The 576716-nt window shown below is 46.6% G+C and overlaps 2 protein-coding genes across 2 annotated transcripts in view; one reads left to right on the top strand and one right to left on the bottom strand.

Moving 5' to 3' along the window:
• The window catches only part of LSM1 (LSM1 homolog, mRNA degradation associated), a 246565-nt gene extending 165662 nt beyond the window's left edge, over window positions 1-80903 (bottom strand). The window contains exon 1 of the mRNA XM_069617942.1: window positions 80739-80903. Within this exon, the coding sequence (XP_069474043.1) occupies window positions 80739-80784 (46 nt within the window). The 5' untranslated portion in view covers window positions 80785-80903. The remainder of the gene's footprint in view (window positions 1-80738) is intronic.
• Window positions 80904-205978: 125075 nt separating this feature from the next.
• Window positions 205979-466209, top strand: BAG4 (BAG cochaperone 4). The gene is made up of 6 exons (XM_069617941.1): window positions 205979-206402; window positions 275106-275210; window positions 381808-382092; window positions 426825-427079; window positions 450378-450485; window positions 464622-466209. Exons 1-6 carry the CDS (start codon window positions 206193-206195, stop codon window positions 465108-465110), a joined length of 1452 nt encoding a protein of 483 aa, XP_069474042.1. The 5' UTR covers window positions 205979-206192; the 3' UTR covers window positions 465111-466209.
• The last annotated feature ends 110507 nt before the right edge of the window (window positions 466210-576716 follow it).

Below are 576716 nucleotides of genomic sequence, written 5' to 3'. Positions count from 1 at the left end.
CCACACCTGCACATTTCTGGACAGTGTAAGGAAATCATGGTGGCAACAGTAAAGATAGACATACATGATCACAGTTCAAGGGTGTTTATTGAATAATGAATACAGGTTGGAAAAACCCCTAATCTAAACCTAAATTGAAGATGGAGCAAGCGTCCACCATCAAATGAAAACGAAGGCAGTCGTAGTGGCGTTTTGTCAAATAAAAGGGTCTATGCCATTGTCAAAATCCTTACAACTAATCACAGAAAGAGTGTGGGATAGGATTTCAATAAAGAAAGAAGTGTTCTCAAATAATAAGTCCGGATGTGATTGCCAGGGGGCCTCCCTTCCCCACGTTTTCAGCACGGGGCAAGGTACAACCTTGGAGCACAGCACACGCTCGTTCTTTCCCAGCATCAGCCGACAGTTCTGCATCAGCTGTTGGGTTCTACAAAGGCCTGATGTATCCAACAAACACACACAAAAGTTCTGCTTCAAGTATACCTTGGGTGATGGTTTCACTCCTGTGTCCCCCTCTTCCATGTGTAGACCCTTCACAAAATCGTATTCAGCAAATCGATTAAACAGTTCCTTTTCAATGCACTTTGGGTGAAAACTTTGCACCCGTGGATCTCCCACTGCCGGGCTCGGACCCAAATGACAAGGGGGACAATTCACTTCCCCTGGGCTTCCAATACTTCTTGTAATCAGGAATCTTAATGTCTTTTTAAACCATTCTTCAGGCTTTGCACCTGGGGTCTCCCTCTTCCGGGCGTATACCTTTCACAAAGCGCATTCAACAACTTTACTGAACAGTTTCCTTTTTAATGAACTTTTGGGTGGTAACTTTCCACCCCTGATCTCCCTCCTCCGGGATCGGCCCCCATTCAGATGTCAGCCTCCCTCTTCCGGGTTCACTATGGCTTTTATTACTTATACAAAACAGTTCGCTATGGACAACCTTGTGCAGGGTTCACTCCCGTCGACACACTGTTCATAGGGACTTCATGCTTCGTCCCTTTCCTTCAGCATCCCTGTGCCCAGTTCACGCTTGCCAATCTTTGTAACACTGTTCATAGATTCATTTCACCATGCAGGATTCATTTTCCTTAGCTTCCCAATCATCGGTCGGTCAACTTGTGAAGGTACATAGGATTTTACAAGACCCGTGTATGACCACATTGACCTCTTCTCGCCTTTTCACAAGGGCGTCAGGATATGGTAGTCTTTCTACCATCGGGTAATCGCCCAGAGTATTCCTGCCGGAGCACCCATGTGGTGCCGGCCTCCTCTGTTGCTGGTTTCCCCCTCTTTAGCTTTACAAAGTACAATTTAGCCGTTTCATTGTTCAACACAGTTCGATTTCTTATCGGCTTTTCCCTCGACTCACCAGCTGTGATGAACTGCTTGGTTTTCTTCTGCTTCGAGTCAAGGTTGGTACCACAGAGACACGCGTCTCTCCCCAGCTTGGTTATCAGCAGAGGAGGGTCTCATGTAATGTAATCTGCTTCAACACACACTGGCTATTGTTCGCTGCCTTATGTTTCCATCTGCTGAGGTTCCACAGACCTTGATCGGAGGGGGCAAGGTCGCTTCTCGCCCTCTTTCGTCTCCTCAACTGCCATGCTGAGTTAACTCTTGCGTCTTGCGGTCTCCCTTGCTCATCGTGTGCTTTCATGCTCCACCTTTTTTTCCCCAATAACACTTTTTATTGGCATTTATAGAAAACATTACCTTCAATATTCTTAATGGCATGTTACCAAGGTATTGTGTAAACAAACAAAAGACAACTTAGGCTCCACTGAGGCAAACAGGGACCGACCGGGGGGTGGGGTGGGTTCGCGGGGGTATACCAGAAGGGGGGATTGCTGCAGTCTCGGATCATTGGTACAGGGGGTGCGTTCGGTGACGGCGAGTTAGGCAGCAAATGTTACTAGCTGAGTGGGTCTAGTCCATTTTCAACAGCCAGCAGAGAGACAGTGGTTGTCTGGCCACTCTGTGAAATTTCTCTACGTAGCCTAGAAATGGGGACCAAACACTGTAGAACTTACTTCTGTTGCCGAAACGGAGGGCAGTGATTTTCTCAGCTGCTGCAGTGTCCCAGCACTTTACCCACCACACAGGGATCGCCGGGCCCTCTGGGAGTTTCCACAGCCTGGCGATTGAGATTTTGGCTGCAGTGAGTAAGTGCGTGCAGAGGCCCACCAGATTGCCTGACATCGGGAATTGGCCCTCCCCTGTCACCCAGTAGGACGATTCCCGGATCCCATAGGATCGTTAGGCCCGTGATGAGACGGATCTGTTCCAGGACTTCCTCCCAAAACCTTTCCATTTTCGAGCATGACCAGGGCAGGTGGAACAGCGTTCCTGTGTGCTTGCAGCCTCTCCAGCAGTGCGGCGGAATGGAGGGGTTGCATTTATGTAGGATTTCCGGTGTGATGTTCCACCTGTAACAAACCTTGATAGCCCCCGCTTTGTTTGTGACACACTTGAGGTTTTGTGGGTTCTCGCCCAGATACGACTCCAGCTGGCCATATCTAGTTCTCTGCCAATGTCTTGCTCCCACCGTTCCATGAAGGGTTCCTTTGAGTCTGGGGCTACCCTGTCTAGTAACCCGTATGAGATCTTCCCCCTGGGCGGGATTGCGGTCAGTGTCCGTTCCAGTGTTGTGAGTTCTCTGTATCCTCATGTTCTCATCAGGTCATGTGACAGCCAATGTCGAAGTTGGGCATATTTGAACCTCTCGCTTTCCGGGACCTGGAATTTTCTTTTGCAGTCCTCGAAGGTAAGTAGGGTGTCCCCTTCGAAGAAGTGCGCCACCAACTTCAAGCCGCCTGCCTTCCATCTGGGGAAGACCCCTTGCCCTATCCCAGGAGTGAAGTCCGGGTTCTCCCAGATCAGGCAGAGGGGGCCCACCGTGCTCTTGCAGTTCCACTTCCTGGCCGCCTGCTTCCAACTGTTCACTGTATTCCTGGTTGATATGAGAGGCCCAGTATTTGGAGGGTTCTTAGGCCATGTGATTTGTGGCAGGGATTCCAGGGGGTAGCGGCTCCAGTCCTCCTCCGTCAGCCATCAGGGTTTGTTGGTGTCCCATTGCCAAGTGAACGCTGCGAGAGCTGCGCAGCCAGGCAGTATCTCTCAACCTCAGGGGCCACCAGATCCGGGGCTTCTTAGCAGGATCTTCCTGGCTACTCGTGGCTTCTTGCCCTCCCCCCCCATATGAATTTCAGCATGCTTCCTTGAAGTTTCTGCATGGCCTTCTTGGGGACAGACACTGGGAGAGCTTGGCAGTGGTAGAGCAGTCTGGGGATCAGGTTCATTTTTAGTGCCGTGATCCTCCCCATCCAGGATATCTCCTGGTTTTGCCAGCGGGACATGTCCAATTGCAGGTCCTTGAATAGGGACAGAATATTCAGTTTGTACGTGTGTCGCACTAGCTTGGGTAATCGGATGCTGAGGTAGCTCAGGTGTGATTTGGCCCACGGGATCGGGAGGCTGGCCGACAGCGAGTCTAGCTTTGCTTTGGGAATGTTGATGCCGAGTGCTACCGACTTCTTGGGGTTGATCGTGAACCGGGATGCAGCTTTAAATATATCCAACTCCTCCCCTGGCGCCGCAAGGGATGTGCCTGGGTGGGTCAGTGTCAGCAGCACGTCATCCACGTACAGGGCCGTTTTATATATGTTTCATTCTTAAACTTAAGTCCCCAGACCTCTGGTGGATCCTGGAAGCAAACGGCTCCATTGAAAGCGCAAAGATGAGGTGACAAGGTGCATCTGTGGCGGGTGCCTCTTGTGATCGCTATTTTGGGGGATGTAGCCCCATTAATTCTGAGGGTTGTGGTGGGGTGCTGGTAATTTGCCAATGTCCATTTCCGGAACGTGGGTCCCACCCTGTAATGCCTAAGCCTTTCTCCCATAAAGCCCCAGTCCAGCATGTCGAAAGCCTTGTGAGTGTCTAGCGACACCACCGCCAGTTCCACTCCAGTTCTGTTGACCGTTTCAATGACATTTAGGGTCCGTCTGATGTTGTCCTGGGTGTTATGGCCCGGGATGAAGCCCGTCTGGTCTGGGTGTATGAGATCTGGGAGGAGTCCGGCGAGCCTGCGTGCCAGGAGTTTATAAAAGATCTTACAGTCTACGTTCAGCAGGGCGATGGGGTGATACGATGAGCAGAGTTCCGGGTTTGCACCTGGCTTCGGGATCAGGACCGTGACAGATTCTTCCATGGAAGGGGTGACCAAGCCCGTTTCCAAGAAGGTGTTGAACAGAGAGGCCTGGTGGGGGGCAGGGGACAGGATGTGGAAATACCTCTTATAGAATGGTGCAGGAAATCCGTCCGGGCCAGAGGCTGTGTTTTCATGGATCGAATCACTTCGGTCACCTCCTCCGGGGATATGGGATCTTCCAGGGAGTCCATCTGTGGATGGCGAGGTAGCTTTGGGACGCTTGCAGATACTCGGCATGTAATTCCACACCCGTGGGCTTCCCCGACAACACCTCCCTATGATGCTCAGTCATGATGGCTAGCTTTTCGGAGTCCAGGCAGCAGGGTTTCCCCTCTCAGTCCCTTAGTACTATGATGTAATTCCTGGTGCGCAGTTTCTTCAGCTTGTGCACAAGCAGATGGTTGGCCTTGTTGCTGTTCAGGTAGTAATACTGCTTCGTGTATGTTAAGGCTTGGGCCGTCCGATCAGCCAGGTGCATTTTGAGGACTACTTTTGCTTTACAAAGTTTGTTCCATGTCTTGGCCGACTGGCGCTTCTTGTGGGTTGCTTCTTTCTCTGCCACCTCCATTTCTAGTTCCTAGTCTAAGCTGATGTCTGCGTCTGTGTGCTGCCGAGCAGTTTATGGCAACACCACGGATAACAGACTTCATGGTGTCACATACCGTCGCCTCTGTGGAACCTTTACCCACGTTTTCTGTGAAATTGTTGACCAAGGCCTCTGAAAGTTCCTGGCGGTCTGCTGTATCCAAGAGAAGGTAGTCCTATAACTTCCAGGCCCTTTGCGGCGAACCTCGCAAGCCTTCCGTCTGGAGTTTCGCTACTACTGGGGCATGGTCTGAGATGACCCTCAGCCCTATGTGGATGTCCGCGATGTAGGGGAACAAGATACTCGAGAATAGTAGGTCGTCTATCCTGGAATGACCTCTGAACGTCTGAGAAAAAGGTGTAATCACGTACTTTATCGTTAGCCAGCCTCCATGCGTCGATTGGCCCAGTGTCTCTCTGAAATTCTGCAAGTCCCAGTGCCTTTGAGAAGTCTGAACCAGTGTGCGGCAGGGTCTTGTTGATGGTTGGGTCCGGGGTGAGGTTAAAGTCCCCCCCCCCCAATCAGCAGTTTGCCTTCGACGAAGGAGGTTATAACTGGGAGCACCCTACGTAGGAAGCGCTCCTGGGCTTCATTCGGGCAGTAGATGGCCGCAATGGTGATTGGAAGTTCGACCAGGAGGCCCTTGATCAGCAGGAATCTACGGTCGGGGGTCTCGTTTAACTGTGACCTGCTCATCTGCGACCAAGAGATGGGTTTCTTGTAGACATACAATGTCTGCCTCTAGTTGGGCTAGGCAATGTTCCACGGACTTCCTTTTTCTAGGGGAATTCAGGCCCTGGACATTCCATGTGATCATGATTAAGTTTTTAGTGGGTGACCCCATCCCAGAGAGCTAAGATTGCTGATACTTATTGCTGCCTTCCTCCCTTCTCCACCACTTCATTTGGGTGGCTGTCAATATGACTGTTCCCTGTATTGATGATTTGAGTCCCCATTCGGTTCTCCCCCTTCTTTCTCCCTTCTTCCCCCCTTGAAACAACAAAACTTGGTTCTCTGGGCCAGCCTTCGACCAACAGGGGCTCCGGCTAGGCCAACACTGCCTTCTAAGGTTAAGGCACTCTGGCCTTTGCTGCTAGATGGTGAGAGCCGAGTGTGTGTCAAGTTCATTGGTTTACTGCATGGATTTCGTTACATGTTGGAGCCTGCAGTCGGAATCTGGACCTTTGGATGACGCTTTTCCAGATCCGCAATACCGTGGGTCGCCTTACCCATCTTTGCTGGGCCGTTTAATTTTGTGCAGGGGGCCTCTGATCCTCCAACGTCACCTCTCGACTCGAGCCCAGGATTGGTGGGAGTCTTTCAGTTCCTCCTGTTCAGAGGGTGCGTCTTTCTTGTGGTTCCCCGCCCCCCAATCTGGGGGGGGGGGTAGCTTCTCTGCCTCGTGTACATTACGTATGTGACGGGTGCTCCCGTTCCAGGGGAATATCAGAGAAGTGGGGAACCCCAAGTGGTATGAGACCCCTTTCTACCTCAGCCATTCTATGACTGGCTTCAACGCCTTTCTCTTCAACAGCATCACGGCTGCAAGATCCTGATACAGTGAAATAGAGGCATCTCTGAACAGGATTCGAGGGGAACTTCTTGCTTCCAACATGATTACCTCCTTCACTTTGAAGTAGTGCAGTCTCGCAAGGACATCCGGTGGGATCAAGGAGTTGGATCTGGCCCTGGTGCTGTGTACCCTGTCGATCACCAGGGGGGAATCATCCGGCAGGGTCAGGATAAAGTGGAAGAGGTCACGCACGTAGTACTCCAGGTTGGCAACCGGAACCAAGGTGGGTATGCCCCTCAGTCGTATATTGCACCAGGAGCGGTTCTCTGCGTCCTCTTGCTTCAGCTCGAGGGTCTCGCACCTGGCCTCCGGGCAAGCCAGCCTGCCTGAACCCTTCTCGATTTCGTAGTCATGTTTGCACAGGTTAGTCTCCACTTCTGCTGTCCTTGTTTCCAGTTTCCCCACTCCTGTCCAGTGCTGTGATTGTGCCTTTAATCCTCAGTACCCCTCCGGAACTCTTTGGTTAATGCCGATAGCAGATCCTGGAGGTCCGACTTCGTGACAGCTTGAGACTGGTCCCCCTGGGGTTGCACCCCATGTATGTTCTCGGCGCATGCCTCCCCTAGCTCCAGGTGTTCCACTCTCCTGGATCTGTCCGTGGCTGGGGTGGATAGTAGAGTTGCAATGTTAGTTTGTTTGCTAGATTTTGCATAATGGTTTCGGGTTGTGTCCCAGACTGGGGCACGGCACTCTGCTGACTTGGGGTTGCAGGACAAAGGAAGAGCAAGATCCTGCGAGTCCCCAGCCCCTGGTGGAAGGCTAGGTGATTCAGCTGCTAAAAGGTAGAGCACAGTTCAGGCAATTCAGGAGGGTGCTCAGGGGCCAGCCTCTGAAGTCTGTTGCTGTCCAGCGGGGGCTGTTATCACCACTGAGGGGTGGTGCACCCCTGCCTGGCGGTGGGTGAGGTGGGGCCGCCTCTAGGTAATGCGCTGGTTGGGCGCCACTGTTCGACTCCCTGGGCCCCAATGTGCACTGCGATGTGGGACCGGAGTGCGCTGGTGAATGGCCTTCCCTGGGGACTGTCGCACACTTTGTGTGTTGGGCAGGTCCTCAGCCCGGGATTAACTCTGGCCGCTCCGCAGTGAAGTCCCCCTCGCTGGGCTAAGGCGTGTACTGCGGCACAGGCTTGCCGGCTTCTGACTGGGACCCTCTGAACACCTCCGCCTTCCTCGTGGCCCTCAGACCAGGATCAATGCACCCACGTGAGGAGGGGGTTCCCCCCCCCCCCGTGTAGGTCCAGGTGAGGGGGGAAAAGGAAGGCGTCTGTCGGCCCGCCTCCCCGGATGGTGATGCGTAATACAGCCTGGTTACAGAGGCTGCTGCTCCCACTTCAGGGCTGAGCTCTGCACCCACCCCCACCCCCATGGGTCTCCTTGTCGCTTCTGGCTTCCACCCGGGGTCTGCCTCCACCCACGAGGTGGGGGTGCCGTGAGGAGTGATCGGTTTCGTGTGGAGATGGGTCTTGCTGCTGCCCCGCTCCACAACAGACACGCAGCTCACCCAGACCCGGGCTCTGGATGTGTGTGCCCCCAGTGAGGCAGTGACGGACATCTCGTTCGCCTGGTCGCCGACTCGGGACGTGTGTGTGCTCCTCAGCCCGGCCTGGTGCCCGCCAGCTATGCTGTCCTCTCGCGGCTCAGGACCCTCCGGGGGTTGGGCCACATAAGACTCGGTGGCCTCTCAGTAGCGCTGCTGTAGGGCACAGGGGAGACCTGCTTTCCGACTGGTAAATGTGCCCAGGGCGGGCGCCAGTAATCCATCACAGCCCTTTGGGCTCCAACCTCTGAGTTATTGCAGCGTCCACTTTCTCCCGACTTCGGAGGTGTCCACCATTTTGCCTTCCGCGACCTCTCCAACTGCCTCACGGCTCACACCCCGGAAAGTGCCTAATCTGGCTGTCTCAAGGGCAAAGAGTCAACCGGAATCAGCCGTAAAGAGTTAGCCACCCGATCCGCAGCAAACCGATGCTTCAAACGGAGTCTCAACGGAGCATTGTTAAATAGCGCGTGGCACCAGCCGGGAGCTCTTAGTGTGGGAACGGTAGTGTTTAGTCCAAGTAGAGTGGGTGTTCGGGACAGAATAACAAGAGGGACGTGGAGAAGAATGATTGGGAGTATTCGAATAGGGAACAGGAAAGCAGGAATTCTGAGAGAGATGGTTTCTGAATGCAACGGGGTGTTCGCTCATAGGGGTTTAATATGCAAGGAGGGGTCAGTAGATTTGGGTAGGAGAGATTTAATGGGAGGAAGGGGGGATAGATGTGTTACAGCCCACAAAGGCCTCTGGGATCTCACCCTCCTCTCCTCCTTCCCCGGTATAATACCACCTCACACCTCGGCATACCGCCTCTCACCTGAGCTATCTCCCCCCCCCCCCAAGAATAACACGGAGTTCACTTACCCAGGTGATCCTCCCACTCTCGTCCACCCCCAGAGTTGGCATCTGAAAGCACCAGCCCGTCCCTGGCCACCTGAATAAGGGATTCTCAAGGTCTTCCTGGGAGAATACCCTCAGGTTTCTCACAACAGACACATCCACTGCTCTAGGGAAATCCAGACAACGTAATTGTTTGTGTTTCTCCGAAGTCATTGCATTTGAAAAAACAGAAGACTGACAGAAAAATATTCTCATTCCGGTGGGAGTAAACCCTTGGCCTGTTTGCAAAAGAAAAGCATCTGGAAAACTTTTGAAGTTGTAAATAATAAAGCTGCCAATTGATCCAATCTGTGGCCTGATGGGATTGTAACCACAAAACTAACATTTGCTGAAACAAAGAGAAAGGATTCTCCTCCAAAGGCTCAAACAGCAGGGTCTTCTGAGCTTTTGGGAGCCAAGTCAGGTTCCATGATGGCAATGATGTCCATAATGAAGTGAGAAACTTTAGTACGACTGTTGTTTCTTCCATTTGGAACACACTAGCTCAAGCCCACCATCTCTCAAGGGTTGGAGAGATGCACGTTGGACATGCAAGATTGATAAAGAAAGCTACAAATGGAATTCAGGATTTTAAAAAAGCATCACAGGATTAGAAAAACACCAGTTTGAGAACCTTTTCCAACTGCAAGCACATGAGCACAATATAGAGGACGTCTGAGACTACTATGGATTTCTAGCACAAGATCCCTTGATACAAATTTGTTTTTTTTAGGCCGAGCACTCATACTCCATGGCATCAAACACCAAACTACAAGGTCAGCTGCTGTAATAAAGAGAATACAGTGGAGGGGAATCAACTTGCTGGAAGTCTCCAAGGCTTGAAGGTCAGCAGACTCAAAAGGCGGAGAACACCACATCCCTTGGCTAATCTGGGCCAACAAAATCATGAATGATTTGTCTTTTTGGACCACCCTCAGCACTCAAATTGAAGGAACTGGTGGAAAAAGCAAAGATATAACCCTGCCATCTGAACAAGAAGGCCTCTGTCATCTAGGCTCCTTGCAAAGTATCTTTGACTAAGAAATCTGGCAGAAGTACAATTTCCTTCATGGCGAAGAGGTCTAGTCATGGATGCAAATTCAGCTGACAAGGTTTAGAAATATTGCCTGGTGAAGACAGAATTCCAGATAAATGTGGAATACATAACTTCGATAGTCCACCTCAGAGCATTCTGTTCCAGGGAGGAAGATGACTGGAGATATTTTTCTGCCCTGAGGCCTATTTTTTGAGTCACCAAATTTAGTAATGTGGATCATGTACCTTCTTGCCAGCTGACCTGGTACTGGGCTGTTGGTGCAAACGATCACAAGGGATCTTCTGACGAGAAAGGTGAACTCTTAAGACTTCCCATATGTTGGAATCAGCTCACTCCACTTATAAAAGGTCCTTGCTTACCGCTGTATCCCTATATTGTCTGGTGCACTGTTGAAAGATGTGATGTATTCAACCACAAGCCAAATTGTTGAGTAGCAGTGGTCACTGACATAGTAGTCTTTTAGTCTTTGGAAGCCAGATAGGTCGCCCTGTACATATAAGGATGCCCTATGCTGGAGCCACTTCGTTCTGAAGCAACGACCATAACCTGGACTGCGGTTTCTTTCCTTGCTCACAATTGAGGGAGAAACACCATCCCCCAGGTTTATAAGGAACAGGCCACCAAATGATTCCAGCTGTCATATTGGCTTAACCAAGCTAAAACTGCACCGGTCTAGATCTGTGTGGCAGGTTGTCGGTTAACGAGAAGGCATGTGCATCTGCCAGTCATGTAGGTAGAGTGTACTTGAAAGCATCAGGCATGTATCCACTCCACTAGAGGAGCAGGATCTTCATAAAGCAGTGAGGGCCAGAAATCAATCCAGACAATAGAACTATGAATGTTAATAATGCTCTTGTACATTGAATCAAAACCATTTCTGGCCTATATTTTCTGAATGGACTAAAACCTGTGGACAATTTCTTGCTCTGGTACTTAAATCACAGATGTAAGTGTTTGAACCCCACAGAACAATGCCTGTTGGCTTGCAATATGGTTTGCTATAGATATTACAAACCAGAACTAGGGGAACAGAGAGTAACTACATACTATTACATCAAGGACCCAGTCATCTGCAATACAAGCTTCAAATGCTTGAAGAAAATAGCAAATGCCCAAATGCCACCGCTGACTGAGCACCTAGTATCCTGAATCTCTGGGATGGGACAGTCAGGATGTTGTCGTAGAGACCACAAACTGTGGATTTCAGCATTTCTCTAAAGCCCACTTCTCCAGGATGCCCTTCCAGGTTTGAAAGTGGCTGTCATCTTGCCAGAGAACATCTCTGTCTGCCACAATAGGACAACATACCTCTAATTCCGAAATGCCCAGCTGAGGACTGTACAATTCTGCTCCAGTAAAATGAACTCAAGGCCCGGCATTCAGCAAGAGCATCTCCAGTGACTTCGGCAGAGGCTGGTAGGTCATCAAAAGAGATGTGGATCAATAAGCATGTGTGAAGTGCCAGTGCTACCAGGCAATATGAACCTTCTGTACCAGACTCAATCGCTGCATGCAAAGCTTGGAAGTCAAATAATAAGGATTGAGCAACATAAGTAGCATAAGCAGCATAAACTTCATATGCCGTTGCAGTGTCACAGATGGCCACAAGGACACACTAACTCAACATATAGTTTGTGTTTTTATTTAGTCAGAAAAGAGGCCTACTGGCAATCATTCCCACTCTTTAACCTAGGAATGGGCAGTCCCACCCTAACCAAGCCAATCCTTGACCATAGGTAGATACTAGTGATCGGTAACCCTTACTATCTAAAGGCTACCCCTGTTCTGGTGATGGCCTAAAAGAAAATGCCTCATCTATCCAGATTTCATCCAGGAACAGTCCAAGTGACACCCATTGGTGAACCCAATTGAATAGTGCCTTTTAAATCGCTTCAGGCACTCGCCTGGATAATGTGATGAATCAGTAATTATTCTTCTTCCCAGAAAACTGGTCTGTGACCCTTCTCATGTGGCCAGGGAAAGGCAGACGCTTCCTGGTCCCGACCCCGGAGGTGGTGTACTCTGGAAGTAATAAGGGGTGCGGGTGGGGGTAAAGAACAGGCCAGGAAGACTGGGAAACCTCCTGTTTAACTTTCCTCGTAATTTTACACTTTTGATGGCGGTTTGCCAAACAGCACAAGTTAAAAAATGTAACTTTGTTGCTGGGGGCCACAAGTCCCATAATCCCATAATGCCATGAGTACTGGGACGAGAATCCCATAATGCCATGGGTACTGGATCGAGGAAGAGGGCCGGATAGACATCCTGTGGTAGTAGTCATGCAATTAAGCCCAACAGCTCACACCTGAAGGAACCTGAGCGGCATAAAAGATCCCCTCAGGTGCAGGCAATAGAGAGAAGGAGCTGGCCCCTGATGTTCATTGGACTGATCCGGTTGTGGATAAGACTCCTGGTCCAAGTCTAGGTAGCGTGCATCCTGTGTCCAGGCCTGTTCAACTGGGGTAACCTCTTAATGAGCGTGAACTTCCATCTTAAGGACAGGCACTGGCAGCCCCACAACAGTTAAGCCAGCACAAATGGTTCCTGGCTACATGTAGGGCTGGGATGTCACGGCTATTGGAGAAACCAGTGCAAATGGAGAGGGAAGCCAAAGGAGCAAAAACCTTAAGCTAAAAGAAAGAGGAATGTGCCCAGATGCACATACTCCATTCCTGGTCCAGTGCAACTCCAGACTGCTGATCATGCACCACAGTTGGACAACTCCAGCAGCAGCAGTGAAAGCGGGCCAGGTATAGCGACATCCTCAGACTCTTAAGAAGCATACCTATCAAGATACATACATTTTATTTGATTTATTTTTGCATTTGTAAAAGTGCACCAACTACAGTAGTATGGGGGGGGGGGTGGAGGTCGATGAAGAGAGGGCAGTCTATTTGGATGAAGAGCCAGGTTTTTAGATGATCCCTGCATGTCCAGTAGGAAGGTTCTGAACGCTAGGTGAGTGGCAGGGAGTTCCAGAGGCTAAGGGCAATGAGTGGGAACCTGGAGCTGCCTGCTATAGTGCGCTTTTATCTGGTGAGGATGAGGCGGTGAGAGTAGGCTGATCGTGTGGGCCGGATAGAGTTGGCTTTTTTTAGTCTTTCTGATAGGTATAGTGGGGCTGTGTTGGTGTGGCATTGGTGAGGGATGCAGTTTTGAATTTAATGTGTTCGCTAATCTGGAGTCAGTGCACCTCTCTTCTGGCAGCGGAGACGTGTGGAGAGACCAAGGACAGCATGGAGGTAATTGTTTTGGATGATTTGCAGTTCATGGATGTTCCGCTCAGAGGTACCTATGAGAAGAGCATTGCTATAGTCTAATGTTGATCCATTGATAGCTTGCGCGATAATAAGGTGGTTATTGACAGACAAAATGATCTGCTGGCATTTAGAAGTCTCGTAGAGTGGGTGGCAGAGGATGCAATAGCGCTTATTTTCACTGTCATGTCCAAGGTGGCATCAAGGTAGATTCCCAGTGTTTTCACTGCTGGTGAGACCGGGACAGTGATGCCGCCTATCACAAATGAGGTCTAATTTGTTAGGTAGGGCTTGTGGGCCTACAAGTAGGATTTCCTTTTTTTTCGTCATTGAGGCAGAATAGATGTGAGGCCATCCAGGACTGGGTGATCACATATATGGTGTTGAGAGAGATGGTGTCTTGTAGGTAATATCCAGTGAGGGGGAGAGGAAGGGGGGGGGATTTCAGTGTTTGCGTAGTTGGTGTATGAGATTCTGAAGGTATTAAGGTGATCGAAGAGAGGTTTTGTGTAGATATTGTAGAGAGTGGGGGAGATGCAAGAGCATTGCAGCACGCCGCAGGTGACTGTAGAAGGGGTGGGTGGCAGATTTGCCGGTGAAGACTGGGGTGGTTCTATCGGTGCGGAAGGAGGCAATCCATTAGTTGCCTCTGGGGAGAAGTTGGCAGAGGAAGTCAAATGGGGGCAGAGTGTTTCGTGGTCGACGCGATCAAATGCAGCAAATAGGTCTAGTAGAAGAGGGCAAGTTTGCCTGCATCTCTGGTGTCAAGTTGATATTTTAGATTCAGTAGGGCTGATTCAGTTCAGTGCTCCGAACAGAAGCCTGGCAGGCGGTTGCCGAGAAAGTGATTCAGCTCTAGGTAGTTTTGGATCTGGAGATTGGCTGCTCGGTCCCCAATTTTCAGGATGATGAAGACAGTGGTGATGGGGCAGTAGTTGGCAGGGATGGTGGGGTTGAGTAAGGACTTATTAAGTAGGGGTAAGATCCAGGCTTCCTTAAGGTTGGTGGTAATGGAACATGAAGTGAAGGAGGTGCTGATGAAGGTAATAAGTGGGGGTGAGGACCTCTGTGCAGTCTTTGATTAGTGGGGCAGGGCAAATGGTTGGAGGCCTTGATGAGCTGGGCTGCTTCCAGTTCAGATAGTGGGTGGAATTTGAAGGGAGAGAAGGAGGGAGGTGTGGCAGGTTGTTGCTGGTAGGGCTTACGCTAGGTCTTTTTGAAGATGGTGTCGTGTTTCAGGCACATTTTCTCTTGTAGAGAGGCGATTTTGCCCATAAGGGCATCTTGTATCTTGCTGTACTAGGCATCGTCTTTGATGACATTTGGGGGAGGCGTTGCTGGGGTCTCAAGTTCGCGCAGGCATAGGAAGAGTTCACGTGTGTCTGATTTTGCATTAGTGATTCTGGTGTTGTAGGTGGAGGCTTCAGCAACGTACATGGACTGTTTGTGCTCCTTGGCCAGGGTAGTGAAGTGTAGTTTGTTCATCTCGGTTCACGCTTTCTGGCACCTTGCTCCAGCGGCTCGTTTCCTTGAGCAAATGTCTTGGAGGTTATGAGTAAACCATATGTTTTTGTGTGCAGAATGTTTAGCTTTGTGCGGCACCATTGGGGCAAATCGATTTACTGCTTGGTAGTTCGTATCGCTGGAGTGGTCGGCAAGCCTGGTGGGGTTGGTTGAGATGACTGGGACAGGCATTTGGTTTGCGAGTAGTAGGAGAAGACAGTCTTTGGTGAGTTTGCCAGAGCAACGATATAGTGCAGAGGGCATTGCGATGGTGGTCCTAGTAGGGTTTTTTTTTTTTTTTTAATAGGAGGGAATAGAGAATGTAAAGGCATCGTGAATGACACACAGACAACTCACTGAACGTTTAGGCTACAAACCTTTATTAAGGGTTGGAAAAAAGAGCTGTAAGGTGGGAGTTACCTACCTGAATAAAACTAAGGATAGTATGTGTCAGGAAGTCCAAAGCAAATATCTGTGTCCAAAACCTCTCACATCTATTTGTGTACAATGTGTAGGGATGTCAGCATCAAAATGAAGTGTTCAAATACAAATTCTGAGCTTCGTCCAGCTCTTTGTCAAAAGGTTTCCCTTCCCCAAGGTTCAAATAGTTCACATTACAAAAGGGGGGGGGGTTCCCCTCCCCAAGATTTCAAGTCTTTCAACAGTTTCAATACAACACAATACCTGGGGATCCTTCCCAGTTCTTCTCTCTTGGTTATCTTTCACCAATCTCATAGAATTCAACCCCTTAATTTCAAATCACACAAGATTTACTTTTAGAACAAACCACAATGGTCCACCCATTATAGGTCATGCAACCGACACACCTTACTTGCTCCTTCTTCATAGGCACGTCTCATCTTTACAGTGGTTTATTGACTTTTTCTCATTCCACATCCGTATAATGCTTTACCATTGCTTGTTGTGCCACCATTCTCTCATTGCTCTTGCCAATGCTTGCACAGTTCCTTTATGGCTCTTGCAAACGCTTGTTCTCATCTGCACAGTTCCTTTTAACATGCGATTCCACAAAACAACTTTCATTCAAAACGGTTTTCAATCGTGCTTGCTTTCATTCAAATTGATATTCAAAGTTCAAAGTATTTGGAGGTTGGTGGGGGGCATTGCTGAGCAGCCTGCAAGATGGCTGCACTTTGGCAAGCCTCTGTGTTCGACGCCACATATCTGTCCCGTTCCCTGTCTTTCAGCTGTGCCTGGTGGTTGGAAAGTTCACAATCTGATGGCAGAAATCCTAAGGCACTAGCAGACAGCTTTGGAAGAGCTTTCCAACACTATTAACTGAGGAAACCCATCCGCATCTGGCCACAGCTGCTGCGGCAGCCGGCGTTACAGGAAACAAGCTGGCCCACATTGAATCCTGCTCCCGCCTCCGCCCCTTGCTGAAAGGGCGGGCCGCTGAGCACTGTCCACGCTATTCCTGGACGTGGGTGGGAGCCCTGGTGGGAAGAAGAGGTAAGCCATTGGCCCTGCTACGTAGCACATCCGTGCTTCTGATTCATCCTTGTAGCGTCTGAGCGCCCTGTGGTTGCTGGAAGGCAGGAGCCTGGTGGTGGCCGGAGCCTGCGCCAGGAAGATTTTCGTTGCCAAAGCTGCTGGGAGGAAGCGGAGAGCCCGAATGACGCTGAGCTCCCCCGGTTGAGCAGAAGGGGCGATCAGCACCTGCAGAGGGTTGGGTACCGCTCAAACACATAGACCCCAGCTGGAGAGCTCACAGCTCAACGACAAATCCCATACTGCTGCCTCTGCTCGGAACGGCCTGTGCGTGGCGCACTGCAGTGGGGGCCAGAAAAGAGACCGGCTATCCTTGTTTGGCATTAGAGGCTTATATGCAGGTGCCCCTGACCTTGAGGGGGGCACGTGTGCACATCCACCTGTAGGTATGATAGGATATGGCATTTATAATGCGCCTATACACAAGTGTTTCAAGGCGTGACGAGGCAAGGGAGGGGGAACAGAGGGAAGACAGAGACAACAATCTTACTAGGCCAGGTGACATTGAGATCGTGCAAGTGCAGGGGAGGGGGGAATGGAAAAGTGGAAGTTGATGCGGCAGTGCAGCACTTGGTATCAACAGTAATATAAATAAAAAACAATAAATAAAGTACGGCCAGCTGGTGGCAAGTGCAAGGGTAAGGGCAGACATCAATTGTCAAGTGCTGGTAGGGGACTGTAGGGATACAGAAAAACAGCCCCAGAGTGCAAGGGGGCCAGTGCCGGAGTGCAACTGGCGGGGAGGGGACCTGGGCCCGGGATCAGAGGGTAGCCAGGTGACCAGTGCAGTTTTGTTTCAGCCAGGGGTTCAGTAGGGGAGAGGAAGAGAGGTGCTTCCGGAACTGGAGATGGTGCTCCTCAAATATCAGAGAGGCAGGGAGGCTGTTCCACAGGAAGGCTCCAGCTGAAGAAAGATCTCCCATCAACTTGCTGCTTTGAGAAGCGACTGACCCTGAAAGAGTTGGAGGTGGATGAGCAAAGAGCTCGAGAAGGAAGATTTTTACAAAGACAGTTGAAGGTATAGATGCCCCAGAAGGCCTTGTGGACAATGCAGAGGGTTTTGAACTTAATCCTCACAGCCACTGGGAGCCAGTGCAGGGATTTCAGTCCTGGCGAGATACGATCCTTGGTTTGAGGCAAAGGACAAGTCTTGCAGTCCTGTTTTGGATGAGTTGCAGAGGGCAGAGCGTAGAGGAAAGCAGATTTTGAAGGCGGCTCTTGCAGTAGTCCAGCCTACAGAGAACCAGAGCTCTGGAGACAGTGAGCTTCTGGGGGAAGGAGAGGAAAGGACAAATACCTCTGAGGAAGCGCAGCTGGTAGTGTGACTTCTTAGAGACGTCAGATGTGAGGAGAGAAGGAGAATGTGGAGTCGAAGAGGACCCCAAGGTTTTTAGCCTCACAGGTGGGAGCAGGAAGAGGGCCAAGAGAGGCCGGCCAGAGAGTGACAACAGGAAAGGGGGGAGCAGGTGTGCCGATGGGGGAGGACCTCAGTCCGGAGTGGCAGTCTGGCTGGGGGTATCATTGAAGGCGTTGCCCGCTTCGGCCCACTGGCAAAGCTGGGCTGCATCACAGTTGGCACTCCCCTGAAGTTGGCACTCCTGAGAGGCAATAGGAGGGCCACCCACTCTGCAGCCTGGGTGGTGTATGAGACGCTGCGTGGCTTGGGGATATGCTCTTCTATTTTGAACTATGGAGTCACAGGACAGTGCCTCTGGTCTCGGGTGGCACGAGAGTCTCCGCCTGAGAGCACAGACTGGCAGCCTAGCTGGTGGCATACCTGTCGGCAGTGTATGCTTGGCCCTGCTGGTGGAGCAGGACTACACAAAAGCTAGCCCTCTTCTGTGGCGATAGAAGGCCTCCCTGGTCGCCCTGTGGTTGGGCGGTGTGCAAAGCCTTGTGTGGGTTAGCGGCCTGTATCCTGGTTGCATTGGGAACTTATGAGAAGTTGATTCAGGGCTTGTGAGAATATTCAACTGCAGGCCTAGACTGGCATCCTGGCTGACGACAATTGCAGATGGAGCCTGATTGGCCCCGTCAGTGAAGTTGGACTGCACAATGTAGCCCTCCTTTGTGGCAATAGGTCACTCTGGACTCCCCCCCCTCCCCGACAACCTGGGCAGAGTACAAAATACTGGGCGGCTTGCTGTTCGACAAACCCCTGCCAACGCCCAATATAAGGACACCGTTCTTGATTTGGGTCCCGTTGCCGCCATGACGAAAGGTGGGGGCGGCCAGAAGAGGCAGAGCAGTTTGGAGGCGTATGCGTGCCAGCCAAGCAGGCCGAGAGACGTTAACGAAGAGTCGGAAGTGGCAACCTCCTCTACCTGTGGATAGCCCTTTGGGCTGCAAATGGGGCTGCTGGGCTGACTGAAGCTCCAGCGAATGGGAGCTGCCTGGTACTGTCTTACCTCTCTACACAACTCCTGCCGGATGTGCAGGCATGGTTCAGTTAACTGGGTGGTGAGGAGAGTGTGCAAACATGTCTTTTGATCATATATCCTTGATATGGTTGACAGGATAGAAATCAGAGGCTGGTGGAAGCTGGCGTAATGGTTGGGGTTAGTGGGAGGGGGGTGGGGTTGCATCTGCCCGAGTTGGGAGGGAAATGAGAGGGGGGGAGGCGGGGAGGTTGTTGGCATGAAACCGTTTAAACTAGGTTTGGGCAAGCACACAATACGGTTCATTGCCGTTATACCTTTTTTCCTGGTTGAGATGCGATTTTAATGGCAAGGCAATACCATACGAATCATTATAAGGCTCCATGGGTACCATTAATATTTTGAGCTGGAATGCGAGGGGACTAGGGAACTATTCCAAGGCTAGTAAGCCAGCGTCCTACATCAAATCGACATAAGATCCATATTTTGTTTCTGCAGGAAATGCGCGTCCTGTGGGAGTGGGAATGTCTTCTTTGCCAAGGGTTGGGGGCAATAGATTTTATACTGATTACTTGATGCGGGCCAGGGGGTCTTGACTCAATTCATAAGAGCGTCAAGTTCGAGTGCTTGCACTTGCATATAGACCAGGCCATTTGTCACCAGCTAGTCCTGCTCCCCACAATCCCAGTTCTCATACAGCTTGCTCACACCGTCTCAGGCATTCCAGGCACTCGGACACAAATAATACACAAGGCCAGAAGTGGGGTGAAAAAGCACTGTAATGTTCACACACACCAGTGCTTGGGAGGGCTCCATTCGGCTCTGCACCTCCCAGGCCTGGCTCATCCTTATTTACAATGCAGAAGCTACATATTATTCTCCACCCATTAACACCACGTATGATAACAAACCAAATCATTTTGCAGAACAGAGGGAAAGAAAACACATTTTGTAACAGCAGACTGCCTCTGCATGGCAGCCTCTAGCAGCCGTGGGACTTCAGCCAACAGGATCACAACTGTGTACTTCTCAAGGGAGGGCTGTTTATGCCCATCTCTGTGGCCGGACGGCATTTCACAGATCAGCTGTGCTGTGCGACATCACTTGGCACGGATGTTCAGATGTTAGCCTAGTTCTTCGGCAAGTCTTTAGGCCAGTCCATTTGTATCCGATTAATCTCAAAGAAACCAAGAGAGAGTGCAGAATCAGAAATGTAACATGTGCCCACTTTTTTTTTTCCTCTCTTCTCATTTTATCTATGAATTGCTGACCAAAGCCTTGCACTACTTCTACACAAAGCACACTGCAATAAAATTATTCTGATACCTACAAACTCAACAAGGAAGCAAAAAATTAAATACTTTATCAAACTAAGACAACTTATTTATGTCTTAACTCATGTAAAGCCATTCATTCACTGTACTATATTGCATAAGCACCCCCACCTATTAGCATCAGCCATAATCTAGGGTGTTTCATCTAAAACACCAAAAACAGTCATAACTACATGTCCTGCCCTTTCTAGCTCCGAGTATCCCTGTCACTCTCACATTCAGCAACACCCTCTTCAAGTGTCGGTCATGTTTGTTTGCACTATCCAATTCAAAGTCAATGTTTCTCTTAATTTAGAGTTTATAGTAAGCCTCTAGTACCTCCCAGTCTCTAGGTGCACCCGCAGTCAGTGTCATCGGCACCTTGTCAGTGCTTGTCATATTTACCCCCACCCCACTTCCCCTCCCAAGTAGCATCTTGCATGGTGAATAGCTGGTCACTGACCGTTCTGTCCGTAGTCCATGGAGAACAAATGACAGCCAGTCTTCCCACTGTGTGTCTTTCACATCCATCTGCTTGAATTTCTTCCTTTGATCCTCTGTTTTTTCTTCCAATGAACCACACAAATGTCCATGCTCTCCTGCCAGCCTTCTTTTGCAGTGGGTCACCATGCCATCTTTGTCGGGCACTGAAATGCATTGTCTTGCTCTTTCTCTGCATTGATATGCTGCATCATTTGTTCATCCTCCCCTTTCGGATCTGCCAGGAGGGGCTCACATTTCCTTTGATCCTCCTTCTTGCTCTACTGTAGGATAATCTTCACCACTTCAAGCTGTGGGCCCTCCATCACATGCCACTCCTTTTCTTCTATGGATGCCATTAGCTTGGGTCATCGTAAGGTGCTCTGGGTCATTGTAAGGTGTCATGGGCCACTCTTGCTCCGATGCAGTTATCTTCTTTCTTCCCAGAGCCAACACCACTGATTGTAATTCGTTATACTGTGCTCTCATCCCCGCCAAACACCATTAAGCCACGCTGACACGGACCACCTTCTTTATATGTGGGCCCGTCAATGTCCTTCTCTGGTGCACATGCCCTGAAAGCATTCTGTTGTGATTTGACAATCTCTGACATGTATTCGCCCTACACTACACCTTCCACTGGCTTTTTGTTCACTGCCCAGTCAGTCACCCGTGCTTCTGAAATCCAGTTTATTTCTTGCCCCTTTGTCCGGGCAAGTCTCCCTCCCCCCGCCCAATGCTGCCAGGACCCAGTTTGCCAAATCCGTCATTGCATCTCTTTTTTCCAAAATGTCCTCCATCCCCTCTGTTGCACACAGTTGCCTCCTCCGGTACCCAGCCAGCCCGCGTCTCCCCCCCCTTCTTCCTCCTCCCCTTTCTCAGAAATACATTGAGCCTCCCACACAGCATTCTGCGTCATGCACCGGTGCTGGCACCTCACATTCCTGCCCCTCTGTGCGTTCTCCCTCCTCCCACTCCTTCACTGGCACTGCTTTTCTCATTCTCAGCCACGCGCCATCAGCTGCATTCAGAATGTATGCTCATCCCTGGGTGGATCTTAACTTTTCCTCCACATCCACATTCCCTTCCCCCACCCTCATTATCTCGTCTGGCAACAGTCGCCATATTGTGGCCCTCATTAAAATTTGTGTAAGCATTACTGCAAAATCTGAGGGTCTCCAATCACACTCTACCTTCATTCCCTTTGTGATATCTTTGTGCTTTGTTTGTAATTCAGAACCATCTCCCCTGACCCTTCCCTGCGGTACCCTTCGTAACTTATGTTCCTGGGCAACCCCCACCTCCTTCTTCCTTTGTACCGACTGGAGGACCACATCCCAATTGTCCACCATGCTCCTCAACCTTTCCAGCACAGCCCTCGACCCCGACTTATGGGACAGATCTCTGCCATATTGTAACTGAAACTGTAATCGGTCTTATTACACTTTAACTCAAGCTTACGACATCACACTCCTACCCTGTACCCTTTAAAGCATCGACCCTACACCGTCTCTCCTTGACAGGTGCTCTGACTGTATCACAGGTGCCTAAGAATGCTCGGACCTTATTGCAGTCCTGTAGTTGCCCATGCGACCCTGTACTGTATCACTACAGCATTCTGAGGCACTATCTCTGTATTATTCCTAGAGTCCCTGAAGACTCAAATTACACAAATTCCACAAGTCAAATGCGCAACATGTGCAGTTTTTTCACTTACCCTTTGTATTGCTGTAATCTCCAGTCATGCACTTCATGAAGGGGAGCTCCCAAGGATGGTCGCTACGTCATCATGCACTGCATGCTGTTGGGCAAGCAAGTGCTGCTGGAGTATTCTTGCGGGCCCAACCTGGACGATCCTGCATTCTATGCATGACTAGTGGGGGTCCTGATGACCTACCTGTTGACACCAATCATATGGGGTGGGGATATGAATACTATTTTGGATTTAGACCTGGATTGGATCAGCAGGTAGTGCGCTTAGGCCAGTATCCAAGGTGGCCTGGGGTATCTTACGTCACATGCAGGACCTTAATATATGCAACATATGTCGAACCTTACATGCGACTGCCTGGGGTTTCTCTCATTATTCATCCATGCACAATATGTCCTCTAGAATAGACTTGTTTTTAATCTTGGAGTGCCAAGTAGGGCAGACAGCCTTCGTGGATAATCACCCCCACACATAGGCGGGTCACTCACCTGTTGTGCTCTCACTGAAGTGGGGCGTGACCTGCTGGGTTCGTACTACGTGCCGATTTAAGTCCTTGGCTCTTCAGGACCTAGTGTTCCGTACGAGTGTAGAGGATATCTGTGACTTTTTTTGTATTAATGACAACGATGAAGTAACGCAGAGCACACTGTCGCAGACGTTCAAGCTATTCATTAGGGGGATGGCCAGGTCTAGGGAATTCAGCATGCTCAAAGCAATCCATAATGACATAATGCTTAGTGAAGATAAACTTCAAACCTTGGAAAGACAATATACGAAACTGTGCGGGTCAACGTGATACAGTCTTAAGTCATTTACACTGGGTAGGCGTACACGCCAGGGATGCCCACTATCGCTTCTACTTTGTGCCATGGCAATCTGCTGTATGCAGATTACGTGTTATTATATATTAGAGATCCCTATGTTAACTTAGACCCTATCATGGAAGAGATAACCCACATTGGCCAGTACTCCGGCTTTACCGTTAACTATGGGAAGTCTGAGGCGTTCCCCCTAACCAGCAACACACTGCAGCCCAAAGGAGCACTCCCTTTGCAATTGGTGCCGGACAAACTGAAGGACCTCGCCGTCATAGTGTCCAGGGACAGAGACACACTGATGGCAGATGACTTCACAGCTCACGCTACACATGCACGCACAAAATTGGAACTCTGGTCAAAATTGCTGATGTCTCTAGCTGGGCGATTGGCATGAATTATATGTTTGCTAATGTACCATTGTGGCCAGGGAAACAATACTTTAAGGACTTGCACAGTAACAGGTCTAGATTCCTGCAGCACCTTGGGGCAGTTAGGAAGAAATGGAGGGCATGGTGAGTCCTTATAGCAAAGGGGGGGTTCACCAACCCGCACATGGAGGTGTATTGGCTGGATGCCCAGGCACAGTATGCCACTTACTGGTATGGACTAGAAGGACTTGCGCCTCATGTTAAGCTAGAGAGGGCAGCAGCAGGGAACAGGGACATGAAATCCTTTATATTAGACACCAGCTATAAGGACGACTGCCCTTATGATGCTGTGCAGGCAACGCTACACGCCTAGAGAGCATTATTTGAGTGAACCAGGGCAAGCAGACCATTTTACCGCTGTGGAATTTCCTGGACCCATCCCAAACGTGGAACGTCTCACTGAGATCACACTGGTCCAACATGGGTTATCAAGCGATAGGAGATTTGTTTCTGGAGGGTCAGTTTGTGATGACCCATACTTGGCAGCCTGAACATAGAGGTACACCCACGGAACTGCTCCAGTTCTATAAACTGAGGGCCGCAGTGCAGAAACGAATGACTTGTTATCGGATTGAACCTCCCGAGAATGCATTGGTCGTCCTGATAGCCAACTCCTACTGTTGGCGGACAATACTGGCTGCCCTATACAGGGGGGTTATAGAGGAGGTCACGGCAATGGAGGATACAGCCTGAGGGAGGTGGGTGGCAGAACTGGAAGTAGAAGTAACTGATGGGTGTTTGAGATCCATGTGTATGTTTACCAAGACTGTGTCAATGAACACGAGATTGAAACTAATCCAGTATAAAACCCTGCACATGTTGCATTACACACCACGCAAGTTGGGGAAACTGTATACCATGATGATTGCTGTACGAGATGTGGGGCTGCGGACACTGGGGATGTACACATGCTATGGTCTTGCCCGGAGCTAGAACGGTTTCGGGAAAATATTTATGGCACACTGCCTACTATAATTGATAAGCAGCTTGAGAAGTCATCTAGGAGTATGCTATTCGGCGTATGGAGAAAGCTCCCTGAGCGGCAGTTGCACTCGGAACATTGGATGTATGGTTGCCAAGCTGTGTATCTTACGGAAATGTAAAGACTTGCGCCCTCCTAATGTGAATGACTGGCTGAGAGAAGTAACGTGGGTTAGTGATTGTGAAGATCCCTACATAACCGTACAACCAATTTCATCTCGACCGAAGGATACATGGGGGGTAGTTCTGGTCATTCCTGGCTAACGCCCAAGATAGCGATGCGTAAATACTGAACCCGATTCCCGGGGTTAACATTGCAATGATTGTACAAATGATTACTGTAGTAGTGATGTGCACTTGAATATGCTTGCCGAACCTACACAAAGAAAATAAAAAAGTTCTAAGTATTTGCTTTCATGTAAATCGGTATTCAATGTACTTCTTTTCCTCAAAATGCTTGCTTTCATTTAAATTACATGCGTCTCTCTCTCCCCCTCTCTCTCTCTCTCTCTCTCTCTCTTTCTCTCTCTCTCCTCCCCCCCCTCTATCCCCCTCCTCTCTCTCTCTCTCTCCCCCACCCAGTGGTTCTCTGAGGCTTTGCTCCACCAACGATGCATATTTCGCAGCACGGGCCGCCTCACTCGGCAGCTTCTGCTCACACCAGTTCCTCTTCCGGACTGTGCCACAAAGCATCCAGCTTCCTTTAGCCGCGCTTCCCGCTGCATACACTCTGCATCTTCTCTGGTTCCTGAAGCACTCGGTCTGCCACGCCGTCTTTCCGGAGAGGTCTGCTCTCGCACAGCAGTCCCACGACCTGCTTCCACAGCTGACTTGTCTGCCACCATGTTCTTCCTGCTTTTAAACCTCCCACCAGGCTGACTGGTAAGAAAAAGACTAGACCTCTCATTGTTTGAGAGTTCTGTGTTACTCTCGGTTGCCTCCTCTTCGTCCCAGTAGCTAACTGGTTTTTATATGTGAGCGTATCAATAAAGAGAAGCTGTGTGTCTCTAGTTGCACTCTTACTTGTCACAGTATATAACTGGTGTATTTGTATATTTTTTATTTGTAAAGCGCTCCTGGCCCCAAAGTGTGTTTTAGGGAATGATTTACAAGAAAAGTAGGGCAGGGATTGACAAAAGCCTTTAAAGGGTTGGGGGACATTGTACTCATGGTTAAAGGGAAATGGGGGATACCATGTCTTACCTAAGGGTACCTCATGCCCACTTCCCAAGTCTCCTCCACCCAGATCATCCTCCCTTGCATATCCACCCCCAGGGTCATGATACGATAGCGACGGCCTTTACCTGGCCACCTGGGATGAGGATATATTGGGGAAAGAATACGCCCTCAGGTTCCGAACAAGAAGGAGAAGATGTGGTGGTCCGGCCATGGGCAGCAGGTATTGGAGGGGACCATGGTGTCACAGTTGGGATCTGCAAGCCAGTCCAGTGTACGTCCTAGGATGTGAGGGGGTACAGTTGTACACAGAGAAACCAAGAGCGCTTGAGGCATTGGCCAGGGAGATGGCGTCCTTATCCGCTTTGTCATTGAAGCCTAGGTTGAGATCACCAAGGAGTTGGAGTCTCGAGTTGGGTTAAATGTTGGTGGTAAGGAGTTGTAGGAGGTCCTCTTCGAGGGATGCGGTGGGGCTTGAGGGACGATAGATCAGCTGTATTGTGATGGTAGCATTGGGGGATAGTGAGAGTTTGGCGGATAAGAGGTTGAAGTTTGGTGCAGGCCTGGAGTTGAGGAGTGGTTCTCTATGGATCAGAGCTAGTCCAAAACCCGGCTTGTCAGGGCTGTCATTTCAGAGGATGGTATAGCCTGGGGGGATAGCAATAGTTATTGCACGTCTGACGGCAGAATGAAGCCAGTTTTCAGAAATGGCGAGAATGTCTAGATCATTAGTGGTGATAAAATAGTGTAAATCTGGGGCGTGCGCTACGATGGATCCGACGTTGACTAGGGTACATTTTTGTGATGAAGGTTTGGCAGATGATATACAGATGGTGTGGTCTGGGTGGGCTGCAGGGTCTCTTAGATTGAGCTTGGCTGGTGATGTGATGAGAGGGCCGGCAGAGGAGTGGTTCAGTGTCATAGTTGTTAGTCGCAGAGGTGCGTGAACGTAGGTGTTTCTGCTATTTGTGGGAGAGGGAGGATGGAAGAAGGGATGGGAGTCCATGAGCAAGTTGCTAGATTGTCAAGTCTTGAGGCTCTAAGCAGGCTGACTTAGTGACTCATAGTTGGCTGGAACAAGCGGTAGGGTTGCTACGATAGGAGTATGGTGTACAGGGGTGCTGGAGAGTTGCGAGTAGCTGTGTGTTTGTCACTCAGTGGGGTGCGGAGAGTGGAAGGAATCTGGCGGGGTGTATGGGAGTGTGGGCCAGCAGGAGTCTGGGTAGGAAGCGTGTGGGTGGTGGTGAGATGGTGGGGGATGTGCATCTTAGGCTCTGGCGAAGCACAGGGCCGACCAGGTACGGATAGTTGTAAGGAACTCATGGTGGCAACAGTAAAGACAGACAAGTGATCACAGTTCAAGGGTTTTTATTGAACTTTATAATGGGTGAGATAAACGCCTAGTCTAAAGCCAATTCTAAGATGGGAGCAAGTTACGACCATTAAATAATAAGGCAGTCCTAGTGGCGTCTTGTCAAATAAAAAGGGCCTATACTAAAAAACCTATTGCCAATACTTACCACTAAGCTACAAAAAGAGTGTGGGGTAATATTTACCAGAAAAGAAAGAAGTGTTCACAAAATGATAAGTCGGGATGGTTTGGCTGGGTCTCCTTTCCCCACGTTTTTAGCACGGATCAAGGCGAGACGTCTGAGCACAGCACACTCCTGGACCTCTTCAGCACGAGGTTCACAATTCAAGTACCACGATATGAGAACCTTCAGGGGTCAAGACTGTTCTCTGCAAAGTCTTTTGCCTTGGAAGGCCTGATGGGTCAAAACCACAAACAAACGGGGAGCTGTGGGACACCAACGAGCATGGCCACCTAACTGTGTAGCTGTGCCGCACATCTAAATCCTTCTGATCCCATCCTGCTGAACGAGACCTACTAGAAACCAAATCTACCCGGAATCGGATAGCTGACAGTTCGGTGCACCTGGGACTGTCTCTGCGTTCCCTACCAAGCCTCAACTACGGAGAAACACGACATTAGCTGATTACCCCAGCGCGCCTGGTGGCACGAATACAGGCCTTGGATCCCATCCCCCACCCGTAGGATTGCAATACCCAGGCGCAGACCCAGCTAGTCAACCTCGCCTGTCCACACACTCGCAAATGCAGAGGCGGTCCACTGTAGAGGTGCACGAGAGACGGCAGGTTGCTGAGACCCGGCATACTCCTTTGGCGGCGGTGAACGCATGGGCCCCGATCCCCGGCATCTGCCGCGTGCGAGCAGTACAGAAGTCCAGGTAGAGGGGCACCCCACAAGCGCTGCCAGTTCTACACAATAAAAAGATGTGTGGTGTGCCCCCCCCCCTCAACCCCAGGCGAGGGGCAGGAGACGAACCGCAATCCGGCACCCCAGTTCGCATACTAGGCGCGGACAGCTGGCTGTCGGGCCGACAGTAGCGTGTGCGAGCTGCTGAGGTAGAGGGGTGAGCATACGTTCCTGGGCGGTCGTTGACCCACCACACTGTGAACATTGCCTCCGGTCCTCTGACACCACAACATACTACGCTAGACCTAGCTGCCGCCTGCACCCATCACAGACAATCAGCAGCAGCAGCGCTAAACCACCTACGCACCGCAAGCTCCTGCTCACTCCATACGGACCTCAGCACAATGTCTGGAACCTGCCCCTCTGCACCAACTAAAGGTTTGCAATAACAGGGCTGCAACCTATACCCCAAACAGGGCTCCTGTGGGAAATCATTACCCGAACATTGCAATTGAACACTGCTGCCACCGTCCGAAGCATAATTCCAGTGCACAATATGACAGGGCCACTACACTGTCTCTCCCTGGACAAATCGGCCGCACCACTCTGTGAACCCTGTGAGGGAGGCAGCGCATGTGTGTGAGGGGCAGACCTAACCCCCGGGTCTCCGGAGCTGACCACATATATCCTGGCCTCAACAGCCACCATCCTCAATGGCACACCACCACTTTAAGTCCCCCGCTGTGCACGTAACTGACCCGATTCACACGGCAGACCCGTGGAATACAGCACAATACGACGCTAACTGCACCCACACCTGAATTCACGGCAGGGGGGGTGCATACCAGCTACTCCAACTATTCCACACAGAAATGCCCATGGGCAACAAGAGTGGCAAAAAGGGCCCCATGGATGCCTTCACCAACGCAAATACGGAGGCACGGGTAGAGGAAACATCACAACTGACAGCTGCCAATGGCCAGTACCCCACTGGCAACACCTCGGATCCCTACATGACGGCACTCCAGGCCGGATTTGCGGCGGGTAATAGTAAACTAGAGGAAATAGGTAGCACTATATCCTCGATTAAATCAGACCTATAGCAAGTAAACACCAGGGTCTCTGAAGCGGAAAGCAGGATAGGGGAACTAGAAGACACCTCTGTTAAGCATGGGAAAGATATTGAAGACTACAGGAAGAACCTAAAGGCGGTCCAGACGAAATGCGAGGACTTCGAGTCAAGATCGTGCCGAAACAACATCAGGGTGGTCGGTGTGGCAGAGAAGCCCCTTAATGTCACGATGGACTTTTTCCTGGAAGAAGTGATCCGTACCGTGCTCCCTGATGCACAATTCTCCCAGCAATTCCTAATTGAAAGAGCCCACAGCTCCCTCGCCCCCCGCACCCCACACAAACCGGGTGCGCCGCCTCGGACTGTAATTGCCCGCTTGCTCAATTATCGGGACAGGGATCTGATCCTGAGGCTGTCCAGAGAGAAAAAGGGACCCTGTCCTATGACTCGGCCAGGATACACATATACCCTGATTTTTCCAGCAGAGTGCAGCTAGCCCAACGATCATTTGATCAGGTAAAAAGAGCGCTCAGGGCCCGTGCCATACCATATGCCATGTTATTCCTGGCCAAACTCCGCCTGCAGTTCTCCTGCAAATCTCAGTTTTTCAACACTCCCGAAGAGGCTATGGGCTACATAGAACGTAATATCCTGTTGCCCCCAGACAAAAACACCCAATCTACCAGCTCCAACACTTGAAGTCTAAGAACCCGAAGAGATACCCAAGTTAACGTAGTCTCTGTTCTACCACAAAATGCCGCGGCGGCCCTTGGGGCGGTCTGTCTGTCAAAGGAAAGTGGCGCTCTCATAAAGCCACCCACCGTTACAAATGTTGACATTGCTTCAAAGGGTTACACTATCCAGTTGGGGGGATGGTGATGGAGGGGGGAAGGGCCAGTTGTATATGTTTCTTCGGTTCCCAACTAGGCAACGGACTATGTAAAAACGTCCACGCTATCAGCCTAACTACGGGTAAAGTTGGAGTAAGGGGAAGTTGTTAAAAACGAAGAAAAAAAACGGACGGATGCAAGGGATACACGATACCAATTCTGGGGGTCGACACCAAAATCGCAAAAAAGACAGAAAGACACAGGGGGTTAAACATGGAACATCAGAGGCCTGGCTCATCCGATCAAAGTGAAAAATCTCATAAGCTACGCTGATATGCACAAAATCAACGTCGTCCTCCTACAAGAAACTCACGCCACCAAGAAAATTACAGATACGTTCGCCCAGGCCTGGTGCCCCATGAAAATTGCCACTAACTATTCAACCCAATCAAGGGGCGTGCTTACAGTGATCCACAAGCGCATCAACTTCCAGCTATCCAGAACCGAAATTGACAAAGAGGGCCGCTACGTGATTATCTGGAGAACATTACACAATGTAGAAAAGATTGTAATAAACACCTATGGTCCTAATATTGACTCCCCGAACTTCTACCTGAAAATCCTGGTGCTGATATCGCCAGTTGGCCAAGTCAACGTGATATGGGGTGGTGATCTAAACATGATCCTTAATCCCAACCTGGATCGAACATCGGATGGTAGGAGAAACCAATCCAAAGCTGCTGTAACCATACTTCAAGCCATGTCCACGCTCCCCTTAGCGGATGTATGGAGGGAATTGCACCCACAGGAGAGAGAATATACCATCTACTCAAGCGTACATGGCTCCTGCTCACACATAGACTATTGGCTGTGTTCACTGAATATTATTGCAGATGCTAGCGATTGCAAGATTTTCCCTCGAAAAATGTCCGACCACTCCCCGGTCCTCCTCGAACTGACCCCGCACAGCATAGAATCCACTTCTCGTAACTGGAGAATGCCTCCAGCCTTGCTTAAAGACGACACTATGTGGAAACACTCAGGTCAGAAATAGACTTCTATGAACGCAATTCCGGCTCAGTTGGATCGAATACTACGATCTGGGAAAACTTTAAGGTATGGCTACGGGGACTGTTGATGTCACAGACATACGGAACATTGAAAGAAATAAGTGGAACATTGACAGAAATAAGAAGGACCTGGATGACACCGAACACACGGTGAAGGAGCTAGAAGCAGCACATGCACTGAGCAAAAGCAAAATACATCTTTGAGAGATATCTGAGCAACTTACAAAATTCAAATCACTGGCCGAACGCAAACTCTTTTACGTGTCTCTGCCTGCGAGAGCTAGGAAATACAGCAAAGGGAACAAAGATAGCCAAACTATGGCCAACCTCATTAAAGCGGAACAAGGGATGAGGCACATAACTAGTATGACCGACACCGATGGGAAAGTACAAACTAAGCCGGAAGATATTAACGATATATTCTGGGAATTTTACTGTAAACTCTACGCCAATACAGAAATGGCTTCCCCTGAGGAACTACGGGAATACATGAACTCATTCCCTCTACCCGAGCTGGATGAAACAGATAAAGCTGACCTCGATCTCCCCTTAACCAGCGAAGAGAAAGAGCAACCCATCACAGAATTACGAGCGGGCAAGACACCAGGCTTCCGACAGCATTCCCAGTTGATCTGTACAAGACCTTCAAGGCAGAGCTTGTCCCAAAGTTACTGGAGGTAAGGGGCACTGCCAAATACTATGAGAGAAGCAATAATCACTGTTCTCCTTAAACCACAAAAGCCACCCCAAGATCTCACATCCTATCAGCCCCTATCATTAATTTGGGCGCTAAAATATATGCTAAAGCAATCGCTAACCACCTAATAGAATATATGAACAAGTTAGTCCAATCGGGATTCATTCCCACCCGCTCTACCGCACTGATCCTCAGGAGATTCTTTTCTATTGCCTCACAAATGGCCCCGAAAGCCCAGACTATAGCGGTCACCCTGGATGCTGAAAAAGCATTTGACTCTGTATCCTGGAGGTACATGTATGCCGTTCTGAGAAAAATGGGGATTTGGCCGAGTATTCATCAGCTACATTTGAGTCCTATACACCGACCCAAGAGCAACTATCAGAACTAACAATTCCTTATCAGCAAGCTTTACGCTTGGAAGAGGTACTAGAGAGGGATGCCCGCTATCCCATCTCATCTTTGCACTTACTACAGAGGACATGGCGGCTAAGCTAAGACATGAACATGCATGGAGGGGTATTCGTATTAGGGGACCCCCCCCAATTAGTTTCATTGTATGCAGACGACACTATGCTATACCTTAGAAACCCTGAAATTCATCTACCGCCAGTGATGCGGGAGATTCAGACCTTCGCCAAGTACTCCGGGTACCGGATCAACCAAGCAAAATCCGAGATAATCCCACGTACACCCCCTACGGTGCAATCCCCGGCCACTGCACAATTCAAATGGTCACCCACCTCTGCCTGATACTTAGGAATCATACTATCCACAGACAAACTGACCTTAATTGCCAACAACTACAACCCCCATCTGGAACTCCTAGAACATAAATTCAGGGTATGGGACAAACTCCCGATATCACTATATGGGCGCATAGCACTACTGAAAATGGTAATCGTGCCAAAATTATTATACTTATTCAGTAATATCCCAATATGGCCTGGCAAACCGTTACATTGCAAATTACAGAGAATGGCAACACATTTTGTATGGGGATGGGGAATAGTACGGCTCCAATGGCCTAAGATGTGTGAAAGGTATGAAATGGGAGGTCTAGCTGCCCCAGACCTCCTACTATACTTTCAGACATCCCAAGCACACTTTGCAAAGTACTGGTCGGCAACTGATGATTCACACAGTTTTCGGCTGCCCCACTGAACCTAAGGGCAATGCCATTCACCAAGGCAACTGCCCTGCAGAGAAGATAGGACCCGGGGAAAGAAATGCGGGTGGGAGACCTATTGTCAGGTTTCCTTCCCCTATTCAGGCTATTTTCCCTTATTCAAATTTCTTTCCCATTATTTCTCTTTTATTATCCTTTTTAGATTTGCCTTGTGTGGGTGGGAAGTTTTCTATTGTAGTTGGTTTGGCCTTAACTTGCTGATTCAGAATCCTGGTTCTGACCCAAGGCAAAATGGAGTTTCACAGTGACAGCTCTGATTGGTTAGAAAACACTGCTGAACAACAATGAACATTCTAAACTGTCACTCTTTGCCTTTCATCTAAACCCCAGCTGAGAGGACGTGTTTAGTGGCTGCTCCTGCTTTAGACTTGGGCCTGGTGGATTCTATCCTTCAGGCGTTATCAGTTGAGCGGCTACTTTCTTGGGGGTTTCTGGAGAAGCTATCAGTTGTCAGGAATTCGTTTTGAAGACCGGAAACTCTGAAGATCCTAAAGAAATCGTTCTGGAGATAAGTGACTTTGTTTGTACTGCAGCTCTTTTTATCTTAATGACATTTACTTGAGAAATCGTAAAATGTTACCTTTGAATTTATATTATTGAACTCTCCGAGTGCACTTGAACGCTATTTGTAAAAACGCGAACTACGTGTAATCTGAAACTATCGTTGAACCTTTGCGCGTGCGTGAGTATTCAACTGCGCGTGTGTTTTCCAGCGCGTGTGATTCCTAGCGCGAGAATCGGCTCGCCGCGCAAGAACTCTATAGCGCGTGTGTTTTTCAGCGCGGGTGCTTCCTGGCGCGATAATCTGTTTGCCGTGTGAGAACTCTATAGCGCATGTGTCTTCAAGCGCGTGTGCTTCAGCGCGAGAACTCAATTGGGCGTGTGGTTTCTTGCGCGTGTCATTTTTAACGCGTGTACTCGATTGCGTGTGAACTCTTTGCGCATGGGTTATAAGGCGCGTGTGAATAGGCGCAGAAATTCATCAGCGCAGGAATTTATTAGCGCGTGTGTTTTCTGCGTGTGTTCTCGTTTGCGCGTGAATTCTACTTGGCGTGTTTTGGCAAGCGCGTGTGTTTTCTGCGCGTGGACTTTGCTTACCGTACGCGTGTTCTTCAACGCAGGAAGTTTTCAAAGTGCAATTCATCGGTATTGAAATAATCCGCGTGTGTGTTTAGCACGTGTTTCTTCAAGAATTCACAAACTTTATTGAATTGTAAATAGTTTGAAAACAAAAGAAAAGTTTGAAAGAAAAAGAAAGAATAAATAAAGACAATTTAACTGGACAACTAGTGAATTTTGGAAAAAAGGCAAAGAACAAAACTTTCCAGATTTGCCCAAATTAAGAAGTTGCTGTGAATTTCAAGAGTCTCAAGTAAGAGAGATTTTCAGCTTCTTTACAAGCTTCTCTAAGAAATTTCAAGAGAAGAACCAGGTATGACTCTTAATTATTAGTTAAGGATTTAAAGTCTTTCCCATTCGTAAGGTTAAGTAAGTAATAAAAGGAATTGTATCTGCTTTTCTTATATCCTCTGCAGGTTCAGCTTTGGTTAGCCTTGACGCAGTCAGCCTGGTGTTTACTTATCCACTTCCCCCTTTCCCTTTGGGGTGTAGTTTGCAGAGCTGAATTGAAATCTAGTTCTGGGAATTACATTTCAGGGGGATTGTCGGGGGTTCAGCAGCTTCCGCGGACACAGGACCTCTCAGCCTGACACCTATACCCGGAAGGGAAATATGCATCCCTGGGAGACGTCCAAGCGAAAGTAGGAACTGGGCTAGTAACATCACTACAATACCATAGGCTGAAGGCAGCATGCAAAAAGAAGTGGCCCTCCTTCCCAGAAGTCCCTCCCCCCCCCCACACACCCATTCCTAACCGAAATCATGACACCAGAGGGCTTTACAGGAGGCATCTCCATACTCTAAAAGGCTGCCCAACGACAAACCCCTTCTAAAAATATGATGAAAGTGTTAGGCAGAAACCTGTGCAGTTCCCTTAAGGACCACTGCAAAAAGTTTAAGACTACAGGAGTAAGCAGTAAACCCAATTGGTAGCAGTCTGCACCACCCAGATTTACCTGGTAGCTGTGGCTGAGCAGTCAGACTTCTCTCAAGAAGAGGTAGGCAGTATATAGAGTATACACAATAGGGCTAAAAACACAGTAGCACAAGCAAACACTGACCAGAGCTTTGGTATAAAAGTATATAATTGATATTTAAAAACACACTTGTAAAAATACAATGGCACTAATATGTCAAGCAAGTTCAAACAGTCACTATAAGTATATACACCTCCCAAGTTAATTATTCGACAAGTCTAGGTTAAGACACCACTTATTTAGCAAAACAGAGGTGAGCGCGCAACCGTAGATGGCACTCCAATAATTTGTTTAAAAAGGGAAAGAAAAGGCAGAATAGGAAAATAACACAGTACCAACACTTTTAAGAAACCACAGCAAGTCAAGAAAGGCAGAGTCTACTGTATAGCAAAAAGTTCATAGGCCAGGCCCACTCTTGGAGAGAGCAAGGCGGAATGTGCCCAAGATCACACAGTGGAAATGCACTCCAAGTCTTTGCAGAAAAGTCAAGAGGTTGGGTCAGTTCAGAAAGGTAAAGTTAGCAGGTCCGAGGTCACCCCAGGATACAGAGTCAAGGATTCATGGGACACCTTGGACAATCTGTTGCAAGGGAGACCAGGTGGGACACAGTACCTGAAATGGTGAGAAAGCTCCAGCGGGGGCAGCTGTTCCAGGCAGCGGGTGCAAGTCGGGGCTTCGTCCAGGGGAAGAGAAGATCTCGATGTGGAGTAAAGCTGGAGGTCGTTGCACTGCCAGGGAAGAAACCAGCCGCAGAGTTTCCCTGTTAAAAAGGTACAACCCTTTTATTCGCGGTAGAGGTGAAGCGTGGCTATCCGGCCGCCGGGGTGCTTGGCACGGGTGATTCGACCACGAGACGATCCCGGAAGGCGAAAAAGGCGAACTGGTTGGTCCCACCAGCTCAAAGGGAAGAAGACTCTCCTGGAAGAAGATCTCCTCTGTCGTCGGGGAAGTGGTGAGTTCGTACAGCAGGGCTCCACCGGTGGCGTCGTCGTTGTAGATGGCTCAGCTTCTCCCCTCTTTGGATTCTTTAGGTCCTCTGGCGACTTCTGAAGTTCCAGTCCCCAAAGCCCTGCTTTTATGCAGAAAAACCCCCATTCAACAGTCTAGCTGTCACTCAAACATGCCAAGTGGTGAGCCGGGCGGCTCACCACTGGGCCAATCACACAAGAGTGCAACTTGAGTTGCCAAGGCAACTCAGTCCAGGGTGCCTAATCCCCCTCCCACACATCCTGTAGACCCCAGACAGAGTGGCACCATTTGGAGGGCTTATGTGGAGAAGCCCGCCAAAACTGGAACAAAGGGCTCGACTTGGGTTAGAGTTTCAGAGGCGAACACAAATGCCATTTTAAAACCGAGTCCTGGCAAAAAGACCCAACCGGGGGAATAAATATTAAATAAATAACCCGGCGGTATCTTTAACATTGCACCAAAAAGTGGTGCGTTTAAAATGAATGGGAAAATCCCATAGGAAATATTCCGGTGGAATATTTCGCATGGTATCCACTGCCACCAGCCAGAAACTCGACAAGGGGGGGGGGGGGGGGGGGACTGGTCAGTGCCCCCTTGGAAAACAGACCCAGGGGCAATCGAATTACCTCTACCAGTACTTCCATAATATGATGATGGCTTGTACTGGTTCTGTTCATAATTTGAGACTAGTAAAGCCAATGGTGACTTTACATGCCCTGGGAGACAGTAGTCAGTCCCAGGGTATGGAGTCTATGTTTAGAGGTCACTATGACACCCCTGTGTTACTGCACCGAGGCTGCTGTGTAACACACATACCAAAAACACATGAAGCCCTATGGAGTAAAAGACCCCATAGCCCATAAAACCCATTGACAGTTAAAGGACATCCTCAAATCATGCCTAAGAGTGGGAGAAAAATAGTCTCGCTCTTAGCAGGAGAAAAAAAATAAACCCCAAAATTCCAGCAAAGCTGCTGGGGGACTCACTAGGTTTGGGAAATTAGCCTTAACAGAGAATTCTCCTTAACAGAAAGCCAACTGGGAAAAAGACATGCGTGTCCCCATAGAGGAAGCCCAATGGGAAAGATACTGCAAATACACTAAATCCATCTCGATAGGCGCAAACTTTAGACTGATTCAATTTAAGATACTGAATCATTTACACATTACACCTGGCAAACTAGCTAAATTTGACCCCTCATTGAAGCCAGAATGCCCCAAATGTCAGACCCTAACTGCAAATTCTTTTCATATGTATTGGGACTGCCCCCTGATTAAACAGTTCTGGAAAGAAGTGGCCAAAACAGTGAGTGATATCATCGGCCTCCAGATCCCAGCCACCCATCTGAAGTACCTGCTGGGAGAAATAGGGAAGGTCCCAATTAAAATATGACGGCTCTTTGCAGTGGCGGGAATGGTTGCCAAAAGGAATATCCTCCAAGCCTGGAAGGCTAGAAGACCCCCAATCGCCAAGCATGGCTGAAGGATCTCTTATACGTACAGGAGACTGAGGAGACATATGTCATACCGGTTCGGTGTAGCTGTTTCCTTGTGCGTTCGGCCTTGCTCATAGCGTGCTCTCGTGCTCTGCCTTTTAGCCCTGTGGGGAAGGTAAAGGGCCGTCAGGAGTGCGTGATCATGTCAATTGCCTGACTCAGCCTAACCCTTGTGTTGGGACATGTTCGGCTCTGGTGTTAGTCCATTGTCTGTTACAGTGTATGAAAGTGTGTGTGTCAGAAAATGGGAGGGGTTAGAGCTTCTAAATATCCTACAAGGTAGGATGAGGAAAGGTGTTACAAGGAAAGGGATACCGCGTCTCAACCTTCGCCGTCCCACTTCCTCTCCTCTAAGACCCTTCATCCAGGTGATCCTCCCCCACTGGTCCAACCCCAGGAACTGGATCCAATAGCGATGGCCGTGTCCTGGCCACCTGGATGGCAGATCCCCAGGATTAGACAGTGCGACGCATTCAGGTTTCTCACATAGCCCAGGACAGGCAAGGAAGGACTTGTGTGTGTGGCCCGGTTTATCTCATTGATTGTGCATTTGTAAGGCGCTTATACATCAAGTAAATTGTGTTTCAAAGCACCCACACAGGGAGGGAAAATAGGACGAAGGACAAATATAATAGCAATGAGGGGAAAGAAAGATGCGGTCCTGCTAGGCCTTGTGAACATTCAGAACGTGCAAGTGCAGGGAGAGAGAAGGGACGAGAGGGAGGGGGGTAAGTGCTAGGAAATCCACAGAGGGAAGTGCTAGGGAGTAAGTTGCAGGCAACTGTTAAGTGCCTGCCAGAGATCACTTTGTAAATGTGGTCAACTGCCAGCACAATAAGTGCAGGTCTGTAAGACAGCACAGGTCAGTGGGCACAAAGGCAAGGCAAGTGCTGGGAGTGGGCAGGGGCTGCAGGCGATTGGGGGTGGAAAGCCAGGACCCAGAAGGACACATAAGGGCCCTTGTTACCAATCTGAGCGACTGTGGGATTTAGCAAGGGAGTTAGAGGGGGGAGGAGGAGGTGAAACAAAGTCTTGAGGAGCTTCTGGAATTTGATGAGATCCGGCTCAAGACAGAGGAAGGGGGAGGCTGTTCCAGAGGATAGAGCCAGCCGAGGAAAGAGATCGACCACCAGCTCGAGAAGCACTGGACAGGCAGAGAGTTGGCGCCAGAGGAACGTAAATATCTGGAGAGAGAGAGAGAATTTGGTGAGAGCAAGTTGTAGATAGAATGGTCCCCAGCTCCAGACAGCCTTATGGATGATGCAGAGGGATTTGGATTTGATCCTTGCAGCAACCGGAGCCACTGGAGAGATTTTTAGGGCGGAAGAGATGCGGTCCCTGGGCTTGAGGCCAAGAATAAGTCTTGCATCCCTATTTTGAATAAGTTGGAGGGGACATAGAGAGGAGTGGGTTAGATTAAGGAAGAGGCTGTAGCAGTAGTCCACCCTAGAGAGTACCCGAGCTCTAGAGACATTGAGCTTCTGGGGGAAAGTGAGGAAAGGAAGGATCCCTTGGAGGAGGTGGAGTTGAAAGTGGGCCCTCTTGGCAAGGTCCTAGCTGTCAGGGAGGAAAGTGAGGAGGCTAAGAGACTCCAAGGTATCTGGCTTCAGATGAAGGAGAAGGGGGAGATCCCATAGAGGGTGGCCAGAGTGAAGGGAAGAAAGAGGGAGCAGCAGATGCAATGGGAAGGATTGCAGTCTTACTTACATTGAGACAGAGATCATTGGAGGCACACCAGGACGGGACGGCAGATAGGCAGTCAGGAATGATGTAGGGAGTACGGAGAGGATCAGAAGGAAGTTTGAAGAAGAGTTGTGTGTCATCTGCATAACACTGCAAGTAAGGGGATGAAGTTGAAATTAGGTGTGCAAGCGGAGCAAGATAGATGTTAAAGAGCCAGGGGGAAAGGTTCGAGCCCTGGGGAACGCCACAGGTGGAAATCGAGGTGGCAGAGGAGCAAGAGCCCAGGATAACCTGAGAGAGATGGTCAGTGAGGAAGGAGGTCCAGTCCAGTGCCCGCTCCGAGATACCAAGGGTATTATGGAGCCGTTTTGTGAGGATATGAGGATGGAGTGGATGACCGTATCAAATGCAGAGGAGAGATCAAGTAGAATGAGAACGGCTGGAGAGGATTCAAGAGATGCAAGCAGGTTTTCAGGAGAGCATTTTCCATGCCTCTGGATGCTCGGAATATAGATGGATGGTTGTGTAAGCAACCGACAAGCTCAGTGTGCTGGGTCAGTTGGGAAAGACCAGCTTCTCTAAGAGTTTCCCCAAGGAAGGAGGTGATAGAGATGGGGCGGTAGTTAGCCGGACACGTGGGGTCGGCAGAAGGTTTTTTCAGGAGGGGGCGCACAAGAGAAGGCCTGAGGTAAGAGGGGACAGACCCAGTAGCAAGTGAGGGATTGCCGAAATCAGCAATTGCAAGGGCAAGAGAGCTGATTGTCCTCAATAGTTCTGGAAGAACAGGGGGTGACCTCTTTGGCGGAGACCTTCATAGAGCGGACAACTCTAGTGACCTCATCAGATGTGATAGGGGAGGAGGAGAGAGAGAGAGAGGCAGCAGGGGGAGGATGGTAGGCCATAGGAGGAAAAGGAAGAGAGTACTCAGGATGTCCCAAGTTTTTCCAATGTAGTGTGTGGCCAGTGCATTGCAGAGGGCATGAGAGGGAAGAGGCAAGGTGGAGACTGCGGAAGGGTTGGTTAGTTCCTTGCAGATTTAAAAAAAAGTTCAGCCGTGTTGTTGGATGCACCAGAGTCGCAAGCCTGGATGTTGGGCCCTTTTCTTGGAGTGAATGGAGAGTCGGTATTGCCTTTGGAGAAGGCGACATGCCAGTTTGTCAAAGGGTGAGGCCGAGGTCTGCAAGTTCAGAATCGTACCAGGTATTACGCTTGGTGGCATGTTTCAGGCGGATACTCATGACTGGGAAAAGAATGTCGAGGGTGTTAGTGATGGCAAAATGGAGGTTGCTGAGAGCAGAGTCAAAAGGTAGCAGTAGGTGCGGGAGGAGGGCGAAGGTAGATGCGAAGGCAGCACCCGACACTCGCTTCATCACGTGGATGTTCATGAAAGAGGATGGCAGAGCTGGGGGAGGCGTGGTCAGAGAGGACTCAGGTGAGAGGATGGATTGATCTGACCAGGAGAGTGGGGTGAGTGCTGAGGAGAGCAAAAGATCAGTTTGGATGAAGGCATCAATAGTGTTTCCAGCCGAGTGTGTAGGACCGGAGGGGAGAATGGAGAGGGAGAGTGAGGTGCAGTGGTCACAGAAGAGACTGGACCCCTTTATTGAGGAGTCAAGGTGGATGTTGAAGTCACCCAGGAGGAGTTTAGAGGTAGATGAGATGAGGAGAAAATCAGCCCATTCTGACTGGAACCGGGTGATACTGAGCGGGAAAGGTGGCAATGTGCTTACCTTCTGTGTTGGGCTGGCCACAGTGCTGTGTAGAATTGGTGGATGTCTGTGCGGCAGGTGAGGATGAGGCAAAAGGGAGCATCATTTAAAAAGAGGAGTTGGGTTCGCAGGTGGCATATGCAATATGTGGAGGCTTTCCTGGCTGCCACCTGCCAAACCCATCTACCACCCTGCTTTCCCCACTAGGTAGTTCAGGGAGTAAGGCCCGGCTTTAGGAGTGGGAGTGTGCAGTTTGTGAAACTCGGGCTACTGTGGTGCATGTCTCCCGGGCAGGTTGCCCGATTCCACTTTTTATTTGTGGTGCCATCTGCAATAAGGTCACTTCATAGCATTCCATGAAGGCATTGTGGAGCAAGACACAGCCAACAGATTCCGAATTAACAATCAAACTTTATTAACTTAAAAGTCTGGATGGAAAAACGCCCATCTTGCCCTATACTATGGTGGTATTTCCCTACCAAACTAAAACTAAGGAAAGTCAAAGTCCAAGAGTTCAAGTTAGGAATCCGTCTGTGTCCAAAACCTATACTTGCCCTCACAACTAATCTATCCAATGTGGAGGGATATCAGTAACCAACAAAACAGTGTTCAACAATAAGTTCGGAGCTCTGCCCAGCTCGCAGCTTTCTTTCAGCTCCCTTCCCCAAGTATAAAGCAGTTACAATAAAAGTCTCAAGATTGCCTTAAGTTCAGAATGATATAAAGTTAACCAATACTTGGGTTCCCCTTCCCCAATTTTCTAATCATATTTCCAAACACAAAATATCTTGAGGCTCTGTCCTCAAGTCAATAAGAAGGTTAAACCTCAGGATTCCCTTCCCCAAGATGCACTTTCCAGAGCTTGCTAAATTCACTCGGCCACTCGCATAGTCGAACTATTTTTAGGAGGGTCGAGTAGCATTTACAACTTGCTCGGCCTTGCTGGCAAGAGTTCCTGGAGCATGACCGTTTCACTTTTTCACATGCCCACTAGATGGCAGCAGACAGACTAGATAGACATGAAGAAGACAATTCAGAACGATGACAATTAAAAAATCTGATAAGGTAGACCCCAAATCTTTATTTGCGAAGTGACTTGTGGGTGGGCTTTAAAAATAAAATCCTCTGGTAAACCGAATGCTTTCAAACCTGAACGGAGGAAAATGCCTGTGAAGCAGTGGCTCAGAGCCAGCTGAGCACTAGTGACCTTTTTGCCTTGTATTAAGGGGGCCACTGAATGTCTAGCCACTGCCCGTGTATGTTGGCTTGTTCTAACTCTAAAAAACTGTTTTGGGGTGAAATGGCCTAGAAGCTCAGATGTAGTTAAGAAACACGTTACCTTTTAGGAGCTTCTTTCACAGAAAACTACTAGCAGGCCTCACAAAGCAACTTTATCTTGCACTGTGCTACAGTGCAGGCATCTGCATTTTTAGGCCCCCTTTCATGCTTCCTTCCCAAAGTATAAAGCAGTTCCAATAAAAGTCTTATGCAGTGGCGGACAGCATGCCAACATCAGCACTGGTTGGCTGAGGCTGAAGGGCATTTCAAAGCAGATAGCAGAAATATTGCCGCTCTGAAAAGATGGAAAGATGGGTGCATATATATGTTCAAAACCAGTTTTTTGCAGTTGCTTGTCATGCCATTCCCCTATTTAGTGTGGCTCTCTCGGTTGACCATCTCTAGTTAGACACTTTTTATCCCTTCCCCTAGCCCCTTCTTGTTTACAGTCTGACTCCTGCTCTACTGTCTATTCCCAATATACAACTGTCCCCTTGGACGCTAGATTCCCATGCTCGCTGGATCATCTGACTGGTCCCTTGTTTCGTACTATTCTTTTTTTTTCCTCCGTCAACCCACGGTCCTTATTCTCTATACCCATCTCTCCTCTGCTTCACTTTTATGTTTCTCTGCACAAAGATATCGCTATGCACTTATCGATATGGACTGGCAGCATTGCTCATTACCAGCCCTTGCAAGCAGGTGGCCTTGAACATTACATGCCTTGATAAATTCATAGTGCCGCAAACTACCAGACCCTACTGTTAAGCAGAATCCGTGCAGTGCCCTTAGGGACCACTACACACAATTAAGACTACAGGTGGCAATACAAGTTTTACCTTTACCAAGGTTTCAGGTAGAAAAATAAGTACATTTATTTTTAAACCATTCGTTATAAACACAAACACTTCTATTAAACTTCAATAAAAACCACACGTTAAATATACTACAACTAACCAATTCACTTTGTACAGTAAGTCTCAAGGTAAGTACCCTGTGTTTGAATGAACCGGTGTTATGAACAAAACACGTTGGCGCGAATATGATTGCGTCCACTTTTTGACAGTTCGGTCTACTAAACAAACGCGTATCTGTGACATGAAATTCTACCAGGGCAAAAACACACTTAGCACCTGGGATACCCAGAGGGAGTTGGCGGCAAAAATCACAGGCAATATTTTGGTTAGGCAGGCAGAATTAACAAACACTCAGAGATAGGAAGTCAAAGGGCTGGAGCCAGGGTCGAAAGACACCGGGCCAGTTGCCGAAGATCACACGGTCAGACAGTTCACAATTCAACGTAGCCAAAAGTACTTTGATATTGTCAATGTTCGGAAGCAAAAGTTATAAGAAAGAGGGCAAGCCTTGGAAATGAAGAAAAAAGGGATTCACCCAGTTTCCTCAACAGAACGCAGTACCTTGTTCCAGTTGTGCAGCTAGTGCCCTGGCAGTTGTTCCTGTTGGTTTCCCGCAGACCCACGATTCCTTGAGCTTTGTTGTGGAGGACGCCTGAAGGGGGTCTGCACCACACAGGGATGAAGCCGGCATCAGCGACAAGGAATAAAAGGTGCGCTCCTTAAAAACAGGAGAGGCTCTTCAGGTGGCTATCCGGACCACTACAACAGTGTGCAGCGATTTCGACCACGGAAGAGGATCCTCTGGCTGTAGAAGATGAGCTGGTTATCCCCACCAAGCTCAAGGGAAGAAGACTCCGGACTGGATCTTCTCTGAGTCGTTGAAGGGCAGATAGCTCAGGACTGGAGCAGGGCTTCACCGGGACGGGGTAGTTGCAGCACCCGTCGTTCTCTCCGCTTCTCTTCGGTTCCTTGTAGTTCCAGTGGCGACTCGGACTTCTAGCCCAAGAGACCTGCCTTTTATGCGAAAAACCCCCATTCACACAGCCTGGCTGTCAATCACCCAGCAGGGGGGTTGTCCAGCCCGGACAACTACCCTGGCCAATCATGACAAAGTGTGACTTGGGTTTCCTAGGATACCCTGTGCAGGGGGCGACTACACTGCTCCCTCACATTCAGCCCACATAGACACCCAGGCGCCTTGAGGAGGGCTTCTGGGCAGAAGCCCGCCAAAAGACAGTGAACAAAGAAGGCGAACCTAGTTTTCAGCGCAAAGTAAAACACAAGAAGGACTTTAACAAAAAGAAATGGTGAATAAACCCAACCGGAGCCAAGAGAAAGACGATTTGGTCAAGCGGGTTTATGTTCGAGGCTAATAAAATAACCAAGAACAGTACCACATTTAACTAATATAATCGCGGTAGAAAAGTTAGGGTAGATACCACTGCCACCAGCCAAGTCTAAATGTTAAAAGAGCAAAACAATACTCTAGGGGGTACAGATACAAAGGGATATGAGTTAACCCTTTCCAGTACTCCATGGAAGATGGGGTGTCCTGGATCTGTGGTAGATTGACTAAGTAAAGTTAATGGTAACTTTATCCTTTTCTGGGGGACAGTAGTCGCCTCAGAAATGGAGTCGAGGGAAGTCTCAAAGACAACCCTGTGTCATGGCACTGAAGGTGCTGTGTGACACATAAAAAGAAGGGGGCTACTGAAGTGGTGTACTTCAGAGTCCACAATCACAAAAACAAGTAGAAACAAATAGCAAAACACAGGTACAAGTGGGGGGAAAAGCTTTCACTCTTACCAAGTGGAAAGAAATAAACTCCAGAAGTCCAGCAAAGCTGCTGGGGGACTCACTAGGTGAGGAAAATTAGCCATAAATGAGAATTCTCCCCAACACCTACAGGCATTGCTGCACTTTGAGAGTCCCTGCAAACTTGGAGCTTAGAGGTTAGCTGCTGCTGCAGACCGACAGTCTTATGTTATTGCCCCTTTCTTAACTAGTAACCCGGACAATAGTCCCCCCCCCCCCGCCACCACAAGCAGGTAGCTAAGGATATTAACGTTGGTAAACTGTCTGAAATAGGGTGCCAGCCCATTAGAATACCATGCAGACTGGCAACTAGAATACCATGCAGACTGGCAACTATCTACCTTTGTACCTGTAAAATGGCAGCTCTACAAATTGACTGTCCAAAAATTAAGAGCTAACCTTGCACATTGGGACTCCACAAGGACATGCATATGTTCCCATTAGCAGACCATGCAAGCTAGTATTTGTGTACATTAGTAGTTCTGCAAATTCAAAGCCCCTGCAAACAGTCAATCATACACATTAGCAACCCCTGCATGCTGACATTTCTGTTCCCAAGAACTGATTCTGGGCCATAATCATCAAGATGCAAGAAAACCAAGTTGTGTCAGAAGATCGCAATTAAATAATACTACTAGAGTTCGATTTTTAGTTTGTATGGCTTAGTAAATTCTTATCTTAAATGGCACATTCACATCGCTGCATAGGTTCCTTATTGGTCGAGTACATTACTCCTCGGTCGAGTAGATAAATTAAGTTACTAGACCTGCAGGTCCAATAGATTTCTAATTATTTTTCGAGGCCTGCTTTCAATGTATAAAGATATTTTCCAGCTTTCTTAAAGTCTGCGCCCTCTGGATATGGTTGGTCTTTGTACATGAATGTCTTGACTGAAAGTTACAGTTCATTCATTTGTTAAAGTTCATCTCCAAAGTTCCATTCACTCTGGAGTTCAATATATATTCGGTTCACCTATATTGCTGAAATTCTGTTAGTTGGTTTACCTGTAGATACATTTTAATTGTATTTAAAGTTGCATTCTTTTAAGCCTGGTATATAATGGATTCATTTGAATTGTAAAGCTTCCTTCATTGTAGATCTTCATAGGTAACAGCCTTCTTTCAGTCCGATCTTTAATAAGTATGAAGGTAATTTGGTATGCTTTTCATTTGGTTCAGAATTCAATAAGTATTAAAGACTTTTATTCAATTCACCTCATTACATATCGTTGTAGAATGGCTTTAATAACGTGCTCAGCACTCAGAGACTTTTGTAACAATTGAAAAAGGTTTAATTAATTTGATTTCCTTGCTATAACTCTTTGTAAATTGCCTTTGTAACGTACCCATCACGCAGAGATTTTCAAAAACGTGTCTTCCAGATGCAGTTCTCCTGCTTCACAATGCTATGGTGGAAGGTGACCATGCTGCTCCCCTGTAACACATTGTACAAGAAGTATGTTGGTACCTAGCCTTATGTTCTCTGTCCCCATGTCCGTTGATGGTCCGGGTGAGCCTGTCCACCAGCTTCCGCATGCGATGTTGCATTCATGGTTGAGGGTGTTTTTTTAATGGGGTATCATCTCCCCATTTTCTGTGGGTAATGCAGGTGGGGGGATGGCAGCGGAGTTGGGGTTGTAATACAAAATAAAAAGCACTTGGTACACATCATACACACGAGCAGGTGTGGTATGGGCACAAAATGTAACTTTGGAACACTGATAGTTGGATCAAAATGCTAGAGGCAATACTACTGTACGATCTATATGAAGATGGGGTATGTAACCCTCCTTAGATGGAACTTACGGGGCCTAGGCAATCCAATAAAACCTAAGATACACCTTTATGTGGACAGACACAAGGTTAAAATCCTATACTTGCAGCAAACCCACACCCTAACTGCAACCTGTGAAGGGTTCGCTAAAAACTGGGGTGGAAATCGCTTCTATGAGACTTACTCCTCGCAATCTAGAGGTGTCATGACCTTGGTGCACAAATCCCTTCCATTCCAGTGCAAACATGCGAAAAAAAGATCCTCTGGGTAGATATGTCCTGGTGTACTGATCTCTTGCAGGAAGGGAGTTGGTACTTGGGAATTTGTTTATGGCCCCAGCGAGGATAACCCCCCCAGTTTTATAAAGCCGTAATTGAGGAACTCGACCGGTACCCACTGATCCTCATACTATTGGGGGGGGTGGTGATTTTAACACTATTCTAGAACTAAGCTTAGACAGATCCACCCATGCCCAAAGAGCTCTTACACTGGCAGCATGCAACCACTGGGACTGTGTTCACGATTCCTCCTCCCGCATTGACCTGTGGCTTATCTCCAGAACACTCCTTGGGGGGTGGGTGGCTATAGATACACACAGGCTCCCTCACGCCTATTCCGACCACTCTCCAATCATTATCTCCCCGACATTGCCATTGCTCTCTAAACCACTGTTAAGGAGAATTCTCATAACTGGCTAGTTTCCCTTACCTACTGAGTCCCTCAGCAGCTTTGCTGGATTTCTAGGGTTTCTTTTTTTCACCTGGTAAGAGTGTGAGCCTTTTTCCCACTCTTGCATGTGTTTTGCTGTGTGTATTTCTACTTTTTGTCTGATCTTGGGCACTGGAGCCTCACCTACTCCAGGGCACCATATTTTTCATGTGTGTTACACAGCACCTTCAGTGCAGTGACACAGGGTTGTCTTTTGGACTTCCCACTGATTCCATTTTCTGGGGGATGACTACTGTCCCCCAGAAAAGATAAAGTTGCCATTAACTTTATAATAGTCACTTTAACCACAGACCCTGTACACCCCATCTTACATGGAGTATTGGAAAGGGTTAATTCTTATCCCATTTTGTCTGTGTCTCTTGTAGCATTGCTTCGCTCCTTTTACACTAAGACTTGGTGCCCATATGGGAAACAGTAGAAGGACTATAGTTACCTAGCAACCACAGCATACAATAGACTAGATTCGGGTGGACACAGTTGTACAAGGACAGAATGAAACCACGCGCTTAACGAAGGTGAGTTTTTTTTTTTTTATTACAATGGGACTAGCCCACTTAGCAACCCAGAACAGACATGTGGACCCTCGTGGTCTCTGCCATTGTACAACAAGACCCATAGTTCACCGACTTAAATTTTACAATGTAAACACGCAGAGCACAGCGGAGCCCGACGGCGATTGTGAGCTCTTAGCATGAAATTAAATTCCGTGCAGGCATTTACTATTACCTATGCGAAGAAATAAAGCCCCCCGCCCCTTTTTTAGATTACAAATAATTTAACCATTAGGGAACAAGCGCAAAGTTTGCCTGTGCCAAGTCATTAAATACAAAGGAACAATTCCCCCTTTTTACTGTGTATTTAAGATCAAGCGCATCACGCGGATCAGTCATATGGGAAGGAAATGCGAGACCTTGTCTCGGCGTAAGACATATGCAAAACAGTGTTAAGGGAAAGTTGTTTTGACAAAGACCGAGGCAATAGTACTCACCAAACGATACAGAAGGCATACTTAGACATGGTGCAATGAGTAAATAACTCATAATATGTGGGCGCATTTTTTGTACCTGACAGGGATTATCCCATGACTGAATGCAGAGAATGAGAGGATATCTTATGCAACTAAAAACACTGGGTAAGGAGGAGCATTTTTGGTAATGTGTTATTCAGCATGAAAAAGACAATATATATATATATATATATATATATATATATATATATATATATATATATATATATATATATATATATATATTTTTCAACTTTAAGAAACATACCACATATACAAAAATTTACAACAATTTACAAAAAATGGTATATACATAAAATGATTAAATCTCTACATATAAAAGAATAAAAACATCACTCATTTAGAGAGTTCAGCAGTAGACATTACAGATTACAGTATACAAAATAATCAACATCTTGGCACTGCATACATCGGGACTTTTAGCTCATGCAAATAATTAACCACTGCATATCTTACGGCCTTTCTATTAGAATGGAATAATAAGTCCCATATGTTTTTTGGGGTTAGGACCTGTTGGTCCAAAAATAAAGGCTTAAAGTGAACACAGCGGATTGATAATAATTCATGACATTCTGTGCACAAGTGCTGAAGGGTTTCTGCTTGTTGTTCACAGAATCGGAAGGGTAAATGGGTGTAACATTGTCCCGTCGATTCAATACATCATTGGTCAACCACAGATTTAATCTAAATCTCATAAAGCCATTCCAGTGGCTAGAGCTGGGGGACCTCACCATATAGTCAGCCACTGTATTATAACGCTTCAGTGCAAATGGGAAAGCCTCAAAATGTTTATAGTTGACACAAGCAAGGCGTGTATAGATCCAGTCAGCTTCCCAGACTTTTGATCTTGCTTTATCTGGATTTTCTAATAGCAGAGTTGGATCTATCTGGGCTTTTTCTAAAATCGATTGGATTTTTTGACGCCAAGCTTTCAGGAAAGTATCCATAGAGCTTAATAGATATATGGATATGATGTTGATGATCCCTGTTGTGGCTTGATTTAGGAGGCATTTGCGATATAAGGCGCATAGGTTCCATTTATAGATTGCATATAGGGAAATTAGACCCAACTCATATCTTACTGGTGGTAGGGGTTATGAGGTTGGTAGATGTAAAACTTGCCTCCAGAATCGACCTTCCTTGATGGCCCAATAAGTGTATGACATAACATATCGGGTCTCAGCGCCATACAGAATAACAGGCACCACTTTTTGTTTAAAGTAAGGATCGGTAGGAGAGAGAATTTGCAGTATCTCGCTTTGATGATCTTGGCTTGCGAGATACAAATTTGAAGTTTATGGAGCCCTTGTTTGTTGTACTGATCAAAGGCACACAAGTTGGAAATGACCATACCTAAGTATACATAGACATTAGTAACAGTAATCTTACTACTTTGAAGAGGCCAATAAAGCTGTGCTGAACTTTGTTTCCTAGTGCCAAATTGGACGACGTTTGTCTTGGCAATGTTAATTGTTATGTCATTTGCTTTGGTATAAGTGTCCAGAGCACCTAGCAACTGACACAAGCCTTTAGGGGTATGCGACATTAAGACCATGTCGTCAGCGTACAGAAGCCATTGGATCTGAACTTCCAGAATTCTCAGCGAGTCAGATATCAATTTGCTGAAACTTCGATGGATGTCGGAAACAGATGTGCTGCATAATGCAATGCTAAGAATGCATATCGATGAATGGGCAGGCATTCTTTATTGTATTTTCAATCATGTGTTGATATCTGGCTTTATCCCCGAGACCTGGAAAAAAATCCATTATTCTCCCGATATTTAAGAAAGGCAATCGCGAGAATCCCAGATCATATAGGCCAATAGCACTGTTGGACTGTCCAGGTAAATTATTTGCCAGACTACTTTTAAAAAAATGTAACACCTGGTTACAGGACAGTAACCTGCGAGATCCTTTCCAAACAGGTTTTCTGCAAGGCATAGGTACTGGTGTAAACATCATTACTCTATCAAGCCTTATACAGAGAGCTTATCAAAGAAAACAGCCCCTGTATCTCGCCTTCATTGATTTTCAAATGGCGTTTGATGCAGTGCCAAGAGAACTTCTATATAAGAAACTGGCTGATAACTGTCCATGGCATATTTTGAAATGGATAATCCAATTACACACCAATACCTTAATCCAGGTTAGATTTACCAACGGTGGTTTATTATTATTTATAGAAGACAATATAGCTATTTAAAAGGTTTACATTATACTCGCCGATGCTAGTTGATTCACCGTTTCTTTTTCCTTTTTGTTTTCTTTTCTGTTTTCTGACTTCCCACAAACAACCTACCCCTTCCCCTCCCCCCCGAAACATGGCCATGGTTTACCTTTATTTTATGAATGAACAAATAACCATTTATATATATTTATGGTTTCAACAATGTGTTTTTGATCTTTTGGTTTGCACTGCTCACAAAACAATGTGGAAATGATTCGAACAATCATAATTAACTACGTTAAGTGTGTATATTATGTGAAATACAACTGTGAATGTTCATTCAATGTTATTTTTCCAAAGCCCTGATTTGAAAAAGACGTTTTATACGTCGAAACACGTGTCATCACCAAAGGGCATTCAATTTCTTCAAAAACCAAAACTGTGTAAAGGGAATATATATTGCGAGCGACTTTTTACATTTCTGCTAATTAAAATTAAACAAATGGGTGCATGAGTAACCCACCCCCCATGGTAACCTTCATTGAATTTGGGTTTTAAGGAGAGCACCTTCTATTCGTTGCTTTGCTCTGCTGCTGGTTTCTTCCCTGGGTAGTGCAGGACCTTCCAGTCTTCCTACTTCTGATCAGTCCGACAGTCGCTTCAGGAACCGTGAGCCTGCAGGAACTACCAGGAACGTCTGCCTCAGCTACAGCTCCCTCTCCGTTTTAAGGTACTGTGCAAATCTGTTTTTTTGTTTCGTCCAGTCGCGGTGAAAGTGTTTGAAATCTTTCTCCAATCCGAGGGCTTGTCCTTCTCTTTGAACTAACTTTACTACCAACCAACTTCGTCCAGAATCCATGGCACGAACTTTACCGCAAACTACACTGAACTGTATTATCTTGAGCAAAAGACTTTTGAACCGTTGACTTTGGCCCTAAGCCTTTTCTATCTGATTTTATCATTATAGTCTCTCTTGTTCAATTGCCCTGAGTATTTACCTGTTGGTGCGAATCAATTTCTGTTAACTTATGTCTAACCCTCCCTTTTAAATTGCTGGAGTGCCATTTTGCTCCCACTTCATTTTGTGAGCTTAACTTGTCTGGAATTTAAGGGAAGTGGTGTGGTGTATTAAGAGTGTGATTTTTGGCTGCTTATAATAGTGTAATGTTATTCAACTGAAGAGTGTAATAAATGTATATTCTTTTACTTGAAAACCTTGAGCCAATGTGTTTGCCTGAATCATAGTAAATGCTGTCCTTTGTGTAACTATTTGATACTGCTCACTTACTCTTGAGATAAGTCTGGCTGCTCAGCCACTGCTACCACTTTAACTGTGTAGTACAGGCCTGTACCAAAGGTGAAATTGTACTGTCACTTATAGTCTTAATTGTGTATGGTGTTCCCAAACGATACTGCATATAATTCTGCCTAACAACCACGTAATTGCTGGAGATTTAAATCATTGGCACTACAAGATGCCGCGTTTGCATCCACTATTGATTAACATGTACAATTGAAGTATATGCAGGTTCCGTGTCCTCACTCGATCCTTTGGGAAACATTCAAAGTTTACATTTGGAGAGTCGTGCTGTCTGCGGAATTCAGTGTTCTCAAAGCAATCCGACATAGCATAATGCAATGCAAGAACAAACTATGGGAACCAGAGCAGTGCCTAACTGCTGATCCCCCTTCGTCCACGTTGGCACAAATCAAGGAGGCCATTGACACCTTCAAGATGCATGCCGAGCGCGAGGTAACATTTTTGACGCCCCACTATCGGCTAAAACGTATGGGGAGGGCCAAGTAAACTACTTGCTGGCATGGCGAGTTGGAAAAACAGCAGCGGATGCACCCCGGCTATGACCGACACCTCCAGTAACCTGGCACACACCCACTGCCATCAATGAGGTGTTCACAAATTTCTACACAATCCTCTACACCAATAAAGACACACACACACACACGATAGAGGAAATCAACATTTCTCAATGCTCAGCCAACTCTCCCAATTTCTCTCTCCAAAATTGGGTACGCTATTGACCATCTACCCTCGGGAAAGCCCAAGGTACTGGCGGCCTCACGGCTGAATTATATAAATGCTACAAGGAGACCCTCGCGCCCTCCCACCCCCCCCAACCTTCTAGGTCCCGGTTAGGTCCCGGTCGCTCCTGAACAGTTTGCGGGAGGCAGTCATCACGGTTCTATTGAAGCCAGGGAAACCCGCAGACCAGTGTGGATCCTATCGCCCCCCCTCTCCCTAATCAATACTGACGTGAAGGTGTTTTCGCAAAAATACTTTCTACTCGACTGATGCCAGCTATGCCACACATCATACATCCGGATCAATCAGGGTTTATCCCGGGTAGATCCACGGCATTAAATCTATGATGCCTCTTTAATATTCTGGCACAAACAGGCCCCGGGGGTCCAGGCTGTGGCTGCTACATTAGGGTATACAGTGTTTATATCAAGCCCTTTACATTGAGTGCCCATATATCGAACATTGTATATTGAAAACCTTTATAGTGCATTTATTTAGGGTGGGGTAAAGGGTTAAATATTTTTGGGAAATGGTCGGGATGTGTTTTTAGTGGTAGGAAACAGAGGTTGAAGTGGAGGGGAGAGGTCTAAAAATGCATTGACCATAATTTTTTTCACGATAAAAGATTCGATATATGGGTATTCATTGTAAATTACTTCGATATAAAGAGATGTAGCCCTACATTAGATATCCAAAAGGCATTTGATTCTGTATCTTGGCAGTTCATGTATGCTGTATTGTAGGGATGCCGTTTCGGCAGAGGGTTCCTTGAAGCTCTATCCTTCCTCTATCCATCGCCAGTGGCCTTGGTCAGTACAAACAGGTTGCTCTCTCCGCAGTTCACAATAGGCAGAGGCACTCCACAGGGATGTCCCTTATCCCCACTGCTGTTTGCTATTGTCATCGAACCTCTAGCAGATATGATACGTTTCAAACACATACACAGAGGGATTAGAATGGCGGGAGAACCACAGATCATTTCACTCTATGGAGATCACGCATTGTACATTCGTAACCCCTGTGACCACTTGACGGCCATTGTACAAGATATTTCTGACTTTGGCGAGCTCTCCGACCTCCGAATAAATTGTAGTAAGTTAGAGCTTTTCCCCCTCACGGACACTACCAGCCCACCTCAGGACCTTCAGGGTTTCAAGTGGGCCCCAGAGACCATACAATACTTAGGGGTGATAATTGCACGACACAGTCTCTCGCTATATGACCATAACTGCGCGGTATATATATGACAGTTTGTGAGCTACGCTTGCAAGATGGACCCATCTACCCATCACAATTGCTGGAAAAATTGCACTTCTGAAAATGATCATACTTCCTAAACTTCTGTACTTGTTTCTTAATTTGCCACTGTGGCCTCGGAAGGCACTTTTCCAGGAATTAGAAAGCGAAACCTGCAGATTTGTCTGGCACTCGGCACAGTGTGGCTTAAATGGGAAACTCTAACACAGCCATTCGATAGGGGTGGGTTTGCTGCACCTAATTTCCAGCTGTACTGTTTGGCTGCACTGGTTCGGGAACAGCATCTCCCCACCCCCTCAAGTACAGCTTGAGACACTCTCGGCGGGCGACAGATCTGCGTTCACCGATTCTCCCAATAGGGTTTGCAGACTATTGCGCTTCGACCCGGCTTGTGTCACAGCACTGGCCTGGCTTAAAATTGAGGGAGATGGGCGTCACAGCTCCATACCATGAGAACTTCCCCCTCTGGAATTGCGTTCCCTCCCTACCGGAGGTAGACCCCCCCCGGCTCCCGCAGTGTTTGGATGAGACATGGATTCTGCACATTGGGATCATTGTTCTTATGGAGCAAACTTTATCCAGACCTCTGATATTCCTGAATTGGTGCGAGGCAAGACCTCGCAATGGCTGCAATATGCGGGCCTACGCAAGGCGTGCAAAAAAGCTGTGGGATTGCATCCCAGTCGAACGTGAAAAAAATACTTGAGGGTTGTGGCAACTCCAGGTGACAATCGGCATGTGCCATCATTATACTGTCTGATCCAAACCCATTCCAATACATCGTACTACAATGTATGGACTAGATGGGCTCAAGACCTCCAGTTAGAGGTGAGCAACAATCTCTGGTCCGATGTGTATGCAAACAAACAGGGTGTCATACAATTCCCAATTTAAGCGCGTGCCTGGCACCAGTCTGCAAGAGCTTGGAAAGGTTAGGGACAGCATACACCATTCAGCAGGCAGAGTTCTTTGCCCCATCCTCATTTTCTGTAAAAGATTAAACATGTTATCCTTGCAAGACAATACTCTTGGCCTTAATTGCCTAGAGGGGTGAATTTAAATCTGGTGTGAGCGCGATTACGGGTACCCGTATAATTAAGGAGCACCCCTGTAAGTTGGGATACCTTTCACAGTTATCACTACATCCCTGGTCGACTTAATCTGTTCTCCAAGGATGGCACTGGGGCATTCCAATTCCCTTAGGATAGAGAAGATTGCTCTAGTACTCGAGCTGTTTTTTTTTTATTCTTTCATTAAATGTATCTTTTTTGGTTTGACTGATTTCCTTTTTGTGCATCTGGTTAGATTGTACAAACCTTAAGCACTAAAATATTACTAAACATTTAGAAGAAAAGGTTGAAGTAAGGAAAAAAGAAACTTTAAATAGTAAAATTCATCATATTACATAGGCAGCAATTAAAACGTATAGTTAAAAAAGAATGCAATGGGGTCAATCATTCAATTGCCTCTGTTCAATTAATTTCAATGCCACCTTACAAACATGGAATGCTGCAGCAGTTATAACAGAGTTTGCTCCAAATAAGGTTGCCCAGAATTGTTCCAATTCAATGCTTTCAGGCCCGTTTACCAGTGAGCCATAGCCTCTTGTATATTGTGATTGGCGGGCCGGACACACGGTCAACACATGCTATTATGAGTGCTACTAATTCCGCTGCCTGCGCTGAAAAACGCGAAGGCAATCTCGCATTTACTATCGTTTCTGCTGTACCGTCTGCTTTTAATGTCACCACTACTGCCCTTGTATGTCTCTCCCCTGTTGCCTGATCTATTGTCGATGACCTCTCAATATAAAGCACGTCTCTCCCTTGAAGAGGCTTCTTCCCCATCTTGGGAATGTCATCGTACTGTTCCATGTATGTAGTACAGTTGTGTACATAGTCTCCTTCCTCTACTGTTTCTGCTATAAATGTCGCTAGGTTTACAGTCCTGCATTTTACCATTTTGATTGCCAAATTCGAGATAATCACCTTGTATCCAGAGGCTCTTTGTGTAGTCAACGTACTATTGGGCCTTTCGAGTATAGCGAAGAGGGTGTGCTCCATGTAAAGTATGGTACTACACACCACAGTAAATCTCGCCGACTTCTCTACCACAAATGTGGCAGCAGCCAGAGCATGCTAACAAAGGTAATGTCCACTCATCACTGGGTCTAAATGTCCCCTATAATAAGCCAAGGGATTGTATTCTAGGGTAGTCTTCAATGCGAGTACCGCCGTCAAACCCTACTCTGCTGGAGTGTGCGACAGTAAGAATTTGTCATAATAATCTGAAATCCCTAGCACTGGAGCTGTGCATATTGCTTTCTTCAGCTCTTCGGATAAGTCAGCCATTTTGCGATCGCTGAACAAATTGTCATTCCCGTTCTGGGCTTCCTTGAGTCCACTTAACAAAGGTCTTGTGTATGTGCTACAATCAAAAACCCATGCTCTTTAGTAATTACAAAGGCATAGAAACTGCTGCATCTTCCTCATAGTTGGCATCGGCATTCTGCGGATCTCCTCTGCCCTTTCTGTCATAACCCTTCGCCCGTCCTGAGATATCAATTGTCCTAGGTGTAGAACTTTTGGCAATATTGTAATTTTGCCTTGTCCATCTTGTATTGCTTTTCTGCCAGTACTGTCAATAAATACACAGTCATTTTGACAATAGTCTTCTATCTTGCTGCAAATCAGGATTTCATCAACGTCTTGTATGATGGTGCTCTCTGTATGTTGCCTAGATCCATTAAGAGGACCCTATTAAAGACAGACGGTGACTCAATACCCTTGTGGTAACCTTGTATTTTTGTACTTCCGGTTTCTAAATAGGAAGGATGCCAGATCTTGTGATTTTTCGTGAAGTGGTATAGAAAAGGCAGCATTCATCAAGTCTATCGCTGCACAGAATTGGCACTGGATTGGGAATTATGGAAATTCTGCCTCTACTATCTGGTTCAAAATGTGCAAGTCCCGGATAAAATGCCACGACCACAACCCCGTGTCCCCTGTCACCTTCTTCACAGAGTACACAGCTGTGTTACACTGCGACTGAAGGAACTAATATTCCCTGCTTCACCAATGCAGCAATTTTCTCATAAATGCCCTTGTCTGCTTCCCTTGATAAGGATACTGTCTTGCCCTTGGTAGGATAGCCCCTGGTTGGAGCATTATCTTTACTGCTCCAATCCCTTTTAATAACCTCACGTCATAGGGACTAGTGGTCCATAAGATACTGGGTGCCCCAAGTCTTCTTCGAGAAATGGTGGAGGTTGCTTTTGCAACACTGTCATTCTCTGTGGTACTTGCCTATAATGAATTCCCACCCAATGTGGAACGTTCATGTCAAATATCACTTTGTTGTCTGATCGAACGTCTTGAAATAATAGTTCCTCATCTGTCATGTCACTCAGTCTGTACCCTTCCCCTACCGTAATCACTGTCCTCCACAATCATCCTGTGTCGTCTGACCCATACAATATTATTGTCTCGCCTCTCACTATAGCTGCCTCGATTTATATTGGATTACTTTTTCTTCCTTCTCGTCTAAGGGAATCTCTGAGCTAAATACAAATGTAAATAATTGTTTGCATGTTGCAAGGCTATCACCGCGCTTGAAACTAATATTCCTCAAGGATGAGGAACATTAGTTCCAAGCCCGGTGATAGCCTTGCAACATGCAAACAATTATTGTCATTATAGGATGAATCTTTTGTGGAGGATTCTCAGTTTGTGAGACTCCCGCAGCTGGATGTTTTACACCTGTCAATTATAATAATTGAATAGGCCGGGTGAATAGCGCACAGGACCAAGTATCTATCCACTACAAGTCAATTAGTCTAAATACAAATGTATTTGGTATTCATAACAGCCTCCACTGTATCCCTGGAATCCATGCGATTAATAGTTCAACGTATACTGGCACCCCCCTTTGTAACTATAATTCATCAGTAAAAGAAACCAAATCCTATGCCCCAGAACATCCCTGCGCATTCATGATAATGCCTGACACTTGACCTATCACCCCTGTATCCACGAGAAAGGAAAACGTTTTGTCACCTATGGTCACCCCTATAGGTGGCTCCTCAGCCGGATTGGGTGGAACTGATAGGATCGAACACATCAGGTCTGTCTGTGGGCTGTCCTATTGTGGATATAGTGACATCCCCGTAAATGAATTGCCACCTACGACAGTCCTCCTCGCAGTTTTCGTATAGGAGTCTGCATCTGCACCCTGGAGTGCGCATGTGTTGTTGCTATGGTGCTCTGTTGGATTGGTGCTTGTTGCGACTGCTGCATGTGCCCTTATGTCTGTAATGCATGTGTCATAGGCCGATATTGTTGCGTTTGCATGTCCCGGGTATGCATCTGTTGTGGTGCATATGCCTGTGCTTGCATGTCTTGCGTGTGCATCTGTTGTGGTGTATATATCTACGCGGGCATGTGGTCCGTTTTGCTCAGTCTGGTACATGGGTTGTTGTTGCATTCCCCGGTTTTGATAGATCGGTCCTCTATCCCTGAACACTCAGGCTACGTAAATACAAGAGGGTACCTCACATAGAGAACCTCGAGAAACCCTTATTCAGGTGGCCAACAAAAAGCTGATCTGCTCATATCCCAACTCTAGAGGTGAAAGAGCGAAAAAGGCTCACTGGGATGGGGGAGCCCGAGATTGTACTAGGGGGAATAACCCAAGGGAACACTGTATTGTATCGAAGGAGAGGACGAGACCCAGAAACCTTCGTAGGCTGTATTACATCTGCCTCCCTTGCTTCCAGTAGATCTCTCCTGGCCTAACCAGACGTCTCCTACATATCTGGTAAACACCCTAGGAGCACGAACCTCAGATTCAAAAAACCACATCTCAGAGAAATCCTGGTTTCCCGCTTTCTACCTGAATACTCCCAACCAGTCTTCTTCCCATCCCTCTGATTTTCTACACTGCCAGCCTGCTCAAATAAAACACTACCATTCCCACAATCCCCTCTATTTCACGATCCTAGTTACTCCCGTTTGATTCACAAACAATCCTACTCATTTCAAAACCCCTCCAAAACCCACCCTTCCAAATTCACCAAAAACCCCTCTAATACAAGGGTTATAATTCCATATAGCACTGTTTGCCCATCCTACCCCGTAGAACAATCCTCTAACCCCACTTTTCCGACCCAAACACCTTTTTGCCCCATGAAAGACAACAGACTCAGAGCGGTTTACCTGACATGTCACACAAGGGTCAGGCAATTAACCAGAATCAAGTGAGAACTAATCAAGTTGCACTCCTAATTTTTACACAAGAGTATTCTTAAAGGCATATCCAATTGTGTTACATCAGATGTAATCCTTTGCTCTTAGGCATTGGCTGTAGGGTAAGTTCTGTTTTAGATGTAACGGATGAAAACTAGCGAAGTGTAAAGTACTATTAGCTTCTGTTGGTTTTCTATAGATCTCGGTTGCAAATGAGTTGTCCATTCTTTTAATGTTCACACCTAGAAAATGGATCTGTGGATTACCAATTTCCAGTGTAAATTTGATCTTCTCATGGGAGCCATTCAAATAGCTGAAAAATGGTTGTAAATCTTCCTGTGATCCATGCCAGATACCGAAAATATCGTCTATGAATCGCTTCCAGAAGAGCAAGTTCTTTTTGTACGGTTCTTTGTTCAGAATATATGTTTTTTCAAAATGATACATGAAAATGTTTGCATATGCTGGAGCTACTGAAGCTCATTGATGTGCCTGGGATCTGGAGATAAAACTTGTATTTAAAGCGGAAGTAATTATTGTAAAGGATGATGTTGATTACTTCAATCGCAACGTCCTTATGTATAGTGATGTCACCATGTTGTAACAAAAACCATTCCAGAGCTGCAATGCCTTCTGCGTGGGGAATTGACATATAAAGGCTGTACAGGAGACTGACAACTCTCTCTTTGTGATGAACAGCCAACATTTTGGAACAATGGAATCTTGTCCATAGGTAATTTACTTATAACATAAAAATGTCAATATATTGATCATTGATGAACGTGAGGATATTTCTAAATGGTTACTACTGGTTACCACTGTATGATTTGCTTAAAGTTTAAATTTATCTCAACTTAACGAGATACTCGACAATAGGATATATATGGTTCCTCCATGAAGTTTTTGCTATTGAAAATTATACAATTTTCTTTTTGAACTATTGGGACTAATTTGCATCTACTTTAATATTATGTCTTCCAGATTACTTTAAGAAAAATTATGCAAATTGCCCCTGAAGAAAGTGAATTATTTCACGAAACGCATTGGGCTTCTAATAAATCAATGGATTTTTTCTAAAAATACTTAACTGTGTCAATGTGTATTGATATATGTCGCAAAGCAAATTACCTACATTTATGTACAAATCAATTTATTGAATCATTTACCTAACAAATCAAGCATATAATGACTCCTCACAGAGCCACCCATAGAGTGCAGAGGACGGGAGTTCCCACATTTGGGAACTTGATCTATTAATTAACCAGAATCACACACACCTGACGGCCCTTTACTGTCCCCAGAGGGATAAAAGGTGGAGCAAGAGAGCACAGTAGAGCAAGGCAGACCGCACGATGAAGACAGCTATCCAGTTCAAGAGGAGAAGAAAGGCGGCTAACATCGAGAGGTTGACGAGGAGAGACCCAACGTTGCCCTTTTCGACAAAAACCCCACGAAACCTCTGCAGAAGGAATCGTAAGACCAAGAACAATAGCCCAAGTGTGTTGCAATAGATGTCAGCGGTACACGCAACAGATCAAGGCTGATAAGTTGGAGTGAAGGAGACTCCTGCTACAGTGGTACCAGCCTTGACTCCAGTTATGAGGAAAGCCAAGCGGTTCATCAAAGCCAGTGAGTCAAAGGGAGAGCCTATAAGAACCAGGCTGTGGTGAATGAAAGTCGTAAAGTGGCATATTGAGAGACTCTCAAAGGAACTGTAAAAGTTTTATGGGAGACCAGCTGCGGAGGGAACCAGCACCACATGGGTGCTAACTCGATAGACTATGCTCAATCCTACGTTGAACGAAACTACAGATACCAAAAAGCCATAGGAAAACCGCCAAGACAGGTCAAAGTGTTCATACAGGAGGTCTGACAAAATCCCTGTACAGTCGAAAGCCTTTGACTCAAGAACAGTAGAGAAAGCAAGGAAAGTGAATCCCGTATCATGAGAAAGCAAGGGAAGTGAATCCAGCAAGCATTGAAAGTAAAGGCAAAGAAGCAGTGTCAAGAGTGAACCCGGCGAGAGGGATGCCAGAAAAGGGGGGCAAAGACCAAAGTTCCCAGAAACCATGTGCAGACAAGAGTGAACCTGGCAGAGGGCTGTCCACTATGAACTGTTTGAAAAGACATTGTGAATTAAGGGGAGTGAATCCCGCTAAAGAGAGAGAGAGTGATAGTGAACCTGGTGGAGGGAGGCTGAAAGATTTGAGAAGGGTCAGCACCCAGAAGAGGGGGACCCAGAGAGGGGCAAAAGTCTAAAGTCCCAAGAAACATTGTGTTGACAAACGTGAACCCGGCAGAAGGATGTCCACGAAGAACTGTGTTAAAAGACATTAAGATTTGTGAATGGAGGAAAAGCCATAGTAAATCCGGTGGAGGGAGGCTCAAAGTAAAGAGGGCTCAGCGCCTGGAAGAGGGCGACCCAGAGGTGAAGAATCCTCACCCTGAGTGAAACCAACTTTCATATTGAAGAAGGAACTTTTGTTTTTGTTATTTCAATACGTCAGGTTCTCGAAGGCAAGAGACTTTCAAGTGAAACAAGACTTTGCCATCAACGGCTACGATAGCTGCAAACAGAAATGTCTTGTGCTGGGAGAAGCTCGAGACTGGGCTGTGCTCCAGGATCCCAATTTACCCCGTGCTTAAAATGTGGGGAAGGGAGACTACAGCTACCGCATCCTGACATATTTGTGAACAGTTCTTGGTTTTCTTAAAAATCATCCCACACACTTTTTGTATTAGTTGTAAGGTATGGCAATAGGTTTTTTTAGTATAGGCCCTTTTTAATTGACAATGCCACTAGGTTTGCCTTATTTTCATTTGATGGTCGATGCTTACTCCCATCTTAGATTTAGGTTTAGATTAGGCATTTTCCCAATCTTCATACAGTTTAATGAACACCCTTGAACTGTGATCACTTGTATCCGTCTTTACTGTTGCCACCATGAGTTCCTTACAGCTATCAGTCCTTGTCGTCCGCAAAACCAATATACTATGGGACCCCAATGGCATTTGCTGTCCCCCTTGAAACTCTTCTGTGTTCTGCTGCATTGGGTGTCCAAACCGTCTTCCCCGAACCATCCCTTCTTATCTTTTTGACCACTGGTTCATATCCCCTCGTCCTGTGAAATCTCCCCCTGCCATCTGTGGCCTGTTCTGCACAGGCTCTGCAACTACTCCTTCCCCGCTTGTTAGCACCAGCCCATCCATAGTATATTTGGCGAATTATTTTCTGCACTAATTTTGCTTCCTCCCATTTCCTCTCCTCCTGCTTTTTTCTCACATTCACTTGCATTAATCTGCAATAGTGCATTATGGTTAGCGGGATCTCTACCCACGGTTTAGCCTCCATTCCCAATAGCTTCTTAAGTTGCTTTTGCACTTGGTCTGGTAGCCCCATACATAATATATGATAAAATAACCCTACTGTTTTGTCCCACAGTGCCCCCATCTCAAGACGCCATCTCTCTTGAATTTGTTGAATGTATTTAAGTGGGTCTTCGGCCTCACACATTTTGCGTGCCATAATCACTTATATTCAAAGTGTCTGGGTATTGCACCATTCGCCATATGGCCACTCGACAGTTATTGAACGGCACACCATTGAGTGCCGTGTTTTGTGCCATCAATCCAGGAAACCCTGCACTTTTCCATACATCGTCAGCTAGCTCCACAAGAATGGCCGAGGATAGGCTTTTCATGGCTCCCATCGCTCATGTCGTCCCTGCTGTCAGTCTTTCTATCTCATAGATCCACTTTCCAGCCCGAGCCGTCAACAACGGTAGCTTGCATTTTAAATTGTCTTTGTCCATTTGCTGCCATGGAATATATTGAAGCCACCCACCTACCTTCTCCAATAATGGGAACTGCATTAGTCTCCCTCCTCCGTCCTGTCCCCCTATGTCTTAAGTGGCTAGGCACAACCTTGCCATCCTTGTGCTTTTCCGTCCCGGCTGGGCCCTAAGCCACTGCGCCTATGGAGTGATATCATCTGTGTCTCGGGCCCCCCATGGGACACGACAGTCATCCTTCGATGTCTTCCTCTTCTCCGGTCCGGCCTTCCTCATTTCCCCATACCATGTCTCTGTCTAGGCTCACTTCTGCAGAGCGGTTGAAGTGTTCATCTTCATCGTCCTCACTCCCCTGTCAGTCTTCGTCTGACCCATGGCTCCCATGCTACTGGCCCTGTCCCCCTGTCTGTCATCACTGAAAGCAGAATCCTTTTAATTATGCTGTCCAGCTGTTTTCCCTTTGCTCGATCTGTAACTTCACATTCCCCTCTCGCCGAGGGTTCAGCGCTCCCATTTTCTTGTGGGGCAGCCGAGCTGCTTCTCCTGCTCCTATAGAGTTCCCCTATCCTGCTCCGTATACCTTCCCCATCCTCATCATTTACATGTTACAAGTCCTTCTTCATTCCTACTCCCTTGGTAGAGTGCCTGCTCTCGTCCCAGTCTCTTTCATTTCTGCGTTCTTCCTCTTGCTTGCTTCAGCGTTCTTTAAACGATCCGCTCGACTTCTAACCTCCTTTTTTCCTTCTTTAGCTGAACTGGTCTCTCCTGCTCTTCTTCTGCCCTACTCTTTGTCATGACTTCTACCTCTGTTTTCTTCTCTCTTGCACTTCTGTTCGCTCTTTCCTTTTGTAATCTTTCAGTTTCCTCTTCTTCCCTCTCCCTCCTATGCACTTCCTCCATTATCTCGGCCCATTTTGTAGCTTCCTCCTCCTGCTCTACTTTACTGGGCACTGCTTTTTTCACATTCCCCGTTTTGCAACTGGTTTGAGCAATATCTGTCCACCTATCCATTCACTGTGGTCACGTGTGTGTCTTACTGTTGATACTGTATTCGTTTGACGCTACTAACTCTTGGTCCGTAGCAAGTCCTGTCTTCCCTGCATCATTCTCCTGTAATTTCACTTGCATCTCGCTGTGCTCTTTGCGTTCGCTGCTACTGTCTTGCTTTCAAGTGCATCTCTGCTACTATACGCTGGTGGCGCAAAAGTAGGATTTGTGTATCCTGCAGCTGCTTCTTTATTCTTTCATGGGTTAAAACCCCTCACTCTCTCTTGCTGTGTCTGCGTCTACTGTTTGAGGAGGAGGGAGGGGTGCAAGGGCTGTTCACTCTCCACATCCCGATGGATCAGCATCCAATGTCGCCGAGTCAAATCCCAACATATTCCAAAATTTTAGTATGGGGAATCGGTTGCTTAATTTACTCCCCTTATATGCTGCCTGTAGATAAGTGACCATTTGCTGCTGCACACATTTGGAAAAAATTCCATCTTTGGGTCATGGCTTTGCCAACTTGCCACTGTGTCGCGAGTCCATTCTGCGCTATACTTGCGTATTTTGTCTTGATTCCGCGGAAGGGACTTGCATAAGTGTTGGAGAGGCGTATACCCATTGTGTTACTTTAAACAATACTTTGTCAAATACTTAATTGACCTCAAATTGAGGTTTTCAACATAGCCAATTTTAGTCAATACAATAGAACGTATCTTATCTCAGCCTCTGCAGCTCAACACCATAAACACAGGTGTGCTCCGGCAACCGCCCCTTCACGGCTCTCAGTCCTGAAAGGTTAACTTACAATGTCACTTGCACGCTCCGCCCCAATGGCACAACACTGGTTCTCATCCACAATCGACAAATTGGCTACCGAACTTCACCACATTTAGTAATCTTCAAATCCTATTAACTCACCTCATCGGTGACGTCACCACTACCATAGAGAAACAACACAAGATATACACGGCCGCCTTCCTTCTTCGTCTAACAGGGTACACCAACCAATCTTGTGGTTCCTCTTCTGTAGCATCATCTTACAGGATTACTTCTCAGAGAGAAACTTAAGAAACCACCTCCTGCAATATAAGGTAACCTTTTCCTCTAACCAATATATGCAGGTAAACCACCATATACCTTTATTTTCAATGTTTTTCTTCTTCCGCAAGCTAAGCGGACTGTCTAAGCATACCGCCCAACAAACAGGTGTCCTTACACCACCCCACATTTGCTGTATTGTCATGAACTTCAGATCACGCCCCTTTTGGACCTCCTGGTCCTTGTCTCAACGGGGCTTACATTCCGTACTACTTCCAACATGGCCGTCCAGAGCTGAAGCCCTTGCTCGCTCCATGCGCTGAACGCGGCGTGATCTATTTATAGACCGCGGCTCCGCGCGTCTCAATGCTATTGCAGAGTAGCCTCAGACGTGTGTTCGTAGCTCGCGGTATTGTTTCCTTTGTCCCAGTGCTATTACCCCGCTCCTGACCCTTTCTCCCTTCCTGATTCCGAGCATTACTAGCTTTTCCCAGACTCCCGGATTCCTGGACTCTGCGTTTCCGGAACTAAACGCAACCTGGAACCAGATGAGACTCGAGCAGCACTGTTCAAGACCAGGAGCATTCGCAAGAAGGCAGCAATCGAAGACACCAGCAAACACCGGACCGAGGTGAGAAGGTGGGGTGGAGGGGACCCCTTGACAGTTTGAGACGCCACCTGATCGAACCTAAAAACGAGATGGAAGCCGCCGTGCAGGACTTAATGCGACGCATGCAAGAATTATCAACCGAGGTCCAAAATCTTAAGGCGGAAAACGCCGCGCTCAAACAATTGGTCTTATCCCGGGATTCTGCTACAAAGGAGGGTGCCCTGTTGGGCGGTATTGTTGACAAGTATGATGGTTCGGCAAAAACACTTTGTGGATTCCTGGATTCATGCCTGGTCCACTTTACCTTTAAGCCTCATTATTTCTCGATTCCTAGGGCTAAGGTGGGTTTCATCATATCCCACCTTTCCGGCAACGCCCCTTGTTAACTCTGGCGATGCTCTCCTAGATGACTATGATGGGTTCATACAGGCCCTTAAAGGCATGTTTGACCGTCCAGAGCAGGTCTATACTGCCCAAGAACGCTTGCTGGACTTTCAACAGGGCTCTCAAGACATGCTCACTTATGTGACCAGATTTAAACAATTGGCTAAGGAAGCAGACTGGTCCTCTGAAGATAGTTTTACCCTGTTCAGGAGAGGCCTGAACGATGAGATCAAGGATGAACTGGCCAGGGTGGCTCGACCAAATTCATTCCAAGCACTGATGGACCAGGCCTTGCAAATAGACTTCAGCCTTCCTTTCCTGGATGCGAAAAAGAAGAAATCCAGGGGAAACCCACCCAAGATGTCCTTTGAGAGCACAGCCAGAACGGACACAAACCCAAGCCCAGCCCCAGACACAGAACCCACGCAAATTGGAGCCTTTTGTGGACCCATATAACCTCAAGAAAGGTTGAGAAGGATTCATACGGGTTTGTGTATGTATTGTGCTTCAGGCAAACATTTGGTCAGGGAATGTCCTCTGGCACCTCCTCGGCGTTCGGGAAACGCCAGCTCCCGATCTTAAATGGAGCAGCGATTCGGGAGAGAGGTTTGCTCCACATCAATTCCATCCTTGAACTCTCCTGGCCAAAACAAACTGGTCGTTCTCCAGGCATTTCTTTCACCCTCAAAGAGTAAGATCTGCCCCATTCTGGCCTTGGTTGACTGTGGAGCTATGGGAATCTTCATAGATCAGGAATGGGTTGTCAGTCATCAAATCCCATATGAGGCACGAAGCACCATGCAGCCTGTGGAAGCCATCGATGGAAGACCCCTCAGTTCAGGGCCCATAAGCCTACAGACCAAGGAAATCCAGCTCTCAATAAACCACCATCAAGAGCTAAATCAGATTCAATATCATTAAGTCCGCCCACTACCCCATGGTATTGGGTATGCCCTGGTTACAAAAACACAATCCGTATATAAACTCAACAGCAGAATCACTATTCCTAGGCTTGGAGTTTTGTATGTCTCATTGTCTATCCCTGGAACTTCCTTTAACACCCCCTGAGGAACCATCTAAGGAGCAAGAAACTCCACTCATGGTTTCCAATATAATACAGGTTTCGGAGGCCTACCAAGGATTCGTCGATGTCTTTTCCAATGCCATAGTCCAGGCCTTACCTCCACACAGACCCGAAGACTGCGCAATTGAAACGGAACCCTCGGCAGTGATCCCTTTCGGTAGGATGTTTATCCTTTCCGAACCTGAGAAAAAGGCCCTCAAAGAATATCTGGATACAAACCTTGAAAACAGTACCATAAGACCTTCAAAGTCACCAGCAGGCGCATCATTGTTCTTTGTTCCTAAGAAAGACACCCAGGAACTTAGACCTCGTCTCGATTATCGTGGCCTAAATCAATGCACTCTTAAGGACCGATACCCACTACCCTTGATATCGGATATCCTGGAAGCCGTGAGAGATGCAGTAATATTCACTAAATTGGATCTCCGGGGTGCCTACCATTTGATCTGTATCCGGGAAGGAGACGAGTGGAAGACCGCCCTTAGAACACCGTTTGGCCACTACGAGTACCTGGTCATGCCCTTTGGACTAGCCAATGCCCCAGCAGTATTCCAACGTTTTATGGATAGGGTGTTCTCTGAAATGTTGTTTCTCTTTGTCATTGTATACCTGGAAGACATATTGATTTTTTCCAAGGACCCTCTGAAGCATGAAGGACATGTAAAAGGCAGTTCTACAACGACTCCGGGAACATCACCTCTTAGCCAAGCCTGAAAAATGTTTGTTTCACGTTACCTCTGTGCAATATCTGGGATTTATCCTTAGTCCAGAGGGGATTGGCATGGATCCTTCAAAAGTAAAAGGCCATTTTCGCATGGCCTACTCCCACGTCCGTGAAACAAATCCAATCCTTCCTAGGACTAGCCAATTTCTATCGAAAGTTCATAGCCACCTTTTCCGAGATTGTACAACCTATAGTGGCTCTGCTAAAGAAGGATACCCCTTTGTCTGGTCAACATTACAAGAAACTGCATTCCAGCGTTTGAAGACCGAGTTTACACAAGCCCCTATTTCGGCTCAACCCGATACAAGTCGACCCTTTTTAGTGGAAACGGATGCCTCTAATTACGCTATAGGAGCAGCATTGAAGCAGAAAATGGAGGAGGACTTGGAACACCCCGTTGGTTATCTTTCAAGAACCTTAACGCCGAGTGAAACACACTACTCCGTCCTGGAAAAGGAACTGTTAGCCATTCGCCAAGCCTTCACTGAATGGCGACACCTACTTCTGGGAGCCAGACATCCTGTCCAAGTCCGTACTGATCATCGAAACCTTCAGATTCTACAGTCACTGGAGTGCAGGAACAGTTGTCAGGCACGTTGGGCCTACTTTTTTGCCCAGTATCAGTTCCACATTACTCATGTTCCTGGATCACAGATCCTGATCGCTGACGCCTTGTCTCGCCGTCCTGACTACATGACCACTGAAGATAAGGCATATCCTAAAATGTTTTCTCCCACGATCTTCGTAGCCCAAGCAGTTAATCTCCTGGAAAAAGTCCGATCGCAAGCCCAATCCTCGGAAATATGGAAGGACATTTCAAGAAGAAACCAGTGGAAATTAAGAGCCAAGGAAGGCTACTTATTCAAGGACAATGCACTGCTCATTCCTACACAGAAGTTACAGCAAAAAATAATAAACCTTTGTCATGACACACTCCATTCCGTGCACCGAGGTATCACCAACACCCTCCGTTTTATACAGAGACAGTTCTGGTGGCCTAAAATGAAGTCTGACGTACAGCAATACATCCAGGCTTGTATGACCTGTGCCCAAAATAAACATGATAACAAAAGACCGGCGGGTCTTCTTCTGCAGCCCACTCTACCCTCTAAACCATGGGAAATCATCGCTACAGACTTCATAGTGGAGTTACCACCTTCCCGAGGATATACTATCATCATGGTCACCATAGATTGTTTACCCATATGGCCCATTTTACGCCACTGATGAAACTACCCTCCTCTTCAGAGATAGCTGGAATATTTCTGGAACACATATTCTGACTACATGGGCTTCCTTCCAAGAACGTATCTGACCGGGATCCCCAATACATTTCACAATTCTGGAAACATCTGTCGGGTTCTAGGAATCCAACGTGCCCTCTCATCGGGATATCACCCCCAAACCAACAGAGCCACAGAACGTGCAAATCAGAACCTGGTACAATATCTCCGATGTTTCGCCACCAAGGTCCAGGATGACTGGTCTCTCCTGATACCCATTGCGGAATTCACTTACAACAACTCCGAACACTCAGCGCTACAGACCAGCCCCTTTTATTGTAGTCAGGGGTTCCATCCATCGGTTTTACCCTCGGTTCTTCCTTACCCTACATCAGTACCTACTGTTGACTCCTGGATCGAAACTCTTATCAACATTCACCTGGAGGCTAACGAACACTTGGAGAAAGCCAGATTACAGACCAAGAGGTATGCGGATTCCAAGAGAAGACCAGGTCCTTCCTATACGGTCAGTGACCAAGTGTGGTTGTCATCAAAACTACTCCCCGACACCTATGACCAAACAAGCTGGCTCCCCGCTACTATGGTCCAGGTAGAAGTGGGGCCATCTTCACTACCTAGTGGAGTGGAAAGGATATCCTCCCAGCGAAAGGACCTGGGAACCTGTTTCAAATATCAAGGCTCCTCGGTTGCTCAGAAGATTTCACCTAATACACCCGGGCAAACCTGGAGGAAAAGGCATTCGGAGGAGGCATGCTGTCATGAACTTCAGATCACGCCCCTTTTGGACCTCCTGGTCCTTGTCTCAACGAGGCTTACATTCTGTACTACTTCCAACATGGCCTTCCAGAGCTGAAGCCCTTGCTCGCTCCATGCGCTGAACGCGGCGTGATCTATTTATAGACCACGCCTTCCGCGGCTCCGCGCGTCTCAATGCTATTGCAGAGTAGCCTCAGACGTGTGTTCGTAGCTCGCGGTATTGTTTCCTTTGTCCCAGTGCTATTACCCCGCTCCTGACCCTTTCTCCCTTCCTGATTCCGAGCATTACTAGCTTTTCCCAGACTCCCGGATTCCTGGACTCTGCGTTTCCGGAACTAAACGCAACCTGGAACCAGATGAGACTCGAGCAGCACAAGAACTCCCAGCCACAAGAACAGAGGACTCAGCCATGGGGCAACGTTAGCAAATAAAGGTAACAGGGGAATCACACCAGAAAAACAAAGTTCATCTAGAGATTTCAGCTTCTAAGCATGTGTCACCCAGCTTTATTCTGGTTTGACGTCACAAATCCAGGTTCCCTCCCAGAAACCTAACAGACATTCATTTTGGTCAGTTTGGGTAGGTTATATATACAGAATGTACAGGTTACTTTCAGGATTGGTTAGCCATGTCCAGTGGCTCCTCCTACTAGCACCTGTATACAATGTTGCAGGGGTGCCAAAAGATCATTAGCCTTTGCAACAAATTATATCCCCACGAGAAAGGTGAATTTGGATAGGGCAGAATGTGTCCTCCCAGCCCAGGTACCCTAGACAGTTCTGAGACTGAACGTACCTCTACAAGAAAGAAGACGGAGGTGTGAAGCATTCCCTAATGTTGCTATTCTCCGATCACCCAAGCATGTGAGAGTGCAGTCAGTTAAACATACGTGGGCAACACTAGTTTTTTCTTTCTGGTTCTCTGGGAACTGTCTTCTCTGTCAGGGTCACGTGTGTTGGGGCCACAAAATTAAGCCCCTTCATCTGTAATTTTGAGGATTTTAGCCTCAATTTCTGCAAATAACTCACTATCTTAGTAGCTGGAATTTTCCTGCTTCCACTTCCTTGTCCTTGGCTGGGTGTCCTGTTTCTGGCCGCCTCAAGTGGCAGCGATCATGTTAGCTTGCCTGTGTTTCCCGAACCCGTCTCCATTCTTGTTCATTTCCGAGGCCTATAACTTCTATAGTGTTCATTATGGCTTCCCCATGTTAGTAGCAGTTAAGCGTAAGCAAGCTAAATATATGAATTATGTGCATCTTGCCGATTCAGCTTTGGCAAACGAGATGAATAGAGGGATATGTATGGGAGTTCGTCCTCTGCCTAAGTGGGTCATAAGCATGTGCATCGTGCCTATATGTAATAAACTAGTGCAGGTCTGTGTAGCTTCATAAACGGATGAATATGTGCTTCATGCATAAACTTGGCTACGTCGTGATGTCAGTGATGACGTAATTTGTTTCTGACTTCCCAGTCAGTCGACCATCGACTGATGTCAATTCCATGTCGTCCAAATCATCAATTGGGTATGGTCTGAACGGTTGTCTAAGGAAAAATCGCTTTTCACACCTGCGACACATTGATGATTGCGGTGATGGGATCAAGAGTGAGGCACCTCCATCGTTTCTCTGTCTTCGTGTCAAGAGTCGTGCGGGGGGCATGAGGGTCAGATTTGGCCCCTCATCTTTAACACCTCTGTTTTTCCAGAATTACTCCAAAAAATATAATTTCATTGCATAGAAAACATCCACAAGTGAAAACAGAAGCACTGTATTGACATAATGTTCATCAGACAGCATTAAAGGTTTGAGCAAGACCTTATCACATGACTTGGTAGCCTATCTTGGCTTATTTTGCTTATCAAGTTTCCTTCCAATAGCAACAAAATAACCTCCATTAATTTTTATGGATTTATTAGTTTGTATAAGAGATGGTTGAGCAGCATTTCTAGAAGGTCTATTCATTAAAATGGTGTAATGCTAATCACACAGCATACTTATGTCTAACCACTAGATATAATGTTGCAATTTTACAATTAAATCAGACGTAATATTCAATTTTTTTTTAATTGATTTAAAATGCTCACGCATTTTTTTTTACAATTTGTCTGAATTCCACGTCTCTCTTATTTTAGCTGCTCCCACTTTAGTTTATAATTTTGCAAAATCGATATGTTGCAAAAATTGCGTCACCGCAATTGTTTTGCTTGTCCTTTCACCCTCCATTAAAACGATTCCACCAGTCCTGTTCTTCATAGGAGTGCAAGTCCTTAAATAGATGAAACATATGGATACTGCTTTCCTTGGTGAGGCCCATGCAATTCAAAAGGAGATGTCTTAATGTTTCCTTAAAGTCAGTCCTCTCACAGAATCTGCATACATTTGTAGTTGAGATTCATCTAATTGCCCTTATTTCATTCGTCGTCAGAATATTGCGGCGTGCTCTCATAAAAGTTTGTTGTTATTGTTTGTTCGGGGAAATCCTCAGATATAGCCTTGTATCGTTTAACTTTCTGCTTAGCGGTGTTATATGGGCTGACAATTTATATGACCCCACTTTATCTATGTACAATCTAAGGTTTCCAATTTATTAGCCACTTTTGTTGGATTATTCATTAGTTCAGCTTCAGAGGATCCCATTTCCTCCAATGTTTAAATAATTTTCCGACGCCAAACCTTTAGTGTTTTAGAATTTGGATCGAAAATTTCTTTGTGGATGATGCCAAACATGTTAGAACGCTCTGGGACAATCACTTTCCTAAAGAGCATCAGTCTATTCCTCTCCACAATAGCTTGTAAGGATCCAATACATAATTCCCTTCTTATTAAAGCCATTGGCGTTGAGGGTGGTAGGTTCAATAGAAGTCTCCAAAAGTAACTTTCCAGTTTCAGCCACAGGCCCTACGATAAATTCAGAAAAGTCTCAGCCCCATATGTAAACGATGGAATCACCTTTGTCCGATAGTATTGGAGAATTGGTTTCAGTGAGAACCGACAGAATTTCCTCTCAATAGCCTTAGCTTGAGATGTTAACTTCTCTACTTTATCCCATTGATGTTGTTGCATGTTTGTTTCTATTGGGTCGTTGCTCATGATGACTCCCAAGTATTTAAACTCGGAGACCGTCTGGATTTTTACACCCTCCAAATGCCATGTAAATGTGATATTTGGTCTGGTGTTTTTTGCAGGGACATTATCTTAGTTTTAGTTGTGTTAATTTTCAAGTTGCTCTTTCCAATATACCAGCTCAGATTGTCCAGCTGTCTTTGCAGACCTATCAGTGTTTGATCTAATAATATTAGATTGTCTGCATACAACAGATGCAATATCACCTCTCCTTCCTTTTTTCGTGGATATGATCTCACTGCGTTTTCGGAGTCCTTGAAGTCCCATAAGTAAGCATTAAATAGCGTAGGAACCAGAGGACACCCCTGCTTGACCACTCTCGATGTTTGTATAGAGACTGACAACGTACCCTGTTGATTCAAGCGTACTGACAGGGACGTCTCTGTGTGTAAAGCTTGAATTTGTTCCAGTATATTTCTAGGACATTCTTTAACTTCCAGTTTCTCCCATAAAAGCTCCCGATTGACCTGATCCCCCTCCCAAACCCCTGTTTTTTTTTAAAAAACACTTATTTTAGTATACAAAACTAAACCCTTTAACATTAAAAAAAATGCATTCGAAATTTTTTTTGTCTAAACTTTGTATTCAGAGGTTTTGTCATTCGAAACTATTTTTTCAAAACTATGATGGGATACCCTAAATCGCACTGCCTTTCCTACTTTCTTCAACCGAGATTTTATCATAAATGTGATTGTGTCCATTGGAGTTTTTCACTGGGATCTTGACTTTATGTCTGCAGATGTTTAAGCATTGGTTGTAATCAACCACCATATCCTTTTGATATCTGATTCTTTTGGTGTATGTTTCAGTTAGCATTCTAACCTCTTTGCTTTCACTTTAAGTCTTATTCCTCCACGTGCTTCTTCGATCTCCATTCCCATCGTTTTTCATATTTCGTGTTGGGATTTCCAGTCAAATTCAAGCAGATTATGATCACTGTTCTTAGTGCAAATAACCTGAGTTTTGGTGATGTACATAAGGAATTTGCGAGTTACAAAGATGCGATCTAGCGTGGCTGAGAGCAAATTCTTTTCACAGGTTGGTATAAAGTTGTCGTCATCATCTTTCCGAAGGTGAAGATTATGTAAGTCTATTGCTTTCATTCATTTTGCCCATTTTATACCTCTTTTTATCGCGTGGGTCTTTGGGGTAGAGCTCATGTTACTCTGTTGTCCTTTTGGGTACTCTAAATTTATATCTCACATATAATCAAGTGGCAAAGTTGATCTGACTGAATGTTATTCATAAAACTATTTGCTTGTTTTAAGAACTGATCATCGCTTATCGCCAGTGGATTCCAATAGGAATTAATTATTATTATCATATCTTCAGCCTTAAATTTTGCTGGTTTTTGCGGTCTCCCTTCCCACTTAAGTTGTATAACTTGGAAGTATAGGGATGATTCTATCACCTTTGTTACTCGTAGTTCTTTGTTTGATCGAATCATAGTCAATAGACCCGATGAAGGTCGACCAGAAGAACCTTTTGCTGCCGGAGAAAGCTATGTCTCGTAGCCATCCATTGCTGGTTGGTCTCATAACCACGTTTCTTGGACACACAATACATTGAAATCTCCTAGGCAAACATCACTCTGTGTTAATAAATGTACGAAACCTCTAGTGTTCCATGAACCAAATTTCAGAGAGGTAAGGTTTCCCAGGAGCTCCTTAGGCGGACGATCTTCAAAACCCTCTCTCTGGATTTGCTCACTTCGATTACTCTGGTTCAATGCCTTTGAGATCTACTTTCATTTGTGTCCTTCTTTTGCTAGATTCAGTTCTTTTTCGTTATTTAAAAGGCGTCAGTCTTCGCTTTTAATATTCAATGTAAATGTTTCAGTCAACTTTTGAGAGTATAAAACCCTGATGAGCTTCAGAAAAAAGTCATACAGCTAAGGACGTGATCATCTGAGCTTTAATTTCTTTAACATTAATAAATGCTGGATGTCAAAATTATGGTGCACACATGTGCCTTTGCTAAGACAGCCTACTGCGGTTCTCAGCCGCAGGGCAGAGCATTGCACAGGGCAGGTTTAAAGGTCACATGTGCATCCCTGACAGCTGCTGGAACACAAACCTCCTGCAGGCAACGGTGGCTTATTAATCTTCTGCACTCTGATCTAAAGTATAATAATTGTATGCATTAGTCAGGCTTGTGGCACAAAAATCTTGAAATACGAGCCATGCCTAGTTCTGGCATGGCGACTGCTTAGAGCACACACTTATACAACCACAGCAATTTGCTATCACACTACTGTCAGCTCTGTGAGCATGACCGGCTATGACAGGACTGGTGTGAATTGGTGTCTGCTCTGGCAGTCCTCACTACAGACATGTGGAACAATAGCCACAATGCTGCCCCTTTGCTTGTCCTGTAGGAAGCCCAACACACTCCTCCAGGGCATAGGCACTTGTCCCAGGAGGTTGCCTTGAAACCGGTGCTTCAGAGGCAGCACAGACACAAAGCTCCTCTAACATCAGGGTGCTGACTAATGAGTCCCTTTGAGGTTAACAGGCATGAGACGTAGCCAGAAAGAAGAGGCAGGCAGGCAGAAGAGTCCCACCATCTTGATTTATGTTATGGCTTGCTTCCTTTTCCTGTCATGGGGCCTCCAACCTGAGGCTCCACACCAGCTTCAAGGGGAATAGTATGTGAGTGGCTGCTAGTGCGGCTTACAATTCTCCCCTGCTGTTCCTGTGGGAATCCACAATCTACCCTGTTGTCTCCCCTACTTTCTTCTTGTGTTTGTTGAGGGCGTTTTGTTTGGGTGAGACGTCATGACCTTTTGGGTCACTGTTTTTTTTTTCCTCCTGATCGCTCCAATTTTCTCTCATCTGCTGCCCTGTTCTGTTGACCAGTTCAAGTGATATAAGCAAACGCTGCTCATCAGAAAGTCTCTTTAGACAGGTTATCGCCTATGAACGCAGAAAATTGTATCTGTGGTGTAACTTGCAATCGATTGTTACAGATATCCACATAAGCCAAACCCTCCATTCAAGGGGATTGGAGGCCCTGTTTTTTCTTGAAGACTCACTGTGGTTTTGTTGAAGTAAAATACTTCATGGTAATTGACTGCCTAAATTACCTCGAGGCAGTAAAATAGGTAATTATATGTTGTGGATTAGGGGTATAGGGTGGTGGGTAAGGGTAGTGGAAAGGTTATGGTGGCCCCCATCCCCCATTAAAGAAGAACATTTTGAGAGATAATTTTGGCAAAGGAAATTGTTGAAACTATGGGGAATCATTTTGAAACATCACCCCCCCTTCTTGAGATGCTGTGCTGCTTTTAAGCTTTTTCTTCTCGGAAACAAGATGCCCCTTTATAACTAGGTCTTTTTTTTTGGTTGAACCTTTTTTCCAGTTATGTGCATGAAGGGCCATTGGCTGAATGTGGTTAAATAAAATAAAAAACTCAAGGAAGACTCTGAAGTTGTACGGCCAGACACATTAGCTTTGCTACTGCTTGTTGACTGCTGAAAGCTGGTACTCATTTCTGAGGGTCAAGAAATGATTGTATGGATTTAGATATGATTATTATTAAGGTTACATGAAACTTAACATAGGAAAATGACAAAATATATGTTTGACCTCATCCATGAAAGTAAATCTCGCAAAGCAATTGATACAAACACTCATGCCAAATTTAGCAAAGATTTATCAATGTTTTCATGATCAAATTGAATAATGAAAACAGTGCTTTTTGCATTGGGCCTTTTTATAACTAACCACAAAAGCTATACAAAACAAATACGGCATACAAGACCACACTACGACCAACAACAATAATATGTTCAGGACAAGCGAAACATGACAATGGAAAAAAGAAGAAAAAAACCCTCAAAGGAAACGTTATAATGATTATTGTTACTACCTTTAAAAAGTTGAAGTTGACAACATTTAGGAATTCCTAGCACGAAGACCATCACACTGAAAAATAAAAGTTATAGTGCAGCACTACTTCACAACAAATGCTTTAAATATGAGCTAACTCATATCCATGCTATAACTAAAGTGAGTCTTATAAAGTACCGGTTTAATATGTTGTGTGATGGACTGTTTGTATTGGGAAAAAAAAAACTTTAAACTTTAATTGGACTGAGTGCTAGTACCGTACCATTGGCATTCCTGACGTTTATCAACTATCTTTCCATGGTAATAATTACCCTAACTCTTTGAAAACTTTTCCTGCCCCCTACTGGATGAATATGGAACAGATGCAGAGGCATTGGTAAGTTTGCACATGATTTGGACATCATCCACATAATTGTAGAAAATGAGGTGTGCATGACTTATATACCTCCTCTCCTCACTTTGTGAGCATCATAAGTCCTGTGGGTGTTGACAAGTAATGGTGAAGGGCTGCATCCTTGCAGAACCCTACAGCTTTTCAGGGATGTATGGGGTGTGGGGTTTTCTATCCTGTGCAAGCAGCAGTATGTCATCCAATATAGCAAAGTGCCTTCTAGTCCAGTGCCTTCTAATCCAATGTCCACCAGTCTCTATGGCAACATCCTTCTTGCCTCCGTACTCAAGACCCTTCCTACTGAAGCACTCCTTTGCCTGACAATTATCAACAGTTCCCCAACTCAAGGTGCCTTCCCCTCGACAATCAAGACTGGACAAATCCTCCTGCTTCTCAAGAAACGAACACTGAACCCCAAGACCTCAGCAACTACCGCTTCATCACCCATCTTCCCATCCTAGGTAAGATCCTTGAGAAAGCAGTAGCCATGCAACACCTCCAGCACATCAAAGTCAACAACCTACTTCAGTCCTACCAATCTAGCATCAGCCGCAGCACAGAAACAACTACCATCAAGGTGATCGACTATGCCCTTAAAATCCTGGATTATGGCCATCCAGGCCTCCAGATTCTCCTTGACCTCTCAGAAGCATGTCACAGTAGACCACCACTCACGCATAATCAACATTGCTGCATGGGGAAGGGGGGGGGGGGATCAGCTAATTCGCCCTTAGATGGTTCAAATGGTACTTTGCTAATCGCCACCAATTTGTGCAAATGGTTTCATCCAGATCGCCAACGCTACCGATCACCATGGAATCCTGCAATGATACAGGAAACGACTTGGAACGCTCCTCGCTCCACATAACATCCACATCCAACAATAAGGAGATCTACCTCAAGATTCAAAGACATCCACAGTCTCAAGGCGTGCCTCTCATTGATCCAATCATGGATATCCAGTGCTTAACTGAAGGTCAACCCTTCCTAAACTGAATTAGTACTGTTTGTTTGTTTGTTTGTTTATTCATTTGTTAGGCGCACCAGACTCGTGAGTAAATGGGCAGAACAGTATGGAAATGCAAAGCTTACGAATATACACAGGATACAGTATTTACATAGTAACGAGAAATACAATATTTACATGATACAAGATATACATAATGTACAGAATAGAGGTGAAGACAGGGAATAGCCAATGTAGTTACAGAGATAAGCAATAGACACTGTGCAACGTATATCTATGCCAAAAATGGGTCCCTTCATGTAACACTTAGTCTCCCGGGTTGGTTACATTAAACAAGGTATTCAGAGTTAACGCAGTAGTACACTATTAATGCAGAAATGAAAGGTCTCTTGGATGTGGGCAGGTCACCAGTGGGTAATGGGAGACTAGGGGTCAGTAGTGATGATGTGTTTTATTACCTTTTTCCTGAAATGTAGCTAGGATTGGTCTGCTCTAAGATCCTGAGGCAGTGAATTCCAGAGTTTAGCTGCCTTGACAGTAAAACTATTGCCCCCGATAGTGGTGAGCTTATATTTGGGTATGGTCAGACAGTTAACATTCCCAGTTCTGGTAGGTCTGAGATAGATAAACTCCAGAGAAGAACCTATGAGGTAGCTGGGGATACTTTATTAAGGGCTTTGTAGGTCAAGGAGTGTGTTTTTAGTTGCATTTTGTTAGATGTGGATAACCATTTATGTTGGCGTCTCAAGGAGGAGATGTTAGTTTTCTTGTTTATGGCTAGGGCTGTTCTTAGGGTGTTGTTCTGAAGTGTTTGGAGCTTTTGGATGGTAGATTTATTGGCACCGCTGTATAAGGTATTACAGTAGTCAATTCTGGAGAGTATTAGAGCCCTCGCCAGGATCAGGCAGCTATTGTCAGAGAGGAATGGCTTGCAAGCTCTGAGTAGCTTACAGGTTACTACTGACCAATAAAACCGAACCTCCAGACATCCAGATCTGGCCCTCTTTGCACCTTGAGGGCTTCACACATCAGCTGGCCACATGCACCATTTAGGTCTTGTGGGTTCCACATCGACAGACAACTCTCCTTCAAACAGCACATAGCAAGGAAGACACAAGCAGATTGTTACCAACTTACTCTCCTGTGCAAAATCAAGCCCTTCCTCTCAGAAAACAACCTCAGGTCTGTTGTCCAAGCCTTGGTCCTCTCCCACTTGGGTGGTGGCAATGCCCTTTTGGAAGGCCTTACGGTGACTACCAAGATGGGTCCTGCACGGTGCAGCAAGACTCATCAAAAGACTCTGTAAATTCAACCACATCACCCCAACTCTCATCAAAATGCAGGCCCGTATCATCTTCAAATCCTGCTGCATCATCTAGAAGGCTGACACTCTGAAGTCCCCAAGCTACCTCAATGAGAAACTCAGCATCTCTGGAGGTGTACGATCGATGAGCAGTAATGACATGTGCAGAGTTTAACTTCATCAGTGCAGGAAGGAAAGAACCAGAAGACAGACCTTCTCTGTCTAAACCGCAAGACCCCGGAATCTCCTCCCTGGCAATATCAGACTTACCCCCTCGTTTGTACAGTTCAAGGAGGAGCTCAACGCCCTCCTCTTCAAAGAATGGCTCCTCCCCGACAACTAGGTCCACACTCCCTCCATTCCCCACCTTACATGAGAATGGGTGATCTGATTCCCACTGTTTCCTCCCCTAGTTGCTTGCAGATCCCTTGCTGATAGATGGTCCACCTTTTCCCCTCCCCTGTTAGCTCCCCACTCCTTGTTTCTCTGCTTCCTTCACCATGTTCTTTCCCCTCTGATTATACAGCGTTCATTTGATTCTCGAAGCTAGGTCTGCACTAAAATACCCTAACAATAATAATTTGGTGGCCTAAGTGAAAATCCAGGTGTCATCAATCTAGGGGGGGGCATATAATATCTATGTAGAAGATCGATTAAAAACGTCATGCAAACATTCTCCCACAGGTCGCGAGTACTGGACTAGCAAGAAGACATTTGGATAACAGGACTACCTTGACCTCGTTAATCCTCCACCTTCTACCTCACTGTGCATATGGTTCAGTTTTAGCGCACTTCAAGCATTCTTGAGGTGCATTAAATCTCGAGATCTGTCCTAATTGCAATGAAATGGAGGAAACAATACAGCACTTTTCTGTGCCCTGATTATGCAGCATTCCGTCTATTATATTTGTATCCTGTGTTGAGAAATAATCATATGCAATGATCTTTTGTAAACCAACTAAAGATAAAAATGTAGATTTAAGCTGTATCTAAATATATTCATAGGGCATGGCTAAGGCGATGACAAGGCTGGCAAGTTTGGACAACTAAGGAGGCAGAAGCTGACAGTTGCTGCGATACTAGTTTTTAATTCCTTGTATTGTATAGGTCATTGTCGATCATGCACTTCACATGATGTTATAATTATGTCTTTTATATTGCGTTGATGAATCGTACGTTTGATTAGCTACTAGTTGAAATGTCGAATAAAAGGTGATGTTGAGTGACTGTGGTAGATTTGTATCGTGCAGAATCCTGGGATGGGGGCATGAAATGATGCATCATACAAACACATTTATTATAATGGGAGATATGAAGGTACATACATCACAAAAACATGTAGCTTTTGTTCCATTCAAAATTAAGTGATAAGGTGCCAATTCCGACTCATCATCGCGCCACCTCTTTTGGACAGGTACACACCATTGCTTATTGAGATAAACTCAAAACCCTCACCACCACCACCCCCACTTTCCTTATGCCACCGGTCACTCGCTGTCCTCAAATTCATTATGAATACGCTCGCCACCCCACCATTACCCAAATTAATAGTAATCCCCACTATCCAGCGCCATATTTCCTTCTAGGTGCCCAAAGGCTTCAGTCCCAAATTTCCTGCTACCTGGGTCTGCAGTACCCCCAACCACCGACATGTGTCGTTCTATATCCCTATTTGGAACACCCAAGCCTAACATACTTTGGGAAACAAGTTTGCTGGAGAGTGAGAAAAATTTTAATATATTTGAATATTGGCATACTTCGTCGACTGGCGTATTTCAGGACGCTAAAGTAAAACAAAGGCGAAAAAGCAAAACATGTTCACAAAAGTGTCTCCCCCACAAACAAGCAGCAGACACGCAAACTACACTCACTGTCTATGTCTTCTATGAGACTGGCTGTCCCCGGCATGTAGTTCATGGTGGAGTATTGTGCCGGTATTCGTCTCTCTGGTGATGCTCAGTGACACGGCGGGCAGAAAGCAATCTCCCCTACTCACTGTAGCAACTAGTTACCATTAGACTTAGAACAACGGACCTAGCAACGCGTCCTCATCACGTGTATTACACGTTACGTTCCAACAAACCGACGTAATGCAGTAGCTCTGTCCACTCAATGTTACGTTCAATTAAAAACCCTATGTTTAAAGAGCGGAAAAGAAGATTTTGTTAATCGCCTAATGGCAGGCGAGAGCTGAGGAGGCAATAGCACCCCCAACAAACCCGCTCTGACAGTGAGACACGTGCAGCCAGTTCCTTGCGAATTTTCCAGGTGGATTTCTGCTCATTTATTTCCATGGACCATACATCCCTATTTATTTATTTTAAATTAATAATTAAACAAACTGCACACATGTGTTCTCTTGACTTATTAGATAATCGTCTATTCAGGGCACAGTGAAATAAAATGACGTGCCCAGGATTGCTCACAAATGGCCAAGCAGGGATTTCAGACCATTTTACAACATAAGCACTTTACCACATATTTTCTCAGGTTAGTTGGTTGTTAGGTTTATGTTTTGTGAAGATGACTTGAACATTACAGCAATGATAACAAAGCAGCTTAAGAAATATATACATCCTTGTTATAGTAAAATTATATTTTAGCTTCCCTGTCCCCTTAAATGGGGAATACAAGTTCTAGAATAGAAAGTAATACGTACCTAACACATTGCCCTTAGGTTTTGCAAATATACTTTCAAAACGTAAAGCCACATAACAAAGGCTACTGTGGTAAGCTCTACTGCTTACTGGTTCACATATGCATCCTGGTAGTTATGTATAGTGTGAAGAAAATATCAAATTCCTCATGAATGCAAACCCTTTGTGCGTCTAAAATATGAGCACATAAGGACAATGAGAGACAGTTTAACTTTTTGGTCTTCATACTGGGTACGTAATTGGATATTTAACTTGAGCTTTATTTGGTTTTATTTTTGCAAAATAGCAAATTCCCGCTCCACAACCATTAGCAAAGAGGTGTTGTGTTTAAACACTCCAGTGGGACCCTTGTCGCTCACAGGCATCCTCTGATCTCTGCTGAGGGAAGACCTACACTGCTGTCCAGTACAATATATTTTTAATTTTCTGTAATTTTCTTTTATTCAAAGCGATGTCTATGTCTGTGACTGTGGTCATTTGTATTGCGCCTACGGCCCCAACTGCATTTAAGTGTGGATGCGTATTTTTCAGGTTTTCTAACCTATGACGATGCAACACTCTTCCCTAGAAGCCCGGGGCCTGGCGGGTCTCTGTTTTCTCCAGGAAGCCTTGAATGGACGCCAATGCACAGCACCACCTCAGTTGTGTTATGTTATGTTAGGTAATTTATACAGCGCCAAAGCCCTGTCAACTGATGCGTTGGATTGCCAGCACGCTGCAAGCCGTTTCCGCACATAAAGCTGTTCTGCAGCATAAGAGGCCACGAAACGTGGATTGCAGCGCTCTTCACTTAGTGTTGATCCCAGCGCTCCCATGTTACCTTGACTGTGTCATCTGTTTTCGCTGCTTCTGTACCTCCTACCCCATCTGTTCCTCTGTGTACCATTCCCCACTCCTTGTTTTCTTCTACCATGTTCCCCTCAGGTCTGTCAGAAGTTTGCCCCACCTTCTGCTACGTGAGCTCCTGCTTTGACCTCGGCCTGGTTTCCATACTTCTTTGGGATTGTGTTTACTACAGTTTTCAACATGTTTTGAACCCAGTCTGCCCCTTCAATTTGCTGTTGGATTGTGAGGTGAGCCGTCGCCGGTATTAGGCGAGTGGAACAGGTGAGCCTGGTGTGCTCCGATCCACACACAATGAGAAACCGCAGAGGTCTAGCAGACGCCATGCAGTCTGTGCTCGCGCCACGAAATCGTCTGCTCATGAACCGATGGACGAAGAAAGCCCCGATTTGCATAGGCAGAGTAAGGAATAAAGAAGGTGACTTCTGCTGCGTGCAACAGGAGTACCTTTTTCCAATAGTTCTGAGCGGTCCTGACACAGTGGCAAAGATTTGCAAGTGGTCTGTCACCATCAGGGAATTAAAACTGAACAGTTTGGGCAAATAGCAGAAGTTTAAGTTATTCAGCCACAGGTCAGAAGGAACAGGTCCACTGCAGCACAGCCACACTGTGGAGAGCATTGCAGGGCTTTAGATAAAGTATGGGGTTAGGAGCCCTCTTTTTTGTTTTCGGGGGGCCTATCTCATGAGGGATCAAAGTTAGCACATATACAGGTGAGATATAGGCCACCCCTCCCTTTCACACTTTGAGGTATGTGTAATGCACCACAATGTGACAGGCCACAAATTGGCCTCTCTTTTAATAGCAGATCATTGACTCATATCGGTAAAAAGTAACAATTTATTCATCATGTAATACAAAATTTAAAAATGCCTTTAAAACAAGACAATTTCACAACAATTGCACAAAAATGGAGCACCTACAGTTTCAATATTATGACTCATATAGAACTCACGTAGGTTAATCCAAACAATCAGTATGGTGAGGTTACTATGCAGTGACTTAATGTGTTGTTTTTGTTTCAATACACTTTGGTCGATACTATTGATGTTTCGAGCATGAGCGATATCTGCTCAGAGATTACAGAACTTTCATGACAGTTGTTTCTCTCATGCTTTCCTCAGGACTGGTAGACAAGGGTTTTTACTGTCTGGTTCCGTCATAGCATAGATATCCGGACCACGCTGGGTGGGCATAAACATACCCTGGGCCCAAAGATGCTTTATGAGCTGTGATTCCCTGATGGCGTGTGCCGGCGGCCTATACTGCCTGCACACAAGCAAAATACACCCAAGGTACCGGGTAGAAGCTGGTGTGGTGGGGGGCTCCGGGCTGTCCAGCGTTGCAGATGGGCCTGCTCTGACAATCCCCGCTGGGCAAGGGACATGCACTGGACTCCACTGCTGAGCCGCTCTTGACACCGCATCTGGGTGGGGATCACCCAGACCCCGCGATGGAACCTGCATCAGGATCCACCGCAGGGCCATACTATTCCCTGTGAGGGGTGTTGGCCCCCAAGCTGGTGGTGGAACTCCACTGGCCCCCCGGCGGATCCGCACACTGACATTGAGGCCCATTGAATGAAGACCGGAGATACCGGCTGCTTGATGGTTCCTGCAGCTGCGAAGCACACAGCATGGACCCCACTGGCAGTCAGTGGAACGGCACTGCTGTGCCCTGATCCAGGGCATTGATCATGGCCCTGTCTTGCTAGCGGGGTGTGCCTGATGCCGATCCGGGTCCCTGATAAATCGGGGCCTGCACACAGAAAGGAAGAGCAGCCACAAGGCACATATCCAGCAGGAGATACACTGCTGGCTGTATGCAGCGTTGGTGCATAGATAGCACCTGCAGACTGTTTGCCCCACTATTGGCACAGCTGCCATTCTGTATAATCTGGAGCCCTGCAGGAGAAGCAGAAGTGAGTTGGGGAAGGCACGTTCTCCACTGCAGATGGTGAGGAACAAGCACAACTGACTAGGCTGTGATACTGGCCCGTATGCCCCTTCCAGTAACCTCATGCTAAAGGCTTCTGGCCTGCGACATCAAATGGATAGTGCATAAAGGGCACCAGGGACTCTGCCCTATCCTCTACATCGTCAATGACTACTCCGGCCCGCAACACATACGTGAGGCCATCAATACACTGCCTGGGCTGCCTCCCGTGCTGGTCAACATTAGCACTGTCCCTGCATCGTGGGGGCCTGGCTGGCTTGTGAGCGCTACTTGCGCAAGTGGCCCTTCCTCATTCTATACCACCACTGCTGGGAAGGCACATGGTGACAGCCTCCCTTTGGGCATTGGAGCCGTCAAGTGCAAAAGGCTGCCATTGATTCCACCTCAGACAACATCGAGGACGCAACCTCTGCCAGTGCTCCAGTGAGGCGCTCATCCCACAAGCGATGCAGGATGGATATCCAAGCCCAACTGCAAGTCATTTTGGCCGAGATGAAAGTAATAGGACAGCGGTCGCAGGAAACCAATGGCGCCGTCCAGGACATCAAACGGGACCTGCATACTAGGCTGAATGCACAGGCAGCTCTTGAAATGAAGCAGCGCATCAGCACACAGGAGGATAATTTGTATACAGCAGCCACCGATCTGGATGGGCTGATTAACAAGGTGCAGCGTCTGGGGGCTAAAATGGAAGATCAGGAAAAGAGGTCCTGGCGCAGCAACCTCTGCCTGGCGGGCCTTCCGTAGCAGACCCAAGGCAGTGATCTGGATGTGTACTCTCAAGTTTCCCCTTATTACTTGGGCTCTCACTGTTTATAGAATGAGAGACAGAAGAAGAATCTCCAGAAGACTTCTTCTCCAACTTCTTCTTTTTGGAGTTCAGGCTTTCCTTGGTGAAGAAAAGACAGTGCCCTCCAGTAGCCACAATGTCCCCCTGACAATACAGGAAAGACATGGGGACCACCGAAGGGAAGGTCTGAAAATGTGGGGGGGAAAAGCTGAAGCAGAAAAAACCCAGGTTCCTCTTTTCTGGCAGAATTCTTGTTATTGACTGATACTCTTATCAACAGAGCTCTTACACTCTGTAAGGGACTCATGGTGGCAACAGTAAAGCCAGACACAAGTGATCACAGTTCAAGGGTATTTATCAAACCGTAAATGCAGGGTGGAAAAACGTCTAACCTAAATCTAAGATGGGATCAAGCTTCGACCATCAAATGACAAAATAAGACAGTCCTTGTGGCATCTTGTCAAAGTAAAAGGCCTATACTAAACAAAATAAATTGCCAAATCCTTACAACTAATTATGGAAAGCGTGTGGGATAGGGTTTTCAATAAAGAAAGAAGTGTTCACAAATAATAAGTCGGGATGTGATTGCCAGGGGTCTCCCTTCCACACGTTTTGAGCATGGGACAAAGTGGATCTCCTGAGCACAACACACACTCGAGCTTTCCCAGCACATGTCAACAGTTCCGTACCAGCTATCAGGTTCTTCGATGGTTCAGTCTCTCTTCAATAAAAGGTCTCTTGCCTTTGACGGCCTGATGTATTCTACAAAACGAACAAACAAATAGTTCCTTTCCAAATGGACTTTGGGTGATGACTTTTCACACCTGGATCTTCCTCGGTCGGGCTCGGATCCAAATGCGAAGTGGGATAATCCACTTCCCCTGGTCTTACAATACTCCTTGCATTCAAGAATCTTAATGTATTTTCAAACAATTCACTGTGTACACCCCTCGGTCGGGTACACTCCTGTCAGCACACTGTTCATGGGACTTCAGGCTTTGCCTTTTCTTGTTAGCATCCCTCTGCTGGGTTCACTCTTGCCAACCTTTACAACAAACTGTTAATGCACTAATTTCACCAAGCAGGATTCATTTCCCTTAGCTTCACAACCATCTGTCGGTCAAGGACTTTCAACTGTACAGAGGATTTTACAAGACACCTGTTTGACCACTTTGACCTCTTCTCACCTTTTCCCAAGGCCTTCTGGTTATGGTAGTTTCTACCATCGGTTAACCGCCCAGTGTTTCCTGCGTGAGAACCCACGTGGTGACGGACTCCTCCTGTTGCTGGTTACCCCCTTTTACATCAATAGCTCTTTAAGCCTTTCACAGTTCAAATTAGCTGTTTGCTACTTTTCGTTCAACACAGTTCGGTTTATTATCGACTCCCCCGTCAACTCACCAGCTGTGATGAACCACTTGGCTTTCTCTCTCTTTGGAGTCTAGGTTGGTACCACAGAGACAAGCGTCTCTCCCCAGCTTGGTAATCAGTGGAGAAGGCGCTCTTGTACCGTTGACATCTGCTGCAACACACGCTGGCTATTGTTTGCAGCTTATGATTCCTTCTGTGGAGGTTTTCACAGGCCTTGGTCGGAAAGGGCAAGGTCACTTCTACCCTTGTCACCCTCTCGGTATGCACTGTCTTTCTCCTCCTCTTGAACTGCCGTGCTGAGTTAGCTCTCATGTTGTGCGGTCTGCCTTGCTCGTCCTGTGCTCGCGTGTTCCACCTTTTATCCCTGTGTAGACGGGAAAGTGCCGTCGGGTGTGTGTGATTCTGGTCAATTGCCTGACTTTGCCTGACCCATGTATTGGGACATGTGAGGTAAATGGCTCTGGCGTTGGTCTGTTCTCTTTCGTGTTGTGCAAAAGATGGATGTCAGATCCAAGGGAATAGCTAGGGAGACACCTTCAGGTTTCTGACATACCCTTCCTCCATGCAATGTAGCCACATTTGTATCACAGGGGAATCGGGAAAGAAAATTTACATTTCCCTGGTCTTTTTCTTTCCGGTGAACCACAGTGAAACAATTGGGTTGTAGGTCTAGAAACCATTGCATGACCCGAGGGTTGGAGTCTTTGCGTTGGCTAATCCAAACTAGGGGTGAGTGGTCTGTAACAAGTGTGAACATTTGCCCCATGGCCAGGACCTCTAGTTCCAACACAGAGTAATTTTTTAAAAGTGGAAACAGCTTGCGGCTGCTGAATAATATGGGATGTTCCAATCCATTGCAAACCTGGGACAGGACGGCTTGTTACCCTGTAAGGGAGGCATCTGTCTGTAAAACAAACTCCTTAGAGAAGTTGACTACCTTTAGGATTGAAAAATTGTTTTTTTTAGACTATCACCTTGCGACTTTGGCACTCTCAGTTCATAAAAGGTGCCCGTCACACTTGGGAATACACAGGATTATTGCCCCTTCCTCCATGCGTTATAACGAAACCCAAAGTATTCTTCAGTTGCGCAGGCTCTTAGATCCACACTTTGTTTTCCAAATTACATTTATTTGTAATATGCATATGAATTGCACATATCTCAATGTTGTTCAGTAGTCAATAGGATGTCCTTATTGTTAGGGAGAATTCTCAAGTATGACTAATTTCCCTTACCTAGTGAGTCCCTCAGCAGTATTGCTGGATTTCTGGGATTGATTTTTTTCACCTGGTCAGAGTGTGAGCCTTTTTCCCACTCTTACATGTGTTTTTCCTGTGTGTATTCAACCTTTATTGTGTTCGTGGACTGTGGAGCCTCACCTACTCCACAGGCATCATCTTTTTCCTATGTGTTACATAGCACCCTCAGTGCTGTGACACAGTGTTGTCTTTTAGACTTCCCAACTCAGACTCCATTTTCTGGGGCTGACTACTATCCCCCAGAACATGTAAAGTTGCCATTAACTTTACTAGCCTCTTTTAAATCCACAGACCCAGTACAAACCATCTCACATGGAGTACTGGAAAGGGTTACTACCTACCTGTTTTTGTCTGTCTCTCTTGGAGCATTGTTTTGCTCCCTTTCTATTAAGACTTGGCTGGTGGCAGTGGTAACTACCCTATTTATTCTACCACGGTTATCTTCAATAACCCTGGTATTGTTTTAGGCTATCTTGGTAGCCTCGAACTTAAACCCACTTGACCATATTGTTTTTAATATTCCGGCTGGGTTTAGTCGCCATTTCTTTTTGGAAAAGTCTTTCTCGTGTTCGTCTCTACACGCCAAACCATGTTTGGTTCCTTTGTTCACTGTCTTTTTGCGGGCTTCTGCACAGGAGCCCTCCTTTAGCCGCCTGAAAGTCTGGGTAGGCAGGATGTGAGGGAGGGGTTTTAGGACCCCTGCCATGGGTTCCCTTGGTAACCCAAGTCGCACTCCTGTTTGATTGGCTGGGTGACTGTCCCCGCAATGATCTCTTCCCTACAGGTACTGCTGCCGTCTGCTATTAAGGAAGCTATTAAGGAAGCATTTAATTCTAAGCGGCACGCACGGCCGTATTGTCTCACCTTTTGTCTCCCCATTGGATCTCTTTGTAGCACTTCTCCTCTCCTTTGCATTCTGCATTTTTGCGAGTACTTCAGGAACCATATTGTATGATTGTGTGCATGAGTGGCAGAGAGCAAAGCACTCTCGTTGTTGATTGTTGTGAGGGACTGAACCGAAAGTAGTTTCTGTGAACTACATTTCCCTAGGGTATATTTCCTTTGTCCAGGCGCTTCAGCGCCGGCGCTTCTGGGTCGCGCCGGTCTTCACCGGTCACACCGCGCACCCTATATATCTTGTGGACACCTTGTGCAGCTCATCTCTTCCCTACAGGTACTGGTGCCGTCTGCTATTAAGGAAGCATTTAATTCTAAACGGCACGCATGACCGTATTGTCTCATCTTTTGCCTCCCCATTGGATCTCTTTGTAGCACTTCTCCTCTCCTTTGCATTCTGTATTTTTGCGAGTACTTCAGGAACCATATTGTATGATTGTGTGCACGAGTGGCAGAGAGCAAAGCACTCTCGTTGTTGATTGTTGTGAGGGACTGAACCGAAAGTAGTTTCTGTGAACTACATTTCCCAGGATCCCTAGGGTATATTTCCTTTGTCCAGGCGCTTCAGTGCCGGCGCTTCTGGGTCTCGCCGGTCTTCACCGGTCATCGCTGCAGCTCGCCGGCTCGCGGGAAACCTCAGCTTTTTAGCAGGGGCTTCAATTACGTTGGCAAGCAAACGCCTCTCCCTTTTAAGTTAGTTGCTCACGTATCCTGCATTAGGTTCATTATGTGCCTGAAGAAAATATCACGCCAATCCAACATGAAGTTCAAGATCGCACCCTTGCTGGTGCTATCTTTCTCCCTTCTCAACACACGCTCGCTATATAAGCATGGTGTGGAAATTTCCGACCTAACTAATGAACTCAAGCCTGACTTTTTCGGTATAACTGAAACCTGGCTCAACCCTGACCTTCCCACCCAAGCCACACTCTCCACGCCCGACGACTACACTCTTTTTAGAGCAGATAGTCTGCAGGGTAAAGGTGGCGGAGTGGCCTTGTTATGTAAATCAAATCTTGAATGTTATGAAATTCCTCATACCTCTCCAGAAGGCTGTGAGAGTTTATGGGTAAAAATAAAAACCTCTCCACATACCACTTTAAACACACTCACGATCTGTCGCCCACCCAAAGTCATGCCCCTATTTGAAGAGCAGCTCAGTGACCTACTGGCTCAGATCTGTACCACTAAAGGCCCAGTTATCATCATGGGTGATTTTAACTATTGAGCCAATGACCAACAGGATAAAACAGGCACCAACCTGATGGATACCATCACCTCCCTTAGCCTTACCCAGTGGATGAAATCCCCCACGCAAAGCAAGGAACATACCTTAGACTGGCTCCTGTCTCAAAATGCCAATATCTCTGACATCTCGGCCACACCATGTATTTGGTCTGACCACCTTCTTATTCAAGCCAAGATTTCACTACCCTCCCCTCCTCCTAAACTTAATGCCACCCCACGCATACAGAAAATGTCTCGCAACCTTAAAAATCTTACAGCTCCAAATTTTGCCACACTGCTATCTTCCAAACTTCATCCCCTTGACAACTTTGTTGACTCCTCGAAACTTATCAATCACCTGTCTACCAACATCAAAGAAACAGTTCACGACCTTGCCCCATTGAAAATGAAGACAATAAACACCAAAACCACAAAGAACACCTGGTTCACTAATGAAATTCTTGTGGCCAGACAAGAAAAACAAGCCCTCGAAAGAGTCTGGAGGAAAGACCCCAACGATAACACTCTAACCAACTACAAAAAATCTATCCTCAATTATAAAAAACTCATCACAGAAGCTAAGGCCACACATCATAACGCAAGGATAGTGAATGCTCAATCCAACACTGGGGAGCTTTTCAAAATATTAGCGGAGTTTCAAAGTCAGCCCCCAACCATTAATAATATCATTAAGGACAATAAATGGTGTCAGGGCATACATGATGCCTTTCTACTCAAGATTGATTCTCACAAAGAAAAAATAAATAAAGCTCTAGGCAATGTAACATCCCAGCAAATCCCCATAGACACCGTTCTGCCCAATACCTGCGAAAACAACATCCCTCAATTCTCCTTCACACACTACTCCGAGGATGAAGTACTCAAAATCATAAAGGACCTTAAAGACACGTCTTGTCCTGCTGACGACTGCCCCACAAGCACTCTTAAGGAGTCTTTAGAAACTCTGGTTCCATGGATTACCAAACTGGTCAATCTCTCTTTTGATGAGGGCCTGGTACCGGAACTGCTAAAATCAGCGTGGATCACACCTTTATTGAAAAAGGAAAATCTTGATCCAGCGAACAATGACAATGACAGGCCCATTACCAATGTGCCATATGTTCTCAAGATAATTGACAAACTTGCATATTTACAATTACAAGCCCATGTTGAAAAATATAACATCTTGGGTACCTGTCAGTCGGTCTATAGGGCTCGTCACGGGACTGAAACAGCAATGCTAGATCTTAAATCTGCCTTAGCTAGCGTAGCTGATAACAATCAAGCTGCTTTGCTCAAGCTATTACACCTCTCTGCAGCCTTCCACCTAGTTGATCACAGCTTACTGGTGTCAAGGCTCGGAGAGGTCGCCAACTGCTCTGTAATTGCATCCAGATGGATTGATTCCTTTCTGGGTCCCAGAATGGTGAGGGTCTGTGTTGGCGATAATCAATCTTCTCCAATATCTCATACATGCGGAGTTCCTCAGGGCTCCTGCCTATCGCCTCTGCTTTTCAATCTTTCTATTCGTCCCCTTCTTGACCTCTTAAACAAATTAGGAGTGCAATACACGAACTACGCTGATGACACTCAGGTGGTCATACAGCTAAGTGGCGCCTATAGCAGCGATACAGTAACCATCAATAAAATATACAAAGCCATACAAGACTGGATGGCCTGCAGTTCTCTTGCCCTGAACGACAAAAAAACTGAACTCCTCATCGTGGCATCTAAAAACACCCGTGCGAAACTCGACTCCAACTATGCTAGTTTCCATGTTGCCGACAATACCATTCTCGTCCAAAAGAAAGTCAAGACCCTAGGCGTCGTTCTTGACGAAGAACCTTCTATGAAGTCCCATGTCTCCAGCATTAAATCTAGCTGCGGTCTTATAAATAAAAGAATAGGCTATATTCGACCATTCATCTCAGAAGAAAACTGTGCCCTTCTGTCCACTGCACTGATCAATTCTAGATTGGATTATTGCAACAGCCTCCTAGCGGGCACCACAGCCTCCAATATCCAATCATTACAAGTGGCTCAGAATAATGCTGTTCGTAATATCTTCAATCAGTCCCGTCGTACACACATTTCCATCTTTAGGAAAAAACTTCATTGGCTTCCCGTTAAACATCGGATAACACACAAGATATTGACCGCGACCCACAAATGCCTCAGCCTCTGTAGCCCCACATATTTGTCAGCCCGCATTAGCATTCAATCTAACGCGAGGAACCTTCGTTCATCCTCTGCCACTATTCTCAAGCATCCAAAATACAGGACAGCCAAATTTGGAGGTACCACTCTTGACGCTCAAGGTCCCCTTCTATGGAACAAACTCCCAGCCCAGATGCGGCATATCCAGGACTACACTGCATTCAAACGTGCTGTAAAAGCCCACTACTTCAATTTGGAATAACTCTTTGACACCTCTTTCTTCTTTGTCATGTGTGTTTGTTTGTTTGTTCAGTTTTATGTGCGCCCTGAGGCCCACGGGCATGTTGGCGCATTACAAGAATTTAAATAAATAAATAAATAAATAAATATGTGCTTGTCAGCCAGGCTGTGTGAATGGGAGAAAGCTGCATAAAAAGCAGGTCTCTGGGTCTGGAAGAGCAGAGTCGCCTGCTGGGACGAAAGAACCGAAGAGGAGCTGACAGAAGAGGACAGAAGAGGACCCCTACAACGACTGAACCGCCCGGTGAAGCCCTGCTGCAGGTCCTAATCTTCAGACTCAAACGACAGAGATGATCTTCCAAGAATCTTCTTCCCTTGAGCTGGTGGGACCAACCAGGACCCCCTCTGCTGGTTGAATTCGCTGTACAGAGCTACAGTGGGTAAGACTCCTCATATTATTTACGAAACAGGAGGGTTAAAATAGCAGTTAAGGTGACACAGCTTTATTGGCAAAGGGATACGGACCACGAAAAAAAAAAAAATAAAAGTGGCAGAGAACTCAGTACTTTAGGACTGCACGTGAGACCCACAGGATTGAAAGAGTACAGCTGGAGAGTCATCTTGTAATCACCTCTGGTTAATGTGCAGTCTCGAGAGGGCAGAGGAGGGCACTGATGCTAGGAGGAGATACGGCAATGAATGCTACAGGAATGAGTGGAGCATATAATCCAGACGACTCAGTGAATCAACGGCAAGCACCCGGCGAGACTTGCTCCCCAGCTGCACGGTCACCTCCTGAAGTGATTAAAGAGTATGGAGATCCAATGGCAATTACCAAGGAAGAATTAATGCAGTGTCTAGCCGAGAACCAACAGCGTTTAAAGAAAACGCTCCAGGATTCTTGTCAAGAACAGATTATTGCAGTAAGATCGAACATAAAAAGTGCTGTCTTAGAAATTAAAGGGGAAAGCTCAAAACTAGGAGAGCAAGTTGATAATACAGAACAAACTTTACAAGAATTGGCAGAAGAATCGCAAAAAAATGATGAAACTCTGAAGCAGCTAACACGAATGACGCACAAATTAGAAATTCAGTGCAACGACCTTGAGAACCAGTCAAGACGATCCAATATACGAGGAGACCGTAGACAAAGACCTCAAGCACTCACTACAAACTCTTTGCACAGATCTGCTGTTGCAGATCGCTCCAGACAATATCCTTTTGGATAGAATACACAGTGTGGGCCCTCCTAGGAAAGAACCAGGGACCAGACCCCGGGACGTGCTGGTTGCATTTACATCATATGGGCAGAAGGAAGGAGTCCTTAGGGCAACACGGACAGGTACATCCGTATCCATCAATGGATTGGAAGTTCAGCTTTATCAAGACCTGCTTTTTCCACCCTAATCAAAAGGAGGCAGATGAACCTGGTTACTAGTATTCTTAATCAGGAGAAAGTATGTTATAGATGGACTTTTCCTTTTGGTTTGCTTTTTTCCTGGAAGGGGAGATAGATCCGGGTGACGAAATGTTAAGAGGGTCTGGATGTAGTAGTGCTGGAAGGCAGAAGAGAGCAGTCTGGGACATCGGATGCGGAAGGAGGAACCTGTAAGCAGAGACTACAATCGGAGTGGTCGATGACAAAAGTGGAAAATTGAAAGGCCAGAGCTCTGAAAGGCTGGGACAAGTCAAAGGACACGCCACAATGTGGTGATGGCGGCGCGATCAGACGAACCAGGTACACCAAGGGAACTGGGGAGTTTGATGTGAACAAGAAGTTGAGGGAGAATGGGAATGGAGATGGAGGGCCGGGATCAGAATGGGAAATGAAGTAGGGGACCGGATTGCGATCTCATGGAATGGGCTAGTATACCTTTCCTCAGTTTGTTGTTCCCAGAGAGTTTACCGGCGCATGGACGGGTTATCCAGAGGTTGTCAATAGGACCCATGTGCCGGCCTGGCCCAAAGTTTAGGGAAGAGGGGTTCAGCGGATGGTGGGGGTGGATTGAAGGGGGGGTTTGGGGTTGGGTGGGAGAATGGGGAGGTCGACCAACAGGATAACTGAAAAAGCACGACTTGGGGTAGGGGAGCAAATAAAATCGAGCACTGAGGGTTCTAACAAGTATAACATACGCATGTTATTTCAAAATAACCACAGCTCGAGTAGACCTAAGAGGACTCTCAAAGGGACAAGGGGTTAAGGTCCAAGGAAAAGGAACATGAAGGTTGGGATTAGGCATTTATCATGAGTTTTAAAATACTTAGATACAATATTCAGGTGTTAAATTCACCTGCAAAGCGTTGTAAACTAGGATCTTTCTTGAGGCGCGAGAAACCAGTCATTCTCGCAATCCAAGAAACCCATATATGTAGAAAAGATAAATCACAAATTAGACTACAAGGGTACCCGGAGATTCTACAGGCAAATACAATTGAAAAAAAAGCGGGGCTTCTGATCGCATTTAGGAATAATCCAGATTTGGTGATTTTGAATTTACAGTTGGGACAGTTTATGCACCTAACTCAGCACAGGAAAGCTTTTTGACGGCAACAATGGAGATATTAGAAAATATGGCAGAGGGTCACGTGATACTGATGGGATTTTAATTTAATATGGGATGCAGGAATTGAGTTGAGTTGTGTGGCGAGTTAACAGAGGAAGTAAACCAGGATTCACGTTTTAGTCGCACATATACAAAACCCAGTCGTGAATAGATTATATTTGTACATCCGCTAAACTGGTGGGTCAAATTCAAGAGGTTTTGATGGGATCGATAGCACTATCGGACCATGTACCCCTAGGGGGCGATATTGACCATGGCAACTCGAAATAGAGGGGTGTGGAATTGGGCTCTGCCAGAATGGATCCTTGCGGATACAGGGCCTCATTACACGGTAGGCGGAGAACCATGGCGCTATTAGCGCCATGGTTCATGTCGGTAAAATACCGGCACCGCCTTGGTGGAAAGGGGAATTACCGCCCCATTCCAAGGTTGGCAGGGCGGTAATTCCCCCTTCCACCATTGCCCTTCCCCATTCTTGCCCCATAGGGCATAATGGGAATGAGGAAGGCGCTAATTACGGCACCGCAAATTGCGGTACCGTAATTAGCTCCCTGGGCCCCTTTGCGGGTTGGTTTTTAACACCTGCAAAAAGCAGGCGTTAAATTCCCCAACCCGCAAAGGGACCTCGTAGTAAGGCGGTAAGGATTTACTGGTACCGGTAAAATACCGGTACCGGTAAACCCTTACCGCCTACCGTGTAATGAGGCCCACAGTCTTTTTGGGGGAAGAACGCATTGAAGCCTACTTTAGGGAATATGCGATGCAGATACCTTCCCAAGTATATGGTGGGATGCTCTCAAGCCAGTAGTCAGAGGAGAACTGATAGCCCACAAAGCATTGAAGGAAAAGATGTCTAGGCTGCTTGAAGATGACTTAGAGACTCAACTTCAGAATATATTAACAAAAAATAGCAATTACCCTACGAGGAAAACAATGAAAACATATAGAATAGTTATAGGCCAGTTAGACCTATTAAGGACAAAAAAGGCAGAGAGGACCCTACTAAAAACTAAACAACATTGTTATGTCCATGGGAATAGGGCAGGCAAGTTATTAGCATGTCAACTAAGACAAAGGGCGGCCACCCAAATGAAATTGAAGATTAAGAAAGAAGAAGGGGAGGAAGTTATTGGCACGGAAGGGATAATAAGATGCTTTGAAAAACATTCTATGGAGCATTATGTTCATCTGAAAGGCTACAGGAATGTCCATTAAATACATATTTAGCCATAGTACTCTTCCGAAGCTATCTGGAAAAGATAGGGGGGAGCTCAAGAAGGATATTATAGAGGAAGATGTGAGTGCGGCCATAAGGAAACTCCCATCGAAAAAGGCCCTGGGATCAGATGGTTTTACAGCCATATTCTAAAAGAAATACGGGCACATTCTAGCCCCCCCATTTGACGAGCTTATATAATTCCTTTTGAAAAAAGCGGGCATGTCACAGTATCAATAGATGAGGCTAAACTGGTGGTATTTCCGGAATCGGGCAAAGGCCCAGCAGGGTGTGGGTCGTATAGACCAATAGTGCTCATTAACATTGACGCAAAAATGGACACCAAGATACTAGCCACACAAATGGAGGACAGACTTCATACGTTAGGGCCTGATCAAGCAGGGTTCATAAAAAATCAACAGACCTTTGATAATTTAAGAAGGGTTTGCCGCCTAATGGAGAAAGTGGAGCAGCGGGGTATCCCTGTGGTACTCCTCCCATTGGAAGCTGAAAAAGCTTTCGATTGGGTGGAGTGGCCCTTTCTCTTCCAAACAATGCAGAAAATGGGGTTTGGCAAGCATTTTATGCAGAAGATACAGGCAAACTATCAAACCCCTACCTTACGGTTATCCATTAATGGACAATTTCCAAGCCTGATACGCCTAGAGAGGGGTACCAGACTTGTCCCCACTGCTTTATGCACTATATCTAGAATCTTTCTTACAACATATATGGGAGGCGCTGGGTGTGAAGGGGGCCCAATTTGGAGGAACTGAACACAAAATAATGGCATTTTCCGACGACATGTTGCTAGACATATCAGACCCCTGCGAATCTCTGAAAGCAATAGTATCGAAACTGACCAAATTTGGGGCAGTTTCAGGATTAAAAGTGAACCCGCATAAATCCGAAATACTTAACCTCACCCTAACAAAAAATAACATAGCAGAAATCCGTGGATTCACCCTATTTTCATGGGCAGAAGAAAAAATCAAATACCTAGGGGTTTTTATAATGAAATCTATGACAACGCTGTATGAGGCAAACTACCCTCAGCTGTTGGATAACTTAATAAAGGACTTACAAAGACGGAACCCCTTATACATATCATGGTTGGGGCACATGGCCTCCATAAAAATGGTGACCTTGCCACAGTTCCTTTACTACTTTCCGGCTTTACCGATAGCTATTCTCATGAGTTTTTTTAAATCATTCAATCGCATCTTATCCGCCTTTGTTTAGTAGAACAAAAGACCAACGGTGGCCTTGCGGACGTTAATTGCACCAAAGAATAGAGGAGGGATGGCCATCTTGGAATTTAGAATGTATTAATGGGAAGCACAGTTGAGGATATTGAAACATTGGTTGGCAGGAGATGATAGTAAACATTGGGTTGCTATGGACAGGGCGGTGGTGGGCGCCCCATTAGCCAAGGTTTTCTGGTTACCTAAGGCCGATCGCCCTTTAAGTATGAAGGCATCATGAATAACGGTACTGGTGAGCGATGTATGGAATGAAGTGGTGAAACAGAAACACATATCAATGATTCCAGGGCCTTTTACACCAATATTTGGGAACCTTCAGTTTACCCCGGGGATGGAGACTAAAGCCTTCGCTAAATGGAAGCAGAGGGGGTTGTACAAGGCTTGAAGATCTCACATTAGTACAAGAAATTAAAACTTTTGATCAATGCAAACAATTATTTACACTCACGGAAAAAAGACCTACTTAGTTACTTACATTAAACAAAAGGAAAGCTCTACAATAAATTAGTATCAAAGGCACTGTAATAAGTTAGTAACTTAGCTCAAAGAATTATTCATTTCATCTATTCATTGTCATGAATTCAATTTTATTATATGCCCTATAGCCTTAAAAAACACGATAATCCTTTAGCCCCCAATGAATGTCCAGCATTTCGAGGCATAAAGGACAGAAACCTGGACAAGTCGAGCTTTAGAACAAATGAGATTTTGCACATGATATTTACTTGCTTTACAAAGTTGTGAATAAGCGAGTCAACCGTGTATCTTTCTTGTTTCTTAAATGTGTGTGTAATTACATAATTAATTGTATGTTGTTCAACTGTATTTTTTATATACATGTTTTGTAAGGCTATAGTGCATATATGTTTAATAAAGTTGAATTTATGACAATTAATAGATGGAGTGAATAATTCTGAGTTAACATACTAACTTAATAGAGTTCCTTTGATACAAATGTATTGTAGAGCTTTCCTTTTATTTAATATTAGACTACTACCCCATTAGGTAGGAAGGCTTAATGCCCTTAGGTGGGGAAGCCAATTGGAACTATTCCGACTTAGTTATTACAGGCTCTGGCATTGGGCCCTGTATCCCCCAAATAAAGCTCAAGCGGGTACACAGCTTACTGCATTCGAGAAATATATTGCATAACACATGGGGGACATCCACTTGATCTCAACATTTTATACTTTGTTTTTTGAAGGGAGCCCGGGAGAGAAGTGGCTGTACATGGTCAAATGGGAAGGTACATTGGATCGTCCATTAGCAGAGGAGGAATGGGAGTCACTCTGGGTTAATATCTCAAAATTAACACGGTCTATCAAACTAAGGGAACTGTGGTTTAAAATTCTCACTCAATGGCACTATACCCCGGAGAGACTTAATATTATTTTTAAAGGGACTCTACTGGTCTGTTGGTGTAATTGTAAGAAGAGGGGGGATTGGCTCCATACATGGTGGTCGTGTCCAGCTCTACCATCATTCCGGTGCCAAGTTAACAGGACCATGCAAGACTTCTTGGGGGCTAATATAACAATAGGGGCAGGCGAATGCCTACCAGACCTTTGGTCAAAAATATGATCTCACGAGAAAGGTAACATAAAAAGGCATTTGTGGTTTTGACGTTGACAGCCCAACATGTGATCGCACAGAATTGGAAGGCGCCAACTTACCATGTGTGGCTATAAAACTTTGGCAAGTATTAACCATGGAATGGGTGACGTACAACTTACAAAGGGAAGATCGCTAGTTTAGGTCGTACTGGTGCACAGTGATGGACTATTTGAAGGATGACTATCAAATCCATCTGTGCTCACAGAACATTATGATTTTGGACATTGCCTGAGGCCCCAATACTATATGAAACATATGATGAACACATTACTAGAGTTTTGTTTTGTTATTAAAGGCACTACTGGTCGCGGGGAAAGGGAGAGAGAGGGGGAAGACAGAAGGGTTGGGGAGGGGGGTGATTGTTTTGTAACCTTAGGAAATGCCAAGAAAAAAAGAAAAAAAAAGAAAGGACAGTGAAATGGCTGCGGCTCCTGAGAATAGGATTCTACAAATGTGCTACATGTACGATGTGTACATTTGCACATGGGAACACTGACACATTCATAGGCCAGAGTGCAACGAAAGTACAAATCAAGGAATACATAAACTGTAAAACGACATTTGTGGTATATGCACTGACATGTGTCTGTAACAAAATCCATATAGGAAGTACAATTAGGCCTTTGAGAACCAAAATAAGGCAACATATCTCTTCTATCGGTAGCCAAGACCCCAAGCTTCCTTTGGCACAACATTGGCAAAAATATCACCAAATGCAGAATAAACACAACATAAGATTTATAGGCCTTAAAAAGATTTCATTAAATAAGAGAGGAGATAATAAAGAGCGTTTTTAAAGACAGAATGAAGGGAGATTGATATGTAGATTTCGGGCGACAGAGCTCGGTCTCAATGTGGATCACGAGATGGGTTTGTTTTTGTAAAAAATGCTTAGAAATCCCAAATTAATTTTTCCTGTTTAGTAGATGGTTACTATTGCTCATGTAGACTTAAGGGAATTGAGAAGGCATACATTTGGCAAGCAGAAATCTCAGATAAGTAAGGATTTTCCTAAGAATATGCTGGTTGAAATCCGGTATATACTTAATGTAATTATAAGTAAGTGGCACTTAGTTATGGGAGTGATATCGAGCAGGTAATGTAGAAAGACAAGCCAAGATAAACTATTTTGTTTAAATACACATGCACAAGCATAAATGCAAATACAGGGATTAGTCTGAAAACGCAGAATTAAATTTGGGTATTAAGAATATAACTGCTGAGGGAGGTTTAGATAACATGTTGTGTAAAATGTTTGAATGCAGGCTGTCATAAGCAACAACTGCAGGAGATGTTGCTGCTCAATGTTGAAGGAGGCGGGACAAACAACGCGCATGTCATTGGTGACACAGTGGGTAACACCCACTAGTATAAAAAGCAATCTCAGAATGGCGACCGCATCAGAGTTAAAACACATGGTTGCATTGGAATTGAATCCGAGACTAAGGCAAGTAAAAACTTTCCAATAATGGTATAAACCATAGCACTTTTAAGCAGGTCTTTGTTGAATAAATATGTTAGAATGCTTGATGAGTTTAAATTGAGACAATCAAGGTATCATGAAGATTTGAATGTGAGGAGGCGGGGCATGGACCTTAAACGTTTAAACTAACTTTAATCTGATCAACAAAAGTTGAGTGATAGCATATTGCTAATAATTGAACACGTGAGGCCGGGGCATGGAACTTAGGATCACGTTTTTTGTAATTATTGTAATTGATCAATCCATATAGAAAAGAGGAATAGAATGTAATCTACCATGACATGGCAAAGACTTCAATGTTTAGGGGTAGAGCATGTACCCTAAAAGCTCTTTTATTTTATGGCAAATGTACCGCAAACAAACATGTTTAACTGTTTGAGATGCTTCAAACCAAGGGGAAATGGCACATTACAAAGAAGTTCATGTTTGGGTGGGGGGCATGGAACCTAAGAACTCTGTCATGTGATTACGCAAATGGATAAATTGCACACAGAAAAAAGAAATCTAATTTCACCTAATTCTATTATAGAAAGAGGGAACTAACCTGGGAATGGTCTAAAACGTAATAAACAATCAACTACTGTTCATGCTTAGCAAGATTGGTGAATATGATGCACGAATAATAAAATATGGAGATTACTGATAATTATAAATTATTGTTCAAGGATAAAGTCCTGTTTTGCTAAAGGCCCATAGGCAGAAATAAGTGTCATCAATAAGGACATCCTATCGACTACTGAATAACATTGAGATATGTGCAATTCATATGCATATTATAAATCCATTTAATTTGGAAAACAAAGTGTAGATCTAAGAGCCTGGGTCAAATGAAGAATACTTTGGGTTTCATTACCTTTAGGATTGGGTTCTGACACAGCATCTGCTTCAAGGTGTTATAACATATCTCGTCCTTGTCATTCCAATGAAGTTTCTGGGGTTTGGCATTCTTGAGTTTATCTGCTAGCCAGGCTTTTTTGTCCAAAAAGTTGGAGATAAACCTTCGGTAGTATCCTACTAACCAGAGAAAACCTCTCAGATCTCTTTTGGTCTTGGGAATTGTGTATCTAAGACGGTTTCTACCTTCTCGTGTTGTGTTTGTACATTCCCGTTCCCTACGAAAAAGCCAAGATATTTTATAGCCAATTGGGCCAATCTGCACTTAGCTGGATTAGCAGTTAGGCCAGCTGAGAACTTTCATGATGGTATAAAGATGTAAGAGATGGTCCCCCCGAATCTTAATATAAATGACGATATCGTCAATATAAGCTCCACAGAAATCATAATGGGGTTGTGGGATTTGATCCATGAGGCATTGGAAAGTGGCTGGCGCACTCTGTAGACGGAAAGTGATGACTTTAAATTGGAATAATCCTAGCAGCGTTGAAAACGCAGTCTATTCCTTATCTGGGCCATATAGCGGAACTTTCCAGTGCTCCTTGGTTAAATCTACGGTAGATAGAGAGGTGCCTACTCCGAGTTTATCAATTAGGTCATTGATGCGTGGCATGGGATAGGCATTGAAGTCCGATATGGCAATAACTTGACAGAAGTCTATACAAAATCTCCAGGAACAGTCAGGTTTAGTCACCAACACGATAGGAGAGGACTATGAACTTGAAGAGGGCTCAATAATGTTGGCTTTCAACATTTTGTTGACTTCCTCGATCACTATCTGTTTACGGGCTTCTGGGAGTCGATTTGGTTTTAAGTGTACCACTTTACCTCTACGTGTTCTAATATAGTGGTATGCACCTTTTGGTTTTTCTGAGAATACATTGGGAAATGAAATAACTACATATTTTAGATCTTTTTGGTGTTGAGTAGATAGCCAAAGTTAAATAAAAGTTATCTATGTCTTTGGGACCCAGACATGCTAGTACTTTGGCATGGGTGGCTGACGGGTTCTCTTTCCACTCTTTCAAGAGATTTATGTCATATCATTGGATTTTCTATTTTCTATCTGGTTGGGCTACTCTATATAAGTACATGTTTCAGTTCTACATCTCATAAGGTTTCATGCCATTTGGAGACCAGCTTGTTCTCTGAGGTTGGTAAGAGGACCAGTACTTTCTGTCCTATGGAGAATGATCTTAAATGTACTTTCTTGTCATAAGTGGCCTTTTATTGGCTCTGAGCTTTTTCCATATGAGTACAAACTAAGTCTCGGACCAACTTCATATGTTCTCGCATTCGGGTGGCGGTTTGCGAGATGGGAATAGGGGCCTCCTCTCGTTCTTCCCAGGTTTCCCGGAGCATGTCCAGAACATCTCGCGGCTCTCTTCCATAAAGCAATTCAAAGGGAGAGTAACCTGTGGAACCTTGGGGGGTTTTCTCACTGCAAATAGTGCCAATGGGATAATTCGGTCCCAGTCTTTCCCGTCCTTGTCTACCAGGTTTTGTAGAATTCATTTTAGGGTTTTATTTAATCTTTATACCAAGCCATCGGTTTGGGGATGGTACACAGAAGTTCACAAAGTGGTAACGTGGAGTAGCTCTTTGACTACGCCCATAAGCTTACTTGTAGAATTCGAGCCCTGGTCCGTTAGTATTCCCTTTGGAAAACTGTCCCCAGAGAAATGCGGTAGAAGATGTTTAAAGATCTGCTGGGTGGTATTATTTCGCATTGGGAATGCCGTGGGATATCGGGTTGCATAATCCACAATTACTAGGACATAATTAATGCCTACTCTGGATATATTTAATGCCTACTCTGGATATTTCAAGTGGTCCAATTATGTCCATACCAATTTTTGAAAAGGGGATTCCAATGATCGGCAATGGGTTCATGGGATGGGATGTGCGTGCTGGTCTTTTGACATATTTTGCACGTCTGGATGAAAGTTTTTACATCGGCGTGGATACCTGGCCAGTAAAACTTTCTACTAATATGCGCCTGGGTTTTAGATTGTCCTAAATGCCCCCCAGTAAAATGGGATTGCGCGATTTCCAGTACAACCTTTCGGTGGCTTTTGGGTATTACCAATAGTGTTTTTACCATACCTTTTGAGGAGGTTTCTCTTCTGTAAAACAATCCTTGGTTTAGAAAGAAAGAGGGTCACCCCTTCTCTAAGCCTTCTTCAGTAATTCCTTGTAAAACCTTTTCAGGGAGAGCTGGATCATTTTGCTGGGTGAAGGATAGGTCGGGATAGATGGTGGGTTCTTCTCATTTCTTTTCTTCAATGTTAATCGATTTATCAGCTCCACCAAAGCCTTATCTGGTCCACTTTCTTTAAACTGAGAAAATGGAGCTCTTTCCAAAATTCCCTGGGCAATTTGATCTCCCCGAAGTAGCTCAAAAGGGATCTCGCCATGGTTTTATAAGAGAACTTTCACATCTCCCCAAATATTGGGATAAATAATGCCTGCTAAGATATCTATCCCGAACGTCCACGCTAGGCAGGATTTTGGGGCCAATCTAATGTAACACCCCGAAGGGGGCATCAAACCCAAGTCTTTAGGAATAATTCCTCTTTTCCCAGGGAGGATAATCGCTTTCCTACTGCTAAGGGCTAGAGACTATCTGACTAAGTTTTTGAAATTGTACGGTTCCCCAATTAGTTTCAATTGAGTCACATTCCAAACCTGACACCTATATGTAAAAGGAGTTCATGGTGGCAACAGTAAAGACAGACACAAGTGATTACAGTTCAAGGGTGTTTATTAAAGTGTAAATGCAGGGTGGAAAAACACCTAACCATAATCTAAGATGGGAGCAAGCTTTGACCATCAAATGAAAAATAAGGCAGTCCTTGTGGCGTCTTGTCAAAGTAAAAAAGGCCTATACAAAAAAAACTATTTCCAAATCCTTACAACGAATTACAGAAAGAGTGTGGTATAGGGTTTTCAATAAAGAAAGAAGTTTTCACAATAATAAGTCAGGATGTGATTGCCAGGGGTCTCCCTTCCCCACGTTGTAAGCACAGAACGAAGTTGATCCCCTGAGCACAGCACACACTCGAGCTTTCTCAGCACATGCCAAAAGTTACGTACCAGCTATCAGGTTCTTTGATGTTTAAGTCTCTTTTTCAATAAAAAGTCTCTTGCCTTCGAGGGCCTGATCTATTCAACAAAACAAACAAACAAAAGGTTCCTTTCCAAGTGGACTTAGGGTGATGATTTTTCACCCCTGGATCTCCCTGAGTCGGGCTCAGATCCAAATGCCAAGGGAGACAATCCACTTCCCCTGGTCTCACAATACTCCTTGCATTCACTCCTTCCATTCCCAAATCTTAATTTCTTTTCAAACAATTCCCTGTGGCCATCCTTCGGTCGGGTTCACTCTTGTCAACACACTGTTCATGGGACTTCAGGCTTCACCCCTTCTTGTTAGCACCTCTCCGCTGGGTTCACTCTTGCCAACCTTTGCAACACACTGTTCATGCACTAATTTCACAAAGCAGGATTCATTTCCCTTAGCTTCACAATCATCTGTTGGTCAAAGATTTTCGACTGTACAGAGGATTTTACATGACCCCTGTATAAGCACTTTAACCTCTTTTAGCCTTTTCCCAAGGCCTTCGGTTACAGTAGTTTCTACCATCAGGTAATCGCCCAGAGTTTGCTGCGTGAGCACCCACATGGTGCCGGACTCCTCTGTTGCTGGTGTTCCCCCTTTTTCATCAATAGCTCTTTAAGCCTTTCACAGTTCAAATTAGCCATTTGCTACTTTCCGTTCAACACAGTTCGGTTTCTTATCGACTCTCCCACGTATCAGCAGCTCTGATAAACCACTTGGCTTTCTCTCTTTGAAGTCACGGTTAGTACCACGGAACCAAGGGACTCTCCCGGCTTGGTAATCAGCAGAAGAGGGTCTTGTGTACCATTGAAAACTGCTGCAACACACGCTGGTTATTGTTTGCGGCCTTATGTTTCCTTCTGCAGAGGTTTCACAGGCCTTGGTCGCAAAGGGCAAGGTTGCTGCTCTCCTTGTCAACCTCTCGGTATGCACCATCTTTCTCCTCTTCTTGAACTGCTGTGCTGAGTTAGCTCTCATGTCGTGTGGTCTGCCTTGTTCATCCTGTGCTCACGTGCTCCACTTTTTATCCCTGTGGGGAAGGGGAAGGGGAAGGGCCGTCGGGTGTGTGTGATTCTGGTCAATTGGCTGACTTTGCCTGACCCTTGTATTGGGACATGTCAGGTAAACGGCTCTGGTATTAGTCTGTTGTCTTTCATGTTGTGTGAAAGTGTTTGTGTCGGAAAAGGGGGGGGCAGTGTTTTGGAATATCGTACGTGGTAGGATGGGGAAAAGGTGTTGAAAGAAAGGGGATACTGCGTCTCTCCCGTCCGTGTCCCACTCCTACTCCCCAAGGAACCCCAATCCAGGTGATCCTCCCTGTTAGATCCACCCATAGGAACTGGATCCAATAGCAATGGCCGTGCCCTGGCCACCTGGATGACAGATCCTCGGGGACTAGCTAGGGAGACACCTTCAGGTTTCTCACAACTCCTATAACTACCATTTCCAGTTTAAAAATTAGCAACAGCCAGGTGTTTTCAGGATTAACGGAATGGCTAGGTCTTTGTAAGCACAATGGAATACCAATGAAGGCAGGGGTAAGGTCAGCCGTAGATTGATCCTAAGAAGCAAGAGAAAGCAGCAGTTGGAAGTCAGTAACAAAGGGAGGAGATGGGGTAGACGATAGGAGCCAAAAGAGAGCATGGAATGAAATGTGCGAAAAGGCAGAACGGCAAGAAAGGCAAAACGAAGGCACACGCGGAGAACAGCGGTGTGCTAACACAGGAATCCAGAAGGTAAGCGGAGTAGAAGGACAGAATGCAGCAGCGTGAAGGTGTGGGATGTATTGACCCACTCCGCTATGCTATTCGGCACCACTCTGATAGTTATGGCGCAAGAAACTGCAACAATGGCGGCAAAACCCTTGTGCGCGCCAAAAACCTACAAAAACCGTGGTTAAACGCACAAAAAGATTGATGCACAACTTGCCACCCATGGTGCATGGGTGGTGGAATAGAGCACACACTGAAGAAAAGGTGCCAGTGTGCTCCATGACCAGCAAACCGAGTGCAGAGAGAGAAGCATCACTTTGCAAATGAAACTCCAAAATGTGCCTACAAATGACATTTGCTTTGTTGCTAAAAATTCCAAAATGCCTATAACACAACACTGCTCAACATTCAAAATCCTGCTTGGCACTAAAATTCATGTAATCTAATGAAGCATGGTGAATATATAAAGTCCTTAAGTGTAAAGAGTAAAACGTTTCCTCAGACAAACTGGATTGTCTGAAAACTGACAGCCTCTGTCAAAATCTGTGTGCAGTACCATGGGCTACCTGTGAATGACAGCTGTCAGATGAGCTCCTGATGAAACTTCAAAGTATCTAAACTAAAAGTCTGCGGATTAGCAAACATAAAAGGATTGTTGCTAAAAGGAATACAGATTTTTGATCCCACAGATTTAAAGCTAAGAAAGTAATGTATTTATGTGATTTGATGCAACAAGTTTGGTTTCTGCTGGATTTTTAATTAAGAATAAATGTAGCCTGGCTGAGCTGCAACCCTTTGGGAGTGGAAAAACAGGTTTCTCCCAAGGGAAGGGGAATTCCTCTCAGCAGAAACTCACTGGTAGATGATAATTGTGGGTTAGGACAGACTCTTGTCTACAGAAAGAGAATGAACAATAGCAAAGCCTTCAGCCCAGGAAATGGAGATGTGAAAGGGGTCGTAAACTGCTCTCCAAGGAACTCCCTAAGGGAGGGGGCTGCTCCTGGACTGCAGGGAGAGACTAAGGGACAGACCATTTGCTGTTAAGCATGAACAATGAACAATTTTAAGAGACTCATCACTTGTTATTCAAAGTGTTGAAAAATATAAAAAGAACAGATCTGCTAGTCTAATTTTTGGCCGCACGTTTTAAGAGGTGCTAGAACTGGACAGGAATGGCAATATATGTGGTTTTATTTGAACTGTGTAAATGCTAAAATTGTGAAAATGTACACACACATCCCTATGGTAAACACACACATTTGTGGACATTTCCAGAAAGATTGGAAAATGTGTTCATGGTAAAAAGGACAAAATTCTGTAGAAAGATGAAACAAGATCCCACAGTTGCAGGATTTTGAGGAACAGCTACTACATAAAATATGGAATCTTTGTGTGGGATTTTTGTAGACGTGACCAATGTAGAAATATGAATTTAGGATAAAATCCGATTTTGAGACTAGTGGCTAAAGGGACGTCTCTAAGGACTGTAAAGCAGAACCATAAATGTGACATCATCCGTCCTTAATCCAATCACTCAGATGCAAGGCGAAGATGAGGTCTTGATCCAATCCCAGCTCACAGGGGCAAGCTTAGTTAAGTCGGCTCATACACCAACTTTGTGATGTCATTTGAAAGGATAAATAGAGACAGTTGACAACACATAGGGACTCACTGATCCACTCACTTTCCTGATTTCGGCGAAGCACTCTGATCCAGCATTCTACATCCAGCTTTAACATGGTTCCAGATCCAGATGCCAAGACTCTTGCAAGCAGTAGAGAACTAATGACTTTCTGCAAGGCCTACATCCTCAAACTTATTCTCGCAACCCAGTGAAGCGCTGTGGTGTGAGAAGGCCTTTCGAACTAGTATCCTGAAATTCTCTGGCTTGCTACCACAAGGCTTGCCTGAGGAACTCGCTATCCAGCTGGCTGATTGAAATACCCACAAACAAGAAGGGCAGATCCGGTGCAAATTCGGTGACCGGCATAGCTGATCCAGTCTCGCGCCTGATGTGCTGTCCTTCTTTGACAGACCCAATCCATGACCAGATCTGACGGTCCAATTTAATAACTTATTCTGTGAGTATTACTAGGAAAAACAGTGACCCATATTATATATGCACTGTAGGATCCCAATCTCAAACCTATCCCTTTTTTTTTATTCAGAACCATAGTATTGCTAGAACTATCTTTGTGCTGACTCTTCTCTCATCTGTGTTATTAAACCCTAACTTCTTATTGATTTGATTAAGAAAAGTAAATCCCTGGAAGAAGAAGAGCATCCAAAACAGGCGGGTTACGCTGATCATGTGACTGTAAGATTCATCTGTGGCATTCGCTTTTTCATAGTCATAATCTAGTGCAATCAAACCCATCCGTCATTTTCAAAAGTCCATTTCTGCTTTACATTCGCGTGCCTATTTTGCAAAAACGTCTCTCACAAAAACCTCTATAACTCCCTCAGTTTTTATGATAGAAGTGAAATGTCAACTCCTACTTATACTTAACATCCTTAGCGATCCATAGAAGCCATAACCGCTTTGCAAAACAGTGTGATTCACCCGTTATAGCAAAGATCACGCAAGGAAACGTTTGCCGCGAATTTAAATTCTGAAAGGTTTTACACCTGTGAATTAGCTTTCAATGATTTCCCACTTGGACTTTGAGATTTCAAATGTTTTCTTTTGACTAAATCATTGTTTGTGATTGTGTGCAACTGTTAAAAGTGGCTCCCAATGGAATTTATAATAATTTAAGTATTTTTGACCACATTTGGTGATTTTGCTCAGCCCATTCCAAAGACAATTTCAAAGCCATACTGACAGCTGAAAAGTCAATTCCGTATTTCTCTTGTGTTTGAAGGGGGAAGGTGGGAATGATATTCTGTTTGAATTGTCCTAGTCCTGAATACCTACTCTCTCCTCCATCTATTTAATTGCCTATTGGGGGGGTCAGGGGTGTTGCAGGGGGAACCTCTAACCAAAGTGCTATCTATTCCAAACCAAACCAAAAGTATTCTCTTCCGTGCTGCATTTGTTTTTGTGCTCATTACTTGATTCCTAGTGTATTAAAGATATTATTCAGTGTTCTGTCACCCCATTGGTGATTGTGGTTACCTATTAAAAGATATTATGATTAAATCTTAAATACATAAATAAATAAATAAATATTTACCTTTGCAAACTAGCCTGATTCCTGGTTCAGTGTGACCAGGTGGGTCTCAGGAGAAGGGTGTGATATGAGTGGTATATCATTGGGAATATTGAACTTATAGATAAAAAATAAATAAGGGTTTCATTTGCGCACTGCATGCTGGGCGTGACTTGGGTGTGTGCCAGATTGAAATAACTTACAAAGGGGAGAAAGCGAGAATAACTAGTGTCTTACCCAAAAGTGGTGACAGGGGTGCAACGCTCCGATGTGAATAAGCGAGGAGTGTAAATGCAGAGCAGAGCCATTTTGGAAAGCAAAGCTAGACTGGCAATTCCACTTAGTAGATTAACATGATGACAACACGACGTGCTGCCACCTCCATTGTTTCCAAAGGGAATAACATGGCTGTATGACATGTTCATGTATGAATTTCTGCAGGATCAACTCCAAATGGTCAATCCTAGGAACTATGTCATTGAAAGGGTGCACAGGGCCCCGGTCCCAAGACCCACCACTGGCGAACTGCCCCGCATGATAACCATGCACCTCCTGAACTTCCAGAACAAACTTGCAATCCTGAGGGCATTCCATACTGCAGGGACGTTGCGGGTGGGCAGCTCCGATATCCAATTGTTAAATGACTAATCCGTAGAGATCTCCGGTCGCAGGAAAATAATCAACCACCTATTCGACGCTTTAAAGGGCATGTCCTAGAGGTTTTATTTGAAGTTCCCATCAGTCTGGTGTATCCAACTAGATCGCAATTGCACACTTTTGAGAACCCGGAGGAGGCCTGGCGCCTCCTGAAACAGTGTGACCTAGTGACCATGACTTCCCGAATATGGACAATGGAGCGGCGCAGGTGGGCCATATCTCCCCGCTACCGCAGCACCAGTCGTGGCTGAAGGAAAGATGGAAGAGAGGGGGCAGAGGGCCCACTGGCCGAGATCGCCACTCAGAGAAGTCAGTGACCTGAAATATGGAGGCACCACTCAAGTAACTTGACTGGGTGCAGCCATGTGGCCACTGCTCCTGGGCTCTCCCCTTAATTGCTTCTTTGGCTGGAAGATGGTGAGTGTCCCCGGGGTGTCATATGTCAAGGCATGGGAGAGGTTGTTCCATCCACAACCTTTTGATAACTGTGCAACAAATCCATTGTTTACTGCTGCAATGCTAGCGCGCAGGGAAGACACATGTTGTACTGCTCGCCACCCTGGGCTCATCATGACCTCCCCAAGCTCCAGTGTGAAGCAGTGATGCACTGGTTTGGTATAACTACCCAGATGGGAGTGCTGCGATGAGTGGGGACAGAAGACAGTCTGTTGGCCTATCCTGTTAGGCCCCAGGCATGGGCTATTCAAGCTCTGTATTGGGATCCAGTTTATCAATCCCAATGTTTTCTTGTTGGTAATGTTGCAAGTGTTTTTCTTGCTGGGGTTCACAGTATGTATGATCCTAGGCTGCTCTGGATGTATGGGGGAGGTATGGGGCCCCAAACCCCAACACATACGCAACAGGCCCCTGCTTTAGGTTGCGATGGCCACAATCACCTTTATAACACTTAATATTCAGGGGCTAGGTCATCCCATTAAAAGGAGGTGAATGCTTAACTTCATTTGGGATGCCCAATGGGATATAATATTCCTACAAGAGACACACCTCAACGGAGCTGAATCAGAAACATTGGGCCGTAGCTGGGTTGGCGTGGCTTATCACTCCCCTGATCAGGGGAAAAGAGGGGTTTCAATACAGGTCAGCAATCGCGTACCCTTTCAGGCTCTTCAGGTACAGGCGGATAGAGAGGGTCGATACATCCTGCTACAGAGCCACATTGAGCAACAGCCCATTACGCTACTCAGCATATATGCACCTACGGCGGGCACCCCGTCCTTTTTCACACATAGCTTTACAGAATGCGCGTGCCATATGGGGGCTCTTGACAGTGGTTGTGGGGATCCGAATGTCGTTTTGGACCCGTTGCTTGATCGCCAGAGTTCACGCACAGATCCCAGCAGTATGCCTCATAAACACACTAGCCTTAGTGCTTTGATGGAGGATTTTAGGCTTAAGGATGCTTGGTGGTTCACACACGGGGGCGGCGGGATTACACCTTTTAGTCCAAGAAGCACGGCAGCAACTCTCAAATAGACTACTGGTTGATCCCGTCCAAAGTCACCCTGCAGATTTAGAAATGTGACATTCTACCTACAATCTTGTCGGATCATGCGCTGGTGCTACTGTACCTAACGCTACTGGATGTTTTGTGAAAAGCACCGCCTTGGTGTTTAATACTCCGAGCTCTCGGGTTCCCAGACTTCCACGAATGATTTGGGGAGGTCGTAGATCTCTTCTGGCAGTCCAGCATATACCCGGAGTATTCCACATTTGCTTGTTGGGATGCGTTCAAAGCATATATGCGCGGACAGTACATCCCAAGATGGTCACACACGTTTAAAGCATGGGGGGGGCAGGGAGGCGCAGCTGCCTGATAGTATACTGGACCTCGAAAAGCACCATAAGCACAAATAAGAGCCACAACTACACACTTGTTTGCTCAGACTCCGAGCAGAGCTCAAACAGGTGTCTTCTACCCGGGCTCAAAAATAGTTTACAAGCTGGTCTGAGACTTCTTTCGGGAGGGGGATAGGCCCCTTAACCGAACGGCACTGGCATTGCGTAGCAGGCAAACAACACAGAATATAGACTCCATCTGGGGTCAAGATGGGACTTTCCTGACGGGAGATAGCAATATCAAATCCCAGTTCACATAGTACTACAGCCCTCTGTACATGGACCACGACCATTACGAGGGGCAGCGCGCTGACAAATTCATTGCCGCGATTGCTCTTTACAAGATCAACGCGTCCCATATTGAGAGCTTGCAAGCTCCCATCGCAGCAGCTGAGATAATAAGCGCCATCCAATCCCTCGCTGTCGGTAAGGCGTCTGGCCCAGACGTGTTGCAGATAGATACACAAGGCATTGGCAGAAAGGCTGCTGCCAGTCCTGGAGTCAGTTTTCTCCAAAGCACGAGAATGTGGCAGGCTCACGTCGTCCATGCTGGCTGCTAACATTGTGGTCTTCCATAAAAAGGGCTGAGACCCTGAGACATGTGGGTCCTACTGGCCTGTATCACTGATTAACGCAGATGCCAAGATCTTAGCGAAGTGTTTGCTGCACCGAATAGTTGAGATCCTCCTGCTTCTGGTCCGCAGGCTTCATCCGCCAAAGACATTCTGCTGACAATGTGCAATGGTTGTTGCATGTTATTGCTGCAGGTGCAGAGGTGGGAGACGCAATCTTAACCCTTGACGCTGAAAAGGCATTCGATAAAATCCAGTGTGACTTTATGTTTTGAGTGCTAGGCAAATATGGGTACCCGCTTCCATTTACCAACCTAGTCAGGCTCTTTTACACCAATCTGGTGGCCTCAGTGGTCACAAATGGGATAACATCAGCCTCCTTTTCCCTCCACACTGGCATGCGTCAGGGGTGCTCCCTCTGCCCTCTCCTGTATGCCCTTACCATAGAGCTCTTAGCGATCATGCTGCACATGGATGCGGAGTGGACGGGGCTGCAGAGGGAGAATGAGGACCATCATGTATACTTATACACTGACGACCTGCTTGTCTATGTTGGGATTGCGCAACTTCGCTCCCGCATCTGCGGTACCTGTTACAAGAATTTGGTCCAATGGCCAGACACAAAATTAACTGGGATAAATCCAAACTCCTCCCATTATGGCCAGACATCCTATGGGACCCAGGCGGGGTCGCCCCTTCAGGCTGCAAACACATGGCATCAAATATCTAGGGGTCAACATCAGTGCTGCCATGGGCGAGTTGCTTGAATTAAGTTACCCCCTGGTTCTACAGAGAATTGAAAACGGACATGATTAAATGGGACTCCTTGCAGCTGTCCGTGATGGGTAGGATCAATGCGTTCAAGATTAACTCCTTACCCAAGTTCGTCTATCCAGCCACCATGCTCCCCGTGACTCCCATTCCACTAATGTTCAAAGAATTGGACACACAGATCGGCAAATTAATTTGGCGTGTCAAGAGTGCCCGGCTCAAATTAGAGGTGCTGCAAGCCACCAAAGTCGATGGGGGGGCTTGCCCTCCACTCCTGTAAATTGTATTACCAAGCTGCTCAAGTGTGCTGGACTAAGCAGTGGCTAAATCCAGACGATGGGGCCAGCTGGAGGATGACAAGTTGTCTATACTGACCACCTACTCCCCTTTGGAGATCCTCGCCATTCCCCAGCAAAAACTGCCTAACCAGGTTAAATCACACCCGATAGTTGGGCTGAAGTTAGCTCAGTGGCACAAGATGAGGATGATGCTAGGGACACCTGTCCACACTGCGCTGGCATGGATTAGTATTGGGCTCCCCTGTCATTCAGGCTTCTTCATAGGCTGCATCCTGAACAGGACACGGTGTGGGCCCATGTCAGGGTCCTGGACCTGTACGAGGGGGATGACCCACTGCCCTTCTCCGAAGCTAAGTGTATTCTGGAAATGGAGGAGTCTGATTGGCTCAGATATACGACCTTGATGTCGGTGATCCACAGATACACCACCAATCATTACCAACTCGGTCCGAACGCAGACGTATTAGAACTTGAGCAGGATGTGGCTACCTTTCTCCATCTCTGGTCATTTTATGTCATCTGTACACCTAACAACATGGGTAGAATCAACACACTGGCAAATATATGGGCAAATGATCTCGAGATCACGTTAGACGCTGGGGACCTGTAATTTTTTTGCCGTATAACCCTGAGGTCTTCTTCAACATTTAGAACAGGGAGATCTAATTTAAGCTGGTCCACAGAATATACTACACGCCTAGCAAGTTGTACAAGATGGGTCTAACACGTACACTAGCATGCTGCCGGCAGTGCAGGGGTCTGGGTTCCATGGGGCACATCCTGTGGACATGTCAGCGGCTGAAATTGTATAAGCGCATGGTGTTCTGGCATGTGACGCGCATTCCCAAAGTGACGCTGGAGTGGGCATCGGGCCCTACGTTGTGCGGCGCTCGAAGGGGCGAGAAGCATGAGGACGCTATGGTATGCAAATTGATACATGGATGCTCTTCACGGCCCGTAAATTGTTAACCATTCATTGGCAGGAGGAATCCCCACCTACCGAGGCCGTTTGGAAAGCCTTACTTCCTAAATTGTGCTTAATGGAACGCACTGCTTTCAGGAGGATTTTGGGGTCTAGACAGGCAGACCGGTTCTGGGAGATCGTAGAGCCCTATGTCTAACTCTCCTGTCGGTAGAAGTCAAGGAAGCGGTTCAGGGTTCTGTTTTTGGTGGTCGGGGGGGTCTGGGGTGTCAAACTATCACTTTGGGGACATATGGGCCAGCCTCATGGGGATGATCCTGTCATGTTTTTTGGTGTGCATCCTAATGGGCACCAGGCTGGTCGAAGCAACGCCAAGAGCAAGAACACTGATGCTAGTAGTGACTTATCGCCTGTCTCCAAGTATGGGCCTGATGATGGTCTCTAGATGGGCCTGGCTGTCAATAGACTGTTGGCTCAACCTTACTGTTTCCTCTTTCGTTTTCTTATGGTGGTAGGAATGGACTTTACGTACTTCAGGGAGTATGGGTTGGGGCTGGAAAAGAGGGGGGAATTTCAGCAGCTTTGTTGTTGTAAAGGTGTAATGCCTAGCATGTACTATGGAACTGTTCGTATGACTGCCACAGGTTGCCTGTTCAATCCGAGTATGCTAAAATGGCTGGTCGCTGTTGTCGCATGGTTTTTGTATACTGCTGCTTGACTTGTAAATAATAAAGATATTAAATGAAAACAGCTGATGCATTCTGGTAGATGTATGTAGTGTAGTGCTTTCCTGCGGCACTACTGCATGGGCAGTCCCTCCCCATCTGACAGCGTAGCATTTGAGGACAAAATGGAGTGCGTGAGGGGAGACAGTTGAAGGCATGGGAGAAGGAGGAGGTCTGGCGGGGCACTGTATCCTATCTACTTAATAAACCACATATGTATTATCCCAATTAAGGCCTCCGTGTTCCCTCTTCACTACAAACATGGTGACGAGGATGGGATACAGATGTTATCTCCAAAACTGCTTCTTGGTCTGTTTCTTCATCGCTCACGTCTACTGTGGATGTCAACCTTGACAAAGTTCTCAAAGAAACCATCAGATGGACTTGGGCCAATGGCAAGGATTGGAAGGAGACAGTGAGAGAGGTTGTTGTTGTTCACAGATTCACCCCGCATTGTACTACAGGTGTTTCTCCCTTTGAACTTAGCAGAGGGAAGAAGGCCAATACAAAATTGGTACCAGCTTGGATGGGCAAAGCCACCATGTAGGGAACAAATTTAAGTATTCTCCAGCTAGAATTGGAGGAAGACAATCCTCACTGGAATAAAATCTCTGTTACGCTCACCTGGCTCCCACTGGGTTGTCGATCGGACCCGGACAGCTGCGGTCTCCTTCAACGTGAAGCGTAGTGCAGAGATGACAGACTGGACTGGCCCACCTAATCTCGTCTGCTTGACCCGTAGAAGTATACTCCTGCAAGTGGAGAAAGGGATTTAGCCACCCGTGGATTCTAGTAATGGCACCCACCGTTCTCCCCACTAAACACCTCCGATATTCCCTTTCAGTAATCTCATCTTATGTTTTTGAATGATGAGCTCTCCATCCTGCGTGGAATGCAGGGGCGCGTAGATACCAGTTACTTTACTGGTTCGAAGGCATTGGAAGAGTTCCGGATGAATATTGACTCTGAGGTTCCTGGCGAGAACCCATAAGTATAAAGTTGAAAGAGTTCAATATGTCCTATGTTCACTCTTGTCCCATTCCCTTCTTGTGTTGCAGTTGGGTCCAAGGGAAGATTGTCTTGTGGCAGCTTATGGCGTTCAGGTAAGAGTCTGTATTACCCAACACTGTCCGGTAAAAGATGCGTGTATTTAACTTGTTGTTTTCTCTCTCCTTATAGGTGCGGCGTAAGAAGTTGCGGGATGTTAAAGAATAATGCCTCCGGTGGTAAATCAGGTAAGTCTATGGTGGTAAAAAGAGATTGTATTTGTTGGCTCTCTCGACTCACCTTATATTTCTTTTGGCCCCTAGATGCTGGAGTTCGTGGAGGAAAATGATGGAGGCAGCGCCGAATCGAAAAATGCTGTGAGGATTGGTGAGTATGGCGCGGCGCTGCAGCTGGCGATGCGACGCGTAGAGAAATAATGTTCTTTCCAAGTTCAAAGACGTTATGGATCCGGAATCAGATAAGGAATTAAAATAATGTCTGTGTTCTAACCTTTCCTTCTTCTTTCCTCTTTTTCTAGGAGCTCTGGATTCGAGGCGGGCGTGGCAGAAGACTGGAAGCTGACTGCAGGCACGGTGAGCGTTACGCTGCTGGATGCAGAATAACGCGAAGCATGTGCTGCTGTTCGGGCGTGGTTTAAATAGCCTTCAAAGTAGTCCCAGGTAAGAAGTTCCTCCAGAACCACACCCGAGTAAAAAATAGTCCCTGAAGTAAAGTAGTCCCATTCAGGCCTCACGTTGGCTTGACTTCATTGCAGCATGGTCTGCATGAGGTAAGTAATGTGCATGAGCCTGGCGCCTATGGCGCCAGGACTGATTTCCTCTATGAGCGTGGTGCCAATGGTGCCAGGACTGTACCCAGACAGCCTCTGGCTGGGGCTGCTGGGCTTTTAGTAAGCACATGGATGCCTGCTCCTGGGGCTGATGGGCTTGGTCCGGATGCCCGGGGGTAGGCATCATGACAGCACTCCCCCCCCAAAGCCCCTCCTAAAGGTGTTCTTCCCCTTGGTCCTGGTTTATCTGGGAAGTTCCGGAAGAATTGTTTCACTAAACGAGGTGCATGAACGTGGTCACTAGGCTCCCATGACCTTTCTTGTGGTCCGTAACCCATCCAGTCGATTAAATAAAAGTCTTGATTTAACCATTTTAGAGTCCAGGATATTTTTAACTTCGAATTCTGGTTCCCCATCTATTAGGATGGGGTCGGGTGGTTTAGCTAGTCTTGTCCCGGGTTGAACTGGTTTCAGGAGTGAAACATGAAAGACAGGATGAATCCGCATATTAGAGGGTAATTCCAATTTGACGGCCACCGGGTTGATAATGGCCTTAATAGTGTAAGGTCCCAAATATCTAGGATTAAAAGTCTGAGTCCCTTTTAGCGATATGTGTTTTGTAGCCAGCCAAACTTGATCCCCAATCTGGTATTGTGGAGCATCACTTCTATGTTGAGCAGCATTTTTCTTGTATTTCTCTTTCGCTTGTTTCAAATGTTCTGTTGCTTCCTTAAAGGCTTGTGTAATAGTAGAGTGCAGATAATTCACTGCAGACATTTCTAAGTGTTGAGGCGAATCGAGTTCTGAGGTTCGAGGATGATGTCCATATATGGTATAAAAGGGACTTTGTCCGGTTCCTGAATGTACAGAGTTATTGTATGCGTCAGGGGCGTTGCTGGGGGGGGCTAAGGGGGCTATAGCCCCTGATCTTTTGGTTGTAGCCCCGGATAGAATCTCAGGAGCTACAGCCAAAAGACTAGCTAGCCCCCAGTCCCAACAGTTCTGACATCAGCTTAGCCCCGGGTCTTTTCCAGAGCTAGCAACTCCCCTGGTATGCGTATTCAGAAATCCATAAAATATCCTTCCAATTGCTTTCGGTTTGGTGTAGCATGCAACGTAGGTACTGTTCAAGAGTCTGGTTGGTCCTCTCCGTCTGACCATCGGTCTGGGGATGGTGACTGGTTGATAACCTCACGGCGATTTGGGCTAATTGACAACATCTCTTCCAAAATTGCGAAATGAATTGACTACCTCGGTCAGAGACCAATACAGAAAGAAATCCATGTATTCGAACAATGTTTTCGAGAAATTCCTTGGCCAAAATTGAAGCGGAAGGTAATCCCTTTAAAGGAATAAAGTGGGCCATCTTGGAAAAAAGATCCACAATAACTAGAATGGTGTTAAATCCATTACATGGAGGTAGATCAGTAATAAAGTCTAAAGACAAAGTATGCCATGGTGTAGGTGGAATATCCAAAGGTTGTAAAAGACCAGCTGGTTTTTTCTTCTGACTTTTGTTTTGGGCGCAGATACCACAAGATAGCACAAATGACTTTACGTCTTTTCGCCAGGTGGACCACCAGAATTGTCTTTTCATTTTAGCTTCAGTTTTTGTGATGCCTGAGTGTCCTTCCATCAGAGCATCATGATAATTGAAGATAACTAGTTCTTATAGTTCCTTGTGTGGTAGAAATAGACGCCCATGATAATAAGGTAGGTCATTGCTGACTGAATAATCTTTGCCTTTCTTTACCCAGTCTTGCAGGGATGCAGGATCGAAAAGGTGTTGGATTTTGAAATTAATATCTTCTAAAGTCTGTAGAGTAGATATGCCAAGAATTCTTTGTTCTGAAATTATAGGCACCGGTTCTGGGTTCGAATATGCTTCTCCCATCCGTATTCGGGATAAGGCATATGCCTTGCCGTTTTTACAACCTGGTCGATAAGTGATCACGAAATCAAATTCGGCAAAGAATAATGCCCATCGAAGTTGACGCGATGATTGGGCCTTGGCTGTTTTCAAATACTGCTAATTCCTGTGATCGGTGATTACAGTGATGGTATGCCTGGCACTGAGAAGATAATGCCGCCTAGCCTTGAAGGCAGATTTGATGGCTAATAACTCTTTATCAGTAACCGCATAGTTTAACTAGAGTGCCGAGAACTTTCTTGACCAGAATGCTACTGGATGAAGTTGACCGGTTTCAGGATCCTTCTGAGACAGGTAAGCTCCCATGGCTAAACTGGATGCATCGTTTTTCAACTATGTATGGACGCTCAGGGCGTGGATGCTTTAAGACAGGTGCAGACGTGAATTTCAATTTTAGCTCTTGGAAGGCTCTTTCAGCCTCTTCATTCCACAAGAAGCGTTTGTTTTTTCGCAAAAGTGCTGTGATGGGGTGTACAATATGTGAGAATTCAGGAATAAATCTGCGATAGAAGTTAGCAAATCCAAGCATGCTTTGTACCCCTTTAACTGAACTGGGTGATGGCCACTTGAGGGTTGCGTCCACCTTTCGAGAGTCCATTCAAACTCCTTTTGGAGTCTGGATAAATCCAAGGAATTCAACTTCGGTAGAATGAAAAACACATTTCTCTAATTTTGCGTATAACTTGTGCTGGCGTAGTTTCTCAAGGACTGCACGAACGTGTTTAACATTGTCTGATTCTGAGGAGCAGTACACTAGAATATGGTCTATGTATACGACAACACAGACGTCAATGAGTTGACGAAGGACATCGTTCATAAAATACTGGAAGACTGCTGGCGCACTGCACAACCCGAAGGGCATCACCTGGTATTCGAAATAACCCGTACTTGGTGCGAAAGGCAGTCTTCCATTCATCGTCTTTCTTTACACGTACCAGATGATATGCCCCTCGGAGATATAACTGAGTGTAGATACAAGCATCCTTTACTTGGTCTAGTAATTCGGGGATCAGAGGCAATGGCTATCGTTCTTTTACAGTAATATGATTTAATGCGCGGTTGTCTATGCACGTTCTAAGGTCACCTTCCTTTTTAGGCACAAAGAATAAAGCTGAGGATGCAGCATACTTGGATGGACGAATGAAGCCATTAGCAAGGTATTGCTCCAAGTATTGTCGCAGGTGAAGATTTTCGGGTTCCGTAAGGGCGTAGATCCTACTGCATGGAGGTTGTGCACCGGGTACGAGGTTGATTTGACAATCGCATGATCTGTGAGGTGGTAAGGTGTTTGCCTGTTCTTTTTGAAAAACATCCTGAAATTCTTGATATTCCTGAGGTAATTGCACAACTGGATTAGTGACTGTGGCAAGGCCTTTGTTCAAGGTTTTTTCTGGTAACAGGTGTGTGCACAATCCGGGAAGGTCACTCTCTTCTCTCGCCATTCAATACAAGCATTATGTGTTTCCAACCATGGCATTCCCAGAATTATTTGGAATTTGGGGCCTTGATTAAATCAAACACAATAGGTTCTCGATGCCCATCTTGACCCAACAGTGTCATCTCAGTAGTGGAATGAGTTACGGGTCCAGAGGCAATTTCAGTTCCATCGACTGTGGTGATGACATCCGAAGCGGTCTTTTTGCAAAGGGTTAGATTCATCCTTGAGGCCAATTCGTGGTCCATGTAGTTTCTTACGGCCCCACTATCAATGTATGCCCTTACTGCGTGCATACGTGATGGCTGCCTAGGATCAATAAGGACCATTGTTATGATTAGATGCAAGGTCTGAGTGTCTTTGTTTAAGCTCGGCAAGCGGACCTCTACGCTTGTCAGGCATGCTCGTTTCCCGAATCAGGCTCTATTCGGCTTTTGTCAGCAACTCCTACTACTTTCTTGGGTGGTTTTATAGGGCAATCCCGTAGAAAATGTCCTGCGGTTCCACAGTACAGACACAATTGCATCTGCCGTCTCTTTTCTCTTTCCTTTTGAGTTAAGGGTCCTTTAACCCCCCCCGATCTGCATAGGTCCTGATGCATCTGTTCCTTTGGGGGTAACGTTGGGTTTAACCCATACCCGATTCTCAAACTTATCTCGATCAGCCTTTCTATTCTGAAGTCGGTGGTCTAACTGGACCACTAAGTCTATATATTCTGCGCAATCCTGAGGTGGGTTCACAACTTCCCAAGATGGTCACACATGTTTAAAGCATGGGGGGGCCAGGGAGGCGCAGCTGCCTGATAGTATACTGGACCTCGAAAAGCACCATAAGCGCAAATAAGAGCTACAACTACACACTTGTTTGCTCAGACTCCGAGCAGAGCTCAAACAGGTGTCTTCTACCCGGGCTCAAAAATAGTTTACAAGCTGGTCTGAGACTTCTTTCGGGAGGGGGATAGGCCCCTTAACCGAACGGCACTGGCATTGCGTAGCAGGCAAACAGCACAGAATATAGACTCCATCTGGGGTCAAGATGGGACTTTCCTGACGGGAGATAGCAATATCAAATCCCAGTTCACATAATACTACAGCCCTCTGTACATGGACCACGACCATTACGAGGGGCAGCGCAATGACAAATTCATTGCCGCGATTGCTCTTTACAAGATCAACGCGTCCCATATTGAGAGCTTGCAAGCTCCCATCGCAGCAGCTGAGATAATAAGCGCCATCCAATCCCTCGCTGTCGGTAAGGCATCTGGCCCAGACGTGTTGCAGATAGATACACAAGGCATTGGCAGAAAGGCTGCTGCCAGTCCTGGAGTCAGTTTTCTCCAAAGAACGAGAATGTGGCAGGCTCACGTCGTCCATGCTGGCTGCTAACATTGTGGTCTTCCATAAAAAGGGCTGAGACCCTGAGACATGTGGGTCCTACTGGCCTGTATCACTGATTAACGCAGATGCCAAGATCTTAGCGAAGTGTTTGCTGCACCGAATAGTTGAGATCCTCCTGCTTCTGGTCCGCAGGCTTCATCCGCCAAAGACATTCTGCTGACAATGTGCAATGGTTGTTGCATGTTATTGCTGCAGGTGCAGAGGTGGGAGACGCAATCTTAACCCTTGACGCTGAAAAGGCATTCGATAAAATCCAGTGTGACTTTATGTTTTGAGTGTTAGGCAAATATGGGTACCCGCTTCCATTTACCAACCTAGTCAGGCTCTTTTACACCAATCTGGTGGCCTCAGTGGTCACAAATGGGATAACATCAGCCTCCTTTTCCCTCCACACTGGCATGCGTCAGGGGTGCTCCCTCTGCCCTCTCCTGTATGCCCTTACCATAGAGCTCTTAGCGATCATGCTGCACATGGATGCGGAGTGGACGGGGCTGCAGAGGGAGAATGAGGACCATCATGTATACTTATACACTGACGACCTGCTTGTCTATGTTGGGATTGCGCAACTTCGCTCCCGCATCTGCGGTACCTGTTACAAGAATTTGGTCCAATGGCCAGACACAAAATTAACTGGGATAAATCCAAACTCCTCCCATTATGGCCAGACATCCTATGGGACCCAGACGGGGTAGCCCCCTTCAGGCTGCAAACACATGGCATCAAATATCTAGGGGTCAACATCAGTGCTGCCATGGGCGAGTTGCTTGAATTAAGTTACCCCCTGGTTCTACAGAGAATTGAAAACGGACATGATTAAATGGGACTCCTTGCAGCTGTCTGTGATGGGTAGGATCAATGCGTTCAAGATTAACTCCTTACCCAAGTTCGTCTATCCAGCCACCATGCTCCCCGTGACTCCCATTCCACTAATGTTCAAAGAATTGGACACACAGATCTGCAAATTAATTTGGCGTGTCAAGAGTGCCCGGCTCAAACTAGAGGTGCTGCAAGCCGCCAAAGTTGATGGGGGGGCTTGCCCTCCACTCCTGTAAATTGTATTACCAAGCTGCTCAAGTGTGCTGGACTAAGCAGTGGCTAAATCCAGACGATGGGGCCAGCTGGAGGATGACAAGTTGTCTATACTGACCACCTACTCCCCTTTGGAGATCCTCGCCATTCCCCAGCAAAAACTGCCTAACCAGATTAAATCACACCCGATAGTTGGGCCGAAGTTAGCTCAGTTGCACAAGATGAGGATGATGCTAGGGACACCTGTCCACACTGCGCTGGCATGGATTAGTATTGGGCTCCCCTGTCATTCAGGCTTGTTCATAGGCTGCATCCTGAACAGGACACGGTCTGGGCCCATGTCAGGGTCCTGGACCTGTACGAGGGGGTGACCCACTGCCCTTCTCCGAAGCTAAGTGTATTCTGGAAATGGAGGAGTCTGATTGGCTCAGATATACGACCTTGATGTCGGTGATCCACAGATACACCACCAATCATTACCAACTCGGTCCGAACGCAGACGTATTAGAACTTGAGCAGGATGTGGCTACCTTTCTCCATCTCTGGTCATTTTATGTCATCTGTACACCTAACAACATGGGTAGAATCAACACACTGGCAAATATATGGGCAAATGATCTCAAGATCACGTTAGACGCTGGGGACCTGTAATTTTTTTGCCGTATATCCCTGAGGTCTTCTTCAACATTAAGAACAGGGAGATCTAATTTAAGCTGGTCCACAGAATATACTACACGCCTAGCAAGTTGTACAAGATGGGGCTAACACGTACACTAGCATGCTGCCGGCAGTGCAGGGGTCTGGGTTCCATGGGGCACATCCTGTGGACATGTCAGCGGCTGGAATTGTATAAGCGCATGGTGTTCTGGCATGTGACGCGCATTCCCAAAGTGACGCTGGAGTGGGCATCGGGCCCTATGTTGTGCGGCGCTCAAAGGGGCGAGAGGCATGAGGACGCTATGGTATGCAAATTGATACATGGATGCTCTTCACGGCCCGTAAATTGTTAACCATTCATTGGCAGGAGGAATCCCCACCTACTGAGGCCGTTTGGAAAGCCTTACTTCCTAAATTGTGCTTAATGGAACGCACTGCTTTCAGGAGGATTTTGGGGTCTAGACAGGCAGACCGGTTCTGGGAGATCGGAGAGCCCTATGTCTAACTCTCCTGTCGGTAGAAGTCAAGGAAGCGGTTCAGGGTTCTGTCTTTGGTGGTCGGGGGGATATGGGGTGTCAAACTATCACTTTGGGGACATATGGGCCAGCCTCATGGGGATGATCCTGTCATGTTTTTTGGTGTGCATCCTAATGGGCACCAGGCTGGTCGAAGCAACGCCAAGAGCAAGAACACTGATGCTAGTAGTGACTTATCGCCTGTCTCCAAGTATGGGCCTGATGATGGTCTCTAGATGGGCCTGGCTGTCAATAGACTGTTGGCTCAACCTTACTGTTTCCTCTTTCGTTTTCTTATGGTGGTAGGAATGGACTTTACGTACTTCAGGGAGTATGGGTTGGGGCCGGAAAAGAGGGGGGAATTTCAGCAGCTTTGTTGTTGTAAAGGTGTAATGCCTAGCATGTACTATGGAACTGTTTGTATGACTGCCACAGGTTGCCTGTTCAATCCGAGTATGCTAAAATGGCTGGTCGCTGTTGTCGCATGGTTTTTGTATACTGCTGCTTGACTTGTAAATAATAAAGATATTAAATTAAAACAGCTGATGCATTCTGGTAGATGTATGTAGTGTAGTGCTTTCCTGCGGCACTACTGCATGGGCAGTCCCTCCCCATCTGACAGCGTAGCATTTGAGGACAAAATGGAGTGCGTGAGGGGAGACAGTTGAAGGCACGGGAGAAGGAGGAGGTCTGGCGGGGCACTGTATCCTATCTACTTAATAAACCACATATGTATTATCCCAATTAAGGCCTCCGTGTTCCCTCTTCACTACAAACATGGTGACGAGGATGGGATACAGATGTTATCTCCAAAACTGCTTCTTGGTCTGTTTCTTCATCGCTCACTTCTACTGTGGATGTCAACCTTGACAAAGTTCTCAAAGAAGCCATCAGATGGGCTTGGGCCAATGGCAAGGATTGGAAGGAGACAGTGAGAGAGGTTGTTGTTGCTCACAGATTCACCCCGCATTGTACTACAGGTGTTTCTCCCTTTGAACTTAGCAGAGGGAAGAAGGCCAATACAAAATTGGTACCAGCTTGGATGGGCAAAGCCACCATGTAGGGAACAAATTTAAGTATTCTCCAGCTAGAATTGGAGGAAGACAATCCTCACTGGAATAAAATCTCTGTTACGCTCACCTGGCTCCCACAGGGGCGTCGATCGGACCTGGACAGCTGCGGTCTCCTTCAACGTGAAGCGTAGTGCAGAGATGACAGGCTGGACTGGCCCACCTAATCTTGTCTGCTTGACCAGTAGAAGTATTCTCCTGCAAGTGGAGAAAGGGATTTAGCCACCCGTGGATTCTAGTAATGGCACCCACTGTTCTCCCCACTAAACACCTCTGATATTCCCTTTCAGTAATCTCACCTTATGTTTTTGAATGATGAGCACTCCATCCTGCGTGAAATGCAGGGGCGCGTAGATACCAGTTACTTCACTGGTTCAAAGGCTTTGGAAGAGTTCCGGATGAATATTGACTCTGAGGTTCCTGGCGAGAACCCGTAAGTATAAAGTCCAAAGAGTTCAATATGTCCTATGTTCACTCTTGTCCCATTCCCTTCTTGTGTTGCAGCTGGGTCCAAGGGAAGATTGTCTTGTGGCAGCTGATGGCGTTCAGGTAAGAGTCTGTATTACCCAACACTGTCCGGTAAAAGATGCGTGTATTTAACTTGTTGTTTTCTCTCTCCTTATAGGTGCGGCGTAAGAAGTTGCGGGATGTTAAAGAATAATGCCTCCGGTGGTAAGTCAGGTAAGTCTATGGTGGTAAAAAGAGATTGTATTTGTTGGCTCTCTCGGCTCACCTTATATTTCTTTTGTCCCCTAGATGCTGGAGTTCGGCGAGGAAAATGATGGAGGTAGCGCCGAATCGAAAAATGCTGTGAGGATTGGTGAGTATGGTGCGGCGCTGCAGCTGGCGATGCGACGCGTGCAGAAATAATGTCCTTTCAAAGTTCGAAGACGTGATGGATCCGGAATCAGGTAAGGAATTAAAAAAAATGTCTGTGTTCTAACATTTCCTTCTTCTTTCCTCTTTTTCTAGAAGCTCTGGATTCGAGGCGGGCGTGGCAGAAGACTGGAAGCTGACTGCAGGCACGGTGAGCGTTACGCTGCTGGATGCAGAATAACGCAAAGCATGTGCTGCTGTTCGGATGTGGTTTAAATAGCCTTCAAAGTAGTCCCAAGTAAGAAGTTCCTCCAGAACCACACCCGAGTAAGAAATAGTCCCTGAAGTAAAGTAGTCCCATTCAGGCCTCACGTTGGCTTGACTTCATTGCAGCATGGTCTGCAGGAGGTAAGTAATGTACATGAGCCTGGCGCCTATGGCGCCAGGACTGATTTCCTCTATGAGCCTGGTGCCAATGGCGCCAGGACTGTACCCAGACAGCCCCTAGCCGGGCTGCTGGCCTTTTAATAAGCACCTGGATGCCTGCTCCCGGGGCTGATGGGCTTGGTCCGGATGCCCGGGGGTAGGCATCATGACAATCTTTGAGAAGATGTCTCTGTCTGCCTTCTGGAACCTAATAAATGACTTGTATGTCCAAGAAGGATTGGTGATGCGTGGTGACAAAATCATTCCGCCTGAGAAGGCCCGAGAGTGACTGATAAGTCTGACCCATGAAGGTCACCAGGGAATTGTCATGATTAACCGGAGAATAGGAAGTGACTGCTGGTGGCTAGCGTGCGATCTGCAGATCGAGAGGACAGTCAGGGATTTTATCCTTTGTAGTAAGAGTGACAAAGTGTGTGTGAGTTCAAAACATGCCATGGTTGTTGTTGATATTCTGGAAGGACCGTGGGAAAAGCTGGGAATGGGTGTGTTAGGTACTGTGTGGCGTAATGGTATACAATCCTTCTATTTGGTTGTCATTTATCTACTCACCAGGTGGCTGGAAGTTGTGATCAAACCAAATGTGACTGCGAAGACCGTTACTGAATTCTTGGAGGAAATATGTGAGCTTGAGGGTTATGCCAAGGTTGTAGTTACTGACAATGGATCCCAATTTAGGTCCAAAGAAGTGGAAGAGTACTGTCACAAGAACTATATTGAGCACAGAAAGAGTGCTATTTATCATCCCCAATCCAACAGAGTGGTAGAACGCTTTAATAAAGTTCTCAAAGATGCCATCAGAGGGGTTTGGGCCAATGGCAAGGATTGGAAGGAGGCGGTGAGAGATGTAGTTGTTGCTCACAGATTCACCCTGCATTGTACAACATGTGTTTCTCCCTTTGAACTTAGAAGAGGTAGGAAGGCCAATACAAAATTGGTACCAGCTTGGATGGGCCAGGCCACCGATTTAGGGACCAAATCGGAGGGTGTGGTGATGAACATCAGAACGTACCTAATGAGAAACAAGAGAGCGAGCAATGGTGTTGGTGAGAGAATGAGTAATGTTCTCCCTGGGGTATGAGACATGGTGAGAATCAAATCATCACGCGCTCTCAATAATGGGTGTGCAGGTGGTCCAAGCCTGATAGAGTGAGAGAGGTTTTTAAACATGCATTCAGATTGGATGATGGGAGAGTATGGAACATGGAGAGAGTGTCCCTTGTGAGGAAATTGGGAAGGAGAGAGGGGGGGGGAATGTTGCTAAAAAGAATTCGAGAGTTAGTAAAGTTGTTGAATTTTCCTTGCCTAGCCATACAGATGTGGGCTCCTTCTGCTCTCGGTCGGGGAGGTGCTGTCAGAGGCCCATGCATCTGGAGAAGTACGTGTAGAAGGAAGACCCTGAAGGACTCAGCTGTGCTGCAGTTATTGTATGGACTTAGAAACTTTGAGAAGAGAAAAGGATGTGTAATGTAGTGCTTTCCCCCAGCACTAACGCGTGAGCAGTCTCTACCTACCTGACAGCGTAGCATTCGAGGAGAGATTGGAGGGGGCTAGGGGAGACGGTTGAAGGCATAGGAGAAGGAGAAAGGCTGGTGGGTCTCTGTATCCTATTTACTTAATGAACCACATATGTATTACCCTAATTAAGGCTGCTGTGTTCGCTCTTCACTACAATGTATGCTGTCCAAAAGACAAAGGGCTGGGGGAGGCGTACTAAATACATTTACTTGCTACAAATTGGGGACACCTAGGATTGCATTCACCTGTTACATGCTCCTGCAAGCTAGGCTGCCAAAAGAGGGTGAGGCTTTAATTGCAAAACACAGCTGAAAGCTACTGAAGCCTTTACTGGGCTTAATTGGACACAGCTGCCCAGACTGCAGTCAGCTCCACTCTATTGGTGTGTGGGCTGGGAGGGCTTCATAAGTTCACTCTAAGGTTTATCCTGTGTTCTATCGCTGCCTTTACCTTGCGTTTCTGCTTCTTGTGGTTTTTTTAACCTTTCCATGCTATCTTGCTTTTGGTTACTAAATCCTATCAGCCAGTTACATGAGTCTGTTACCACTAAGGGTAATGCAGAATTACAAATAATCCCCCTTCTTAAAGAGAATGGGTATCTCTGCAGCAAATACTTTTCCCAGTGTTATGCCAATCCCATTACGGTGGGACGGAATTCTGTGTTTTCTGCTGACCCTGACTTGATGTCAGTATAACAGTTACAGCAGGAAAATAAGTATTTAACTCAGACATTGGAATGCCCCGGCAAGACCAGGGATGGTTGGGGTGCACCAATGTATAATCCTGTGAACATACTATTTACAAGCCTAGTAAAACTATAAATATAGAACCTGTTACTTTCACTGTGTATTGGTGCACACCATGAATCAAGCTCCTAAAATGCCTTATGTTGCCACTGTACATTTTCAAGATAGACAAGCCCCTTGCTGCAATGTTTTTTCCAATGCCACTAGACATTGTTCTGTACCACAGCCATACTCTGACACTCCAAAAGTGTATGCAAAACCAACTGCCACTCCTGGGCTACATGCAAAGTGTGATTCTGACAAATAAGTGGCAGCTACATCCCCAGAAGATGACAAAAGAGGCAAGCCATGGATTTATATAGAGAGTATGTCGTCCTGCATTTGCTAAATGAAAGTGTGGGATATATTTCCTCTTTATATAAACCATGTTAACCTCCACCAGACATTATCTCCATAACTATGGAGAACATTTGGATTCCAACGAAACTGCACAATGTCATAGAAAGACCATTAGAGCAGTTAACAGTGTTGAAGGCAGAATATGCTTACCTTTTACAAGTTGGCCTAAAACCCTCTTCTATTCCTGCTCATGAGGTCAGCCAGGATTTCTCTAACTCCAATCTATTCTTTACAGACCTCTTTTGTCCCTCACCCGTCAGACCCCTTGAAATGCATGTTGTGTCTCCTGCTACATCTGCTGTCACTGCCGCCACTTCTGCAGGCTCCGGTTTGAATCTAATCCAGGAGCCTGGCCCTACTTTAGCTCCAATCCAGCCCACTGACATATCTCCTCCCGTAGTTCCAATGCCACTCTCCTGTCCTGCCTTGCACATGGCCAGCAATACAGCTAACCTTTCAAGCGATTACAACAAAACACTTACCCCAGTCTACAAAACACTTACCCCATTCTAAAAAACAATAGTCAGTCAATATTGTGGCATGTGCCTGGACTGTGCATCCATGCCAAGCCCAGAGTTCCCTTTAAGATCTGAAGTAATCCCTATGCCCAGGATTGAAGTAAAAGCCCAAGTACTGAATGAAGATCGACCTGAATCCAAAATCATACCCTTCACCTTGAAAGAAGACTTTGTGGCAGATTCTGTGTTTGAAGACCTTTTGATCAGCACTGTGTGAGACAGGCATGGTATCAAGAGATGACACAGACAAGTGAAACACAGTTTGAAAATCTTTATTCTCAATGTTCAGGTTAGTTTAACACCTAACTTGCCCTAACTCTAAGATGGGAATGTTCCCTAATGGAAAGAAAACTAAGGGAAGTCTAAGCCTGTCAGTCCAAAATAAAATACTGTCTGTGTCAAAACCTATGCTTGTCCTCACTTCTACAGAATAATAGGGTGAATGGGATTTGACCAACACAATAGTATTCAAAATAAAGTTAATGTGACAATTGAGCCTTTCTGCAGCTCCCCTCCCCAGGTTTAAAGCACCCAGGATTATAAACTTCCACAAGTCTCTCAGGTTTCACTTGTCAAAGAAAAGTTCACTTGGCAGAATGTTCACTTGGCAGAATGTTCACTTGGCAAAAGAAGTTTGCTGTACCTTTTCCTGGTAAGTTCTTTAGCTTCTCCAGGTCTCCTTTCCATGAACCCAAAAGCCCTTTAGATCATGCAGTTTCTTGCTTGCAATTGGGCTCCCCTGGTCGTGGCGCAGTTGTCAGACCGCACGGTCCACCCATTACAGGACACGCAACTAAGTGCCTTATCCTTAATAGAGTTCTCTTTTCCTTATACTGGGGTCTCTGCGGCCAACCTGGATCAATCTCCCGTTGGTGGCCACCCCCATGCTTATGCTGGGGTCTCTGCGGCCAGCCTGGATCAATCTCCCGCCTGATGGGTCCCCCAATGCTTTACTCAGCTCTCCTCCCAACTCGGTCACTTTGCCGATTGCTAGTGTTCCTTTTATACTCCCCTGAAGACTTGATAGGATGCAGTGGGCATGGTTGATTTCAATTGCCCGACCCTGCCTGGCCTTTTTAGTGGGACATGGCTTATAAAGATGTTGATGTGCATCTATCTGCATCTTTTTCGTCCCAGTAGCATAGTGGTGTTTCTCATAGGAAATCTGTACTCCTTTTGATTTCCTCTTCTTTGTCAAAGTACTTGAGTGATACCTGGGAACAAGAATATTGTGTGCCTTAATACATGCTATGAAGGTGAAGGGGGTTTGGGTATGTCTCTGGTCTAGGGGTGATCTTAGGATAGGAAATTGGTATTGGTTATTTTACTCTGGTACCCTCAGTAAATTAGGTTTTACAGGGAAAGAAAAGATTGGTTCTCACAGTAGTTCATTATATTAGAGGGACGGGAGCATAAGTCTGGGTTATAGTTAGAAAAAGGGGTTTTACATTCTCTTTCTTTCCTCCGAGTGTGAGTGTTCCGACGGAAGATCTTGGGGTAGGGTAGGACATGCGTAATGATATCCTATGACAGTAGAGGGGAGGTAGGATAGATCGGGATTAGGAAAAGGGGAATGCCAGATCTCATCTTCAAAGACCCTCCATCCCAGTACTGCTCCTTCGCAGACTCAGCCCCGGGTTCGGGATCTAGCAACTTTGCCTTTGCCTTGGTTACCTGAGAGGGTTTTCAAGGGGGCTAAATGTGGGAATGCCCTCAGATGTCTCACAACTGTCATTAGTGTTATTTTGTTGGACATTTGAATAGGTGGATAAAGATACCTGGACTCCTTGCCTGTGAAAACACTTTGGCTGATCTTCCACTATCCTTCCATTCGGCTGTACCTCCTGCCTCAGTACATGAAGACTCTGAGCCTGCTGGCAAAGACTGCATGAGTGTGGAATCCAAAGTACAATACCACATTCTGCCTACTGAAATCCCTTTACCAGCTGGATGCCATCCAAACAGCAGATTTTCGTGGCAACAAAAGTACGTGTACTTACTGAAGTCCATAAAGACAGCACTGGTTTGCTACAGCCATCTGAATTTAAATATGTTTCTCTGCATTTGGAGTTGCCTTCACAACACCAGTATCCTAAGAACAACTTGAATCCAATGTTTGCTTTATCGGTTCCATCATCTATGAAAGTATTCACTGAGAAACCACAGTCACAGTTCTGTTTTCCAGGGCACCTGTCATGCTGTTTGATGTATCTTGTGAGTTCATTGAGTTTCCCAGTACACTCGAGCATACCCCAGAATTTCTTGATCAAATTACTACATTGAAAGATTACAAAACATTTCCATGAGCATTGTTTATGTCTTTAGTACTTCGACCCTGACTACATCCACTGAAGAAAGAAAAAAATAATAGATTTCAATATCTTTTTGGACACCCAGAGAGAGGGGGATACTGTTAGGAATTGTGAGAAGCCTGAAAGTGTCTTACCCGCTAGTCCCCAGAGACCTGTCGTCCAGGTAGCCAGGACACAGCCATCGCTATTGGATCCAAATCCTGGGGCTGTACCAGCAGGGGAGGATCACCTGGATGAGGGGTCTTCGTGGAGTGGAAGTGGGACACTGAAGGTTGAGACACAGTACCCCCTTCCTTGTAACACCTTTTCCCCATCCTACCATGTAGGATATTTAGAAGCTCTATCCCCAGCCCCTTTTCCGACGCAAGCACTTTCTTACACTGTAACATACAACGGACTGACACCAGAGCCGTTTACCTGACATGTCCCAACACAACGATCAGGCAGAGTCAGGCAATTGACAATAATCACACACACCTGACGGCCCTTTACCTTCCAGGAATAAAAGGCGGAGCACGAGAGCTCACTACGAGCACAGCCGAACGCACAAGGAAACAGCTACACCGAACTGGAGAAAGGCAGCAAGACCTGGAGGGACGATGAAGGGGAAACTGCCCTTGCCGTTCTCAATTCAGACCCGCAAAGCCTCCGAAAGGGGAATCACAAGAACCGGAAGTACAGCTGACATGTGGAGTAATAGATGTCAATGATGCACAGGGACCTCCTGCATTGATAACACAGGCGGGTAGGTATGCTGTGTACCATGGCACCGTCCTTGACTCCAGAAGCACGCCAAGCCAGTGGATCCGACACAATCAGTGAGTCGGAGGAAGCTGATAGCTTCAGAGCAAACAACATGTGTGTGTTTGAACTTTTGGGGAAGCCCAGAGAGGGGCCAGCTGCAGAGTGCTCAGGCGCTGCAGGAGTGCCCATTCGAAGGACTCTCGCTGGCCCCTTTTGCATTGAAACTGTAAGTACCAGAAGGCCCTAGGAAAGGGCGGCATGAGGTGTCGGAGTGGGCCTACAAGGGTCACATCAAATCCCTTGTACACTTGTAAGTCTCTGACCCATAGCCAAGAGAAAGCTAAGGGAAGTAAATCCCTCATCGTGAGAAAGTAAAGTGAACTGTATATTTGGCAAATGTGAACCCGGTTGAGGGATGCCTGCAAGTTGGTATGAAGAGTAATACACCCGTGAACATTCTGTAGACAAGTGTGAACCTGGCCGAGGGTTGTCCGCAGTGGGAAGTTACAAGCTGCATTTTAAAGGCTGTAGTGAACCCGACGGAGGGAGGCCCAAGTTGCAAGAAGGATCTGAGTCCGGCAGAGGGTAATCCAAGGGGCTAGGAGCAACCGCCCAATGTACTAGATTACTGAAGGAACTTTTGTTTGTTTTGATTCATCAGGCCTTCTAAGGCAAGAAACTTTGCAGAGAAGACACTTGGCCCCTGAAGGTTCTAGTATCATTGAACTGGAATTGTGAGCTTCGTGCTGGAGAGGCACAGGAGTGTGCCATGCTCTGAAGTACCGCCTTGTCCAGTGCTAAAAACGTGGGGAAGGGACACCCAGCCATACCATCCTGACTTATCATTTTGTGAACACTTCTTTCTTTTCTGGTGAACATTATCCCACACTCTTTTTGTAACTTAGTGGTAAGGATTGGCAATAGTTTTTTTTAATATAGGCCCTTTTTGTTTGACAGGACGCCACTAGAACTGCCTTATTATTATCTGATAGCCGTAGCTTGCTCGCATCTTAGATTTAGGTTTAGATTAGGCGTTTATCTCACCCAGTATAAAGTTCAATAAACACCCTTGAACTGTGATCACTTGTGTCTGTCTTTACTGTTGCCACCATGAGTTCCTTACAGAATCTACCCACCTGCTACGCAGTACCATTGTATGCACCCATTCATAGACTTTGCTCATAGCAAAACTACCATGTTAAAACCTATAAACGGCCATGGCATTCATTTACCTATTTTACTTCTGCAATTTTGGACCAAACTACTTTCATGTTCTATTCCCGGTTTCATGGTAAACCAGCTGATGCATTCTGGTAGATGTATGCTGTCCAAACGGCAAAGGGCTGGGGGAGTGTGAAGTATGGAATTATAGTCGGAGACAGGCAAATGCTAAAACAATATTTATTCACTGGTTAAGGGCAGAAAATGCTGAAAATAATAACTATCAAGTCCTCCCGGTTAGCTTCACCGGTGTCTTGGCCGCCTGTAGTGCAGCGGCGTTAGTCCTGACTTGGTCCTATCTCGCGCCGGTGTCCGGATAGGCCCACCACTCTGGTTCTCTCTCCTCTCTCTTCTCCGTGTCCTGTGGAATGGGAGCAACCCATTAGTCTTGTTTGGCGCGCTTTTAACACACCTGGAGGTTTCAAGCCCCCTCCAATCACTGAGGGTCTTGGTTAACCCCCTTCTCATTGGTTCCTGGGACGTGGTCCCGCCCCTCTTAAGGGTTGCCGTCCCGGGGTGTCGCTGTTCCTGTTCCCCTTGTGGTGGTGGGCGGTTGCGTTGGCCATGCGGTTGTGGCCGCGCCGTGTAGGGACGCATCTGGATGCTGGGCGTCCCTCCCCAGCAATGCGCAGCTCTGGCACCGTCAGGAGGAGCACGGGGGCGGCGAGCCAGGCGCCGTTCTCCCGCATCTCGGTGCCGTTGTGGGCATTGCTCCCCCTTCCCTGGACCGGGGTGATCAGGTGAGTACCAGGCGGCCCAGCCGCGGCTATTCGCAGCGGGTTTCCCTTCCCTTGCCGCAAGTGAAAGGGCGGACATGGCAGCGCCTGCCGACTCGTGTGGGTCGGCTACCCGCCGCGGCACCAGCCGAGGCGCAGCTTCACAGGGAGGCATACTAAATACATTCACTTGCAACAAACTGCTACAAGTTGGAGAAACCCCTTGTCTTGTCTATTACTAGTGCACTGAGTTTCATGAACCACGTATTCGCTGAGTTGGCAGCAGCACTTTCTCATGTTCTCTTGTCTATGACTAGTGCACTGAGTTTCTTGAACCATGTATTCATTGAGTTGGCAGTGACCATCTACCTTTACTATGAATAAAGCTTTGTTTCATGATCTTCCTAGAATGGTAGATTTCCAAGTGTATGCGTGGCAACTTTCCTTGCCCAAGTTCCTGATACCTGTTCTGATTCTTGGTCCAAGATTTCCTCTATTCCAGCATTCATGAGTGCCTTCTAGGTAGTGCTTGCATAGTTTCTGCCTACAGCCTCTGTCTAAAGTTTCTGCTTGTTGCTTCTTTTCTCTGCCTAGCCTGTACTTGTTTTTTTCTATCCACTCTGCTTTTCCACCTTGATTACAAATTGGTTCACTGTTGTGTCTCAGCTCTGTATCCGTATACAGCGTGGCCCATGGGTTGGTCTCTGTTAAGATCACATAAGGGAAAGACTTTGGTTGCCTTAGTATAGTTCATTTGAGTATTACCTGTCTCAGTATATGGTCTCCTGCTTTACTCTTGCAATGAGTAAAACCATCTTATCAGCATGCCATTACATTGCTGCATGATTGATGTTAAGAGTAATCTGCTGGTACCGATGTCAAGGGCTTGCCCTAATATCATGGAGGCCCCATATCATATTCCAGTACACCCTTTATTCTGATCAATCCGTGTTACCCAGCATATTTGCCTGCCTTCTGTTTCTCTGTGTGTCACTTTACTTTTAGCCCGCTCCTGCCCCTACAGTACCTGTGAATACCTGTCTCCACAAAGATCAGCCTGGTTTGTACCCTGTTTCTGTTATATGCTAAGTATTACGTTACTTCCCGAGTCGCCCCAAAACTACAGTGTGTACTTTGACATATATCTATTGCCCTGTGCACTCTTGACAGCGAGACAAGAAAGTAAGGCAGCGGTTGCGAGCAGAGTGCCTTAGACCGCTCTTGACAGGGAAAGTAGACCCGAAACGACTGTCTTTTGTGGCCAAGAGCCACAAAGATCCCAAGAAAAGGATCGATGGGGCATGGCGAGTATGCCAGGACCAATTGCTGGACATGGCGGTACCCCTGGCCAAAATGATGGACCTCGCAGTGAGGGCAAGAGTTACAGGGGAGCCTGTGGATCCCACAGTTCTAGCGAACTGGGTGCAAAAAGATGTGTGCCTACTAGACAACGCAAAATGTGAGCTAGCAGCAGAAAAGAGGACGGCCCACCTCATTAAGATCAACCCAAAATTGGGAGACCTGGCTTCTTTTGAAGCAGGTGAGGCCTCGCAGGGACTGCTATTTGGGGACTCCTTCGCAAAGGAGCTTAGTCGCTTTGTCAACACCTTCTCTGTACTCGACAAGACTTCGATCAGGAAGATCTTTCCCATCAGATTTTCGGGGAGGCCGGTCGTGGTAGAAGTCAATCGACCGGCCGCTTGTATGGAAGGAGACCTCGGGGGGGAATCCACCAAAGCAGATACTTTTTTCCCGACCAAGGGAAGAGGAGGCAGAGGCAGAAGGAGCAGATCGAACAGCCATCCACCAGCAATCACACAGGGCCTCAAGAGCATATCCTCCTGCGGGGGGCAGGATAGCTTTATTTCTAGAGAACTGGCAGAGACTATCAGGAGATGCATGGGTGCTGCAAACAGTGCAGGGTTACCACCTACAGTGCTGGGCAGAGCCCGAGCAAAAAACAAGACCGAATCCCAAAGTCCTATCGGAAGCAGATAGGCGACTATTGGCAGAGAAAGTCAAAGAACTTCACAGCAAGGGTGTCAGGTGGCAAGCGTGAGCAGGAGGGCCCATTATAAAGATAATTATTTGTATGGCCAGGAAAAAAGAGCTAAAAGTCAAGAACATTCATATTTCAGGAGACTTCTTTGTATTACATGCAGGGCAGAAGATTAGCAGGTTCTTCAAAGGTACCAGAAACCAAAGAAGGCTAGGAACTACGTTACCCAGAAGCCTTGTGTTGCCACTAGCCCTATGGGCCCTTCAGAGCAACGCCCAACGTTCTGCGCATGCGCGCAGTGCGCACGGACAACGCTGCTTGTGCACACGGATACAAGAGGATCAAGACGTGTATGCAGAGGGCTCCGGCAGGCCGCCATCGGCGGGGCCATACACCCGCCTGTGACTACTACAGGCCCCGCACCCTGCTACAGATAAGTGTTTATGCTTTTGGGATAATTCAGAAAAACGCTTGCGCACTTGGCGTTTGGGCAGATCATAAGGGCTAAAGTACTGGGAGTAACTCCGACGAGTAAAAGTGAACGCAAGCAGCGTTCGGGCACGCATTTCTTCCACAGCCCGTGGGAAGACGTTGGAAGTGTGTTGTGTGTGTCAGAGTGCTTACGACCGACAGGAGTCACTGAACGGTATTGCTGGAACTCTGGCACCGCAGACCAGTTATAATCACGTTCTTGTTTTGCCGGAGGGCGAAGGTAATTGAGAGTCATAAAACACTTGTGTGCATAAAGACGCATTATTCAATGATCTCACATATCACTTTGGTTTGTTTATAGCGGCGCACGAATGAGCCAAGTAAGAAGCAAACAGTGAAAGATGGACTACCTTTTTACGACACTGCATTATATCTCCATACTCAAGCAATCCGTAAACAGGCCATAAAGTGGTGCCATGACTCACCATTTGTGGGTCACCCTGCGATAGCCAAAACCTGCAAAATGGTGATGCGTCATTTTTGGTGGCCCCGAATGAAAAGTGACATTATTCAGTACATCCATTCGTGCGAGTGTTGTTTGAGAAACAAATCAGAACATCAGAAACATGCCGGATTGCTACTACCCCTGCCCTCACCACCACAGCCTTGGTACACCATATCCTTGGACCTGATAGACCTGCTGGCAAGTAGGGGCTTTACTACCATTCTTGTGGTGGTCGGTTCATTAACCAAATTAGCACATTTCATCCCTTGTGAGGAAGTACCAACAGCTAAAGCACTGGTAGATCTCTTTCTCCGGAACATAGTACGCCCTCACAGTATACCCCAACATATCATATCAGACCGGGGTTCGCAATTCACATCACACTTCTGGTGAGCTTTCTGTGAGTCTGTGGGAGTCCAAATGAAACTATCCACCAGTTATCACCCCGAAACTGATGGACAAACGGAACGAGTAAACCAGACACTAGAGCAGTACTTACGCTGTATGACCTACTATGATGATTCCACATGGGCAGATGTAATTTGGTTAGCTGAGTTAGCATACAACAATGCGGTACATACATCCACTAAGGTATCCCTCTTTTATGGCACTTATGGCTATCACCCACGATTTCAACCTGTTCCACACGCAATTAAAGACACCGTATCAGCTGTGCTTGAACATAGAGAGCATTTGAAAAAGGTGTGGCGCAGTATACTAACTAATCTGGAGGAAGCTAAACAAAACTATAAATCACAGCCAGATAAAAAGATACGGCCAGGCCCCGAATACAAGGTTGGTGACAGAGTATGGTTAGCTACACGTAACCTCCACCTGATAGACCCCCGCAAATTTCAGCCTAGGTTTGTAGGCCCCTTCTCAGTGGATAAAATCATAAATCCAGTTGCGGTCCACCTATCACTCCCACCCCAAATGCGTGTGCACCCAGTTTTTCATGTGCCATTGCTAAAACCTGCCCCGGCCCCTATACGACAAAAGAAACCACTTCCCATTCTTGTAGATGGGGGTTCCTGAGTTCGAGGTGAAGGCTATATTAGACTGTTGCTTCCGTTTGGGACAATTGTACTACCTGGTAGATTGGTTGGGTTATGGACCAGAAGAACGCTCTTGGGAACCAGCTTCCAATATTCATGTCCCACGCCTTCTCTGCATGTTTCACCAAAACCACCCCACCAAACCCAGACCTGTTGGGAGGGGGAGTACTGTCAGGAACTCACAGGTGGCAAGCGTGAGCAGGAGGGCTCATTATAAAGATAAGTATTTGTATGGCCAGGAAAAAAGAGCTTAAAGTCAAGAACATTCATATTTCAGGAGACTTCTTTGTATTACATGCAGGGCAGAGGCTTGACAGGCTCTTAAAAGATCCCACAAACCAAAGAAGGCTGGGAATTACATTACTCAGAAGCCTCGTGTGGCCACGAGCCCTCTGAGCCCTTCAGAGCACGGCCCAACGTTCTGTGCATGTGTGCAGCGGCACGGACACCGCTGCTTGTGCACACGGATACGAGAGGATCAAGACGTGTATGCAGAGGGCTCCTGCAGGCCGCCATCCGCAGGGCCATACCCCTGCCTGTGACTTCTGCAGGCCCCGCACCCTGCTACAGGTAAGGGTTTATGCTTTTGGGATAATTCAGAAAAACGCTCGCGCACTTGGTGTTTGGGCAGATCATAAGGGCTAAGGTACTGGGAGTAACTCAGACGAGTGAAAGTGAACACAAGCAGCGTTCAGGCACGCAATTCTTCCACAGCCCTTGGGAAGACGTGGGAAGTGCTTATGACTGACAGGAGTCACTGAACAGTATTGCCGGAGCTCCGGCACCGCAGACCAGTTATAATCAAGTTCTTGTTTCGCTGCTTGTTTCGCCGGAGGGCCTATACACAAGTGTTTGAAGGCACGATGCAAAGATGAAATATGCCCAGCCACAATCATAAAAGAGGGGGCCAAGGAATTCGCTCCCTCATCACTTCCCTTATTTACGCCTCATTCGATTCATGCATTGTCCCAAAAAATCTAAACGATGCATGGGTCATGTCCTCCTGAAAAAAAAAACAATCTCGATCCCAGCATCCAGACTAATTTCTGACCTATAACTACTGTGCCATTTCTTCTGAAAATATTAGACAAGTTGGCTTACATTCAGATTCAAAACCATCTCGAAGTAAATAACGTTCTAGGTCTCTGTCAATCCGGATTCAGACCAAGACATGGTACGTAGACAGCTTTGCTGGATTTAAAAATCCAGATGGGATTCCAAGATGGCTGCCTGCTGAAGTGGACGCACGTCCCCTGTGCACCGCACTGGCAAGTAGCAAAAGGCGTTCACAGCTGAAGAAAGCGACTTTACTCCTGATAGCTGCGGCCCGAAAAGTCTGCAGAAGCGATAGGAGAAGAGAATGCTCCCCGTGATCGTACACGGAACCCCCGGTTGCCAACAGGGACTGAGCTCAGGGCGCGAGCCGGCCAACGGCGTGAGCAGCGAACCGACTGCAGAGACCATCCCCCACGGTACTCCGCTACATAGCGGAGGTGGGAGACAGCCGTTGATACGAACCATGCAGCAGCTGGGAGATCTCGCGGACTCCAGCAGGGCCAATACACAGCTCCCCGTCCCGCAGTAAAATCAGGCTGGTAGCTGGGGGCAACGGACATAAGCGGAGCAAGTCAGTCGATTGACCCAGCAACCGTCTCAGCGGGGAGAAAGCGCCGAACACCCGGAGCATGGCCTGAGAAGCTAGGCCATCCGCACAAAGCCGAGAGCAACTCCAGATCCGACCAAGAGGCGGACCAGGCAGACACCCGCCAGGCGCAGCACCCCAAACACATCGGTGGGAGCGTAACGCACAAATATAACATCCTCTTGGAGCCCACAGCCCTACTATCCACGAAGAGACAGAACAGTCAGTGAACCCAGCCTCCCCCCGACCGTTCACTCAACGGGGGGTGCGGAGCCCCTGAGGAGGGCAGAAGGTGGCCGTGGGGGCTGAGTCCATCTCCCCACCGACACGAGCAACCCACCCGACGCCCAACCCGGATCCCAGCAGAAAGCAGATTCGAAACGACTACTGCCAGGTGGGGGAAGAGAAGACGAGAAGAGTCGGGGGCGCCTAACAAGACTGCAGCAGAGAGTGCAACTCCGGACGGAACAGAGGTTAGTGGTGAGGCGAGGTGGGTTCCCCCCATCCCGCCGACAGGCCGAGACGGAGATCTCCCCCTTCCCATACCAAGATTCGGGCAGCAACAGGGGGGATAAGTGTAAAACAGTTCCACAGCCACCAACCTGCCAGAATCAGTAAAGAAAAGACATTGCCCAAACGGACGCAAACGCCAGTGGGCCAACTGGAGGTAGTATCCGAAGCCCCATAGACTTGCGCAGCCATACACTAGTAGATTAATTAAGAACGTTGCCCCATCAGAAACAACCTGCAAATCACGAAATCTTCCCGCCACCCATCCAGCGCTTGGCCCAACATAGACCCCATACCTAATCCCTCACCTGGAGGTTCAAGCAAACAGAACTGCTGTGGGTCCTTCAACAGAAACCTCACCAGGAGGTGCCAGCATACAGATCTGCGGTGGGTCCCCCAACAGAAACTGAAAATAGCACTCCTCGCCATAACTAACCACACAAGCAATCTATAGCCGAAATCAAACATCAAGTCGCCAATAAATGGCCGCACCCCCCTCCACTCCAGCTCTCTGAAAGCACGAATTACAGCGGATGGTCTACCATGAATATCTAGGGTTGGACTGACGGGACCGGGGAAACAAACGACCAGTATGGATGCCGGGCGCCAGAACAAAAAGCGCCCTGCCAAGAGCTAATAACACACCCAGAAACCAGGAGAACCACCTGGCCATGTGCTGGGGACAACCTCAGGCACAGGAACCGACCCCCCACACTCACCGCAGGAGCTGACATAAACAACCCAAACCATACCCCGAGGTGCAATGGCCCCTGAAAAAGAGGAGCTTTTGACCTGCCTAAAGGGCATAGAAACTAGAATGACAAACACATTTCAAGCCCAAATTGGCCAGCTGAGGGAGGACCTAAAGGACTCTTTGCAAGAGGTCCATAAAGAGGTAAACGAGCTGGGAGATAGGGTGGACACAGTGGAGAGTGGTCTCTCCAACCTTGCAGAGGAAACCAAGCAGACCAGCCTCTTACTGGACCAAATAGCTACAGCCACAAACAACCTCGAACAACAGGCGGAGGACCTAGAAAACAGGTCGAGACGGTCCAACATAAGGGTTAAAGGCCTGCCGGATTCGATCCCAGACAGGGATCTAAGGGAAACACACCAACAAACCTTTAGCAACATCCTACAAGACGTGATGCCCGAAACAATTGGATTCGACAGGATACACCGCGTGGGTCCTAGAAGTGAGCCAGGTGCTCGCCCCAGAGACGTGTTGGTGGCTCTTACCTCCTATGGCACGAAAGCAAGCATCCTAAGAGCGGCCAGATCCATTACCGATATGACTATCAACAGTAATCCGATTCAACTATTCCAAGACTTAGCTCTTTCAACCCTCCACAAGAGACGACTCATGCGTCCAGTGACAAAGGCCCTACAAGAAAAACACATTACCTACAGCTGGTCGCACCCCTTTGGCCTAACGTTCAGTTGGGAGGGCAAGCAGAAGAAAATCACCACATGTGAGGAGGGCCGAACCTTGATGGGTTTGGAAGAAGACCAGAACTGCAGCAGAACCGGCTCGGCTCAGAACACCCAAAGCACCGGGTCTAACCCCTTGGAATGGTCTACTGCACGAAGAAGCAGATCAAGAAGAGAACCAAAACTAACAGGCCCACAAAATACCCAACCACAGCAAGAAACCTAGCGACGATAGCTAATGCCACCTTTAGTACTCCTCAAGTGGGAAGAGTAAAGTCATAATTCCAAATGAATAAACAAATCTAAAAGGCTTGCCGGCGAGGAGACAGGTGAAGCCAACCCTTGGAATCCACTCTGAGTCAGGGAATTTTCCGCGCACTCAGAACTTGTGAACTGTCTGATAACCCAACACCCCAGGATACTAGCGGGGGGATTTTGGGAATCCCGGTCAGGATACTCACAAAGGGGGAGAGAAGGGGGGTACGGCGGGGTAGGGGGAGGAAATAAGATTAGGGAAATGTGGTAGGGATCAAGAGCTCAACGTATAGACCAGGCTTGTCCAACCTTTTTGAATGTGGGGCCGAAGCATTAACTTTTTGTCACCCGGTAACCCGACGAGCCAAAAATCAACAACCTCACCCAAATATGTATATTCAAAAGTGATGATGTGTGAACTTTGACACAATAGCATCAAATGCAGTGATAGTTATGCAGTCCCAAAGATAGCTTTTGGTGTCCGGGGCAGTGATCAAAGGTTAGTTTCTTGTGATTTCTTCCAGTGTCTATGTGTTGATATTTTTTCTGAAATATTGGGGGCGACAGAGCGTAGCGAGGGAGCTATAAGGATCTAGGAAGGGTTTGGGGGGTTCCACCCCTCCCCAAGATTGTTTTGCCAAACATGGGGCTGAAATGTTGCATTTTACAGCAGGAACAGTGACCAAAAAGCCATAAGTTTACAATCAGTTATAAAGGGGAACATGTACATTCCATGTCACCAACAGCAGACAAGAACACTTTAGAACACAACACATTTTAATGATCACTGTGTCCGCAGTGTAAGACAGCACTGTCACTGATGTAACACATTGGCAGGCTGGTTGTGCCCAAAATATGCCTCTGTTACAACATGTCTATGCTGGCTGATCCCAATTTAGTCCAGCATTGTCCTGTACAAAGCATGATTGATGCTGCCTGAGTGAGCATGTGCCCAATACACATGCTAGCTTATCTCTGTAATACACATTCATTACTTCTGTGTTAATGGCGACGTCTGCAGCAAAATGTGTTCGCAGTGTCCCCGGTTGGGATCTTTACCTGTGGTCAGGCTTCCAGTCGGCCAAACCACAACAGGCCATCTCCTTCCTCTACCCATGTAACGCGATGTGGCAAACCGGGCATAGTGTGTGGTTCATGATGGCTCCTTGCAGCCGACACGTGGGAGTCGGGCATAAGACATGGGCCCGACAAACATTGCCAATAAATAAATAAAACGGGTCGTGGCTGAGGCCTGTAACTGCGGGGGTCACCAGAGGCAGTAACAGTCCTCCCCATGTCCCGCTCCTCTTCTACGACCCGGTTAATTTTTTTATTTCTGCAATGTTGGTCAGGTACCTGTATCCGACCAACATTGCAGAAATACATTAATTAATCAGGCCCACGGACCCGACAAATATTGCCCAAATAAATAAATAAACCAAGCCGTGGCTGAGGCCTGGAACTGCCTCTGGTGCCCCCTTGCTGGGTTCACCAGAGGCAGTAATAGTCTTCCTAACGTTCCGCTCTTTTGCCACAACCCGGTTTATTTATTTATTTCTGCAATGTTGGTAGGGTACCATACCCACAAACATTGCAGAAATAAATAAATTAATCGGGTCCACAGACCCGACAAACATTGTGCAAATAAATAAACCGGACATGGCTTAGGCCTGTAACTGCCTCCCCACGTCCCGCTCCTCTGCCACAGCCCAGTTTATTTATTGTTTTCTGCAATGTTGGTCCGGTACCGTACTCGACCAACATTGCAGAAATAAATAAATTAATCGGGTCCACGGACTCTCTTGAGCCCCGGGGGCAACATCAAATGGCTTTGAGGGCTGCATTGTGGCCCGCAGGCAGTATGTTGCACAACCTTAGAGACAATCGAAGTGAACTTGGGAAGGTAAAAATGGAGCATGCAATGGGGGTCCCAGGACTCCCCAAAACACGGACAGAATAGCAGGCAGCCATCCTCCATTTCGAAATGGTTGAGTCAAAGGTAGTTTCCCTGAACACGAAGGTACTAAATTCACCAATAAAACGTCGGGACATTCTGGAAAGGCTGAGATCCATGCAGGCATCTATAGTGATCTTACAGGAGACAGACCTTCTCCCTAAAGATGAGCCCAGAATGGCCCACCTAGCCTATCCACAGCAATACTTTGCATCTAGTGGGGGGAAAAAGAGGGGGGTAGCCATCTTGATAGGGCAGGCTCTTGACTTTAAAAAACTACAACTCTGCAAATACAGTGCGGGGAGATACCTAGGGCTTATGGGGCTGATAAAGGGCAGAATACACACAATCCTAGCCATATATGCACCCAACGATCGGCAGGATGTGTTCCTAACAAGCTTACTGAGTAAACTGGGTAGCTGGTGTGAGGACCAACTAATTATAGGGGGGGACTTTAATTGTGTTATGGACCCGTTGTTGGATAAAACTCTCCCTCCCACAATAGCAGACCAGAAAAACAGGCAAGCCCTGGGTCGCCTCTTTAGGGAATTGGGGGTCATTGAAACTTGGTGATTCTTCCAAGGAGATAACAGAGAGTACACCCATTACTCGGCCGCCCACCTCGGCTACTCCAGAATAGACATGATCCTGGTGTTCGCCACCTTAACCCCCCCCCAGATAACGGAGGTGGAAATAGGAGTGGAATACCTTTCGGATCACGACCCGGTGCTGGTGGGAGTGGACTGGGGAGGGTAGAGCGCAAGCAAAAACTGCCATGGAGGTTAAATGAAATACTCCTGAAGGACATAGCTTTAAGAGCCCACATGGAGACCTCCATCAACAACTTCTTGTTACGCGGGGAAAGCAGTGATCAGGGGAGAATTTATGTCACAGGCGGTGGCATACTACAGGGAAAGGGCACTGGTAACACAGCAGCTGGAAAAGGAGGTGAAGGAAGCAGAAGCACAACACAAATCTCACCGCTCAAGAAAGTCCCTTAGACAGCTCTGGTAAATCAGAACCCAACTTGAGAACCACACAGCGGACCGAATCGCCCAGACCCTACTAAACACAAAACAGTCCTACTACACCCATGGGGGCAAGGCAAATACATTTCCTGCTGCAAAACTGAGAAAACGAAAGGCCCGAAATTACATAGCACAATTGAACGACGAAAAAGGCAAGCCACATACAGCGGAACTCGAAAAAATTATGGAGCGATTCCCCAAGGAAATCCTAGGTAGTGAGAACCTTGACCCAGCGCAGCAACTCAAGTATATTAGCTCTCTCCCTCTACCCAGATCCCAGAACAAGACAGAATAAATCTAGGGAGTCCGATCTCATCACAGGAGATCAACGAGGCCATCTCAGCACTTCCAGCAAATAAGGCACCAGGACCAGACAGCCTAAGCAACGGCTACTACAAGACGTTCCGCAGGCAGCTATTGGGCCCGCTGGCGAAGCTGTTCAACACAATTAGAGAAGAGGGGCAGGTAACACTCAACATGGGAAGGTCCACACCCATATTGCCCTTGAAACTAGGAAAGAACACCCACGAATGCTCCAGCGTCCGCCCCATAGCACTGCTGAACACAGATGCGAAGATCTACGCAAAACTCCTCGCGACCCGTCTAATGACTGTCCTCCCGAGCATAATACACGATGACCAGGCAGGATTAATCTCGGGCCGGCACACACAGGACAACGTAAGGAGAGCAATAGACGTGATAGACGTAGGACAACAAACACAGCAAAAGTTTGCAGTGGCGGCCATAGATGCTGCGTGGGCATTTGACAGCATGGACTGGCATAACCTGAAACTGATTCCGGAAAGCTTTGGTTGTGGCCCAGATTTCACTAAGATGGTCCTAGCCAACATCCAAATCCTGTCGACATGCCTCACAATCAACGGTCAAAGCACAGAACTTATTAAGATAAGACGAGGCACGCGACAAGGGTGCCCACTCTCTCTAGTCTTAATGAGGCCGATGGAACCTTGTGCAATAGGGTTTAGACAAGATGCCAGCATCCAGGGAGTGAAGTACGGCCAAGAGACCCATAAAATCGCGCTATACGTGGATGACATCATGCTCTTCATGGGAGACCCGGAAACCACGATGCCCAGAGCCATGACACTGCTCCAGGACTTCAGAAAGGTCTCGGGATTCTCCATTAACTTCTCAAAATCAAAAGCTATGAATATCACAGAGAGGAGGGAAGTGATTGAGACGTTGGAGAAGACATACCTGGTGATATGGGAGGAGGAATCACTGGGGTACCTGGGAATCCACCTGACAAGAGACCAAAGCAAGCTATACTGAACAAATATAATACCCCTATGGAAACAGCTACAGGAAGACATGGCCAGATGGGACTCCCAGAAGCTCTCATGGTTTGCCCGTATAGCAGCTGTAAAAATGACTGTGCTCCACCCCCTCTCCTGTACAAGGTAGGATCAATTCCGGTGCCCATTCCCTCCGCCAAGACCAAAGAACTGCAAAACGCAATATCCAAATTCAGATGGCAAGGTAAAAAACCTAGGATCCAAAAGCGCATCCTGATGCGCCCCCCACTTCTTGGCAGCCTGAGAGTCCCGGAAATGGACAGATATATATTAGCAGCACAGTTGGCACCGATGCTGAGATGGGCGAGACCTGAAAACCACAAAGGATGGTGTCGGATAGAACAAACAGCCTCGACAATCCCCCTTGTAGCCTTGCTGAGTCTGAAAGCTGAGAGCTGGGAGAAGGGGTGAATGCTACTGGAATCAACTAAATGGCCACTACAAAGCTGGGACATAGCCCGAAAAAGGAAAAGCATCCCGCGAGGTCTGGGCCCCGGCACATCGCTGATGCATAACCCGGACTTCACCCCGGGTCTTCAGATAAAGTACAGGGAAGGCTGGACAGGAGCGGAGATGCTGACCCTACGAGACATGTACAGTGATTGCTCCCCGTTATCCTTTATAGAATGGCAGCAAAAATTTGGAATAGGGGAAGGAGAGCGCTATAGATATGCTCAGGTAAGACACTGGATAACCAATCCAACAGTGAAGAGAGCGGGCACAAGGACACCCTCGGGTCTCAAACTGAACATGCAGGAAGGCCAGACAACGAAAGGAGTTACCAGACTCTAGAGACATCTATCCAAAGCAACACCGACAGATAGCCTCCCATATAAAGTGAACTGGGAAAGAGATTTGCAGGAAACGCTAACGGAGGAGGAATGGAACAATATATGGGCCCGGGCTGTGAGAAGGAACCTGTCGCTGCAGCACTGAAACCCGTGGAAAATACTGTGCTTATGATCCAGACAAGGCAGGAGGGGGTTAATCCAGCGGACCAGCAGGAGAATCACCTGGCAGCACTTGGGAAGAGAGGGACGGTCAGACGGACTGACTTCAATAAACCATCCAGGGCCGGTATGTCCGTGCCACAGTGCTAAGCCAACACATGGGCATACTGCATGTCCCAGACAACCTCACGAGAGACAGAATCAGGGAGGGGGAAAGGATATCAGGAATGGGAGAAAACAATGTAGGCGGAAAGCAGCCCTACCGTATCCTTGCGAGCCCTCACTTAGAAATATCAAGTCAGGATTAGAAACGGGGCAGTTTGGACGAAAGGGAGGAGGGAAACCACTTTCAGGTGCGGGGAAATGGTTGCTGGGACGGGCGGATGTTAATTGGAGGGGAGGAGCTGAGAAGGGGTTAAAGCCCGAGCAACGGTATTCAGAGGCTGTCTCTCATTGCAGGAGCAGAGCGTGCCCGAAACCACAGAGGAGGAATGGAGTCAAACCCGAGGAGAGTTTCATTAGGCATACTAGAAGACAGCGGAGCAGGCACAGAGAGGCACCATACCTCTTTCGTACCCCGAGACCCAGCCTGCCTGAAAGGGAAGCCTGGCTGCAGGGAGGCATCAAGAAGCGTGAGGACCGGATACTGAAGAGTCTGAATTTTTCTTTTTCCAACTGATGGCCGTATGGCTAAAGGAGTGAAAGTCAGCAGCCGCGATCACCTTTGTTTTGTTTGGTTGGCCTTTTCTGCTCAAGGCAAGCTGCGGAAGTACCGGCAGGGCAGACCCCAGTCCTGATCTGAACTGATTGTCCTGGGAAGCCAAGTTCCCTCAGGAGAGAAGAATAATCTGTCTTTAAGTTGGTTTTATTGAGATGTGCCAAGTGATAAAAACGCTGTAATAAAAGATAATTATTCACCCGTTACCTGTCTCCAGCCGACTACTTTACACGGGCACAAGGAACTTCCAGGTGCACCACGATTAAGGAATCAGCCTACAAATTATTCCTGCGATGGTACCTAACCCCATACCACATACATACAATCCAAAAATCATACTCACCATATTGTTGGCGGAACTGCAGGACGAGGGGAGACTTAAACCACATGTGGTGGACCTGCCCCAAAGCAGTGGCATATTGGAAGGAAATTATATACCACATAAAAGACATCCCGAAACTGAGCTCCCGATGTCCCCGAAAACGATCCTCTTAGGTGTCCCCATAGAAAGCACATATGCAATGTCGGGTGCGAAAGCCAACCTCATCACCCACCTGCTATCGGTGGTGCAAATGACCCTCGCGCAGGACTGGAAAAAAGAATCAGGTCCAAAGCCAGCCTGGTGGTGGGTCAAGATCCGGGGCGTGATGGCCATGGAGAAGATATGTACACTCAGCTCTGGGAAGTACCACATTTTTTTAAAAGTGTGGCACCCCTTCCACGAGCTGGTACGGGACAGTGAAGCCCAATACTTTAAACCTTGCCTACTTAGAAACATTCATGTCATTTGAGCTCCAAGAGCAATCAGGCTCTACCTTCCACGAAATACATCATCTCACTTGAACTCAAGATCCCAAAGTTCAAGTTAAAAGTTGTAGAGGGTTCAGGGGGTGGGGCAATGGGGGGTGGGGTGAGGGTGGCGAAAACGAAAACAGTCGAAGGCAAATGAAAACTCTGGGAACGGTACGGACTGAACATAAGAAATGTACAGAACATTATTATTATTAACAATATTGTTAACTCATTGAAAGTGTCTTGACCATATAAGCCTGTATGCCTTCGAATCATAAATAAAATTGTTTAAAAAAAATAAATCCAGATGGATGAATCTAAGGACAATGGAAACCCTGCTCCCCTCCTTCTGCTTGACTTATCAGCTGCGTTTGATTTAGTTGATCACAATATTTTAACTAAACACTTGACTGCTGCAGCCTTATTCTCCCATAAAGCGGCCGCTTGGATCCATTCCTTCCTCACAGAGAGAACTATGAGGGTTTTTGCCCCCTGAGCATCTACGGATCCTGCCCCAATTACATGTGGTGTCCCGCAGGGGTCTTGTGTATCCCCCACCCTATACAACATCTTTACGAAGTTGTTTTTTGATCACCTAGATGGCTTTGGCATCTCCTACACAAACTATGCGGATGATATACAATTACTCATCACTCTCTCAGGCTCCTACGAAAAAAGACTCTAAGCTTCTGAATGAAACATACCTGAGAATCCAGGCATGGATGGCCAATCATGGCCTATGCCTTAATGATGTGAAGACCAAGCTACTACCCATCGGCTCTAGGTCACGCCTCAATAAATTAGAGCCTAAATACAACTTGTTCAACATTGATGGAAACAACATCACTGTATCCAACAATGTCAAAACCTTAGGAGTGTACTTGGATTCCACTCTCTCCCTCTCCAGACAAGTCAACGCCACAGCCTCCGCTATGACTTACACCTCTAAACTTATAAATGCGTGTAGGCCCTTCCTATCTACACTCATTTGCATTACTAGAGCATTGATACTATCAAAGTTGGATTACTGCAACACCTTATATTTAGCCACCAGTCAGTGTAACTTAAACAAGCTACAAGTGTTACAAAATAATGCTCTCAGAACTGCCCTAAACCTTCCGCGTTCCAACCACATCTCGCAAATTAGGCGCAACTCGAATTGGCTCCCTATACAAGATAGGATCACATTTAGAACCTTAATGGTCACTCACAAATGTATTTCAAATTCAGCCCCTAGATACCTGGTCGATAAATTCTCCAGGAAACAATCCCACAGACCTACTAGATCCAACTACTCTGACTGCCTGAATATCCCCATATACAAACTCCAAAGAACTGGTGGATCTAGCTTCCCAGTGCTAGCAGCCAAGACTTGGAACACTATAGCCTTAGCATTAAGAGCTGAGACGTCATTCTGGTCGTTCAGAAATAAAGTAAATACGTGGCTCTTCTGACAGCTTAACTAAAGAATATTAAACACACCTGCTCACCCCGTCCTTCCTTTGCTTGTCTCTGTCTCGATATGTAACACTAGGCGCTTGCCACACCACTTTCCTGTTCTTGCCTATTTATGTAATACCTTGTGTACACTACCCCATTTGATTCCTGTGCTTGCCTAGATTTGTAAAACTAGGCCTTTGCCATATTGATTTACTGCTAGTGCATTCATTTCAATGTCAATGTTACTCTCTTGTCTGGCTAGGCATGCCATTTTATAGTGTTTTGTAAACACAAGCTATCTGCCTATCTCTCACAATATCTCTATGTTTTACCTCTGGCATTGTAAAACGAGGTCTTTACTACATGTATGTAACGATTGTTGTATTTATAGGTTGAAGCGCCCAGATGCCCTGGGGTTAGGTGCACTATATTAGAAAATAAACTAAACTAAACTAAACTGAGCCGAGGAAGATGAGGAATGAGGCCAGGAAGATTACATCTAGTGACTTGCAATGGCTCTCTCCCTTTAATGAGACCAGCTCCTAATCCTAATTACACACACCTGCCACTTGTTAACACTCCCTGTAAGGATAAAAGGTGGCATGCACAGGCACACTCTGATCGAGGCTGGGTACGAGAAGGAGCAGCTCTTCCAGGGCTGATGCAAACCAGGCTATCGAAGTTGGAAGGCCAAGGGACTGATCAGCAATTGCGGAGAACGAAAGAGAGCCAGATGAGAATTCCATACTTTCGGAAAGCCGTAAGCGTTCCAAGACTGAAACCATTAGAAGAAAGGATACACCTTCAAAGTTCTTCAAGGTGCCCGCTCCCCTCCGGGGTGAACGACGAAGTTGGGCAGTAGAAGAAGTGGTATTGGTAATGGCCTTGACTGCTACATGAAAGGCGTTGAAGAAAGAAACCCACTAAACACAACCAGTGAATTATCGAAGGCAACAAAAGCCTTGTTTGTGTTAAAAGCAAATGATACTGTAACAAGAGTTGAAGGTTGCGCGTGTGCCGATAAAACACGAAGCGGAAAAGACAATTGCTGAATTGTGATGAGAGTATACAAAGTAACAGAGTGGACCTGCAATGCGGAATCCCACATTCGAATATGTCTCTGTGAAATGTTTGAAGTTGTAATAAAACGGAAAACAAAGGCAAGAACGTAACCGTGATCCTGAATGAAAGTTCATTGAGTGAAAACCAAAGTATATGAACTTTAAATACGCCAAGAGAGCAAAGTATGAACTTTAAGCACGCCAACAGGGTAAAGTAAGGAAATGATAATTCCAAGAAATTACAAGTACCAAGAAGCATTAGTGTTATGAGTTGAAGAAGATTGGCAAATTGTTTAAAGAGAGGTTGAAGTGGTCATGCAGAGATCTATGTAAAATACTTGCAGTTTCGAAAGTCTTTGGGCCTCATTACACAGATGGCGGTAAGGGTTTACTGGTACCGGTATTTTACCAGTACCGGTAAATCCTTACCGCCTTACTACAAGGTCCCTTTGCAGGTTGGGGAATTTAACACCTGCTTTTTGCAGGCGTTAAAAACCAACCCGCAAAGGGACCAGGGAGCTAATTACGGTACCGCAATTTGGGGTACTGTAATTAGCGCCTTCCCCATTCCCATAAAGCCCTATGGGGCAAAAATGGGAATGGGGAAGGGCAATGGTGGAAGGGGGAATTACCGCCCCGCCAACCTTGGAATAGGGCGGTAATTCCCCTTTCCACCAAGGCGGTGCCGGTATTTTACCGGCATGAACCATGGCGCTAATAGCGCCATGGTTCACCGCCATCCGTGTAATCAGGCCCTTTCACAGTTAAAAGTTGTATGAAACGAAACTTGTGGAAGGGACCGCCACAAAGTGAGAAAAGAGGGTTTGAGCCCGGCGGAGGGAGACCCATGTGAGATTACAAGAGGGTGAAAAGAAAGACCGGCTCAAGCCCGGCGGAGGGAAGCCTGTGTTGAATTGTGGTAAAGTAAAAGTTAAGAGTTGCACTGTGCATTTGTGGCGAGGCATACAATGTCTAAAGAACTTGTTGAACTGTCAAAAACTTGGAGCCCAAGCCTGAACTGTTGAATTCTACCAGTAAGCCAAAGTGTGCCAGATTGATAGAAATCTGCCATCCACCTATCCTTTTAAGAAACTCTCGAGACCCCGTGCTCCTGAATGCTGGGAAGGGAGTTGTTACCTAGGCCATTCTGACATTTCTTTAAGACACTATTTTCCTTTTTATATCCCCTTTACACATTTGTCATTTGAGAAGGAGGGCAATATTAGGTTGTTTTTAGTATAGGCCTTTTTATTTTGACTAGACTGTTTGTTATTTGTTTAATGGTAGAGACTACTCCTATTCTAGAGTTAGGGCGAGTTAGGAATTCTCCCAACCTTAATGCCAGTAAGACGGAAATCCTGCTCATTGGGGCCAATGCTTTCCTTCTCTCACTCTGGCCACCTGCCTTGGGCCCTCGTCCTTCTTCTTCCTGCGAGGCAAAAAACCTTGGTGTCATCTTCGAATCCACTCTCTTTCTCTCTTCACATCTCGGACGTCGCCAAGAAGTCCCACTACCAGCTGCACCTCCTCAAAGGGACTCTTCCCTTTCTCACTTCCCCTAGAAGCTCACTGTCTCCAGAGCCCTGGTTCTCTCTAGGCAGGACTTCTACAACAGCCTCTTTCTCAACCTGCCTTCCTCTACTCTACGCCCTCTGCAACTAATCCATAACAGGACTGTGAGACTTATCCTTAGCCTCAAGCCCAGGGACCGTATCTCTCCGGCCCTGAAATCTCTCCACTGGCTCCCGGTGGCTGCAAGTTCAAGACCCTTCTGGGGCTGAGGCCCGCACTCCATCCAATACCTTCCTTCTCGAGCCCTTCGCTCAGCTACCTCCAACTCTCTAAGGGTTAGATGCTTCTCCAGGCAGAGAGTGGGGGTAGATCTCTTTCCTCTGTAGGTGCCTCCCTCTGGAATGTCCTCCCTGCTTCTCTCAAACTTCAGCCAAACCACCTGAAGTTCCAGAAGCAGGTCAAAATGTTCCTCTTCTCCTCTGCTTTCTCTCTCTCCCTCCCCTGATGACCTACCCGACCTACCTGTCTGCTGTACCGACTGGTTGCTTGGCTACCCTCAGAATCTCACTGGGTACTTTGAGAAACCTGAAGGTGTCTCACGCGCTAGTCCCCGGAGATCTGTTATCCAGGTGGCCAGGACATGGCCATCGCTATTGGATCCAGTTCCTGGGGGTCGACCCGTGGGGGAGGATCACCGGGATGGGAGGGTCTTCGGGAGTGGAAGTGGGACACTGAAGGGTGAGTTGCAGTATCCCCTTCCTTATGACACCTTTTCCCCATCCTACCCAGCAGGGTATTTAGAAACTGTTTTAAACGGAGGAGAAAGGCGGTGGGAGCTGAGAGGACGACCAGGAAGGAATTGCCCTTGCCCTTTTCAACCCAGACATGCGAGGCCTAGCAAAAGGAAACGTAAAACCAGGGATTGCATCTGGTGAGTGGTGTGACAGATGTCAACGGTACACGTGGCCCTCCTGCATTGATAGCCAGGGTGGGGAGAAGCGCTTGCCGCTGTGGTACCGTCCTTGACTCCCAAGGCAGAAGAAGAAACATCAAGTTCAGCACAGCCAGTGAGTCAAAGGAAACTGATACTGAACCGGACTGGGTTAGGCTCAAGGTTGCAGTGGCAACATCATAAGAAGGAAGATAATAGACAGAGGTATTTTTGTGCCACAAACCTGGTACTAAAGATAGAGTGGTATTGGCCATAGTTCCTGAATTATGAAAAAAATACAGAATCAACAGTGAGATAAATAGAAATGTGCTGGTTTATATACATTAACGTAACGTACTGAGGTTTCACATGAAAATTCAATGTTTACGAACAACAAGCGAAAAAACAGCCATGCTAGAAAAACTAATTGTGCAAAGACAAGATTAATCGGGAAAACATTTAATAATTTGCAAGGACACATTTAAAGTGCATGCCATGTTAAAGTATAATTCAAATTTGGTTTGGTAAAGATATTTGTACATGATATAAGGTGACTAAATGAAAAGCGACAAATGAGTTCATTATTTTATGGCAGCATAAGTACCTGCTGTAAATGTGTGGAGTACTTGGCAGATAGCTGAACAGAGCTCAAACAAATCAGGAAGACTCGAAAAGAAATGCACGAACACAAAAGAAACTTCAACGCTGTATGATCAGAAAGGCTTTGTTTACATTAGTGAGGAAAGAGGCATCAATAGACACAGAGGACATTCACATGAGATGTGCATTGGCGTTGTGTGAGAAACCTGAAGGTGTCTCCCTAGCTAGTCCCCAGGGATCTGCTATCCATGTGGCCATCACACAGCCATCGCTATTGGATCCAGTTCCTGGGGGTGGACCAGCGAGGGAGGATCACCTGTATGGGAGGTCCTCGGGGAGTGGAAGTGGGACACAAATGGGTGAAACTCAGAATCCCCCTTCTTTCAAGACCTTTTCCCCATCCTACCACGTAGGACATTCAAAACTGCTGCCCCCCCTTTTCCGACACAAACACTTTTGCACGACACACCAGAGAATGGGCTAACACCAGAGCCGTTTACCTGACATGTCCCAATACAAGGCGTCATGCAAAGTCAGGCAATTGATCAGAATCACACACACCTGATGGCCCTTTCCCTTTTCCACAGGGATAAAAAGTGGAGCAAGAGAGCACAGTATGAGCAAGGCAGACCGCATGACGAGACAGCTATCCAGGTCCGGCAATTCGAGAGGAGGAGAAAGGCGGCAAATATCGAGAGGCTGACAAGGAGAGACACAACCTTGCCCTTTCTGACGCAGACCCACGAAACCTCTGCAGAGGGAATCGTAAGACCGAGGACAATAGCCTAAGTGTGCTGCAACAGGTTTCAATGGTACACGGAGCGTGTCGCCGCTGATAAGCGGGAGCAAGGGAAACTCACCAGTTATGAGGAAAGCCAAGCGGTTCATCACAGCCGTTGAGTCGAGGGAAGAGTTGATAACAGCCGGGCTGTTGTGAATGAAATAAAATGGTAAGTTGAACTAAGTTCAAAAAACTGTAAAAGTGTTAAGGGGAGACCAGCTGCAGAGGGAACCAGCACCATGTGGGTGCTAACTCGAGAGCCTCTGGTTGTACCCCGTCTGATCGAAACTACAGAAACCAGAAGGCCATAGGGGAGCCGCTAAGTTAGGTCAAAGTGGTTATAGAGGAGGTCAAGCAAAATCCCTGTACAGTCAAAATCCTTTGACCTAAGAACTGTGAGAAAGCAAGGGAATTGAATCCCACAAACATTGGCAAGAGTGAACCTGACCAAAGGATGGTGACGAGAAGGGAGCAAGTCAAAGGTCCCTAGAAACAGTGTGTTGACAAGAGTGAACCTGGCCGAGGGATGTCCACTGGAACTGTTTAAAAGAAATTCAGGTTTGTGAAAAAAGGAAAAGCCACAGTTAACCCAGTGGAGGGAGGCTGAAAACAAAGAGGGGTCTATGCCCGGAAGAGGGGTACCCAGGGGTGAATCCATCACCCAAGAAAAGCCATAGTGAACCCGTGGGAGAGAGGCTGAAAGTATACAAGAAGAACCTTGTGACCACATCCTGGCATATTGTTTGAGAACACTTCTTCTTTTCTTGAAAACCATTGTTTGAGAACACTTCTTCTTTTCTTGAAAACCATCCCGCACCCTTTTTAATATTAGTTGTAAGATTTGGCAATAGGATTCTTAGTATAGGCCCTTTTTATTTGATACAATGCCACTAGGACTGCCTTATTTTCATTTGATGGTCGATGCTTGCTCCCATCTTAGATTTAGGTTCAGATTAGGCTTTTTCCAACCTGCATACAGTTTAATAAACACCCTTGAACTGTGATCACTTGTGTCTGTCTTTACTGTTGACACCATGAGTTCCTTAAAGTTGTGAACAGGGGCGTAAGCATATAGAGAAGTCAGCTTGAGGGGCAGGTGATTTAGTGCTGCAAGGGAACTTGAATTTAGGGTGATGGATCATAGAATAAGATTTCCACAAGATGGCGATATCAGGCAGGCGTTTTCGCCGGTATAAAAGTGAGGAAAACTAAGGTAAGGTGCATAGGAAATGTTTTTAAGATGAATAGATATACGATTGAAAACACATGCCCGATCAATTGGGAGAATACCATTTTTGAGCGAACTACCCCTTTAAAACTCTATGATAACATAAAAGATATGGTTTACGGTGAATGCAGGTAAAACCTTGGCGCTAGATAAAAACATACAGACTCTTCTTATGGCTCAAAAAATGGAGGTTTATCCGCTCATGGGGGTGTGCTTAAGTACTCTAACACAAGGTTGAGATAAATCATTATTGTGGACGATAGGTGGTTCTCTCAGAGTGAACCTCAACTTCACGAGTAGTTTACTGTGGGATCGGCAATGGATTCTCCGACTCCTCTGGTAGAATGTATCACACAACTGAATCTTACCCCTCTTTTGTTTGAATCTCCTCATACTCCTACAAGAATTGAGGAGGTTAGCATGAATGCGGAAGAGTTGAATTTTCTTGTCTCCAACAGTATTTTCATCAACAAAAAAAAAGAAAAAGAAGAACTGTACTAAGAGGAAGAAAACAAAAAATCAGGTTTCTCAAAAATTGACCTCTCGCAACTCCTCTCTAAAACATATAAGGCAGCTTCCATTAGCTGATGTTATCATTGATTTGAATAGACAATCTAGGACAATGAACGCTCCTGTGGCACTCAAACCTCAACCTACAGCTAAACAAGTGACAGGAGCGGGAAAACATGGGCACAGTAGTATTCTTTCTTCACTAGAGTCTCATACATTGGTGAACGTTGAGAATTGTGGTTCAAAGCCCATGACTGTTGACGTGGGTACTGATCCATGCATAACTGGGAATCACCAACAGGATCAGTGATATCCTAATGCCTCTAATCTCACCTCTATTCATGCTGTGTCAATGTTTACCAGGCCTATTTCTAGTCTACTAAGGGGTAATCAATCTAAGATAACTTCCTTTCTCCTCCCTGCTCTGAAAAAGGGCAGTGTTCTCTCATTAGATAGGCCATCTTTAAATGGCCGGGCGTGGATACAGAGACTGTGACATGCATGGAGGGGACAGAGGAGTTACCTCACAAACCTATTATCCGTTCTTCTATCCAGGGTAATTCGGCTATATGCTTTAGCACGATGCAGACAAGGGAACACTCACAGTTAGGAACAGTTAAACAAGCTGACCTATGCCCTTCAAAGTACATAGGATGGAAAACAAATATTCAAACCTGTGGGGTAACGAGATGAAATAGGAAAAGGCTTATGGATATATTCAAGCAGATTCCTGCTTTAAGAGCTCTGCAATCAGAAGATATCGACTCACTCCCACTGGACAATACCAATCGGATGGTCTCTCATTCCCATTCTGCGATTCTTGCGAATATGGTATGGGGACAAAGAGTCAATTTGCACTCCCTGGGTCAGTATCAAAAAGGCAAAGGAGGACAAATCTTTTATGTCGGTCATAGTCCCAAGTAAAAAATCTATACTGATGCCGGACCAGATGGATAGGGGATTATCTTCTGATTCTTTGCATAAAATACAAGTACTATCCTCTCCCAACGATGTACAGTATTGGTCATGGATTGAGTCGGCCCTCAAAACCGTTCTGGCATTGAGGCAGGGATCGAACACTCCCGGACCAAAGATTACTTAGGTTCCTATCATGGAATGCGTGTGGTTCTTCCTATTTGAAGTGTGTGTGGGAAAGCTCTAGGTGTCTGAAGAGCTTCAATGTCATTTTTCTACAGGAAACCATTTCTACTATAAAGTTTGATTCGGGGAATACCATACATACTCCTTGCCGGCCACCCGGGCTGATGCGGGCCACCCAAGTGGAGGCCTTGTGATAGCTATTGATCATGCTCTCAATCTACATCTGAACTTTGGTGTGCTGGAGAAGGAATTTTGCCAGCGAAAATGATTTGTCCTAGTTTTAAACTAGAGTTGTTCCTTGTTAACATATATTGGAACCCTGCAAAGTATTCTATACACGAGTATCAGTCTAATTTGAATAGTGTCTTTGAAGCTTGGTTGGTGGAGGGTCACGACCATGCGATAATTGTGGCCGGCGATTTTAATATTTGTTTGTTTTATTATTTATAATGCGCGCCAGACCCAAGGGTGTCAGGGCGCAGAAAAAGACAAGAATATTTTCAGCTTAGGTTACAGTGCTGTACAGGTATATACAGTAAGGATGAATCAACTAAATATATATAACAAATATAAGGTTGACAAATTCAGAACAGTTAAGTTGATAATATGTTACAGTAATATACAACCAGAGATAAGGCTGACACATGTGGCAGGGTGATGTGATAAACCTAAGAGGATATATGCAGGTAGGGATGGGGTGGAGCTAGCAGACAGTGTGTTGCGGAGAGGCAACACACATTATATACAGAGTGGGATCTTGAAGTGGAGCAACGAAGGCGCCTTGTGTTTTATCAGTAATTTTTTTTAATCCAGTTGATGATGTTTCGCCTGAAGTGTGGGTATGTTTGGTCTGCCCTTAGGGTGGGGGGGGGGGAGTTCCACAACTGAGCGGCTTTAACTGGGAAGCTGCACCCTCCAGTTTTGGAGTATTTAAACCTTGGTACCATCAGGAGGTTAGCGTTGGCCATTCTTGTTGGTCGGTTGGATGATTGTCTCTTGGATCTTTCTTTAAAATAGCTTGGGGCAGCGTTGTTTAGGCACATTTGTGTAAATGAGGCCACTTTTAGCAGGATTTTATCGTTGGTTGGTGTGCCAGTTGTTCATTCTCCTTATCTCTGAGATATGGGGCCTCATTACAGGTCGGGCGGTCCGGAATTAACAGTGGCGGTAAACCCGCCGCCACTGTTAATTCCGGACCGCCCGATCCCGAGTCCTGCAGGCGGGAGGTGATCTTCCCGCCATGTCTGACCTGGCGGGTTGAACACCTCCCGCCTGCAGGCGGACGTGGAAACACCGGCACCATCACAAGATGGTGCCGGTGTTTCCACTTCCCCAATCCCATTGAGTCCTATGGGACTCAATGGGAATGGGGATTTACACCATTCCGCCTCCGGGATTCCCATGACACCAGGGTTGTAATGCCCTGGTATTTCCGGGAGTCACGGAGGCGGAATGGTAATACGAGTCCGGCGGTAACCAGGCAGTTTTACCGCCGCGTTTACCGCCAGACTCGTAATGAGGCCCATGGTCTTTTTTTGCTATACCAAGCGCTGCACTAAGGGCATTATTTTGTAGAATCTGGATTTTATTTATGGTATGTTTGTTAGCCCCCAGATATAGTGCGTTACAATAGTCCAGTTTTGAAAGAATTAGGGCTTTGGCCAAGATGGTACAGCTGTACGTGGAAAGGAATGGCTTGGCAGCTCTAATAAGCTTACAAGTATAAGCAGTGGCGGAGGCCATGGAGTTGACTTGTTTGGTGAAGGAGAGGGTGGCGTCTAAGTAGAAACCTAATGTTTTAACTTCTTTGGCAACTTTGATATTGTTGCCATTGATATTAAAGCTAGTGTATTTGTGGCCGAGTTTTTTAAGATTGGGGTAGTGCCGAGGATGATGAGCTCAGTTTTGTCATCATTCAGGCATAGACCGTGAGTGGCCATCCATGCCTGGGTGATGAGGTAAACTCTATTCACCAAGGCCAAATCCTTGTCGTAATCTCCCGTCAGCGGTATGAGGATCTGGGTATCATCTGCATAGTTGGTGTAGGTGATACCAAGACCATCAAGATCATCGAAAAGGGGCTTAGTGAATTTGTTGTACAAGGTGGGTGAGACACATGAGCCCTGTGGCACCCCATAGGTGATGGGAATGGGTCGGCGGATGCTGATGGTGCAAAGACACGCATGGTCCTATTATTCAGGAAGTATTGTATCCAGCTTCTTGAGAGAAGTGCGCGGCTGAGTCCAAGTGGTTGCAGAGGACTTTGTGGTCCACCAAATTGAACGCAGCCGATAGGCCGAGTAACAGTAACTGGGTAGTTTTACCAGTGTCCTTTAGTGTGTTGATTTGGGCCTTACGGTCTAACAGCGCTGTTTCAGTCCCCTGTTGGGGCCTGAAGCCTGACGGACTCCTAAGAGTTGGTTTTGTTCTAGATGCCTCTGTTTTTGAAGGTATGCTACTCTGTCTAGAATTTTAAGCAGGAAGGGAACTGTGGTAATAGGTTTGTAGTTGGTGGGTATGGTTGGGTCTAATTATTGTTCTTTGAGGAGTGGGAGTATCCAGGACTCCTTGAGGTTGCTACGGATGGTGTCGGTGGAGAAAGATGCATTAATTAGCTTCGAGATGAAGGGTGACAGGTCTCTGACAGCATCTTTAATGATTTGGGATGGGCATGGGTCTCCTTGGCAGTTGGATGGTTTGAGGGTGAGGATGAGTTTTTCAACCTCTGGGATAGACACTTTGGAGAAGCTGAAACGGTGTAGGAGTGTGTGTGTAGGCATGGGCGTGATGGGTTGTGGGATTGAGTTGTAAAGGTTGTCTTTTTTTTATTAGCGATCTTATCCTGAATGGATGCTACTTTGTTGGATAAAGCTTTTTGAATGCTGGTGCACCAATTTTTGTCCTTCACACAATTGTCTGGCACAGGGATAGGAGTTTCGAGTTCTTTAAGGATTATGAACAGTTCTTTTATACTTGAGTTGGCTTGAAAAATTCTCTTGTTGTAGGTGTCTTGTTTGGCTAGGAGTATTTCTTTAATGCCAGCTGTGCTGAAGGGGCCAGACACAATAGTAAATCTCTTACTCCACATTTCACGTAAAGCTCCATCATGAGAGGTGCTATCTGGGACTCTTTTATGTCTGAGTGGGAATTGATCCAATTGGACTCTCCCACGTTTGGTAGTTCTCCTCAAGTTTTTACTTGGCATATGGGCAATTTTACATCCTGGATTGATTATTTGTTTGTTTCTGCCCCCCTAAAATACAGGAGTGGAAGGCTTTGTTGCTTTGACTCTTGCATGGCTGACCAATTGATACTTTGCTTCAACCTACAAATTAATCTCCCTATCCATGATGTGTCTCCTTTTCTTCTTCCAGTAGTTCTTGACTCTAGAGGCCTATCCTGGCGCTGGGACAAAAACATGCATAAAAGAAAACATGTTGCAATTCTTTTGCAGAAGTTTGGGCCTTTCTCTGAGGCTTCTGACAGAGGTGAGCCATGGAACACGGTCATTCATCAGCACTGGGCTGAGTTGGACTTGCTTGACATGACCTTATGCCACTGTATCAGTAGTCAAGCTTTTGAGCATGAAATGCCCACTAAAAGAGTTACCCTCATTACTTCGATGAAAGGATCGCCCTTTCAAAGTGTGATAAACGACAGACGATCAGGAATTTAAGGGTGAAGGGTTTCTCTATGGATGAGTAGGTGATAGCAAAAAAATGCATCTGTCAACACCACAAAAACTTGGTGAAATCAATTAAATATGATACTTACTCAAGGGAAAATCAATCTATGCTGGGCTCGCTGATTAAGGCTGATTCTAGACAGGTTTGGTATGATATGAAATGATAGGTTACTTATAACGCGCTTAATACTCTGAGGATTCTAAGCGCGGACCCGGAAATCGAACCTGTGGTGCTCTGTGTCTTCTTGCTTCCAAGGCGAGCATGTTGCCCCTGAGCTATCCTTCCAAGCCACGCATAAATTACATAGCGGGTACTGTGAGACAGTGCAGTGCTAATACCATACCAGAATCTATGTGGGTCTCCTAGTTCACAAAAAAATGCAATCTACCTTCAGCATTTTTGGGATTACATGGTCCCACCAAAGGCTCTGTTATGTCTGAAACTTGTCCATGGACTATGGAAGATCTTATATGGGCAATCACTAAATTTAAACAATTAAGGGCACCATGCCCTGATGGCCTTCCTCCCTTTATATTGAAAAAGGAACTTGGCTTGTGGGCTTGCTTTCTAAAACCATATTTTCAGGAAATCTATAAAACTCCCATTGTTCCCATTCCTGGACCAGTCGTTTATTATACGATCTATAAAAATAGCGAGGTTGGGTATCCATCTAACTACAGACCGATCGCTTTGATTTACTCTGTAAGTAAGGTGTTTGCTCTTCTTCCCCTAAGAGATCTCAATACAGCCTTAAATCAAAATCAGTCTTTTTCCATCTCAGGTTGGTTTTAGGAAGTATATCGATACTCCTCTTAATGCCAAGTTCTTGGCCCACCTGCTACACAGTATCAAATACAAGCAAGCTGGTAATATCTACATGACTTTGCTAGATATGTCATCTGCATTTGACTGTGTGGTACGTGCTATATTGTGGACTAAATGAATAAAATGCAATGTACCATTGAAATTGGTTCAACTCATAGCCCTCTAACATCAGAACATGACTCAGAAGATTCATTTGAACCAAGAGGGGGTAGTTTCAAGCTCCACCCCTGTAAACCTCAGAGTTAGACAAGGATGTACTTTGGCTCCTACCTTGTTTAATGCCTACTTAAGCGACATAGAGGGACTGTGGCAGGTAAATGATATTTCTCCTGTGAGATTGGGGCATGCGAATATACACTAGCTTGCCTTTGCGGATGATCTTATCTTGTTTGATAAGACTCTGCGAGGATTACAATGCAAGCTGGACATATTTCATCTCTATGCTGTGAGGAACAATCTGAAGGTGAATGGATCTAAATCGAGAATTGTGATGTTTTCGAATTCCAGCAAGCCGAAAACTATTTGGTGGACAATGGGTATGGATAGAGTTGAGTTGATCTTGACCTTGCACTATTTGGGCCATAACCTTTCAAATCTGTACTCTCTTGCTTTGTGGAAAAGCAAATTGAAATCAAGGTTATCACCCTTATTGTCTCATATGAAGCGCATGCATGTTAAATTGTGTACATTCTCAATAGAGCCCATTTGGAAATATTATCTTGCCAAAATTGAGCCTACTCTTCTTTATGGTTTCGATATAACCTGCACAGACCTTGGGCCTTAGCTCAATTCTGTGCAGGCTCTTACTTGTAAAACTGTACTGGGACTTGCAAAATGTATCCCAATCCAGTTATATGTCATGAGCCTGACTTCATTTCCCTCCAGGCTTGCTATAATTGGCGTTAACCTTTGAACTATGGTAAATATTTGTCCTCACCAACTAACTCATTGTATACTGATCTGAACAGGATAATGGTGGACGTGTCTGTTAGTTCTATTGATGTTTACAACAAACAGATGCAGAGGATGCTTGACTGCTGTGGATCTTCCGATGAGGAGGTAATCAACCAACCTGATCTAATCAAAGCTAATCTATTTGGGGACGATTGGAGATCTACCATACGTATGCTATCCACCTATTCTACATTTCCCAAATATGCCAGGTACACATGCAAAAAAGATCAACTCTCTCTTTACCTGAAACGGGTTCCCTGTAATAAATTGCATGGTGTATATCTATGTTTCAGGCTCAATCAATTCCACACCAGAAAGAGGACCGATAGCTGGCTAACGTCCAGCGCTGACATGCGCTCCTCGCTCTGTCGGTTTTGTCACCTACCTGATGTCCAGGAAACCATAAAACACTGGGTGATTGATTGTCAGGCACTTGACAACATCGGAAATTTGACTTTTCGGAAGAAAGTGGACAGTTTCCTTATTTGCTACTCCAAGGAACTGATATGGTCTAGATTAATGTGGGGGCGGGGGGCAGTTCTTTAATTCTTGCTTTGGGAAGCTATTTAAATGCGGTTGTGAAATTAGCACAATGGCTTAAAAGTTTAAATATTGACGTTGTCTTCTTTTTTTCTCTATTTTCTTATTATTATGCATGTCTAGAATGTGAAGGCTAACTTGTTGAAATCCTTTTTATCCTAAATATGTGTTTTTTCTTTTTTTTTACATTTTGTATTTTGTGTAAGGTTTCATGTAAATCATTTCATAATAAATGGAAGAAAAATAAATAATAAGGCCACGCAAGGTCAGGCAATTGAAACTAAGTGTGCCCACCTGCAACCCATTAACCAGTCACAGGTGTATAAAAGGGAGGGAGAAAGCAGCAATAGCAGTAGCATTCCTGGGAGTGTTGGAGGTGTTGGCTCTGTTCAATGAGATCTGGAAGAGTGGAGTTTTGCCGAGGCTGTGGAAGAGGGCGATTGTGGTGGCGATTTTGAAGGGTGGCAAGGTCCCTACGGAGTGTAAGTCGTATAGGTCGATTGCGCTGACTGTTGTGCTGTGTAAGGTTATGGAACGGATGGTGGTTGAGCGATTGGGGTTTTACTTGGAGTCGAATGGGTGTTTGAGTGATTTTCAGAGTGGGTTCTGGAGGAATCGGTCGGTGGCAGATCCGTTAGTGAGGTTGGTGACTGGTGTGGAGGAGGCGTTGTGTGATGGGGAGCTGGTGGGGGCGTTCTTTTTGGATTTGGAGAAGGCGTTTGATATGGTGTGGAGGAGTGGGTTGTTGGTGAGACTGTTGGAGATGGGTGTGAAGGGGAGGATATTTAGGTGGATTAGGGCGTTTTTGGCTGATAGGACCTTTCAGGTGAGAGTGAGGGGGGTGATGTCTGAGGTTTGGAAGATGGAGAATGGGACGCCGCAGGGGAGTGTGATTAGTGCGATGTTGTTTATTTTTTTTTTGTTTTTTTTATATATTTATTTTTCAAACATTTCACATAATAGAAAGATTTGTACAGTATTTAACATATTGCCATAATCGCAGCAAAACCAACAAAACTATATACATCAGAAACACCTCCCTCCCCCAGGAGTCACAATACAATCAATAAATAGGTCTAATACAATAAAAGAAATTTGCCCCAAATCTTATTAAACAATGTATTTTTCTTTGCTCTCTGATACAACACCCTCTCCATATCCGCTAGAGAATGCATCTCTGCAATCCATTCCTCAATGGTAACTGGGGTAGTTGCTTTCCAATGTCTCAAAATTAGTTTCTTCCCCACCATTGCCCCACGAAAAATCCACTTCCTCTGAGAAGTAGTCAGGTCATCCAACAGATCCCCACAACCCAGTACAATGGTCTTAAAATTAATCGGGACCTTCTCTCCAATAATCCTTTCACAGATCTGGTCAAATTCAAACCACAAACCTCACACCCTTAAGCACTCCCATAGCATATGTTCAAAGGTGCCCACCTCGTGTAAACATGCCCAACATTCAGAGCTATCAGTCATTCCCCTTTTCATCAGTCTCTCCGCTGTCCAGTACGTTCTATTCAATATCTTAATTTGACGCGACCTGTCAGCCAGACTCAGAGAGCACAATTTCACATTCTCACAAATACGCATCCAATCATCCTCCTCAAAATCTTCACCAATTCGCTGATTCCAATCCAATCTCAAAGCATCATTAGCCTTATAGTTGGACACAATCAGTCTATAAACATAGCTCACTAGGCCACATCCACTCACCCCAGACTCCCAACCAAGCATGTCTATATTGATCCTCCTTTCCATATCCACATCTCCCACCGCTCTCCTGATCTTTCTATAATCCGCCAAACAAAAATTAGGAATTTCAAACCTCAGCCGAAGCTCTCTAGCTGACATCCAATTCAAACCATTGAATAGATCTCCAATCCAAGGCACCCCAGCCAGGTACCATTCATGCCGAAACAAAATCTTTCCATCATGCAAAATACTTGGATTCAGCCAGATTGAAGCACTCGGATCTTTCAACGCAGTAAAACCCAAGCACTCACTCAAGGCAACCCATGAACTCCGCAAACTCCTAGTCAGTGGGTCTTCCACCTTTGATCAATGTGGCTTACTAGTCAACAGAGCCCTAGGCGATAATGGGCCTACATGGCTAGATTCTGCACAAATCCAATCATCATGTTCTGATTCGAGAAAGTTAAACACAGTTCGTGACATAAAAGCCAGATGGTATGCTCTGAAATTAGGGACTCCCAGCCCACCCTTAGACAAAGGCAATTGCAATTTGCCAATTTTAAAACGAGGTGGCTTATGGTCCCACAAGAAGTCCTGTATAAGTCTATCCAACTCTCGCCAAAAATGTTTCTCAATATCTAATGGGATCATACTCAATACGTAGTTCACTCTAGGAGTTGACACCATTTTTAAAGCATTCACCTTCCCCCAAAGGGGGAATCCAAGTCAGATTTAATAGCAGTGCACACCATATTCATATTTTCTCTCATAAAATCAGTAACATTTGGCAAAATCCATACCCCCAAGTACAACAGTTTTTCAGCACACCATTTAAAGCCCAACTGTGTAATAAATTGTCTATCACACAACGGGACCAACGGTAAAACCTCTGATTTTGCCCAATTTATCTTGTACCCAGACCACTGGTGAAAGGCTTCTAGAATGTCCATGAGAACAGGCACCGACTCACCAAGGTTCTTGAGAACTAATAACAAGTCATCAGCGTACAACCACATTTTTTGTACCATCCCCCAGCATCTAATGCCTTGTAAACCTTCCTCATTTCTCATTGTTATAGCCAAAGGTTCAATACTTAGTACTAACAGCAAAAGAGACAGTGGGAAACCTTGTCTTGTACCACGTTCTAATCCAAATGCTCTAGACTTCTGACCATTCGTTTTAACATCAGCCGTTGGCCTGGTATATAGCAGTTTAATCCAGGACCAAAACTGTATCTTGAAGCCCATCCTTTCCAGCACCTTAAACATAAAATGCCAATTAATTCTATCAAAAGCCTTTTCGGTGTCCAGTGACAGTACAGCCGAATCTTCTGACAATTCTGATGCCTTGGTGATAGTGCATAGCAATTTCCGCTTGTTACTGGACGTCATCCTACCTTTAACAAAACCAGATTGATTCTGATCTATCAGCTTTGGCAGAAGATTTTCCATCCTTAGGGCAAGAATCTTGGCCAGAATCTTATTGTCCACATTAATCAAGCTAATCGGTCTATAGTTGGATGCCAGTGATTCATCCCGGTTTTTCTTTAGGAAGACTGAAATTGTAGCATGTCTAGTCGTGGCCGAAGTATCCCTTTAGCCTTGGAGGTCTTGTACATATCCGTCAATAATGTCAATGCTGAGTAAGGCAACCACTTATAGAATTCTACTGGCAATCCATCTGGCCCCGGAGACTTACCAACGTTCAATTTTGATATTGCCAATTTGACCTCATCCACCGTGAGAGTTTCCTCCAGTAAGGTAGCCTCTTCCTCCGAAATTTCTGGGACCTGAATCTTCTCCAGAAAGTCTCCATTTGCCGCATCAATATGGGGTTCATTTTTATACAGTTCCTCAAAAAACGTTCTGAAAACTTCATTTATACCCTCTGGAGTGTATGTGATTTGACCAGTAGAGTCTGCAATAGATGTGATCGAGCGCTCCGACTCTCTCAGCCTCAATCTGTACGCTAACCAGCGATCACACTTCTCCCCATGTTCAAAATAAGAGCATTTTTCATGGAAATTCTTCTTATCCACCCGATTGGATATTAAAGTTTTCAACTCTCTTTTCAGCCTATTTAATTCGGGAAGCAATTCTACTCTCACAGGATCCACCATCAAAACCCCCGACACATTTTTAATCTTCAATTCAAGTTCTTTTTGTGAATGGTCCCATTTTTTATTCAACCCACTCGCCAGACTTATAAACATACCTCGAACAGTGCACTTAAATGCTTCCCAAACCATGTCTGATCCAACTTCTCCATTACAATTCTCCTTTACAAAAAAGTCTATTTCAGTTGCAATTTTGTCCATCTCTGCTATATTATCCAACAAGATGGTATTTATCCTCCAAGACTTTTGTCGACACACATTGTAACTCCACTTCAAATCCACTGAAACATGAGCATGGTCAGTCAGTACAATATTGCCAATACTACTTGTTTTGTGGTTCTGTAACATGTCCCTTGCCAGCAATACCATATCAATTCTGGAATATGTTGTTTAATGTGATGGTGGATGGGTTGATTCGGGCTATGGTGGGTATCGGGTGTCAGGTGGATTTCTTCGCAGATGATGGTATGGTATGGGTAAGAGGGAGGAGTTTGTTGTTGGTGCAGAGTCGGCTGCAAGCTGCGATAGTGCGAATGGAGGAGTGGTGTGGGAAATGGGGTTTTTCGGTGTCTGTGGATAAAAGTGTGAGTATGGTTTTCTCGAGGAGAAGAGTGCAGCAGGAGTTGGACTTGGTTTTGAAAGGTGTGAGGGTGAAGAGCGTGGAAGAGTTCCGGTACTTGGGGGTGATGTTGGATAGGAAGTTGAACTGGAATTTGCAGGTGGATGGTGTGGTGGATAAGTGTAAACGTAGGTTGAATTTGTTGCGGCCGGTGTCTTGCGAAGAGTGGGGTGCGCAGCAGAAGTGTTTACAAATGTTGTATAAGGGGTTGATTTTGAGTGTGATGCATTTTGGATGTCAGGTGGCAGTGGGTTTCACGGCGAGTCAGAAGCTGTGGTTGGATAGGGTGCAGGCGAGGGCATTAAGGGTGTGTTCGGGTGTGATGAGGTCCTCTCCAGTGAATGCGGTTCAGCTGCTTGTGGGGGAGATGCCGTTGGGGTTGAGGAGTGATGCGTTGAATATGAGGTGGTGGGTGAAGTGCAGTGCGAAGAGTGTGGCTCATCCGGTGCGTGAATGTTTGCTGTATAATTGGAGATTTGACTATTATAGGGACCGGTGGAGGAGGAAGGGGGGCACTTTGGGGTGTCACATGTGGGAGAAGGGGGTGCAGTGGGGTGTGGGCGAGTTGTTGGCTGTGACGGGTACGGATTTGGTGAGATGGCCGATGTGGATGATGGGGTCTCCAAAGGTGTGTTTGGAGTTGGCGAGTGTGGTGTCGAAGAAGCGGGGTTTGCGGGGTGAGATCAAGGCTTTGGGTCAGGCATATGTGGCAGGGAAGGAAGGGTGTAAGGTGTTCACGGATGGTTCGAAGGATCCTGTGTCTGGGAGAGTGGGTATGGCGTATTATCTGGAAAGCACTGGGGAGTATAAAGTGGGGTGACTGACGAATGACGTGTCAATTTGTATGGCTGAGTTGGTGGCGATTGCATTGGCCATTGATAGGGTGTGCGAGTTGGGGTTTGAGAAGGTGGTGGTGTTTTCGGATTCATTGAGTGGGTTGCAGGCGATTGTGGCAGGGGATGGTGATAGGAAGGATGTGATTTTGGACATCAGGAGGAAGATTGATCGGTGTGTGCGTGGGGGGATCGATCTGGAGTTGGCGTGGGTCCCCAGTCACAGTGGCATTTTGGGTAATGAGTTGGTGGATTTGGTGGCGGGTGCGGGTATGAGGAGAGGAGAGGTTGATGTGAGGATACCTTGAGTGTGGATGAGGTGAAGGCTGTGGTGGTGAAGCGGGTTGTGGATGAGTGGCAGGAGAGGTAGGAGAGTGGGGTGAAGGGCAGGTGGATGTTTGGTGTTCGTGAGAAAGTGTCTGTGAAGGTGGATGCAGGGAAACTGGAATGGAGGAGGAGGGAGATGGTGATGCTGAACCGGTTGAGGATGGGGGATGTGGGGCTGAATGACAGTCTGTTTCAAGTGGGGAAGCGTGAGTCAAGGGACTGTGCGGTGTGTGGGGTGCCTGAGACTGTGGGACATTTTTTGCTTGCGTGTGAGAGGCATGTTGAGGAGAGAGAGTTGATGAGGGTTCGGTTGTCTGTGCTGGGAGTGGCTGAACTGAGCGGGAAGGCTTTGCTGGGAGGAGTCGGGGTGAGAGGCAGGGAGAGGAGCAGTTTGCTGCTAGATTTTGTGGAGCAGACGGGGCGGTGGGAGGAGTTATGAGAATGTGAGGGCTGTGTGTAAGATTGGTGGGGTAGGTGCACATCATCCTTTTGGATGGGGAAGCGCCTGCGTGGGTCCGCCCACGCATTCGCTAATTTGAAAGAAAGAAAGAAATTCCTGGGAGTGACAGAAGCAGATGTGAAGCCAGAAGAGAAGCTGAACAGAGGCGAGACTCTGAGGGGAGCAGTTGTGTGCAGTGCTGTAGCCTGGAAAGCGCCAGCACCCTGGGGACTAGGAAGGCTGTTGGTCCTGGAAGGTGTTTTACTTTTGACATAAGGGAAACCCTTTTGTTGGGTATAATGGGTTAGAACAACTATTTTTAACAAAGTATGCTCAACACTATTATTTTTTTTTATTACATTTTCTGACCAATTCCAATTAATGAAACAACCAAAGTTCATAGAACTCAGTAATCGGATCAATTTTCAAAGTTTATTGGTTCATAAACTTTTTTTTGTTTTATCAATTCTTTCAATTGTCTGGTATTGAGTTTTCCCATAACAATTTCTCTTGTTCACAAATTAGCGCTTTTGGGCAAGTCGCTTTGGAAAGTCGCTGTTTTCTGGCATAGAATGGTGGGGAGAAAAACGGCGAGGAAACTGAAGGTGACGACGGAAATACAGAAAGAAAATGGAGGAGGCACCCCGATAACCAGGGCAGGGGCCTTCCTCCTTCCGCTCTCTCGTCCCCCCTCCCCCCTCGGGGGCAGGGGAGAGGGCGGCAAGAGTCCAAAAGAGCGCCAAGCACAACAGTAAGCCCGCGAAGGGCAACAATGGAAAGGGGAGGAGCAAGGGCTTCATATGCAGCGGGCGCCCGGCACAGGAGCACTTGCAGCTCTTCCAGCAGCTGGGCGCCCGTCAACCAGGAGAGGATTTTGTTTTATCACGATGGGTTTGTTACTGATTTCGGGCCTCCTTTTCACGTTACTGATGTGGGGCCTCCGTGTCACCTTAATGATTGAGGGCTCCGTTTAACTTTTCGGGTCGCTGCACTAGCGGTGAATTGTTTGGAGGTACGGATGTACTTTTGTAATATTATGGTGCTACACATGCCCTGTTTATTTGATTGTTCAGGGGGCACGCAATGCGTTTCCTCAAGGGGAAAGTCTCCTGTGTTCAGCGTTGGTTTTCTGCATTATATGACGTTATGGGGTCGCCCTGAGTCCTCATTCCGGCCCTCGAGCATTGCTGATTGTGGTATCTATGCGCAGTATATCATTACAGTATCTAAAAATGTGGCCGTTGTGTGGTGTTTGTTCGGTACGGCCGCCACACCGATTTGGGGCATTTCTTGTCTGCCACAGTTCATCCTAATGAAAAGGAATCGTTGGGTGGTGATATGTATATATCTGGCGTGACCCAGGAACCACATGGTACTCCGTTGTCCGTATAACCAAGGGTCGGCCCATGCATCCACTCGGAAGAGCACATTGTTGTTCGCCAAAGCGCACCTCGGATGCAGATTTAATTTTCATAAAGTGTTTTCATTGCATGGTGGGATGCGAGCTTCATAGAGGTATACTTCAGCAATGAAGCGATCGGGCGATTCATAACCCCCACGCCGCATGTTACCAGTATGTCAGTATTTTCTTGCCCAACCGCATTGGAAATGTAATGGTACAAGAGGACCGCAGCGAGGCATCTTGTTCACTTGACCATGTTCGCAATCTTATGAACTGCATTGGTGTTCTATTTTGGCAGCAAAGCTGTTTCACTTGACCAGCCTGTGTTTTGGTGCACAATGGCCCCGTGCTGCACTGTTGTTTTCGAGGTTGGAGCACGTTTAGTGCAGTGTTGTAATGGATGCTCGGTGTGAAGCATGGGCTTTTTTTTATTTTTATTTTTATTTTATTTATTTTTTGTTTACGGGTTGCTGGGACAAAACGGCATGAGTGCTGAGCGTGTCTTTACCCTAAGAGCTGGGAGGTCATACAACGTGCATAATGGGCTGTAGTTTCAGACTGATTGCCGGAATTTATATGGGCACTCTTAAATGTCTGCACGGAATGTAATTCATGCGATTTATTCACACAGTTGTTCGTGGCCCCGCCTCTGTGTACTAACGCGAGCACTCCAGGTGAATGTGATCAATGCCTTACATGCTGTATCTGTGCATTCATCAGGTTTTGAAATTGGTAATGTCGAAAGTGGGTAGCACGTATGGTCTTGGAATTCAAAATTTTAACCATTATAGGATGCAATAGGCGAAGAGATGAAGAGAGTACAGGTGGTTTCATGTACTTCTTTCTCGATGCTGGAGATGGGATCCGCAGGTTGGTGCATGGTCTCTGCCCGCATGACACAGCCTGTTTAAGGCGACGGTTTGTGTTGATTTCAGCTACTATGTGACATGATTGTGTGGGGGTTGCTGGTAGAATGAGTTTGCCGGCATTTTATTACACATGGCAACATCAAGGAGGGAGAAAGGGTGGCATGTTTTTGTTTGGTCGTTCAGAACACAGTACCGCGTGTCGCTTAATAATTTAAGAAATGTACAAATTACTTTGAATTGGTGCAGTGTTTTCCGGCATACCAGATGCTCCCAATGGTATGCCGAGTGTTTAAATGGAGCGTTAATTTGCGCTCATACTTGCTTTACAAATAGCGAGAATTCAATGTGAACCTCGATTCGGCGCGAAAAAGTAACAGATCGGCCGTTTTGAACCTGCAATTTTCCAATGGGGCTGTTGATGGCCGACGTCCCCTTTTGTTGTTGAAGCGTAATTTAAACAAGTGGACGTTCGGAATTATGAGTAAATTGGTTCATGGCCTCGGCGCCGCACGTTCCCTTTATGGTTCATGGGAGCGAAGGTAAACGCATATGGGCATTCAGAGGAACAAGCAGGTTTGTTCACGGCGCCACACCTGTCAGTGCATAATTTGAGGCGTTGTTCCAGAACAGGTGTATTTAATTTGAATTCCACGCCCAACTGTTCATGGCCCTGTGGCGCAGTAATTGAGGTAATACTGTGGGATTAAGTGTTTTAAGGAATGATGAATCAAGGGGCGCATGTATGCTTGCGCCATGAATTGAACTCCATAATGGCCGCAGTTTTTAACCAGCGGATATGTGCAAGGAGAAGCCCATGTCCCTTAGGGCAACAGGGCAGCATATGGTGCTTGTGAAATAAACATGGAGGCCGTGATTGCATAAGAAACGGACAACCCCTAAGGTTGGTGTGGCAATGTTGTGCCTTTACAAGTGAGGTCTAGGTACGGCCGCAGCTTTAAAGAACTGCTGCAATACTGGCAGGCGGAAATGAAAGGGGGTCAGTGGCCGTGTTTAGGAGTTTGCGTTTAATGTTTCAAGCCCATTTTGGTGCATTATGGGAATTGTAGTTGGGCACAGGATTGATATCAGATTGGCTTTTTATTCTGTAGATTCAATTTATGCCAGACGCAGTCATGCCCCTGGCCGGGGTTTAGTTCCCCGTATACCTGCAAGACTATAAGTCCCAGAATGCGTTTAGGCATTTGCCACGTACATTTCTAAATAATGCGGCTTTCATGTAGCTGCTACGCATTGGTTAAGGTGCTCTCTATTGTTAAAAAAGGGTTTGGAAATGGAAAAATGGCGGCTTTACAGTGAAGACATTTTCTTTCATTACACATGCATGGGATTGGTTTTTCCAAAAAACGAAAGTAATCAGAGTTGGTTTCCAGCAACGTCCACACGAATAATAGGGAATACTTTCTACGAATAGGGATTTTCTGACCATTGATGTTAGTAGGTGCAAGCATGGTGTAAGTGCATGGCCATGGGATATGGTTTCCTGTGGTATTACTTTACATTGATGGTAACAGGTGTAAGTGCATGGCCATGGAATATTGTTTTCTGGGGTATTCACTAGCCATCGATGGTAGCAGGTGCAAGAAGGGTGCATGGCCATGGAATTGTGCCAGGCGTATCCCTTCGTTTTATACACAGCCCAAAACTGTTGGGTTTGAGAGATGGGTGCGTGCATATCTCCTGGGTTGATCGCCTTGCCTTGGGGCAGGGGGGCATGTGCCCAAGGCATTTGGGGGGACAGCCCCGGGTAGTGTTGCGTGGGGGGGGGGCACTGCTGTGCGTAGTGAGTCACTGGTCCCTCCTGCGGGAGGTGAATAGTTAAGTACATTTGCCATAGCACAGCAACGTGCGGAACTCGCGTGTCTGGACTTTTATGCAACATCCAAGAAAAATGTTAGGATGCATCTGGACTGAGTAATGGTTTCTTAAAGTGGGTTTCTACGTCTTTAGGACAGGATAGCGTGCCACAGGACTTAACATTCTTTTAAGAGGCACAATTACTGAAAGATTAGCGGAAACATTGCTGGTGGATAATATAATTATGGCTAATAGTATAGGTTGTATGGATACAAATAAGCCCCACTTTTGGATAACTAGACTACAAATACAAGAATGCAATTCGGCAGAAGGCGGTAGCAGGGCCTGAAATTGTTTAGATATTGAGGAATGTTGATGGATAATATGCTGGTTGGTTTTCAGGAGCCATTAGAAAGGGTTTTCCAGGAGGCATTACTTGGGGGAGATGATCCATACGGACAGGTAGCGATTGCACCGACCAAGATTTCCCGGAAATGGCAGGGTGGTTAATTATTCACTCAGCTGACGAATGAATTTATGTATGGGGGAAGGTAGCTATCCACAAGGCAATGCTTTTGGGACACAACCTGCAAGTCCAAAAAGGTGTCCACAGTATGCCTCATGTCTGCATTGGGTGGATAACAAATTGTTTTCTGTTCAAATACAGGCAGGGGTGTCTGGTGTGGCAACGTGGGCTCTGCTTCCTCGAAAAATTGCGTTCTCCCAGCCCAAAAACACCTGCAAGGGCAGGGGGTAGCAGGCACGGAGGGTTGAGAGAGTCGTGTCTACGAAGGAGATGGTTGGACAAGGCAAGGAACCGAGTCGGACCAGCGCCGCTTGGGAGCCTGAAACAGCAGGGGCGTCTGGTGGTGGCAACGAGGGCTCCACTTCCTCAAACAAATGGCGCTCTCTCAGCCCAAAAACACCTGCAGGGGCAGGGTGGTATCAGGCACGGAGGGTTCAGAGAGTTGTGTCTACGAAGGAGACGGTTGGGCAAGGAACGGAGTCGGACCGGCGCCTCTTGGGTGCCTAAAACGGCAGGGGCGTCTGGTGGGGGCAGCGAGGGCTCCGCTTCCTCGAGCAAATTGCGCTCTCTCAGTCCAAAACACTTGCAGGGGCAGGTGGGTATCAGTCAGGCATGGAGGGTTGAGAGAGTGGTGTCTATGAAGGAGATGGTTGGACTATGCAAGAAACGGAGTCCGGCCAGCGCCCCTTGGGAGCCTAAAATGGCAGGGGCGTCTGGTGGGGGCAACGAGGGCTCCGCTTCTTCGAACAAATGGCGCTCTCTCAGCCCAGAAACACCTGCAGGGGCAGGGGGATAGCAGGCACGGAGGGTTCAGAGAGTTGGGGCTACCAAGGGATGGTTGGAAGAAAGAGGAGGCAGTTGGCCCCAAAGCGGTGGTCGAACCGGGAGCCGGTTGTGCGAGAGCAGGTCAAGGTATGACGGAAAGATGGAGGGGACTGAAGTATCCCTAGATCAGGCACAACCGGCAAAGGTGAAATCCCTGGTCAAAGGAGGATAGACGGAGTTGCACTGGGCAGCAAGGTGTACTCAGAACTGCTACAACTACAAAATAGGAAAAGGGGGAGCCACGGTGGGCGGTAACCCACCTTTGGCGTGGCGGTGTTGTGGCGACCAATGAGAAGAGAAAGACTCCGAATGAGCCATTGCTAAACCGGAAGGGGCTTCGCCCAGTCTGGACAGCGCCTCCTGGGAGCCTAAACGGCGGGGGTGTCTGGCGGTAGCAATTGGGGCTCAGCTTCCCTACCACAAACGGCGCTCCCCCAGTCCGCAAATACCTGGAGGGGCAGGTGGTTCTCAGACTCGAAGGTCTTGGGGGAGTTGGGCCTGCAATGGACATGGATAAAAAGGGGGAAGCAGGACAAGGAGCAGTCGCTACATCTTTGGAACTATTTTCAAGATCTGTTTGCTGTGGTTGTATATATTTGAAAATAAATCTGCGGCCTTGTTACGCCAAACCAAAAGAAAATGTCTCATTCAGCACCTTACTAGAGGGGAAAGGAAAGGGGCTGGCAAGAATGAGAAATGGGTGATACACTGGCCTAACTAATGGACAAATGCCCAGGTTATGAAGGTGACGACGGAAATACAGAAAGAAAATGGAGGAGGCACCCCGATAACCGGGGCAGGGGCCTTCCTCCTTCCGCTCTCTCGACCCCCCTCCTCCCTTCGGGGGCAGGGGAGAGGGCGGCAAGAGTCCAAAAGAGCGCCAAGCGCAACAGTAAGCCCGCGAAGGGCAACAATGGAAAGGGGAGGAGCAAGGGCTTCATATGCAGCGGGCGCCCGGCACAGGAGCACTTGCAGCTCTTCCAGCAGCCGGGCGCCCGTCAACCAGGAGAGGATTTCGTTTTCCCACCCACCCACCCTACAGCTACGGCAGAGCCTGGACGTCGTTGTCGCAGGACGACAGTGCAGTGTTGTGGCGACCAATGAGAAGAGAAAGACTCCGAATGAGCCATTGCTAAACCGGAAGGAGCTTCGCCCAGTCTGGACAGCGCCTCCTGGGAGCCTAAACGGCGGGGGTGTCTGGCGGTAGCAATTGGGGCTCATCTTCCCTCCAACAAACGGCGCTCCCCCAGTCCGCAAATACCTGCAGGGGCAGGCGGTTCTCAGACTCGAAAGTCTTGGGGGAGTTGGGCCTGCAATGGACATGGATAAAAAGGGGGAAGCAGGACAAGGAGCAGTCACTACATCTTTGGAACTATTTTCAAGATCTGTTTGCTGTGGTTGTATATATGTGAAAATAAATCTGCGGCCTTGTTACGCCAAACCAAAAGAAAATGTCTCATTCAGCACCTTACTAGAGGGGAAAGGAAAGGTGCTGGCAAGAATCAGAAATGGGTGATACACTGGCCTAACTAATGGACAAATGCCCAGGTTATTAGAAGTTACCCTTTCACTTAAACGTGGTACTAACCTGCTGAAAGGCTCAGCATTATTTTGACATGTGGACTTTAAAGTGGACTTTATAATATTTCCTCACAATATTCCTTTATTTTCTTAAACGTTTAGAGTCTTCGGGAGGCCACGCCCCTCTTTCCCAGAAGCTCTACAAATTTGGCAAGCGCACGCGCATTTGGGCAAGTCGCTTTGGAAAGTCGCTGTTTGACTGTTCGGCGGCTCGGGGGTAGGATAGTCGGGCAAATCTCTAGATTTGTGGTGTAGATAGATTTGTTAAGATTCTATAAAGTGCTGAAGTGCAGAAGGAAGCTATTTTGAGTATTTTGAGTTAGTCTGCATCTGCGTTTGTGGAACGTTCAGCAAATTCTTCAGTCTCCTTGTTTTCGCCCTGATACTTGTTACAGCAAGTAAGAGCATTTGTCTTAGGCGAGTGCCCACGCATGGTAAGCTATACGAACTGCATTCACTGCCCTATTGTTTACCAGCATATCAACCTTCTGGCATACTCGTGTCTGTCATACTGCTCTGGATGAATAAGATGTATGAGTTGTTGGAATGTGCGGCGCAGGTTGTTAGTTAACTTGGTGATAGTAATTTAGCTTCTGTACGGGGGACGTGTACGTGACTGCGTTCTTTCCTTGACTTGCTCTTGCGTTGACTGCTGTTTTGTCCACGGTGCTCTTTAGCGCTGACGTAGTGCTATTGACAACCTATACTAAGGAGCTCTAAGGAGCATTCCCATTGAGCTGGTCAGTAAAATTGGGTGACAGGAAAACACACACAATAGATTGCCAGCAGAGCTGAAGCATGGGTGATTCACAAATCGATTTAAGTCCACATAAGGTATTACATGGCAGACCCATATGCCTCCCCAATATTATTACACACACTCAAAGACATCTGGTATACCGTGTAAACATCTCACTGAGTTTTTTCCAAAAATGTACTCCCAATTGAGCTCTCAAAGAATATGGTTATAAGGGAATTGGTTGGTGACCTGACAAACAAGCTAGGCTGTCTAAGTTCTAAATTAATAGATGATGTTATGTTTGGTGCAACAACGCCCCGGCAGAGTGTACAGAATAAGATTATAGATGAAATGTCAGGTACAATCGCCAATGACACTATGAATAGTGTCATTGGCAGTAGCTCAGGTGTAGTACTGAGCATGCATCCGTCCTTCGAAAATGGTTGCCTAATTACTACAATAGATGGTGCTGATAGTGATAAGTCGTTACCCCTAGCAGAAAGAAGTAAACATAGTATATAGGCGATGATACACAATGATGTTGAGAGTGCGACCCAGCCTGCAATGGCTAATCTTGATCTGCCTATCTGTGATTTAGATGAACCTGACATAGAATATTTAAGTAACATTATGGAATTGTCATCTACAGGTGGTCTCGTCTACTCCGGGAATTTCAATGAAAATGTCCCCTCAAATGGGTGGGCTCTCTATAGATGACGTCCCTAATGATGTGCCTGTATGCAAAGATAAACACATCTTTCGACAGTGTGACATGTGGCCTGAGAATGCTTTGTTTGGTCCTGTGATTAACTGTGTTACTAAGGATGGAGCCATGGCCAAGGCTATTTCTGACCCTAGTGAAAGTGTGAATGTTAATGACATCAGTATGACTTCCAATGACATGTTCAATGCTTTTGAGAACCTACTGACAACATTAATAGTTGAATGTGAGCGTTTGGAACATAAGATGGATATTCAAACTTTACTGTTACATAAAAATGTCAATCATGATCGTAAGCTAGTCTGTAATCGTGGTACATCTACCTCTCCTATTAGGTCTGTAGATTCAATTATAATGGCTACAGACAAGGAGATAGACACAGTTCCCATGAAAGCTTGTGCTACACACAATAAGTCTGACACACAAAAAGTAAAAAACAGGACAATTCATCATTAGCGAAACGTAAGCCCACACCTGTTAAGCAAGCATTGGTGTATAGCAATAAAATCAAACGATGTAAATATGCGAGGAATACGATGATGGTGGCAACCATGCTGAAGATCATTGAAGATGCCCCTCAATCAGATGTGGTGTGGTCTTCCTTGGAGTTTGAGCCAGGTACTGCCAGGTTCAATGGCTCCAACATCGTAGTCCTGGTGGTACACCAGGCCATTAAATCTCTGCCAATTGCAGATGGTGCCCTTGTCCTGTATAGCAGTCCGAGTCCGAGTACTAGACCTCTGGGTGGGCGCGAGGCCCCCCTCAAGACACAAAGCTCTTTGACTGATTTATGGCACACAAATACAACCTCTTCTGCAAATATAGCTACAGAAAACAATACTGTCGCCTCAGTTAACGGCTTACAAGTTAAAGCCTAACAAATGTATCAAGTATGTCATGAGGCCAATCAGCCGTCGCTCAAAAGAGCTGCTGTATTGTGCATTTTGCATTGAATAGTTCCACTTAGAACTATCACTTCATGAGATATAAAGATTGTCGACCAAGTCAAATTAATGCTGAGTACATTACAAATGTTTGGTTTTTCTCTGACGCTACACTAAATTATGTAATGAAGTATGAAGTTGATCTTTTAAAATTAGGATATGCATGCAAAGTTGTGTCGATACCGACTACAAAACTGAGTTCCCAGCAGTTACCTCATATATGTCCACAGATTCCTAATACTAGGACTACACAAGAGGCACCTACCGCGGCTGTGCGCGATGATGTTCCCTCTAGTGTGCTGAGTGGTGCTGCTATGGTGAATTAGCTGATTAGGAATGTGAGTCCACCAGTAAATGTGAGTAGTGATCAGGGAGATGATAGCCTATAACGGGTATTGGCAGTGGCTCCCATTGTGCCACACGCGGGTCTGTGCCTGCTCCACAATGTCGGAATACACCAAGGGGTTGGCAGCAGCCCCCTGGCTTTTTTTCGGTGCGTCAGCATTTCCATCTGGAAAAAGTGGAGGTTGCCTAGGATAAAAAGGATTTCAACAAGTTAGCCTTCATATTCTAGACATACATAATAATAAGAAAATAGAGAAAAAAAGAAGACAACGTCAGTATTTAAACTTTTAAATTCATAGTGCTAATTTCACAACCTCATTTAAATAGCTTCCCAAAGCAAGAATTAAAGAAATGCCCCCCCCCCCCTCCCACATTAATCTAGACCATATCAGTTCCTTGGAGTTGGAGTAGCAACTAAGGAAACTGTCCACTTTCTTCCTAAAAGATCTCGGGTCATGTGGGAAGTCGACATACGCTACGGAAGCACGCTCCTGCGCAGACTCTGCTATCGCAGGAAGGTTAAAACCTGTCCTGTTCCTGTGCTTCTGTTTAGAGTTATGGTGTTTGTTCTGCCTACTCTTCAGATGAACTCCCTTTCGTAAGTTCCCAGCTCTTCTGGTTTGGATTGCCTGGCTCCTGACTACGCTCCGTATGTTGACCCTGATTTGCTTTTTGATTCTGTCACAGTGTGTCTTTTCTGGCTCACGGAACTCGGATTACGTCGACCTTGATCTGCACGCTGATTTCACTACGACGCCTGCTTTCTGTAGAATTCTCATCCTGCTTCAGTCCACTCACCTCTGGACATATGGTTCCTTCGCGAATGAACCTCTTTTACCGTAAAGCCTCCTGTGCCATCCCCGGCGTTTCGGGGAAATCCAGCCATGCCTTCTGTGTCATCATCGGCATTGCGGTGGGTTTCCTACAATTCCTGAACTCCATTTCACAGTAAGACTACCAACTCCTTTTTTGTGGAACTTTCTCTATTCTCCTTTGTTTCTTGCTGCCAATCACTCAAGCCTCTATACCTACCAGTGCAGCTGAACCATCAGTCCTCCCATAAGTGCTACAATACCCACAAACCTTGGTCCTGTTACGTGCACATTGAATGCTCTGCTGCCAGTGCACCACCTCGTAACCAGTGCGTCCATCATGCCACCCGGGGTAGTTTCCCACACTAACCTACCTGTTTATTGTTTTATCCTGTCGTGGTTTCTATAGTGGGTGTTTTCAGTGGATTTCTTCCTGCTCTGTTGGTAAGACCCGCAATCTGATCAGGGGTGGGCGGGGGGTGTGTTACTGTTTCCATTCCCTACCTAGTAGTAACTATTGGTCATTATTGTAGGTTCAAACATCCTGTCCATAGTAAGATACTACCAAGGTATTTCTTTATCTCTTTTGTGGGATGCTACTTGTTCGATTCCTTTGAGGCCATTAATGCTTGATCTTCTTTTGCAGCATTGGTTCAGGCGGTGCGCGTGTTCCCCGCTCTTTTGTGGGATCAACTCCTCTGTATGTCTTCTGTAAACAGCAGAGGGGTGTATCGTAAAAAATGAGTTCCCTCGAGTTGAGGAGGCCTGTATTCTGGGAGGTCGTTTTGAATCAGGCTCGCTGTTGAAACCTGCTCCGTGATCCTTCACCTACTCTGGGACGATGTCGCCCGTGGCAATATAGGTGCGGTGAGTAAAACATGGGGGGTCATTACGAGAATCGCGGTAATGGGAAAACAATGCCGGTAAGGGAATACCGGCACCACATACTGCTCCGGGCTATTACGAGTCAACAACCCGGTATCAGCGCCACCGCTGATAACGTGCACCACTGTACCGGCATGCGCGCGGGCACGCGGCCCTTCGTTTCGGCAATACTGGGATGGCGCTAACAGGAGGACATCACAAGTCATGCGGACATGCAAATACTGGCATCATAAAGGCAGTAATAAGGGATACCAGGATGCTGGCATCACCGGCATCGCGAACCACCCGCAAACAGAAATGTGCAGTGTTCCCAACTGCCACAGGTGCACACAATCAGCACAGGTGGATGCAATGGAGTCTGGCCCATCACAAAAGGAGCACACCCACACACCACAACCCTTTCCACACCAAAATGATTCCACTTGCAGTAGCAATATTGGGGCTGGAGGACAGGCTTGCATTGCTACACCAGAAACAACAACAGGCACCACAGAATATACGCAGGAGGAGAAGGAGGGTGAGACAGGCCCAGCAAGCTCCACCAGTGCAGCCAGTGGTACCAAGCAGGCAGCCCCCAATCCCTCGCATCAGAGTCAGTCCATTCAACCTAACCCCTGAGCAGATCCACATCCTGTACCGTCTGGACCGGGACAGCATCACCACCATTGTGGACATGATACACAACGACATTGTCAGCCTGATTGAAATACGCACCTCCATCCCCCCCTCTACTGATGGTAGTGTCTGCTCCACTTCCTGGCCACAGGCACCTACCAGCACACAGTGGGGCACATCCATGGCATATGACAACCCTTATTTTCTCGCATGCTGAACCAAGTGCTGGATGCCCTCCTGAAGCACTCGGGCAACTACATATCCCTACCACGCACTGCCCAGGAGATCTTTGACACGAAAGTTGGCTTCCATGCACTGGCAGGCATGCCAAATTGTATTGGTGCACTTGACTGCACCCATGTTGAATTGGTGGTCCCGCATTCCACGGAGGTGGTGTACCGCAATCGTAAGCTATATCACTCCATCAATTTACAGATGGTATGTGACTCCAACAAGATCATCACACATTGCTGTGCCCGATTTCCCCGGATCAACTCATGACTCAATGGTCCTGTGGAACACCACGCTACCACGCTACATGGAGCAATATGCAGGACGACGTGCCTGGCAGCTTGGTAAGTTGCATGACAGGCACATGGCAGTGTAATGGGGGGAGAGATGCACACACCACCCTGGCGTCATTGTTGTGATGACAGCACAATGTCCACATAGCAAAACACTGTGCCCCAAAGCATCCAAAACTGAACATGACAACCAAACCCCATAGTAATGACGGAAGCTGCACACCAATTACAACATGCCTAACTTTCAACCAGCCCACATCCCACAACACGTCCACCACACATCATCAGACCTCACCCTCCGTAACACAATCCAGCAACATGCTGTGAGTATGCATAATGTAAATGTCCGCAGTAAATCGCAACACAGGACAAGCATCCATGAGAGTGCACAAATCAATCCCACCAAGGGAATACACTGCTAGTCACAGGGCCACCACCACAGTAGCGCTGCATGTCACCATGGGAATAATAAGCGCTGAATGATAAATCATGGTGAGACTTGTGCCAACACTGCCAGTAATAAAATCATACTAATCACTACACCTCACATTATGATACCAATGTCATGCGACGCATTCCTACCTGGCGTCTGTGGCCCCGATTACGATTACGCACTTCCTAATTCCTGTCACGTGATTCACGTCACGTCCACTGGACGGTCTAGTCTTTCTCCGTTTAGCGAACGTGGCGTTATTTAAGCCACACCCTATCTTCCTTCTGTGCGTTGCAACCCTTCCGATCAGCTTTGCTTTATTTTGCTGTAGCGGTTTGCTGTACGCTGTGTTCTGCTCCGCTGAGCTTTCCTCTCTCTACTACTCCTCGTCCTTTCAGGTTCCGATTCTCGGGACTGTTCTCTCTCTATTTTTCTTCTTATTTCTTTGGTTCATAAACCATCCTGTTTTGCTTGCTATTTTTTCCGTTTTACTTGTTGTGGGAGTTTATTGGATTTCCTACACTTCCTGTTTCCTGTTATTCCTTCCTCGCTTTCTATTACTGAGTATTGCTGATTTCCGTTGATTTCAACTGCTACAACCTCCATGAGGATTCCCACCTGCCGTTGTGATTTCTTGGGGTTTTTGCCTTCACTTGGCTTTTTTCCCCTTTTCCGGTCTCTCCCGGGAGGGGGTCACAGTCAGGACGTTCCTATCGTTCTCACTTTGGCTTCTTCTTGTGGGAGATATCCGCAACAAAGAAAAAAAAGAAAAGGACTAGAGAGCGCATCGAACTCTCAGATCTATTGAAGAGGACTATGATTCAACAGGTGAGGAGGTTGAAGAGGGAAGCGGGGATATTGACATCGAGATTGTTGACAGTTTGCAACGCCACCAAACATCAAGAATGGCTGCTCCTGAGCAAGTGCAAGAGTTAATAGCTGCGGTGCAAAATCTTTCTCTCGAAATGCAAAACATGAAAGCTGAAAATAACCTTTTGAAACAAATGGTGTCGGCACGCGAACCACCCACAACAGATCCACCTCCTATGTCTTTGTCTTCTGGGAAGTACGATGGGTCTCCTAAGACCCTAAAAGAATTCCTTGATGCTTGCAGGGTGTATTTTTCATTTAGAACCCATACTTATGCTTCTGATCATGCCAAAGTCGGGTTTCTAATATCTAACATGACAGGGAATGCTCTTGCTTGGGCTACACCTCTATTCACAGGAACCGACCCAATTCTTCAAAATTTCGATACCTTTGTGGATTTAGTAAAACGCACATTCGAGAGACCAGAAATATCTATGGCAGCAGGGGAAGACCTGCTAGACGTTCGACAGGGCCAAACTGATTGTGTTGTCTTACATTTCCTCTTTCAAAAAACTGGCATTGGAGACTGGTTGGTTGGAGCAATCTCAATTTATATTATTTTGCTGAGGCCTCAGAGAGGAACTTAAAGACGAATTGGCTCATTTTCCTCGTCCTGCCTCGTTACCGGATCTGATGACTGCCGCGCTTCAGATGGAATTCAGGATGCAAGAAAGGCGGCAAGAGAGACGTAAGACACGCCCCTCTTTTACAAGAACCTCCTCACCTGCTTCAGCTTCACTCAAACTTAGTGACGAACCCATACAAATCGGTGCTACTCGTCGGTCCCTGGCCTCTGAAGAAAGGAAAAGGAGAAGGGAACTTGGCTTATGTGCTTATTGTGCTTCGGATCGTCATTCAGTACATAATTGTACAGAATTGCCTCAGGAACCGGCGGAAAACGCAAACCCTCGTACCTAAAAGGGACGGGTTATCGAGGGCAATCTTCCAGTCCCTATGTGACTATCTCAATTGATTCTTCAGATCCCTCAGAAGATTCACGGCTTATGGTATTGACAGTAAAAGTTACCATTCATGGCAATCAACTGGAGACTCTGGCACTTTTAGATTTTGGTGCGTCAGGAAATTTTGCTGATACACTCTGGGTGGACAAAGTTGGAGCAAAGCGAGTTGATCGCAGACACGGCCAAAAGGTTGAGGGGGTAGACGGTACACCATTGAGTTCTGGACTCATTGTGCAAACAACTGAACCTCTGCCTCTCACCATTTTTCAGCATTCAGAGGTCATCACATTTGACATTATCAGGGCAGCTCATTTTCCTCTGATCTTGGGGATTTCCTTGTTACGTCAACATAATCCCAACATCGACTGGAAATCCAACAGTTTGCATTTCAACTCTAATTTTTGTCAAGCACATTGTTTCAAGGACACACCTTATCAGAAGGTAAAGATCCATCCCACCACTCTTCAGACGACCATTGGAGTGCACTCTCTTGACAAAGTTTTGGAGGATTACCAATCAGTATTTGCAGAAGCTGCTCCCATGTCTTTACCTCCTCACAGACCTGAGGACTGCGCCATTGACCTGGCTCCCAACGCTCTTGTACCCTTTGACAGGATGTTTGCGTTATCAAAAACTGAAAAGGAAGTACTATGGAAATATTTGGACGATAACCTGTGTAATGGTCTCATTAGACCTTCAAAGTCCCCGGTAGGTGCTCCTTTGTTCTTTATCCCCAAATGGGATTCCAAAGACCTCAGACCATACATTGATTATAGGGGACTTAACAAAGTAACTCTCAAGGACAGATACCCCATGCCGCTGATCCCAGACATCTTAGAATCCGTACAAGGAGCAACGGTTTTCTCAAAGTTGGATCTGCGTAACGCTTATCATTTACTCTGAGTACTTTCCGGAGATGAATGGAAAACTGTGTTCAGAACACCATTTGGCCTATATGAATACTACGTGATGCCCTTCGGACTAGTAAATGCTCCTGCGATTTTTCAAAGGATTATCGACCGTATCTTCTCAGATTTGTTATTTGTGTCTGTTGTCGTTTACCTTGACGACATACTGGTTTTCTCTCAGGCCATGCCAGAACATCTAATACATCTCAAAGAATTACTGGAACGACTCAAAAGGCATAAACTATAGCCAAAAGGGAAAAGTGTGTATTTGGTGTTTCTTCTGTACCCTACTTGGGATTCATTCTTTCAGCTCAAGGAATTGAAATGGACCAAAAGAAGGTCGATGCCATTCTACAATGGCCAGCTCCTTCATCTGTTAAGGATATACAGCGATTCCTGGGCTTGGCAAATTTTTACAGGCGATTTATACCTGGGTTCTCGAACATCGTTCTACCGATTACCAGTCTACTTAAGAAGTCAGCCACGCCTTTTTTTATGGGACACTCAGGCTGAAGGCAGCTTTCAACTCTTGAAGAAAAGTTTCTGTAGTACTCCCATCCTACGTCAGCCAGATCAAAGGAAACCTTTTATCCTTGAGACCGATGCTTCAGCTGCAGCCATAGGAGCGGTTTTGTTACAGGAACACGACAATACAGAACATCCAATAGCCTATTTGTCTAAGACTCTTACAACAAGCCAATGGAATTATTCTGTTATTGAAAGAGAACTCTTAGCTATGAAAAAGGCTTGCAAAGTTTGGAGACATCTTCTACAAGGGAATTGCCACCTCTTCACAATTCGAACTGATCACAAAAATGTGCAGGTGTTACAGTAAATGGATTGCATAAACTCCAGACAAGCAAGATGGGCGCATTTTTTTTCACAATACGATTTCCGGATTACTCACATCCCCGGAAGTCAGAATACCTTGGCTGATGCTCTATCCAGAAAGACACTTGCCTCCCAGACAGTCTCTTCCTACCCTGAAAGACTGTTCCCAAGGAATCGAATAGTGGCTACCATCACCTCATTTTTTCAACAGATTAGAGAAGCTGCTTCCTCTCAAACGGAGCCCCATGGCATGACTGAACGTGATGGCCTGTTCTTCAAAGACAAAAAGATATGGGTACCATCCAAGACCCTCCAGAAAGACACCTTGTCTTGGTGCCATGATCACAAAACACCAGGCCATAGAGGGCAAGCCAGTACTTTAGACTTGATAAGAAGAACTTTCTATTGGCAGGGTTTGCCTGAGGATGTCAAACGATATGTCGGGACCTGCAAAATCTGTTGTCAGAGCAAAAACAGTACTACGAGGCCCCTTGGATTGTTGCAACAAGACACCATTCCTGATCGCCCGTGGAGTCATATATCCACAGATTTCATTGTGGATTTACCACCCTCACTGGGACACACATGTATAATGGTGACTATTGATTCTCTCACCAAGATGGCCCATTTTTCTCCGCTACCAGGTCTTCCAACGGCTGATAGCATGGCATTGGTTTTCATAAAAGACATTTTTAGACTCCATGGTCTCCCAGACAAAATAATATCAGACCGGGGGAGTCAATATGTCTCTAAATTCTGGAAATAGCTTTGTGCTGCTCTTAACATTCAGCGTGCTTTATCGTCTGGATTTCATCCCCACACGAATGGCCAGACGGAACGCTTGAATGCCACCTTGGAACAATACTTACGCAGTTACACGAACTTGGAACAAGACAACTGGGTGGAACTTTTGCCAACGGCGTAATTCGCCTATAACAATGCCTGACATTCAGCAAGTGGGATGTCTCCTTTCTACTGTTCATATGATTTTCATCCCCGAGCCATTATTCCTCTCTTGACCTTTCAACCTACCCTTCCGGCGGTTGCTGAAACACTGTCCAGGTTAAAAGATACCCAAGAGAAAGCAAAGGTAAACCTGAATGACAGTTTACAAGTCTATAAGAAACAAGCAGATCGACACCGGCAGGTGGTTCCTGATTGGAAAGTGGGATCTAAAGTGTGGTTATCCACTAAATACCTCCCAAGATGGTCTCGTCCGTCTAAACTCTCCCCTCGGTTCATTGGACCTTATCTTATCAGGGAGAAAATCAATCCAGTGGCATTCCGTCTAAAATTACCACATGCATTGAGACAGATCCACCCGGTGTTTCATGCTTCACTTCTTAAGAGTGCCGATCAGTCTCACAAGGCTGGATCTTTACCTATTTCTTCTCACTCCCCTGATTCATCTGAATACGAGGTTTCCCAGTTGTTGGATTCTAGGTATCGCAAAGGGTGCCTGGAATACCTGGTCCATTGGAAAGGTTTTTCTCATACGGAGGACTCTTGGGAACCTCGTTCACATATTCATGCCCCAATACTTCTAAGAAAGTTTAATCGATTGCATCCTGGTAAACCGGGAGGTCTGTGTCTTGGAAGGGGGCATACTGTCATGCGACGCATTCCTACCTGGCGTCTGTGGCCCCGATTCCGATTACGCACTTCCTAATTCCTGTCACGTGATTCACGTCACGTCCACTGGACGGTCTAGTCTTTCTCCGTTTAGCGAACGTGGCGTTATTTAAGCCACGCCCTATCTTCCTTCTGTGCGTTGCAACCCTTCCGGTCAGCTTTGCTTTCTTTTGCTGCCGCGGTTTGCTGTACGCTGTGTTCTGCTCCGCTGAGCTTTCCTCTCTCTACTACTCCTCGTCCTTTCAGGTTCCGATTCTCGGGACTGTTCTCTCTCTATTTTTCTTCTTATTTCTTTGGTTCATAAACCATCCTGTTTTGCTTGCTATTTTTTCTGTTTTACTTGTTGTGGGAGTTTATTGCATTTCCTACACTTCCTGTTTCCTGTTATTCCTTCCTCGCTTTCTATTACTGAGTATTGCTGATTTCCGTTGATTTCAACTGCTACAACCTCCATCAGGATTCCCACCTGCCGTTGTGATTTCTTGGGGTTTTTGCCTTCACTTGGCTTTTTTCCCTTTTCCGGTCCCTCCCGGGAGGGGGTCACGGTCAGGGCGTTCCTATCATTCTCACTGTGGCTTCTTCTCGTGGGAGATATCCGCAACAAAGAAAAAAAGAAAAGGACTATAGAGCGCATCGAACTCTCAGATCTATTGAAGAGGACTCTGATTCAACAGGTGAGGAGGTTGAAGAGGGAAGCGGGGATATTGACATCGAGATTGTTGACAACCAAACACAGCGGTATGCATCCACAGTGCATGAACACCAGCAAGGGAGTGGATACCCTGTATCATCTGGACGATGCAACCCACACCATTAGACCATGGCACACCACACATTGTGGTTAAGTAAAATGTGTGCATACATCCAGGGACATGTGCATGTGAACAACAAATATCTGCAGGCATGTGTGATAAGTACAGGTGACTATCAGGAATTGACTTACACATACCGTATTATGCACCCATGCAGGTGATAGTGGCTATCCCTTGAAGACGTGGCTCCTCACCCCTGTCCGGAACCCGCAGAACAGGCACGAAGAGGACTACAATCGTGCCCATATCCGTATCCGTGTGGTGATCGAGCAGACTTTTGGCCTGTTGAAGGCACGTTTTCGTTGTTTTAGCTGGTCGGGTGGGGCACTCCTGTACAGGCATGAGAAGGTGGCCAAGATCCTCATGGCATGTGTCATGCTGCACAACATGGGCATCCGACGGAACGTGCCTCTGCCCCGTGACATTGAACAGCAACCACCAGGTGAGGATGAAGAAGATGAGGTTGTACATCATCCCGGTGGTGATGCACAGGAGGGACGTGCTGTGCGTCAGTCTGTGATAGGCCAATATTTCCAAGACACATGGATGCAGAGGGTGCCATGAATGTGGGACTCAGGGCACTGGGTGTGGGGGTACATGGACACTATGCACTGTAAACCAATAAATCACACATACACAATAAGAAATGTCCAGTAAAGTGATTTTTTGGTACACAACGGGTGTATTTAACAGGAAAAAGTAACAACTCCCCCACACACCCCCTGCCCCCACACTCCCCCTCGCCCCTATCCTTCCCCCCACAACACCCCCGCACATGGCGTGCAATGTTATGCCACTCGAGTCTGCATAGGTATGCACATGCAAGCTGAGCCTGCTACTAATGTCCTGTGTCTGACTCCGGGGGTGGCATGTTGGGGTGCTGCATGGTGCGCACAGACCTGCGCAGGGGGCTTGTCTGTGTGGAGCTTGACAATGACCACGTGGGTGTATGCTCTACTGTCGGGGCAGGACGCAGCATCTCCATGGCATCCGCAATCCTGCCAAGGACCTGCCTCACTGCCGACAGCTCCTCGCAGATCTTTAAGGTGCTCGACTCTATGGCCCCTTTCATGGCCGCAGTGTTGTCTCGGTCCTCCCTCCTCATCACATCACCATCAGAGACATATTGTTTCACTAGGCCGGTCAGCTCCTGCTGGCACCCTCCATCTGTGACATCCTGAACTCCCCATCACGGACCCCTGTGGAGGTCGATGGCACGTGTGGCAAGGGGCCCAATTCTGGTGGGTCCTCTGTGGGGCTCCAGGCCTCTGCTTCTGCCTCTCCTCCAGACTGGACATGCGAGGTGCCATCGGGTGAGCTAATGGGTGTGTACTGGTGTGCTTGGGTGGGGCTGGGTGTGTCACCAAATTCCATGGAGTGGTTGTCCACCTCAGGGATACAGACCTCACCTTGGGAAAGTACCTCATCGCCACTCTGTGGCTCAGTGGCAGCTGCCTCCCCAACCGAGCTGGTGGCTGCAGACAGGGTCCCATCTGCCACCGTCTCTACAGCTGTGGATTCCACAGGTGAGGGCCAGGTCCAGGGAAGACACTAACAGGCCTTATATGTCGGGCATACCAGTAGACCAACACATAAAAGAATTGGGGAACATTGGTTTTGCATTCGATGTAAAATGTGCACAGCACCGTTGTTGGAACATTACATCACACACCATCACTCTGCGGATGACTTGCTATGGTGGATCCTGGATACGGCAAGGAATTCTTCCAATACTGCTGTGGCCTTTCTACACAAGGAAGCATGGTGGATCCACAAGCTAGGAACACACACCAACTGACTGAATGGAATGCCGACAATCTGGCTTCAAGATCAAGGCCTACCATGAAGAAAACAGGTACGTCCCATCCTTGTGACATCATCCTTGACAATGAGTAATATCTCCACCTTGGCTGATGAAAACATCTTGTCAAGTTCAATCATTTCCTCTGATGAGATGTTCGAAATGAAATCAGAAAAGGTAGAAGGTTTCCCAACATGTGGAAGTGAGAGTGAGTCAGATGCCTCATATTTTGAACACTGTCTACATCCCCTAAGGTTTAACATCTTTAACCAGGTTGGTGCCCCTACTATTCACTTAGTTACATCATTCAGTGAGAAATGTGTGAGTGACCAGGAACTTGAGGTAAAAGGCCAGGAGAAAGGAGAAATCTCAACCCTGTTAAGTTGCAAATCCCAGATCCTAGAGAGCTCCAGGGAACTAGCTAGCGAATATGGGGAAACAGGGACTCCCATAAGGGAACAGGAGGGTGGGGATGACTCGGACACCTTCGGGGAGGAAGGTGAATCCCCTGTAGGAGATCCAACCCCAGAACAAGAAGGGTTTTCATGTGAAGGACTGGGACACACTTTAAAGAGCTGTTCAATCAATAAATGGGAGAACTCCACTCTAAAATCTGAACAGCAATTAGGGCAGGGAGACCAACCAGAACAGGAAGTGGGGTATGCAAACATTCTCTTTACCCGTGTTAATAAAATAGTACCTCAGAGAAAAATTCAAAGGGAACAGGTATCTGCTACCTCAAACCAACCATGCTATTCCTGTAGAAAGGTAGAAAGGTTGATCAGGCCACACAAAATTGCCCTTTCAACAAAATTGATCTTACCATCGATCAAGTAAAAGCATACCCCACTTGGGACAGGCTGAATAAGGAAGAACAAGTAAAATTGTCATCCAAAAACATCTTATACCCAGTCACATGTTACACTGACTGAAGGGGAAGAGAACTTGAAGAAAGCTACCCAAATGTGGAAGAAAACTACGAACAGGAGACAACCCCATACATTTCTATATACAGGGATCAAAACCACTTAAAGAATATCTGCTATCGAGGCCGCTCACTGCACATAATAAGTGGGGATGGGCTTGGAGGCCCCGAAATGGTTGGTACAGCCCCATATGAAAAAGGCCTATGGGTAGCCCAGATGCTCTAAAGTTTCTTTCTCTAAATGTGAACGGCCTCAATTCTTAGGTGAAGAGGGGGAAGGTGGAGAGGTTTCTTATGCGAGAACAGCCCCTGATAGTGACAATGCAAGAGACCCATGTCCACACTAAGGATGCCCACAAGATTAGATTCTGGAGATACTCCCGAGTGGTATAAGCTACCCAAGCAAGCAAAAAGGAGGGTGTTTTAATCGCTCTGCGCGGTAGCTTGGGGCTGGCCATTAGGGATATGCAGACGGATAACCAGGGACGGTACCTAGCGGTGTTACTTGAGGGCAGGGGGGAGGTCTTCACGGTAGCCACCATTTACGCTCCCAACCATGCGCAAGACCCCTTCATACAAAATTCTCTCACCCGCTTAGGGAAGTTTGCACGGGCGAAAATCCTCTTGATGGGGGACTTTAACATTGCATGGGACCCTTCCATGGACAGGAGTTCCTCAACATGGGAGACTCAGGGGGGACCGTCAGGTGATCTTGTAAAGAAAATGCGGGATTTGGCTCTGGTTGATGCTTGGAGAGAACTCTATTGGCAGGCTGACGGTTACACCTTTTACTCCCATGCTCATAGGTCTCACTCGCGGATAGATCATATTTCACAATAAGTGGGAGGACACGACCCCTCAGATTTGGTGGGACGCCCTTAAGGCCCACAATCAGGGGCAGGATCATAGCATTAAGGTCAGAAGGGAACGTGAACTAAGGCTGGAGGAACAACAGTTGGAGGCCAGTCTAAAGGAGGACAGGATGGGGTCTAGGATGTCAGCAGCCGTCAAAAAGGAATACAGGGCAGTGAGAGGCCAGCTGAACATCATACAGACTAGAGCGGCCGAGCGCAATCTCCTCAGGTTGCGACAAAGGTTCTATGTCAAGGGCAACAAAGCTGACCGATTGCTGGCCAGAAATTTGCATAAGGAGGCAGGTGACAAAACAATACTAAAAATAAAGGGTGAGGGAGGGGTCCTGCTCACATCGACCTCCGATATCGAGGGGTAGTCACTAACTTCTGTGCTGCCCTTTATAGCTCAAGTTACCCCGATAGCACGGACCAAGATGCATATTTGCGAGATTTTGGCATTCGACGTGTTTCGCAGGACGATAGGGATGCGCTGGAAGTTGAGATCTCTATGGATGAAGTGAAGATAGTTATTAATAACCTTCCGCCTAATAAAGCCTCAGGCCCTGATGGCTTTGTCTCTGAGTTTTATAAAACCCATAAGAAGTGCTAATTCCCATTTTACCAAATTATTTAACTGTATGGGGTCCTCAGGGCGCCTCCCTGATTCCATGAATGAAGCCAAAGTCATCTTAATACACAAACAGGGCAAGGATCCGACTGATTGCGCATCCTACCGCCCAATCGCGTTAATGAATGTGGACGCCAAGATCTATGCTAAAGTCTTGGCGTTGACCAACCGTCTCAAGACCATCCTCCCTAAACTTATACATAGGGATCAATCGGGATTTATAAAAGGTCGACAAAGATCAGACAACGTCAGAAGACTGGCTCACCTAATCGAAAAGGCTCAGAAGCGGAATATCCCAGCCCTTCTTTTGGCGATTGATGCAGAGAAGGCTTTTGATCGGGTTGAGTGGGGGTTCCTTTTTGCGGTTCTAGGGGGAATGGGATTTGGCCCGAGCTTTATCTCACGGGTAAGGGCATACTACCAAAATCCAGTTATACGACTGGCAATAAATGGCCAAGTTTCCGCCCCGATACGGGTGGGAAGGAGCACCAAGCAGGGCTGTCCGATGTCACCGCCCCTTTACGCCCTCCACCTGGAACCGTTCTTGGAGACGGTGCGTGCAGCCGAGGCTATTGAGGGAATCCCGTTTGGGGGCGAGGTCCACAAGATCGCAGCTTTTGCTGATGATATGATCCTGTCATTGACTCACCCGATCACCTCATTGCAGGCAGTGGCAAGAAAACTGACTAGATTTGGCCAAGTTGCTGGCCTTAAGATCAATCCCCATAAGTCTGAGGCCCTTCCTCTCACGTTGTCACCCGCTGCAAATCGGGACCTCAAGAAGGCTTACAATTACAGATGGGTTGATTCCTCGCTGAGGTATCTGGGAATCTATCTGACCAAGTCTGTGGAGCAATTATATGCAGCAAATTACCCTCCGCTCCTTCAGAAGGTCAAATCGAAGCTGGTGGACTGGGGTCCCCTGGAGATCTCGTGGTTGGGTAGGATCAACACTTTAAAGATGGCAATCCTTCCTCTACTCCTCTATCACTTCTCAGTCTTACCGGTTAGTGTCCCAACATCTTTTTTCAGGGCCCTGCAAAGAATAGTTACCCGTTTCATATGGAACCGAAAGCGGCCGAGGGTGGCGGCATCCATTATGAAAGCAGTGCCAGATCGAGGGGGCGTGGGGCAGCCAGACTTCCAAGTGTATTACTTAGCAGCACAGATCAGGGTGATTAGGGATTGGCAAAGGAATGACAGGGGCAAGGTGTGGAGGCCAATGGACAGGGGGGTAGTTGGAAAGGACCTGGAAGGGGTTTTGTGGATGCCGAAGCGGGACAGGCCAACCAGAATGTATTGTAGCGCAATAACAGCAATGATAGGAGATGCCTGGGACCAAGCCATCGAGAGAACTCAAATCACCTCCTTCCCCTCTCCGTTCTCGCCCCTGCATGGGAATCCGCAATTCACTCCAGCGGTCATAAACAAGCCTAATTTTGATCCATGGTTCCTTGGGGGCTGCAGGATACTACGGGATATGCCAATGGGGGGAGAAGTGAAGAACTTTGAGCAGTGTAAGGATTTCGGTGTTGGGGAGAACCAGAGGTTTTCATATTTCCAGATCAGACATTGGATCTCCCATCCATCTGTAAGGATGGTGGGCTCTCGTCCACTTACCCAGTTCCAGAAGTATCTCGACACGGAGGCGGGAGACAGGGGGGTGGTCTCGTCCATTTATAAATTTATAAAACGAGAGGAAGCTATATATTCTAGGACCTACATGAGCAAATGGGCGCAGGATCTAGGAATGGGTCAAGCTGTGGTCCCAAATCCCGAAACTTGCTAGATCTATTCAACTCCGCGAGATCTGGTTGAAGCTGCTACTGAGGTGGCATCTAACTCCTCTCAGGTTAAATAAAATATATCCAACGGTGCCAGTTTATTGCTGGAGGGAGTGCGGTGCAGTGGGCTCCTGGGCTCACATTTGGTGGGAGTGCCCAAAATGTGATCCCTTCTGGTCTCTAGTTCAGCGGGCGATCGCCCAGGTGTTGGGTGTCCAGCAGGGCCACGGTGGGGGCGGGATTTACTGGGCCTTAATGCATTGTTGACAACTTTGCCCACCAGGGCGGTCCGTAAACTGTATATGATAATGATGTTGTCGGCTGCCTTGGTCCTGGCCAGGAAGTGGAAGTCAAAGGACCCTCCACAGGAACATGAGTGGGTCGCGAAATTGTGGGCATTGGTGGCAATGGAATGGCTTACCTACTCGATCCAGGGGTCTCACATGAGGTTCATTTCGGACTGGTCCAACCTGTTGTCATTTCTGAAGGCGGGAGCCCGCCGCGCCTGGTGCCCCAAGGCTATGGAACTACTGGGTATTGTTCACCCTCAAGACGAATCGGACCTGTGAGGCCTTATATACTGTTGCTTTTCTAGGTTATTTTTTTTTTTTGGGCCTCGTTTGGTCTCTCTGGCTTAAAACTTTACCTGGGCTACTGGACTGTATTGATGAGAATTATGTATTTAATTTATCTTTTGAATTTGAGCTGTCAGCGAACCTGGAGGATCTGGGGGGGGGTGAGGGGGGAGGCGTGTGTCAAAGGGGAGTTTACCAATTGCTTCGTGTTACTTTGAAAACTGTTAATAAAAACTTATTGGACAAAAAAAAAAGAATATCTGCTATCTTAGAGGGAAGGACTATCTGGGCCCAATTGGATAATGGTAGCAAAGAATGTGCTATAAGAGCAGATGTACTTTCCCAAAGGTGGAAGAACATTGTGAAAGAAGAAGTAAGTTGTATTCATGGCTACAGTAGGCAATATCCACACACAGAAATCCCTGTTACCGTCCTGGGTAGAAGTTATCATCTTGTGGGGGCTGTGATTCCCAATTTACCGGCCCAATTATTCAAATGGATCTCACACTCCCCAATTTGTACAATGGGTCTCTTGAGTGGCCCAAATAAATGTGCAAACTTATAAGGTTGAAAGATGTAAATCAAAGAAACCATCTGTGCCCGTATATTCCATTCAGAATAGGTTTTCTAGCCATGTTGGTTACCGGCAGCAACCCCTCGAGAACTCACTAATGGGTGTTCCTTGGCCAGATACCCATTTTTTTGGGGAAGGGTATGGGAGAATTTTGAGAGCATTCTCCCATTTACCTCCCATAGGACACCCCCTCTCATATGACCGGGAAAAGATCACATCCCGTTGTTTTCCCTGAGGTCCCCCAAAGTACTGTGAAGAAGAAGAGGGTGCCACGAGTAATGCATACTGCCTTTGGAAAGCACCACTATAGTACTGTGATGAAGAAGAGGGAGACAGAAGGAATACAGACTTCCTATCTGAAACACCACTATGGTACTGGGACGAAGAAGATGCAAACAGATGCACACCAGCATACTCATTGGAGATGTCCCAATAACAAGGCCAGACAAGGTCAGGCAATTGAAAATAAGCGTACACACCTGCAACCCATTAACCAGTCACAGGTGTATAAAAGGGGTGGGGGTGAAAGCAGCAACAGCTGTAGCAGTACTGGGAGTGACAGAAGCGGACGTGAAGCCAGAAGAGAAGCTGAAAGGAGGCGAGTCTCTGAAGGGAAGCAGTGGTGTGCAGTGCTGTGGCCTGAAAAGTGCCCACACCCTGGGGAATAGGAAGGATGTTGATCCTGGCATCTGTTGCTTAGGAGCTGGAGCTCCTTGCGACAGAGGCGAGGCAGAGGAAGGAGGCCAGCTGAGAGGCCATTCTTCCACCCACCAAGAGGAGTGCTTGCCCCCCTCGAGCACTGTGATAGAGTTGGAGTGCCTGAGGGTTAGAGGAAGAACCCCTAGTGGCATTTCGCAAAGTTTGTGGCAAGCACAATAGAAAGGAATGTCTTCAAAGGGGAGCCGGTGAGTGTGAGAGGCTGAAAAACTTTGATTGTGTGTGCTAGAGGAAGAACTTCTATTCTATCCACTTTTAAAGTATACATTGTATTGGAGTGCTCTCGTCCCTTCAAAGAGGGGAGGGATGTTTTTCGAAAGTCTCCATGTGAAATGTACTTTAAAGTAAACAGCCTCTGTGTCAAAACGGAAGACCTGTAGAAAAGGGGAGCTCCGTGAAGCCATGAAGTGTGAGCAAAAAATGCATTGAGAGAAAAGGGCAGCTGTGCGAAGAAATACAGTGTGAGAAAAATCCCCAAGAAAACCTATAAAGAATAATTAAGCATTGTGGAGGACACCACGTGGGAGACTGATCCAGGAGGGCCGCAGAGACCCTACCATAAGGAAGTATAACAGTATGGTTTCCAGATAGGGGAGTGACCCAGGAAACCCACAGAGATCCAGCAAAAAATTAACTAAGCATTGCGGTGGCCCCCAGGCGGGAGTGTGATCTAGGAGGGCTGTAGAGACCCCACCATAAAGAAATATATACTGGGAAGGTTTCCAGGCAGTGGAGGGACCCAGGAGAACCACAGAAACCCAGTAAAGAAAATATGAAGAAACAGTAATTTATCCAAATAAAAGTGAAAGTTGAAAACAAATCTTATTTTGGCTAATGAACTTTAACAAGAGGGCACAGCTAAAGCCCAGGGTAACCTGGTTGCACGACCTGTAATAGGTGGACCTTGCAGTAGATAGGTTTTGTTTATCATTTAATAAAGGTCTATAGCAACCACTATGGCACCACTTGGTCAGTCTCTTTATTCCTTGTGGCCACACCAGGCAAGCTGAATCTGCACCCTGGGCTAGATGCCAACGCTGCTATCTACCATGGCCTGCACCCTGCAGGTGCATATTATTGCTCTGGGCACTCGGCCATGCAGGTGCCTCTGACGAGTGTTGTGTCATGTGACTGCACACTATGATGGTGCACGTCATGACGTGCAAGCCAATAAATAAGGCCCAGCTCGGTACGTTTACAGGCAGACCGAAGTGGGCACCTGCACAACCCTCATTAGTGTGTGTGTCTTCATTATCGTGCTGCGCTGTGCAGAACAGGCCCTCACCAGTGATATAACAATGGCGACGAGGCGGTCTGGGACGTGCCCGTGCTGGTAATGCAGGCTCGCTGTTTCGGGACTTCATTGGGACTCCCACTGCCTGCACCACTCCTGCCCGGCTTTTGTATGTTACATGCTCCGATCATGCCGGTAAGAGGGTTTGAGCCTTCCTTTCAGTTGCCACTTGCCACTCTTCTCATGAACATGCAGAGGCACTCGCCTCCATTTTTTTGACTCTCCGGCCTGGCCTCGGATCACACCACGTACAGGTCACCCACCTGTGCCCCACCTCTATACAGGACCACCCCACCAGGGGCATAGTGTGGCGTGGTTCACACCAGAGAGTGCTCGTGAGCCGGCCCTGGAGTGCCACTCCATCCAGGAACAGGGTTGCGGCTCCCCTCGGAGTGCCTGTGTGTCTATCATCTGCCTGCACTACCATATAGAGGCCAACGCTCCCAGGCAAAATATCACGGAAGAGGCTGGTGCACCTGCGCCGCAGCCACAAGGGGGCACGTCCCACCAGCGAGTTTGCTGTGGATGGAGCACCAGCCACCCTAGGCCCACAGTGGGAGCTATGGAGTGAACACCTTGATATGTGCTTCAATGCTACAGGGGAGAAGGATGACATGACCAAGAAATGTACATTGATCTACTCAGCGGGGCCAGCAATCCACAAACTGTTCAAAGCTGTACACCACACTGCCGGCTCTTACAATGCGGCAGTGAAAGCCCTGTCAGACTATTTTGCACCCAAGGTCAACACTGACTATGAAAAAATGTATTATGCGCACTGCCATTCAGAAAAGCGAGGAAAGCCTAGACAAGTATCACAGCTGCCTGAGACCTGCACCTGGCTTAATGAAGAAGAGGAGGTGAGGCTCCAGATCATCATCGCGTGCCATTCAGTCAAATTGCGGTGGCAATCCTTTGCGAGCCAGGAATAACACTCCCCAGGATTCTCAAGCTCGGGCGATCTCATGAGCTAGCTGACATCAGGGCCTCAAAAATGGAGTTGGCACTGAAGCCGGTGCAGCTGAAGGAAGTTTGCACGATGGAGAAGCATCCACCAAAAGGCCAAGGTGGAAGGGACGCCTGGTGACAAAGAAGGCAACGAAACACATCCACCCCTGCCCCGTGTCCGCAATGTGGATATGACCTTCACCATGAGAAGGAATTTCCAGCAAAGGAGGTGCACGTGTACCAGATGTGGCAACCAGAACCATTTTGCAAGAGTTTGCAGGGCATCACCCCCGCCAGCGTATCACGTGGCAAAGAACGTCAGAAAGGCACACCCCCGGATCGAACAATGCAAAATGCGAACACCACGTCGGTTGACACCAGGCAAGAACTGCAAGGAGAGGGCAATGGTGATGAAGATGAGGCTGTATAATTCATCTCAGCCATGCTCACAGTAGGAGGCAAAGGAAAGTGTCAACCCAGGTGCTCAGTGACCATCCTAGACACCTCTGTCCCAATACTTCTTGACACTGTTGCATCTGTCAGTGTCATGGCTGACAAGCAATACCAAAAACTGCCAGGCCCTCTGCCACTCCAAGTAAAAAAAGTGTACATATTTACTTTCGGGAGCAGAACCCTGCTACCCATGAAAGGTGCATTTGTGGCCCCTGTCAAACATGGTGATGTTTCCATATGCATCCGGTTCTATGTGTCAAAAGTAGGCAACCTGACCCTGCTAGGCTGTGCCGCTGCAGAAGTCCTCAGACTCATCCAGTTTGCATACAGGGTGTTCCTGGAAGATGTGCAAACACTTCGGAGAAATTTCCAGAATGTGTTCACAGGCATTGGTCGAATGCCAGGAGAACCAATCCACCTCCACATCAATGGCACTATTGAGCCCGTGGCGTTAAAACATCAATGAGTACCTTTCCATCTCTGTGACAAAGTAGAAAAGGAGATACAAAACCTTGTCAATCTAGCGATTGTCCCCAATAATCATTGCCAAAAAACCAAAGCAGCCAGATAGTGTCTGCATCTGTGTCGACATGAGACTGCCAAAAAAAGCGATAAAGCGAGAACGACACTAACGCTGGATGACATCACAGCTGAACTGGAAGGCACAACCTTTTTCTCCAAACTCGACCTCTGATCAGGATATCACCAGCTACTGTTTCACGGTATCACTACATAATATCACCAACAAAAATATTGCCGTAGATATGGCCATTTGGTTCGCCATAGGCGATATTTTTGGGGGGATATTATGTGGGAGCGGGGGGTGTGGGGGTGTCCCCCGCACATTAAACAATGATGCAGGAGTTGCTGCGGTGTCCCCCGCAGAGTCCATGTGTGAATTTCGCCGCAAAAATATGGCGATATTTTTTCCTCGCGATATTTTTGCGGCGGAATTACCACATGGAACCCTGTTTCATCAAGACAGTCGGTACATTAGCACATTTACACCACACGTTTGCCTTTACAGGTACAAGAGGCTCAACTTCGGCATCTCGTTAGCGGCCGAAGTTTTCCAGAACGCCATACGAGGAGCCCTGGCAGGATTGCCTGTAACCCTAAATGTGAGTGATGATATCCTGATCCATGCCAAGTCGGAAGGCGAACACCTGGAATGACTACAAAAAGTACTAACCAGGATACAATCACTTGGGTTGACTCTTCACCACGAGAAGTGTGAGCTCCTCAAGAGAAGAATAGAATTCTTCGGCTTCGTATTTTGAGAGGGAGGACTGTCAGGTGATCCAGCCGAGGTAAGAGATATACAGGAGGCAAAAGCACCAAAATCTGTTTCGGAATTAAGGAGCTTCTTAGGAATGGTCACTTATTGTGGCCGCTTCATTGAGAACCTGGCGACGCTCTCCAAGCCCTTGTGCAACGTTACGAAACAGTTCACAACGTGGAGATGGACAGCATTAGAATAAAAATCATGCAGGCTCTGTCAGAAGAGTGCAACCTGGCCTTCTTCGACCCAAGAAAAGACAATGAAATCATTGTCGATGACAGCCCGTTCGGCCTAGGGGCCATGCTCATGCAAGCCAACCAGGATGGCACCTCATGCACCTAAACATAAAGAAAGACGGATGCCGGGTAAATCTATACTCCGGTCATATCTGGAAAAGACTGTTATATATAGGAGTACAATGAGGCCGGAGTAGTGTATGCTTCTTTTTAGATGAAAGACAAAGTAATGTGACTGTATTCTACATGTACCCCAATATATTCAAATAGTCCATATACTACAGTAAAACAGGAGGTGAAAAAATTCAATTCACATCCAAAAGGCAATTATTACAATACATTTATTGTTTCCTAAAAATTCATAAACATCCAATCCTGGATTATAAAATTCGATATAGCAATTAATGTATGTTTGAATGCAAAAAGAATGAAAACCTAACACATTAACAGAAAAATACAAAATCAGTTAATCCAAATCGTAAATAAAATTGTGCATCAAACCAAGAAAAGAACTGCCATCAACTCACAAAAACTCCATCCATACTTCACTCATACAACTTCACCATACTCACTCAATTAGTATGAACTAATTCAAACAAAAACTATGACTGTGAAAAAACAAAATATATCACCACTACAATTCAAATAGTTGTGTTACAACAAATTAACAAAAACTACACATACTAAACCACAAGAGTATGAACACAGTTAAATACTGATTTGTGTGACTAAACCAATTAGTCACTACCTAATACCAATAATTAATCGGTACTAATCGATAAAATAAGAAGACCCAACCAGTTTCTTTCCAAATCCGTTGGTAATTGAATAGGCAGAAATTCATCAGGGGTTGGAAGGCGTGGAGTCTTTACAAGGAAAGCAATCCATAATCATCTCTGATACACTAATTTTCAGTGCTTTGAACTTTCACACTGCATTATCTGTTTCCCGTTGGTTCGTAAGGATTAATTTCATCGTCAACACGTCTGGGCGTGGCTCACGATTCAAACGTCAGGTACAAAAATTACTAGATGTCACGTCCAAATGTGATACGGAATACGGCGTCTCATAGAATAATGATGGTCCCCATTGCTGCGGTAACCCAAAAGAATTCACTGGCATCTTCCTAGTGTGAAAAATGTCCACAAATGCCGGCATCTCGTGATTCTTCTTCCGTCAATAAATGATGCACCGTGCCATCCTTATGCCAGCAGAGCCCTCTGCCCGACAGAGCATAGGTACTCTCAGATCGAGCATGAGGCACTGGCGGTACTGTGGGGGTGTTGTCATGTCCATGTGTATATTTACGGAAAGCTGGTTCGCGTGGTCATGGACCACAAGCCCCTACTGAGCATCATGACAGGTGGCTCAGCCAATCCACCACCGCACATTAAGAAATGGCTACTTGCCACTTCAAGAGTATGGCGTCAACCTAGTGTACAGGCCTGGACAAAACAATGCTGCAGACTACCTGTCCAGACACCTGCAAGCCAAAAGCAAGGTTGCACAAAAGGATGTGACAGAGGCAGAAGAATATGTGAGGATGGTCAAGGAGGGGACAATCCCCAAGTCCATGGAAGTTGAGGAACTTAGAACCACATCGAAACAAGAAGCCATGGAATCAGGCCAGTGGAAATCAGTAATGGAAAACCTAGGGAACCGAACCCAAGAAGCCAGGACAACACTGGAACACTTATGGAGGGTGAGGAATTAACTGACACTTACGGACGACAGCCTCCTCCTGAGAGGCGTTCACATGGTGGTACCCACGGAACTAACTGAAAGAGCAATTATCCTGGCACACCATAGGCACCAAAGTGCCGCAAAAATGAAAAGCCATTTCCGACTCAGTCTGGTTCCCCATAATAGAACAAAGGGTTGATGAATTAATTCAAGTTTGCAAATGGTGCCAGGCAGCCTCTCTGAAAGTGAAGGAACCTGTCATTCAGTGCATGCCCAGGAGCGAGGAACCTTGAGAGTGCGTCCACATGGACTTTGGGTCCACGCAACGAGACTCCCACTTCCATGTGAGAGTGGACCAATGGTCTTGCTATCCCGAAGTTGAATTCATACCCTCCGTAGCCATGCATGATGTAGAGCCGGCGATGGAAAAAATGTTCGCCACCCACGGACTCCCCAGAACTGTGTGTTTGGACAATGGGTGAGCATTTCAGAGTTTGGGCCTAGAAGAATTCTTAACAGAAAGAGGGATCACGCACCGGAAGGTCCCTTCAGTATGGCCTCGCGCCAACAGGGAGTCAGAGCGTTTTATGCGCACCTTAAATAAGACATTCCGAATAGCGCACGGCCAGGGGCTGTGTGAGTGGTGGGTGCTTTTCCAGTTCTTGCTCAAATATAGAACCACCCCACACTTCTCCACAGGAGTTTCTCCAGCAGAAGCCCTCTTCCAAAGATGTTCCTGCACTTTTATCCCTGACTTGGAGGGGAGAATCCAGGAATCATAGACAAAGAAGTCGTCTACACTCGGAATGACACTGATCAGCAAGGAAAATCCACGCTGGGGGGTGTTTTAACATGGCCTGGCCGTAGGCAACACGGTCTTAGTGAGAACCCGACACCCAACTGGTAAGACTTCTCTCACACATGAACCAGCGCCACCTAAAGTTGTTGGAGTGCAGAGCTTGCAAGTGACTGCAGCAGACGAACAGGGGTGTGAGACCAGAAACTCAAGTTTCTTCTGCCAGTTCTCTGGGCCACCCCGACTACAGACTGGGTGGTATGGACATGAAGAAGGTGGTACGGCTCGTCACTCAGAAGTAAGCGACGCCGTAAATGATGATCCGGGAGAGCCCTGCCAGGATGAAGCAGCACAGCAGACAACCTGTGGTCACGAAACAGGTAGGAGGTCTCCCGGGTGCCGAGAGTGAGTGGCGCTACACAACCCGCGAGTTGACGGGGCCACCTGCATATGTGGGCGACTATGACCTGGGCACCTGAACTATGGCAAGTGGCAGAGCTAGAACAATCTACATGTTCTGGCACTGACTCTCCTAAGGGTATGCCACTGGTCCCAATGCTGTGGTGGGTTATTGTTTTGTATAGTAGTGTTCATTCATATGTTTCATCTAACATGTTGTCGGCGAAGGGTTGTTATAAAAATTGGGAGGCCTGTTGTGCCATGTGACCACACGCTGTGATGTTGCACGTCACGATGGGCAAGCTAATACATAAGGCCCAGCTTGGCGTGCTTACGGGCAGGCCAGAGAGGGGGCCTGTACAACCCACATCAGTGTGTGTGTCTTCGTTATCGTGCAGCGCCGTGCAGTACAAGCCCCCCACCGGGGATATAACAACGGGTGTCTGCCTTATATAATCCTGTCAAGCTGGTTACACAGACTTCTCCATCCCACACAACTGGAGCTACTGGCATGGCAGGTGCCCAGGGGAGCCGCTCAGGCTCACATCCAGCCTGCGGGCCAGCTACTGACCTCCTTTGGGGGAACCTGGAATTTGCCCTTCTAAGCCCAGCAGATAGAGGATTGAACAGTAAGATTGGATTACAACTGGGGCAACACTCCTACTCCACAAGATCAATCCTAACCATGATAAAGACCCCCTGAGGTCGAAACATGTGTCTGCTGACCACCACGATGACTATGAGTCTACACTGAAATAAAAACACACTGCACCATCCGCACTCAGAGTGGAAATCTATATATATATTTTTCAAATCACACTATTGCGAGTTAGCCAGGCCTGTCTCTACAATCATACCAATAGGTGTGGACTTCACCTCCACCAACCTGTGACCTCGCACATAAGATTAGGACCACTCCAAAAAAGGAAGAGTTCAGCGCAGGAGTGTTCACAACTACGGCCTGCTTTGTCTCCTTATTGAACAGTAAGTAGCACAGCCACTCACCAGAGTCCTGCGTTTTGACAAGAATTTTGGAAAACGCATGCATGCTGGAGTAAGGGGAGTGTTATACTCCCAGAAAAAGGGGAGGGAAATGGAAAAGAAGAAATAGATCAAGGTTTCCTGTCATGGAGGTCGGTGCCTCACAAGTATGATGAATAGGAACGTGGAGGTAATATTAGATGGCTGCAGACTTAACAGCGAGTGCATACATGGGAGCGGCTACTGCCCTGTAAGAGGTGCAAATGTTGGGTGATACAAAAATGAAGGGCACATAAAGCTGCATGCATTGTGAAGCAATGATGAACAGCAGTTGATCATATCATGCATATGTGAATAATTGTAGGTTCACATTACACACCGCATTCTGGTGATTGAAGGCTTTTATTCATAGTGGGGATAATACAGCTGCCCTTTTTCTATTAATCAGATAACTGTAATGATTTACATATTACGGGATTCGTTTATTATATGATTTATGCATGTTTCAAATCCTTTCTATGAAATTGAGTGTTCTTTCCGTCCTGTGTTTTTTAACACCTTACACTATCATCACTTGCTTTCCATGACTTCAGCCATAACTCGATACTATCACAATGGCACTCCCCTCTGCCCAAAATCAGAGGTGGGTTTCCAGAGTACCTATTTTCTATTTCCGGGATAACTGCAAAAGACAAAACTATTGACTTGGACAAGGGATTTTCGAACTTGGTCTGTATGACTGACTCTAACATGGCTGCCGATCAAGGAGGAACTACAGAGTTTTAATGAATGTAATTAGACAAAGAGTCAGGATTGCACAATGCTTCCAGGTCATTCTGGTTTTCTAAAGTAGTAGATGAAGCTTAAATTTACTTCGAGGCTTGGAACGCACGCAGGTTCCCAGTATGCCTTGTAGTTGGCTGAGCATTGCGTGCTGTCACGCAGGAGTGTGCGTGCGCAGGAAGGCTTTGCCAAGCGCTGTGTCCTCTCGAGCTAGGGTGCAGCCTGCAGAGAGGGAGTACGTAGGGGAGCAACCTGAGGCTTGAAGTCGGGTTGTTGACCCAGTGTTTAGGGCCGGTCACCGCGCCGTCCTTAATGTCTGCTCTGCGGCGGCCGGGAGTCGGCGGCGGGGAGGCCGGGCCCGGCTACGGGTACTACGGCGTGGAGCAGCTGGGGACCCGCGCTCAGTCTGGCGTACAGGAGTCTGCACTACACTGGGGACAGACACTGCCGGCGTATTATCAGCAACATCTTCAGGACATGGGCAACGGCTGGGGAGAACCGGCCCGATCACGGGGACAGCAGGTGAGGATAATGCTCAGGGGAATGACAGGAAGGGCAGAGGGCGGCGTACGAGTTGAATTAACCAGGATGTGGATCCCCAGTGTAATAGCATAATTTAATCAACGGAAAAGTAGGTGACGCTTGTCGGGTAAAAGCGGGAGTGGTAAGAAAACACCAGTACACTAAAGGTAGTCGCAGCAGGGATGCAAGGTCTGGGTTGTGCCAGTGGGGTATCTAGGTTGCATTAAGGCGATGGTGGTCACAGTTTGGGGTTACTTGGGTTTTAGGGAACATTTGGATTAGAAAGGGGGTCATGAATGTTGCCTGAGGAATGAAGGGGGGGGGGTACGTGGCGCGTGCCCCGTGCCTTTGTTGTATTGGAGTCAAGGAGATTTAGAAGGGTATACTGGTAACCTTGGTAAAATGGCCCCAACGTGATCTTACATGGTGTGAGTGAGGTTTTCTACGTGGTCAGAGTAGCAATATGCTTTAAATACTTTGTGCGAGTTGGACAAAAGGTACATCAGTGTAGTACTAGGCCAAAAGACACTCACAGACTTTGAGGAATTGCCGTCTGCAAAGGGTGTAGATGCCTACTTTGTAAAATATTATTTGGAAAATATTGCGGGTAATAACATCTCGGACTTGGTGACATTCACAGGTGCCCTGCTGCATCAGTCTCCTGATCTTCATCTCTTGTTCAGCAGTGCACAGCACGTTTTTAGTGGTCACATGTGCCCAGTCTGACAGCTGCTGTTGCAGCCAATTCGCTGCAGTGCATAGGTTGCATTTGTGTTTACACATATGTCTGAATTCCATATGATTATGATCAATTTACCCACCTGTGGCAGTCATCTGAAAAAAAAAGCCATTCCCTGTTTGCTATTGTGTTGGAGGATTTATATCATTATTAAATGCCACTTTTGAATCAATATGGCAGCATTGTTATCCCAAATCAGCTGTGGTAGGGCGTGTGTACATTGTAGTGTGCTCGCCTGTCTTTGCCAGCAGGACAAGAAACTGAAAGACTGTGCCTCTTCTTTGATCCTTTTGTGAGGTCGGGTAACCCCTCGGCAGCCAAAGAAGCCTTCAGCAGGAGCTGTCCTGGGAGTGGAAGTGCACACATGATACAAAAGGAGTAGCTGCACACCAGGACGCTGCATACTAAAGAGCCTTTGGTGCTATTGGTTTGGGAAGGGGGTTTTGTTAGTGTAGCCAGAGGGAGCTCGGCACATTTGGGAGAAAGGTTTAACTACCTTGTTTCTCTCTCTGCCTCTTTCCTTCCTGTCTCTCCACCTCCTTTTAAAGCACTTCAGGTATGATATTGTATGTTCCTGAACGGATTGATGGAGGCATGCGTTTTAATTTTTTTGTTTATTGGTTAAAAACCAAACATTTACCCACATACACAAGACAGCAATACGCATACTTTCAACCTGATGTTTTGGTAGTATTACATTGCAGTTGGACGGACATAAGATTGGGCTGCATATTCCCACTTAGATGGAAACGGAGGATAGGCAACATATTGCACTTAAGTTGATACTGAGAGTGGGCAGCTTTCCACTCACATGGAGTTTGTGGTAGCCTTGGTTTAGCACTTTGATAGTTGAATGTATGCAGAATGCATCCACCATATGTCAGCATTATGCTGAATTTTGAAAGTCTAGGCTTTCACTTGATCAGACCACATGTTTTTTTCCACTCTCAATCCGGACTGATGGAATTGGCGAAAGGCATAGCCTCACTCCGCATTCGTCTGCTTTTACATGGTACTCGATTGACATTCTGCACAACACAGCTGCCATAAGAACGTAGCTACCTCTCGGGACCAAAAATTAGAACTATAGCTGACATAATCGACTATCTTCTTGCGCACACCTGCTTATTTCCCTAATGTACCTCTCTCCATCGATACACATATTTAGACATGAGTGGCTAGCACAGACTCCAGGCCTGAGTATCCTTTAATGGCAATTATGCATACTAGCACCTCTTAGCTTTCCGGAATTTGCTCCCTCTGAGGGCGTTCAACATACAGTGTGTTGGGGCCATACCCATTGTGAAAGGCAGCATACAAATGATGCAAGAAGGCAAAAAACACTTGTCACAAGAACAGTGGTTCGACCCCTTAAAGCACTGTTGCTTTTGCCCAATCACCTGTGATTTAATTTTTTAATTAGAATTTTTTTTCTATAAAACACGGAGTCTGCCACTCAATTGATTCACTCTTGGACCATGCATGCCGTAAAGAAGCATTCATTTGAACCTCTTTTGGGAGGGCTGAGATTTCCAAAGCCCTCAGCCATTGAGGTGAAGGAGGAATCAAAGGCAGCTCTGCTCACTATCCTCGGGGCACATTGGGATGACTCTTGCTGGGGAACAGGGCCTGCAACTCTGTACCAACCCTTCCTAGGTTGTGAGAGCAGAACCTGAAAGGACTCGCCCCTGCAGTGGCTTTCACAGCATCTGGAGGACCTGATCAAAACCAGACAAACTGTGTACACTGCACTTGACCCACAGGGCAAAGGCGGTATTTCGTAACTGTGCCCCTTTCACCCTTTGACTGGGAGCACTCTTGTTTTGCGATATGAGGGCGCATTAAGCAGTTTATCCACTGCACATCATTGGCTTCCTGCAGGCAGAAGTCATTTAGTCATACTGATATTTTTCATCACCCTGTGGGGATCAGTGTGACTGTCCTCAGCTGGTATAAGTTCTACCTTGCTACATGTCACCAATTTGTAAATGGGTTCCTCCAGATTGCCAGCTTTGCTCATCACCCGTAGAGTCCCACAAGATTCAACCTCTTCCCCCTTTAACTTCAACCTGTACATGGAGCTGCTCGGAAGCCTCACACATCACCATCTACCAATATGTAGTTGTGATGCAAAAGTACCTCAATATATCCTCCATAGAATGACATTCACAGGTTTAAGGCCTGCCTCACAGTGATGAAGTCCTGGATATCCAGTGCTTACCTGAAAATCAACCCCTCCAAGATAGTTCCTATTGCTGACTAACATCACCACCAAACACCCCGACGTTCAGACCTCCCTCTGTTATGAATCTCGAAGGCTTTGCATCCAGTTTACCACCTGCGTCTAGTCCCTTGGGCCCGGATCTATGATGTTTCCCTGCATGCTGATTTCACAGAAGCCTGGTTTCGGCGCTGCAAGGAAACATTCCCTCACGCACCCCCTCCCTGGTCTCTCCCCATGTGGGGGATACACCCCAACCTCATTCTCTCCCCATCTCCCTCCACACCTTGTCATGTGACCCCCCTTCTTACTTGACCGTCTGAGCCGCCTTCCCTGCTTTCTGGATGCCCAATAAGGGCATGCATTGTTCCCGGACAGACTATCGAGTAATTATTTTCAATTTAAAAACTTGGCAATACCTTGGGTTCTACTTTTACAGACACCCTCCTTCAAGAAGCGCATAGCAAGGAAGTCGCAGACTGCTCAATATCAACTTTCCCTCCTGTGGAAAATGAGCCCTTAATCCCAGGAAACAACTTCTGATCTGCATCAAAGCCTTGGTCCTCTCCCACCTGGATGGTGGCAATGGCCTGCTGGAAGGCATTCTGGCAAACATGCTGGCACCCCGGAACGAGATGTATCCTACATGCTGCAGCAGGATTCATCAGGACTCCTTAAATTGGGGCACATCACTACGACCCTCAGCAAACTGCACTTGCTTCCTCTGCAAGTACGTATTGCCTTCAAATCCTGCTGCTTAATTTTCAAAGCTATCACCCTCAAGTGCCCACGCTGCATTGCTGAGAAGCTCAGTACCTCTGGAGGAGTACGATCCACCAGGACTAAAGACATGCACAGACTTTAACTCCACTGGTGCAGGAAGGAAAGAACCAGAAGACAGGCCTTCTGTCTCTAGCCCAGATTCTGGAACCTCCTCCTCAATGCAATACTTGCCCCTTGACTTCTACTCTTCAGGACAGAGCTCAAAGAATGGCTCCTCCCTAACATCTAGATAAATGCACATTCCACCCCCCACCTAACCTGAGACTGGGTGATCTGCCCTTAGCTGCTTGCTTGTAGATTGCTTGCTGCCAAATTGCCTGCCTTCCCCCCCCGTTGTTAGCTCTCCATTTGCTTCTATCTCGTCTTTCCTCACTGTTACCCCCAACCCCTATAAATGTAAAGCGATCCATTGCTAGGTCTGCGCTCAATAAATATCATTATAATTAGGGCTGGGTGAAATGGACCAAAAGCCATACCTCGATATTTTTTGGCAGAATGGTGATGTACAATATTTATTTTGATATTGTTTGTCTGGGTTAAATGCTTAGTTGTAAGCCACCAACTACATGTGAGATGTCACAAACACCTTTTATTTATAAGACATTGATCCAAATCCAGGGTTACTCATCCTGTTGGAGTTACACGCAGCTGTGTAAATATCAAATAAACTAGTAGTAGTATGTGTATTTTATATATACTAGTGGAAAAGCCTGTGTACACGGGCTAATGTGGGTAAAGGATTTTCAGAGTGTAAATATATTATGTGGTGTATTTTAGCGTGATTTATATTAATAGAAAATACACATTTATTAGGTGGACAAGTAGTAACCTTAAATAAAATCTCTCAGAATCCGTTGAAGGTTCAACATCGTACATACAGTCAGTTGTTGTATCTACTCTTCATTGTCTTGGATTCCAGTTACAGGTTTTGGACTCCAATATAGAATGGTGAAGGATGTCCGAGTAATACAATTCACGTGCAGCATGATTCGAAGTGGACGTGAGATCATACAAATAAAGTTCATTGAAGTCAAATAATGTTTGAAGCGTACATGAAGAAAATTATTGATATACTAATACATACCAAGAAATATTACAATGAATAAGTACATTTCCCCCAAAAAGTTATTTCTTTTGTTAGAGAAATAGTGCTTAATCAAATTATTTTCAATTTGTTTTTCTTTAAAAGAAAATAATTGTATATATTTTGTTAGTGTATGCAACTTGAAGTACAAAGTTGAAGTGGTATCCCTGTTTTGGGCTTTTTCTACAGCTAATTGTGTATTATTGTTGAAATACACATTATGTTCACCTGGAACATGAACTTGAAGTCTTATTGTTGTGTATGTAAGGCAACGGCGCCCTCTAATGGTAACAGGCAAATCGGGCAGGACGGCTTTCAGACAAACCTACAGCTGGCCTTTTATTATATAGTATGATGACGTATGTATACTTGATGTTAGCGATATTCTCATCCTATAGCAATGTTAAAAATATATTGCCAAACTCGCTATATCGCTCAGCCCTAATAATAATAATACTGCTAAAGATTCCACTAATGATGCATGAACTTGTTTTCCCTTGTGACCATAAATTGCAGGGCTCTACTTTTTACCTTCCGTTTACTTGTGCCTGTGCTGAGACGCGTTGGCGGAAGAAAGCATGGTGGGAGCTGCAGGACACCAAAAATAATTCACTGATTGAACCAATCCATGGCAACTCCTAATGCCACTGGCATGCTTTGGCTGTATCCTAGAGAATATATTCAGCTTCACAAAACCTGTTTCCTTTTCTGTCCCCAAATATTCTGTGATGCAGCCAATCCATCATTACTTCAATCACAGAATATGTTCCTCAAAATATTCTTTTTCTCAGAAGCCTTTCCCTTCTCTTTTCTGTAGCATTGATTTGGCCCCATGCTGGTGTGCAGCATAACGATGTGTGCCAAAGCCAAAAACTTGATATTTGTATTGATATATAAATGTAGAAGTGTTTTTACCAGGTTTACCAGCTATGCAGTGGTTTCATCTACACAAAGCTTAAAGGGGTACATTTGTTTATGGCAAATTGCTTGCTATGGTTAAACGTATATAGTGGAAAGTTATACAGTTAAGGGGCAACTCTCCTAAAATGAAAACGCAATGATCAGTTTGCCACAACCAAATGTACCACTTTTAAATTGGTGAGAAATTACATAGAACCTGGTTGCTTTTTATGAGCAATTACATAGAACCTGCTTGTCTTTTATGAGCTGCAGGTGGCTTGAATCTTTCATGGTAACTTTTGACCTGGACCAAGGGCAATTTTGACAAAAAACCATTTGAAGTGAAATGCACTGTTCGAAATTGACGTGACCTGGGAGCTATTTTGCTTCAGCACGTAACTTATAATAATAGCCTGATTACCTTGAAACCAACAGCTAGCAGTAGATATGTTTTGGACTTCCAGGCCAACTGGTGTCATAGAAACATACCTATATACTCCCCATATTTGTGACCGTCTAAAGGAGCATTAATACACATCCAGAAAACCATTTAAACCAAATGAGCAGTATAATGGACACGCATTTAAAGTTTGCCTCTTGTGAAAGTTTTATTTGCATTTCGCTACGTACTAGCCTCATTTCGCCAGGATTCCCAAGAGATGCATTTCGCTCCTACTCTAAAATTGTTATTTCGACCCCTGCAAATGGGTGCGTTTATTTAATCCAAATGGTGTGATTGTGTTTACTTAATCTCTTGTGATTGGAGACTGTAGGGAAACAGCACCAGCATGCATGTGTTAAGATTATTTTTTTTTTCTCTTTATTGAAGTTTTCAACAAGTATAACGAACTCCCCTCTCCCCCCTGGTGCTGTCCCGAAGAGTGCGCCGTCGCAAAGTTCTGTGTTGCATTAATTATTGATTGCGTATGAAGCCCATTCCAACGCCACCATCCCCCAAATTTAACGCAACCAGTCTTGGAACAGCGGAACATCTGGACTTTTCCATCTCTGAGCAATAATTGTCATTGCCGCTAAGGTGAGCATCACCCTCGCTCTCTCCCCACCCCTTGGACCACTCATCGCAACTATTGGCTTCAGCCCCAATTGAGATCATTCCGGGGTGTGCTTCCCTCCGAACCAAACACTTGTTCCATCGCTTGTTTAACGTCCTCCCAGAACGGGGCTATTTTCGAGCAGCCCCACCAGATGTTACGCAGTGCCCTCTTGGCCACATCCCCTCCAGCATTTTCCTGATGACCCCGGGTAGATCCTACACAGACGAGCTGGGGTATAATGCCACCTGTACAATATCTTATACCAAGTTTCCTGGGTCTGCGAGGCTCTCGCCAGTTTAGGGATTTTCCTCCATAACCGTTCCCAATCCGATTGCTCCAATTCCCTGCCCACGATGCCTTCCCACCTCTCCATAAACGCCCAATGCGGCCTTGGAACCGCCCCATCTAGGATCTTATAAAGTTGTGAAATGAGGCCCTTCGAACCATCATTGGTCGTCAAAAATTTCTCAAAAGAGGTCGGCGGTCTAGTGGCTGCCTCCTTATTCATGGGGTGTTGGAGCCAATGCCGCAACTGAGTATCTTAGCCTTTCCCCCTCCCTCAGCGTGAAGTCCCTTTTACAATCCACAAAAGTACTGATCTCGCCACCTATGACCATGTCTCGTATCCACCGGCAGCCACCCTCCCGCCAGTTCTTAAATGCCCCTTCCTCCAGGCCGGGAGTAAAATCTTTATCATTCAAAATAGGGGTGAAGGGGGAAGGGAATGTTGTGATTTCCTTGCGTCGGACGGACCAGACTATCCCAATTATCTGCAACCAATTTGGTGATGGAACGCAGATACATATGGCCCGGCTGATGTTGTCTAGGTAGCCATAGGACCTCCCTTAACTCGTGTCTCGTAACCACCCTGTCCATCTGCACCCAATGTATTCCCTCCTCCAACCATTCCCTGATCACCCTCAACTGGGTCTCCTCATAATACTGACGGAAATTGGGAAGCGCTAGACCACCCCCACTCCTCGGGGCCGTAAGCAGCTGCCTACTCACCCTTACCCTCTTCCCCTCCCATATGAACTCATTCGTTAGCACTCGGAGTTCCCTAAAGAAGCTGGCCGGGACTGCTGGGGGATAGCCTGAAAGAGGTAGAGCAGCCTTGGGAGGATGACCATTTTTATAGTCTCCAGCCTCCCTAACCAGGAAATCCGGAGATTTCGCCACTAAAGGAGATCCTTTTTAATTCTTTTCAAGAGAGGGGGGTAATTCGCACTCCCAAATACGTGATTTCCCCCCGGGCGCCAGGCAAAAGGCGTGGATTCCTTAAATTCCTCCCTCGCCAATGTCAGGACCATCAATTCGGATTTATGCATGTTCATGCGCAACTCGGATGCTGCCCCAAAGTCCTCCAGCGATAGCCTACATTGCCTACTCGACTCTAAGGGGTTGGTCAGGGCAAGGAGCATGTCATCCGCGAAGGCAGCCACTTTATGTTGTCTACCCCCGAAATCCCTTCCGATTCCCGAATTGCCTGCAGGAGGGGCTCCAAGTAGATCGCATAAAGTAGGGGCGATAAGGGACACCCTTGTTTTGTACCTCTTTGAAGATGGAACGGCCTAGATAGGGTTCCGTTAACCACCACCCTCGCTCGAGGCCCCTCATAGTTTGCCTTGACCATCTGAAGATAAGAGCCTCCTAGCCCCATTTTTTCCATGGTCTTGAAAAGGAAGGACCATTCCACCCGGTCGAACGCTTTCTCAGCGTCTAAAGATAAAAACGCAGCCGGGGTACTAGTCTTTTCTGCCTTTTCCACCAGATGGGCCACCCTTCTAATATTGTCCGCCGTCTGCCTCCCCTTCACAAATCCCGCCTGATCCTGATGGATCAGATCTGGGAGGAGCCCCTCGAGTCTGTTCGCCAGAATTTTAGTGTATATTTTAGCGTCTACATTAATAAGCGCTATTGGCCTATAGGAGGATCTTTCGAGAGGGTCCTTGCCCGCCTTCAGGATTAAAGAGATCTGAGCTTCTTTCATGGACTAGGTAATCTGCCCACTACCTTTAAAGGAGTTTAAGAGGTACGTCAACTGCGGTACCAGCTTCCGGATAACCCCCCTCACCTCTTCTTCCGTTATGTCCTGTTGAAGACCACTGTGCCTCCCCCCCACCCCACTCAATTTTGCCCAGGTTAACCCTCTCCAGGAATTTCTCCTGGACTTGATCGCAGGGATGCTGGGACGTGTATAAGGATTTGTAGAATTTCGCCATGACGTATCGAGCGTCTTCCATTCGAGTAACTCTATCCCCCGAATCCGAGTTAAGCGCCGTGATAGTATTCCTTGCGGCAGCTCCCCTAAGGACGCGGGCCAGCAGGGCCTCCACTTTGTTCCCTTTAGCATAGTTTTTGCCTCACGAGTAGCAGAGCCCCCTCTGCTTTTTTAGTACGAAGGATCCCCAATTGTCCCACCGCCCTCCTATAGGCCTTCCGATTAGATCTGCTGGGATTCGTCGCCACCCTGCCCCTCGCCTCCTCGACCTCAGCCTCCAGTCGGGACTGCAGGACCTGTAACTGTTTCTGTCTTTGTTCCTTAGCTGCTATAATTTCTCCCCTCATCGTGGCCTTAAATGCATCCCATCTTATATCTTCACCCGTGTCCCCTCTCTTGTTGCTATCAAAGAACTCTCTCATCTTGCCCTCCATCTCCTCCCTTATCAAGGGGTCCCTCAACAAATACTCTGGGTATTTCCAACCCCACAAACCCCTCCTCCTCTCCACCAGTTCCAGCTGCATAGTGAGTATTTTGTGGTCAGCTATTCCCATGGGCCCCACCTCTATCTCCTTAACTTTGCCCACCAGATTGGCTGAGACCCAAATGTAGTCAATTTTGGACTGAGTCCCATGGACTTCGGAAAGGAAGGTGTAACCCTCCGCGTCCCCTTTGAGCTCCCTCCAAACGTCCCTCAACCCCATGCTCACCACTTTGTCCCTCGCCGAGGCCACCGCCCCTCCTCCCCGGTTCCCAGACAGCCCCGACCTATCCGTAGCCTTGTCCCACGCAATATTTAGGTCACCCATTAAAATCATCCGGCCCCTCGCCCAGTCCCCTAATCTCCCCAGAAGGCCGCGGAGGAAGGAGTCCTGTCCCGTATTGGGAACCTAAATAACCCCTATCGTGTACATCTCCTCTATGATTTTGCCTCTCACCACAACAAATCTACCCTCCTTGTCTCTCAGGGTATCCTCCATATGGAAGTTCACCGTGCCCCTGATGGCCAGCGGTACCCCCCAACCTCCCGCCCACGCCGCTTTCGTGGGACCGGACGACTGAAAAACCTGGTCAAACCCTCTTAGCCTTAAGCAGTACTGATCTTTACGGAGCAGGTGGGTTTCCTGTAACCCCAGAAAGTCTGGTTTTACCCACCCCCCTCCCAACCCCTGGGGACCTTAACTCTAGGTCGTCCCGCCCCCCCCCCTCTAGACTTCCTCTCACCTAGCGATCCCATGATGTTTGTTCTTAGCTCCCACTCTCCCCGCTATGCCAAAAAAACACAAAACAGCCTATTTGTCCACCACCCCTTAGTATTGTAAGGCACCAATTCAGTTCTCCTCGCCCCCGGATCATGCCCCCCCCACCGGCTGGCTCCGTTTCCCCTGCCTTTCCCGGGGGCCCTCCGCCGTGCGGGCCTCCTCCTTTTCCCTTCACCAACCACCGACCATTCCCATGGCCTGGACCACACTCCACCTCCTCCCCCTGGCGTGCCCCCCGTTCGGCTCCTGGTCTAGATCGATTTGCAGAATGTCCGCGCCCTCTTGCATCGTAGTTACCCGTTTTTGAACGCCGGCCCACTCAAAGACGAGCCCGAAAGGGAAGGTCCACCTATACCTGATCCCCTTCTCTTTAAGCTTCGAGGTGAGCGGACCCCATAGTCGTCTCTTGAGCAGGGTGCTGCTAGCCAGGTCCTGAAACAGCTCAATGCGTTGGCCGTTGAAGCTTATTGGCTCTTTTTGTTTGGCGGCCCTGAGAACTGCTTCCTTTTGAGCATACCTTGTGCAAGCAGCTAGTACATCACGTGGTCTGGAATTGGGGTTCTTATTGAGGGGCCCGGCTCTGTGGACCCTATCCAGCTCGATCCGATCTGGCGACGGCTCTCCCAGCAGCTCCACAAAGATCCCCTGAACTGCCTCCTTCAAGTCTCTGTCTTGTACCGTCTCCGGCAGAAGCTTCAGCCTGATGTTAATCCTTTGAGACCCGTTTTCCATGTCCTCCATTCTTATTTCCAAGTTCCACGTTGCCGTGTCGAGCCTCTCGATCGCTTCGCTGTTCTCCATGGCTTCTTTACCTATCTCCTGCAAGCCTTTTTCAACAATGTCTGTTCTCTCCCCCAGCTGACTCACTTCCTGCTTGATCTCGGCCAATGCCTGATTGATGTCCGACCGCATTAATTGAAATTGTTCTTGAAAGGTTTTCCCCAAGGATGCCTGCAGGGAGAGCATCTCCCCATGTAGATCCTGGTGTGAAATGGATGCAGCTGCTTGCGAGGTCTCCGCATGCTCCCAGTCCACGCCACCCCTCCCTGTGTGGGTCTGCGTTCCTCCGCCACGTCTTTGCCTGCCCAAAGGGCTAAAATAGGGCCGGGGGCATCTCCCTGGGATGAGCCGCTTTTGTTCATTTTGTTTTTATTTTTGGTAGCCATGCTTGCAGGAGAAGAACCGCTTGTGCACCTTCGCAAGGATCCTCCCCAGACCAGACCCGGTCTTCTCTCCCAACACTGTGGGTCTTAATGTCCCCTTTATGCCGTGAAGAGCCTGGGGGAACAGGTGCCAGTCTGGGAGGCCCCGGGCCTCAAATCCACAGATGACGCAGCGGGGGCGAGGCCCCTCGAGCCCAGAGAAGTGGTCCCCCCCTCTCCTCCACAGTTTCACCAGCCCGGGGGGGCCCCCCCCTCCAGACTCCCCTCGGGTCCACCAGCCCGGGGGGGCCCCCCCTCCAGACTCCCCTCGGGTCCAATGCAATTTGGGCCCCGCCCCCGCTTACCGCACCTTGCCGGGATCTCCTGTCTACTGCCCGGGCCCGGTCTCCTCCGCCTCCACGGCCCGAGCTGCAGGCAAGCGTGTGGGCGGGCCCTTCCCGGCCCGATTCGGGGGCCGCTCCGTAGCCCCGCTGCTGGGCGGCATCGGGATCCGGGCCACCGAAGACCAAAGCGGCAGCCCCGAGGCGCTCCAAAGTCCACCCCCCACGCCGGGGCCAGCCTCGGAGTCCCCCTCCTCCTCCAGCCGGGTCCGACCGACCACGGACACCCCCGAAGGGAGCCAACGCACGCTGGTGCGCTCGCCCGATAGAGCCGCGAGCCTTCCCCCGAAGCCGCACAGGCACAACTCCCTCCTCCGCCCGCGGGAGCGGGACTCCTCTCATGCCCGCCTCCGCACGCCCTGCCGAGCCCGCCAACCTCCGGTGCTCGGGGGACACAGATCCGCCCCTGTCGCGGGGCGCCGACACGACCACGGCTGCTGCAGATTGCGGGAAGGTGCGAGCCGCAGAAACTCGCCGCTCCTCAACGCCTACGGAGTGGTGGAGCCGCGTTAGTAGGTTGAGGGGACAGGACCGCCGTCGACGCACATCTACCTGGTGTCGGCGGCCATCTTGGAATGCTTTATTAAGACTTTTAATGTCCTTGTTCAAGACAGGCTTGGTGCCTCTGTGTCTGTTGCTTTTGTTTACTTGACTGTATGGTATTTGAGCAAGCCACAAACTGCAGCAAAGGTTACAGCAACGAAATGGAGATTTAAGGGAAGCTTTCATGGAGTTTTCTTTGGATTTGGTGTATTGGATCTAGGGCTTTTCTCATTTCAGATGTTAATGGGGGAAAAGATGCTTCTCAAGTAGGGAAAATAGCTCAGTTGGTTGATTTGTCTGCAGTAAAGAAGTGGGTGTAACTTGTCTGGCAGTACAGTGTTTACCTGGATGCCATACAGGGTTAAAAATTAAGATTCAGTGAGCAGGAGCTAAAACCAGCTCCTGGGTGGTGGGTATCGCCCAATAGGGAGGAGTTACCGCTGCGGAACCGCGAGCGAGTAGCCAGCGCACCGCAAATCTAACCTCCACGTGAGATGAACACTTTTTGTATGATTCATTATGTTTAAATGTGTACTAGATGTTCCATAATTCTTCTTTATAAGAATGCAATACTAATGATAATGTCACATATGCATGTTTGTAAGGCAGCAATTGGCCTGGTGAGCCAGAAGTAGCTACTGGTAGCTGTTGGTTTTAAGCTGCTAACCATGCTTTCCTAGTCTAGGAGCAGGAGCTAAATGCCTCCCAGTTCCCCCTCAATTTCGAACCCTGCCATGAAATACCTAGGGTGAGGTTGTTTTACTGCATATGAGAAGCGATGATTAGTCTTGTCCTTAGCAAGGTGGAATTTTGTAGGTGTTGTGCTGGGCTATTTTTAAGCACCCAACCACTGCTTGCTATGGTAAACGTGAGCCACTTATTTGTACAGTTGCACCAGGAAGAGACTGATTTTCTTTTTTTTATTTTTTTTTTATTTTTTTTTTTATTCTGTTGGTAGCAGCCCGGGGTTGCTAGTTTAACGTTTGGTTATTGTGGATGAACGTTGCCGAGTTTTGTGTTTACGGACCGCTTGGTCAAAGGGAGTGTTGGATATGCAGTCTACCTGAGTAATGACCAATGTTGGAGATCCTTACCTGTCCCAGGGCAGGTGGGGTAAGAAATCGTGAGGGGGGCCTCCTTTGGGGGCGTGGGTTTTGGGATAGGCGTGGCCAAAAGTACACAAACCATAGTAAGGTAGGCAAACCAATATATAAATGCATGTAAGCAAACCAATATGGCTTGAAAAGTACACAATTCAATCCATCTTTTATAACGCTTTGACGAAAGACAAAGCCAGAGGCGTCTTTGTCTATTGCAAAGCTTTATAAAAGATGGCTTGAATTGTGCACTTTTCAAGCAATCTTTTATCAATATAGAGATTAGCACGTGCTCTCTAGGTCCCCAGGAAGTTACATGGACTGTCAGAAGTGCCACTTCTGTCAGTTTGTCTTACTTGAACATGGCGGGCGCATCTCCCGTCACTGCTGTGGCTGCGGCGGTATAATGTTACACGCTGCTGTTGTGGTGAGAGGGGGGCGGCTCAGCCCCACTTTTTGTAGACTTCCGGTGCCTGGCCCTGCCCACAAGCCTTTTCCATGCCATAGATAACTTTGTGAAAGAGGTTATGCAGCTGCTGCCGGCGCGTTGCACAGTGGCTGCTCCCGGAAAAATCAACAAAATACTGTTTTCAAATCTCTTCCACCCATGACTGTGCTAATACATGATATTGTCCTTGTAAGTCTTCTTTATAACTTGTTCATACGTTTCGCTACTATTTGCGCGGACCCTGCCACTGGTGCAACTAGCGAGTCAGTGAGTGAAGAACTTTGGTTTTATCTATTGATCTAAGCCCACGTACTATGTTTCATAACTGACTTCTGCATTGGAGCATGTGCCCCAGCAGTCTACTTGCAAATATTTTTCTCCCATGCAGCCATCTTTATTTCTGTAAGCGTATGGGTCAAAATGAGTGCATGGCGCTATTAAGTCCAGTCTCATGAATGACTCGCCGGTATACAAAAGCAGCACAAGAAGATTTAAAGTAAGACATTAAAAAAAATGCTACTTGAATATGTTACACCCATGTCCGAATAGCCACTCTGGATTTGGAATGTCTGAAAGATGAGGAGCTTGCTTTTTTTTTTTTTTCACCACTCGTCCAAAAATACACAAGCCGTAAACTCCCCTTTTTTATTGATATGTTGCTCTCTTTTGCTCTGTTGCTTGCTGCTTGTTGATTCCTTCAATTCTCTTGCCATCTTGCTTTACACTTCTTTCCTTTTTACTTCCTCTTCACATTTCTTTCCTTGTATTTCTTTTTTATCATGTTGGTATTTTTGGCACTACATTTGGTTGTTAATGCATCGCTCTGTTCCCATTTTTTTTTCTTTTTTTTTTGCAGAGTTCTTTATCTGCAGAAACTCTGTTTTTGTGATGCCAGCAATCGTCCCCCTCCCCCTACATAGTCGGGAGCTAATACATTGTGTACCACAAATATAACTTTTGTGTCCAGTATATATGACCTGTAAGTGTTAGAAGTTTCCTAATGCACCTTTTTATTCAAATTCAAATTCAATACATGGGCTAAACGTAAAATGGGTATACTTGTGTGGCATCAGCTGGCTTGTGAAGCAAAATCTAGCTACTGGTGATGGTTGTGTCAATCATGTGTGGTGCATGACATGCTCATTTTGCATCTCCTTGGCACTAAGCGAGGACTAATATATATATATATATATATATATATTCTTTAAGCAGGTCAGTGGAGTCTTGAGACAGGTAATTAGATCTTCTTTTCCTGCACAGCTTTTGGTTCTTTTCAAGGCAGAAGAGGGGGTGTGCGGGGGCTGTGTCGGGCTTCTGGTTGGTCCCCATTTTGTTGGACCTGGGGTTGGATTAAGCAAGCTCTTCGATTCCCACTGCGGTGGTTTTCAGGAATCACGAGAAGCGCCAAGTGCAACGTGGCCAGTGAGCAGTAGCCCCTCCGTGATTGCCAGAGTTGCAAGAATGCCTGCTGCCCACCATCCCTGTAGTAGTCCATTACAGCAGCTGTGACTTTTTTGAGGTCTGGAATGAATTACATCTTTGGTTGGCCCCTACTGAAACAGTCCCTTCGTTGTATTCTTTTCCTTTTGCACCTTCACTGGCTTTTCCATTGCTTTGATCCATGTCAGCTTTGCAATATGCTCGTTCAGAATGGTGCACATGCTTTGTTCACTCAGTCCAATACTTCATCTTCGAACCCCAGCAGTCCACCTGCTGCACAGCTCATTGATGTTTTGAGCCACCCTTTTACAGATTTCACTCCTAGAAATGTTTGGTATGGTCTCTGTAGACCCTTGATGGTTTTGGGAATTTTTAGAGCATTACAGCTGGTCCGGATCCATTATTTCTAGTTGCACACTTTGCGTCTGGAAAGTGCTTTGCCTGGACAGTGCCAGATGAACTATGCATTGCGCCTCTAAAACTGGATATTCTTGTGATTAATACCATAGGTGCCCCCGACGCATTTGGTATCGGTGAACAGAAATAACTGCCATTCACCCTCCTCTTCCCCACCAAGCTCATGTCTGCGTACCAACTATTCCAGACCTTTGGTGCGCGTCTTCTACTTTATGTAGACCTAGTCCACGGTATTTGTAATACTTGGGACATTTTTCAGTTGCCTCTTTCTACATGCTAAAACTGTTGTATACATTATCAAAATTACTAATATTCATGTTAATTGGTACTATTCACAATGTTGTTACTCTGGTCATTGACATGGGGATATATGGCCGCGGTGTTGTGTGTTGAAATAAATGGGGACACATGCATACCAATACTGTTGGTAGTATTCACATTCTTAATAGACCTGTTAGACATTTGCTTCTGTTATACCCCCCTGTCCAGCCCAAGTACATCCCCAATATATCCTTCATCCAAACATAAAGATTGTGAGTAATCTGGAAATGTAATGCATAGCACATGAATACGATTAGGGGACCCATAACATAGTATCATAGAAAGTACTTTCCTATTATGAACGGAATTGTTTGAGCCATTTGAATCCATCGCTGAAACCACAGGGGGAAAAAAGTTATTAAAAATGGAGAGGCAGGGTAGCAGCGTAGAGGTAATGTGTAGCAGCATTGTGTGGGGATTGTTTAGATGGGGATACTGTGCATTGTTCTTTTATCGTACTAGAAGGAGCATATGGGCCGTGATTAAGAATGGAGCCTGGGTGCTGTGAAGGTGGACACTTTAATTGTTGGTGCCGGGGTGCTTTGTGGACATCAGGGAGTCGTAACCAGTGATGTAGTTCCTTCACTGCAAGGGGCATGGCGTACATCACTTGGAAAGGACCATTCTATCTGGGTTCTGACTACTACTGGATGAAGTTTTTAATGTATATCTATTCGCCGGGGAACAACTGCAGATGGAGTTACGTTGCTGGCGTGTCCGTTGCGGTGCCTATCTGTTGGGTGACAAATTTTATGGCCTTTGTTAGGGAGTACACATAGCTACTAAATTCCTCCTCAAGATCCATGCTGCCTTGGGAGCGTCTGATGCTCGCCTAGCGAGAGAAAGTTGTGTATGCATAAAATGCCCTGTTATCACCTCATGCAGTGATGAATGGTGGTCTTTGCAAGGCTGTGTGCGCAAACTGAATAATGCAAGTGGCAAACTTTGCACTCAATTTTTCTTTAAAGTGATGCACCGTTTCAACCGCTTAATTTTCAAAAGGCCATTGATCCCTTCCATGACAAAATTGGCCTTGAGGTGGTAAATGGCACACTTCCGATGCTTGATGTCCAGCAATGCTGAAGCTTATTTGAAATGTTCATTGAAAAAATGCGTGCCATTTTCTGACCTTAATACATCACACAAAACGGCTCTTAAAAATGTAGCCGCGCATTTAGGGTCTGAATGTGCACAAGGTCCCGCCTCCACCCATCGTGAGAAGGGACACACGACCACAATGAGGTAACGAGATCCATTGCACCTCCTCTGCCCCCGCCCCCCCGGACCCTCTCGCCTGAAATGTGCAGTTCACGCAACGGCCCAGTAGGGTCCTCTGATACTTCTTAATGTAAGCCCTGCATTGCAACTTTGACACGTACTGCAATGTATAACCATGTTAGTCTAGTTCTCCTGTAGGTTGGGGACAAACCAGTCCTCCTGTATGTCTGCTGCAGTGTGCTGTTCAGAAATGTGAGATGGATGGTGCAACAGACCAAATGCGACCAGCAATGACTCATGTGGCATAACCGCTTTCCCAGATATCTCTTGCCTCGTAACAGAATGGTTGGGGACTGTTTACACCCTCTTTTTTTTTACCCAAGTTCTCTTTCCTCTTGCGGTGCGCATCCTTGTAACTCAATTATCTGTGCAATTGGTAATTCATTGTACAGTGTTGGCAACTGTTCAGTGTTGTGTGCCAATACAGGATTCTCTGAGACCTGTGGCACCGGAAGGTATGCTGCCGTTTTCGCTGCCGCATCTGCAGCAGCATTACCGAATCAGACCTTGTTTGTGTTAAGTGTGAGCAGTGGATTTTACGACTGCCACTGCAGATGGTTGTGCAGTGCGTGAATGGGTTTATCCAGTAATGCAGCATGTTGAACGGGAGACCCATCAGCTCTCCTGAACACTCCTCCTCTTCCATCATACGAAGCCTGCATGCACTGTTGTGGTGACGTATGCTTAGTCTGAGTAAATAGTTACATGGCACGCTTGTAGCGCTTCAATAAGCGCTATGAGCTCTGCTGCTTGTGCTGAAAAACGCATTGGTAATCTTTTCTGCACTAATGTTTCATAGTCCCCATGCACCAAGTGGACCACTGCCAAACCAGTGTGCTGCAAGCTTGTGTCCTGGTTAATTGTTGCTGACCCGTCAATGAAGAGCCCCCCCCCTCCCCTCGAGCGTTCTATCATGTGCTTTTGGAATATCCTCTTCCCCCAAAAGTGTCACAGTCGTGGTTTGCTAAATCTTCCTCCCAAGCACATTTCTGTCAGACAGGTAGCAGGGTTGATTGTTTTGCATCGCACAATGTGAATGTTTGGGCTTGATAAAATAATCGCATATGCAGACGCACACTGTGTGGTCAGTGTGGATTTCGATTGTTCTAAAATTGCAAAAACTGCATGCTCGAAGTGCGAGGTTACAGAGCATCCCATAAAGATAGCAGAACTCTTTTCAATGGCAAATGACGCAGCAGCAAGTGCTTGTTCACATGCAAATGGACGTGCATTACTGAATCTAGTACACCAATGCAATGGGCCAATGGCTTGTGGTCCATGGTTCGCTTCTGTGTGAGCACCGCAGTCCTCAGTTGCCTGTTGGAGTGGGAAAATAAATGGAACTCTTGCGTGTAGTCTGGGGTTGCTAGCACTGGTGCCGTCGATATGACTTCTTTGAGGTAATTGAAACTTGTGAGCATGTCCTCCGCCCACACTATTTTGGTGCCCCCGCCCCTTTTGTGCTTCCTTGAGGGCCTGTAAAAGGGGCCTGGTGTGTGCTGCATATTCCAGGATCCATGCTCTGCAATAATTGCATGTTTGCATTTTTTTCACTGTTTTGGTCTGTGGGGTGGCGCACACAGAGGCAGCGCGATCATGGATGATTCTTTTGCCATTCACCAAAATCAACTGACCCAAGTACAGTACCTCCTGGAGACAGTATTGTAATTTAGCCTTACTGAACTTGTATCTCTTGTGGGCCAAGAGATGTATGACTTTTATGGAGTCTTTCTTGCACTGATGCTTGCTGACACTATTAAATCGTCCACATACTTAATGATTGTGCTAGGCAAATATTTCCTGTAATGGCCTGTTGAAGATGCTGGGGCTCTCTCAGTACCCTTGAGGCAGTCTTGTGTGTACGAAGTGTATCCCTCCATGCGTACATGCAGAGTGATATTGAGTTGGGGTGCGAAGGTACAGAAAAGAAGGCATTTTCGAGAGTCACTACGGTGAACACGGTCGCTTCTTTGGGGATCTTACTAAGTATTGTCTCAGGATTCTGGATCGCAGGAAATTCTGCCTGTACAATGTCATTAAGAGGGTGCAACTCCTGAATCATTCCCCCCCCCCTTTGCCTTTTTTATCAGGTATATGGCCGTGTTACATGGGGAGGTAGATGGTACAATTTTCCCCTGATTCAATAAGGCAACAATTGTCCTTTATCCCCTCCTCTGCCTCCCTTGATAAAGGATACTGCCTAGCCCGGGATAACACAGCACCTGACTTGAGTGTTATTCAAACTGTGGTCACTCCTTGTGACTGCGTGGATATTTGTCATCCAAAGCCTTTGAGGGACCTGTTCGAAGTCTGTCTCAGTGAAAGGGGGCGGGTCCACAAGAGCCATCAGAGGACACTGCACCCTTTGATACTGCACCATAATGTTACAAGGAATAGACATCGCTGATAAAATTTCACCATCATCTGCTCTATCTTTAAACAAGTCTGCATCAGTCACTTCCCTGAGAGGCATGGTAGGGTCTGTGCACAACACTGTGTGCCACTCGTACCCCTCTGAGTCTGTCCCGATCACAATCGTCCATTTAGGTGGCACTACCAGGGCTAGTATTATCCCTGCCACTAATTCAGGGGTTACCACAGGCTGAAAAATTTGGCATTCGCCAGCAAGCCTTGCCAATCTGTTATGCAGTACATAAATTGGGGTTTACAGGAATACAGCAGACCACTTCCTCTCCTCCCCTTGCATGTATTATGATCATCGCTCTTATGGCATACATGCCCGGGGTGGCACACACTACTCTTTGGTCTGTGAAGGAGTTGGTCATATTCAGTTTGCTTAACCTATCTCGCCCCAACAAATTTATAGGGGAGCTCTCAGAATACAACAGGTGACTGTGTAGGGAACCGTGGCGACAGCCCCAGAGAGGCCCTATGTGTCAAGAGTTTCACCTGATAAGTTTCCTGCACTAATGCATGATTTAGTAGCGCATGTGTCAACCAAGAAGATGACTTGCTTGTTACCTATCTCAGCACCCACCAAAGGTTCCTCATCAGTGTGGACTGCATGACAGGACTGGGCATGCAAGAGTTTTCTGTGGGATATCTGTAACGCTCACCTGGCTCCCACGGAGGCGCTGGCCTAGTCTGGGTTGTTGTGGCCTCTTCAAGCGTGAAGCGCAGAACTCGGACCACCGATTGAACAGGACCCCCAAATCTTGCTTGTCTGGTCCGTAGGAATATCCTTCTGCAGATGAGAAAGGGGAATTAACTGTCTGCAGAATAGTGTGCTTGCTTCCCCTTTTCCCCCCTTCGTTCTTCTGACTTCCTCCAAAACCCCCGGTTTAAGCTCACCTTATGGTTTGGAAGGATGAACTCTCCATCCTGCTTCTGGTGCAGGGGCGCCCGTTCGTCCAGTTACTTCACTGGTTTTCAGAATGGCGCTGGCAAAATCCACTTGACTTTTCGGAGCGATACGCCGTAAGTATGAAGATTCAAAAGTTCAAGTGTGAGCCTCTTTTAATGTTTTCTTCCTAACCTGTGATCTGTCCTTTATTTCAGGTGCAGAACGAAGGCGATGCGTTGAGGGGTTAAATTGCCGACGGTAAAATCAGGTGAGTTAGTGATGAGGGCGACCCCTCTCAATGTCTTTATAATTCCCCAGTAATGTCTTTTGTCCTTTCCCCATAGGGGCCGGGGTGCGGTACCTGCCAAAGAAGCGGCGCCGACCCGAAATGTGGAATGGTTCACCACGAAAAGCCGGTAAGTATTATGGCTGAAAATTCGGCTTTCCTCCTGTGTTCCCTCTGCTAACCTTTTGTCTCTTCTTCTCTCCCTTAGGTGCAGAGATGTGGCGACCGGTGCCGACAGCCGCGATGGAGCAGGGAGATGTCTCGAGGACAGGTGAGTGAAGCGCGGCGCTGCAGCGAGCAACGCATTGCTTTTAAATGGAAGTCTCTCTTCAAGAATGCTGGCGTGAAGATTCCGGATGCAGGTAAGAAGTTTGAATAAGTTCTTGGTTTTCACCTTTCTCTTCTCTTCTTTCCTTACAGGTGTTCCAGGTTCGAGGCGGGCGTGGCTGGAGTCCAGGAGCAGGAGCAGACACGGTGAGCGTTCAGCTGCTGGGATTCAGAACAACGCGAAGCACGTGTGGCTGTCCGAGCGTGGCTTAAATAGCCTTGGAAGAAGTCCCAGGTAAGTATTCTTCCACAGCCCCACCCAAGTAACAAAATGGTCCCTTCAGAAAAATAGTCCCTCCTAAGCCTCATTTGGCTTGGGTCTTCATGCAGCATGGTCTGCATCAGGTGAGTATGCAGCATGGTCTGCATCAGGTAAGTGCACCCAACACTTTCCTTTATGAGCCTGGCGCCAGGACTGATGTCCAAAGAGCCCCTATAAGGGGCAGCTGGGCTTTTACCCGGGGGCATGATGCCTGCTCCCGGGGGTGCTGGGCCTGGCCTGGTGCTCCGGGGGTAGGCATCATGACAATATCCTAGTCCGAGTATGTGTTGCTGCCACGGAACGTAAAAGGGTTGTCCCCCCCCCCCCCCACCCAACCACACATCCCACACCTTGGTAGGGCATGACGGTGCCGTTAGTGGAGTGTAGACTTGTTGTGGCATTTCATAGGGTAAGGAAGTTGGCCTCAGTTTTTGTTATCGGGGTACGGAGCGGTGGGCCATAGTTATGAGTTGTATCCTGCCCCCTGCCTGCTCCTACACTCTTGCAAAATGTCCCCACTTCCCACAGCTCCAGCATTGTGAGGGACCCATACCTGTCCCCAAGGTTCCATACTGCCAAATCCCCCTTCTTCCATCTCTGAAGCCACCCCTCCTAACCAGTTGACCTCCTTGCTGCCACTCTGGGTAGGGGTGCTGAGGTCCACCTCCTCCTGCCCAAAATGCTGCTATTCCCCTGCCTGCAGGTACTGAGGTCTGCTCCTTCACCTCTGTTTGCACATTTGACGATACCGCCCCCCTCAACTGCTGTTTATTTCTTTTTTTCTAGCTTTTTCAGTACTAGTTTTGCTTCCTCAGCCTGCACCCTTTGGGCTGTTTCCTTTTCTTGCTCCTTTATTCTCGTAAATTGGTGTATTATAGTTTTTAATCTCAGCCCACCCTTTTCGTTTCAATTGCCACTATTATGTCATGCGCCTTCCGGACTTCCTTGGGTAAACCCCTTTTAATAACGAAATAAAAAGGGAAATGATCCGTGCCCCGTCTCTGCACACATAATCTCCGGAACCTTAATATATTGTAGAGGGTCTTCATCGTCCCCCATGGTATACTGCATGATAGACTGCAGGTCTGGCGTGTCGGGGTACGTTCGCTGCAGCACGTCCCACACCTGCACCCTGATAGTGTTAAAAGGCGCGCCATCATGTGTGTCATCGTCCAAATTTACTCTTGGATATCCTGCTTTGACCCACACACCTCCAGCCGGTACCCCACAATTGCGATAGTAAACCTTTCATATCCCCCACGGCCAAGGGAATTCCTGCTGTCTTGTTTTTCAAATGCACAAATCCATTTTCCGGTCCTGGCAGTAACGGGCTGGAGCAGCTTGATCAAATTATTTGTATCCATTTGCGCCCAGGGCACATAGTGCGTCCTGCCTAGGCCTATATGCAAGAACAGCATCTGGGTTCCTGTATTCCTCCTCCCTTCTCTGTCCAACACTTCCCTTTTTTCCTTGGTAGTGCCACCCGGCCAAACCTTTTTCTTAACCGTGGTCCCCACAAACTTTCCAACTGCGGCATAACCTCTGGCGCCTGCTACTTATTCCATCATCATCATCATCCTCCATCTCATCCACTGTGCCCCATTCGTCTTCCCTCAGCTCTCTGTGTCGCTGTCGGACCTCACTGTCACGTACCCAGTGTTTCCCGCTCGCCCATCAACCACCTCCCTCCTTCTCAAATCCTTTATGACCGTACTATCTAACCGAAACAAAGTTTCTTCTGCTCTCCATTCATCCAACCCACTCCCCTGCCTCTTGAGTCCCTCTCATTTGAGCTAATTCTACCCGCGTATCCTCCAATGCTTCTTCCAACTACTTCTGAACCTTACTATCCAGGGGCGGGGATATCACTTGGTGTTGCTATGTGGGCAGGTGGGCATGTATGTCGTGTTTGTGTACCTGGTGGCTGGGTGAAGCCCTGTGTGCGGGGGTGCAGCCCCATCCCCTGTGCTGTCACGGACATTGAATCTAGGGCGGCCACTTCAGTATTCTTTGTCCCACCCGTCACGGTCCTCCACATCCTTTATCATCTTCCACAAATCCCAGATCTCTTTTCTCTTTTGGAGTCGTTTACCTTTATATTTAGCAGCTAATAACGTGCTCATGTGAACTAATCTCCCTCTATTGTGAATCCTGTTGTAAGGCGTGCGTGGACCGCACAAACCTCCGGCATGGCTTCGCCTCGTGAAACAATAAGCCACACCTGCCGTGCGCCGTTGGCCCGTGATAAACTGTCGTTAATTACTGACAGCTGGCCAACGTGCACAGCAAGGACTACGAATGGACAAGGGGCTGCTGGGAAATGTAATTTATCCAGCCCATGTACAAATACTAAGCTCTTTTCAGATTTAAACACCTTTTGCCTCCACCACCCCATATTCCTGACAGAACCGCAACCTGCTCCAAAGAGCAGACAGGAATTCTGTAAAACTGGATCCTGCACACCTCTGTGAAACTGCACGCTAGGGATTAGTCACTTAAGGTGGGCGCGGCCCCTGAAGAAAAGCAGCCTGGAAGCCTCCGGCGCAGGGGTTGCTGGGATCATGTTTGGGTCACCAAATGTAGGAAAGCCCGTTAGATGCTCACTCACAGCAGAACAGATACAACCCTCTAGGCTGGGAAAAAGGCCCAATACACAACTTGCTAGGCTAACGAGTGCATTTCCACACAAAAATGGAACGCACCAGCAAAGAAATCTGCTGCCACGGAACGTTCTGCCAAAATCTGCATGAGCAGCACATTATGAAGGTTTAGTGTCATCAGTGACATTACGTACAGTAGAAAACAGCACGGCTGTTTGGTGATAGCCTACACATGGACCGTCTGCTCCATAGGGGATGCCAGGCCATTGGTCTCAGCCCAGTCCGTCCATCTTCTTCCATGTGGGTGATGCTGCATTCGTCATCGGTCACGTGCTGGGTAATTGGCCAAATATTTGCAATTTTTAAACAACACATCTCTTATGTTGCAGTGCACCTGGTACGGGCAGACTGGGACCCAGGGGAAAGCAGAGGTCATACTAACTCTCACACTTCACTCAGGCCGGGACCTCTACAAGGTCTTCCACCCTCGTTCTGGGCTATACTTTCATCCCTCCCTGCACCTCGCAGCACAAATCGCGTGACCCAGATGTGAAGACAAGATACCCCTGCTTTCTGATCGATGTATTTTAGTTGTTATATTTTTTGTAACTCTGTTTATTTTTTTTTTGTGAGCACATTACAACATTAAACAACCAACAAGGCCACATGATATACAATCAGCTGTATAAACCACAATTATTTCCTAGCAGCTCAAGGGTGACACAGGAGGATCAGGTGCCAAGGACCAGTCTTTCAAAGCGTGGGCGGCTGAAGCACCGTTGAAGATTGTGGGGTGCCCACCCTCATCCCACATGGGAACATCAAGAGATCCCCCTCCCCCACACTCCCCTTCTCCCAACTTTCTGAAATTCCTTGGGACTTCCTCTGGCCTTGTAGATACGTCTCTCTAGGGACGCACACCTGACAACCTCATTGGACAAATGGCCTATACTCAGTTTCCCAGCCGAGCCCCAAGTTGCAGCGGTTTGTCGCTTCCCTGCGCCCAATGCCACCACCAGGAATGTCTTCTCATATTTAGTCCACATCTCCGAAGATGCCCAGAATTATCAATTTCGTGTCCTGTGGAACAGGAGACCCTAAGGCATCTGAGATCCTGTTGATACATTCCACCCAGAAGCTCTGTAGTACGTTGCAACCACAAATCGTGTGGAAGAAGGTACCTTCGGTTCTTTTACTTCGGAGACATTACCTGCTATCTACCACTGCCCACGCCCCCCCCCCGAATCGTGACATCACAGTTCGAGAGTAGTATGACTGGTGTAATATTTTGAGTTGGATCAATCGTAACTTGGCGCCCATACCTACCTCTTGAGGAAACATTAATGCCTCCAGCCATTCTTTAGACTCCAGTGGGCTCGGGTCTCTTTCCCATTTCTCTTTTAGTCTAGCCAGGTTTTGCGCTCCAAAAGAGTTGATGACTTGATAGAGCATGGAGGTAACTTTAGTCAGGATGCGTTCCGGGAGAACATTAGTCTCGGAGAGGGAGGGGGGGGGGGGTGGGACAGTTGTGAACCTCGCCCAGATTAGGGAATTGGGTGTTGATGGCCTGTCGGTTGTATATGCCTTTCTCCTGCAGAGTCTCAAAATACAGGAGGTGTCCATCCTACACCACGTCTGCAAGTGTGCGTATGCCTTGTCCCTCCCATATCTTGAAGTACCCCATTTACTGGACTTCAGGAAGGTGTTTATTTTGCCACAGGGGTTGCGCAAGTGTTGCTCTTGCTTTCCACCCAATACATTGTTGGTGGGCATCGCGCCAGACCTGGCGGATATGTAGTGTCATTCTCGACATTCCCACTGTAGGGGAGGATTGGTCCAAGAGACCCCCCTTGCCTACATCTTTTCCCCAGGTGAAGGCTATGACTCATTGGGCGTCCCCTCATACCACCCGGGCCCAGGTGGTGGAGGGTTCACCTGCTGAAGACATTGCCCACACGTATTGAATTTAGCAAGGCCTCAGAAACCATTTTGTCTGACAAAGATGTTGTGAGCTCAGCGCACTGTAGCGCGGACCCCACCCTCGGAGAGTTTCAATTATCCCTGTTGCCGCAGCACCCTGGCAGATCCGCTGTGAGCCCGTTCCCACGAACAAGACGGACATGAGCTAGCATAAGATACTAACACTGTAATATTTCACCTCCCGCAGTGTATCACTGCTCCCAGCATGACCCGGTCAGCGAGGCCTGGGTGATGGGGAGAACTGTAAAATGGTCATCCGATGAAAGCAGAACAATACCCAAATACGAATGCTAAAAACTACTTGTAATACGCGTGTTCTCTCCACAAAACTACTTCTACTAAAGAAACCGGTAAAAATGTGTAATTATTGTAGAAACGCATGTTTATATGACACCAGAAATGAAGGACCCACACCCCTGCAGGTGTGTGCAAATGATAAAAAGCATTCCGGGGGAGTATTTTTTGTGTATCATTGAAAAACGTACACCCCGCGGTCCCGCGCCATAACTGAACTAATGCTGCTAGAGTACCTGGGAGGACGAATGCAACTATACATAGGGCTCGTGTGAATGACGTGTGCAAATGCGCCAGTCGTGTATATATCTAAGCCCTTATATGCCATTACCGCCACGCACGGTGGCGGGTCTCGTTTTTTATGCTCCACCAACCACACTACTACCTCACGTAATGCAAATGTATATGCATATAACTAAATGCTGTAGTTGTTAAACATAATGTACTAATAAGGTGCTCAGACTGGCTATATTCGAGAGACATGTAGTTAAGTTGAAATGTATGTTTTCAAGTAATCCAAATGAGTATTATAAGAGTGTTCAAATGTTTATGATGTTCTCACCTAAAATCGGCAACACACGAGAAAAATACCTTTGTGAAGAATATGTGCAAGGCCATTTCCCCTTCCACCCTGCGAAGTCTGCCAACCAAGAGAGCTGAGGCCTGCGCCGCGCTGCTCCACCTCCCCCAACTAGGCTGGAGCCGCTTCAAAGATTTGTGGTCCCCTCTGCAGCACCCAAGGCCACGGCCTGCCACCTGCATTATTTACAACCCAGCAGTAAACCTCCGCTCGAATACACAAATCCAAAGGCGCCCCCTCTTAAACCCCACAACCCACCGGATCACCTTAGACTTATGGCCCTGTGCAATGAAGACACCCGATACTGTGGCAACATACAGCAGCCCATTCATAATAACTTCTAACGAGACAGAAAGACACGTACCGCCCGTCCCATGCCCGGAGACTAAGCCCCTCGACCTATGGTACCGGTGAAACAGAACACTGGTAACCATGCACTGATGAATCACCATCAAACCCCTCACAAGGTGCATTCCTCCTGTGTTGCATTAACCTGTAGAATAACCTATTGATAGATTTACTAAAGGAGATAATATTGCAATGACTGAATGACTGCGGTGTGCATGGCATAGGGCAAATAAGTCAGGAAAAGACATTCATCTCTGACACTGGCCACAATGGCACAACAACACCGCCCGGATGAACTCAGCTGACCTGCCAAGCCCAGCCCAACCCACGAGGCTGACCAGTGACATCCTCCAGCCAAGGCCAACCACATCGCAGCAGCACCTATAGCTAGTCATCGCCACCCAATCCCATTGAACTTGTGCCCCTTATAGTATGTAGGTACTGATGACGTTATTTGTAAATATATACGCATGTCTTTGCTATTGTCAGACAGAGCGCTCTCGGAGTTTGCAGAGTTCTTTGCATGCCCTATTCTGATTGATAAACTCCTATTTACGCTCACCCGCACTCTGTCTTGGCCTTTTTCCCATCCTGGGAGAGTCCTTCATTGTCTCTCATTACGGGGAGGATCGTGCTGGTTGGGGATGCTTGCCTTCACCACTATCCTTCTATTGTCACCATTCAGTATCTGGAGGGGGGGGGGGTAATTGAGCCTGCTCTATTTAATTCGGCCCGATGTGTGGGAGCGTCGGATCCCCGTGCACCCATTTGTTCACCACCCCCGTTTGTGCTGCCCAATAAGATGCGGATACATGGCTCAGGCTGGTGGGGGCCGGCTTTGTGATGCTATGCTGGACCTCTCGTATCATGTGAGCGCCTGCCGCATCCCCAGATCTTGCGTGCCAGCCCCCTCCTTGTCCGACACGCCTCGGCAGCTGCCGGCTGTCCGTTCCCATGTGGCCAGCGCAGAAATCTGTGCTGCACGTCTATCCCTCACTCCGTTAGTGCCATCCCTCATCGGCGCTTTCAGTGGGATATTCGGGGGCACTCGCGCAGTGCCGAGTCTCCAATGTTGCTCCTTGAAGGGAGGCTAGTCCTCCCCTCGTTCTTCAGGCATCCAACTGGGTCGTTACTGGGGCATTTCCAACAGCTGTTCCATGTTTCTTTATTGGTCCGTGCCCTCGATCAGGCCAATAGTGCAGTTGCTGCCGGTCCACTTTTAAATCTCCAGTGTGAATACTGCCAACTTCCCAGGTCACATCACTGCGACTCAGCGAACAGTTGTAGCTGGTCCTTTGTTCTCAGCGCTCGTCATCTTGCCAGCTCCACCTCACATATGGTCATCTGTTCGGATCGGCCCGTACTCCGCTGTCACTGCATCTATTCCTCTCGCGTTTGTTCACATCGAAGCAAGACTTCTTCCCATGCCTGATTCAATTCTTGCAAACAATCACTCGTTCTGATCCACGCTCACGCCTAGGATCACATCGGATCAGCAGGAGCACTGGAAACCACGTCCTACAACATGGCCACTTCGCCGTATGGATACAAGGTTGTTGCAATTTTTGAGATATTGAGTTTGTTGAGTTGGTCATGTTGGGTGCTGATATGAACCTCTAAGTATTTAAAGTACATTTGTTCCCACATGTAAGTGAGTACTTATTGTTATTGTGTCCCGAGATTCCAAACATTTCACTTGGAATGTGTGATTCTGTATACAGGGGTCGGGCTTGCAAAATCTACTAGATCACTCACATTGGCAAGTATATTTTATGGAGTGCTAGTTTCATTTGCATTGTACTTTACTTTGCTGGCGAGTATTGGGATGTTTGACACTTACTGTAGATAAATGTATGTTTGCAGTAATCAGCAAATACGTTTCACTGTGCATGGCTAGCCTTTGGTGGCAGCATTGCACCAAATGTGTGCTTATGGTGACATCATTTTACAGAAGGCATTGGTAAATATTTTGTCACCTGTCAACATGTGGTGAGTGCATTTCTCTTAGGTCGAGCATGTAAAGTAAGGAACTCGCCTTGCAGGTCTAGTGGGAGTTTGAAGAATTTGCAAGGTTTAGCGGTTGCCTGGAAGTATTTCAGTTTGGCAATGTTTAGGGCACCTAGCCATGAAATCACATTGTCTGTAAAAAGGGCAAACACATGTTCACGGAAGGTGTGGTATATATATATATATATTCTACAATGTTAGTGTTTTTCCTGGTAGACTTTTAAGCTTCAATCACAAAGCAAGCAATTGGTGGTGAAACCTGTTCCCCCTCTGTAAAGATACCTTAGTAGAGATTGCCTGTTGACCCCATTGGTAACTGTCAGGTGTTTTAATGTTTTAATCTGAGCTGTTTACTGGGCCAACCCCACATTTCTTTCAAGCTTTTCTGAGGAATTGCCGATTGAGACAGTCCAATGTGTTTTCTGTGCTCCACGCTGGTAGGGAAATGAAGGTATCGTATGCCTCTTTGCTAGTGTTAGGACATAAAACACCTCTAATGTTGGCGTGGGCTATTCAAGCCTGTTTGACTAATTGGTTATTGGGGGGTGGTTCAAACAATTTTGAAAAGCAGTTTACATCCTGCTTCATAGTGTTATTCAACAGTATGATGTTCAGTCTAGAGGATTTTGATCTGGCTTTAATGGTAGAGAGATTTTGTCTTCCACCATTGGCTGTGTGACTGTTGGAATCTAGGAAATGATCGAATTGGTGCTCATGGTTTGGCCAGAGAGCGTCTGAATAAAAAATAGTGATAAAACCGACTGGGCATGGCGCCTTAAATATTTGGGAATTACTTGATAGCTGCAATCGGGGCTTCCAGTACCTCCAAATATTTTCTTCTGTAATCTGGGGAAACTCCTGTTCCCTTTTCTATGTCTTGCATGTAGTTATATCGTCATGTGTCTCTCTCCTTGGGGGACTGTGTACTATTTGTGTTTGTGTGAATGCTAAGTATAATTGAAGGATATTTGTGTTTTCGTTTATGGTATGCTACCCTTTGACAAATGATCTGCACTTTAGAAGTGTTGTTGCAAACGTGCATGCCCCCTTGAGGAGCTGCTCTGTCAGCCATTAAGCATTTGAATGAGAGGGGTTGGCACAACCTGCTGAGAAGTTCTGTTGAATGTTCATGTGTGTATATTCATGGGGAGCTGGTAATACTGTAACACGTTTGTAGGGGGGCAGTGTACTCAGATATTTGCATATACAGCGATTTGTCTATCTCTAAAAATGTATTTGGTGCATAGTTTAGTGTTCCAAAACGAAGCTGTGTTAAATTATGAATGTCTCTTGAACATTAATTTAAAAAAAGAAATAATTTAAGTCAGAATCTCGCCATGATTCATCACATCTGTCTTTTCTCTTGGTTTTTAGTGTCTTACCGTTTCATACAATTGGGGTATTGAAGAGTAATACAATGTTGAAAGCAATGTTTGTGTCCTGAAGAAGACCAGCAGAATAACACCAAAGGATATTAGAGATAATGTTCATTTGGCTGAGTGGCCGAAACATGTTGCTATCTTAAAGGATCCTATACAATTTATAAAAGATTCTTATTTTGCCTGCGTTTAGATAGAAAATGCAGTGGTTTTTCTCTATAAACATAGGTGTGATATGTCACTTAATTGCAATGCGAACAGTTTCCTTTTTTCTCCAACTAATTTGTGAACGGAGTGTAAAGGTTTAGAAATCAAGAGCGTAAAACAGTTATTTGACTGTAGTGTGCTGTCTTGTGTTCCTCCAAAATACTTATTGGATGTAAGCATTGCAATCTATACCCAGGTTTTCTATATACACCCCATTTAGTGTTTTTTTTTTCAGGGTTTTTTTCAAATATATTTTTGTTTGTTTTCAACAAGACAATCATGATGTTAGTTTCACAGTATCGTCTGATGGCTTTACATCGACAATTACTAGACTAGCGTGAAACAATATTCAACTTGGAACTTGTGCTTTAAACCCTCCCTCCTAACCGCTTCTCCCACTCATCTCATTTCTCTAATTAAAAAAACAAGAATAATCAGACAGAAAGAATAGTCAACAGACAGATTCCTGCATTGTACTGGATACCATCAAAGCTTATTGTGCTATGGTGTACGCTACGAATATGTGGCTCGGGGTGAACAGGTGTCTGACTCTGCGGGGCTGTGTCTTTGGCCTGACTCATTAATTAAGAATTCAGTCGATTAGTCTGTGGGTTCCCAGTGTACTGTGTAATGTTCTAAGAAGGGCAACCATATCATGTCTATGTTTTGACGGGATTCATGTACAGCGGCCGTGGGGCTTTCCATTTCATAAATGCCGTGTGCTTTAACCATTCTTTCTTTGAGGGGAGTTCTGCTGATTTCCATTTGATGGTGAGACATACCCTGGCTGCTAGTAATAGGTTTTGCGGCATGTGTGTCAACAGGTCATATGAATCTTCCCCGTCCGCCTCCACCCTGAACAAAACCAGGGTCAGCATTAGTTCCCTGGAATCCCTGTCTATGGCCTGAACCCATCCCAGCACCCCCTTCCAATAGACATGTACCTTACAGCAATTCCACCACTGGTGCCAGTAATCACTGTGCTCTCCAGTCTCTCCAGCAGTAGGGAGATGTGCCCGGAAACATTTTGGACAACCTTGAGGGAGTATAATGCCATCTCATAAGTAATCGTGCATTTTATATTGCATAGAAATGGATGACGTCCATACTGCTTTATAGATCCCCCCTCCATATCTCTGGATGCGTTACTATTGCCAACTCTGACTCCCACTTAGCTTCTGATGCCAGGCGCTGGAGGTGACCTCTTGAGATTAGCGGTTTGTACATGCGTGCTATGAGACTTTTTGTTGTCTGGGGGGAGCTCAATATTTGTTCAAACGGTGTTAGGGTGCGCTTTAGGGAATCATTCCACTGTGCATCGTTCAGAACACTCCTCAGCCGGAGAAAGAGCATGGGAGGCACTTCTATACCTTGCAGCTCTTCTAAAGTGACAAATGTTCCCTTCTCCACAGCTGCCCAGCTCGGGTGAGGCTGGCTTCGTACCAAGACTGGAACCAGTGAACTTTACTCAGAAGGTCTTGAATGGGGGGGAACCAAATGCAGCTTAGAGGGGAAGGCTAAGACGTGACCCCTAGTGTGGCCCGAGTTGGGCGCCAGAGGTGCCACACCACCTTGAGGATGGGGTGCTCCTTAATTCTCCATGTCATGGCTGAAAGCAGGACCCAGAGCCATTCTCCTAACGTGACCAGTGCGAATGTCATTTCCTATCGCTACCCACTATTTTTCGGGATTTTCCCACAAGTTGTCTGGGAGTATCCAGAGTTGGGTTGCTCTGTAGTATTCTTCCAGGTCTTGGTATCCCATTCCTCCCTCTTCCTTGGATTGGATTAATATGGAATACTGGATTCTTGATTTCTTATCAGCCCATAAGAATCTCAGCAGTGTGCGCTTCACCTCGGCTAAAAAGGATTCTGGTATGATAGGGAGATATTGGAACAGAAATAAGAACTGCGGCAGGATGTTTATTTTTATGGTGGTAAATCACGCCGCCTAAGACATGGGCAATTTAAGCCATCTGCTCATATCGTTTCTAATAGCATTCCATAGGGGTGTATAGTTGGCCTTGACGAGGTCTGTGAGAGAGGTTGTAATATTTACTCCCAAGTACCGGATGAAATCCGTTTGCACCTGGAAGCTCCAATTCGTCTTCAGGAGGTTCGACAACTCAGCATTCTTTTTCTTTGGTTTTCTGGAGATTGGTACGAAAGCCCGAGAGGTCATCATCGCGTGACAATTCTTGGAATAAGGCGGGGATAGAATCTAGTGGTTGGGTGAGGTATGAAAGGATATAGTCGGCAAACATCGCCAATTTATATTCTTTACCTCCTCGGGGGATGCCCTTTATCACGGGGTTAGACCGAATGGCTTGGGCAAAAGGCTCCACCACCAGGGCATAAATGAGGGGAGAGAGCGGGCATCTCTGCCTTGTGCCACACGTGGGGTTAAAATAAGTTGAGGAGATTCCATCGATTGAGACTCTTGCATAGGCTGACCAGTAGAGCGCCTTTGCTCCTTGTATCCAGGTGGCCCCAAGCCCTGCCCAATTTAGGACCGATTTTAGAAACGGCCATTCCACGCGGTCGAATGCCTTTTCGGCATTTACTGAAAGTAGAAAGGGGTCATCTCATGCTTCTCTAAGTGTGGCCATAAGGTTGAAGGTCTTTCTGATGTTGTCTGCCCCCTGCCTACCTCTCGCATATCCCACTTGATCTGAATGTACTTTTTGGGGAGGACTAAGGCCAGTCGGGCGGCTAGAATGCGAGAGAAAATCTTAGCATCCACATTTATTACGGAGATTGGCCGGTATGATGCAGATTCTGAGGAATCTTTGCCTCCCTTGGGGTGACAATTATTATGGATTCAGTAAAAGACTTGGGGAGGGCAGGGGGGAGTTTGGCGAGAAATGGGGAGATATGGGTAGATAGCGTTAGAATTGGTTTTGTAAAAGGCTGGCGTATATCTGTCCTGCCCTGGTGCTGAGCCGGCTTTAAGGGCTGAAATGGCTCCTTGTACTTCCATCGCAGAGATTGGTGCATTGAGCATAACTAAGAGGTGGCCCGCAATAGGCGGACAGGGGAGATTGGCCAAATATTCTTCAATTGATGAGGGGGTACTGCTATGTTCAGCTGTATACAGCTCCGAGTAGTATCTGGAAAAGCGGTCAGCGATCTCTTGTGGGTTTGTTAGGGGGACACCAGACTCGTCATTAATTTTGAATACTGCTCCATCTAATCTTTGTTTTCAGAGTCTGTTGGCTAACATAGTGTGAGCCTTATCCCCTTTCTCAAATAATTTTTGCTTTAGAAATTTCAATTGTGTAAGTGCCTTGCCATTCCAGATATCCTTCAATTCTTCCTGCATCATTTTTATTTTCATGACTGTGTCTTCACTATTAGTGGGGTGCTCCCTCAAGGATTTTTCTAACCGGGTGATGTCTGCTCTTAGCTCTCCCTCCCGAAGCCGCCTGAGCCTTTTCTTGGCTGCGCCCTCCGATATCAAGATTCCCCTTATTGTGGCCTTCCCAGCTTCCCAAACCGTGTTTGGCGACATTCCGTCTGTCATTGGTTTCGAAAAACTCATTGATGGCATCGGAGAGAGTTGCTTTAAATATTGGGTCTCTACACAGAAAGTCGTTCCATCGTTACCTACGATCAAGAGTTGGGAGGGGGAACCCAAGTCTAGGTCCAGGGTGCATAGGTCGTGGTCAGACCAAGCTACTACTTGGATGGATGTTCAGAGGATGTCACTTTCATTTTCCGCTCCCAGCAAGAGGTAATCGATTCTCGAGAAAGTACGATGTGGTGGTGAAAAAAAGGTGAAGAACCTTTCCTCTGGGTTTGTTGTGCGCCAGGTGTCTATTAAATGATGTTCCCTCAATTGACTAAGGAATCGATTTCCTTGGAGGTTGCTTGGGGGAGGAGCGTTTCGTTGTAACGGGTGCCAATCACGCTCCAGGTCTGCCGGTACGTTAGTTTCCTAGGAAATCAAACAAGGGTTCGAGAAGCTGGATTGTCCCTGATTGGGCACATAAACTGAACAGAGTGTTATGGGACAGGATTTCAGTTTACCCTTAAGTGCCACATATTTGCCCTGATTGTCCCTATAAATGTGCTCTATTTGAAAACCCAAGGACTGCCTTAGCAGGATGCTCACTCCACCCTTTTTCTGAGGGCCTGATGCCCAGATCGCCTCCCCAATCCCTTTTCCTATGATCCTCCTCTCTCCCCCGCTAGTATACTTGGACTCTTGTATGAAAAGGACATCAAGTTTGGAATGGTCAAACTGTCGCGCTAACATTGACATTTTCTGCAGGGAATTCAAGCCTTTCACATTCAGGGAACCGAAGACTATGCTGTCTGAGCTAGCCATGAGTGCTAGGATAGATTGCAAAGCTTGCCCCGTAGCAATGAGTCGGATGGTGTTTGACTTCGGGGCTTCGCCGTGAGGCGATGGCGTAGTCCTAGTGATGCGAGGTGTGTGTGTAGAATTTTGATGTGGTACACATCTGTCGTTTTAAATGACTGAGTGGTTACCCCCGGTCCCCTTTCCCCTTGTGTGAGATACTACTAGGAGCATTCTCATATGGAGAGAAAGGAAGAAAATGAGAATGAAAAAGGTGTCCTTGAACAAAAAGGGTCACTTCGGTAGGACCCCTCTTGGGCCCTGGTTGTAACCTTAACATTTGTGCGAGGAGAAAGTAAGAGCATTACTTAGTGTACCCCTGGAGGCCAGCACAACTTCGGGTACAATCTGTCCGCCCTCAGCCGGTGGACAGCCACAGAGCTTCTCAGTATCCAACATCCGAGGAGACTGATTTTCTTTACTAAACTCAGTCAAAGCGAGTTACAAGGACTCCCTAGGGAGTGTTCAGTCGTTTAGATTTCCACTTCTGTTGTGCCTGACCCCTTCTTGGGGGCTTATTGGCCAATTCTCTACTCTACTAATTCTCCACCACTACTCTAACCTGCTGGACCCTTTAAATGCTCCTCCTTGACTCCCGCTCCTGGAGCCTACTTACCATGCGATTGAAGCTCCGTGCGCAGCACATCACTCTGACATTGGTGACTTGATATGTCACACTGTACATAACTGTATATTACTACCCTATGACTATGCAGGAAACATGTACCTTGTTAACCTTTGTTCCTTGACCCTGACCTTTCCTTGTACATACCTGCCTATTGTAACATTGTTGATGTCTGTATTTTTTCCTACTGATCATGTACTTGTAACTAAGTTGAGCATATCCTTGTCTGTTTGCGCCCTGATGCCCCAGGGTATGGCGCGCTATATAAATAATGAACTAAATTCTCAATGTGGGCCCGTATGCAATCTCCGGCTGTCAGGATCTTAGCTTGTAGCATGGCCTTGGGGGTGACGGCGGGCTTGGTCAGACTCTTCCACAGAGTTTATCCTGAACTCTCCATTATATTCGAATGTAAGGGGAAAAAAGGGTGGCCTCACCGATGCCTCACTCCCTTCTCCTGCAGCCAACCCGTTAGGGAACGAACACCTTCTTTTTGCCAGTGTCATTGCTGAAAGATCTTGATAGAGCCTTACTTTCGACCCTCGAAATTCTATTGTGTCTCGGCCTCTTGCCTTCTGCAAAATGTCTTGTCTTTGTGTATAGTAATGGCATTTGACTAGGACTGAGCGCTGACCTTTTGGTGGGCCACCAGCCCTATGCACTCTATCGAATTCGAGCACAGGAGGGCTTGTGTCACTGTAAAGGGTTAATATTAAGGACTTCACTTAGCTTTCCATGCCCGAAGGGGTTTCACCCTTTTCTTCTTCAAGACCCATTATGCGATTAATAGAACGCCTTTCCCTAAGTCGTCGACCTTGGACTCCATATCGCGTTCTTTTTGTTCTAGGTCTAGGATTCTGGCTTCATATTGCATGGTGATAACATCCCCCGATTGCTGGTGACTTTCGACTGCCTCTAAGCTGTCTTCAACTTTTGCAAGTCCGAGACTGTTTCCCTGAGACTATTTTTCATGGACCTGATTTCACCTAGGAGAAAGCAAATGTCCGATTTGGTTGCGCTGTGGCAGTCGTTGCCTGGGATGTCTGAGGAGCTCTGGACTTCCTCTGCCTCCATGATTGTATTTGTGCGGCTAAACTTCCATGGGGTAGCTAAGGTGCACGGGTCCAGCTTTACCCACGGCAGAGCTGTTAGACCCCTGGTACTATGATTGGGGTAAATGGATTGGAGGGACAGGCCTTTCTTGTCTTAAGATGCTGGCTCAATTTTCCGAGGTGGAATTTATACTCCGCCCTGGTACTGCTTCGATAATGCCCAGCTTAGAGCAATTGTGCAAAAGCTGCTGCTTTCTACTCCCCCGGCTTATTGCAACTCTGCTGCTTGCCTACCGCATTTTCTTCCATGGCTGCTCTGCTGGACACCTTTTGGGCTGGCGTGGTTCACTGTGATGTGGCCCTTGCAAATATTGTTTGGAATCAGCTTGGAATCAGCCTCTGCGGGGCACTACGAGAGGCCCAGGTAACTCTGCCAGGAGTTGGATGTGGGGTGTCTGCCCTTGTGGCTGCCTGCGTGAGGGTTGGGAAAGGCAGGCCGCTGATGGTTGCTGGGGTGGGGAGGATGGGCCAGCGGTTGTTCTCAGGGGGCTGATGTGTATTACGAGCCCCAGGTGTCTGTAACTATGCCTCCTTTTAACAGCTGCACTTGATTCAGCGTCCCTTGCACTCAAAGATTGACCCTCCTTCAATCCTCCGGCCTGGAGAAGCGCTAGGACTTCCTGGGCCATTTGGCTTGGATGTGGTGGTACAATAGTGTGCAAGGGTTGGCCTTTATTTCTGGATTGGCAGGTAGGCCACACTTCTTGAAGGGAAGCCGCCTGCTTGTGCGGGTTGTTCCAACATGAACTTCTTTTTTGTTTTTTTTTGTCCAGGGGGCTCACTGTGCTGCCCCCGCCGCACCAGCGCTGTCCCCCTGGGTCGGGGGGGCCGAAGCGTCTTGTTAAGGGCGGCGGCACACCCTGATTCTCGATCTCCCATGCCCGGGAGCTGGAGCCGGCAGGCGAACTGGCCTCCGCACCCAGGCGGCGCGGGAATGAAGCACACTGCTGTTGCTATCACTGTAGCGCTGGGCGACCCGTAGCGGAGGGGAGGAAGGGGGCAGCGCTACTGCTGTGGGGTTGTAGCGTACCGCCGCTGGGCCGCCCTCGCCAGCGCTGTCCTTCTCGACTGGAGCTCTTCTCGATGGTTGGAGGGGGGAACCACGGCAGGCCGAGCCAGTCTACCGGCTCCTTCGTTTATGCTCCTCTGGTTTGTCTGGTCTCGAGTCTACTCACAGCCGCACGCATGTCTCACGCTGCGCTCTATGGTCCCGACTCATGAGCGACCTCGAAGGGAGATGCTCCGTGGTTTAAAGAAGTGCAGTGTATGCCGCGGCCGCCATTTTCTGTTCCCGCTGGCCTACGTTCTCTGCTTTCACGGCACTGGGGGGGCTCCACAGTAAAATAAATTCCAACATTCTCTTCACTCGATGTTCGCCGATCTTTCACCCATAGGGACACATTCGCCACCCAAAGTAATTTGCCACTTTCTTAGGTGTTGATCACTCCCCGCACAGCTTCAAATGTTGACATCTTTAGGGCTTGAGGAGGGAGATGGTGGTTTATGCAACCATCTCGTCTGTGCCCCCTGTGGTCTCCTTTTTCAGTTTTTTACAGCTATGTTTGATCTGATGCTTTTGATACCACTTTTGTGGTTTTTTTGAAGAAACTTATTTTATGTCATTGTCAATAAAATGGAATTGTTTAGAATATTCAGTGACGTGTGATGTTTTCATGGCAGTGTTTCTATAAAAAAAGATTTGGGGGGGGAAAACTAAAAGTGTGACTTATTTCTCTACATGGCACCATTATTTTTTGGACCTAGAGGGAGGTAGTCAATTTTTGTTTGGTTTTGCTACCATTATTAAACCATAATCCAAAGCATTTCTGTCCAGGCTGCTAGTCCCCCTGCTCAGTCTACCCTTAACCGCTTGGATTTCAAAACCCGGTGAAGATTCTCCCTGCATTTCTGGAAAATAGATACTATAAGTCGATAAAATGTTGCCAGTCCATGGTTTCGAGGAAAGACCCACAATGTTCCAGGATTGAATGGTCATAGTGTTTTAACTTGCTTACAGTGGTACCTGTAAGCGAGGGGCATATGCATCGGTCACTCTTGCTAAAAGAACCAACAGGGGCTTTTGAGATATACCGTTTAAGATGTTGTAGATGAAATAACTGTTCTTAGTCTCAATATGGGGCTTTGGTAAAAGTTTGCAAAAAAAAAAGTTAAAATCGTGTTCTATAATAATTTGCCGGTAGCACCTCAGTTAACCTAGTCAGTCGCTGTATCTTTAATGACTTCGCTTGTAGGATCAAATAACTCTGGAAGTCTAATGGTGCCGAAAATATCACCCTTAACAATAGAGCAGCAGCCTTCCAATGTCTAATTCAATATGTGAATGTATTAATCCGTCTGTCACAATTGTCTCAGGCTCGTTCCGACCACGTAAGCACCTTAAGAATGTAAAACACATTACGTTCTTCTTGCTGTATATGTTTATCAAGATGCACACCAGGGGCTTGATTTGTGGTAGACTGGCTTAGGCCGGCGTGAATTAGTGGGATTACTTCATTGTTTGAGCCTTGGGTTAAGGCACATTAGATTATACTCTTGTGTAGCTATCTGGGGGGGATTTATGTTCAGAGCTATGGGGTCACTTGTTTTGAGCAAAAAGCTTTACACAATTCGTGGCCAGCAAGGAACCTTGGAGAGTAGTGCTTAATAGCCCTGTTGCTGTAATCTGTCAATAACTCAGCTCACAGAGGTAAGTCTTAAGACCCACCTTTTTAATTGAAGCACCTCTTCCTCCCTAGCCTGTCTGTCTAGTTAATGCGTGACTGATATTCTCACTAGTTGAGCGCTTTATAACATGGAGGATGCCTACTGCGGTCTCAGTCTCTGGTCTGTGTACTGCACTTCTATTATGTAATTCTGACAGTGTTATGTAACCCTTTGGTGGTGGTTCTTTTTCGCATTTGCCAAGATGGGGTTATGAATTTAAATGTGTGTGGGTTTTGTAATGCACCTTTGTACCAGGGCTCCCAAGTATGTTTTGGAGGATAAAGGCAAAAAAAGTTTTCAGACAAAGGTAAATGGTGCTTCATAGGTTTTTAAAAAAGTGTTCGAGTTTAAAAACGATATTAAGACTTGGAAAGCTGACTTTTTTAAAAAAAACATTTTTGAGTATTCGGTACAATGTTAGTTTCTTGGCTATTGTGTAGGTTTTCCTTAAAGGAGTGTTGTCCAAAAGGGAGCAATGCATTGAACAGCTACCTTTGCAGTCTTTTTGTTTTGAGGAATCATTTTCTGTTTGCATTTTTTTTATATAGCTTTGTTCCTTATTGGGTTAGCATGCATAATATATCCATAATGCAATTTGGATAGTACATTGATTCCTATCAAATCAAGGTTCCTTTTGGTATACATATGTTTGCATCCATCTGAGAAGTGTTAGAATGAAATGCCAGCTTTTTTGAAATGCTCAAATTACCCTGTATAGTTGGTGAAGGACCTGTGTGCGGAAGTAATTATTTGTTTCTTTCCTTGTTTGGACTGATTAATCTTTAGTTCCATTTGGCATATTTACTCTACACACTATCATCAATCTCCCCCCTCCTGAAATGCCTGTATCCTAGCTATCTGAGTGCCCTTCAAGTTGCTTGCCATTTGGATCAGTGGGAACAGGACTGACTCGAGCACACCATGTGCAGGTCTAAAAAGAGAGGACAGAAGGGATGATTTGACGAGATGTTGTGTGCCCTGAACTAGCCTCACTAGACTGATTGGCTCCATGAAGGATCCTGGAGGATCACGCTCAAAAAGGGTGTTACGATTCCTTATTGTACCGAAATCTGAACATGGTTGGTTTGGGACCTCGGTTATATCAGAACCTGGAACTTGAAACTCTCTCATGCTGGAATGAGACTTTCTTTTGGATGTTGCTAAACATCAAGGTAAACTAGGTGAAAGCTATTTTTGTATTCATTTTTATTGAGCAGAAATGCTGGATACAGTATTTTGGTGTATAGATTGCTGCAAGTGGTATACAATTGGAATTAAAGATTTCACCAGCACGAGATGCACGCAGCTCCTCACCATCTAGCATCACACAGTAAGCAGATTTACCTCTTGAAAAGGATGAGCTATTAAGTTTTCTGCACATCTTTTCACATGAGATGCACACTGTATAGTGTATGGAGCAGCCTTAGGACACATTTAGAAGACAATATACGATGGACACCATTTTATACTTTGTCTAATGTTTAAGCTGCAGAGTTCAAAATTAGGATTTCATGATTGGGCGCTAAAACCATTTCCTGGGTTTCTGGCTTTGCCCTGTAGGCAGGAGCTACCTCTGTGTAACCAGGAGAAAGTACATAGTATGCTGGAAATATAACTTCCACATGAGATGCACACTTTTTTTTTTTCTCCCCATGTACAAACCATTTTGCTGTACATTTCTTATAGATGTTTCTAATGCTTCTTAATACAAATTCTCAAATGCACAAACTTAATGTCACATTGGAATGTTTGCTTGGCGCCAATTAGCCAGGGGAGCCAAAGGTTGCTCCTGATAGCTGTTTGTGTCGTGCTGACCAGACTCTCTGGACTAGAATCAGGATCTAAACAGCTTCTGGCAATTTCATACCCTGAGATAGATTTGTGGCACACTATGCACAAAGGTAGGCCTGGATTACTAGAGGATTCCTATACCCAGTAGTTGATTAAGAGGATAGTCCCACCACATGTGAAAGTATGAGCCTTGAGCCCCGCATTGTCCCCAACAAGTCAGTGCAACTGAGGACTGAAAAGGATGAAGTTGCACGGGGGAGTAATACCAACGAAATGGCAGTTTTAGGGCACATCTGGAAGAAGAGTGGTTCCTAGTCCAAATGTCTTACCATGCTTGATTCTCCAGTGGGTGGCCCAAATCTGTCTCCCAACGGCTCATATCTATGGGTACACAGTTGGCATATCTATGGGTGCACAGTCGGCATATCAGCTCTCAAGAGCTTATAAACCCTCCACAGTCCCCAGACCCTCCAAGACAGTTGGCTGTATTGTGCAAAGGTTTGTGTTGCCTGCCATCTTGTCTCTGGATATGTGATCCAGTGTTAAAGCTCGATATATGAGAACCTCTCCAACTCTAAGAGACGGAATGACGCTTTACATTCCTCAAAGGACAACTGAGCCAAAGTTAACATACCACTCCGGGTACAGTTTCTGAATGCCTCTGGTGCAAACCTGGGGAGAAGGTAGGGTTATGAATAACTGGGGAGAGGGGGCCAAGGTCTCTGGGAATCCTTTTGCGCTTCTGCGCCCCATCCCATACCTTCAGGGTGACTTGCGTTGAGAGCAAATTCTGCCATTGTTTTCTTATCCCATGGGAGATGTAAGGAAGGAAACGGAGGGAAAGCTTGAGTCTAGACTGTTCAATCTCGGCCCACTATGGGAGAGGGGACATCCATATCGGGAGGTGTGAAATTTGAGCAGCTTCCATATATGTATGCAGCTTTGAAACCCCCAACCCACCCAGACGGGGGGGCCTCCCATCATCACTCTCCCAGGAATCCTATACCTTTTGCCACCCCAAATGAATTTCAAAATCTTACGCTGGAGACGGTCTAATTCAGTTTTTCGGGATTTCCACTGGTAGAGACGAACACAAATAAAGAAAGCGGGAGAGTAAATACATTTCGAAGGGATTGTGTCCTCCGACGTATTCCTTATCTTAGATATCTCTTTCCAGCTTTGCTGGCCTCGGAAATTTTTTCTCTCTAGAGGGCGCTGCGCGTCAACTTCCGCCGAGTCGATGTCCCTCGACAGCCGCCGTATCGACGTCATCCTGCCTATAAAGGCCGCGCGCAGCGTCCATTGCTCAGTTCCGTTTTTCCGCGCTTACTCAGTGTTTCGGAATATCGTTGCTCAGTTTCGTAGATATATTATTCCATTTTCCTCGAGATATTCGATCCATACTCGATTGCTTCCTCGTCTGAACCGACGACCCCTCGGTCCGGCTTTAAAAAATGCAGAGACTGTGGAAAAAAGATGTCGCTTACGGACCCTCACAGGGTCTGTCTGTGGTGTTTGGGAGCTGAACACCATTGTTTGGAGTGTGAGGACTGTATGTCCATGACAGCTAAAGCCCTGAAGGAGCGTAGGGGGAAGCTGGAAAAAGGTAAGACTTCTAAAGCTTCTTCCTCGACGAAGTCGAGACATTCGTCTCCTCGTCACCATTCGCGCTCCAGGTCTCCAAGCGGGTCCCATCACTCTTCGAGATCGAAGCACTCGAAAAGGAGACGCCGAAGATCCCCTTCTTCGTCCTCTTCCTCTGTTTCACCTAAGAGAATCCCTTGCCCCACGAAGCATAGTTCCTGGGCTGAATGGGAGGAATTCCGAAAAAATATGATGAGCGTCTTCGAGAAAGCGGCCTCGACCCACTCGAAGACTGCCGAGAGCGATGCTCTGGTCGAAAGACCCGAAGGTCCAAAACGCCACGAGTCGCAGCACCCGGCGAAGCAAGCTTCTCGAGCGCATCACGAACCCTCGAGTAAAGCAAAGACCTCGAATCCTTCTTCGAAGGTTCCGTCGACGCCGAGGTCGGTGTCTTCGCCGTTGTCGAAGGGACCTTCGACACACTGGTCTGTCGACTCGACGCCATCCTCAACACCAGCGTCGACGCCAAGGAAAGTCACGGTTGCGGGATCTTCGATGTCGTCGAGATTGTCGATATCCTCGAGCAGAATTCCGATTCTATCGAAGACCTCGAGGCCTCCACCTTTGTTTTCGACGCCACTTTCGAAGCCGTCTGCGACATTGACGTTTTCGAGGCCGATTACGACAAGTTTGGCACCCTCTGCCTTGGAGATGGGTTTCACACCCTTTGTGAGCTCAGACCAATTGAGAACAATGTCTTCAAATATGGAAGAGGGAGAACTGTCTGATCAAGAAGAGCCATTTGAGTTGCAGGGACCTGCAACCCCAGTTCAAGAGGAGCTATCCTCAGAGGAACGCAGATTAAAGGAACTCCATGATTCCTTACATGAGGCAAGTGGTTTAGACACTTCCCCAGAGGTGGAGTTCGCTAGGCCAGACCCGGGGGAGCATGCTGAAACCCCTTATAGAGCCTTAATGGCCAGGATTACAGAATTTATGGGGTGGTCAACACCTTCACCGGCTTTCCAACAGGATGACCTCACGGATATTCTTGATACAGGTCCACAGGAGGATCCTGTAGTACCTTTTCATAAAGCTCTTCAAAGAACGAACTGGGAAACCCCAGATGTCGTCCCAGCAGTAAATAAAAAACTGTCTGCTAAATACAGGGTATCTTCTGCAGACCTGGAGTTTTTGTCCAAACACCCATCCCCAGAAAGTCTGGTGGTACAGGCAGCATCTTCTACTGACATCAAGACTGCTTACCCTACCGTCCCACAGGACAGGGGCGATAAGAAATACGATGCTATGGCTAAAAAATCTTTTCGGCATGTAGCATGGCGTTAAAATCTATTGATGCTACTTGCACCCTTGCTAGATTTAGCCATACACTTTGGGAGTGTGCTTCTACAGCGGCTGACTGCATCCTGGAGGAAGAAGAAAGGGAGGCGTTCCTAAATATCATAATGGACGGTAAAGACGCTATGTGCGAATCCCTCCGACGGGCATTGAGTCGGCTGACCGTATCAGCAGAGCAATGGCGGCAAGTACAACAACCAGGAGATTTGCTTGGTTGAGAAAGTCTGGTTTTGCCCCAGATGTGCAAGCCAGGCTCTTGAACATGCCATTTGATGGCTCTTTTTTGTTTGGGAAAAAGGCGGATGACAGTTTAGAAAAACTGCAAACATCAAAGGCAGCAGCAAAATCCCTAGGCGCTGCAATCAGTCAGACACCTTTTCGTCCCACAGGAACCTCTGCGAGAGGCAAGTCTTTTCGCTTCTACTCCGCATTCGGAAGAGGTAGAGGACGACCGGCTCAAAGGGGACAAAGAACTACTACCCAAAGTGGACAGGGTAGATATTCAAAAGCCGCAGCAACAGCAGGTGCCTCTTTTCCATCGGCATCTGCATCAGCCGCCCCTAAATCACTCTGAGGACTTCCCTCACAAGACACCTGTAGAAGGCAGGTTAACTCAACATCTGGCGGAATGGCAGGCTATCACGTCAGATGCTTGGACATTGGAGACAGTTGCACAAGGTTACTGCCTGCCTCTCCTACGCATACCTCGGTCATCCACCGGGGATCAGCTCTCAAAAAGCTCCAGATCCGCTCCTCTTGCAGGAAATTTTAGACCTGCTAGAGAAAGGTGCCCTAGAACCGGTACCCGAAGCGGAGAGGAACAAGGGCTGGTACTCCCCTTACTTTCTCATACCAAAGAAAGACGGAGGACTGAGACCCATCTTGGACTTGCGGGAATTGAACAAATTCCTCAGGAAAGACAAATTCAAGATGGTAACTCTCTCTCAGATCCTTCAGGCCCTTCAGTTCCAGGACTGGTTGGTATCTCTGGACCTTCAGGACGCTTATTTCCATGTGCCAATCCATCTCAAACACAGGAAATACCCGAGGTTCGCAATTGGCAACTCTCATTATCAATTTCGAGTTCTGCCATTTGGGCTGACCTCCGCCCCGAGGGTCTTCAAGTTAATGTCGGTAGTGGCTGCAAGTCAGTCTAAGGAGGGAAGGGATTCACGTCTACCCCTACCTGGACGATTGGTTGATCAGAGCTGTATCTTTGGAACAAGCTCAGATCCAGCTAGATTATGTTTGCCACTCCCTTCACAGACTGGGCTTCTCCCTCAATTTAAAGAAGTCACAAATGATACCATCGCAGAGACTCCAGTTCATCGGAGCGATCCTGGACACTTCCCTGGGAAAAGCCTCGCCACCAGAGGTGAGGGCTCAAGATATTCTACAGATGGTCACCAAGTTTCAAAATGCCCAACGTCTCCCAGCCTTGGACTTTTTGAGGTTGCTAGGCCTCATGGCATCCTGCATTTTCCTAGTGCCAGAGTCTCGCCTGAGAATGAGATCTCTCCATTGGGCACTGAGAACTCAGTGGTCACAATTCTCAGGGAGAATGACAAATCTTCGTCAGGTTCCCGACAGGGTGGCTCGAGACCTTCAGTGGTGGGCCTGTCAGGAGAACATTCTGAAAGGAGAGCAGTTTTGGCAACCTTGGCCGGAGATAACAGTAGTCACGGATGCCTCACTTACGGGGTGGGGAGCCCACGCCAACGACTTGACGATCAGCGGTCATTGGTCTCCATCGGAGTCCAGACTAAATATCAACCTGTTAGAGCTGAGGGCCATCAGACTTGCGCTGAAGGCTTTTCTGCCATCTGTACAAGGAAAGAATGTCCTGATAATGACGGACAACACAGTGGCCATGCATTACCTCAACAAAAGAGGAGGCGTAGGATCACTACCACTGTGCAGAGAGGCGATGCAGCTCTGGTTTTGGGCAATCCAAGAAGGAATCTCTCTATCGGCAGTTCACCTAGCTGGAGAGAAGAACTTGACAGCGGACGCTCTGAGCAGGCAGAGCACAGTCTCCCACGAGTGGGAACTAGCTCAGGAAGTCCTTCAAGAGATCTTCGCCCTTTGGGGAACCCCTCAGGTGGATCTGTTCGCCACCAGTGTCAACAGGAAGTGCGATCTGTTCTGTTCAAGGGAATTTCCCCCGAGAGGAGCTCTGGGAGACGCGTTCATAGTGGACTGGGAGTTTCCACTCCTGTACATGTTTCCACCAGTCCCTGTCATTCCTCAAATGATCAGTAGGTTGAGAAGATTCCGGAAAACCATGATCCTAATTGCCCCGGATTGGGCCAGGAGAACGTGGTACCCGGACCTTATCAACTTGTCCATCTGCCCTCCAATTCGACTTCCACTCAGAGAGAATCTGCTCACAGAAGGGAGGTCAGGTTCTCCATCCAGACATCAAAACCCTCAACCTTCACGCTTGGCTTCTGAAAGGCTGAGGTACAAGGATTGGGACCTCCCTGATGACGTTATGGAGGTGATGCTTTCGGCATGAAGGCCAGCAACAAAATCTTTATACCGCTGCCGTTGGAACAGATTTTGCCGCTGGTGTAGGGAAAAGAATACCGATCCCTTTTCATGTGGTACACCAATGGTTTTGTCCTTCCTACTTTATTTAGCGAATTCAGGCCTTCAAGTTGGCACCATCAAGGACTATCTCGCAGCGCTATACATCTTTAAGCGCACTGCGGAAGAACCATCCTATTTCAAGTTACCCTTGGTAATAGTGTCTAAAGGGGTTAACTAACGTTTATCCCCCAAGACCATCCCAGGTTCCCCTATGGGATTTAAATTTAGTCCTAACTTTCCTGATGGGCACACCTTTCGAACCACTCCACTCTTGTTCGTTAAGGTTTCTTACCCTTAAGACTGTTTTATTAGTAGCAATTACATCTGCTAGAAGGGTGAGCGAGTTACAAGCTCTTTCTTGTAAACCCCCTCATACAATCTTTCACAAAGACAAAGTTGTTCTGCAAGTGAAGCCTAATTTCCTCCTAAAGGTGGTTTCTGAATTTCATATCACACAGAAGATTACCCTTCCATCTTTCTATCCTCCTCCCCATCCGGGGAAAGAGGAAGAGAGGTTACACAGGCTGGACCCAAGAAGGGCTTTAAGTTTTTACATTAGTAGACTGGCTAGGATAAGACAAGCAGACCAGCTGTTTGTAGGCTACGCAGGTCACAAGCTGGGGCTACCGATAACTAAGCTGACCATTTCCAGATGGATTATTTTAGCCATTTTGGAATGTTATAAACTGGCAGGAAAAGAGCCCCCTCAAAATCTTAGGGCTCATTCGACCAGAGGTATCGCAGCTTCATCGGCCCTCAAAAGAGGAGTGCCGGTTCGAGACATATGTGCGGCTGCCACATGGTTGTCCGTCCATACCTTTACACGGTTTTACAACTTGGATTCCTCCTCCAGTCAGGAAACTAGATTTGGAAGGGCAGTATTGCACTCTATTCATCAATAAGAAAAAGCATGAAGTCAGTACTCCCACCTCCAATAACAGAATACTGCTATGGGAGCCTATCTAAGATAAGGAATACGTCGGAGGACACAATCCCTTCGAAGAACAAGTTACTTCTTACCTTGTAACATTCTTTCGAAGGGATGTTCCTCCGACGTATTCCTTATCGACCCTCCCATCCATCCCGCAGTACTACTTCCCTTGCTGTTGTAGCTTACGCTCCTTCAGGGTGATTAGTCTAGTCCAGAAAGAATGATTGTGGGCTACAAAACGGAACTGAGCAACGGACGCTGCGCGCGGCCTTTATAGGCAGGATGACGTTGACGTCGATACGGCCGCTGTTGAGGGACATCGACTCGGCGGACGTCGACGTGCAGCGCCCTCTAGAGAAGAAATTTCCGAGGCCAGCAAAGCTGGAAAGAGATATCTAAGATGAGGAATACGTCGGAGGAACATCCCATCGAAAGAACGTTACAAGGTAAGAAGTAACTTGTTCTTTGACTGCCATAATACGCCCACATCAAGGAAATCTCCTGATTGCTCCACTTTTCTAAATCCGTTTCCATTGTCTTAAAGAAATTAGCCGCAAATACCCCTTTAGGAGAAGCCATGATCTAAACCCCCAAATATTCAATGGATGTAGTATCCCATCGGATTGGACAGAGTTTGAAAAGAGCGAATGTCAGATTTAGAAAGGCTCACCCCCCAATGCCACCGATATCGCATAATTTATTGCGAAACCTGCTGCCTGGCCAAAGGAGCTCAGTTCTTGAAGGGCTGCCTGTAGGGCGAGTCGAATATTAGTTAACAAGAGTAACACGTCTGCATAAAGAGACCTTGTGTGAAAAGCCCAGAACCATGACTCCCTGAATCACAGCTTATATGTTGAGCCAGGGGCTCCATAATAGGAGCAATCGTGGAGGGGCTGGGCGTGAGTGAACAACCCTGTCATGTCCCACACATGAGGAATTGGGGATGAATGATCCTGGTTTACCTGGAGCAATGTGTTCGGGGGATGTAGTTGGCCGATGAGTTTTCGAGAATGGTGCCCAAGTGGAACGCTTCCAGGGTACAATGCATAAATGCCCAATCCACCTTATCAAATGCTTTAGTGGCATCTAATGCCAGGAGGGCCATTTTACTTTGGTTCATAGTGGTGGGCTCAATCAAATTCAGCACTCGCCTAACATTATCCCCCGATTTCTTCCCTTGAATGAACACTGTTTGATCTGAATCGATCAAAGCTGGAAGAAGCGGTGCTAGACGATTGCCCAGCACTTTTGAATATATGTTTGCTTCAATATTTAACAACGAAATTGGCCTATATGAGGCACAGTTCCTGGGATCTTTCTCGGGCTTCAACGGCAAAACAGTTTCGGATGTTTGCATAGAGAGGGGTTATAGTGCCAGTATCCCTGAAGGAATTAAAGAGAGCCATTAGATGGGGCACCAACTGGCCTCTAAAAAGTTTTTAAATTTAATCCTAACCTTAAGCAAGACCGGGGCGTGATCAGAGAGAATCCTAAGAGCCATAGAAACCCTATCTATGAATGGCGTGAGAGAGATGGGGGGAGGGGGAGAACCAAAATAGGTCAATACGGGATGTGGAACGGTGAACATGGGAAAAGAAAGTAAAGTCGCGCTCCTCCGGATGCAACACTCTACAAGAGTCCACTACCCCCAGGGATTTGAAGAAATGTAGGATACTCAAGGCAATTTTAAAATCCTTAGTGGAGAGGTTGTGTGTTTCTTTGATGGGGTCTGGGACCCTGTTAAAGTCCCCTCCCCACCCTCTTGAGAACAATCTGCCCCTCCAGAAAGGCAAGAAGCGTAGCCTCCGGTTCTTCGAAGAATCGGATCTGTCCTTCATTGGGAGCATAGATCTAGACTAGGCAGTGCAACTGCCCCAACATACGTTTTTATTCCAATGTATCGGCCTCCCGGGTCTCATATAATGTCCAGTACCTCAAAGTGAATGCCCTTCGCCAGCAAGATTGCCATTGTTTAGGGAAGTCTGTAATCCACAGGGAGGCGATAAGTCTTTTGGACTTGGTACACAATGTATTTATTTAAATTGTAAAGCTTTGTTTCTTTAGAATCTTCCTAAGTAATTTTCTCAGTGCGGTTTTCAGAATATGAAGATATATTTGTTAGACTTTGGTTTAGCATTCAAAAATTATTAAAGATTTTCTTGTTGGGCGCTCTTCATTTCAATTCACTTCGGTGTAATGTATCTTTGTAGTTTGCCTTTAATTACACCCAGCATTCAGAGACTTTGGAAAACGTGCTTTTATTTCCATGTGACCATTTTCGTAACAAAGTATTCTCACTTGTTTAAGGATTAACAAGTTCTAATGTTCGCTGGCTTTCAAGGATTCGGATCAGGGCCAAGGTGGGTTTTATAATCTCTCACCTTTCCGGGAATGCCTTGACTGGAGCCACTCCCCTCGTTAACTCTAGTGATGCCCTCCTGGACGATTATGATGGGTTTATACGGGCCCTAAAAGACATGTTTGACCGCCCTGAGCACAAGAACGCTTGTTAGACTTTCAGCAAGGGGCCCAGGATATGCTCACGTATGTGACCTGATTTAAACAACTGGCAAAGGAAGCTGACTGGTCCACTGGGCGAGTTTTACCCTGTTCAGGAGAGGATTGAATGAAGAAATTAAGGATGAGCTGGCCAGAGTGGCACGACCAAGCTCATTCCAGGCATTAATGGATCTTGCCATGCAGATTGACTTCCGTTTTCAGGAAAGGAAGTCGGAAAAGAAGAAATCCAGGGGAACTCCTTCCAAGGTATCATTTGAGGGTACCCCCAGACCGGAAATCAACCCAAGCCCAGTCTCAGAATCCGAGCCCATGCAGATTGGGGCCTTTCGTGGACCCATATCTCCACAAGAGAGAATGAGGAGAATTAATACGGGCTTGTGCATGTACTGCGCCTCAGATAAGCATTTGGTTAGGGAGTGCCCTTTAGCACCCCCTCGGCGTTCGGGAAACGCCAGCTCCCAATCCTAGATGGAGCAGAGCTTCGGGGAGAGAGATGTTTGCTCCACATCCATTCCATCCTTGAACTCTCCTGGAAAAAACAATTTGGTGGTACTACAGGCCTTTTTATCACCATCCAAGAATACAAACTATTCCATTTTGGCCCTGGTAGACTGCGGAGCTATGGGAATATTCATCTATCATGAGTGGGTTGATAAACATCAGATTCCCTACGAAACACTAAGCACCATGCAGCCTGTGGAGGCTATCGACGGAAGACCCCTCACATCGGGACCCATAAGCCTTCAGACCAAGGAGATCCAGCCTTCAATAAATCACCATCAAGAGCTGATCAGGTTTGACATTATTAAGTCAGCTCATTACCCCTTGGTATTGGGCATGCCCTGGCTACAGAAACACAAGCCATATATCAACTGGTCTGCGGGTTCCCTATTCCTAGGCTCAGAGTTTTGCATGTCTCATTGTCTATCCCTAGAACCTCCATTAACACACCCAAAGGAACCAGCAAAGGAACACCAGACACCACTAATGGTGTCCAATATCATGCAAGTTCCTGAAGTCTACCAAGCTTATGCTGATGTGTTTTCGACTGCCATTGTCCAGGCCTTACCCCCACACAGACCCGAAGACTGCGTAATAGATACAGAACCCTCTGCAGTGATTCCCTTCGGCAGGATATTCATTCTTTCCGAACCCGAGAAGAAGGCCCTAAGAGAATACCTGGATACCAACCTTCAAAATGGCACCATAAGACCTTCGAAATCTCCTGCTGGTGCTTCTCTATCCTTCTTTGTTCCGAAGAAGGATACCAAGGAACTCAGACCCTGCCTTGATCGCGGGCTAAATCAATGTACCCTCAAGGATCGGTACCCGTTACCCCTGATTTCGGATATCCTGGAAGCCGTGAGAGGCGCAGTGATATTCACCAAGTTGGATCTCAGGGGCGCCTATCATTTGATCTGTGTCGTGGAAGGAGACGAATGGAAGACCGCCTTCAGAACACCCTTTGGCCATTTTGAGTACCTAGTCATGCCCTTCGGATTGGCTAACGCCCCGGCAATTTTCCAACGCTTTATGGATAGGGTGTTCTTTGACATGCTGTTTCTGTTATTTTATATCTGGATGACATACTGATCTTTTCCAAGGATCCTAAACAACATGAAGAGCATGTGAAGGCAGTTTTGCAGAGACTCCGAGATCATAAACTCCTGGCCAAACCTGAAAAATGTTTGTTTCATGTGACCTCCGTTCACTACCTAGGGTTTATTCTTACCCCAGAAGGAATTGGTATGGACCCTTCAAAGGTAAAAGCCATATTGACCTGGCCTGCTCCTACTTCCGTGAAACAAATTCAATCTTTCCTGGGACTTGCCAATTTCTACCGGAAATTCATATCTAATTTCTCCAAGATAGTTCAACCGATTGTTGCTCTCCTGAAGAAAGTCACTCCTTTCCTCTGGTCAACACCACAGGATATGGCGTTCCAGAGTTTAAAGACTGAGTTTACGCAAGCTCCTTCTTGGCTCAACCTGATAATAGCTGTCCTTTCCTGGTAGAAACGGACGCTTCAAATTATGCCATTGGCGCAGTCCTGAAACAAGAATTGGGAGATAAACTGGAACACCCAATTGCTTACCTCTCACGAACTCTGACTCCTAGTGAAACACATTATTCAGTCCTGGAAAAAGAATTGTTAGCCATTCGCCAAGCCTTCACTGAATGGCGACATCTACTTTTGGGAGCTAAACATCCAGTTCAGGTCCGTACTGACCACCGGAACCTCCAGATTCTACAGTCTTTGGAGTGTAGGAACAGTCGTCAGGCGCGTTGGGCATATTTCTTTGCCCAGTACCAGTTCCATATCACTCGCGTTCCTGGATCACAAAACCTGATCGCCGACGCCTTATCTCGAAGACCTGACTACGAGCCCACTGAAGACTAGGCATATCCTCAGATGTTTTCCCCCACGATCTTTGTGGTCCAGGCAGTCCACCTCCTCGACGAAATCCAAGCCCAAACCCAATCCTCTGATCTGTGGAAGAACAAATCCAAAAGAAACCCTTGGAATGTAAAGGTCCGGGAAGGTTATTTGTTCAGACAATCTGTTGGTCATCCCTACAAAAAGACTACAACAGAGAATAATGAATCTCTGTCTCGATACCGTACACTCAGGACATCGTGGTGTCACCAATACCCTCCGTCTGATACAAAGGCAATTCTGGTGGTCTAGGATGAGACCCGACGTGCGGCAGTACATTTAATCCTGTTGTCTGCAGCCAAAATAAACACAATAACAAGAAACCAGCGGGCCTTCTACTACAACCTACATTTCCAACTAGGCCTTGGGAGATTATCGCTACGGACTTCATTGTGGAACTGCCACCCTCCCGTGGGTATACCACCATCATGGTTACCATAGACTTGTTCACTCATATGGCTCATTTTACGCCCCTGCGTAAATTACCATCCTCTTCAGAACTAGCAGGAATCTTCCTGGAACACATATTCCGTTTGCATGGACTCCCTTCCAAGGTCATTTTGGATCGCGGACCTCAATACATCTCACAATTCTGGAAACATCTCTGTCAATGCTTAGGGATCCAGTGTGCCCTTTCGTCAGGTTACCACCCTCAAACCAACAGAATCACAGAACGAGTCAATCAGACCCTCGAACAGTATGCTTCGCCACCAAGGTCCAGGATGACTGGTCGCTCCTGATACCGTGGCTGAATTCGCTCACAATAATTCTGACCATTCGGCACTTAAGATCAGCCCCTTTTTATTGCAGTCAAGGATTTCATCCGTCGGTCCTACCTTCTGTTCTTACCCAATCTACACCAATACCTACAGTTGACTCCTGGATCGAAACCCTTGTCAACATACATAAAGAAGCCAAGGAATTTTTGGAGAAGGCCAGGAAACAGACCAAGAAATATGCAGATTCCAGAAAAAGACCTGGCCCTTCTTATGCAGTCGGAGATCAGATCTGGTTGTCCTCAAAATTACTACCCCGACATCTACGGCCTATTAAACTGGCCCCTCGGTACTATGGTGTCATGCCTGCGCCATGGGCGCATACATTTACGATCAATATGGCCCTTATTTCCCATTTGCGATACTTTGGTGCTTTTCTATTTTTCCCAACAAACTACATTTACCACAATGCACTTGGCTATAACCATCTTTTCCTGGCCATTCCTATTCGTCATCTTCGGAACTACAATCCCCAGAAGCCCTAGGGATTTGCTCTGCTTCCACCAGCTCAGGAACAGAGGGAGGAGGCCGATAGTCTGCAGGTGTGCGGATCCAGGTGCGACCAATTAGCCTGCCTCTGTGCTGGGCTGGGCGGTATAAAAGCTGCTGCCTGCAGGAGCTCAGTCTCTTGCATTAGGAGTCTTTCCGGCACCTTGTTGCTTCGAGCTACGGATCTTGTATGCGGTTCCTCCTTACTCCGGCTTTGGATCCAGTGCCCTGCCGGGCTCTCTACATTGTAGCTGAGCTGATCACGCTCTGCTGCTTTCCAGCCTCCGCCTGTGCCCTTCCGGGTTTCTGCCTTGCAGCCGATCACGCTCAGCTGCTATCTTCCGCCCTGGTCTCCCAGGCTCCTGCTCTGCAGCCTGCCTCACTCCGGCTGCCTACAGCCCTTGTTCTCTGGGCTCCCTGCTCTGCAGCCTGCCTCACTCCAGCTGCCTAAAGCCCTTGTCCTCTGGGCTTCCTACCTTGCAGTTTACAGTCCTCTGCAGCCTTCTACAGTCAGCGGCCCTGCTCCTCTGAGCTTACTCCTTGCTGCCCGGTCCTTCTGGCTCCTTGCCGCGCAGCCAGCTTCTCTCCACTACCAACAACCCTTGTACTCGGGGCTTCCTGCCTTGCAGCCTTTCACGCTCCGCTGCTTGCTACCTACCTTTGTCCGCTGGGTTCTCAGCCTAGCAGCCCTCTACAGTCCTCTGCAGCCTTCTACGGTCAGCGGCCTTGCCCCCAGGGCTCACTCCTTGCTGCCCGGCCCTTCTCAGCTCCTTGCCGTGCAGCCTGCTTTACTCCGCTGCCCGAAGTCCTTTCCCTCTGGGCTCTCTACCTTACAGCCCTGCTCCTGTGGGCTTGCTCATTGCTTTCCTGCTCCTCTGAGCTCTCAACCTTGTTCCTTACTGTCCTCTGCTATCCAATCCTGTTACACGACTTTCCCTTCATTTCCTTCTGCTAGTTTGCTATCAACTCCCTTTTCCTGGATTTGTCTATAAGTATCTTCTCTTGTACTGTCTGTAGACCCTTTTGTACAGAGCTTGTCTGTTGGTTTCCATCAGGCAACCTCTGCCCCTTCCCTTGTCTCGTTTCTACGTTACAGACACCCATAGCTGTTGTTCCAAGCCATGAGCAAACAGCGTGGGCCTCTGTTATAGCAAACTGTGCAGAAGGCTAGAGTTTTTCCTAAGGTCCGTGGAATACTCTTTTCCTATATCTGCATACACCCCTAAAGGGAATCCATTCTGTAGTACTTTATTCCTTGCTACACTTGATTAGTCTTCGTTCTCATTACTTTCAGCTGTGTGTGTACTTATCTGTCCACCTTACTTCGGCACAACCACCCGAAACCCTTCCAGGGTGTCCTGTGCCTCTTTACAGGGTGTCATCCCGTGACATATGGTCCATTTTCCATTAAAGAAATTATAAATCCTGTTTCTTATCGGATCGAGTTGCCTGAATCCTGGAAGAAGATACACCCAGTCTTTCACACATCTTTATTGAAACCCTACTATCCATCCTCCCAAAAACCCTCCAGACCTTCTCCTATACTGGTCGATGACCAATTGGAATATGAGGTATCTCGGATTTGTGATTCCAGGTATAGAAGGGGCCAGCTTCAATACCTGGTTGAATGGAAAGGATATCCTCCTAGCGAAAGAACCTGGGAACCTCTCTCAAACATCAAGGCCCTACGGCTGCTCAGAAGATTCTACCTCATCCACCCGGGCAAACCAGGAGGGAGGGGTCTTCGGAGGAGGCATGCTGTCATGAATCGCAGGGTGCGCCCCTTTTGGGCCTCATGGTCCCTGTCACAACGGGCTTATACACATTAATACCTCCAACATGGCCGTCCAACCCTTCTCGCTCCATGCTTTGGACGTAACCTTTCTCTATTTCTAGACCACGCGTCTCAATGCTATTGCGAAGTAGCAACCAGACGTGTGCTCCATAGCTCGCGGTTCTTCTCCTTTCCACTCCGCTTTCCCTTCCTTGAACCTCCCCCTTCTTCTTCCTCCTGTATTCTAGTTCTAGCGAACTTGCCTTGCCTCCAGGATTCCTGGATTCGGCCTCCAGGAAAACTGAACACATTCTGGATTCAGCAGAGGCACGGGCCGCCTTCTTCAAAACCCGTTCCATCGGAAAGAAGGCAGCATCCAAGGACCCCGTAAAAGAACGGATTCAGGTGAGAAGGGGGGGGGGGAACTCCTTGACAATTATCTTGATGCATGATGTTGAGAAGGTCATGCACAGAAAAGACAGATTTGTGATAAAGTGCATCAACGAGCACCCTTTTTCTTTGGCCTCTCTGCTGCTGTAATTTCATAATTTCACTGTCATTGCTCCAGTCACCGCTTCCTCTCTAACTCTCATATACACCTGCAGTCTTCTAACACAGTTAGCCCTGCCTGACTGTATTAAGGGGACATGCCTGACCTTTACTACTCTCAGCAGGCCTTTTCCTTGTCCCAGTACTAGAGTGATAAAAGCAATGAGTCTTCTTTACTCCTGGTTGCCTCTTCCTCGTTTCATTACTTTTAGGAGTTCTATATGAGTAACTCGGGAGAGTTGCTTTACAGTACCCCATGACACCGGGGAGGGTGGGGGGGGGGTGGTTGGTCATCAGTAGGAAAAAGGGGGGATACTGTGTCTCTACCAAGGGCATCCCACTCCCAGTCCCCAAAGACCTTTCACCCATCTTTTATTAAACGTTTTCTTTCTTCCTAGCCTGTCTGGATTGTCTGCCTCCCATACCCTTTTCTTGGTCAATGGGACATGGATAGAAATAAACCCTTAACTGCACCTGCAATAAAGGTTTCACCATGGTTGGGGAAATGGGGGGCGGGGGAAATACCGTGTCTCGACTAAAGGTATCCCCAAGGACCCTCCACCCAGATGGTCCTCTTATTTGTCCACCCCCAGGGTTGGGATCCAAAAGGGATGGCATTTCCCTGGCCACCTGAGTAGCAGATCCAAGGGGAGTAGACTGTAGGACGCCCTTGAGTTTCCCACAGTTCAAATAGATAGGACCTGCTTTTTTGCTTCCAACTTAAACTTATTAGAGTTCAAAAGCTTTATTACAGTGTGCACATAGTTATCGCAACATTTCCCTTATAACAAAATCAACATGGTCCATTTATTCTTTGTGAATAACGGGGGTGTGAACCTTTTGTAAAACAATGAATAGATTCCTAAGTAGTTTAGTTGTTCCCTTTTATAAAAACGTGCAAACCTCAACATATTGGGCTATTTCATTACTTCCCAAATGCTCTTCTCATCTCCTAGTCTGTCTTCAGCAGCCCTGTCCCAGCGGGTCTCCTCATGTGTGAGAGGGCTTGGTATCTTAACAGAATCAAATGAATACCATTCTAGTGGGAAAGTATAGATTAGCCATTATCCATAGTGCGTAATTTATGAAAGGGGCCCCCATCTTTTCAGTCTGTTTACTTGTTTCTGTCAAAATTGGAGCAAGGCTGTAAGCCTCTCTTAAAAAGTCCTTCCCGCCTGGAATATAAACCAAGAATGATACACTTTCACAGAATAACAGTCACATAGATGCATTTATTTGCATGAAACAAAGCACTCGAGCAGGCAGAGGCGATAACAATTGTTTCGCTAAGGCTCTGTCTTAACAGCAGTGATTGTGGGTATCACTACATAATATCCCCAACAAAAATATTGCCGTAGAAAAGGGCATTTGGTTCGCCATAGGGGATATTTTTGTTGGGGATATTAGGTGGGAGCGGGGATTGCATGGGTGTCCCTGCACATTAAAAAATTATGCAAGGGTTGCGGGGGTGTCCCCCGCACGGTCCATGTGTGAATTTCGAAGCAAAAATATGACAGTATTTTTGCATCACAATATTATTGCGGCGGAATTACCACATGGAACTGTCATTGTGTACATCTATTTAGCTGTGTTAGCATGACCTGTAAATGACACAGGACCCCTGAAAGATAACAAACGGACAAGGGAAAACAAAGCTTGGTGTGTGTAAAGAAAATAAAAAATAAATAAAAAATAATTAAATACAAAGACATGCAGGTAGGGTGAAGACTGAACGTGTGTTCTTCTCTAGCTTTGGCTCGAGCTCAGGGGGAGGGTCATCACCTGCTGATATTTGTGCATGCTGTTTTAACCGTAAGGTATTTAGAACAATGTTAAATGTTAATGTTGAATGGTATTTGTACCGCGCACCATCACCAACGGAACTGGTCCCCAGGCGCTCTGGCGGATCTGTAAATGATAAGGTGGGGTGGGTTAGTAGGTGAAGAGGGAGTAGGATAGTAAGAGGAGTGGTGTTCTGTTGGCAGCTTCAATTCGGTATACACCAGATGCTGAGCTTTGGTGGGGGTATTGGATCGGTGACAGGCCGCGTGTGCTGTTGGTCCGGCTAGGGATCTGTCCAGGTGTGAGCATGCTATCATTCACAACCCTATCTGGATGCTACGCAGGCTGGTGTTCACAATTCCAGGTGTGGCACACGCCAACATTCAAGTTTCATATCGACGCAGGCCAGTGTCTACAATTCTATGTGTGGCCTATGCTAGTCTTCAGGTTTCGCATAGGTGCCGGGAATGCTAACGTTCGAAGTCCTATCTAGATGCGACGCTGGCTAATATTTCACAAATCTATCTAGGTGTGGGTATGTTGGCATTAAGCTTTCACCTATGTGTGGGCATGCCAACATTCATGGTCCTATCTAGATGTGATGCAGGCTGATAGTCTCCATTCTGTCTAGATGTAGACATGCTAATATTCACAGTTATGTCTAAGGGCGGGCATGCTAGAATTCAAAGTCCCCTCTAGATGCGACGCGGACCAATGTCCACAATTTCATCCACATGTGGCCATGCTAATATTCTCAATTCTATCCAAATGCGTCTGCCGGTCTGGATATGGTGCGTCCGGTACATGAGTGGGTGAGTCACTTGAGGGCTTTCGTCTGGGTCTAAGTATGTGTTCAGTCTCTGGTGCCTTCCTTTTGTGGCTATTTTCCAAGATATCTTATGCTCTGTCGAGTGGTAAGTTCTTTGGTTTGAGTGTTTGTTCAGGTTGGGAGTGGCCGGGATTGGAGTTATTTTCATCGTTGTTTTAATGTCTGCGCATTCTGGTGCGTCTCTGTTGTGGTTACCCTGTGAAGAGCCATGATTTGAGGAGTTTCCTGAATGCTAGGTGGTTTGTGTTCCGTATATTCTTAGGTAGGTCATTCCAGGTTTTGGGTGGTTGGTGGGAGAAAGAGGATCCTCCGAGTTTTTTTCTGTTGTAGGGTTTTGGTTCCAGGCGCATGTCTGTGCTTGATCTTAGTGTTCTTGTCAGTTGATGTAGGCGTAGTTTGTCGCTTAGGAATTCTGCGCCTTGTTTGTGTATTGCTCTGTGCGTGATGCACATGGACTTGAACTTTATTCGTTGTTTTAGTGGTAGCCAGTGTAGTATTTTTTTTGCGCGGCTGTGATGTGTTCTCTTCGGGGTAGCTTGAGGAAGAGTCTGGCTGCTGCATTTTGTATGCGTTGCATTTTTTTTTAGAAGTCGTTCGGGTATGCCCAGGTATAGGCTGTTGGCATAGTCTACTCTGGACATGATCAGAGCGATTATGGTAAGTGTTTTGTTGGCGAACGACAGGAACGGTAGGATCCTTTTTGCTGCTCGCAGGAGGAAGAAACATTTCTTGATTACCGAGTTTACTTGTGGCTCTAGCGTAAGATTGTTATCCATCAGGACCCCTAGGTTTTTTAGTTGATGGTGGTTCTGCTGTGGTGCCGAGCTCTCTTGGCCAGGGGATGTAGTTGTCTCCTCCCTTTTTTGAGACGATCATTATCTCTGTTTTGCCTGGGTTGATTTTGAGGTGGTTGAGGTTCATCCAGTTGAATATGTCAAGGCAATTCTCTAGTGTGGTGTTTTCTTCTCGGGTATCTTGTATGTTGAAGATTATTTGGGTATCGTCGGCATATAGCATGTGATGTTTTTTGATGAATTTGATTAGTAGGTACATGGAGATGTTGAATAACAGTGGGGAGAAGGATGAACCTTGTGGTAATCCGCACGTGGACTTTCTGGGTTTGGATTTAAAAGGTTTCATCCATACTGTTTCTGTTCTGTTCTGTTTGTTAGGAAGGATTTGATCCATAGTAGGGCAGTGTCTGTTATCCCTAATCCTTCTAATCTCTTTATGAGGATGGTGTGGTTGAAGGTGTCGCAAGCTGCAGAATGATCAAGGAGAATCAGGGCAGTACTGTTGTCTGAGTCTGCGTTTGTTTTTTAGGTCGTCCCATACTGAGAGAAGTGCCGATTCCGTTCCTCTCATAGGTCTGAAACCAACTTATGCCTGGTCTAGTAGGCAATGCTCTTCTATGAATTCTTGGGTTATTCGGTAGATGTACGTTTCCAGCGATTCGGCTATGTACGTTATGTTGGAGATGGGTCTATAGCTAGATAAGTCCTCTACGTTTCCTGTTGTGTCTTTGAGTAGCGGCTTGATGTAGGCTAATTTGAAGGCCTGTGGTACTTTACCTGTTGAGATTGAGAGGTTGAGGAGGTTCCTGTGGTATTCCATGGGGGTTCCTTGTTTGAGAATTGTTTTGTTTATGTCCGGGGGGCAGGGGTCTACAGGAGAGCCTGATTTGTTGCTTTGGTTTACCAGTTTGACGAAAGCCTCAACTGATATTTCTGGGAAGTTTCGTAGCTTGTTTGTGTGTTCCTCGTCGGTGTCGGTGGGGTTTGCGCTGTGATCGCTTGGTCTGTTTTGAATGGTGTGTTGGATTGAGGTTATTTTGTTTTTGAAGTGGTCTCCGAGGTCCTCGCAGAGTTTCATCGATGGAATTGGCGTATTGTTGCAGCCCGGTGGGTTTTTTATTTCGTTTACAATTTGGAATAGTTCTTTCTGAGCGTTTGGTGGTCTGAAGATTCGGTTGTCGTAAAGTTTCCTCTTCGCTTTTTGTATTTTCTTTTTATACAAGCGGATCTGTTGTAGGAATTTCAATTTGTTTGCGGAGGTGTTGTTGGTCCTCCATTCAGATTCTAGTTTTCGTTTTTTTCTTTTCATGGCATTGAGTAGTGGGGTGAACCACTTTGCTGTGGTTTTCTTGTGTGATGGGGTGGAGGGCTTTTCTTTGGCTATGTCGTCTAGGGTTGTTGCGATTCAGATATGAAGTAGGGCAACTTTTTTTGTCTAGATCTGCTTCTTCCTTGGTTGATGCTTGTGGTTTGCTGAGTTCTAGGAGTTCGGTTAGGTTGGAATTTTTTATGGTTCTCCAATTTCTTTTCATCATGATGGGTCGTTTTTCTTGTTGCTTTTTTGTTGGAGGGGCCGTTGTGATTATGAATGGAATGATGAGGTGGTCGCTCCAGTATTTGAATTGGGGGTGCCGTGGTGATGAGATCCTTGTTGGCGAAGATTGTGTCAAGTGTGTGCCCTGCTGAGTGGGTTGCTCCTTTGACTAGTTGTTGTAGGTTCATGGCTGCTAGTTGGGCGGTTAGGGATTTTTGTGTGGTTGTGGTTTCTTCGTCGAACCTGATGTTGAAATCTCCGAGGATGATCCGATGATTGTACTTGATGGCTAGGGTGGTGATTGCTTCCGTGAAAGCGTCTATGAAAGTCGCATCGTAGGTTGGTGGTCTGTATATCAATATGAATTTCAGGTTAGTTTTGGGGTTTACTGAAAGTTGTAGTATTAAGGATTCGCATTTCTCGATGTTTAGAGGATCTTCCATTTTGATGGCAAGTTGTTTCTTGTGGATGATCGCTAGTCCCCTTCTCCTCCCCCCCCCCCCCCACCCCCCCCGCCCCCCACCCTCCCCTCCCTCTTTTGGATTTTCTGTTTGGATGCATTTGAAGTCTTCAGGCAGGCAGTTGTTGAGGGTGATCTTGTAATTGTCGTCTAGCCATGTTTCGGTTATAAATAGGATGTCTATGCCTCCTTCTGAAAGGAGGTTGTATATTTCAGTTGAGTGTTTGGACATTGACCGTGCGTTTATTAGGTTACAGTGGATTCTCTGGTTGAGATTTTGTTTTGAGGTGATTTGTTCAAGTTTGTAGTTGTCTGTTCGTTTCCGCGTTGATGTCGGTTGGATGAACGGCGACGGCTGCTTCTTCATTTAAGCGGTCCAGTAAGTTGGTAACAGCACGGATTAATCTTGGTTTTTCTGCTGTGATGCTGTTCGGATGAAGATCAGCGGTGGTTTCTTCATTGAGTCCGATTGTTGGTGGGAGGTAGCATTGCTGGTTGTCGGTGCTTCGCCGTCTTGTTCGGGATGTAGTGGAAATCGATGTTGTCCCTCTGTTCTTGTGATGTAAGGTGTGATGGGGTCGGAGCCCTCCCTCTCTCTTGAGTGCTCCCATCGTTTTTCCGCGTGTTTCAGGGAATTCTTTGCATGTTTCGAGGTTTCCGTGTTGGGGTGTTGGTGCATCGTGGTTGTTGCGAGGTAAGGTGTGAGGTATAAGGATTTTTCTCTTGTAGATTTTTTTCCGGTTATGGCTGTGTTGGGTGGGTTTCCTTCCAGTGGGGCTGCTTCTTGTGGGTTCTGTCGGTGTTGTGTGTTTGCGTCTCTTGTTGCACGGTCTTGTTCTCTTTCCCTGCGTCCTTTTCTGGGCGGGCCATTTTCCAGTTTATATGCAGGCGTAGTAAGGTAGTTGGTCCTCTATGCTATGTTGTGCAATGCCTGCAACTTAACACACAGGTCGTTTGGGAGTTGCCTATGAACCACAAGTAGAAAACTGTCATGTGACAGATTAGAGAATGAGCTGGTGTTCATTTAATGTACATTTCCACATTTCCTTCAGGATTGCTGTCATTTTTTATTCCATGCTGTATGCATCCCATTCTCCCTTTTAACCAATGCAGCTCGTTTGGAGCTAGCGTTTTCCCCAAGTGTTTGGAATGTACCATTTTGGGCATAGTGATAGACTGCTGACCAGCCCCTATTTCTTGCCCTTCCATGTTTCACTCACATCTGAGACCATTCCTCATAACCCAAAAGCCTGGCCTTCCATCAATGGTTCATCGTTATTTCCCGTATTCTGGTCTTTACTTCATGCCAGAAATGTAAGTTTGGAGCAATCTCACCATATGTGTGTCAAGGTTCCCTCTGGTCCATAGCCCGGCTGGATTCTCAGCGATCTCTGTGGATACATTATGTGGAGTCTATGGCTGGGTGGTGCTTGAGAACCATCTATTAAGTATCTTGAACTGCAATTCCTGGTTCTGAGCACTTCCTTACTGCAGCACACAAGTTTTAAGCATTGCAGAAATGAGGGTATTACTTCCAGAAAACTAAAGGTTAAAAATGTACATTCTTAAATGCCTATGCTGAAGTCGAGCACAGAGTTCCCACAGATGGGCGCTAAAGTGACGTTCAAAAGCAAGCTCTAATTTCCCTCTGCAGGCCCCACGTTTCTGAGACTTGTGGCCACCCAAAGGGTGCAAGCATGAAGAGATTGAAAATGGTGCAGAGTAAATCTAAATGCGCAAGTGCATCAAGAACCCTGTGAACGGATAACCAAAGCCATAGTGGGAGGAGAGAGGACAAAAACTGTGCAAAATGTACACCTTGTTTTTACAGCTGTAAAAAAGCGTCTGTGGTGTCCCGTCAAGATATCAGCTCCGCCATTTTTCCAGAAGCAGCCCAGTGCCAAGAAGGCAACTGGCATCCCTTCTGGGTTAATGTGTTATTGACATTCAGCTGCACGCTGAGCACTACCAGGAGAACCAACTGCAAAGTATGCCACACAAAGCATAACCTTCACGTTTGTAAATCACTTTTACATGAATTGGATTTTAAATGCAAATTTTACTGTGAAACAGTACCGCAGATGACAGCAGGAAATCTATATCCATAACCCGCATTGCAATTTACCCATGTATTGTACAGTCTAACCAACTCTAGGTCTTTAGACACATTTTAAATTGCTGTAACTGCAAGTTGGCAAGAGCTATAGCCCAAAGCACACCCTCAAAGGTAATGTGCTAGAACGTCCGACACATTACTCGTTTTTACTCTGGAGTGTTGGGTATTTTGTACAATGGCACAAACAGCAATGATGTAAACAGTATGTACTACTTTGTTAAAAAAGCTGCCTGCACTGCGCAGCTATGAAGAACACTGTTCCTCCCACCCATGAACGTTCAGGGTTTCCCTTATCCATTATTCTTTTTGTAATGCACAGCCAAAGGTTCCAAGGGCACGATGTTTACATCGCCAGGCATTTTTTGTGAGTTTTCTCCTGAAAAAGTAATTAATAAAAATGGGGCTGGGGGGGTTGGGGTAAGGGTATTGTGAGGAAAGCTGGTATCAACATTAGGCAAAGACACCGGTAATGCAAGTTTCAAAAACCTTTGTGGTATTTCAAAGGGTTGGGGGGAATTCCTAACTGGCCCGAACACTATAATGGGAGTAGCCTTGACCATGAAAGAAAACCAATTGGTCCAACTCAGTCCGTCAAATCAAAAGAATAGTCTGTCATAAACCTATGCTTTCCCTCACGCTTTACAACAAATACGTTTAGGGACATGTAGGTAAAACGAGTGTATTCAAATTTATGTCAGAATGGCTTAGGAAGTGGAGATCCTTCACAACTCCCTGCCCCAAGTTTGGATCTCTTGGGAGCATCAAAGTTCCATTGATTTAAACAGTTCAACAAAAGCTTTCCAAAGTTCACTTTCATAGACTCTTCCTCAAAGATTCTCCTTCTCAGGATTCATAAATGTCAGTTCCAAAACAAGTTTCACAAAGTTCACTTCACAATGGGTTCATCATCTTTGCTTTCCCAATACTTGAGGGGGGGGGTTCCCTTCCCCAACCTTCTTACACTTCAGTTTGAACAATTAAAGTTCTTGTGCTTTAGTTTACAATGCAGTATTTTCAATCAGAACAGGTCTCTCAGGCTTCCCGTATCTGAGTCACTATCTTTTACCATAACACAGTTCTTATTCTTTCAGCGTAACATGGGCCTGTTTCAACAATGTGATGGAGTGGATCTATCAGGCTTACCTCACCCGAGGTCAGATCCTTTTTTTTAGCTTCCAATAATTCTTGTCGGAGACTTTCGGAGCCGCATATTATTCTTTCACCCCTATGCTTGACCACTCCATCACGGTGGCTTCTTCTTAAACATGACTCTAAATCGTGCCTCTTGAACTCTTGCTTGCTTTCCTGTAAACGTACCTTTGGCACCCTGGAAGTTCGGTTTCCTTTTTCTTCTTGGGTCACTCTTTCTCTTGGTTTCACAATATAACTTTTCTTTTCCAATTTCAAAACAGTTTTTCACAATTAGGCTCTCTATTTTGATCACACTTTGATCTTCACACAGCTCCTCTTCACTTCAGGGATCTTTACTTTTATTTCACGAGAGACTTTCGATAATGTGTTGGTTCCCACAGGACCACTCTGTTTCTTATAATTGCTAGTTTTCCAGTTAAAGGTATTTCTTAAATGTTTTCTTGTTGTCTTTTCACTACCAGTAACAAAATGCCTTTCACTTTTTTCAAGCTTTCTTCTCTTATCCTTGTTTTACAATGCAATTCAGTGTTACTTATATTTGGCCTCTTGTCTGTCTTTCTGCCTTTTATTTAATTAATTTCAACGTTTTGCTCCTACTTTGCATGCTCCCTTCGGCAGCATGTTTTTCTTTACTTTCAGCTATCTTGTGAGATTTTAACTTGCTATAACATTTCCTTTTCTCTTATATCTAAACCGGCTTTCACTAAACACGCATACCGGGTTTCAATTTGCATTTGTGAAATTCACCTGTGCCATGTTACCTTTGTTTGTGTTCCGCTTCACACAGCCTCGGTTCAGGGTCTCTTTCACTGCCCCCTCTGACACCTGGACTCCATCAATATGCCCAGGGAAACAAGCACTTGCCTGGACACAGCCAGCAGGCTGCAGTCTGCCCTTCTCCGACTCTCTGGAGACGCAGCTCCTCCTGGACACCAGGCCAGCAATTTGCCACTCCGCTCTCCTCCGGACTCTCCAGGCACCTTCCTCTGCAGCTACCTGCTCCGTCTGGTCCTGTCTGCATCCCCAGCTCACTCAACTCTGTGTAAAACCACACCTGTTTGTATCTTGCTGGGCAGTCAAGTGAAGTCGGGTGTGCATGGGTGTGATTGATTGCCTGACCCTGGCTGGCCTTATTAGAGGGACAGCCTACTGGGGGTTGGCAGCAGTCGTCCCTCTGTTTCTTGATGTGTTCCTCCAAAGCAATTCTCACTGCTCTGTCGCCTCTTCTTCCCAGTGTTAGTTGGAAATGGGGAGGGGGTGTTTTGGAATTCGTAGTGTTCGCTAGGGATTGTTAGTAAATCGGGTACATTGCTGCCTGGAAAAGGGGGGGTGGGGTAACATGTTGCTGCAAGAAACTGGGTACTGTTTAATTCCCTTTTCTCGGATGCCTCCCCTTTATCTCGTTACGTGTTGCAAATAGGGAGGGGGAACAGGCTAGGACTCGTAGTATCCCATGAAGTCAGAGGAAATGTCGGGCAGTGGGGTGTTGGAGAAAGGGGGATACCATGTCTCACCTTCGGGTTCTTCCCTCCCAATCCCTGTGGACCCTCTACCCAGGTTATCCTCCCTCGCTTGTCCACCCCCAGGTTCTGGATCCAACAGCGATGGACATCCCCTGACCACCTGAACAGAGGATTCCTCAGGGAGTAGGTGGGGAAAAACCCCTCAGGTATTTCACATAAGGGGTAGGTGGGTAGGTGTGGGAACGGGGACTAGATAATGGGGAAGAGAGGCTTGGGGGTGGCCCTCGCAAATACCTTATCAAAGTGGCTTTACTCTACTGAGGTATTTATGCCCAGGCAGAGTTTGAAAATGCCACTTCTAGTTTTCCAACTTTCAATAGCGTTCCAGCCCAAGCGATTAGAGGTGCATCTGGTGATAAGTTGCTTTATTTCCATTTTGCCCACCTGCTAACAGAGCTGTAACCAAGAGAAGGTTAAGTTCTTATGTTTATAAAATGTGCCTAGAACACATTTCATATGTAAACTTTACCATTTGACCAGACTGCATGTACAAATGTAGTTATGCTCCTGAAACATTCATATTACAGGCTGGTCTGGGTGCTTCTCATTAGTTGACGGCAGGCAACTCTGGCGAAATCGGATATTATCACAAACAAAAATTCCTCATTCCAACCCTTCCTCCCTTATGCCCAGTTGGCAGGCAGCTTATGTTTTGATCACTTCCTATAAAAATGTTTTTTTGACCTAACCGAAAGGTAGCCAATTTGCCTCAAAAAGTACCTCTATTTAACTGTAGAACACGCTGCCTTCTCCAAATCTTGGGAGGCAGAGATCTGAAAACACCCTTTCAACTAAAATAATATAGAAGATAAAAAAACCTTGACTTGATGGAGTGCAATCAATAACTTTGTAAGCCTGCCGCAGCCCTCAAAGCACCCTTATGTTATGGAGCAAAATGTGGTTGGAGTGACGTAGTTTGGCCAAGAAGGGCAGTCTGTTCAAGGGGCAGAATCTGGTGAAGGTGCAGAGGTAGAATCAAGTTGGGTGGGGTGGGAGAGGGCACAAGCTCTTAGTTGGCCTATGGCAGCAGTAAGCCTGAACATGCCACTGCTCTGGGCCATAAGTAGTTTTATTTTAGCTTTGGTGTGGCATTTTAAAATGATTGGCCATCACCCCATTAATGTGCAAGACTTCACTACAAAACAACAGAACTAGGCTTTTTCTAAATTAAATTGGGATTTTTTTTTAAAAAAGTCGAACTCTGTAAACAACACACTTGAGAGGTGTACTTCCCTTTTTCTGTTTTCTCTTGACCGCATTGTTCAGTACACAGCTACTTAATGGCGTCCACAGAACACAATGTACTTAATTTTCTGTGTATTTTCTGTTTGGGACGATTGTATTATATCTTGATGCCAGAAACACTGACTGCACTATAGACTACCCTAGCTCTGCTAGCAGACCACAGTAGTAGCACATTTGTGTATATACATGCTTTTTTATAAACAACATTGTTGGTTCAAACATTAAGAACCCACCAATTGTTTTGCAGACAGGTTCATGTAAAGGGAATATCCTTCTAACTAAACAGAAATGTTGCTCATATTTCTATACACAGAATCTATGTTTTGCTTTGAATAAGGACAATCCTAGTGTTCAACAATGTCTATTTCTTTTTGATCCATACACCACGGCAATAGGTTGCACAATGAATTTGTCTTGCCTGAAAATGTTTGTGATTTTCTTTTAACTACATGTAAATAAACACATGTCCCCTGATTGAATAAGGGTGTACTATAATGAACTTGATTTGATCTGTTCTCTGTTTCATAGAAAAATGCGAGTCCATGTTTAAGCACTTGCAAGTTTGGAATAGGGTGACTACTTTGAAACACCACCCCAGTTCCCCTTAAATATAACATTCTATCATTTGAGAATTGTCCAAATTTGAACGGCGGTAACCACCCCCCCCTTGTTATACAGCATTTTAAAATGAAGCCAACTTTTTTTTTGCTTTCGCAGGAGCAGCCTTATCCTGGATACAATCCCGGTTATTGGAACGCACCTGCTCCTACTCGACCTTCATATCCAAGTACATATCCTGTGGGTCCTGAGATGCAAGGCCAGGTATGTCCAAAACCGCATTTATACTTGGTTGCGTTTGTAGTGCATCAACTTGCCACAATCTATTAGTCTGCATATATGTAAAAGAGCGGCAGGGTGGTGCCATCCATCAGCCTCCTGTGCAGCAGCATTGTGGATCAATAAGGGGAGCAAATTAAAATCAAACTTTGTAGAAATTGTATGCTTTAGGGTTAGCATTTCAAGTTGCAAGTTACTATCGAGGCATAAAACCTCAATTGCCACCTCATTCCCCCATGTGCATACAGCACAACAATGAAAGGGGCACATTTTAAGCCCTGTATACGGCACACCGTTTCTTACTCGCCAAAAGTCAACTATCACTTCCCAACGGCTAGTGGTGAGTGAACATTTTATGGCCTGCTTCAAATGTCATACAAGGAACATATTGCACTGATTGCCAGTTGTAGGAGTCTTCAGTAGATCCCGCTGAATGTCTGTTATGGTGACATATTGGCTGTGCTTTATACTGAGGTATTCCTTACAAGTGTCGCTTACACACATCACTATGCACTCATGACATCGGAGAGAAGTAAGCTTTCTGTTTGTAATTGGAAAACAAATTTGAGACATTTTCATGACCCAATCTTAATGATTTCCGTACACACTATTCAAATACACGGTTGTCAACGAAAGAAAAGTTTGGGGTAAAGAGGGTGAGCAAGGGGTGGGGTTTGAATATCTCTCCCTGTCAGTATTCCGAGGGAAATACCTTTCAAGTTTCCCACCGGTGCTTATTCCAGACCCTGCAGGGTCACCAATATGGAGGGTACTAGGCACACAACTCCTAAATCTCGCCACCCACGAACAAGGCAGACTACAGCCTTTTTTCCTGTTTCAAGTCACCGCAGGCATTCCCAAGTTTCCCCGCCCCCACACTCCCAATACAACCCTCAAACAACCTGGAGGTGGAGCAGTTTCTGCGTTCCCTTGTCCTGCAGTATCAAGACTCCTGATTTTCCCTCCTGACTATGGCCGAATTTGCGAACAATAACTCTCTTCACACTGCTACCGGTTCTTCTCCCTTTTTTTGCTATGTACGGGCGCCATCCTCGTACCATTCCTTTACATCCTCTCGTCCTCAACCAGCCCTGCTGCTTCCTCCTGTGTTAGGGATATGACTAAGGTACATGATTTGATTGCCTTGCACTTACATCAGGCTAAGGTCCGCGATGAAACCTTTGCAGACGCACATGGAATCCCTGCTCTATACGTGGTGGGTTCCAAAGTTTGGCTTTTCTTTCGTAACCTTCGCCTCCCTGGTCGTCGCTCCTTGCTACCTCGTTTTGTTGGTCCTTACCCTGTTACGGATATCATCAATCCTGTTGCTGTACGTTTGGGTTTGCCCTCTTCTTGGAAGATCCATCCCGTTTTCCACGTTTCCCTTTTGAAACCTTTTCACCCGATCTTCCGTGGTGATCCCCGCTCTGGTCCCGCAGCCCTTAGACGAGTATGAAGTCTGTGGTATCTTGGACACCCGAGTGTGCGGATGTATTTGGTTGATTGGAAGTGCTATGGCCCTGAGGACAGTACCTGGGAGCCTTCCGGCAATATACATGCTCCTGCTTTGTTGGTTAGATTCTGGTCCTCGAGGGGGTTAAGGAATTCTTTGGGGGTGGGTACGGTCAGGATTCCATCCCAGGGGAGGGCAATACCTTTCAGGTTTCCCACTGGTGCTTATTTTAGACCCTGCAGGGGCACCAATATGCAGGGTACTAGGCACATTTCTTAATTCTCGCCACCCACGAACAAGGCAGACTAGGGCGTTTTTTTTCCTGTTTCAAGTCGCCGCAGGCATTCCCAAGTATCCCCGCCCCCATGCTCCCGATACAACCCTCAAACAACCTGGAGGTTGCCGTGGCGACTCTGGCGCCAGTAAGGTTCCAGCAGAAGACGCGTTAGGGGGCGGGTTCACGTTTCTCCAGCAACAAGTATTTAGCTTCTGGGTTTTCAGGACCCGGCGCTTCTGATTTTGTTGAAACCAGGCGCTTCGTACTTTTCACGTACGCTTCGATCCTGACCCTTGCTTACCTTGTTTACCTTTGTCCCTGTGCCCTTCCTTGCCTCTTGATTCTGCACCACCTTGAATATGAACCCGGACTGTTGAAACAACTTGCTTTTGCCTGCTGTGTTTGTCATTGTTACAACTCATCTCGGAAACCCAGACTGTATAAACGACTTCCCAGCTCTCACAATCACTCCATCAGATGATTTTGGACTATTAGCCCGCCAGCTCATCAAGAAGGATTCCGGACTCAGTGAAAGCCCTTCGCCTCAACCAGACACATCCCTCTTGTGTATTGCCTTAAGTCCAGCGCAGGAACTCTTGGGATTCCACCCCTGGCGCTCCGTTGCCGTTTGGTGTTCGCATGCCGTCTGTACAGGTGACCCCTGGGACTAGAGTCTTTCGGTTACTGCACTCAATCGTCTTCGTTTCATCAGGTCAGTTTTCTTGGGGCAATATACTACAGGTGTGGTGTCTGGACTAGGGATGTAACGGTATTACGGTATACCGTTAAAGATACCGTGAACCACTTAATTGAACAATAATAACCGTCACATTGTTTATACCGGTATACCGTTCATACCGTTAAGTGTGCTTTTCAATCTGATTTGGAAAGGCTGCAGTAAGCAAGTGCTGCACAGTCTTGGTCTTGCACTGTTGGATTTGCCGTCTGCCAAGTAGTTTCAGTTGGAGCAGTTTTTAATGCCATTCCATAAACCACACGTGCCTGTCACAAAATCAATATGTTAGCAATAGGAAGAATAAATACAGTGCCAAGAAGGAAAAGGGTTTACCTTGGGTTGGCGGCTTTGGGGTTTATATATTTATAATGGATGTTTTCTAAACATATGACAATGGGGGATTTCCCTGGTTCTATCATTGAATTTACATATAATAAGTCACACTGCGAAATTTACTCATCTCTCTGGGTATTCCCTGCTGCCATACCAAAGGGTAACATGTCCGTGATTACTGAACACCTTTTGGCCCGCAAGTAAACTAAAGGCTGTAACGTAAAGAGAGGGTGCGCGTGCGCGTGTGTGTGTGATATGTATGCGCACAAGCGTATACTACCATCAGACTCCATTGATCTGTGGCATGCAGGTTATCAAGATGGATGGCAACATGTTCATCTTCACCAGTGGCCAGTGGGGGAGCTAACAGCCTAAATGACCACTTAAGAAAAACTATTCAGTTTGCTTTGCCAGTCGCAGCAGGGCTCACCCCCCCCCCCCCCTCCTCTCCACACGTGTGTTTGTGTTTGGTGGAAGCAAGGGGTGGCATTTCAGTGGAAAGTATGTTGAAAAGCCCAATTCTGGCCCTGGGTGCCTGGTTTTGTTTGTGAGGATAAATCTGACAATTTATGACCTTTTAGAAAATATTTGTTAAGATTAGTTAACTTCACCTGCTATATTGCGATAACCATGATATACCGTCATTTGGCAAGAAGGTTATTGTACCGTCATAAAACTAATACCGTGACACTCCTAGTATGGACAATCTTCCCTCACTTGGCTGTTGATAAGTGAATGTCTCCTCTCCTGTTTTCTTTTTTTTCTTCTCTATTTCTACGGGGGCTACCATAGTTGTTAAATATTGTTCTCTTCTGCAAGGTGAGGGTCATATCCTGCATTCTCCGTAATCTGTCTGCTGCTAGACGAGTGCTTCTCCTCTTCTCGGGAACCTTCAACTACCAGTTCCAGGTTAGCTCAGTTCCGATACTCTTGTTAACACATCACCTTCTTTCTCTTGTTCCGTGTTTGATCATCCTTGTTTATGTTAGTCTCCCAATTCCATTGCGGCCTTCCTCGTGCAACAGACTGTTTCTGTTTCCAGCTGGTGCCCATCTCTCTCAATTGATCCCTCTGTGTGTTAACTCCACGAGAGGGTTACATTGGCAGGGAGATTTCTTTGCCTACACTAAGCGGGCAAGAACTCTCGTCCCCTACTTGCCATACCAGGTATTCTGATTAAATCTGGCACTCCCTCATTAAGGAAACCCAAAAAAGGGAAGTTGCTAATTCTATCTTAGTAATGAAAGTTGATAATTTCCGTTTGTCATACAAGCAACCCTTTATTCTTCCCTTCTGCCCATCTATTAAATATATGGTTCTGTAGACACCAAAGCTAGATACGACATAAAACATGCAAATAAGGATGTGCTTTACTGTGAGTGTTCTGATATTTTTTGCTTATGACATTGGAGTACAGTGCACAGTGGTAGTCGACGGTTGTGCTGCTGACAGCCTCCCTCTTTTAAGCTTGGCATCCCTGGGAATCCTCTGCATATCCAAGACCTTTCACCCTTGGATTCCTTGTTGCAGTGTCACTCTTCTGAAGATTCCAGCAATGCATATCCGTTGCAGATGCGGGATGGAATTAAATATGCTTTTTTGCAGAGACTTGTGTTGCAAGGCTTTTGCACCCCAAAGTGATGTCATAGAACCTGGCTTGTCTGAAAGTTGCCATATAGTAAAGGTTAAAAGCACACCCCTTCGCGAAATACAGACCTTAGTCTGTGGAAGAGAAGGAGTGTGGAGAAAATAAGGGGATGGGGAATATGGTGCAAGGCAAGTGGAAAAAAGGAGGTGGGATGAAGGGGGTAAAGGAATGTTGTTCACTTGAATGCATCTAGGTCCATTCAGATGGGCCCAGAGTCTGTATTGCAGGAGGAAGTATTTTCTAAACATACAAGCAATTCTTTTGTGACATACTGTGCTAAAGCTTGTTTACGTTTTGTGGGATCAGATGCACATATTCATTAAACTTAATTATATAAGACTATTCATGAGTCAAATTAAAACCTAATTTAATGTAGAAAAGCAAAAATACATTAATTGGATTTTAAGTTTTATGTACATCAATTAATACTTTGTGGTATGTGGTCACTACATTGTGGTGGCGGTCACTGTAGGTGCTTTGCTCATCTATCCTCCTGTGTCCTGAAGCCTGCTGCATTGGAATTGTCTTCCTCTCTTCGTGAGCTGAGAAAAGGCTACTGCCCGTCACGGACGATCGTCCTGTCCCGCAGCCGCTGGAAGCCAGATCGCTGTGAAACTGCATAGCTCGAACCTTCAAGAGTCTTCGACTAAACTGGCAAATTTTGGTCTGACTTGTGCTAAGGGGCGGAGAGTACTTGTTTCACTTACCGGTGACACCTGGCACGCTCGAATCCTTTTACGCATAAGAATCTCTTAAAATATCCTCACTTTGGCTGGGCTAGCCTGCGCTCCCTAGCTATTTCTGAACATCACTTTGCCTGCAAGGGTAAACCCTCCTAGAACTCTTCACCTCAAGCCCCTTCCTGAACTTCAACAGCCCCCTGAAGAGGTACCATTTTCGAGCTTGACCACGACTGTGTGTGTGTTGTAAAGGCAGTGGGTGGCCTCGTAAACTTCTACCCACCAGGTCAGAGATTAGAAATAGATCTTAACAGAGCCCCAGGAAAGGTGGCCGCTTTTTTTTGTTGTGTGCATCTCAACCCCATATTTGGACACCGTATCTAAAGAAATTATTCAGTACGATCACAGCTTGCTGTATGGTGCCACTCTTTCTGCACTTCTGCTGAAATTATCCCGATTTTAAAAAGGGAGTTAGAGATGCCCCTAGTAACTACTGTCCAATCTTCCTCTTGGATGTTGAAGGGAAGATTTATGCACGTGTTAGAACCTGTGGAAGCATGGGTGCTAGAAAAGGAGGCTATCAACCATCTCCAGGGAATGCTTTTGCAGTGGTATTAGCAGTAATCGGTATGTTCTTCTAAGGAAAATTTGATTTTGCATTATTTATTGATCTCCGCACAGCATGATATATTGTGCCAAGGATGAGCCTCTGGCTCATGCTTGAAAATCTAGGGTTACTGATCCTTTTAAATTCAATCCGGTGACTCTACACAGCAGATGGAGCAAGTGTGAGGTTTGGTGTATATATGGCAGGACTATGAAGTGATTCAATGTAGAAATGGGAGTTCGCCAGGGATGTGTCCTGGCGCCTAGATTATTCTGCCTGTTTATTAATGAGGTAATTGAAAAAATACGGTCACTCCAGATAGGTGTTTCCGTCATTGGCAAAAGAATTCCTGTCTTGATGTTTGCAGATGATGTAGTCCTCTCTCTTACTCTAGCGGGAATACAGACCGGCCTAGGGCGGGAATACAGACATGCCTAGGAGCGTCAGTGGAATTTTGTAACACAGCATTTCAGTCGACATGGCAAAAACCAAATCTTTGATTTTCCCTGGCCGTAGAAGGGGCGGGAGGGAACGCTGCTTCTGCAATTAAGTAAAGGTGCCATTGAACAGGTGGAACAGTGATTATTTGGGGCTGCGATTGATGGCAAATTGCTGCTGGGAATTGCAAAGAGGGAAGACTGAACTCTCGCTGGTAAGGCACAGTGGTGCATTACTGAGGTTGTGTATATTATCTATATAAACCTACAAGGCCCAAGTCCGGCATGCAGCCACCTTTTGGGGCAGAACTCTGGGGGTAACATTGGCTGCCTTAAACTGCCTATCCTTGAAAATAGATACCTTTTTAAAAATATCCATGCTCTTCTATATTGCTTGCCTAACCTGCCTGTGCGTCTAAAAACTGGAATGCAATGTATAGATTGGTTTTGTGGAGAATACCTAGTCTATTATAGGTTAAGGCTTTAGTCGACTGGTGAATTGAGGAATTTCAGACAAGCGGCCAAGGATTTGCTGTCCCAAGTGGGGGGGCAGGAGGTCGTGTCTCCCCTGGTTCACACATGTTAAAAGCGAATTGGTATTCTTGGGGCTGAGTGACTTCTGGTTCAGCCCCTACAGCTTATCTAATGGCTTGAAAGCTATAGTTAGAAGGGCCTATTATTTTAAGTATGAACAGATGGTTTTAGCTTAAGTTGAAAAGTCATCCATGCTCTCGAGATATTGACTTAATAAAGCTGAAGCCAAGAAAAGCCCAGAACAATGGTCTCAAGAATGTCCTTCTCAATATGGCGTTCTTAACGCGTTTCACGGGCTATACCAAGGGTAAAAGCCAGAGTTAACGCCCAGAGCGAAGTGAGGGCGGTTAACGCGGGCACCGGGACATTACCGGTATACCTATCGGCCAGAGTGCCACGAGTGTGTGTGTGTCTTCTTTCTGTCTTTCTTTCTTTCTTTCTTTCTTTCTTTCTTTCTTTCTGTCTTTCCCGAAATTTGTAGTAAAAGTATACGTCTTTATTGGTGCCTTGCAAGCTGGCACAAAAGTTAAAAGGCCATCAAAATGTGGCACTCCCAAAGTGCATAATAAAAGTGCGGGTTGGGAACGTTAACGCGTTTCGCGGCTCTGCTCACCGCTTGATCATGACGACGAGTCCCCGTTCTACCCGTGAGTTATAAACATGGTGCAGAGCAGTTTCACTGTAATGGAAGGACGACTCCATTGGTAGGTGCACTCTCCATGCGGTAAAACCATGGTCGCCATCTTTGCCTGGAAAAACCAGACAAGTGGTCATAGGAAATGGGAATGGACAGTCCATGCCCTTGAAAAGTATTAATGAACTGTCAAGAGGTACTTTGTGTATATATTACACGGTTTAGCCACCAAACCCTGCCGACATTTCAGTGCGCACCCCGAGGGAGTCCTTCGATGACGGATATGTGCTGAAAATGCATCACATAAATCTTTGTCCTTGGTAATTGCTAAGAAAATGATTAAAATGCAATCAGAACTCAGTTGTTTTCCAAATATAACTCCACTTTTTGGCATAGTGCACCAATCGTGGGATGGATTAGGTTTTTGTTTGTTAGAACTAGTATGCTTGTGCATGAGTTTCTGTCTCTTGGTTTGTTTAGAGTTTACTAAATATTCCTACTTCTAGCGAAGGAGAGCGGACCACGCAACCGTGTTCCTATGCCTGCTACCTGGTAGGTCTCTGGCATCAAGTGCAAAGTGCACAATGATGACATTGTCCATTACGGACAGCATGATACTTCGATACGATCATGCCTAGAGATCCCACATGCAAAGTACAAAGAATGCACAGCTAAAGTGCACATGTATTTCGAACATAAGTTACATGATGTCACGCCTGAAAACCGATGTACGGTTTACTGCTAGAAATGTCGTCATACAATGAAGTGCATTGATCCCTATAAAGTGCTTGGTGCAAAAGACGTACAACAATGTACATCAATCGCTATAAAGTGCATAGGTCACCTTCAAGTACAAAATATCGAAAACCTATAATAAAATGCATCAGTAGTATTAAAGTGCGAAGTGCACCAGGCATACTAAAGCATTCCTCTGATTCTGATTCCGGCCCAGTGATCTCCTGAGCATCCCGACTCGGCAAATATCACCACTGCTCTGCACCATATATCTAAGAACAAACTACGATTCAAAACCAGAATCAAGTTTAGCACATGGGTTAACATCTAATCTAAAAGACAATCACCTGGTGAGTAAAAAGTGCATATTAACGAGTTAAAAAACAATGTAGAAAACAACATTAAAAACAATGTTAAAACAGGGGGAGATTGAATACAATACTACCTCTGACATATATCACACAAATAAAAATGAGCATATTACAGTGTGCTTTTGAATTCAACATGTGGGAATTAAGAATTCATTATCCCAGCTTTCCTCTACAACAAGGAAGGAACAAAAAAGAAAAAAAGAGTAAAATGGAAAGGGAAAAAGAGAAAAACAAAACGGGGGAGCATGAAAAAAGAGAGAAAGAACGAGGGGGGATTTGAACAGCTATCAATCATTGGCCTAAGAATGTATAGAGTTCTTCGTCTATATTATGTCCATTTGGAAATTTGCTCTCGAAATCCAATATGCAACTAGTCTCTTTTTGTCTCAGAATTTTTTCTTTATCTCCTCCTCTGGGTCCTGTCTCGATTCTATGAATGCCAAAAAACCCAGAACTTCCCATATTCTTGTCATGGCATTCTGCAAAATGTTTAACCATCGGGTAATTGGCGTCACTGTTGATGATTGCCCGTACATGTTGTTGGATGCGTGTCTTTAGTTTCCATTTGGTGCTGCCTATGTACCATTTGTTACATGCACAGGTCAGCACATAGACCACGTATTCCGTTTCACAAGTGATCTTCCCTGATATGAGAACCGGTTGGCTAGTGATGGGATGTTTGAAAGAGCCACAAGGTTTGGCATATTTGCAGATGTTACAGCGGGTACATTTAAAAAAGCCCTCTTTTTTATTGTTGGAAAGCCAACTCTTCTTGTTGCTATTCTCTTCTTGAGTCATGTAACTTTATACCAAAACATCCCTTATCGATCGATTTCTCCTGAAAGTTATTTGTGGGCTACTCCGACGGTTTCTATTGAGATCCTGATCCGCCATGAGGATTCTCCAATGATTGTTCGAAATTCGCCTGATCTTTGGTGCCCTGGGTATCAAAGGTTAAAATTAACCGAGTGCTGTCATTCTCGATGTTTCGTTTCTCGTTGTGCTCGGTTCCTGCTATAAGGCACGAACGTTCTTTAGCTGTGGCTTTGAGATATGCTCTCTCGATGACTCTTCTTGGGAATTGTTGTCTGGCAAACCCATGGGCTGTGATACTGCGCTCCATGTCATAGGATTTTAAGGTACTGTTATTTCTCCTCAAGCGGATAAATTCTCCATAGGGAACGCTCCATATAAGATTTTTTTGGGTGTCCACTATGTGCATGGAGCGGTGTGTTCGTCCCTGTGATCTTTCTATGTAGTTCACTGGTTACCTTATTGTCGACAATTCTCACATTTATGTCGAGGAAGGTAATCATGGTGCGACTGTGTGTTTCCGTAAACTGCAGGTTATTATCATTGAGATTTAGCCGGTTGACTAACTCATCCATCCTAGCTCTGTACCATTCCAGATTATGAAGAGATCATCAATGTATCTCAGCCAGAGAATAATGTTTGTGTATTCTTGATTCGTATCCGTCCAAACCTCCCGTTCTTCCGATGCACCCATTGTAAGATTTGCATAGGACGGTGCAAATGTTGTGCCCATAGCAGTTCCTTGCAACTGTTTGAAATATTCGTTATTGAAGAGGAAAGTATTGTTAGTCAGACAGAAGTCTATCATGGAGAGTACCATTTGAGTATGTTCTAGATAATTGAGAGATCTGGTCTGTAGAAAATGTTGACGCGTCTGCTTCCCATATTCATGGCCAACAGACGTGTACAGCGAAACCACATCCATACTGGCTAGTAGATATTCTTTCTCCCAGGGAATGTCTTCGATTCTTGATAGGAAATCTGTCGTGTCTCTTAGGTATGATGGTAATACCGAGACAAATGGAAAAAGAACTTCATCAATATACTTTGACATGTTTTCCAATGTCAAGCCTATCAAACAGACAATTAGTCTTCCCGGGGGTTTCTTCATATTTTTATGGACCTTGGGGAGGAAATAAATAGTAGGTGGGATGGAATTAGTGGTCGATAGGAATTTGCGACTCATCAGATAGAAGGCCTTTTGATTCCCATTCTGTGAGGAGCGTACTGATTTTGCTTTCCAGTCATTTAATTGGATTGTTTTCAATTCTCATATAGCATTTGCTGTCATTTAGCTGTTTATAAGTTTCTCGTATGTAGTCCTTTCTATGTTCCGCCCCTTAACAGAAGGTTTGATAATGCAATTTTTGAGTTCATGTAGCTCTTGTAGTGCCTGCCTATCTGTGAAAGAAAGGTTGTCGTTCCAAATTCTTTTCTGTTAATTTCTTAGTTTTTTCAGATCTTCGATCACTAAACTTTGAAAAGCCTCAATGTTGTTCCCAAGGTTAGCCACAGGATTGAACTTTGATTTGGCTTTCAATTGACTCTTCATCGTCCAATCTGTTCTAATGTCCAGTTCATTCAGGTCTATGGGTTCACCTTGATCTACTGCTGCTGTACACTTTGCCAGGTCAACCAAATCTGTTAATATACTTAGCTCCTTAATTTGAACCTCCGTCTGGCCCGTCTCTTTTTCTCTCTGGCATCTTTTATACGTGTTCGTTGCAAAGAATTTCTTTAGTCGTATTTTACGTATGTATTGGTCAAAGTCGATTCTCGTTTGCACATAATCGTTCTTAGCTTTGGGGCAGAAATTTAAACCCAGACTGAGTACCTTTGTCTGGTTTGGGGTGAGAACATGATCTGAGAAGTTGATTATCCTCAGCCTTATGTCATCATCATTTGGTACTTCTACTTTCCAGAGCGCAGCGATCTGACCGGGGTATTGTTCGTTGCACTGCCTGCTCCTCTTCCCCCTCCTCGTGGTTTTCGGCCACCTCTGCCTTTCACCCGACTTTGATTTCCACCTCTTTGTGGCTTGTTTTTTCTGCCGTCTTGGCGTAATAAACGCATTTCGTCTAAAAAATTCATGCGAACGTTGGGCTCATCGGTCTCGCTGCTTGTAAGATCAGATTCTGAGGTTGATGCCTTGTCATTCAATTGCCCTTCGTCGTCTTCAATAAATCGGGCTGACCTGGATAGAGATGCTTGTCTCATTTGGTCAAATCTTTTGGCAAAAGTATAGACTCTTCCTCTCTCATAATCCTCTGTCTCGCAAGAACTTTCTCTGTTTCCTTTGCTTTATTTCCTCTTCGTATTCAACTAAACTCTTTTCCATGTTGCTCCTTAGTTTCTTTCCTTCCTCAGTTTCAGAAATCTTTTTTAATTGTTTTTCTACTTCATTAATTTCTTTGTGTTTTGATGCGGTCGGCACCAGCATATTTCACCAGTAACTGCAAAAAGGTTTTGGAGCATCCATTTGTGGCGATGCTCCATTCCTGTAGCATCATTAGGTCTATTTCTTCAAAGGAAGGAATGGTCAGAATTCTTAAGTCACGTGGGATTCTGCCCACTTCTATGTAATTTTGAAGTGAGTGTTCCTCCCACCATTTACTCACTTCCCTGCGTTGTAATTTTTCTAGTTCTTTAAACCCGATTCACTATGGCTTTTAGGTGCCATTGCAGGGGGTACACTGGTGCTGTTCATTTGTAAAGTCTCATTAAACAAGATTATGGCTTGTGCCTTTCTAATTGCCTCTCTGTTGCTTTGGGAGTTGGCGATGTTGCAAGGATTTACAGAAGAATTCTGTAGGTGATCCGGCACTTGCAGTATAACTGCTTGTAAAGATGAATCCAATTTGGCAGTGCACTGCGTAGGATGTGAAACCGTTGGCACAGTATTAAACATATCCGTGTGGGTCGTGATTGGGTGTGGTGTTGGTTGCATCCGGCACCTCTATGGCAATAAGATGCAAAAAACGACCATGACCTAAGTACTCGCCCCGCTTTGTTCCGCTGTCAATCCTCCAACGTACAGCTTTACTCCGCTCCGGGTTTTCCTTTCAAGTCACGCCGCTTTTGCCTCTTTAGTTTTCCTCCCGTATACACGACCCGAGCAGCAACGGGACAATGAAGTCTTCGAGAACGTGCTGTTGCCGTGCGCTCGCTGCCAAGAAAAGGTCCCACTGGTGCTATACTCCGCGCTCACACGTCGTAGCGTGTAAATATCTTCTGGGCACTGATAAACGTCAGGCAGGGTGAGTAGCACTCTTCACTTCCATGGAGTAAAAGGATCCGGACACCGTAATTTGTAGTAAAAGTATACGTCTTTATTGGTGCCTTGCAAGCTGGCACAAAAGTTAAAAGGCCATCAAAATGTGGCATTCCCAAAGTGCACATTAAAAGTGCGCGTTGGGAACGTTAACACGTTTCGCGGCTCTGCTCACCGCTTGATCACAACGAGTCCCCGTTCTACCCGTGAGTTATAAACATGGTGCAGAGCAGTTTCACTGTAATGGAAGAAGGACACCATCGGTAGGTGCACTCTCCATGCGGCAAAACCATGGTCACCATCTTTGCCTGGAAAAACCAGACAAGTGGTCATAGGAAATGGTATATATATATTCATATTCAATGTTAGGCTTGTGGAATCTGCTTAGATCACATGCTGTGCATAGGCTGACATCTAGTGGAAGCTGCAGAGTATTACAGTTTGTTTTTATCGAAACTCGAAAATGGGCATCGACACAGGGCGTGCCAGTAATACTATTCCCTAGTATGAAGTCCACTGTACCCATGATCCCTCGCGCGTGTAGGACACTCAGATTGTTTTTTTCCGCCATACTTGTCAGAAGCACTGCGCAGAGATCCCTGGCTTTCAGCCATTTTGCTAAAAATAGATATTAATTTCCCCGTTCTTCCACTCCCACGTCGAAGGCATCGAAGATCGATGCTGGTCCGAACCGTCGAGAGCTGCTCGACGGACTTTGGGCCTCGGAAGGCCTCTGGCCTCGGCCCTGGCCTTGGAAGACCTCTGGCTTTGGCCCTAAAAGTAGGGAGAGTGGGGGGTGGAAACATACTCTATACTCTTGTTATTTCCTACACACACAAGCCCGCTGCCACAAGGTGCATATGGAGAGTACTCCATTTAAATTTTGCCCCAAGTGCAACCGCAAGTACCCTTGGGTTGACAAACACGCCACCTGTAATCTTTGCTTGCCGAGGGACCACCCCGAGGCGAACTGCAAAGCATGAAAGCTTTTTAAAGCAAAAACACTCAAGGACAGCTCCACTAAGCGTTGGGCCCACCACGCCAGGCAGCTCGAGGCCATGGAAGCGGTGGGTGCCTTCAGTGACTGCAGCGACGCCGCCTTTTCAGATGGCGAGGGCACAGGGGAGTCGAAAGACACCCAAGCGCTAGTCCTTGACCCCGGAGGATTGTCCGGCAGGGCAGTTTTGGGGACCACACCCGGCGACACGAGCGCCAACATCGCTACAAACACACTAATCCCAACCGGGACTCGACACGCGTGTCGAGTTCTCGGAAAAAGGAGGCACGTAGAGAGCGGTCCACGGAGTCGGTGTCCTCTGGGCGTTCCAGGTCGATCGCCACATGACACAAGGCAACCGTCCACAGTTGCCAAGAGTGCCTCGCTTCCCCAAGCCACGGAGGTACGGTCGTCAGAAGACTAATCCAACCTCGCCCCCCAGGCCGCACACCAGAAGTTGGCTCCGGCAGCCCGTTCGGCGTCTGCTTCTGAGTCCCGACATGCACATTCGAATGAGAAAGAGGCCTCCCCCGAATCTCGACGTCAGGTGTTGAAAAGCTTAAAGGGTGAAAACTTCAGGAAAACACTTCTACTCAAGGGGAAGGGGATAAACCGCAGAAAAACACAGTACACTCTAATTCTGCTCCTCAAACACATAAACCAAAATCTTCAGATAAGGATAGTTCCAAGACACCTGTCTCTACACCTAAAACCAAACCTATTCCTCCCTCTCCTCACGGTAGGGAAATAGGAAGGGAACCTTCTCAAGAGGTTGTCATCCCCAGCTCCAGCAAATGGAGCAGTGAGGATATAGACTGGGTAATGAGCAGAATGTCTTCCCTGGATGATTTCTACTCTAAAAACCCAGAACATTTCCTCTCTTACACTCCAGACAGCGCTACTCCTTCAGGATCCAAGGACCCTCAGCCCCCTAGTAAAAAACCTTGGTTTTAGACTCCAACTCTGGGCCTAATTTCAGACCCTTACTATATACAGCCTTATCAGCATTATAGTGAGGATCCACAACAACATACTGAGGTTCCAGACCTATAATTGTTGGACGACCAAACGGGGGTAGATTATGGAGATGACGAGGGCCAGGATGGGGAGGAGGATGATGTTGCAGAAGTCTACAATATAGACTCTCCCGTTGACAAAGAACCTCAGGTTACCGACTCTCCAGTAGATAACCAGCCCCTGCTAAATGAGGTCTTGGCTAGAGCGGCAGAAGACTTCCACATTGACACTCAAGGGGCACAAGAAGAGAGGGACTTCGCAGAGGAGCTAGTGGGAGACAAAAAACCCATTGCTCAAGCCATTCCTATTCTCAAATCAATACAACGTAGAATAGATCCTTCTCTTCTTAATCCTAATCTCAGCAGGGCTGTGAACCCCAGAATTGAGGAGATGTTTAGGGCCGCCAGTCAGATTCTCTTTACATAATGGGTCAACTGAAGCCCGACTCCTTAGTAATTACTAACATCGAGAGCGGGAACACCACTATCATCATCCGAGGCTCCCCCAGACAAGGAGAGCAAAAGAATTTATGGGTTAGGAAGAAAGGTAGCCTCCACTTCTGCTTACCAAGCAAGAATCGCCAACACCACCATTCTGCTGGCAAGCTATAACTGCCACCAGTGGGAGCAGGTAGCTGCTCTCATTGACTCTGCACCGGAACCACTAAAGGGTCAGCTGGCCCAGATCGCGTCGGAGGGTAGAGCCTTGTCAGGTTGCATCCTCAAGACAACCTTTGACGCCGCAGATAATGCAGGCCGGCTCGTAGCAGAGAGCACTGTCATTAAGAGGCACGCCTGGCTAGCACAGTCGGGGTTTAAACCCGAGACACAGGCGACCTTTTTTGCCATGCCGGTCGAACCGAATGTCCCGTTTGGCAAAGCGGTATAGGACGCATTAGAGTATCATACTCGTCTTTGGCAGTTTTTCAAGTCCCTGGGACAATTGACGAATAAGCCCACTAATCAAAGAGGGAATGGTAATTTTCGTCGCTCACACAGCCAAAATTCACAACGGGGCTCCAATTATACACAGGGACAGGGTACATCATGGGGTGACAACCAACAGACTACCCAAAGTTACGGCAGAGGTAACGAGGGGCCATGGTAGAGGTAGAGGCAGCCCTGTTGGAGGCAGTACGCCTCCCGCAAACCAGTGACGTTCCGCCCAGGGTCCCTTCCCACGCATCCCCAGTAGGGGGGCGCATTTCCAATTTCACCCAGGCATGGGAAGGGATCACATCGGACAGATGGGTGCTGTCCACAGTGTCCGCAGGATACTGTATCAGACTGCTAGAGTGCCCCCGCAACCACCCTCCACGACAAAAAAAACATCCCCTGACCACCAGAGGATCCTCCTCGAGGAAATCGTCAATCTTCTCGCAAAGGACGCAATAGAACTCGTCCCGGGCAACCAGGTAAACAGGGGTATCTATTCAACTTACTTCCTTGTGCCAAAAAAAGATTTGACAACGTGCCCAGTATTAGATTTACGCCCTGCAAACAAGTATGTCGAGCCCCAGAAATTTCACATGCCTACTCTACAAGAGGTAATCCCACTCCTAAAAAGAGGGGATTACTTGGCAACATTGGACATGAAAGATGCCTATTTTCATATTTCCTTGTTCCCAGCGCACAGAAGATTCTTGCGCTTCAAGGTGGACAGTCAGCACTACCAGTTCAAGGTGATGCCCTTCGGTATAGCCTCGACTCCAAGGGCATTCACCAAGGTACTGGTGGTGGCGGCGGCACACCTACGCGGGGAGGCAATCCCAGTGTACCCTTACCTGGACGACTGGGTCATCACGGGGGAGACCCCAGTAATTTGCAGATCCAACATCCAAAGAACGATCAACATCCTCTTCGAATTGGGTTTCTCTATCAATGAGAAAAAAAATTAAGCCTGGTGCCAAGCACCTCCAAAAAGTTCCTAGGACCTGTCCTAAACACTCGAGGGGTTGGCCTTTCCATCAGATGAAAGAATTTGGAATATACTACTGCAAATTCCTCAATACCAGTCCGGTCGTCAGATAAGGGTGCGCAAAGCGATGCGTTTGCTAGGCATGATGGCGTCATGTATTTACCTGGTCCCCCACGCGCGCCTGCACATGCGACCCATTCAAGAATGGTTGGCGAAACAGTGGTCTCAGGCAAGTGGTCAGTGGGACGTCTAGTGGTCGTTTCGCCAACACTTGTACAAAGTCTTCAATGGTGAACAAGAGAGAACCTGTCAAAGGGGAAACCCTTTTACGATCCAGAAGTACAGGCTGTAGTCACTACAGACGCGTCCCTGTCAGGGTGGGGAACACACCTCCTCCACCACACAGCTCAGGGTCTCTGGTCTCACTCAGTGGCCAAGAATCCTATCAATCTGCTAGAACTCCTGGCAGTCTTCAGAGCGTTCGAACCCCACCTGTTGAACCTGCCAGTACAGATCCTAACAGCCAGTACGACAGCAATGTTTTACATAAACAAACAGGGAGGGACTTGTTCGCCAAATCTGTCTAGGCTTGCCCAGAAAATTTGGACATGGGCACTCGGACGGAACATTTACCTGTCATCTCAACATGTTCCAGGGGATCTCAATTCACTAGCAGACGCTTTAAGCAGAGATCCCCTCCCAGAAGAACACAAATTGTGTCTGCACAGAGAAATCGTAGAAGATCTCTTCTCACAGTGGGGTTTCCCCACTATAGACCTATTCGCCACAAGCGAAAACAGACGATGCCCAGGATTCGCATCCAGGTTCCCCCAGCCAGACTCCAAGGGGAACGCCCTGTGGATGAACTGGTCAGGGATGTTTGTCTACGCTTTTCCCCCAACTCTCTCATGAGGCAAGTTGTCAACAAGATGCACAGGGAATCGATGACGCTCATCCCATGTGGGGGAAACCACCATGGTTCCCACACCTGCGCAGAATAGCAGCGTCTGAACCCATCAGACTCCCGTGCTGGCACAACCTACTATCCCAGCACCAAGGTCAAACAGTGCATCCTCAACCCGGCTAAATGAACTTGCCAGCATGGCTCCTGAAGTCATAGAGTTTGGACATCTCAACTTACCACAGAGGTGCATGGACATCCTAAAAGAATCAAGGAAACCAAACACGAGGCACTGTTATTTTGATAAATGGAAGAGATTAGTTATTTGGTCCAGAATAAGCAAATCATCCCGGTTGATTGCACTCCTTCCAATATTGTCACCTACATGCTCCACCAGCTGGATGCAGGGTTGGTATTTAATTCACTGAAGGTACACCTGGCGGCGCTGTCAGCCTACACCACCTCCCATAACAAGGTCTCGTGGTGGAAAGTACCAGTGGTTAAAGCCTTCATGGAAGGGGTAAAGAGACTTCAACCTCCTATTTCAAACCCACCACCGGGATGGGACCTTAATGTGGTGCTTGCTAAGCTCATGGGACCTCCCTTTGAACCCATGCATAAAGCCAGTCTCAAACCCCTGACCTATAAAACTGCCTTTTTAGTAGCCATTACATCCATAAGAAGGGTCAGTGAAATTCAGGCTCTGTCAGTGCAGGATCCTTTCTTTACTGTTCATAAGGATAAACTGGTTCTACGAACACACCCTAGGTTCTCACCTACATTCATTTCAAAATTCCACGTTAACCAGTTGATTGAGCTTCCGGCATTCTTCCAAGAACCCAAAAGCTCTGCTGAGGAGAAACTACACACTCTAGATGTGAGAAGAGCGGTCCTCTACTATGTAGACAAGACCAGGCCGCTAAAAAAACAGACCAACTGTTTGTCTTCGTAGCTACAGGCAGAGAAGGAGATCACGTCTCTAAAGGTGCTATCTCCAGGTGGATAGTCAATTGTATTCAGCTAGGTTACTCCCTTTCTGAGAAGACTGCCTTTTACGCCAAGGGCCCACTCTACAAGAGGCATCGGGGCCACTCTGGCTTTCATTGCAAATGTACCCCTTGATACCATTTGCAAAGCAGCTACATGGAGCTCTATTCACACTTTTACTCAGCACTGCTGCATTGACACTCATTCCAAGGCAGATACTCAAGTGGGACAAGCGGTTCTAAGACACCTGTTTGCTCATGACCCTTCTCACATCCCACCTCCTTCTAACACTGCTCGCTAATCTATGCACAGCACGTGATCTAAGCAGATTCCACAAGCCTCAGAAGGGATACATTACTCACCGTAATCGTATTTCTGATGCTTGTATCTGCTTAGATTCACATGCGCCCGCCCTTCCTCCCCTCTGAGAGAAGGCGCATGGATGCTTGTAGTCCTATCTATCTGCTTGGACTATCTGTACTCTCCCTACTCCTCATGCTACCTCATATTAGAAAAAATACAATCTGAGGGTCCTACACATATACACATTTGGTCCAGGGGGGGTAAAGTTATAGGGGGGGGTGTCCCAAAACATTTTTTTCCCCCATAGACTGAATGGGGGAAAACTTTGCGCACGGCTACAGGCGAAACCACTGGATGGATTTGCACCAAATTTGAGGCAGGGGCTTTGGCGTAAAAGCGTGCTTTTGCAAATTTTGTGCCAATCCATCCAGTAATTCCCTTTTTAAAAACAATCAAAAAGTATGTCTCTAAAAATTAGTGATATCTATGTCCGCTCCGTGGTCACACTTCCATGTTCGCTCCGTGGAGAACATTGAAATTGGCTATTCCGTGGCGTCCTGGCCGCGACCATGTTGCGCTTTCACCGATTGGTTGTGGCACAGCGTGAAGTGCGTCGTAATCTTTCGATACATCCGCCATGTTTACTTTGTTTTCTGTTCAACGCGAACATCGGCGCTAACGTACGTAAACGAAGAAGGCACCAATGCACTTATAACACTTATGGAACACTGTTTCCAAAGGTGAGCGTTAATGAGACGTGGTAGTAGAAAGTCAAACATTGAAGTATTCTTGTTAGCACTGGCATACGGTACAGTGGGACTTCCTACTGATTGTAGGACATGAACTTACTTCGTCCATTTTAGGACTACTATTTTGTCATGAAAAGTGGAGTGGTTGGCAGTAGCAATGGTGAGATTTGTGGCGAAGTTCGTTGTAGAAATGCAGTCCTTAGATTAGCAGGAACATTAGATTGGATTGGTCGTTGAGCTTGATGTTAATTAGGAGTGATACAGAATCTTCTAGGTTGGTTGTGGGGTGGAGCGAAGTGGAGCAGATGTGTGTGTTGTGCGCAATTGCGATTCCTCCTCCTTTGTTTTTCTCTGTTGGGAGTGTATTGGTTTGAAGTTGTCAGGTATGGCTTTGTAATAGTCAGATAGCCATGTTTCTGTGAAGAAGAGTGCGCCAGTGGCGCCTTCGCTTCAGAGGTTATGCGTTTGTCTTGTTGTAGCCATCAACTCTGTTGAGCAGACTGCAGTGTAGGGTTTACGTTTTTTCTTATTCTTTGTTCTGCATCATTGCTCTCGTCTCTGTTGGAGTGGTGCCTGTCTGACTTTTGGTTCTCTCTTGGGTAAAGCTGTTATTTGCTGGTTGTGTAGTTGGGACCTCTGCCCCTTCGCAGAGTTCTATTAAGTTGAGTAGTGGTTTTCTAAGAATCAGAACAAAGTCTGGTGTTTGGTTGTACGTGTGGTCTCTTTTTCCAGTCTCTGGTTATGTAAAGGCTGTGGGTGCTGAAGGATTCTAGCTTAGCTTTGATTCTTGTATGGGTTTTTACAAGTGTGTTTTTGGAGTTGCTGGGCTGTTTTGTGATGTGTGGTTTGGTGGTAGGATTCATTGGGTCCTTGGTTGTGGGTTGTGTTTTTTTTCTGTTGTGGTAGTATTGTAGGTGGACAGGTAACGGGAGATGTATGCAGTTTTTGTTCTCGTCTGAGTCTGTATCATTCCACATAGTGCTGGTGAGTGGGAGTTTTGATGTGTTGGAAATTCTGATTGGTGATTCCAGTTCAATGGGGAGGTGCTTTCAAGCCTCTTTCTTGTTCTGTTTTCCATTCTTGTTTCCGTGTCCTTGTATCGTGGCAGGTTTGTGGTCTTGATGTGTTGGCAGTTGTGGCTTGATGTTGTACAGCGGGTTTGGTTGTGCGATTTGTTTTTGGTGGTAGGCTTCCGGCTAGTGCAGCTCTCTGATGTTGGTTTCTCTTGGTTTGGATCTCACTAGGTTGTGGTGTGAAATGTTTTTTGGCTGGGCAGATTGATGTGGGTTTAAATTCAAAGGTAGATGCCTGCCTGTGGTTCTAGGTTTGTGGGGCTAGGTTTGTCCTTTGTTCTTGGTGCAAGGCCCTCCTGGGGTAACTTCTTTCTCTGTCTCTGTGGTAAGTTATGTGGTGTAACCACAGTGGTGTGTGCCTCGCTGTGGTTGTAGGATTGTGGTGGTTTGTTTTTTCTTGACGGTCTTGGTTTCGGGTTTGCCATATATTTGATTTTCTGTACATTCCGGCAATTGACTCCTGGGATTTTTTCCTTTCTCTGGGGCGGAAGGGCTCTGATAAACACTGGTATTTTTACTTAATTTAATTCATCGCCCTGGCCCACGAGCGTGGTTGGAAACCCTTTTCCTTTGCCTGTGTCTTTCTTCAAAGACAGACGCATTGTCGATGAGCCACTGCTGCATCACTGGTTACCTGTTGAATCTTTGCAGCCAAGTAACAGACGTCCCGATTTAGCTTTTTGTATTCAATGACATGAAGTCTACATCCATAATGCCCACCGTCCAAGAAAGTTAATGGATTACAGTATAATCATGGGAATAAATGGTGAGCTTGCTTTCATGCTGTGCTGCACAGAGAGTACGCTTTCTTATTGTCTGCACTGAAAGATGAGGTGTCATTTTGCCTACAATTCACAACCAGCATGATGTCTTTACCGTACAGAGTGCAAGAGATATTATGACTTGTACGCTGAATAGGTTATTTTTCCAGTCCAGACTTAGATCTGGAGCACTACTGAACTATTTCCCCATCTGTGCCACTGGTAACACTGTTACCTTACTATATGACTCTGTTTGAAGGTTATGAAATAATCAGACAGCAACACTCTGCCACTTCCCCAATCTGTATATAGGTGATCCAGGCTATTATTGAAATACTTGCCCCTCTTGTACCTATGATAACATCACTCTTCGACAGAATTTAGCTTGTCCGTATATTTGGAGTTGTAACGGTCTTAAAACTCCAATGCGCGTGAAATGTACAGTTGGCAAGTAATCCACATTAGCAGCAGTTTTGCTGGGTGCAGCCAATCACCTTACTTGCATGGGAACTGAATCTAGTGATAATGACCTGCGCTATGGGTGAACTGACCTCTGTTCCACCTCGATCACCCTTCGGACACCCCTGCCACCCCACGCTCCCTTCACTCCACTGGACACATCTTCACTTACATTGTTAGTTGTAAAAGAACAACCCACTACCTGCAGGTTCCTCTCAATTACAAGCCTCACAGCCACTATCTCCCGCAGACCGCATTATGTAGTTTCAAAAGTGCCATAATATGTTGAAACCATACTAGTTTGTATTTGTTTTGTTTTTTACATTGTTTGTGAACTCAGGCCATTTCCATGGCGTGGATCGTGCTGTTAGGACACTACTTTCACAAGCCGAAAAAAGAAGCCAAAAGATTAGGATGGAGGCAGTAAAGATGGGGTGTGCAGAAGAGGACAGAGTGCAGTTTATTAATGGGTCTTGGTGAACGTCTGTCAGATTTTGTTTAATGCGCGAGTACAGTGTTAGCTGTGCTTGCTCTGCTCTTCAAGGCAGATCTGTTACAGCTGAAACTGGGTTAAATCAGCTTCTGCCAAAATGTGTTTGCAGCGCCAGGATCATAATAGAGGTAACACTTGTTACAGTGCCGTGAAGTTGTAAGCAGATGTGCTAACACGCGTTAAAGATGTTGAACAAATGTTGAATGTTTGTTCAGCACGTGCCATGTACCGGTGTGCATCCAACCCTCCCATCTAGGTCTGCGCTACCCCTTGGATGGTGGCTATGTAGTACTGCCCCCTTGCAATCCGGCTCCCCCCCTTGCCCCCACCAGTAGCCACAGGGGATTGTAGACATGGAGGAATGTCACGAACAAAGCCCTGCACTGGTTTGAATTCACGAATTCCAGAGGAAGGCACAACACTCAGCCAGCCGTCCTTGGCCTGCATTGTCCGCTCCCTTATAGTCCACATCTTAAGTGGTTTTTTTCCAGAGCAACAGGCCCATTAGCTCATCACATGCCCTCCTGGATGTCAGTGGGAGGAAGCGGTGAGGGGCCCACATCAGAGTAGCACTTTGAAAAATACCAGAGCTGAATAGCCCAAAAAGAATAGCCACCTTTTACAGAGCAGACAACCCGCAATTACAGAACTCACTACACAACAATCGGGTGTGAGAAACCTGAGGGTATTCTCACTCTAAGACCCCTTGGATCCTCTGCGCAGGTGGCCAAGGAAAGGCCATCGCTATTGGATCCCGATGATCTAATTTCTCCATAATTGACACTTAACAGTACTGGGACGAAGAAGACGTAACTAAGAGCAATGAAGCCTATGCTCTTTTGCCATTCTAGTACTGGGACGAGGAAGCTGCCTGCTAAGCGAATTGAAGGTCAGGCATGTCCCTTTAATTGTGGTCGGGCAAGGATGATTGATCATCCACACCTGCAGCCTGTGAAAGGCCTACAGGTGTATAAATGGAGCCCAACACAGTGGCAAAAGAAAATGACAGGAGAAGGACCAGGAGGCCGGGGTGTGCAGGAGAACCCAATGGTGTGGTGTGGGAGCTGGGACTCCCTGGAGCAATCTGGAAAATGTGAAGGGAGCCGTGCAGGAAGGCTGTCCCTTTCCTTTCTACTCCACGTACTTGTTTTCCTGTGGGGAGGACCACCCCAGGAGTGTCTGAGGGCAAGAACTGGAGCCATCCGACACTAAAGGAAGAAGGCCCTGTGGTCCGTGTTGCAGCACAAACTCTTAAAGCGACCAGTGAGTTTCTGATGATTGAGAAACCCAGTTCACACATTTGTGAACTGAGCATTTTCTGAATACTTTGTATCGCAGTGGTTGTGTGCGTTGGATTAGCACATTTTTGAAGTCGCCGATCATTTAAATGGTCAGTTATTAAACAAAGGGGAAATACTTTGTATCGGAGTGATCGTGTCTGGCAAACACATTTTCGAAGGTCTCTGAGCATAACTCTTCAATTAAAGTGATGCAAACTATTACACTACAGATAAATGGAAAAAGAACTATAAGCAAAAGAGCTAATTATTGAATACCAAAAACCTTACTACTAAGCAGAATGAAAACAGTTGAAATTCAAAAGGGAAAATGAAGTTTTAAATTCAGGCAAACCCTCATATATTGATGTGCAGGAATGAATATAATTCTAAACCGTCCACAGTATGCTAAATCTAGTATGACTTTGAAAGAATAGGCAAACAAAATATTCAGAATCCTGATATTCTGTGCCCTTTTCAACCTATGTGAAAGCTACAATTCATCTGAACAAATATTTGAAAACAAAAACTGAACTGTGGAGACGAAGATATTTTGTGTTTCTTTTGTTTGAACTATGTGACTTGGAACTTGGGGGAAGGGAACCCTGAGTCCTAACCAGAAGTCTTTAATTTCAAGGTTGTTTCAACTGTTACTTTGAAACTTGGGCCAGGGAATCCGGAGTCCTGATTTAGGGAAGGGAAGCCCCGACACCTGAGTAAGACTATTGCATCCTAAATCTAAAAGGGAACTTTGAGACTTTTCTTGTGAAACATTTTTATACTTGGGGAAGGGAGCTGGAAGAAAGCTGTGAGCTTGAAGAAGCTCAGAACTCTGCGTTGAATACGGCTTTCTTTTTGATTGCCGACATCCCTACCAATTGTATAGTTATAGTTGTGAAGGCAAGTATAGGGTTTGGACACAGACCGATCCTAAGTTGAACTCTTTGACTCAGACTTGCCTTAGTTTTATTTAGGTAGGGAAATCCTGCCGCAGCATAAGGCAAGTAATTGCAGCAACGCGGCCACAAAAGAACACTGCTTTTACCTGTGCCTAAAAGCCCCTTCATTCCGGCTCTGCGCTACTAGAGACACTGCTCTTGACGGTTACTTACTTCTGTAATCAGCCCATCTCCCTATTCCAAAATGTCACGCTAAGCGGGGTGGTAAGATTGTTTTCCGCCAGGTGTTGCATCAAGCATTAAACCGGCGAATATTTTTCCTACCTGTTACAGCTGCTCTTCCAACGAGACCCATTTTAACATATGCGCTGCCACGAAGTCAAGAGCATGGTGGTATTGGCATACTTCGCTGGATGCTGGTGCCCTAATGAGGGGGTTGGTGGCCCATGCATTGGAGTTAATGGAGGATAGTCAGGGGCAACGTGCTGGTCTTGGAAAAAAAGACAGCGCAGAGCAACAGAGGTTTGAATTCCGGATCTGCGATTAGAAAGCAAACTCTGATATGGTAATGGGCGCGTTATGAAATAGCAATAAAATTGGGGAAGGTGGTCGCCATGGAATACCATCTAGGTGGAAGGTAGTTGCCATATGCACCTCACGGGTCTCTCGGGCTGTTTTCTGCTCCAAGCAGAAAGGGGGTGCGGGGGCAACCATCATGTTGATATTACACTACATATGCACGCAATTAAACAATATTTGTGTGTTTACACTGGGGAAAAACAATTACCTGTTTTTTATTTTTGAAGGGAGGACACAGGAAAACACAGATTCTGACATTTTTTGTAAACACTGTAATGTGGAAATAGCAGTATCCATTTACTTGTTTACTGTGGGTTTTCATTTTACCATTGCATTCCGTAAAATTCTCTTTTTTTTAAAATCTTTCTTTATTGATTTTCATAGTTTAACAAACAACTTAACAGCCCCCATCACACCTCACTCTCCCTTCCCACCCCCCACCTTCCCATCTGTTATCGTCTCGCAATAGCACACTCTGACCCCAAGTATTCATAATAGATACAGATGATAATACAGTCAGTTAACCAATAACACATTGCTTCACTTAATATCGTGAGTCCATGGGCTGTGAACCCCATCTCCAACAGTTCACAAATGTCCACCCAGCCTCATTTCCGAAGGGGGAGACCTGCCGTCCATTTCAACCAGGTACAATCGGAATGGAGGCCAGTAGTCAAATGGGCGGCTTGTAATCGGCATAGTTATACCATATCTGGATTCCCTCAGTTCACAGTTTCATGCGCTCCAGCCAGGAGTTAAATGTCGGGGCGGGGGGTTTCCTCTTACCCCACTTCCTGGCCACCAAATGCCTGGCTGCCCATGCTGCCATTCCCAGCAGTTTCTGTTCCATGCGGGACCCTTCCCTCAATCGGGGCCAAAAACCAAACCGCAGGCGTGTATACCCGTGGCATAGGAAGCATTTTGCTCATTGCCTCCTCGACCTTACCCCACGCTACATGAAAAAAAATCAGCAGGTTCCCCACCGCATCTCCTATATCCCGGGGAGCTGTCAGTGTAAATTCTGCTCAACTTCATAGGGGAATAGTAAACCCGGTGCAGAAATTTAAAGTGGGTCAATCTGTATCGGGCATTGAGGGAAACCTTTCGGGTCTGGATACATATGAGTTTCCATTGGGCATCGCTCAAGCCATAGCACAGGGAGGCTGCCCAGGCACTCTTGTAAGCCGTCTGTCTCACAACCATTGCACTCCAGATCGCTTTATAAATGGAGGATACTAATTTGCTGGAGGTCAGAGGTTTAACAATGAGCTGCTGTACCAGATTGGGGATTGGGGACTGGGGCCTTTGGGAATTCGGACCACTTACTTTTTAATACCCCCCCTGATTCTATAATACAGGAGCAGAGTCACCGCATTATGCTCACCTCTACATCGCAGCTCGTCCCGTTGTATAAACCGCCCATCTTGTATCATGTCCCCCTTCGATTGCACCCGCAATTTGTGAAAGTGCTTCTTAAATGCTGTTTCGTGTGTGAGTGGTATGCCTATAACATTATAAATTGACCAATCTGGATGAAAGTAGGGCGTAGCATCCAACAGTCGACTCACCCGCTCCCAGGCCTTACAGGTCACGTTTACTGGCTGAACCTCCCCCCTCGGGACCGCGTCTCTATTCCCCAACAGCATTCCCATTAGACTATTCGGATAGGAGATCGCTTTTGCCGCCATGGCATGTGGATAAGCCGAACTCTGGGAGCTCCAAGCTACTATATACTGCAATTGCGCTGCCAGAAATTACCAATGCATGTCGGGGATTTCCAGTCCGCCATGCTCATAGGCTAGCGTCAGGGTGTCGTACGCGATGCTAGATTGTTTACCAGCCCACACTAATCTGGACATCATTGTCCTGATACGAGACCAGTAAAGGCCAGGGGGCCATATTGGGACATTATTGAAAATATACAGCAGCTTGGGTAGAATGACCATCTTGGCCAAGGCCAGTCATGCTGCCTGCGAAATGGGGAGGAGGATCCATGACTAAACTTTCTGCTCTAGAACCTCAAGCACTTTAATATAGTTATCCCTGTACATTTCTGTGGTAACCATGATGCCCAGATACCTCAACCCACCAGAGCACCATCGAAAGTCATTGTCCACATCGGTCTGCAGTATCCCTGGTGTCAGAGGCAGGACTTCGGATTTGTTTCAATTGATGTTAAGGCCAGCCAGTTCCCCAAATCTGAGCACTTCCAGCATTAAAGGAGCTAAATTCTGCTTGGGATGTTTGACATACAGTAGGATGTCGTTAGCGTATATTGATATTCTAGCTCGATGCGTATTCACGCAGATACCACGGTGGGTGTGTAGTTCCCGCCAGAGGCTCCATGGCCAAGGCAAACAAGATTGGGGAAAATGGGCACCCCTTCCTCGTACCACGAGTGGGGTAGAGGAACGCTGAGGTCACCCCCGCTTGTATATACAGCGGCGCATGGAGCAATATAAAGCAGCCTGACCCAACTAATACAGGTAAGGCCTAACATGAGCGCCTCAGCACCTCGAAAAGAAAGGGCCACTCAACTGAGTCAAACGCCTTTTCGGCGTCAAGTGCTAATAGTGTTAAGGGGACCTCGGGGTTGACATTATGCATCAGGGTTAATAAGCGCCTTAAGTTATACTGGGTGGACTGACCTGGTATAAAGCCTGCCTGGTCAGGAAGAACCAGGGCAGGCATGTGTGGTAATAGTCGATTGGTTAGTATTTTTGCTAATATCTTATTGTCTGTGTTAACCACAGTGTAAGACGCTAGCTGGCGGGGATCTTTCCCTGGCTTTGGGAGCACTGTCACTAAAGCCGATCTAGTCGATTCGGGGAGTGAACCTCTAGACATGGCATCTTCATACATACCCAGCAGATGGGGAGTTACAATATCACTGTAAGCCTTACAAAACTCGGCTGTGATTCCATCTAACCCAGGTGCCTTGCCATTGGGAAGCGATTTTATAGCTTCTTGGACCTCCTCGTCCGTAATGGGGGCTTTTAGCACCCCGCCCTGTTAGCTATCTAGCCACCCCAGCGCTACCTCATCAAGGTATTCAACCAGCTTATCCCGCCCACCTGTGTAACGCGAAGCATATAGCTGCGCATAATAATTATAGAATTCCTTATTTATCCCGTGCAAATCTTTCATGGCCGCACCATCCGATCCCATAATCTCCGCTATGGGGGCAGTTTGTCTCTCCCATCTAATGGCCCAGACTAGAGTTCTACTAGGGCGATCTCCCTCAAAATACCTTATTGCCATTATACGGTCTCCCAAATATTTTTCTTCACTCGCTGCTAGTTGTTGGTATTCCTCCCTACGTGCTCTCAGTGCGTCCTGCATTGCTAGGCCATCGCCGGTGCTTTGTTTGTTTTCTAAGTCGCGGATAGTGCCCTCCAATCTCCTCATAGACCCCTGCAGTGCCTTTAGTATCCCCCCTCTCTCGATATGCAGCACCCACTAACGTACACCTTAAATGCCTCCCATATTGTGCTTTGGCTAGGCACTGAGCCAGTATTGGCCTGGAAGTATCTTTGCATGTCTCGCTCTATGCCGGCATGAAAGGCCACATCCTCCAGGGATGCAGCCCTGAAACGCCACCGGGGCGAAGATGGGGAGCTCGCAATATTATTAATATGGACCAAAACAGGTGAATGATCTGAGAGGGTTCGCGGAAGTATCCCAACCCCCACAGCCCTCCTGGCGGTGGATGCCATAATATAGTCAATCCTGGAGGAGCTGCAGTGAACCTCGGAGAAACAGGTATATTCGCTAGTAGATTGGTGTTCCTCCCGCCATAGATCAGAGGTTATGATATGCAGCAATAGAGTACTATGCCCTAGCTGCGTTCGGGAGTGCCTGCTGTAGTGTGGCCGATCTATCCAGGTCCAGTGTAAGAGCCAAGTTAAAGTCGCCTGTCCAGAGTATTTCATAGGCCAGGAAATTATAAATTATTATAAATGTATGGATGTGCCTAGCATATTGGTGGAAAAAGTCCGGGCTGTCCGCATTAGGGGCATATAAATTTATAATGAGGATTTTTGCACCACTTATTCCCCCCGCCAGAAGTATATAACGGCCCTCTTCATCCTTGATTTGTTGTGTAGTCGAAACTGAAGGGATCCATGTATGTATGTCGCCTCCCCTCTGGCATGTGAAGAATAGGACGAACAATACCTATGTATGCCCCAGCCTGCTAGTTTGCAAAGATGCACATCATTAGCCAGGTGTGTTTCTTGTAAGCAGAGCACGTTGACCTTATGGTTCCTACTGAAGTTGGCTATGAGGCGAGGTTTCTTTTTATTCGTGAATCCTCACATTCCACGTCATTATTGTAAACTGCCGACCCTGCCCATCACTCATCTCCAATGCAACAATAGAGTACAGAATGTAATGACACCTATCTACATTATGCATAGTATTAAGGGACCAGAACCCGCTAGGATTAGCACTTGTACCAGAGCATATGCAAGATGATACATCAGTACTACCAATGCAATTCCCAGAGCACTGTAAACATCTCATCTCACACACTGCCCCCCCCCCCCCGCCGCCACTCCCACCCATGGCAGCAACCATAACCTACTGGCTCTCTGCCCTCCCCCCGCAACTCTTTCCCCCAATCCAACCATAGTGGAAACTTTAACCTCAACTAAACTGCACCGCAGTACCTGCGGCAACCCGGGGCCTCTGAGGGCAGCTCTAGCGCTCCATATGGCTACGGCTGACGCAGTCGTCAACTCTCCCCCCTCCCCCCCCACCACCCCATGTATCAGGGAGTAGTAACATTCCCCCGAGATTCCAACACTCCTCTTCAAAGGATAGTGCTAGGTCAAGAAGGATGCCGGGGAGATCCCACCCACCCTGTCTCGGGTAGATTTCTAGCGAATTACTCCGCTGCATCCGGAGCTGTGAAGAAAACCACTGATCCTTGCAATAATAGGGCGTTCGGGGTGGTCTTGGGGGGGGGGGGGGGGGGGGGCAATTGAGTGGTGCGCCCGCTCCACCATGTACATGTTAGATAGAGGTGGATTATCCAGAACGTCCACCAAAAGCTGCTAAACAAACTTTTCCATATTGTCTATGTTGCTCGACTCCGGAACACCAGTGATCCCGACATTGTTCCTCCTAGAGCGTCCCTCTAAGTCCTCGTTCTTTGCAGCTATTTTCTTGACCAGCTGCTGAAGGGCTGTGACCTCACGCTGCAATGAGGTGACGTTGTCCTCTGTAGATCCAATCCTCTGCTATGCTTCTTCCATACGCCCACAAATTTTTTCTCTCTGTACTGCCGAGACATCGACTTTATAAGTGAGGGAATCTATTTTAACCCAGAGCATATCTGTACTCCCCTTCAGCGTCCGCAGCGTCTGGTTCAGGGCCGCAATGTCCACCTGTTCTGTGACCGGAGCCTGCAAGGTCGCTGCCTGGGACTGGGCCTGCTCTGGACGGGCAAACTGCTCCATCCTTGCTTGCTTCTTCTGATTACCCATAGAGCCGTAAGAGGGGAGAGACCGAGCTAGATACTCCGGCCCAGATGGTGCCAGCGGATGTGCAGTCCCTTGAACAGTCCCGCACAGGCCTCACCCACAGTGCAGAGCCCCGGGTCTATAAGGAGCTAGTGGAGCACCGCCCCCACTGCCCCAGTGGGGAACAGCACACCAATCTGTCTTTTCGCCCAGCAACCCACCTAGATACCTCAAAGGATTTGCAGTCTAATATGTTAGGCAGCAGGGGTTCACCACCATAAACGGAGTTCTAGACAGCAGGAGCATGGGTCACCTCCTCCAAGCAGATAACACTACAACAGTGGAGCACTGCGCCCCCCAAGGGCCGTTATCCATGCGCAGGGCCCAGGAGGTGCAAGCAACCATCAGTACCAAAACCAAGGTCTCCAGTGTGACCGAGCTGCTCACCATCCACAGGTGTCAACAGCTCAATCCCACCCCAATCCCGGCACTGAGCAATGTTCCTTCTTGAGCCGAGTAGTGCATACCCGGCCTGATCCCCTGCAGCGCTTCCCTCTTGTCTTTCATACAAACGATCCTGTGGTACTCTCCGAATACTTGTTTCATGTAGGTACAAGCTTCAGTTGAGCATCAGTGTAAATCTGTTTTCAGGTGAACAGGTAGGTAAGCATGGATATTGCAGATAAACATGTGTCGGCTTTGTCATGGGGATATGCTCCCTGATTAACGAGAAGCACTTGTACTCGGGATCAGCATGGCTGTATGTCGATTTCAATGAAGACTGGAGTGCAGGCTCTAGGGCACCAGTGCAATGTTTATTATAACAGATAGAACATACGATTTAGATGAACACTGCTTCACAGGTTCTCCGCGTATGCATTTTCAACGATGATCAAAAGGCACATTGGTCAACACGAAAGTCCTTGGTGTCAGATTCAGTATTGCACAGGTTCTCGGATTTCGGTGAAAGTTAGTTCATACCTTTTAATGGATGCGTAACAAGTAGACAAAGGCAGCCATGGTTCCTGTGGGTGTGCTCTAAAGTTTCTACTAAAGGCTTGCGGATAGGGTGCTATGGATGTGCCAGAGATGTTGCACATGCTTTTTGATGGAGAAGAGCCAATTAAATCACTGGTTTCAGATGCACATTAACAGGTGTTTTCATGGATGTATCACAAATGTCACATGGATGCACGTACAAGCATTCCAGCTCACAGGTAAGAAAAGCCAGGCAGTTTTTGTATGCTGCTTCCAATTGGTTGACTCAGCGCCACTCCAGGCCAGCCAGGCACGCCACTCCACGACCCGCGGCTCCCCCTCCCTCAGCCGCTCCCAGCCCAAGGGCAAGCAAGTCCACACTCTGCTCCGGGCATCGCAGTGCTCCCCCTCACCAGGATGGCAACCCAGGAGGAGCGCCACCCCGGCACCAGAGCCAGCCGGGGATCCGGCCCTAACAGTGCGCCGCCCTGTCTGGGGCCCACGGCTTGAAGACTCAATCGAGTAGAGGTGAGCCGGTGGGGCGGGAGGGGGGAAGGCTGGCTCCAGCAGCAACCAGGCGCACCCAGTCCCACAGGTTCGCCAGCAGGCGTCCGCTCAGCATCTGTGGTGGGTGTCTGTTCCGCCAAGCTTGGGGGGGGGGGGGAGGGGGCCGGAGGCTGGCCACCGAACCATGTGCCCGTCCACCACCACAGCCAACCTCTGCAAATGTGCCCCAGTCAGCAGTTCCGCCGGCTCCGACACTGTTGTCCCAGACAGGATGGGTCTCCGCAGGTGGATGAACGGGACCGCCGCCACAGGCACAGGCACTACGGCCGCCTCCACGCTGCAAGCCGCTCCTCCCCCACTCTCTTCAGTTGGGTCACAAGGCCCCTTTAGCTGTTACGCCTCGCGGTGCAGCGGCTGGGCATACAATTCCATCAGGGGGGTTCCAGTTGTGTTGCTTATTCCCACGAGTGATTGTCAGGGGATTGGGGTGGAGAAGGCAGGATAATGAGGATTTTGATATCGGCCGTTACCGGAGCTTTTCAGGCAGCGGTCATCTTGGTCTGCTGCGCAACCGCGCCCCCTGCATTCCGTAACTTTCATGTTTCCCAAATGTATTTTCCATCTTGCACTCTATATGACTGTATATTCACTGCACTGTTTTTGCTAGCTGGGTGACCCAGTCTTGCTAGTTTCTACCATTGGGTTTAGTCCACTCTGTCCCCTGCACCTGGGGTATGTGTGGGGTTTGGTGGATTTAAGGACTCCAACAACCAGTGAAACGTGTTCCCCGCCCAGCTACCAGAATTCCAAAGCGAACCATCCGGCCTGACCTTTTTCAATCTCCCCTTGGTCTTGGCATGAAGCCTCTCTAAGCCCTACAAAACTAGTTCCACTTGTGTCCACCATGGGGGTGGGTGGTCTCTGAAAAGCCACTTGTCCCCACCCAACAATTAGACTGCCTTTTGACTCCAACTGTATAATTTCATCTCCCCATACCCTACAGTTAACATCCCCTCTGGGTTCAAACTGCCAACTCCCCCGACCTAGGAATCACACAGAATACCTGAAAGTGTGTATTCCACTCTGCTTCCCATCTCCCCTGGTAATGTCCATGGCAACACTTGCCCAAACACACACTTGCCTGGGTGGCGGGCTGGCCCTGCAGTGGGTGAAGAAACAGCCTTATATATAAGAATCTGGAGAAAGGCCTGGGGACTCGCTCTTCTCTTTGGTGGTTGTTGGTGGTGGTGGTGTGCTGAGGGTGGGTGTGTGGTGGGAGTATGGCCCAAGAGGCCCTTTCCACAGGTATCCCATGCATCCTTCCCTCCCCCGTCTGTCTGTGTGTGTGTCTGTGTGTGCGCGCGTTTGTGTGTCAATCTTTCTCCCCTAGGTGCTCTCACTGGGCACCCCCTTTCTCGTTGGGCGCCACACTCTCTCGTTTCCCTTCTTTTGTCTGCCCTTTCTCTACCAACCTCCTACTCCCACTAACTCTCCAACCCTTCCCTTCAGGTCCCTGCTCCCCTGCGCATTCAAGGGAACTCAATGGGCCCACGAGTTCTATGTCAGTGGTTGTGCCCATCTAGTGTGCCTGTCATCAATGTCCTGCCTTGTGCCCTCATCCCAGTGCAGACCATCACCTGTATCTAGTGTGTCTGATTTGTCCTGTAATAAATCTGTTCCTGCAAAGATGTTGGTGCCTTCATTGTGTTCCCGCTCTTCAGTGCAGCCTACCTGTTATTGCCAGGGGGTGGGGAACCCAGTCTGCCTGTGTACAAAACACACCCCCACCATGTCTGTTGACTCCCTGGTCCAAAACTGTGGCCCTGTCTGGGGTCTCCCTTACGGCCATTTTGGGCTGCCTCCCCCTTCCAGTTTTCTGGTTCCTGTGTCGCAGATCCAGAACCAGGTCTAGGTCCCTGATCACCCGAATAGCACCTTAATGACTGCACCTTTTCTGAGTAAACTCACCCCTGTTCTGCAGCCTGCACTCCTCTCAGCTGTCCATTTTCCCTATGCCCATTTCCTCTTTTACAATCTACAGACCAGTCCCAGAGAAAAGGTCAACCTACCCTCCATGCTGCCTGCTGTATCAGTGTCTAGCTGCCGGTCTGCCGGATACAATAGTAATATAAGAACTGAAATATCAGCCAAGCGCACTGGCATTTCCAGCTTGAGGCGAGGGCTCCTAATCTCTAAGGGGGGTGCTAACATTGAGGGTAGGTCAGTGTACCCATCCAGTCAATCCAGGTCCCACTCCCAGTGTCGAGGCGCTGGCGCGTTGACACTGTCGGAGGAGGATCTGCACACCCACACAACATTGGACAAGTATACTGGCAAATTGTAGGTTGTCTCCAGATAATCTACCCAGCTAATTATAGCCTCCAGTTATCAACCCCTAATTTTATCTGGTGTTCGGTTTTAACCCTGAGAGTTCCTCAGGTGATGGGAGTCCCCTACCCCGTAACAAACTTGCCTTCTAGACCCATACTGGAGGGTGAACAAGGGTAGCTCCGGCTCATTGCTCGTCTAAGGGACCGGTCCACCCAGAGCCTCGTTTTGGAGTGATGTACATGTTGCTTAATTCAGTACAGTGTGCCTGAATCTGGGTACGAAGAGTGGTGAGGTGGCATCTTAAGTGCTTCTGTAAGATACCTTTCGAAGGGATTGTGTCCTCTGACGTATTCCTCATCTTAGATATCTCCTTCCAGCTCTGCTGGCCTCGGGAAAATTTTTCTCTAGAGGGCGCTGCGCGTCGACGTCCTCCGAGTCGATGTCCCTCGACAGACGTCGACGTCATCCTGCCTATAAAGGCCGCGCGCAGCGTCCGTTGCTCAGTTCCGTTTTTCCGCACTTACTCAGTGCCTCGGAATACCGTTGCTCAGTTTTGTCAGGTTAAACCTATTTACCTCAAGTTATTCGATCCGTACTCGATGGCTTCTTCGTCGGAACCGACAACTCCTCGATCCGGCTTCAAAAAATGCCGAGATTGTGGGAAAAAGATGTCGCTGACTGACCCTCAGAGTTTGTCGTGTTTGGGAGCTGAACACCATTGTTCGGAGTGCGAGGACTGTATGTCCATGACAGCTAAGGCCCTGAAGGAGCGTAGGGGGAAGCTGGAGAAAGGTAAGACTTTTAAAGCTTCTTATTCGTCGACTAAGTCGAGACATTCGTCTCCTCGTCACCATTCGCGCTCCAGGTCTCGGAGTGGGTCCCATCACTCCTCGAGATCGAAGCACTCGAAGAGGAGACGTCGAAGATCCCCTTCTCCGTCTTCCTCTTCCTCTGTTTTGCCAAAGAGAATCCCTTGCTCCACGAAACATAGTTCCCGGGCTGAATGGGAGGAATTCCGCAAAAATATGAGCGTCTTCGAGAAAGCGGCCTCGACCCCCTCGAAGACTGCCGAGAGCGATGCTCTGGTCGAAAGACCCGAAGGTAAAAAAACGCCGTGAGTCGCAGTACCTAGCGAAGGAAACCTCTCGAACCCTCGAGTAGGACTATGACCTCCAAATCTTCCTCGAAGGTGCCGTCGACGAAGGTTCCGTCGACGCCGAGGTCGAAGGGACCTTCGACACACGGGTCTGTCGACTCGACGCCAGCTTCGACACCGGCGTCGACGCCAAGAAAAGTCACGGTTACGACACACCCAGTGACTATCCCCAGGTCCTCCATGACGATGGTTTCGAGATTGTCGAGCAGAATCCCAATTCTGTCAAGGTCATCGAGGCCTCCGCCTTTGTTTTCGACGCCACGCTCAAAGCCTTCGACGTCGACATCGACCTTTTCGAGGCCGATTATGACAAGTTCGGCACCCTCTGCCTTGGAAATGGGGTTTACACCCTTTATGAGTTCAGAACAATTGAGAACTATGTCCTCAATTATGGAAGAGGGTGAATTGTCTGAACAGGAAGACACATTTGAGTTGCAGGGACCTGTAACCCCAATTAGAGGAATTTTCCTCTGAAGAACGCAGGTTAAAGGATCTTCATGATTCCTTACATGAGGCAAGTGGGTTAGACACTTCCCCTGAGGTGGAGTTTGCTAGGCCAGACCCGGGGGAGAATGCTGAAACCCCCTATAGAGCCTTAATGGCCAGGATCACAGAGTTTATGGGGTGGTCTGCACCGTCACAATCTTTCCAACAAGATGACCTCACGGATATTCTTGACAAAGGCCCACAGGAGGATCCTGTGGTGCCTTTTCATAAAGCTCTTCAGAGGAAGATTATGACGAACTGGGAAACCCCAGATGTCGTCCCGGCAGTAAATGAAAAACTGTCTACAAAATACAGGGTATCCTCTACAGACCCAGAGTTTTTGTCAAAACACCCATCCCCAGAAAGTCTGGTGGTACAGGCAGCATCTTCTACCGATGTCAAGACGGCTTATCCTACCGTCCCACAGGACAGGGACGATAAAAAATATGATGCTATGGCAAAGAAAGTTTTTTCGGCATGTAGCATGGCGTTAAAATCTGTTAATGCTACTTGCACCCTTGCTAGATTCAGCCATACACTTTGGGAGTGTGCTTCTACAGTGGCTGACTGAATCCCGGAGGGAGAAGAAACGGATGCGTTCCTGAATATCATACAGGACGGTAAAGACGCTATGTGCGAATCCCTCCAGACGGGCATTGATTCGGCTGACAGTATCAGCAGAGCAATGGCGGCAAGTACAACAACCAGGAGATTCGCTTGGTTGAGAAAGTCTGGTTTTGCCCCAGATGTGCAAGCCAGGCTCTTGAACATGCCATTCGATGGCTCTCCTTTGCTCGGGAAAAAGGCGGATGACAGTTTAGAGAAACTGCAAACTTCAAAAGCAGCAGCAAAATCCCTAGGCACTGCAATCCGTCAGACACCTTTTCGTCCCACAGGAACCTCTGCGAGGGGCAAGTCCTTTCGCTTCTACTCCGCATTTGGAAGAGGTAGAGGACGACCGGCTCAAAGGGGACAAAGAAGAACTACCCGAGGTGGACGGGGTAGATATTCAAAAGCCGCAGCAACAGCAAGTGCCTCTTTACCATCGGCATCTGCATCAGCCGCCCCAAAACCACTCTGAGGACTTCCCTCACAGGACACCTGTAGGAGGCAGGTTGACTCAACATCTGGCGGTGTGGCAGGCTATCACGTCAGATGCTTGGGCATTGGAAACAGTTGCCCAAGGTTACTGCCTGCCTTTCCTACGCATACCTCAGAGTCATCCACCGGGGATCAGCTCTCAGAAAGCTCCAGATCGGCTCCTCTTGCAGGAAATTTTGGACCTGCTAGAGAATGGTGCCATAGAACCGGTACCTGTAGCGGAGAGGAACAAGGGCTGGTACTCCCCTTACTTTCTCATTCCAAAGAAAGACGGAGGACTGAGACCCATCTTGGACTTGCGAGAATTGAACAAATTCCTCAGGAAAGACAAATTCAAGATGGTCACTCTTTCTCAGATCCTCCAGGCCCTTCAGTTCCAGGACTGGTTGGTATCTCTGGACCTTCAGGACGCTTATTTCCATGTGCCTATCCATCTCAAACACAGGAAATACCGGAGGTTCGCAATTGGCAACTCTCACTATCAATTTCGAGTGCTGCCATTTGGGCTGACCTCCGCCCCGAGGGTCTTCACCAAGTTAGTCGGTAGTGGCGGCAAGTCTAAGGAGGGAAGGGATTCACGTCTACCCCTACCTGGACGATTGGTTGATCAGGGCTGTTTCTTCGGAACAAGCTTAGATCCAGCTAAATCATGTGTGCCACTCCCTTCACAAACTGGGCTTCTCCCTCAATTTAAAGAAGTCACAAATGATACCATCACAGAGACTCCAGTTCATAGGAGCGATCCTGGATACTTCCCTGGGAAAAGCCTCGCCACCAGAGGTGAGGGCTCAAGATATTCTACAGATGGTTACCAAGTTCCAAGATGCCCAACGTCTCCCAGCCTTCGACTTTTTGAGGTTGCTAGGCCTCATGGCATCCTGCATTTTCCTAGTGCCAGAGGCTCGCCTGAGAATGAGATCCCTCCAGTGGGCACTGAGGACTCAGTGGTCACAATTCTCAGGGAGAATGACAGATCTTCTTCAGGTTCCCGACAGCGTGGCTCGAGACCTTCAGTGGTGGGCCTGTCAGGAGAACATTCTGAAAGGAGAACATTTTTGGCAACCCTGGCCGGAGATAACAGTAGTCACGGATGCCTCACTCACGGGGTGGGGAGCCCACGCCAACGACTTGACCATCAGCGGTCGTTGGTCTCCATCGGAGTCCAGACTACATATCAACCTGTTAGAGCTGAGAGCCATCAGACTTGCGCTGAAGGCGTTCCTGCCAGCTGTACAAGGGAAAACCGTCCTGATAATGACGGACAACACGGTGGCCATGCATTACCTCAACAAAAGAGGAGGCGTAGGATCACTACCCCTGTGCAGAGAGGCGATGCAGCTCTGGTTTTGGGCAATCCAAGAAGGAATCTCTCTATCGGCAGTTCACCTAGCCGGAGAGAAGAACTTGACAGCGGACGCTCTGAGCAGGCAGAGCACAGTCTCCCACGAGTGGGAGCTAGCTCAGGAAGTCCTTCAAGAGATCTTCGCCCTTTGGGGAACCCCTCAGGTGGATCTGTTTGCCACCAGCCTCAACAGGAAATGCGATCTGTTCTGCTCAAGGGAATTTCCCCCGAGAGGAGCTCTGGGAGACGCGTTCATAGTGGACTGGGAGTTTCCGCTTCTGTACGCGTTCCCACCGGTCCCTGTCATTCCTCAAATGATCAGGAGGTTGAGAAGATTCCGGAGAACCATGATCCTAATTGCCCCGGATTGGGCCAGGAGAACGTGGTACCCGGACCTTCTAGACTTGTCCATCTGTCCTCCAATTCGACTTCCACTCAGAGAGAACCTACTCTCACAGAAGGGAGGTCAGGTTCTCCATCCAGACATCAAAACCCTCAACCTTCACGCTTGGCTTCTGAAAGGCTGAGGTACAAGGATTGGGACCTCCCTGATGATGTTATGGAGGTGTTGCTTTCGGCAAGGAGGCCAGCAACAAAGTCTTTATACCGCTGCCGTTGGAACAGATTTTGCAGCTGGTGTAGAGAACAGAATATCGACCCTTTTTTTCATGTGGTATACCAATGGTTTTGTCCTTCCTACTATATTTGGCGAATTCAGGCCTTCAAGTTGGCACCATTAAGGGCTATCTCGCAGCGCTATCCATCTTTAAGCGCACTGCGGAAGAACCATCCTATTTCAAGCTACCCTTGGTAATACAGTTTCTAAAGGGGTTAACCAATGTTTATCCCCCAAGACCATTCCAAGTTCCCCTATGGGATTTAAACTTAGTCCTAACTTTCCTGATGGGCACACCTTTCGAACCACTCCATTCTTGTTTGTTAAGATTCCTTACCCTTAAAACTATTTTATTAATAGCACTTACATCTGCTAGAAGGGTGAGCGAATTACAAGCTCTTTCTTGTAAACCCCCTCACACAATCTTTCACAAAGACAAAGTTGTCCTGCAAGTGAAGCCTAATTTCCTCCCAAAGGTGGTTTCTGAATTCCATATCACTCGGAAGATTACCCTACCATCTTTCTATCCTCCTCTTCATCCGGGGAAAGAGGAAGAGAGGTTACACAGGCTAGACCCTAGAAGGGCTTTAAGTTTTTACATCAGTAGACTAGCCAGGATAAGACAGGCAGACCAGCTGTTTGTAGGTTACACAGGTCACAAGCTGGGGTTACCAATAACTAAGCAGACCATTTCCAGATGGATCATTCTAGAATGTTATAAACTGGCAGGGAAAGAGCCCCCTCAAAACCTTAGGGCTCATTCGACCAGAGGTATTGCAGCTTCATCGGCCCTCAAAAGAGGTGTGCCGGTTAAAGACATCTGTGCGGCCGCTACATGGTCGTCTGTCCATACCTTTACACAATTTTACAACTTGGATTCCTCCTCCAGTCAAGAGACTAGGTTTGGATGGGCTGTACTGCATTCTATTCATCAATAGAAGACAGCGTGAAGTCAGTACTCCCTCCTCCAATAATAGAATACTGCTATGGGAGCCTATCTAAGATGAGGAATACGTCGGAGGACACAATCCCTTCGAAGAACAAGTTACTTCTTACCTTGTAACGTTCTTTCGACGGGATGTTCCTCCGACGTATTCCTCATCGACCCTCCCATCCAGCCCCGCAGTTCTACTTCCCTTGTTGTTGCAGCTTACGCTCCTTCAGGGTGATTAGTCTAGTCCAGAAAGAATTATTGTGGGCTACAAAATGGAACTGAGCAACGGACGCTGCGCGCGGCCTTTATAGGCAGGATGACGTCGATACGGCGGCTGTCGAGGGACATCGACTCGGAGGACGTCGACGCGCAGCGCCCTCTAGAGAAAAAATTTTCCGAGGCCAGCAGAGCTGGAAGGAGATATCTAAGATGAGGAATACGTTGGAGGAACTTCCCGTCGAAAGAACGTTACAAGGTAAGAAGTAACTTGTTCTTTGTTGAGAGTGCCTGATATCTTTGTTTGCTTGTCTGGTTGGCTGGAGCCCTCAAGTAGGGGTGAGGTATCTTTAAGTCCATCCGTAGATACCTCCCTGGAGTATACACTTGGCTTCGTTCATTTTGCTTGCCTGGGCGGCTGGAGACCGCGCCACACCAATGCGCCTAATTCAATTTACTAGTGCCCGAGCCACCTAGACCGTACCAAACTCATCTCCTAGGCACTTGCTAGGAGTGAACAAGCCTAGTAGAGGGCTCAACCTCACCCACCTGCATTGTGTTCATATCCTGGTCGTGAGAGCCATGTATTTCTTTAGGACCACGACAGTGGGCCTCTAGAGATAGTCTTAGCCTAGAACTCTTTTGTGCGGAGTGCCGGACCTGCCTGCCTGCCTACCTGAATCTGAGTAGTTTTCCAGGGACGCCTGGGAATTGTACTTAACACTCCTTTTGGAAGTGGACCAGTAGCTTGGCATTACCGTGCCCCCTGTCCTGCAATAGTTTATCATCCAACCCCTTCCCTAGTTGTGCACCTGTGAGCGATTGTGCGCTAGAGTAACCCTGGATGACAGACCTGGATAGTAGGGACTCAGCGGTGCTGACCTACGCCCTGTAGCGATTTAGTATTTGTCTAGAAATCTGTTCGTGTTCATCTTTTTTGCCTGCCAGAATGAGAAATTCTGCAAGTCAGGGAGTGAGCCTTTTCCCGGATTACCCTGTGGCATTCATGGCTACAGTGCATGGCCCAGACGTTGTCGGATGGATGCCAGTATGGCATAAACAGACCAAGCGTCTAACTACTGGTCTGGCCCCTAGAAGGATCCTTTGAGACTCAACTTGCTGTAGTAAGTGAGGTTCTTAAAAGGGAGAAGGAGCAGTCGGCAGTTAGGCAGTGGAAGGCCCTGCAGAGTGTCTGTGGCGAGGAAGTGGTGGCTGGACCAACAGAGAGGAAGCTGGAACAGCCTAATCTAAAGAAAATGAGAAATGACTACAGTTATAGGTGTGACCCCCACCTGTTACCAGTGTTATACCCTGTTACCCCTCCTGCCCCAGTGGATGTCATAGATGTTTCTTTGCTTGCTCCCCCACCCAGCTATTCTGCTCCCTTCCCAGTTCCTGCCCCTTGCATGTACACCCCTGCTGAATCAGCCCATGTACTGTCACTCTATGTGGGCCAGTATGTGGCTTCTAGAGGATGGAACAAATTTAGCGGGGGAGGAAGAAGAGGAATCATTCACAACTGATAGATGCCCCATCTGAAACCCCAGTACTGGGGCTATCGGAACACCAGGTACCTTCCTCAGCATGTCCCAAGCCGGTATCCACCCTGAGCCTGATGCCCATCGCAGTAAGGTCACTACATGCATCTGGACCAGCGCACCTATTGTAAGGAATGGGGCCACTGGAAGTACAACTGTCCTCAGCGAATTCAGCATCACAAGGCTACGGGCCCTGTCTGCTTGTAGCAAATCGCAGCCCCCCCTGCACCATGCCCGACTGGTCCCTTTCACCTTCCCGCTCAACCTAGACCCCCGCCCTGCCCTCCCCAGACCACAATGCCATTTCTGGACCCGAACTCCAGCCTGGACAGGCCGAGGCCTGATCCCAGAGCAATGCCGCTCATCTCCCAACCAGTAGTAAAAACAGCCAGATTGCCTCTTCTGGAACTGCCTTGCAACCCTGGCCCCCAGCAGCCAGGCCTGAGTCCCTTCCAGTTCCCTGAAACTTGACGGGAACTGGACCCAGACTATGTAATCCTGGCACCCCAACTCCTCGCCCTAGCCATCCCCTTCCCATCCAGTGGCCCCTATGTGACAGCAGAGGTATGTAAAAAGTGTTCCAGGATGCTACTGGACACAGGAGCCACCGTCGGCACACTGAGGTTGGGGGGAGTTCCCAGATGCCACAGTGTCTGGCTGGACAGAAATGGAGGACATCCCATCTAAGGCGCCTGTATCATTGTGGGGCAATGTGTCCTCTAGCTCACTACAGCACACCAATTGACCCTGTTGCAGCTGCCCTAACCTTTTGTCTGCATTCTGTTGCGAGTTCTGTGCCCCTGGTCCATTCTCCCCAATTCTCCAGTACAAAATCCGATAGCAGAACTGACAATATTGCTACACAAAACTGCAGGCTATCCTAGGGACGAAATGGAACACAAAACCTGGGGAAAAGGGAAAGGAAGAATGCGGAGCTGCAAGCTGGCAAAAGTGTGCGCACCGACAGGACTAAGTTGGCCAGATGTGTTGCCCCTTGCCGTCGGTACATGAAAGGTATGCCCAGCCGCTCTGCTGGACTCGCTCTGTTTTGAAGCTTAATGGCAAGAACAATGCCTCTGCCCATTGCAGCTCCTCCCTCTGTGAACAGGTTGCTTTTGGCACCGACTGATGATTCAGTTCTGACGTGTTTCAAACAATTTACTTCAGTCATGTGCCATCTACCATCAGGTCATACAATATTTCATCTAGTACAGGAGGGAGAGCTAGGACACTGCCCCCCCCCCCCCCGCCTTCAGAGCATGGACTATTTTTCCCCAAAATCTTCAGAAACCCTTTCAGCTTTAGAACAGTCTTTGAGATACTTTTTTAGACTGTGGTACCGTGACTGTTTGGGTGTTTGTTTTTTTTGTGACCTTTTCAACATTAAAATGTTTATATACATTTTTATTGTAAATTTTAGTTTTAGCATTTTCAGTTGTAATATTTTGATTGTGTATTTTTATAATTTTAAATTAATATTTTAACATTTTTCATCTTAATTTTGGTTTTATTTTAGCATTTTTTTTCCACTTTCCCTTTTGGATTTTGTTTCAAGCTTTCTCTTTTTGAAAGCACATATTTTCCCATTTTCCTTTTTGCATTTGTGATTTGCAATTTTTGGAGAAATGTCTGGGGGTCCTCCTGCATTTGAGGAGGAACAGTTCTGCTTTAGAAATGCCATCAAGTATCTCAATGTAACCATCATACCATGTGTATGAAGTTTATTCTTTTTTAGAAGTGTATTTTATTTTACATTTTCTGTTCCAACATACCAGCCTTGCATTTCATTTTTAGTTTTTGCACTATGTCATCATCCTGTCTTTATGTAGGTTTTATTGTGAAATCGGCTTCCCCCCATGGACCTAGTGAACTTTTCATCTGCTTTCTGAAGGACTCAAGAGAATCACTCATCTGCACACGCTCTGCTCCAACCAGGTGTTCTTGCTTCCTGTGGGTCCCCAAAGCCAGTCTGTAATTTCTACCATCAGCCAATTAATAACACTTGCTCTGCTCCTCCCTCCTGCGTTAACGGACTACCAAGAGAACTCTTTCCTCCAGATCTCCCATTTGGCAGACTGTGAACTCAAATCAAACCAACTGCTGGGTCTGTGCCCATATGCCTCCCCATCAGGTCACAGAATTCCCACTCCAAATCGTGCCTGCCAGCGTCTCCGAACTATTCCTCTGCCATCCAGGGAAGCCCAGTGCACAGCTGGAAAAAGTGGCTCTAGTGGTACTGTAAAAGGACACCTTCCCCGTGTGCTTCAAGTGGAAAAGTGAATAAGGGGCAGAAAATGTGGGCACCACCAGATGCCAGTCCACAGTGCTCCGGGTGCAAGAGCGCCCCTGTCTATGCAGCAAACTGGATGTCCTCTCCCTGTGAGACCGCCTTCTACCTTACATTGCCTGTCGGGTTTGAAAGATACCCTTGCGTGAGTGCCAGCCAACAGACTCCCGATTGGCACTTCAAGAACTCTTCTAGATCAGGTCACCAAAACATTCTGAAATGCCTGTGACCTGCAACAAGCCCATGACCTAATGAACACCTACACTCCTCTGGTGGACGCACAACTGTATGGCACTGTATTACCGCAGATGGGTGTCATGAGAATAGGTTGGGCTAAATATCAGTTGAAAGAAATTCTGGAAGTGGTCGCAAATTAAACTGCTGTTTCACTGTGAACATTGGCCGCCGAGCAGAGGCAGTTGAGAAAACTGGTTGTCAAAAGAAAAGCACATAATATTGGCTTCATGGCGGAGTAGGTGCACTTATTGTATTGGAGCAGTGTGCATGTGTTGCAGACTCCTGATTAAATCTTTCACCATGCCGCTCACATCACTTCCTTGGGGCCACCCCCAAAGATACAGCCAAAGACCTTCTAGATGGAATAAGACTGGTTCAGCTCCTTCTGGGGAATACTCCATTAATATATCCTGTATGCTGTTGGTGAGAGGGGGCAGGTGGGTTTCTTGCACTGTCATCTGCAAACTACTCTGGTGCTTCATGTCAAAGTGTTGCCTCCACAGACTCCACAGAACCATGGCTCATAGCCCTCTCACATCCTGAAATCTTTCCAGATTGAGGAATGACGCAGGTCACCAGCCCAGTTGATGTGGCCTCTTTCGGGACCAGAGGGACCAGAGGGTGGCTGTGGAAATTGCAGTATCCACATGTCACTTATTTACTGTGGGTTTTCATTTTACCAATGTATTGCATGACTTTAATGTTTCCCAAATGTATTTTCCACCTTGCACCGTATATTCACTGCACTGTTCATGCTAGATCGGTGACCATGTCATGCTAGTTTCTGCCATTGGATTTAGTCCACTCTGTCCCCTGCACCTGGGGCATTTGGGGGGGGGGGGCTTTGGTGAAATTCCTTGACCCTATTCCCCTTGATACTTGGAGTTGTCTCCAGACTCCTACATGACTGTTTTTGTAGCATGTAATTGTGAAAGACTACTTTGATTCATAGAGCTTCTTCTCAAAATGCTCATTTATCTACACTTCAAGGTTTGACCGCTTCCACAGCTACTCATGAGGGAGAACAGTCGGATTCTCCCTCATGATCCGAGACTGCTGACTCCGTCCACATGCTGTCTAAGCCATTCAGAATAATGCATCCAGGTTCTGGTGTTATCTTGAGCTCCATCTGTACATGTTACTTCTCAACTCAAATGTTAAACTTTCTGTTTTGCTCCTGGTGTTGCTCTTTGGCTTGGTGCCCATGCAGATCCAGATTCACTAGATATTGTAGTCCTACCTCATGTTAACTTGTAATTGTATTCAGCAGCCTTCTTCAGGAGTTCACTTTGCCAAATCTTAATAATACACCAAGATGGAGTGTCCATCCTTTTTTCATGCCATGACTAAGGTACTCCTTAAAGGCTTATTTTGACTAATTAAAGTCATCAATAGGCTTATGAAAACTCCCCTTTCAATTTCACACACATCCGATTTGAAGTTCTTGTCATGGAACACTGTTCCATACTAGCCCTAACTTCTGCCCACAAGAGTCTGATTTGCACAATTATTTTTCCCAAAGAACCTTTATCCACATTTCATTGAAACAAGACCCATCCAAGATATCTTACTAAGGCCTACTATCAGGCTTCAATTTTAATCCGTCTCTCCACCAACTTTCTTAAGGATCCATAAATGCCTGTAAGAGGCCCCTCCACACCCCTTAGCAAAAGAACTGACATCTTCAATCTGTCGTAGCAATTGTTCATCCTGATTGTTGACACCAATAAGGGACAAGCCTCCTCTAAGCATGAGATTGCCAGATTGGTTGTTGGGTGCATCCGATAATATCTCAAAGCAGCCAACAGACCCTCCAAAGCTCTTGTGCTTATGCAACAGTGAATCTACAGTAGCCTTCTTTGCTGCATATATTCAGGCCATCTGCCAGAGAGCAATGTGTTTAACCTTGTTTCATGTTCACAAAGCATACATGGCTGGTGGTGAATTCCAGAGCTGAGATATTAGATGCAGTTGAACACTTATTCTGCTAGAGCGAGACTTGCTCTGTTGCTGTCTTTCACACTGTCCCTGTCCTCTTTTTACTGCTGTGTAATCCAATTGTTTTGCCTACTTTACAAAACACTGTATTGCAGTTAGAAACCATCTCGATTATTTAAGCGCATCCTCATTTATAAGGAATTACAGCAACTTATATTCTAGGATGACACTGTTGGGTAGAATTTCTTTTGAGTGTAATTCTCCCCACTTTGTGAGTCGTCCCGCCTTTTTGCTGGATTGTTGGACTTTTGGACTGATTATCCTGTGTTTGTGGGAACCTTTTTTCCCCCGCTCGCTCATTCCTTCTCTGATCTGGGAACCCTTTTACATACTTTAATGGAGTTATGCTTTCCTCCATTTTCTGGCATCTAAATTTTATTATTGCAGTGTACAGCCCTTTCTGTACAGTGTTGCTGGAAGCCCCTTGAGCTCCCCTTTTAATTTTACCTATGTTACCAGGTCGGGGGGTGAGGTTTGGGGGGGGGGGGGTAAAGGGGGTGGGAGGGGGGGTTAAAGGGGGTTGGAGGGGATGGGGAGACCCTTTTGTCTCTCCTGTATTTATTTAGTGAGATCAGCATACCCCCACCTTATGTGGAGTGCTCAGGGGAAACATTGACTCCTCCTTTCTTACTGTTTCAGTAATTTTTAGTTACGGTTGCAAGTTAATCTTACTGGCTGGTGGCAGTACACATTTTTGCATGACATTTTGTGGACTTCTACCTCAGGCTGTCTTCACAGCTGTGTTAGGGGACACAGAGGTCACCATTTGCCTAAAAGTGTGGTAGTACCTTGTTAAGCCCTGTTCATGATGACCTGGTCTCACCTGAGCCTTCTTTTACCTGCCTGGGTGTGACTGCTTACTGCATCTCCTGCTAACCTGCAAAATGTATTTATAACTTGTGCTCATATGTATTAATGTACAACATGTAAATTGCATAACCCTCTTGCACCTTCCCTGTAACTAAATTCCCCTCAAGTAACAGCGCCATGATGTCCAAGGGCTGTTTGTGTGCTATACAAAGTTAAAAAATAAAGAAATGGAGGTCTTGATGGGTCTTTTGTCTTTGGGTTTCCATCAGGTCTCCTGAGGGCCTGAAAGGGACAGTAAATGGGGAAGGTGACCGAAACTCCCCTGGTCTTTGTCCTAGAGTCTGCCTGGAACCAGTTTGATCTGGGAGGCTGGTTGTCCCCTTGGATAGCCGTCACCCGAATTTGCATGAAAAGCATGTTTGGTGGGCTCAGCCAGTTTTCTTACATAAAAGGCGTAGGTCCTGGAGCTAAACCTCAGTCGACCACTGGACTGAAGAGACTAAGAGGAATTCGTAGAAAGGTCGTCCCAGCAACTTCCAGGCGACTGCCAGAGCCGTTGAGTGACCACTGAAGACCCGGCCCTGAATTCAGAGTGTCGGGGAAGATCTCTTGACGTGGACTCCTCCCCTGGACTGTTGAGCCTAACCAGTCTAAAGACCACCTGCATTTTCCACGATCCCACAAAGAGCTGTGACCCTCCCATGTTGCAAACTACCAATACCTTGGGACCTGTGCCATTTTTTTTTTCCCGGTGCAACGTCTTGTGGGCATCCTTCTGGACCTGCAGTGACTTTTCTGCTCCTAGACGTCCCTTCAGTTGAGTCGTGGACTGAGAACTGAAGAGAGGTCTACCGGACAACCGTAGGCCCAAAGCCTGTGAAGGGCTCCAACGCACCAGTGCTGTGAAGAGCCACTGCTGGGCGTCCCACTGCCAGAGTGCATCTGTCTATTCCATCCAAAGTTCCTTCAGCTGCCCAGGCCAACAAGCCCTTACCAGGGGCAGCTGTCGCTGCACCTAGGCGACCAACCTGCAGCACCAAGTTCTTCATTCAAAAGGTATTGTCTTTAGCCTAGGTAATTACCTTGGTCTTGCTGCGTTATTCTTGCTTTCTTGGAGGGCTGCAGTTAAGCTGTTACTTGCAACCCCCACCCCCCCTTCCAGGGCACCCTGAGACCCATTGGGGTGACTGTCCCATTGGGCTCTAAATTGCCAAACTGTTAACAGCAAACCTGAGGAAAACCTTCATAGACTGTTGCTTACCCGCCTCTTTCTGCCTCAGCCCTTGGTCATTGTACCTGCAGTGCCCCCCTTGACTCTGTGAGACTCACCTAGTATAGGGATATAGAGATGGGCGTTTAAAGATTGGATAAACAGGGGTTAATTGAAGTTGCAAGAGTTGATCTAAAGTTTACTTATTTGTTTCAGAGGTTTCTCACACTTCTGTGTTGCTCAACATTTGATTTAAAGTGTGCTACTTTTATTCTACTGTGATATTGTGTGAATAGTAACTGCCAGTGTCAGTATTTCCTTGAATTGACTACAGCCCTTCTCTTTCCTAAACTAAACCTGGCTGCTCATCCCTACCAGACCTTTGGGCAGTTGAGGCTAAACCTAATGGGTACTTCTCCAGCATGGGGTCTGGCATGGATTCACATGCTCATGAATATTTCCCGTCGTCAGGCTGGGAATCCTTGGTAAAGAAAAAATCAGTTTGTTTTGTTTCTGAACTGTCTTTCTCCTAATGACCAATCACTGGTCTCTGGGTCATACTGCCCCCAGCCAATGACTGCCCTCTACCCAAGCCCCTCCTTTGGCAGCCATCTTCAGATTTTTACTGCACGTTCAAGTGTTGGGAGTCCTCGTGCTATAGCTCTCAAGCTTTTACTGCTTTTTGCGATTTTTCAAAGAGTTTTACCTCATTTTTTCGGTCAATCGAGCCTCAAGCTCCACCGTTTCTACTTCCGATCAACGGGGACCCGTTTTGGAATTTTCTACACCCCTCAAGGGCGAAAGTTTTGTCGAGTTTCACTTCTTGGAGGATTCCGGAAGATCTTTGAGGCCTACCCCGCGTGGACATGGCCCAGGACACAGGAAACACGACGCCTGGATCCAAGCTGTTCAGGAGCTGCCCTGAATGCGGATTGCAGAATGTTTTCAAGAAGGATGAGCATTCTCGATGCCTCTACTGCCTTCACGAAGACCAAACACAGGTGGAAAAGGACTGCGTTTTGCAAGAACATGTCCGAACGGACTGTGAGGGATCGTCTTATCCGCCTCACCAACTGGCTGGAAGGGAAGAGCCCAGCAGCAGGTAAGAAGAAGAGGAAGTCTGAGCGGTCTTCTAAGACCTTTGAGGGCGCCCTGGTGACGGGGGCCCAACAGAAGGCAAAGCACTGCAAGTCCGCGGGCACCGGGAGCGCCGATCGGTCGGGCTCCTCAGCTGCCAGGCAGGGCGCATTAGCACCGACACCATTAACCACACAACCGAGGGGGAGCCAGGTGGTGACCCTCCCCCCAAGGTGAAGGCCTCGGGCGCGCCCAAGGTGTGAGGGCCCCGATTCACCCGGTTAAGGCCTCAATCGAGGGAGTCGTGATGGCCCTGGCGAAGCTTGCAGAGGCTACCCCAGTGGTAGCGACCTTGGGGCCCAGAGTTTCCCTGCCACCGCGGAGGGAATCCTCTTTTCGGCCAATCGATAAGACCCCTGTGAAACCCCAGGCGGAAAAAGAGGGGGAGGGGGGCGGTGGCGATTATGGACATTGATTCAGTTTCTGAAAAGGAGCTGGCAGGCATTGCAAAGGTCCTGAACAAGAAGTTTGAGGAGGGATCCCGACAAGGCGGACTAAGAAAGCGACGGCGGTGCCGATGAGGAGCCGTAGAGGGGACAGAGCCTCCCCCTCCCCCCCTCCGTCGCAGCTGGTGCCTATGCCACAAGACCACTCGGGGGCGATCTTGATGGGGATTCAGGCCTTGTGTACGGAGATAAGGACGCGGTTACCCTTACCCCGACGGACGTTCCAGCAGAGACCGGACCATCAAAGTCAAGCAAGCGGAGGAGAACTCCGCCCCCCTCCCTCCCAGCACTCGCGGCCTTCTCAGCCTTCATCTCCTTCCCCTGGTCCGAGGGATGAGGCGGGAACGGAGACGGCGACAACGGGGACAGATGACGGTGGTGACGACGGAATGGACCTTCCTTCATCACCCCCTCGGGCCTACCCGTCCGACGAAATTTGCTCTTTCCACGCCACAATCGCCGGGGCATCCAAGCTTTTCCAGCTCTGCTCCGAAGAGCTGAAGAAGGAAGGGTTCCTCTACCAACGGCGTGAGGCCAAGAGGAAGACGGTCCTCTCAGTTCCATTACTGGACGACATCTGGGACGAGGGGCTGACGCTCCTGAAGAACCCGTCCACAGCTCCTGCTAAGAGACCGGTATGAGAAGAAGTACTGGGTCCCGGACTCCGCCCCCATGTGCCTTAGGGCTCAGCCGTCCTCTGATTCGGTTGTCTCTGCGGCGGCCAAGAAGAAGGCGGCGGGGGTGACGGCTTCAACTTCCACGCCGTCGGCGAGGGAAAGGAACTGGATGCCATGGGACAGCGGGTCATCTCGTCTGCGGCGACGATTAAAGCGGCCAACGCCCTCACGATTGTGGCACGCTACGACAGGGAGCTGTGGTTTAAGATCGCTCCGCTGCTGGACTTCCTGCCACACGACAAGAGGGCTGAGGCCTTGGAGATCCTACAGGAAGGCGAGGTGGCCTCAGACCACGCCATCACGGACATTGCTGACACTGGTTTTCGCCAGATGGGCAACAGTATTTGCCTTCGTCGGCGTGGCTAGCTCAAGGTGACCGATTTCCGCCAGGACGTCCAGACCAGGGTTCTGGACATGCCCATCTACGGGAACAACCTGTTCGGCAAGACAGTGGACGAGTCGCTGCAGGCCATCAAGGCAGACACGGAGACGGCTCGGGCATTGGGCGTTCTTCAATAGCAACGGCCGTCCACTCGGAACATCGGAGGCAAGCAAGGTGCCTCCAAAGGATTCGACGGCGGCTCCTCGTCGTACCACCAGGCGGTCCGCTCCTCGTCGCAGGAGGCCTACAGAGGACACGGCAAGACAGGAGGATCTCGTCGGCAAGGCCGCGGCCAAGTAGGACTGAACTGGCTGTAACGTCGGGCCCCCACCTTAGGACCCCCCAGTGGGAGGCCGGCTGGTGAAGTTAGTCAGCGTGTGGGAATCCATCTCCACTGACCGCTAGGTGCTGGATGTCCTGGCCCGAGGGCACACTCTGGAATTTCTGAGGAAGTGTCCCCGTGTTCCACCTGTGGCCAGGAAGGAAAACCACGTCCCTCAACTTCTACTAGAGGTACAAGCGATGCTAAAAAAGGGAGCCATCAAACTCATCCCAAAGCGGTTCCGGAGTTTACTCGCGATACTTCCTAGTAAGGAAAAAGACCGGCGGATGACGGCCCATCATGGACCTTCGTCGTCTAAACAAGTACATCAAGTCCCAGAAGTTCCGGATGGTCACCCTCCAGCACGTGCTGGGACAGCTGGAGGAAGGCGACTTCCTATCGTCGCTGGACTTGAGGATGCCTACTTTCGATGTCCTTTTAGAATGGGGATGTGAAAGTTCCTGCGATTCGTGGTCCAAGGGCGACACTATCCGTTTAAGGCCCTTCCCTTCGGACTGAAGTCAGCGCCCAGGGTGTTCACCAAGTGCCTAGCACCAGTGGCGGTGCGGCTTCGCCTGCAGGGGGATCCACCTCTACCCCTACCTGGACGATTGGCTCATCCGAGTAAAGACCTGAGAACTCGCCGTCATGCACACAGCGAAGACCGTCCAACTGCTCACGGATCTGGGATTCTCGATCAATTTCGCGAAATCTCACATGGTACCATCGCAAGTCGCTCTGTTCCTGGGAGCCAGGCTCGACACAGTGCCCCGATTGGCTTCTCTGTCGGAGGAAAGGATGAAGGCCATCCTTGGCAAGGTGCAACGGCTTTCAACCATGGACGCGGCCAGGGTGAGGTCCATCAAGTCCCTGCTCGGCATGATGTCCTCGTGCATCTACCTTGTACGCCTGTGCAGGCTGTGGATGCGTACATTGCAAGAGTTCCTCGACGCCTGTTGGATGCAAGCGGCGGGCAGCTTCGAAGACAGGATCTCGCTCAACAAGACCTTCCGCCAAGCAATCTGGTGGTGGGGCTCCTGTGCGCATCTAGCGGCGGGCATGGATTTCCAGACCCCGGCACATCAGGAGACGGTGACGACGGATGCCTCCCTGGAGGGATGGGGAGCGCACACCGGAGATCTCCACGCAAGAGGCCTTTGGCTCCCGTAGGAGAGGTCACTTCACTGAGCTCCGAGCCGTGTTCTGGGCCCTCAGGTCGTTCCTTCCGTCCCTCAAGGGCAAGGTGGTAAGGATCTTCACCGACAACACCACCACGATGTTCTACATCCGGAAGCAGGGAGGCACCAGATCCCCAGCCTTATCCAAGGAAGCCCAGGATCTGTGGCACTGGGCCGTCGCCCAGGGGATGTTTCTGGTACCCTTCCATCTGGCAGGAATAAAGAACACCATTGCTGACTCACTCAGCAGGGAGCGGCGTTCGTGCCATGAGTGGGAACTGCGGCAGGATCAAGTGGATCTCCTATTCAAACGATGGGGCAATCCCCAGATCGACCTATTCGCGACAGCGACAAACGCCAAGTGCCAGAGGTTCGCCAGCAGGTTTCCCCAGCCGGGGAGCATGGGCTATGCCTTCTCATTCCCCTGGGACAGCCTGTTCCTGTATGCGTTCCCACCGTTGCCATTGCGACTCATCAATCAACTCAGACGGTCCCGGTACAGGATGATCCTCGTTGCACCGGTGTGGCCGAGGCAGATCTGGTTCCCGGACCTTCTGGACATGTCAGCACCCCCCCCCCCCCAGTCAAACTGCCAACGGACGCAGAACTTCTCGCCAGAGAAGGAGGCGCCATCCTCCACCACGACCCGGGGTCGTTGAACTTGCAGGCCTGGCTCCTGCAGCACTACAGTTTGGAGGGTACGATATCCCGGTGGACTGTAAGGAGGTGCTTGCAAAGGCCAGGCGTCCTCAACTCTCAAGTGCTATGGATACAAATGGAAGAGGTTCTCTGTCTGGTGCCGTGCACAGAAGATTAACCCTCTGCGGATTACGGCCTCTCTACTATCGCTGGCCAAGGTGAGGCTAGCTCATGCCGCCATCAAAATCCACCTAGCAGTGATTTCCCGCTACACCAGAACTCCGGGGCGATCATCTCTGAGGTCCCATCGCCTGGTGAAGGAGTTCATGAAAGGACTGTTCCGGTCATTCCCGCTGGTGAAGGCTACGGCCCCAGCATGGGAGCTCAACGTGGTGCTGAGCAGGCTCATGGGGCTGCCATTCGAGCCTCTACATTCGGCACCGTTGAAGTTCCTATCGTGGAAGACGGCGTTTCTTGTGGCCATCACCTCCGCACGACGAGTGGGAGAGATCCAGGCCCTCTCCTGTAAACCTCCATACGTGACATTCCATGAGATGAGGGTAGTGCTGAGGACGCACCCCTCCTTCATGCCCAAGGTGCCGTCGGACTTCCATCTCAACGAGCCCTTGGTGTTGCCTGTTTTCTTCCCGTCGCCGGCTGAGAGGACTTTGCACTCGCTGGATGTAGCTAGAGCGCTGAAGTTCTATGTGGACCGCACGAAGACCCTTCGGAAGACATCACAGCTATTAACTTTGGACCTGTGAACCAAGGGAAGGCCCTCTCGAAGGCTTCCATTTCCAGATGGCCCTCCGGCTGCATCATGCACTGTCGCCAGTTGGCAAACCGACCGTTGCCCGGCCGTCCGAGAGCCCATTCAACCAGAGCGATCGCTGCTACCACAGCGTTCTTGTCTGGTGTGCCCCTGCTGGACATCTGCAGGGCTGCTACGTGGAGGTTGACGCACACCTTCACGAGATTCCACTGCGTCGACTGTGATTCCAGGGAGGAGTCCAGAGTTGGCCAGGCAGTGCTGGGCAACCTGTTCGCCTGATGGTGGGCCTGGTGAGGAGGTAAGTGATGCTTAATGTTGAGCCTTGCCACCTCCCGTGGTTGTGCATGCGTGTACTGCTAAGTATTCTTGTATTCATGAGCATGTGAATCCATGCTGTAGAAGGAACAAGTTACTTACCTGTAACTGTTGTTCTCCAGCATGGGTCTGGCATGGATTCACATGCGAACCCTCCCTCCTAACTCTCTGCGGCTCTTCATTTGGTCCTACTGCCACTTTACGTGCTACCAAATCTGAAGATGGCTGCCAGAGGAGGGGCTTAGGTAGAGGGCAGTCATTGGCTGGGGGCAGTATGACCCAGAGACCAGTGATTGGTTATTAGGAGAAAGACAGTTCAGAAACGAAACTGATTTTTTTTCTTTACCGAGGATTCCCAGCCTGACGACGGGGAATATTCATGAGCATGTGAATCCATGCCAGACCCATGCTGGAGAACAGTTACAGGTAAGTAACTTGTTCCAACCCTGTTACTTAAGAAGGGCTTTTCCCAAGTTCTGTCTCAGACAGCAACTTGTGTAAATCTTCCTAACCAATGTCTTAACAGATAAATCGGGGACAAATGGGAGGGGAGTTTGTGGGACAAATACAGACTTCTTCTCGGAGCAGATGCCAAACAATGTTCCTAGAGGGAAACCTAGATAGGCCCGGCTCGATTAGACTGTGAAGATTTATTATTCCTTTAGTCTGTTGGTCATGCTCTACAGATGCTTTCTGAGCCCTAATAATTTTCTTTTTCAGTGTTTGGTGCTTGTCATTTATTTTTGTATTCATTTACTGTTTTTGGTATACAAGATTCCTTACACATGATATAAATACACACCTGGACATACTGAAATATTCACATTTTCCTTTAACTTCTTCTATATGCATTATTTCATTACATAATTATTAAATCATTTCTATAAGCAATGTGAACTTTAAAAAAAGAGCAAATATCTTTCTAAAAACCTAATTCAATATCGTCTCAGATCTGAAACCTTTTGATTATGATTGATTGGTCATTTATAACGCGCTTGATCCCCAGAGGTTTCTGAGCGCGGACCCGGGGATCGAACCTGTGTTGCTCTGCGTCGTCTAGCTTCCAAGGTAAACGTGTTGCCCGTGAGCTATCCTCCCGAGACTTTTTAGCTAAAAGTAACTAACTGCTTTCTCAATTAAGTTAATTGTAAATCAATTAAGTGATTAATGCGTCAACTCCACTTTCTCCATCTATTATTGAAGTGCAGCATAAGATTTCTTAAAGAATCTTACTAATGCCAATAGAAGGGGTACATGGGTGCACGTCATTAATCTCATCAACAGATCACTTGATATTATTAATGATGCCCTTGATATGGAAGTATACATTTCTTTCCAACCATCAGACCTCAAGATCCAAGACTTTAAGTCTGGAAGTTGAGGTTAATGATCATAAGTCATTCAAAATATAATTTGATTTTAAAGCGCACCCTCAAACCTAGAACATTTGTCATCCTGAGTGCTGTGTAGTCCCACCACTCCATTTGTATTTTGCCAGCATGCGACAAGTGTTGCATTTGTTACTCCACATCACCATCAACAACTGTCCTCCAGCTGGCCCAGACTAAACTACTTTGCCAGAATCCATTTTACTCTTCACATAATGCATTATTGGTAGATATCTAGGATCACTCGAGTCTCTTGCGCACCTCTTGGGTGTGTCAGCTAATCAGCCTTTCTTTGCTTGTCTCTAATCTGGTGCTTCCTTGAATTCTCGAGACAGTTTGGGTGTCTGTCTGTGATCATTCTGTAGATTGTGGAGGTGGATATCTTGGGGTCCTGCTTACTGATAATGTCCTTGACCAGGTTAATAAAATGTTCAACAGTGTCCACTGTAGGGTCTGTGCAATATAATAGAAGCATGTGAATCTATGAAAGATCACATGAATGTATTTTAATGCGCTTTTGTGCCCTCAACCAAGTCTGCTGGTTGACCGTTCTTTGTGCCCCATGGTCTTGTGATCAACATGGGGTTCTGCCATTCTAAAAAGATACAATCTTTGTCACAAACTGCTCAACACATAATTTCCCCTCTTACTACTCCATCTAGAAATTTGCCTCTTCTTGACACCCCTGACATTGTGCACCCCCCTCCTCCACATTGAACCCGCCTGATACTGCAGATTCCATTTTTGGAGTTATTTTGCCTTTTTTTTTTTTTTTTTTTTTTTCCTTTCCTTCTCCCAGCCAAGCTTACACCAAAGCCTGATGTAGGTGTGGCTCTGGTTTGTGCTCTTCCTTAAGAGTCCTTGTGATTACAAAGGTGCCCTCAAGGTTGCTCATCTGGTAATCCCTGTTGGTGGCCTTTTCACCTGTGATATGGTTCTGCAAGGTGGAATACATTTTACCTGGCTTGGAACTTTTTGACCCTCTTACTCACTTTCACCGAAATGGAGGTTGTTTGCTTCTGAGACCTCGAGGGGGAGGGGGGGTCACATGTCTTTCCTTTGTCCCTCTGTGTATGTGAGAGGAGCTGTACATCTTTGCCCTCTGGAAGCCTGTATCAAGAACTGGGGGGGGCTCAGCCCAAAACCAGTTCTGACAGGCATATGCAGCTGTCTGGGTTAGTATGCATTTTTTTTTGTGTGCGACCCTGAATGTGCGATTAGGTGATCTGCCATTGACTAGCCATCCCATTGTTTTAAAGATACTTGATTGTGTGATAGGGTCTGTGTTCACTCACAAACTCCTGATAAAAGCAGACCCTTTTGCGCGTTCTCTCCTGCTGGAACTCTCTACCTGCATTCCGGTAAGTCCTGTTGCTTTTTGTCAATTTTGGTCTTCTCAAGCCTACCCTTGGAGCTTGCAGGAATTGCTCACAGTAGCACAATTAGTAAAATATACCAAAAAACCCAGACCATTTGGCATTGGGTAGATTTCCATAATACCACCCCTCATGTTTAACTAGCCCTTTCACAAGAGAGACGAGGGAATATTTATCTCAACCACCTCAAACAACCCTCTTAAGCCAAAAGAAAATCGTACAATAACTGTTTGCGGGGTCCCTTGCTTCCTTAGGCTTGTACCCAAATAGCACTTGTTGGCAATCATACTAATTTGCTCTGTTCCCACCTTCCAGGGAACATTACTTTCACCCATTAAATGTATCTTGGACACTTCATACAAAATATATATATCGTTTTATAGTACACATTTTAAAAACACAATTCATTACCATAAAGGGCATTTTACATATTTTGTTTATCGATGTACAGTTTTTACCATCACATACTTCAGTTATAAAAAACAGTACCAGCAATCTATCACCTGTACAAAAATTATTCTTTAAACTTGTCTTGAGCTTAATTCTTCAGATCTTTCATAACTGTTCAACCTCTTAATCAGGAAGACACAGGCCAGTCCCTTTTTTAATTATATTTCTCGTGAAACTTACTTTCATCCAACTTTACAACAGACCTCTTGTAAGGGAGGAAGGGTCCATATGCCCCCCTATACATTCAGCATGAAATAAGTCTATTTGCTCATCCCATCGTGGAGACGTTCCCCCCCTTGCCTTTCACTGATGACAGTGGGAGAAAGCCATGGGACGATACACGAAGACTCAATTTTGTGCCACATGGGACCCGATTTTTGTACCAGGCCGCACAAATCTCTAAAAGGCCTTCTCCCCTTTCCCCAGCGCTGCGCACAGCCAGCTTCAACAGCCCCCACCACCTCCTCCCCTGTCTACGCCGTGCCAGTTCGTTCTCACGGAAACCCAGGCGCGAATTGTTGCAAACAAAAAAACGGTATTCTTTCTCTTCCTCCAAGCTCACTGCCCTGTGTGTGACTGGGGCAGATCTTGACTTGTTCATTCATCCGTCGCCACAAACCTGCTCCTTGTCCCCACCTTTAGGAATTGCCTATGCAGCAGTTGGTGAGACCCTTCCCTACTGACCGCCCTAGATTGCCCCCATATAAATAATCTTGTGTGATAATGTATTCCCCATGGGTTGACACCTATCAATTCATTTGATTGAACCATGAGGCACCAGAGGCGAATACATCTCTGATCGAAACCCTTAGATAAGCCACCTGGCAAAAAGAACCACCACTGCGCCCCTGCCCCACAAAAGGCCTAGGTTAAGAATGTGTTTGTGTTTGCTCACGATTTACAGGCAACCCTGCATTGCATGTCAAAGATTACTGTGTAGTTTAAATTAGTGAGAACAATCGCACATTGCGGTTCCAGCCTGACCCTCCGCCCCACCCAGATGTATCCAGCTAACCCACGTGCTGCGAGGAGCAACACCTCTGCACCAACCAATCCAGTTGCACCAACCCCCTATGGACTATACAGTATTGTTACATTGCACCAATGGACTCGTACTTTTCATCCCTGATGACCAAATGTGTGTATAAAGATATGTTGTTTCTGTATTGTTGGTAGAGCGCTCTGAGCAGCAGAGTCCTCTGCGTGCATCATTTACCTTATAAAACCTTTACTTAACTTGCAATCTTTCTCCTGGTCTCATTCCCTACTGGGATGTGTCCTTTTTATTCTGAGTTTGGATTTGTATTTTGGGGGAATGACCACCTTAATTCTCATACCCGACTTGTTTCATTCCTCATGCATACTACTTGACATTCTAAATGGGAAATTTATCAGGGGTTTACAGTGAAAGTGACTGATTGTGGTGGTATAGTTCTATTAGACTTTTCCTTTAGTCTCAGCATGTGGCGTAGGCGATCCTGTTCCTCTCTCCCCATTCTTCTACTTCAGAGTCAATATAGGGGTCTGCCTAAAAAAGCAAGTGAAACAAAGACTTAGTTTAGTTTTAACCCGTCTCCTGGTATCTCAATTACCAACTTTCTTATTTTTTTTTTTAAATATGTAGCTCGATTACAGGGAAGGGGAAAAGTACTACCTGCTTCCATCATCTTGTTTTATGTCGTCCTCTGTTTTTTTGCCGCTGTACCCATGACAGTTTGTATATTCATGTTTTAATTTTATTCTAATCTTCTGTTTACCCAAAGATCTCTTTTGGCATTTTTTCTGTCGCCCGTCTAGATGTCCCCTTCATAGTCATACATTACTAGCAGTTATCAAGCAGTGTCTTTATCCACAAATGTTTCCCTTCTGACTTAGCAAGCCTATTAATGTGATAAGCCAGTTGGGCTATTCCATTATTGCTCTTACCTCTGTCTTTAGTCTGACGCTGTTGTGGAGTGTTTACTCCCTCACGATGGTCCCGTTCCGTCTTTTCCAGCTACGGTATTCTGTTATGTGCTACTCCCTTTTCAGAACTCTGTTTACCCCACATTGGAGAATTCCATGACACTCTTCCATACTGCCGCCCTTTGCAGAGCATTTCAATATCTATTCATCTGCTTATCTATGCATTTTTATATACCTTAGATGTTAGAATCGTTGGCCAGCATTTCATATGTCATTCTATTTTCTCTTGACTCAAGGTACTCTATTTTTAGAAAGCTCCATACTAGGTCGCTCTGTTTTCGCTGGAATTTCTAACGCACTACACATGGACAACAAATACACACACCGGAATCTCATTATTCTCAGATCTAAGTGTCAATGACTAGATTGTCTCTTCCTCTGCCTGCCGAGTGTAATTCCCATCATGGACGGCTTCCCATGTTCTCACCTGAGTGGTAGATGCGTTGTTGGACCATCTGTATGTCTCAAACCTTTACCGGACCTCCTTCGTTCGAGCTGTAAGCTTCTATCCGACGCCTCTTCAGATTTGCTCTTCCGCGTACAGCTTTACGTCGCACCACGTTGTTTCGCTTTTTTTATTCTTGGCTGTTTCCTCCGCGTCATCACGTTTTTTACATCACGTGTCCCGTAGGTCTTTGACTCCAACTCCTTTCTACTGCTTTTTGTCATCATGGTTACTAGGTGGCTTCTGTAGACTCGTGAGTTTACACTCTGTACCTTCAGGCGAGTTGTTCAAAAATGGGACTACGGTTTATCTGTTCGTTGGTTCTGCCTGCTTCATAAGCCACTCTGCTTCTAATTACATTTTCTTGTTCACTCGAAATGAGTTGTTGTAGTTTTGTCATATACGATATTTGTTTCCAGTACATGTGTTTCTTGTATATTGTGCCTGAGTGTGTGTTAGGTTTATAAATGCTTTCTACTACCGTGTATCGCAGTGCTAAAATGGTATTTTTCTCCCTTGTTAGAGATCCTTCTTACTACAAGATGGTCTTATATTATGCAAATTTTAGGTGTCTCATCTTATCTCAACAGCTCCTCCATTACTCGGGTCTCTCATTTAATCCTAACTCCATACTGTTAGGCAGGAATATCAGTTCCTTCTCTTTAGTACTAGCCAGCCATAAAGTCACTTGCCACCTCAATTGTATACATACATCCAGTACACAATTGCTTACATGCTGAGGTCAAATATCACTAGCTATTGGTGAGTGCACATTTTGGGCCCTGCTTAAAGCTTACACAAATATTGTGTTTTATTACAGGCATTATAAAAAAGGGCCCATTCCCCTAAACTCCCACATTTTGCATCTCCTTGCCTGGCCCCTCAGTTGGGCTTCCTCTTCTCACCCTCTTCAGGGAACTTCTGGGGGAAGAAGTGACGGCTAAATACTGTGTGTGACCTCTCTGAAAGCTACAAGCATTTGTGCGTGGAGTCCGCAGCATTCAGCGTCAAGGAGATCAGGTAGCTTGGAGAAATTGACATACCAACCCCTTCAACATGTGAATCTGTTGCGGACCCGGTCCTTATTGCAGTAGGTGCTGTCACTGGGCTCCAGTCTGAAAGATGCAATGCTGAATAATTTACTTACTGTAGTTCTCCAGTGTTGGATTCATTAAAAGATTCATATATGCCTGCCTGCCACCCTGGCATAAATGTTGGAGGTCTATATATTCTCAATTACAGGTTAAACATTTGTTGAAGATGGCCCTATGAGGAGGACCTTAGGCTGGCAACCTCATTAGTAGGCGTTAAATGGGCCTAAATTAAGTGGTTGCCGTACAAAAATGTTTACTTGCCGATTAGTGCTTTTGTAATGGCACCTGTGGATTCCTGGCCTGAGAGCGAGGAATTCATCTAACCATGGGAATGATTGAGATACCAACTCTGGAGAATTAGAGTTTCTGGGTGCATGGGACTCGATAAGTAACTGTTTCCTTTTTCTAGAGTTGCGCATAAAGACCGGTTAATGGCTAAAAAGCTTGCTCAGGGTGGCGGGTCAACAAACCACCCAAAATTAAAATTTAAGGTTCTAAGAGTTTGACCTTGGCTTATTCAAAGTGTCAATCGATGACTGCAAAAGCTCTGAAGGAGCGTAAGGGGAACTGGCGGTAGGTCGATTCGCTAAGAAATCCCATCGACTGCCCCGTCGAAGAAACTTGACGAAGCGAGAGTTGACACTCCTCGAATAAAGAAGGCAAAAAGGTCCAGGTCAAGGAGTGGCTCCCATGACAACTCGTTGAAGAAGAGGCACCATAAATCGCCTACTTCGATGTCCTCATCAGACTCCTTTCCTGAGAGGGCTATATCCTGTCTCACTAAGGCTAAATGTCCACTCCTGGTGAACTGGAAGCATTCAGGCGAGAAATTCTTAAAATATTCGAGAGCCTAAAACCCTCGACAAGTCATGCTCCTACTGTGCCTTCTAAAGCCAGTAAGGAAATGGCTCTAGACCAATTTTGTGCACCCTCGAGCCAGGGACAAAGGCCAGCTCTACACCGAGAGCTGCAGAGGCCTCGACACAATGAGAAATCGAGGGATCCTTCTAGTCGGAAGCCGAAGAATAAGTGGCCGTCGTCTATGCCGGCGGGCCCCTAGACACCAGTGGTGCAGCGCCGTCGAAACCTTTGGTGCCATGGAAGTTGAAAACTTCTTCCTCAAAGACATCGACGCATCAGACTTGAAATATTCAATGCCTTAGGAGCCTTTACCTGAAAAAAACCTTCACTCCTTTACCAAGAAAGGATTTCTTCAAATCTCTGACCTCTATTTATGAGGACAATGAGCCATCTGATAATAATGCGCCCTTTGGTTTGCAGTATGGCACACCACGTGTCCCTGATAGCTTAATTTCAGAGAAGTCCAAACTGAGCGATCTATATGAAAATTTGCAGAGAGCCAGTGGAGTGGACACTTCACACTGGAATTAGAATTTGGAATCCTGAGGCAGATGAGGATGCAGATGCCTCTTACAGGCAGTTGATGGCCAGGGTAGTGGATTACCTGGGATGGAGCACTCCTGCCCTCCCTTTCGAACAAGATGACCATACTGACATCCTTGCTAAAGGTCCTCAAAAGGATCCCATTTTACCTTTTCACATTCCCCTTCAGAAGAGATTAAGTGCCAGTTGGGAGTCAAGTCTGGCAGTTAATAAGAACTTGACAAGACAATACCATCCAAGTAGTGACCCCAGCTACTTATTGAAACGCCCTACCCCAGAAAGTCTGGTGCTGCAGGCGGCAACTGCTACCTCAAAACAGGCAGTCTGTCCAACCAACCCACTGGGTAGGGATGATAAAAGGGTAGATGCCTGGTCAAAGATATTTTCGGCTGTGAGCATGGCTCTTAAATCGGCCAACTCCACGTGTCCCTTGGCAAAGTTTTCATACACTTTATGGGACTGCATTTCTATGGCGGCTGAGCATATTCCCAGAGGGGAGGAAAGAGAGTTTCTTGGCCATTGTTAAGGGTGGCAAGAAAGCCATTTACGAGTCTGTTCAATCTGGTCTGGATTCTGCTGACAGCATGAGCAGAGCCCTTGCGGCAAGCACCGTAATTCGCAGTTTTTCATGATTAAGGAAGTCTGGATTTGCACTGGATGTGCAGTCTAGACTCCTTCACGTACCTTTTGACTGGTCTCACCTTTTTGGCAGCAAGGCTGACGAAAGCCTTGAAGCTGCAGACCTCGAAGGCGGCAGCCAAACCTTTGGGTTCTGCAATTAGGCAGTCTCAGCCTTTACCTCCAGTGGACCGTTTTTGAGGGAGTTGATCCTTTCGGTACTACTATGTTGGAAGAGTGTGAGGAATGGCTCATCAAACAGGCCAAAGATTTCCTTGTGGTGGACGATGGAGAGTTGCAAAGACTGCTCAAGCAGTAGCATCTTAACCAACAGCTACTGCTTCAGCTGCCTCAAAACCTGTGAAGTCTTGAGTCACGACACTCCAGTGGGAGGCAGACTGTCTCAGCATCTGAAAGAATGGTGAGACATTACTTCTGGTGCTTGGGCATTAGAAACCATAGGTCAAGGTTACTGCCTTCCCTTCGTTCTGAGACCTCAACCATCCACCGGGGATCCATTCTTGGAAGCTTCCATATCCGTTCCTTGTGCAGGAAATTTTGACACTGCTAGAGAAAGTTGCTATAGAGGATGGTATTCTCCATATTTTCTAATCCCCCAACAAGGACGGAGGACTAAAACCCATCTTGGACTTGAGATACTTGAACAAGTTTCTCAGGAAGGGCAAGTTCAAGATTGTCACACTTTCTTAGATCCTTCAGGCCATCCAACTCCAGGATTGGATGTGATCATTGGACCTTCAGGCTTCTTACTTTCATGTGCCAATCCATCTCGAGCACAGAAAGTACCTGAGGTTTGCCGTTGGCGGTTTTCATTATCAGTTTAGAGTTCTGCCATTCGGGCTGACCTCTGGTCCAAGGGTTTTCACCAAACTGTTGGCAGCGAGTCTCAAGAGAGGGGTGATTCACATCTACCCCTACCTGGACGATTAGCTGACCAGGGCGTGTACTCCCAAACAAGTCCAGGATCATCTCAACGTCACCTGCTACTCTCTTCATAGACTGGACTTCTCCCTCAGTTACAAGAAGTCCCATATGACACCATCTCAAAAGCTCCAGTCATCAGGGCTGTACTGGATACATCCTTTGGAAAGAGCTCCTCGCCAGAGGAAAGGGCTCAAGACATTCTGCAGATGGTCTACAAGTTTCGGAGTGCCCAGCGTCTCCCAGCCTTCGACTTTTTGAGGTTGCTCGACCTCATGGTATTGTGAATTTCTCACCTGAGAATGAGATCCCTTCAATGGGCTCTCAGGAAACAACGGGCTCAATTCTCTGGCAACATGTCGGACCTACTTTTCCAAGCAGGGTCGCACAGGGTCTCCTGTGGTGGGCCTGCGAGGACAACATTCTGAAGGAAGAACCTTTTTGGCAACCATGGCCGGAGATCACCGTAGTGACGGACGCCTTACTCACGGGGTGGGGAGCCCACGCCAATAATCTGACAATCATTGGTCTCCATCGGAGTCCAAACTACACATCAATCTTTGGAGCTGAGAGCAATCAGACTTGTAGTGAAGGCTTTTCTGCCCTCTGTTCAGAGATGGACTGTCCTGATAATGACACAGCATAGTGGCCATGCACTACCTCAACAAAAGAGGTGGTGTAGGGTCACTAACACTGTGCAGAGAGGCACTGCAGCTGTGGTACTGGGCAATTCGAGAAGGAATCCCCCTTTCGGCAGTTCACCTAGCCGGTGGAGGAGAACACAGCAGCAGATGCTCTGAGCAGGCCGGGCATAGTCTCCCATGAGTGGGAACTAGCTCAGGAAGACCTTCAAGAGATATTCACCCTTTGGGGAACCCTTCAAGTGGATCTGTTCGCGACCATTGTCAACCGGAAGTGCAAACTGTACTGCTCCAGGAATTTTCCCCCAAGAGGAGCTCTAGGAGACGCGTTTGTGGTGGCTGGGAGTTTCCACTCGTGTCCCTGTCATTCCTCGCGTGATCAGAAGGTTGAGAAAGTTCGGGAAATCCATGATCCTAATTGCCTTGGATTGGGCCAGGAGGATGTGCTACCTGGACCCTCTGGACATGTCCATCTGCCCTCCCATACGTTTTCCACAAAGAGAGTAACTTCGCTCGCAAGGAGAGGGTCAGGGTTCTCAAGACACTCGGCCTTCACGGATTGGGACCTCCTGGATGATGTAATGGAGATTTTGTATTTGGCCAGAAGGCCAGCAACAAAGTCTTTGTACTGCTGCCGTTGGAACAAATTCTGCAGCTGGTACAGGGACCAGAATGTGGACCCTTTGCTATCCTTTCTACTGTATCTAGCCAATCTGGGGCTCCAGGTTGGGACCATTAAAGGTTATTTGGCGGCGACATCCATCTTCAAGCTCTTGTGTGAGGAAACCTCATTTTAAGATACCTTTGGTGATACCATTTCTGAAGGGACTCACTGTGTTCCCTCCATCTCACTTTCACGTTCGGGACCTCAAGCTGGTGTTCTTTCTTATGTGTGCACCGTTTGAACCTCTTCATGTCCCTTTTAAGTTACTAACTTTCAAGACCATCTTGTTGGTAGCACTAACTTCAGCCCATAGAGCTAGTGAGTTGCAGGAACTATCCTCTAAACCACCATTTACAGTGTTTCACAAGAACTGTCATCCTGAGGGTTAAGCCTTAATTTCTACCGAAGGTCATTTCAGACTTTCATTTAGGACAAAAGATTGTTTTACCCACTTTCTATCCTCCTCCATCCTGGCAAGGAGGAAGAGAGGTTGCAGAGGCTCTATCCACGTAGGGCTCTGAGCTTCTACATTTCAAGGCTGTCGGAACGTTGTTTGCATGACCAACTATTTATAGGTTATACAGATCATAGACTGGGTCAGGCTGTAACAAAGCAGACCTTATCCAGATGGATCATCCTAGCTATTTCAGAATGCTACAAGCTGGTGGGCAAGGATCTTCCAAAAGGCTTAAGGGCCAATTCCAATAGGGGCATGGCTACCTGCACTGCTCTGCAAAGAGGTGTTCCTATTAAAAACCTTTGTGAGGCAGCTACTTGGTCCACAATACACTTTCACTAAGCATTACTGCCTTGATTCTTCCCTAAGTCAGGATGGAAGCTTTGGAAAAGCTGGCCTCCATTCTGTTCATGGAAACCATTGATGTCAAAATGTTAACTCCCTCCACCAAAACTAACACTGCTTTGGGAGTTTATCAAAGATGATGAATACTTGGGAGGACGCAATCCATTTGAAGAACAAATTACTTACCCTGGTAAGATTAGTTTCGACTGGATGTTCCTCCCACGCATTCCTCATCGCCATCCCATCCTACCCCTCAGTGGAATTTCCCATAATATTGCAGCTTTCGTTCTTTCAGAGCCTAGTATGGACAAACCCATGTTGATGCAGGTAGTTCTACTTGAGAATGGCACGAAAAAACAGAACTGAAGCCAACGGGGATATATATATATACATACATATCGATCGAGAGAGATCTGAGTCAGATCTGAGTCTTTTTGAATCTGCTTAGATCACATGCTGTGCATAGGCTGACATCTAGTGGAAGCTGCAGAGTATTAGTTTGTTTTTCGAAAATGGGTGTCGACACAGGGCGTGGCAGTAATACTATCCCTAGTGTGACGCCCACTGTACCCATGATCCCTCACGCGTCTAGGCCCTTCAAATTGTTTTTTTCCACCATACTGGTCGGAAGCATTCCGCGGAGTTCCCTGGCTTTAGCCATACTTTTGCTAAAATATTGTTTCCCGATTTCTCCACCCCAACGTCGAGTCGCCGAACATCCACACTCGATGCCGGCACGGAGAAAGAATCGCCGCCGAGAGCAGCACAACGGATTTGGGCCTCGGAAGGCCTCTGGCCTTGGCCCTGCAAGTAGGGAGAGTGGGGCGTGGACATACTCTGCACTCTTTGGTATATAGGTACCCCTTCCTTTCCAATTTTGCCCCAAGTGCAACCACAAGTACCCTTGGGTTTACAGGCACGCCACGTGCAATCTCTGCTTACCGAGGGACCACCCCGAGGCTAACTGCAGAGCGTGTAGTAGGTTCAAACCGAAAACACTCAAGGACCGTTCGATCAAGCGTTGGGCCCACCATGCCAGGCATCAAGTGGCCATGGCAGCGGAGGGCGCCTTCAGTGATGGCAGCGACGCCATGCTTTCGGATGGTGAGGGCAACGTGGCGTCGATTGACAGCCAAGCGCAAGTCCCCGACCTCGGAAGGTCGTCCGGCAGGGCGGCTATGGGGAAGACCCACGGCTACACAAGCGCTACCCACAGCACTTCCACAAAACACATGAAGTCCAACCGAGACTCGACGCGCACGCCGAGTACTCGGAAAGAGGCACATACAGAACGGTCCGATTCGGTGTCCTCTGGGCGTTCTCGATCTGGATCGCTGCATGACTCCAGGCAACCATCCACTGTTGCCAGAAGTGCCTCGCTCCCCAAGGTAACGGAGGTTCGATCATTAGAGGACGAAGCTGACCTCTATCCCCAGTCCGCACTCCAGGAGTCTGCGTCAACAGGCCACGCAACGGCTGCTCCCGAGTCCCAACCTCCACTACACAGAGATAGGGACACTATCCCTGAACCTCGGCGCCAGGTGTCGAAGGACTCCGGAGGGGCGAAAAAACAGGGTAAACACTATTCCACACACGGGGAAGGTGAAAAACAGAGTAAGCAGTCTCAGCCTAATTCCACACCTCAAAGACTGTCTACCCCACTTAAACAGATGGACAAGTCTCGGTCTTCCGTTATCCCAAAGACCCCTGTTCAAACCAGTAGGTCTAGTCTAGATAAGACAGGGAAAGGCCTTCAAGAATGAATCATTCCCAGTTAAAGAGAGTGGTCTACTGATGACATAGACTAATGTCAAGGATGTCATCATTGGCAGATTTCTACGCCAAAAACCCTGAACACTTTCTCTCTTTTACTCCAGACGGGTCAACTCCCTCAGGCTCTGGGGATCCTATACCCCCAAGTAAAAAGTCCCGGGTTGAAGCTCCTACTTCAGACCCCTTCCGTATACAGCCCTCTTCTCAATATCAGGGAGATCCATCCCTTTGTGAGGATCCAGATTTGGGCATGTTGGAAGAACAAACTGGGACAGGCTACTATGGGGATGACGAGGACCAAGAGGAGGAGGACAACCCAGAAACCTACAGGCTAGATTCCCCGGTAGATAAAGAACCCCCGGTTACCGACTCCCCTGTCGATAACCAGCCTCTTTTGAATGAAGTGCTGTCCAGAGCGGCAGAACACTTCCACATTGACACCCAGGGTGCACAGGAAGAGAGGGATTTTGCCAAGGAGTTAGTGGGAGAAAGGAGACCTGTTGCCCAGGCCATCCCTATCCTTAAGTAGGAGGATAGACCCTTCCCTTGTTAATCCCTATCTCACTAGGGCGGTAAACCCCAGAGTTGAGAAGCTTTTCAGGGCAGCCCAAACAGACCCACTGTATATAAGAGGGCATCTGAAACCGGACTCCCTGGTAGTTACTAACACCCGTAAGAGGGCGGGAACACCCTTGTCATCGTCGGAAGCTCCTCCCGACAAGGAGAGCAAGAAGATTGATGGCTTGGGCAGGAAAGTAGCCTCCTTCTGCCTACCAGGCAAGGATTGCCAACTCCACCACCCTACTGGCGAGTTACAACTGCCACCAGTGGGAAGAAGTCGCAGCACTCATAGATTCCGCCCCAGAACCCTTAAAAAGCCAATTGGCACGAGTTTCGGCGGAAGGAAGAGCCGTGTCTGGTTGCATATTAAAAGCAACCTTTGATGCCGCGGATAACGCCGGCAGATTGATAGCAGAAGGCACTGTTATCAAAAGGCATGCTTGGTTGCGACAGTCTGGGTTCAAAGCCGAAACCCAGGCTTCATTGATAGACAAACCGGTGGAGCCGGATCTATTGTTTGGAAAGGCGGTCGAGGACGTGCTGAAAAATGCCAAGGACGAGTATGAGACACTCAAATCCCTAGGCCAACTAACCAATAAACCCCCTAAGCAGAGAGGGAATGGCAATTTCCGTCGCCCACGCGGGCAAAATTCCCAGAGAGGGTCTAACTATTCCCAGGGGCAGGGTACACAATGGAACAGCCAGCAGTCTACCTAGGGTTATGGCAGGGGTAATAAGAAAGGGAGTGGTAAGGGTAGAGGCAGCCCCATTAGAGGCGGCGGCACGCCTCCACCAAAACAGTGACGTTCCGTTCAGGGTCCCTTCTCACACATCCCCAGTAGGGGGACGCATTTCCAACTTCACCCAAGCTTGGGAAGGAATCACTTCAGACAGATTGGTGCTGTCCACAGTGTCCGCAGGATACTGCGTAGAACTGTTAGAGCGTCCCCAAAACCACCCTCCACGACAAAGAATACATTCTTTGGACCACCAGAAGATCCTCCTCGAGGAGATCGTCAATCTTCTAGCAAGGGACGCGATAGAACTCGTCCCGGGACACCAGGTAAACAAGGGTATTTATTCAACTTAATTCCTTGTGCCAAAAAAAAAAAGATTTGACAATGCGCCCAGTATTGGACTTATGGCCTGCAAACAAGTATGTCAAGCCCCAAAAATTTCGCATGACTACTCTCCAGGAGGTAATCCCCCTCCTAAAAAAGGGGATTACATGACCACATTGGACATGAAAGATGCATATTTTCATATTTCCATGTTCCCAGTGCCCAGAAAGTACTTGAGCTTCAAGGTGGACAGTCGGCACTACCAGTTCAAGGTACTGCCCTTCGGGATAGTCTTGGCTCCAAGGGTATTCATCAAGGTACTGGCGGTGGCGGCAGCACACCTACGCAGGGAGGCAATCCCGGTGTACCCTTACATGGACGACTGGCTCATCACGGGGGAGACCCCAGAAATTTGCAGAACAAACATTCAAAGGACGATCGACCTCCTCTTCGAATTAGACTTCTCAATAAACGAGAAGTCAAGTCTGGTGCCAAGCACCTCCAAACAGTTCCTAGGAGCTATCCTAGACGCGCAAGAGGGGTTGACCTTTCCATCAGAGGAAAGAATTCGGAATATACTGCTGCAAATTCCGCAATATCAGGCCGGTCGCCAGATAACGGTACGCAAAGCAATGCTTTTGCTAGGCATGATGGCGTCATGTATTTACCTGGTCCCCCACGCGCGCCTGCACATGCGTCCCATGCAAGAATGGTTGGCGAAACAGTGGTCTCAGGCAAGTGGTCATTGGGACGATCTAGTGGTCGTTTCGCCAACACTGGTACAAAGCCTTCACTGGTGGACAAGAGAAAATCTGTCCAAGGGAAACCCTTTTACGATCCCGAGATGCAGGCGGTAGTCACAACCGATGCATGCCTGACAGGGTGGGGAGCTCACCTCCTCCACCGCACAGTTCATGGTCTCTGGTCTCACTCAGTGGCCAAGAATCAAATCAACCTGCTAGAGCTTCTGGCAGTATTCAGAGCGCTTCAAGCGTTCGAGCCCTACCTGCTGAATCTGTCAGTGCAGTTCCGGACGGACAGCACTACAGCCATGTTTTACATAAACCAGCAGGGAGGGACTCGTTCGCCGAATCTGTCCAAGCTTGCCAGAAAATTTGTATATGGGCACTCAGATGGAAGATCTTCCTGTCATCTCAACATGTTCCAGGGGATCTCAATTCTCTGGCGGATGCTTTGAGCAGAGATCCCCTCCCAGAGGAACACGAATGGTGTCTACACAGAGAAATCGTAGAAGATATCTTCTCTCAGTGGGGTTTCCCCACTATAGACCTATTCGCCACAAGCGAAAACAGTGCCCAGGATTCGCATCCAGGTTCCCCCAGCCAGACTCCCAGGGGAACGCCCTGTGGATGAACTGGTCAGGGATGTTTGCATATGCTTTTCCACCAACACCTCATCAGGAAGGTGGTCAACAAGATGAACAGAGAGTCAATGACGCTCGTCCTAGTTGCTCCCATGTGGGCGAGACAACCGTGGTTTCCACACCTACGCAGACTAGCGGTGTGCAAACCCATCAAACTCCCGGGCTGGCACAACCTACTGTCCCAGCACCAAGGTCAAACAGTGCATCCTCAACCCGACTCGATGAACCTAGCAGCATGGCTCCTGAGGTCATAGAGTTTGGACATCTCAAATTACCACAGAGATGTACATCCTAAAGTAATCTAGGAAGCCAAACACGAGGCACTGCTACTTTGACAAATGGAAACGATTCGTTATCTGGTGCCAGAACAAGCAAATCAACCCAGTTGATTGCACTCCTTCCACAGTTGTCACGTACATGCTCCACCTGCTGGATGCAGGACTGGTATTTAACTCACTGAAGGTACACCTGGCAGCGCTGTCAGCATACACCACCTCCCATAACAAAGTGTCGTTGGTGGAAGATACCAGTGGTTAAAGCTTTCATGGAAGGAGTAAAGAGACTTCACCCTCCTATTTCAAACCCACCACCAGGATGGGACCTTAACGTGGTGCTATCTAAACTCATGGGCCCCCCATTCGAACCCATGCATAAAAGCAGTCTCAAACACCTGACTTATAAGACTGCCTTCTTAGTAGCAGTAACATCTATAAGAAGGGTCAGTGAAATTCCGGCTCTGTCAGTGCAGGATCCATTCTTTACAGTTCATAAAGATAAACTTGTTTTACGTACACACCCTAGGTTCTCACCGAAGTTTATTTCTAAATTCCACGTGAACCAGTCCATCGAGCTTCCGGCTTTCTTCCAAGACCCACAAAGCTCTACTGAGGTGAAACTACACACCCTAGATGTGCGTAGGGCGGTCCTCTACTATGTAAACAAGACCAGACCGCTTAGGAATACAGATCAGCTGTTTGTCTCCGTAGCTACAGGCAGAGACGGAGATCGCATCTCTAAAGGTGCCATCTCTAAGTGGATTGTTAACTTTATCCAGCTGTTACTCTCTTTCTGGAAAAACTCTGCCTTTCACGCCAAGAGCCCACTCTACTAGAGGCATTGGGGCCACTCTGGCTTTCATTGCAAATGTACCCCTTGACAGCATTTACAAAGCAGCTACTTGGAGCTCTATTCACACTTTTACTCAGCACTACTGCATTGACACCCATTCCAAGACAGATACCCAAGTGGGACAAGCGGTTCTAAGACATTTATTTGCTCATGACCCTTCTCACATCCTTCTTCTAACACTGCTCGCTAATCTATGCACAGCATGTGATCTAAGCAGATTCACAAGCCTCAGAAGAGATGCATTACTCACCGTAATCATATTTCTGATGCTTGTATCTGCTTAGATTCACATGCGACCAACCCTTCCTCCCCTCTGCGAGAAGGCGCATGGATGCTTGTAGTCTTATCTGTCTGCTTGGATTATCTGTACTCACGCTACTCCTCATGCTACCTCATGTCAGAGAAATACAATCTGAGGGTCCTAGACGCGTGAGGGATCATGGGTACAGTGGACGCCACACTAGGGATAGTATTACTGGCACGCCCTGTGTCGACGCCCATTTTCGAGTTTCGAATTACAAACTGTAATACTCTGCAGCTTCCACTAGATGTCGGCCTATGCACAGCATGTGAATCTAAGCAGATACAAGCATCAGAAATACGATTACGGTGAGTAATATGTCTCATATGCCTTCAATGACGACCTCGAGACCTGAGGCCCTCGAGGGAGATCGAGTCGACTGCATCGACGCACAGTGCTCTCTGCCGAATTTCTTTTCTGAAGCTGGATATTAAATATCAAAGATGAGGAATACGTTGGAGGAACATGGAGTCAAAAGACCGTTACCAGAAGTAAGTAACTTGTTCTTTTTTTGGAGAGCTCTATAATTTGGAAGAAACCACAACTCTTGATGCATGGGAGTCAATCCTCTGCAAGCCTTGGATAGAATTTAACTTCTCATTTAACTTCTCCCACTTGTTACTCGGAAATACCCTGCAGCTTATCCTGCAGTCTCCAGAGAGACTGGGGTGCAATGATGTGTGGAAATACCTCCATATGGGATTAGCCATTACAGAATGGCAAAGCCACCCTTGCGCACTAATGAATGCAACATGGTCCAGCATGTCCAACATACTAAGGGGCCTTACCATTGGGATGGTAATCTTCCAGAGTATTGATTGGTCTACACTTCATCAATATCTGTGTTTGACAAATGTAGACTTGAGGAAAGATCTGATTCAGCACATCCAAGGGACTCATTTACATACTAAGTTTGATCCTGAGGTTGAATGTCAATCTAAATGAGATGAATGCAGCAAAAGAATTGCTTCATGCTTTTAGTTCCCAGACAAATGTATAGACGGTCTACTAATTGCACCGCCATGCCATGCTGCTGATTCACACACACTCTGGCTATTGATCAGCACATGTTTGTACATTTCACAATCATGAGGGAAGAATGGAAAGAGGCTTTTGTGGAGATCAACCCATTATCGGTGACCGAGTTGAAGCTGACTTCTTTTCTTTTAAGGTAATGTACACCTTTTAATATGCATGAATTATTGGGTGCAAAGATGTGTGGATTACAAAAAAAGTAATGTTGGTTACAAATATATGTATTTCTTTACTCTCCTAGAAAGATGGAGCCGTTGGGAAAGGGAATTACTTTTTACTCACTAGTCATTTAAGTTCCGGCTTCAGCCCAGATTCTATATATTGCACATGCAATAATACATCATGATCGACCAAAAAAGGGCGAAATGCAGCCATTTATCAAAATGTTGTGAAGGGATGCAAGGGTTCAAACCAAGATCATCCTGCAAGCAGTACAAATGAGATCCAAAAAATAGGTTGAGTAATTTAGCTGCTTCTGAATTGGAAGATCTCGCCCCGAATCGCCCACATGTCCCTTTTTTTTTTTTAAGCCTTTTGAGCAGGATTTCAGGGTTGGGAAGTAGAACAAAAAGGGAGGTTTGGGGGGAAAAGGTGGCTTGGTAGAAGGGCAGGGCGGGGTGTTAGTGGTTTGCTTTAATTTTAAAAGTAAAAACAATGCTGTAAAATGTTTCATACATAGAAATGTCATAGATCTGATTTGGAAGGGAGCCGGGCAGTCCCATGCCTGGTGGACAAGAGGTACTCTTACCTCAGGGTAGCATATTCATTGGACAAGTTAATGGACGCATGAAAAAAAATTGAGGAAGGAAAATGAGACACATGTCTGGGAGCCATTTCCAATATGCTAGTCCAAAGCAGAGGCACAATCCATCAGCTAGAAAAGGTTTACTAGCCGTCTTTCTGGCCCAAAAGCATGGCACGTTCTCTACCTATGGAAGAGAGGCTGAGGTAAAGGAAGAGGATTCTCTTCCATGGTATCCTCTTTCCAAAAGGAAGTGACCCCCATGCTTACCCTGTGATGGAGGATTATCAATATTCCTACAAATGAGGTGATCACCTCGGGCAAATGTGTGAGGGAGCAATTTGCCAGACGGAGCCTGCAAATAACTCCTCCTATCCCCTGAGACACACTGATGTTAGAACCTGTTGGCAAAAAGGAGCCATATAGGAGATACCAAGCAAGGAATTAAATGAAGGTATATCTTCAACATGCCTCTTATCCAACAGCAAGATCTTTATTAGACCTGAGAGCACCCCACAAGTAGGTGTGACCTCAAAGAAATTTAGAATGACAACACTACTGGACATCATCGCCTTACTACATTTGGGGATCACATGTGCACGATGGAAATGAAATGGCCCTATTTTCACTTTTCAGTGCATCAGAAGCAAAGAAGATGCCTGTGATTCAATGCTTTTTAATAGTTCTCATTTCAGAGTACTACTGTTTGGAAGAAAAAGACCAAGCGGTTTTTTAAACATGCTATCAGTGGTAGTAGCATATCTATGCAGACCAGCAGAAAATCTGACTGATGGCAGGGGAAAAAGTCACTCGCTGTCAAGCGTGTGTACACCCCACAATGCATTGCTGCTCTAATTGGGTTTCTCAATCATTGTGGAGATGTATAGTCTGATATAAACACAAGCCAATAATTGATTGGGTGCCGTGATATTTGTTGTAGCTTGATTGATTGGTGTGATGTTTGAGTGAATGCAGAGCCTCATGGAATGGTGAGGTGGAGCCTGGAGTGTTGGAGGCTTGGGAGTTCCAGAGCGTGACGGTTGGGACTTGGAGTATAGCAGGGAACCAGGGCAGATGCTTGTGACCTTCTCTCCTACCTTTCATGATCTGAATCTATGTAACCAAGTAATAAAGCAACTTCTGTTTCTACTTACCTGGGTCAGCCTAGTTCCTGCTCCATGTCCTCACTGATCCAGGCACATCTTGCTAGGGAGCAAGATACTACAATCTTTTTTGATTTTTAAATTAAAGGGTTCCAATCGTTTTATGATTCTTGTTCCCAGACCTGTCTGTCAGTGTGGACTGTCATGGAACAGTTGGATAAAGGCATCCTGCATTCACTTACTGCCTAATGAGAGGCTATACATGAGCATCTTGCAAGAACAGCTTGTTGCCCAGTGATCACAAGTGGAGGTGGACTTTGACAAACATTCTGTCACAACCACTAGATATAAAGTCGCTCAAATGGAGGTTGAGGAGAGACCTATTGCAGGAATAGCAGTTTGTAGCCCTGAACCCGCAAGTGACCCTGACAGCCATTGCGTCTGTGTCAGGATGGAGAACAACTCTCCTACACAGTTTGTCTGTTGGTCCTAACAGACAATTCACATCAATGTATTGAGATTGCAACAAGAATACTAGTGCTTCAGTATCCAACTACACATCAAAAGGAACTACTGAAAATGGAAAACATGATGAATGTTTTACGCAAATGAGTAGGGAGGTGCATCTTCACACACTTGCATATAGCTCATCCGATTTGGTAATGGTGCATTCATTGGGGATTCCCTTGACTGCCCAGCATGTAGCAGAGATCCAAAACGTACTGGCAGACCTTGGTCAACGCATCAAAAAATGCTGACTGGCGTGTTCGATGAATGGAAAACTAGACATTTTGTGTGAAGATTCCCCCCAGGCAGGGATCGCTTGGCAATGCCAAGTAGATCAGTTGTTCAAGGCTATTTGACACCCTTTTCCACTGGCACTGTTGATTATGGGTGGTCCAAAAGATCGAAGTCCAATGACACTTCTACCTATTGCATCAACATGGTTGAGTGCTGTATGGTGGCCACGCGTGCTTAGGAATGGCTATAGACCAACCAATGAGATGCAAGAAAGCAGATCACACCTCATTCTACAAACACTGAAATGTGTAATTATTATTTTTAAAAGAGAAAGGGCAATCAGAACATGATTGTGGCTACTTCTTGCATCACCAGGGGCACAGCCTGATTAACTTCATTTGTAGCCCAATGTCCCTTTTTGAATGTACAAAGTCCTACTCTCAACCATTTCGAATTTGGGCCTTTAGTTTGTTTGGGAACACGAGGCAGGCTTAAACATGTGCTCACTGAGCCGAGCTCTGCATCCTCTTTGGTGGTTTGGACTGGTTAAGAAGGTATTCGGCCCTCTACAGGCCAATACACCTACATGGAAGTGCTGACGTGCAGTTTGGTAGCGCACGTAGGTTGAACGGCTGTGATGATGTTCATTTGGCTATGCTGGTGCTCATTTTTACTGGAAGACTGTAGACCCTGGTGGACACAGTGCTGGCAATAGCAATCTACTGTGCTGGGAAGTGCATCTGCATCGTTGTGCAGCTACAGAGGAGCTGAGGGGACGTGGGCAGCAAACCTTGCATAAGATAGTCTTCCAGTGCAAAGCGCCAATAAGTACAGTCTGGTCATTCTGCAGCTCCCTCATTGAAACATCTTGAAGGCTCACACATTGCAAGAACTGAGTAAGTAATTAAGACTGTCTCTCAAAGCGCCTAAGGAAAGTATAACTTGCGCAGCAGATGGGGGGGGGGAAAGAAGCAGCATGAAGGTGATCTTGTTGGGGCCTCAGCTGATGCACATACCGATGCTAATGGTGGAGGAGAGGTTTTTAATAGATCATCCGTCCCCAACGATCTGACATCACAATTGAAAATGACCTACTATTTTAAGGATGTGCATGTAGTAGAACAGGATCATCCACCCACAGACTCCAGTAATACCCTCTAACACTTTAGTCTACATACCCATTAATAAAAACTCACTTCTAAACTTGTGCTTTTCTTTGCAAGCGGAAATACACTCAGTTACCTACATCAGCGGTGCGGGATGGCTCAGGTCTAGCGTTAGTGTGCCACTGAATGTGTCTGAATCTTCACTAGGCAATCTATCGGCTACTCCTGAGCTGTATGTCCTAACCCAAGAAGATGGCTCCAATTCGAGCAGTCTGGAAGGCGATACTACCACTAGTTGTTTGTACGGGGAGGTGTTGAATTTTGCCCTTTAAGATCTTGCTTAAATTATGCAGTCGGATTTAGATTGAAGTTTAACGACATTGGATTATTCTGGAGAATCTTGAAAGCGCAACTAACGATGTTACAAGCTAAGGGGGTGATACTACAGAATAAGGGTGAGGGGGGGGAGCTTAAATTCCCCTCCCACCAACCCAATCTGTAAATCCGGTATGGGAGAGGTGTGTTCAGAAGTCCGCCTACGAGAGAAGACGTGAGCCATTAGATGGTATGCCTGCCAGAACCTCAGTAACAAGTAAGTGTACAAATAAAAAGGATGCAGAGGCCATGTAAGATTTTGTGATGTTGGTTGTAGGTACGGACAAGTCGGGAAGTAAAATGGAATATACGGATATGAACAAAAACAATGAGGTCACTGGTGAGGAAGGACATGTATGTAATAAGTGTACCGTATGGTTGTCACAACCTAGTGATTATTAATTTTTAAAAAATGATGGATCATGCTCTTTTGCAGGGCGCTATTCTCATGATTGGAACTGTAAACGTGGGAAAGTAGAGATCCGTCGGTCTGCAGGATGTGTATGAGATGTAGTGAACACGCACTAACCAATACGAGTAAGTGTATTCTGACATTAAGGGTGTGTTAAGGTATATAGTTTACTTATGGAGGCACTGGCATGCTTGGTGTTTTTTTTTTTTTTTTGGTTTGAGGGTACACACTAAACCGCGCTTACCCGACGATTTATGACAATAGAAAATGATTGGGTTAAGCCTGTGTATAGAAATAGAAAAAAGTGGTCTGCTATCAAATATTTGGCGCGATCAAGTAAATATTTGGCTAATAGCCTCTTTATATGGATTATTTCTAGATTCTGATTTAGCAATTGAGCAATATTAATGAAGTATCTGCTCTGCAGCATTGTATATATGAAGAATAGAACAAAGTTTTGGAATGCAACCGAGGATGAAAATGTAGGATGAAGATTCTAACTGAAATTGTTGAATGGTCAAAGGATGTTGATTTTCTTAGAAAGAAATGACTCTCGGTGCAATGTTTTGATGCCACTGAGGGAAGTTTGTTTGACTAGATGTGGTTTCATGCTGAACGCAACATGTAAGGCAAGAGTGATGAAATTGTTTGTCGCTGAAAAATTTAGAAAGTTTTTAATGTTCATGGATTGTATTTTTTATATGTTGCAATTTAGGTGAGTACGAATGATCTGTGTGGTGATAGAGGGCACTGTCTTTGGTATAGTTTTTTTGTTATGGCTATTATGAATAATGGTTTTAGTGCTCATTTGTACATTGCACATTAAGGATGGAACTTTCAGACTGAGTAAGTCTGAATGAGGTGTCACGTTCTTTTCGAAATTCTTTTATTTTGAGAATAATAAAGGTGTTTTCATATTTGGAATCTACAGGGTTAAGTGTTTGTGGGGGTATATGGGGCAGTATATGCTATGCATTATGGGAAACATGTGGTAGACCTAAATAACATTAGGCAGGTGGAGTTCTGGCTGCAGTGTCTTTTGGGCAACAGGCAGTCCGTTGTGGCTATAACTAAGGGCTGGCAGGTGACCAGAAAAAACCTGGAAAAATAAATGTGGTGAATAAATAGACAAAATAATGTTACAGGTATGCACAGCTTCATATTTAGCTGTTTGATAAACCAAGGCATGAGTTTAACTAATAATTTACTTTATAGTTCTCTTATGATAGTTTTTGATTTGTGTTTTGTTTATTGGTGTGCAAAGTTGTACTGACTAATGCACACTAAAGCGGAGGGAGTGATTGAGCAGGTCGTATCATACGATTATCTGAGGGGTGAGACTTATGGTGTCGTGTGGGGTGGTCACTCAGGTTGAAAAGGCTAAGATCATGCTAGCCAGGTACTGCAAGGGCCCTGGCCAGGTTCACAAATGAGCATGGAAATGGGGCGGTGCATGACTCTATGGAGGCATACAAAGTGCAGGCACGCCAGGCCGCACTGTATGGGGCTGAACTCTTGGGGCAGATGAATACTGAGCCCCTTGCAGTGGTGAACACATTTTTGAAAAATATCCTTGGATTGCCTAGAAGTGCACCGAGCATAGCACTGCTGCTTGAGACTGGATTGGAAGAGTTTGAGTCGATCTGTACACTTCGACCGGCGCTCTATTGGGCTCTTTTATGCTCAAATGATAACCTCTTTAGATACAAAGAGGCAGTTGTGTATGTCCTGTCCCAGCAAGGAAGTAATTCTCTGAAGTAGGATACCCATGTAAAAAATACTCTGGGACAGTTAGGCCTTAGTGAGTATTCATCTAATTCTTCTGTAATGACACTTGTATCTAAGGAAGTGATAAAGAATGCACCGTGGGCCAGTGCAGAGAGTGATATTTTGTTGAAATCTAGGGCCTTGTGTTTTTTGGCTCGTTACCTTGTAATCAAAAAACAGTCTGGCTGTGAAGAGTACTTGGATTGTCACTTCCAGGAGGGAAAAGATTACGTACCTAAATTTTCGCATTGGGATTTTGACCACAGCTGCACTCCTTCAGAAATTGAATAATGCTCTTCCTTCAACCTGTATCCTTTGTGATGCTGCTGTCGAAGATCTTAGACATTATCTATTGCCTTGTCCAGGGACCAAGCCTTTGATGAAAAGCTTCCTGAAGCCGCTCTTTTTAAATTGTGACGGTAGGAAAATAGGCGAAGCTATGACCAAGTGCTTGGACTCTACTGATGTTTTAGCTGTCTTTGCAACCAGTAGTTATTTAAACTGGGCATGGAGCGTTCATTTGAAGAAGCCAGTTCAGCCACTCTTAACAACTATTTAAATTATGCTGTGATGTTGTGCAATGCCCTTGCGCTTTTAATTGTTTCAGCCACCATGAAATGACAAATTGTGTCATTGTATGGTATTTTGGTGTGTAGAGTGTTTATGATGTATTTGTCCAGTGCTTATTTTATGACTTTTACTGTCGAAATAAAGACTATGAATTGAATAAATACACACTAAATACAAAATATAAAAATACAAATGCAGTTTGAGTGGACCTTGGTGTTCAGTGGTTTTTAGTATTAGCCTTATAGGCTGGTTGGCAAAACCTGTGTGCAAGTGCCCTTGTGTGAGATTAAAGGTCTGGCTTATTCCAACACATGAGTGAATGGGTATTTGGCTGCTGGACATGGTTCCTGGGCTGCCCTTCTTCCTCCCATGATGGTCCTTATAGGATTCTTTTTCCCAATTAAACAGTCTTTCTGAGTTTAACCTCTTGATTTTGTTCTTTGCGGTAGGAAACTGTCATTCTGTAGGTTTGTGGATACCACATTTGCTGTACATCTGGGCCGTCCTGGGTCACATCCACTGTTTCCTTCATGGCACAATTTTCAGCTGGCTTTTATTTTATTTTTCTTTCTTCTTGTTCATTGAACTGTCTGCATCCCTTGGTCAGATTCCCCTGTCTTCCTGGGGTCGTCCCTGCTGTTTTGACTCCTGTTTGGGTCACCCTCGTAGGAAAGCCTGTACTCCTTTTGGTTTCTCTGAATCATTGGTGATCCACGGTTCAATTCCCTGACTGACTGGATACTGTAACTCGACCTGCAAGTGAAGATTTGTACTCGCATTATACCATTCTTAAGCCATTTGTTCCCAGAACTGCTGCCGTAAGTGCTTACCTCCTAGGCTATAGGTTAGTGGATGATTCTTCAAACTTAATATCTGGGCAACCAGTAGTCCATAGTGGTAGGTTTATGTTGGTCCCCTTCGGTTGTGTTTTGCCTTAGTCATGTGGTGGCTCGACTGCTGCTTGGTGTCTCTTCTTCCTGGGCCTTCTGGGGCTCTAATCTTAAACAAGAACTCTAAGAGTGTTTCCTCTGGCAACCCCTGGGGTCTGTTGCTGTCTTCTCGGTCCATGTGGGGTAGAACTCACTTACCTGACTTCTTCATAGCCATGGCTCTGCCTCCAGACATTGCCGCATTGTTTCCTGTGGGGAGAACCTTTAATGCCCTGGAAAACCCTACTTATATTATTTGTAAGGCTACTTGCTGAACACTTACATTTTTATGGGTCCCCCATGGCTCCCTGGAGTTTCCTACAAACGAATGAATGTTGGCATATGCTCCTGATTTTTGTCTGTATTTTTAAAGTCTGTGTATTACACTTCTCTATATGCAAATGCTCCCAGTTACTTTGTATTACATACAGTTGTAGTTATTACTAGTAACGTTTTTTTGTTTTTTTTACCCATGTAATAGTACCTTATGCTGTGGTACTCTTACTTTGGTGGCCTTCTGGGCTTGGCTCAAACAGTGTTAACTCCTTCCTTTCCCTCTATATACTGTATGGTGTGCATTTGTAACATTTATGTTAAGTGCTGGAGGTATAGGAATGAATTACTTTTTGTTTTTGATTATTGGCATACTGTTGACTACTGGGAGTGGGTAGGGCCTTCTAATGATTACATGTTTTATACATTTACTAGGTTATGTTTAACTGAAATATTTATCAATAGACTTTGATTTTATGAAGTGTATTTTTTCAGTACACCAGTGTAGTGTGTTTTTAGGGTGTAATTTGGATTTTTACTGTACTTCACGATCAGCCTTCCACTCTCTTGAGTTAAGCCTGTCTGCTCTGTAACAGCTACCATATCGGAGAGGCTTGGTCTTTACATTTTGGTTGGAACGCTGTTGTGCAAGCAGTGGTGTTGAAATTCTACTGGCTGACGCCAGACACAAGTTGTCGGTGACAACAAGTTTTTAAAGATATTTTGTCAACTGGACAAGTAGGGTCTGGTATCGGTGTATGTTATTGGTTTAATTGTTTACACTGGTTCACATTCTGTTTGATATTACATTTTCTTTATACATTACTTGTATGACAAAGTTGTTCGTGTGGTCACAGGTTGGTAATGCTGCCTGCTGTGAACCTTCACAGTCCAATTCTATTTCGACAATGGTATGTGTAGGAGCACATAGTGGGTCATCTCTTGAATGTGAGCTGTTCATTTAGGTTTAGAGAGAAGCATGCAGACACGAGTTAGGGATTGCTTATTTCCCGCAAGTAACATATAAATAGAGCTGGAACGACAACTGTGATTCAAATTGTATAGCTTTTCGGTAGGAAAGTGCATGCATGTTAAATGTACGTGTAGTTGCCGGAGCCTCTGTTTTGAAGGTTTGTTGGTTGTTTGTCTCTTGGTAGTCTGCTAGGAGCTGTGCCAAAATAGATTTTTTTTTTTATGCTGCTCCTATTTTGCGTCTACTAGGTAACCAACAGACAACCCTATCCCTCTCATTGGGGGCGGGGGGGTACCATCTTCATCCACCCGTTTTACCTCGCCACCCCCGCCCTCTTGCTGAACTGCTCTCTAGTCTTACCTTTGCCCCCGTTCACCACCTGCACCTGCCCATACCCTTTCTTTTTTCTTTCTTGTTCTTCTCTTTCCGGGTCCCTTGCCAGTCCAACATGCTAACCTGTCCATGCTGCACATTCCTTAATCTGCATTTTCTATGCGAGGGACCTTCTGTGGGTGGCATTTCCTGTGTAGCCTCTTCTGTGGGCACAGAGGAAACACTCGAATGAGCCCCTAAAGGGTTTGTTTAGGCAATATTCCTGTTGTATTTTTCATACGCTTTACAAGAGACGAATTGTATAGCTCCTTATCTATTTGTAGAGGACGAGCAACATATTGTTATGGGGAAAGACTGATACCATTTTTAGAAATGTCCCTGTAATGGAGGTTGTCTACCGTAAATGGAATTGCTTTTTTTACACATTAATAAAATACACTGCCATTTGGAAGACTGCACAGGGCTTCTTCCTTCAGGTAACATTTAATTACACCTGCCTTCAGATTGTGTTTTGCCTACAAACCTAGACACAGGGTTGGATGTCTGAAAGCTCCTGTCCCTCCCGCTTACAGTTCCCAATCCGTGGCTACAGTCTATTAACTTGCGTGTTCTGGGAATTGCCAGAGTGCTGCCCCTTCCCAGTGTAATGAAATCGACATTAAATAGGACCAAGATTGAACCCTCCTTGTTTTAGAGGGGGGGGGTTTATCTGGGGGGGGGGGTGGAGGTGTGTGTTAAACCTACTTAATAGTTGAGCTTCATTCGGCATGCCTCCTTCTGCATCGGTGCTCTACTGCATATTTGCTTTTCTTGTGCAGACTTTCACAAATCCAGATGCTGATATTTCTGATTGCTTGACTCCGGATTGAAGTACTAGTACATATCATTGCAAAGTACTGGCATGCAGAACAGATTATACACCCCTGTGCAAGGCAGGGATAGCAAGCTGGATAGTACAGTATATCTAAAAATGTTAGGAGCTAGCCACCAAGCAGCTGATTTCAAGCCAAAAAAACACACAACCAGGGCAAACCTAGTTGGAGTTGCTTTCCTAGCAAATGTCGCTGTTGTACAATGCTGCAACAAGGAGGTTTGATGCATACTTTCAAAAATGATTGCAAAGATATAAAAATAGTAGGCTAACACGTACGGCAAGCAATACTAAGAAATGTACTTAATACTGAATCTAACCCCTCCATCAGGACAAAATACTGCTTTCTAATCTATTAATAGAATTGAAATCTAAAACTGATTCGTAAACTGAAAAATCTAACTTCTGAAAAGTTCTTTTTGTAGTTTCTAACGGGGTCTCGCTGTCAACCCAAGAAATCTGTGCCAGATTGCTTGCAGTGAGGGAACCTGCAGCAGAGTTAATATAAGTAGAGGCTTGCTATGAAAGATGCAATATATAGAACATCTAATATGTAAAGTTTCAAGTAGAATAAGGGTCTAATAGTTATATCCCGGGGGAATAAATACACGCTCCCGCATTTGCCAATTTTAAGGCTATACGAGCCCCTATGGCTACGTAAATCCATGTAGCCGAGAAATTATCAGGGTATTTGAGCGCAGACCTAGCTTCATGAATCAATGGATAGCTTTACAATCATAAAGGGAGGAACATGGTGAGGGAAACTGAGACATAAGGGAACGGGAAGCTAACTGAGCAGGGCGAAAGCAGGCAGTTTTGTAGCAAGGGATCTCCAAGCACTCGGCAGGAAACTAAGGGGAGCAGATCACCCAGTCTTGGTTAGGGTGGGGATTGGAGGGTGTGTGGACATGGTGCTTAGGGCTTAGCCAGTCATTGAAGAAGAGGGTCTTGAGCTCCTTCCAAAACTATAGACGCATGGGAGCAAGTATGATGTTGACGGGGAGATGTTTCCAGAGTCCTGGGCGGTAGACCGAGATTGCCTGTCTTCTGGTGCTTTCCTTCTTTCACTGGCTGTTAGTCTGCACATGTTCTTACTTCTGGTGGATATTATCATTACTATTATTATTCTAAATTAGGAATTGGCCAATGAGGGAAGCACTGTCATTGCCCGGGGGTTGCTGTGCTGGCAGCATGGCTCAGTGCGGTGCGGCTCAGTGCAATGCTCCCTCTCAAGGGAGCGCTGCACTGCGTCACTCTCATCCTTGCCTGGGCTGCACCTGGAAGACTGTGCCCTGGTACAGTAATCGCCCCTCAACCCTTGCTCCTTAACTTCTTATGGTGGGGGTGGTGGAGGCCCCCCTGCCAGCACTGCTCTCCTCCTCGCCTAGACTGCACCTGGTAAACGCATCCTGGCACTGAAATCACACGCCCCTTACCTTGTTAGCATGGTAGCGGTCCTCCACACCCTTGCTGCCTGCAGTCTTTGCCGGGCCGCACCGGGCGACGTGGCCTGGCAGATTTCTAAGCCATCCACCTCCCTCAGCACGTTTGTACGTGGTTTGTGGCAACAAGTCAGTTCCCAACAACCACTACAGACCCTTTTAAACACCATCTTTCACCCCACAAAAAGGGACAGGTTTGCTTTATAGATCTCGCTCTCCTGTTGTACCGGGAGTTATGGGACTGTGCACCTCGATAAAACGCTCTCGCTGTGCTAATAACTTTTAACTCTGCCTTCAGAGCCCATAACTCCCTGTAAGGCCCTCTGGTGAGGTCTACAAAGCTCATCTATTTACCCAGGGGCTTTAATAACACACAGATGAAATAAACAGTCTGAGGGCATTCATTAGACAAACCATTGTGATTAGCATGGACATTTTGTACATGGGTTCTATTAAAGCGCCCTGTCGACGTGTAATGTATTTCAGAAACAAGTTGTAATACTCGTGTCCTCCTCCCCCAATGATGGACTATGTTTAGCATTGTCCTTTTCAAACGGGTAGAAGCTGAAAAAAAGACGTTCTAGTAAGTAATATTTTGTAACATGTGGCACTTGACATTTTTAACTGATCTTTCAAAAAATATGTAGCAGGCGACGCAATATAAGTAACCGATGCACTGCGGGCTCAAGCCTGATAACATATGAGCAATTTTGCCCCTTTCGATGTAGTACTAGGTTTTTATTTTCTAGCACGTTGCCCCTTAAGTTTTTGTTTATGAAAAATATTTTGCGCTTGAACACAAAGCAAAATGTATACAATCCGTCTGAAGTATGGGAAAATAATCCCTTGTAGACATACAAAACCTTCATTGTTTTTTATTGTACGGGAAGCACAATGTCCTCGGAACTGGGATTACCATATTTGGGGCAGTACGATTGTGATGGGAATTTCTTACAATAAAAAATATAATTGCCAGAGACAACTGTCACTCCACACCCCTGTGCGCATCTTCAGATGTGACCAATCAAACCATGTACTACTCAATTCATGACATACGATGTTAAGTGTAATGTAGTTTTAACAAAATTGAAAAAGAAAACAGTAAGAGAAACTTAAGTTGAAATAAAGAAAAACGCAACGGATATATTTTACACTTTATTGATTCATTCAACTAAGATAATATTGTAACAAGTTAATTTTTAGAGAGGACTTGCTTACTAATTCAAGAAGTCTTGTCACAAACAATATGGTAATTCAAAACGTGGTTCCAAAATAGTAATGAATGAACTGTAACCATGATGCCAATAAACAATTTAAATGCCAACATTTACCTTAATGATCCTTTATACAAAGTTGACGGTTCTCTGGCGGATGCTAGTCTTCAGACGAAAACCCGAAACTCAAAGTTTATATATAAAATGTCAACTATTTATACTAAAAGTTATGATTGATGAAGAAGACATTTTATAGAAAATAGCCAAGGAAAGACGGCTGGAAACATGTCCTTATAGCTTGTAGTTGCTTAAACATAAACCTGGAAGTATAGGCAGCATGTTCTATAAAAGTCAGTAAACTCGAGGGCTTCACAATGGAAGACCTGCTGACAGAGACATAGATTACTGAGCAATTTCTCTGCGATTGCCAACAACCAAAAAAGCCTCAACATAGCCTTATGTTTCAATTAGGTGGCAGCTGTTCTTGCTGCAATGGTTTGCATGTGCAATTGGATGCAGATTAGATTCATAGAAAGCAGAAACCAGCAACATCCGCAAGAGCACAAATGGCCATATCGCAAAGGATGCCTTCTTGATCCAAGGCTGAGGTAAAGCTGGTTGCTCCATAAGGAGAAACTCGCCAGAGACACTGTAGAACTTGTCAGTATGCCTCGAAGTTAAAGCCAACAATGTAAATCTGCAAAAGACGTAAATAAATTCCTACATCAGTACAAGACTGTTGACAGAATATTTCAGTGTGTGCCTCACTAATTAGTGTAGAAATTAACCAAGACGAGTATATTGTTAAAAGAAAACACAAAGTTCACATAGGCCCCCACTAAATGCACTCTTCTGAAAGAATAAAAATAATCCACACCCAACTTCAGTTTCTCAAAAAGACGAGTGAATAACTGTCCTACCCCTGCAAAATTAACCAAACAAAGCAAAATGCAACTGTAATGCTCACCCATGCACTCCGCAATGGCCTACACTCCTGACGTACCTCTGTTCCACTTCAATATGACCAGCGCACAGCTAACCACTAGCATCCTGCAAAGGGCATGTCTGTCCAGCCCCACTAGTCAGACTGTGCCCTTGAACTTGCCCCTTTCATCACAGCCTTCATCACAGCCTTCATCAATGTCTCGTTCAATACAGGCAATAGTACCCCGTGCCTCAAAGAAGCTTGGGCCCTCTCCTTACTAAAAATAACATCACTCGACCCCACCATCGCTAACTACTGACCAGTCGCCATCGTCTCATTCCTCCTTAAAATCCTAGATGTAGCAGCGTAGCTACAAATTCAAAGCCACCTAGAAACTAACATTCTCCAGCATGGGGTCTGGCATGGATTCACATGCTCATGAATATTCCCTGTCAGGCTGGGAATCCTCGGTAAAGATAAAATCAGTATTGGTTTTGTTTCTGATCTGTCTTTCTTAGTAATAACCAATCACTGGTCTCTGGGTCATACTGCTCCCAGCCAATGACTGCCCTCTCCCTAAGCCATCCTCAGATTTTTACTGCACGTTCAAGTGTTGGGAGTCCTTGTGCTGTAGCTCTCGAGCTTTTACTGCGTTTTGCGCTTTTTCAAGAGATTTCTCATTTTTTCGGTTTAATCGAGCCTCAAGCTCCACCATTTCCACTTCCGATCAACGGGGACCTGTTTCGGATTTTTCTACGCCCCTCAAGGGTGAGGTTTTCGTCGAGTTACGCTTCTTGGAGGATTCCAGAAGTTTGAGGCCTACCTCGCGGACAAGAGGAACATGGCCCAGGAGAAAGGAAGCTCGACTCCCGGCAAACTGTTCAGGATCTGCCCTGGATGCAATCTACAGAATGTGTTCAAGGAGGACGAGCATTCGAAATGTCTACACTGCCTCCACGAGGACAAAACGCATGTGGAGAAGGACTGTGCGTTTTGCATGAACATGTCGGATCAGACTATGAAGGATCGTCGGACCCGTCTCTCCAACTGGCTGGAAGGCAAGAGCCCAGCAGGTAAGAAGAAGTCTGAGCGATCTTCTAAGTCCTTTGCGGGTGACCCGGCAACGGGGGCCCAACAGAAGGCAAAGCACCGGGAGTGCCGAACGGTCGGGCTCCTTGGCTGCCAGGCAGGGCGCACCTTCAGCGACGCCATCAACCACGAGCCAACGCTCTGGCTCGGGGGAAAAGAAAATCCGAGAACCTGGCTAAGCTTCTGGAGAGGCCCTGGTCGATCTCGAAGGAACCGGCCGAAGGGGAGTGAGGCGGTGACCCTTCCCCTAAGGTGAAGGCCTCAAGCGCGCCCAAGGTGGTGAAGGCCTTGATCCCGGCCAAGGCCTCGATTGAGGGAATCGCTGCGGCCCTGTGGAGGCTACCCCAGTGGAGGCGACCTCAGGGCCCAGAGTTTCCCTGCCTCCGCGGAGGGAATCCTCTTTTAAGCCCATCGAGAAGACCCCTGTGAAGACCCTGGTGGAAAAAGAGGGGGGAGGGGGCGGTGGTCGTTACGGACACAACCTCCGAGGAGGAACTGACCGAGAATTTGGAAGAGGCCCGGTCCCACGGGAGGAATCCCGACAAGGGGGATGGGGAGAGCGAGGGTTGCGACAACGAGGTTCCCGTGGAGGAGGGGCAACCGTCGCAGCCCGAGCCGCAGGACAACTCTGCGGGTATTTTGACAGCAATCCAAGCCTCATGCACGGACATGAGGACGAGACTGCCCCTACCCCCGACGGACGACCCAGCTGAACCAGGTCCGTCGGGAAGCCCTACAAACAAGAGGAGGAGAATTCATCCAGCGCCCTTTCAGCCCTCATGGCCTTCTCAGCCTTTGTCACCTTCCCCGGTCCCGAGGGATAACATGGGAACGTCCATGACGGGGACGGATGACGACGGCTGTGATGACGGGACTGACCTCCCTTCTCCGATTCCTCGGGCGTCCCCGCCCAACGAAATTGGCTCCTTCCACGCCATGATTGCCAGGGCGTCCGAGCTTTTTCAGCTCTGCCCCGAAGAGAAGGAAGGCTTCCTCTACCAACCGCGCGAGGCCAAGAGGAAGACTGTCCCTGCGGTGCCGTCGCTGGATGACATCTAGGACGAGGGACTTGCCCTCCTGAAGAACCCGTCCACGACGCCTGCCAAGAGGGACAGGTACGAGAAGAAGTACCGGGTCCCCGACGCCGCCCAGTTGTGCCTTAGGGCACAGCCGACCCCGCATTCGGTCGTTTCAGCAGCGGCCAAGAAGAAAGCGGGGGGGGGGGCATTGGCTTCATCTTCAACTTCCCCACCGTACGGCGAGGGAAATAAACTGGACGCCATGGGACGCCGAGTCATCTTGTCGGCGGTGGCGACGACGATCAAGGCAGCCAACGCCCTAGCGATTGTGGCCTGCTACGACAGGGAATTGTGGTACAAGAGCGCCCCCCCTGTTGGACTTCCTACCGGACGACAAGAGGGCAGAGGCCCTGGTGATCCTACATGAAGGTGAGGTGGCGTCGGACCACGCCATAACGGTAGCCACGGATATTGCCGACACCGGTTTCCGCCAGTTGGGCAACAGCGTTTGCCTTAGATGGCGGGGATGGCTCAAGGTGACGGATTTCTGCCAAGACGTGCAAGCCAAGGTTTTGGACATGCCCTTCGACGGGAACAATCTGTTTGGAAAGACAGTGGGTGAGTCACTGCAGGCCATCAAGACCGACACAGATACCGCTTGGGCCTTGGGAGTTCTGCAGCAACGGCAGCTGCCCTTTTGGAACCCCGGAGGCAAGCAAGGTGCCTCCAAAGGATTAGGATTCGGCGGCTCCTCGACGTACCGTCAGGCGGCCGGTTCCACGTCGCAAGAAGCTTACAGGGGACGAGGCAAGTCAGATGGATCTCGTCGCCAGGGAGGCCAAGGCGGCAAGGCTGTTTCCAAGCAAGACTGAACTGGCTGTTGCGTCGGGCCCCCACCCAAGCACCCCGGTGGGAGGCCGGCTGACGAAGTTCATCAGCGTGTGGGAGTCCATCTCCACCGACCGTTGGGTGCTGGATGCCCTCGCCCACGGGCACACTCTGGAATTTCTCATTCCTGTGGCCAGGAAGGAAAACCACGTCCCCCAACTGCTGTTAGGGTAAGGGCAATGCTCAAGAAAGGAGCCATCGAGCTTGTCCCAAAGAGGCTCCGGGGCTCCGGAGTATACTCAAGATATTTCCTCGTCAGAAAGAAGACAGGAGGATGGCATCCCATCCTGGACCTGCGTCGACTAAACCGATACATCCAGGCACAGAAGTTCCGGATGGTCACCCTCCAGCACGTGCTGGGCCAGCTGGAAGAAGGCGACTTCCTTTCGTCGTTGGATTTGGAGGATGCGTACTTTCACCTCTCCAAACTAAAAGTATACAGAAAGTTTCTCTGGTTCGTGGTCCAAGGACGGCACTACCAGTTCAAGGCCCTCCCGTTCGGATTGAAGTCGGCGCCCAGGGTATTCACCAAGTGCCTAGCGCCAGTAGCGGCGCGGCTGCGCCTGCAGGGGATCCACGTCTACCCCTATCTGGACGATTGGCTCATCTAAGCAAGAACAAGGGAACTCGCCGTCGAACACACAGCGAAGACCGTCCGGCTGCTCATGGACTTGGGATTCTCCAACTTCCCCAAATCCCACCTGGCTCCGTCGCAGGTCGCACTGTTTCTGGGGGCCAGGCTCGATAAAGTAGCGCGATTGGCCTCGCCGTCGGAGGAAAGGACGAAGGCCATCCTGGGCAAGGTGCAGCGTCTGCTGGCCACGGACATGGCCAGGGTGAGGTCCATCAAGTCCCTTCTCGGGATGATGTCCTCATGCATCTACTTGGTGCGCCTGTGCGGGCTTCGGATGCGTCCTCTACAGGAGTTCCTCGACGCCCGTTGGATGCAAGCGATGGGCAGCTTCGAGGACAAGATTTCGCTCAACGAAGTATTCCGCCAAGCAATTCAGTGGTGGGGCACCCGCGTGCATCTCGCGGCGGGCACAGACTTTCAGACCCCAGCACACCAGGTGACGGTGACGAGGGATGCCTCTCTGGAGGGTTGGGGAGCGCACACCGGAGATCTTCACGCGAGAGGCCTCTGGCTCCCGGAGGAGAGGACGCTCCACATCAACATACTGGAGCTCCGAGCAGTGTTCTGGGCCCTCGGGTCGTTTCTCCCGTCCCTCAAGGGCAAGGTGGTGAGGATCTTCACCGACAACGCCACCACGATGTTCTACATCCGGAAGCAAGGAGGAACGAGATCCCCAGCCCTGTCCAAGGAAGCCCAGGATCTGTGGCACTGGGCCGTTGCCCAGGGGATGTTTCTGGTACCCTTTCATCTGGCAGGGACAAACACAATCTCTGACTCGCTCAGCAGGGAGCTGCGCTCGTGCCACGAGTGGGAACTGCATCGGGATCAAGTGGATCGACTCTTTCAACGATGGGGCAAACCCCAGATCGACCTGTTCGCGACAGCCTCCAAGTGCCAGAGGTTCGCCAGCAGGTTTCCCCAGCCGAGGAGCATGGGCGATGCTTTCTCGTTCCCTTGGGACGGCCTGTTCCTGTATGCGTTCCCTCCATTGCCGTTGCTACTGCGACTCGCCAACCAGCTGAAGAGGTCCCGGTGCAAGATGATCCTCGTCGCACCAGCGTGGCTGAGGCAGATCTGGTTCCCGGACCTTTTGGACTTGTGAGCGTCCCCACCAGTCAAACTGTCGACGGGCGCAGATCTTCTTTCCAGAGAAGGAGGCGCCATCCTTCATCACGACCCGGAGTCACTGAACTTGCAGGCCTGGCTCCTGCAGCACTAGAGTTTGGAGGGTACGATATCCCGGCAGACTGCAGAGAGGTTCTTGCAAAAGCCAGGGCGTCCTCAACTCTCAGGCGCTATGGACACAAGTGGAAGAGGTTCTCCGTCTGGTGCCGTGCACAGAAGATTAACCCTCTACGGATTACGGCCCCTCAAGTGCTACCGTACTTGCTGTCGCAGGTCAAAGCTGGACTAGCTCATGCTTCCATCAAGATACATCTGTCAGCGATTTCCCGTACACCAGAACTGCATGATGGTCATCCCTGTGGTCTCATCGCCTGGTGAAGGAGTTTATGAAAGGACTGTTCCGATCGTTCCCGCCGGTGAAGGCTCCAGCCCCGGCGTGGGAGCTCAACGTGGTGCTGACCAGGCTCATGGGCCTGCCATTCGAGCCTTTGCATTCGGCTCCGTTGAAGTTCCTTTCTTAGAAGACAGCGTTCCTTGTGGCCATCACCTCTGCACGACGCGTGGGGGAGATTCAGGCCCTATCCTGCAAACCTCCATACTTGACTTTTCACGAGACGAGGGTGGTGCTGAGGACGCACCCCTCCTTCATGCCCAAGGTGCCGTCGGACTTCCATCTCAACGAGCCCTTGGTGTTACCAGTTTTCTTCCTGTCGCCTTCGTCGCCGGCCGAGAGGACTTTACACTCGCTGCATGTAGCTAGAGCGCTGAAGTTCTACGTGGACCGAACGAAGAGTTTTCGGAAGACATTACAGCTGTTTGTGAACTTTGGACCTGTGAACCAAGGGAAGGCTCTCTCGAAGGCTTTCATTTCCAGATGGCTTTCCGGCTGCATCATGCACTGTCACCCGTTGGCAAACCAACCGTTGCCCAGCCGCCCGAGAGCCCTATTGGACAGAGCGATCGCTGCTACCACGGCGTTCTTGTCTGGTGTACTCCTGCTGGATATCTGCAGGGCTGCTACGTGGAGGTCGACGCACACCTTCTACTGCGTCGACCGGGATTCCAGGGAGGAGTCCAGAGTCGGCCAGGCAGTGCTGCTCAACCTGTTCGCCTGAAGGTGGGCCTGGTGAGGAGGTAAGAGTTGCTTAATGTTGAGTCTATGCAATGCTTAATGTTGAGCCTTTGCCACCTCCTGTGGTTGTGCATATGTGTACTGCTATGTATTCTTATATTCATGAGCATGCGAATCCATGCTGGAGAAGGAACAGATAACTTACCTGTAGCTGTTCTCCAGCATGGGTCTGGCATGGATTCACATGCAAACCCTCCCTCCTACCCCTCTGCGGCTCTTCACTTGGTCATACTGCCACTTTACATGCTACCAAATCTGAGGATGGCTGCCAGGGGCGGGGCTTAGGGAGAGGGCAGTCATTGGCTGGGGGCAGTATGACCCAGAGACCAGTGATTGGTTACTACTAAGAAAGACAGATCAGAAACGAAACTGATAATGATTTTTTTCTTTACCGAGGATTCCCAGCTTGACGACGGGGAATATTCATGAGCATGTGAATCCATGCCAGACCCATGCTGGAGAACAGTTACAGGGAAGTAACTTGTTCCATATCCTCGGTACCCACCAATCTGGTTTCCGTCCTGGCCATGGTACAAAGTCTGCCCTCCTGGACCTGAAGATTCAACTTGACACCCACAGAGAGAACGGTAAACTAGCCTTGCTTCTCCTCCTCAACCTGTCTGCAGCTTTTGATTTAGTTGACCAAGACATCCTATGCCGTCACCTAACTTCATCGGCTGCCTTCTCCTGTGAAACTGCTGCCTGGTTGGTCTTGTCCGACAACCCCTATGCCACTCCATCCACCATCACCTGCGGACTCCCACAAGGATCTTGTCTCACCCACGCATTACAATCATAAAGCCCCCCTTTGACCTTGATTCGCTCGGCATAGCCTATACTAACTATGCCAATGACACTCAAATTCTCCTCCCACTCACAGGCTCATACCACTCCGTCTCCACTGCCCTTAATGCCACCTCTGCCACTATCCAAGCCTGAATGGTGACCCACGGCCTCTGTCTCAACGATGAGAAGACTGAGATCCTCACTGTCGGCCCGGCAGCAGCCTTAAAAACCCTTGACTCGCAATACTCCTCATTTAATATTGACGGGTCGCTGATGCCGGCCTCCCCTTCGATAAAAACACTAGGGCTCTACCTTAACGCCACTATTTCCATGACCCAACAAGTAAGCGTAATATCTTCTGCTGCAGCCTACTTAACGAAACTGCTCAATGCAGCTAGGTCCTTCCTCTCCAGGGACAATTACCTAACTTTTTCCCGGGCTGTGATCGGCTCGACTACTGTAATGTCCTCTTCACAGGTACATCCACCTACAACCTAACTCCAAACCATCCAGAACAACGCATTACATGCGGCCCTCAACATCCCACGCTCTGAACACATCTGTCGCTCGCAGAAACGCCCATTGGCTAGCCATCAAGGACCACTTTCTTGTCAAGATCCTCTCTATTCCCCACAAGTGTATTTATAATACAACCCCTCTGTACCTAGCACACAACATTAACAAAGCACAATTTACTAGGCCCACCCGAGTCCTTAACTCCCACAAGTTAAGCCAATCAAAGTTCAAAAGCACCGAAGCAGGAGGATCTAGTCTCCCAGTGCTGGCTGCCAAATACTGGAACTCGCAACCACCTACCCTCAGAGCTGAAGAATCATATTTGATCTTCTGCACAACCCTCAAAACATGGCTATTCTCACAATCCTAGCGTTCAGCATGGCCTAGTATGCCAAGGCCCGATCTATGCATTTACAACCATCTGAAAATGTATTACCATGAATGTCACTGCACCCTTTTCACCTTTGCCTATGTCCCAACCTATGACCTCCCAACTGTCTCACCAAAACTGTAAATGTGTGAAATGTAATGTTCTGTACCTATACCTGCCCAACATGGGCCCATGTAACTGGTAAAAGCGCACTGATGCCCCCCGGGTTTGTGTGCGCTCCACAAATGTCAAAAATAAATAAACCATATGGGCTGTGCCATTTTTGGGCAGAAACCATGCTAGTACTACTGCAGAAGAATTTCTCTAATCAAATTTCAATGTATGTATACACTTATACTCCTACGTCCCATCCCCTTTCCTCCATACTTGTGGGACATTCCGTCTTTCGTGGCGGGACCGGAGCACTTTTGTCAAAGCATCAAAAATTGAATTTGTTGTGTGTTTTTTTTTTTTATATTTTTTTTATATAAACATGGGGCCACCGCACAAGGCCGTAACCACGCCCTCCTGAGATCAGCCCGACCTCGCCCTTCTGTCCTTTTCTCCGTGCGGTCGGGGCCGGACACACTAGCATCTCCAGGAACTTTTTTTTTTTTTTTAATTGTTTTTAGTTGAGATTAATCAACTTTACAATTTATTTTTCAATACAAAAATGAAAAACATGATTACGACAATAAAAGATCATTTAAAAATGAGTTTAGACATCAAAAGGGGAGCCAGTTCACAACAATAAGGTCAAGTGTGTTCAATTAATCGCATTTGTGTAGCATTTACTTTACATAAAAGTTCACTTCATTATCTTTTTCAGCATCAGAAGCTATTTGATTTTTGTCTGGATTCGTTGTTTTATTCCTTATTTTTATCTTGTGTTCTCAGCTCTTCTAAGCTATTTAAAAATTTAAGGCTCCCATTCTTAACCGAATAGAAAGTCCACCAACTATCATTTTCCATAGTGTTATGTGACAGGTTTATATGATCTTTTACCGCTGGTTTTAAGAATTTAACCCTTTGGTTGCAAAGTTCACTGCAATCAACCAGTAGGTGGCGTAAGGTTCCTGTTTGTGATGTAATTTTGCAGAACCTGCAATCTTTTTCTGTTAAATTTTTTTTTCCTTTTTGCTAAAACCTCTTGTGTTAGCCACAGATTGAATCTTAATCTCATAAACTCTTTTCTATGTTGCACAGATGGGCTTTTTAGTAAATATGGTTCAGCCAGTGTGTATTTCTTGTGTATGAACACCGTTCCATCGAAATCATTATATCTTAAGCACGTGTTTCTGTTTTTACCCCAGTCCCACTGGAATAGTTTGGTTTTGACTGCATTCGGGTTTTCAATTAATAGCTTCAGTGTAACATCGGCATAAGCCATTGCATTTATGACCTCCTTACGCCAGCCTTGCGCAAAGGTGTCATCTGAGCAGAGTATGTGCTGTGCCAAAACTCCTATAAGCATATTTGAGTTGATTGCTAGAATGCACTTCCTGCTTAAAGATATTCGTTACCACAAATAGCGAGCGTAAATAGAAATCGGTCCCAATTCATTTCTGATTAATGCTATCGGAGTGCAATTTGGTAAATTTAAAACACTCTTCCAGAATTTTGATTCGAATTTAGTCCATAAGCTTTCATGTAAGATTGGTAGAGTTTCAGCTCCATACAATAGTATCGGTGTTACCTTTTGTTTGAAATATGTTAGGATTGGTGAGATGGAAAACTTCCCATATTTTGCTTGAATTATTTTGGCCTGCGAAATCAGCATGTCAAGTTTATTGGACCATTTTGATATTTGTGCTTCATGAGTAGCTCCTGTGATTATCATCCCCAGGTACGTATATTGTTGAACTTTTTCCAATTTTTGTTTCTGTATTGTCCATATGTAGTTCCTATTTTTTTGCAGTGATGGCTTATATACCATGACCTTGGATTTCTCCAGATTAACCACTAATAAATTTTCTGTTACATATGTAGATAATGCGTCCAGCAGTTTCTGTAGTCCCACGGGTGTTTTTGACAAAAGTATCAAATCATCGGCATATAACAAGGCCGGAATGCATTTGTTGGCTATTTTAGGTGCATCCGCAAATTCAGCAGTAAATATTCTTCGTAAATCTGCTATAAAAAAGCTAAATAAAGCAGAAGCAAGAATACATCCCTGCCGAAGACCTCTATATGTTTGAATAGGAGGGGACAAAAGACCCTCTTGGTTTATCCTTATTTGGATACTTGTGTCCGAATATAAAGCTTTTATTAAAGTAATTATGTGCAACAGGCAATTTTCTTGAATTAGCTTTTGAAGCAACATTTCTCGTGAAATTGAATCATAGGCAGCACGGAAATCTACAAATGTCATGTACAGGGGTTGTCTTGTTTGTTTATGATGTTGAATTATTGAAGTTAGGGTTAGTATGTTGATTGAGGTGCCAAGGCCTGCTATAAAGCCTGTCTGGCATGGGTCTCTTTTGTCGTTGTTTGTTGCCCATTTGTTGAAGTCTCTCAAGATAAACCTAGCAAAGATTTTCCCTGGTACGTCCAATGCGCAATCGGTCTGTAGTTGGAAGGACATGTCCGATTGCCCTTTTTGAAGATGGGTACTATTATTGACTTCCGCCATGATGCCGGGACTATACCTGTGGTTATAATCAAGGAGAAAATGTTGAAGAGAATTTTTGTCCACTGCTCAGGATGTTCTTTGAGCATATAGTTACTCAACCCATCAGGGCCCGGTGCTCGTGATCTACTAGATTTTTTTATAAAGCTTAAAATGTCTTCTGAAATAAGTAAATCTTGAAAGTTGTCTTGATTTTTTTAAACTTTCTGGGTTTATTAACTCTGTTCCAGCGTATAGCTCTTGATAGTGTCTAACCCAATCCGATTCTAATACACCATTTATTTGTACTGACAGTTGGGTAAATTGGTTTGCGTTATTTAACAATGTCCACATTTCTGAAATATTTTTAGATTCTAATGCAGTTAACATTTCTTCTCCTTGGTTTTGGTAGAGCCATGCTTTATGTGTTCTTAACCAGTTCTTATATTTGTTTTTTAAGGTTTTAATGATTCCACCTCTAGCTTCCGTTGATAAGGTCTTTGCCAATTTTATTTCCTTTCTCAAGTTATTTTTATGCTGTTGAATTTTTTCATCAAACTTAAATTTGGAAGCATAAGAATTTTGATTACCCCTACTTGGGGTTACTTTGTACACTTGTAAACACGAAATATAAGAATCTTTTATAGCTTCATTTTTCTTGGTTCCTAGTGTAATATCGTAATTTAGTTTTTCTAAATTACTTGGGTTCCACCTAAAACGAGTTCTTGAGTTGTTAATCGTTAACACTGGAATATATCCTTTATTTTTAGTCATTTCATTTAGTTGTGTATTCTTCCAAGTAGCAGACAACATTTCATGGTCGCTGTGTGTTTGGTGCAGCACCTCAAAATTAGTTATTTGACTGAAAGTTTTAGTATCAACATACATATAATTATTGACTTAGACGTACCTCTTGTCCACGTGTTTTTGGGTGGTATATCATTTTTTTGAGACCCATTTAGCATGATGAAATTTCGGGTTTTTATCAAGCTTTCCCATCTAAGACACACTGCATTTCTCTTATGAGTTTCGGTGGATAGGCAGTGAAGATTTAGATCACCCGCAATCAGAGTATTTGTTATTTCTTTCGTCATTAGAATAATGTTTAGTAAATCTTCTATGTCTTTGAAGAATTTTGAGTCTGTGATTCCCATCGGATTTCTATATATGTTAAGTGCTGCTATTGTGCCATGTTTGTAGATAATTTTAACCAATTGTAGATATGGGTTAGGCGTACTCCAGGGTTCCAATTTGAAACCTCTTCCATTTTTTAGTGCCACTAACATGCCTGAAGCTGGTCTACCGTTTGTTTTAATTGCAGGAGATAAAATTATCTCATAGCCATTCCATAATGGTGTTGTGAGCAACCAGGTTTCCTGTAACATTACTATTGTGTGTGGTAAAAGGCTTGAGCAGTCATTAAGTAAGTGTACATGACCACATGTGTTCCAACTAACTATGGAAAGGTCTTACGTCGCCCTCGTTCAATAGTTATGATGAGTTTCTTTGTAGTTGAGATACAGATGTAGATGTTTGATATATTTCATTCATTTGGCTTTGTGGTTGATGTCGCTTATCCAATTTGTACACATTCAGCTCTTTGGTTCTGTTTCTAGTTGTGTTTATATCCCACTCAATTTCATCATCATAATTAGTCGGGTCAATAGCAAGTAAAAATCCCAGTGCAAACAGTTCAAGTCGAGATTGCCAGATCACGTTTCGAACCACATTTTAAGCGATCCACAATCTGACCACCGCCAGAACAGAATTTTTCTTTTTATTCCCTTTGTCCTTCCTTCCTGCTCCGGTTCCACGGTCATCTTGTCCTCAGTCTATGCCAGAGCGTCTGGGATTAGTTTCCCTTTCATCCTGAAAATGCCGTTTCGCGAGCGCGGATCCCCACTCTTATTGCCTTGAGTGTTTAGGTCTGGAACACAGTTGCGACTCATGCTTTTATTGCGACTCACTTTCCCTCCGTGCACTCCAGCGTCTTCTCCGGTGGGTGGAGGTGTTTCAACGCGTTCCTCCACCACATTTGCAGCTTTTCATAGAAGAGAAAAAGGAACGCCGGTGAGTACTTTCCTTTTTGGGGCGCCCCGGCCAGGGGACTCCTTCCCGGGATCTTCCAGTACTGGGAGGGACTCGAGTAGCTCTTCTACAGGGGTATCCATGAGGTGCCCTGCGAGGGGCCTAATGGGCGCACCAGAGCTTCTTCCGAGGGTCTCCACACTAGGCCTGCCAAAACCGGACATTCTTCTGAGGTTCCCTGTTTGGGGGCTAAAATTAAGCCCTGTTCTTCTGTGGCTCTGGGTATCAGGGTTCGCCCTGAGGTCTTTGTTCCTGGAGCTTTCCACACCAAGTCTCGGCTTGAGTCCCCTCTAGGGAGCTTAAACGTACCAGGTTCCCCTTCTTGGGGCTAAATCCAATACGGGAAGAATTGAGGGATCTTCGAGGGTCCTGGCGGTGAAGTATATCCCTCAAAGGTCCCACGCTCGGGGGGCATGGTGGTTCCAGTTCTGTTGAGGGGCAAAGAAGGCGTTCACGCACTACAGGCCTCTGAGTACCGGCTCTGCTGAAGTTCCTCCACCGGAGGCTAATTCTGGGGCAGTCTGTAAGGTGTCCAGTAAACACCCTAGATCTGCCAGTACCGGCTCTGCCGAGGGTCATTGTTTCAAGGCTAAAATGTCACATAAGGCCCCTGACTTCCTTGAGGAGACCATTGCCTCACTTTCTCCTGTGACGCACTTCACCTCGGGTATCGACAAAATGGCAACCTCAGCGGAACACGGCAGCCATTTTGACTACCTCTTACACCAACGTTCACTACGGCTGGTGCTTGGGGGGAGGGGGGGCTCCTTTTGGGGATGAGCAGCCTTTTCCACGCCATTTGGATAACAAGAACCCGTTCTGCCCTTCAATCGATTGGCGTGCTTGTGCACCGCTGCCTCATACAGTTTTGCTCCCTCCTGGTTCCGCACCCCTAAACTATGTGGACCCAATTGGTGGAGGTCCTTCCTGACAACTATCCTCTTTGCGTTCATGGGGGCATTCCCCTTTCGGAGTGGCCTCTGCCCACTCCAGCGCCTAGACATTCGTCTGAGGATGCATTTTTATGGAAATTTCAGACGCTCATGCATTCTGATCCCATTAAGGCATACTTTAAGGATTTGTTTAGGGACATTTATCCTAGACCTCCTGTACCGCCTCCTGCTTCGGTAGATCTTGAGCAGACCCCGGTGATGCCACCTGCAGGACCTTCTCCACTACTTCCTCCTCTGCCTTCGCTTTCCCCGATAGAAAAGACGTTGGGTGCTCTGGCAAACACTTTAGGCCCTGAGGCGCCATGTGCAGCTGATCAGTCTTCTGCTCCCGCTTCACTGGATGAGGACCGGGCGGACCAGGGCAGTGAACCGCCTGCTCTATTAAAGCATTTCATGACCGGGTGCTGGACATGATGGCCCTGCATTCCAGTACCAGAGTCCCCCGCTCCGCAGGAGGGGGTGCTTTCTGCAGCCTTTACTCTATGGCCTCAGGAGCTCAGCAGCCTGTTCCTCCATAAGGACGTCTTGGCTGAGGCCAGCCGAGTCTGGGGAAAAATCCTTCCAGGCAGCATCTCAACAAGAGGATTGACGCTCGATACAAGCTTCATTCCTCGGAGAGCATATCTTTGTCGACTTGTCTGCTTCATTCGTCGGCAATGGTGGCAGCAGCCACCCTCCAGTCCAAGCCGGCCTCTAAATCCTCCACTGCAGTGGCCCAAATCCTCTTGTAGGAGGACAAACTTCTTGATGCCATTGGCAAGAAAGTATTTTCCAATTCGGCGCTCCAACTTGACAGGCTAACACTGAGCTTATCTTGGTGGCGGCCAATGTCAAGCTGTGGAGGGAGCTAGAGTTTCCAGGAATGTATGCCTGTGGATAGGCTTGAGGACTTCAAAGCCATTTTGTTGGACACCAGAGTGTTGGCACAGGACCTACTGGAGGCTGCATCACACCACGTGGATCCCTCCGCTTGAGGCCTAATGGTTGGGGTTGACATCTTCCGCCAAGCGTGGCTCCATGCTTTGAAGTTCTCAAAGGAAGTGCAGGACAAGGTGCTGGATCTTCCTTTTGATGGCAATGAATTGTTCCATTCCTCCACAGATGAGGAACTTGTGAAGACTAAGGGGAGCACTCAAACAGCCAAGTCTTTATCGGTCCTGGTGCAAACTCCAGCAAAGGCTCCTTATACACAGGGGTCAGGGTCCCAAACTCGGTCCGTCTCTGGATCCAGGGGCTTTCAGGATTGCCATGTGTGCCGATCTGAGGCTCCGGCTGGCGGGCCCCAGCCATAAGCAGCAGCAGCAAGGTGGCCGTTTTTTTTCTCTGCCATCAGCTTCCTCTCCAGGGACAGGTAGTGTCCTTGCTGACACATCATCCAATTGATATTTTTTTGTCGGTCGCACGAGGCTCCGGTGGGACAACAAATTTAGTCTCATCTGGAGGCATGGCAGACCTTCACCGAAGACCGATGGGTTTAGTAAATCGCTCGGGCGGGCTTCCGCTTACTCCTCCCTCTCTATCCCATCCTTGAACAGTCCCTTTCAGCAGACTGGGTCACCCTCCATCAGAGACTAGGTACAGAAACTTCTAGACCTCAGAGCGTTGGAACCTGTTTCCCTCAGGGAGCAAGGGGAGGGCTACTACTCCTTTCTGCTCATAGTGCCAAAACCCAACCAGGCTGGCCTCCGCACAATCCTCGATCTTTCCCAGTTCAATCTTTCTCTTCCCCAAGAGAAATTCAAGATGATCATGCCTTGCCAGATTAAGTCCTCTCTCCGGAAGGGCGACTGGCTCAGCATGGTAGACCGCCAGGATGCATACATGCACATTCTGATTTGGAGCCCGTATCGAAAATATCTGTGGTTCTCCGTGGGAGCGTAACACTTCCAGTTTTGTGTACTCCCTTTTGGTCTCAGCTCGGCGCTGTATATCCAAACTTAAGACAATTGGCTCCTGTGCAGTCTTGCCCACAGACGGCCTTGACAAATCTTCAGTCTCTTCTTCAGCTCCTGTTCCATCATGGGGATGTCTGTGAATTGGTGGAAATCGTCCATGATGGTCTCTCAAGACCGGATCTTCCCAGGTTTCCGTGCGAACACAGTCAGTAACAAGGTGTTCCTAATAGCGGACAGGGTTGCAGACCTTTCAACCACGTGTCAGCTCTTCCTCCAGTCCTCGCACATGACGGCCTGGTGGTTCCAAAGACTTCTGGGTCTCATGGCCTCTTGTGTGCTAGCTCGACCTCTTGCATGGCTGAAGATGAGGCACACTCAACTAGCTCTCTGGAGCTGCTGGTCTCAGGCATCTGTTTTGGATTCCAAGATAATTCCAGTTCCATCCTGCATGACAGCGGATCTACAATGGTGGTCCTCTACCAACAACCTTTCAGTGGGGGTGGGCCTTCTTCCAGGAGCTTTGCCCACAAGTGATGGTTATTAGACTCCTCCCTTCTGGGGTGGGTCGCGACGCTGCATCACCACAAAGTTTTCGACCTCTGGAAGCCCCTGAACAGGTAGTTTTATATCAATTACCTGGAAACTCCTGGCCGTGTTCCTGGCGCTCAAAGCTTTTCAACTGTCTATCACCAACCGGGTAGTCCGTATTTGCACAGACAATTCTGTTGCAATGTTTTACACCAACAAACGGGGCAGCACCAAGTCACTTCTTGTGGATATTGCCATACAAATTTTGGACTGGGCATCACAACGTCTGGCTTCAGGCTGTACACATCCCGGGTCACATCAGTGGGCATCCAGGGATGGGTTTGGAGCATCCTCCCTGGGAGGCTCCCTCGAAATTATGTGGGACAACATGAAGGCTTGTGCCTTCCCATCATTGCCACTGATTCATCGTTCAATCTACAAGCTCAGGACTGCAACGAACTGCACTCTCCTGTTCATAGCTCCTTGGTGGCAAGCAAGATTCTGGTTTTCGGAACTACAGCATCTGTCGATTCTACCCCCGATCAGATGTCAGCTGAGACCCGACCTTCTTCACCAGAGCAATCACCAGCTGTGGCACCTCTTCCCCTCAATCGTTCAGCTTGGAGCATGGATTCAGATCTTTAGCGCAGTTCAATCTGTCCTAAGACAAAATGCACATTATCGAAGCGGCCAGGAAAACGTCTACGAAGGCCCAGTATAGGAGCAAATGGCTCTGTTTTTGCCACTGGTGCTTAGCTAAACAGCTCGATCCCAGGCATGCTATGGTCAACAATGTTCTGTCCTTTGTGTCTCACTTGGTAACTTCTGGCATTCATGTTCTGTCTCGCAGGACGTATTTATCCACCATTGCGGCCTACCTGTCCCCGGACAGCTTTTCCTTTTCGTTGACTAATCAAGTCTTCAAAAGGCATTTTGCAGGGCTTAATCCCGCCAGTGCAGACTCCTCATCCCAAGTGGGACTTAGATGTGGCCCTCACCACTTTATGCCATAAGCCGTTTGAAACCATGGTCACTACTGATCTTGAGTACCTTTCTTAGAAGGCTGCTTTTCTGATTGCAATAACATCCGCAAGCGAGTAAGCGAACTCCAAATGCTTTCTGTGGAACATTCGTTCCTCACTTTCCACAAGTATAAAGTTGTGCTTCTCACTCATCCTTCTTTCCTAAGGTGGTTACTGACTTTCATTTGAACCATTCTATCTCCTTACTAGTCTTCTTCCCGAACCTGGCATCTGATGCCAAGAGAGTGCTGCACAATTTGGACGTCTTGCGAGCCCTGAAGATTTACCTTGATAGAATAATTGAACTCAGGAGCTCTTCACAACTCTGTTACATTTGGTGATGCTAAAGGGAAACCAGCTTCGAAAGCATCAATTTCCTGCTGAATTGCCTTGTGTATTTCAGATGCCTATAGTATCGAAGGCCTTCAACCACCAAAGGGCATCCATGCACATCTAGTCCGCGGCAAAGCGACTGCTGTTGCCTTCCAAAAGTATGTTCCTTTGGAGTCCATCGCCAAGGCGGCGGTGGGCCTCCCCATTGGCTTTCTGCAAGCATTACTGCTTAGACCTGAGCTCCAGGGCAGATGCCCAATTTGGAGAGGCTGTCGTTGGTGAAGGGATTTTCCATCCACCCGTACTACCTCTAGTTGTGCTTGGGAATCTCCCACAAATATGGAGGAAAGAGGATGGGGCGTAGGAGTATGAGTTACTCACCGTATCACCGTAGTCCCCATCTTACTCCTAGTCCGTCGTTCCCTTTCCTCCATACGCTTGCCCGTCGCCCCCTCTAAAAGGTATCCTCTTGTTGCTTAAATGGTCTCAGATCTGGCAATAGAAAAGGACTGAAGGGCGATGCACGGGCAGAGTTCAAGAGGGTGGGGTTACGGCCGCGTGCGGTGGCCCCGCGTAAAATTAAAAAAGTATGGAGGAAAGGGGACTATGGACTAGGAGTAAGATGGTCACTACGGTGAGTAACTTTGTGTCTATATATCATTATCCCTATAACGGCAACTTAATCTTTGCTGTATAGATTAATTAACAAAGTTAATTGTGTTGATCACCACCGTCGAGTACATACTTGGCAATCACACGATTATGCACACAGAAGGTGCTTAGAGGTGCAGCACCACATTTGCAGTGCTAAGTATTACCCATAATGCTCCTAGAAGAAGATTCTAGACTGAGCTCAAACAAAATGGAACCTATTGTGGGAACATTTCTTCATAGCCCTTGTACCCATAATGCAATTCTCTTGTTTCCACTAGGAAAGAGAACTTAAAACCTATTAATACAATGTTGCAAGACAAGGTCGTAATAAGGAAGGGGGGGGTGCACATTCTCTCGAACACTTCATGACTGTTAAAATATACACCCTAACAAACATAAAGGGTGGAAATTCACTGTGTAAGGTCACATGTACACTTCAAATAAAATTGCTGTCCGACTTCTGATATGCCAAGAGTATGGGTTCAATAAGCGTGTCAAGTAGAAAGTGGAAACATTCCAATATTTAGGCACATGACCTAATATTGTTGCACCCTATAGTAGTATATCCTATTGGGGCAATGCATAACCCCAGGTTCTGCCTAAAAACAATTCCTTGCACTGTCAAACTGCTCCCATTCTAAAAACATATCTATTTTCCAAGTAGAATATAAACTGATGCAAATGTAGGAAAAGTTTTCTTTGTAAAATATAAATTATATTTGACGGTTATGTCATGATTTGCGTAGTCTGTGTTTGAGTGGATACATTTGAAGCACAGTGGGATGACCACTGAAGATTCTCTGCCATTTTGAATTTCTGTTCGTGCTGACTAGGGGGTCTCCTTGCACATATGCACCCATAGAGGTTTAATGTTTCATCCTGAGTTTTATAATATGCTTTGTACTTTTGCTGTGCATATGCCCATACCACTTTCTTTTCATTCCTTCCTTAGTTATTTGCTGAAAATATTATTACACAACCAAATGTGACAAGTAGACCATTTAGCATTATAAATAAGGGAATTATTTCGCCTTGCTTGAGTGATAGTCGCCAGAATATGGCTGGATCAGTTTCAGCATGCCAAGGACCTTTATGTATTTGTTAAAGTAAACAAATTGTGGTGCAAACGGGTTGAAATTTTGTACATTTTTTTTTTTACATTACACATTTCCTTTTAGACTTTAAAAAGCCCCATTACCTCTGATGGTAACATTTCTTCAATGACTATTTCCTTTTGATATGCAGAGCCATCCTTTTTATTTGGATATTCTGGAGGGGAAGCATTTCAAAACGTTGTTGGTCCTGAGCACAGTTCAGTACACACCTTAAAAACTGGGGCTAAGTAAATACTGTGGTATATCTATTAGGATGTCTATGGTGGAATTGGTGCATGTCGGAACAGTGCCTATGTATGATTTTTATTTTTGTTCCAGCCAGTCTTCTCTTACCGTTGTATAATTAAAGGCAGTTTTTAAAGGAAAATAGAACGTCTGTGTGAAGCCAGTCAAACTCCTACAAAGTCTGCCTTCTTTTCAAACAATGCATGACTTAGAGCAGAGGTTTTCTACCTTTGAGATGTCTCAAGGAAGCATCCAGAAAAGAAGTATTCCTAATCCTTGACATGGGCCTGTTCAGATTTGTGTGTTAGGTTTAAATTGCCTTATAAACATATCTGTGGATTGTTTTGTGCATCTCTAACCAGTGGTGCATATTTGGTTTTCTTGTTTGCACATATCCAGTGCCTGAGTAGGAATGGTTTGTCCTTTTATATAAGACTATCAGTGTAATGCAGTTTAAGATTTTTGCAGACTCCTGCAGACACGATATGAAAAAGCGACACATTGTAGAGGATAAAAATGAAGCAAGCCTTCTACAAATGTGTATGTAGATAGTTTGGAATTTATTTAGTAAAATGTATTGTGCCATTTAAGAAAAAAACACATTTTTAATGATGCTGTCAATCCAAGATGTGTAATGGATGTTACTTTTTGGTGTCAAGAGATTCACTTTTATGTTTCTCACAAATTAAACTGAATTGTGCGTATTACGATTTTGCTAGCAAACTAGTGGTAATATCTGATTCTCATTTGTTCCTTTTTTATTTATTTCCTAGGGAATGGAGTCCTATACTAATGGAGTTTATGGTTCACCATATACACCTACTCCACCAGGTGTTGTTAATCAACCATATCCTAACATACACCCTTCAAATCCTTTTTATTCCTCTGGACATCCCCAAGGATTGTATTCTACGGAGCCAAGCAGTATGTACAAATCTACTGGCAGTGTTCCAGCCTCTAACGCTCAGTGGAGCTACCCACCGCAGCAAAGTTGTCAGGATTGTGCTTCCCACAGAGGGCAGATTCCAGGTTATCCAGCTTTCTCAGCTCATCACCAGGTACAGTTATGTGCTTGCTTGTATTTCTCGTGTTATGTGGGCTTTGGTCTAAAAGGGTGTTTGTTAAAACTATAGCAGAGCTTTTCAAATTAACACTGACCAGGTAAAAGACTGATTTCAATTCAGGAAACCTTTATTTTGCATGAATTGTTTGTTAAAAATTAAAGCGCCATGCTAGAACACTCTGCTTTGATAGGAAAGTGAGCCGAGCCAAGTACCTCCTTTTCTTTCATCCAAGGAAAACGCCTGTGCCAATCCTATTAACCAACTCATAACACTGACACGTCCAATCTTCCTTTTGTACTCTATAGATTTAATGACTGCACTGTTCACGTCCTTAAGACAAATCCTCCACTTTTAACACAATGTCGGCAAAGTTTATATTTTCTGTACTAGCACCCAGATCCGTGCCGCCATCAAATTCCTTTCCAAAACGCACGCTCCGTTAACGCACATAGCCTTTGTAAGATGGCCTCAATAAATGGTTTCTAGTGTCTAATTTCCCTTGAGAAGCAGTCACTACACTAGTAGAGCTATGCTTTTATCCCTGTAACCTTTCAGATGATTGGCAGTTTAAGCAGTCTGTTTTTAAGCAGTCTGTTTTTAAGCAGTCTGTTTTTAAGCAGTCTGTTTTTAAGCAGTGTCACAGTTTTGGGAGGGTCACTCGAACTCTCACTTTTGTTTCTCGCCACAGTTGGCCAAAACAATATATTGTGCAAGAAAAGATATCAGAAAAGGGCTCCAGCCTGCCACAGGTGTTGGATAAATCTCTCTCCAACAAGGGAAATGTAAGGATCTGGTTTTATCCTGCATCCTAATGGAATCTGGAGTGAGTGTCATGATTGACAATGGAATGTTACTGGTTAGAATGTTTGTGTGACTGGTGTTCTCTTGAGGGAGTTGAGAGATGTAGCCTGAGAGAGAGGATGCCGGTGCTTGTCTATGAGAACTGGACTTTACCATCTGATGAATAATGGCTCGAGAAACTGGATGTTACACTTGGAAACTGATTAAAGAAGTTACTCATCCACACCTTGATGTCAGAGTCATTTTGCTAAAACACAGAACTCCACAGGAAGCATATAGCAACTGGCTGAATAACGATTACAAATGTAACTTACATTCACTGCCCTGAATATGAGCTACATTTTTATTAGCAAATTGGCGCTGGCTGTTCTGATTCAAAATGCGGCATTGACCAGTCAATGCATATTGCATACTTTGATTATGGACGCTTAATTTTGATTGTCCAAACGTCCTGCTACTGGTCTCGGACAGAGGTTGCAGTTAGTCAGTGAAGAAGCTTCTGTGCAGATGTACGTGATCCGGTCCACGGTGGAAACCCAACACCAAATGAAATGTTGAAAAATGCAGGTCTGCATTGATATCCCTTCCAACAGCAAGAGAATTCATGTTTTCAGTCTCAGTAACTTTTATGAGGGAAAAATAATAAAGCACATCAAAGTTTCGATAGATATGATCATAGGAACTTACCTGCTCAGTTACATCCTTCATTCACAGCACTCATTGCCATGTACAGAGCCAGTGAACCCAGCAGACCATTCGTAAAGATTGGGCTTTTTATTTTGTAGTGACTTGCATACACAATAGATTTTATTTTGGGCCTAAATGGTTAGTCGGAATAGTAATGAAGACCCCTTCTTACTGCACGGAGTCTTGAGTCTATTAAAGACATGGAGGAAAGCATTATGCTTTAACTTCTTTAATATACTCTTCAGCAGTTTCAACAAATAATATCAAGTTTCTCATTTTCTTTTTGCATTTATTTTTTATTTTAAGAGCTACATTTCCTTTTCTTGAGACACTTTTCCGTAGTCCATTAAGTTGCCTGTCCTAGGCATCTAGCCACTTCCTGTCCTTTCCTCCACCCCTTCTTTGGATGCTCTGAACTGATCCGTAACCACTACAACTCAAAGCTACACGAAAATTCACCTGCAGTCTCCACCTCTCTCCTTCCTTCCCAGGCTCTATGCACCACTTTGGTCTCCCATTTTACATCTAAAACTCAGGACATCTTGTCCTGACTCTCCAACACCCCCATCTCCACTCCCACTCTTGCTCCTTCTCCCCTTCCTCCCTTGTCTCCCATCCGTCCAACCCCCACAATCTCCTACCTCCTGTCCATAGCACCTGATGAGGTCTTAAAAATTGTGTGCTCTATGAAGGTCTCATCCAAGCGGGTGCTCCCCTGCTCCTCTAGAACCATTAAGGACATCACTCTTGCCCTGGTCCTTGCTGACTTCGGTAACCACTCCTTCGCTACTGGCTTTCCCTTTATCCCTCAAGCACCCCCTTGTGCACCCTCTCCAAAAACAAAACGTTGTTGGACTCCTCCTGCCCAGCTAACTATCGTCCTATTTCAACCACCCCTTCCTGGTTAAACTCCTGGAGATGTTGGTCCTCCCCAAACTGATTCTTCTTACTGATCTTGGCTGCCTCCATGACCATCAATCTGGATTCCGGGCATCCAGAGGCACGGAAACTGTTCTCCTGAAAACCTATGAAGACATACTCGGAAATCTTGATGCTAACTCTCTTCCTGTTCACATACTCCTCACCTCTTCTCTGCTTTTGACAGTCAACCATTCTATCCTCCTAACACGGCTCTGTGATACCCTCTGCATCACAGACCAGGCACTGGAGTGGCTGACCTCTTTCCTCACTAACCGCCCCAGTTGCAACTGGGCCCTTTCTCCTCCACCAACTCACTCTCTACCTGCGTCGTCCCCCAGGGCTCTATCCTATCGCTTTGGCTCTGCAAGATCTATCTCGCCCCTCTTGCTCACCTGCTCTCCTCCTTCTCTCTTCTTTTCCAGTGTTATGCTGATGACACACAGCTTTCCTTCAAACTTCCCTCTGCTACCTCCTCTCTCATCCCTGATTGACCGCCATCCAGGCATGGTGTGCGGCCAATGATCTCGGTCTTAATGCCAGTAAGATAGAGATGGTATCTGGTCATTTCATCTAAAACATTACCATCGAATGGCATTCCGTCGACAAAATTGCATCGAAAAAATATGCATCGAATGCTTGTTTTTTCAAGGTAAAGGTTTTAGTGTTATTTATAATGGGTTTAAAGGGTAAAAAACAGGGGGTCCCAATTAAAAAAAATTAAAAGGAAAAAACATGCATTCGATGGTAATTGTTTAGATGCCTTTTTTTTTTTTTTAGATGGAATCGTTTTTTTTTGGAATGACCGTACACCGACGGGATCCTTCCCATTGGGACACCTGCACCCTGTTGCTCGCCTACCCTCTGGCCGCCCTCCTTGTGCCCTCTAGCCTCCCCATCCTGTGAGGCCAAAAACCTTGGGGTCATCTTCAACTCTGCTCACTCCTTCACCCCTCACATCTTGGACCTTGCCAAGAAAGGCCCACTTCCAGCGTCACCTCCTTAGAGGCATTCTCCCTCTCCTCACTTTCCCCAGAAGCTCAATCTCTCCAGAGCCCTGGTCCTCTCTAGGCTGGACTACTGCAACAGTCTCTACTTCAATTTCCCCTTTTCAGCTAATCCAGAATAGGGCTGCAAGACTTATACTTGTCTTCAAGCCCAGGGGCCGCATATCTCCAGCCCTAAAACCCCTGCACTGGCTCCCGGTGGCCGCAAGACCCTCTGCATCATCCACAAGGCTTTCTGGGGCCTGGGACCACGCCATCTCCAAATTTCCCTCCCTAAATACCTCCCTGCTCGAGCCCTCCACTTCTCTAACTCTTCTCGAAGCAGAGAGTGGGGGCAGATGCCTCTTTGGAACACCTCCCTGCCCCTCTTGGACTTGAGCCAGACCATCCTAAGTTCCTGAACTTCTCAAAACTCTGCTTTTCACTACCTCTTTCTCTTCCCTGTTTATCACCCCACTGGCGCCAAGACTGGTGGCCTGGTCCTTCATGAATCCCACAGGTTACCAGGCCCTCTACCCAGTCCACACCAGCACCCTCCTCTGTCCAGCACCGCCCTTGCGGGTCCCCTGCCTGTCGGCTGTGCATCTCCCGCCCTAGCACTTAACCAGTGGCCTCATTCCCTGAATCCACCTTCCCCATCCCCCCGTACCCTCCCTTAGCACTTCACTCCCTGCTCCCTCAGCACTTGCTCATGCCTCGCTCCCTTCTGCCCCCCTCTCTTCCAAATCTCCTGCACTCTTCACTGCACTTGCAGGTCTGAATGCCACAAGGCCTAGTAGGACCACGATTGTATATTTACTGTTTTGCTGCTTTGCCGCTGTTATTACTCCCCTGTTCCCTCCCCACTTTGCCTGGTGGCGCCTGCAAACACCATTTTGTTGTATAGGTGTCTAACAAATGCTCAATAAATAAAATAAATAAGCCTCATCCCTGATGCTCCTCAGGCAACAAACTTCTGTCCAACTAACTCCTCCTGCATGTTCGAATCAACGCTCTCAAGGTGCTGCTCCACGTTGCCATTAGGTCTACTGTTCTTCTGGTCCTCTCCTGTCAAGTCGGATAGAACACTGTTAGGGATGCAGAATGCCCTCCCCTACAATTACCACAGTGGACCAAAACTTTAATACAGTATCCATATACAGTGCATGAGCCGGACGGGTAGTAATGCTCACCTCTGTGTCTTAAATAGAATCAAGACTCCCTGCGCAGTAAGCAGGGGCAATCTTCATTCTATATCAAGACCAGAGGCGAGCATTATGCTTGTTCAAAGCTCTGTACTACCGCTTCGTCCACTGACACCACCGTCTTGAAATAAAAGGTCTTAAATGAGCTGTAAACCAGACCAGTCTGTTGCTTGTAGGATATCCACCAATGCTACGCCTGCTATGAACACTGTGGATGCCATGGCTCCTCACTGAATACAAGCCGAATACAGCTCCCGAATACAAGCAGCCACTCAAAGCTGCGTCCAATTGGTCAGGTAGGGGTACGAGACTGCAGAGGAGTTATTCGCGAGCATGAAGGTAACTCCTTCCAGCCATAGACCTTCCTATCTACCTCCAAAGCCCTAATGTCCGAAATCCATTAGCATGAAATAGCATTGCCAGCTTCCCAGACAATTGAGTCTTGGATAAGTACTAGTTGGCCGACCAGCTTGCTAGAAATTGCGACATTATGTTAACATCCCATAGTATTTATTTGGGGGCTGGGGGAGCATGAAATCTAGCTCCTTTCATGAGCCTGACCACTGCTGGGTGATGCCGAAGCAGTGCTCTGTCTACTGGCATGTGGCCCGCTGATATTGCAGACCGATATACTCCTATTGTCCTGAAGACTTTGCCTTCTTCCACGAGGGATGCTAGAAAATGGACTGCTACTACAGGGCAGAAACGGATGAAATACTTTGCCCTTTGCACTAGTTTTCCCATCTGCCCCATGCTGTATTGTAGCTCCTGCACGTGGAAGGGGCCCCAGAGTTTGAGAGAAGCTGGGCAGCATGGCCTTAAATGCCTGGCAAAGCCCATCTTCAGCATGAGTGTGCCCCTTACTCTAACAAGGAAACCACCCAGCTGGGTCCATGATCCGGTGCACCCCTGACGGGAGAATCTGTGGGAAATCTGAGAAGTTTCATCAGAGCTGGAAACCATACTTAAGACTGCCACATGGGTGCGACGATCATGATCGTCGTTCTCTGCGGACTTTCGCTAGGTCTCTGCTCATCATTATAAACAGAGGGAATGCATAGTGCAGCTCACCGCATCAGTACTGAAGGGATGTGCACGTCCCCTGGTCTAGTCTCCAGCTGAAAAATCGACTCGCCTGCATGTTCAGCCTGGATGAAAAAGGATAGCTCAGGAGCAACGCGTTTGCCTTGGAAGCAAGACAATGCAGCGCAACTTAGGTTTGAATCCCACGTTTAGAAACCACTTGTTGGTATCAAGTGTTTTTATAAAAGAACAATTATAATTCTAACTGAGCCAGCTGTTGTAATACTTCCTGATCGAGTTTCGAGTTGCTGGAGTCCGTCAAGTGACTTGAGTTCCAATCCGCCACTACGTTGAGGGTCCCTGGAAGATTCGGCTGTCACCGATATCTGTAGGCACGGCTGCCAGAAGTCCTTCGCTAATTCTGGTAGGAATCTGGATTTTGTACCTCCTAGGTTATTTATATATCAGACTGCTGAGATGTTGTCCATCTTCAGAAGTATGAAGCTATTTGCTCTGTCTTTTGTAAACGCCCGAAATGCGAATGAACCAGCTAAAATGACCCAGATTTCTTTGTGTCCACCACGAAGCCTAGGAAATCTAGCCGCCTCGCTGGGGACCTGATTTTTCCTGATTGACTAGGAGCCCTCGGGATGTTGGGAGATTCTTCACCCATCCCGTCTGATGCAATGCGTTCGCCAGTAGCAGAATGTCATTGAGGTATACAATTACACCTATGCCTTTCAAATGTATTGTGTCCTCCCACGTGTTCCTGATCTTTGATATTTCCGATATCCCAGCTTTGCTGCCTGAAATCTTTTTTCAGCAGGGGGCGCTGTGTTGATGCCTGGCGAGTCAATGTCCCTCTGAGGCCTCCATCTCAATGTGGAACTGAGGCACGTGCAGCGCCCGTTGGCTGCAGTTCTGTTTTTCCGTGATGCGGATGCGGTGCACACCGTTTCCGACAGGACTATTTTTCAAAATCTTCTTTGAAATCTCATCACCATCTTCTGTTTCGACGCAAAATGGCTTTGTCCTCTGCGTCGTCCACTCCTCGATCCGGCTTCAAGAAGTGCTGTGACTGTGGTGCAAAGATGTCCGTGATAGACCCTTGCAGGATCTGCCTGTGGTGCGTGGGGTCGAATCGTCAATCTTCAGACTGCGATGACAGCCAGTCTATGATGGCCAAAATCTTGAGAAAGCTTAGAGGGAAGCTTGTGGCAGGTAACCCCCAAAAATCCCCTTCTACTCAATCTAAACAAAAAAACCTCAAACGAGTCGGGGACAGTTTCTCCTCGTCAAAAGTTCCAAACGTTCCCTTTCACGAAGTAGTTCACAACATTCATCGACTTCGAGACATGGAAAGAAACGGCGGCAAAGGTCGCCATCTTCCTCGTCTTCTAGTTCAGCGGAACGGGTCGTTTGCCTCACCAAATCTAGTTCAACGGCCCAGTGAGAGGAGTTTAGACTCTGAATGTTAAAGGTTTTCGAGAACACAGCCTTGCCCCCCCCGCCCCACCTTGAAAAAACCTAAAGAAGATGCTCTGGTCGAAAGACCTCAAAAGCACACACTCTGCACCCTCTGTATCCTCGAGCTATCCCATCCCTCGAATGGAGAAAGTCTCCTCAAACACTAAAATACTGACGTCATTGACCCCGAAGGATTTGACTGACAGGACTAAAAAAGTGCGTCATGGCCGCCGATACCTATGGAGAAGACATCGACGCCTCGAGTGTCAACCTCCTCGACGCCACGTGTCAAAGCCATCGACACAACCGTCAAAGCCATCAACACTTTTGTGGAGGGCGTCGACAATTTCGACATTGTCGGCTCCTGTGACAACTAATATAATTGTTACGTTCACCTGGCTCCCACAGGGGCGTCGGTCGGACCCGGACTGCTGCGGCCTCCACCCACGTGATGCGTAGTGCAGCGATGACTGACTGGATCTGCCCTCCTAATCTTGTCTGCTTTGCCCGTAGAAATATTCTCCTACAAGTGGAGAGATAGATTTAGCCACTTGTGGATTCAAGTGATAGCACCCACTGTCCTCCCCACTAATCGCCTCTGAAGCGCCCTCAGCAATCTCACCTTATATTCTTGAAGGATGAGCCCTCCATCCTGCGAAGCACGCAGGGGCACGTTGATGACCAGTTACTTCACTGGCCTGAAGATATTGGAAGAGTTGTAGACTAATCCTGACTCCAAAAGGTCCTGGCGAAGAGCCGTAAGTATATAGTTCGTAAGAGTTCAAAATGTCTGGAATTCACTCCTGCCAATTCCTCTTTTATCTTGCAGCTTTGACTCAATAAGAAGATTGACAGCTGAAAGCGCTCCGGTAAAAGTCTGTGTTACCCAAAACTGTCCGGTAAATAATGCCAAGGGTTAAACTTGCTGCTTTCTCCTTATCTTACAGGTGCGGCATTAGAAGATGTGGCGTGCTGATGAATTATTCCTCCGGCGGTAAAATCAGGTAAGCATATGGCAGCTAAAGAGATTGTCTGTCTGTTCTCTCTGCTCACCTTGTTGTTTCTTGTCCCCCTTAGGTGCCGGGATTCGGCGATGTAAAGATGGAGACAGCGCCGGATCGAAGAGATGCTGCGTGGAAAGGTGAGTGCGGCGCTGCTGCTGGCGATGCGTTTAAAACAAAGTCTTTCCTCTGGTTTGAAGATGCGATGAATCCGGAATCAGGTAAGAAATCAGGTAATACTCTTGTTCTAACCTTTGCTTCTGTCCTTCTTTCTAGGTGCTCCAGGTTCGAGGCGGGCGTGGCAGAAGGCTGGATGCTGCTGCTGGCACGGTGAGCGTTACGCTGCTGGATGCAGAATAACGCAAAGCGTGTGCTGCTCTTCGGGCGTGGTTTAAATAGCCTCCAAAGTAGTCCCAGGTAGGTATTCCTCCCCGACCACACCCGAGTAACAAAATAGTCCCTAAGGTAAAGTAGTCCCTTCCAGGCCTCCCATGGGCTTGGATCTTCTTGCAGCATGGTCTGCATCAGGTAAGTGTGCACCTGTGAGCCTGGCGCCTATGGTGCCAGGACTGATGTCCCGTATGAGCCTGGCTCCATAGGCGCCAGGACTGAACTCAGACAGCCCCTAGCAGGGGTTGCTGGGTTTTCTCAAGGCGACATGATGCCTGCTCCCGGGGCTGATGGACGTGGTCTGGATGCCCGGGGGTATGCATCATGACAATGTCAACTTCAGTTGAAAAAACATATACTCCTCTACCACATTCAGACTTCTTCAAATCCATCTCTTCAATTTATGAAGATGCAGAGGAGTCCTCTGATGAAGGAAGACCCTGTGGGTTACAATATGGGACACCATTGGTGCCTATGGCACTCATATCAGAGGACTCGCGCATGAAGAATTTGCAAGAATGCCTTCATGAGGCTAGTGGGATTGACACCTCTCCTGAGGTTGAATTTGGAAGGGCAGACCCTGGTGACCACCCTGTGGTAACATACAGGCAGCTAATGTCAAGGGTCATCGAATACATGGGATGGTCGAGACCCACACCTGTTTTTGAGCAGGGAATCTCACTGACATATTGTTAGGCAGAATCCTGTGCATTTCCCTTGGTGAACACTGCAAAAAGATTAAGACTACAGGAGCAGCAGTGAACCCAATTGGTAGCAGTCCGCACCACCCAGATTTACCTGGTAGCTGTGGCTGAGCAGTCAGACTTCTCTCAAGAAGAGTAGGGCAGTATGCAGAGTATACACAATAGGGTCAAAACACAGTAGAGCAAACAAACACTGACCAGAGCTTTGTATAAAAAGTATATAGTTATTTATTTAAAACACGCTTTAGGCAATACACTAGCACTCTCAATGAAAAGTTATCTAAAACACAGTCGGGTAAGTATACACACCTCCCATGATAACTATCAGCAAGTCAGGGTTAAAGCACAACTATTAGTTAAGACAGAAGTGAGTGCTTAACCTAGATGGCACTCCAATAGTTTAGGTTAAAAAGGGAGAGAAACGGCAGAGCATAAAATAAAACCGTTCCCAACACTTTTAGGAGTTCTCAGCAAGGGGAGAAAGGCAGGTTATACTGTAGAGCCAAAGTTCATAGGCCAGGCCCACTTTAAATGGAGCCAAGCGAAATTTGCCCAGGATCGCACGGTTAAAAGTGCACTGAAAGTCTTGCAGAGTGTTCAAAAGAGGTTGGGGTGATTCAAAAAGATATAGTTAGAAGGCCTGGAGCCAAGCCAGTTTAGAAGCCAAGGATTTAAGGGTCACCTTTAGCAATCTGTAGAAAGGGAGCTCGGGCATCAGGCAGGACACAGTACCTTAAAGAGAAAGGAAGCTCCAGCGGTGGCAGTTGTTCCTGGCAGTGGTTGAGGTTCGTAGTTCCGACCAGGGGAAGAGAAGATCTTGTCGAGGAGGAAATGTGGAGTCGTTGCACTGCACAGGGATGAAACCAGCCGCGGAGTTCCCGATTAAAAGGTGCAGTCCTTTTATTTGCGGTCAAAAGTGGTGAGCTTGGCTATCCGGCTGCCAGGTAGTGCTTGGCACGGGCGATTCGACCAAGTGACGTCTTTGAAAGTGAAAAAGGGCGAACTGGTTGGTACTACCAGCTCAAAGGGAGAAGACTCTCCAGCAGAAGATCTTCTCTTGTTGTTGGAAAAGTGGTGAGTTTGTTGCAGCAGGGCTTCACCGGTGGTGTCGTCGTTGCAGGTGGCTCAGCTTCTTCCCGCTTCGGATTCTTAGGTCCTGTGGCGTCTTCTGAAGTTCCAGTCCAAAGACCCTGCTTTTATGCAGAAAAACCCCCATTCATCAGCCTAGCTGTCAATCGCAGATGCTAAGTGGTGAGCTGGGCGGCTCACCACTGGGCCAATCAGAGTAGAGTGCGACTTGGGTTGCTAAGGCAACGCAGTCCAGGGTGCCAATTCCCGCCTCCACCCTTCCTGTGGAACCCAGACAGAGTGGCACCATTTGGAGGGCTTCTGTGGAGAAGCCCGCCAAAATAGTGGAACAAAGGGCTCGACCTTGGTCAGAGTTACAGAGACGGACAAAAACGCCATTTTTAGAATCTAGTTCTGGCAAAAAGACCCAACCAGTGATTTTAATATTAAATAAATAAACCAGCGGTATCTTTAACATTGCACCAAAAAGTGGTGCGTTTTAAAATCAATGGGAAAATCCCATACAGAATATTCCGGTTGAATATTTCGCGTGATAACCACTGCCACCAGCCAGAAACTCGACGAGGGGGGACGGGACAGTGCCGCCTCAAAAAAAGACCCAGGGGCAATCGAATTACCCCTTAGCAGTACTTCCACAATATGATGGTTTGTTCTGGTTCTGTTCACAATTTTGGACTAGTAAAGCCTATGGTGACATTACATGCCCTGGGAGACAGTAGTCAGTCCCAGGGTATGGAGTCTATGTTTGGGGGTCACTGTGACAACCCTGTGGTACTGCACTGAGGGTGCTGTGTACCACACATACAGAAAAACAGATGATACCCTATGGAGTAAAAAAGAAACCCCATAGCCCATAAGCACATAACAAGTCAAGGACATACCTCAAATCATGTCTAAAAGTGGGAGTAAAAAACAAACCCCAAACATCCAGCAAAGCTGCTGGGGGACTCACTAGGTTTGGGAAATTAGCCTTATAAGAGAATTCTCCCTAACACATATTGGACAGAGAGCCATAGGAGGACCCAACTTTCCCTTTTCATCAAGCCTTGCAAAAGAGGGTGGCTTTTTTTTAAACATCATTTTTATTGTTTTCATTAACATAACAATTCCTTAATTCCACCAACTCACGCCCCCCTCCCCACCGCCCTGGAATAGTAGGGTCCCATGCGGTTGTACTTTCTGGTGAAGTTTGTGCCATAAATGTCCGAGATTTTTAATATTGTGCGGGCACCATTGTTCCATGTAGTCTGACTTCAAATAATCCAGCACTGCCCCTCACTCCTTTGTGAAGGAGTTCTTCTGAACCTGAAGGTGGTGCGTTATCTTTTCCATAGTCATTTGTGACCAAACGTTTTGCAGCCAGGTAAATACTAATAGCGGGTCTTGTTTTTTTCCAATTTTGGGCAATTGTGGCCCATGCTGCAATAACTAAGCCCATGAAACCTCTCCATTGTGCTTTGTGGAGTCTTTTGGTCTGTGGGTCTGTGAATCCGCACAGCCACACCCGCTCCCCCATTTGGGCTGCATCTGGGAATATTTTTGTCATTTCCGTTTGCACTTCACTCCAGAAGCCCTTCACACCCGGACACCCACCAGATATGCCTCCAAGTGCCCTTTTCCGGGCACCCTCTCCAGCAGCAGTACGACATTTCCGGATACATTGATTTGAGCCTCTCTGGAGTGCAGTGCCATTGCGTGATGATTTTAAGCCACATTTCTCTGGTTTTGGGTGAGTTTTGGGATACCAACCCACAGTTCCTCCCATTGCTGTCTGGTTATTTCTTCCCCCAGCATGCCCTCCCATCGTTTCATGTGTGTCCATTTGATTTCTTCTTCTGGTGTATTAATGAAGTGGTATAGTGTTGACGCCAGTTTTCTGTCGCCTGAATTGGTTATTATATATTTTGCTTGGTTGTGAAAGTCGTGATTTGCCCCAAATGTACAATTCAGGCTTATCAACATGCCCTTTGACGGCACACATTTATTTGTAAAAAAAGATGAAGTTTGGAGAAGCCGCAAACTTCCAAGGTGGCAGCGAAATCCCTTGGAGCTGCAATAAGACTAACTCCAAACGGCCCCACAGGTACGCTCTGGAGGGGTAGGACCTTTCGCCATTACTCCACATTTGGAAGAGGCAGAGGACGGCCACCTCAAACAGGACAAAGCCGATTCCCCCGTGGTGGACTGTGAAGAAGTACTAAGACCGCAACAGCAGCGGCTACATTACCTTCAGCCACTGCGTCAGCCGCTCCATAACCTCTGAGGTCTTTGTTCACAAGACTGCAGTAGGAGGCAGGTTGTCAAAGCATCTGACAGAATGGCAGGCTATTACTTCAGATGCTTGGGCATTGGAAGCAGTTGCCCAAGGTTCCTTTCCTGCAAAAACCTCAGTCATCCACTGGGGAACAACTCTTTGACGGTTCCAGAGCCGCTTTTCTAATTCCCAAGAAGACCCATCTTGTACTTAAGAGACTTGAACAAGTTTCTCAGAATGGACAAGTTCAAGATGGTAACCCTTTCTCAGATCCTTCAAGCCCTCCAGCTTCAGGATTGGATGGTATCATTGGACCTCCAGTATGCTTGCTTTAATGTGCCGATCCATCACAAGCACAGATGGTACCTGAGGTTCGCCGTTGGCGGTTCTCATCAGTTTCGGTTTCTGCCATTTGGGCTGACCTCCGCCCGAGGGTTTTCACCAAGCTAATGGCGGTGGCGGCTGGTGAGTCTCAAGAGAGGAGGGCGGGGTATTAACATCTACCCCTACCTAGATGATTGGCTGATCAGGGCAAGTTCACCAGAACAGGCCCTGGAACATCTCAGCTCCACCTGTCACTCTCTTCACAGGCTGAGCTTCTCCCTCAACTTCAAGAAGTCCCACATGATACCATCACAAAGACTCTAATTTTTCAGAGCAGTCCTGGATGCATCCCTGGGAAAGGCCTCGCCGCCAGAGGTGAGAGCTAAAGACATTTTGCAGATGGTGACAAAATTCCAGAATGCCCAACATCTACCGGCCTTCTATTTTCTGAGGTTGCTCGGCTTATGCCATTCTGCATTTTTCTGGTGCCAGAGGCTCACCTGATGAGAAGATCTCTCCAGGGGCTCTCAGGACCCAGTGGTCACAATTTACAGGAAGAATGTCAGATCTCCTACAAATCCCAAACAATTCCACTGGATCTTCAGTGGTGGGCCTTTCGGGAGAACATCTTGAAAGGAGAACAGTTTGGCAACCATGGCCAGAGATGACTGTAGTGACGGACGCCTCACACACGGGGTGGGGAGCCCATACCAACGATTTGACCATCAGCGGTCGTTGGTCTCCATCGGAGTCCAAACTACATATCAACCTTTTTAGAGCTGAGGGCAATCAGACTTGCGCTGAAGGCGCTGCCATCTGTACGGCGAAAGAATGTCCTGATAATGACAGACAACACAGTGGCCATGTACTACCTCAACTAAAGAGGTGTAGGATCACTACCACTGTGCAGAGAGGCAATGCAGCTATGTTTTTGGGCAGTACAAGAAGGAATAAATCAGCAGTTCACCTAGCCGGAGAGAACAGGACGGCAGGCGCCCTGAGCAGGCAGAGCACAGCTTCCCACGAGTGGGAACTAGCTCAGTAAGTCCTTAATGAGATGTTCACCCTTTGGGGAACCCCTCAAGTGGATCTGTTCACGACCAGTGCCAACCGGAAGTGCGAACTGTACTGCTCAAGGGAATTTACCCCGAGAGGAGCTCTAGGAGAATCATTTGTGATGGACTGGGACTTTCCACTCTGATACACGTTTCCTCCAATCCCTGTCATTCCTCACGTAATCAGGAGGTTGACAAAGTTTAGGAAATCCATGATCCTAGTTGCCCCGAACTGGGCCAGGAGGACGTGGTATCCGGATCTTCTGGACATGTCAATCTGCTCTCTGATACGTCTTCCACAAAGAGGACCTTCTCTCGCGAGAGGAGGGTCGGGTTATCCATCCGGTTATCAGGACTGTCAGACTTCACGCATGGTTTCTGAGAGGCTAGGATGTAAGGATTGGGACCTCCTGGATGACGTAATGGAGATTATGCTTTTGGCCAGAAGGCCAGCAACCAAAACTTTACACCACTGTCGCTGGAATAAGTTCTGCAGCTGGTGTAGAGATGAGAATCTTGACCCTTTCTCATGTAATACACTGATGGTTTTATCCTTTCTATTACATCTGGCAAATCTAGGGCTCCTGATTGGTACCATCAAGAGCTATCTGTCAGCGCTTTCTATTTTTAAGTGCACTTCAGAGGAAGTATCCTACTTTTAGATTCGGATAATAGTACAATTTTTAAACTGACTGATTAAAGTTTTCCCTCCAATTCCATTTCAAGTTCCACTGTGGGATCTCAACTTGGTGTTAAACTACTTGATGGGAGCTCCTTTCGAGCCTCTACATTCTTGTCCATTAAGACTTCTAAGTCTGAAAACTGTCTTCTTAGTGATAATTACTTCAGCCTGAAGGTTGACTGAGCTACAGGCTTTATCCTGCAAGCCTCCTCGTACTGTCTTTCATAAAGACAGAGTGGTACTAAAAGTGAAGCCTACTTTTCGCCCCAAAATTGTTTGAGTTTCATATTACTCAGAAAATAACTTTGCCATCTTTTTATCCTCCTCCACACCTGGGGAAGGAAGAAGAAGAAAGACTTCACAGGCTTGACCCTAGACATGCACTGAGCTTTTACATTTGTGGGCTAGTTGGATCTCAAATTGGACTGGCCATTACCAAGCAAACTAGATCCAGATGGATTATACTAACAATATTGGAATTTTACAAACCGGCACGTAAAGACACTCCAGAACATCTAAGAGCCCATTCGACCAGGGGCATTGCAACTTCGTCTGCCTTGCAGAGGGGAGTTCCGATAAAAGGTATTTCTGATGCTTGTTAATGTTATTGTCATGTTATGTTATTTTGCACTTATATAGCGCCTTATATACCATTGATATGGTCTGAAGGCGCTGGTAGGTTGAACGCCCTTGGGAACCGAAGTTCTGGTCAGTAGAGGGAGTCCAAAGGTGCGTGTGCGCATCTGGTATGTGTGCAGCTGGTGCGGAATTCCTGTGGTAGCTGCTTCCTAGCGGTAGGTGTGGTGGCTGAGAGGTCAGGAGTATGTGTTCGATCTGGCCGGAATTATCCAGACCGAGAGTGGCAGCGTTAGGCCCGAGGAGAACGACTGGCTGGGGGTGCGAGACCAGCAATGATTACTTAGAATGATGGGGAGTGAGCGGCAGATGTTGATATGAGAACAGTTATACCGAATGGTGTCATAGTATCTCTGTGTTCTAGTTGAGTGGTGGTGTAAGGAGAGAGTAAGCGTGGGGTGTGATATGAGGTATGCTCTTTCAAAGGATCCATGCATTCCAAGGCATAATATGGATGTCATGCAATTCTGCAAATTGACCTCTCTCCCGACTCGTCGGCCCTCCCCACTCGTCGGCCCTCCCCACTCGTCGGCCCTCCCCACTCGTCGGCCCTCCCCACTCGTCGGCCCTCCCCACTCGTCGGCCCTCCCCACTCGTCGGCCCTCCCCACTCGTCGGCCCTCCACAACAAGAGAGACTATTGGTCACAACTTCTAAATGCAATTGGGCACACTTCTAATGCAAATGGTGCACTTTCAATGGTGGCTATTGAGCACACTTCTAAATGTGGTTTTCCACAGACAGGCTATTGGGCACACTTCTAGATGCAACTTTCAAGGGAGGCTATTGGGCGCACATTTAAATCTACTCATACATGTATACATTAGAGTTTCCAAGTGCAGGTATGCTACAGCTATGATTGGATTACAGTGTTAATGCTTTGTTAGATGCGTGGTTGGGTAGTATCTGCTTAGAATCACATGCTGTGCATATAGTCTGACATCCAGTGGTCATCACAGAGTATTGCAAATCGAAAGAGGATGTCGACATGGGCGTGCCGTGCCTGTAACCCTATCCCTAACGTGACGTGTAGTGTACCCAAAATCCCTCACGCGTCGAGGTCCTTCAGATTGTTTTTTCCGCCCAGCGTACTCGCCTTATGTGGAGCTCGTCCTGAAAAATGTCTTTTGTTCTCTTCGACCTTTGGTTGTAATATATATTAAAGTTATCGATATTGCCCTACCGCCCGTTCCATCGACAGCTGTTCCAGTTCTTTGCCGAAGACGGATCTTCGGACGGGTCCGGTCGGCTCTGCCGACCACGGGGCCGGGCCTTCTGGCCAGCCTACACCGTAGGGAGAGTCGGGTCGGAAGGACCTTTCCCTTTCTGAGAATGCCTTTCCCGTTCCTCTCTTTGTTCCCTGGGTCCGTTTGTCAGTTTATTTCTTCAGCTATGGAGAGGACTCCATTTAGGTTTTGTCCTGTTGCAGGGCCAAATTCCCTTGGAAGGATAAGTGTAACCTGTGTTTACCCCTCAATCACGACGAGTTGGTTTGTGCAGCTTGCAAGCTCCTGCGCCCGAACACTTTGAAGGAGTGCCGTGTTAAGCAGTGGGCGGCCTATGTAATGTCAAAGGACGAGTCTGGTTCTCCCGCTGCCACAACTGCCGATTGTGACGAGGGGTTGAGTGACGAACTAGCCTCCCATTTGGAGGCGATTGTCCCCTCAGCGGAGCACTCTCGCTGTCCGGTACCGTCTTCCAAGTCTGCAGAGGATGCTGAGCCCCACAGATCCCTCAAGAACGTTTGATCAACAACTGCCTGTATTTCCAGTTGAAGAACCAACACTCCCAAGGGAAAAGGGGAAGTGGAGAAAACAGACGCCTACTTCTGGATAATACAGCAATCTGTCTAACCTCCGTTAATAACTGGAGGTTGATAATTCTGAATCCCTTTTTTTGAAAGAGAAATATTTGTGATGACCAATTGAAAAGAGTTTATGATCATTCAGGAGTAAATATTAATTCAAAAGTTCACTTTCTCTCAGGTTCAACATGTTTTCAATAAATCCATTAAAACTCTGAAGAAGAATGTTGAATCAATTCCCTTAATTTCTTAGGCTTTAACTGTTTGTCTTGATGCATGCAATGTCACCACGATATTCTAAGTGTTCATTTAGCAGGGTCATTACTGTAGCACTGATAAAAGACATTCATGAACATGTTCAGTTTTTTAAAAATGAGTCTTTCAATACTGCTTCAAGAACCTTCTTAAATAAGTAAAAATTATATACAGAATTCCTTCCCATATGAAATGAATAGACATCACTCTTGTGCTAATATGCATGACTCATTTAGATAAATGTCTCACTGCGCATGTGCACTTCTCCGACACTTGTATTGAGATTCCATACGCGCATGCGTTTAAAAAGGCCTTCACTCCTTCGAGTCTTTCTCATCTGAACAAAACCTCAGTTACAGTTGAAGACGTAATCTTGTTAATGCGGTACGCGCTCTGATCATCAGAGGATTCAGAAGTTCAGATAATCAGATGCGCGCCGCGTAATTTAGGAAATGAATGCAATTCTACTTTAACGTCAATGCGAGTGTAATCTCCTTAACACGGTCGCGCTCCTATCATCAGAGGATTCATAAGTACAGATGATCTGATGCACGCTGTGTATTTTGGATGATGAATGAGACACTACTTTAATGCGCATGCGTTTTTTTACTCTGACAGCGATGTGGTGTCGGGCATGAATGATCCCTGTTCCGTCACGCACACAGGAATAACAACGCAGTTAAAAATAAACTAATCCTTCTTCATGCGCAGTATGAACCAGGAAATAACGCTGCAATTTCAGTAGCGTGGAAGAACTTGAGTCTTTATACAAGTGTACGCTACGATTCAGAGTACACACTAATAAGTCAACTGTTACATAGAATTGAACATTCTTTGAATTAATAATTAAAATTTTGTCGGATATTTTTTCAAAGGCACTAAATACCGAACTACCTAAATTAAAACAAAACTTGAAAGTTGAATTGAATCCTTCTCTTTAAAATTCAAAACGCTGCGCTCCCACCAACAGATCCGCTGAGCTTGTCCCACGTAGATCAGGATATTCAGAAAAACCTTACAGCTCACAGAATCACCACCTGATTTCCTCACAAAAGGCCTTGAATCAGGAACCTAGTTAAGACAGGACCTTCCTCCTTGAAGATGAACATTGAAAGGCAGTTTAGAATTATGAGAAGAGGTTGAAGATCATGAAGCCTCCAATCAGGAATCGGCACCTCTTCCTCCATGTTGGGTTGGGGAACTACCACTCTGATACATGAAGGTTAAGAACAATAAACCCAAAAGAACATAGAAACAATAAATGATAGAAACAATAAATAATTAAAATCTAGTTATAATAACATTCAAAATTCCCCAATAACCTGCCAACCTAAACATCAGACCCGACACCCGCTCCGCGTCGTCTGTACCCGGCCTCGCTAGGCAAGACTTAAGTCCTGCTAACGGGAATGTACACCCTGACGACAGACGCACATGTTCCCTACACTAAAGACACAAACCCAGGGTCGTCTTCGACTAAACAGTCGAAGCGGTCCATAGCGCCAACAGGCACACCGAAAGCTTTGGCCCTGCCCGCCGACTGTCAGGGTTGGCAGCCCTCCCACAACCGCAGGTGCGCCTTGTGACTGGCCCTACTAAATCAAAGGGCGCTGACCCCAGTATCCACCATCCCATCTGAAGAAGGCGTCCACGGCCGAAAAAACCCAGTTTCCGCCGCAAGTAGTCGTGCAACCAGAGGCCTGTACTTCAGAACTTCCCGATGATGCTCTCAGTAATCACTTCATCGCCAGGATCATTTTGACGGATTCTAACAAAGGTCCAAGGATTCATCGAAACACAAGGACAAGCACAAGGATAGGCCGAAGAATTTACCAGAACCTACACAAAGGCCTACAGACAAACAAAAGGACACACGTCAACTGTCGGAACCCCGAAAAGACTTTTCGGAAGCTCCTGAAGGGATTTCTTCAGCGTTGAATAAAAGATCTTGACGTTTACAAACTGCAGATCCACTAAATGTGACCGCACTGGTTCATCTGTTTGGACCAGAGAAAAATTTGAAGAATGTATGGACAGGCTAAGGAGATGTGTGGAACTCTCTGAGAAGTCCACACCCAAGAGGTCTAGGGAGGAAGCCCCCCCAATCCCCTTCCTCCCTGTGGCTAAGCTGCAGAGGGTCTTTGACCATACTCAAGATGAGGAAGAGGAGGATTACATGTATGACCTCACTGAGGAGGCAGCTCAAAATAAGGATCCCTTTATTAACTCTGAGGTGGTCCATCTAGACCCCACTGAGGGTTGGGGGGGTAGACCCAGACTCCATTGATCCTCGCCCTTGGCAGTCACCTCCAACACCGGAACCTGATGCCTTGTGCCTGGACTCCCCTCCAACCATCCCCACTCGACAGGCCTCCCCTGTGGATGATCAAATGGCTTTCAATGCCATATAGAGGAAAGCAGTGGAACACTTCCACATTGCTACTCGGGAAGCCGTTCCAGAGGCTGATTTTGTAGAGGACATTTTGAAAGAAAAACCTCCTGCCAGCAAAGCTATTCCTTTACTAAATTTAAATTTAATTAAAGAGGTTGGCACCCTTCTTTATTAACACCTGGACTTACTAGAGCAAGTGAATCCGAGGGTAGTGAAGTTTTTTTTTTTTTTTACACCCCCCTTCTGAACCCTTCTACATCAGGGGTCATTCTACTCCATATTCATTGGTTGTTACAACTACCAGGAAAAGAGCAGGGGTTCCCCTATCCACTGGGGAGGCACCCCCTGACAAGGAATGTATGGGACTTTACGCTTTGGGGAAAAGTATTGCTGCTCACTCCACTTGCATCGCCAACAATACAACGTTGTTAGCCAGCTATGCTGATGCGCAATGGGCCAAGCTAGAGGAAGGCCTTCGAGAAGTCCCTGAGGCACTGCAAGCCAGTCTAATCTCAACAGTGACAGAGGGCAGGCAAGTTAACCAAAGTATGCTAAAAAATACTTTGGATGCAGCAGAAACGGCCGGAAGGTCTTTGGCTCAAGGTACCCTCCAGAAAAGGCACGCATGGCTAAAACTCTGGGTTCAAGCCAAAGACACAAGCTTCACTTATAAATAAACCAGTGGAGGATACTAATTTATTCGGAAAGGCAGCGGATGAAGCCCTCGAAACTGCAAAAAAGGAGCTTGACACTAAGACTCTGGATCAGATCACCCAGAGACCTTCACAAAGCAGGGGGAGTGGGAATAGACGTTCATTTCGTGGGCAACGATTCCCTCAAAATCAATACAGCTCAGGGAATAACTGGTCCTCTCCCCAATGAACCAGCAGCTACAACACCCCATACTCCACAAGGGGCAACGATGCGGTAAAGGAAGGGGCTGAAACTCTACCCATCGAGGCTCCCCAGCCTCAGGCCAGAAATGACCCGCAGTTCGGGTCCCCTCCCATGCATCACCGGGCGGGGGCTGGCTAACATCGTTTTTTTTTTTAGCATGGGAGGGAATAGCTACAGACCAGTGGGTGCTAAAGACCGTCGCCCACGGGTACTGTATAGAATTCAGCTGGACCCCACAGTTCAGATCGCCACGAGCAAGGTGCCTGACGCCAGAATATCTGCAAATCCTGCTACAAGAAGTCGAGACCCTGCAGGAAAAGGGCACCATAGAGGTCGTACCGCTTCTACAGGTAAACAAAGGTATTTATTCAGTGTACTTCCTTGTACCCAAAAAGGATCTTACCATGCGCCCTGTACCAGTGCTGCACCCAGCAAACAAATTTGTGTAGCCCCAAAAGTTTTGTATGGTCTCTCTGCAAGAGGTAATTCCCCTGCTCACGCATGGGGATTACATGGCAACATTGGACATAAAAGATGCATACTTTCATATTTCAACGTTGACACAGAAAAGACCTCGGATTCATGATTCAAGACGAGCACTATCAGTTCAACGTACTACCCTTCGGCATAGCTTCTGCACCAAGGGTATTTACAAAGGTACTTGCAGTGGCAGCAGCACACCTGCGCAGGCAATCCATCCCAGTTTATCCAAGGCATAAAATAAGCAGCGTCACGTAGCAGTTTGCTAATCAAATCGACACTTGTGTAGCAAAGGTAGCTATAGCTATTTAAGTTGCCCTCTTCAATGAAAGCACAGCTCGCCCTGCATTCCTCTCTTGCCCTCTTCCCCCTCTTTTCTCTGTTCACCTGAAGGTCTATTGGAGAGAAAGTGCAGCAGTAATCATCTCCTCCACTCTTAAGTGCCAAAGGCATGTGTGGGAGTGCTAAGCGCAAATTTATTTTTCCTGTTCAAATCATTTCAAACAAGAAATGATTGGAATGGTACTTTAAGTATGTGTGAACTTTATATTATTTTTTTAAGGCAGTCCTGCAATTCCATTCCTAAAATGTAGGTTGTTAAATAGAGTATTGATACTTTAAAACAATGCATCATTTCCATGCTTTACAGTAAAGTTTAGGTTAGTGTATCTAAATGTCATTGTGTCAACTAGATTTCACTTTGTTGGGGAAGATGCATCATATTGACGAGTGAACACTTTTGAAAATGTACATGATCACATGATTACGTGCTTTTGATGGCAAACCTAGTTCAGTAACCTGCAGGTTGCATATATCTTGGAACTGGTGCTCAACCCATGAGCGACCCCATACTCCCTTACATTCTATTTTATTACCCAGTAGCTTTACGCCAGGTACCCTGACATTGAGATGACCACAAACTACATTATTTCATCTAGTTTGTTGGGTTCTCTGCCTGCTAAGCAATCCACTCTTAGTCTTTCTTTCCTCTTTGATAAATACAAAAAGTGAACTAGATGCTTACGCAAAGTAGTGATCAATAGTTCCATCCAAGCTTACATCTACAGATCTATTGCAATACCAAACACTGTAGTTGGCCCTGAGAGCTCACTTTGCTTTATGATTATAATTTATATATTACCACCTGGAGGAGACAGCGACCAAACTGTTTTATATTCATTTGTGTCCATTCATGCAGCTAACCTTTTACATTTACAGACACTCAGCTGTGGCTCCTAAAGTCTTTTCGCCCAGTTGCATTGTCGAGTAAATATTATGAAGGGCGTGTAAGATTTGCAAGAGATGCTTGAAACTTTTATGTAATATTTACTTTGTAGTAAATGTCAAACAAAAGTTACACTGTGCATGGCTGGTAGCAGGGTGCCTAACAAAGCGGGTTTGTAGTGAAACGCACCATTGTACACAAATCACATTTTAAATTTGTTGTCCTCCATTGCAATGGGTCGAGTGCATTTCTCTTTGAATAGGGAAACTAGGTTACCTGACCTGCAGGTCTATCAGAATTTTAAAGAATTTTCCATGCCTGTCTCCTCTAACTAATGTCTTATTTCAGCGGTACGCAAAACTGCTGTATTGTTGCTCATTTCATATCTTGGGTACAAATAACTTCTGGTGTCATTAACAATATGTAACCATGTCGTATTGTCATCCACACCTGAGCCAGCAGGTAAGTTATTACACAGCAGGAAACACTGGCGCATCCTTGCCAGCCAGATCTCGATCTCCAACTGCCCCCCATGGAACACACATTCAGATGACAACACTCTAAGCACAGAGACCTCACCACATTCCACTGACATCACCACTGCAGGGAAGACACGGATTATAACACAATATTAGTACAACATCGCTAATCAAATGGGTCTATTTGTTAATCAAAAAAATGTGAATTAGCATACTCTGCTAATAAATTTTTGAAAGCTAATTTATGCCTTGTTATCCTTACCTCGACGCCTGGCTCATAACAGGGGATTCCTATGAAACCTGACTGTCAAATACGCAAAGAACTATAGGTCTTGTATTCAGTCTAGGATTTTCTATCGACGAGAAGAAATCCAGCCTAGACCCCAGCCACGTGAAACAGTTCCTAGGGGCTCTAATTCGAACAAAGGACGGTGTCGTCTTCCCCTCCAACGAGAGGGTCCAAAACATGCTTTTTCAAATCCCTCAATATGTAGCGAGTCGAGAGGTGACGGAACGCAAAGCTATGCAACTGTTGGGAATGATGGCGTCATGCATTTATTTGGTTCTTCAGGCACGCTTACGCATGCATCAATGCAGGAGTGGCTCAACAGCCAGTGGTGTCAGACAATGGGACGATCTAGTTATTGTCTCACCAGCCCTCGTTCTCTCGATACGGTGGTGGAGGGAGAACCTCTTGAAGGGGAAATCCTTCACCATGTGTGTTCCATGGGGGGCAGTTGGAGCTAGAGAGCTGGCTGGCAAGGATGTGCCGGTGTTCCCTGCTGTGTATGTAACTAATGAACACATATAACTTACCTGCTGGCTCAGGTGTGTTGATGACAATACGACATTGTTACACTGGCGACGAGGATGTGATCCTGTCATGGAGGGGACAGCAACTGATCAGGACACCGCCCTCCAAGTGTCCATGTCCTAGGAAGCAGCCAGCAGTGCAGCTCTGGAGTCCGGACCGAAGTTTGCAGTTCAGCAGGCCGGGTGGTGGTGAACAAGAGGAGGAGGCTCCTGATATATGTTGAAGACAGGAGTCTGAACTGTCTGGAGTGCCCAAGGTGTTCTCCTCCAGTCTGTAGCGGGGGTTTGGTAGCGCCATCGCCCTCGGGTCCAGAGCTGAGGCTGGAGTATTTAAGGAGGGCATTATCAGTGCCAAGTCGAGCGAAGGCACTCATAAATCTCCGGTAGCCTTTTCCGTCGTCTGTAGCAGGGACCCGCCGAGCGTGGGTTTCTGGATCCAGTTCCGGAGTGGAGTGAAGGAGGTACCGGCATGGAGGAGATGTGTCCTGGTGGGCGAGATGTTCTTGGCTCCAGCCAGAAATGACTGCAGTGCAGTAGCGGTTACTGCCCACACTTTGCTGCTGCACAGGGGTGGGTTTGGGAGGAGGTGGGGGGGCGTGTGGTCCTGTCATCTGTGTGAAGTGGTCCAGGCGTCTGTGCGAGGAAGCCGGCTGTTCCTCATTGAGCAGAGTCTCCTGCGCTTCCCATTGCAGGAGGGGGGGTCGAGCGCGGAGTGGCGTGAGGCCGGGGGCTCGGATTCTGAAATGTGCATCCCGGTGTCTGAATTGGGAAGGCGTCCGCAATGTTGTCGGAGGGGCGTTCACGGCCTGGATGGCACCAGCATGGATGGAATTGAGCGCCTTCACAACCTTCCAGTCCCCTGTTCCGGGGCGTCGGAGATGTGGACCTTGTGGAGGTAGCTGTGAAATGATGACGTCTGTAGGTCATCAAGGAACGTTCCTGCGCAGGAAGATGGAGCGCAGAGGGAATCAAGAATGCATAGTGTGTGCTGTGTGCAGCGGACGGAGTGACGTTGCCGTCTCCGTTACGAGAAGGTCATGTTTTCTTGCATCCATGGTAACTGTGGATGGTGTCACGGCGGGTTCATCGAGGACTGAGGAAGTGCTGTTTATTGCTGTGGTGTGTCTGGGGACGGCAGTGGTTTCCAGACGGCAAACTGAAGCTAGCAGGACGTTTTGATATTTGCCGGATCTGTGCTCAGCAGTAAGGCCAGTGTGATGTTGTCGTGTGTACATGTTGTGGCCTCTGGTGTTGATTAATACATTAGTGTCGGGCCGGTACGCGAGTGTGTGGGTGTTTATGTTGTGGCCCGTTTCTGTTAATATGAGCATGATTGTAAAGTTATAATGAGGTGCATTGTAACGTAATGAGTAATGTCATGCATTTTTGTTAACTTTGTATTTTTCCCTAGGTAGGGTTTGGACTGGGGCATTGCAGGAGTGTTCCCCTCTGTCATTTTATTAATGTGATTTGGGGGGTGGTTTTTTCACCGGGACTTGTGGGGGGTAGTGTCTAATTCATTGGGAACTGTTTGCGTTTGAACTGGCCTGGCGTTTTTTTGTTGACAGTCACATTTTGTTGACAAGTTTTGCCAACAATTACTTTTTCAAGTAAAGAAATGTTCTGCAATATAGCACACAAATGTGTGTAATGTATCCAGCAATGATATTTTGTGTCTTTTGACTACACTACCTAGAACGAAGAGGATAACTCCCTTTGGGGAGTGCCTAATTTGAAAATAACAACTAGCCTTATAGGCTGGGGGTATTGGATGCTTTCCCACCTATACTGTGTGACAAGGAACAGACACCTACTTGGAGAAGTAAACCCTTTTTCTGAGAAGTAGGAACATACCATGTTTGGATAGAGTGACACTTGGATCATGTGTTTATAATAATATGAAGATAGAGGAAACAATGCATCTATTTCTATAGTAATTGGAATTTTGCCAGTACGAGAACCAATCATGGTTAGAGAAGACTCCAGGATATTGAGCCCTCGAGTTAGAGAGGGTACATCGTCTTTGCAAGAAGACGGAGGTTTGGTAATACAGTTTCATCTTGAATAGAATCGACACAAGATACTTCACACCCCTGAAGAATGCCCTACATTGTTGTGCTAATGGGACAGAAACGTGTACAGGTTGGGAATCTACAAATTCAAAATGTGCAATAGCCATTAACATCTAAGGCTAAGGGATCTCAGTGTAATTAGACTACACAGGTTGACCCAAGATTGAATTCATAAATAGAACCCATTTAGGTTGATTCACTTGTGGTGTTTTACAATTGATTGATTGTTTTATAGAATGATCATTTTTTATGATGATTTTTTTTAATGATTTCGTATGACAAATACAATTTGTATTTTTTGAGTATCATAGTATTACTTTACCACCAGATAGGATACCCATTTGTGTTTGGCACCTTTTATGGAATTGAACTTCTTTTTGTAGATAGTGTTCCACAGAGTACGAAGTTTGTGAAATCCCCTCTGTGGCTTTTAGCCGTTTTGAGAACAGTGCATCCAACCACATAAACCTGCTGGAACTATTAGCAGTATTCAAAGCACTAAAAGCTTTCCAGACACAACTGCAGGGAAAGACGGTCCTGATCCTCACAGACATCAACACGGCCATGTACTATCTGAACAAACAAGGGGGCACTCACTCTCTAGGGCTGTCCAAACTGTCCCGGAACATTTGGAAGTGGGCTCTCAAACACATGTTCCTGTTGTCACAACATGTTTCAGGAGAACTCGATCTTCTGGCAGACCTACTCAGCAGAGATTTCCCACTACCCATGGAGTAAGAATGGTGATTACACGAACACATCGTCTCCAACGTTTTCGCAGAATGGGGCTTTCCAGAGATCGACTTGTTTGCAACTCTGGAGAACGCTCAATGCCAAGATTACGCCTCCAGGTACCCCCAGAACCGTTCCAAGGGGAACGGAATCTGGATAACATGGTCAGGGAAATTTGTTTAGTCTTGTCCCCTGTCTCCCCTACTCATCAAGATAGTGCACAAGATGCAGCAGGAACCAGTCACAATGATATTGGTGGCTCCCATGTGGGCCCGCCAACCCTGGTTCGCTCATCTGATGGAGATGTCCCTATCTCCTCCAATGAAACTGACTTGCCCGTACTACATGTCGCAAGACAAGGGAGCGACACTTCACCCATGCCCGCAAACATTGAACTTAGCGGCCTGGCTCCTGAGGTCATAGAGTTCGGGCACCTGCAACTCCTTCAGAGATGTCTGGACATACTCGGGGAGGCAAGAAAACCTAACACACGATATTGATATTTCAGTAAGTGGAAACATTTTGTTATCTGGTGCAACTCTAAGAGCATCATCCACATTGACTGCTCTCCTACACATGATTTCGTACCGGACGCATTTACTTGACTCAATACTAGTCTTTAACTTGCTAAAAGTTCACTTAGTTGCTCTTTCAGCCTACACTACATCACAACAAAAGGTGTTGTGGTGGAAGATACCAGTTATTAAGTCTTTCATGGAGGCAGTAAAAAGAATTCACCCTCCCATTTCTAAACTAGCTCCCGGATGGGACCTAAACGTGGTGTTAACTAGAGTTATGGGGTCTCCTTTCGAGCCCATGCATTAAGCAAGTCTCAAAGATCTCCCCTACAAAACTGCCTTTTTAATAGCCATTACTTCCATTAGGAGAGTCGGTGAACTACAAGCGCTCTGTTCTACACCCCTGTGTAACAGTTCACAAAGATAAGGTGGTTCTGCACACTCACCCTAGTTTTGCACCTAAATTCATTTCAAAGTTCCATGTGAACCAATCCATAGAACTACCAACGTTCTTCAAACATGGGAGAAAGAAGCCTGCACACTGGATGTACACAAAGCAGTCCTGTTTAACATGGAAAGAACTCGACCACTAAGAAAAACAAATCAATTTTTTGTTTCAGTGGCAGCAGGTAGAGAGGGGAGTCCCTGTCTCCAAATCTTCTATCTCTAAATGGATTGTCAAATGCATCAAACTCTGTTACACTCTTGCTAAGAGAGAACTGCCCTTCAAGCCTAGAACACATTCTACTCAAGGAGCTGGGGCTTCCATAGCATTCATTGCAAATGTTCCCCTAGAGTCCATTTGCAAAGCAGCAACATGGAGTTCTGTACACACCTTTACAAAACACTGTTACCTGATTCTCAGGTGGGACAAGCAGTACTAAGACATCTTTTCTCTACTGTTCATTCTCACATCCCACCTCCAACTCTGAGTCTATGAACAGCATGTGATTCTAAGCAGATTAACAAGCATCAGAAGACCTGCATTACTTACCGTAAAAACATTTCTGATGATTGTATCTGCTTAGATTCCCATGCGCCCACCCTTCCTCCCCGCTCGGATGGAAGGAACATGAACGTTTTACTACTTCCTCTCTTTTCTGTACTCACTCATGTTAGTAATAGGTTCCCTCACAGCAGGAAAAATACAATCTGAGGGACCTCGACGCGTGAGATTTTGGGTACACTATACGTCGCGTTAGGGATAGTGTTACAGGCACGCCCATGTCGATGTCCCCTTTTGATTCTCGAAAGACAAGATGCAATACTCTGCGGTGACCACTGGATGTCGGACTATATGCACAGCATGTGAATCTAGGCAGATACAATCAGAAATGCTTTTACTGTAAGTAATGCATGTCATGTGCAGCTGCCACATGGTCATCTGTGCACACCTTTACTACATTACAGTTAAGACTCTTCCTCGGGCCATGATTCTGCTTTTGGAAAAGCAGTATTGTATTCCGTGCATACACAACCATAAAATATTGATGCCACACTAATTTCTACTCCCACCTCCAAATTACGTAAACTGCTTTGGGAGTGTATCAAAGATGAGGAATATGTGGGAGGATACAATCATTTCGAAGAATAAGTTACTTACCCATCGATACATTCTTTTGACTGGATGTGCCTCCTACGTATTCGTTATCGCCCCTGCCAAACTACCCTGCAGTAGAATTTCCCTTGCGGTTGCAGTCTACGCGCTCTCAAGGGGAGTAACCGTCTAACACCAGGTAATGCTTCACTCGTAAAAACGGAACTGAGGCCAACGGGCACTGCACGTGCTACATATACCTGCTGTGACGTCGACATTGAGACACAGGCCTCCAAGGGACATCGACTCGACGGACATCGGCGCACAGCGCCCCTGCTGACATTTTTTTTTTCCAAGGCAGCAAACCTGGGATATTGGAAATATCAAAAATAATGAATACGTGGGAGGCACATCCAATCGAAAGAACATTACCAGGGGTAACACAAGTGCATTACATGCACAGGACCTGTCTACCTTTTCAAGGGACCTGCATGTGAAGTCAAATACAAGAAAGCGAAGATCAAATGTTAGTGCGCGGAACAAATATCCTTTAACATTATCGCCATCAAAGTGGTCCCCTGGCGCTCTGGTGGTTCTGAAAAAGGGAGAAAGGGGGGTGAGTTAGTGGGAATAAGCTGGAAAAGTGCAAGAGAGCAGTGATGTGCTGTTGGCAGCCTCTGCCTGGTGGGTCCGTTGGCTGGGCTTGGGGTGTTTTACGGTCGGTAGTCGTCCTGTGGTGTTGTGCAAGTCTGTGTGGCTTGTTTTGTTGCAGTGTATTGAAGTTTGTGCGGATTGCTGTGTTTTAGGCTTGTGGTTGTGTTTGGTTAATGTTTGAGAGTTGTATGCAGAGGGATGAAATTGTTAATGGATTGGTTACAATTGTGTCTAGGTGTGATACTTGCTATGATTCACTATTCCATCTGATTGTGGAACTTGCTAATCTTCAGTATTCTGTCTAGATGTGAGGCAAGCCAGTGATCACGATTCCATCCAAGTCTGGCACCTGTCGTATGTGGATGCGACGCAGGCCAAAGTCAGGAATTCCTCCCCCCCCCCCCCCTCCCCTCCAAGTGTGGCCCATGTTCACATTCATAATCCTGTCTAGATGTGATGGAGGCAAGTGACACACTAGAGCTCAAAGAGCCGAGATGCACACACTCGCAGGTTAAACAGCACTTTTTACGCAGCATCCCGAAGGCCTGGAATTCTGTCAAAAGAAATTGAAAGATCAACTTAGTTGAAAACGTTAAGAAAACATTAAAAACCTATCTTTTCAACTAACCGGCTAGCTGCCTCTATGATAACCATGCCCCCCCAGTTTCCCATAAGCTGAGCTCCATGTTTCTATGTTTTAGTCCTTGTCGCGCCCATATGCCTCTGGGTTTTGAGGCGCTGTTATAAATTTGTCAAACCACAAAAAAGGGTCGCCACGGGGCAAACCATATTGCCTACCTCTCCAGAAGAGACGTACCAGCATGGAGCTGCCGCCTCCTCTTCATTCCTTCTACACCCCAACCCATTGGCGTTTTGTTTGACATTCTGACCACGCTGCACAGGCTGCTGCCCACACGGGGCCCTGCTCCACCTGGAAGTCCTCTTAGGCTACTTTCTGGAAGTCCTTTTAGGCGCAAACCTAACTCAAATGACCAAGGCCCCAACCGACACCACCGGTGCCTCCACCTTGGGTGTTGACCCTGAGGGGCGACCCTCCCATGCACATGGATATGGGCACGGATACGGCGGCTACAGTGACGCAGACTGACAAAGCCGATTACTGTGTGCCGGTGAACGGAGAGCCAGCAGGCATGGATGACCCGCACGGGGCCTCTCCACCGAATGAGGGTGGCTCCTTCCATTCAATGATTTCAGGGCCTCTGACCATTTTCAGCTGGTGCCTGAGGAGAGGAAGGAAGGTTTCCTTATCAACGTCGCGAGTCCAGGTGGAGGACCATCATATCTGTTCCTTTTGTTGGACCATATCTGGGATGAAAGCCTAGCACTGTTGAAGAATCCAAGCACTGCTCGGGACAGACTCGTGAAAAATACAGAGTCCCGGATTCAGCCTCCAAGTGCCTGAGGTCCCAGCCTTCACCTGACTGTGTTCCCAGCCGTGGCCAGGAAACGCTCTACAAATCCGTCCTCGTCCATGGTACCCCTGGACCAGGAGGGGAAGATGGCGGATGCTATGGGGAAGAGTATTATCTATACGGCTGTCGGCACAATTAAGGCCGCTAATGCATTGGTCAATTTGACACGGTAAGTGCAGGAGCTCTGGTATAAGCTGGGCCCTATTCTTGACTTCCTACCTGACAAGAAGGCAGAAGCTCATGAACTGTTATAGGAGGGGGAGGTGGCCTCGAACTATGCCATTAGTGGCAGTGGACATCGCAGGCACCGGATTCTGTCAGATGGGCAACAGAGTCTTTGTCGATGGGGATGGCTGAAGGCCATCAACTTCAGGTCGGACGTTCAGTGAAAGTTGTTATACATGCCATTCGATGGAGAAAACCTGTTTGGCAAGATGGTCGATCAGTCTCTCCAGATCATCAAGACTGACACGGAGACGGCCCATGCGCTGGCGACCCTGCAGCAACGTCAGTCAGTGGTCTTTTCGTTCGTTAAGGGGAAAACCTGGCAGGTCCTCCAATGGCTACACAGCCCTTATTGGCAGCCTTCCTGATCCACGACTGGTCTGAACTGGCCGTGGACTCAGGCCACCATTCATCCCCCCAATGGGAGGCCAGCTGGCGAGGTTTATCGGCACATGGAAGACCATCACCACTGACAGGTGGGTGCTGGATACTCTGGGAAAGGGGCACACATTGAGTTCCAATGCAGGTGTCTTTGTATTCCCTCTGTATCTCAACAAGAACATCACATGGCACAGCTCCTACAGGAGGTCCAAACCATGTTAAAAAAAGGGACCAGTAGAACTTCCTTCCTTCCTCTAAATTCCTGTGAACACGTATCCATTAAAATTCAAACCACCCCTAAGAATACTATCACCCTAGAACTAATATACAGACCTCCTGGTCCCATAGGTTCCTTTGAGGAAGACATAACCTCCCTCATAGCTGACAAATCTAGACCTTTATCACAGAACATTATTCTAGGTGATTTTAACCTGTGATACAACGATCCTCACGACATTCCAGCATCCTCCCTTGCTAATACACTTCGCGAACAGAACAACACTCAACTTAATACCCTACCCACACATCAGAAAGGCAGAACTTTAGACTGGCTCGCTGCCCACAACTGTAACATTATCTGCAAGGACCCACAACCACTTATATGGACTGACCATTTGCTACTTTCATTTGACATCAGCACTAATAACCCACACTATAGACAGTGCCCACCAGCACCAGCATGTCTGACAAGAAATAAGCAGAACATCACCGCTGAAGCCCTCATCCCACTGGTTCTACCCACTCTAAATATGGTCCCTAACTCATCGGACCTTAACCTACTAGTAGACACCTACAATAACGCCATGACCAAAGCTATCGATCTTGTTGCCCCTCTAAAACTACGTAAAGGTAAACCTAAAGCACATCTTAACTCATGGTACACACCAGAACTTAAAATTCTAAGAAATAAAAAGTCCAAAATGGGAAGCCCTTTGGAAAATGAACCCATCAGAGGAACATGAAATCAATCTCACTAATGCATCCTCCCTATATAAAAGAGAAATAATTCGCATTAAAAAGGATGCCTATAATACAAGAATAATCAATGTTAGTTCTAATACCAAAGAATTATTCACCATCTTGAAGGAGTTAGAAAACCCCATTCCACCTACGGACCTGTCCGTGAAAGACCAACTGTGGTGCACTAGCATCCAAGATGCCCTTGCGAACAAAATCGCTGGCCTACAAACAAAAATTGAAAATAAAAGACTACAACTTTCCAATTGTAGCCTCACCTCTAGCCCCCCCTATCCCTAGCCCACCCACCCACCACCTCTAACACCAACTATGGCTTCACCTTCAAAAAAGTAACTGCGCTAGAAGTGCAAAAAATCATAACTTCACTTAAACTGTCTAACTGCAAAGGGGAGAGTTGCCCTGCACAGATTATAAAAGATGCAGCAAGAGACCTCGCCCCCTTCATCTCTAAGCTCATAAATGTCATTCTCTACCAATTCAGTACCCAATAATTTGAAACAGTCATGGGTCCTCCCGCTACTAAAAAAAACAGACCCTGGACCCAGCCATCCCTACTAATTACAGGCCTATCACTACCGTTCCCTTCCTGTTAAAAATCCTTGACAGTCGCTTACTTGCAAATTCAGCATTACCTACAGTCCAACCAATTACTCGGATTGCGTCAGTCTGGTTTCCGACCTCAACATGGAACAAACTGCCCTTGTTGATTTCAAAAGTCAGATTGATGAAATCAAAGATAAGGGCAAGGCTGCCATCCTACTCCTCTTAGACCTTTCAGCAGCCTTCGACCTGGTTGACCATAAGATACTCTGCCGCCACCTCTCAGTTGCCGCCCACTTTTCCCCCTCTGCTGTCTCGTGGATACAATCCTTCCTGGCCAATAGAACCATGAGAGTCTTCTCTCCGGTGGCTGCAGCAGACCCTATCCCTATCACCTACGGTGTCCCACAAGGCTCTTGTGTCTCACCGACCCAATAAAATATCTTTACAAAGCCCCTCTTTGATAAACTGGACCCTCTGGGTGTCACCTACACAAACTACGCGGATGACACTCAGATACTCCTCACCATCTCGGGCAACTACAATACTGATGTAGCTAGGATCAATGAAATCTTCTGTCATTCAGGCATGGATGGCCACACATGATCTCTGCCTGAATGACGAGAAGACCGAACTGCTCATTGTTGGCTCTCCGAACAACTTAAAAAAACGAAGTCCCAACTACTCCAACATCATAATTGATGGCAATACCATCCCGGTCGCCAAAAATGTGAAAACACTTGGCTTCTATCTCGATGCCAATATTACCCTCCTCAAACAAGTCAACTCAACTGCTTCAGCCACCGCCTATACAGGTAAACTAATTAGAGCCTGTAGACCATTTCTTTCCCCGAACAGTTGCCTCACGCTAGCGAGAGCTCTTATACAATCTAAGTTAGACTACTGCAATAGCCTCTACTTAGGTGCCAACCAAGCGATAATAAGTAAACTCCAAGTCCTCCAAAATAATGCGTTACGGGCAGCGCTAAACATTCCCAGGCGTGAGCACATCTCCGCCACTAGAACTACATGTAAATGGCTTACTATCCAACATAAAACTGATCTCAAAACCCTCTGCCTTACTTACAAAGCTCTCACCTATCTAGCCCTCCCCCCCACCTTACAGATAAATTCACCATGAAATCTTCCATCAGAACCATGAGATCGTCCAATACCTTATGTCTTACAGTACCTAGATTTACCTCTAAAAGAGCCGGATGCTCGAGCTTCACTGTCCTCGCCTCCCAACTCTGGAACTCCCTGCCACTGAATATTAAGTCCGCCAAATCCTTCCAGTCGTTCAGGAAACTTGCCATTGGGTGGCTTCTGACAAAGTCAACCGTTAAGTTAGACTTAGCTATAAATTGTACATATTGCTTGGGTCTCATTTTATCTTGATTTGGTTGCTATTACCTCTGTCTGTATATTCTGTAGATATCTGTTGACCTACTATTACTGTTTTTACCATGTACTGTGCCTTGTAACTTGTACTAAGCGCCCTATTACTCCCGGGTCTGGAGCGCTATAGAAATAAAATAAACAAACACTTTCCCCAGCACCTCCGGGGCTCGGGGTATATTCCAGATACTTTCTGGGTTGAAAGAAAACAGGAGGGTGGAGGATACTAGACCTGCGACACCTCGTACCTGAAGTTCCAGAACTTCAGAATGGTGAGGTTGCAGCATGTGCTCGGCCAACTGGAGGAAGGCAACTTCTTGGCATCTCTGGACCTGGAGGACTCCTGCTTCCCCATCCATCAGAAGCACTGCAGTTCCTGCGGTTCATGGTCCAGGTGCGGCACTATCTGTTCAAGGCACTTCCCTTCGGCCTGAAATTGGCCCAGAGAGTCTTCACAAAGTGCTTGGCTGTGTTGGCGGGGCATCTTCGTTTGCATATTCTATGGCCTGCAAGTTCTCTCCCCTGGCACTTGTCACGTGGTTGGACAAATTTGAAGCAAAAATAGTACGCTCAATGATGAACCTCCCTAACTATGTGCTGGTAGAGGCGTTGAGACTGGAATTCGGAGTGTGCTCTCTTTTGTAACCCTTTGGGTTGGTTCAGTGATCCATTCTTTATCTCAAAGTGATGCATCCTTTGAATAAAGCAAATGGATTGCTGAAAATACTGGCAAAAGGCAAAAACGTAGGTAGGAAAAAAACGCTTCATTAACGGCCTGGAGAAATCGATTCTAGACCTACTGTCATCCTTGGATCTAGAAATGGCCCGAGTTAGTGAGGTTCCTAATAGGGATACAATTTTGAAACATAAGGCTGTACTGTGGGATAAAAGTATCAATCTTCATAAGCTTGCACAGAAGAGATACAAGTCCTTTGCAACTGAAAGCTTTTTTTTTGAAGAGGCCTTGTCCCTATCATCAAATTTGTGCCCCAGGCTTTAAAGAGGTTCATAATCTACCTTTGATTCAATATATTGCCTACAGTTGAATACTTGGGCTCCTGGAAGAATACCCTTCTGGAAGCCAGACAATGCTGAATCTGTCACCTAGAGCTTGAAACTGATCGACATTTTGACTGGGCGCCCGCTATTGCACCCTTTAAATGTAAAAGGTTATGGGAACTTTGTGAGGCGCATTGCAGGTATTGAGGCGGACCAATTTTGGAATACATGTGTCCGTGCAGAGTCCTTTGTTATTACGGCAGCGCATTACCACATCTGGGTTATCTGGCCAGTGGATTTTAACTTGACTTTTCATCTTTTTTTCTATTGATTTTAGGTACCCTTTGAGTGAATTTTCAAATGTTAAAATTGACATATTGTGCATATGCAACTAGAGGTATTTTGAGTGTTTGTTATGTATTTGGTTCCTCCATAATTTTGAAGTCAAATTAATATGAACTGTTTTTTAAAAATAAAAGCACATAATAAATAAAATTAAAAATATATAAGAATGTTGGATGATTTTTCTAGACCATTTTACTAAAAGTACAAAACGCTGCTGTAAAAGTTGTGATTGGCCTAGATAAGAGCACCTGTAGCCCCATTATCTTACTGCTTTCCCTCCACATAAAAGCTATAATGTTCAAACCTTCTTTCGAATGGATTGTGTCCTCCCACGTATTCCTTATCTTTGATAAATCCACTTCCAGCTTGCTGGCCTCTGAATTTTTTTTTCAGTAGAGGCGCTGCATGTAGACATCACTCGAGTTGGTGTCCCTCAAAGGCCTCCGTATCGGCACTGACATCACCATAGGTATAAATAGTCTTGAACAGCGTCCATTGCTCAGTTCCGTTTTTTCCACGATTCGTAAGCCTCAGAGATGCAATGCTCAGTTCCTCAGTGAATCTTTTCAATACTTCGATTTTCTTGAAGAAATCTTCAAATCTATGATGGCATCTTCGTCCACTTCATGGACACCACGATCTAGGTTATAAAACAAATGGTGGAATTGTGGAAAAAAGATGTTAACCGATCCTCACAGGATCTGCCTGTGGTGCCTGGGCCCAGTGCACCCATGCTCGGAGTGTGAGGAATGGATGTCCATGACAGCGAAAGGGAGCGTAGGGGGAAGCTGGAAAAAATGTAAGACCGTTAAATCTTCTACCCATTCGAAATTGTCCTTGGTCGAGACATTCACCTCCTCGTCATCGGAGAAAACATTCCTGCTCGAGATCTCGTAGTGGTTCTCACCACTCAGCCAGATCGAGACATACCAAGAAGAGGCTCTATAGATCACCTTCCTCTTCATCTTCCAATTCAACAGAAAGGGTCACCTGCCCCACAAAACACAGCTCTCCAGCTAAGTGGGAGGAATTTTGAAAAACAATGCTAAGGGTCTTCGAGAATGCGGCCTTGTCCCCCTCGGAGATGCCTAGAGGTGATACCCCGGGTGAAAGACCCGAAAAAGAAACAGTGAGTCTACTTCGGCGAATAAAAACACTTGAGCGTCACAAACCTTCGAGTAGAGACGAGGGCCGTTTGCACAAGACTGCATCATCGCCGTTGTCGAAGGTGCCTTTGACACATAAGATGGTGCCATTGACGCCGTTGTTGACCCCGATGAAGGTGAAGTCATCGAAACCTCATGCCCCGACCGCACCATCTGCACCCGAGGCATCGAAGGATCCTTCGAAGGCGGCAAAAATAGCTTCGGCCTCATTGACGACATAGAGTAGAATTCCGATTCTCTTGACGACATCTAGGCCATCCTCGAGTATGTCGATGCCCTTTGTGAGTTTGTCGAGACCTGTGACGTTTACAACGATAACTACAACTTCTTCTCAAGTAGTCATGACCAATTTGACGCCTTCACTTGAAATGGGTTTTACACCTCTCCCACGCTCTGATTACTTCAGAGCTTTGGCCTCTACTTATGGGGAAGGGGAAGACTCGGATTCTGAAAGGCCTTTTGGTTTACAATATAGAAGACTTCCTACACCAGAAGAACTAATATCGGCGGAAGTAGGGTTGAAAGAGCTTCAGGAGTCTTTACAGGAGGCCAGTGGCATAGAAACCTCCCCAGAGGCAGACTTCGGGAAGCCAGAACCTGGTGAGCACGCAGAGATGTCTTTTAGATCTCTCATGGCTAGAATTATGGAGTTCATGGGGTGGTCAACACCTGCACCCTCTTTTCACCAGGATGACTTAACAGAAATCTCGCCTTGCCACTTCTGCCGGAACATTTTGTACCCACTAGGGATCCAACCCCAGTATTTCAGGTTTCGTTTTTCTGATCGTGCATGTTATTGACCCATTTATCGAAACTGCCGGTTTAAAATTATACCCATTTGCTCAGAACGTGCTGTCACCACGGCTTTGTGTTGCTAATAATACTACGGCCAATGAGGCCATCCATCTAATTGTGTTTCAACCGCACTGTCCAATCGGTTGCACCACATGGACCTTTGTGCATTTCGTTTCACAACATCACGCTCTGCCTTTAAAAGGACCCATTTTTCAGGGTCGAAACACGTGTTGGCATTTCTGTTCTTTGTTCCCTTATAAACTCCTACATCAAACATTTGCATCTTTGACTTTATTGCCAAGCACAATTTGGACAATTACTCTCCCAAGACGGCATTGATCTGGCATATCTGTGTACCTATGAATTCACGTTAGGGCTGCGCAACGTAATTGGGGTGACATTCTTTTGTTCTTAAATAAGGGATCTCAAGAAGACCCTATATTTCCTTTTCATGCAGCATTACGGAGAAATAGCTAAAAATTGAGAAACACTGGAGGTTATCCCTGCAGTAAACAAAAAGCTCTCTGTGAAATACAGAATGTCGGTTGTAGACCCTCAGTACTTGTCAAAGCACCCAACCCCAGAGAGCTTAGTGGTTCAGGCTGCGACTTCATCAGGCAGGCAATCGGCGTACCCCACAATACCACAGGAGGTATTTTCGGCATGCAGCATGATACTTAAGTCGGCTAATGCCACTTGCACGCTGGCGAGATTCAGCCACACTTTTTTGGAGTGCGCTTCAACCGCGACTGACCGTCGCCCAGAAGGGGAGGAAAGAGACGCATTCTTGAATATCAAGGACGGGAAGGATGCAATGTGTGAGTTCCTCCAAACAGGTCTTGACTATCAGCAGAGCCATGGCGGCCAGTACCACAATCCACAGATTTGCGTGGTTTGCGGAAGTCTGGTTTTGCTACTGATATACAAGCCAGACTTCTGAATATGCCCTTTGACAGTGCGCCTCTATTTGGCAAAAAAGCTGATGACAGTTTGGAGAAATTGCAAACCTCCAAAGTGGCGGCCAAATCACTTGGAGCTGCAATTCGTCAAACTCCATACCGCCCCACAAGTACATCCTGGAGGGGAAAGCACTTCAGTTTTTACTTTGCATTCGGAAAAAAAGAGGGCAACCAGCTCAGAGGGGCCAGAGAATATTCACCCATGGTGGACTGGTCAAATGTATGGATTTATTCGTTTTTGTATAGCGCGCAACAGCCCGGGGGCATCATAGATGCCAAGTCCACACGAGCAGGTGCTGCCTTAGCCTCCGCATCTGCGTCAGCTGCTCCAAAAAACCCTCTCTCCGCAAAACACCAGTAGGAGGCAGGTTAACTCAACATCTGACAGAATGGCAGGCTATTACGTCAGATGCTTGGTCATTGGAGACAATTGCCCAAGGTTACTTCATGCCTTTCCTAGACACTCCTCAGTCATCCACCGGGGAGCAACTCTTTGAAGTTTCCACACCCGCTCCTTATGCAGGAGATTTTAGACCTGCTAGAGAAAGGTGCCATAGAACCTGTAGCAGAGAGGAACAAGAGTTGGTACTCCCCATACTTCCTAATACCAAAAAAGGACAGCGGATTGAGACCCATCTTGGACTTGAGACAATTGAACAAATTCCTCAGGAAGGACAAGTTCAAGATGGTAACCCTTTCTCAGATCCATCAGGCCCTCCAGTTTCTGGATTGGTTGGTATCTCTGGACCTTCAGGGTGCTTACTGTCATGTGCCTATCCATCTCAAGCACAAAGTACCTGAGGTTCGCCATTGGTTTCTCTCGCTATCAATTTCGGGTTCTGCCATTTGGGGTGACTTCCGCCTGAGGGTCTTCACCAAGTTAATGGCAGTCGTGGCAGCAAGTCTGAGGGGATGGATTAAGGTCTACCCGTACCTGGACAACTGGTTGATCAGAGCTGTGTCCCCAGAACAAGCTCAGATCCATCTAGATTATGTTTGCCACTTCCTCCATGCTGGGCTTCTCCCTCAACTTAAAGAAGTCACATATGATACCATCACAAACTCCAGTTCATTTGAGCAGACCTGGACACATCCCTGGGAAAAGCCTTGCCACCAGAGGTGAGGGCTCAAGTTATTCTACAGATGACCAGATTTCAAAATGCCCAGCGTCTACCATTTCTTTTTTTTTTTTTTCTTTTGTGGTTGCTCGGCCTCACGGCGTCCTGCATTTTTCTAGTGCCAGAGGCTCGCCTGAGAATGAGATCTCTCCAGTGGGCGCGAAGGACCCAGTGGTCGTAATTCTCAGGAATGATGTCCGATCTCCTGCAAATCCCGAACACTAGCACAAGACCTCCACTGGTGGGCCTGTCAGGAGAACATCTTGACAGGAAGAACCGTTTGGCAACCATGGCCGGACATAACCGTAGTAACGGATGCCTCACTCACGGGGTGGGTAGCCCATACCAAAGACTTAACCATCAGCGGTCGCTGGTCTCCGCCTGAGTCCAGACTACAAATCAACCTATTAGAGCTAATAGCAATCAAGCTAGCACTGAAAGCTTTTCTGCCATCGGTACAGTGAAAAAATATTCTGATAATGACGGACAACACAGTGGCCATGCACTACCTCAACAAAAGAGGAGTAGGGTCGCTGCCACTGTGCAGAGAGGCAATGCAGCTGTGGCTCTGGGCAATTCAGGAAGGAATCTCTCTATCGGCAGTTCACCTAGCTGGAGAGGGGAACACGGCGGCGGACATTCTGAGCAGGCAGACCTCAGTCTCCCATGAGTGGGAACTAGCTCAGGAAGTCCTTCAAGAGATCTTGACCCTTTGGGGAACCCGTCAGGGGGATCTGTTTGCAACGAGTGTCAACTAGAAATGCGAACAATACTGCTCAAGGGAATTTCCCCCGAGAGGAGCTCTAGGAGATGCGTTTGTGGGGGACTCGGAGTTTCCACTTCTGTCATTCCTCACGTAATAAGGAGGCTGCGAAGATTCCGGAAACCCATGATTCTAATTGCCCCGGATTGAGCCAGGAGAAAGTGGTACCCAGATCTTCTAGACATGTCCATCTGTCCTCCGATTTCTCTTCCACAAAGAGAGTATCTTCCCTTGCTAGAGGAGGGTCAGGTTCTCCATCCAGATATCAGGACTCTCAACCTTCTTGCTTGGTTTCTGAAAGGTTGAGATACAAAGATTGGGACCTCCCTGATGACGTAATGGAGGTGTTGCTTTCGGCTAGAAGACCAGCAACTAAATCTTTATACCGCTGCCATTGGAACAAATTCTGCAGCTGGTGTAGAGATGAGGATATTGACCCTTTTTCATGCAGTACACCGATGGTGTTATCTTTCCTGCTATACTTAGCAAATTCAGGACTTCAAGTTGGCACAATCAAGGATTACCTTGCTGCGCTATCAATTTTTAAACGCACGGCTGAGGAACACTAATTTTTAAAAATGCCTCTAGTCATTCAATTTCTGAAAGGGTTGACTAATGTTTCCCCCCCGCCCACCCCCCCACCCCAACGCCTTTTCAGGTTCGCCCATGGGATTTAAATCTAGTGTTAACATTTCTAATGGGCACTCCTTTTGAACCTCTTCATTCCTGTCCATTAAGATTTCTCACTCTCAAAACAGTTTTCCTAGTGGCTTTAACTTCTGCCAGAAGAGTAAGCGAACTACAAGCTTTGTCTTGCAAACCTCCACATTTTTCACAAAGATAAAGTAGTTCTTCAAGTGAAGCCGAATTTCCTCCCAAAGGTTGTCTCAGAATTCCTTATCACACAAAAGATAACCTTGCCTTCATTTTACCCTCCTCCTCACCCAGGTAAAGAGGAAGAGAGATTACACAGGCTGGATCCAAAGCGTGCCTTGAGTTTTTACATCAACAGACTCGCAAGGATTAGGCAAGCAGACCAGCTTTTTGTGGGGTATGCAGGACATAAACTATGTTTACCCATCATGAAACGGACCATTTCAAGATAGATAATTCTAACTATCATAGAGTGTTATAAATTGGCAGGAAAGGACCCTCAACACCTCAGGGCTCATTCGACCAGGGGTATTGCAGCCTCATCCGATCTCCAAAGAGGAGTTCCAATAAAAGACATCTGTGCGGTTGCCACATGGTCATCTGCACATACTTTCACCAACTTCTACAGTCTAGATTCCTCCACTAACCAGGAGACTAGATTTGGGAAAGCTGTATTGCACTCTGTGCACTCTTAAAATCTTTCTAAATTTTACTTCTGCCTCCTGTACACATTACTGCTTTGGGAGTCTATCAAAGATGAGGAATTTGTGGGAGGACGTAATCCATTCGAAGAACAAGTTACTTAACAACTGTAATGTTCTTTCGACTGGCTGTTCCTCCCATGTATTTCTTATCGCCCCTCCCATCCTTCCCCGCATTAAAACTTCCCTTGTAGTTGCAGCCTACGCTCCTTCCAAGGGTACTAACAGTCTCATACTGGACAAACACAGCTCCTCAAAATGGAACTGAGCAACGGACACTGCGCAAGACTATTTATACCTATGGCGACGCCAGCGCCGATACGGAGGCCTTCGAGGGATGTTTACACGCAGCGCCCTCTACTGTGAAAAAAATGTCCATGGCCAGCAAGCTGGAAGTGGATTTATCAAAGATAAGGAATACGTGGGAGGAACATCCAGTCGAAAGAATGTTACAGTTGGTAAGTAACTTGTTCTTCTCACCTACAAGTATATAGCGGATTCAGGCCACTTTACTTCTAGCTCAAATTCACTCCCCACCAACCACTCAGCCCCAACAATTGCTTTCTTAAAACCCCATCCTGTATGTGGTGAGGAAATGTGAACACCACTTAGTATGCCAATCGATTTCAAAAGCCATTGCATTTAAAATCTCCCCTCCTCTTCCCTCCCCAGACCCCTTTCAAAGCTTATTCTAATTCAAAAAGGCATCCAAAACCTTCGGACCTGTCGAAAGGCCTAATAACTGGTTGGCCATGAGCAAACTTGTATGGCTTAGATCACAGCAGAGAGGGCAATGTAGCTTGCACCTATTATGTTCATGTTGGCATTTCCCGCCTCCAGACATGGATAGATGTATGTCGTACTAAATGCCAACTGAATTAAACTTGTAACCTTTAATTTGCACACGTCTCTGCAGTATTTTAACCTACAGTGTTATGTTGTCACATACTAGAAGCCACAGTAAGTTTGTGTCATTTATCTTGCACACACTTGAACAACATTATTTCTTTCTTCAAATTTTGTTTCATTAGTGAGCCTTCATTTGGTTCAACTATTCTAATGGTATTTAATTTTCCTTACACTTCAAGATACCAGTCTGTAAGTTCCTCAATATAAGTGCCTTCTGAAAATTTGCATAGATTTTATGGGTTTAGGGCGGCATCCCTTTTGATTACTGTTCTTCCATGTCTCTTCTTCATCTGACTTAAGGAAGCAAATGTTACTTTGAACTGCCCCCTTTCATGCATTACATTTGCTGATTGTCACTTTCACAAATTACTCTTGGTTGGTTCTTCCATGCAGGCTCTTCACCGACCTTTGACGAGGGTCCCCAGTTAGACAAGGAAATTGATATTCCTTTCAATAACCTTGATTGATCATTCAAATATCAATCTGGTGAAGCCAAGGAACACGATTGTACCACTGAATACTTTATATGAAAGACATACCAGCAAGATTATCAACTTAATCATACCCCTTAATGTCCTATTAGTTAAAAACGTTGGTGTAACGGAAAGAAACATGTTAAGATCTTTTGGGTCTTATTCAGGATGACCTTATGTACCTACTAGACATAATTAGTTGGGTTATAGGTGTAATTGTATTATGATTAGAATTGTATGTTTGGGTATGTTATATTCTTTTTCTGTGGGTAGTTGGGGAGTTGTTATTTTTCAATTTACACTCATTTCGCTTTGTACACTTCTCCACACTTGATGAGTTTACAAGCATCAACAGTTTAATTTTGTTGAGGGAGTTTTGTCTGGTGTGCACATCACTCATCAATCTACTTTTTGAGATTTCCTATTTTTCAATATTCAATACGTTTCAGCTCAATATTTTTAACTGAACTGTTGTATCAATGTAATTTATGATATGTCATATTGATTTACTTATGGATTTTAGATTAATACAATTATAAGTTTGGAGAATACTAATGAATGGAGGAGAATTTAATTCTTTCTTATCCTATTGGTGGATGGTCCAGTTTCCTTGTGTTCCCTATATAGATGCACTTTACCCCAGTCTAATTTTTTTGTTCTGTTTGATCATCTAATTATATACCTGGTGTCCCTAAGTTCCTTTCTTTTATGACCTTGACCTTCTGGTTCCTTTTATGCTGAAACAGATCCTAGCACACGTGGCGTGGTGACGGGTGTGTATACTAGGAGTTTAACCAGGAAGCACATGTGGTGTGGGGCAATTAAATGGTGGCTGAGCTAGATAAGGGAAAGTAAGTGAGAAATAGGAACTGAACAATTGTTGTGGTGAGTCGGCGGAGAAAGTGTTGTAGGGATCTCCCCCAAACACACAGGATGTAGACGAATAGTGGAAGGGGGGGCGAGGAGTTGAGCAAGACCAGCAGAGTCGTGGGTTACCCCTTGTATTGCACGGAAGAGAGAAAGGTAAGCAAGCAAGGAAGGGGTTAGTGAAGCCTGCAACTGGGGCACATTACTAGCCTGGGATGGGAGTGTTCAGCTAAATGGGACAGGTGCAGGTAGACAGCTCGGAATAGTGACTACGCAGAGGTGGAATGGCATGGGCAGGAAATAAGGTAACTCATCAACACTATAAGGGACTGTCAGGGGACGGGGGAGGCAGGACTGTGTCAGAACATGTGTTGCTTCCATACTGTGGGCTCTAAATCGTGTGTGTTTGGAAGACTTGCATAAAATGAATACACTATGTATAGACATTGTTTTTAGTGTACCATATAGCTTCCAATGTTGATGGGGATATTCAAAGTGCTGGAGCTCAGGTGTTACAAGAAAGTAAAATGGCATTTGATCTACAAGTGTACAGAGTGCCGTTTAGAGAAGTTGCTGTTTCCTGATAAGAGAATGTCTAGTCAATGTCCTAGAATTGCATGTGGCCTTGATTTGCTGTAATTTCCTGAGCATGCTTGGGGGACAAATTCTCCATTTAAAGTCATGGTCAACTATTACCAGATCGTCTATAACGGGGGTAAAAATGTTAGTTGCAAGTTGCTAGCCAGGTATAAAATCACTTGCTTAGTGCATATTTTGAGGCCTGCTCTGTAACCTATATTAGATTGAGCAGAAATCTGCTTTCATAGTTATTTCTTACAGCAACATCTTTGGTGATATCGCATTTTACACATTTGCAGATTACATTTGTATATTACATTTGTATTTTCTGTCCAAGGCTTTTTACATAAGTTTCTCTTCACAGGCTCCTGGACTGTCCGCTGCACCCTATCCATATGGAGCTGCTAACCATGGCATTCCACAACAAGCAGCACCACAGTCAAGACCTCAAGATGAGACATGGGGTCATCAGCGAGCATATGGCATGCCACAGGCACAACAACAATATTGGCCACAAGCATCAACAGCATCTCATGTGGCTCCTGGCAATCCTTTTATTGCAGGATCTACCTCATCATGGTCCAGTAGCACAGTAAACCCTACTTCATATGATCCAAAGGTATGCGCAGAAAAGGTCTGTTTTTCAGCAGAAGTCGACTAGACTGATATTGAAAAAGAAGGCGAGAGGGAGCATGCAGTATGTTTTGTGAAATCTGCATTGTGGTTAAGCTCTGACAAAGGGGCCTGGGTATACCAAGTATTCAGGCCATTCTTATCACTTTTTTTTCCAGTTGCCTAAATCAATTACATTAAAATGCAACTTGTGCCACACACATACATGGGAGTGTTGCAGGGTTCTCTTGGGCCAAGGAAGCACACTCGGACCATATGTTGGAAGTATACAACTTTTATTTAAGGTTTGTTAACAGAATGGGCAGACTTAAGTTTAAACTGGAATTCCCAAATAAAATGGTCTTGAGGGTTACTCAGTTGGATGTAATTGGACTCCTCCCTTCAATGAGAGACCTTTTTACAATGTCCTCACCAGTCTCTCGGATTCTCAGGCCGCTGAACTTTTCATCCTAGCCTTTACAAGTGCTAAAGATTCCGCCATTCCTCCTGCTGGGAAGAAAGATTTAGAGGGGGACCCAATATTACATTCAGATGGTATTCTAGATGTAGACTTTCCGGGGTCCATACCCCAAGACTCCATTGAGGCGTGAAATCTTGCCAGCATACTGCTCGTTGGTATTAGCTGATGGGGGGGAGAGCTGAGGAGGGGTCCCTCGAATCGTGCCATTGTATGGACTTTTGATTCTTCTCCCCTCCCCTTTTTGTTCTCAGGATGACCTCTGACCTGGTGTTTCCTCCTGTTGCCGTTCTGGCCTGTCGGAACCTTCCTTTGCTCTCGATCTATGAGGCTTCGCTGTGCCTCTTTCTTTGTCTTTACTTTGCAATATGATCCTCCCACCTCCTCCTTGTGTTCTTTCTTCACGTACTCAGTCTCTCACCACCACCTGGCCTGTGCCAACTTCTGTCTGACGTTACTGATGTTACTACCTCTTTTCTGCCGTCTGCCAATGTTATCACCACCTTATCCCTTGTTTCCCCACCTTCTGTTTCCTCTGTCTTACCACCTCTTGGAACCGTTCTGCAACTGAAATTACTACCTCCTCCTTTGATCTATAGCCTTCCGATGTTACCAGCTGTACCTTTGCACTCTCCTGATTTCACCATCTTCCAAGTCACCCTCATGAGTCTCGCCTCTTCATCCTGCACATCGTTTCCCTTTTTGTTACCACCTCCTCTTTCACTCTCCTAGCTCTCACCACCACCACCACCTCCTGTTCTCCACTGTGGCCCACCCCTCTGCAGAGTCTTCTCTCAACATTTTGTTTTCATCCTCTACCAGACTGTGTGCCTCCTGCTCCTTAAACCGTCACAGGCGGCCTGTGCTCCTGGGTTTTAAACTCTATTTACCCTTACTACTCGGCAGGACTCTTAATGATCTGCATGTGTGGTCTATGGTTTGGACACCTGGGACTGCTTTGGGCTTAGTGGTCTGGGCAAAGCCTATAACTGGCCTATCCGCGTCTTGGAATTTACTGTTCCCCCAATGCCCTTTGGTGCCGTCTCTGTTTATCTTGGCTCTCTTTCCCCACCCCTGCATATGATTGCAATGCTGGGAAACAGTAAGTTGGAATGCTTAATTTCCGTGGGGAACCTCCCTGCATAGTGACATTGCAAACTTGTATCTCTGGTGTGACAGGGCTATCTGCGTTGGCATGCAATCCAGTGTCGTTTTGATTTGTGCTATTGAAATGATCATGGCTTCTCTCTCAGAATGTGGACTCTGTTGTATAGATGCAATTTTCCTAACGTTTCATGCTAAAAGTATAGTTCGCACGTGTAATGTGTTGAACTGTCTACTGACACACCAGCAGCGACAGTGTGATTTGGGAACATGGCAGCTACAGGTAGACGTGCTTTCCTGAAACAGCCTGCTATAATACATTTCATTTCAACCGCCTTTAACAATGGGCACCCACAAATCAAGCTATACTTAACTGTGTAGCCTCACTGTATCTAGTTTCATATAGTGGCATGTGAGGAGATGTAATTAGTGTCCAAAACCTCATTTTGATGTAATATTTTCACCGGTTTCCACGGACTTGCAGCTGCATTGCCATTTGTGTATTTGTGCTTAGGCCTGAATGTTTTACCCACACCAGATGGTCGGCCTTTCCGAGGAAGATTTTTGTTCTGCTGGGAAGGCTTGGCGCCTCCCTAGCAGGACATACCTCAACCAATGGGTGGGGTAGGGTTAGGAGTTTCAAAGGGACCTCTGCACCCAATGGGAAGTCACACCAAAGAGAACTTCTGGAGTTCTTTTGATCTTGGGCAGGAAAGGGGAAGGGGGTATAGTATAGCTAGGGAGAGAACCTGTCCACAGGATAAGGGTTGAACCATTTTGAATATGCCCAGGAAACATTTCCTGAGACTGGCCACACCCCTGACTTTTCTGCCTACAAGAATTGTCCCCTCACAGGAGGATTAGAATAATCAATCTGCTGCAGCAACATGGCTATGTATGGGGGTAAAGCACCACCACCACCACCACCTCCTTGTTTATTTGAATCAATTCCATGGAACAATCTTCTACAATTTTTCAATATAAACGTGTTTGTGGTAAGGACTGCCCAAAGTCGCCAGCTATTGGGGTGAAGATAAGGACTTCCAAGGATAATACAAACTTCCCGTAACCGCTTAAGGCGCAAATCTTTAAAGCTACCTGCTGTTGAAGAGTCCCAACTGTTGCTACAAACTGTACCTGCTGAAGTGGAAAGCCCTGTAAGTGTCCCTGGTAACTTTCCTGGCTGGGAAGGACTATTCACTTTCCTTATAGAGCAAGTTGAGGGTCTCGCAGCAAACTAAGGATTAAAAGAAGCTGCCTAGGCTCTTGACATTGTAAGGTACTGTGAACATTCCAAACTTCTTTGAGCCTCTGGAAAGTCCAAACAGAACTACCTTGGTCAGTCTACAACTCAAACCGCTTCAAGCACCCTTTGAGCTGTGCCGATCTGAACATTAAAGGCCTGTCCCAAGCTTCTTCAAGCCGAGTGATGAATCCCATCGAATCAGCTAGACAGCTTGATCTTGAATCGACACAACGTGCCCAGAAACTCTGCTTGGTGCTGTTAACCTTCTCAAAGAAAACAAAAGGTATAAGTCGGTGGTTCTATCCCTGACCTTGTTCTGTGGGTCCTAGTGAAATTTAAGACCCCTTTTTATTCCTTGAAGACGCATTCTTGAGCTGATTTGACTTCTGTAAGACTGGTTACCTACAGACCCCTCTTCTCAAATACCCAGTGTACCTTTCTCCCAAGGTCTGCATTCATTATGTATTTCCTTACAGGGGTGATTTGTTTGTGTTTTTTTGAATAGTTTGTCCTTCTAGTTTAGTCTTCGTTCATAGGACCTTGATTAGGCAGTTCCATTATTGAGGTACCTGCTGTACTATTTTTGTTTTGAATGCTTCCTTGCTGGCTCACGTCTGTTATGCAGTGAGCTTTCTCTGAGCCCATGCATCCCTAAAGAGGTGAAGGAGGTATACCATTCATGTTGTGCCTGTTTCAACTTTGAGATCACTTCTGTTCTAGTAGGTGTGGGACTGAGTAGGAGTTTAGAAACTACTACTCATCCCTGTACACAAGAAGGGTGGTAGTCGTGTAGTAACTGCTGGCATGAGTATTTTGTCAGGGAAAAATGCCTTTGTAACTTTGGTTCCTGTGCCACTGAAAGCTGTTGACCGGCATCATTGTATCTGCTGGACTCCTAACTCTTTGGGTTGCTTTTTCAGTGAAACGTCTTTCCAGATGTTAGTAGGGGAATGGGAAGCATGTGGTGTTATAGTTGTAATGCTCAGTGAATGAAATTGCTTTCCCTTAAAGGGAAATGTATCCTTTTTACACTGATCTTGGCGTCTGGGAGAGCTTGCCTTGCCACTGCCCTGTCTTATCCCCTGTTTTCCAACCCAGTTTCTGGGTAAGGCGGCACACACTGCCCTCATCACAGACCAAGGCTGTTCTCCAATCACCTCCACCCCTCAGACCAGTTGGATAGGGAGGGGCGCTGAATGTGCAAAATAAAATGGAGATGGGCTACGTCCTAGGCGTACTTTTTCATGAAACTGACAAGGTGGATATTTTAGGGATCACAACCGAGACCCTTTATTTATAAAAGCAAAAACTTTACTTATCAAACATTCCTAATCCACTTCTAAGTTCCCTCTGGCATGAGTTTTTTTTTTTTCTTCTAAGGGGATCTGCCCCGTCAGCCCACCCTCGAGTCACATGGAGACCAATAGTTTGGAACTGACAGAACAGCCCCCTGAGCTACCCTGGTGCCACCCACTGTAATGTGTCCTCTGGCAGGTTGCCACTTCCCTTTAAAAAAATTCTATATATATTTTTTTTATTTCTAAGGCTTATGGAATCTGCTTAGATCACATGCTGTGCATAGGCTGACATTTAGTGGAAGCTGCAGAGTATTACTGTTTTCGATACTCAAAGGGATGCTGATGGGGCGTGCCAGTAATACTATCCCTAGTGTGGCGTCCACTGTACCCATGATCCTTCACGCGTTGAGGTCCCTCAGATTGTTCCCCATCCCCCCCCCCCCTCCCCTCCTCCTCCTCTATCATAGACAGACGCTTATAGCGGAGTTCCACTTTCGGCTTATCGCCATTTATTATGATCCAATTAAAGAGTTTTTCTTGCTATCCTTTATACTCGCAGACTATCGATACAAACCAGAGAGAGAGAGAGACAATGAAAATGTATATACCCCTTTTTGTATACTACATTCGCCTAACTAGTGTATCATTTTGTTATGGAAAGGAACCCCTTTGAATTGTGCTCCAAGTGCAATAAAAAGTTCCAGTATGTCGACCAACACCTTGTGTGTAACTTGTGTTTCCCTCAGGACCACGTTGAGGGTTCCTGTCGAGCGTGTAGGCTCTTCAAACCCAAGACATTGAGGGAGTGCTTAACTAAACGCTGGGCCCATCACGCCAGGCAACTCGGCCATGGGGGCTGAGGGTGCATTCAGCGACGGCAGTAACGCTGCAGTATCCGACGGCAAAGGCGGTGGGATTACTCTGGTTTCCCAAGTTCAGGCCTTTGATCCCAACAGACAGGCTGGCGGCCATGGTATGGGGACAACATCCGATGGCAAAGGCGCTCTCACTAACCCCGCCACAAAACACACAACCCACCACCGAGACTCGACACAGGTGTTGATCAAACGGCAACGCGCAATGTCTAGGTAAAGGTCTGTTGTATCACTGTCCCCTGGGCACTCCATATCGTCACATGACGGGTCCCGACTGTCGACAGAACAGACTTTGCAGGTAAAAATATTCCCGAAGATCGTGAGTCGGCTGACGAGACTTCGGAGCCAACTATAGCCGAAATTTGACGTTCCTCATCGATTGCGGTAAAAAAGCCCATACAGGCTGGACTTGCTCAGTTAAGAAGCATGTACTGGAAAGCCTTGTAAAGTCAAGGGAGTCTAAGAAGAGCTCCTCTAAGAACCCTCTTAGGGATAAGACACAGAAGGATGGGTCCCCTCATAAAAGTAAAGAACCTCAGTCACAGGATTCCCTATCTTCAGCCTTAAAGAAAAAGGCTACACCTACACCTTCTAAGGTAATCCCCCCGCCCCTCCCACTGCAGAAGATCTAGGTCTCCCACCCCATTCTATGGTAATTTCTAGCTCTGCCCAATGGTCAGCTGAAGATATAGATAGGGCCATGAGAAGAATGTCTTTCATGGCAAATTTTTATGAGAAAGAGCCTAGCTACTTCTAGAGTTTTCACTGCACCCTGCCCACAACAGCAGCCTGTGGGTCACAGAACCCTGTTGAATCCCCTGCTAAAAGGTCTCGCCCCGGTGAACCAGCTCAAGATCCAACTATAATTGAACTCTATGACCCGGACAATGATCATGAAGACCTCTATGACCAAGAAGCCGCAGACCCTTATTACAGGGATAATGAGGAGGATGAGGGTGACCCTGATAAAGACATGTACATCATAGTCACCAGTTGATCAAGACCCCCCTATTGTAGATTCACCCATTGATGATCAACCTCTCTTGAACGAAGCACTTATAAAAGCGGCTGAAGTTTTTCAAATATCTACCCAAGAGGATCCACGGGACAAGTCTGTCCAGTGAAGGGTACAACCATCGCTGGAGATACCCAAGCATAGAAAAACTGTTCAGACCTGCGCCATCAGACCCGCTGTACATTAGTGGCCAGCAAAAAACGGACTCGCTAGTTGTTACTACAACAAGAAAAAGAGCAGGTACTCCCCTAGCCTCCTCTGAGGCTCCCCAGACAAAGAAAGCAAGTGGCTCTACACAGTGGGCAGGAAGGTGGCCTCTTCTGCTGCATTCCAGACCAGAATTGCTAATAACTCAACCTTATCAGCTAGTTATAACTGTTATAATGGGACGAAGTCTCAGCGGTACTCTCGTTGGCCCCAGAACCCCTCAAGACTCGGCACTGGTGGCTGCAGAAGGGAGGGTAGTGTCAAGCTGCCTGCTAAAGAGCCGCCTTGACGCCGCAGACAGTGCCGGAAGAATAATAGCTGAGGGTGCCATTATTAAGCGTGACACTTGGTCAGGCCAATCTGGCTTTAAGCCAGAGACGCAAGCTACTCTCATTAACCTGCCAGTCGAGCCCAATGTACTCTTTGGCAAGGCCGTTGAGGATGCCTTGAAGATAGCCAAGGAGGAGTATGATGCATTGAAATCATTGGGCCAATTGACTAATAAACCACCCGGTCAAAGGGGAAACAGCAATGTTCGTTGCACACAAGGACAATTTGCCCATAGGGGATCCTATAATCAAAGTCAAAGTACGGCCTGGGGGAACAATCGAGGCCAAGCCTCTCAGTATTACCAGTGAGGACCGCGCATATCTCAGTCGGGGAAGGGGTTCCTCCTCCAGAGGTGTTACCCCACCTCAGTAGCCGTGGCATCCCTCTTCCGGTGCCCTCCCATGCCTTTCCAGTAGCAGGGCGCATTTTCAACTTCACCCAAGCATGGGAGGGTATCACCTCAGACAGATGGGTGCGGTCCACCATAGCAGGCGTATATTGTATAGAGCCTCTCGGGCAACCCCAGAATCACCCCCCACGCCAGAAAAACCACTCCAAAGAAGACCAATGCATCCTCCTCTGGGAAATAGTCACACTGCTCCAAAAGGACGCCATTGAAATTGTCCCGGCCAACCAGGTAAACAAGGGTATTTATTCAACGTACTTCCTTGTGCCAAAGAAAGATTTAACAATGCGCCCAGTATTAGATTTGCGCCCTGCAAACAAATGTGAAGCCACAAAAGTTCTGCATGACTATGCTACAAGAGGTCATCCTCCCCCCCCCCCCCCCCCTACTAAAAAAGGGGATTGCATGGCAACACTGGATATGAAAGATGCCTATTTTAATATTTCAATGTTCACAGCGCACAGATGATTCTTGTGTTTCAAGATAGTGAACCAGCACTACCAATTTAAAGTGCTGCCCTTTGGAATAGGATCTGCTCCAAGGGTATTCACAAAGGTACTGGCGGTGGTGGCAGCACACCTGCGAAAGGAGGCTATTCCAGTGTACCCTTACCTGGACGACTGGCTGATCACAGGGGAGTCTCCCCTAATTTGCAGGCAAAACATTCAAAGAACGATCAACCTTCTCTTTCAATTGGCTTCTCAATCGACGAGAAAAAAATCAAGCCTTGTGCCAAGCACAACCAAACAGTTCCTAGGAGCTTTTTTAAACACAGAAGAGGGGTTGGTCTTTCTGTCAGAGGAAAGAGCCCAAAACATGTTACTGCAAGTACCATATTATCTTGCCAATCGCCAGTAGGTTGCGCAGTGCTTTGCGTTTGCTAGGCATGATGGCATCTTGCATTTACCTGGTACCACACTCGCGCCTGTGCATGCGACCCATGCAGGGGTGGTTGACGAAACAATGGTCTCTGGCAAGTGGTCGTTTCGCCAACACTAGCACAAAATCTTCGCTGGTGGACGAGAGAAAATCTGCTGAAGAGGAAACCCTTCCACGGTCCGGAAGTACAAGCAATTGTCATGACAGATGCCTCGCTTGCTGGGTGGGGCGCTCATTACCTTCACCACACAGCTCAGGGTCTGTTGTCTCGGGCAACTGCTCAGAACCACATCAATCTGCTGGAACTACTGGCAGTATTCAAAGCCCTTCAAGCATTTGAGTTTCACCTAGCGAACCAATCTGTGCAAGTCCTAACAGACAGCACTACAGCGATGTTCTACATCAACAAATGTGGGCATATGTTCTCCAAATCTGTCCAGGCTTTCGAACACATTTGGAAATGGGCACTCAAACGGAAGATATTTCTGTCATCACAGCATGTTCCAGGGGAACTCAAACTCTCTGGCAGACTCACTGAGCAGAGATCCCTTACCAGAAGAACACGAATGGCGACTACACACGGGGGTTGTAGAGCACCTCTTCTCTCAATGGGGTTACCCCACAATAGACTTGTTCGCTACAAGTGAAAACGGTCAATGCCCAGACTTTGCGTCCAGGTTCACCCAGCCAGGCTCCAAGGGGGAACGCCCTATGGATGAGCTAGTCAGGGAAATTTGCTTACGCTCTCCCCCCAGCTCCCCTCCCCAACACCTCTCATGAAGGTGGTCCACAAGGAACAGATGACGCTCATCCTTAGTTGCTCCTATGTGGGCAAGACAGCCTTGGTATCCACATCTCCGCAAACTGGCGATGTGCAATCCCATCAAACTCCCGTGCCTGACCAATCTACTCACTCAGCACAGGGGGCTATCTGTGCACCCTCAACCTCACTCAATAAACTTGTCAGAACTCTTTGACTTCAGGAGCCATGCTGCCATCTTAACCTACCACAAAGGTGCATGGATATCTGGAAAGAGGCAAGAAAACCTAACACTAGGCACTGTTACTTCGACAATGGAGATTTGTAATTTGGTGCCAGTCTAACCCCATAGAATGTACTCCTTACCACATTCTAACTTATATGCTCCACTTGCTAGATTCGGGGTTGGTATTCAACTCTTTAAAGGTCCAACTGGCGGCCTTGTCAGCCTACACCACCTCTCACAATAAAGTCTCATGGTGGAAGGTGCCGGTCATCAAAGTATTCATGGAGGGGCTAAAGAGACTTCACCCTCCAATTTCTAATCCGGTCCCAGGATGGGATCTCAATGTTGTACTCGCTAAGCTCCTGGTACCTCCTTTTGAGCCGATGCATAAGTGTAGTCTTAAACACCTAACTTGCAAAACTGCCTTCTTGGTGGTCATCACTTCCATAAGAAGAGGGAGTGAAATAAAAGCATTCAGTGCAGGATCCTTTCTTTGTTGTACACTAGGATAAACTGGTTTTACGTACACATCTTACATTTTCCCCTAAGTTAATCTCTAAATTTCATGTTAACCAGTCAATTGAGCTACCGGCTTTCTTTCAGAACCCCACCAGCTCAGCTGAGGTAAAACTATACACGCTAAATGTGAGGAGGGCGGTCCTTTACTATTTAAACAAGACCAGACCGCTAAGAAAAACAGACCAACTGTTTGACTCCATAGCTACAGGCAGAGGAGACCGCATTTCAAAAATGACATCTCCAGGTGGATAGTCGGATGTATACAATTGTGCTATTCGTTATCAAACAAGACACTGCCTTTCACGCCTAGAATTCACTCCACTAGGAGCACAGGAGCCACTCTTGCTTTCATTGCAAATGTCCCTCTACACAGTATTTGCAAAGCAGCTACATGGAGCTCAATACACACTTTAACTCGGCATTACTGCATTGACGCTCATTCCAAGACATACACGGGTGGGATAAGTAGTTCTAAGACATCTGTTTGCCCATGAACCTGATCACATCACAACACCTCCTAACACTGCATGCTAATCTATGCACAGCATGTGATCTGAGTCCATGCCACAAGCCTCAGAAGGGATACATACTCACCGTAATCATATTTCTGATGCTTGTATCTGCTTACATTCACATAAGCCCACCCTTCCCTGCCGCAGAGAGAAGGCACATGGTTGCTTATGAGCTTGTTCTGATATGTATCTGTTTGGATACAACTGTACTCAAGCTACACTTCATGCTACCTCATGTCAGAAAAATAACAATCCGAGGGACCTTGACGCGTGAAGGATCATGGGTACAGTGGATGTCACACTAGGGACAGCATTACTGGCATGCCCTGTCGACGGCCCTTTTCAAGTTTCAAAAACAACTGTAATGCTCTGCAGCTTCCGCTAGATGTTGGCCTATGCACAGCATGTGAATCTAAGCAGATACAAGCATCAGAAATAAGATTACGGTGAGTAATGCATCATATATAATATATATTCAACAAACAATAACAAATAGTATATCATTTGACATAGGGTTGACTGCTTCAATCAGCCACCCCTCTCCAGTACCTGTAGTGGTGCTGTACTGGTGGAGGAAATGGTCTGCCCCTGCTGATATTAGGACTGTGTCTCCTCCAGTCAATGGTATTGGGTGGGACGGGGGGGGCATCCACCATGTGGGTCTACCCAAACTCTCCACGACTGTCCCCACATATACTGTCTTTAGGCAGCCCCCATGCCTGGCTGTGGCAGTCCACTGCTCCTCTTTATGGACGACCTCATTCCCCCCCCAAACCCCTGCCTCCCTTACCCCCCCCCCAAAAACCGCTGCTGCCCATGAAGTCTTCTTGGGTGGCCCTGGGTTCCCACACGATGCGTGCTACAGCCCCAGCACCATGTTTGCTTCAGGAGGCATCCCTGTTTCCATGGGGATGCTGCTGCCATTCCCTGCTGCGCCTGTGACGCACTCACTGCCCCCCTCCCCACCCCCTCTATTCCCCCATGGAGCTTCTTACTTCACCTTGGCTGCCTGACGGAGAAGTCCAGGACTTCCTCTCTTCACTGTGCTTTTTTTTCCTTCACTGCTCCATTCTGTGGCGGTTCACCATCCTTCATCTTCCGGGCCACCTAACATAAGCGGCACGGGTGGACACCTCTGCACAGCCAGCCTTGCCAGCCACGAGGTGGGGCGAAACTGGGCACTGTGTCGCTCACTTTGGGCCACACGGCCCAAATGGCTGTTGGAGCAGTGCCTTCTCCCTCCCCATGGCACCTACGCATGTTGCCCAGAGGAGTTTACATGATGGGGTCCATCCGGTCTGGCCCACGGATGGGCCGTCTGCTGCCACACGGCCCCCTGTATGCCCGGGCTGCTCTGTGCAAGCAGCATGGGCCCAGGTTAAGAATGCTGGGTCACCCGGCACACGTGACCCAGCCGACAAACTCTTCAGGGCTCTTGGGAGGGTTGGGGTTCTCTGCGGCCCCCAAGGATCCCTTAACCACAGCTGCTTCTCCTTCCCTATTTTTCTGACTTAACTGTTCTATACCGGTTCTTTCTAGAATGGCCTGGGCAGGGAAGTTCTGCCCTTTGTTTTTCAACATCCCATCCCATCCCATGGTGGGCTGGATGGTTCGGTACAGAAAGGTATAAGTAAAACACATGCACATAGTACACACACTAAAGTATGTATGCACCCTTGTGTCCGTGTCTTTATTTCTAATTATCCCTTAGGGCTACATACTTGTCCCCTATCTAACCAAGCCCTGTTTTGGCTACAGCTGCAAATGCCTGGTCATCTTAGATTATTGGAATGGGTCAAAGCTTTCAGACCCGTTCTGCCCCAATTGTCCTTCTCCCCCCTCCCCCGCCCTCCCTAAGCACTGTCCTTCAATGAGGCCCTCCGATTTTTCCTTGACATGTGATTGTTGCCAAGGGAGGGTGACCAGGGGATCCTATCCATACTACCCTAGAGACCAACAGCCACTGGCTATGTGGATGGCACCCAAAACCGGAAGTGACCCAGCTCCTCTAGTACCAGGAGTGGGACTCCATCGCGTACATATTCATGAGCATAAACATGCATTCACTTATTTTCCCCTCTAATTTGTACATAGTAGTGTCAAGCAAACATCTATTTAAATTGTCCTGCAGTTTTACAATGCTAAGAAATAAAGGGCTGATCAAATGTTTATAGATAGTTTCGTTTTCACGCCAGCCTTTCTGTTTGGGAGAAAGTTGTGCTGAACAACACAGAACTCGAGCAGTACATCTTTTCAATGAAGAAAATTACATTCTAATCTGTAAATCAGTGCTACTAAAGTGCCACATGTTTATAGTAGAATAGTTATTTTTGCAATGTATGCTTCCAGCCACATGTGTAAATAACTTCACATGTGAGTTTCTTGTAGTTTATGCCTACTTGCAAAAATAAATATTCAACCCCACATTCTGATACCCAACAGAAAATGTGTCCACGTCATGATTTGTGTAAAGCACATATACCAATAATTTAGATTTCCTTTTCATTAATTTCACAGGAAAACTCCATCAGTGCAGATCTAATCGATGAAACTATTATCTCCTATTATTTTTTTTATTACTGACGTGAGCCTTTTTAGGTGGACTTCTACTAGTAAACCAGTATGTTGTAGGAGGTAGCTCGGGAGGCCAGCAGTGCAAATGGACTTTAACGTGCAGGAATGCCCAACCATGTATAATTCTTGGTTTATGTGGTAGGGCCAGTCGATAAGGTATAGAAAGTATGGAATCTGTACGTTGCTTAAATTGGCCCTCCTTTTCTATGGGCTGAATCTATATCTTTTAAACTTCAGAAATGTTTAAGCATGCTCCTTGCAACTTATCAATGCACCCTGGAATTTGAGCGCTGGTATCTCTAGCTCTAAAATCATTCAGTAGTGCATTTTTATGGCCCCAAGTTCAACGTCCGAAAGGTTTATGAATACTATGGTAACTGTAATCGCAAGGCAGGTCCTTATCTCTTGTGGAAGTGGGGCATGTAGAAGATTGGTATTGATCGGATACATAGTGCTGTAAATGGATTAAGGGGGATTACCCTCATCCCCCAGTACAGCATATTTGCATGTCTATATATATATATTAGTTGGAAACTCAAATTATGTTTGTCTCCTGAAATTCCAAGATTTGGAATGTTCATTTAGCATTCCAAAATATTGTGGTCCTCTTTAAGCCGTATCATCTTTCTGCCTTCATGCTGTCGATCCTGGAAGGTAGTGGTACCAGAGCAGCAGCATTTATTTACAAAGCAGGAGCATTGTGTAGCTGCAGAACACATTGTGCTGTGTGTTATTTTTGGACCTCCTTTGCATTTCTTTCCCATGTCTCTGGTTTTAGGCACTGTTTCCTGATGCATATACATTTTGTTTACATTGCTTAGGACCCAATCACTCGTGGCCCCTGTGCCCGCATTGTGGCACACCTTCTTTTAGATCTCCCTAGATGCACAGTCAATGGTGGAAAGCGATTTTTCCTGACCTGAAGAAGGCATTCCATTGGGATCAAAAGATGTGTGAAGCTTTGCTTACTTTCACAGGCACCTGGGATAGCTGATTCTTTTCCAGCGAGTCACTGAACTGGGATGGACTAATCAAGCCCCTTCAAAAGCATGCATTACTGGAATCTCCACCAGGGTGCCCTAGAGCTTGGTGGATTCAGCCACGGTCCATTAAAATGTGTGCCGTAGAATTGGAGATCTGGGCTAAAATTATGTGCCAAGAGGCCATTGATTAAATAAAGTAATATGCAGCACATGGAAGTACTTGGTTTCAGCTGTGTATGATTGATCTAAAAATAGATATGCCCCCTATCTTCCCTGCCATCCTTTGCTCAGACACTGGATGCCATCTCTTTTAATGTTGCAGTGACATTGCCCCCTTTAAAAAAAAAATTGCAAAAGTAGTGTAATAAAGTGTGCACCTTTTTTAAATTCTCATCCAGCTAACCTTTGCTGCTGCATTGAACACTGTATTCCCCCCCCCCTTCGTAAACATTGCATCTCCAACAAAGGGGCGGGGGGGGGGAGAGGTGTGTCTGTGTGTCTGTGAGTCAGTCAGTCACCAGGTTTATTTGAGGGTTGGCACAGCATCATTATATGCATCTGAAAGTAAATCCTCCACATTATGAGCAGAGAAATTTAGGAGGTCAGTGTTTGTCTGAATTGGGGTTTCGCTTTGGCAGACTAAAAATGAAGGACACACGACTTCGCTTTGCAACCAGCAGTAAGCCCCACCTGTGCCCTGTGGTGCTTGGATGCACTGTGAGCCCTTTGCCAGATCTACCCTTTTCATGATGACCGCAGTGTAGGCATTGCCAAGCCAAGCCCCCTCCAACGGACCTTCCGATTGGCCCATGCAGCTCTTAATAATAATAATTTGGCATTTATATAGCGCTACGGTATCTGAGCGCTGCTTATTATTACTCGCGGTGTGTGGTGCTCATTTATCGACCTCGGAAGGATTAAAGGCTGAGTTTGGCCCCGCCGGGTTTCGAAACTGCGTTAGCAGGCTCTGCATGGATGTCAAAGTGAGCACTCTACTCGCTGTGCCACTTGACCGGCTTAACTCCTGATATGACCACCACCCCTAAGGCAGAGCCGGCTGAACGCAAATGTCTGTACCCAAGGCCCTGGGTTCCTGTTTGGCACTGTCCGACAATGGGTGGTGTGCCGGGTGTCCCCACTATACCCAACACGATCCTAGTTATCCATGATCATATTCAGCATCCGGAATCACTTGCTCGCTGCATCGTTTTGACACTGATATAGACTATCTCTGCACCCTCAACAAACTGGTAATGGTAAGCAAAAGCATTACAATCACGACCGCTCATCTCACATCTGATGTGGCCCCCAACACACTGGGTGCAGCCTTCCCAATGTGCACTACTATAATGCCCATCTATGTTCCATACTTTACCGACAGTATAATCCCTTATATTGAACACTTTACTGATGACCTCTTACCTTGCTCTATTTGGGGCTGAGTCATGGAATTTGTGCGCCGAAAACGGGGATTTGTGCGCCATTCTGCCCGCAAATCCCTGTTTAACAAATGGGGATTTGCGGGCAGAATGGCACACACATCGCCGTTTTTCGGTGCACAAATTCCATGAATCGGCCTCTTTATGTATCTTGCCCATAACTTGTCGAATTTTACTTTTTTAGCTGCATGCTACGTCCGTGACTTGCCTGCAGCTACTTGATGATGTCTGGTCAGCACTGTGCTGCGTTTGCAATCTGCCTGCAACTACCGGATAACGACCATTGGCATTGCGCCATTGTGTTTTAGTCTCATCCTACCGGATTATGACTCCTAGCCTAGTGCTACGCTTGTAATTGGCCTGTAACCTTTGCCCTTTCAGCCTCGTGCTATGTAATTCAATTGCAACCTATTGATAACTCTTCATCCTCGTGCTACATATGTAATTGGCCTGTAACACCATCCTCTACCTGCTTACATGTTGTAACACTAAATCCACTGTAAATAGCTTCTAGATGCCCCAGGGCTTTGTGTGCTGCTATAAACACAAAAATAAATGAATACAAAAATAAATACCTGCTTCCAACTCGTGAATACTCATAAGGAGCCGAGCAAGGCCCTTTGCTTTGGGAAACAGACTGCACGTTACCTTTGGCCAACCTAACGTTGGCATCTAGGACTCCCAGAGAAACACACTTAAGTTGAATCACTAGTGATATGTTGGATAAGGGCTAGCCTGGAAATAGTTAATTTACCCCTAAGTGAAAAATCAAGAGTGACGGAGGACACACACCATGTCACAGTTTAGGATTTTCTTCATAGAAACTTTTCCAAATGATACTGATGGCACCTATATGGCCCTACAGAGTATGGCACTCTGATCTGCTGGAGTTGGCAACAACATGCTAACCGAAGAGGGTGGACTGATTCTTAACAAACACAGCCTTCCCTAATTGATTTGCTTCCTCTAAGGGCTTTATCTGTGGTCGTGTCCCTGCTGTCTGAGAGCATCCTCTAGGCCTTAGGTCCACTCGAAAGGAATCTCCACAAGAAAGCATTGTGCCAGCAAGTGGGCCAAATGTTGCCTTTTGTTTAGATGGTGAAGATGTTATTCTCTTGAGTTCCTTAGATCATGAAATGTTTGATTGTAGAATTGTCCAGAACAGGCCTCCGATGGTTCCTGCACCACCTACTTGTCAACCTTCAAAGGCTTTCAAAACGGAATCCTGAAGTCACTAGTCAGTCCACCTGTTAAGATCCTTTCAGGGGCTTTGCAAGCTTTACTTCTGGTGTGCAATCATTATTTGGCTTGGGATTTGAACACTGTTCTTTCCTCTGCAGATTTGAACAGCTGCTTTGGTTGTTTCAAAGAAAACTGTTTTCCTGGTGGCTTCAACCATTGTGGCAAGTGTGTGAAATCCAGGCCCGTTGCACAGATGACTCATTTTTGATCTTTCACATAGACTGTTACGCTTCGTGCTCAAAATGTTTTTTTTTTTTTTTTACCAAAAACGGCATCCGCTTTATCTTCGAGATTAACCCCTCCAGATTTCCACCCACGCTGAGGCAGAGATATCCACCCAGAACCTTGATGTAAGGGCTCCTAAATTTTAATTGCAAAGTACTGAAGACCCTCCAACTATCTTGAAGGATGTTGGGGAGAGATGTGGCTTACCCCCAATTCCAAAGTGTTGAAGGCTATAATTGGATTCTAGAGGAGTTGCTGAAGGAGGTTCCTTCCTAAGTAAATGTATACCTACTTAATGAGGATTAAAAAAGCTTCAGTGGTTTTTTTCAGAGTCGTGTGCCATTGAATGAGATATAGAAGGTGGCAACATGGGCAACCCTGCACCCTGTTCTGATGAGTGATGGGAAGGTATTGAATACATCATAAATGTTGGCACTGGCCTATACACAATCATATTTCAGCGGGTTGTGCCATTACAGAATTGGAAGCCCATATGCAATCTGGCTTTGCCAAACCCCAAAAGGGACAGTCCAGAGCAAACTCTTAGGTTACAGTCTTTCTGCTCACTGCTGCAAGCAACCCCAGACATGTTTTGGCATCATCAGTGAAGTGTTGTCTGGGACTCTACGCACAGTAATCTCAGGATTTACATCTGGGTGTATCTGTCCCACATTGGCTGTTTTCTGTAACACTGCCTTCTACAAACATTTTACTCCATGAATAGGCTGGCTAATGTGCAATTCGGACAAACGGTCACAAGAAATATTTGTCTGGAAAGTTTATTCTTCTCATTAAATTTTTCTTGAAATATGCCATCTTTCCATGGTGAAGGTCCTTTGGATTTTGCCATAAGGAAGAACGAATAGAGATTGGACACAGAAGTAAATTCAGTGAGTTACTAGCTGTAATGACTAATAAACTCCTACACTACGATCACCTTTCCTCCACAGGACTCTCCTTCAACCCCAGTATTAATAAAAGTCCAACTTAAATTATTTTCTTTCTTTTTTTAGTTTTTTTGTTTACAATGTTGGGAATAGTGGTTGGGGCCAGGATTATGAGTGAAAGAGATCCTTTCGAAGGGATTGTGTCCTCCGACGTATTCCTTATCTTTGATATTTGTATCTCCAGCTTGCTGGCCTCGGAATTTTTTTTTCCCCAGTAGAGGGCGCGGTGCGTCGACGTCCGTCGAGTAGGTGCTCCTCGACGGCCACCGTATCGACGCCGACGGCATCATGCCTATAAATGGCCATGCGCAGCGTCTGTTGTTCAGTTCCGTTTTTCCGCGCTTCGTGTGCCTCGGAATACCGTTGCTCAGTTCATCAGTCGATATATATTCATATTTCCTCGAGAAAACCGACTCGTACTCGATGGCTTCCTCCTCCGACCCGACGACGACTCGGTCCGATTTCAAAAAATGCCAAGACTGTGGGAAGAAAATGTCGTTGACGGATCCTCACAGGATCTGTTTGTGGTGTCTGGGAATCGAACACCAGTGTTCGGAGTGTGAGGAATGCCTATCCATGATGGCGAAAGCCTTGAAGGAGCGTAAGGGGAAGCTCGAGAGAGGTAAGTCAATTTTAACTTCCTCGAAAGTTTCCACGGTAGAGTCGAGACATTCGTCTCCTCACCGTCGAAAGCATTCTCGGTCTAGGTCTCGAAGTGGCTCCCACCACTCGTCGAGGTCTAGACACTCGAAAAAAAGACGAAGAAGATCCCCTTTATCGTCGTCTTCTAGTTCCCCTGAAAGAGTAAATTGCCCCACTAAGCATAGCTCTCAGGCTGAGTGGGAGGAATTCAGAAAAAAGATGCTAAGCGTCTTCGAGAAAGCGGCCTCGTCCCCCTCGAAGTCAGCTGAGGGTGATACCCCGGGTGAAAAGCCCAAAAAATCTAGACGCCGCGAGTCGAAGCACCCGGCGAAAGAGTCAACCCGAAAGCGCCATGATCCATCGGGAAGTAAAGCATCTTCGACACCATTGTTGAAAGCCCCTTCGAAGCATAGATCGGCGCCATCGACGCTGTTAATGAAGGGTTCTGCGCATCCGTCGATCGAGTCGACGCCGGCGTCGACGCCGATAAAAGAAAGACCCACGGCTACTCCACAGCCAACGGTTACTTCGAGAGCCTCCGACACGACGTCGAACGTCGTCGACATCCTCGAGCAGGATTCCAATTCTCTCAAGTTCTTCGAGGCCTCTTCCAGTTTTCTCGACGCCTTTGTCGGCGCCTTCGAGGATTTTTACATCGGCATCGACGACATCGACCTTTTCAAGGCCACTGATGATGGCTCCCTCTGCCTTAGAGATGGGTTTTATACCATTTCACAGACCAGAGCATCCCCCCCTTAACTTCAATTTTTGAAGAAATGGAAGATTCTGATCAAGAAAGGTCTTTTGGGCTGCAGAGGACCACATTACCTGAACCAGAGACTTTTGCCTGTGAGGAAAGAAGGTTGAAAGACCTTCAGGATGCATTACAGGAAGCAAGTGGCCTAGACACTTACCCAGAAGTGGAGTTTGTCAAACCAGACCCAGGGGAACATGCTGATACCCCTTATAGAACCCTAATGTCTAGAATTATGGAGTTCATGGGTTGGTCTGCGCCTTCACCTGTTTTTCAACAGGATGACCTCACAGATATTCTGGATAAAGGTCCACAGGAGGATCCTGTGGTTCCCTTTCATTCTGCTTTACAAAGAAAGATTTTGACTAACTGGGAAACTCCTGAAGTTGTCCCTGCGGTTAACAAGAAGTTGTCAGCGAAATATAGGCTATCTGCTGCTGACCCTGAATACCTATCTAAGCACCCTACTCCAGAAAGTCTTGTGGTCCAGGCTGCAACTTCATCAGGCAGTACTTCTGCTTACCCTACTGCTCCTCAGGATAGGGATGATAAAAAAATATGATGCCATGGCTAAGAAAGTCTTCTCAGCCTGTAGCATGGCTTTAAAATCTATTAATGCAACTTGTACGCTCGCTAGGTTCAGCCACACCTTTGTGAGTGTGCTTCATCGGCGGCTGACTGCATCCCGGAAAGAGAAGAAAGGGACGCGTTTTTAAATATCATCAGAGATGGCAAAGATGCAATTTGCGAGTCCCTTCAAACTGGCATCGATTCTGCTGACAGAATCAGCTGGGCCATGGCGGCAAGCACCACAATCCGCAGGCATGCGTGGTTGAGAAAGTCCGGCTTTGCTTCTGACGTACAGGCCAGACTTTTAAATATGCCCTTTGACGGTTCTTCCCTATTTGGTAGAAAGGCAGATGACAGTTTGGAAAAACTACAAACATCTAAAGCAGCAGCTAAGTCACTAGGTGCTGCTATCCGACAAACTCATTTTCGTCCCTCAGGATCCTCTTGGAGAGGAAGGTCCTTTCGCTATTATTCCTCATGGAAGAGGCAGAGGACGACCGACTCAGAGGCCAAGGAAAATTTACCCGTTGTGGACGGGGTAAAGGAAAGAAAGCCGCAGGAGCCGCTTTACCTTCGGCAACTGCATCAGCCGCTCCCAAACCACTCTGAGGTCTCCCATCACAAGACACCTATAGGGGGTAGGTTAACTCACCATCTGACGGAATGGCAGGCTATTACGTCAGATGCTTGGGCATTGGAGACAGTTGCCCAAGGTTACTGCCTGCCTTTTCTACGCATCCCTCAGACATCCACCGGGGAACAGCCCTCTGAAAGTGCCGGATCCGCTCCTCTTGCAGGAAGTTGTAGACCTGCTAGAGAAAGGTGCCATAGAACCGGTACCTGTAGCGGACAGGAACAAGGGCTGGTACTCCCTCCCCCCCCCCCTCTTCTTTCTCATACCAAAGAAAGACGGAGGACTGGACTGAGACCCATCCTGGACTTACGAGAATTGAACAAGTTCCTCAGGAAGGACAAGTTCAAGATGGTAAAACTCTCTCAGATCCTTCAGGCCCTCCAGCTTCAGGACTGGCAGGTATCTCTGGACCTTCAGGATGCTTATTTCCATGTGCCTATCCATCCCAAGCACAGGAAGTACCTGAGGTTCGCAATTGGCAACTCTCATTATCAATTTCGAGTTCTGCCATTTGGGCTGACCTCCGCCCCGAGGGTCTTCACCAAGCTAATGTCGGTTGTGGCTGCAAGTCTAAGGAGGGAAGGGATTCACGTCTACCCCTACCTGGACGATTGGTTGATCAGAGCAGTTTCTTCGGAACAAGCTCGGATCCAACTAGATTGTCTGCCACTCCCTTCACAGGCTGGGCTTCTCCCTCAATTTAAAGAAGTCACAGATGATACCATCACAGAGACTCCAATTCATTGGAGCAGTCCTGGACACGTCCCTGGGAAAAGCCTCGCCACCAGAGGTGAGGGCTCAAGATATTCTGCAGATGGTCACCAGATTTCAAAATGCCCAACGTCTCCCAGCCTATGACTTTTTGAGGTTGCTAGGCCTCATGGCATCCTGCATATTCCTTGCGCCAGAGGCCCGCCTGAGAATGAGATCCCTTCAGTGGGCACTGAGGACTCAGTGGTCACAATTCTCAGGGAGGATGACAGATCTCCTCCGGATTCCGGACAAGGTAGCCCACGACCTTATATGGTGGGCCTCTCCAGAGAACATCTTGAAAGGAGAACTGTTTTGGCAACCATGGCCGGAGATAACAGTAGTCACAGACGCCTCACTCACAGGGTGGGGAGCCCATGCCAACCACTTGACCATCAGCGGTCGTTGGTCTCCATCGGAGTCCAGACTACACATCAACCTGTTGGAGCTGAGAGCCATCAGACTGGCACTGAAGGCTTTTCTGCCGTCTGTACGGGGAAGAAACGTCCTGATAATGACGGACAATACAGTGGCCATGCACTACCTCAACAAAAGAGGCGGCGTAGGGTCACTGCCACTGTGCAGAGAGGCGATGCAGCTCTGGTTTTGGGCAATTCAGGAAGGAATCTCTCTATCGGCAATTCACCTAGCCGGAGAGAAGAACTTGACAGCGGACGCTCTGAGCAGGCAGAACAGTCTCCCACGAATGGGAGATAGCTCAGGAAGTCCTTCAAGAGATCTTCGCCCTTTGGGGAACCCCTCAAGTGGATCTGTTCACCACCAGTATCAACAGGAAGTGCGACAGATTTTGCTCAAGGGAATTTCCCCCGAGAGGAGCTCTAGGAGACGCGTTCGTAGTGGACTGGGAGTTCCCACTTCTGTACGCGTTTCCTCCGGTCCCTGTCATTCCTCAAATGATCAGGAGGTTGAGAAGGTTTCGGAAGACCATGATCCTAATTGCCCCGGATTGGGCCAGGAGAACGTGGTACCCGGACCTTCTGGACATGTCCATTTGTCCTCCAATTCGTCTACCGTACAGAGAGGATCTTCTCTCGCAGAAGGGAGGTCAGGTTCTCCATCCTGCCATCAAGACCCTCAACCTTCACGCTTGGTATCTGAAAGGTTGAGGTACAAGGATTGGGACCTTCCAGATGACGTCATGGAGGTGTTGCTTTCGGCCAGAAGACCAGCAACTAAGACTCTATACCGCTGCCGATGGAATAAATTTTGCAGCTGGTGCAGAGAAAAGAATATCAAACCCTTTTCATGTGGTACACCTGCGGTGTTATCCTTCTTACTTTATTTGGCAAATTCGGGCCTTCAAATTGGCACTATTAAGGGCTATCTCGCAGCGCTATCGATCTTTAAGCGCACTGCAGAGGAGCCATCATATTTCAAAATTCCATTGGTAATACAATACCTGAAAGGTCTAACTAATGTTTACCCTCCAAGACCATTCAAAGTTCCCTTATGGGACTTAAATCTAGTTTTGAACTTCCTAAAAGGTGCCCCTTTTGAACCACTCAACTCTTGTTCATTGACGTTTCTTACCCTCAAAACTGTTTTATTGGTAGCATTAACATCTGCTAGAAGGGTTAGCGAGATACAAGCCCTATCTTGTAAACCTCCTCATACAACTTTTCACAAGGACAAAGTAGTGCTACAGGTGAAGCCTAACTTCCTCCCAAAGGTAGTTTCGGAATTTCACATTACTCAGAAGATTACTCTACCTTCATTCTATCCTCCTCCCCATCCGGGGAAAGAGGAAGAGAGACTACAAAGGCTGGACCCAAAGCGAGCCTTGAGTTTTTACATCAGTAGACTTGCTAAAATTAGACAAGCAGACCAACTCTTTGTAGGTTACGCAGGACATAAGTTGGGATTACCAATAACCAAACAAACCATCTCCAGAGGTATCGCAACATCCTCAGCTTCTTCTACCTTTACCAAATTTTATAGCCTGGATTCCTCCTCTAGTCAAGAGACTAGATTTGGCAAAGTTGTGTTACACGCTGTTCATTCTTAAAGGGTAATATGGCATCTCTTACTCCCGCCTCCAATCACATACCACTGCTATGGGAGTCTATCAAAGGTAAGGAATACGTCGGAGGACACAATCCCTTCGAAGAACAAGTTACTTCTTACCTTGTAACGTTCTTTCAATGGGATGTTCCTCCGACGTATTCCTTATCGCCCCTCCCATCCATCCCCGCACTAACATTTCCCTTGTGGTTGCAGCTTACGCTCCTTCAAGGGTAGTAACCATTCATACAATAACTACTTTACTCTACAAAACGGAACTGAGCAACGGACGCTGCGCGTGGCCATTTATAGGCATGATGGCGTCGATACGGTGGCCGACGAGTAGCACCTACTCGACGGACGTCGAAGCACAGCGCCCTCTACTGGGGACATTTTTTTTCTGAGGCCAGCAAGCTGGAGATACAAATATCAAAGATAAGGAATACGTCGGAGGAACATCCCATCGAAAGAACGTTACAAGGTAAGAAGTAACTTGTTCTGGTGGAGAGTTTGTGCCTATTAAATGTTGCTGCTAAACTGCTCTGGTTCTGTATGCTTAGCAGTGATGATCTTGCATTATGAGGACTAGGAGGTACAGTAGTCACTACATTGAGTAACTTGTAATATTCCCATTTCATGAAAATCTGAGATTTCTACTTGTGATGCAGGAGAACTGCCATTTTCGAGGAAGGGGCGTGGAGATGCAGAAGAACGGGGTAACAAGAGATGCACAGAGAAAGGAAGGAGACAACGGTGAATACAGGGAGTGTGAGAAGGTAAGGCACATGTTGTGGTAGGGGACAATAATTCACGGAACCGGAAATAAATGGGAGATTATTGAAAAGTAGAAAGGAGGATATAAGAATGAGCAGAGAAGACTAAAAATGCATGCAAATATTTAAATGTTCATCAGGGAAAAAGAACGTTTGAGCGGTCTTCAATGAGTGTATGATTGGATCAAATGCTAGGAGCATACATGTTTCCATAATTTACCTCTTGCATGATTATAGGACTTAATTAAAAATGCAGACAAAATACTTGGTATTCTTAAACACTTGGCGCAAAGATAAGTCGGCAGATCTTCTGTTCTTCTGGTGATCGCATGATCTAAAATAATTGTATGGTGTTTAGTTTGGTGTGCAATGATTTGCAAACTGCTTTTTCAAAGGTCGTCAGTTTGGTCGACTTACTGTGATTTTTGGCCAAAAGCATACGTATATGCATCTACATCAACACGCAAAGGAGATGGGTAACTTTACACGTAGGTTAGGGACATTGTTACAGGAATGCCCTTATTCGGATTCGAAAACAGGCCAAAATATTACTCTTCACCAACTACTGGATGCCGGCCTATGCACATCATGTCATTCGAAGCAGATACAAGTCACAGAAAGATTGCAGGGTAAATATTTGTCAAATGATGCATTTGAAAATAAGTTGCGAAAGCTAAGAAAATTTCTACGCTATGAGATTGTGTCTCAGGAGTATACAGGAAGAGTATACACATTTGGTCACGGATTTGAATATGTATAAGCAACTTCCTGGCATCACTGAAGAAGTTAACAGTACTCACTCCAGTGTGGCAGCATTTACCTGCCAGACACCTGAAACATTGACAGCAAATGAATCCCTATTAAATAATTTGACAAAAAATGAGACTTCTGCACCAAGATGTTAAATCGAACAGAAGAGGAAAAGTGCCAGGAAACTGATCCGGAGGAAAACCAGGAGAGGCCAGTAAGCCAAGAAATGTCAGTCCACAAAGCCAAGGGCTGCAGCAGAGGAGGACTACAAGGTATGGGAAACAGAAGCTGCAATCCAAGATTAAATAAACTCAAACACAATGCAAGTCATGTTGTTTAAAACTAGTCTTAGAGACCACCTGTTTTCATAAACTTGTTTAATCTCTTGCCCACTCTTTCACATGCAAGCACCTTGATGCCCCTGGTGTTTTTATTTTTGCGCTATACAAAGGACCTGATTCGCCCGGTCAATTTTTTCGGTTCCTGCGGTTCCACACTCTGACGAGGGGGTCTGGACGAGTTGGATTGTGCCTCTGGAGTGTCCTTGATATGTCTGCAAAGACTTGCATGGATTTGGCCTTTCCACGACGATGTACTCGAAATGGTCAGCAGGTCTCCTGGTATTGGCGTTCCCCTGCCCTGGAAACTCACAGGACCTCGGGAGATGGCTCGGATCAAAGTTCGTCTTGGGACTGGTTGTCCCACAAGTCAAATGGAAGGAATCCTCTTCGGAGTTCCTCTGTCGCATCGAAAACTGGGTCAGGACAGCAGTGGTTGCTTCAGTGTTGCAAAGGATCTGCAGGTGTCTCTGGGTGTCTTCTCCTTTGGTTACTTCAGCTTCTAGTGGGTGACTTGCTTTTCACTCCAGGAGCCTCACATTTTATACAGTTCCAGCCCTCACTTGACTGCAATCTTCCTCAGCAGTTTACAGGAGGGGGCGTTTGGTCCTATTCAGGCACTCTGGCAGACAAAGGACAGGGGGGAGGAAAACTACCGACCCCCCCCACTTCCTGCCAGCGCAGACACTCTGCAGCCTAAGCTGCGACACCCAAAATTTCCTGCCAAATGCAAATCTCACATAGGCCTCCCCTCCCGGAATGGTAGAAGGACTGACCAAGAAGACCACGCTAGTAATGGCGCAGAAAGAAGTGAGGCCCCGAGTTAGTACTTGGGTGCCCCTATTGTGCACTACCGGAGCTATGGACATAGCCTGCGGTAGAACAATTACACAATAGTTGGTAGAACACGTCCACTGCCACCAGCCATAACTAGGTGATTGTCTATGTGACTAAAATTTCACAGGATCTGAGAGAGAAGGGGATAGTGAGTATCCCTTTGGCCCTCCACATAAGATGGCGTATGCAATCGCTCAGGCTATACAGTTTTAGGATCGATGCATACTATCCTTAAAGGAATGGTTCGGTCAAAATTTTGTATTGCCCGGTCGGCCATGTGTTTTTAAGCCTAAGTCGCTTGATTTCAGAAACATTTCCTATGGACCATACCCGAGTTTTCGTCCATTAAATGCACGCGAAAACAGGCACCAGGGAGCTGCCATTTTGTGATAATCCTATCATTTCCCCCATCGCCCTGGCTGACCTGCTTTTGTGGCACTAAATCATATTCCCTGCCCCTGAGCCTGACATTATCAAAACATTCATATTCCCTGCCTCTCTCCATGACGTTACTGTGCTGCGTAGGCAAACGCGCCCAGTCGTCTTCTATGCGACTTCACACAGAACCCGGAAACCAACACAGATCAGCTCACAACACAGCGCGCCACAAATCGGAATATGAAACTACTTTAAAATCAAACGGCAACACAGTAAATTTGGTAAAGTACATTTATTTGACATTAAATGTTTATAGAATATTCAGCAATTGACATATGAACTCCGAAAGTAATTTATTTTCTTTTATCTCTATCCGCAAATCCTTAAAATGTTATCCTGAGTCACGCGCTGTTCCTTTATGGTACACAGGGTGTTGGTTTTCGTTCAAAGAGGCACTTTTGTCGCACGTTGAACCGCAAGGCTGTTCCATCAAGTAGGCACTAGGCCAGCGTAAAGGTTGATATGTTGCTTCTGGCCGCTAGTACCGCGTAAGGGCATATGGGCCCTTGGGGATCGTCCCATAAGATCATCAGAATGGTGCAGTTGTTTACATTAAGCTGCAGCTGGCGGCTGAAGAAACCGTCTGCCGGTGTCTGAAACTGGTGGCAGGGGCAAAACGGGAGTATGTACCTATTTTGAAAACATAACATTTATAATTAGTCTCGCCATCCGATCTTTATTAATATTATTCATTTTATTTATTACGGCCGAGCTGAAACTATTTGCTTTCAAGTATAGTGCAATGGAGTATGTTCGGCTCTAAAATCAATGCGAAAACTAACTAAATAAATCGAGGTTGGTACACAATGAGAAACGACTTTTTGTCTACATGCGTGTGGAATGTGGACCTGCATGCCCATGTGTCCGCTACAAGGACGATCCCACAAACCTTTTCAAAGCTCTTCATTCATTCATTTATTCATGCATCCATTCATTAATTCTTCATTCCGGTATAAAAGCGTCTAAAGAGTTACTTACGTTAGATTTGCAATTTCCATTGTGTCTCTGCGTAATGCAGTCCGTAAATCCCACTGTGCTCTTGACAACGATTTTTCGTATACTGAACTAACATGAAACTCGGTCTAGTTTAAGAATTTTCTGCCTTATCGTCTCAAACGTTATTGCACCCCCAAAGCCCCCCTTCAAATGAAGTTCTTTCAGCATGGTCCCTGTCTCTCAAGGTCAAAAAACAATAGAACCTTATACTGCCAGTGCGAGTTGTGGGCCTCTTCAGGGCGCAAGCTGAATATCAAAGCCGCTGACCTTCACTAGAAATTGGCATACATTCTTTCTTTGCAACATCCCGTAGTAAAGCCTTCTGTGAGAACTTGAAGTTTCGAATCCATCTATGTAGTGCGCCTCAATGTGCAAATGCAAACTGGCTTCTCTCTCATCTGCAACGGCTCGCTTGGCGCGTTCTAAGGCCCCAATTTTGTCCTCGTTGTCTGCGAGCTTTGAAGCCCCAAAGAACCATAACTATTGAGACTTTTAATTTTTTGGGGAAGGTCAGGTGAAAGTATAAAGTACCCGAGCAGTTGATTTGAAAGTGAGATTTATTGCTTGTTTGTTTTATTATTTGCAATACGCAAGCCTCCCCTCGGTTAACAGCGCCCAGCATTTATAAGAGATTGCGAAAATTAGTTACATCAACAAAAATATATACATACATAAATAGACAAGGTCAGCAATATGAGGTGAATAGAGAGAGAATTCAAAGATGACACCCAGGTAGTTCGGCACCCAGGATGGTGAAGGTAGGGGTTAGGGTTAGCGTACTTTGTATGTACACTGTACAATAAAATGTATTTACAAAAAGACAATCGTATTACAATTATTTAAACCGGGATTTGTACTTCACAACCAGCTCTCCTTTGGGTGGACATGGCACAGTGGCAATGTTGGGTGGCAATGGATCAGTGCTCTGCACAGAAACGTTCAAAATTCCATATCTGTGCTTCTCTAATACAGCAACAATAAGGCTTTTGACAAAGTCGAACTCCATTTCCTCATAGACTGGTTTGATCACCCATTGCTTACTTCTTTTTGAAAAGGCCTTCGTGTAGCGAGGCATCCTTACATTACCCTTAGTCCTAGATTGTTCACGGCTGAGATTCTCGTCATGGGCCAAGACGGCAAGTAGAGTCCTATGTCTCATGCCCTGTATGCTGAAATGCAAGCGCTTTGGCCTGTACTTTAGGCACATATTGTGGAACACCTCCAAACCTGTGTGACAGAATTCTGTCAGTCCCCCTCAAATCTCTTGATAGTTTTATCGAAAACAATCTTCTCAATGGCTTTGTGTGTCGGTGAAGATGGATTCAACCACTTCTTCTTCCGTGCCTCCACTGGGGATAAAGGGCCATGTTCACATTGGTGGAAATGTAGGTTTTCTGACCAGCGGTGCACGTTGGTACAGTGGTGCATCAGTGACAGCCATTTTTCAAGTAGTGTGTCCACTAACCCTTTACAAGTTTTGGAACTCCACCAAAGATGGTTGCTGATAGACTGGGACCACTCTGAAATACTTTCCAAACCTTTTTTTTTTCCCTGCAGCCGAGATTTTCTTACTGACTGATTTAGCAAGATGCCATACGTCAAATTGATGTTTAATATGTGGGAACTGCTCTCTCATTGTCTTGCCAATTGAAACGTGTCTGTCCGTGGCTATGAGGTCGATGTGCATTCCCCTCGATTGTAGATATTCCACTGATTTTATAAATCCTAGTTTCTCCATGGCCACTGAGGATGTACATTGTGTTACCTGCACGACCACCGAACTCACAATTTTCTTACTATCCATGTCCTGAAAGTGGTAGGTGCAGTACTTGGCAGAAAATCCAAGGCTGTCGCACGGTCCATCGCCTGCTAGCCTGAATCGTTTGCCTTCGAATGTACTTGCTAGAGACAATTATTCAATTTTCCAAGCATCACTAATGGCCGGAAACAGATAATCATGTTGGTATTTGTAGTACTGCGTTTTTGAAATGAAATGGAGTCCCACAAACTGAAAGAAAGACTCTAACTTTCTAAAACTGGACCACTAAAAAGTGATGCAGCTGCACACAGTAGATTGCCTGCTGGCAGTTTCCCCAGCATCGGTTGTGCAGACCATGAGAACGTATGATGTAATCTACAGGCGGCATGTATTGTGACGTTACTGCCTTGTTTTTGACGAGTCACACGAATCAATGGCTTCCCACATACTTTCCCTATGACGGAATGCCCACATTTCAGCATACTTATAATATCCATCAAACAACTGTCGAATACTATGTATTTGCCCTCTTTCATTAGACTGTCATCCTGCGTCAAACTTGATTCGGCCTGTGACGTTGAGGACATATCACCACATTTGAAAGAAATATCGCTGCTATCAAGTTCTGATGCGTCGGTGAATGCTGCTGCTGGTTCATTCTCTGTCATTTCAACATCTGTTACTTCAACATTGATGGGAGAACACAACAATGTCGACAGCTTTTTTGGTGGCAATTCTTTGGCGGGTGTAGATTGTGTGAATTGATCTGCGACTACTTCAGAGCTATCTTCAATACTTCCAGTATCATGTTGTTGCGGCGGTGCGGTCGTACTGTAGTAATGGTCCAATAAAACTTTGCTGGATTCTCCGGACACATTCACTTCATGTTCTGGCCATTGGACATGAGCATCCCGAGTCTCAACACGCCGCGTCTGAATTAATAGTTCCTCCATAGTGTAAATGGTCTGGCAAGCAACATCTCTCATTCGCTTTACTGTCTGTGTATGTATAGTTCGTAGACCCACGGGTAACTAGAGGACAGATTGGAAAAGGGATGTTCAGTTTAAACACAAGATAAAGTATAGTACAATTGACTGGAAAAAAAACATAAAATAGTCCCCAGCACAACAGTTTTTCTAAAGTTATGAACTGTTTGTAACTAACCTTATTTTGGTTTCTTTTCTTTACAACTTTTTTGACTCTACCTTCAACATCTGCACGCTGTTGCTCTTATACGTATCCGCATGTCTCCCCTTCCTCTTGCGCTGCAACGACTATATTTTCTGTATCCGCATAGAAAGCACGGAATGAGGCTCCATCGACTCCCTGAAACATAGTATTTTCATTACTCTGTATCAAAATATTGTTAGTGTAAAACGCACGTGAGGACGAACACACATGTACATCTCAATAGCCAAACACGATTTAAACATTGTGTGGAACAATCAAATGACAAGTATTCAAGCTCTGATGACCTAATTCGATGGAGATGTCAGTATCCATACCTCTTATAACTGGAGGGTAAGCTCATGAACAAGTGGAAGGACTTGGGAGCTAATAATACTTGAAACAAGTGGGGAGGCGTCCTGCCACTTACTTTTGATCCATTTACCTGTATGGTAAAGGCTGAATTTCTTTGCATGCTAATTATGACAGTGGTTATATTATTTAACTGACTGTCATAGGTTTTCTTTAAAGATGAGTAAGAGAGAGACCCTTATGGAAATGCATCATAGCATACTTTTATTATTCTGCTAGTGCTAGTAGGTACAAACACAGTACTTGCGTTAGTATGGTTTTCAATATCGTAAACATAACACACACTTGGGTCGACGGCACAGGTACATATAAAGAGATAACCACAAATGTTGCATTATCTAAAAGAATCAAGGAATATTTAAAAATGATCAGATTTAATTGACTTATTTCTCCAATGTCTTTACATCTGCATCATCTAAATGTGATCTTGTGATTGTAGTGGAAGCTCCATTATCTCCCTGAAACACAGTACTTGCGTTAATAGGGAAGAAAGTATAGCAAATGGAATCACGTTATATGATCACGCTTGATGTAGCTGTCAGTAACCATACCTCATGCTGCTGAAGAATATCTAGGGCTGTTGTCAATGTGGTGCGCACTTCCGAAATCTGTTGCGCCGATTCGTATCGACATGGTCCTGCATCCACCGGAATTACTTGAATGTCAGGCTCCGCATCAAGTGCAGGGGTTGACGATTCAACAACAGCCTGAAACATAGTATTTGCATTAGTAAGGATTACAATATTGAAAACACAAAACACGCTTGGGGTCGACCGCACAGGTACATATCAACGGCTAACCACAAATGAAACATGGTGTAGAACAATCAAACGACAAGTGTTCCAGTCCTGATGATCACAGTCAGTTGAGCTGTCAGTATCCATACCTCGGGCTGCTGAAGAACATCTAGGGCTGTTGTCAATGTGGTGGACGCTTCCGCATCTCCCTGAAAGACAGTACTTGCATTAGTATGGATAACACTAATTATAACTGAAAACAAACACCAGGGGACGACAACTAAGGTGTATATCAATTGGAAATCACTAACCAAACAATTGGTAAAATAATCACACGATACATACAAACTATTACTTGACATGCATAAAACAGGTCTGTAGCGGAATAGCCAAGTATGATTACCTGATACGCGCTAGAAGTGGTTGATAACTTGGTTGATAACTGCGAGCACGTGACGGAAGTAGAATGTTCTTGCTTCAGATTCAAGGGATAGTCAAGAAGCTGTAAAGGTAAATTGTTTGATAATGAAATGCCAATATTTAAAATTGCCATGTAAGGAGACAGAATACTTGAGTATTGCGCAATATAGCACAGTTCCCTGTGCCCATATATAGATTTTGTTTGTGGGTTATGAAATCTAAAAATAATATATTGATAAATGTCATTATTCAAAAAGCTATACTCATATCAATGTCGAAAGTATTACAAATTGGAAACAACACCTAAAATATCAATGAATCCATTCGGCTACCTACACACTACTGCAAGGCCTAAAGCTAAAAACGGACACTTGACTCACCAGTGGCGGATTGTGGATGAATAGCATTTGCGAGCAATTTTCGTGTCGATCGCCGTTTGTTCTTCTTTGTTACCCAAGATGTGGTGTACATGTTCGAGGGAAAGTGCCGGCTGCAGATGCGGTATCGATCACCCCTCTTGTCCTGTAAGACTTGTTGGACTCTACTTTCCAGCTCATCCAGTGGATATCTGCAATGTCTGACCCATTCTCTTATTCGATCAACAGTTTTAGGGAATACATGCATTGTAGTGCCTTCAGATTTAGCATGGGTCTTCGAAGGGCAACCACTAATCGAACAGGCAGGCATTGTTGAAAATTATGAAAAGTAAATATGAAGATTTTTATAAAACCTTGATGAATAAAAATGTCAAAGTAAATGAACCATACCATGCTCAATGCAAGGTTTGTTTTGGTCGCCGGAACTATACCAGTTCATCATGTGCGGCTTAGTATTTGCATAAGTTACAGAAATTTCTGTTTTGTCTTGCACGAAAAGGGACCATGCTTACATTATAGACTGGACCCCCGAAGGATGCAATTCGATGACAATTGACACAGATGAAAATAAATAGATCTATTGATAGCATAACAATTGAAACTCAAGTCAATAGCAATGAGACCAATGACCATAGCTCTATTGGGTACTGTAATAGCAAATAGATTGAAATGTAAAAATGACCGAAATATGACTAGGATACATGGCCTTACCTTGACCAACAAACAGTTGGATTCAGCAGGCCGAGCAGTATGTTGCAGGAGAACAGGTAGATGGCCACAGGTAGCACACTGACGAGTTTGCTCGAAGCGGTCACAGATAGCACGGCGACGAGCAGATTAGCATAGATCTCAGTGCTTCTCAGGTAGAAGGTTCAGGAGCTGACTTGGAAAGCACAAAGATGTTCTCATGAGACCTATCAAGTGGTTTATAAAGTATTAGAAACAGGGGTGTGTTTGTGAATGAATGACGTGTGTATGTCGTGGTATTATGTTTATTGCAGGGGGGAGGCCTGCCTGGAGACTCTGGGTCTGAGGAGGCCATGTGAGCGATGGCCCTTGGGCGTGGGATACCTTTTGAAGTGTACATGCTGTTTGGCACCTTGGCCGGTTGCGCCTGTCACCGCCCCCCATGCCAGCGCTCATCCCCGGGTGTGAACCGCCTTTGATAGAGGGGGTGGGATGGATGGGCCTGGGGCGTGCAGATAAGGCACAGGAAGACTGCTGAATGGAGACACACTTATGTGGATTGCAGGGGGGCGGCCTGCCTCAGGGGAGGCCGAGGCCTGCCTGGAGACACGGGGTCTGAGGAGGCCATGTGAGCGAAGGCCCCTGGCCGTGGGATACCTTTTTGAAGTGTACATGCTGTTTGGCACCTTGGCCGTTAGCGCCCGTCCCTTGCCCTTATGTGATGTTAAAGGACACGGGGCATCCATTTTTGTACCCCCTTTCCACTCCATTTTGGTGACCAGGCCGCACTGCAATAGTACAGCGCACAGAGCACATGGCCCACAGCCTCGTTCCCACTCTGACTGGAAAACTCCAGAGGTATTTGCAACAGCTAATAAATGTAACACATCACTCTCTGAGATCACGGTCCTGCATGTGAACCGGCTTGAACCATGCACATGGCTCATTCATCTCCACAAACGTGTCCTTGCCCACGCACCCTCCCAGTGGAAAGTAACTGCCATTCTGACCCTTAAAACCCTTAAAAAATCGAAACAACCGTTGTTAAAATATATGTGGTGTTTTATTTTGTAGCTTATTTTGATGACACAAAAATACAAAAGTTTACACATTGTACAGTTCAGGTTGCAGCACAGCGAGAGAAAATCCCCTGTACTGACCGCTGTCACTCGGGAATGTTTCTCTTATGGCACGAACGGCACAGTCGGGTATCACTCTTCGAACGCGGTGTCCAAGCCTCCTGTGAAACCACCATGTAAAGGAACGATAGGCAACCAGCCTGTACCACCTGTGAAAAGGAATGAAACACACTGTTTTTAAATGACCAAGATCATTTTAATAAACGTTTGTTGTCAATGACAATTCTTGTAACTAATGGCATTCTGCTCGGACAAATGCTATCTAGACACTGCACACTATTGAACGACTTCCATGCGTTACAATGATATGTATATGTAATTTTGGATATAGTAGAAGACCATGAAATAGTAGTGGCATCACAAGCAGAGTATACTTACTCGTTACTCGGATTACGAGGACGAACAGTTGCGCGAAGTTCGTGCATAAGCACCATCGTTATCCTCAACACGGACCGTGTGAGGCAGGCTGCCCTGAATTCTGGCAGCTCGGTGATGCATTGCGGTCGTGGCTCGGCTTCCGAAATGTAGTCCACGCATCCCGAGTTTTCACAGCAGCAGCAGTTCTCCTCCTCGGTCGGCATTAGCTTGCACCGATTGCATGTTCACCAGGTGGAAACACCGTCCATGCGACTAGGTCCAGTGTCTTCATCCGTTGATTCGTCCTGCCAACTGCTGTCCGAAGCCCCACCGTTTTCGCGTGTTTCCCTTTCCAGTAGTTCCTCCTCGGTATACTCGGGCTCGTACATGTTGGGCATTATTGTATCCATTGTGTGTTGCACAAACTAAAATAATTGATAGCGGTGGTACTGGTATCTGTCCACACGGGCTACAAGCAACAAAGGTAGCTGACCAGAGCACAGAAACGAGTCACAGAATACTCAAAGTAACACAGAGAGCGGAATGGAATCGAAAATCTGCTGCTGTGTGTTGTGAAACGGTCTGTTTATACTTATTGAGGAAAGAGGCGTCCTGCCATTTTCATGGCGACACGTCATTAGCTGAAGCGCAGCGAATGTTGACACGAGACGTGCTTGAGCGTTGTGAAATGGGCGGAACGCGTCTGCTGATGACAGGCTCAGGGGCGCGGGATATGATTTAGTGCCGCAAAAGCAGGTCAGCCAGGGCGATGGGGGAAATGATAGGATTATCACAAAATGGCAGCTCCCTGGTGCCTGTTTTCGCGTGCGTTTAATGGACGAAAACTCGGGTAAGGTCCATAGGAAATTTTTCTAAAATCGAGTGCCTTAGGCTTAAAAACACATGGCCGACCCGTAGGGGCAATAAAAAATGTTGACCGAACCATTCCTTTAAGAACTGTAGTTACTCTAGGATAAAGAAAAAGAACCTCAAAGTAGGACCCTAAGGGTCCTACACAACATTGCACATGAGGAATTGTGTGCTGCAATAGTAAAATGCAGATGTTTCTAAGGGTTATGGAGGGAAATGGACTCCATAGGATAGGTACAATACTAAGACTAGAGTTCCAAAAGACATTGCCCATAAGAATGAATGGTTGGAAAAAGTCTCCGTTCATTCAGGATTTCAGGAAAAGATCCAGAAGTCCAGCAAAATGTGCTGGGGTTCTCACTAGGAAAGGGATGAAGTACAAACATGATAAATATCCCTAACAAGAGCCTCCAGCTGTTACTGTGAGCCCACAAAGCTAATCTAAGAACAGCTCTGGTAATTTCTAAGCAAAAGGGCTGGACGTCTTGGTAGCAAGGAGTTTGTGTCTATTTTTGACCTTCTGATTATGCCCTCATTTAGGAGGAAGTGTACCTGGTGGCATCAATGGATGTCCTCTATGCTTCTGTGCAGCATGATAGTGGTATGAATCCATGTAGCTACATACCTCCTCAAATCTAGATCTTTAAGTCAATCTTACTGAGACGATTCATGAAATGATCATGTTCTGTCTGCCGAACATACCATAAACATCCAAGAGGTACAGCAATGGGCAAAATCTTTTTTGCCTCTTGTGTCAACGTTCTGTTGATGGTGGGAAAAGCAAGTCGTTTGGACTAATGAAAATGCACAATTTACAGAAACGATTGTATTGTTGCTACATTATATTGATTTATTTAAGTAGTGAAGCATCAGCTATGAGTGGATATGTCTTGTATCCCATCTTAATTTCAATAATGTTTGTAATTTAAATAAAGCCCTGGTAAAACAAGTTATTTTTAGATGTCACTGTTTGACAAGAAAATGGCACATTAAATGCAGAATTGTTTTGAAAGCCCACGAGTTCTAATTCCGTCTTGCACGCCAGTAATAGTTATCCTAATAACTTGAAATGAAGCATTAGTTATGGAGAATGTATTTGCATTTGAAGAAATTGCTTTGGATTAGACACCCTTTGATTAGGTAAGTAAAATTACAGCAAGAAATTAGGGCATCACACCAAGGTTATTTATTCTGCATATAGGAAAATATGCTCCATGAATGAGTATCATTTATGGGTGACTGGATCATATTGAACACTAGTGATGCACAATAGGAGCAAGATGCGTTGAGGCTAATTTTGAAATTCAATATCAAAATGTAAAATCACAAAAATAATTAGACGGGCATGGTCTAGGGCAAATAGTCACCTTCCCTGAGGGAATCTTCTGCATCTATCATCCCAAGTACAGAACAAAGGAAAAGAGAAAGCTGGCTTAGGGAAACGTACCAAGGCTTTTATAAAGGTACTACATGCAAGGCCTGCCAATATGCTATTAAGTGTTATACAGAAACTGGTCCAGTTTTGAGGCATATGGTCAAAATGATGTCCAAAATTACCTGCAACACTGATCATGTGGTGTGTGTGTTGACTTGTAGTTGCAATAAGTGGTACGTTGGGAATAGGATTTGCAAACTTAAATTGTCTATTCTTCAGCATGTAAGAGTGATAAATATATTGTTGATTTGGACTTCACTCTCCTAGAGGACACAATCTGGATGAGGAGTTATACATTTGTAGGTACATAAAGTCAGCAAGAGTATTAACTGTCTCCAAGAATGTTATTTTAAATGTATTTCTGTGTATGTATATGATGTCAAAATACACAAGATCCTAAAATAAATTTTTTTAGATGCAGCTTCACATTAACTGATGGCTACAGCGCTTGACAGTATTTCAATCCAATGATTGTTGCAGGGATTTTCATCTTCTGGGTAATTAAAATGTTAAGCAGTTTAAGGATGCAATTTTATATGACACACCTAAATTATGAAACTCTATTACAATAGTAACCAGACTGTGGGGGTCTGTACTCTGAAATGTGCTTGAAATAATGTAGCCATTAGATCTTTATCAATGGATCATGTTCAGTTTGATTGCGTGTTATCGCCCTAAACAAATTGTATATCGGTCACTGCGACGTTACTTTGTATGGTGTGGATCAATTGTATTTTTAACTCTAGGCACAACAATGGTCCTTAACATTGGGGTGTATCAATTTTTTCTTCGTTATTTTAGTTTTCAAAAAGGCTGGTATGCAATGCCATTAGGTTTGACACAAATTTACATTTTTGGTCTGCATTATTGTAAATAAATATATTCCTTCATTGAGACATCTGGCAACATTATGCTAAGCCATTTTGAATATAGGAGAGTGCGTGTTTTGCCTTTTCTAATTAATTTATATTTTTGTATTCACCATTAGCATGTCTGAACCTTGGAGTGTGACCATCTATGGCACTGGTTGGTGCCAGTTTGTTGAGCGGAGTAGGACGTAACACGCTACACTGCATTGTGCACGCAGGCCCATCTCTTTTCGCCACCCTGGAAGTGTGTGTGTGTGTGTGTGTGTGTGTGTGTGTGTGTGATGAGGCCGGGGGGGGGGGGGTTGGGAGTGGGGAAAATGCGTGAGGTATGATCACGCATAGCAGGTTAAACTAAAAGTCGACAATAGGTTGACCAAAGTAAGTAGACCAAACTGATGACTTTTAAAAGGGGTCCATGTACTCACTTTAGTGTGAATTCCCGGTTGAGTTAAATAAGTAGTCAATATATATATGTACATTGAACAGTTTGGCAATGTATATCATTCTTGCAAGTCTGATTTATAAGGAATACCTGTTGATGTGGGAAATGGAACTAATTGGATTTCTTTTTTTTCATTTTTATGTTTATAGGATCCCTCATACCCCTCTTCATATAGCAAGCAAGATCAAGGGACAGACCATTCAGGTTATTATCCAGAACCTGAAACATACAATGTAAGAACGATTCAGGATGACAAGCCATCACCTGTGAACCCGAAATCGCACTTCAGTGCTTCACCCCAGCTGTATGACAATGGACCTGTAAAAGAGCTTGCAAACCAGGATGATGGTTCCAATTCTGTCCATTCAAATTCATCAGACAATCTAGACTGTCACCCGGCAATTCAAAAGATTGTACACGTTCTTGAGAAGGTCCATTTTTTGGACAATGAAGTGGAAGAATTTGTTGGGAAAAAGACAGACAAGGCATATAAATGCCTTGAGGAGCTGCTAACCAAGGAATTGTTAGAATTGGATTCAGTAGAAACAATGGGATTGGACAGTATTCGGCAGGTCAGAAAAGAGGCTGTTCGAAAGCTCCAGACAATCCTGGAAAAACTTGAAAGAAAGGGATTGTAACCTTATGTTTAATGAAGTCACAGTAGGAGCCGCATGCTGCTCTCCCAAAGATCTGTGGATTTGGTGACATGAGATGCCCTGTAACTATAGTCTGCTTTAAGAAGCAATAAATGTGTACTGTACTTCGATGCGCTAAATATTTGACAGCCAAAATAGGAGTAAAAGTTGAACTTCCATCCACAGGTTAGAATGGCCTTCTATCTTGTCAATGAGTATATTGAAGGAAAATGACTAATTTTGAAACTGCCAAATAAAATGCTCATGCAACAACATACTTATCTGCTCCTGAACAGAACTTTTGTGGCAGAAAAACAACTTTTAGTTTTCTCAACAAATTACAGTGACACAAGGCTATTCCTAAGAGGGCAGAAACAAAGTGTAATAGATGCCAAATATATAGGCTATCTGTTATTGTAAAATGTGAACTGGTTCTGTACCAGTTTAAAGGTTACACTGTTGTATTTCTCTTAGCAAAGCCTGCCTACACACAAGTGAAACATTGTGTTTGCTTATAGAACTAGTTTTATGGACCATCGACCATTGTACCAGATTTACTCCTAAACCATCCGTGTGCTTTGGCGGAATGTATCTAGTTCAACATGGCTGGTGCACTACACATTGCATTGGATATTTACAGAATAGGGGAGAACGTATCAACAGCCAGTGCCTATGGCAATCCTGTTAAACGCCACTTTGTAGTTTTTCTGTTCAGAATATTAAAGTATTTTGTCATAGTGCTGGATAGGAAAAGATCATTATTGCAGTTGCTTGATATTTTTATTGTATGGACTGACATATGTGGTTTGTGTCTGAATATAAGATAAGCAGGAGATTTGCATTTTTATTTGTAGTTTGTAATGTTACAAAAATATTTCACGACTGGAGTATAACTACATCATGTTAGTTTTCTGTAAGGTACTTCCATGAATACAAAACATTTGTTAACACAGCAACATGACTATTGAGCTGTTGTTGTTATTTTACATATTGCACCATGATGTCCAGAGGGTCATTTTAGTAATCTCCTTGAAACTGGATGTCGCACTTGAACGTCTGTTTTTGTGTGGTGTAAGAAAAAATAAACTTGCTATAGTTTAAAGGGTGTTTTTGTTCCTTATACGATGGTTGGACTTGCTCCGTGTGGCAGTGTCATTTATTAGGTCAAGCACTCATGGTTATTAACCTTTTCTTCATTTTGCCTAATTTATATTTGGCTAAAGAAGATAAAGACATGCGATTAGCAAGTCGAAAACAAATGACCCCCGGAGAAATTCATGTTCATATCTGTATGCTAAAACTTAAAAATAAAACCATAATTTTAAAATTGCATTCTTCCTACACTGTCAGGTCCAGAAATTAGTCCGAAGGTAATGCCAACTATGAGGCTTAACAATAAATCCTGTAATAGTGGGTGTAGTAGAGCACACAGGCTATAGTGAATCACACCCAACTTCATAACCTAAAAAATACTCAGCCACTACCCAGACACCAAATTGCCAATATGGAGATTGCAGTTAGCTGAGCTCTTTACAACAAGCCCCTTGTAAGTGGGCAATAAGTATGTGCATTGTGGGACGTCTCCACAAAAGCCTACAACACTTCTGGGTCAATAGATAATTCTCTTCCTTCTGTCATCCACCTTCAGTTTGGCCATGTATCAAACTATTACTGTTGTACACATAAAGATGAGATCTTTCTTACGCACCAACAGTTTCTTCCCTCTAACGAGTGTTACCACTTAGGTGAGGGAAAAGAGGCACCCCGCTTCCATTTCAGCAAGATTCTTTAATTGATGAGGCTTTCCTTTTTAATGCATCCCTGTCATTGTAAAAGCAAAGGGGTGTGATCCATTCCCAACCCACCATCTGCTCCTTGCCATAGTTCCCTTGTGATATGGAAGGATCCACCATCCTCCTTTTCCCTCCAAGTTATCTAAGAAGGTCTGCATCTCCACAAATATCCACTTCAGGTTGTAGATGTGGATCATCCAAAACATGCACATTACTGGCCATTCTACAGTTCTCGTGCTTTCTAGCTTTGAATCCAAAATGGCCTTCGCTCCCCCACCTCAACAACGCACCTGCTGCCTGCAGTTGACTCTCTACAGTTCGCATCAGAGTCTCCACCATCTGAATGCCCATGTCAGCCCCTTTAAAGGAGTCTCCATTGTATCCATAGATGAGGTTGCCACTTATCAGCTATGTCTAGCACTTCCACCAAGATAAAGCCTCACATCTGTTGTAATCTCATTCTCGTCACTGTCCCGTTTTCTAAGCACTGTTTGGAAGCGGCTTGTAAGAGGAAAAGGCCTTCTCAACAAGGTTGCTGTGGATAGAGTAACTAAGTCTTCATATAGTAGACTGGGTGTTAAGTGGGGCGTCGATTTGGATTAACTGGTGTCTTGCTTCTGTAAGACTCTGTTCATCCCCAGAGATGAGGGGCAGAACCCTGGTTACTTAGACTCTTGCCCACAGTCCATATGGTGCCCCCTCAACCAAGATCTAGACCCCCCTCTCTCGTAGCCAGCCATCCACACAAAAAGATACCAAGTATCAATTCCGAATGTTCTATGGAACTAATCTTCTTGAGCTGCACCTGAAGGCATTTTTCCAAGTCCTGCTTGCCTTTTTATGTTGTGACTCTGAAAGATGTCCATGGTATTGAATCAAAGCTTGATGCTGGTTGTCTGGTGGAACTTGCCCAACTTGTTTTGCGAATGCCTGCTACATAAGCTAAAAAGAGCACTACAAGATGCTGTCTCTAACTTCAATTGTCAACCTGCTCTCGGAGTCCCTATCCTTTGGTTGCCCCCACACTTTCATTGCCTGCCCTTTTTAATACCATTTCTGGGCTGGGTGTTTTATCATCTGTCATTCCATTTAATTTTCATTGTTACATTATCTTTTTTTCATTTTAGATGAAATTACTCCTTGACACTTGGCATATTTTTGCTGTATACACCACTACTCATGTACCCCGTCCCCTTTCTTCCGTCCTTGATCCAGGGGATCAGGGACTGCATTGGTGACTGATGCCAAACAGTAGACAATTTTACTTGATCAATCCTTTCAAGCGCAAGCATTGTCCTGTGCATGTCCTCCCTATCCCACCATTCATATTTATTTTCTATGTATCGGACTTTAACAGAACTGTACGGATCAGTTGTGCGACTTGTGCCTACATTTTGCGCCTATACAAAGCTTCAAACTTTGTGTGGGTTGCTGATTGAGCTTTTCTTCTGCCGATCCGCTCAACTTTTTTTTTTTTGTTTTTTTTTTGTTTGTTTGGTTTTTTTTTGCTTAGGTGCCTCGCAGGTGTGGCATCTTTGTAACAGGTGTGACTCCTTCACCATTCACTTCAGAGGCTTATGTGCTGGTAGGTTTTTCAAACAACTCCTATACAGGCAATCGCAGGTTTCTGTAAGAAAAATGTGATGCTAAGTAAATCTTCGCCTCCCCACAGCTCCCAAAGGGTTATTGTGCAGGGGATGCCTTTATAAAGGCATTGCTTGACTGAGAGGGGTCAAACTCACTCTAGCCCAGTAAGACAAATGTACCGAAGTCCCCTTGAAGACTCAAATAGGACCCTGTTCAGTTACCTCATTTAACCACAGTCCTGGGAGAAGGGTAAGCTTCCTGGCTGAGACCGACTCATCATGTGAACCGTACGTAAAAAGCACAGAAGGGGTGATGCTCTCTCTCAAGAGGGCCTTACCTTCACTAGAACTGAAATCCGTTGTGTCCCCCCAATCGGGAAACGCACTGTACCTCGCCAGATAACCGTTTAATTCCATAAACCCACTGTTTAGGGGTTTACATTGGCCGTTGGGCATCCGGGCACTGTGACGGATCTATGGTATTTGTCCCTTCTCCCCAAGGGGGACATTCCCCCATCATCCTTTTGATGCTAGAGGTGTGAGCCTGCTCTGCAAAACCCTCCCTAAGGATCTGGGCAAGTGGCACTGCACTTGGATAGACTCCCCTTAGGGTACTCAGACTCCTGTTCCTGTGAGGAGCTCCCTAGGCCACACAACCTTGTAGTATATGCAGGATTGATAATTAGAGAGTAATGTACCATATAGTAATGCTGGAACCTTTCAGCATGAAGAAGGAAAATAGAATCTCTTTAAGAGGTCATGCATACTTAACTGGGACAAGTAGATGAAGTTGGAGAAGCAGAGAGTATCCTATGCCGGGCAAGCCCCCTTACGTGAGTACGCCTGAAGGAGGTGGACGAGAGAACTGTCACAGAGCCCGCTACTTTTAAAAGAACGGCTGAATGCCAGACTAAGATACTGGACGCCCAGCATATCAGACAATGAGAGAACTGTTGTACTACAGGAAAGCAGAGTGCTGCTGCAGGTGGTGGTGAGACCACATCTCTAACCTGGTGGCCAGGGCTCCCAACCGAACACTGAGAAGGCAACGGAACTTGTGAGCAGCTTCTAAGCAGTAAAGCCTGTACACTGCATAAGGGAAGCAGAGAAAGGGAAACCGATGAGCACAAAGAGCGAGTGTCCTTTGGAACGCAAGCAGCTTTGCATCACCTGCTCCGTACGCAGCAGGACAGCTGAGGGCGCAACAAAGAATGGAGGAGAATCCAGTACCAGAGAAGAGCATCTGAGCGAATGCAAGAGCCAGTGACATTCCACAGCCTGCCGAGAGGTAATGGGGAGAACTGAAGAGGCGGAAGGTCGTCGGGGCCAACGGAAGAGGAGACAAGGAACTTGTCCCAGTACTCACGAGGAGTTACTGAATGTAAACCTATGTCATTGGAACTGTATAAAGCTGAGAATAAGGGAATAACCTTGACTGGGAAGTCTATGAAGGGTCCAAACCAGAACTTAATAATAAAGGGAAAATACCATATGAGCAACAAGCTGCAAAGGCAAACTGTGACAGGCTTGAAAAAGGACAAACTTGTCCAGTACAGAAAGTGGCGACAAAGGGAGAATCCATAAGCGAAGAAATGTCAAGTGGGCTGAAACCTGGATTAGTGGACTGTAGGCGGTCTAAACGCCCAACCAACAAATGAGGATGGTTGGCATAAATATTTTGCTAAAGAGAATATCAAACCCAAGAATGTTGTAGATGAATTACAATAGCTGATATAAGAGAATATTACAGAAGATCCTGCTAGAGAAATAGTAACAAGATTATAGACATTTATACCAAGACGCTGTTGGAAAAGACTGGTACATCTTGAGAATGAAGCAAATATCCTGGGATTGTTCAGGTTTAGTTTCTTAGTGCTAGGGTCAGAGTAGAACCAGATTTGGACCAATGACTTTTCTTCCTTTAAGACTTCCTGACGACAGACCAGTACCTTTTTAGATCCTTTAGATAGGTAGGGAAACACTTTAGAATAGAGAAACGCTAGGTAATTCTCATTTAAATAAGGTTCCTTCTTCCGACTCACCACAGCACCTTAAACATTGATTCCCCAATGGGCCTTCATTGTAGTGTCGGGATAGAGGAGACACATGCATCGTCCCATGACCACACACATTACATCCCTCAAGGGCAAACCGAACATTCCAGTCCGAATCCCATGAAGTATGGCTGAACTTCACAAGGCCAGACCTATGAAGTAACATCTCGCGTCTGTTGCACATGGTCTTGAAGAGCCGGCGGGAGACCTTCAAGACATGGTACCTACTCCCTTAGAAGGGACACCTGCATGTGTTCCTACCGGGGGATTCATCCTCGGGCATCCCTGCTCTTGGCACGTCCTCCGATCTGCCTGTATTCACTACATGTGTTCACTGTTTGACTCGGCTGCGAGAACAATACTGGATTTCCCTATTTTGGCTACCACAAGCCTGACACCCAGAGTTTTCTGGAACCCTCATCTTACAGCACACAAGCGCTCCCTACGCATCCTATCTGTTATACAGGGGTAGGTCATAGAACCCTTTCAGGTCCAGCTGGTGAGTTCCTTGTTACTTGTTAACTAGGCTTTCACTGGATCCAACTTGAGCTCTTTTCTTAAGGATATCATTTTGGAAGTACTGCTTGAAACTACGGCTGCCCTCTGGAGATACCAGCCCAGTGGTGGAGTGAGTACAGAATCGCCACAATTAAGTCTTCGACAACATTGTGACATCCGAGGCTTCTTTGCCCTCAATGGCATCGGACTATGCCTGCCAAACCCTCCACCCCATTGTTGCCACTGCTGCCAGGTCTGCCGCATTTTACAAATGCTGGGCTGCTCCTCCGGCAGCAGATATTACAGATGAAAAGGAAGTGGGTGGGGAAGTTTTTTTTCGTGAAAAATCTGATCTGATGAAGTTGTAGGAGCTACCTTTGCCAGATGACCAACTACCTGTCCCCTTTAAAACCGGTGTTCTTGCAGGTGTTCTGTACCAAAAGACTGATAAGACTGGAATTCAACCGCTGGAAGAAGTCATCAGGAGAACAAGCAACTCCTGTGTAAATCCACCAAGTGTTCATCCTGTTAATACAAAAAATTGGATATGGGTTACCGAATGAGAAACTCGTTTCGGCTCCAACCCACCAGTGAAATAGGCAGTGATGTCTTCCTCTCTGGCTGAGGCAAGCCCCCCTCTTTCACCTTGGCCTCAGGTCGATCTGTGCTGATCCTTTTGGGGAAAGAGCAAAAGCTTTTGGGCAAAAGCTATTCTCGAACAGCATTGTGCATCTGCTGCAGGCCCACACAGACATCATCTTGGCTGCTTGAAATAGTACATATTGAAAGGTGATGGGGAACTTTGTGGCCAACTTTGTTGGTAACTGCAGAGAGAGATTCTTTGCTAGTCTAAGTGCTGAAAACCATTTTACATTACATGCTAGTGTCTGCCTCTGCACTTGTTAACACAGCATAAGCGGAATATGTCTTGGCGTTCATGTAAGGAGAGGCTTGGCTTAAAAGCATTAAACTCATGGCGGTCAGGAGAAAGTGGGTACTTCCCTTTGATTGCCTTACCTCTTTTTCACCTGTCAACAGATAAACTGAACCAAGCAGAAGACACATTCCTTGACAGCAAAGAGTCTTTCTGACATGCTGTTTCTAGACCCACTCTGAAAGCCATCACCTTTCCAACAAATGGTCCAGTGTGCTAATACGAAGGGTTTCGGTTGATTCCTAGCTCAAGCCCAGACCGAGGGACAGATGAGGTCAGTAGTTGTCTGCATCCCCAAAGAGGCAGTGGAAAGCAAAAGCTTTCTTTGTCTCCCTCTACTCGGTGAGAAACCAAAGTTTTGAGGCAAAGCAGGTCCAGCAGCATATTAAGCCAGTTGGCAACAGAATATCTCTTGACACATTGGAGAGAGATTACATCAGACCCTGCCAACATCTCCATGGTGTGCAGTGGTTAGACTCCTCTGCTCCCACTCTCCTACACCCCCCCTCTCCCCCACCCCACCATTTTCATTTAATCTTTTAGAAGGGGAGATGGGGCGTTTTGGCCACAGAAGACTTTGTTGAACAATTACTCTAATTATTTACAACCAATTTTGCTGCAAATATATGCGAGGGGTGGGTTTGGGTGAATAAATATAGGGGGTCTCCCCCCACATATATTTGCAGCAAAATCGACACATGAAAAATAGAAATGGATAACTTTTTGATCAGATTTAGAACCATAGAGGGCTGAAGAAGCCAGTGAAATTTGCTGCTATAGATGATTCCACAGAACCAAGCCAGCCAGTGTTTCTTCGCTTACTTTTTTGCCTTGCCCAAAAATGTGGAATGGAGGTTTAGCCTTGCTTGACAATTTCAACAGGCTTTTACCCGAAAAGAGATTCAGAATGGTCACACAGGCATAGAGCCTCTGTCCTGATTGGGAAGGATTTGTTGTGTGCCTTGGACCTCCATGAAACATATGTGCACCTCCCCGATATAAGCACGCCTAAGGAAGAACCTATGTTTTCCAGTAATGGTTTCCCACTATCTGTACAGGTTTCTTTCTTTTTGGCTTAATTCATCACCAGGAGTATTTACCAAGGTAATGGAAGCCTTGAAATCTCACTTGCATCTACATTTACCTCAATCTTGATGGATGGCTAATCTGGGCCTGAACTCCTACTCAAACTATTCAGTAAATCATCTCCTACAGCTAGTTTATACACTAGGCCTTTCTATAAATTAAGAAATCCACTTTAAACACTTCTCAGAGAATCCACTACATTGGCTTGATTTTGGACTAAAGTGGGTAATGTTTCCTTCCGACAGAGGATTCATGATTTACATTCCATCTGCAATTCATGTAGAGCTGTTATGTGATGGCATTCAAGATCCAAAGGCTGCAGGATATGATGGCCTGTGCATTCTTGTGATCTCTCATTCAAGACTGTGCACAAGACTTGCAGTACTCCAATTAGCCAGTCATTTGTTTCACAACACTTTTGGAATTTACCCTGATTTCTTAAGAGATGCAATCTGATCTAAAATGATGGATTGATTAAAATAATCTAGTCTGCAGATTTACCTTCCCATTGCCTCTGAGGAATGAGAAGCTGTGATTGATTCCTGCGAAATACACAACCACTGGGACTCTGAGGACTCAATTCCTTTGGAGTTAATAGATTTTCCTGGCAGTGACAGCCTTCCAGTCTTCTCTCTAGGGGCAGGGGATCTTGATCTACACAGACTACACAAATAATTTTTACGTGAACGAATAGGGGGCGGCAGGGAGGGAGATCCTGAGCCTTTGCCTCTTGCGTTTAGGAACAGTCATCTGACCAATGAATCTCAAAAATATCCTCATCTAACGGAAGAGGTAAGTGTAAAGGCGGTTTCTTTGTGTAAAGAATGTCTCGTACCGCATGAATGAGAGCTTCACAGGAAAATCTTGGATCCCATTTTCAAAAGCTTCGGAAGCCCCCATTTTAAATCTTTTTGTGAGTGAACAAAACAGGATATTCACCCTGTATTTCCCATGGAGGACTGGTTGACATCAACACATAAGCGATACCATTCTTCTCCCCAGTACACCTTTCACCCTCCCCAGTCTCTGCCAAAGTTTTTGCACAAACAATATTTCAGTGAGCTGGAACCTCCATCTGGATAACAATAAACTGGCCATAGAAGATTTGGTATTCAACCTTGAAATCCAAGCCTGTCTGGCCCTGCCCAATTCTGGCAGATCTACTCTCTCAGCAGGGTTGTGGGTGCCTCTACACCCCTCCACTCAATCACTTGTCAGCATATTGGTCCTTAAGCACCTGGTTTATGTCTTTCAGAGAAGAATGTAGACATATTGAAAATAGCGAGAAAGAAATCCACCAGGTTGCAGTATTTAATCAAATGGAACAGGACCTGTCATTGGTCGATTGAGAGGAGCCCCAAACTGCTGGAGGTGTCAAGTGAGGACATTTCATCTCCTCAACTAATCAATTGATTTAATGATTACCAGAATGATGGATTGGTTGAAGCTATCATTTTAGAGTTGGAAGACCACAGAGTAAAGGTTTCCACTCAGGCTAGGTTGTGTCATAGCTTTTTCAACCATGCCGAGCATCTGAAACTCAGTGATAACTTCTAATATCAAATGTGTAAAGTGGACAGCTGGTGAAGGTAATCTGTTATCAAATTGGAGCATACAATCATATGAGGTAATGCTTCGATATTGAAAATGAGTCACTCAGTGTCATAAGGGCTTTTGATTTGTTTAAGGTTATGAACAATACTATAACAAAGGATCAGCTCGAGTGAATTGTGTGAATGGCTTGATAAAGACTAGAAAGACTCATGTGCCTTCTGGCTGATTTTAAAATCTACCACTGTGGCTTGATTACAAACCACGTTTCGAGGGGATTGGGTCCTCCGACGTATTCCATATCTATGACAGGTAATGTCTACAGCTGTGCTGCTTCGGAAAATATTTGGCTCCTGCATCAATGATGTCGATGCGCCGTCCCCGAGGACCTCCTCCGACGGCCGATGTCACCCGATGTGATAAGTAGGATGCACGACGCCCATAGCCTCAGTTCCGTTTTTTCCGCGAACGTGTTCGCTTCATGAATCTCGGTACGCCTCGACTCTTTGGAGTTTGCTGTTTTCAATTCTCGGTTCGTTGAACCTGTTCGGTTTTTTGTGAAGATCTGTTCGTGGCAATGTCTACTTCGTCTTCAACCCCGCGTCCGGGCTTCAAGAAATGCGGGGACTGTGGGTCCAAGATGTCGGTCACGGACTCGCACAACGCCTGCCTCTGGTGCCTCGGGGAGGCCCACGATACAGACTGTGTCGACTGCCAGTCGCTCACGGCAAAGGCCTTGCGGGAACGCAAGAAGAAGCTGTCGGTAGGTCGGGTGTCTAAGCCCCGGAAGTCGAGGTCTGCGGGGCTTTCGACGGATGACTCGAGGGGCGACTCTCCGCCTCATCGTCGGAAGTCAAGTGGGTCTCCTTCTAGGAGTCGGTCTCACCACTCCTCCGCCTCTTTGAGGCATTCCCGGAAGCGCCGGCATCGGTCGCCTTCCCCGTCCTCTTCCGAGGACTCCGCCCGTCGGCAAGTCGCTTATCCCTCCAGGCAAGCGACACCAGAGTAATGGGCTTCCTTCGGGAAGCAGATGCTAGCGATTCTTGAATCGCAGGGCACTGGTCTGTCCGCGCCTCAGAGTGGGGTCGGTCGGCAACGGTCGAGAGACACCGCTCGTACGCCTTCGGGCTCGGGTGGTCGGCACGGCTCGTGGGAGTGGTCCCGCTTGGACAAGGGTAGCCGTTCTCGCCATGCCCATTCCAGGTCCTGGTCCTCGACGCGCTCGAGACCGCGTGATCCTGTGCCGTCTTCGAAGAAGACCTCGACGCCTGTGCCGCCGAGGTAGTCGATTTCTCTCGAGGCTCCGCCTCCGAGGGGGTCGTTGACGCCGTCGGCGCCTAGGTCGTCGAGAGACGCGCTCCTGCTTCGAGGCCTGTGTCGCCGCCGTCGATGCTGGCGGCGCTGCAGCTGACGCCGATTCGCTCGACGCCTGCGCCGACTCGTTCGGGGCCCTCGATGCCTTTCGAGGCGGTGGTGTTGGAGGGGCCCCGTGGCACGGGGTTCGCCCCTAGAAAGGCTCTGGCTAAGGTCAGGCACTGCTTTGGTCCCCAGTTGTCTTCCTCTCCCCACCTGGAGTACATTTCAGAGGGTGATGAATGCTCTGTTGAAGGCTTGGTTCCGGTTCCAGATGAGCTTTTCTCGGGCCACAGCCAGTTTGATCACCTGAGGCAGTCGCTGCATGATGCCAGTGGACTGGACACCTCTCCGGAGGTGGAGTTTTGTAGGCCGGAGCCTGGCACTCATGATTCTTCATATCGGCACCTTATGTCTCAGGTCACCGAATACTTGCGTTGGTCAGCTCCCCTAGGGGAGTTCGTTCAGGATGATCTCACGGACATCCTTGATCTTGGTCCCCCCCACTGACCCGGTTTTGCCGTTTCATATGGCTCTGCAGAGAAGGGTGGCGGCGGCTTGGACTGCTCCGGAGAGTCTCCCGGCAGTGGGCAAGTCTTTGTCGCGAAAATACCGTCCAGCCAGTAGTGACCCCTGCTACTTGTCCAGGCACCCCACTCCAGAGAGTTTGGTGGTGCAGGCGGCTACGGCCCCGGCAAAGCAGGCGTCGTATCCTACCATCCCGCCGGATAGGGATGACAAACGTTTTGACGGCTGGGCGAAGAAAGTGTTTTCTTCAGGGGGTATGGCGCTCCAGGCGGCCAACTCATGTGCCTTGTCTCGTTTCACACACACTCTGTGGAACTGTGTTGCATTAGTGGCTGAACATATTCCCGAAGGGGACGGTTTCCTTGCTATGGTTCAGGATGGCAAGGATGCCATGTGTGAGGCCGTTCAGTCGGGTTTGGACATGGCAGATTGTGTCAGCCGGTCCATGGCGGTGAGCACCGTAATGCGCAGGTTTGCGTGGTTGCGGAAGTCTGGGTTCGCTCCTGATGTGCAGTCCCGGCTCCTCAACATGCCCTTTGACGGTGAACACCTTTTTGGCAGCAAGGCTGACGAGAGTCTTGAGAGGTTGCAGACCTCCAAAGCTGCAGCAAAGTCGTTGGGTGCTGCAGTTCGCCAACCTCCGCCTTTTCGTCCTAGGGGACAGCAATGGAGGGGAGGTTCCTTTCGCTATTACTCGTCCTTCAGTAAAGCGAGGGGAGCTAGCAGTCAAAGAGGCCATCGCAAGAGTGCCATAGGTGGAAACAAAGTTACTCGAGGTGCCAAGGCCGCTCAGGCAGTTGCCTCTTTGCCCTCAGGCAATGCCGCAGCCGCTACCACTCAGTCATGAGGCCAGGTCCCATGGTTCGCCGGTTGGGGGAAGGCTGGCGCAGCATCTTGTAGAGTGGCAAGCCATTACTTCGGATGTGTGGGTTCTGGAGATCATAACCCACGGCTACTGTCTTCCTTTTCGGCAGAGGCCTCACGACAATCCACCTGGGAACCTCTCTTTGAAGAGTCTGGATCCGCTCCTTGCGCATGAAATTCAAGCCCTGCTGGAGAAAGGCGCAATAGAACTGGTGCTTGTAGCGGAGAGGAACAAGGGATGGTATTCCCCTTATTTTTTGATTTCGAAGAAAGACTGGGGATTGAGACCCATCATGGACTTGCGCGGTTTGAACAAACTCCTCAGGAAGGACAAGTTTAAGATGGTGACTCTTTCTCAAGTCCTCCAGGCCCTTCAACTTCAGGACTGGTTGGTGTCTCTCGACCTCAAGGATGCTTACTTCCATGTGCCGATTCATCCCAGGCACAAGAAGTACCTGAGGTTCGCGGTTGACGACTCGCACTTTCAGTTTCGGGTCCTGCCGTTCGGATTGACCTCCGCCCGAGGGTTTTCACCGAGCTCATGGTGGTGGTGGCAGCGCATCTCAGGAAAGTGGGGATTCAAGTCTACCCCTACCTGGACGATTGGTTGATCAGGGGGAGCTCTCCTGAGCAAGTCCTGGATCATCTGTCCATCACCTGCCACTCCCTTCACAGGCTGGGCTTCTCCCTCAATTAAAAAAAGTCCCATTTGACACCAACGCAGCGGCTCCAGTACATCGGAGCAGTGCTCGACACATCCCTGGGGCAGTGTTTTCCTCCCCAGGTGAGGGCTTTTCACATTCAGCAGATGGTGAACAGGTTTCAATTTGCCCAGGATCTCCCAGCGTCCGAGTTCTTGAGACTGCTCGGCCTCATGGCATCCTGCATTCTTCTGGTGCCAGAGGCTCGTCTGCGGATGAGATCTTTGCAGTGGGCACTCAAGCTCCAGTGGTCTCAGTCCTCCGGCAGGCTGTCGGACCCTGTTCAGGTGCCGCCCTCGGTCGCCCAGGACCTTCTGTGGTGGGCCGTCGAAGGCAATCTGATGAAGGGGGCCCCATTTTGGCTGCCCTGGCCGGAGGTGACGATCGTGACAGACGCATCCCTCACGGGATGGGGAGCTCATGCCAACGAGTTGACAGTCAGTGGTCGTTGGTCTCCGTCAGAGTCCAGACTCCATATCAGTCTGTTGGAGCTGAGGGCCGTCAGGCTAGCCCTGAAGGCTTTTCTGCCGACTGTGCGTGGAAAGAGTGTCCTGATTCTAACGGACATCACGGTGGCCATGCACTACCTCAACAAAAAGGGGGGGGGGGCAGGGTCACTTCCGCTGTGCAGGGAGGCGATGCAGCTCGAGTTCTGGGCCATCCAGCAGGAAGTTTCGATCTTGGCTGTTCATCTGGCCGGAGACACAACGAGACGGACGCTCTGAGCAGGCAGAGCACGATCTCTCACGAGTGGGAGCTGGCTCAGGAGATTCTCCTGGAGATCTTCGCCCTTTGGGGGACCTCTCGTGGATCTCTTCGCCTCCAGTGTCAATCGGAAGTGCAAAAGGTTTTGCTCGCGGGCATTTCCTCCAAAAGGAGCCTTAGGAGACGCGTTCGTGGTGGAGTGGTCATTCCCACTGCTGTATGCGTTTCCTCCAGTCCCTGTCATCCCGCAAGTACTGCAGAGGTTACGGAGGTTCAGTTCCCGGATGATCCTCATTGCTCCAGCGTGGGCCCGGAGGACGTGGTACCCGGACCTTCTCTACTTGTCCATCTGCCCTCCATGTCGTCTTCCCTACAGAGACGATCTGCTCTCACGGGAGGGGGGGGGGGGTTCTCAGGTTCTCCATCCAGAGGTCAGGTCCCTCAACCTTCACGCTTGGCTTCTGAAAGATTGAGGTATAAGGATTGGGACCTCCCTTAAGACGTGATGGAGGTGTTGCTCTCGGCCAGGCGGCCGGCAACAAAGTCTCTGTACCGTTGTCGTTGGAGAAAGTTCTGCGACTGGTGCAGAGTTAAGAATGTGGATCCCTTTGAATGTGACATTCCCATGGTTCTGTCTTTTTTGCTTTCTTTGGCCCACAGGGGCTTGCAAGTGGGGACCATTAAAGGTTACCTGGCGGCGCTGTCCATATTTAAGCGCTCGTCTGAAGAGTGTTCCTATTTTAAGATTCCTTTAATTTTGCAGTTTTTGAAAGGGCTCACTAATGTGTTCCTCCATCACCTTTTCTGGTGCCCGGTTGGGATTTGAACCTTGTTCTTGAGTTTCTTATGGGTGCTCTTTTTGAGGCTGTTATCTCTGAAAACTGTGCTTTTGGTTGCGGTTACTTTCGCTCGCAGAGTGAGTGAGTTGCAGGCACTTTCAGTTAAGCCACCCTTCACTGTGTTTCATAAGGACAGGGTTGTCCTTTTCGTCCTTCTTTTCTTCCGAAGGTGGTTTCGGAATTTCATTTGAGCCAGAAGGTTGTTCTTCCGGCGTTCTATCCTCCTCCACATCCTGGTAAGGAAGAGGAGAGGGTCCATAGGCTTGATCCTAGGAGAGCGTTGAGCTTTTATATTTCGCACATGTCCCGGGTCAGAGTGGACGATCAACTTTTCATTGGTTACGCTGGAAAGCGTTTGGGACAAGCTGTGACGAAACAGACTTTGTCTCGTCGGATTATTTTAGCTATCTCCGAGTGTTACCGATTGGCGGGGTAAGGATCCTCTGGCTGGCTTGGGGGCCCATTCTACCAGGGGAGTGTCTGCGTCTACTGCCCGGCAGAGGGGAGTTCCTATTTGTCACATCTGTGATGCAGCCACCTGGGCTTCAGTACATACTTTTCTACGTCACTACTCCCTCGATTCCATCAGAGGGCAGGATCTGGCCTTTGGCAAGGCAGTCCTCCATTACGCAATTTGATTGGGCATGCTAAATTTCTGTTCTAAATTCTTTCCCACCTCCTTGCTTGGTACTGCTTTAGGAGTCTGTCATAGATATGGAATACGTCGGAGGACCCAATCCCCTCGAAGAACAAGTTACTTTCTTACCTGGTAACGTTCTTTCGATGGGATGGTCTGACGATGTTATTCCATATCGCTCCCTCCCTGCCTTCCCCGCTGCAGAATTTCTTTTGCGATTTGCAGCTTGCGTTCTGCAAGGCCTTGTGTGTCTGACTGGGAAAAAACTATAACTGAGGCTATGGGCGTCGTGCGTCCTACTTATCACATCGGGTGACGTCGGCCGTCGGAGGAGGTCCTCGGGGACGGCGCATCGACGTCATTGACGCAGGAAGCAGACGCCAAAGATTTTCCGAAGCAGCACAGCTGAGGACATTACCTGTCATAGATATGGAATACGTCCTCGGACCATCCCATCGAAAGAACGTTACCAGGTAAGAAAGTAACTTGTTCTTTTATGTTGCAAAGAAAAATCTCGGCAGAACAAAAAGGTGTTGACAGAATACTTGGGATAAACTAATACAAACCTATGATCATCATGATACCCGAAGTACCTTTTTGTAAGATAGCATCAAATCAGTTTTAATTCAAACCGGCCAGTGTACTGGTAAGACCCCTGATGTAGTCGAAGAATGGTTTAATTATTGTTGTAAAGTTATGCTGCAGCTAATGTTTTAACTGGTTTTTAACGTTGTCTTTGATGAAATTACCTCTTGGGTTTTGGAAGATCTTTTATCAAAGCATACATGGAGCAAAGACCCTGATTGCAATGGTGTGCCAGGAGATGTTTATGAACATATCCCAGGTATCTGGGCACCTGGTCATTGTAATATATTCAGTTTTGTTGCCATCTAGAAAGCTACCAAGTGCCATAGATCCCATCTTTAAAAAGGATGATTGATTGGAATGCGATTCCTACAGTCCTCTCTCAATTATTGATGCAATGCTTACATCTCTCACTAATGGAGAATATTTGTTTAATATATTGAGGCTAACAAATGTAATCTGTATCTAGCTTTCATGGACGTGTCCACTGCATTTCAAACAGTGGACGGGTCGAAATTATGGGACCTCATGACAAACCTGAACATAGATTTTGATCTGCTCAGCATAATTATGAAACTCTATACAAATACCTCAGGTTGTGTACTGCTTGGTAAGTAAGGCTGGTCACAGGACTGACACATCCCCAGTATATTCGGGTGTTCATCAGTGCTTTGTCGTTACGTCGTTTAATATTTCCCTTAAAGGTTTTACAGACTTAATATCGCAAACTGCTGATGTCCTTCGTGCAGGCCATAGACATTTGCCTTTTTTAGTCTGTGCCAATGATGTTCTCATTGCAAGGACTCAGACTGCATTACAGAAACCTATAGATGGGGCTGCTTCCATAAGGTAAATGCATCTAAATGTAAGACTGTTTTTTATATAGCTTCTTTATAAATTCAGATAAGTTACAAGAAGTGGAAAGTTTTCACTGTCTCGGGACATATTTTAATAGTAATGGAACTAGGTTGAACCATGTTCAAAGAGTGGCAATCGAGTCCTTCCACCCACATACTCCTCATCTATATCTACCTCCCAGCGCAGCTGCTCTTTGGAAACATTTCCACCGCCAGGGCTCACAGCATGGCTGTGTCCGCTCCATCTGACTCTGCTACGCCACCTGTTCCAGACATGACGTCTGAGCAGTATATAATCGAGGTGCCCCGCCCTTTGATCATAGTTTTTTTCTCTGCACTCTGCTTGATTAAGGAACACTTTGTTCGAAGTATTTACTTTCCATTTTTGTACCTTGCAGAATCAGTAAAATGCCTCCGGTTTTAAACCCTGCTTTGACTGCAGATGCCAGTCTTCCATCCCCACAGGATTTGCCTTTACTGTCTTGAAGAATAACACAATGCGCAGGATTGCGTGCAAATCTTTACCTTTCTCCACAAGTAGAAAGTTGAAGTTTTAGTTTGCAGAACACCGAATCGAAAAAAGATTTTGGGTCCCCATGGACAAGAAGAAACACTGCAAGAGGGTCTCATTCACCCAGCAATTTGTCAAAAAAATTATAGGTTTTCCTTAAAGAAGAGAAGTCTCCAATCCACGGACGACTCTGAGGCACAGACGCTACAGGTACCTATTGCTCCTTACCAGAGCAAAGGGAGGCCTTTCGGCTCAAAATGCTTGATGTGCTTGCCAAGGACCTGGACCCATTCACACCATCTGGATCCTTCACGCTTGAATTGGCAGAGACCCCAAAAAAGCCCATGACCATATGCCTTCAGGCTCTGCCACAGCTCCACTGAGCAAGGGCCCATCTCTATGCTGTGCTCAATCTTCCGATGTCTGTCTTCTTGCTTCAGCTCCTCTCTGTGACGCCACCAGCACAGATTCCTCAGTAATACGCCCGCTCCCTAGGAGTGTCTCATATTGAAGCAATTTACACTGAGGAGGGTGTTCCTCTACCCTTTGTGCTAGAACCCTTATGTCCGATATATATTAGGGACTTCCCTGAGGAGTTTTACAGGAAAAAGGGGGGGGGTTGCTGTATCTTGCTGCTGATTTGTATTGAATACTGCTCCAGAGATTGACATGCTCCCTGCACCAAGGGACGGCCTCATTTCAAACCCTGATGGCTAAGGTGGTTGCTCTAGGTTTGGTAGCCCATTCAGGGCTGAAGGTGTAATTTGAGATGACCGTCTTGATAAAGGTCTGCAGAGGGAGCCCCTCCTGCCTTTCAAACAGGCAGTCGAGGCCCTGGTCCTCAAATTATGGAAGTTAGCTAGTACATCTTGGTTCTCCAGTCCCTCAGCATCGAAGTGCTCAGGGGGATGGTGGCGTGTGTTGGATCTAAGGTCACAGGGTGCTGTGCCTGATATATATTACTAGCCCCAAAGTCCTCTCCAAGTCGAAGTGAGTAGAGGTGTTGGACAGAGCTGCACTGCACTCCCTGGCGGTGAATTTTTCAGAAGAGCATCACTCCTAGGAGAGGTATATCCTAGATGAACCTGTGGGTGGAACATCCATCCGATAGAACATTACCGAGAGGTCTTCCCATGATCTATGAAGGTAATTTGGTAATTCACACTCTAAACAGAGCTAAATCATGCAGATTTTCATGTTATTCTGCAGCCATTTGGTAGATTATATCGAAAGATTGTATACTGAAAACACAGAGGGATGTTGGTGTGAGGAAATCCACTGCTTGGGGAGGAACGTTGCTTGTTCCGATAGATACCTTGTTGTATTTCTGTATTTTTAACTGCTGCACTGGCTAAATGGTATAATGACAAAGCCAAGCTGACTGGCGATTTATTGGTGACATGACGCTAACTGGTGTTCAAACTTAAAAATATTTACTTTTTGTTACAATATTTCTCCCCACTAGATTCTTTGTACCTATATGGTAACGAGAAAGTTATAACGAGACAAGCGTACGGTAATCTGAATTGAGGAAGAGATGAATTTACATTGAAACACAAAATACAGAAAAATTTGATTTTTAGCTCATATGCTATATACACATCCATCAATTTGAATGATACTTATTTTAACTGTGCAGTAAATCCAAGACTAGGAGGCCGATTGCTCACTTTTGTTTTTAACCATTTTCCATTGCTTTCTGTCACTTCACTTTTTGGCCCATTTCACTTTACAAAATACGATTGTGATCGAGAGACCTTGATAACTAGTTTGCAAATATTCTTTTGTTCCCTGTGTGGCAGATCAAGGAAGAATATGCTATCTATTGAAGTATTTTAACTTGACCAACGATAGACATGCTTACTGCATGTGCTTGGAAGCTGTTCATAGTGTGGAACATTTTTCTTTGCTTGTGTAATCTGCTTAGATCACATGCTATGCATAGGCCGACATCTAGTGGCAGCTGCAGAGTATTAGTTATTTTCGAAATTCAAAAAGGGACGTCAACGGGGCAGGCCAGTAATCCTATCCCTAGTGTGATGTCTGCTTTACCCATGATCCCTCACGCATCGAGGTCTCTCAGATTGTTTTTTTTTCTGCCCTTGTGAGCGGTTGCATATAAGCGGAGGGCATTTTCGGTTTACACCATTGACTTATGAAGTATTTAATATTAGTTTATCTTTCTGTCCTTTATCTACGCTGCACCTCAACACCACAAAGACTTCAAGAAAGGACAGGACTGACCATCGAACAGATATCTCGACGGAACCACGTGGCCTTGGAAGGCCCACCGGGCCTATGTCTTACAGTAGGGAGAGTGGGGGGTGGTCATAACATGTATTTTCCCACCCTTTCCCTGGGTCACCCGGCTGCCTACCCTCAATATGGACGTAAGCCATTTAAATTCTGCTTGTCCTGCAATAAAAAGTGCACATGGGTCGACAAGCACGGGATGTGTAACGTTTGCTTGGATCAGGACCACGATGAGGCTCATTGTCGGGCCTGTAAACTGCTCCTACCCAAGACACTCAAAGATAGGATGAAACGTTGGGCCCATCACACCATGCAGGCTGAGGCCGCCATGGATGTCGAAGGAGCTTCTAGCGACTGCCGCAATGCCTTCCTCTCGGACGGCGAGGGTGATGGGGAACCTCTGCGTTCCCCAGTGCAAGCCCCCGACCCTAGAAGACAGGCTGGCAGTCCTGTTGTGTGGATGAAGCCCAGCGGCAGAGGCACCACACTCCCCCACACCAAGCACATACCCCGCGGCTATGTGAATGTCACACGCCGAGAGCTGACGTCTAAGCGCAAATCGTCCGATTCACGGTCCTCTGGCACCCCGAGCGGCTGCCTCATGACCAGTCCGCTAAGTCAAAAGCCGCCGGACATAAAACTCCCTCTCCCGGCCTTCCGACGTCTAAGGACGCCACGAAAGCTGTTCCCGAAGTCGAAACTCGAGCCACACCTGGGGAAAAGCCCAGGGAATCAAGACTATCTTGTCCAGTGGAAAAACATGTCCCCAAGGCCCTTACTACGGTCTCTAGCTCTAAAAAGTCAGCTTATAAGAGCACAGATCATAGGGAGAAACATAAATCCAAGGATTCCTCGCAAATAGACAGGAACACAGACAGACAAGATAAAAGGGACAAACCTAGGGAGGAGCCGGAACCTGATGAGATTCCTAAACAGGACATCCCTGATTCTATCAAAGGGGATGAGCCTGATCATGTCTCTACCCCTGCCTCTACCTACCCGGGGATTATCCCCAGTTCAGCAAACCGGTCTGCCCAGGATATAGATGGGGTTATGAAACGGATGACCTTTCTTGCTAATTTCTTTCAAAGAACACCCCCAGGCTCTTCAAAGCCTAGCAAATACACCTCCCACTACCCAGATGTCAAGCTCTAAGGCTTCACCTGTGACCTCTCAGTCCTGTTTGTCTACACACCCGTCAGGAAAGAGATCTCACCCCCCCCCCCCCCCAGTGGAACTGTATGAAGAACCAGTCCACAAGGCACCACGCTTCTCCACTGACACTTACGACCTAGATGTAGGAGCTTATGAGTACCCAGACGAAAATACCTGTTATGATGAGGACGTCGGGGTTGACGACGTCAGTGAAGGGGACGATCAGCCTGACAGTCAGTAATCTTTGCCATGGACTCTCCAGTCCCTCAGGACCCTACCTTATCTGATTTCCTGGTAGACAACCAGCCCTTGTTTAACAACCTACTTCTCAGGGCTGCTGAACATTTTGGTATCGAGACACAGGAAATCCAACAAGATAAGGATTTCGCTAAAAACATCTTGGTGGACAAAAAACTGGCAACTCAATTTATCCCCTTACTGAAGTCGGTACAGAGAAGGATTCAACCTTCTCTAGAAATGCCTGATCGGACTAGGGAGGTAAACCCTAGAATCGAAAAGCTTTGCCGCCCAGCACCTTCTGACCCTTTGTATATAAGGGGCCAAGTTAAACCAGAGTCTCTAGTAATTACCACTACCCGGAAGAGAGCGGGTACCCCTTGGCCTCCTCCGAACAAGGATAGTAAAACACTATATACAATGGGAAGGAAAAATAGCATCTTCGGCGGCTTATCGGGCACAAATTGCTAATAACTCCACCTTGCTAGCAAGCTATGACTGTACTAGGTGGGATGAAGTTACGGACCATCCAGAATCAGCGCCGGAACCACTCAAATCTAAGCTCTTCCTTGTGGCTGCTGAAGGCAGAGCAACAGCAAGCGTCCTTCTCAAGAACAATTTCGATGCATTAGATAACGCTGGACGCGTTCTTGCTGAGGCCACCATTCTCAAATGCCATGCCTGGTTTAGAAAGTCTGGATTCGAATTAGAGACACAGGCTACCCTGCTCAACATGCCTGTTTGAGCCTAATGTTTTATTTGGAAAGGCATTTGAGGACGTGCTGAAGTCCGCCAAGGACGAATGCGAAACACTCAAGTCCCTTTGCCAACTAACAAACAAGCCAAAGAGGAGGCAATTATTTTCGGTGTTTTCGTGGACAAAACCACAGAGGCACCGGCTATAGTCAAAGCCAGAGTTCCTCGTGGAACAATAACCAATGGGCATCCCAGGGTTATCCCAGGGGACAGCACCAAGGTTGCGGAGAGGTTCCCCCACCTGAGGTGGAGGAACACCCTCCAAGCAATGACGCTCTGCTACTAGTCCCCGAATTTCACAATTCACCCACACATGGGAGGGGATAACATCAGATAAGTGGGTGTTATCGACAGTAGAGAGAGGTTACTGAATAGAACTCAAGGGAATCCCATCAAACCTCCCCCTGTGCCAGAAAACCATCAAAGGAATAACTCATCTGTGGAGGAAGTCGAAGCTCTACTCCTCAAGGATGCCATCGAAATTGTGCTGTACAATGAGGTAAACAAGGGTATTTATTCAACGTACGTACTTGTTCCAAAGAAAGAACTGACCATGCGCCCAAATTTGTCAAGCCACATAAATCTGCATGACAACGCTACAAGAAGTAATCCCTCTGTTAAAACGGAAGCATTACATGGCAACATTGCACATGAAAGATACTTATTTTCATATTTCAATATTCCCAGCGCACAGAAGATTCTTGCGATTCAAAGTAGCAGACCAGCACTACCAGTTCAAAGTGCTGCCCTTCTGGATAGCCTCGGCACCAAGGGTGTTCACCAAGGTACTGGCAGCGCACCTTTTCAGGGATGCAATCCCAGTGTACCCCTACCTGGACGACTGGCTGATCACGGGAGAATTCTACAATCTTTGCAAGATGAACACAAAGAACCATAGACCTTCTCTTCCAATTGGGCTTCTCAATAAACGAGAAACAGTCAAGTCTGGTACCAAACACATCGAAACAGTTCCTAGGAGCTGTGTTAAGTACAAAGACCGGCTTAGCCTTCCCATCCATGGAAAGAGTACAAAACCTGCTTCGGCAAATACCCCAATATCAAGCCGGTCTCATGATAAGCGTACGCAAAGCTATGCGTCTGCTAGGCATGATGGCATTGTGCATTTACCTGGTCCCGCACACGCACCTGCGCATGTGAACAATGCAGATTCCAACCATTCGGTTGGCGAAACAATGGTCTCAGGCAAGTGGTCAGCTGGACGATCTAGTGGTTGTTTCGCCTACACTGGTTCAGAACCTACGCTGGTGGTCAAGGGAAAATCTGCTCAAGGGGAAACCCTTCCACGAACCGGAAGCACTAGCGGTCGTAGCAACAGATGTGTCACTTTCTGGGGGGGGGGCCACTACCTTCACCACACAGCACACGGCCTGTGGTCACAAGTTACTGCACAGAACCACATCAACCTACTAGTTATTCGCGATCTTCAAAGCACTGCAAGCTTTCTTGAACCACTTAACAGACAGCACCACTGCAATGTTCTATGTCCACATACAGGGAGGTACACACTCTCCAAATCTGTCCAAACTGGCTCAGAGAATATGGAGGTGGGCACTCAAACGAGGGATGTCACTGTCCTCTCAACATGTTCCAGAGGTACTCGACACTCTAGCGGACTCTCTCAGCCGAGATCCTCTGCCAGAAGAACACGAGTGGCAACTACACATGGACGTGGTAGACCACATCTTCGCTCTATGGGACTACCCCTCTCTAGACTTGTTCACTACAAAAGAAAACAAGCAATGCCCAGCCTTCTCATCCAGGTTCCCCCCACCAGACAAGGGGAACACCCTATGGATGATCTGGTTAGGGAAATTTGCTTACACTTCCCCCCCCCCCCGACTCCATTAATCAGCAGAGTAGTGAAGATACAAAGGGATCAGATGACACTCATCCTAGTTGATCCTATGTGGGCGAGACAACCGTGGTATCGACATCTGCTCAAGCTGGCGATGTGAGATCCCATCACGCTGCCGTACCAGGTCAACCTGTTGACTCAAAACAGGGGGGGTAATACACCCACAACCTCACTCTTTGAACTTGGCAGCATGGTTCCTGAAGTCATAGAGTTCGGACACCTCAATCTTCCACAGCGGTGTATGGATATCCGAAAGGAAGCACAGAAACCAAACACCAGACCCTGTTATTTCCTCAAGTGGAAGAGATGCATCATTTGGTGCCAATCTAAACAAATCGACCCAATAGAATGTACTCCATCACACATTCTAACATACATGCTCCACTTGTTGGACTCAGGGTTGGTCTTTACTTCTTTAAAAGTCCACCTAGCCGCTTTATCAGCCTACACCACCTCTCAAAGTAAAGTCTCATGGTGGAAAGTGCCAGTCATTAAGGCATTCATGGAGGGAGTAAAGAGATCTCTAATCCCCCACCAGGCTGGGATCTCAATGTAGTGCTAGCAAAACTCATGGGCCCTCCCTTTGAGCCTTTGCATCAAGCTACTTTTAAACACATTACTGCCTTCTTGGTGGCTATTACTTCCATAAGAAGAGTCAGCGAACTCCAAACATTATCCGTGCAGGACCCTTTCTTTATCCATAAAGACAAATTAGTTTTACGGACTCACCCTATGTTCTCCCCTAAATTCATTTCCAAGTTCCACGTAAACCAATCATTTGAGCTTCCGGCTTTCTTTCAGAAGCCAACTAGCTCAGCTGAGGTCAAACTCCATACACTAGATGTGAGGAGGGTGGTTCTCTACAACGTAGATAAAACCAAACCGCTTAGGAAGACTGATCAACTATTTGTCTCCATGGCTACAGGCAGACAAGGAGAGCACGTTTCCAAACGAGCCATCTCCAGATGGATAGTCAAATGTATACAATTATGCTGTTCATTATTAAACAAAACACTGCCTTCTACACCAAGAGCCCACTCCACACGGAGCACTAGGGCTACTTTGGCCTTTATTTCAAACGACCCCTTAGACAGCATTTGCAAAGCAGCTACATGGAGCGCAGTTCACACCTTCACTCAGCACTACTGCGTTGAACACGTTCCAAGACAGATTACGCAGGTGGGACAAGCGGTTCTAAAACATCTATTTGCCGCTACTCCTTCTCACAACTCCCCACCTTCTCATAACACTGCTCGCAAATCTATGCATAGCATGTGATCTAAGCAGATTACACAAGCAACAGAAGGAATACATTACTCACAGTAATCGTATTTCTGGTGCTTGTATCTGCTTAGGTTCACATGCACCCACCCTTCCTCCCCTGAGAGAAGGTGCATAGATGTTATATGAGGTTCTACATATATCTGCTTGAATTCAACTGTACTCACATGGCACTCATGCTACCTCATGTCAGAAGAAAAACAATCTGAGGGACCTCGCCGTGTGAGGGATCATGGGTACAGCGGACGTCGCACTAGGGATAGTATTACTGGCACGCCCTGTCGACGTCCCTTTTCGAATTTTGAAAACTGTAATACTCCAGCTTCCACTAGATGTCAGCCTATGCATAGCATGTGAATCTAAACAGATACAAGCACCAGAAATAAGATTACAGTGAGTAATGTATTCCTTACTGGATATTTTTAAGTTTAGGTAATTCTTTTTTAAGAGTCTTGGTACTACATACAGAGGATAATTTATAACCAATAATTTGTATGACATTGTTGTTTATAGTATGAGGAATTTTATTTGAATGCACTTTTTTGTTTTACTACACTACTTGGCTGAGCCAGAGGTTCTGATGACACATGCAGAACCTACTTGTCTGCTATTGTGTATACTTGAATGTGAAATCAAGATCTCTCTCTTTCAAGCCCTATTGTCGAGACACTTCAATGCTCTGAGATTATTCCCACCAGGAAGAAAACCTCACTGGGCATGGTACAATGTTTTAAGTCAAAAGCCTTTTGAAGCATGGTACCCTTGGATTTGAGGCTTGTTCCTGTGAAAATGGCTTGTTGGGTTGCTATGAAATATGCTTGCATAAAGTGAGCTACAGATGTTCTTGGAGTAGTAGCCTTTTACGATTTTTCACAAGGAGATGAGTGCCCAGAGTCCACCTGCAAATCGCACTTCCTGTCTCTTTCCTGAAAACGACCCCATACGCGGACAGGGCACTTCATTCCTTAGATGTGGCTGCGGCGCTTACATTTTATCTAAAGTGGAATACCAAACAGCTCTTTGTAATTTCTTTGAGGGGTCTTGCAGGATATTACTGCTTCCAAGGGCATGATGGCTTGTTGGCTCTTACCTACCATTCTGGAAGAAGCCTCTCCCATAAGTTCTTCACGCCTGTTTTGTACAAGCTAAGCCAGCCTCTATTTCCCATCACAGACTCATTCCTTTATAAAATATTTGCAAAGCTGTTTTCGGGCTACCTGACATGCCTTTGCAAGCACTATACTCTTGATTCTAGTTTGAGAGCAGATTCTGCTTTTGGTCAAGCAATGTTGTGCAACCGTTTTTGGGCAGATTATTAGTATCCAACCTCACCTTGTCTATTTAGGGGATGCTTAAAAATCTCCCAAAAATGAGGAAAGAGGATGGGATGTAAGAGTAAACCATTAACTCAACTTATTGACTACTGTAGTCTTGGTCCAAAGTCCCCTTTACACCATAAAGCCTCGCACTGTCCTTGCTAAAATGCTTGGTAAGTATGATTAGATAAAGGGCCTGACTGCTGGACAAGAATCGTGGGATCGGACATGTGCGGAACATTGGGATGCCTGTGTGCACATGGAATGATCAATCAAATGAAATGATGTGCAGCTTGGCCGAAGGCTCCATTCCTGTTCTAGAGGGTATCACGTAAGTATGTTAGAAAGGGAGCTATGTACTAGAGGCATGCGCTACGGCAAGTCACTTTTTCTTTAAACTATGTACCAGCTGCTGCTGAGCCTTAGCAAGCCTGTACATTTGAAGAACGGAGGTGCAAAGGAGGAGAGAACAGGATGGAGTACCATTTGTTGTGCAGAAACTGGCATTGTTTTACGAGACTAGTCTGGGTGCTGCTGCCATGTTTCTGGGCCATCAACCTCCCAAAAAAGAACGACTCGGGCATGTTTAAGTACCCATACAAATAATAGTGCGGAATCCAGATGAATTATTTGCACTAGATTAGATCACCAGGTTACTGCAGAGTAGCACTTATGTCCCGGTCTGCCCAGCTAGGGAATCATGGAGTCGAGCAGACTGTTGACCCTCAAACCAATGGTCATTTTCCACCATAGCATTCACCAAGGTGGTCGATTCATAGGACTAATAACGGTCTTTGCTACAAAATGTCATTGCTGATTGCGCCTGTCGCTAGATCTAGATAAGTTAAGAAGACGAAAACCATCCAAGAATCCTTCTAAAATGTCCCGCAATAAGGTATTTGTATTTTTTATATTTTGTTTATTTGTAAAGCCCACCAAGCCCTTAGGCATCTGAGTGCATTTCTTAGGGTTACAATGTTACATATTTACATTACAGGATTGCATAATATAGTTACATTACAGGATTGCATATATACATTCAGTATTAATTACACAGTACACATTGTTATATACAGTCCATATTATATAGTACACAGGGTGGGCAGTTGAGCAATGACGTAGGCATTGCATTAGATAGGATTATATTCAGCATGTGTACAAATTATAGTGGATTCAGTATGCGGTGGTAGGGGGCGTCTAGGGTTGGTGAGCTATTGTTCTTGCGTTAGTAGCCAGGTTTTGACTTGGCTTCTAAAGGAGTGATATGAAGGTTCAGTTCTGTGGGAGATAGGTAGAGTATTCCACAGTTTAGCAGCGAGTACAGGGAAGCTGCTTCCCTTGCCTTTTGTAGTTTGAACCTCGGGATTTTGAGGCAGTGAGCTTGGACAGGTAGCATGGTGCGCGGTTGGCGAGGCACTTGTGCGTAAGAGACAGTGATTTAAAGGTGATCCTTTGGTTGACCGAATAGCCAGTTGAGACTGTGTCTGAATTCTGAGATGTGTTGGGCTCTGGGGATATTCATGGCAGCCCTGATTGCGTTGTTTTGCAGTACTTGTAACCTGTTAGTATTTCCGTGGCAAGTCCCTAAGTAGAGTGCATTGCAGTAGTCTTGTTTTGACATCACTAAAGTTCTGGTTATGGTAGTGCAGTTGTTGGTGTTGAGAAAGGGTCTGCATGCAGTAATGAGTTTGCATGTGTAAGCCGATGAGGACGTTATAGCATTTGTTTGTCTGATTAAGGTTAGGGTGGAATGTAGGTAGATGCCAAGAGTTTTTACGTCTTTAGAAACCTTGATGGGGTTGACATCTATGATGGAGCCAAAGGTGGCGTCTAGCTTGAGTCTGTTGTGATCCGAGGAGTAGCAGCTCTGTCTTATCGTTAAGACAGAGCCCATGTTTCACCATCCAGGCCTGATTGACAAAGTAGATGCCATTCAGTGCCTTTAGAATCAGCTTTGTGGTTGCCGGTGATGGGGATGAGTATTTGGGTGTCATCTACATAGTTTGTGTAGATGACACCCAAATAGTCGGTTATCGAAAAGGGGCTTCATGAACATGTTGTAAAGAGTTGGAGACACGCATGAGCCTTGGGAGACTCAGCATGTGACTGGTGCAGACTCTGCAGAGGCTGATGGCGAGAAGATCCTCGTTGATCTGTTCTCTAGAAAAGATGTGGCTTTGTCTGAGAAGTGTGCAGTGGAGATGAGATGGTTGCATAGGACTTGATGATTGACCAAGTCGAAAGCAGCCGACAAATCAAGCAGTGAGAGGAGGCCAAGTTTGCCATTTATCTTTTAGTTCTTCAATTTGAGTTTTCAGGTCAATCAGGGCCATCTCAGTCCTGTGCCTTGGTCTGAAACCTGAATGCCTGTTGGTTTCTAGATGCTCCTGGATCTGCAGGTAAGCTGCTATATCCAGAATTTTCAAATGAAAGGGGACTGTGATAATGGGCCGATAATTGGTAGGGATACTGGGGTCTAGTGAGGGTTTCTTGAGTAATGGAAGAACCCAGGCATCTTTTAGGTTGTTGGGAACTGTGCTTGTATTGAATGAGGCGTTGATTATGGAGGTGATAAAATGGGCCAATTCTTTGGTTGCTTCCTTGATGATGTGGGGTGGGTAGGTGTCTCCTTGGCAGTTGGTAGGTTTTACTTTGGATATTATATTTTCTACATCTTTAGATGAGAGGGGTGTGAAGTTAAATGGTTTGCAGGTATTCTGCGGTGAGGCTGGTACGCAAGGTTCTGAGATGAGGCGTAAATCATGAATTAAGGTACGTGCGTGGTTTTGGCTTCCGTAGTTTGAGTGGGACGTTCGTATTGATAGCCTTGAGGAGGGTTTGGTTGTAGATGTCAACTAGCGTAGTCTGGTCTGGGTGTGATTCGATAGGGCTGTTGATGATAGTTAGTAGAAGTGGGTGCAATTGCTCTAATTTTATATCCCTGTTTTTCCTCATGAATATTGGAGTAGAGGGGTTCTGTTTGGAGCGTTGGTTGTCGTACTTGATGTAGAAGGAGCTCAGATGGTGGTCTGACCAGACACATGGTGAGTTGGATAGGAAGTAAATGTTGCAGTTAAGGTCAGCTAACCAGTCAAGAGTCCTACTTTTTGGTGTGTGTGGGTTCAAGTATGCAATGGGTGAAGCCCAGTTCCGATGTTGTGTGAGCGATGTCATGGACTTTGGTGTCTCGGAAGCCTAGGTTGAGGTCGCCTAGTAGAATGATCTGTGAGCTTAACTTGGTTTTTGCTGAGAGAAGGGTATCAATGTCGTCTTTGAATGAGGATACTGGTCCAGGTGGCCTCTAGATGAGGTGCATGGTGAGTGTCTGGGTGGCTGAGACTGGGAGTTTGACGGACAGTAGATCTGCTGAGGCGAGAGGTTGGCCAGATAAGGGTCTGAGGCCTAAAGAGGTTTGAGATATTAAGGCAACATCCCCACCTTTTGGTTTGGTTGGAGTCAGTCACATCTGTGGGTGGTATATTCATTAGGAATGGCAAGAGAGCGTGAGGGACTTGATGCATTATGTAAGCAGGTCTCTGTGATGGCTAAGAAGTCCAGGTCGTGTGCTGTAATGTAGTCTGCGATGTCAAGTGCGTGGGCTGGGAGTGATCTGGCATTGATTAGAGCACCCTTGATGGATGGGATAGTTTTGTCAGGATGGTCCTTGTTTATGGCAGGCGTGGTGATTTCTGTAGGAGAGGTACCTTTTGTGTGATTACTTCCTGGGGAGGTCTGCTGGTTTAATTGTGGAGGTCTGAGATTTGGTATAGGTGGAGGTTTTGGGCGCTAATGGGACTGTGAGGAATCGGGTGCCTAGGTGGAGGTTTTGGGCGCTAATGGGACTGTGAGGAATCGGGTGCCTAGTCTGTCATTTCTATGTTTAAGTGTGCAAGGTATATTGGGTTTTAATTTTGAGGCGAAATGTTTGACCCAAAGGGCTGGTGAGTTAAGGTAGGGGTTGTTCGAAGAGGATGTGGTGATGGGTGTGGTTAAAGATCCATAGTGTGGGCAAGAGGGCAGGAACGCTGAAGGAGGAATACTATCAGGTGGTGGGAGCCTGCTGTTCAAGGACATGGTGGTGCAGCTAAAGTTAGGCATGTTATTTGGGAAAGGCTTAGCGGCGGAGCGTTCTCTATTGCCGCTCCCAAACTGTTGAACAGCCCCCCCCCTGTTACTTAAAGCCACTGTGGACCACCTTGGTTTTAGAAGAGCTTTGAAAACGTACTTGTTTTAATTTCCGATCTGTCCATTGGTTTCTCCCCGACCGAGCAGCTTCCTTTCGAGCGCCATGATGCCTTTGGGCGACCGTGCGCTTTATAAGTTGTAATAACATAACATAACATTTGCTGTGCAAGCGGGGTAAGAGGAGTGTTTACTGGTGTTATTCGTAGCCAGGATGTGCTGTAGCATCATGCAGAATAGTAGCGGTATGTAGCGTAGTGTAAAGAGCAGATTCATGGTGTGGTGTGGGTGTGTGAGGCAATGCTAAGTGTAGTGACTAGGTGGAGGGGTGGGCTAGAAGAGCTGTGCTTGATACGAATATGTCGGGCAGGCTGTTGCTATGTATGTGGATGTCAAGTATGGACATACAGTTGAGAGGGGGAAAAAATTGCAATTACCTTGTAAAGGTAAAGGCAATATCTTCCCATCACTAGTCTGTAACCAACTCTGTAGCGGAGAACTGATTAGCCAATTGTTTTTCCAGTTCACAAAGAAAAAAGGACCATACCTACTCTAGTTTATATCTGTCCTTTGGTACACAAGCAAGCGGTACTAACCCTAGAACAGTGCAGTGATTTGCTGCCTAGCCTGATGGTACTCATGTGCTATGCCTTAGATTCGAACTCTCCAAATGTATGGCGTTACAGATATTGAATATTTACTTACATAGCTGAGAAGAGGATGACTGGGCCCATGTATGCATTATTTTGTCAACTGACAGTCAGCAGCACCCCAAAGGACGGTAATTAATAACAAATGATGTGTGTCAAATACAAAAGCAAACCGTCAATATTCCAATTTAGGACATTGTATATTTTGAGATGTGATCAAAGATAAAACACATGCATTCTGTGTGGGTAGGTGGCGCATCACTGCATTGTTGGGCAAGCTGTTGGGCAAGCTCACCCTTGGGCATGCAATAAGGTACAGTTGGAATTTTTTTTATTTTCATGTCGTGCCTCGCCCACATTTGCTGCCTCCCCTCATAAATGGGCCCTTACCTCAACCAGATAAAATCGATCTCACTTTAGACACTACTAAGTATGACCATGATGGTCACAGGAAGGGGTACCTTACTCTCTTTGCACCTTCCACAAGCACATGGCAAGGTGTCATGCAGTTTGTGTGTTCTGATCCCTTAAGGTCGTGCCTTGGAGAAAGTGAATCTTGGATGATCTTACAAGCATAGCAAATATATGAATGGGTATTCATCTTCAAAAAGATGTGGTGAGAGATGCTTATACGATCTGCGAGGAACACCATTGGATTTTTCCAGCGTATAGTAGACCTTTGCTACTGGCTGGTAAAGCGAGACAAATTTTGTTTGGCCTGTCTAAAATGAGCTTACTCCTCAGCAGTGACTGTGGCCTTGTTATGCAACAAATCTTTAACCTCTCCTGCTCCGTCAGCCATGTGAAAAAAATAATAATGAATTATTTGAGAACATTGTTTTCAGAGTCTATCAAAACTGTCTTGCATGTGTACTAAGAGAATATTCTCACCATGCTAGCAGCTGTCAACTTGTGACTATGGAACAAGAGCTGTGAATTAAAAAAAGGATCTTCCTGTTGATCAACTGTGCTCTTGAGCTCACAGAAGCGTGGCAAATTGCCCGCGACATGATTGAATCCAATGCATGTGCATAGGGGCTGGTATGACAACCAGCCTTGGCTACAGCATCTGAATTGAATGTGGATGTCCAGGAAAACATTTTAGAGCTGATGTTCGATGGCATCAAGGTATTGCCCCCATACTGATGCTGTTACCAATAAAAATGAGCTGCCTCAGACTGCTGAATACTTGATTTAGAAACCTGTTTTGCCTCAAATTCTCACCAGGTTTAGTTCTACGTTTTTTGTGCTGATTTTGTGGCTTCTATGACAGCAAACGCCAGCTCCAGAGTAGGTCTCCCAGTACTCTGAGAAAAAGCATCAAGTAAATGCCCTAAACGGTTTCTCTCCTCATTTGGTGCAAATGAAGGAGAAACAAAACCACAACTTGAGCCTTCTTCAACATCTTTAGCATCATCGATTTTTCGTCAGAACCATGGCTGCATTTGTTAGTGAGCAGAGGATATCATCTGGCTCATTCTCTGCCCCAGACTGATTCGACTATTTTCAGAGGTGACGAAGCTGTTGGACATTAAGACAATTGAACCAGTTCCAAACTCCCTTCTGTGGATGGGCTTCATTTCCAAACTCTTCACATTACCCAAGAAAAAGCAAGCGTGCATGTATAGGATCCTGGACTTGTCTTTCCTAAACTCCTTTCACTCAGGAGGTGTTTCAAGAGGATCTCCCCCACTTAGATTTGGTCAACGGTGTGTCTTGGCCTGGATCTGGGCAGTGAATCTGAAGGATTCATACTTGCATGTACCCATTTGGTTTCCTCAGTGCCGGTTTTTGAAGTTTTACCTTGGGGCATCAGTTCCAATACAGAGTCCTCCATTTTGGTCTCAGTTCAGCTCATTGGGTGTTTACTATACATATGATCTCAGTCGCTCACCCTCTCAGACTTCATGGCAAAACGTTTACCCCTACCTATAAGAATGGCTTATGAGCCACCATGCCCAAGTCTCCAGGATTCCAAACAAACCCTACTGGACTGCCTATTTTCACTGGGCTTCATATGGGACATTCAGCGGGAGAAGGTTTGCCACATTTCGGTCAGGATATAGAACATTCAAGCAATAGCAGACATTTTTCTGCTTAGCCTTATTGTATCTTGCTGATCAACTGACCATGCTTAGGATGTGTTGGAACAGATATTTACTTCTGTTCCCCCCAGCCCTATAGTGCACCTCTAAAAATGCAATGCATCGAACATTAACTCCTGTGGTGGTCCCAATAGATTGGGCTCTTCTTTTTGGGATCTTCGCTCACTAGCAACAGTGACCACGGACAACTCTACTCTCTGTTTGGGAGCTACCCCCTGAAGCTTCTCCATTCATAATCTGTGATCGGAGAAGGATTGTAAGGAGTACTAAACACCATAGAGCTGAAGATGGTCTTTTGAGCCCTCAAGACCTTTCTTACCATGATTCAGGGCAAAAATGTCCTTGTCCTTACGGAAATAAGACTGCAATGTTTTACATAAACTAGCAGGGCATAACTCAATTTCAGCCTGTTCATGCTGCCAGTTCAACCATGGGAGTGGGCCATTCTCATCTCCAAATGTCCTCAGTATGCATTGTGGATGGACTGATGCTCTGCCATCAATTGAGAACATCTGAGTTTTTGGGTTTTATGTTTTAGGAGAAACCTTTTAGGGAAGAAGGCTGCACCCTAAAACGAATTGCTCTTCTGTGGGCTGCCAGGTTTTTAGAGCTTGTGAGCCGCTTAGCTCATCCTTCTGCCAAACTCCTCAACCATCTCGGCCAAAAGCAGGGAATGTTGCTCAGCCCCCACTTTCGATTCAATCAATGTGCTTGGGTTGCCACCAGCATGGCAAATTTGGATGTTTCTGAGGACAGCATGTCAGTAATTCAAGTAGCCAGGTACTAGACTTCCTGTCTGCGTTATTGGAGTAAATGTCTCTAGTGGTCGCTGCTACCTTGGTAAGGGCTCTTAACCTCATTCATTCCAACCCAGACTCTGTTCTGTATTTCATATCTGCTTTGGCCTGATCATGCCCTTTGGGGGTTAGGTACTGCATCTGTTTGCTGCTTGGGTCTTGCCTCAATAATGCAGACCAGTCTTTCTCAGTTGACAAAGACGTGAGGACTTTTCAATCCCTCCTGTCCATACTTTACACCCAGTTTGTGATTTTAAACCTGGTGCACAGTCATCCACAAGGAGTAAGGTCTGTATGACTTCATCACAACCACAAAATGTGTCCTTACTTTTCCAACAAACTCTAACATCTGATTCAGAGACAATATGCATATATTTGGTATTTGCAGAATCCTAAAATGTTATCTGTGCAGAACCAAAATTATTTGATCTTCTAATATGCAGTTTTTAGTGAAGCTTTAAAACAGATAAGCAAACCCACGCACCAGTGGGAGTCAGAATCTAAGGGGTGGAACAGAGTGTAGGGGACAATTGAGGGACAGTTGGAAGAAAGAAATGACGTAGAAAAAGTCTCCTGCATAAGAACCTAGTCCCCAGCTTCCCTGGAAGAAAACGCAGGGCAGCCCGCCCTCGATGATCCCGCACAGGGTAACCCAGATGCCGGGGGCTAAAGCAAGAAGCGACCTGCCAAGAGCCAAAAACGCCAGCTAGGAGTCACGAAGGCCAGCCAGAGAAGTGCTGGAGACGAGAACAGCAAGTTGATCCCCGTCTCCCCCGCCTCCAAGAGAACAGCCAGCGGCAGAACGCAGCATATCTTCATTCACAATGGCTTCGGACAAGGAGGCACTATTAAACTGTCTGAAACGTATGGATCCAGACTAACAAACATGTTCCAAAATCAATTGGGGCTAATGAAGGAAGAACTGAAATCCTCCCTACAGGAGGTCAGAAAAGAAATGAAGGATCAGGGGGACAGAATGGATGTGGTAGAAAATGGACTCTCATGTATGGTGGAAGAAGCAAAAAAAAGTGTCCTGCTGGACCAGGTGGCCAGGGCTATCAACAACCTAGACCTCCAGGCCGAAGACTTGGAAAATAGATCTCGTAGATCTAACATCAGGGTTAAAGGCCTGGTTGAATCAGTACTGGATAAGGATCTGCGTGACACTATGCAACAATGCTTCAGCAGCTTACTAAACGACACCCAACCGGAAAAGATCGAGTTCGACAGGATACATCGAGTAGGCCCCAAGAGCAGCGAGCCGGGGGCAAGACCCAGAGATGTGCTGATAGCGATGAAATCCTACGGGCTGAAAGAAGACATCCTGAGAGCAGTGCGTACTCACAATGACCACGATCAACGGATGTCGCATACAACTATACCAGGACCTGGCACTAGTCACACTTGACAAAAGGAGGCTAATGCAGCCGGTCACGAAGCCCTACAAGCAAAACACATCGCATACAGATGGGCCTACCTGTTTAACCTATCCTTCTCCTGGGAGGGGAAGCAAAGGAGAATCGGCACATGCAAGAAGGGTATCACCCTGCTACAATTGGAGGGAGAGCAGAATGAAATGGATGTCAATCCACAGCACAACATCCCTAATAGCCAGGACAACCGCTGGGAATGGTCGTTGGAAAAGAAAAAGAGAATCGGCATGACAAAAAGAAACTGACTGGCCCATATAAACTTCAAGAATGAGGAGGGGAAAAAAAAGAACACGCAACTCACGGAAGCCACGGGAGCAGACGACGAGAGGCACTAAGCAAAGAAAAATAGGCAGCAAGAAGCAAGACAAGAATTCTGCACGGAGGTAGGTCATTATATTTGGGAATCCGGATCGGGATATGCAGCCATCCCGGCACACAGATAACCAGGGGGAGAATGTGGCCCAAAGCCTGAGGACGACATTGGGGAGGATTCTTAGGAACCCTAGCCACAGAAGATCCCAGGGAAGATACAAAGGGAGGGGGGTGAACTAGGGAGGAAAAGGGAAGGGAGAGAGAAAGATGAAACTCACTGAACCTGATAATTGGTCCAGAGTTCGGGGAGTGAAAGGGAGTCCTGTGATGAAGGAGGTGGGAGACCGCAAAAGAAATAGAGAGGTGAGGTAGATCCACACCACAATGGCTGAAGCAACAATAATAACTCTTAGCGTACAAGGGCTAAACTCTCCCAATAACCGCTGAGCAATTCTGGGCTGGAAAAGATGCAAGCAGCAATAGGGATTCTATGACAAGACAGGAGGCTCGCATTATGCTATTTCTTTCTTTATGTACTGCCATGTCAGCACTTTAAAACATTCAACTTTAATACTGAACATTTCTGTTTTTAGAAACAAAGTTTAGAAAACAAAATGCAGAAGTTTAAAGATCCTTTAGTCCATAGTCTTATTCGATTAATCTGCATCTGGGAACTACAAGCCCCATGAGACTTAGGTCTGAGGTAGTCCTGACCTTTCCCCTCTGCCCCTATCCGAGGGCAGCCCTCTCCATAAGAACCCCTCTGACCAGGTCCTTTCCTCTTTCTTTCTGCTGCCAACAGATAAGTGACATGATTTATTGTTTCTTCTGTAGAAGAGCTAGATAAACTCTATATTACCTGTATATAGATATTAAATGCTTGGATATTTGTTGTAATACACTTAGTAATGCTTATTGCCCATTTTCAACGGCTCGCGCCAGAAAACGAAACGTATTTACAATGATTTTGTAGTCTCCTCAGAACGCGCGCGTGTTCTTACCGCACAACGTGGGTAAGAAGAGTGTTGTGAGCGAGCTGGGGCCGGAGTCGCGTGCATATTTAGCCCGCGTTAGACTACCGTGCCCCGCGCTCTCTCCGTATTTCGGCGCCGGCGGCCGTTAGGACCCATGGGAGCTGGAACCATCCACAGTTCCCAGCGTTCCCTGGGAATCCAGCTTCCGCGCGCATTGGGCACAAACGGAGAACGAAGGAAGTTGGTTTGATAGAGCTCCAGTCAGAATTTTGGAGAAAAAAAAAAACTGGGAAGCTGCTTTCACACACACGCTGCTAGCAATATACAGCACGTGTTAAGTGTGCAGAAGCATTTCCAGCTGCTGACTTCCTCACAGTTTGGCTCTGCCAACACCAAGGTCATGGCTACATTTGGCACCCCCACTAATACTCCTTCCACTTCCCCAGAATGGAGCCAAGAAGAGTGGGTAGAAGACCCTTCCCAACAAGATTCTGACTTATCATTAAGTTTTAAAAAGGTACTTGGAGATTCCTTGATTCAAGCTGTCTCACAAGGGGTGCAACCTATTACGAAAAGGCTGGAGACTCTAGAAATGATTATGGCTAAGCAGCAGAAACAGCTTACAGCCAGGAAAAGACGGGCTAGCAGCCCTGAGGAAGGAACGTCAGCAGGACACCCCCAGAAAGGGGTTGAAAAGAAGGGGTGTAAAGTAGCCCGAAAGAGCAAGCACTCTTTGACCCCCCCGGGTATCGATGAAAGGGTTAACACTGTTCCCCAATTGGAAGGCGACCCTGTTGCAAGGCTTAAAGAAGCCTTCCTGGCAAAGAAAAAAGAAAGTCCGGACAGACCCCCTGCCCCAGGGGTGTACAATCTAGGTGACGAAGACGAGGGCTATTCGCCCGACGAAGGGGGTGAGGAGGAGGAAGAAATCGATAAAGATGTGGAAGGCCCCCACAGCATCGACGATACAACAGACATGTTCGATCCAGAGGCCATTCGGCATCCCAAGTCATCAGATTGGGAGCCGTCACCCAGGGTGGCAGCATACATGGCCCAGCACATTAGAAAACCCCTAGAAAGGGAAGTAAGGTCACGCATGAGGTCGGAGTGCCCCAGACCAGAGCTGCCGAATAAGCTAGCAGATACTCCAGACCTAGACTCCAAGATGGTCACCTTTGTGACCAAAGCAGCTTGTGATATAAGGAAAGGAGTAGACCGTGCCTAGAGGGGGTGTCGGGACAAGCTCCTAGACATCTCAGGGCCCCTAGCCAAGATCATGGATCTGGCGGAGAAATCAAGATACCGGTATCCCCGTGACGTGACAGTCCTAGGTAACTGGGCGCAACGAGCGGTATGTCTCCTAGGCAACGCCAACTGTGCCATCTCTTCGGAAAGAAGAGGAGTCCTGTTAAAAAATAGATAACAAATTGAGTAATCTTGCCAGCTACGAGGCAGGTGAAGGCGCCAAAGGAATGTTGTTCGGCGAAGCGTTCGCTAAAGAAATGTCTCAATTCGTGGGCACATATACTGCTCTAGAGAGAGTGCAGAGTTCCATCAGGAAGATCTTCCCCGGGCGAGTTTTTGCCGGGACCGGACGACATAGGGGTCGCTCGTCCGGTTGCTATACCTTCCAGCGAAGACCCCAAGGTCAACGCTCAAATTACTGGGAGTCTAGACAGCAGGATACCTTCTTCCCTGCCAGAACAAGATTTCCAAGAGGGCAAAGAGGATTGTACCGGCAATCAATGCGAGCAGGTGAGTACCGCAAGCTTGCGTGTGGGAGGGAGAACTCTCCACTACCTGAACGAATGGCAAGCCTTATCAAGCGATGCTTGGGTATTGCAAGCAGTAGTGGGGCTGCGTTTTAGAGTTTATAGGAACACCCGTGCAGACAGCAGAACCTCACCGCATACACATGACGCAAGAGGAAGCCGCGCTCCTGCACTGCGAGTTCACAAAGTTAGAAAGCAAAAGCGCGATAGAGCGCGAGTACCAACAGGGTCCCGGTTTCCTCAGCACCATGTTCCTAGTTCACAGAGGGGACAAAAAAAGGCCCGTGATAAATCTGAAAGATCTAAACGAATGGGTGGTATACAACCATTTCAAGATGGAAGGGATTCATCTGCTTCGAGATCTGTTTCATACCGGAGACTGGCTGGCCCGCCTAGATCTCAAAGACGCATACCTTACGATTCTGATAGCAGCAGCGTTTCGGAAGTATCTACGCTTCCAATGGAACGAGAGGTATGGCGTTTCTCCTGCCTCCCGTTCGGCCTCTCCTCCACTCCGTGGGCTTTCACCAAGCTCATGAAACCAGTGGCAGCTGCCATCAGAGCGAGAAGAATTCGTATTATCCATCTATCTAGACGACATCCTCGTCTTTGGCCCAGACAAATTATCATTGACAAAGAGCGTCCAGTGGGTGTTCTCACTTCTGACTTCGCTCGGTTTTTTAGTGAACCTGGAGAAATCTCAGCTGACTCCGGTCCAGAGAATAGAATTCCTGGGTTTCACAATAGATTCGGTGAAGGCATCTCTCGAGCTCCCAGGGTACAAAGTGAGAGCGATCAAGAAGGAGCTCAGAGCTGTGATAGCGAAAAGAGTTATCTCGCTTCGCAATCTAGCCAGAGAAGTAGGTCTGCCAGCAGCCTCTATTCAAGCGATTTTTCCGGGACCGCTTCATTATCGAGCTCTGCAGCGGCTCAAAATAAGACCTCTGCACAGAGGCCTTCGCTACCACCTAGTAACTCTGGACCACGAAGCCCTCACAGAGCTCCATTGGTGGTTGCAGAATATGGAGGCTTGGAACGGTCGCGCCATTTTCGGCGACGCCCCAGATCTGGTAATAGAATCAGATGCGAGCAGATCAGGTTGGGGAGCCAGGTGTTGAACACATGCAGACAGGAGGCAAATGGTCAGAAGAAGAGTTACAGCTCCATATAAATTGCCTCGAGAGAGTAAAGTGCTGCGTCCTGCTCAAGATGGACAATATCTTCGCAGTAAGGTATATAAACAAATTGGGCGGGACAAGATCCAAAATGCTGGCAGAATTAGCGAAGAGCTTCTGGCATTACTGTCTCCAGCACAGAATATCAGTATCAGCTGAGTATTTGCCAGGAACTCTGAACGAAGTGGCAGACTGGAATTGACGTTATCTTGTGGACTCCCGCGATTGGAAGCTTCACCCCCTAGTCTTCCAACAATTGCAGGAACTCTGGGGGCCCCTGCACATAGATCTGTTTGCGTCCAGACTGAACGCTCAGACGCCAGAATACTTCAGCTGGAGGATAGACCCGGATGCAGCGGGCACGGATGCCTTCCTGCAGTCATGGACAGGAGCAGTGCATTATGCCTTCCCGCCATTCATTATGATAACGAGAGCGCTAGCGAAAATTTGCAGGGATCACGCAGAGCTTGTGATAGTCCTACCCTTATGGAAGGCTCAGCCTTGGTTTCCAGTAGCGATGGAACTTTCTACTGATTTTCCGAGGATAGTTCCCATTCTGCCGGACCTTCTTCTCGACCCATCAGGGCAAGCTCACCCGCTCATAGCAGTCGGCACGCTGCAATTGATAGCCTGCAGAGTTTTAGGAAAAGATGGGAATTGCCGGGAATTTCACAGCTCGCTGCAGAGTGCATCAGAGATTCCTGGGCACCTTCCACCCTTCGGAGCTATGGTGCGGCTTGGAACGGGTGGGCTACCTGGTGTTCGGACCACGGTGTGGATCCAGTTTCAGCCCCTGTAGTAGAAGTTCTCAACTTCTTAGCTTCTAAATTTCAAGAAGGCAGCGCCTTCAGAACAGTGGGAGTCTATAGGTCCGCTATCTCAGCGGGTCACGAAAAAGTGGAAGGTAACACGGTGGGAAAACACCCAGCGGTCGTGAGATTGCTAAGAGGGATGAAGCTCAGGAAGCCACCGGAACCCAAGTACAAAGTGTTATGGGATGTGAGAGACGTATTTCGTCTTTTCCTCAGATGGCCAGATAACGAAAATGTATCCCGATCTCAGCTATCAGGAAAACTAGCTATGCTGCTCTGCCTTACTTCCTGTAGGAGATTTTCTGATGTCAAAGCGCTTGAAGTCGATAGGAAAATATTCTCTCCAGACAGGGTATCATTTACCATTTCCAAGAGAACAAAGACAGATTCGAGAGTAATAGACTACCCATACTTCACAAGTAATAAGAAGCTTTGCGTTGCGCAGTGTATTAAAGTTTATGAAAAAGCAACAGCGCATCTTAGACCGCGAGGGGTGTCACAGCTGCTTATAGCGCGCAGGAAGCCTTATCATGCTGTAGCATCTGCGACCATTGCTAGATGGGTGAGAGAAATCATGCAATGGGCAGGAATTGATTTGTCACTTTTTGGGGCGCACTCTGCTAGGGGAGTGATGGCTTCCAAAGCTTTTGCAACAGGGGTGTCTCTTCAAGACATTATGAAATCAGCAGATTGGTCTTCCGAATCAACCTTTAAGACATTCTATTTTAAGCCGGTTTCTGAGATGGCGAATATGGTGGTAGCAAGCGTTGAACAAGCATAATGCGAGCCTCCTGTCTTGTCATAGAATCAAGATTGCCCACGCTGATAGCTCAGGAAGTCTTCATTCTATTAAAGACAAGGAGGCGAGCGTTATATCCCACCCAGAATGGCAAGATTATTGTCTGCATGGTTATATTTGTTATGATGTAACTCCTTTGCTCATTCCCACCCTCATGATCTGCTCTCCATTATTTACAGGAGAAGAGCAAAAGACGGCCGGTTGAGACACTACTCAACAGTGGAAGGAAATCAGTTCAAGTTGGTCATGTTGGACCGCAAAAGTTCTCAGTTTCAAGGAACAATTCTCTGTTCAATGATAATGGACGGTTTGGTTGGCAAAAATGAAGTTGTTCAAGTGGACAGACATAAAGAAAGAGGAAAGGACCTGTTCAGAGGGGTTCTTATGGAGAGGGCTGCCCTCGGATAGGGGCAGAGGGGAAAGGTCAGGATTACCTCAGACCCAAGTCTCATGGGGCTTGTAGTTCCCGGATGCAGATTAATCGAATAAGACTATGGACTAAAGGATCTTTAAACTTCTGCATTTTGTTTTCTAAACTTTGTTTCTAAAAACAGAAATGTTCAGTATTAAAGTTGAAAGTTTTAAAGTGCTGACATGGCAGTAAATAAAGAAATAGCATAATGCTCGCCTCCTTGGCTTTAATAGAATGAAGACTTTGTGAGCTATCAGCGTGGGCAATCTTTATTCTGCAAGAGACTCATCTTCTGCAAGAAGATGAAAAAAGAATGAGAAATACATCTTTTCCCCCAACAGTACTTCGCTTCCAGTGGCATGAAAATAAAGGGAGTAGCTATACTGCTCAATAGAGCCTTGGGATTTCAGAAACCGCACCTGATCCAAGACGAGGATGGGAGATACCTGGGGATCAAAGGTACAATCAAAGGACAAACCTACACGATTCTGGCAGTATACGTACTTAATGATAGACAGGATGCATACATTACCGAGCTCCTACTGAAAATTGGCGGATGATGCGAAGGTCAAATAATCATAGGAGGTGACTTTAACTGTGTGATGGACCCAAGTCTTGATGACTCTTTTGTCCACTGCAGCAGACCTAAGGAATAGATAAGCCCAGGGAAAATTCTTTAGGGATCTAGGAGTGATCGAAACATGGCGATTCTTCCAGGAAGTAAACAGAGGATATACACACTATTCAGCAGTACATAGAGACTATTCTAGGATAGACATGGTCCTGGTCTCAGCAACCTTTAATCCCCCAGGTGACCAAGGTGGAAATCAGAGTACAATATCGCTCCGATCACGCGCCAGTATTAGTCAGCATAGAGTTAGATAAGGGGAGGGAAAAAACAACTGCCAACTTGGAGCCTATATGAAATGATCCCAAGGGACATATCGCTTAGGGCACACATGGAGGGAACTATAGACCACTTCTTCCAAGAAAATGATAATGGGGAGGTCGACAGGAAAACAATCTGGGACGCTGGAAAGGCAGTAGTGCGGGGTGAATTTATAGCGCAAGCCGCTGCATACTACAGAGAGAGGCCCCTGATAACGCAAAAACTGGAAGGGGAATTGCAGGAGACAGAGAATAAACATAAAATCTGACAAACACAAAAAACATGGCGGGAAGTAAAGAAAATCAGAGCCCAGATAGAAAGTCATACGGCAGATAAAGTGGCGCAGTCTCTACTGAGCACCAAACAATCCTACTATACAAACGGAGGGAAAGCAAACAGATTCCTCGCGGCTAAACTGAAGAAACAAAAATATCGTAATTACATTGCACGCCTTAAAAATAGACGGGGAGAAATAAGCAATGCAGAAGAGGAGAAGCTAGAAATAATGGTTTAGTTCCATGAAGAGCTACTATGTAATGAAAACCTGGATTGGCCAGAGCAGAAATCCTATTTCTCCGTAACCCCTCTGCCCCAAATCTCAGAACACGACAGAAATATTAGGGGGACAAATAACAGTCCAATAAATTAGTGATGCAATCTCGGCATTGCCGGGGAACAAAATTCCGGGCCCGGACGGCTTGGGGAACGGCTATTAAAAAACGTTCCGAACACAACTACTAGCTCCGCTCCCCTTACCCGCCTCTTCAGTGTCATCAGAGAGACAGGGTCGGTCTCTGCAGACATGGAGAAATCGATGACAATATTAACCCTAAAACCAGGCAAGTACCCCTCAGAATGCGCCAGCTACAGCCCAATTGCGCTTCTGAACACGGACGCAAAACTTTACACAAAGAGGGTGGCAAACAGATTGATGAGGCTCCTCCCTGGAATTATCCACAAGGATCAAGCAGGGTTCACTAGAGGAGGACAAATGCAGGATAACGTTAGACGGGCCATAGACATTATCGACTGGGTGACGAGGACGAAACAGAGGTTCTCAGTTGCTGCCCTCGATGCTAGGCGGGCCATTTACAGCCTAGACTGGGAGTACCTAAAATTAGTCCTAGAGGGATTTGGGTGCGGAGCAATGCTCCGTAAAATGATACTGGCAAGTTTCCAGTTCCTGTCCACATACTTTATATTGAATGTCCAGAAGTCGAAACAGGTGGACATACGGAGTGGTACACACCAGGGGTGCCCCCTCTCCCCACTAATTTTCGCAATGGCTATGGAGCCCTTCGCAGTACATGTCAGAAGAGACCCGGAAATAAAGGGGGTACAAGGCGGGGATACGACACAAAAAATATATGCGGACGATGTAATGCTTTACATGGGTGACACTAGGAACACATTGCCGAAGGCCATAGCAAAACTAGAGAAATTTGCCAGCATCTCAGGGTTTGCAGTAAACTATTCCAAATCCAAAGCATTAAATATAACCGAAGAGAACGGGGTGATCGAGAGTCTGGGTAAGATATACCCCCTAATCTGGGAAAAGGACACAGAGTATCTGGGGATACGTCTGTTAAATGTTAAAGGTATTTGTACCTCGCACCGTCACCGACGGAATTGGTCCCCAGGCAGATCTGTAAACGATAAAGGTGGGATGGGTTAGTAGTTTGAAGAAGGGAGTAGGATAGTGAGAGGATTGGTGTGCTGTTGGCAGCTTCAACTCCGTATACACCGGGTGCTGAGCTTTGGTGCGGGTATCGGATCGGAGTCAGTCCACGTGTGCTGTTCCGGCTTATGTGGTGTTGCAGTGTTGTGAAGTGCGTGCGGCTTGTTGTGCGAGAGATGGTTGTGTGAGTTTTGTGAGTGAGTGTATGCAGAGTTTGAGCTTATATGGGTTAGTGGGTTACCTGACCTTTACCAATGCTAGCACTCGTAGTTCTGAGGAGTGTGGCACTTGTTAGCCCTCACATTCCCATCTAGACGCGGCGCAGGCCAATGTTTAGGGCTCCATAGAGGTGTGGTCGTGCCAACATTCACACTTTTATCTAGATGAGGCGCAGGCCAATGTTTAGGGCTCCATAGAGGTGTGGTCGTGCCAACATTCACACTTTTATCTAGACGCGGCGCAGGCTAGTGTTTAGAGATCAGTCCAGGTGTGGGCAAGCTAACATTCACAACGCCATCCGAATGCCACGCAGGCTGGTGTTCACGGCTCTGAGTGTGGCACATGCTAGCATTCACGTTTTTCTAGGCGCGGGCATGTTATCCTTCAATCGATCCTATCCAGATGCGACACAGGCCAACGTCCATCTAGATGCGTCTGCCGGTCTGGGTGTGTTCGTCCGGTACGTACGAGAGGGAGAGTCTGTTTCGTCTGGGTCTAGGTATGTGGTCAGTCTCTGTAGCCTTTCTTTGTGGCTGTTTTCCATGATGTCTTATGCTCTGTCGAGTGGTTGGTTCTTTGGCTTGAGTGTTTGTCCAATTTGAGAGTGGCCGAGGTTGGAGTTATTTCCATCATTGTTTTAATCTATGGGCATTCTAGTGCGTCTCCGTAATGGTTACGCTTTGAAGAGCCATGATTTGAGGAGTTTCCTGAATGCTAGGTGGTTTGCTGTATTCCGTATATTCTTAGGTAGGTCGTTCCAAGTTTTGGGTGCCTGGTGAGAGAAAGACGATCCTCCGAGTTTTTTTCTGTTGTAGGGTTTTGGTTCCAGGCGTATGTCGGTGCTTGATCTTAGTGTTCTTGTCGGTTGATGTAGGCGTAGTTTGTTGCTTAGGAATTCTGCGCCTTGTTTATGCATTGCTCTGTGCGTGATGCGCATGGCCTTGAACTTTATTTGCTGTTTCAGCGGTAGCCAGTGTAGTATTTTTAGCGCGGGTGTGATGTGTTCTCTTCTGGGTAGCTTGAGGAGGAGTCTGGCTGCTGCATTTTGTATGTGTTGCAGTTTTTTTAGAAGTCGTTCGGGCATGCCCAGGTATAGGCTATTGGCATAGTCTACTCTGGACATGATCAGAGCGATGATGGCAAGTGTTTTGTTGGCGAACGACAGGAACGGTAGGATCCTTTTTGCTGCTCGCAGGAGGAAGAAACATTTCTTGATTACCGAGTTTACTTGTGGCTCCAGGGTGAGGTTGTTATCCATCAGGACCCCTAGGTTTTTTACAGTTGATGATGGTTCTGGTGTGGTGCTGAGCTCTCTTGGCCAGGGGATGTAGTTGATGTCTCCTCCCTTTTTTGAAACAATCATTATCTCTGTTTTGCCTGGGTTGATTTTGAGATGGTTGAGGTTCATCCAGTTGAGTATGTCACAAAGGCAATTCTCTAGTGTGGGGTTTTCTTCTCAGGTGTCTTGTATGTTGAAGATTATTTGAGTATCGTCGGCGTAGTTGTAGCATGTGAGGCCGTGTTTTTTGATGAGTTTGATTAATAGGTACATTTAGATGTTGAATAGAAGCGGGGAGAAGGATGATCCTTGTGGTACTCCGCACGTGGAGACTCTGGGTTTGGATTTACAAGGTTTCATCCATATTGTTTCTGTTCTGTTTGTTAGGAAGGATTTGATCCATAGTAGGGCAGTGTCTGTTATCCCTAGTCCTTCTAATCTCTTTGAGGATGGCGTGGTTGACAGTGTCGAAGGCTGCAGACAGATCAAGGAGAATCAGGGCGGTGCTGTTGTGTGAGTCTGCGTTTGTTTTTAGGTCGTCCCATATTGAGAGGAGAGCCGATTCTGTTCCTCTCATAGGTCTGAAGCCAACTTGTGCCTGGTCTAGTAGGCAATGCTCTTCTATGAATTCTTGGGTTCTTTGGTAGACGTACGTTTCTAGCAGTTTGGCTATGTAGGAGATGGGTCTGTAGTTGGATGGGTCCTCCACGTTTCCTGTTGTGTTTTTAAGTAGTGGCTTGATGTAAGCTGATTTGAAGGCCTGCGGTACTTTGCCTGTTGAGATTGATAGGTTGAGGAGATTCCTGTGGTATTCCATGGGGGTTCCTTGTTTGAGAATTGTTTTGTATATGTCCGGGGGCAAGGGTCTTCAGGAGAGCCCGATTTGTTGCTTTGGTTTACCAGTTTGACGAAAGCCTCAACTGATATTTCTGGGAAGTTTCGTAGCTTGTTTGTGTGTTCCTCGTCTGTGTCGGTGGGGTTTGAGCTGTGAACGCTTGGTTTGTTTTGTATGGTGTGTTGGATGGAGGTTATTTTGTTTTTGAAGTGGTCTCCGAGGTCCTCGCAAAGTTTTGTTGATTGGATTTTCGTGTTGTTGCAGGCCGGTGGGTTTTTTATTTCGTTTATGATTTTGAATAGTTCTTTTTGACCGTTTGGTGCTCTGGAGATTCGGTTGTCGTAATGTTTCCTCTTCGCTTTTTGTATTATGCGCGGATCTGTTGTAGGAGTTTCAATTTGTTCGCGGTGGTGTTGTTGGTCCTTCATTCAGCTTCTAGTTTTTGGTTTTTCCTTTTCATGGCGTTGAGTAGTGGGGTGAACCATTTTGCTGTAGTTTTCTTGCATGATGGGGTGAAGGGCTTTTCTTTGGCGATGTCGTCAAGGGTTGTTGCAATCCAGGTATGAAGTAGGGCAACTTTTTTGTCTAGGTCTGCTTCTTCCATGGTTGACGCTTGTGGTTTGCTGAGTTCTAGGAGCTCGGTTAGGTTGGAGTTTTTTATGGTTCTCCAATTTCTTTTCATCATGATGGGTTGTTTTTCTTGTTGCTTTTTTGTTGGAGCGGCTGTTGTGATTATGAACGGAATAATGAGGTGGTCGCTCCAAAGTATTTGAATTGGGGGTGCCGTGGTGATGAGATCCTTGTTGGCGAAGATTGCGTCAAGTGTGTGCCCTGCTGAGTGGGTTGCTCCTTTGACTAGTTGTTGTGGGTTAATGGTTGCTAGTTGGGCGGTTAAGGATTTTTGTGTGGTTGTGGTTTCTTCGTCGAACCAGATGTTGAAATCTCCGAGGATGATCAGATGATTGTACTTGATGGCTAGGGTAGTGATTGCGTCTATGAAAGTCGCATCGTAGGTTGGTGGTCTGTATATCAGTAGGAATTTCAGGTTGGGTTTTGGGGTTTACTGAAAGTCGTAGTATTAAGGATTTGCATTTGTCGTTGCTTAGTGGATCTTCCAATTTGATGGCCAGTTGTTCCTTGTGGATGATCGCTAGTCCCGTCCCCCCCCCCCCCCCGACTCCTCTCTTTTGGATTTTCTGTTTGTTTGGATGCATTTGAAGTCTGCAGGCAGTTGGCAGACAGAGACAGGGAACGTATATAGAGCAAATATCCCACCGCTCTGGAAGCAACTCCAGGAGGACATGCAGAGATGGGACAACAAAGAACTATTGTGGTTCGCAAGAATCGCAGCAGTAAAGATGACCCTTCTCCCCCGCCTACTATATGTTGGGTGCCCACTGAAATACCACCCCGACTAGGGAACTTCAGAATGCAATGATCGCATTTTTATGGCAAAAAAAGAGACCCAGAATACAAAGACTCATCCAGACGCACCCCCGCTCCTGGGGGGCCTAGGGGTCCCAGACATAGGGAGATATATTCTGGCAGCACACTTGGCACCAATGCTCAACTGGGCGGGACAGGGTAACACAAAAGGATGGTGTGGGATTGAACAAGCATCTACCTCGATCCCATTATTAGTGCTGCAAGCACTGAACAGCGGAGCCCCTGAGACGGGGGAACTGCTAGAGGCTACCAAGTCATCCCTTCACTGCTGGGACAAAGCTATGCAAATGAAAAACATCAGCCGGGGATTAAGCCCATTCTCCCTAGTGGCCTACAATGCAGATTTCACCCCGGGCCTACAGCAGAAATTCTGGGAAGGTTGGAAGGGGGCGAAAGCTCTGACCCTAAGGGAAATGTTTCAGGATGGTGCCCCTTTACCATTCACGGAGTGTAAAAAGAAATTCGAAATAGATGAAAAAGAAAGGTTCAAATATACACAAATAAGACAATGGATTTCCCATCCAGCGGTGAAAAGGGCAGGAACGAGGACCCAACGGGACTAGAACTAACCATGCAGGAAGGACAGACTGTGGGAGGGATAACTAGATTATAAAGACTGCTTGACAGGGCACAACCAGAAGACACACTCCCGTACAAGGAGAACTGAGAAAAAGATATGGGAGAAACCATTACGGAAGAGGAATGGAGCCAGATATGGTCGAGAGCGCACAAATCATCAAGATGCACAGCGATCAAGGAATCAGCGTATAAACTATGTTGGTACATGCCCCCCTACCGACTACATAAAATCAGTGCTGAGTACCCCCAGGAATGTTGGAGGCAATGTGGGGAGAGAGGAGATTTGTACCACATGTGGTGGACATGTCCTAAAGCAACGATTTACTGGAAAGAAATCCTAGGGTAGATCAAGGACATAACCGGAAGGGAACTGCCGCGAACGCCAAAAATAATCTCATTAGGAGCGGTAGCAGAAGGGTCTTACGCGGCATCAAGACACACGGCCGCTCTAATCGCGCACCTATTGATGGCAGCAAGAATGTCATTGGCACAACGTTGGAAGACTAAAGAGGGCCCAACGACGCTATGGTGGTGGGTCAAGGTCTGGGGGGTCATGTCAATGAAGAAAGTAAGTGCCTTAAAAGCAGGAAAATACCTGAAATTCCTGTAAGTTTGGGCCCCCTTCCTGGACTTTGTGAAGGAAATAGAAGCCCACTTCTACAAACCACAGGACTTTAAAAACATTCATGTTTGCTGACAGCCAGAAATACAATAAGGATTTTAGGAAGGAATAAAGACTTACGAGTTACCGGTGCAATACAAATAAACAAATAAAATAATAAAATAAAGGACTGGTACCAAAGGAAAGGGGTTTTGGGTAGGGGGGAGGGTGGTAATAGTTAAGAATAATAGGGTAAAACCTCGGGGGTTACTGTTCAAAAGCTGAAGGCAACAAAGTTATAATGTGAGTACATGTTGATATCTATGCCTGTAACGAATGTGTTGTATGTTTAACTGTTTATGCCTCCAATCGAAAAATAAAACTGTTTAAAAAGAAAAAAAACGAATAAGCGAGCAGTCAAGACTTCCATCTAGCGATGGAGCATATACTTGATTCTGTATGTTTACAACGTACCAAAGTTACCTCCTCTGAAGTCTTGCACAGTTGGGCAGTGGCCATCTCAGTAGAATTTTAAACGGCCATTAGGCCCTCTTCCTCATCTCTCGCTACTCTAAAGATGTTAGTCCCATAACTGATGCACAATTCGGTTAAGCTGCTATATGAAACCTTTTTGGTTCATTGACATTTTAATATTGCTGTGGAATCCCCCATTAGTATGGCGGTAAGGGAGCGGGACGTTACGTTGTTTAAAGGTTACCATAGTGACTACTGTAGTTGGAGTGCATCGTCTCCTTTCCTCACAGATGCACTCCTTCTATCGGCTCTAAACTGGCAATTTGATCTGGCCTGGGTGGATGAAAAGGACTCCCAGGGGGACGCAGCATGTTTGGGCTGGAAAGTGCCCTGCGCTCGTGCATTAGGTTTGCTCAATTGTTTGAGGCTTTTGCTTTGCAAAAAGCATTGGTCCCATTGTACTGGCATCCCAGAAGCATGGTGGTAAGAGCACTATGGAGTTATGAGTACAGTAGTTGCTGCTGTGAGTAACTTTTACATTTCAATATAGGCTAATTTGTGCAAGAATCACTGGCCAGAGGCATGTGATACTTAACAAAACCTGCTGATAAATAGGTAGTACAAGTGGATATAAAGGATACAAATGTTTTGGATCGAGGTGTGAAGTGCAATCACTAAATGCCATCCCCACCGCTGCCACATACTGTTGCTGCTTGTCATTACTGGTAAGTCATATGCCACCAGCACTGTCTAACGCTGGTGGCACACTCCTGGGTATGTTGTTTTCAGCCCACTCTTATCTGCTCCCTTCCGCACCTAACCCAGCAATGCTCCTCACCTGACACTTTCCTACTCCACTTACCTGCTGTTGGCTGTAGGCCCAACTACTACTCGATCTTTCTTTCCAGCCTGTGCATCAGGCTTTCGCGTGGTAGTGTCCCAACAGCAGGCTTTTGTGCGATGGTGTCCTGCTATTGGTGCCCTGTCCTAAAATGAAAGTTTTGACATTCAACGTTTCAAAGTGGATATTTCGGATTAACAGTGCAAAGAGTTTATATCCGTGGTTGAATTATGAAAGGGAATGGAATAAGAGTTTATTTGAAAGACGATGGAAACCTAAACTAAGATCATGTTCTACTTCATGGCAGATGTCTCCAGGAGTGAAGAAAATGTGTGTGAGGAAATCTAGAACTAACATAAGGGGATCGTCTCTTAAATGCATGTACCCAGTATGTCCCACTGAGGGGTGGCCAGGGAGCAACTGACATTCAAAGGGACAATAGGTCGGTAGAAGCCACAGAAGAATACTAGAGTGATTAGAAGGGCACACAGTCTTGTGACTAAGTATCAATTGGAGTTTTGTGTTGCACGTATTGAATTGACAACAAACATCAGTTGAAGTAAAAACACTGGACAATGCTCCACATTTGTACGTTTAACCTAAAAGTTACGTTCCACATTGAAGTGAGGAATGAGATAAGCTGCTTTAACATGTGTAGGAGCTCGTCCCATTAAGATACACGGCTTCCAACCCTTTAGTCAGAAAATAACTTTATTCTCAGTAGACAGCAGTGCTTTTTGGCATGCATATCAGATTGCTGTATGTCCAGATACATTAAAATGATTCGTCTCAGCGTTTTGCTGTGACTGCCTCGCCTGCTTTTAAGACTGAAAGGAGACTGCATTTGCTAGGTGTTGCACGCATACATAAGTAAAGCTGTGCTACTGTTCCTTTTAATAACCCAGGTGGCCCTTCTCTCGTAGACTGAGTGCTCCAAGAATAATCCATAACGAATTAGTCGGTCTAGAAGCCCCATTGCCAGCAATACAGGCTGGGGTGCCATTTAACATGGACCTTTTGGTTCTCTAGATTTTGCAGATTGCGATAATCCCCAGTATGTCATGATTATAATACATGAATTGCACACAAGATCAGAACATGCCCGACAAGCCTGAAGAGTTACGGTAACCAAGGTTTAGGGAAGTAGATGGTAGTGGTGTTTGGTACATGTACATATCCACATATTCAGTGTGAGTGATTAATTTCACAATATATTCATAGGCTTGTCTCTTTTTTTAACAAAGCGGAAGATAAAAGCCTTCTCAAAATAAGAATAGAAGAACTATCACAGCCCTACACGCTTTGCATTAAGACAAAGGTCAGTCTTACGTTGCAACTTCCACCATAATAATACCTGAAGAATTCTCAGTTCGGCCACAGATAAATAGTTTAGTCTATTTATTCTCCATTTTTAAGGAAAACTTGTCCTGATGTAGGCCCTCCCTCAATATTATCAAGAACGTCTCAGGACTGACTTATCGCAAACGTGGGGCAGAAACAGTGTGTCGACCTTTGGCTTATTTATTAAATTCAAATCCCTCTGCATCATCCACAAGGCTGTCTGGGCCTGGGAACCACACTATCTTCAACTTTATCTCACCAAATACTCTCCCTCTAGACCTCTTCGATCCTCTGGCCCCAACTCTATGTGTAAAGCATTTTGCTAAACAGAGGACAGGGGGTCGCTCACTTTTCTCTGCGGGCTCCCTCCTCTTGAATAGCCTTCCCCTGCACCTTCAGCAGGATCTTCTCAAATTCCAGGAGCTCCTTAAGACCTTCCTCTTTTCCTCTTTCCCTCCTTCTCTCCTTTGCTAAGCCCACAATTGCTGAATTGGGTGACCTTGGTCCTTATGCATCCTCGGGGCCTTGACCTCCCACACCAATTCCTTCCAACTCCTATCTATCCACAGCACTTAACACCTGCACACCCTCTGCCATGGAGGCTCGCACTATCTCCCGCGGCACAGGCCGCGTAGCACTCAACATTCCTAGCACTTCGTCTATGCCTCACTCTCGAGCTCGGACTCCCCAGCACTTACCTCCCCTTCCCTCTTCCTTTCTTCACTTGCACGTTCTGAATACTCACAAGGCATAGTAGGTTTGTCCCTCCCCCTCTGCTCCTAAATATTGTGTTGTAATTCATTTTCCCTCCCCTGGTCTCTCTCTACCCTGTGGGTGCTTTGAAACAGTATTTTCTTACTGTATAAGCGCCTAAAAAGCAATCAATAAATACATTAAATACCTCTTCCATGGCTTAAATCAACAATACATCCAAGATTGATCCTAGCAAAGTCTCCTTATGCTTTCAAAATACATTTGTATAACGCAACTAAGGATTTTTTGCTTGTAATAAAGAATGCGATTAGCATTTTCAAATGCTTGCAGTAAACTCTATGTAGGTGAGGCTCCTGATAGATCAAAACAATATTGGAACATAAGACCAACATCAGATGTTGAAGAAATTGCCAGTTTCAAGGCTCTTTCAGTAGACTGCTGCAGTAGCTCAACCTAGCTACCAAATTATGGAGTGTATAGCTGACCCTTTTCCCAAGGAAGTGCATGACGAGATTTCCACACTAAATGGTGAAGAACTTGTGGGCAGATGAACATCTACAGTTGGAAATGTATTTGTAGTAATATTATTCATTGTAAAAAGATGCAGATAGTTTCGTTTTTTTGTTACTCTTAGTTTTATTTTTTAAATGGGAGATAAGATGTCAAAGTAATATTGAACGAAAAGATGCATAGGGAAGGATGTCTTTACTTCATTTTTATTTTTCTAGATTTTACAAGACCAAGACATAGACCAGTTCAATGCATTTAACAGAATTCTCATTGCAATTGATGTTAGGTTGTCTGTGGAAAGGCTAGGAGAAGTTCTTCCGCATTGAGATTCTCTTTGCCATTAATCAGGTGTTCATTTGTCCAGATCTTCCTAGACAATACCACTACCATGCGCTACATCAACTAGATTGTGGGTTTGTCTGGGAGTTCTACAAGGTAGGTGTTATCTGCTTTCCTACTAATTCCTCTGGTCCTGGGCAAGTTGATGCAGCACAGTGAGTCATGATTGCTATGGGCAACTAATTACGAATACAGAATCTCTTGAAGGAATTCACAGACGAGAAAGAAAAATGAATGTCAAGATGATATGCATCTGAGGTTTGCAGAATCAGCAAAGCAGAAGGCAGATACAGTTGACTGGATGGCACTATTCCATCTGAAACCAAGTGATAAGGGGATTTCTCTTCTCTACATCTCAGAGTTTTCAAGGCGCAAAGTTAAGTTTTAAGTAGGATAATTTGTAACAACTGGAAATACCCACACCATGATGCACTCCTCCAAAATCAGTTATGTTATGTTAGACATACTTATAGAGCGCACAAACACCTGAAGTCACCCTGGCGCTGGAATGAATACAAAGCTGCCAGACAACAAATTAAAACGCAAATGATTTGAGCAAACGCCGAAAGGTGAGGTCAACTGTCATCCGCAATGCCAGTGGAGTAGTATTCCAGGCCTTGGCGGCAGCCGCCGTAAAGACACGGCCGCCGGTATGGGTCAGTCTAAAACGGGGGGCTTTGACCAGAAAAGCAGAGTGTGAGCGGAGACACCGTGTGGTACATAGTGGGGGAACTTTTCTCGGGTATATTTTCAGGCCCAAGGCCGTTGAAAGCCCAATGTACCATACACTAGGATTTGAACAATATCCTCTTGTTTACTGGGAGCCAGTGAAGCTCTTTCAGCAGAGGGGTAATGTGGGCTCCTGTAGGAGGCAGCAGGATAGCTCTGACAGCAGCGTTCTGCAGTAACTGTAATCGATGAATCACATAACAGGGCTGGCCGAGATACAGTGAGTTGCAGGAGTCTAGACCACTCAAGACGAGTGCTGCTACAACCGGAGCACGACATTCTTCCGGCACAAAAGGGAGGACTTTCCTGGGGTATGTGCAGTTTAAAATGTCTGCTCTTACATACTGCCTCTACCTGGGCGTCCATCGCGAGAGAGGAGGAAATGGCAACCCCCAAGTTCTTTACGGACGCCACAGGCACCGGGAGGGGGCCAAGAGAGGCCGGCCAGCAATCATTGGTCCAATACAGAAGAGGCGAGGTGGTACCGACCACCAATACCTCTGTCTTGCTATCATTTAATTTGAGTCAATTAGATGACATCCATTCCCCGACCTACTGAAGACAACTTAAACCGACTGGCCGTATTGGCATGATTAAGGTCAAGACGCACCAGAATTTGGGTGTCCGCGTAGGAGTAAAAGCAGAAGCCATGGGAGTGAATGAGACCCAGGAGATGCCTGATACACAAGTTGAATAGGATCGGGGCGAGGGCAGACCCCTGCGGAACACCTGAGGATAACCAGACTGGGCTGAAGCGAAAAAAAGGAGGGAGTGAAACTGATTGTGAACGGTCGGCCAGAAAGGAGACAAACTAGCCCAGGACTCTGCCAGACGGGCTGGCAGTTGAAAGCCGGGGGATCAGGGTGGTATGGTCGACTGTGTCGAATGCAGCCGTCGGATCTAAAAGAACAACTGCGCTGACACCCCCCTGTTCCACCATGTGAGCCAGATCATCAAGCACCGAGTTCAGGACTGATTCAGTTCCCCTACCAGGCCGGAACCCGGACTGAAATAAGTCAAAGTAAGACATAGATTCCAGGAAAGTTAGTTCGCTAACACCTCTGGATCAGGTGAGGGTTTTTTTAAAAATGGGATCACAAGGGCGTGTTTAAGTGTGGACGGGATCACACCCTCCAAAAATGAGGCATTAACAGCTTCAGTAATCTGAGAGTTAATAACCCTCAAGTTTTCCTTCAGCAGTGGGGGGGGTGTGGCTTGGCAGCCATGGTGTAGGCAGCTCTTACTGAGAGCTTCTGAACATCCGACGAAGATCCGGCACCGTAAGGCTGAAAATGAACCCGTAAACAATTGAAAAAGGACGTGCAGCTGTATGAACCTGAGGCCCGTGGAATGAGCGAACAGCTGATTGCAACAGATGTGTATGCCCAGAGATAGAACTTCTGAAGTACGGAGACCCGATTCGTTTAGGGCGCAGACAAGATGGCGGAGGGGACAGGACAAAGGACAAAGGAAACCTCTGGCGCACTCGATGGCTGCAATGCTTTGTAATGCGTAGTGCAGGGCACAAAGTACGAGCTGGCGAGTAAGAGGATTCAACGAGTGCGCTGGGCCTGTCAAGAACATTGTAACTATTGAAAGGCCATTGCGAGTTTGTTGCAACAATCGCAGCCGCGGACCGATGCCGGCGGTATGGGCTGGCAACAGTAGCAAGAGGCGGAGAAGCTGGGGGACGCCTTCGCCAGCGAAGACAGCGGAGACCACACGATGCAAAGCACTAAGGCCCACGCAGTATAAAACGAAAGCTGCCGTGCGCGACACCACGGCGTGGACGGATGGCCGGAATCTAAGGCATATGTCGGAAAGGAAGGATTGGACAAGAGAGGTGCACTCTGGGCCATGCGTGTTCATAAAATTGGACAATCTAGCGATATAAGCCCTGCAAAACACTACAAAGGAACTGATTGCTGGCAAGATAGACGGTGGGACACACAACAGGCGAGAGAACGAAATCCCTGCCTCCAGCTGCTTGACTCAACCAAAGTGCTGGAAGGTGCAGACACAAACGTGATGTGGTGGGACACCCAGGCAGAGATGGCCCCCCCTCCCGTGGCATAGAAACATCAACCTGGGCACGCATATGCCAGCATAAAACAAGAGGGTGGTGTCTCCCAAGGCACCTGGGGAGCACGAACCTGCACATCGAGGGTGATCCCTCTTCTGAAGCCGCGAGAGGGGGGAGAAAGGAGACCAAGAGAGGAACCACGAAGTGGTGTAGACCTGACCATTGCTGAGGCACCAGTCTGGAGAGCTAATAACAAGATGGATATGTCTGTGAGAGGAGGCAAGGGCAAGCAGGCCACAATGGACATTTTTGCTAAATCGTAACAGTCCCCCATCACTCCAACGCAAAGCGGAGCGGCCACAACCACAGGCACAAAAGCACCATGCGAGAACCACATGATCCTGGTGGCCATAACGGATTTGAAGGCCTCTTGTGCGACGACAATGGCTGAATTGAGGACTGCACTTGAAACGAAAATAGATTCGGTTGGAGTGGAGGTCAACCTACTAAGGCAAGATGTGAGAGCGCTAGCGGGAAGGACCAGCAGTCTGGATAGGGCTGTGAAAACTAATACAGACACTAGCACGGCCAATACCCAGGCAGTACACATATTGAAGCAGCAGGTAGCCAATCTGGAGAATCGAGCAGAGGAGGCAGAAGGAAGAGCCAGGCACAACAACATACGCGTGGTCGGTCTGCCGGAGGAGGAAGAAGGCCAAGACCCTACGAACTATGTTGAAACCATGATTATGCAAGAGATAGGTGCAAATGTGCTCTCCCAAGGGTTTGCGGTCGAATGTGCGCACAGGGCCTTGATGAGGAAGCCGCGACCTGGAGCCCCTCCGAGAGCAATCATAGCGAAGACCTTAAACTACAGGGACAGGGAAAAGATATTAGAGTTCTTCAGGAAAGGAGGGACGATAGAAAAGGCATCTGCAACCATCACGGCATATCCTGACTACACGATGCTGGTTCAGACAGCGCTACAGCTATGTGGCGATCAAGAGGAGACTGCGCACAGCTGGATTTAAATACATGTTGTTGTATCCTGCAAAACTCAAGATTTTCCATAAAGATAAAACGCACTTTTTTGACTCCCCGGAAGAAGCGACGACATGGCTGGATGCGCATGGCTGCCCGGAGAGTGATGAGAAGCAGGGTCAAGAAAGATACGATAAGTGATTTAACAGTTTTCACATTATGAGAAGGGCATAGGGTAATGAGTAATCGTAATATGAGACATTTGAACATTTTGGACTGGAATATAGAAAGTGTAACATATTGAGAATAACAAAAGGTGCAACTAGCTAGATTTTTGAATAAGGAGCAACAGTACGGATGCAACCTACCCCCGAGAATCAGAATAGGAGGACCACCACTAGGGCGATATCTCCCTGCTGAACCATAAGTAAGGCAACTGCCAGAAAGGGGCTAGATGCGGGGGTGCCTGAGATCCAGGGATGGAGCTGGGCAACAGTTGGGGGAGTGGGGCAAGCTGGGGCAAGGACGGGTGGAGGGGTAGAGGAGGGGTGTGGGAGAGTTGGGGGGTGTGGTGGGGTTAAGGGTAATGGAGGGTGGGAGGGAGGGGGGAGTTGAGGGAGTGTTAACAGTTAGGGGAAGTTTGTATAGGGGAACAAGCCTACATGAAGAAAGGGAAGAACTGAGACCTGGCTGGTATTGGAGGAGGGTGGAGTTGGAACCGGACTCGCTATGGGAGATAGTTATCTAAAAAGAAACAAGATCATGATGTATCTGCTCAGACAGAAAATAGATATATCCTTGTTGCAGGAGACGCACCTGACGCGCGAAAAGCTGGAGGTGATCTGGAAAAAGTGGAGAGGGACCGTCGTGGGCGCAACATACTCCGCTTACGCTAGAGGGGTGATTACCTGGATAGCACCTCATGTACCGTTTCAGCTACTGGGCTCTACAGCTAAACCGGATGGAAGGATGGTGGTAATGAAAGGACTAGTAGAGAACAAGGAAATATGTGTCATAAATACATATGCCCCGAATCGGGATACGGCGGCATACTTTCAAACCCTATATAGCAAACTTAGCGTGAGCCTGGGAGGGGCGGTGATCTGGGCAGGTAATTTCAACTGCGTACTGGACCCGAGGCTGTATAGGTCAGACACCAAAACAGATAGACCGACCCCGGCGGCCAGGATACTGCAGTCCCTGTTAGCAGATTTTGGGCTGGAGGATGCATGGAGGTCACATTATCGACATGATCGGCAATACTCGCACTTTGCAGTCCCCAGAACCTACATACCAGACTGGGTTACATATTTGTCACACACGAACTGATGGCAGAGGTAGCGCAAAAAGAGTATAAAGCAAGGGTCCTTTCGGACCACTCACCGCTAACATTGACATGGCAGTACTGATCCCCAAGATCGAAAATACCAACGTGGCGCCTCTGGGCAGAAGCACTGAAAGATAACTTCTTTAGAGAGGACATGCGAGAGGAAATGATACGTTATTTTGAGGCCAATACGGGCAGTGTAGACTCGGCGGGTGTACTAAAGTAGTGGTGAGGGGGGCAGCCATATCTAAGTCAAAGGGGCTACAGGGTGGGATCCTAGTGGAACTACAAGAAGCGGAAATGGAGCTACAAAAGGGCATTGAAAAGAGGTGGCAGCACTAAAGACGACAATGAGGAAACACTTGGGCTGCAGTGGAAATGTGCGGGACTCTGGGAAAGGCTGTGCAACCTAAATTACAAAAAATACATAGAGACACAGCACGCAGGGGGGGACAAACCAGGAAGAGTTCTGGCATGGCTATACAAAAGCGAGACCCCCAGATCAGTAATCAGAACGATAGCGAGAGAAGATGGAAGCATAATAGACACCCAAGAAGGAGTGAACAAAGAATTTGTAGATTACTATCGCATCCTATATGGGGAAAAAAAGTTTCCTTCTTTCCTTCAGCAGTGCCAGCGGAATGGGGTCAGTGGGAGATGCTGATTTCAGCCCTAGAATGGCAACGAGAATATCCGATTCTAGGAAAGTGGGAAATGAAGACCATGTTCCCAAGACAACCCATGACGGCATATGGAAGGGGGAGGAATTTCAGAGACAGACCAGTGAGAGCAGAAAGAACTTGTCCAGATACACAAAAAACTCTATCCACACGGAAGAAAGGCACATTCCCATGTCTGGAATGTAGTAATTGTATATTACCAAGGTCAACACCATCCAACACCCACACACAGGCCAGAAAAGAGATTTCACAATTTGCAACAGTACTGGAGTAGTGTATGCAGTAAAGTGTCCATGCGGTCTACTATATATGGGGCAGACTAGCCAGTCCGCAAGAGAAAGGTGACTGGAAAATCCTTACCCATAACTTAAAATCCCTGGTGGCTAGACACTTCAAGGAACACAGGCACAACTTATCACAAATTAGGTTTATGATCTTAAAAGTAGTCAACACATCAGCCAGAGGAGGAGACAAATCCAAAAAATTGATGCAAAGCAAAATGCACTGGATTCATCTTTTGGACACAGTGCATCCTAGGGGACTGAACGAGGAGTTCAATTTACGTTGGTTTTTTAAAAGATATTCATGAGGTTTACAGTGTGGTTCTCTTAATGCATTGAATTTTCATACTGTATGGTATACCTTTTCTTTTTCTATGTTGGAAGTTCCCCTGAAAATACTGATGTATATATGTGATTACGCTTTCTCTCAAAGGCTGTAATTTGGGTAAATAGTTTGTATTTTTTACATTCTGCTATGGTTAAGATCTAATCGGCTCTCTATAATTTAGTTTTAACACTTAAGGGATTTGTCACCAATACTGTAGGTAAGGTTCCAAGTATCAATAATACATTCTTACAATAAGTAAAATGATAAAAAAAAATTGCTCCTTTGGATTAGAGGCCAAATGATTTAACATTGAGCACAGAGCATGTTCATGTGACATCACTATTTTCCTAAAACCAGTTCAAATGTTCCAATTAACAATGGCTTTTAATGACGTCAAGCCCAATTCAAATCAAATAATAGCAATTGGGGTCCCCTTCGGAGGTTCCAAGACCCGCTTCCGAAATAGGCCCTCTATCTCAGGCCATTGGGTCACGTAGATTTTTAGCCAGTTTTCAGCACCATATGTAAAGGCAGGCTACAACTTTGACATGCAAAATCTCCATGCTGGCAAAAAAGAAAAGCACCCCAACTTAAGGTTAATGATATTAGCCTGGTTGGCCAATCCCACTACTCTTTGCTTCAGGTAAGAGACCATAATTGCATTACTTAGACAGCCGTTCATGGGAAAAACTAAATAAGTAAAGGTATTTACCACTTCCAGTATGGAATGTTTAAAAAAACACTTCAAAGAAGCATGAGCTTTTTGTTTCAGTGACCGAAAGACGAGAACCTTTTTTGGTTTTTTATTTATATTAATATTAAGTTCATTAATTGTAGCATAGTCCCAAAGAACTCTAATTTGCCATTGTAGTCCAATAGATGTTAAGTCTGAAAGGGACAATTCGTCATCTTAAAGAAGCTAGGCTATTTTTGTTTGGCCCAGCTAAGGAGGGGAGGGGTAGCCTCACTTTCATAAGTGACTCTCCAATATCAGATATAAAAAGATTAAAAGGTATTGGAGGTAAAACATAGCCCTGTTTCAGCCCCCATCCCATTATAATCAGGGACAAACGAAGGTTGTCACCATTCAGCCATACTCTAATAGATGTATTCGTGTACAGTTTTTTTTTTTTAAAATCAATATCTATTAAATTACTGGGACATCCCCATATTCTCAGCTTTTTTCATAAAAGGTTATGCTTAACGCTATCGAAAGCCATGGAGTAATCCACAAAGACAACATGCAGCTAAATTTCAAACTTTTTTTTCTCAAAGTCTAGAATAAATCCATTAAAAACGGTCCCAAGTGAATGGCATAAAGCCAGTTTGAAATTGATCAAATCTGCTGGTTGCAAGCTTCCAAGGCAAACAATCGTTGCTGTAATAATTTTGCGAAAGGTTTATCTGAAACATCCAATTACCCAATGGGACGGTAAATTTAAAGGATTTTCCCACCTCCGTTTTTGTATATTGGAACAATAATAGAGGAGTTCTATGACGTGGGGATGGTGCAGGATCTAATAGCATACTTAAAAAGATCTGACATGTTGGCCCAAAACTGATTTTGTTTCATTAGAGAATCAGTCTGTGCCCTCAGCTTGCAAGTTTTTTCTCTTAACTATTAGTGTGTGAATACGTTCTACATCAAAACTTGGGGACCATGTAGTAACCACAGGGCAATCTGGAGAGGGGATAAATAAATCTCCTTCAGAATATGTCTTTTTAAAATGAGAAATCCAAGTAAATTCGGAGATGGGATTGATCAGTACAGTTTGCCAAGTGCTCGTATGCAGATTTATCAGTTTATCCATCGAGTGCTCCACATATATTCTGTATCTTTTTGAAATAGGAGGTATTTATGCTGTCAAAACCCAATTTCTGTAAGCCTCCCTGCCACTAGGAAAACAGCAAGACAAATAGCACAATTTAGCACACAAAGCCTGCTTCTTATCCTAAGCCTCTTTTTCAAACATATGTCTTCTATTACCAGCCAACGAACACCTCCCTTGCAGTTGTGTAAAAATGCTCAGTATAGTTGTGAGTCGCAAAATAAATATCAAAATCTTCGATATGTAGCCGAATATGCAGAGCGCTATTAAACCTAGAAATATTTCACCAGCCCCAAGTCAGTCTATTACCCCCATTATTAATGGTCACAGCAATAGCTTACTTCTGTACCCTCTTTTGCCTACGGTGCACGCCCAAGCGATGATCACTACGGACTGTATTCATAAATTCCAGGGATGGCCACTGCTGAATTATTTAATTAGCCACAAATATGTTATCAATGGTTGCAAATTGAGGGCCTCGAATCCAAGTATGGTGGGGGAGGGGGGATATAGTTATCAAATGAACTTCTCCAGAAAAGGACATCAGGACAGATGGCTCCAGACTCCATGGTACAAACGTACATAGCTTTATTTACATAGATACAGGTTCCAGTTACCCTTGTAAATTGGCATCTCGACTCAGGGCTCAACTAACACTTATCAGAACACTAACATGTTATGATTAATCTGACATTCTTTGAGCTGTCAATCTCCCACACTCAGCAGCGTTCTAACAACAATGAGTAATGGCCAGCGGTTCTATGTGAAAATTTTGAATATTGTAGGCCGCACAAAAAGACTGATCTTTTTTCCCAAACAATTTGGAGCTTTCCCCAATATTCAACTTATTTCCATTTGTGGGGCGATGAAAACAAGGCACAACACACCTCCTTCCCTTCATATATATGAAACACAACATACCTCCTTTCCTTTATGTATGGGACAGCTAATGTCAATAAAATAAACTGCAAACACACATGCTACAAGTATTATTGCAGACGCCACACACCACCTTCCCATTACAAGCAGGACAGATAATGCCCAGACGCATCCACAGGGAATCCATACACAACACATGCAATGCGCACACACCTACACGCCATCACACAGCCTTGAATCAACTAGGCGTGTGCTTAAACAGAACTTGACCATATTGTGAGACTCCACTCCTAGACTACTTCACGCTCCCTAAGCAAAATGGTGCACAGCTTAACTACAGAGAATGGCTTGCTTTGAAGACACCCCTCAATTACTGTACTCCAAAAGCCATGTGTCACTGGCAACCCTTCACAGAATTCCTTTCCCCCCTCATCTGTATAACACTAGAAGTTGGGGGAGTAGGAGGAGATGAGGCATGCTATCTGAGCAAGGTGGAGGAGGAAGTAGGAGAGGCCAAGGTGCCCAGGATGATATGGGAAGAGTGGTCAGTTATGAAAGAGGTCAGCCATTACAGTGCCCATTACGAGATACCAAGAGAATCGTAGAGCCTTTGTTTGAGGATGGAATGGTTGACAGTGTCAAAGACAGAGGAGAGAGAAAGTAGAATGAGGATCGCAGGGGAGTCGGAGTCCAGGGATGCAAGCAGTTCTTCATGGGTGTTCAGCAGTTTCCGTGCCTCTGGATGCTCGGAATCCACATTGAGGCAGAGCTCATTGGAAGATGCAGAGTTCTCTCCATCTGCCTCTTATAAAAAACAACATTCACTGCTAGGTCGCATTTTACACCTCAATGGCAACCAGTACAAGTCATTAATTGTTCTTTGCTGCATGTAACTAGATCCAAGTCCACTTTATGACCACTGGCTCCAATAAATATTGTTTCCATTCATGGTCTGTGAAAGCACACCCTGTATCCGACTCCCAGGCATCTTTACCTCTCTGTGGAATACGCTCTGTGTATACATTTGAGAAGCTGATTGCTGTGTAAGTTTAGGCAACTGTAATTAATCTGGTGGACTGTGTATTTGTGCATCTAGCTGCATGAATCGATCTAGAAATAAATTATGAAGCTGCTGGTACCACTGTGCTTCTCGAGAGTGCAGCTAATATTTACATTTCAAGAAATCAAAGTTTGGCATATCACCATCATAGACGACCCAATTTCCGAATCCCTGCCTTTTGCCATCATTTCCAATAAAGCATGTGATTTATCGTCAACGGGACGGTTTTTCCAGAGGCATGAATCTCTACAAAGAAGGTACTTATCACCTCTAGGTTAGATACTGCTCTTCCATTCTGTCATAACTTGCTCAATTGAAGGTGGCATTATAGGAAATGTTTGTTCCATGCAGAGTAGGTTATCCAGTGGCACTGGACTGACAGCATCTTTCTCCATCTGGATCCAATTTGGGTTATCCCATAGCCAATAACGCAATGCACACAATGTGTATACCCAATGGTACAATTTAGGATACCCAAATCCTTCCATCTGAACAGGGCATTAGTACCAAACGGAGGCGTGGCTTCAACTTCCCAGCCAATGAAGAGGTAAAGCCCCTGCTCTGAGCTGGAGGCTGCTATCTTCCCCCGCAGGGTAAAGTTAAGAGTGTGCTCCCCCATGTTCCCTTCCCTCCACCCTCGGCCCCCTTTTCCACATCTCCTCTCCCAGGCCCACCCACTTACCTGGTCTTGCTATGTCCCTTGCTGGTGCATCACTGTGGCAATGGTCGCCATGGAAAGGGAGCTAGGTGTAGTACTCTTCTCCCTGATCCATGGTGGCCATTTTATTTTGCAGCTTTTTAAAGTTGAAAATCAGCGAACATGTTTTTCAACTTAAAAAAACAAAAAGTACTGCAGTACAACGTGCCAGGTACTAATAGCAATATTACCATCTCAGGGGAGCATTACCGGGCAGGTAATGCCCTGTGCTATCATTAAAGCCCTTGCTTTGCTCGGGCTTCTAACTGGCATGGGGCATTACCTTGGTCGATAATGCCCCCCCTGCTCGGGTAATATTGATTAAATAGAATCTTCTCAAATGGCTCCTTTTTTTCATTGGTTTGCGCTTTGGTCTAACCCAAAATCCACTTTAACACACATGATTATTAAAATTTTGTCCAGTAGTCTGGCTAAACATAAAATCCCATGGCTGACTTATATTCATAAGTGCATATTTAAGTTAAATGCTAAGAGCCTGCAATGTCCATCTGCTATATTATCACTCGCTATTGTGAATAATCATAGGCAACAGTGAATCATCAGGGCTAAAAGTGGAGTCAAACAGAGAAAACATATGCTTATTTCCGGTCTAGAGTTCATTCAGCCGTACCTTTTACACAGCCATAAGCTCACTGATTGTTGGGCATTGACCAGGGTATGTTTTAATTCTTTATGGCTGAGGTCGAGAATGAAAAATTGGCTGAGTATGGATCAGTCTACATCCTGCCCGTGGTGTAATTGGCCTGAAGAAGACCTTCTACATTTAATTTGTTTTGTGCTGTTTTTCAGGACATTAGAAAAAGGACTATTGTATCCCAGCTTAAACATCTAGGCTGTATTCAAGCAAGACCTGCCCTGATATATTTTGCTCCAAGCTGAATCTATTCCAGTAGCATGGGGTTGTTTAGAATTCTTAAGAAAAGCTTGGCACACCGGCGGAAGACATTTTTTGGAAGATGAAAAAGTACATGTATCTTATATTAATCTAATGCTTTTTAATATTTATGATATTACCTGTGTTTGCATATGGCTTTTGTTTTTAACTGTTTTGAGTGTTGATGCAAGATTTCTGTATTGCTGTTTTTGAAATTGGTTTATGGATTTTTTTATTATCCGAATAAACTCTATTGATGATGAATCTTTGCCTTCACACCATCTCCCCATATGAAATTACTAAAAGAAAGTATGTATTTCTGAGATTAGCTTCTTTGGCAGTGCAAATGGGTGCATACTAAATGCATACAATCATTTATGAAGTCATTTTAATGGCCTTCATTTTCCCCTATAGTGTTAGCTTCAAGTGATTCTACTTTTTACACAATGCCACTATTTCTGCAGGCCTCAACTAACCGTTTGTTAGAAGCCAATTAATATCGCTGGTAATTTGAATGCCTAAATATCTGAAACCATTATTAGCCAATTTATCACAGGATAACCCAAATAAACATCTATAACATGAAGCCATGATGGGAAAGAGCTCAGTTTTAGAGGCATTTATTTTTATCTGAAATATTTCCAAATGAGTATAATGCATTTAACAGACGGTGGTAAGAGCATTCTGGTTTAGAGAGCAACACCAAATGATCATCTGCAGTGAGTAAGACTTTGGAGGTGCATGTGCCACACCTGGTCCCCTAATGTTTGGGTATTCTCGAATTACAATTGCCAGGTTCTCAATGATAGCTCAAACAATAAAGGAGACAATGGACATCCCTGACATGTCCCTCTTTTGATTTCAAATGCATCTGATGTTACTCCGTTTACAGGTATTCAAGTTTTGGTTCCATCACACAGTGCTGAAAAAGCATTAAGAACTTCGGACCACAATTTATTTTAAATAGGACTTACTTTTAATAAACCAAGCAATCCTATCAAAGACTTTCTCAGCATCTGTACTTGCTGCTGCACAAGCCTCTACTGAGTTTTTATGTAAATGAATGAAACTCCTTTCGCTTAAATTGTCATAGCTGTTTCGGCCAACCTTCACACCGCCCAATGCCTCGCAAATATTTTCACCAAGAGCTTTGCATGTTAATTTAGCAGAGAGATTGGAAGGAAATTCCCACATTCTGTATGAATTTTCCCTGGATTGGAAATTGGTGAATAGTTCAGATTGCATTATAGCAGTTACAGTCTCCTTTTGAATCATTTCTATATACAGTTCCTAAGAAAGGGAGATAATGCTTGACTAAATGTTATATAAAATTCAATGGGCAACCCATCGGGACCAGGGTTTTTCCCAAAACACATACGGTCCATTGCCTCAATTTCTTCTACCGTTCTATCCATATCTAATGATGCTTTTTCACCATTTAAACTAGGCTGTTATACTCTTTAAAAGTTAACGTATGTCTTCATTTTTCCTCAGAATAGAACACTCTCCATTTCTGATCAAGAGAACTCACCTATTTGCATCCTCATTCTTCTTCCAATGGTTTGCTAGCAGAGTGCCTACCCTATCCCTAAGGCATGTCTAATATAAAACCGTTCTTAGTTTGCTTTACCTGTTAGGGCTGAGAGGTAACCATTGACACTTGGTGTTGACTATTATGGTGCTGGGATGTGGGCATTGGCCTTTGTGCTCCACCATTACAGTTCTGGAGTGTTTGCTTTGATTGGCCAAGTCGGAGCCTGATGGTTGTACTGTGAAGGGCTAGCCACCCTGGCTAATTTTGAGATGAAACTGGAGAATTGGTCTTAATTGTTTCTCCCAATGATTTTACAGTTTTTGAGAGACCTCACAAAATCTTTCTCTCCTTGAACCTTATTGGTACTTTTATGGGACCTTAACTTGGTTTTGTCTTGTTTGTAGTTCCCTTTGAGCCCTTGCACTCTTGCCCATTGTGCTTACCTACTTTAAAGATGAATTATTTGGCCATCGTAACTGACTCCGAGCTTAAGGCTTTTATCAGTCACAGCGTCTAAACACATCTTTGTATCTAAGGTGGTATTTGAGTTCTGCTTTGCCCAAAATATTAATCTTCCTGTATTTTTACCACCACATCCATCAAAGACTGAGAAGATTTTCATAAGCTTTATTCTGAAGTTGAAGGTACTGAACTCATGGATATAGCTTTGAGAGCCAGTTCTTCATGGGCTTTACAAACCCATGATAGGCCAGGCTATATCTTAACCAAACTATATCCAGCTGAATTATTCCCCGTATCAAGGTATGCTACGAGCGGAATCATAAAAATATATTTGAAGACCTTTGGCCATATTCAAAGAGTAGTCTCCTTCTCACCACATATTGCTGACCTTGCTAAAAAGGCTCACTTTCAGCTTCACCTCCTCAGAGGCATTCTCCCTGCCCTCAACTTCCCCCAGAAACTCAATGTCTCTAGAGCTCTGGTTCTCTCCAGGCTGGACTACTGCAACAGCTGTTTCCTCAATTTGCCTCTTCCCGCTGCCCTCTTCAACTAATCCAGAACAGAACCGAGAGACCTATCCTTGGCCTCAAGCCCATGGACCATCTCTCCAGCCCTAAAATCTCTCCACTGTCTCCTGGTGGCTGCGAAAATCAAATTTAAGGCCCTCTGCATCATCCACAAGACTTTCTGGTACCTGGGGCTGTGCTACATCCAACTTTCTTTCCCTAAATACCTCCCTTCCGGAGTCTTTTGGTCCTTTATCTCTAAACTCTCTGCAGGTCAGACGTTTCCCTAAGCAGAGAGTTGGGGGTAGATCTTTCTTCTGCAAGAGCCTCCCTCTGGAATGGCTTCCTTTTCTACTCCTCCTTCTCTGTCCCCCTCCCTTGCTAATGCCCCCCTGCTGCGACAGGCTGTCTGGGCCCTCTGAGTCAAACAGAGGTCAGGCCCACCCTCGACCAGTTTGCATCAGTGCCCCCATCCAGCACTTGCCTTCAGGCACCCTTCCCTGACTACACTACTGAGTCTGGTCCACCACCCTTCCTCGCACCAGTTACCCCTATCCCATTCCCCTGCGCACTTGCCACCCAGGCGCCCCCCCCCTGCACTTACCCAGCACCTGGGGCCCTTTCCCACCTACTTCTACCCCCCCCCCCTGCACGTTCTGTTGCTGCACTTGCCCGATCCAAATGTTATTAGGCTTAATAGGACTGTTTATTGTTGTTTAGCCCCTCCCCTTTGCCTCGAGGGACCTGGAAACACTTTCCGATGTATAGGCACCTTACAAATGTTCAGAAAATAAATACAAATAAAAAGACAGCTACTTGTACCCTTCTTGGATGGGTTCTTCTGCTGGAAAGCTGGCAGGCAGTTACCTGGGCGCTTAGGCATACTTGAATAAAATACTACGACCACAACAGATTCCTCTTCTACCCGCCTGCCTACCCCTCTAAGACTGCTTGTAAAACAATTCTAAATGTTGAAGTGACAACTACACTGTCCCTCTGCCATTTGTTTGTGCAGGGAAAGGGAAGAACAGAAGGCGCAGGGTGCCTGTTATTCCTTGAGTGTACCCTAAGGGTGTTGTGTCTTGTGACAGGGCACCATCACCAAATGGACTGCTGTGCCATACATCGCCAGCTGCTGACGTTAGGAAGATTCTTGGACTCGGCTGCACCAGGTGGACGTTTTGTGTTTAAGAATCTGTGGAGGAGGCGGGATTATCATATCCATTAGAAAGAACATTACCAAAGGTAAATAAGGTGTTCTTCATTAAAATGACAAGGCTAACTTCAATAATGTAACACTCCTGGATGAAAGTTTATGATCTTTATCACAAGGCACCTGGATTTCATATAGAAATGTCTGCAGCAGAACAATCTAAGGAGGATGACGCGTTGAAGGAGCCATTAGTTAGTCTGTACATATACAGGGATACTGATGTTTTTGGGCAAATACACCTTGTTCCTGCGATAAAATAAATACAGGAACATCCTTGTTGAAGTCTTACTTTCAGTTTAATAGTAATACACTGGATCAACCACTAGCTGGTAGACTATCTCTCACACGTGATACTTAATAGATTCATGCTGCAAAAAAGATCGACGGTGAGTAATGTTTGTCATACTTCTCTTCAGAACATACATGTTTTCATTTTCTTATCATTTCTGCCCTTATCAGGGCCATTATGGGTATCTATGCTGTCTGTTTATCCTACACAATGCTCCTTTACCATCTAATTCCTTTATTTTGAGTTCTTCATTTTCCATAACCTGAGTTAATGCCAATGATCTCCGTGGGGTTTCTGTATTGTGAGCACAATCTCGAATATCGGAAGTAAAGATATGGTGTGCTAAAGAGGATGTTTAATCTCATTGGGGCAGTGTGCAAACACAAAGAATAAGGATGTGACCTCTGTGGGAGATCAGTGAATTAACATCAAAGAATCAGACTAAGCATGATTGAAGCAGTAGTGAATGTATGTGGGCCTAATTGTTCCCCTACCAGGCGTTTGAGTATGGATCTCTAGCTCCAGGCAATCGTAGAGGACTTTGTTTAGGGTCCTTCCAGAGACGCTACCAGTTCCAACACTGTCTGTCTTTCTCTTAGGAGCTTGCACAAGTTTTCTCAAAGCCATGCCTTTCATACCAGTTCCAGCATGGATTGTGGACCTCTACATTAATCTACAGGAGGCCTGGCTTCCACCTGTGAAGAGGGGGGTGGGGGCTTTGTCAACTGTGCATGGTTGTTTTAACATGTAGTTGGAATGGTAGGAACTAAGGACCAGTCAGGAGGGAACTCCCACAGCCCATTGCTGGCTGAATTAGTGGTCTCCTCATCTGCATGACAATCCCCATGGTTGAGGACCTGTCCAGTCAGACAGCTAGTATAGAGGGCAAGACCTGACCCTTCACCTGGATCCCCCATCACGGATGGGTGAAATTGGAAAGTTCGGCTCTTCACTGTTTTCTTCACACCCACATGACCTCCTAAGGGCACCTTGTTGGCCAACTGCGGTAGGGAAGGGGTGTCGCTCTTTATGTGCCACCAAGCCCTTGTGCCTTCCAGACTGAGGCTCAACAGGCCCACTGTAAAACAGCTAGCCTTCCCTATAGATTGTTTCTGGGTGATGGCTGGATTTCTCAGGTTCTCAACAACGACTTTCTGACCCTTTCTCTTTGCAGCCAGCAAACCTTGCAACTCAGTTGGGTCACTTGGATTTGAGACTGCAGCCCCAGCAGAGTCCTTGGCTTGGTTTCCCTCCGGGTCAGGCATGCCTGCAGGCCATGCATCAGGCAGCTGTGAAGTTGTTGCCCATAACTCCTTCTTTCTGGTAGCATATTCCAACAGCAAGCTGGCCCTACTGAGACTGGATCTGGGAGATCACAGCCCCTGCTAAGTCTTGGTCAGCTTCTGCCATTCTTGGGGAGATCAGGTTGTTCCCCAGCAAGACCTTGTGGGGATGTTTTCCTGCATAGGGACAAAAACTGAAGCAATCCTATCTTCAATCTGAATAGTGTAGAAACCGACATAGAAACTCTTGGGAGGCCAACTAGTGGGTCTTAAGGCCACAAGAGGAGCCATTGATCTACGGCTGGAGTAGTGTCCTCTCATGGGTGAGAATATCTCTTGATTGAGTGTTACCAGGACTTTTGTATAAGTCATCGGAACGGTAGCTTTCCCAGACCCCAAAGGAAATGTAAGACTGTAGCTGTGGGGATGTGATTGTACAGGGAAACCTCTGGCCATGCAATGATTATGCCCCATCCAGAGACTTGCCTCTCCACAATGCTTGCCCAAAGCGATGCTAATTTAGGTGAACATTTTCCAGAATCTTTGAAAACTTTGTTGGAAACTCTTCTAGAAAAGAGGTTTCAAAACAATCTCGTGCTTGCTGGTTGGTCAATGGTATTGGTATATAAAACAAATGTTGTGAAACTTTCTAATACCAACTAATTCCTGACAAACAGGTTGCTTTTACTCTTCCACCTACAACATGCATGCTTTCAAAATAAGAATGAAATATGTACGTGCAATCCCTTAGATTCACTTGATTGGCTCTCTGGGAGTCAATGGCATTTTGAAGACCTTCCATTGAAAGCCAATATTCTCTGCATTGCATACACTTGGGTGTGTTCCACATTTTGACTTCTTGGGCAGTCTCTTTGATAGCTGCCGAATTGGCTGCCAGATATTAGAAGATGTGTTCTTATGAGAGTTGAGCAGAGTCATCTTCTGATTTGTGATGAACAGGATATGCTCTCCATGTAATCAGTGACAATTGCTATAGGGGCGTATTCTGTAGATGATCAGCTACTGGACGTATGTGAAATGCTTTTATTGGAGCAATATGGGGTGTTGCACAGTCTTCCCCGTTTGTAGTACTGTATTTTAAGGCTGTTAAATGGAGACAGTCATAGCATCAAATCACTGCATAAAAGACATATCGGCTAGAAAGGCTTACCAGCCTGGTTGGGGATATCCACATTGTTGTGTCCATCCTCAACAAGCTACTGAGCAAGCATTCATTTGCTCTCCATAAGGCTGATTGAGAATCCAAAGAATTGCTATTCATTAATATAGTCTTCTTAAAATCCTCAAATACTGCGAAGTTGTAAAACTTGATCCCATTTGACTTGTTCCATTTATCAATCTACCCATTGCTGCCATTCTGGTCAAATAGGCAGGTAAATGTCAAAATGAGTGCTTCTGAATATGTGATGCTGTTATGTTTTATGCTATGTTATCCACTGTATAGAAAATAACTAAAACCATATTTTGGAGAAATATTGAGGCCATACTTTGTTTAATATAGACCAGTCATGATGTTTCTTGAGCTGCTTGAACTTGCTACATGTCCAGAGTTCAAATTGTTTTTAATGTCTCCATTTACACTGCATAATACTCTGATGCTAATTTGTCTTTTGTAAATTTGCTGCTGGACTGTGTATTTCCGTTAGTACGAGATTAGTAGAGCACTTGTCAAAATATGGTTGGTTATTTTGATTTCAAAGTATATATAATGCATGAATTTTAATAGTTTGCATTTGTATTGCCTGCTCTTATGGAAACAGATTTCCCAAATAAAGCTACGTTGATTATTGAACACTAGGCTTTCCCTCGTGGTTGTGATATTCAGATGGTGTAGATTCAATGATCAAACGCATGTGCTTCGCTGGACCATTCATTGTCATGGTACGTGGAGAGTGATCCAAGACCCCACAGGAAAGAAACGCATCTCCTGCATGCACCTTGGCCGACTCCACATTGGGTACTAAGAAGTAATGCATTCTGGAAGAAGCCCCCCTGGGAGCTTCAGAATAAAATAGAAAAGCTTGCTTTGCTGAGCAAGGGTCTCTCCATACATGCTTCACAGCAATTGCTTCTACGAACCATTCCGATTTGGTAGGACCTCATTTATCTGGTCTCTTCCTGCTGAATCTATCTCAAACCAGGTCAACTACATTGTTAAAGTGCCTTTGAATAATCAAAGGACCGCAGGGGCAAAGATGGTGTTCATGGAGTACACCTCTGATCACGAAGAATACCAGGACAAGTACTGTTGATTCAGTATTTTATTTGGGACTATTTACCGGTATGGCAAACTGAAATATTAAATTGGTAGACTCTCTCCACAAGCAAACAAAACCAGAATCAGGATGGCCCTCTCTGAGGTAATATCTCTTGCTGGGTGCAGGTAGTCTGGCCTTTAGGCCTCTGGGGGTCAATAGATATGTCATTGGGCGGGAGGTTTGCCTCCCCTTACCTTCTCAGGTGTTGTGGTCTTATGGAGGCCCTGAACCTCTTCATATGTCTGCTCTAGAGGCAGGCTTTCCGGGGTCCTGTCCCCCAGCACTGACTCTGACACCAGGTGCTTCCAGTTGGCGGATCTGTGGTTGTGGCTGGCAGGGAAAGCTAGAGCAGGATCCCAGAGCTGGCTAAGGGTATCCTGAACTACTTCCACTTTTGCTCTCTAAAATGGCACAACCTCCCTGTCTTGTATGTCCACCCAAGTGGTCCTGCCTGGGGCCGACCTAACCCACTGGGATTATCCTGTCCTCACCACCAGAGTCCTGTCTTCCTCACACTCTTCACCTGATATGACTGGCTCTGTCGCTTTCGGGGTGTGATGTCTGTACCTCCTACTTGCCGATGCATCATTCTATCTCCTCTTTGTTTCTGTCCTCCAATAGCTCCTCCCTGTGAATCAATCTTGATATGTGCATCCTTTCTCCTCCTGGTCCACTTTTGCTGCAGACCTCAATACCGCCAATTTACTTGCCTGCTTCTCTGCAGTTACCTTGTACCTTTTACTTCCCACCTCCTCTTTCTGCCAGTTCTCATCTCCAGATGTCCTAACATGTACCTTAGGTTTTTGGAGTTCTGTTCCACCACCACAATCTTGTTTCTTGATATTACCACCACCAACTTGATCTCTTCTCCTATCTACGCTTGATATTGCCATGCGCAGAGTCCTGGAGAGTCCCAGTCTTCCAATCTCTACCGAGGAAAGCAGCGTTTTTTGTTTTCAGCAGAACGTTGATTGAACTCTGATGTTGTACCTTTAACAAAAGTGGGCTGAACAAATAAACCCCTTCTTGGCGCGCAGCGCCGCAGAGAGTCCCAGTCTTTCAGTTTTCCAGTCTCTCCTAGTCATTTACAAGGTAATCAGGTGAAGAGCAAAGCGACTGAAATGGCGGTGAAGGGTGAGCTCGGAGCGGGAAGACCAAACACTCGGTTGAAGTCAAGGACCCAAGAAAGTGACCACTGAGAGGCCTGCCGCTGTAAGTGACGGAGTCGACATTGATGAACCGGATATGCTGCCTCAAGATCAGCCCCACGACACAGACGCTGTAGCAAAAACAGACGCAGAAACAGTGAGTATACCAGGAAATGCACGGGTGACGGGAATTGATTGTACAAGCCCTTGAGCATTTTCTAGAGCAACTCCAGATACAGTGGATACATTGGGAATTGTTGACACTTTAGATTGACAGCCAGGCTCAAATGAAAACAAAATTGAAGTCACCTCCGAAACGGAAAATGACCAAAGCAGTGAGCATGGACTCAAGTCCCCAGTACAAAGTGATATGGGTAGTTTTAAAGACCGGAGGGGGGTGTCTGCTCTCTATATGGTAGAGGAGAGGCACAGAGGACCCCAGCCAAGATTCTCTATTTGATAAACGTGGGCGGGCAATCAAGGCCTAGCTTCTCAGGAGGTGATTCAGGATGGTTCTTAGTGCAGTATAGTCCCCAAGCACCCATAAAGGAATGCCTACACACTGTATTAGTGAAAACACAGTCTTTATATAATTAAGGTTCAAGATTATATACACAATCACAATAACTCACTTTGGGCTCAGTTAATCTACAATGGCAAATATATACAGTTCTAAGTGGTACCACAATTATTATCAGATTTCATTAAAGTGCATCAACTGTACTGTGGTCAAATGTCACACAAATCAATTAATAAAGGTAACCAACAATGGACATAGGTGGAAAAGCAATTGGTTAGAACAATTGGCAGAATAGTACTTTAGCTACTAAGTCACAACTCTGTACGAGGATCCCCCCACTTGGGCAACCTGTAAAATGAAAGATATACTACAATCCCAGTCCATATATTGTTCAATTAGTGTTACGCTCACCTGGTATCCAGGGGGACGCCCTTATGCCCTGGTTGCCGGATTCACTGTGGACCCTTCCCGATTCCAGATGGTGCCTTCAATGGAGGTCGGACCTGAAAACACAGGAGGACTGGACTTAGGAACCGATTTCGTTTCCTCCCCCTTGCACCCTGGATTCGATCTGATGGCCCACTCCTCACCTTGTTGTGATGTCTGGCGTGCTCTCCGTCCTGCCTTCTGTGCAGGGGCGCGTAATTTTCTGTGGGTTTGAGCAACCGAGACCCATTCAAGTGTCTTTAAGGAGGTAAGTCTGGTTATAGCAGTCTTAAAATGTCCTTGCGAATAATGTATTTTCCTTATTTATTCCCCCGTAAGTGTACGGAGGTTCGGTGGATGCGAGGCTTGGTTCGGGCTCCTCTCTAAAAAGTGGGGGAAATCAGGTATAATAATATGTTATTCGGGAGCAAACCTGACCTATATATAATTAGAACAAGGCTCCCACACCTAGATTAGGTTTATGGCATGTAGTTGTCTGGATAAATTTGGGATCCACACATTGATATACAACAATTCAAACAAAGGCAAGTAGAAGTTCAAGGAAAATAAAACCTGATTTCATAGAACAATATTAAAAATAAACACTTTTTAATAGAGTTGTTAAAATCATTGCATAAAACATAAAGTGACCAGTGCTCTAAAGTGCATGGCGATGTTCATCACAACAATTCCAATGTGCAAAATGTGCTTCAATTGTGCAAAGAAACTCAATTCCACAGTATCTCTCCTTGAGAGATCTCAATTCAAACATACAGAAAAATATATGAACAGCTTTGAGTTGTTCAAGTCTCCATTTTTTACAGTAGAATTGAACCACTTGATATTGCAACAGGTGATACTGAATTCTTGACAATAAGTATCTCCTGTCTAGATGCCTGGGTTAGTTGATACCTAGATTGCATCTATTCGAGATTCTTAAGCTTGTGATAACGCTTTGTATTAGTATCTTAAATTTCCCAACATGTTTTGTTCCTCTAGTGGTTAGAATTACTATAAGGAACTTCTTCAGGGGCGTAACAGCGCCTTAAAACCGGTCTTACAGTGGTCTCTAAAGAAGAACTTGACAAGTTGGTGTTGTCGTAGCAGTGTGGATGATGGAATGTTTATCCCCAAATCACAATTCTAATATGTAAATGTCTTCACCCTTATGGTTTGAATACCAAAGGAAATATCCAGGCCAAACCTTAAAGAAACACAGACCACACCTTATTAGTACATGTGGTCTCTATAATACATCAATAATATTGACAATATTCCAATGTATTGGGAGAGGAGATGCTTACCGTATCTTAGTGTCAGTAAAACCACTCCTCAAAGGCTGTTTAAATGTTCAGTGTCAATGCCTTTTGAAGCCCTGTAGATAAACAAAACACAGGACAAATAGTCCCACAGTTTCCCGTCGCAAAATGTAGAATGGCTCTCTAATAGTGTAAAATAGAGTGTACTGGGAACATTAGTCGATAAGAGTAAAATCAAAAAAGTCTCAGAGTTGACAGACTTACTTGTGGCAGGCAGCTCACAATTCCATAGTGCGAAGTCGCAATCAGTGAGTGCTCTTCTTAATCACAAGTCACAGTGGTAAGGCTGGTGGATGAGTCCTAAAAGGTAGACTCTAGTTAGCACTGTGTTCAAATACATTGGGGCTGTAGAAAATGTCTCAAGCAGAGCATAGCTGTTTACTCAAAACATGTCAGGATTGAGAATCGTCTGAATTCAATGTTATTACTCAGGATATGTCGCTGCGGATATTACATGGGCTAAATCATTCTAAAGCCCACGATCGGGAAAGGCATATTACAAGGAATTATTACATAAACAATGTAGTTTACGAGGTATTAGCATCTGCAGGACCGTTCCAGGGTTCGGGCTCCTACCAGGATGATGGACGCAGGAGCGTATGATGGATGGTAGGTTAAGCGCAAAGTGCGGCGCGGTAACGTCGTCTTTTGCTAACCTGTATTCTCTATTCCTTTTCAGGTTGCAATGGTCTTTCTGGGCGTGTGAAGATTTCTGGAGCGGAGCCGGCCAAGAAATGCCCAGCCAGGTGAGGTTCTTGTGATTACTGCCGTAAATGCCGTGAGTAACCTGTTTTCACATTGTCCTTCTTTTTCTCTCCCTACAGGTGCTTTGTTCTGGTGCGTGCATGGTGTCCCGATGATGCTGCCGACTGGATGGAAGACCGCGAGCAGCAGGAAGACGGATAATCGACAGATGGAAAGTTGCAGGTAAGCAGAGACTGCTAATGATGATCTTTTGTCTCCTCTGCAGGTCCGCTGTTCAAGGATCGCTGGATTATGGTCTCTGGACATGATGAGCGTCACGCTGCTGGCTGCAGAATAACACGAAGCACGTTCTGTAACTTGGGTGTGGTTTATAAAGCCCTCTAGTAAAGTAGTCCAGGTAAAGATGTCCGGGCTGCCACACCCAAAACACTGCACCGCACAGTTTGGTTCTAGGAACTAGGCTGTGTGGGTGCCTCCATGTTGGCTGCAGGCCTCCAATGAAAAAGTAGCCCCTTCAAGACAGTGTTCCAATCTGAACATGAGCCTGGTGCCAAATGCGCCAGGACTGACTCCAGGAGAGTCCATGTGGATAGTGCAAGGCCCCTGGGGCCCCAAGTGAACCTGGAGTCTTAACCCTACCTGGCATGTGACCATGCCAGTGGGGTTTTGGGTCACGGGTCGTGGCAATTAGTCTTATTTCCTTCTAATATGTTTCTACCACCCCAATGTATCTGGAATAGCAGAGTTCCTCGAGGAGGCATCGATGGATCCTTCTTGAGTGACTCCCTTTAAGGCAGGAGCCATGGATCGTCAATGGGCCTCAAAGAAGGTGAACTTGGCGTCGTTGATCCTCGATGAAAAGTTCAATGGCGTCCAGGCAGCAGCTTCGTTCCTGGCGGTGCTTGTCGATGATGAGTCGAAGACGTCCTGCAAAGACGAGGCGTGCGGGGCACCTCGATGTTGATAATTCTAGACCGCAAAGAGTCTATGAAGAACTTTGGCCCAGCAATGGCATCAAGTCGTCCATCGTCTCTGCGGTCTTTGGGTCACGGGAAACCCACCAGCGGATTCTCCTCGGCGCATCGGCGGCCTCGACTTTCTCTGGCAGGACAAATCGGTCAGCGGTGCGGTCGAGAGATTCCTTCGAATCGAATGTCTTAATCAATGGAGCGTTGTGGCTCCGGTCATCGATGGCATGGCATCAAACAGTCCCCTCTTCTGGGCAACACAGCTTCGATGGGCCTCCATCGCTTATAGCAAACTTGTGAAACCTGGCCAACGATGGTGGACGGAATGTCCGGTGCTTCTCTTCATTCTCCTCGGCGGTCCACATATCCAGTCAGCAGCCTTTTGAGGGTCTGACTTCCAGGGAGCTTCGGTGAAGTTTAGCAGTGCTCTATGGTCCCTCGGAGCTCGGGAAGAGAGCGCCCAACCAGGTCCTCTCTCGGAACAGTCCTCGATGAACTCGACATCTTTCGGATCGGGTTGAAGCAAATGCAGCAGCAAATCTTCTTCCAGCTGGGCTTCAAGGATAAGCTTCAAGTATCAACTTCAGCTTCTGAACGAATTCTAGCAGTGCGAGGCCCCCAGATATACTGTTCTGTCTCTCATTCATTCTGCTGGGTCACACTCAGGCAACCAATCACTCAGAAGGGCATTCAGGCACTCAGGCAGCCAATCAGGCATACAGTGCATTCAGGCGATTCTCCTCCCTCTCAGACACTCACAACAAGGAATGGGCATTGGGACAAGTACCCAGCCATTCTGCACTACACACTGCGTTCATACCAGTTTCGGGCAGGGCTGTCTCAGTCATTGTGTTTCATACCAGAAACCAGACATCCACAACAAGAAGTGCATATTGGTCACATACACCCAGGTCCCACCCACAGGGTGTACCCACAACATACAGTCACTTTGAAGGCTCCAGCCAGTCTGGCCTGGACTTCCCCCCCAATACAATATATGGAACTTACACCCAACAGCCAATCAGGGGGAATGAACAGAGTCAGGGCTTCACACGACTTTGGGAAAACAAGGTAAAAGGCAATATAAAGCAAGAGGCCACAGGGGCCATTTTGTTTCCTATCTGGAATCAACTATTTCCAATGGCAGGGCCTGGGTATCGCCAAAATGGAGGATACTCAGAGCACCTGTCAAATTCAGTATGGAGCTGCCACCTGCCCATACCCTGCTCTGTGTACCACACAAAAACAAACAAATACACATGAGCCCAAAAACATACACTAGGGGCACAGGGTTGTACCCCCTCCCATAGGTGCCATAATGGTATCCCAAGGGTCTGTACACCAAACCAAAAATAGGAAGATCTGCACTGCCAGGAGTGCCCCATGGACTCCTTGGCAGAAAACAATACAGAACACATATGAAAAAGGACTACAGGACAAGGACAGGGAGGCCCTGTCCCTCCAATGCATTTCCAGCATCACAGTAGTGAACATGAAACGAAAATTAACATTATGCCCAAACCGCATACTCGATCTGGACACAAATGAAGGGGATTGTAATACATCATTAACGACGAATAAAGAAAGAACAAACTTCATGGTAGATATTACAGACACGGAACTACTGGAGCTGGAAATAGACACCGACCCCTCACTGAATACACCTCAAACGAATAACATCAGAATCGGTGACTGGAGTAGGGGTGGGGTCAATGACCGTACTGACTCGTCGAAGTCACTGGCCAAAAACTGTAGCATAATAGCAAGCTCAGAGTCAGGGCGGTATAAAGAACTGATAGCCACTGGTGATCACTTGAAGGGGATGAACACCCCGAACCACAGACACTGTGGACCTAATGAAACAAGGAATATACAGAAGGAACAAGACTGAGGACCTCCAGGAGTTTGGTATGAGCAAAGGACATGGCAAGCTCAAAAAGGGCAACAACGCAGACGTGCAGGGATTACAATGTCCACGCCAGCCCCACCACTCCAATCACAAGGACGGAATAACCAACACTATCCAAAGCAAAGTGAGGGGTTGTTTATTGACGAGATGAAAGAGCTTGAGTTAAGAAACAAATTGATCCAGCAAATGGAGGGAAAAAGAAGACAAAGAGGAACACCACACGCAAGTATGACAAACGACAAAAGTGAACATCTGGATCGAAGTATAAGGCTGGGATATGAAGATAACAATGAATGGAACAAGAGAGAGGAATCACAACAGCGAGAAAGAGAAAACTAGCGGGAGTGCCTGCAGTGTATCTCAGACTCCTTGGAGGAACAAAATAAGTTTCAAAGTCGTCCAAAGAGTCAACCGCATTCTAAAGGAAATCTGGAAAAGAGAAGAAGGAAGGTGGAAAAAATAACGACAGCGACACGGTCACTCGTGGGCCCAAAACAAGACTCGACAAAGGGGCTGCCCCAAAAAAACTAGGACAGGACCCTGTAGAGCCCAACAGGAAAATTGAAACGGGCAAAGAGAACCCTCACAGGAGTCAACAACCCTGTATAAAAGGAGTTGGGAGGATCCTACGGAAGAAAGAAGCAACAACAAGCATCTCTCGCTAGCAGTCCAGATACATAATAATGTAATGGTTGCAATGACAATTTCCATGGCGCGATTCACAACACTTTACGAGACCATCAACTAGAGTGTAAAAGATCATTCAACTTTACTGGCAATGATACACTCCAAACTAATTTATTTGGAGTTGTTCACAGCTCAAATACAAGAAAGGTTGAATCACGAAGCAGAAAACACAGCAGTATGGCAAAGAAGACTTGGGGACTTAGCGGGAAGTGAAAACAGTGACAAATCAGCAATGATGGACGCTCTTTTGGAGTCCTCAAAAATGGGGAAGAAAACACGTTGATAGAAACAAAAGAGAAGATAAATTAACTGGAAATAAAAACAGAACAGAAGACCACACAGAAAAAACATTGCAGGAAACAAATGAGACAGAAAACTGTCCCCGGTCCCACTCAGGACACAGCGGTGAAGCTCAGGCAAAAAGATCCCAAAACTCATATACCACTGCCAGGTCCAACTAAAAGTAAAGAGGTCCAAAAACTAGTAACGACTTCACAAAAAGGGGTTGAATATTCAATATTTCAGAAAAGTCAAATGCCCAGAAAAGCTGAGGAAACCGAAGGACAAAAGCAAAGAGGTCGGACAACTGCTCAGACCGAGACAGAACTCGGGAAAGGGGCAAAGAAAATCCAAATGGAAAAAAAACAAAGAACATGAAACACTTTCTAGATCTAAAACAAGAGGATCACAAGCTTTCCTACGAAATATATCAACTCCCCCAAGAGAGACAAAAGGAAGTGTGGGAACAAGTGGCCACTCCGCTTAGATAACAGAGCGGATCATTGAACACACAGACCCGAGAGACCCACCAGAACCTCTGGAGATTTCATCGGAGGGGGAACTCCAACTCGTGGAAGAAAGAGAAGCTTGTGACCTAATTGAGGACATATCATTTTACATTGAAGTGAATAAGGAATTACAGGAAGTACTGGCAATATCGACCAAAAACCAATGAGGAGCCCCGAAAGAAAAACAAGGGGGAAAAGAACTAAATAGTAAGAATGCAATAGAAGACAGAAATTCAGAGAAAAGAGTGATCATTGAGCAAACATGTCGCTTGGTCCCATTCCTCTTTCTGAAAAAGAAGAAACGGGACACAAAAAACCACACCGCTAAAGAAACACGGAAAACTGATCTGAGACTATAAGGGAGATCAGAACACAATGTGTGTTACCCAAGGAATCCAGACAAATCAAAAAAGTACACAAAAACAAAACATAAACTAGGCAGAGACATGAACTCAAATTAAGGAAACCGCCAAAAATTGGTGCTAGAAAATATCTTCAAGGGCAAGAACCAGGTAAACTTAAACCGAGCAAACACAATGAAGTTGTTACACTCAACAGAGGGCCTGCAACATATTGGGCCTCATTACGACTCAGGCGGTAAGGGTTTTACGGCGGCGTAAACAGCGCCGACCCTTATCGCCTGAGTACGAGGTCCCTTAGCGCCATGGCGGATTTAACACCTGCTTTTAGCAGGTGTTAAAATCCATGGCGCTAAGGGACCATGGAGTTAATTACGCCACCGTAATTTACGGTGGCGTAATTAACGCCTTCCCCACTCCCATTATGCCCTATGGGGCAAAAATGGGAATGGGGAAGGGTAAATGGGGATTGGGGACTTACCGCCCCGCCAACCTCGGAATGGGGCGGTAAGTCCGCCAACCACCACCATGGCGTAAACATAGTTTACGCCATGGTGGTAAAGTCACGGCCCAGGCGGTAACTTACCGCCTGGGTCGTAATGAGGCCCATTGACTCGGACGACATAGCCATAGTAGAATAGATAGATGAAGATCGGGTCGACAAGGTTGACTTGCTCATAAAATCAGCAAGAATAGCAGATCAGTTAGAACAAAGAGCGAAGGATCTGCTGCGGATAGGCTACAATCTCACGGGAAAAACAGACCCAAACATGCAAAGAAAACGGAAGGATTCGCAAAGAAGAACAGGAGAAAAACGCAGACAACGGAAACAAAGAAAATAAGGAGAATGCAACAATGATCAATCTCGAATCAAAAGAATTCCTTAACAAAACAAGAACTTGAAAATGGAGAAAGGAAAACCAAAGAAAAAGAAGAAAATTGGTCATGGTTAGCAAGAACACTAGCGGGAGAAGACAACCAAGAGGTCAAAAAGAACAATGAAGCATGGACTAACGCATTGATAACTTGGAACACATGAGGTTTCAAACACCTGTTCAACCAGACCACGGATTTCGCAAAGGAGGCAGAAATAATTTGTTTCCAAGAAACCTGGTTACAGACGTGTCCCGTATGCATAGGGTTTGACACAAAGAAGAAGAAAAAGAAAAATAGAGGAAATTTGTATAATATTGTTGGAAAGGACTGTTTTATTTGGCATTTTCATCGTGCAGCCATTTTCTGAGCTTTTTAATACCTGGAGCTGCGTTGCTATTTTGAAAGCACTCGTTTTTTCCTCCTGTTGCTGCTTATTTGACTGTTTTTGGCCCTTCCAAGATGGCCGCCGTGGTTTTCTTTGTTGTGTAGACAGGCTGTGCTGAATCACTGTAAAGCTCACCTGATTCCCACGGAGGCGCTGGTCTAGGCAGGAAGGTGTCTGTGACTCGAAAGGTGATGTGCAGGACTCGATTGGCTTCTGGGGCTGAGCCTCTTCGCACTGTGTGTCGAACTCGAAGGGTGAGATTTCTGCAGGTGAAAGAATATATGGGGTTAAAGATCTGGGCAATTGAGTGTCCTTCTCTCTCTCTCTCTCTTCTAAGCTTCTCTGTAGAGCCCCCAGGTCAACGTGCTCACCTTAGATAGGTGAATGCTGGACTCTCCATCTGCGTCTGGTGCAGGGTGCCGTTGCCAGTTCCTTCACTGGGTAAAACGTAGGCCTCTTAACATCAGAGGATCGCAACCGCCGTTAACAGCACGAGCGGTGAGTTTCCGGACACCTTTTAGTCCATATAGTCTTTAGGTGCGTGGACACGTAAGTATTGAACAGGGCTCGGAATAATGCTTTCTTCTATTTGTTTTGCAGGGCTCTTGTGTTAGAAGATGGAATGAAGAGAGCCAAAGCTGGAGCCAGAGCCTCGGAAAGAAGCGCTTGGAAATGAGTAAGTTAATGCAAGCGCTTTAACTGTCTCTTTCCTTCACAGCTGTGAGTTCGTGCTGAAGAGATGCTGGAAAACGCCGGAGTAGTTGCAGGCGCTCTATTGTGGCGAGCGCGATGGGCGTAAGTAAATACCTGTCTAATGTCTCTTCTTTTGTCTTTCAGATGCTGGGTTGCAGCGTTGAAAACATCCGGAATTTGCGGATTGCCGGTAAGTAATAACTATGCTTTTGTCTCCACAGGCGGAGGTGCAGCGTGAAGAAATGGTCGCTGCCGATGGACCAGGTAAGGAATGCGTTGCATGTGAAGTCGCCGTGCTAACCTGTTGTTTCTTGTCTTTTACAGGCGCTGCTGAAGACTGGATACTGGAATGGTAAGTATTGTTCTTGCAGGTACAGGATCGGAAGAAGAAAAGCTGGAACAGACTCGGTGAGCGTTCTGCTGCAGATGCAGAATAACGCGAAGCACGCTTCATCAATCGGGTGTGGTTTAAATAGCCTAGGAGTGATGAGGCGTCTTCCTCCACGGCCCCGCCTAGGTAAGAAAAGAGTTCCTGTTCCAGAAGAGTTCCAGTGTTGTATCCAGGGCGTGGAGCTTGCCCCACCCAGGTAAGAAAATAGTTCCGGCTTACAGAGGATTCCTATGTAGCTGGTAAGTAAGCAGCATAGTCTGCTGCAGGTAAGTCCACCCAAGCATCTTCACACATATTATGAGCCCGGCGCTTCCAGTGCCGGGACCGATGGCTTTGATGAGCCTGGTGCCACCGGCGCCAGGACAAGGTCCAAAAGGTCCCAGTGGGGACCGGCTGGTGCCTAGGCTTAGGATTAGGGGCCTGCTTCCAAGGACGTTGGGCTGGTCCTGGCTCCTTGGAAGCAGTGATCATGACAGCACCCCCCCTCAAGGCCCCTCCTAAGCGTGTCTTCTCTGGGGGTTTTGGCTTGTCGGGGTGATTCAGATGGAATTTCTTGACCAGACGAGGTGCGTGGACATATTCTGAGGGTTCCCAAGACCTTTCCTGGGGGCCGTATCCTTTCCAATCAACCAGGTAATATAATTTAGATTTGGAGATTTTGGAGTCTAGGATGTTCTTTACTTCGAATTCAAGTTCTCCTTCTACCAAAACAGGTTCTGGGAGTTCAGTCAATCGGGTTTCTGGTTGTACTGGTTTTAATAAGGAGACATGAAATACTGGATGTATTTTCATATGCGCAGGTAATTCCAATTTGACAGCCACCGGAATTAACTATGGAAGAGATGAGATAGGGTCCAAGGTATCTCGGGATGAAGGTGCGGGGTCCTTTTAGAGGCAGGTGCTTAGTGGATAGCCAGACCTGGTCTCCTACTGCGTAGTGAGAGGCCTCCTTACGGTGTCGATCTGCTCCTTTTTTGAATTGAGCTTTAACTCTTTGCAGATGGGCAGTGGCTTCCTTAAAAGCACGAGTGATCTCCGAGTGCAGGTGATCCACAGCAGGTGTTTCGAATTCTTGGGGAGGATCCAGGTTAGAGGTTCTAGGATGGTGTCCGTATAATAGGAAGAAGGGAGTCTTCCCGGTTCCAGAATGAGTCGAATTGTTGTAAGCGTATTCAGCGATCCAAAGAATATCCTTCCAAGGGTTTTCAGTTTGTTGGAGCATGCAACGTAGATATTGCTCTAGAGTCTGATTTGTCCGCTCGGTTTGTCCGTCAGTTTGGGGATGGTGACTGGTTGAAAGTCTTACATCAATTTGGGCTAGACGACAGCAACTTCGCCAAAAGTGGGAGATGAATTGACTTCCCCTATCGGAGACCAAAACCGAGGGAAAACCGTGTAACCGAACAATGTTTTCTAAGAATTCTCGGGCCAATATTGAAGCTGAAGGTAGGCCCTTCAGGGGAATGAAGTGAGCCATCTTGGAGAATAGATCCACGACTACTAAAATGGTATTATACCCTGAGCATGGAGGTAAGTCCGTGAGGAAATCCATGGACAGGGTATGCCATGGACAGGGAGGGATGTCTAATGGGTGTAATAGGCCGGCTGGTTTCTCCTTCTGACTTTTATTCTGGGCACACACACCGCAGGAGATTACAAAGTCTCTAATATCCTTCTTCCATGATGGCCACCAGAAATGTCCTTTGATCTTTTCCATGGTTTTGGTAATGCCAGGGTGACCCTCCATTAGAGAGTCGTGATAACAGGAGTTTACTTGTTTTTGTATTTTCTCACAGGGCAAGTACAATCGTCCTCGGAAATATGGTAGGTCTTGATCCACTGAGAATTCTTTTCCCTTTAATTGCCAGTCCTGCAAATCGGCCAGGGTTAGGAGTGATTTGACTGTAGTCTTGATGTCTTCAAAGGATTGAGCGCTGACCAAACCCAAAATCCTTTGTTCTGGGATTATGGGTATTGGTTCTGGATTGGTCAAATGTTCATCTACTCCCATCCGGGAGAGAGCATCTGCCTTTCCGTTTTTACTGCCTGGTCAATAAGTAATTATAAAGTCAAACTCAGCCAGAAACAGAGCCCAGCGAAGCTGTCTGGAATACTGAGCTTTGGCCGTCTTCAGATATTGTAAATTGCGGTGGTCAGTCATTACGGTGACTGTGTGTCTGGCTCCCAAAAGATAATGCCGCCAGGCTTTAAAGGCCGATCTGATAGCTAAAAGTTCCTTGTCTGCAATTGAATAGTTGATCTCAGGAGCCGAGAATTTGCGGGACCAAAAGGCTACAGGATGTAATTGGTGTGTGACCGGATCTCTTTGTGATAAAACTGCCCCCATAGCAAGACTAGAAGCATCCGTTTCCACGATGTAGGGGAGTTCTGGGCGAGGATGTTTTAGAACAGGTGCAGAAATGAATTTAGCTTTTAAGTCCTGAAAAGCTTGTTCTGCTTCAGTAGACCACCCAAAACGTTTGTTCTTCTTTAACAGAGCGGTGATGGGCTGGACTATCCGAGAGAATTCAGGAATTAATCTGCGGTAAAAGTTAGCGAAGCCTAACATGCTTTGAACTCCTTTTACAGAGGTTGGTGATGGCCACTTAATGATTGCATCGACTTTCTTTGAATCCATATGGACTCCGTTAGGTGACAATATGAATCCCAGGAACTCAACTTCAGTTACGTTGAAAACGCATTTTTCAAGCTTAGCAAAAGGTTATGTTGACGCAATCTCTCGAGAACCTCTTTGACGTGTCTCTGGTGTTCCTCTTCAGATGATGAATATACGAGGATGTCATCAATGTAGACAACAACACACACATCTATGAGTTCTCTGAGGACATCATTCATGAAATACTGGAAAGCAGCAGGAGCGTTACAAAGTCCAAAGGGCATCACTTGATATTCGAACAGCCCATACTTGGTGCGGAATGCCGTCTTCCATTCATCGCCCTCTTTTATTCGTACCAAGTGGTAGGCTCCTCTGAGATCCAACTTTGTATAAATACATGCGTCTTTGACTTGGTCCAGGAGTTCAGGGATCAAAGGTAACGGGTATCTGTTTTTAACGGTGATTTGATTCAGGGCGCGGTAATCTATGCAAGTCCTAAGGTCTTCTTCCTTTTTCGGAACGAAGAACAAAGCCGAGGAAGCTGGAGATTTTGAAGGACGGATAAACCCGTTAGCTAGGTATTGGTCCAGATATTGTCTGAGGTAAAGATTCTCTGGCTCGGTGAGGGCATAAATCCTACTGCAAGGAGGAGTTGTTCCGGGTATCAGGTCTATTTGACAGTCGTAGGACCTATGAGGAGGCAGGGTGTTAGCTTGGTCCTTCCGAAAGACGTCTTGGAATTCCTGGTATTCGGGAGGTAATTTGGGAACCTCGGAAGAGATCGTTGCCAGTGAAACATCAGGCCGAGGATAACAAGTGGTAAAACATTCTGGAAACTGAACCGTCTTTGCTCGCCAATCGATCTGAGGATTGTGCTTCTCTAACCAAGGAATTCCCAGAATGATCTGGAACTGAGGGGCCTTGATCACATCGAACACGATTTTCTCCCGGTGTCCATCTTGGCTCACTAACGTCACTTCTTGGGTGGCATGCGTTACTGGTCCGGAAGCTATCTCTGTGCCATCCACTATAGTAATGACGTCTTTTACTGCCTTGGGGACAAGAGGTAGATTCATCCTTGATACCATTTCACGGTCCACATAATTACTGATTGCTCCGCTGTCGATGTAAGCTTCAATTGCATGCAAACGATCCGGACGTTCTGGGCTAATGAGGACCATAGGCACCACGAAATGCGAGGTCACGGGACAGATTTTAACGCTCGGCAAGAGGACCTCTACACTTGTCGGGCTAGGTCGTTGCCCTGCTCAGAATTTTGGGTACAGGTATCTGCGGCTCCTACAGCCTTCTTAGCTGGTTTCACTGGGCAGTCTCGAAGAAAGTGCCCCGAGTTTCCGCAATAGAGGCATAATTGCAGCTGTCTTCTTCTTTCCCGCTCCTTTTGAGTTAAAGGTCCTTTCATGCCCCCTAGTTGCATGGGTTCCACGGTGTCAGCTCCCCTAGTAGAGGTCTGTGGTTTAGAAAATATGCGGGTATCAAATTTGGAACGATCAGCCTTCCTGTTCTGTAATCTGTGGTCCAATTGGACAACTAAGTCAATATAGTCTGAGCATTCTTGTGGAGGATTCACAATTTGAGCTAACACATCCTTGAGCTCTCCACGCAGGCCTCTGTAGAAAAGCGTTATTCTTTTATCCTCCGGCCATTGAGTTTCCACTATAAGTCTGTTGAATGAGGCAATATAAGTCAAGAGGTCTTGATTACCCTGTCGTAACGAAAGGAGTTCATTGTCCAAGGCCTGCCCTTGGGCATGTCTTGCGAACAGTTTCTCCATGCTGGACTGGAAGGCCTGAAAATCGTGAAGGACCGGATCATCCTGAGTGACCAAAGGGATCGACCAATCTGCGGCCCTGCCACTGAGATAAGAAAGCACGAAAGCCACCTTGGTCTGGTCTGTTGGGAAGGCAGCTGGGCGACATAAGAAGTGTAGGCGGCACTGGTTGATAAACACTGCAAATTTCTTTGGGTCACCAGAAAAGCGTTCGGGTGGAGCCAAAGGCACATTACCGGGTAGATTGATTTGCACTGGATTTGAGGATGCTGAAGGATAACTTACTCCTGGAGCGGGCAAAGGAGTCTGTCCTGCCTGCGTTTGTAGTAATTGCCTAGCGAGGTCCTCCGTTCGCTCCTTGGATATTATTAGCTCTCTTCTCAAAGAGTTTGTTTCCTGACGAGCTGCATGTACCTCTGCTCTTAGTTCCCCCAGCAATCGGGCCAGTTGGTCTGTGTCCGAGGTTTCCATTGCGCCTGGGTAGGAGTTTTGTGGTGGGCTTCGCGTTCTGTAACGCTCACCTGATTCCCACGGAGGCTCTGGTCTAGGCAGGAAGGTGTCTGTGACTCGAAAGATGATGTGCAGGACTCGATTGGCTTCTGGGGCTGAGCCTCTTCGCACTGTGTGTCGAACTCGAAGGGTCAGATTTCTGCAGGTGAAAGAATATATGGGGTTAAAGATCTGGGCAATTGAGTGTCCTTCTCTCTCTCTCTCTCTCTTCTAAGCTTCTCCGTAGAGCCCCCAGGTCAACGTGCTCAACTTAGATAGGTGAATGCTGGACTCTCCATCTGCGTCTGGTGCAGGGTGCCGTTGCCAGTTCCTTCACTGGGTGAAACGTAGGCCTCTTAACATCAGAGGATCGCAACCGCCGTTAACAGCACGAGCGGTGAGTTTCCGGACACCTTTTAGTCCATATAGTCTTTGGGTGTGTGGACACGTAAGTATTGAACAGGGCTCGGAATAATGCTTTCTTCTATTTGTTTTGCAGGGCTCTTGTGTTAGAAGATGGAATGAAGAGAGCCAAAGCTGGAGCCAGAGCCTCGGAAAGAAGCGCTTGGAAATGCGTAAGTAAATGCAAGCGCTTTAACTGTCTCTTTCCTTCACAGCTGTGAGTTCGTCCTGAAGAGATGCTGGAAAACGCCGGAGTAGTTGCAGGCGCTCTATTGTGGCGAGCGCGATGGGCGTAAGTAAATACCTGTCTAATGTCTCTTCTTTTGTCTTTCAGATGCTGGGTTGCAGCGTTGAAAACATCCGGAATTCGCGGATTGCCGGTGAGTAATAACTATGCTTTTGTCTCCACAGGCGGAGGTGCAGCGTGAAGAAATGGTCGCTGCCGATGGACCAGGTAAGGAATGCGTTGCATGTGAAGTCGCCGTGCTAACCTGTTGTTTCTTGTCTTTTACAGGCGCTGCTGAAGACTGGATACTGGAATGGTAAGTATTGTTCTTGCAGGTACAGGATCGGAAGAAGAAAAGCTGGAACAGACTCGGTGAGCGTTCTGCTGCAGATGCAGGATAACGCGAAGCACGCTTCATCAATCGGGTGTGGTTTAAATAGCCTAGGAGTGATGAGGCGTCTTCCTCCACGGCCCCGCCTAGGTAAGAAAAGAGTTCCTGTTCCAGAAGAGTTCCAGTGTTGTATCCAGGGCGTGGAGCTTGCCCCACCCAGGTAAGAAAATAGTTCCGGCTTACAGAGGATTCCTATGTAGCTGGTAAGTAAGCAGCATGGTCTGCTGCAGGTAAGTCCACCCAAGCCAAGGCTTTGATGAGCCTGGTGCCACCGGCGCCAGGACAAGGTCCAAAAGGTCCCAGTGGGGACGGGCTGGTGCCTAGGCTTAGGATTAGGGGCCTGCTTCCAAGGACGTTGGGCTGGTCCTGGCTCCTTGGAAGCAGTGATCATGACAATCACCTCTCTTTGTGCTGCACTCCCATTAGTTGCTGAGTGTTTTCTTCCATCCAATCAGGGACCGGCAGGCTTCAGCCGGCACTCTCAGCAAAGGCCCACTTCCAAGGCCCCTGTCTGCTCCCTGTCCGCATCCAGAACGCTAATTGGGGTCCTCCCTGCACCTTAACCACAATGATGCGGCCACCTCTCTCCTCTAAGAAATCCGGACTGCCTTGACTTTGCCACCTCCAGAACTATGGGTTAGCTTCCCTCCTTATGGACTCGCTTCTACTGCCTTTGACTATCACTGTTCTTTCTGCTTGTTGCTCCCATGTTGTCATCTTGCTGCACAGTGCTTCCTAAACCCTTTGCCAACATCCGATTCCAAGATTGAAAAAGTCAAATCTTGCTGTTTCTGCTTGCTCTTAAAAGTCAAATCTTGCTGTTTCTGCTTTGTGCTAAAAAGTCAAATCTTGCTGTTTTTGCTTTGCTCTTAAAAGTCAAATCTTGCTGTTTTTGCTTTGCTCTTAAAAGTCAAATCTTGCTGTTTCTGCTTTGGGCTAAAAAGTCAAATCTTGCTGTTTTTGCTTTGCTCTTAAAAGTCAAATCTTGCTCACCACTCTCTTTTGTCTCACACCTACCTGCCTTAGCCCCCCCAGTATCTCCATCCTCTCCTTACTTCCACCCCAATGGCACTTTCTGTTTCTCCTAACTTCTCCAACTAATTCTCCATTGACTATCGTTCCCTTCTCACTAAGTCTGGTAGGAAGAAGTTCAAAAAGGATATCTTGGCCTCTAATCCTGGTCTTCCTATCGCCGACACCTACTCCAATGCTTCCGCCAGACAGACCCTTACCGACATCCTCTTTGTCGTTCCTTCGCCAGATCTATGGACTCATATGGTCTCTGTGCTCAGCCCTATCTCCTCCTCTCCCATTAATGGTGGCACTCGCTGGGAAATTCTCATGGCTTCCTTCGACTCCTCTAAACTTATTAATGTCTACCTAAATGGCACTGTCATGGTCCAAGGCCCTCAGGCCAATCTTCTCCTCTTTGATAGGCACTTCCCTCACCTCATCAATTTCCTCTCATCTCCTGCTGTCCCCTCCTCTCCCCCCTTGGCTACCTTGCCCTCTCTCTCCTCCTCCTGTGCCCCTCCGAGTGCTCTTTCTCCTCCGCAGGGCGTACCTCTGATCTGTACCCCTCCCCGGAAGGTCTTTAAGGCTGGCAACCTTCTTCATATTGCCACTCTCAACTCTCGATCTGCCATCAAACACTCCTCTGACATCTGCCACCTCCTTGAAGAACTAGACATTGATGTCCTTGGTCTTACTGAGACATGGTTCACGGCCAGCTCTGTTACGAGCTTTGACACTCTCCTCCCTGATGGCTACAAGATCCTCTGAGCACCCAGATCCTCCCGGTCCGGTGGGGGGGTAGCCCTGATCTTTCCTGAGTGGATTCCTGCCTCTATCATTCCCACTCAGACCTACTTTTCTTTTGAATGCCTTGTCTGTAGGCTTTCTCTCTCGCCTACCCATTCTCTTACTGTGGTTACCATCTACCGCCCTACTGGTCAAATCACCTCATTTCTCTCTGAGTGGGCAGACCTCTCCTCCTCCCTCCTGGCCTCTACCACTCAACTCCTCCTCCTCGGTGACCTAAATATACATTTAGACTCTCCTTGCTCCTCCTCTGTACTATCTGTGACCTCTGCAACTCCCTCTCCCTGTCCTTCCTCCCCTCTGGCCCGACTCACTCTGCAGGGCACACACTTGATGTCTTGATCTCCTCTGACCTCCCCCTCTCCAACCTCTGACCACTCCTCTCTCCTGGAGTGATCACTCCCTCCTCTCATCTCAACTCTCCCTCTCTTCCCCCCAAGCCAAGCCTACCCCAACACTGCCACCTACTTTCTCTGACATCCGGCCCATGAAGCGTGTGTCAGTTGAGGCTTTTGCTGCCACTTTCTCTCCCCCCTCCACCTTTGGCTGTCTCTCATCCTGATACAGCCCTGTCTCTGCTCTACTCTTCAATTTCTGATACGCTTGATGTTCTTGCCCCTGTCATGAGGATCCGTTTGAAGTCCAAAGCCAAGTGCAATTCCTGGTATGACTCTGACCTAGCTACACTTAAACGTAAGTGTAGGGCAGCTGAGAGGAAATGGAGGACTTCCTGTTCATCCTCTGACAAACTGGCCTGTCGCCTGCTACAAAGGCAATACCGACTCTCTGTCCTCACCAAGAAGAGAGTCCACATTCAAGCTTGTGTCTCTGCGGCATCTAACAACTCGGCCGAAGTCTTTAAAATCTGCAAGGAGCTGGCCAACCCTGCTGCAGTCTCTACCCCTCCTGTTGCCTCCCAGGCTCTTTGCAATGCCCTTGCCTCTCACTTCATTTCAAAAACCCAGTACATCCTGTCCACCCTCTCCACCCACACTCCTCCTCTTGCCTCTCCATCTGTGCTTGCTGACCCTCCTTTAGCCACCCTCCCACCATCCTTCTCGTCCTTTCCTCTTTTCACCCCTGACGAGGTTGCTAGACAAGTCTGATCTATGAAAGCCTCTTCAAAACAGGTTCATCCCTGTTCCTCTAAAACCATCAAGGACTAAATTGACACCCTCGCTCCGGCCCTTGCTGATTTTTGCAGCCACTCCTTTGCCTCTGGATCCTTCCCCTCCCCTTTGAAGCACTCCTTTGTGCATCCTCTTCTCAAGAAACCCACAGCTGATCCTTCGTGTCCAGCTATCGCCCAATTTCCATGACTCCCTTTCTTGGCAAACTCCTGGAAAAGTTGGCCATTTCTCAGCTTAACCTTCATTCCAATTCTGTTGGCTGTCTCCATGACCACCAGTCTGGCTTCAGAGCTGCCAGAAGCACGGAAACTGCTCTCCTAAACATCCGTAAAGATCTGCTCACCAACCTTGACTCTAACATTCCCTCTGTCCTCATCCTCCTCTATCTCTCTTCTGCCTTCGACACGGTCAACCATACCATCCTGCTCAACCGTCTCTGTGAAAACCTGGGTATCACTGATCAGGCTCTGGCCTGGCTGACCTCTTTCCTCTCAGATCGACCCTCTCAGGTCCAACTTGGGTCCTTCCTTTCATCTATCTTCCTCTCTACCTGTGGTGTTCCCCAGGGGTCTAACCTCTGGCCCTCGCTTTTCAACCAATACCTGGCAACTCTTGCCCACTGCATTGCCATTTTTCTGCTCAAATTTCCAGTGCTATGCTGATGACACTCAACTCATTTTCAGGCTGCCCTCTGCCACCTCCTCTCCCTCTCTTATCTCTGATTGCCTAACTGCCATTCAAGATTGGTGTGCCACCAATGATCTTTGTCTGAATGCCAGCAAGACGGAGATCCTCCTCATTGGCACACCTTCACCATCCTTTCCCCTCTTTTCCGGGCGGCCTCCCTTGGCCCTCCTCCTACCCCCACCTGCGAGGCCAAGAACCTCGGGGTCATCTTTGACTCCACCCTTTCCTTCTCCGCCCACATCTCTGAGGTCTCTAAAAAGTCGAATTTCCGACTGCACCTCCTCAGAGGTACTCTGCCTTTCCTCTCCTTCCCCCAGAAGCTCATGGTATCTCAAGCTCTGGTTCTCTCTAGCTTGGACTAATGTAACAGCCTCTTTCTAAATCTATCTGCCTCTACTCTCCGCCCTCTGCAACTAATCCAGAGCAGGACTGCAAGCCTTGTCCTTGGCCTCAAGCCCTGGGATCGTATTTCTCCAGCTCTGAAATCTCTTCACTGGCTCCCAGTGGATGCAAGGATTAAATTCAAAACCCTCTGCATTGTCCACAAGGCTTTCTGGGGCCTGGGTCCAAAATACCTTCAGCTATCCCTCCGCAAATACCTCCCCTCTCGAGCTCTTTGCTCCTCTACCTCCAACTCACTCAGGGTCAGTCGTTTTTCTAAGAAACAAGCTGGGGGGTAGATCTCTGTCTTCGGCTGGGGCCTCCCTCTGGAACAGCCTCCTTGCCACTCTAAAACTTGAGGAGAACCATCTCCGGTTCCGGAAGCACCTCAAGACCTTCCTCTTTTCTTCTTCCTTCGCTCCCCCTTTCCCCTAATGATCTGTTCTCTCTTGGCACCGTGCACCTGGCCACCCTTTGTCTTTTGGGCCCAGGTACCTGCTCATCCTGTCACCCTCCCGCACTGCCTCCGGGCCACCCCTTGCACTGGGATCTGTATCTGTACCCATACAGCCCCCCTCTTCCTGCACCTATCGGACCTACCCTGTCTGCTGCCTTAAACCTAGCACTTGCAAATTGCTGGCTGCATTACCGCTGTTTGTTGCCTTTATTATTTATTTATTGTTATTTATCTGTTTCTCCTCTGCTTCGCACTTTCCACCTCTCCCCCATCCATGCACTTTTCCCCTCCCCCCTCTCCCATGCACTTGCGCGTTCTCAATGTCACTGGGCCTAGTAAGATCGCTGTTTTGTTCTCCCCTGTTCCCCTCCCTTGCCTTGTCGCGCTCTGAAACACTTGTGTATGAGCGCGATAGAAATGAAATATCAATCAATCAAAAAAGGATACATCCAGCAGGTAAAGGGCCAAAATGGTAGACACTTTGCAGGTTTGCTAACGATGGTCAAAAATGGCAGTAACTTGTCAATAGTGGAAACCCAAATCGGTATGTCCAATGGTCGCTCATAAAACCAGTGACCCAGACAAGGAATTACTTACCGGACATGTTAATTATAAACATCTACTGGAACCCGATAAAAATCAAAACACTGCACCTCATAGGATGTATAGGATCTTTAATTGACAACGCGCAAATCAGCTTGTCTAACCCATTAATAATGATCTGTGGAGACCTAAACATCAAATGCTTGTTCCAAGTCGGTCTTCCAAAAGTCAAACACTGAGGAAAACAACCCCAGGCGGTCTTGAATAAGACACAATGGTCAAACTTAATGGAATCACAGAACGTTCATCTAATAAATGGCCAGACCCCTGGAGATACGCCTGGGGAAAAAGACGTGGTCAAATGGTACCCATGCATCAACACTAGATTACATATTTGTGACAAGAAACCATCTGCATAAAGTCCAACAGTTAGAAGTACTGGAATCCAAAACAGGGACCATAAACCCCTGAAAGTAACGTGGGAAGTAAATAATGAGATTCTGCAACCAACATCAGTCTTTGGGTTAGAAATTAACCAAGGATATAACCGACTAAAAATAAAAAAGCGGGGCGTAGAACAACTAAAAAGGAACTACACTAATCAAGTGGAGAAGTCCCTGAATAATGACGACTACAAACCCTTGCTGGCTGAATATTGAGTAATTAGAACCGGATTGAAACAGCCGCTTTTACTTCCCAAACATCTATACAGCAAGGCGGTCGTAGAAAAAGTAAAGAAACTTAGAAGAGACCTAAAAAAATGGGAAATAAGTTCCCTGGATCAACCAGACAGCGAAAGAAAGTAACAAGAATGCTCAAACTGCATTACAAGAACTGGTTAACTCGTTTCAAAAGGAAAAGAGACCAAGAGCAAGGGGAATGTATGTTAAATGCAATGAAAGATAAGACAACAAAAGAATCCTGCACCATAATTGATGGTATAACACTAAACCAACAGTGTAGGTTGAGTAACAAAGTCCCAGAAGAAAGTTGGATCGAACACTTCTCAAATGTATTTGGAACTAACAACAAAGATCATGGAGAAAAAAAAGAACCAGTGACAGACATAACCTGGAAGCAATGAATTGATGGCAGATGTAATAAACACCAACATCAAAAAACAAAAAAACTCTGCAGCAGCAGGGCCTAATGGAATCTCTAACATCATTCTAAAACACAATTCCGAAGAATGGGCTGAATTCCTGGAAAATGTATACAATCAAATTACCATTTAAAAAAAAAAACTACCATCATCACGGACATCGGGAATAATAGTTCCAATCTACAAAAAAGGGCCTCGAGAACAAGCGGCAATAGCCTTATTAGATGTCCCTGGGAAAATGATAGCGTCAAACTCGCAAGAAAAACTATCCAACTGGGCAGACATAGCGATAATTGCGGATCCCAGACAGTGTTCACGAAACGTACTAGAACCGAACTGAACCTATTCACACTATCGCTAGTATAACGGGAAGCAATTAAATTCAAAACTTATTTGTACATCACATTAATCGATCTAAAAGAAGCTTTTGATAGTGTGAACAGAGAGAAACTGTGGGACAAACTGCAAAAATGGAACTGCCCTGAGGAATTGTTAGAAATGATAAAGGCTTTCCACAAAAACACCACCACAAAGGTCTTGCTCAACAAGGAGGGTAATCTGTCAAAGGAAATAAAAATCAAAAAGGGGGTTGAGCAGGGTTGCCCCCTTGTAGCAGCACTCTTTAAATTATACCTAGCAGACCTTCCCATGAAGACAAGTGATGAAAAACGGACTCCACCAATCTTGAATAACACCAAAGTCTCAGCCCTAGTCTACGCAGACGATCTTGTAGTGCTAGACCAGACTGAGAATGGGCTACAAAGGAGCCTAAACAGCATACAGAAATACATGGAACAGAATGGCATGTAAATAGTGGAAAAAAAGGAACCCTAGTAATTTGGAACAAGAAAATGAAAAACCAAAATAAATTTAAATGGAAACTAGATGGAAAGGATCTAGAAACGGTGGAATCCATAAGACACCTAAGAATCCTTTACAGCACAGCCGAAAAAGAAGATATCTGGCAAACTGAACTAGAGAACAAAGTAACAGCGGTAGCAGCCCAAGGTGCATCATGCACTCACGCTACGGGAAATTCACAATGGCTCCACTAAGAGCCTTCTACCTTCAAAAAGTGGTACCATGCCTCACCTACGGAGGAGAAGGAATCGTCAATCTAGACTGGAGATTCTGGGCTAAATTAAAAAGCAAGTTCTGGAAAAGAGTATTGAACTTGCTAAATTGTTTGCCTATAGTAGCAATAAGATCGGCATTGGGTTGGCAATCTCTACCTTCAATGGTTGTATGTAAATCACTAAATTTACTGCAGAAAATAACGGAAGAAAGGCCGGCAATACCCTACTCTTTTCTAAAACCAGGAGGGAAGGGAAAAGGAGCCACACTTCTAAGTAAATGGAAAAAAAATGCCTGGAACCCCTGGAGTGGATAAACTCATCATTAGAACCCTTGGTGTCGGTGTCAAATCCGGACAGAGTCAAAGAAAAATTTAATTGGATCAACAAGCGAGACGAAAAAGCAAAATATAAAAGTCTGGCCAACGCAGCAAACGAGCAAAGAAAACTGAACAAAATACCAAAATACTTGCAACAGTTTCCCAGCGATCAACTATTAAGACATCTATAAAACCAATGAATATCTGTATCGAACTGGAAAAAGGGGAACAATAGATGGGAACTGTAGGATGTGTTGTGTCAAAGACCAAACTGAAACAGTCAAACAGACAGACTGCAAGGCCTTGACAGAAACAAGAACACTGTTTGGGGAAATATGTCAACAGAGATATCACGGAAACACCAGAAGAATGGTGGTAAAAGTTGCTATCGGGGGAAAAAATTGGCTTTACCTGCGCTGGAATCATCTTTTTAGAAGTCGTGATGAAAAAAATAGAGACGACATAAGAGACTGTTACCATTACTGAGATCATGAAGAAAAAAAAAACAGATTGGAAACTGTACAATAGATTGAATTTTAAACTGTACAGAAAGGAAACTAGTTTTAAGCAATTGGTGTCTACAAATGTGTTTTTCAAAAGTTTGAAATTAAAATAAAGGCACACAAAAAAGATATTGCCATGTCCTGCTATACCCTTCCCTCTCACTAATAATGTTCACACGTCCTCCTTGTTCTCTCCTATTACGACCGCCTCCTTCTGATCTGTCTCCTTCTTGATGTTGCCACTTCCTCCTGGGTCTCTCTTGCCACAGACACCTTCTCTATGCAGCCATTCTCCAAAGATAAGCCTCCTGCTTTTGCAACCCCCACTTAGCAAATGGGGTTGACTAGATGTATACTGGGGTTTGTTTCCCCTTCCCCCTTGTCCAGAATGGGATTTTCAGTAAGGTTCTGCCCCTGTGAGAAGAAATCGAGGGAGGTTTAGGATTGGCGATCCTCCTCAAACTGACTTGGGCCAGCTGCGGTTCAGGGGTATGAATGACTGCCATCTTGGATTTTAGACACCCTTTTGACACTCTGTATTGCATCTGTTCAGCATGTGGTTTTCAGACAGTTATTCTGCGAGGTAAGCTTTTTAAATTATCTGTAGTGTTTGTGATACAGAGTGATTGGGAAAAATGACACAACGTTTCAAGTGCAGAAGATTAATTAACCAGCGAAGAGTGAGATAACGTTTCTCTGGGTCAGTTTTACTGCTTTTGGAAAGTCATGGTTTTGACCTATGATGTTGCTAGAGCTGTGCATTTGTTGCGAGTCCTGCATCTCTGAAAACCCAATCTCTGAGCTGTGATGGTTCTGGTAGTGCTGAACACATTATATCTGCCAGACCAGCATACAGTTTTGAAAGTCGATGCTTTCATTTTTAGAATAAGAGAAGTATGTGCGGGGGAGGCCTGTCCTGTGGCTGACATACAGTTGTAATGTTCAGAGTTAGGGATTAAGCAGTTGGGGCTGGTTCTCCTTGAAAAGCGAGCATGGGACCAAGGTAATGATGTGTTATTTATGTTTATACAGCGCTTTTCGCCAAAGCGCTGTACATAGAACCTATTTGCATAAATGTGTTATGCAACTGAAGTTGGTACTCATTTATCGACCTCAGAAGGATGAAATGCTGAGTTGATCTTGCCAGGATACGAACCTGCGACCTGAAGATCACACACAGATTGCAGAAGCGAGTGCTCAACCTGCTGAACTATCTTCCTGGTTTAGTGGGGAATGGGACTCTCTTAGACCATGTAACTGGTAAAAGTGACCATGGAAGCGCCCCCCCCCCAACCCCAGGCACAACATCCACTCAGGGTGCCACTTGGCTCCCTGAGTCATGGTTCCCAGAACCAGGACGGGGACGTTAGCGCAGGGGTTCTCTGCAGGGTGTCTATTGGTAGTGGGTGCAGTCAAAATCACCCCACCCCCTCTAGAAAACGTACCTGGCACCATCACGCATCTCCCAACTTGGTGTCTCCATATCTTCCAGATTACAATGGCCTCCCTTGGAGCCCTTTGTGAAATCTGCATGGTCCACCTGATTATAGAGAGAGGTCTGCCCATGAATGTATATTGTGCAGCAACTAGATAAGTCCTTAAGCATGATTATATATAGGAAGTTATTGTGGAAAATAGTTTGTGAGTTAAATGCTCGTCTCTGTTATGGAGCCAAGCGGCTCTTTGCAAGTTCAAATCCTGGAAGCGCAGATTCTTCACTTCATCCTTTCGAGTTCGATACATTGAATACCACTAATTTGGGTAACAGACCAGTTTCTTGGGGTGGGCGGCGGGACAGGCGGCTGCCTGGGGATCAGAGCTAAATAGTTCTGGGGACGGGGTGGGGTGCAGGAAGGGTCCGGACCTCCCAGACAGCTGTCTCTGAGCTTGCCGCCAAAGAAAACGTTAAGCGTTCCTTTGTTAAAAAGGAAAGCATATTTCGTACTGCTCTGGAGACACACACCCTTTGCCTCTCGCTCTGTGTTGACAGCCTTTAAAGTGGGGGCAATTTGTAAGTGATGGCTCATGTGATAGGCCATTGTTTTTAGACAGTATGTGCTTAACATTTCAGTGTTATGAACTGAACATGGGCATTTTTATTCTGAAGCCAGTCAAAAGCATCAGGTAGCCCACAAATTAGATGCATTATTTCAAGAGAATTATTGTACCACTGAGGGGACAGAAATGTGAGGCGGACAACATTTGGATGATTTCTCAATTTGTGTCATTTTATTAAATAAGTTTTAACAAACGCTTCACTATACCTACCCTGACGAGGATTTCCCTGCCTATCAAAACTAAAGGAAAGGAAAGGGATATCTGGCCATCACACTTAAACATAAACCATACAAGAAAATATATATGGCAATTCGCAACCATGTTCAGTTCCTGGCTCCTTCACTGTGTCAAAAGAAAGTTCTGGGATTCCAAGATGGCTGCTGAGTAGAAAGGACGTGCTAGTCGGGATATAGAGACCAAGATGGCCCCTTTCGTACACTATTGACATCAGGAAAGGCCCACACGAATCCCCCACCCCAGCAACATTGAGTGGTGGCGGAGAAACAAGACGCAGCGTGTGTGTAGGGAAGTAAGCCCAGCACTACTCACCCTGCTGTCAGACGGCCCCCAAAGAAAAGCCTCCCACACAGGCCCAGTTTTCATTCCTAGCCGAAAACACAGCTGGCAGGGGGCAAGTCAAGTCAAACCAAGCCAATCGGAAACACAGGGACAAGGTGAAGGCCCGGATGGGACAGAGAAAAAAACAAAGTGGGAAAGAGATCTACCGCAACTCAGCCACAGGAAGCAACACCCAGCTGTAAAGGGTTCCATGTGTTAATTCTGCCGCAAAAATATCGTGATGCAAAAATATCGCCATATTTTTGCAGTGAAATTGACACATGGACCCTGCGGGGGACAACCCCGCAACCCCTGCTCCCACATAATATCGCCAACAAAAATATCGCCTATGGCGAACCAAACGGCCATATCTACGGTGATATTTTTTGGGGGATATTATGAAGTGATACCCTGCTAAGATCCAAAAGTGGAAAATGTCCTGCTCTGAAAAAGGTATAATTTCACCTGCTTTTTGCAGTAAAGCACGCGCTGCATTCTAAAATGACTAGCCTGCAATAGGGCAATTTAATATTGTACAGAGCTCCAAAGGAGCCATAAATAGTGACAGCAGAGTTGCCCAAGGGGAAAGGGTTATTCAGCAAGCACAAGACTGGATAAATGCCTAGGTAATCACCACAAATCTCTGGAGGGCCAGTAGTGCGGGCACCTGCATTCACCCACAGAGACAAGTCAAAAACACGGCGCATCAAATGGTGTCTCTTTCCCACAGAAAGCAATACAACTTTAGCCCATAACAAAAGACCTATGTCTGGCACAAGGAAGAAGCTCACTCAATTGGGACAAAATGACTCTCAGCAAAAATCCACCCAAATCACTGGACTCGCTTTTGGCAAAATCCAAAGCCCGATTGGGCCCTTAGTCAAACCAAAACCGCAGCAGCAGCTGGAAATACAACTGGGAGCATCTGACATGGCGGCATCCAAGGATATATTTCTGAAAAGCTTTCAGGAATTTGAAAACCAATTTGCATCTCTTTTCAGCAACAGTTCTCTACATTTACTTCAGAAATAAGAAGGGCACTCTCTGATTTCAGCAGAGAAATGTCTACTCTCTCAATAAGGGTAGATTTCAATGAGCTCACAATTCAGGAATTGACGGAGGGGAGTAAGCAATCTGACATTGCTTTAGAAGAACTGGCTATAATGACACACAACCTGGAATTGCAGTACGAAGACCTTGAGATTCGCTCAAGGTGCTCCAACATTCGAATAAAGAATCTTCCAGAAATGGGGGCACTGTTGCGCTCATAGCTGGATGCACGCACCCGTGTGAGCTCTGGTGGCGAGCCAGGGTTCCGGACGCAATACTAGCGGAAGCAATGTCCGGTTCTTGACCTAATTGAACAAGAAGTGGTACGAAGTGATTGTCTGTAACCTGGCCAAAGAAATTGCCCCGACGGATCCAAAGATACAGCCAGGTTTACATCTGGGCCTGGGCCGGTCCTGGACGGAAGGACACAGAGTGACCGTGGAGAACGCCCCCTGCTGCAGTGGAGCACAGACAAAGACGTCCACAGCTATGGTGGCGTAGACCCTGAGCGGAGAACGCGAGAGGCTGCACTGATCGATTCCCGGTACGGCGACTGCTTTGACAGTGCAGGCATGAGGTGGGGGCTGTGGACGTTGCCCCACCACGCCTTCTGAATGAAGGGACACCAGAACTACACCACCGGCCCGAGGAGACCTTTATGTTGTGACAGGCGCTGAGGGATCTAACAGGCCTTCCTTGAAATACACCTGCCAAAAGATGGGGAGAAAGCAGCGTGAACCTGGGAGCCAGTGGCAGCAACCCGAGAAGAGTAGCAGCAGCTGGGCAACTGCGACACACTCGGCTGAATTCCCTCCCTGCTACCCAGCAAGATGACACAATCCCGGACACGGTAGGAAGGGAGGAGGAGGCGGCGAACCCCGCGACTGGGAGCGTGAACTTGCACATAACAAAGTTGAACCTGCTCATCCACACCCGGGCAAATACGGGCCCAACTGCACCCCTTGATAAGTATCAGCAACACTGTGTTAAACTCGGCAGGCTCTGACCGGCATGGTCGCTGGGCTAACGTTGCCGCTTGGAACCAGAACACATGGATCGCTAGGTAGCAAACAAGAAGTGAAGCCCATACAACGCAGACACACCTTGCAAGATCGGCACAGCCTGAACTAGTGTGGTGCACCCTAACGGGCAGGCACCATACCGCTGGCCCTCATAAGCTCCCTTCGGGGGACACAGTTCTCCAGGACCTATCCCACGTGTGCAAACCATTACCCCTACCCCCAATAGACTGCATAGCACAACAGCCATCGGTAACACAAGGCCCTAGTACCTACTCCCAACAATACAGAACCTGCAACAGGAAGAACAATGGACACAGCTAGGCCCAGACAAACAAATGTAGTCCTGGTGCATGATAGCTATTGCGCAGGAGCGCATTAGTTACACTTTGAGAGAAGATCACCGGGAGGGAACCTTGAGCTGTGATCGCACACGCTCTAGCAGCAAAGTGTAACACTCACCTGGTATCACAGGGACGTCACTCAGCCTGTTCTGACCTCTTATGACCTCAAACCCTTCCCTGGAGGCTAGTCGACTGGAGACTGGGCCTGAAACACAGGAATGGTAGAGTTTAACTCCCTATTGTCTCTGTGTGCTTGAACCCCTTCTTCCCCGGGGTCCAACCCTTCCCTTTGATCCACAGCTCACCTTGTTTTCTTGGATAGTGTGCTCTCCATCCTGCTTTCAGCGCAGGGGCGCGTTGATTGATGCGGGCTCGTTGCTGCCCAGTTACTTCACTGGCAGGAGTCCAACGGGTAAGTATAATGAGTCTTTTGAACAGTTCTCTAACTTCATTCCTTTTTCTTCCTTAGATGATGGCTGGCGTTCGGGGATGGCGGCGTGCTGCTGAGATGAGTAGCGCTGAAGGTGAGTGAGAGCGCGATGCACCCCTTTCGTATTTGTATTGAACTGAGTTCTTTTCCTGTGTCTTTTAGGTGCCGCAATGTTTTCAGCGTGGATGCCGGTTATGAAGAACAAATGCAGTGAGTAAGCACGGTATGCGGCGCCTCTAGATGTTTCCACACTAACCTGGAGTGTCTTTTCCCTCTTGCAGATGGATGAGAAGTTCCGGAGACAGAGTTCCCCCAGAGCGGCTGGGATTCAGGTAAGCGTTTGAAGCTCTTACAGTCCTTAAAAATAAGCAAAAATTTGCAGAATGCTTACTAATTACTTTTTTCTGTTCTTTTCCCTTTTCCTTAGGAAGCGGCATGCCAGGATGGGAATGACACAGCCGAAGATGCCCGCAGAATAGAAGGAGCGATGAATGATGGGCAGAAGCGCCGCAAGGTAAGGCTGTTCCTAACGGTGTTCTTGCAGGAGCTGAGCGCAGAAGAAAGATGCAGTCCTACTGGAGACCGATCTGAACACGGTGAGTGTCACGCTGCAGGTGCAGAAAACACAAAGCATGTTTCTCAGCCTGAGCGTGGCTTAAATAGTCTCTGGGTATCCCAGGTGTCTCTGGGCTGAACCACACCCAAAAGACTAGACTGCACATGCAGTTCTGGGAACTGAAATATGTGGGGGCATCCATCTTGTCCCCATCAATGCACTACAAGTCCAATCCCCAATGTTATCCTATGGGAGTGAGTGAGTCTGGTGCCACAAGCGCCAAGTCTGACTCCAAGTGGGTCTTTGGAGGGATGGAGAGGCCCTTGAGGGCCATGTAGGTGATTGTGGCCTGGCTCCAGCCTGACATGTTGGAGGGCTGGGGACATGAGGGGCAGGAATCATGACATCACTCCCCTCCTCCCCAAGGCCCCTCTCAAGGTGGCTCTTCTGTCTGGTCCTGGTTTGGTTGGATGGTTTTGATGAAATCGTCTAAGCAAGCGAGGTGCATGGATGTACTCACAAGGCTCCCATGTCCTGTCTTGTGGACCATATCCCTTCCAGTCTACTAAGTAGTGTAATTTGGATCTGCCGTACTTTGAATCTAGGATGTCCTTGACTTCGAATTCTGGCTCCCCGGCGACTGCTACTGGCTGCGGTGGCGTTGCTACCCTGGTCCCAGGTTGAACAGGTTTAAGGAGAGACACGTGGAACACAGGATGAATCCGCATGTTTGACGGCAAAGCTAGTCTGACCGCCACAGGATTTATCACAGAGGTGACAGTGAATGGACCCAGGTATCTTGGACGGAAAGTTTGGGTTCCTTTAATGGACACGTGTTTAGACGCAGGCCAGACTTTGTCTCCCACTTGGTAGTTGGGGGCCTTTGCGCGGTGTTGATCAGCAAACTTCTTTTGGCGAGTCTTAGCTTGAAGTAGGTGTTCAGCTGCCCTTTTAAAGGTATGAGAAATGGTCGGGTGCAAGGTTTTGACTGCTGGCATTTCCAGGGATGTAGGAACGTCCAACTGAGAAGTACGTGGGTGCCTGCCATACATGGTATAAAAGGGTGTCTGCCCAGTGCTGGTGTGTAGGGAATTATTATAAGCATATTCAGCTATCCATAATAGGTCGTACCTGCTTCCTTCAGCTTGGTGTAACATGCAACGCAGATACTGCTTGATCGTCTGATTTGTCCTCTCAGTTTGACCATCTGTTTTGGGGATGGTGACTGGGGGATAGCCGGATGTCGATCTGGGCTTAGAGCTGCATTTTCTACAGAAGTTAGATACAAATTGAGTACCTCGGTCTGAGACCAAAACTGAAGAAAACCCACGAGCCATACAATGCCTTCCAGAAATACCTTTGCCAGAGTGGAAGCATTTGGGAGCCCCTTAAGAGGAATGAAATGTGCCATGTTTGAAAATAGGTCCACGACCACAAGAATAGTGTTAAACCCTTGACTGGGTGGTAAGTCAGTAATAAAATCGAGGGACAACGTGTGCCAGTGTGCTGGTGGGATTTCCAATGGTTGTAATAGCCCAGCCGGTTTCTGCTTGGATGACTTGTTTTGAGCACACAATCCACAAGATAGGATGAATTGGATAATGTCTTTACGCCACGTGTGCCACCAATAATTTCATTTTACCTTGGCTAGGGTTTTAGCGATTCCAGGGTGGCCCTCGATCAAGGAATCATGATAACCGGACATGATTTGTTCTTGCAGTTCTTGGTTTGGTAAGAATAAACGATTCCTGAAGTAGGACAACTGATCTTTTATCATGTAATGTTCTCCTTGTGCACTCCACGCTTGTATTTGCTCCGGACTCATCAGGTTTTGGATTTCTTCATGTAATTCTTTCTGATTTATGGTTGCTGTGATTCCTAGGAGCTTGTCACTCGGGATGATTGCTATTGGGTGAGGGGTCTGATACCCTTGCTCTTTGACCCCCATACGGGAAAGGGCATCGTCCTTCCCGTTTTTCACCCTTGGTCGAAATGTAATCACGTAGTCATATTCAGCAAAAAAAAGAGCCCAACCTAGTTGTCGTAAGGATTGGGCCTTTGCCATTTTTAGGTACTGGAGGTTCCGGTGGTCAGTTATTACGGTGATTGTGTGTCTGGCGCCCAAGAGGTAGTGCCGCCATGACTTAAAGGCTGACTTAATGGCCAGGAGTTCTTTGTCTGTGATAGCGTAATTGAGTTCAGGGAGTGTGAATTTATGCAACCAGAAGGCAACAGGGTGTAACTGGCCCGTTTCGGGGTCCTTTTGTGAGAGTACGGCTCCCATAGCCATGCTTGAGGCGTCCGTTTCCACCAGGCATGGGAGATCAGGGCGAGGGTGGCGTAAAATTGGGGCAGATGTGAATCTTGCTTTGAGTTCCTGGAAAGCCTCCTCGGCTTCTGTTGTCCACTGGAACTTTTTGTTGCTTTTCCTTAATAATGACGTGATGGGATGCACAATTTGCGAAAATCCTGGGATGAACTGGCAGTAGAAGTTTGCAAAACACAGCATACTTTGAACCCCCTTGAATGAATTTGGGGATGGCCAGTTCAGGATAGCATCTACCTTGTGTACATCCATTCAGATTCCATTAGGGCTGAGAATAAAGACCAGGAATTCCACCTCAGAGACATGGAATGAGCACTTTTCGAGCTTGGCGTAGAGCTGGTGTTGACAGAGTTTCTCCAATACGGATCAGACGTGTTTAACGTGGTCCTGCTTTGATGCAGAATATACTAGGATATCGTCGATGTACACTAGAGCAAAGACATCAATCAATTCCCGTAGGACATCGTTCATGAAGTATTGAAATGCAGCAGGCGCGTTGCAAAGGCCAAAGGGCATTACTTGATATTAGTACAAGCTGTATTTGGTGTGAAAAGCGGTTTTCCATTCGTCCCCCTATTTTACGCAAACAAGGTGATATGCCCCCCTCAGGTCTAGTTTTGTGTAGATTTGGGCATCTTTGACTTGATCAAGCAATTCAGGGATCAGTGGCAGGGGGTAGCGTTTTTTTACGATAATCTGGTTCAGTGCGCGATAGTCGATGCACGTTCTCAAGCCCCCTCCTTTTTCGGTACGAAGAATAGAGGACTGGCTGCTGGAGACTTCGAGGGACGGATGAACCCGTTGGCCAGGTATTGGTCAAGATAGGCCTTCAGGTGCTGGTTTTCTGGTTCCGTGAGTGCGTAAATTCGCCCACAAGGGATTTGTGCGCCGGCTATCAGGTCGATTTGGCAATCGTATGGTCTATGCGGTGGCAGGGTATTAGCCTGTTCTTTCTGAAAGAAATCTTGAAAGTCCTGGTATTCACTTGGTAGGGTGCCGATTGCCACAGTCGCAAGCGTAGAGGTTCTGGTGTCTATTGGTTGTTTCTCTTGGCGATAACATGTGTGCGCGCAAGTCTCGAGAAAGGCCAATTCTTTTGCTCGCCAATCGATTCGAGGATTGTGAGCTACCAACCATGGCATTCCCAAAATCAACCGGAACTGTGGTGCCTTAATGAGGTCGAAAACGATAGATTCTTGGTGTCCATCCTGGCACAGAAGGGTTAAAGCTGCAGTGCATTGGGATACTGGACCAGAAGCTATTTCTGTGCCGTCGACAGTGGTAACAGTGTCGGTGGTTGATTTAGGGTGTAACGGAAGCCTCATCTTTGCCGCAAGATCCTGGTCGATGTAATTCCCAACGGCTCCACTGTCTATGTACGCTCTTACTGCGTGCATCCGAGATGGTTGTTAGTGATTGATCAAGACCACAGATAGTGCAAAATGGGAGGTCTGTAGTTCACTTTCTTCGCTCGACAAGTGGACCCCTACACTTGCCGGGCTGGGGAGTTTTCTGATTCCTTGATGGTATCTTCCTTGTCTGTGGCCCCTACTGTCCTCCTCGGTGGCTTCACAGGGCACTCTTTAAGGAAATCACCTGACCTTCTACAGTGCAGACATAACTGCTGCTGTCTCCTTTTATCCCTTTCCACTTTAGTCAAGGGGGATCTGACCCCCCCCCCAATTTGCATTGGTTCTCCTGAACCTTCCGTTGTTCGGGCAGTATTGTCCTTTGAACGCACATACATAGGGCGAGGGTCCCCTCTGCTCTTCGGTCCTGCAACCTCTGATCCAGTTGAACAACAAGGTCAATGAATTCTGAGCAGCCTTTTGGGGGGTTCACTACTTGTGCGAGAACATCCTTGAGCTCCCCCCGCAACCTCTGATGAAATAACGTGGTTCTCTTCTCCACCGGCCATTCTGCTTCAACTACAAGTCTTTTGAACGTGGCTATGTATGCTAATAGGTCTTGATTCCCTTGGCGTAGGGACAGAAGTTCGTTGTCTAATGCCTGCCCATGAGTACGACGAGCGAACAGCTTTTCCATCTCCTGCTGAAAGCCCCTGAAGTCATGCAGCAAAGGATCGTCTTAGGCCACAAAGGGTACAGACCAGTCCGTGGTGCTACCACTCAGGTAGGATAGCACAAAAGTGACCCTTGATTGGTCATTCAGAAAGGCCCCTGGCCTACAAAGGAAGTGCAGGCGGCACTGGTTCATGAACATTGCAAACCACTTTGGATCCCCCCGTAAAGCGTTCGGGCGGGGCCAAGGGAACTGCCCCAGGAAGGGTTATCTGAACGGGATTGGCTGATGGTGCTGGCATCGAAGGCACGCTTCCTGGCAATGGTGCATGCCCTGCTTGTGACTGGAGAAGTTGCCGGTTTAAATCATCAGTGCGTTCTTTGGCTACTATCAGCTCTCTCCTCAGGGTGTTGATCTGCTGCCTAGCCGAATGTACTTCGGAACGTAGCTGCCCCAACATGTGGATTAACTGGTCGGTTTCTGACGTTTCCATGATGCCCAGGTGGATTTTGATGTGAGGCTTTGTGTTCTGTAATGCTCACATGGTATCCACGGGGACGTTACTCAGACTGTTCTGACCTCTTACGACCTCGAACCCTTCCCTGGAGGCTATTCGACTGGAGACTGGGCCTGAAACACAGGATTGGTAGAGTTTAACTCCCTATTGTCTCTGTGTGGTTGAACCCCTTCTTCCCCTGGGTCCAACCCTTACCTTTGATCCACAGCTCACCTTGTTTTCTTGGATAGTGTGTTCTCCGTCCTGCTTTCAATGCAGGGGCGCGTTGATTGATGCGGGCTCGTTGCTGCCTAGTTACTTCACTGGCAAGAGTCCGACAGGTAAGTATAATGAGTCTTTTGAACAGTTCTCTAACTTCGTTCCTTTCCTTCCTTAGATGATGGCTGGCGTACGGGGATGGCGGCGTGCTGCTGAGATGAGTAGTGCTGAAGGTGAGTGAGAGCGCGATGCGCGATGCACCCCTTTCGTATTTGTATTGAACTGAGTTCTTTTCCTGTGTCTTTTAGGTGCCGCAACGTTTTCAGCGTGGATGCCAGTTATGAAGAACAAATGCGGTGAGTAAGCGCGGTATGCGGCATCTCTAGATGTTTCACACTAACCTGGAGTGTCTTTTCCTTCTTGCAGATGGATGAGAAGTTCCGGAGACAGAGTTCCCCCATAGCGGCTGGGATTCAGGTAAGCGTTTGAAGCCCGTACAGTCCTTAGAAATAAGCAGAAATGTGCAGAATGCTTACTAATTACTTTTTTCTGTTCTTTTCCCTTTTCCTTAGGAAGCGGCATGCCGGGATGGGAATGACACAGCTGAAGATGCCCGCAGAACAGATGGAGCGATGAATAATGGGCAGAAGCGCAGCAAGGTAAGGCTGTTCCTAACGGTGTTCTTGCAGGAGCTGAGCGCAGAAGAAAGATGCAGTCCTACTGGAGAACGATCCGAACACGGTGAGTGTCACGGTGCAGGTGCAGAAAATACAAAGCATGTTTCTCAGCCTGGGCGTGGCTTAAATAGTCTCTGGGTATCCCAGGTGTCTCTGGGCTGAACCACACCCAAAAGACTAGACTGCACATGCAGTTCTGGGAACCGAAGTATCCATCTTGCCCCCATCAATGCACTACAAGTCCAATCCCCAATGTTATCCTATGGGAATGAGTGAGTCTGGTGCCACAAGCGCCAAGCCTGACTCCAAGTGGGTCTTTGGAGGGATGGAGAGGCCCTTGAGGGCCATGTAGGTGATCGTGGCCTGGCTCCAGCCTGATATCTTGGAGGGCTGGGGACATGAGGGGCAGGAATCATGACACGAAGGGGAGGAATTGGTCAAGAAAAGGTCCATACGTACGTGATTCAGAAGACCTGCACGCCGAGAAGTCAGGTTTTGCAGAGGAAGTAACATGGCAGAGGAGGCCTAAGGTATATGCTGAAAACAACACTGTGCTTTCTAGGCTAAGCTCCTTTCCACAATCAGAGAGGGCACACCCTGCGCTGGAACCAGCAGAGCATAAGCCGGATTGACTCGCATCACGAGACGGGGAAAGCCACAAACGGTACAGGAACCCATTGCCACTGAATAATGCCTAAGGTGGTGACCTCTAAGAAAAGTGGCACGATGGCCAAATTCCATGACAGTAAACTGGCCGCCAAATGAGGGACCTGCCAGTCCAGAAACAACAACATCAGTGTCACCCTCAACCCCCATGGATCTACAAAGTGTCTTCATCTCGATGCAGCAAGGATTTGCATCCATAAATGATGTTAGATGGCAGCAATATTAATGTCACTACAATGAGCGCCCAGCTGGAAAAGGCTATGCAGCGAATCACAGAAGCAGAAACGCGAATTGGCACAGCAGAGGACGCAATAGAGATGTTACAGAATACGGTGACAAGCATGGCAAAAGATCTCAGAACAGTCAAATTGAAATGCGAGGACCTTGATGTGAGATCACGCTGAAATAATATATGCATCATAGGAGTGCCTGAGGACGCCCTGAAAGTGCCCATGCAACTAGTTGTTGAGCAATTGCTGAGAGAACTATTGGGAGACTCAGGTTGGTCTTCAATGTTTGTTGTTGAGTGGGCACACAGAACCCTGGCAGCAAAACCCAAGTAGGCGCCTTCCCCGGCTGATAATAGAACAGCTCATGAACTACTTCCCCGGCTGATAACAGAACAGCTCATGAACTACAGGGATAAGGGACATGGGCCCTCATTACAACACCGGCGCTAAACCATCGCGCTATTAGCACCATGGTTGGTGCCGGTGTTGTAACGAGTCCGCCATGGGGAAATGGGGAAATACCGCCCCATTCCAAGGTTGGCAGGGCGGTATTTCCCCATTTCCCCATGGCCCTTCACCATTCCCATTTTTGCCCCATAGGGCTCATTGGGAATGGGGAAGGCGGCAATTACGGTACCGCAAATTGTGGTACCGTAATTGCCTGCGAGGTCCCTTTGCGGGTCACTACTTTAACGGCTGGTCCAGACCAGCCGTTCAGGTCGGGTCCCACAAAGGGACCTGGTAGTAAGGCGCTAAGTGGTTAACGGCGCTGCAGCCTTTTACGGTGCCGTTAACCACTTAGCGCCAGGGTCGTAATGAGGCCCATGGTTTTAAGGGCCGCAAGGGAGAAGCATGACCTGAATATGGGGTCCAATGTGATCCATATCTTCCTGGACTACACTCTGGCAGTCCAACAGGAAAGATGCATGTTTACCGGAGTGAAGAAACTACTGAGAGAATGCACGATACCGACGTGATGCTATACCCAGCCAGGCTATGCATGCAATTTAAGAATAAAACATTCTTCTTTACGTTGTCTGAGGAAGTGGGCACTTTTGTAGAAGCTAACATCCCTCTACCCGATAAAGAGTCAACTGAACAAGAACAACATTGAAAGTAAGATAACCCATACCAACTGAGAAGACATTGAACTTGCTGCGCATATAGGCCAACACTACTGTACCCTCTCGACAAATGTGATAGCTAGACAGACTGATGACTGCTACATCGCTCTCCGAACGTGCATGTGGAGCACACGACTGGGGGGGGGGAGACAGGTTGTACACGGGGGTATATACAAGATATGTGGGAAGCAAGATTCTTCATAATGGTTCGAATTAGTCTGTAGGGCGCACCGGGCATAGAGTATGAGGGGGATTTTGTGGCTGATGGGCAGAGACCCAGTGGCTGCGATGCCCAGTGCTGAATTTCATTAATGGACAAATGCTGTC

Source organism: Ambystoma mexicanum, chromosome 10, assembly GCF_040938575.1.
Source record: "Ambystoma mexicanum isolate Mex_15411 chromosome 10, UKY_AmexF1_1, whole genome shotgun sequence".
NCBI lineage: Eukaryota > Metazoa > Chordata > Amphibia > Caudata > Ambystomatidae > Ambystoma > Ambystoma mexicanum.
The sequence above is the reverse complement of the archived record's forward strand: the minus strand, read 5'-3'. Positions and strand labels throughout refer to the sequence as shown.

What these genes read in the sequence shown, in the direction of transcription:
- BAG4 (XM_069617941.1), top strand. Translation starts at nt 206,193, where the DNA reads ATGTCTGCTCTGCGGCGGCCGGGAGTCGGCGGCGGGGAGGCCGGGCCC. An exon ending in CCCGATCACGGGGACAGCAG is followed by an intron (nt 206,403 to 275,105) that starts GTGAGGATAATG and finishes TTGCTTTCGCAG; the next exon opens with GAGCAGCCTTATCCTGGATA. An exon ending in CTACTTCATATGATCCAAAG is followed by an intron (nt 427,080 to 450,377) that starts GTATGCGCAGAA and finishes CTTGTGATGCAG; the next exon opens with GAGAACTGCCATTTTCGAGG.